General features: G+C 42.0%; 8 protein-coding genes across 20 annotated transcripts; 4 read left to right on the top strand and 4 right to left on the bottom strand.

Moving 5' to 3' along the window:
- Positions 1-1527: 1527 nt before the first annotated feature.
- Positions 1528-40772, top strand: prpf39 (PRP39 pre-mRNA processing factor 39 homolog (yeast)). Of its 3 annotated transcripts, XM_055640368.1 has the most exons (14): positions 1529-1682; positions 3854-4305; positions 10865-10990; positions 11684-11802; positions 13796-13963; positions 14655-14817; positions 24793-24900; positions 27180-27344; positions 29715-29841; positions 31207-31475; positions 33085-33269; positions 34362-34436; positions 36401-36518; positions 39406-40772. In XM_055640368.1, the coding sequence occupies exons 1-14, from the start codon at positions 1670-1672 to the stop codon at positions 39460-39462; spliced, it is 2145 nt and encodes a 714-aa protein (XP_055496343.1). In that variant the 5' UTR covers positions 1529-1669; the 3' UTR covers positions 39463-40772. The 3 variants fall into 3 exon arrangements, 2 of the variants coding, with proteins under 2 accessions (XP_055496344.1, XP_055496343.1); XM_055640369.1 differs by lacking the exons at positions 34362-34436; positions 36401-36518; positions 39406-40772 and adding exons at positions 32682-32764; positions 32873-32977 and having other exon boundaries at positions 1528-1682; positions 33085-33223; XR_008723983.1 differs by lacking the exons at positions 34362-34436; positions 36401-36518; positions 39406-40772 and adding an exon at positions 32873-32977 and having other exon boundaries at positions 1528-1682; positions 33085-33128.
- Positions 40773-46885: 6113 nt separating this feature from the next.
- faua (FAU ubiquitin like and ribosomal protein S30 fusion a) lies at positions 46886-52994 on the top strand. Its single transcript, XM_055640370.1, has 5 exons — positions 46886-47036; positions 48443-48524; positions 49615-49759; positions 51863-51918; positions 52722-52994. Exons 2-5 carry the CDS (start codon positions 48450-48452, stop codon positions 52845-52847), a joined length of 402 nt encoding a protein of 133 aa, XP_055496345.1. The 5' UTR covers positions 46886-47036; positions 48443-48449; the 3' UTR covers positions 52848-52994.
- A 6502-nt stretch (positions 52995-59496) lies between these two features.
- On the bottom strand, positions 59497-66298 carry fkbp3 (FKBP prolyl isomerase 3). The gene is made up of 7 exons (XM_055640387.1): positions 66113-66298; positions 65673-65774; positions 63024-63137; positions 62213-62348; positions 61122-61189; positions 60724-60821; positions 59497-59816 (listed from the first exon to the last, which is right to left on the bottom strand). The coding sequence occupies exons 1-7, from the start codon at positions 66215-66217 to the stop codon at positions 59762-59764; spliced, it is 678 nt and encodes a 225-aa protein (XP_055496362.1). The 5' UTR covers positions 66218-66298; the 3' UTR covers positions 59497-59761.
- Positions 66299-73441: 7143 nt separating this feature from the next.
- fancm (FA complementation group M) lies at positions 73442-198977 on the top strand. Its single transcript, XM_055640372.1, has 23 exons — positions 73442-74665; positions 84952-85124; positions 85226-85303; positions 87608-87766; positions 117602-117733; positions 129988-130120; positions 131315-131425; positions 139875-139973; positions 142405-142595; positions 146956-147162; positions 148840-149086; positions 155407-155552; positions 157279-157431; positions 163020-165288; positions 167371-167453; positions 176098-176163; positions 176733-176834; positions 178415-178559; positions 179626-179726; positions 185779-186399; positions 187259-187637; positions 191724-192015; positions 198841-198977. Exons 1-23 carry the CDS (start codon positions 74095-74097, stop codon positions 198944-198946), a joined length of 6564 nt encoding a protein of 2187 aa, XP_055496347.1. The 5' UTR covers positions 73442-74094; the 3' UTR covers positions 198947-198977.
- soul3 (heme-binding protein soul3) lies at positions 88376-108889 on the bottom strand. Its single transcript, XM_055640386.1, has 6 exons — positions 108687-108889; positions 108180-108393; positions 102096-102193; positions 97620-97761; positions 96918-97101; positions 88376-90506 (listed from the first exon to the last, which is right to left on the bottom strand). Exons 1-6 carry the CDS (start codon positions 108864-108866, stop codon positions 90335-90337), a joined length of 990 nt encoding a protein of 329 aa, XP_055496361.1. The 5' UTR covers positions 108867-108889; the 3' UTR covers positions 88376-90334.
- A 195-nt stretch (positions 198978-199172) lies between the features above and the next one.
- Positions 199173-224543, bottom strand: tpp1 (tripeptidyl peptidase I). Its single transcript, XM_055640375.1, has 13 exons — positions 224396-224543; positions 224183-224266; positions 219715-219854; positions 217363-217513; positions 214716-214837; positions 213688-213866; positions 212648-212846; positions 208782-208970; positions 207595-207667; positions 206194-206314; positions 205727-205885; positions 205333-205470; positions 199173-200051 (listed from the first exon to the last, which is right to left on the bottom strand). The coding sequence occupies exons 1-13, from the start codon at positions 224404-224406 to the stop codon at positions 199896-199898; spliced, it is 1722 nt and encodes a 573-aa protein (XP_055496350.1). The 5' UTR covers positions 224407-224543; the 3' UTR covers positions 199173-199895.
- im:7136021 (uncharacterized) lies at positions 224544-393254 on the top strand. Of its 10 annotated transcripts, none has more exons than XM_055640378.1 (8): positions 224544-224746; positions 230250-230402; positions 231872-231956; positions 239859-239917; positions 295699-296697; positions 297523-297738; positions 300961-301180; positions 303017-305376. In XM_055640378.1, the coding sequence occupies exons 5-8, from the start codon at positions 296016-296018 to the stop codon at positions 303225-303227; spliced, it is 1329 nt and encodes a 442-aa protein (XP_055496353.1). In that variant the 5' UTR covers positions 224544-224746; positions 230250-230402; positions 231872-231956; positions 239859-239917; positions 295699-296015; the 3' UTR covers positions 303228-305376. The 10 variants fall into 10 exon arrangements, with proteins under 10 accessions (XP_055496353.1, XP_055496357.1, XP_055496355.1 ...); XM_055640382.1 differs by having other exon boundaries at positions 230283-230402; XM_055640380.1 differs by lacking the exon at positions 231872-231956.
- mis18bp1 (MIS18 binding protein 1) lies at positions 233855-292827 on the bottom strand. Of its 2 annotated transcripts, none has more exons than XM_055640373.1 (17): positions 292711-292827; positions 287103-287717; positions 279577-279735; positions 276867-277351; positions 267578-267654; positions 266592-266716; positions 263059-263146; positions 262785-262966; positions 260212-260357; positions 260047-260122; positions 255558-256842; positions 251205-251386; positions 249569-249705; positions 247827-247975; positions 238434-238512; positions 238291-238348; positions 233855-235624 (listed from the first exon to the last, which is right to left on the bottom strand). In XM_055640373.1, exons 1-17 carry the CDS (start codon positions 292736-292738, stop codon positions 235521-235523), a joined length of 3975 nt encoding a protein of 1324 aa, XP_055496348.1. In that variant the 5' UTR covers positions 292739-292827; the 3' UTR covers positions 233855-235520. The 2 variants fall into 2 exon arrangements, with proteins under 2 accessions (XP_055496348.1, XP_055496349.1); XM_055640374.1 differs by having other exon boundaries at positions 233856-235624; positions 287103-287697; positions 292711-292819.
- Positions 393255-547299: the final 154045 nt, after the last annotated feature.

Genomic DNA, 547299 nt, shown 5'->3' on the forward strand with positions numbered 1-547299 from the left:
GGCAGATACTAACATGGATAGCGGGTTGGCTGGATGGCAGAAGGCAAAGAGTGGCAATAAAGGGGGCTTTTTCTGGTTGGCTGCCAGTGACTAGCGCAGTTCCGCAGGGGTCGGAGCTGGGGCCGCCACTCATCACGTTGTATATTAATGATTTGGATGAGGGGATTAAATGATTTGTGGTCAAATTTGCAGTTGATACAAAAATAGATGCAGGTAGTGCAAATAAAACAAGGACTCTAGAAGGACTGGGAGAGTGGCAGATGGAATGTTGTCTCTGTACTGTACACTGACAATGACAATTAAAATTGAATCTGAATCTGAATATAATGTGGCAAAGTGTGGAGTCATGCATTTTGGTAGGGATAAAGGCGTGGACTAATTGGGAAGAGAATCCAGAAATTGGAGGTGCAAAGGGACTTGGTAGTGCTAGTGCAGGATTCCCAAAAAGTAAATCTGCAAGTCAAATAGGTAGTAAAGAAAGCAAACGTAATGCTAGCATTTATTTCAAGAGGGCTTGTATACAAAAACAGGGATGTAATGCTGAGGCTCTATAAGGCGCTGGTCAGACCGCATTTGGAGTATTGTCTGTAATTATGGGCACCATATCTGAGGAAGGATGTGCTGACCCTGGAGAGGGTCCAGAGGAGGTTTACAAGAATTATCCCAGGAATGAGTGGGTTAACTTGTGAATGAATGAATAAGTTTATTGGCCAAGTATTCACATACAAGGAATTTGCCTTAGTGTTCCGCCGCAAGTGACAACATGCTATACAATCTTCTTCTTCTTGCGTATGGTGTGTACAGCTTAAAGTTGTAGGACAACTTGATGACATACAGGACAGTTTGGAATGACGCATAAAATATTAAACATTATTGTGAGCGTTTGACAGCACTGTCCGTCCTGCTATTAACTTCCTCAAAGAACTCCAGCAGATTCGTCAGGTAAGATCTTCCTTTCACAAAACCATGCTGACTTCGGTCTATTTTATCGTGAATTTCTAAGTACTGCGTAACCTAATCAATGATTAGGTTGATTACTGCGTAACCAATAAATGACTTCAACATCTTATCAACCACCGAAGTTAGTTTCTGCTCTTCTGCTTTTCTCTTTTCGTGTACAACTGGGTGATATTTGCAATTTTCCAATCTTCAGGAACCACTGATTCTTGAAATATCAGAACTAATGCCTCCACAATCTCTGAGGCCACCTCCTTCAGAACCCTGGGGTGCATTCCTTTCGGTCCAGGTGATTTATCCACCCTCAGACCTTTCAGTTTTCCTAGCACCTTCACCTTAGTAATCGCCACCCCACTAACTTCCACCCCTTGACTCCCTTGGCACACTGCTGGTGTCTTCCACTGTGAAACGCCATCCATTCCTTCTCTCCAGCGATGGTGCCTGACCCGCAGCGCCGGGTCAATCTTCAGTGTTTACCAAAGATTATAGAGGAGCTCCTCTGGTATCTTTGGTGTTTACCAGCATCTTGCTGCAGGCCAGCAATCAGCTACTGAGCATCACGTGACAGGGCGGCCCGGGCATAAGACACTAGAGGAGCAGTATCTTTGGGTCAGGGTGCGACCAGTGACGGTGAGGCTGTGTCATTGTGCGCCTGCGTGGCAGGAGGGCGGGCTGACTGATGCAGCAACGGCATTAACTGACCGACGGCAGTATGGCGGCGCGAGGTGAGTGCAGTCGGTGAGACCGTGCGGGCGATGGAGACGGAGCGGCAGCGGTTGACGATGGTGCCGGCCTTCATTGGCCATGCCCGTCGCCGTTCCTCACCATCGCATCGTAGCTGCGCGCCGCTTTCGTGGCGGCCGGAGCCTGGGTTTTCAGGCCTAACGTTTCTTTTATCCCTGTGGGATTTTTAATAAAAGCACCAGGCCGCCTGGTGAAGCCCGCCGGCCCCGAACATCGGCCCACCCCGGTGCCGGATCCGTGGCGACCAGCGCTGCCACGATGCCCTTCAATGGGGCGCGGCTGCGTCTAAAAATATAAGTCTCACCCCCCGCTGGCGGCTGAGAATCATGGAGTCAGTCAGCTGGTTTTCAATGTGACTGTCAGAACACCTGTTCTTAAGAGTTTTGGTTTTCTTTTACATAGTTGAAAAGTGTAGGTAGAGGAAACAACTTTTTAGAGCGTGTTCTTTCGCCGGATACGTGGCGACTCTTTGCATACTTTGTGTATGGTATCTTGTACGTCTTGTATGTGTATGTGACAAATAAAGTTGACTTGACTTGAGTATGCAAAACAAATAATTTCATTGTGACGCAAAGTATTTATCAATCATTCAATTATAGTAAAGCTCTTGAACCCTTTTTATAATGGATACCACAATGAGTTTGTCTACTGTCAGCTGTGATTCCATTGGTAAGACTGTCAGCCATGGGGAGTTGTGGGTTCAAACTCCAAGCACAGAAAATTATGCTGACATTTTACACGTTTATTATAAGCACGCTACGTTTAACCACATGTTAGGGACAAGTCTCTATTCCTTTACTATATATCTGTGACCAGTTATCCACTGCACCGCCAGTTCATCTGTTTTTAGTCATCATTATTCCATCAAATCACTCCTTGGCTTTCAGAAATGAAAACAGTTCCAGCCTTTCTAATCTGCCCCTTTAACTATTATCCTTCATCCCTGGAACCATTCTTGATCGCTTCTGGACCTCTTCCATTGACTTCACATTATTTTACAATGCAGTGACTGGATTTGAACACAATACTCCAGTGAAAGCTGGGCCAGACTTTTATAAAATACCCTGATTTTATATTCTGTTATTTATAAACCCTAAAATTGTATATGCCTCATTAAAGCTTTCTCAACCTGCCCTTTCAATGATTTGTGTACATAGAGCCTCAGGGCCCTCTGCTCTTACATCTTTTTAAGACCAGTATATTTTCTATTTTGCATTGTTCTACCGAAATATATGATCTCGCGTTTCCGTGTATTAAACTTCATCTATCACACATATGTATATTTCATTAGCCTGTCTGTTTCCTGCTGAATCTATTAATATCCTACTCCTAGTTCAACAATGGAAGCAAACATCTTTCATTCTGTTCTGTTCAAGTCCATTGCTCCTCCATAAATGCTCAACATTTCAATGAACATCATTTTCAGTATTAATGCTTTATTAAACAATAATAATTAGAAATATTGATCAAACATTGGTTGCTTTGAGGTACGATCAATGTTTCGAATGCTTCATCACCATCATATGAATTGTGAAACAATGCTGTGTTCGTTTTTTGTTGTGCTTTGGGAGGAATGATAAATGTTCTATTTATAGTAATTCCATGGGAAAATATTATTTTTTCAATTTACATATTCTAATTTTTTTATGTACAATTTCCCCCCAAAATTTGTTTAGTTTGTTTACAAATGTTACTTTGTTTAAATCTAGTGAATATCTTCATTACTTTGAAAGGTACATGATCAACAAAGATATTCAATATGCACTTCCCAACAAATAATGTTGCCCTCTAATTAGGATTGCCATTCATTTTCATTTAATGACTAGTGCTAGGTTAGTATCAGAATTTCTAAAATTGCATATAAAATGTATTTTCTTAATCAAAATTAAGCATCTGCACTCGGATAATGTTGAAGTGCTAGTTCTTGCATTGTATGGTTGGAGTGCACTTGCATTGTGATATTAAAGAAAAAAATAATACTGCTTGAATTTCATAGATATTCCATAGATATGCTTTCATTTATTTCTGATGGGAGTCTTTAATGGCAGGTTTATATTTGTCAAGCAATGAAACTGAAAAAAAACATGAATTTTAGGGAAATTGCTTTGAGGTTCAATCAATGTTTCTAATTTTCTATTTTTCTACTTTTAAGGCCTAAGTCAAACAGCATTGTCACAGAATGATGGGCTTACGTTTATTGATGAAAGTGACTTGTGCAAAAGTATCTCCACAAGCAATTCTCTTCCAGTAGAGATGCTCATACCAAACACTTCTGAAACACATGAGATCTCAACTTCTAATCCAGAAGCTGTAGTAAGTGAAAATAAAGTTATTGGACAAGAAACCAGTCTGGAGCCCTTTACAAATTTGCCACATTCTTTAACAATGCAAGTGGAATCACCTGAAGGTTCAGCTTCAATGGACACTGAATCGCAAGCTGAGAATTCTTCACCTGATAGAATAGTGGAAGATATAGAAAATGCAGGACTTAATGATTCTGAAATCCCCTTTCCTGCGGAATATGAAAAGTTTTGGAAGGTGGTTGAGGATAATCCCCAGGACTTCACAGGTTGGACGTATTTGCTGCAATATGTAGAGCAGGAGGTGAGTAGAATGTGAAATATTGTTTCATTGATTTTCATCACTTCTGGAAAAGATGTGCTTAATGCACTAGTGTGCTATCTTAATATGCTAAAAATTGAATTATTTTGTTAACAGAATATGTATTGCTGGTGCAGTAACACTTTCTGCCAATGATAAAAATAACAGAGCTGAATGATTATCAGACTTGTCAATTCAACCATATGTTATTTAGAGGTGTACTCCGTTTGCTTTTGTGTAAATCTAATTTAAGAAGATTTACAATTAAGATTTAAGTCTGGTTCACTGCCAAATCCTTGAGTGCTAATTTCAACCATAAAAAAAAATGAATCAGAGTAAATGTTGGTTGCCTTCTGTGTTGGTTAGCTAATTTTTCTATATTATTATTCAGTTTTGAGAGTTTTTAAAAAAAAAATGATTTTTTCATTGGAATCACTGAAATTCTACATTTATTGGATTAAACTGTCAACATCATTTATAGTACAATCAGTCCCTGGGTTGCACCAGGATTCTATTTCTGACAGCTGTTCATAAGCTGATTTTTTTAATGCAAGTTACTAATGTTATTTTCTATACAACCTATATTGTCGTCTTCTGTGTTAATTCCCTATGATTCTTTAATTTCATAGAATATTTTCCATATTCACCTTAACGATACAATACAATTTAAATTAATGGAACGTATATTGTATCCTGTTGTTAATAATACCACAAACAATTTTTAATTGTTATTAATATCTTAAAAAATGCTTGTCTTATGGGAGAAGTTTTGTACGTTAGCCTAAACTAGGGAACCATTGTTCTATCTGATAACTAGGAAATGCGAAGCTTTTTCCATTGTAGTATTTTGATATTTTTAAGAACAAAATCAAAATTTTCTTAGAGCTTCTTGTAAAACTCTTGTGACTAGGCATTATGGAGAGGATTGGTTCATGGCTTTGTCAGTCAAGCATACAGTACTATGAATTGCTATAATTCAAGCATGTAGTTTAAATGAATTATCCTTCATGTTGCATTTTTATGGAGGAACTACACTGGTTTTATTGGGAGGTTACAGTGGTCACGTTTTCCTTCATTTTTAATAAATCGATTCTTTGCTGTATATTGTTGAGAGCCATAAGCCTTTTCCCTCGTCCAACTGATTGCATATTATAAATACAGTTTATGATTTGCACACTGGATAAAATAAAAGTACTGTTAGGTGGACAGTGTACAAGAAATAATTTGATAAACGCATTAGATAATTTCTCAAGATATCTACAGGGCAAATGTTAGCAATTGAAAAGTCCTAAATGGAAAGTCCTAAATGGAATGGAATGAGAAGGCAGGTACAGGATACCGAGTTGGATGATCAGCCATGATCATATTGAATGGCCTACTCCTGCACCTATTTTCTATGTTTCTATGTCCCACTTTCAGATGAATCAATAATTCAGTTTACATCTTCCAGTTTATTGTTCAGTGCTCGCAATGTAGTCTCTGCATTTGCTTTGCTGAACATCTCTACAGTCTGAATTTCAGTTGCCTGCTTCTTTTATTCTCCATACCACTGTGAGCTCTATCTTTGGCTGTTCCACCATCCCAGAAAAGCCCCGTGTAAGGTTGAGAAACACTATTTATTCTTGGCACATTGCAGCTCTCAGGACTCAACCTTTAATTTCACGTAACCACCCTTTGCCATTGGTATAAATGGAGAGTTCTGAGAATTCATTATTTTTATTTTTCTCTATCGACTGAGTTGTAGAGTTTTAGAATTTCCATTTTATATTGGATTTGTAGAGCCTACTATGTGTTGCTTCTCTGATGTTGTGTAATCTCACAGTTCTGGCATTTTAATCTTTCTCTTTCCTTTAATTCCACTGCATTTTATATCCTGTCCAGATAGACAGATCATGTACCATTGAAACAAAAAACTTAAGCACCCTCATTTAGCTGGCATCATCACCCTCTGGATAAATCATATCTGTTGGCCTTTACTATATTGCAGACATTCCCTTTATTTGTTCCATCCCTTTCCATTTACATGCAATGTTTTGCAACTCTAGCAATTCGGTGCTCGAGAACTGACAGATAAGGCAAATGAACCCAGGACATCGATAGGTACGTGTTTTTATAGTCATTATGAAAACTTGGCTTGGGGAGGGACAAGACTGGCAGCTGTATGCTCCGTGAATCATATGCTACAGGTGAGATGGAGGGGAGTTGATTTATTGATTATCCCATGAGGCTATGAGGTGAGGCTGAGAAATAAAAAAGGGGATGATCACCTTGTTGGGATCCCCAAATAGCCAACAGTAATTAGAAGAACAAATATGCCAAGAGATTGCTGACAGCAGCCAGTCAGAATTGAGCCTCTCTCTATTGCAGTTAGGTCAACCACATTATTCCTGGGCATTAGGAGAGGAAACGGGGAACATCGTGTGTCTCTATATGCCGACGACCTCCTTCTTTATGTGAGCGGCCCTGCAATTGTGTCCTTGTTAGATCAGTTTGGAACTTTCTCTGGCAATAAACTAAACCTCCAAAAAACAAATGCTTTCCCATCAACCTAGCCCTACAGATCCGACAGGAAGCCCTGCCCTTTCCCATATCTCAAGAAGGTTTTGGATATCTAGGAATACACATTACCCGCTCTTTTACATCCCTGTTTGCAGATAACTATACGCCTCAAGTTAGCCAAATGAAGGCTGACTTTGAGAGATGGCGTAGTCTACCTCTCACTATGGCTGGGAGAGTGCAGTCAGTGAAGATGACTGTACTTCCCAGATTTCTTTACTTGGTCCTATGTTTGCTGGTCTTCCTATCCAAGTCATTTTTTAACTCGGTTAACCAATCTATAACCTCCTTTATATTGGGTAACAAGGTTCCAATGGTCAATAAGTGCACTCTCCAAAGAGGTCGTGAAGTAGGTGGACTGGGCCTTCCTAGCTTTATTCATTATTACTGGGCATCTAATATCCAAAAGATATTATTCTGGCTCCACCGACCAGATACAGACTGGTGTCTACTTGAGTCAGTCTTGTTATTTCCTTGTCTCTCCCAGTTTAGTTCCGGAAGTGGCGGCACTGTGAAACGGCTGCGGCTCGCCTGCAGTCTGTCTGTTTTTACTTTTTTGTGTTGTTTTTTTTGTCTAGTTCAGTTACATTTTTGGTTATTAGGTGGTGTTGTGTGTGTGTGTGTGTGTGTGTGTGTGTGTGTGTGTGTGTGTGTGTGTGTGTGTGGTGTGTGTGTGTGTGTGTGTGTGTGTGTGTGTGTGTGTGTGTGTGTGTGCGTGCGTGCGTGCGTGCGTGCGTGTGTGCGTGCGTGCGTGCGTGCGTGTGTCATGGCTCCCGGGCTGGAAGGCGCTCCCGTGTGGGCGGCCTGGGCCCCGACGAGGTGCTCCCGTGTGGGCGGACCGGCTCCCAGCTAGAAGGCGCTCCCGTGTGGGCGGACCAGCTCCCGGCTAGAAGGCGCTCCCGTGTGGGCGGACCAGCTCCCGGCTGGAAGGTGCTCCCGTGGGGGCAGCCCGGTGTGGGGCGGAGACGCTGCCGTGTGGGCGGTGCGGGGTGGAGACGGTACTCCGGTGGCTGAGGCGGAGTTCTGGCGGCGGCGACCTGAATCCGGGGTTCGGCCGCGGGCCAGTGGACGACATCGTCGGGAGCTCGCAGGTCACAGGCTGGTGCCTGTTTTCCAGAGCTCCCGTTGCAACAACTGCGTCCGCTGGACTGGAGGGCGGCAGCTTCGACCACCCCCGGGCCGCGGAGCTTGAACCGCAGGACTGACTTGCCATCGCCCGGTGGGGTATCGCCTTAGTGCTGAGGGAGAAGAGGAGGGAAGAGACAGTAACTCTAAGACCTTTGCCTCCATCACAGCGAGGAGGTGCTTGGTGAACTCACTGTGGTGGATGTTAATTTATGTTTATTGGGTGTTGTTATTATTACATGTATGGCTGCAGGCAACAACATTTCGTTCAGACCGAAAGGTCTGAATGACAAATAAAGGATTCAATTCAATTCTAGTATATTCCTCCCTGCCATTGAAACCCTCTTGATTTACATTCAACCCTGTCGTACTATCCATCATCAAAATTTTTTATCGATTTTGTTGCCATTATAAATTTACATTGGCTTCAGTTCTGGGTCCCATTCACAGTAACCATTTATTTCCCCCCCCCACCCCCTCCACACTATAATCACCTTTAGAAAGTGGGGTTTGAATGGTCTTATGTGCATTTTGATAACCTACACAGAAAATATGGTCTCTCACATAATCATTTCTTTAAATATCTTCAGGTCCATCACTTTGCCATGAAAACATTTCCCTCTTTTCCTGATTTCCCGCCTGTCACAGTGTTGGATAAACTAACTTTTACCGTTGCAAATAAAGGACTGATCTCTGTAGTATATTCTCAACTGATGTCTTTAGGAGATCAAAACCTGAACAAAGTTAAAACTAGGTGGGAAGACGACCTTGGTATAGATCTGTCTGAGGAATGCTGGACAGAAGCACTGAAAATAGTCCATTCCTCGTCATCATGTGCTAGATTGGGGCTCATACAATTCAAAGTTTTACACGGGGTTCATTTAAGCAAAGCCAGGCTTGCTGACATATGTCCGGGGACAGACGCTGGCTCTGACAGCTCCTTCTTTCCAGCCAATCTAACTCGTGCATTTTGGTCTTGCCCCAAACTTGGTAACTACTGGGCAATGGTTTTTAAAACCATCAGTGAAGTCCTTGGGATGACAGTGAGACCTTGCCCGCTTGAAGCTCTATTTGGTGTAGCAGATAAAACCTTGGGTTTAAATGCTACCCAGTCTGATATCATTACATTTACATCACTTTTGGCCCGTAGGAGAATCTTGCTGGTATGGCAATCTACCACTCCTCCATCTGCTGCTGCTTGGCTGGAAGACATGATGTTTTTTTTAAGGCTAGAAAAGATTAAATTCACATTGAGGGGGTCTGTGAAAAATTTTATTTGAAATGGGGACCTTTTTTTATTATACTTTGAGGGTCTAAAGGAACTACCTATTGACTGAGGGCACTTGACAGTAGGTGGGGAGCTGCCTTTATTCTGTTTTGTTACTTTATTATTGTTAAAATGTGCATTTGTATTTGTGATATGTTTGTATTGTGAACACATTAACTGCCAAGGGGTGTTTAGGGAGGGTGGGTAAGGGTTATTTTGTTATTATATATAAAAAAACAAAATGGAAGGAAATGTAATGCAATATGTCAGATGTACTGTATTTTTTCCCTCCAATAAAAATGAATAAATAAAAAATAAATAATAATAATTGAGTATAGATAATGGGATGTTGTGGTACAGTGGTAGAAGATGCTTTTGTCCTTGCAAAACCTCCAGGACCACACTTTCGTTATGTACAGTTGTAGTCACCCTGCTACAAAAAGATGCTGTGAAACGGGGAAGAGTGCAGAGAAAATTTACGAGGATGTTGCCTGGATTTGAGAGCCTGAGCTATAGGGAGAAGTTTGCATGCAAGGACTTTATTCTTGGACTGTAGTAGTTTATAAAAAGCAGCATTTTTTGTTTGGAATAACTTGCACGTGTTGTCTTAACATTTAATTATCATGAGCTACTGTTGCCTTTTGAGTCTCCTGATTATTAGCTTGAATACCTTCAGATTACTTTTCCTTAATCAAATACATTTTAGTGATCTAAAGCGGATGGGAAAACAGTGAAGAAATTGGAGTTAATTGACAGCATAAACATTTGTTGTGGGATAGAATCTGTCAAACTGCATTTGCTCACTTCCTGTTGGTTTGTTGCAGAATTTTGTTAAACAACTTAACTGAATCCAATTGATGTTAGTTCTAGAAGGTGACCAATCATTACATTCTCGGTGTATCAAGATTGGGTAAATTAGTGCAATCTTTCAAATATCAACCATTATTTGAACAATCTTTTTAATTAATTCTCAATTTTTTGTATGAGTACATTTGGCTCCCAGTTATTCACCCAGTAGTGTACGTCTAGAGTTTAGGTCTCTGGAGTGAGAAGTTCCTGGGAAGTTGCAGTCACATTGAAATTTGTACAATGTGTAATGTTAAGCCTAGTTTAGATTGTTCAGGTGGATTTTAAATTTGAATAAATTGTACCTTTTGGTCAGAGTATTATTGGCTTGTCTTAAGAATGGTAATGCAAATGTGATTCTACTTTGGTTGGAATACAGGTTTTACCGATAACTACAGTGTACCTATGTCATTACCGAGGGTGTTTGGCCATTCCTTCTTACAAAATTAGTTTCATAACATTTTTATTTTTATCATCCCTACAATAATGAACAACAATAATTAAATCATTTAATGTGCGCTAAATGGAAATTTGATTTTGAATTGTAGGTATATTAAAATAAAATGTAACCACCATGGATAGGACAGGTCTGGAGGGATATGGACCAAATGCAAACAGGTGGGACTAGTGCATCTGGGACATGTTGGCCGATGTGGGCACGTTGGGCCAAAGGGCCTATTTCCCCACTGTATCATTCTATGACTCTAAATGAGTTCACATTACTGAGGTATGTGTCGAAATTAAACTGAAGCACTTTTTTTTTTGCAGAACCATATTCTGGCAGCCAGAAGAGCTTTTGATCATTTTTTGTCCCACTACCCATATTGCTATGGCTATTGGAAAAAATATGCTGATCTTGAACGGCGACATACCAACTTGACAGAGGCAGATGAGGTGATTGATTTCTTGTGACTTTGTCCTTCTATTTGCATTTCATTTTTAATTTTAATCTGGCCATGTCTCAGATTAATAGAAGACATATTCTATTCAAAAGCGAATGCAAGCCATGTAAGAGGTTTTGAGATTTTGATTTTGGCTTTAGTAAATAATTTTATGGTCTCATCCACTTTTTCAGAGTTAAAAAAATATATTTTCCCTTAGCAGTTTTCAGCTAATGTCTTCTCTCTTTGTTAACAGGTTCATTAGTACTACAATTTGTCAAGCTTTGCAGTGCAAATCAATGCAGTTTAACAAGTAGGGCAGGGCTTTTCTGACAGTTTTACTTGGGTGCTATAATTTTAAACCCAATTATTTTTCCCTATATTTATGTTTGTGTTTTCTTTTTGCTGAATTTTATTACATTTGTGGTTAGAGGCTGTCAGTGATGTTCTAATGGGTCTGCCCTATGGTCTGTACCCCAAGCCTGCCCTACCTTGTCAGAATGCAGGAGTCATCTCACACTCTGAAGATCAAGGCTGTACGCGTGGAGAGCAGAACATTGTGATGTTCTTACCACCCTCCACATAATGGTAATGGATGATTATTCAAACAAATTCCTGGAAAGTAACATTTTCAGTATACAGACTCTGCTGGTGGTTTTTTAGTAATAAATTAATTTTAGTTATTATTAGAAACTCTTTGTCGCAGGTGTACCGGCAAGGACTGCAAGCAATACCTCTTAGTGTTGATCTATGGCTCCACTATATCAATTTCTTAAAAGAGACCTTGGATAGCAACAACCCAGAAACTGATGCAAAAATAAAAAGGTAATATTGGATTGGTATCATTGTGACATAATTGCACGGTAATTCAATTAGCATCTTTCTATTGACCTTCAGTAAATTTCATTTGAATACATTATTTAAAAATTAAATTTTATTCTGAGTTCTATCCACCTTCACAATTCAAAGAAATTCGAAAGTATCACATTCATCATGTCCAGCTCACTATATTTTCTAGTTTCTCCTTATGTGCCGTTTGCCTCTCGCTGAGTTTTATCACATTTGAGTGACGATGATCGCTTTTATTTCTCTACTGTTTTCTACATATTTGTTTTTAATAGAAAACAATGCTGAAAAGTGTGATAAAGCCCTTCACACTTTAAGGTTAGGAAGAACTAATAACTGTTTTAATTTACTTAGACTAAATGGGATCTACTGTAAATTTGTGTATGACCATATTGCTCAATATTTGGCAGAATGCATGGAGTTCCATGGCTCAGATCTGCATTCCATAGCTGTGTGGAAATGCGGCAGCACAATGGCAAGAGTCAAACAAACATCTCTCTTGTTTGAGAGATCACAAACAAGATCTCTCCTATTTGTTATTTTCTCATTGTTTGCTTGTTGGGCAATCCATTTGCGCAATTAATGATGTATTATCCAGCACAACCTTTCCCTCAATCAAAATCATCTCCGTGAAATACTACCTCAAGACGACAGCTTCTATCATCAGGGTTCTCCACCATCCAGACCATACCATCTTCTCGCTGCGGGCAGTAGGTTCAAGAACAGCTTTTCTCCTCCAACTATCAGATTCTTGAACCAACCTGCATAACCATAATATTACCTCAACCAACGGAACACTGTAGACCATCTCTTCCATGCTTGTTCTGCAGTCCCGGAGTTGCATAAGACAATAGAATAAAAAAATAGGGATGCTTGTGGAGATAGAAGAGCAAATGGTTCCTTTTGGAATGATGAAAGAGGAACACGTGTTTTTTGTTTAATGTGGGAGAAATAATCATTATCATTATCACTCATTATCTGTTGAATTTGTAGGCAGGTAGGATGGCTGGGAAATTATTTTGCATTGGGTGGGAGGAGAGTGGATGAGAGCATAAGTGCAGGCAATAGAGCAGAAAGATTGGGAATGAAGTTTGTTTGTGAGAGAAGATATTTATCTTCAAAATATTTGAAGAAAGATATTGCCCATCGAGACATAGACAGTATGTTAGGCAGGGATTCCTCGAATTTAGAATGATGGGGTCAAGTAAAATTGCAATGAATCAGATATGAATATTGTTATTGTGCACCTGGAAAAGACAATGATTTCAAATGATATTGCCAGAGAGAATAAATTAGCGAACTAATTGGTGTGTTGATCAATGCTATTTCACTACTTGGGAATTGAAACCTTAAGTTCAGGCATGAAGATCTAGGAAAGCTGGATGCAGGTTTTAAGGTCATGTACAATGATTTTGGAAAAGAGTCGATTGCAAGAATAGAGAGTTTTTATGGCCATTTTTTTATAAGATGTGCCAGAGTATTATTTTAAAGCAATTTTTAAATGCAAGGCTTGATTGTTGGTATTTGGGCCACATAAAATAAACAATCTGATTTTGTTACTGAAAACAATTTTTAGAAAATATTAAAAATTATTTCTTTAGAATGCAGTACAGTAATCAGTTTTTTTAAAATTAAATATTTCAAAGCTGTCAATTACAATATGGCATTGTTGCTAAATCTTGCCTAATTTATTTTTAGATGTTCAAAGTCTTGCAAATCAGTATAATTAACAAAAAGATAGTAATACATTCGTACATGGGCTGTGGTCAAACTAGTGTTGGGCCTGCTTCTGAAGTGTTAAAATGAGCACTAATGGTTGCTTAAACTTAAATTATGGTGAAGCATTTTGAACATAAAAAGTTGCATTACTTTGCATTAAGTTACATTAATTAGGAACTTGAAAAGAAAGCACAAACAAGTTGAAACTTCATGCAACAGTGGCAAACTGACATTTTATTCTGTATTCCTATAGTGTGTTTGAACATGCTGTGCTAGCTGCAGGAACTGACTTTCGCTCAGATAGATTGTGGGAAACCTATATCAACTGGGAAAATGACAGAGGAAATCTGGAGGAGGTGACAGCAATTTATGACCGCATTCTTGGTATACCAACACAGCTCTACAGTCATCACTTCCAAAGGTAAACTTGAATAATCAAAATTGAAAACCCCTTATATTTATATTTCATGTCCTATAAATTGAAAATCGTTCTGCTTTTTGAAGAATAAAGACAAAACTGAAGTACTTTTCAAAAATAATTAGATAGGGAAAGAAAAGCAAAGTTGGTTACATGTGGAGCGAGGACACTTCTGTTGAAGTTGGCAAGCAAAGTTTAAGAAAGTTGGCTGGCCAGACTCGATCTTGTATAATGCCTTCATTTGTTGCAGTTTATCATTGTTAGAATTTTATTGTGACAGATGTTGTTGTATTATGTTGGACTGTTCATGAGTGCCCAATAACTCCACACTAAAAGTAATCTCAATTTTTAAAATGCCTTTGTTCCTGACTGGTAACATCCGCAAAAATCATAAATTAAATTCAAGAATTGTGCCAAACCTCAGAATAATCTTTAAATTCTCCATATTCTTAGTAAATTAAAAATTGTAATAGTTTGTTTATTTTTTGTGCAGAAATTCTACTACAGTCAACAAAGGATTAAATGTGAAATTCACAATAAACTGAATCCTCAGGGTAGGAAAATTCCTGTAGTGTATCCCAATATTTTGTATTATAAACTGGAATTTTCTTTCCTAACTTTTTGTCTGGTTTTAAAAAAAGACTCAATACTTTGGGATATCCCAAAAAGTATAAATAATGCTACTGTTTTTCAGGTTCAGAGATCATGTTCAGAATCACTTGCCTAAAGATCTAATCTCTCCAGAGGATTTTATTAATCTACGTCAAGAGCTGGCTTCCACAAATGCACATTTTGACAATGATGGTATTCCAAGAAATGACTTGGCAGCTGAAATTGACATAAATGATCCTGCACGGGTAATGTGGACTACATACCAGTTTCATGATCCATGTATGGTCAGAATGTTTCGTTTGACTAAGAATTTCAAAACAAGTGTACATAACTAACACATATCAATTGGAAGTAGCTGTAAATTTGTTCTGCCTGATTGTTCACAATTCAGTTGTGTTACTTCAGCCGCTGGAGCCCATTACATCTGTCTCTAGTTCTTTCTGAAACTCCAAATTTTGGAGTTAGAAACTTCTTGTAAATCCCAAATCCATACTAATAGTCCTTCTTTTAGCAACATTAACAACAAAATGTACTGTAACTACTTAGCAGGGCGAATTACATTATTTTCTGTTTTTATTTCTAATTTGCAGCATCTATTCTTTGTTGCATTCATAACACTTTCATACCTTTAAGTCTTATTATCCTCTTTGCCTCTACTGCTGTCAGATTTTGGAATCCTTTTTCCTATAATGTTTAAACTATATTGTTTTATTATTCATGTTTTATGTGTCATTCTTAATTGTTACCATATAACCATATAACAATTACAGCACGGAAACAGGCCATCTCGGCCCTACAAGTCCGTGCCGAACAACTTTTTTTCCCTTAGTCCCACCTGCCTGCACTCGTACTATAACCCTCCATTCCCTTCTCATCCATATGCCTATCCAATTTATTTTTAAGTGATACCAACGAACCTGCCTCCACCACTTCCACTGGAAGCTCATTCCGCACCGCTACCACTCTCTGAGTAAAGAGGTTCCCCCTCATGTTACCCCTAAACTTCTGTCCCTTAATTCTGAAGTCATGTCCTCTTGTTTGAATCTTCCCCATTCTCAAAGGGAAAAGCTTGTTCACATCAACTCTGTCTATCCCTCTCATCATTTTAAGGACCTCTATCAAGTCCCCCCCCCTTAACCTTCTGCGCTCCAGAGAATAAAGACCTAACTTATTCAACCTATCTCTGTAACTGTTGTTGAAACCCAGGCAACATTCTAGTAAATCTCCTCTGTACTCTCTCTATTTTGTTGACATCCTTCCTATAATTGGGCGACCAAAATTGTACACCATACTCCAGATTTGGTCTCACCAATGCCTTGTACAATTTTAACATTATATCCCAGCTTCTATACTCAATGCTCTGATTTATAAAGGCTAGCATACCAAATGCTTTCTTTACCACCCTATCTATATGAGATTCCACCTTCAAGGAACTATGCACGGTTATACCCAGATCCCTCTGTTCAACTGTATTCTTCAATTTCCTACCATTTACCATGTACGTCCTATTTTGATTTGTCCTGCCAAGGTGTAACACCTCACATTTATCGGCATTAAACTGCATCTGCCATCTTTCAGCCCATTTTTCCAAATGGCCTAAATCACTCTGTAGACTTTGGAAATCCTCTTCATTATCCACAACACCCTCTATCTTGGTATCGTCTGCATACTTACTAATCCAATTTACCACACCTTCATCCAGATCATTGATGTCCATGACAAACAACAAAGGACCCAACACAGATCCCTGAGGCACCCCACTAGTCACCTGCCTCCAACCCGATAAACAGCCATCCACCATTACCCTCTGGCCTCCCATTCAGCCACTGTTGAATCCATCTTGCTATTCCTGCATTTATACCCAACAGTTGAACCTTCTTAACCAACCTTCCATGAGGAACCTTGTCAAAGGCCTTACTAAAGTCCATATAGGCAACATCCACTGCTTTACCCTCGTCAATTTCCCTAGTAACCTCTTCAAATAATTCAAGAAGATTAGTCAAACATGACCTTCCAGGCACAAATCCATGTTAACTGTTCCTAATCAGACCCTGTTTATCCAGATGCTTATATATATTATCTCTAAGTATCTTTTCCATTACTTTGCCCACCACTGAAGTCAAACTAACAGGTCTATAATTGCTTGGTTTACTCTTAGAACCCTTTTAAAATAATGGAACAACATGCACTGTACGCCAATCCTCGGGGACTATTCCCGTTTCTAATGACATTTGGAATATTTCTGTCATAGCCCCGGCTATTTCTACCGTACGTCGTGTTACTTGCGAGCAGAGCACCAAGGCAAATTCCTTGTATGTGTACATACTTGGCCAATAAACTTCTTCATTCATTCATTAATTCCTCTTCCCAATCCTTGACATCTGAAATCTTTCCGAAAAGTCTCCTTAATATGAAATCATAAAAGTGACATTTGATACGATCGCCAGTCATAATTGTACACTTGTTTGATCATTGGTCCTGATATCACATGCTTAATGAGGTTCATTAAATCCGGTAAGTGGAATACCCCCAGAGTCTGCGAGAGTGGGGGTGCAAGATGACTCATCGACTGACCACCCGGTAACAAACCTTGGAACGGACACGACATTAAATCAGGGAAGTGGCAAAACTCTTGAAAAACGAGCAGCTCGACAAGTTCTTCAGACCTGTAGGTGTGGCTGGACTAAAGTAACATCAACTCGTGGTCTCAAAATTCATCAGGGCCAGGGACGGAAAATTCCCAACCCAGGGCCCCGCATTGACCAGATTCTGTGAAGAGGAAGGTCAAATCGGTTGGATGAAACTCAGAGGCAGGAAGAAATCCACAGTCCGCAGAGCATCAACACCCTACGGGATATGGCAGAAGTTTCAGGCAACAGTCCAAGACGCAACCAGGCTTATTGTAAAGTGGAGAACATGCAAGGACATAAGCCGTTGGAGAAGTGGCCAAAGTCTAACAGCAAGGAGTGAGAAATCATCAATGCAGATGTGAGTTTAATCTTAAGTGGAATCAAGGGATCAGCAGAAAAGAAGTTGGAGAAGATGGGTGATCTAGTCTACAGCTTTGGAAAGGAGAAATTGGGTGAGAAGGAACAACTCAGCAGAAAAGATAGGCCTCCTCTCCCCCAAGTCCCGTCGTCTCCATGAAATCCAACGACTTGTTAAAGAAGAGGCCTGAGGAAGGTGTGGAAAAAAGCAACAGCAGAAGGAAGGAGGGCATCAATCTCCTTCCAGAGGACCTAAAACGGAGGCTCTCAAAGCTGCGCAGAGCAGAGAATTTAAGGAAACATCGCAAAAAGGAAAAAGCAAGAACAGACTTCTAGAAAGATCCCTTTAAGTTTGTGAAAGGCATTTTCACAAAAGAGAAAAGCGGATCCTTGAAAATGTCAAAAGGGTTGAAGGACACATCAGAACCATCCACTCTGATGAGTTAAAAGATGAACCGATTTTTGTCCCCGCTGACATCCCACCAATCTCACCCCTATAACATCAATTTGATATCAGCCCTCCCAAGCTAAGAACGGCCTCTGCACCAGGCCCTAATGGTGTTCCGTATTGTGTCTACAAGAATACCCCAGATATTCTGAAATTCCTCTGGAGGAACATGAGGATTGCGTGGGAAAAGCAAGTCATCGCCAAAGCCTGGCGAAGAGCGGGGGCAGTGCCGATCCCAAAGGGAAAATAATTGTCCACTGTCGAACAGTTTCGGAAAATAAACCTTCTTAACATAGAGGGCAAGATCTTTTTCAGTGTGGTGGCGAAAAGACTTACAAAGTATCTGAAACAAAACCATTTCGTTGATGCGTCAATCCAAAAGGCTGGCATAGTAGGCTTCTCAGGATGCCTTGAACATACCAGCATTATATGGCATCAAATCCAAACTGCAAAGAAAGAACAAAATAATGTCTTGTTCCTCGACCTGGCCAATGCCTATGGATCAGTTCCTCATTCGCTACTGTGAACTGCTTTTGAATTCTTTCAGGTGCCTGCAATAATAACAAATCTGGTAAAAAAACTACTTCCAGGATCTGCAATTTTGTCGCACAACATCAGACTTTACCACAGCGTGGCAACCACTGGAAGTAGGCATCATGGCGGGGTGCACCATCTCCCCATTGACCTTCACTATGGCAATGGAGCTCATTATGAGAGCATTAAAATGGGTTGTGGGAGGGAAACGGCTGCAGTGTGGTCAGCGATTGCCACCTATACGAGCCTACATGGACGATATAACAACACTAACAACAACTATCCCCTGCACCAAGAGACTTCTGGAAAAACTTCATCAAAACATCACATGGGCAAGGATGAAGATTAAACCCAGCAAGTGCAGAAGCATCTCCATTGTCAAAGTTCAAGTCAAGGATCAAAGATTTCATATTGACGGAATACCTGTTTCAGAAATGCCAGTGAAGAGTTTGGGCCAATGGTATGATGCAAATCTCAAGGACACCGAGCAGTTAGAACAACTCAAAAAGGATACCATCACGCATATAGCTCGCATCAACAAGACCTTGCTACCAGGAAAACTCAAGCTGTGGTGCTTCCAATTTGGTATACTACCAAGAATCATGTGGCCTTTAACTATGTATGAAATCCCCATCAACAAAGTGGAAAAGCTGGAAAGAATGATCAGCACAGGTGAAACAGTGGCTTGGACTTCCACGATGCTTAAGTGCTGTCGGAGTGCAGGGCAGTGGCAAATTGGAATTGCCCATTGCAGGACTTGTGGAAGAGTTCAAATGCACTAAAGCAAGGTTGGTCATGACCCTCACTGCATCTGAAGATACTGTTATTCGAACAGCGGCCCCCAGTGTGGCAAAGGGGAGGAAGTGGACCCCATCTGAAGCCGTTCAGGGTTGCTAAGTCTGCTCTTCATTTCCGGGATGTGATTGGCCAAGTCCAACACGGGAGAGCTGGGCTTGTCCCAAAAGCTCCTCAGTGGCACAAGGCAACATCAGTGCAGAAGAGACGGCTCGTGGTGGAGGAGGCAAAGTGACACGCCAAGGCCGTCTCAATGGCCAAGCAGGGCCAATGGACGAACTGGGAGAGCCTGGAAAAGAGGAAACTCAGCTGGCGTGACATCTGGCAAATGGAAGGATCTCTGCTTAAGTTTTGTCATCAGAGCCACTTATGATGTTCTACCATCATCCCAGAACCTGAAGCAGTGGTTCGGAGAAGACCCCGCTTGCTCCCTTTGCCAAGCACCTGCATCACTAAGGCACATTTTAACAAGATGCACTATGAGCCTCGGCCAAGGGCGTTACACTTGGCGGCATAACCAAGTTCTCAGACAGCTGGCATTATTCCTGGAACAGAGGCGTAAGATCACAAATGCTTCCCCACAAACATCGGCAGGAAATGTCCACTTCGCAACATTTATACCAGCAGGCCAACCTCCATTGTTTAAGCTGTATTTTCAACCCAAAGCCAGGTTCATTAACTGCTCTAGCTAACCTCTGTCTCCTTCATCATCACAAAGGGAGAACAAAATCCTTCTTCACTTTCTACTGATGATTGTAAAGCTAAACCCCAGACATTGTTGTCTTTTCTTTTATTACTCTACCTGTAACCATAAAAAGTCAACCTCGAGATATGGAGGTTAATTATATGGAGTCACAGAATATTATCTGGACAGAATAAAGAAACAAAGCTTTATTTTACTACTCTTGTATCCTTTATCCATGTGGAATTGTGCTTTCATTTGTATCAACATATGCCTTCCCTTTCTTTCTGCTTTTTCATATTCCTTGCTTTCAGTAATTGTATACCCACTCACATTTAATCATTCTTTTGTAGATAGAATAACTAAATTATCCAGTTTAAAGATTAACTCTCCCTTCAAAGCAGGAATGTACTTTTGGAGGAGAAAATCTATAGATGCTCTTTGCTGCTAAGCAAAGATCAAATCATCGTGTTATGTTTTGTGACACAAACCATTCTGCAAGGAACTAATATAATTATTTTGTGGAAATTGGGACTTTAAAAAGAACATGATGATATTGTTTGTTTTGACTTCCAATTGCAATCTTAGATTAATTAAACAAGACTAATGTTCTTTCTCATTCTTGTTTCTTTTTTGACTTTCTATTTTTATGTTTCTCACTTTTTGTCTTGATTTTGTTTTTCTTTGCCCACTTACTCTATTCTCCTTTGTAATTTCAATCTCAGTTTTCTGTCTTATATTTTCTGATTCTTCCTGCATTCACAACTTTTTATTTTGCTGTCTCTCTACTTGTGCCCCCCCCCCTTTACCGAACTTTGCTTTTCCTCTTTCATTCAATATTTTTTTTAATCTTAGACATTTTTTCTCTCTTCCTTACTATCCATCTGCATTTATAACCATATAACAATTACAGCACGGAAACAGGCCATCTCGACCCTACAAGTCCGTGCCGAACAACTTTTTTTTCCCTTAGTCCCACCTGCCTGACCTCTATCAAGTCCCCCCCCTTAACCTTCTGCGCCCCAGAGAATAAAGACCTAACTTATTCAACTTTCCTCTGTAACTTAGTTGTTGAAACCCAGGCACCATTCTAGTAAATCTCCTCTGTACTCTCTCTATTATTTTGTTGACATCCTTCCTATAATTGGGCGACCAAAATTGTACACCATTTATGAAAGGGAAATAATGAACAACATATCTTGAGGTTTTTTTTTCCAAGTTGCATCTCATAGAATGGATAAGGAGAGACCAGATTAAGTTTTGCAAGGTGCTGCATGAGCTTATTATACAGAATTAGAGTTCATGGTATTGGGAATAATACATTGGTATACTGAGATGTCATGGGGTGATAGTTGCATGCCAAATACAGCATGAACTTGACGATTTCCCAATGATGGGGAATCCAAGACAATCGGAGACAAGGCGCTGCTGCATATTCAATCGGCTCATATGGTCACATACACAGATACCATCTGAACACTGACATAGTTAGTGTTACCTTCGAAGAAGTACTGAAGGTACTATATTGTATGATGGTAGACAAATCTCCAGGACCTGATCAGATATATCCGAGGACATTGTGGGAAGCTGGAGAGAGGAAACTGCAGGAGCCCTGGATGAAATTTACGAGTCGTCCATAAATACAGAAGTGCCAGAAAACTGGAGACAAATGGTGTGCCTCTATTCAAGATGGGCTGCAGGGAAATGCTGGGAACTATAGGCCAGTGAGCTTAACATCTGGAGGTAGAAAGTTATGAGAGAGTATTCTGAGGGCTAGGATATACAGGCATTTGGATGGGCCAGGACTGATTAGGGATAGTCAGCGTGGTTTTGTAGGTGGGAGGTCGTGTCTCACAAATATGAGTTTTTGTCTTATGACCAAAACGGTCGAAGAGGGCAGAGCTGTAGATGTTGTATACATGGATTTCAGTTAGGCATTCAACAAGGTTCTGCAAGGTAAGCTGGTCTGGAAGGTTAGATCGCATAGGATCCAAGGAGAGATAGCTGGAGTGATGGTGGAGGGTTGCTTCTCGGACTGGAGGACTGTGACTAGTGGTCTGCCTCGGGGTTCGGTGCAGGGCACGTTACTGTTTGTCATCTACATCAATGATTTGGATACGAACATACAGGACGAGGGGTGATCTTATAGATGTGTACAAAATCATGAAAGGAATAAATCGGGTAGATGCACAGAATCTCTTGCCCAGAGTAGGGGAATAGAGGACCAGAGGACATAGGTTCAAGGTGAAGGGGAAAAGATTTCATAGGAATCTGAGGGGTAACATTTTCACACAAAGGGTGGTGGGAGTATGGAACACGATGCCAGCGGAGGTAGTTGAGGCTGGGACTGTCCCAACATTTAAGAAACAGACAGGTACATGGATAGGTCAAGTTTGGAAGGATATGGACCAAACGCAGGCAGGTGGGACTCGTGTAGCTGGGACTTGTTGGCCGGTGTGAGTAAGTTGGGCCGAAGGTGCTGGTTCCACACTGTATCACTCTATGACTATAAAATAACAAAAACACACATGATCATGGCTTCAAACCTATCACTACCCTACTCAATCTCTCTCGCTCACTCCCATTACCTTACATTCCCAACCTCACTCCCTTAGTTTCTTCCCTTTTTTACTACTTATTTTCCTTTTTGATTCCCATTGTCTGCTACCGTACATACCCTCAACTCTGCAGCCTCATTCCTATCCTCCAAAAAATGTGTGTGGCAGTCACTTGATCACTCAAGAATTAGATTTACCCCTTTTCCCCTTCAATCATTGCTGCTTGTTCCTTCAGAGATGTTTGCTTGACCGTGGGTTGTATGGAGGTAATTGAGAGGTTCTGTGGTGATGTATACTGTTTAAAAGAATGAACATTGTTGGTAGAATGCTGTCTGAAATATTTGAGGTTGTGTATTTTTGTTGGAAATACCACAAAGCTTTTTAAATGATGAGAGATTAGAAAGTGCTGGTGTTCAGAAGAACCCAAGTGTTCTTGTGCATAAATCATCAAGGAAAGTTAATATCTACATAGAACAAGCAATTATGGAAAATGGTATGTTGACCTTCAATGCAACTCTACATAGCTTGACCAATTAAAAGAATGACAATACAATTGAAGAATACAGATTTTTTTCAGGGCTTGATAGGATACAAAGTTGATGTTTCTATTGACTGGGGTATTTAGAACCAGAGGGTCACTGTCACAAAAGGGATTAGCCTTTCTTGAGGACTGAAGAAATGTGATTATTCAGAGGACAGTGAATCGTTAAAATTCTATACTGTTCAGTATATTTTAGACCGTTCAATATATTTTTAATTATTGACAAAATCAAGGAAAAGGATTTAATCATTCTAAGGAAAGTCACGCTACACCGAAACATGAGGGGCCAAATGGCCTGCTCCTGCTTTTATTTTTAATATGCTTCAGCCCCCTTTCCTATATATTTAATCTTCCCTTTTATTACCTTCCATGTTTTTTTTAATTTTCTTATTGTGTTTAACCATATAACCATATAACAATTACAGCACGGAAACAGGCCATCTCGGCCCTACAAGTCCGTGCCGAACATTTTTTTTTTTTTTTTTTTCCCCTTAGTCCCACCTGCCTGCACTCGTACCATAACCCTCCATTCCCTTCTCATCCATATGCCTATCCAATTTATTTTTAAATGATACCAATGAACCTGCCTCCACCACTTCCACTGGAAGCTCATTTCACACCGCTACCACTCTCTGAGTAAAGAAGTTCCCCCTTATATTACCCCTAAACTTCTGTCCCTTAATTCTGAAGTCATGTCCGCTTGTTTGAATCTTCCCTATTCTCAAAGGAAAAAGCTTGTCCTCATCAACTCTGTCTATCCCTCTCATAATTTTAAGACCTCTATCAAGTCCCCCCTTAACCTTCTGCGCTCCAGAGAATAAAGACCTAACTTATTCAACCTATCTCTGTAACTTAGTTGTTGAAACCCAGGCAACATTCTAGTAAATCTCCTCTGTACTCTCTCTATTTTGTTGACATCCTTCCTATAATTGGGCGACCAAAATTGTACACCATACTCCAGATTTGGTCTCACCAATGCCTTATACAATTTTAACATTACATCCCAGCTTCTATACTCAATGCTCTGATTTATAAAGGCTAGCATACCAAAAGCTTTCTTTACCACCCGATCTATATGAGATTCCACCTTCAAGGAACTATGCACGGTTATACCCAGATCCCTCTGTTCAACTGTATTCTTCAATTCCCTACCATTTACCATGTACGTCCTATTTTGATTTGTCCTGCCAAGGTGTAACACCTCATATTTATCAGCATTAAACTCCATCTGCCATCTTTCAGCCCATTTTTCCAAATGGCCTAAATCACTCTGTAGACTTTGGAAATCCTCTTCATTATCCACAGTTTTTTTATTTCTGCTTTCTCTAGATTTATCTCTCTGTACACGATTATTATTTTGGGCAGATATATGGATCATAAACGTTTATAGAGATTTGGCCAAATGCAGGCAAATGGGGCTAGCTCAGAATACCAACATGGCGTGTGTGGACAAGGTTGACCGAGTAGGATATTCTCATGCTGTATAGCTCTATGACTCTATCTCTTACCTGTGAATCCTTTACAGATATTGTGCGTGTGTAGATTCCTATCGGTTACTAACCTAGTTTTCAAATTTCCAATCTGTTTTCAGAATGTGTTTTCTTTTTACCCCTTTCATTTTCACTGGTTCTCATTGTTCTTGATTTTGCTGAGAACCTTTTTATTCTCTTTCCAGATTGTTTCTGAAATAGAAAATATGCGTCATAGAATTATTGAGGTTCGTCAGGAAATATATAATCATAATGAGAATGAAGTTAGCCGTCGATGGGCTTTTGAGGAAGGGGTAAGTATTTTTTAAGAATGGTAAATAGTAGAAAAGCAAATTAAGTGTACTATTTGTTAATCTGTTCTCTGCTATTTATACGGAGGAGTTCTAATTTTTAAGCATGAACACGAGGGAAAATTGTATGACTGTTTTCTAAATATTTAGAAGAATATTGTTACGGCTTCCATTCCTTCATTTTGAGGGTTTTATTGAGTACTAGACCAAGTGGGACCCACCCGTTGGGTCCCGTCCCCTCATTAAAGGACTTTGGTTAGGATTTGCACAAATAACAGTTGGATGCCACGTATTACATTCATCAGGGGCATTACTTAAAAAAATAAAAGGTTTCACTAAGCATTGAGACCCAATCAGTTCCCGTCAGCGAACACTTCTACTTCACAAATAATATTAAGAGAATTGATATCATTATTTGTTTTTCTTCCCCCAGAGATGCTACATGATCTGAATATTTTCCAGCATTTTTTGCTTTTATTTCAGATTTCCAGCATCTGGTTTATTGCTTTTTTGTAATTTTACCACTTTCTACAATAAATGTTAAAGGTTGGAAACTTTGAGAAGTTGGTGCTCTGAAAGCTAACATTTGCTATCTGCATGTGCTACCTGTCCTACTGAGCATTTTCTGTTTTAATTTAATTAGATAATTGTTTGCAAACGGAAATGTTAAAAGGTGTGGAATATTAGCAAAGACATCAAACCAGACAAAGTGTGTAAGAAGGAACTGCAAATGCTGGTTTAAACCAAAGATAGACACAAAAAGCTGGAATAACTCAGTGGGATAGGCAGCATCTCTGGCGGGAAGTAATGGGTGACGTTTCAGGTTGAGACCCTTCTTCAGACTGGTTTGGGATAAGGGAAATGAGAGATATAGACCGTCATGTGGAGAGATAAAGAACAATGAATGAAAGATATCCAAAAAGGTAACGATGATAAAGGAAACAAGCCATTGTTAGCTGATTGTAGGGTGAAGATGAGAAGCTAATGCGATTTGGGTGGAGGAAGGATAAGGAGAGAGGGAATGCCGGGCTAACTGAAGTGAGAGAAATCAAGATACATATCACTTGGTAAGCTGCCCAAGCGAAATGTGAGATGCTGTTCCACCAATTTGCATTTAGCCTCACTCTGACAATGGGGGGAACCATGGACAGAAAGGTCTGTGTAGGAATGGGAAGGAGAATTAAAGTGTCCAGCAACCGGGAGATCAGGTTGGTTCACGCTAGCTGAGCAAAGGTGTTCCGTGAAACGGTCGCCCAGTCTGCGCTTGGTCTCACCAATGTATTATCACAATCACAATCACAATAATACTTTATTAGCCAAGTATGTTTTGCAACATACGAGGAATTTCATTTGCCAAGATGGAAGGCAAAAAAAAAGTTCAATCTGCCCTTTGCTCTCCCACGGTCGAGAGCCTCGAGCTTCCGTTGATGGGATGAACTTGACTCCCGTAGCCGGCTGCGGACCTTCCGCATTGAGGCGATCAGCTCCTGCATCGGGGGTATGTCAGCTCCCCCACGCCGGACGATCAAACCCTGCATCGGGTTTGGTCGAACATTCCGCAAAGTTGGAGCTCCCGACATTCACACCCTCTCCCGAGACTGCGAGCTCCCGATGTAAAGTCCGCATGCCGTGTTTGGAGCGATCCCAGGCAAGGTCCACGCCCCACGGTGGGGCCCAAGGTCAGTCCAAGGAGGCCTCCAGCTCCATCAATGGTTGGCCATAGAGCGACCGGAGAATGCGATCCGAAGTTTAATCGCATCTCCGGCAAGGTAAGAAACTGAAAAAAAAAAAGTTTCCCCCAACCCATCCCCCTCCCCCCGCATAAAACAAACCGGAGAAAATTTACAGACTTTTAGCACACACTAAAAAAATTAAAAAAGATGAAAAGAAACAGACTGTTGGCGGCGCTGCCAATCGTGCGGCGCCCACTAGAGTTCACATCTTGAACAATGGATACCATAGATGAGGTTGGAGGAGGTGCAAGTGAACATCTGCCTAACCTGAAAGGACTGTCGGGGTCCCTGGACAGATTCGAGGGAGGAGGTATAACGACAGGTGTTGCATCTTCTGCGGTTGCAGGGGAGTGTGTTGTTTTTGGTAGGAAGGGATGAGCTCACCAGGGAGTTGTGGAGGGAACGGTCTGACGAAGTGATTGAAATATCAGTGTATGTTTTGTTTGCTGAAGGACATTGTGATTTATTTGAATAAAATAATGTAGGCTGACTAGATCCAAATTCTATGTTGGTAAAGCATGATTAAAAAATATTATTTTCTTTGTATAGATTAAACGACCTTACTTTCATGTAAAACCACTGGAAAAAGCGCAGCTAAAAAACTGGAAAGATTATCTTGACTTTGAGATAGAAAATGGAACCCTTGAACGAGTTGTGGTTTTATTTGAACGGTGTCTTGTTGCTTGTGCTCTTTATGAAGACTTCTGGATAAAAGTAAGTGTTTTGTATTTTTATCTTATTCATAGTGTCGCTATGTTTACTTGGTGTATATATACAACAGCCTTGAACCTGCAGATTATTTGAGGCCAAGAATCATCCAGGGTCTTATTAAATGGTGGATTGCGGCCTTCTCTTTCCTATGTTCTTCCTAGCCCAATAAGACCAAAATAAATCTGTGGGATGATCCAAAATCTGACACGAGACGCAATAAAATGAGGTTTGATCCCAATTGACGTGTAGATTGATGATGCATGTCAACCAATCACACACAAGCCAGCATCACTAACTCCACCCCACTGTATCACTTAAACTAACACTTGCTTCCAGCACGGTTCAGTTCGAGCAGCTAGGATGTGATGCCAAATAACCATCCCCTATGCTGTTAAAGTCTCAGTGCTGATTAACATAGAAACATAGAAATTAGGTGCAGGAGTAGGCCATTCGGCCCTTCGAGCCTGCACCGCCATTCAATACGATCATGGCTGATCATCCAACTCAGTATCCCGTACCTGCCTTCTCTCCATACCCCCTGATCCCCTTAGCCACAAGGGCCACATCTAACTCCCTCTTAAATATAGCCAATGAACTGGCCTCAACTACCCTCTGTGGCAGAGAGTTCCAGAGATTCACCACTCTCTGCGTGAAAAAAGTTCTTCTCATCTCGGTTTAAAGGATTTCCCCTTTATCCTTAAGCTGTGAATTAAAGATGAATTTAAACTACAATCTGTGTCTGGTGTACATCTACATTGTGTCATAAGTGGGATCAGAATTCTTAGCAGTAGCATGCTGTAACGAGTAAACAGTCGGATCATCTTGCGAGTTAATTGGGCTATGTTCGGGGACGGATTCTAGCTGGTATTGAGGGTTGAGACTTGTTGTCTCGTTGCAAAAAATTGAGATTAGACTTGAAGCCGGGCGAATTCTTCCCAAGGGCTCGACTTGCTGCGCGACATGCAGATGCAAAGTGGTTTAACTTTTTTGCAGTAATTGCATGATTTGCCAAATGCAGGACAAGCTGATTGTCTGCTGTGTAAGTAATTGCAGTTAGGACATCTCTTCTGAGGATCACTGTGAGCCGCCTGGCTTGCTTGGGTCATAAATCGCCTGTTATCTGTGTTAGCTCGCTGCTTAGTGAAACCCATCAGATTGATGGATTTGGTTTCGTGCGAACTGTCTAGAGGGTCGATAAATTCTGTTCTGCATGCGTGTAATGCCTCTTCCAGTGTTAAATCTGCCCTTCTCAGAAGCTCTGATCTGAGCTTTTGGTCGCTCATGCCGTTCACTAGAAAGTCCCTCGTTAACTGATCAGTTAGCTGGTCAGCCGGCATTTCTTGGAATCGGCTCCGCTGGGCCATATTCATCAAGTCTGAAATAAACAAATCTACTCGTTCGCCAGGGAGTTGACGACGAGAGAAAAACCTTGCCCTGTCCAAAATGTGATTTGAGGGCAGGTCACAGATCGGGCTTAATTTACGTAGCAGAACATTAAGGTCGTCGGGAGATTCAGCTGGGGTTATTACCTGGCCATTGGCACCATGAGCAGCCGGAGCATAGCGGAACGTTCTGGATCGTCGAAAGGCGTCTGGGCCCACAAGGTTAAGTAGAAGGGAGGCCTTGACAGCGTCAAAGACTAGTGGGTCAGGCTTTCGACAAGAAGAGGCCATCATAAACCAAAATAAAAACTCACAAAAATGATAAAAGAAACACGATATACAGAAGGATCAAACCACGTCTGATGCCATGTAGATGTTATCCAGACACAGACTGTAGTTTAATTTCATCTTTAATCAGCACTGAGACTTTAACAGCATAGGGGATGGTGTACATCTACAACTTGGATATCCTTGAATGACAAAATTGTTTCTTTGTGGTGGCACCCGGTTGTTGGGCCACTAGCTACACGAACCCTCAGCAGTTGGGGGTAAGGTCACGTGACTGGGCAATGGCAGGGAGGAGTTGTTATGGGGTACAGGGGTGTGTCCTGGGATATATAGCTAACCCTGGGACAACCCTCCCTCTCTCTTTGAGCTGACCAGCTCTCTTCCTCCCTAGGGATGAGTGTCCACCACATTTTCTGCCTCTATAGCTTTTCTTTTGAATGAAGTTTCTCATAACATCAGTAATGAGGAGATCTAAATTATGATTTGTATGGCATTAATTATCAACATTTAAATAAAGTTTTACCTTGCCAAAAATTAATATTAGCATTGAAATTTGAATAAGGTGGATCATATCAATTCAACAAATAGAGCTGTTCTGATTTATTATTGAAAAATATCAATATTCCACAGTAAGGTAATTGGCAGCACTAACTCGATCATTAATTTGAATTACAAGAAAATTATGAATTTTTCTTTTTTTCAGTATGCCAAATACATGGAGAACCACAGCAATGAAGGTGTACGACATGTTTTTAGCAGAGCATGTACAGTTCATCTCTCCAAGAAACCCATGGTTCACTTGCTTTGGGCAGCTTTTGAGGAACAGCAAGGTAAACTACTATAAACCGTTGGTCTCTACTGTTGCATTCCATTTGATATAAATCCTTGTAGTGATTGAATTGAAGCAGTGTTGTAAAAGTCTCAGCTAACGTGTCGCCAGGTGCTTTCCTATAACCACAGGAGATGTATCACTTGTCTACAGCACCTCTCCAGGGTCTCCAATAGTACTTCCAGATAAGGCAGGGGTTCACTTGCACCTCTTCTAGCCTCGTCTATTATATTTGGTGCTCCCAATGTGGCGTCCTCTACATTAGCGAGACCACGTGCAAACATTTGCACTCTGTCCACCCGCAGTCGCTAATCTTTTTAACTCCCCTTCTCATTCCCATTTTGACCTTCTATACTTAGTCTCTTCCTCTGCCTACTAGATCTCCCAATTGCTTGCCATTTTAACTGCTCTTCCTACTCCCACACTAACCTTTCTGTCCTGGGCTTCCTCCTTTGCCAGAGTGAGGCCACATGCAAACTGGGGGAACAGCATCTCATAAGCTGCTTAGATAGCCTACAACCTAACAGCATGAAAATTGAATGCTCTAATACCCCAACACTTTTAGGCAATAGACAATGGGTGCAGGAGTAGGCCATTTGGCCCTTCGAGCCACTGTGATCATGGCTGATCATCCATAATCAGTACCCCGTTCCCGCCTTCTCCCCATATCCCTCGACTCCCCTATCTTTAGGAGCTCTATTTAACTTTCTTGAAAGCATCCAGAGAATTGGCTTCCACTGCCTTCGGGTCAGAGAATTCCACAGATTCACAACTCTCTGGGTGAGAACGTTTTTCCTCATCACCGTTCTAAATGGCCTACCCAAACTGTGGCCCCTGGTTCTGGACACCCCTACATTGGAAACATGTTTCCTGCCTCAAGCGTGTACAATTCCTTAATAATCTTATGTTTCAATAAGTATTTGCCCCATCCCATTCACCCTGCTCTTTTCACTATATGTTCATCTCTCTCCCCCCCACACACCCCCCCCTCTCCACCAATGTCCCTCCCTCCCAGAATTATATTTCACTTTTTTCCTTATCTGACATCTTTTTGTTTCTACACCTCCCGTCCTGTTTACTATCTCCACCTATCTGCCACTGCCAATCACCCCACCCCCTCAGCTGTATCCATCTATCATTCACCAGACTGTGACCCAGTCCATGTCTTCTAATTAATCACCCCACTCCATCACTCTGAAGAAGAGTCCCAACGAAACGTCTATTCCATCCCTCCATATATGCTGCCTGACCCACTGTGTTCCTCCAGCACTTTGTGTTTTGCTGAACATGACAGTTGTGATGAGTTACCATAGTTGTCTTAATAAATCAGTACTTAAAATTTTACTTTTTAAATTTCTGTTAACAGGGAACATCAATGAAGCAAGAAGAATCCTAAAAACATTAGAAGATTCTGTCCCAGGGTTAGCCATGGTCCGTTTAAGACGAGTGAGCCTAGAACGTCGCCATGGAAATATTGATGAGGCAGAGTTTCTGCTACAAGATGCTATTAAAAACAGTAAAACACCCAATGAGTCATCTTTCTATGCTGTGAAGTTGGCTCGACTTTTATTCAAAGTAGAGAAGAGTCTTCCCAAGGCCAGGAAGGTTCTAGTGGAAGCCATAGACATTGATAAGGTATGAATTAAATTATCTCAACTCCAAACTTTTTAAACCCAGTCTATTGCAAACAAGCTAGTGGAGCAGCGATTTCAATTTTACTCAAGATGAGCATTTTCATATCTGGAAGCATTCAGCATCTATAGAATGATAGTTTGATTTTAATGAACTTTTCAATATACATAAAACATGCATTGTATCAAAAGCTAGCAAACAATTCTTACATAGTTCTCTGATAAAATATAACTAAATCATTTGCATGCACAAGCACGGTCAAAATTGAGTTCTATACGTACTGAGGTAATTTCATCATTAGACGCGAGTGTTGTGAAAAAGGTGAACTCTGTCCACACAGCGCTAAGAAGAGTTTACAGGTGTGTAATTGATTCAAAATAACTATTATTTAAAGTGAATCACTGAAATGTTAATCTGTTGGATTTGTGGACAAACAGATTTTAATTACATGGCATCTCTGAGCTTCCTTTAGCATAAGGAATTAATTTGAAACTTATTTTACTTGACTTTCACCTATTTTTCAATTCTCACTACAATCCCCCAGACTATTGGCTCATTTTCTGTTTAATGAGGATGATATCTTTTAAACCTAGTAAGATTAATTAGTCCTTGCCACTGATTCCACTGTCGGGTAATCTCCTTGCCCTCCTCGCATTGAGCTGTTAGTGAGAAAAATGTGCAAAGTTCAATTTAAATGTTTTATATGTGAATGCTTTTATAATGCAAAAAAAAAAGTTATTTGTATGAGATGTTAGTACTGTTTTTAATCCCTGTTGAAATTTAATATATCTTCCAAATTCAAGATTGTACGTTACACAATGAAGTCTTTCTTAATTTTCCATTTTTTAGTATTTACGGTCTCGGATTACTGTACTCAAGTACATTTGTAATTTCCCTTTCTGTTAGTGTGTACATATTAGCACATTTAAGAAGCAATTATTGCAACAATTAAATTAAAAAACATAATTATAATTGACAACATTCTGAAAATTATGCCTTCTGCAAATCTTTGTCTCGTTTCTGACCAGATGAATTGTGTTTTATTAAAAGATGGTGAAAATGTTTTGCTGTTTAATATAAATGTTTCGGTCTTTGTTAATGTGGCGTATTTTGATATATGAATCTGTCTTAAATAACACATTTGTAGGCAATTTGAACAGAAATATATTTACTTGAGCTTTCACTTTCGCCATTCCTGTGTATTTTCAGATTACCTTCTGCAATGTTTTGACCCATTGGATCATCTCTAATGACTTTATTCTACTACCATATACCATGCTGTGTACAGCTGGGTATGTCTCTTAATCCCATCCAGTGACAGAAATTTGCCACAGTCCACCAGTTCAGGAAATGTATTTTCAAAAAAAGTGCTGATTTTTATTTTCCCTCCCATTCTCCAGGCTGTCTAAGACGAATGCAACTTCTCCATGGAAGCCCAAGTGCAAATTGTTGACAAGACTGGGAATCTGACTCGGGATTCTGACTTGGGAGCTGAACAATTAAATGTAGTCCTTTAGTTTCTATAAAATAAGTTTTGCCATATTTTAACTAGGTAGCATTTTGGATGTTGCAAACATTTGGTTAATGGTGGTTGATTTGTTTTAATTTTCAGGAAAGCACCAAACTGTATTTGAATCTGTTGGAACTTGAATACAACTCAGACCTCAAACTGAATGAGGAAAACATTCTGAATGCATTTGACATTGCAATAAGTAGCTCAATGCCAATTGAAACAAGGATTGCCTTCTCCCAGCGAAAAGTTGAATTTTTGGAAGACTTTGGCTCAGATGTGAAAAAGTATGTTTTAATTTTGCTTCAGTGGATGTTATGAAACCAAAGATTGCATTTAAAAATCTGCTTGTTTAATAAGAAACTAGTGAATGTATTAGTAAAGATTTGGGTTTTCTTCTTTAAAAAGACAACTGAAACATTGACCTTTGTTGTTTACTTGGTCTTTATATTGTACATTTTCCTCTTTTACCATGTGGCCATTTAAGCAAATAGTTTGCATTTGTACTGATATTAATATTTTACTTTTTCTCTAATCCGTAATCAGAGGATTTTTTTTAAATAACAAATTTCAAGTTTTTAATGGGTAAATGTTAAATATATTGTAAATATAATATGGCTCTTAACCAGTAATTCATTTTGGGAGAAGCAAAAGAACAACTATTTAGGCATAATGTTATCTAAATGTACTGTTATGTACTATTCTGTTTCCAAAGTTATTGTTTTATTTATTGATTAATTTCCCGTTCAAATTATTCACCTTGAGCGGCATTCTATAAGAATTAAGTAGAATAACATATATAGTGACTGCTGGTTGTTACAGTGTGTATATATACAACATGGGAAGTAGATTAGAATTCTCAGTAACAAGAGCTCATATATGCAGTCACACTTGTGATGCCAAATAAAAGTAAGGATCTCTTACCTTGATGGCACAGTCTTCAGCTGTGTCAGCTGAGCATTATATATGGTTGTTATAAATCGCAGGCACATTTTGAACTACATATCAATCTTCGAGCAACTGGTTTAATCGGTAGTAAGGAACTGCAGATGCTGGTTTATACCAAAGATAGACATAAAATGCTTGAGTAACTCAGTAGGACAGGCAGCATCTCTGGATAGAAGGAATGATTGATGTTTCGGGTCGAGACCCTTCTTCAGACTCGACCCAAAACGTCACCCATTCTTTCTATCCAGAGATGCCATCTGTCCTGCTGAATTACTCCAGCATTTTGTCTAGTTTAATCAGTTTTTGTTTTAACTCCACTAATACCTTTTCTGGTAACAGCTTTAATGGCAGTTTTTTTTAATGTTCGAAACGCGTAGCTTTTGAAATATTCTTTGTTTGGGAACAAACATTAATTGTTTTCTATCTCCTAGACTCATGGTGTCATATGATGATCATCAACAGCTTTTAAGAGATCAAGAATCATCTAAAAGAAAAGCAGAAATTGGGCAAGTATTGTTTTTCTTCATGAATATATTTAATAGCAGTGGAATACGAATTGCATCAGAAGCCCAAATATTGGAGATGTACAGTCGAGAACAAAGGGGGACCCGGCGAGGGGGCCCACTGAGAACAGACGGCTGTGGAGGCCAAATCAATGGATATTTTTAAGGTGGAGATTGACAGAGTTTTGATTAGTAAAGGTGTCGGGTTATGGGGCGAAGGCAGGAGAATGGGGTTGAGAGGGAAAGATAAATCAGCCATGCTTGAATGGCGCATATTGATGGATCGAATGGTCTAATTCTGCTCCTAGAACTTTAGAGGAAGGGGCGAAGAAGGGATGAGTACGTTTTGTAGCTTTGTCGGCGAGTTTGTGGCAACTCTTTTGTGTACTTTGTTCGTAAAAACAATTATTTTCACTGTACATCGGTTCACGTGACAATAAAAGTATCATCATCATCCAGCACCATGTATAACGTAAAACCTTTCTTTTCTGGGGGACTTAGTTGTTGGACTTCAAATATGTTTTAATGCCTCTTTTGAGAAATGGTGCAACCAGTGATCCTCACCTAAAATAGCATTGCCATTCCACTTGATAGGACACCAATTCACTTTTTAAGTTCCTTCTATGATGTTGAGAACCTATTAAGGTAGGACATAGGAACAGAATTAGGCCATTTGGCCCAATTCTTTTCTCCATCTTTCAATTATGGCTGATTTTACGCACACTAGAATGGCATTGGTTTATTATTGCAACATGCACACAGAGATGGTGGCAAACTTTGCATGCTATACAGTCGTCATACTATATACGTGTAGAATTAAGCCATACAAGTATGAAAGGTAGACCAAAGAGAAAAACCTAGTGTCGATTATAATGTCATAGCATTATAACATTACACTTGCAGAGAAATCGCAGATAAAAAGTGCAAAGGGTGCAATGAGGTAGGTTGGGAGATTATGGCTACACCCTTAGCTTGTAGAGTGTTTAATGGTGCGGTAACAGCTAGGAGGAAGCTTTTCTTTGATGTGTTGGTACATGCTTTCAAGCTTTCTGATCTTCTGACTGGCAGAAGAAAGGATGGCCTGGGTTAAATGGTCCTTGATGATGTTGGCTGCCTTCCTGGGGCAGTGGGAAGTATGTGGAGTTGGTTGGAAGGGGAGGGACTTGTTTAGTGATGGACTGGGGCAGAACTGGTCGCTGTACCTAAATATGAAGCATCCAGATGGTTGTGCATCTATAGAAATTGGTACAAACTTAATTCCATTCCTAGACAGTGAGTGGAAATATAATTTATGCATCAAGCCTGCTAAGAAGCCTTTTAAGAATTTGTTGATTTCAATGAGATCACTCTTCAACTGAAACTCTTCTCATACAGGAAATCGGTCAAGTAAATCTTTGCTACACTGGACTTGGTTTATACTCTCTAGGAAATCGAGTCATAGTAAAAATCTTTGGACAGGCTACACTTGTTCCCGATGTCCAGGACAAGGGGTCACAGCTTAAGGATAAAGGGGAAATCCTAAAACCGAGTGAAGAACTTTTTTCACACAGCATGTTGAATCTCTGGAACTCTCTGCCATTCTTCATTGGCTATATTTATAGATGTGTATTTAGAGAAGGCAGGTATGGGATACTGAGTTGGATGATCAGCCATGATCATATTGAATGGCGGTTCGAAGGGCCGAATGGCCTACTCCTGCACCTAATTTCTATGTTTTCTCCTTGCTAACAGTTGCATAGAATGTGCATTCTTGTAATATAAGTGTATTTAATATTTAGTTTCTAAACTTTCACAGTAATTGGCTTGTAATTGTTTTTGCTAATTTGCTTCCCCCCCCACCCCGACACATGTCTGAAGAAGGGTCTCGACCCGAAACGTCGCCTATTCCTTCTCTCCATGCCTGCTGAGTTTCTCCAGCATTTTTTGTCTACCTTTGCTAATTTTATGTTATGTCTAAAATTTGACAGGTTGGAGGAACCAGAAGAGAAAAAGCAAAGAAATGACACAACATTAGAATCTACCCAGCTGATGAGTGGGGACTTGCAGGCTAATCAGGCTGCATATAACTACAATGCTTGGTACCAGGTGGGGAGACTGCTCAAATTACATTACTTTAATACAGAAAATCATAAAACAGTTATGACAAGGAAAAATCTTTTCTTAGCCAGTGTAAACATTTTCTTGATGCATAGTTGCTCCAATTTGGGGGGATAAAATGAAATATTGTTTTAGATTTGACCAGTCTTTTTAATCTCTGGTAATTGGTGCTAGAACAGTAAGATCTGTCCAACAGAACAAGTCAGGCAATGAATTGGCAAAGATGGAGATTGGCTGATACATGCAATACATGTCAACCCCTCAAACTACTCCTTTCCCTTTGTATACATGCTATTCGACTAGCTCTGCAGACCCACATTTGGACACTTCTGTACTTTGGAATCCATTATAAATTTGGGGAGATGAGCCGAGACAATGCTGAATATTAATTCTAGATCTCGTGATATTTTATCCAGAACGAGGGGTCACAGTTTAAGGATAAAGGGGAAATCTTTTAGGACCGAGATGAGGAAAACTTTTTTCACACAGAGAGTGGTGAATCTCTGGAATTCTCTGCCGCAGAAGGTAGTTGAGGCCAGTTCATTGGCTACATTTAAGAGGGAGTTAGATATGGCCCTTGTGGCTAAAGGGATCAGGGGGTATGGAGAGAAGGCAGGAACAGGATACTGAGTTGGATGATCAGCCATGATCATATTGAATGGCGGTGCAGGCTCAAAGGGCCGAATGGCCTACTCCTGCACCTATTTTCTATGTTTCTATGGCTTGCTAACCTAAATATCGCTTGTCCTTATTCATCTAAATACCACCCTTACATTTGTCTGTAATATAACTGAAGGCCCAATTCTGTTTTCAGGATATTATGCCACATTGATACCACAATGCTAAATATTTAAATACATCAAAGATCTTGCCATCAGCAGCTCTAAAAATGGTTTACTCAAAACATAATCACGTGATCTATTATGTACCTTGCATCCTCAAAGCCAATTGACCTTTGAGTACATGTTGGGAGATCATGTTATAGAGGTTCAAGACGTTGGAGAAACTGCACCTGGAATATTGTCTGTGTTTCTACTCGCCATACTATAGGAAGGGTGTAATTAAAATAGAGAGGGTGCAGTAAAGATTTGCAAGGATTTTGCTGGGACTGGGGTGCCTATGTAATGCGGAGCGACTGGATGGACTGGGGTTATTTTCCCAGGAGTGAAGCATAGAAAAATAGCTGCAGGAGTAGGTCATTCTGCCCTTCAAGCCACAGATATGGCTTTTGCCCCATATCCTTTTGCACTAAGCTAAATCTTAACTCCCTCTTGAAAACATCCATAGAATTGGCCTCCACTGCCTTCTGTGGCAGAGTAGTCCACAGATTCAAAACTCTCTGGGTGAAAAAGTGAAGCAGAGGGATGATCTTAGAGATATGGGTGTATATGGATGATTTAGAAATGAGGGGTGTATATAGGGCGGATGGGAATTATACCCCTTCCCCCCCCCCCCCCCCCAGTCTAATATTAGCGAGCACAGGTCTAACGTGAGGGGAAAGATTTAAAGGGGACCTCTAAGACTTTTTTTCACACATGGTGGTAGGTATATAAACCAATCTGGCAGATGAAGTAGAAGAGGCATTTACAATTACAATATGCAAAAGACATTTGAACAGGTACATGGAAAGGATTGTTTTGAAGTGATACAGGTCAAATATAGGCAAACGGGATTAGGTTAGAAAGCCACTTTTGTCAACATGGACACAATGAGCTGTGCAACTATATGATCCATTGTGGTTTGATGGGTATGCAGAAACAGTATATTTATTTTTAAAATATAAACTCCCAACTTGAAGAAGATGCATCTTAAGAGTGCATATAGGATTTGAAAAACAAAAGTAGCTTGCTGTTGACAATGTTAAAATGAATCCATATCAGTGGCACAAGTCAAAACTCTGTAACTGTGCAGCACCTGATCATGGAAGGTAGTGAACAGTTCCATGTGAAATTAATGCATTAAGAATATAGCGTCTTTGATGTAAAACTCAGCAAGAGTACAAAAAGAAGTGACAGAAGAACTTACAAATATCAATCGGAAGCAGCAGTTGAATGAAACTTTTGACGATAGCACAAACACCTGTCTTTTGTTCACCTTAAATAATATCAAATAATAACTGAATCCATTGTACCAACATCTTATTGAGTCCCATCAGAACAACATCCTACACCATCTATATTTAGTGGTATTTCAATGGCCGTCTCCATCATCTAGTCCAAAACAAGGCATTTTAGCTTGGATCAAAATGTTCAGCCCGAACTACAATTTATCAGATATTGGAAATGCAGCAAAGCTGAATCATGTTTAGATTTGGCCGTGCATGGCAATATCTATTAAAGCAGACAAATCAGGCAGTAATCACCTCTGACTGCAGCATCAAACTATTTACCATGACATTTCCTGATAATAGCATTGCCAAATTACACATTTACTTTCTCCAGGGGTCGGCATTGACTTGAAACTCGAGCTCAACCAGTTGCTACTATAACAAGTCAAAGCTGATAATTTTATGTTAAGTTGAGTCCTTTGGCTATCTAAATACTTACAAGATACAAGTTAGATGTTTATTCAAATGCTATTCGTATACCTGGGTGCATGCCACTGCACATTTGATGCCAATCCAATAAGGTGGGCCATTTGGCCAGTGTCCATCTACTCCTTAAACTGACTGTCCTGTCAGTTAGGATTGCTCATCTCAATTTGGGTCTGTAAACTTGATAAATATAAGGGACTTTTCTGTATAACCAAATGTGGAATTTCATTGGAGTACCTAATCTTAACCTAGAAACACAAAATGGTATCACCATCAACATATTTGTAGTTTTCAAGCAACATCTCTTGCTAAATATTTGACCAATGTTTTCTTTTCCAACAGTACAATTATCAAACACCCTGGAACTATGGGCAGTATTACCCACCACCTCCTACATAATTTGCTGCCATTTACCGTGGGAATGAAGAATTTTTCTTTTGTTTTAAAAGTAAAAAGTGGTAAATATTGCTTTTTAAAGGATGTTGCCCAAGATTATGGAATTTTTTTTTTTTAAATTAATAAATCTGGGGAAAAGTGTTTCATGCAAACTACTCAGCCAACCATTGTTTATATTTGCATAAACAAATTCTCATATCTTTTTGAATGTTTTTTTTTAAATTCTCCTTTAATTTGTTAATAGGAAAATAAATTTTAAAATGTTACAGAATATCATTGATGGTATAGTTTCTTAACTGCCAATTTTGTGCAAAAGTAATTTTTTGAAAAGTTGCTGAGAAAATATGTAATCTAATTTCAAAGTACAGCTAGTGTACTTGTTAACTTCAAAGAAGTATTTTCTCTTTCTGGAATAAATGAAAATAAAATTACACATCTGGAGGTCTTGACTTTTCGTATACAAGTGTAAGTAACAACACCAGGTTTGTGAATGAAGAAGTGATCTATTTATTAGCCAACTAACACATTCATGCAATGGAATATTGATATGTCCCAGCGAATCTAGACTAGTTAGTTCAAAATCATACATATAAATTGTAAGTTCAGTTTCATTAAAGAGATTTCTAATAGCTATAATTGGCTAACAACATCACATATGAAAGATGTCTGCAAACGTGCCATCTAGATGCTCTCTCAATTTGGAGCATCTTTGTTAACAGATGCTCAATGTCATAGGAGGTCATTCTATTCTGGTAAAATGGGATTATTTGAATCGAAGGCTTTTCTTAAATATAATGCAAATCAGTTGTGTTTTCATGTCAGTATTGGATTTGCCAAGTGTTCCATTGCAGCATCCTCAAGACATAGCCAGTGTAATTCTGCAAATGTTTAGAAAGTTTGTTGCCAAAAGATGAGCAATTCTGAGTAAAGGTCAGCTAAAAGTAGGTTACACCAAGCATGAGAGCATTTGAAAAAAACATAGGTTTATTTCGGTTCTCATTCCTATAAAACATGTTATGCACACATTCTTCCAATAACTTTTTTCTAATTAATGAAATTCTTTAAAATATTCTTTATTTATTACCTCTCAGCAGTAGCCAAAATCCAGGGTTACTTTCCCAGTTATTGAGAAAACCATTAAAATTTTTACAGCTAGAATAGTTTGTGAATTTTGTTCTTTTTGGAACTAATCTTCTGGGAACAAATCCATTTCATAATATATCTCTTTTTGACTGTTTTCTAAATCTGTTTCTTTGCAACTGTGCACAATGTTAACATTGCTGGGTGATGCAAAAATAAATCTTTTTACAAAAGTTGTGATGTTTCTAATTGAAATTGAAAAAATATATAGAATACATTATAAGCTAGAGTGATTAATTCTTTTTATTTTCTACAGCATTAAAAAAATGTTTTAAACCAATTGCAAAATTTGTTTAATGTTTTTCTCAGTTGAAATGATTCTCAAGGCCGCATCAATCTCTTTCAAAAAAAAAAGTTACTCTTCAACCCTTAATGATGCAGTCAAAAACTTGCTCAACCCTATTAATAGTGTTGTTTGTATCACAGAGTAATTAGTGGGTCTATAGCAGGTCTTTTGTGGAGCTATTTAAGTAGTCCCATTCCCCTATTTCTTTATAGGTCTATTTTCCTTTGTATTCATATGTTGCATGGGATGGGAGATTGCAACCTTCATGTGGTCCGCCCCATTTCGACGAATGTAATCAACCTGGCGTGCACATTCAAATAAGATCAAATAGAACAAGTGGTCCTACAACCTTAGGCATAGCTGCCAAGTAGTATGGATTTTACGTATTTCGTACGGAAATGCATTACGAATACGGAAATACGAATTTGCGTTGTTAAATACGGATTTTTTTAAAATTCGACCATGGATAATCAATCATTACAAGTTACCGCTGCGCCGGCCATGTTGCAGCCAAATCGCCTTGGAATTTTACATTTTTTAAATGCTCGGGTTTATCGAGTACTGCAGAAAGATTGGAGTCGTTTATCACTTGATTCAACTGAGACTAAAACGATTTGTTAACTGCCACTGTTAGCACATGTTAACAGCCAGTAGTTAACACGTAGTTATATAATGTGTCACCAAAACATCGACCTGCATTTCACAATCAATATAATTGTGTTTTGACCAAGTATTAATGACGCCGCGTTCCTTTGAATAAAATTCATAGAAGATTTTCTTAAAACTTACTGTCATTAGCTCATAATATCCGCTGAAGAAATAACACGATAGACCACTCTGTAAGTGCAAGTTTTGCTGTACACCTCATACTAAAGAACACATCATAATACTTCCTGAGTGAATTAATGGGGTTAGATTTTTTTTTTAATCTGTTGTCTAGAATTAATCGATACCCACCCTATGTACCTTCAGATTTCAATCGTAATTCCGACTTTTTTTGTTTTCCTATTTGTCAATTTTTTGTGCCGGTTATTTGGCGACCAATCAACCACTGTCTCTAAGGGGGTTGCATCCAATCACCGACCAGCTTCCCATAAAGTTCCCGTCCAATCAACAAATCGGTCTCCTCCCGTCCAATCAACCGCTGTCTCCAAGGGCATTGTGTCCAATCACAAAATGCGCTGGACACTTGGCGGCCAATCAGATGCAGTCTCCGAGGGGTGTTGCGATTTACCAATCACCGACCAGCTTCCCTGAGAGAGAGAGATGCAAGAAAGCAGCTATGACATATAATATAAAACAAACTATTACAAATACACAATAAACAAGTTGTGCATTCTTGTACTCTTACACAGTATGATCATACACCTGGGGAGACTGCCGTGAGGGATCGCACATTAAAAAAATGTGTATGATCGCAAATTTAAAAAAAATTCCAGCAAAATGGCACCGCGTAAAAATACTGATTTCCACAGCAAAATACTGATTTTCTGGTTCTAGAATACTGAAATGTTCTGACAAAACTTGGCAGCTCTGCTTAGGCTGTGCACGCCTTTTCTGGTGACAAATCAACCCATTTCCTCTAACATGTTTGCATCATCTTAATCATTAATCAGTCTAAATTACATTCTCTACATATCTACCGTTATGATTTTATGTACTAATTAAAATGTGATTGACAGCATAAGTACCAATATAAAACTTTGCAAAAAACCGTAAAATATGGTTCTCTTCAACTCAATTGTAATAGTACCTTTACAAGCACAAACAGTATGTTGTGTGATAAATTACATTTCTTGAAAATCCAATGATTATATTGATAGGATTCTCAGATCCACGATTATCCACGTGGCTCAATGTGTCCAGATCAAGGCGTCAGTGGAGTGGGTTGCTGTAATGGAATACTTTATTGTCACATGTGACGGGCACAGTGAAATTCTTTAATTGCACATCCAATGTATAGCAATGTTACAAAATTTTGAGATTTAAAAAATCAAGTCTTTAATTTATCCCATCAGATAAAGCATAAAAGAAGTTTAATTTGACACCTAATTCACTTTCATATCTTCAGTATTAAAAAAGTTATGGCCATTTTCATACTCGGAAAATGGCATCTTGTTCCCTTTTGTTTTTTAATTGACAACACAAAAGCTGTGATCGAGAACATTTAAAAGACCATAACTTTCTTAAAAATTAAGAGAACTGAAAGAAATGTTCAATTATTATAGATTGAAGCATTCTGAAACAAATATGAAACAATCTTACTTAGATGACTTGAAATTAAAGCATATAATTAGTTAGTTACCTAATTGTAGCTAATTACAAAATTCTATTACTAGATCTAAAAACACCTATTAATTTCTTAAGAATAGATTAACATTTTTAAATAGCCTAAGTGTCCAAATAACATTCACACAAGAATTCACAATATAACATAATTTTTAAATCTCATTGTCATGGGTTTATAGGCCAAATGGAACGAATTTAATGTTTAATACCTGTAAATGAATGGCCATTTAAATCACCTTGCAAGTGGGGTTTTCTGGAACGCGACCATTTGGAACGTTGAGGTTGCGGTGATTTTAGTCCCCCATATCGGCAGCAAATACACTGCCGGTTGTTCGGGGGGGGAAAAAATCACCGTTTCGCATCTTAAAATGTGAATTAAATGCATCTTAAGAAACACTTTTACACATATAAACTACTTTCTTTTACCTGTCCCCTACATAAAATCCGTCCCCGTTGTCGGCTTCAGAAGCTGATTTTAAAATCTGAGAGGCATTGAGAGTGCGGCGCCATGGAGGTTCGATGGGGTACACTGGCAACATCACCTGGGTGACCCAGTGCCGCTGTCAGGACAACGGGCTTTTATGGCAAAGTTGAGACCACATAGTTAACAACTTTGGACTTGAATCACACAAAATGGTGCTGGAAACATTGCTGGTGTACTGTCTCAGAGTGATCTACTATTCTTAATACACCTGTACTTAAGTATGATTGTCATAAGGAATAGGAGTAGATTTAGGCCATTCGGCCCATCAAATCTAATCATGGCTGATCCATGGCCCTCATAACCCCATTCTCCTTCCTTCTCCCCATAACCTCTGACACCCGTACTAATCAAGAATTTATCTCTGCCTTGAAAATATCCACTGACATGGCCTCAGCAGCCTTCTGTGGCAAAGATTTCCACAGATCCAACACACTCTGACAAAATTAATTTCTCCTCATCTCCTCCCAAGAAGAAAGTCCTTTCCTTCTGAGGCTATGACCTCTCCCACTAGTGGAAACCAAAGATCTTATATAGATAGTCCACTCGACGAAAAAGCCGTAGTAGGGTCATGGGTAATCTTTAGCACCATTTCCGTAACAGGCTTTCGTCTTCGCACCAGATTCTATAGCGGAGCAAAGATACTAGTGCGGAGACGGAAGCCGGTTATGGAAATATCCTCGTAAAAATTTTCTCAAGAGCATTTTCTTTCTGCCTGTCTGCCTCACAATAAAAAGCAAAAAGATGCCTATGTTCCGTCCACAGCGTATGGGAAGTCTGGTCCGGAGCAGCACGGCTGGGACGCCAGGGTAAAGTTGCAGGGAGGTTTGCAATGTATTTTTATGTAATGTCCCTTGTCTGGGCCTTGAGTCCGAAATAAAATTTGTCATATATAAAAATCTGGAGAAATATATATATGTGTGTGTTATATGATTATATATATCCATATATGTGTGTATGTGTATTTTTTCCTACACAATCTAATTAGTTGTATGGCCGTTGAATAAAATCATCCTTAAGTTATACATCATTTGTTATAGAAGGAACTGCAGATGCTGGAAAATTAAAGGTAGACAAAAGTGCTGGAGAAACTCAGTGGGTGCAGCAGCATCTATGGAGCGAAGGAAATGGGCAATGTTCAGTCTGAAGAAGGGTTTCGGCCCGAAACGTTGCTTATTTCCTTCACTCCATAGATGCTGCTGCACCCGAGTTTCTCCAGCTTTTTTGTCTACATCATTTGTTAATCTTGCTCAAAACACAATTAATTTTGTTAAATACTTCATTTAGATAATCCCACCATTACAGACAGATCTCATTCCACCCCCTGGCTATTGGTAAGACCAGACCCATTTTATTGTTGAAAAACAATTCCATAGACACAAAAAAACATTAAGGAACATTCCAAGAGTAGAGCAACTGGAATCTTCATATTGCTATTATTTTACCAAATACCTCAGTTGTTAACAATGTGATTAGATCAATTACAGAGTGCAAGTTTCATACAAAAATCAACTCAAACACAGCACATGAGCCATTTGAAAAGGAATGTTTGAAAAAAAACAATAAAAAGAAAATTAACAGAATTTTGATTTATTAACATATTGATTATTAACAAAAATTACCAGAATAATGAATCTAACCCTATATCACACACACAAACTGTTCCCCCGCAACACTGATTACACTGCGAGAGGGATAACCACAATCCGGGTCGAGTTTACTGAAATGGCCGAAGAAAAGGCCGACGTTCCGCTCCGTTGCGTCCCCCCCCCCCCCCCCCCCCCCCCCCCCCCTCCCATATCAACTCCTGTTTGTCAGCTATAAAAACCTGGATGCAACATAACTTCCTCAAATTCAACAGCGATAAGACAGAATTCCTCCTCATAGGTTCCAAAGCCACACTCAGCAAAATCAATAACCCCACTCTCACCATCGACGGCACCACTGTCTCCCCATCTCCCCAGGCCCGCAACCTTGGCGTGATCTTTAATTCCACCCTCTCCCTTGAGCCTCACATCCGCCATGTCATTAAAACCTCCTTCTTTCATCTCCGCAACATCGCCAAACTCAGACCCTCTCTCACATCTCCCGCTGCTGAAAGACTCATCCATGCCTTCATATCCTCCCGACTGGACTATTGCAACTCACTTCTCCTTGGCATCAGCGCCACCTACATCAACCACTCCACTGGTCCAGAACGCAGCCGTCCCGACTAATCACCCACACCAAATCCTAGCATCACATCACTCCAGTCCTCAAACAATTTCATTGGCTTCCCATTTCCCACCGGATCACCTACAAAGCACTCCACCATCTGGCCCCCCCATATCCCACTGACCTCCTCTCCCCCTACCAACCCTCACGGTCCCTCAGATCCACATCAGCCGGTCTCCTCTCCATCCACAAGTCCAATCTCCGCAGTTTTGGGGACAGAGCCTTCTCCAGGGCAGCTCCCAGGCTCTGGAACTCCCTCCCCCAACTGATCCGCAATTCAGTGTCCCTCACCATCTTCCAGTCCCACCTCAAGACCCATCTCTTCACCTCTGCCTATCCTTAGCCCCACGTCCCCCTCCCTTTTCATCTGTGCATTAATTGCCTCATATTGTGTTTTGAATGGAATTCTGTCTTTACTTTGTGTACTAGTCATGTCTCTACTATTTATTTCATTCTCCTTACATGTTTTTCCTCTACCTGCTAAATTTTTGTAAGGTGTCCTTGAGACTCTTGAAAGGCACCCATAAATAAAATGTGTTATTATTATTATTACACGTCAGCCCATTAGCTTTAGCAAGAGTGGACTATCTTGCTCCGCTATATGATCTTTGGTGGAAACATCCTCCCCACATCCACTCTATCCAAGCCTTAGTGAATGTTGAATTCTCCCAATTTTGCTATCCCTTGCTGTCTCCTCCCTTTCCTTAACCCTCGAGCTGTCTCCTCCCATCCCCCCCCCCCCCCCCCCCCCCCCCCCCCCCCCCCTCCTCCCTTCTCCTTCCTTCCTCCCCCCCCCCCCCCCATCAGTCTTTCGGCCCGAAACGTCGTCTATTTTCTTCGCTCCATAGATGCTGCTGCACCCGCTGATTTTCTCCAGCAATTTTGTGTACCTTTATTCTTATGTATTTACGTATAGTAGGATTTTTACTGAACTGCATGCAAAAAAGCAAAGGTCCTATAGCGGATCTTTGCAAAATAAAGTTCGCAGCGATGTTGTTTTCGCAGTTGTGCACATGCGCAGTGTGCTACACTGACTACGCACATGCGCAGTTCCATCTTTCCTCCGCGACTGCGTCACTTGTTCGCTGTTAGATTGCGCGTGCGCGCTGGTTCTTTCTCTCTCGGCGGGCACAGGGATCGGTTGTGGAGGCGGCGGCCGCGATTCTGGTGAGCTTTCCCCGGCCAGGTGCAGCTGAAGCTGAGCTCGAAATATCTTTACCAGGCGGCTGAACATCCCGTCGCCGTCCACGTACAACCGCCAGTTGTGTTCTGGTTGTGCGAGTGCGAAGGGGCAAATGGCGGCGGGGCCCGGCGAGGAGGCCCCAGGCGCGCCGGGGTGGGTGCGGTGCGTGGTCCCGGCTCTATCTCCGGGAACTGTTCGGGCAAAGACAGCACGATTCAGGGGGGGATGGGCGATGGCGGTGTGCGCGGTGCGGTGGCAGAGGAGAGGAGAGGGTGTTGGTGGGAATGGGACTGAAGGCGTAGTTTCCGCCGACGTGTCGGGAATCTGCAGCCATGCGGCCTCTGCCTGTGCAGTCCGAGCGTCCCTGATTCAAGTGAAATGTGTTTAATTATCACGTGTACCGACAACGGAACAATTACATTAATTGCAACGGCGTAACTGGCTTGTAAACAGTACACATGACCAATATATAATAAACACATTTAATAAGTTAATAACCACGATATTCATACAGAATAGAAACCTGAAGTCCGTGCGACCAAAGACGACCTGTCCATAGTCCATAGTTTCGTGTTCAAGAGCCACATGATTGTTCTTGAACTTTAGTCATAGCTTTCTGACTTCCTAGCTTTCCAATGTAAGGAACGAAAAGAGAGTATGGTCAGGGTAGCGTGGGTCCTTATATGGCGGATTGTTGGCACCTGTGCGAACCAGGTGGTTTCCACCACTTTTTGGAATCTCCTTTATTCCTGGTTGTTTGAGTTGCTGAGCCAAGCTGTGATACAACCAATCAATATACTCTCATGTACATCTGTAGAAGTTCAAGAACATTTGTGCTCACGAGTGTTCTTGGTGGAGTTTGAGCTGCTTGTGTAGAGCTTGAATGTATCTGTGACGGATCCAGCTGATACATTGCATTGTATATTTTAAATTGGTTCCAGGCAGAACTTTTTGGTAGGTTTTTAAGATCTAAACTTATTGGTGCACCTGAGGTAGTATAAACTTAAGAGGATGGTCGATTTTCTCCCCTGAAGAACATGGGTGAACCAGATAGAGTTTTTGACAACTCGGTAGTTTTTAATGCTCACTATTTCTCAAACTAGTTCCCTCCCATCCCAAATGTTTCAGTTTTAACTACATTTATATTCCCCAGCTACATTGATGGTTTGAACTCTGGTCTTGAAATTGTTAATCCAGATTCTCAATTATATCCACTCCATAACTGCTGCATCCAGGACTATATGAAAGATGGCTAAAGGGAAAGCCATTTGTGAATGATCAGGTTTTCAAGCAATAGAGATTTAATTAAAATTATCAAAATTGCTCATGTCATGGAGCATCTGTGGAGAGAAAGGAATATCTCAGGCGAATTACTTTTATTTGCCCACAGACCCACCATGCAGCTGTTTCTACGAGCTCAAAACACCCACACACTTGATGTAACTGGGGAAGAGACTGTTGGAGAACTTAAGGTACACATTTTTCGCTTTTGGTTCACTGAAGTTTTAGATCTTAACTGTTGTCATTATAAATGGAGACTATTTTCTTTCTGTTGATCACTTACATTGATTCTGTTAGATTTTAGAAATCAGATTTTTCAGAGACACGGGTCTCCTGTGTTCCATCAGGCTCAGCCACCAGGCTCAGCATCCCACCATTAGATATTCCTTCTACCCACCGCAACTTGATCTCTAGTACATTCCTTGAAACACTTGTTCCTACACCACCTCCCTCACCACACCCAGGGACCTAAACAGTCTTTCGGGTGAGGCAAAGATTCCCTTGCACCTCATTCAAACATATGCTCCTGATGTGGTCTCCTAAATTGACGAAATTAAGTGCAACCAATTTGTAGAGCACATTCGATCTCTGCAATGGCCGTCACAAGCTCTCTGTTAGATGGTCCCTCAACTTCCCATTCCCACATCAATCTGTTAGTCCACCATCTTCTCTGCTGTTAAGGTGAGACCCAGCGGAACCAGAAGAAAAACACCTTGTATTTTGCCTGGGTAATCTACAACCTAGTGGTGTAAACTTTGAATTTTCCTATTTCAGGTAACCAATGGCCCTTTCATCCCCCTGAAACATTTCACAGCTCATCTTTTCATCTCCCTGTCATGTCCCCATTGACTATTTTTGTCCCCCTTCCACTTTGTAGTTCTTTCCACATTGCCCCCACATGTTGTCCCCGGAATTTCTTGGTCCTTGTTCCATTACCCCTAATTGTTCTCATTTTCACCTTCTTTACTTAATATATTTTGCATTTGTTTTTTTGTAACACCCCTCCACCCCTTTTCAACCTTCACCCTCCCCACTTGGCTCCATCTCCCCTTTTTTGGTCTACCTCCATCCACCTCTTCTGAACTCTGTCCCTCTGCCTGCCATCCTTCATTCCTTCCTGTCCACCAATTATTTAATGCCCCTGGCTTGCCACCTCCGTCTCCTCTGTCACAGTCATGATGCAGAGCTTTGTCCTTAAGTGTTAACTTTCTACACACATTTGTTCTTGAAGTGATTCAAGTTGATATTTGTTATAAACTTACCTTTTAAAAACTCATCTAGGCCCATGTTGAATCATTGGAAGGCATCTCTTCTGTGGATCAAGTGATCCTGTTGGCTGGCTCTCCCTTGGATGATGATGCTGTTATTGGCCAATGTGGTATCAATGAGCACACTACTCTGGAAGTAGTTGCTCGATTGTTGGGTGGTATGTATTTTACTGACTTGAATTTCGTTATTGCATTTATTGTCTTGCATGTTATAATAATGTGATAGTACGTGTAATTAAATTTTCCAACCGTCGCCTCTATCCTGTTTCCTTCCAATTACCCTTTCCCAACAATGTAGGGCTGAATTTGGGTACAGTATTTGTGTTTGCAGCAGTCATTTACAATGAGATGCCTCAATTTTAAAAAAAAGTCAGATTCAGATCAGTATATTGTCATAAGCACAATTCCTTGCTTGCAATAAGCTCGTGGATTAAACAGTATACTTGATAATGATAATACAACTAATGATACAATTGTGATAATACTGTAATAATGGAATCACTGAACGAGGTATAATTAAGAGTACATGAGTACTCTCCAGGAATGGGATGTACAAGAGGTGATTCGTTCAAGGGTCTAAGAACCGTGTGACACATAGAAACAAAAAATAGGCGCAGGAGGAGCCCAGTCAGCCCTTCGAGCCAGCACCGCCATTCGTTGTGATCATGGCTGATCGTCCGCAGTCAGTATTCCGTGCCTGCCTTCTCCCCATATCCCTTGATTCCACTAGTCCCTATAGAAACATAGAAAGTGTGGAAGCAGCTGTTCTTCAGTCTGGGGATCCAGGCATTTGAAGCTATTGTGTGTTGTCGCAGAGGTGACAGAAAAGGGAATGGCAAGGTTGGCCGGCATCGTTGATGTTTAAAGTATTACTGGTGCAATACTCTGAAGATGTTCTGGGTGGAAGGAAGTGATGAGCCTGTGTGGACTGGGCAATCTGTGATGGACACAGGCTCGTTGAGGTTCAGGTGGTCAAGAGTAGAGCAGTTGCCATACAAGGCTGAGATGCATCTAGTCAGAATGTGTTCTATGGTGCATCAGTGGACATGGAGAATTTTCGCAGACACTTGTAAAAGTAAATACGCTGATGTGGTTTTTTGATCATTGTGTGAATGAACCAGGTGTGCCTGCTGGTGATGTGGCTATTTGTCAGTGGAGCATATACCACTGCTCTGTTGACAACACAGAGTTGTGTTTGGCCTCTCTCCCTGCTTCCTTGGGTCAACAAAGCAACTATTCTGTATTGCTGGTGTTCAGGGCTGAATTGTTGTTCATCCGGCCGCCAACAGTGGTTTAAAGGTGCAATTGGTGCTGTGTATTTGCCCGTGCAGTCTTGCATGTGTAGAAAGTAGAGGAAGAGACTGAACACAACCCTAAGGGGCAGCTGAATGGAGGGTGAAGGTGGATGAAATGTGGCCAATTCTATCCGACTAGAATGTCAGGAAGCCTGTAGACTAGTTGCAGATGGCACTAAGAGTTTGTTTGGTATTGTGTTGAAGACTGAACTGTAGTCAATGAAGAGCATGTTGACATAGGTGTTTTTGTAGTCAATGTGATAAGAAAGTTAAAACATGGTGGCGTATTCCAGAGACTCCCTACCATTCAATGTTCATAGATTATTTACTCCAGGCTTCATCTCTTCTGCACTTGTTCCACATGGCCCTCAATCCCCTGATATTGGAAAAAAAATGTCTAGCTACCCCTTCATTATCTTGAATCATTTGGCTTCCACAATCACCCAGAGTATTCCAAATATTCCTAAGAATCTCTATTTTAAATGTCTGCTCCTAATCCTGAAACTCTGTTCCCTCATTTGAGATTCTTCCGCTCGTGAAAATATCTGCTCCTTCCTCGCACCCTCCTGTCATGTCCCCTTAGTGCTTGTGTCTTTCAGTAAGATCACGTTTCGTTGTTCCAAACTCTGAAAACTAGATATAATTTATTTAGCTGCTTATTATCGGACAAAGCTCTTGGGGGGCCTAGGGAGCCTCTTTTGGACTGCCTCTAATGCTAGAATATTCACCCTTATGCAAGGAGAGCAAACCCATGCGCAGTATTCCATATATGGCCGTTTTCTGCACAGTCGCAACAGTGTTTTATACTGCAGCCCACTTTCAGTAAAGATAAATATACAATTTTCTTCCATTTGTGGGTGTGATTATTGTGTTAATAACTTAAACTTCATTAACTAGTTTGAGTGCTTCTTTTTAGCAGTGTATTTAGGTAGAATTTATGTTTTTTCTCGCTTTCTCTCCTGTTAGGTAAGGTGCATGGGTCCCTTGCTCGTGCTGGAAAGGTGAAGGGCCAGACGCCAAAGGTAAATTTAATGAATCTTTGGGTTCAATGTGTACATTTGGCAGGATGAGGGGGGTGCAGTGGAAAGTTAATAACATGGGTTTCATAGTAAGGTTGAGCCTCACTTAAGTTTTGTTAACGGTGTGGACCAAGATTTAGAATGGTGAATAACTCTCTGCCACAGAGGGTAGTTGAGGCCAGTTTTGGCTATATTAAGGGGGGTTAGAGTGGCCTCACTTATGGAGAGAAGGCAGGTTATACTGAGTTGGATGATCAGCCATGATCATATTGAATGGCGGTGCAGGCTCGAAGGGCCCAATGGCTTACTCCTGCACCTAATTTCTATGTTTCTAATAGGCTGAGGCAGTTCCTGCCATATCTCAAAAACTTGCAGGTGGGTGGGATTTGGCCACTGTATGGGTGAAAAGCAATATGTGTGGAGAATAAAAAGGGTTAATGTAGGACATGTGTCAATGGTCGGCATGGACTTTGACTGTTTCCATGCTGTATTTATGATCTGATTTTTAAACCTTCCTGGTCATCTTTTGCTTATTCGTCCCTTCCAGTTTGGTTATGATGCTGAGTGTTTAGTCAGCTGGTTTTGCACTTCATATTTAGTAGTGTATTTTGGGGAGAGACTGGTCTTTATCTGGAACGGCCTACATTACCCAGTGAGCTCAAATGCAACAAGTGGGTTGCTTGTGATAACAAGAAATTTAAAACATAGTTTGGTAAAATTAAGATTGGAACCTAATATAAAAACTGCCGTTGTTGTTAGAATTGTCTTGAATTTCCACAAGTTAATACAACCAATTATTTATGCAGGTTGCAAAACAAGAAAAGAGGAAAAAAAAGACTGGCCGTGCAAAGAGACGCATGCAGTACAATCGCCGCTTTGTAAATGTTGTGCCGTACTTTGGCAAGAGGAAGGGGCCAAATTCAAACTCTTAAATTTGTTCCTGTCATCTCAAAATCTTTGATAAGAATTGAGTATCCTGCAGACCGGAGAGTACTGGATTTGCTCCCAAAATCCAGAAAGCAAAGACGATATTGCTCAAATTCTATAGTATGATTAATTAAAAAAATCTTACCACCTTAGTGCTTGTGTGTCCAGCAGTTTTATACATTAGATAGGCATCAGTGTACATTCATAATTTTCAACAGCACAAAACTTGGTCCAATATCTTAACTGTTTAAATCCCATTTTTCAGCTCGTAGTCTGTTGTCTTGTAATCCAAGCTGTTGTAATTCATGATCATTGAAGACATTAGCGACACAGTGGTGCTGGTTTCCAACGGTGACGGACGCATCACACATCTCTGTCCCCCAGTTCCTGCTGATTTCCACTGTGAGAAGTATAGGATTTTGGTGTGTCTTACAATGCTATGTACGACAGTGATCGAAACTTCTACTGAAGTGTGGATGGCCGTTGGCTTGCTAGAAGCTCATCTGCCCTTTGACAGGTCTTGTTTTTGGTCCTGCTGTGGGTCCACAGCCCCCTCACCTGCCAAACCAGGTGGGGGAGAAGGTTTAGTCGCCAACTATCCGACCATGGAGCAGGTAGATGAGATTACGTGGTACTGTGGCGGAGAGAACCCCCGACCTGGCCAGGTTGCAAGAGCTCATTAAATATTTAAGTACCCACCTCCATGTCCCCATGAGTAATGTTTCAGATTCTAATTACTGCTCTAATGGGGGGGGACCCCACCTTTCTTTAAATCCTCTATTCTAACGTATACCTCTGGCTATAGCCACCAATCCCAAGAAGTAATATAAATACTTTTCTGTGTCCCTTGTAATTTAGTGCACTGTAATCATAGAGTCATACAATGTGGAAACAGGCCCCTCGGCCCAACTTGCCCACACCGGCCAACAATGTCCAGCTACACTAGTCCCGCTTGCTTGCGCTTGCTTCATATCCCGACAAACATGTTCTATCCATGTACCTGTCTTAACTGTTTCTTAAACAATGGGATAGTCCCAGCTTCAACTACCTCCTCTGGCAGCTTGTTCCATACACCCACCATCCTCGTCTGAAAAAGTTACCCCTTGGATTCCTATTAAATCTTTTCACCTTGAACCTATGTCCTCTGGTCCTCGATTCCCCTTCTCTGGGCAAGAGACTGTGCTTCTACCCGATCTATTCCACTTATGATTTTGTAAGATCCCCCTGCGCTCCATCGAATAGAGACCCAGTGTACTCAACCTCTCCCTATAGCTCACACTCTAGTCCTGCCAACATCCTCATAAATCTTTTCTGGATGCTTTCAAGCTTGACAATATCTTTCCTATAACGTAGGGCCCAGAACTAAACACAATATTCTAAATGCGGTCTTACCAATGTCTTATACAACTGCGACATGACCTCCCAACTTTTATACTCGATACTCTGACTGATGAAGGTCAATGTGCCAAAAGCTTTTTCGACAACCTATTCTACCTGCAACTTAACCTTCAAGGAACCATGCACCTGTACTCCTGGTTCCCTCTGCTCTACAACAATAACCAGAGGCCTACCATTTACTGTGTAGGTCCTGCCCTTGTTCGACATCCCAAAATGCAACACCTCACACTTCTCTGTATTAAATTCCATCAACCATTCCTCCGCCCACCTGGCCAATCGATTCGGATCCTGCTGCAATCTTTCACAGCCATCTTCACTATCTGCAAAACCACTCACTTTTGTATCAACTCCCTCTCCCCTCTTGGTCTCTTGTACTCCAAAGGAATCAAACTAGGTTGATCCAATCCCCGTCTAGCTGAAACACTCCATCCCAGACACCATCCTGATGCTGCCTGACTTCTTTGGTATTTCCACCATTTTTTGTTTTTATTTCAAACGGCCTGCTGAATCTCATCTGAACGCTCTGGTGCAAACACGTCCTCTTGTGTGATGATTGGCACTGTACACAGCACTCTGACCGGTCCAACAACTGTTTGTTTTGTATTTATAAAGAGACACAAGGTTACCCGAAACGTCACCCATCCATGTTCTCCAGAGTTGCTGCCTAACCTGTTGAGTTACTTTTGAGTGTTTTTTTTGTAAACTAGAATTTGCAGTTCTTGTTTCTAGATATTAACTGTTCTGTATAGTTGTACCATAATCATGTTTTACATTAAGGCCCAAGTATCTGCATCTATCTTTTAATCCACCTCATCTACTTATGTCTTGGACCAAAGACCCTCCATCACTTAATATATCCTCGGGTTTTAGATTTACATAACCAATGTGGATATTCTTTTTAAGCTTTTCAAACTGAAATATCAATCAGATTTTAGCAATAAATTCCATGTACTATTTCTTTAGTGATTTTATCAGCTCATCACTCATCTTGTAATTGAAGGTTTCCCTGCACGTTCTTAACAACTTTCACTAATATTTGTGTCGTCTGAATTTCCAACCCATATCTCATTCCTTCGGTTCATTTCTGGTCAAAGATTTTGATTTTAAAATTGATGCTTGACTTACCAAACCAGCATTGGAATCAATCTTTCAAATTGCCTTGGATCCCATGGGGTTTTGTGTTTTAGACCAATTTTCCATGGCCTTGCTGAGGTCCATATGGAGTGCATTAAAATGAAATCCCTGCTGACCTACTTAATTACTTTAAAAAAAAAAACGTAAAACAATTTAGTCAGACAGACCTACGACTGCACACCTGTACATGGTACTAACACCATCATCAAGTATGCAGATGATACAACGGTGATTGGCCTCATCAGCAACAACGATGAGTCGGCCTATAGGGAGGAGGTCCAGCTCCTAGCAGCATGGTGCGCTGACAACCTGGCCCTTAACTCCAAGAAGACCAAGGAGCTCATTGTAGACTTCAGGAAGTCTAGGGGTGGCACGCACACCCCCATCCATATCAACGGGACGGAGGCGGGACGTGTTTCCAGCTTCAGGTTCATAGAAACATAGAAATTAGGTGCAGGAGTAGACCATTCGACCCTTCAAGCCAGCACCGCCATTCAATATGATCATGGCTGATCATCCAACTCAGTATCCCGTACCTACCTTCTCTCCATACCCTCTGATCCCTTTAGCCACATCTAACTCCCTCTTAAATATAGCCAATGAACTGGCCTCAACTACCCTCTGTGGCAGAGAGTTCCAGAGATTCACCACTCTCTGTGTGAAAAAAGTTCTCATCTCGGTTTTAAAGGATTTCCCCCTCATCCTTAAGCTGTGACCCCTTGTCCTGGACTTCCCCAACATCGGGAACAATCTTCCTGCATCTAGCCTGTCCAACCCCTTAAGAATTTTGTAAGTTTCTATAAGATCCCCTCTCAATCTCCTAAATTCTAGAGAGTATAAACCAAGTCTATCCAGTCTTTCTTCATAAGACAGTCCTGACATCCCAGGAATCAGTCTGGTGAACCGTCTCTCCACTCCCTGGGGGTCAACATCTCCGATGACCTCTCTTGGACCCACAATACCTCAACTCTGGTCAAGAAGGCTCACCAGCGTCTCTTCTTCCTGAGGAGACTGAAGAAGGTCCATCTGTCTCCTCAGATCCTGGTGAACTTCTACCGCTGCACCATCGAGAGCATCCTTACCAACTGTATCTCAGTATGGTATGGCAACTGCTCTGTCTCCGACCGGAAAGCACTGCAGAGGGTGGTGAAAACTGCCCAACGCATCACCAGTTCCTCGCTCCCCTCCATCGAGTCTGTCCAAAGCAAGCGTTGTCTACGGAGGGCGCTCAGCATCGCCAAGGACTGCTCTCACCCCAACCATGGACTGTTTACCCTCCTACCATCCGGGAGGCGCTACAGGTCTCTCCGTTGCCGGACCAGCAGGTCCAGTAACAGCTTCTTCCCTGCGGCTGTCACACTCAACAATGTACCTCGGTGACTGCCAATCACCCCCCCCGGACACTCCCACAGGAAAAACACTATGTATACATGTAAATAGATTTATTTATTGAAATCGTATTCTATGTCGCTTTTCCAGGGAGATGCTAACTGCATTTCGTTGTCTCTGTACTGTACACTGACAATGACAAGTTGAATCTGAATCTTGAATCTGAGATTCTGCAAGCTATGACGACTTTCCTTTTGCTCCAAGGAATTGTTTTGCAGCCCTTGTTTGACTGGGCATGGGGATGCAAACTGAAAGAGAGGAGGGGTGTGAGAGGGCCTCACCCTCTTCCAGTTTTCTTTCCCTCTTCCCACAATCAGTCTGAAGAAGGGACGCGAAACGTCACCTATCTATGTTCTCCAGAGATGCTGTCTAACCAGCTGAGTTACTCCAGCACTTGGTCTTTTTTAACGGAGTTTAGAGATAGTTTGGTTGGGATTCCACTGTTGAAGGTGGAGTGATAGTCAATAGCTATTTATAATAGCTGGTGTCTCCTGTGGGCAGTAGGTAATTTCTACTGTCAGTAGGTAAATTCTAATAGCCTCTCCTTCACCCACAGGTTATATTCCTATTGGGCATCTCCTGTTTTCAGTTCTCCATGTATTGTTAGCCACCATTCCTTAAAACTTGCATTGATATGGTCATGATTTCTGAAATTCTCTCCCATTCCTACCACTTTGCTTGACTACATTCCCCAAAATTAAGCCCAGTACTGCCCGTTCTCCTGTGACTTACATACTGGATTAAAAAAGCTTTCCTGGGTGCACCTCCCCAAAATTAAGCCCAGTACTGCCTGTTCTCCTGTGACTTGCATACTGGATTAAAAAATATTTCCTGGGTGCACATCACAAATTCAACCCTTTAAACTGTTCATACAAAATGAAGTCTTAACTTGAAATGTGATCTGCTGAGTTACTCCACCAATTTGTGTCATTTTGGTCCAAGTTAATATTGGGGAAGTTAAAATCCCCTACCATTATTACACATCTCTGTTATGCCAATTTAGAGCTCCTTTATCATCTGCTGACTTGGGAGGGTTCCCAGCAAAGTGATTGTCTCCTTTGTTTCTAAGCATAAACTAAATGGCTTTATTTGAAAACCCCCCAAAGCTGCTCTAACCTATGTACTGCAGTAATGTAACCCTTGGTTTATTCATTTTATTTAGAATTGTTGAACTATTACGGACCAACTCTGGCTCTTTGAGTAATAATATCAGTTCAATTTCCACCTGCTGTTTCACAGTAGTCAATAGACAATAGGTGCAGGAGTAGGCCATCCGGCCCTTCAATGGCTGATCATCCCCAATCAGTACCCCTTTCCTGCCTTCTCCCCATATCCCCTGACTCCGCTATTTTTAAGAGCCCTATCTAGCTCTCTCTTGAAAGCATCCAGAGAACCTGCCTCCACTGCCCTCTGAGGCAGAGAATTCCACAGACTCACCACTCTGTGAGAAAAAGTGTTTCCTCGTCTCCGTTCTAAATGGCTTACTCCTTATTCTTAAACTGCGGCCCCTGGTTCTGGACTCCCCCCCAACATCAGGAACATGTTTCCTGCCTCTAGCGTGTCCAAACCCTTAACAATCAAATGTTTCAGAGATACCCTCTCATCCTTCTAAACTCCAGAGTGTACAAGCCCAGCTGCTCCATTCTCTCAGCATATGACAGTCCCGCCATCCCGGGAATTAACCTTGTAAACCTACGCTGCACTTCCTCAATAGCAAGAATGTCCTTCCTCAAATTAGGGGACCAAAACTGCACACATAGTGAACACATTTTCAAGTGTGCACCAGCCCAACGCCTCCACACTGACTAAGATGCCTCATGTAAGTTGGTCCTATTTGGCCCATTTCTCTCAAAACCTTTCCCATCCATACATCTGTCCAGATGTCTCAAATGCTGTTCCTGTGTTTTCCTCAACTATTCCCCCAGCATATATTGATTTAAAAAAAATCTCACTTTCTCAGATCTTTCCCCTCACACCACAAATCTATGCCAGTCATTGCAGAAAATTGCCATAATGTGCAGAGTGAAATCCCGTAGGCATTATATGCAGAACTTGGAAAGTTGTTCCTCAGTAGCATCTCCAAGAATAATAACTGCTAGTTTATTACAAGTGCTCTGCATGACTCAGCATAGAGATGGAAGAAGAAGGGCTAAAGATCTTTGAAAGGCCTTTAATGTGGAATCATTGATGCAGCGAGAGATTAAACCAGCGGGTTGTGGAGAATCATAATCAGATCAGGGAATACAATCTAAAAACTACAGCAGCCGTGTGTGTATATAGTACAATAAAGTACATTCCTGTTATTGCTGGGGTCTAAAAAGTGGATTTGGATTTTAAGTGATGTGCAAAAGTATCAAGGGAATACAAGGACAAGCTCTCTCCAGTGAGTTCTCATTTGCAATGTATTGCTTAGAGAAATCTAGAAACAAATTCAATCATTTCAATATGGGAAATGAAAGCAAGTAGAGTGTTCTTGTGGAGAACTGGCATGAGCTGAATAGCCCCCTTTGCACTATTATGATTGTGATTCACTCTCCATCCTTAGATATATTTTCCTCCCATGGCATTGGATACAAATTAGACAAATATACTGCCTAAATTTAGGTATTACAACCAATCATAATGTTGATTTGAGATCTATTTTGGTGGGCAACCATGCAATTGTATAACAGGTTCTCAGGTGAGAACACCACACAATGTTTTTTTTTATCAATAAGATTCACAAGTAATACCTGCAGTGGTTCCAAAACAGTTTTGTTTTGGCAATTTTTATTTTGGCTCAAGCATCACTATGATCTGCAATACAAGAATTTAGCAAATCAAAAAGATTACCAATTATCTTTCGTCAATAGCATGGTTATGAAATCATTTTCAGTAAGGCTTTGTACAAATTCACAATTTTGTCCACAAGATAAACATTCAATTATCTTGTTTTATGGAGATCTTTTTTGAGCAATATTGGGACGGTTTTAAAGCACGAACTTGATGTTGTAGTTGGCTAATCAATATCCGCGAGCTCAACTTCAAAAATGAGTTTAGCATTTGGTGGAATTCTGTTAAAGGAGTTAAGGAGAATCAGTTCCAGAAAATTCAAAACTTCTCAAATCTACAAGTAGTGGAAACAAAGAACTGTCAATGTGGGTTAGTACACAAAATGGACACAAAGAACATGGCAAAGAAGAGTAGCTCAGCGGGTCAGGTAGCATCCCTGGAGAACATGGATAGATGACATTTCAGGTTGAGACCCTTCTCCAGACTGATTATAGGGGAGAGGCAGGACCTGCGTGGCAGGTTAAAGGTCAACACAGACGAGAGGGGGGTTTTGATAGGCAGCTAATTAGTATAAAGGCCAAAGATAAGCTAGGAAGGTGGAAGAAAGGTTTGAAATTGCTAATTTCCTCCCTCTGGCTTTACAATCCCCGATTCTTCAAATTTGTCTCACAGCCACCTTCCTTCCTTTCTTATCTTTGTTTCAACCAGCTGCCTATCAAAACCCTCCTCTCTCGCCTGTGTCGATCTGCCATACAGGTCCTGCCTCTCCCTTTTTCCAGCTTTCATCTGCTCCCATACAGTCAGTCTGAAGAAGGGTCTCAAATCAAGACGTTGCCTATCCATGTACTCCAGGGATGCTGCCTGACCCACAGAGATACTTCAGCACTTTGTGTCCTTCACAAATCTACAAAAGCTATTAATCTCAAATGCCTTGGATCTACCATTTAATATTCAAGCAATAGATTTAAAAAAAATGTTATTTAATTAAAAAATTATAGTAGTACATTGCATCTCTTCTACGAACGTTAATTCTACTTAGAAAACTTACATGGTGCACAATGTACTGTTAATTGTTTTATCATTTATATTTTGTTGAAGTTACACGTTCTTTGTATAAGTACTGTGGACCTGCTTCTTTTTATCTGTAATATTAAGATTTTCACACGGCTATCACAGAGAAAAGGATACTTGGCTTCTGGGTGACCTTTCTTACCGTATCCCCAATCAGATTCAATATGTAGGCGGGCTTTTTCTCCTTTACTCATGGTCAGGAGTGCTTCATCCCACTGTGGAGAGAAAAGTCTTTGACTCAACACTAAACAGTAGGTTAAAAAAATTAGATGTTCAAAACAATTGTCCCATAGGCCCAACTTGATAATGATACTTGTCAACCCATCCCACAGAGACCTAGATTCATTATTAAACTTTGTTGCGTTGATGATATGTCAAATTAGCTTGTTACATCTAGTGTCATTACCTTTGGTATTGGATTTGAAATGACACTAAAAATTCCTGCTTTTAATCTTGCAGTCCGTTGTTAACTTGTGCATTCTTTCAATTTTAAATTAAATAAAGTGTGTTCTTACCCCTCGGATAACTTTTCCAACTCCTACTTTAAAGCTCAAAGGCTTTGCTGCCTTTTTCTTTTTTGAACCTGTTAAAAAGAAAGCCAGGATGTAGAAACAAAGGATTGCAGATGTTGGTTTATACCAAAGATAGACAAAGTGTTGGAGCAACTCAGCGGATCAGTCAGCTCTGTGGAAAATAGGGAAGGGTCCCAACCTGAAACATCACCCATCCTTTTTCTCCACATATGCTGCTTGACCTGTTGAACTGCTCTGGCATATTGTGTCTAAAAGAAAGCCCAGTCATGATATGAAGATATTTTATGTATGTTATACATCGGTACCTCAAGGGGCGACAATTCCTCTTGAGATCTCTAGTTCAAATACTCAACACCACGTACCTTCCAGCACTTTAAAACCATGAGCTTTAAGACATCAACTTGGGCTACATTCTGGGAACCCATCACACTACCATCTGCTGGCACTCCAACAGCAATACAATATTCAGGACTTGATGTGGAGAAGTTGCCTGTGAAGAAAGATGCTGGGACAAATAGTGGGGCCACTCAGCATGAGAGGACCCCGGCTGGGATGGCGAATTCAGTTTATTGCCATAAAGAAGAAACCTTTGGAAGCAAATACTATGCTTGAGGACATAGCTTTCAGATGAAGGGCAGAGTTTAAAAGATGTCGAGGCAAGTTTTTTTCTACACAGAGGGTGGCGAGTACCTGGAACACGCTGCCGGGGTGGTGGTTGAAGCTGATATGATCGTGCATTGAAGGGACTTTTGGATATGCATGGAATAGGATGATATGGATCACATGCAGGCAGATAACAGTTGGTCTTCGAATCATGTTTGGCACAGACATTGTGGGCTATAGGCCCTGTTCTTGTGCTGTAGTATGGTTTAATGTTTAACAACAGTCAGCTTGTGCAGCAAGTGTTGGCCCAGTAATACTAATATTCTGTGAACAAATATTTGTTCACAGAACAAATGTGAACGATTATTTGTTCTGTGAACAAATAAACCTTGGTGCAAGAGACAATAGCACATCTTACATATTGCTCGTAACGCAAAATGGCAAAATGTTTTGTTCCATAGGCTGCTTACCGGAAGCAACGTTTGAGTCAAACACAGTCCCATCTTCTAACGTTCCAGTATACCAACAGTGAACAGTGTCACCCTTCTTGGGAAAGTTGATTTTGTCACCTTTTTGCAACATGGTTTTGGTATATTTTGGTGGTTCCTGTAATTGATGACAGGGCAATGTAACAGCTACTGTAATAAAATCTCAATATTCAGATCTATTAATTCAAACATGCAAAATTGTGATTAAATTAATCTTTACCCAAAGGCCAAACATTACACCATGACAGCTTAAACTATTGCCTGCAGATCAGCACAATCACCAAGAAAGTTTCAGCAGAGGGGTCCAACATCCTGCAGGAGGAGCATACCAGTGCCCTAGCTGCCAACCCGACCACTAAAAGAGGAACTGTCGAGAAAAATAAATTACCATATCTAACTTTTTACCTCCAAGCTCAGCCTCCTCACTGAAGTCTATTGAGCCAAAGCGTCAACACTCAGTCTCAAACACGACTTTACCTCAAGCCAAACCACTCCCAGAATGGCTCCTCCCGAACAGCTGCACCACTAGTGCCTGCCTTCCTTTTATTCATCACTCCCCAGACACCAACAGTTGCTTTTTAAATCTCCGGTGTTGCTGCTCCTCTCAGCTGCTCACTTGCTGCCAAAATTGTTCTACTTAACTTAGTTCTGCGGAACTATACAATGTCATGTTGAACGAGTGATTCCAATAAATGAAATTAGACACTCGGATCTTAAATATTTGTATTAATTCATTTATGCATTTTAATAAGTTCATCAATTTTCTAAAACAATACAGATTTCACATACTAACCTCATTTACAGTCACTTCAACTTTTTTCCCCTTCACTTTGTCCTGTGCAGCCTCCAACTTCACTTCTTTAAACTGCTGGGTGACATTCTCTGCACATTCTGTGCCTTTAAATCTCTGCAAGTCAAAGAACACAAAGGTGTTTATTTCAGATGAAAAATATAACCAATAACCATATAAAAATGTAACCAGGCAAGCTGTCTCAGCAGTGCTTCCACACCTCAACAAAACATTTCCTGAAATAGAATCCCAAATTACCTGGAATTTGATGGTATACCCTGAAATTTTCAAAAATGCTTCCTGCGTTCTATTTGTTGTTTTTTTTTTTCATGGACATACGTTAACAACACAAAGAAGAACAAGGCAAAACAGATCTACGTAACTACACCGTATCTGATTCTGTTCCTCATTTGTACAGTGTTATACAAGGCAGCTTTCGTTGCCTCCAACAGCTTTCGTTGTCTTCCTTTTTTCAACCTGCTCTCATGTGTGATGTCTCATGCTCTCAGTCTCTGCTCTCTCCCTCCCTTCGTCCCTCTCTCTCTCCCCCCCCTCTATCTTCTCCTCTCTCCACCCCCTCTCTCCGCCTCCACCTCTCACCCTTCCCCCCCCTTTTCCCTCCCCCTCTCTACCTTTTTCTCTCTCCCCCCCTCTCTTTTTTTGGACAATTCCCCCTCCCTCCTACTCTTATTCCCTCCCTGTCTCTCCCCCCCTCCCCCTCTCCACCTCCACCTCTCCCCCTTGAGCCCACCCACCGTTCTGTAAAATCAAGGCCAATCCCAATGTAACTGCAATCCCCTGCCCACTGGTAACTTTTCACCAAAGGCTTATCCAGAATTCTACCACTGCCTGAAAAATAATCAAAGGCTTAATTTTCACTGAGAAAGAGAATTCCAAAGACCTATTGTTATACGAGAATTTTCCCGAACAGTCTGTGACCCATAGCGTTGTGGCCATAGCGCTATGTTTGACGCCCATAGCGTAGCAGCCGGTAGCGCTATATTTAGAACCCATAAAGCTGCAGCCGACAGCTCTTCATTTAAATTCTACGCGTTAAACTTACGCCGTTCTGTTTAAACCTTTGAGCGCCAAACCGGCAGTGCTGTGTGTATTACCCTTTAACACCCCTTCGCGGGCCGGATGCGGAAATTTCCCGAAATTATTCTATTTCCCTAAAATTACCCGAAGACAACCAGAATTTCCTTCAAAGTGGAAACACTGCGTCTCAGAAACGTTACACAATTTGTTTTGCTAGAGTTTTTCTAGGAATAAATGAAGAGGGGTTGTAAATTATGGGACCATTACAATTTGCATACCGTCTGAACAGATCCACGAACAATGCGGTCTCCCAGGTTTTGCCCACCGCTCTCTCTCATCTTGACAGCCGGAAGGGGGGCTACGTGAGGATGCTGTTCATAGACTTCAGTTCAGCCTTCAACACGATAATCCCCACCAGACTGGCCGAGAAACTACTGGAATTAGGGCTCAATACCCCCTTGTGTGCCTGGGCCCTGGACTTTCTCACCGCCATGCCCTAGATGGGAGGGAATACATCGAAGTCCCTCACCCTGAGCACAGGATTCCCCCAGGGACTCGTAAGGCAAGGCAGTGCCTTTACCACCTCAGGCAATTGAGGAAATTCAGAGTGTCTCCGAGGATCCTCCAGTGCTTCTACTCAGCGGCTGTGGAAAGCATCTTGTCCGGAAATATCACAATCTGGTTTGGGAATTGCTCTGCCCAGGACAAGAAAGCTCTGCAGAGAGTAGTGCGTTCGGCCGAAAGCACTATGGGAACTTCACTCGCCCCTCTGCAGGAACTATACATCAGGAGGTGCAACTCCAGAGCCAATAAGATCATGGGAGACCCCTTCCACCCATGCAACGGACTGTTCCAGCTGCTACGGTCAGGCAAACGCCTCTGTTGCCATGCTGTGAGAACGGAGAGGTTGAGAAGGAGTTTCTTCCCAGAGGCCATTAGGACTGTAAACTCCTATCTCACCAGGGACTAACTTTACTGTACCATTCTAGTTTTTTTGTTTTTTAATTGCTGGTTTTTCTTTAAATTGATGGGGGGTTTTTCCCTTTTTCCTTCCTCCCACAATATTTAATATGTAAAAGAATATGTGATTCTGTTCCATTCTATTTGTAGTTTGTTTGTTTGTTTTTTTCACAAAGTCCGCGAGCATTGCCACTTTTCATTTCTCTGCACATCTCGTATGTGTATGTGACGAATAAATTTGACATTATACTAGTAGAGATGTTTCTTAGGTGACCACATAGAAGCTTCATGATGAAAGGTTCAAATCATTAAAAAAAAAGTCTATCTCTCATGATGCAGACGGTGACATCAAGAAAGGGGAGGGGGATGTCAGAGATGTTACAAGTGAATTTGAGTGTAGGATCAAAATTGATGGTGAGGTTCATGAGTTCTGCATGGGTGCAGGAGGTAGCACCAATGCAGTCTTATACCTTGTATAATAGTCAAGTACAGTACAACATCAATCTCATGGGGAATAAGCATATCAACCATTACATTTCATGCATCCAAATTAACCTTTTCTTAGGTTTGCAAACTAGAAATTCAGACTTTTTGATCAAAATCTTAAATGGTTGAATTAATAAATGGACCAAGTGTTCAAACATAGCTTTTTACCTTAGTTTCATAAAGTTGACTGTAGGCAGTTATTAGCTTTTCCTTTTTTGCAGTCTTTGCAACATTCTTGATATTTCCCATTAACTTATGTTCACCGAGAAACTACGTGAAACAAGAGACAACGTCAATAGTTTTCTCAAAAGAAGCATAGTTCGCACATGGTTCGTCTTCTTACATGGTAAAATAAGCTAAATTATATTGTTTTCAATGCATAAAATTGGCAAAATTACCTTTGCATTGAAAATAATAAATCGGCCATAATATTCGGTAAGTTTACAACACCACACGTGCAATGTTTTAAGACTGGGTCCGAGCATGGATAAGTTTGGAAGTGATTGGAGCTCAGCAGCTGGTTGTGCTGCAGCTCGCAGGACAAGGCCAGAATACCAGCGCGTCCAGGGTCCGGCTCTGCTGCTCCAGCCGCCGCCGCTCCCACTCACCGTCTCCGAGGCGTTCTCCTGCAGAAACTGGATGATGTCCTTCTTGGCCACCTCCTCGCCCCGCAGCTGCTCGTCGCTCCACTGCCTCGCTGGCTCCGCGGCCATGTCCGTGTAGCAGGCCGCCTGCTTCGTTCTGTTCTGCCCAAAGATCCGCTCTAAGATCTTGGGTTCTGCCGGCCCATCAGGCCGCCGCCCAGTGGCCACAGGCAGCAGCGCCGCTGCCACCGCCACCGCCACCGCCGCCTACATCATGGAGCGGCCTGTCCCCGCTCCCCTCACACATGGAGCGGCCTGTCCCCCCTCCCCACACCGAGAGCAACCTCTCCCCGCTCCGAGAGCAACCTCTCCCCGCTCCGAGAGCAGCTTCTCTCCGATCCTCACCCCGAGAGCAGGCTCCCCCACACTGCGAATGGCCTCCTCCCCCCCCCACCACCAAGAGCGGCCTCTTCCCACCGCTCGGAATGCACTGCTGTTGAGTGGAAACATATTGTAACCAACGGTGTTAGAACGACAACAATGTCTGAGAATTTTAATTTGGATGCGGTGAAAAACATAGTGCCACTCTGCAAGTCCACAGGTTGGTAAAATCATGTCCCCTTCAAGTAGCCCTTGGTTTCCCTCCCTCCCCCACCCTAGTTCTCCGACTTTCACTGTCCTGATTATTTTTTACTGATTGTATGTCTCCTCGTCACCTTCCCCTCAGCTAACAATGAACCATTCTACATTTCCTTGACCATAGTCTACTTTGATGTGAAGATGGAAACAGGTTTAAACCAGCATCTGCAGTGCCTTCCTATACATTTAATCTGCTTTGATCTGTCATTCTCACACCATACTCTTCCATATCTCTAGTCTCCCTCTCCCCTGATTTCCAGTCTGAAGAAGGGTCTCGACCCGAAACGTCATCTATTTCTTCTCTCCTGTCTGGCTGAGTTACTCCTGCATTTTGTGTCTATCCCCATTCTTGAAGATGGTCACAATCACAGAATCTCTGGTGTCCCCTGATAAATCCTCCTATGGACGATCAGATCGAGAATTCATGAATGAAGCTCTTCACTGGAGATATTGTTTCTTTCAGGCATTATTATTCTTGTCAATCAATAGTAACAGCAAAATGTAGAAATAAAGAATTGCAGATGCAGGATTATACCAAAGATAGACACAAAGTGCTGGCATAGGGTCCTGACCTGAAATGTCACCCAATTTTTTTCTCCAGAGATGTTGTTTGACCCGCTGAGTTACACCAGCAACTGCAGCAGCAAGTCTGACTGGAGTGGGTTGTTCTAAGATGGGGGGGAGGGTGTGGGGGGGTCAAGGGATCTCATGTTGAGTAGCAATTATGGTTGACAAGGTTTTGGAAGCGTTCTTTCAATCGGACATTTACCCACTTGGTTGTCTGTGGAATGTGACTTTAGGTGTCTGAGCTGTAGATGGCCTTGACAGTGCTGATAAACCCAAGGCATAGCTAGAAATGAGTTGATGAGCCTCCTGTGCTCTCCATCTATGCTTTGGGTTATGTTTTTTTCTGCTGGGCTTCAGCTTTCAGGAACTGGCAATGCTGTTTCTTATACCCTCTGGAATTGTAGAGCTTCCAGTGCAAGAATGCTTTACATTTACATTCCTTCCTGGGATAAATAAAGTTCTGTGTTGTGTTTAAGGCGGGAGGAGGGGGAGGTGGGGGGAGAGGGGGGAGGTGGGGGGGAGGAAGGAGGGGGGAGAAGGGAGGGGGAGGAAAGGGGTGAGAAGGGAAGGGGAAAGAAGGGAGGGAGGAGAGGGGTACGGCCACCCAGCAGCCGTCAACCCCAGCTCCTTGGACTCGCATCCTCTCTGTACCCCCGGAGCCAGCCGGTGATCTCTGGGTCGTCACAGAGGACCGATTCCCGAACGCTTCAGACCCCAAGTACAGGGAGGGGGAGGGGGGTTGAAGTGGGTGGGCAGCGTGGTCCCGAGTGAGCCTGCGGGCCGACTGCGAACAGTTGAGGCCGACGCCGAAGCGCGAGCAGACTTGATGTCACTAAAGAGGCTTTCTCACGGGGCGACTTGATGCAAGAGGTAACCAGAGTTGAACATCGTGGGAACCTCGTACGATAATAACCGTACGGCATTCGTGGACCACCGTGGTGCTAACGGCAGGTACTCGTGTAACTTGTTGACTCGGGAGAAAATTCAAGCAAGCTTGAAATTCTCCAATAGTGACTTGTACACTTGTGGTTGAACATTGAAACATTATATGGACATAGTGGCCAGTGCGATATCCGTAATAACTCTTGCGTTTACCGTGGGAACTCCTGCGAACTGTGAACCCGGAAGCTGGACAGAGGGGACAGAAGGTGAGTAAAAAAGGTGGTCTCAATGTATGTTAATGTGTGTTTTTTTTCCTCTTGGGCATTACTTTGTTTCTGTTGGGAGGCTCCACATTTTATTATAGCCTGAAGTGTGATAAAGCTTTTAACTCAGCAGTTTGATTGTCAGTGCTTGTTTACCTCATTGTTAAATAAATATATTTTTTACTATCAGATTGATGTCTGCAATTCTTCATTAACACATCACTACAAGATGAATGTCTCTAATGTTATAATCCCTCTCATGCTGAAACACAAAATAGTTGAAGGGAGGTGATATAATCACATTTTCATTCTTTTTCATTTTTGAGTGTTCAGGTCCCTCAATTGCTGAGCTATTTAAACGTTTGAAAGTTTCACCTCTCAGTAGATAATAAAATAAGACAATCATCACGGTCAATGTGAGACAAAGTCTTTATTCCTATTTGACAATATAAAAAGACGACTTCTTGCACATATTGAGAGAAGGTGCATCACACCAAACAACATTTGTCTAAAAAAGGGCTTCGCAAACATGAAAATCAACAAATGAGGCACGCTAGATTTTTTTAAACAGATTCTATTCATTAACCTCCGCAACAAGCCTAAACTCAGGCAATAAAAGGGAGTCAACCAAGGGAGGATATTTATAGTGTGTGAAAAAAAAAGTGACATCATTTGTGCCACGTGATGATTTAACAACACTTCACAGTTCACAATGTTCATTCAAGATTTAACGGGAAAGCTCGGGAGACGGACAAGTCACTCGCACAAATAACAGAAATGCCGAGTACCCGTGGGAACTCTTTATCTACCCCCCGTTATATCGTGTGATATCGTTCTAGACCACGACCACTTCACTCTGGTTACATCTTGCGTCAAGTCGCCCCGTGAGAAAGCCCCATAAGTACGCTCGCGCCACGCCTCCCGCAGCTGGACTCCCACAGAAGAAGTCCGCTCACGCTGGGCGCGGGGAGGGGACGGGTGGGGTGACTTAACAACAGGTGTTTAATCCAGAGCCCAGGACAGGGGTGCGGAGGGACATGGGGAGGGACACGGAGTGGGACACAGAGAAAGAATAAAATTCAATGGTATGAAAAAAAGAAATAAACAATACTTTAATCCACAGCGGGGGGCAGGGCCAGGAGGCAGGTGGGCCTTGATTGGTGAGCATGGGTTTTGGATTTTATATTTTAAAAAATGAGTTTGACATAAAATCTCCGGGAATAATTGACCAAATTTAGGAGGAGTGCAATGAAATCGTTATGACTATTCCACTATTCACCTTAAAAAACATACAATTATATGAGTTTTGGGTCCCGTGAAAAGGCTCCCCCCAACAAAACGCCATATTCCACGTTCTTGTTCCCCGATGCAATATTCCACCACTCACCCATAGCCCCCAACTACGCAGGCGCAGCTTATCTCCCCTCATCCCCCAGCACTCCCTCCCCCTCCTCTTCATCTTCTTCTCCTCCCCTCCCAAATCCTTCCCTCACCTCTCCCTCCCTCTCCTTTCCCCTACCCTCAGTCATTCCCTCCCTTCACAACTTCTCTCCCCTCACTACCCCACATATACCCCTATTTCCCCTCCCCCCTCTTCCTCCTCACATCCCCAGGTATTCCCCACTCCCTCCCTACCTCCCCTCCTCTTTCCCTCACCCCCCCCCCCCCCCCCCCACTCTCCCTCCTCACCTCCACAGGATCTCGAGGTTGCCGCTCCTTTCCCTCCTTGCGTGGCAAAGCAGCGGCTGCTGGGCCGTAGGCTGTGGCTGCGGGGAAGCAGTGCTGCGAGTCGTGGTGAAGCCGGGCAGCAGGGAAACCGGGCCATGCCAGCTGTGGCCAGCCGCTTCCAGCCAACTTGCTGTGGCTGTGCAACACTTGGCAAACACCGGGCGAGGCAGACGCCTCCAGTGAAGGACAGCGGATGCGGCCAATCAGTGCGGAGACAGGAGAGGAGACCAATCTGCGTGGTGGCAACTGACAGCAATTTGCACATGCGCGGTTTTTACAATTTTAACCAATAACTTTTACAATATACCATCGATCAGAACTAAACTTGTCGCACCCGCAGCACACGAGAACAGTGAGTTAGCTGCCGAAAAACTGTAGTGCTATCACGTACTGTTTTTGCGCAAATAGAAAAACCCCGCAAACCAGAAGAGCACAAGATCAGAGTTTTAGTTATGCAATAGAAGATAGGTGAAAGGGCGAGTTATTAGAAGCATTCACATTCAATATGTTTTATAGAGTAAATAAAGGGAATTTGTTTCCAGTGGCAGAAAGGCTCTTAACCAAAGGAAATATATATAATTGCAACCGAGCCAGCAGGAAAAGTTTTTTTTTAAATATATGTATGGCAACACAGACAGTACAAGGGTGTCGGAAACAGATTCAATAGTGTGGTATAGCTGTATTTTAGGAAATATTATACACTGTGTGTGCGATATACTGACATCATTGTATATGTGATGTAAATACATATGGGATTTAATTGTTTGCCTTTAATAAAGGGTTACACATGTTCTGAAGCACCATCTTCTTGAGTTTATTTAATGCAGTATTCACCATGTCCATAACAATATCATACAAACCATTGATGATGCACAACAGCTGATAACAAGGTAAAGCAAATAGAGATGCATATCAGGACCACAGAAAATATAGCACACTTTAATGAAACTCTTTGAATAATCTGAACTGATGGTGCTGAATACTGAAACCTCCACAGTTGCAGATGAGACATTTCTGGCACATAATAATAATAATAATAATAATAATAATAATAATAATAATAATGTATTTTATTGTCATTGCACGTTAGTGCAACGAGATTTAGTATGCAGCTCCAACCGATGAAAAAGAAAAGTAAAATAAATAAATAAGCTGTGTCTCGTGACCATCCGAGGGAGACAGTCCAGGGGGGGTGGGGGGCATTCAGCAGGGTCGGTTCAGAGCCGCTATAGCTCTTGGAATAAAGCTGTTTCTGAGTCTGGAGGTTCGGGCGTAGAAGGCCTTGTAACGTCTGCAGGAGGGAAGTAGTTCAAACAGTCCGTTACAGGAGTGTGATGAGTCTTTATGGATGCTGACGGCCTTCCTGAGGTACCATGTGTGGTAGATGCCCTCCAAGGCTGGTAGCTCTGTCATAACACTTTTAAAAACTAATGGTGCACAATCAGACAGTGGTAATCAAAAGGCTGTGGTTGTTATTAAAGACTGAGAGGTGCCCAAACCAAGAAAGCACAGGTGAATTAAACACGGTGTACAGAGGTCTTAAGCATAGTAGTGCTCTGTGAAGGCAGAAAATGAGACAAAATAGTTCCTCATATCAATGGGATATGTAAGCAACCAAGGAGTTGAATGTCATAGTCTTTCGCAGCACATGTAGATAGAATGGAAATGTGTTTTCTAGCAAATGCTGTATTGGAACTAGGAGATCATATTGAAAATGTACAGACAAAGAATGTTTTATAAGACGGCTGTCATATTGACAGATTGGCTTTGAGATCTATTATACTCATTAATTATAGGAAGTCAAAGATGTTTCATTTACTTAAGTAAGGCAGAAATTGGTGAATTATTGCAATGCATAGCCATTTGAAATAATAGATACTTGGAAGTTTGTCACAATAAATTAAATAGCTGGAGAAAAAGTTGTCAAATATATTGTAATAAAAAAGAACTGCAAATGCTGGTTTATACCACATATATCTGTTGTCAAATATATTGTTGCATTAAAGGTTTTATCAATTATAACATTGGACTTAAAACATATTCTGCAGGATAGATTTATATCTGGCGTAAGTGACGAACAGATTTAGTCCACATTGTTAAGCAGACGGAATTTAATGTTTGACAAGGGTTGCAAAATTACAATCCTCGTGCAAATAGCTTTGAAAATGCCAAAGTATTTTATCCACTCCAAGGACAAATATGACATGGCCAAAAGGTGGCAGTAAATGCATAATTCACATGACTAAACCTTCATTTTGAGGATGTGAATGACCTAAAATCTTGAGACAGATGCAATAGCAGACATCCAGTTCCTTTACAGAGTGTTAATACATGTATGCCAGGAAAAAAAGGCGTTACGTATATCAATGACATAAATCCAAACCAATAAAGCTTACATGGATGAATGTTAAATTGTAGAATTTTGAGGAATGTAAATGTGTGCATGTACATGCTACATAGGCCACCACATTGGCAAGGAAGAAAAAGTACTGTAATGAGTCTGTCCCACTTAGGCGATTTTTCAGGCTATTGTCAAGTTGCCGGCGGTCGTCTGTAAAACTGGCAGCTGGAACGGCAAGAATCAGAGTGGAACACACACACACATGGCTTCCTTCACCAGCCTGTTATGCAGGCGGGGGACAGGGCAATCGGGGGGAGCGCTGTCTGAGTGAAATTCACACGGTACAAAGCCAATGTGATACAGACACACACCGCAATGAACTGGAAGGTTGCCACTGTAATTAAGACGGTGAAAGCACAGTGTACGGGAAAGGGTCACGTAGGTCCTTTAAAAGAGTGGGGGAGAGGGGGGAGAAAACTTTTACGAAGCCATTGATACATGGCTGTGGAGCTCAGTGGACATTAACATTACAGGTCGGTTTTCCTTGGTTCTGAAAACTACTGCTTACGTTTTTTTTCCCCAATGAGCCAATGAAATTCACCGGTCAGCACCGGCTATAACCTATGAGAACCTACGATCTCCTGGCAACCCACTAGGACGTCCTGGCGACCCACCTACGGCACAAGTATTCTCGCTACTCTCCATGGCGGCTTCCTTCTGGTCGCCACTAATTTTTCAACATGTTGAAAAATTTGCAGTGACCATAATGAGGACGCGACTAGTTCCGAGAATGCGGGAACTTCTCACGACCATGAAGGCGACTACCCGGCAACCACATGTGGCGACCGCATAGTCTCCTGCAGTCACCTAAAACGTTGCCTCAGTGGGACAGGCCCATTAGGCACGTTTGGTAGTTGATAAGATAAATGTAGGCTAAGGTATCACCTGGACTATAACTGTTGATTTTTTTCATAATTAGGTACAATTTTATGATGTTTACCAGCATCCATCCTTGCCACAATGCAGCTTCTCTTTCACAAGTGCAGTCAAGCAGGGACAATAAGCAAATGCTCAAATTATGAGCAGCTAGAACAAGGTTTGCGCAGGAGCCTGTATGTCATTCAATAAGATCATATAGCCCCCTAAGATAAGATTACAGAGGATTTTGAAATGTGCAATACAAATTTTGCTCATCCTAGCCCTGAATAAGTGGGGAACACCAGATAGAAATCCTGACCCGAAACGCACCTATCCATGTTCTCCAGGGATGCTGAATAACCAGCACCAGCCAGTTACTCCAGCAGTTTGTGTTTGTTTTTTGGGACAAACCAGCATCTGCAGTTCCTAGTTTCTAACGCCCAGACAGAGTTTGACAGGTTGCTCACTCTTCCAGCCCAGGAGCTGGTGCATTGGAGACGCCGGTGTCTCCAGCAGCAAAGATTGGATACTAGAGGAGCAGGGAGTTGCGCGGTCACCTTTGACCTAGGAAAGGCGCCGGATTCGAGCAGCGATTGACCGCCGCCGTCTGGCGATGGTGAGCGGCGCCCGCGGTCTCGGCAACAGCAACAACAGCAGCAACTTCTCGAATGAGCGGCGGGCGGCAGCGGACTCTGTTCCAGAGTTGGGGCCCCGAAGCGAGTGCACGGCAGCCCCGTACTGCGGGCAGGCCGGTGGGCCTACTGGCCCAGGGCAGGCGGCGCCCGGAGAAGGAGAAGGAGGAGGCGGCGGCGGCGATAGCAGCAGCTCAGGCCGCCCCGGGCAGCTTCGAGGACGGCGAGGATGACGACGTGCTGCTGGTGGCGGTGTTCGAGGCGGAGCGGGGCCTGGGCTGTGGCAGTCAGCGGGTCGAGACCGGCACCACTCTTTCTGGTTTCGACCTGTCCGCTGGGGACGTGTGGATTTATCCAAATAATTGGCCGATCCGGACCTACCAGTTCGATATGGTCCACGCCGCCCTTTTCCATAACACGCTGGTCTGTCTGCCCACTGGCCTGGGCAAGACCTTCATCGCTGCAGTGTCGATGTACAACTTCTACCGCTGGTATCCTGCGGGGAAAATTGTGTTCATGGCCCCAACGAAACCTCTGGTCGCTCAGCAGATCGAAGCTTGTTACAAGGTGATGGGTATCCCGCAGAGCCACATGGCAGAAATGACAGGTAAATATTAGTGTTACTGTAACTGATTGAACACCTAGAGGTTGACGGTCATCAGGTTTGATACTTGTGTCGGAAGGATGCCGGTTTAAACCAAAGATAGCCACAACATGCTGGCTAACAGGCAGCATCTCTGGAGAGAAGGAATGGGTGACGTTTCGGGTCGAGACCTTCCTTCAGACTAGTCAGGGTAACGAGAGATATAGACAGTGATGTAGAGAGATATATAGCACAATTGAATGAAAGATATGTAAAAAAGTAAATGATAAAGGAAACAGGCCATTGTTAGGTGAAAACGAGAACCTGGTGTGGCTTAGGTGGGGGAGGGATGGAGATAGGGGGAGTGCAGGAGTTACTTGAAGTTAGAGAAATCAATGTTCATACAAATGGGTTGTAAGCTGTCCAAGCAAATACTTGGCTCTGTTATAGGCTCTCTGGGGAAGGTGCCATCCTCTTCGCTGTTGTGCAGCAGGGTGAAGGCCATGAACACCAACAGGATTAGCAAACTCGCCAGGAAGACTGGCTCCATCCTGGGGCCGGTTGGATTCATTGGAGGTGGTCTTGGGCGGGACTGCGGAGCATCTTGGACAATACAACTCGCCCCCACCATGAAACACTAGTCAACCTGAGGAATACCTTCAGCAACAGGCTGGTTCCACCAAGATGCAGTACAGAACGCCACAGGAGATCCTTCTTCACTGTGACTATCAAACTGTACAACTCCTCCCCTTCTGTCGTAGAGTAGAGTGAATCCCCTCACCCCCCCCCCCCCCCCCCCCCCCCCAATCTTTGCACATCCCCAATCCTTTCCACTCGTTACTTTAATTTCATGTTTCATGTATCTTGTGTTTTATTACTGTTGATAGATCAATTTCCCTCCTGGGATAATTAACGTTCTATCGTATCATAACAGTGGTTTTGACATTAACCGAGTTAAGAATTGAAATTATTTTATGTGTACCGAGGTACCGCTAAAAAATGCTTCTGCATGCAGTGCAGGTAAATCAAGTGTGTCAAAAGTGGTTTATTGTCATATATCCTGAAACGGAACAATGACATTCTTACTTGCAGCAGTACAGCAGACATGTAAACATAGACACAAAATGCTAGAGTAACTCAGCAGGTTAACAGCATCTTTGAAGAAAATGAATTGGTGACGGGATCCTTTTTCAGAACCTATCGATTTTCTCCAGAGTTGCTGCGTGACCCACTAAGTTCCACAAGCAATTTTTATCTATCTTGGATGTAAACCAACATCTGCAATTCTCTTTTATTACTAGACTAAGTGCAGACCCATTCCCCAATGGTGTGCATTGGGGAGCTGATGAAGCTGTTTTTTAAATGAGACCCCTACCCTGACGTCACTGGAAGGTGGTGGAATATTCTGTTTCACTGTACCATATTGGGGGGGGGGGGGGGATTCACTCTACTCTACGACAGAAGGGGAGGAGTTGTACAGTTTGATAGCCCCCCCCGGCATTGTGACGTCACTGGAAGCTGGTGTTTTAGAAGGTGGTTTTGGCTTTTTGTGATACTTTAATCATGAATAACCCAGTGGGGGTGGAGGGCCAATGGGGTGCGAATAATCCGGTGGGGGGGGGGGGTGGCGAGTGAATAACCCTGGTGGGGAGGGGGCGGGGGTGTGAATAACCAGGGAGGAGGGGGATGGGGGGTGTGGCACTCAGCAGCTTGAGAGCACATTGTGATTATCATCACTGGAAGCCCCTGTAAAAAAGGTTGTCTGTGAGAAGCTGCGGTTACAGTTGGCAACGTCCCATTGTGATGTCATTGTGGCACTCGGCAGCTTGAGAGCCCATTGTGATTGGTGCACTGTGAGTGGGATTGTGACCATCAGTGGAAAGTCCTGGAAAATAAGTGTTTTTTGCCTTTTTTTTAAAACTGGAATCGTCAATAACTTGTGAAATCTTAAGTGAACCTGATTACCGTGTGGAGGGGAAAAATGTGTTAGAATATGTAAAAATATAAGAGCGTTTTGACAAAGGTAGAAAAACACACATACAGACACAGACACGCACAAGCACAAATAAGAGAAGAATTTTAGTTATAGATATAGATGAGGAAGTTGAGGCATTGGTGTGCTTTTTTGTCCGCATCAACAGAAATATTAATTTTTGACACCTGGGCATCTGGCCATGGTTGACACAGTGGTGCAGCTGGTAGAGCTGCTGAATTGTAGTGCCAGAGACCCAGGTTAGACCCTGACCGCCGATGCTATCTTTCTGGCATTTGCATGTTCTCCCTGTGATCACTTGAGTTTCTTCTGGGTGCTCCGGTTTCCACCCCACATCCTGCAGATGTGTGGGATTATAGGTTAATTGGCCTCTGTAAATTGCCACTAGTGTGTAGGGATTGGACGTGAAAGTGGAATAACTATTGTGAAAGAGATCTATTGTGAACTTGTGATCAATGGTTGTCGTGACTTCATGGGCCAAAGAGCCTGTTTCCATATGTATGTTTCAATTCAATGTAATATTTATTGCCTATTCTTAATTCACCTTAAGACAGTGATGCTGACATGGCAGATGAAGGTACTCCTACAATGCTAATAGGGAGTGAGTATCTGGATTTGGGTTGAGCAACAATGAAACCGCAGTAAAATTTTAAAGTCTGGATTAACTATATTTTGCAAAGGAACCTGCAGGTGGCCGAATGTGTCTGTTGTCCATGCCCTTGGTTGGGGGCAAGGGTTTGGGAAGTACTTTCTAATAGTCACGAAGATGCATTTTATAGGTAACTAGTCCCAGTGGGACCCGTTGGGTCCCGTCCCCTCAACGTGCGGTCACGGGGGGGGGGGGGGGGGGGGGGGTGGGGAAGTGGAGGAGTGGGAGGGGGGGGGGAGGCGGGGGGAGAGGAGGAGGAGGAGAGAGCGGGGCTGGCAGGTGGCCGGGCAGTGGGCGTCAACCAAAGGACTGCAAGTTCGGTGGCTTCAATCCATCCCGACTTGCTCGTCTTTTGAATAACGGGGGGGGGGGGGGGGGGGGAGGATGGGAGGGGGGGGGGAGAGGAGGGGGGGAGAGGAGTGTGGGGGGAGAGCAGGTGGTTGAGACAGGGAGGTTGACAGAGGGGGGTGAGCGAGGGTCAGCGATGGTGAGTGGGCAGAGGGAGGGGGCAGAGGGAGGGGGAAGAGAGATGGAGAGGTCGGACTTGAACAGCGAGTGGGGCGGACGGCAAGCGGCTGGTGGGCTGGCGGCGACCAAAGGACTGCGAGTCAGGGCGTGACATCACTCGCAGTCCGTGAAACACAGTGCAGGCCGCGCGCAGTGCTGGAGTGGCCCTCCCTCCCAGAGTGTCCCGTTCTGCAGGCGTTCGGATTTGGTCCGCACTTTGAGGCCTGAATCCGGCTTTTGTACACTGCTACGGAATGCCTTGTTAAGGTCAACGGCTCTTTGCTGGCCCCCATTCACTTAAGGAGAGGGGTACGTTAGGGATGTCCCATGTCTGGCCAGCTGTATTCCATCTGTGTAGAGCCATTCCTGTGCCTTCTCTGGAGGCGGTTGGCAGGCCTGGCTTTACCGGGGCCGGGGGTGGAGATGGTTCTTTCGGCTTACGCCGATGATGTAGCATGTTACAAAATGTTGTGATTTTAAAAATCAAGCCTGTAATTTATCCCATCAGATAAAGCATAAAAATAAATTAAATTTGATACCCAATTCACTTTCATATCTTCAGTATTAAAAAAGTTATTTTCACCTAGCATCTTGTTCCCTATTGCTTTTCATTGACTTAACACAAAAGCTTGAGGACAGTCAAAAGCCCATAACTTTCTTAAAAATTAAGAATAAAATGTTCATTTATTATAGATTGAAGCATTCTGAAACAAATATGAAGCATCTTATTTGGATGACCTGAAATTAAAGCATATAATTAGTTACCTAAATGTAGCTAATTACAAAATTGACCGTTGTGGCGGAAATAGTAATAAACACCGAGACTGCCTTGAAAATTCAAAAATGTGATATTCTCAAGATCAGAACTTTAATATTATTGTATTATATGCTGTAAGTCCGTAACAGACAGGTAAAGGAATTACAATTTCTAGCAAAAGACCAAGTCTTTATGAAGATCAGTTGTTAGCTGGTACATTGGCATAATCAGCAGCATCATCATACTCCTCAGATTGTAACCAATAAGCAACTCTGTACACCTTGTTTTCCCTCAACCTTTCAATTTTGGCATTGTAAACTACAAGTTTTTGCTCTTCAAACCACGCATGACATGACTTTCTGCCCACTACTTTCCCATTAAGAATGTCACATTTGGAGTAGTCCAAATTCGGATAATCTCTGCGAATGCTGTCTAAATCAGTCTCTTTTGCGGGGCATTTGAATTGACAATTTTGCATTTCTTCTTCAGAGACATCTGTTTAAAATGTAAAGAAATACAAAACACTGAACAGCATTAACAGAAACAAGTTATTATTTGCAGTCTTAGAAAAAAAGGGTAGAAATTATTAAGTTAAAAGCAAAAACAAATTCATCTAAATTCAATTGCTAGATCTAAACTTCTATCTATTTCTTAAGAAAAGGCAAAAAATTTGAAATAGCCTCAGCAGAACTCAAAATTAACGGTTGCCCGGGTGCCAGTGGCCACCTAACGTTCCGCCTGGCAACTTAAAAGTTGTGTCATTTTGCCCGGCTTGGCAAGCACCCGGGCCACCTGCCGTTCAACTTGAGCGGGCCCCTCTCTCCAGCTCTCTCTCTCTCTGTCGCTTTCCGCTCACCGCCGGCATGCCCGGCCGCCTTGCACATGCGCGCTGCTACGGCCAGCACATCTTCCCCGTGCACATGCACACAACCAGGGCCAGCACATCATCGGCCGCCCTGCACATGCGCACTGCCAAGGTAACTGGTCGGCGCCGGGCCTTTCTCCCTCGCTTTGAATTGTGGGAGTTCTGCCTCCATTGCTGTGTGGTAGCCGCCTCACCGCAACCGCTGAAAACCTACGCAGAATCACTCTCTTGAGCTGGAGAAACTCCCTGGAGTAACTCTGGTTTCCTGGTCCTCCAAAAATATTCTAAATGGAATTTAAACTGGAGGTGGTAGAGGGCCCATCACCAAACACCAAATGCTGAACAATAACAGCCTATTGCATTTTATCTGTTTATTTATTGTGTATATATATGGTCTATGGTATATAAACACACTGAACTTTTGTCTCCTGTTCTGGACTATGTTTACATATTCTGTTGTGCAGCAGCAAGCAAGAATGTCATTATCCTATCTGGGACACATGACAATAAAACTCTCTTGACTCTTGACTTGGACAAACAAAAAAGTGTTCTTGGGGGAAAAAAGAGCTACCTTAAATTTAGTTACATCTGTTTGGGTAACTATGGTAGGGTGAAGACTATTCCATGCTTTAATTGTGCGGGGGAACTCCATGGAGCAGCAAGCAACTATGGATAGAAGAAATTGGGTAACTTTTCGGGACCCTTCTTTAGACTCCCTCTGGATTTAGTGTTTTTAGTTGAATTTAAAGATACAGCATGGAAACAGGCCTTTCGGCCCACCGAGTCCACGCCGACCACTGATCACCCGTACACTAGTTCTATCCCACACATTAGCGACGTAAGTCAAGAGTCAAGAGTGTTTTATTCTCTCGCGTCTCAGTTAGAACAATAAAATCCTTACTTGCAGCAGCGCAACAGAATATGTAAACATAGTACTCTGTAAACAATGTTATAAACGAGAAAACAAAACGGTGTATATTTATATATGAACATATAACTATATATATATATATGTGTGTGTGTGTGTGTGTCTCTGTATATATATATATATAACACACACACACACACACACACACACACAATTTCCCTCCTGGGATTAATATAGTTCTATCGTTTAGTATTGTGTGTGTCGGAAGGAACTGCAGATGCTGGTTTAAACTGAAGATAGACAAAGCTGGAGAATCTCAACAGGTCAAACAGAATGTCTGGACAAAAGGAAAATATTACGTTTTGGGTTGGGCTGAAATAGGTTCCTGCACACCTTTGGAATGTGGAAGGAAACAAGAGCACCCGGAGAAAGCCCATGCGATCAAAGGGAAAAGGAGCAAACTCCATACAGACAGCACACATATTCAGGATAAATTCTGGGTCTCTTGCACTTTTAGGCAGCAACTTTATGGCCAATGTACTGCCCCATAGTCTTGAACTGAATTAAAACATACAGTAGCTGTAAAGGGGGACATAGCGTCACTTGGAGATTTAAGACTGAAAATGGATAGTTTCATTTTTTTAGTAACCAACGTTATCAACATATGATTTTTTGTGTGTTGGAAAACAAAATATAGTAGCACAGCTGGTGGACTTGCTGCCTCACACGCCAGTGTTCGATCCTGTCCTCGGGCACTGTCTGTGTTGAATTTGCACATTCTCCCTGCAAGCATGTGGGTTTCCTCCAACATGCATTGGCTTTGTAGGTTAACTTGTCTCTGTAAAATTGCCCCTAATGTGTAGGGAGTGGGTGAGGAAAGTGGGATAACAGGACGTGTGAATGGGTAGACAAAAATGCTGGAGAAACTCAGCAGGTGAGGCAGCATCTATGGAGCAAAGGAAATAGGCGATGTTTCGGGTCGAGACCCTTCTTCAGACTGATGTGAGGGTGGGGGGTGACGGGAAGAAGAAAGGAAGCCACGGAGACAGTGGGCTGAGGGCGAGCTGGGAAGGGGAGGAGAAAGCAGGGACTACCTGAAATTGGAGAAGTCAATGTTCATACCGCTGGGGGTGTAAACTGCCCAAGCGAAATATGAGGTGCTGCTCCTCCAATTTATGGTGGGCTCATTCTGGCCATGGAAGAGGCCCAGGACATAAAGGTCAGATTCGGAATGGGAGGGGGAGTTGAAGTGCTGAGCCACCGGGAGATTTGGTTGGTTATTGCAAACCGAGCGGAGGTGTTGGGCGAAGCGATCACCAAGCCTACGCTTGGTCTCACCGATGTAGAGCAGCTGACACCTAGAGCATCAGATGCAATAGATGAGGTTGGAGGAGGTGCAGGAGAACTTCTGCCGCACCTGGAAAGACTGCTTGGAACCTTGAATGGAGTCAAGGGGGGAGGTAAAGCGCCAAGTGTAGCATTTCCTGCAGTTGTAAGGGAAAGTGCCAGGAGACTGGGTGGTTTGGATGGGAAGGGATGAATTGACCAGGGAGTTACGGAGTGAGCTGTCTCTGTGGAAACCCAACAGGGGAGTAGATGGGCAGATGTGGCCAGTGGCGAGATCCCATTGGTAGACAAATCTGTAGAAAATCAGCGGGTAGGGCAACATCCATGGAGTGAAGGAATAGGCGATGTTTCGGGTCGGTTCTTCAGATTGATGTCGGGGGGGGGGGGGGGGGGGGTTACATGAAAAAGAAAGGAAGAGCCGAAGACAGTCGGCTGTGGGGGAGCTGGGAATGGGAGGGGAAGGAGGGAGAAAGCAAGGACTACCTGCAATTAGAGAAGACAATGTTCATACCTCTGGGATGTAAACTACCCAAGTAAATATGTCCTGTTCCTCCAATATGCGGTGGGCCTCACTCTGGCCGTGGAGGAGGTCCAGGACAGAAAGGTTGGATTTGGAATGTGAGGGGGAGTTGAAGTGCTGAGCCACCGGGAGATCAGATTGGTTATTGCGAACTGAGTGGTGTGCAAAGCGATCGGCAAGCATGCGCTTGGTCTCGTCGAGGTTGCTCATACGCTGAATAATCCAACCACATTTCTGTTTGGAAGTGGAAAGAAATAATAGAAATTTCATTCATTGCAACGTGTAAAGAGTTGAGATACTGTATATACTGTATTATAATTTTGCTGCATGTCATTGTGGTATATATCATGACTTGATTGGTGAATATGTTTAGGTAGTGACTTTATTTTGAAGCAGAAATAATATGTGAATGCTTCATTGAGCATAATTCCGAATGGTAACTACGCACTTCGTCCAAGCACATTATCGCACGAAAGCCGTCTTAAATGACCACCTAAACTGTCATTTGGCAACCTAAAAAGCTGCCTTGGTTGCCTGGCTGGAAACAGAGAAAAAAAGTTAAGTGAGAGCCCTGTAAATGTGTGGGATAGAATGTATGGGTGATAGGTGGTCGGCGTGGACTTGGTGGGCCAAAGGGCCTGTTTCCACGCTGTATCTTTAAATGAAACTAAAACTAGAGGAAGTCTAAAGAAGGGTCTCTACCCGAATTTATTCTATCCAGAGATGCTGGCTGCTCCATGGAGTTCACCCACACATTTAAAGCATGGAATTGTCTTCACTCTACCATAGTTACCCAACCAGACGCAACTAAATTTAAGGTAGCTCTTTTTTCCCCAAGAACACTTTTTTGCTCAAGTCCAAGTCTAGAGTCAAGAAAGTTTTATTGTCATGTGTCCCAGATGGGGCAATGAAATTCTTGCTTGCTGCAGCATACAGAATATGTAAACATAATCCAGAACAGGAGATAAAAGTTCAGTGTGTCTATATACCACAGACCATATATATATGTGTATATATGTATATATATATATATATATATATATATATACAAATAAATAACCAGATAGAGTGCAATAGGCTGTTATTGTTTGGAGTTTGGTGGTGGACCCTCCACCACCTCCAGTTTAAATTGCATTTGGAATATTTTTGGAGAATCAGGAAACCAAGAAGCAACTCCAAACTCCAGGGAATTACTCCAGCTCCAGGGAGTGATTCTGTGTAGGGTTTCAGCAGTCGCAGCAATGGCAGCCAGATTTCCCACAATGCAAAGGGAGGGAGAAAGTGCCTGGTGCCGACCAGTTGTCGTGGCAGTGAGCATGTGTAGGGGGAGGATGTGCAGGTCGTGGCAGTGGGCTTGTGCAGGGCAGCCGATGATGTGCTGGCCCTGGCAGAGCGCATGTGCAAGGCGGCTGGCCGTGCCAGCGGATAAGGAGCGGCCGGAGAGTGGAGACTCGGCGGCCCGGGTACAGATGGGCGGAGAGGAAGAGTGACAGAGAGAGATAGAGAGGGGGGCCCATTCAGAGTTGAACGATAGGTGTCCTGGGTGCTTGCCAAGCCGGGCAAAATGACACGGCTTTTAGGTTGCCCGGCAGGACTTTAGGTGGCCATTGACACCCGGGCAACCGTTAATTTAGAGCCCTGGCATGGTAATTGGAATTCCATAAAGGGAGGCAATCGCCTCTCTAAAATTGTTTTGACGATTTATTTGGGACATCTGTTTGTTGTAAATTATTCTTAATGATTCATCAGCAAAGCTGGAGTAACTCAGCGGGACAGGCAGCATCTCTGGAGAGAAGGAAAGGGTGATGTTTTGGGTCGAGACCTTCTTCACCCTTTCCTTCTCTCCTGAGTTACTCCAGCTTTTTATGTCTATCTTTGATCAGTGTTCTTTTACATCAGATTCATGTAAATTTAAGTAATGTTTTAATAATTGATGCTCGTGAACAGAACATTGATTTCGTCTGAAGAAGGGTTTCGGCCCGAAACGTTGCCTATTTCCTTCGCTCCATAGATGCTGCTGCACCCGCTGAGTTTCTCCAGCTTTTTTGTGTAACCTTCGATTCTCCAGCATCTGCAGTTCCCTCTTAAACATTGATTTCATGTCCATTTTCCATAATGATTAATTGCGCAAAATAAATGGTTGGTAACAACCAGATTGAGAAACCTAACAGGAAAAAGCATTTTTATTTGTGTTTTACTGAATTTTATGCAAATTTCAGTATTTGGTGAATGAAAGATACCATGATTAAAAGAATTCTCAAATAGGGTGTCCTGTGAATTTATTTTGTCAGCTATAATTAACTAGAGTTAAGGACATTTTTTCAATTATTTAATAGTTCAAAAGTCTGAAAAATATGAAACAAGAAATTGTATTACCTCCCGATCTTCATTTATGTTTCCTGATTTTTCTTTTGGAGGCAAGCAACTGATATGCATGTGTTTTTTTTTAAAGTGCATTTTGAAACATTATCTCAATCTTCAAGCTACCCAACATGACATGCTGTCGATAGGAGGGGCAAGTAATCTGTTTCCAGTGTCCCAAAGCTGGGTAAAAGAAAACTAAGGAAGATTTAAAATTTTATTTTGTGCAACTGATTTGAAACCTCAGCAAGAATGAGAATCAAATCTACATCTGGTCCATGCAGTTTGGCTTTGACTGTTGGTTTTCTAATGCTCGCATGTCAATGCAATTTTGTACAAATGTCATTAGTTCGCTGTTATTGCGGCATGCTGGATTTTATAAAATTTTATAAAATTGTATGAACCAAAATTAATATCCAGTAAGTATTCCATAAATCTTTCAGGACACACACAGGCATTGAATCGCCAGACTATTTGGAATACCAGGCGCGTTTTCTTCCTCACACCACAGGTTATGATGAATGACCTTTCTCGAGGAGCTTGTCCAGCTACTGATGTGAAGTGTTTGGTGGTGGATGAAGCACATAAGGCACTAGGAAATTATGCTTATTGCCAGGTACAGTACAATTTAATAATATATATGTAACTACTTTGTTTCAAGAGAGTGACATTTTATTATTTAAGTTTTTTAATAATGTTCAACTTTTTCGATTAAAGGTTGTTAAGGAGCTATGTAACTATACACATCAATTCCGTGTTCTGGCCTTGACTGCCACGCCAGGTGGGGACATAAAGGTTAGTTACTTACACAAACTATGCAATATATGAACTGTAATGTAATTCACCCTTTTTCTGACTAGATAATTGCACAAAGGATAAAATCATAGCAGAAGGACATTGAAGGTACAATTATCGTAGAGATGAAGAATGTCTGCTTTAGGAGACGTCACCGTTTCTGTATTTGAAAATATTTTTTCAAGGTTTAGCTTTCTTTTTCATGAATGTAGCCTCTAAAGTGCTTCTCTTTGGTTATTAAAATCACCATACCTATAAATCTCATTAGGGGCAACAGTTCATGCCCTGCAAGGCCACTTTGCCAGATATCAAGGCTGCATTATCATCCCGTACAACAGGGGTCGGCAACCTTGTTCTGCATAGGGGCCAGGACGCATGTCTGTGAGCGGATGGCGGGCCACATCTATCATGTGTACACATGGATCCTGCCCCAGATGGCAGGCATCAACTCGCGTGTTCACAGAAGGTAGCTAAAAATGCTGGAGAAACTCAGCAGGTGAGGCAGCCTTATACAATCCTTGCATGTCTCACCTGCTGAGTTTCTCTACCTTTTGTCTACCTATGATTTTTCCTGCATTTGCAGTTACCTCCTGGTGATGCTGTGTCTGAATTCATAGAACCTGACAAAGATAGTCTCCACAAATTGTACAATACTAGAAAAAACTGCTGGGACAAAAAGTTGTTAGGCGGTTCGTTATAAAGAATTATAATAGTTATAATATACAATTGTAATTGTAATAATACAAAACTATTATACAAAAAGCACAGAAACATTTCTGACATCAGTTGATCATCCAACTGAAAAGATTTCAAAAGATGTCAGAAGAATTGGCAATCTGTTTATGGCTTTAATGGAAAGGTTAATTGTTTGCATAGTAAATCTTTGCGTAAGAATTTGGTAGAACAATGGTTTTTTGTAAGGAAAGTAATAAAAAGTTTGAAAATGCCACAGTGGAAGGGAACCACATGCAGAGGTGATGAAAACATTATTTGAATTGCAATGTTTGATGGAAATGAGGCAAGATTGGGGTGCAGAGGAGCCAACAGAGAAACTGGCTTTGGATGAAATGCCTGGTTGGGGAATCTGGGGAATGGATTCGCTTGGCCCTGTCCTACTGTGTGAGTTCACTCAATAGCTCTCCCGAGTTTAAAAAAAAATCAAACTCTTAGCGATACTGGCAGGTATTCTCAGTATTCAGTAATTACTTTAATATAATTTTCACTTACTTACAAACACAGAGGAAACAAAAAATTGTTTCTTTATCAGTTCCTGTCAGTGCAGTTAATAAAAACAGAATAAATACAGACAACTTTAAAATTACCATATCTAAAATAGGCCTAATAATTGAACTAAAAACAGACATTCAGACCGAACAATGGTTTTGCTTTGACAGGTGCCTGGTAGGTAGGTGCTAGGTAGGATAAAATACCATATATTTACATTTAGATTGCGACTTGAACGACATCCATCATGTCACAATAACGCAGGTTGTTAATTGCACATCGGTTGAATCACTTGTGAAAACTCCCTCCTTTGTTTAAATAATGTGACAAGTTAAACAACATTTTATATGGTTTCAATGCACCTCGAATACAAGATATTCTCAATTTATATTTGCCGGATCCAACCTTTTTAACGGGATTAGTATATGGATTATTATGTTGCTTTCAAATTTTCTCAGAAGCCTGAACAAATATTCTGCAAAAGCAAAGAAATTATCTTAGTCAGTAACAGGAAATTGCATTAGATAGCGTCTACAACCAGTCAAGCTTTCCACGTGGACAGATGGGAGAGTTATAAAACAGTATTTGATAGGAAGGAAACATTACAGAGCTGAGTAAAAGATTGGCCAAATAGTAGGTTCAATGAAGATCGGGCGAGGGGGATGGTAAACTCACGAGCTGCTAAGATAAACTCACGAGCTACTACAGTATAACTAGGAGTTAAAAAGTATCAACATTTTCCATCCCGAGTATATTTTACTCGTGGACATTTTTCAACATCTTGAAAAATCTTCACAAGTTACCACGTTTCCCGAGTGCCTGCCGTTAGCCCTAAGAGACGTCCCGAGCTCCGACGTACCCGCTACGTTCATTCTACGTGCTTACCACAAGTTTGATTTTTTTTTTTAAACTCGGGAGAGCTCTTGGGTGAAGTAGGACAGGGATTTTAGGGAGAGGTAGGTAACTGGAATGGTGAAAATGTCAATGATATTTTTCTTTGAGGAATTTGGCAGGCTTGGTTAGGGAGAACTTTCTGCTATTTGATATGACCATATTATGTAATTGTTCTTATTGTGACAGGCTGTACAGCAAGTAATTTCAAACCTGATGATTTCACGTCTGGAGGTCAGGTCTGAAGATTCAATAGATATCCAACCGTACTCTCACCAGCGACATGTCGAGAAGTTTGTTCTTCCTTTGGGTCCTGAGCTGATTGCTGTTCAGTCTTTATACCTACAGGTGAGTTTTATTTTTCTCTTGACAAGGACAGAAGTTATTTGGCTTGAGGTGAACAGTGAAATGCCAGACTACTAAGATTTTACTCCATCTTCCATTCTTTTCAAAGTTGTCTTTCCAGTCTTTTTGATATTTTTTTGGCATTTTGAAATAGATACACTTAATTTTCATTTCAAATTTTTGAATTTTTCAACACTTAATATATTCATTTTCATTTATATACAAGTTCACATTTATAAGAGTAGCATCAGGCCATTCGGCCCATCGAGTCCACTCTGCCATTCAATCAATTTTAAAATCCTTGTCCATTGTGACCTATCACTTCCCAATTATCCCAACCACTACTGTCTCAGCATTTCTTGCTGCTCTCATTGTGACCTCTTGCATATTCCTAATTTTAATAATTCTACCGGTTATGTTTTTATCTGCATTGGTGTTTTTTTTTCTCATTTTTCTCTAATTTCTTTTTCTTCCCTGCCCCCACGCTTTCAAAAACCTCTGCATGTCTCTCCTTGAGGATGGATCTTAAAGCCTTTGACCATGCTTTTTTGGTTGATGGTAGTTTATTAAGTGCCTGAGGATCTTTCAGAAAATGCAAATTATAGATGAAAGAATTTCAAAAGATATTTTTATTTAGACAGTTTGTTTTATCTTTACAAAAATGTAATTCATCAATGTTAACATTTGAGGAACTATTTTGTTTTCATCAGCATTGCGCATGAGAGTGAGGTTCAGAGTGAAAGAATAAGTTGTTTTTTGTTTTTGCATCTGTTCCACCAAAGTGAATGCTTTCTCATTAGCTATATTTAATTCATAAATATGAACTAAGGTTTGGCCAATTTACCACTATCTATTGTTTGGTTTGGAAACTTTAGTAAACAACTAAACATTAATCTCCATACAAATTCTGCATAATATGGTTTAAATAGGATAAGATAGGCAAAGCATCCAGAATGAGGAGAATCTGTTCTGGCTCTGAGGCAAATGCTGATTTCGCAGTTTCTCATTTGATACTTAATGCTGTTTGGTCTATCCAATATGAAAGATGATTTTTTAAAAAAAAGCTCAATTGTAGTGCAGGAGATGTAGGTTGACAAGTAAATGTTACTACCACATTGTACTCCTTTAAATGTTTCTATAATTTACCATCCACCAACATGAGGTTAATTATAGGTAAATAGGTGCAATCTGTTATTTTCCAGCTATAGTGAAAAGTGTTATTGATGTTTTATCTTCTGACTTGAAAGGATTTGGGGCGTGGGCAGGGTTGATCCATTGATCCAGGGTTGATCCGTTCTTCAAATTGCTTCTATGCAATCTATTCTCTCATACATGCCCATTAGCATCCACCCGCTCTGGCAGCACATTTCCCGAATGGGCGAGCAAACTAGATCACCCATGGAAATCTATTAGGATACAGGCAGAACTTGCAAACTCTATACTGACAACATTGGAGTTCAGAAGCAAACCTAGGTTGCTTGAGCTGTAAGGGCAGTTGCAGTGCTTACATAACTATTGTGCCATCCCAGGAGAGGGAATTCATATAACACCAAGTTTTTAATTGAGAATTATTTTTCTTATGACTCGCTTTACCATCTCTCAAAAATATTTTGCTTTAAACAACGTCGACTGTGGGTAGTGCAACTCTCCCATAGCTCCACTGATTTGAAGCTGTTCTGATCTGAGCTGTCAGTGTTCTGTTTGCAATTTCTTTCAGTGACCTCCAATGCTCGTTTCCTCCTCCTCTGAGTCTTGGCCTAGGCTCTGGGCCACATGGCTGCTCCTATGCTCCACCTGCATTTTTCCTTATGCATTTCCCTTATCCTATAGCTGCATTTTAAATATAATTGATACTTCTTTTATTCATTATTTTATATTGTTTAAAAATCAGATTTTTTTTTAATAGTGAAGGCAAATTATGTACATACTTTGCAGTCTTGGAAATCATTTTGGGCATTGCACCTCAATAAGTTGGCTGCTGTGATGTAAAGTGTTAAGATAAGCATTGGACCAACAATAAGGTTCCGATTATGATCATATCCACTCAAATTAAATGAGCTAGCTGAAATAAATCAGTATCTCATTATTTTGGGGGAATTTTGAATTGAGTGACCCTGCCCTGTGCATGTGTAACAACAATTGCTTCATAATAACATTAAAGCACGCAAGATAAGCTTTTCATGGTACCTCTGTACACGTGACAATAAACTGAAACTGAAATTGCTATTGTTGAGGTGAATGATCACTGTCATCTTTTTCTTGAATAGTACCTCAAGATCAAAAATGATATTAATTTGTGTTCTAAGAGTTATAAAATGATTAAGGCCAAGGTGGGAACTGCAGACATGTTATAGACAATGTGGATGGATGGTGCGATGATTAACTATTCATGGCAAATTCATACTACATTAATCTGTATTTTTAATTGTCAACCGTCATCATCTTGTTATATTCATGTGACAGATTTCAATTGATGCATGTTTTTGCATTAGCTTGTACCATCACATGTTACACACACATTTTCACAAAATAAGCATTATACAAGGTCTGTGCCAGATATGAACTATTTGCTCAAGGCCGCTGAATAAACCAGATCTCATTTCGACGGTTTGGATCAGCAGGATTGTTGTAACCAGCAACAATAAAGGTATCCTGCAGGAACAGCTCAGGAGAGTCGAGATCCTCTGCTAGACGATTTATCTCTTGTAAAATGGAATCTTCATTAGTGATGCCATTAAAAGATCTACACAAGCAGAAAATTATGAGCATTTAGTCTTATTCACCTTTGTCTGTATATTTGCAGGATTAATCTTTCTAACAATGAATTCTGAAGGCTAAGGCATGCGTATATACACATTTACTTTAAGTGCAAGTGCTGCATATTTATGGCACTTGAGGAGTTTCACATGGATCTATGCAGGGAATCCCACCTGTTCACAACCTTTCTCAATATTTGGATGAGGGATCAAGTATGAAATATTCAGTTTTCCTGAAAATAAGATGGGTAGCAGCATGGGCACTTGTGAAGAGGATGCATAAAGGCTTCAAGGGCATATGGACAGAGTTGACTGAGGACATGTAAGATGGAATATAATGTGGAAAAATATGAGTAAGAAAGAATGCCAGATGCTGGTAAAATCGAAGGTAGACACAAAATGCTGGAGTAACTCAGCGGGTGAGGCAGCATCTTTGGAGAGAAGGAATGGGTGACGTTTCGGGTCGAGACCCAACACAGTCTGAAGAAGCGTCTTGACCCGAAACATCGGCAATTCCTTCCCTCCAGAGATGCTGCCTCACCCGCTGAGCTACTCCAGCATTTTGTGTCTACCGTGGAAAAATATGACATCTACTTTGGTAGTAAAAACAGAAAAATAATTTTTTGAAATGTTGAGAGTTGAAAAGTCTTGGAGTTATTGGACCTGGGTGTCCTTATAGATGAATTGTGAAAATAAACATTCTAGTGTGTAAGCAATCAACATGACACATAGCATATGACCTTTTATTGCAGTAAGTAAGAATGTCATTGTTCTGTCTGGGACACATGACAATAAAACACTCTTGACAGCAGGACAGTCCCCGCGATGTGGAAAAACTCAACAGTGATTCCCATCCCAAAGAAGGGCACCACCAAGGTCCTGAATGACCTTAGACCGGTGGCTCTCACCTCCCTGATCATGAAGGCCATGGAGAGGATCATCAAGGAGCACATCACCAAGGCAACTGGCTCGATGATGGATCCATTGCAGTTTGCTTACCAGGCTGGCAGGGGTGTCGATGACGCAAAAATATTAATCATAAACACCATCCATAAGCATCTGGAAATCCCCAAGGCCACAGCCAGACTTCTGTTTGCAGACTTCTCATCAGCATTTAACACCATACAGCCACATATTTTGGCTGAGAAGCTCATCACCCGCTTCCACCTCAACCACCAACTCACTCTGTGGATTATAGACTTCCTCACCAACAGATCACAGAGGGTGTTGGTGAACCACACCTTGTCCGGCACCCTCTTCACCTTCACTGGCTCTCCACAAGGCTGTGTCCTTTCCCCACTTCTCTTCATTCTCTACACTGATAACTGCAGATCCACCCAGCCAAACTGCCACTTTGTAAAATTTGCTGATGACACAGTTCTCCTGTCTCTTCTTCCCAGCCACACACAACATCACAGCTCAGCCCTGCAGGACTTTATAGTATGGTGTGAAAAGTCTTGTCTTGAGCTAAATATAAGCAAAACCAAGGACATGATTGTGACTTTTTCCCCCCAACAGAGACAGATGGCTGAGGCAGCCACCACTATCATCCAGCAGGAGCCAGTGGAGATAGTGGAGGTATATAAATACCTGGGAACAGCCTTCGACAACCTGCTAAAGTTTTCCTCTAACATAGAGGAAATCCTTAAAAAGCAAAGATCCTATAGCAGAGCGAGATAGGCTACTCCTGCTAAATGCAATGGGCTGACGTGTAGTACGCTATGGAGGGGATCCTGGGCATTTTTCCCCGCCCATTTTAGTAACCTGAGCCTACCTGACCCGACCCGACTCGCAGTGTAATCAATGTTGCGGGGCAACAGTTTGTGTGGGTTAGATTCATAAATCTGTCAGTTCAAACTTCTTGTCAAGAATAAAATTTGACTCTGGTAATTGTCTTTTTTAATGTTTTTTAAATCATTTCTTTTTAAATGGCTCACAAGCAGTGTTTGAGTTGATTTTGTAGTAACCGGAACCGACCCGACTCGCAGGGTAATTGACATTGCGGGGGAACTTTTTGTGTGTGATATAGGGTTAGATTCATAATTCTGTTAGTTCATAATTCTGTTAATTCTTGTTAAAGAATAATATGTTTATAAACACACATACATGAATGTGATATAAATGTATATAATCATATAACACACACAATTATATTTCTTCTGATCCAATAATGAACTTTATTTCAGACTAGACAAGGGACATTAAATAAGAAACATTGTAAATAAGAAACATTGTAAACCTCCCCCGCAACTTCACACACACTAGGCCTTCTTTCCCCCCCCCCCCACCCCCCCCCTCCCCCCCCCCCCCTCCCCCCTCACTACAATGTCTCCCCTCCTCCCCGCTGCCCCACACTCCCTCTCCCCACTGCCCCGCACTCCCTCTCCCGCTGCCCCGGACCCCACACTCCCTCTCCCGCTGCCCCGGACCCCACACTCCCTCTCCTGCTGCCCCGGACCCCACACTCCCTCTCCCGCTGCGGATCCAATCTTTGGCCGGAAGCGAGATGGCTGAGCAACATGGCGGAACAAGATGGCGGGGGCTGGTTGCTAAAATTAGTCATAAAATCACCCATGAATCCGCCCATGAGCGTACTACACGTTTGCGTGAGAGTAACCCATCTTGCTCTGCTATAGGATCTTTGTTAAAAAGTGCCATCAGAGACAGTACCTACTCAGGAAGCTGAAGTCATTTGGGATTAACAAAGACATTCTCACCACATTCTACTACGCATTCATTGAAAATGTAATAACCTTCTCTTTCACTAGCTGGTTCCACTCCATCACCCTGCAAAACAGAAACCGCCTGTTGAATGTGGTCAAGGTCTGCTCAAAAATCATTGAGCAGCCCGTCCGAACTCTCACTGCCCTATGCGACCAACAGTCTGTAAAGTTAACACGCAGGATTCTTCAGGACCCCTCTCACATCCTGTTTCCTGAGTTTGAGTGGCTCCCCTCAGGACGCAGACTCCGCTGTCCGGGTTGCCGGACACAGAGGAGGAAGGCAAACTTCATCCCCAGGGCTGTTCAGCTTTTTAATGCTGATCACTGACTCATGAACATATGAAATCAATTAACCTTCTATATGCACTTTTTAATTGAAGCACTTAGGAAGCACTTTAAAAACTATTACTATGTGTTGAATGTTGATGTGCGGTGTGTGTTGTGTGATTGTGCAGTGTGTCTGTGAAATGCGTGTGCTGGTTGATTGTATATATAAAATAGGTGCAGGAGGAGGCCATTCGGCCCTTCGAGCCAGCACCGCCATTCATTGCGATCATGGCTGATCGTCCCCTATCAATAACGCTTCTCCCCATATCTCTTGATTCCACTAGCCCCTAGAGCTCTATCTAACTCCCTCTTAAATCCATCCAGTGACTTGGCCTCCACTGCCCTCTGTGGCAGGGAATTCCACAAATTCACAACTCTCTGGGTGAAAAAATGTTTTCTCACCTCAGTCTTAAATGACCTCCCCTTTATTCTAAGACTGTGTGGCCCCTGGTTCTGGACTCGCCCAACATTGGGACCATTTTTCCTGCATCTAGCTTGTCCAGTCCTTTTATAATTTTATATGTTTCTATAAGAAACCCCCTCATCCTTCTAAACTCCAGTGAATACAAGTCTTTCCTCGTATGACAGTCCCGCCATCCCAGAGATCAATCTCGTGAACCTACGATGTACTGCCTCATTTTCTTTCCACGTCCCAAAGATGTGAGGGGTTTGTAGATTAATTGGCTTCTGTAAATTGTCTCTAGTTGGGCCATAGGGAGGTGTGTAGGGGCCAAGTCAAGTCAAGTTTATTTGTCACATACACATATGAGGTGTGCAGTGAAATGAAAAATGGCAATGCTCGCGAATTGTGCAAAAAACAAACAAACTACAAACAGAATGGAACAGAATCACATTTTCACATATTACATATTTGTGGGAGGGTGGGAAGAAAAAGGAAAAAACCCAGCAATTTAAAAAACACTCCACGCTACAGTAGAATGGTCCCAGTAAACTTAGTCCCTGGAGAGATAGGAGTTTACAGTCCGAATGGCCTCTGAGAAGAAACTCCAGAGAAGGTTGCAGAGATGGGGAATGTTGTAGTGGCCGGAGAGGGTTACCGAGACAGAGGAGGAGCAATGGCCATGGAGATAGTCACTGGGCAGGGATTTGGGATGCAGGGGTGATGGGAGTGTCCACAATGCTCCCCGCTACCCCCAGATATTCTCCGTTCCAGTTGGTGTCCCAGGGCCAGAGGTCACCCTCGTCACCCACTGCCTCGAACGCTATAGTCTCGTCTCCCACACCCCCACCCCTGGCCAGCCAGCTTACTGTGCAGTATGCGTGCTGCTTATGTTTGTTGATTGTGTCCCTTTTTAAAAAGCTACTGTAATGCGCCCTTTTAAATTGCCCCTCGGGGACGAATAAAGTGCTTTGAATTGAATTGAATTGAATTGACATGGCATGTGACCTTTTATTGCCATTGGGCTGGAGTGCAAGAATAAATATGTTTTAGTGCAGTAATATAAACCACTGGTGAAGCCGTACCTGAAATATCGTGCGCATGTCTAGTTGCTGGACACTTTAATTCTCCTTCCCATTCCTACACAGACCTTTCTGTCCACTGTCTCCTCCATTGTCAGAGTGAGGCCAAAAGCAAATTGGAGGAACAGCATCTCGTATTTTGCTTGGGCAGTTTCCAGCCCAGTGGTATAAATATTGATTTCTCTCACTCCAGGTAGCCCCGGCATTGCTTTTCTCTCTATCCCTCCCCTACCCAATTCGCACCAGCTTCTCATTTTCACCCTACAAACGGCTTACAATGGCTTGTTTCCTTCATCATCGTTACTTTTTTGCATATCTTTCATTCATTGTTCTTTATCACTTCACATACCTGTCCATATCGCATTATAATTCCCTTATCCCTAACCAGTCTGATAAAGGGTCTCGACCCGAAACGTCACCCATTACTTCTCTCCATACTGCCAGTCCCACTGAATTACTCCAGCTTTTTGTGTCTATCTTCCCTATGCAGCAGTTGTATTTGAAACAGAGGGACATGAATATCTATACTGGATTGTCTTCTGGGCTAGGATTTGAGGTTGTGGTGGGGAGGGTAAGTAGATGGGGAGAGAGAGAGAGAGAGATGTCATACAAGGAGAGATTAAGCAGGGCCTTTCCTGTATTTTAGAAGAATGAGCAATTATCTAATTGAAACAAATAATATCCTCATGGGGTTTTGTGGAGCAAACGTAGGGACACCGGTCAGTATCAAAATAAGGGGTTGGCCATTCAGGACAGATGAAAGTATTTCTCCATCCAGAAGACAATGAATTTTCTAGCATGGAGGACGATGAACTCTCAGTCACTGCAAAATAAATGCAAGAGATCTGTATACATTTTTGGATAAGCAGGGATGTGTTGTTAACTGGGGATAGTGGCAAAAGATCAGCATTCATCATACTGAATAGCAGAGTTGGTAGAAAGGGCAAATGAAGTCAAGTCAAGTTTATTTGTCACATACACATACGAGATGTGCAGTGAAATGAAAGTGGCAATGCTCGTGGACTTTTGTTGCGGAAGCGCTTATTCCTGCTATTAGTGGTGTTTTTGCTTCCAATGGTGAGGATTTTTCTCCTTGTGTTGTTTTTGTGGAATATAATTTATTTGTTATAACACTCCTTTTCTCTCTGGTATAGCTCATTTTGCTTTATTTTCTGAGTAAACTTTCTCATTGCTATTCCTGCTTTTTCTTACACCGCTCCACAATACATTGCTTTTGATTCCTTGATTATATTTCAGTTATAATTTAACTTAATGTCACTTCATTTTTAACCACCTTTTCACATACCTGGTTTTTCCACCCATTTATGTTCCTGCTGAAATTAATTTTTTTTGCACTTGCCTTTGCATTTCATTTATATTTTCGCTTTTTTACATTTGTTTGCAGATCTTCCCGTATCACTCTCTTTTCTCGAAATTGTTAATGTATCTGTTTAGATGTATGTTTACAACGCCTATTTACGTGAATAGGCCCTTTGCCTATCAGCTAAACTCATTAGAGTTCATTTGGATGAAACTTATGATCATTTTTAAGTCTGATCTAAAGAGAATTTTCTTTGAAGAAAATAATAAGGCGGCTAACTAAGTATTAATCCGTTTTCTGTGATATGCTACTCATTCCGCTATTTGGGAACATTTGTCCCCAGGCATAGATTCCTGTTTAGATTATGTTTAAATGACTTGGCTTCTTGAAGCACTTCCAAAATAGTAATATTGCTGGAAATCATTCATGTTTATGTAACTCTGAACTGCATTATTACAACTTTTCAGAACTGGCACATCTTTTAAATGCTCAACTGTATGCTTGTCATGTAGACTTTAGATTGTAAAATGCAACAAAAAACTTGCCTTGTGTAAATGATGCGAGCAGGCGATTCATCTATGACAATGTCAGCATCAAAGGGCTGCGGAACCTGATGTTGGAAGTGAGTGGGGATGTAGTAAGCAATGGTTACTCCAGGCAGGAGTTCTGATCTGTTCTGGTTGGTGTGCACAATGGTGAGAATAGGTATTGTCATTCCCAGGAAAAGTCCTGCAAAAACAAGGCAGACCTGTGGTTTACTGGACATTTTACAATAGATATTTTTTGGCAAAGGAATACCAGTTATGCTTTTTTCTATCTGTGAAAAGCAATAAAATATTGTAGATTTCCTTTTTTTTTAGAAAATATGACACACTTGAAAGGACGGAAGAAGGATACAGTTAACAATAAACAAGTTCTTCAAATTACCTTCCAAATTATTCTTCTCTATATCGGTATTTCAAATTAAGGATACAGAATACCATAGATGTTCTATATGTGCAATATTTCAACTTCACCAAATGCCCTAAATATAGTTTACATTTTCATTGTTAACATTTACTAACTTTGGCAATGTTATCTTGTTGTATAAGGTTGCGATTATAGCTGGTGCAGATTAGTCAAATATTATTCCTTCTAAATACCAACAAGCAAAGATATTATTGTTGAAAATTTAATTACTTATCTTGCTTTTCTAATTGCTATAGAACATCATTAGCTGGGTGTAAATTATCATTTATGAGAATCACCTGTTGAGTTTTGTTGACAAATGTATTTCATCAATTTCATGAATCCCTTGCATATGCTCTGCTCATAGCCAGGTTCATTCTGAGTTACACAAGCCCAATTGGCTTTCTCATATTGACGTTTTTCATACAATGGTTCATCAGCCTGTCGGAAAAAATGGAATGCAAATTTATTTTTCTGTCATCCTAAATAATATTTGAGTGACCAAATATTGAGAAATGATTGACATTTTATGTTTTAGGAGCTGTGATTCATAACACCAACCTTCCCCCACCGACCCCACCCCACCAAAAAAAGAAATTATGCTGAAGTTTGTTCCTTTCTCATCCTCCTGAGCATATAGTTCCTGGGTTCTTATTAATTTTAACCATTTACAGGCATTTTACAATTATTGTACCATCAGCAAACATAAAAATGCCACACCTTTTATTGAAGATTGTAGTCATGGATACATTTTATTAATTTGTATTTGAAATGGTTTCGAATTATTGAAAAATTGTGTGGCACGTATAGATCATTCCAGATAAATTGGAAATTCCATTTAGCATTTGGATGGTAAATGGATATGTTATGCAGTTTCAACTAATTATTTTCATAATTAGCAAAGTTGGTGTAAATTAATTTTCTAGTCTATTTAAATGGACTGTAAGTAGAGGACTATGATTAACTAAACACTTGATCTTTTGGGTAATGCCATCAATCACTTCACACTATCAAATGAAGTGTTTAATACTTTATGCTTGGTTAATTTTCTTTACTGCTTTTAGAGGCACGTCAGAAATACCATTGAAAAAGCATATGTTTTTTTGAGAGGTGTCTTTTTCATGTTGCTTTGCTTCACTATCAGCTGGGTGTTTTGACACTATCTGACTGACATGTCAATGGATGCATTATTGTTGCATTTATAAAAAAAATAATGGATTAAATCCTTCAGTATTTGAGGGCATTGTCTGGGTTGACCCTTGCTGTAGTATTGTGGGATCGCTTGTGGTGCCATCCTGATTTTTTTTTTTTAAATATTGTGTCTTCAAGATTCAAGATTCAAGAAATTTATTGCCATGTCAACAAGTTGATAGGAATGTGTCTTGGTTCGCTCTCAGACAGATACAATACAGTACAATACAACCACCACATACACCACAATAAATAATACAGACAATACCGTACGAAGGACAATATATACAGGAAGGACAGTACCCAGCAGCGTCATATTAAGCGTAAGTGCAAGTGCAAAAGAAAGTGCAAAGTGATTAGTGCAAATTCAAATATCTGATGGCTTGGAGGTAGGTGCTGTCTCTGAAGCGAGATGTTTTACTTTTAATGCTTCTATATCTCCTTCCTGATGGGAGGAGATTAAAGAGGTAATGTGCCGAGTGAAAGTGATCTGCTATGATTTTTTTGGCCTTTCTGGTGAGTCTTGTTGAGTAAATTGATGTCACTGAGGGAAGTCTGCTGCAACCGATGATCTTAGAAGCTCGGCGCACTATTCTTACAGGAATGTTTAATAGCTGTTTTAACAACACCTGGAATTTAACATTGTGTCATGGTGCCAATTGAGGTTGCATTGTTGTTTTATTCAATTTCTATGATGTAAAATCTTTTGTGATAGAATCACTCAAGAAGGGAATTTGTGCTAGGAGTCTGGTGATGTAGACCAAATACTAAAACTGTATTTCATTCTCACTAGTTCCTGTTTATTCCTCTAAAGATGGTAAAAAATATTTAACCTCAGCCATTTTTCCATATCTAAATCCTTTTGTTTCTGTCTAAAAGGGATCTTTTCCTTTTTTAAATGCATGTATCAAGTCCATTTATGTTTCTTGTCAGTTTATTCCAGCACTCAACCTTAACCTTGTCATTTTTATGTTCCTTTGGTCGTAAAATGCTCTCAAATCTCAGGACGACTGTTATTCTTAGCAACTATATACACCAACAAGAAATAGAACATTTGAAGAACTTGAAGGTGTATGTTTCTGTTTCAGATTGAGACCTTATATCAGGAAAGAAAGAAGAGGCAAGATTGCCAGCACACGGCAGTAAGAGGGAGATGTGGGTGAGTTGGTGATGGGTAGATTCAAATTATGGGCAGCAAGAATCGGGTGGAGAGGAGAAAGGGATTAGAAAGATGAACAAAAGGAGAATAAACCAAGGTGGGTAGATGACTGTGCATGGGAGGAGAAAGAAGATCAGGGGTGTGGATCACCTGAAATTACAAAAACCAGTGTTCATACTATTCGGCTTGTAATCTACCCAAGCAGAATATGAGGTTGGTCTTCTATTTTGTGTTTGGCCTTGTCGTAGCAGCTTGAGGGCAGGTTAGTGTGGGAGTGGGAAAACAGAATCTAACCAGAAATTTTAGATGCCCATTGTGGACAGAGACCAGGAGTTCCAGTTTATGGTTGGTCTCTCCCAGCCTCTATGTTAATACTTTCTATAATTTCTGCAAACCCATAAATCTGATCTTCCGTAACCTGAGGACTCCCTGTACATATTTCATTGCAAATTGTGCATTTTCGTAAATGCCAATTCCGTAGTTTCTCCTTCAATCACAGCCAGCATCCCTTGTTTCTCCCCCCCCCCAACCCATTCCATACCTTTGTAGTTCAAGACCTAATTTTAAACTGTTTTCATTTCTATAATATAATGGCAACTGTTCCCGAACAGGCCCCATTAATTAACCATTTAAAAAATGTCATAATGCTATATTTTGAATGACCGTTTACCAATTGGTTGCTCAACATTTAAAATTCTAGGAAACATCTCTTGTACATTCCATAAATTCCTTCTGAACCGTACTACTGCTAATTTGTCTTATTAAATCAATATGTGTATTTTTTACAATACTGGAGAGATTTTGAGGAACAAGATTATTATTCAGGTTTTTACACCAATTCACTGTTCTTAACAAAAATCTACCCATCATGTGAACCCTTACAAATAACAGATATAAATTAGATAACTTCAAGACTGAAAGTCAAAAGCTTTTTTCATACAGACACATTTTCATCGTTTTAACACCATTTTGGTGATATAAAATTAACACCAATATGTGACATAAAAACTGTGCCATATTTAGTCATGAATATTTAATTCATAAATAAACTTCATATGGCCCCTCATACATATACGTTTTGATAATGATCTAGGGAAATATCTTCATCAATACCAGGAAAAAAAATAGAGTAACATGTCTGGTATTCCGCCTGGCAAAGATCCCGTAACGGCCGTTGTGCTTGGTGTCCATTGTCACAACGACCGTTATCGCAGTCGGTACCTCCATAAATTAAACCATGGAGGCTCCAAACCTCTACTGCTTTTCACCAACCTCAACGATGCATCCTATGGTAGTAGTGATTTTTGGACGAGTTAATTATTTTTCTTCTATTCACATTTAATATACCAACAATATTGTGACATCAAAAACACATATTATGATATATTCAGACCGTTTAAAGTCAATTAAAAAAAAAATGTGGGTATAAATTGGTCATCAAAAAAATGAAGCTGAGCCAGTCTTCAATTTGGCAACACACTGTCTCTTGTTTACCTTTCGTACGGACCAAGTTGCTAAGTTCATTCCTTCGTGTCAACTTCCGGAAGCTCCACAACGACCGTTACGGAGACATTTAATCTACTAAAAACTCATCCCAAATCAATCCTTCCGCCGAATCATCGGCCCTTGATATAGCTCAAATCCATAAGGTGATGTACCGTTTTTTCTATCTATGCATATAATTTGGTTTTCTCTAATAATGTAACGTTCGTTTTCTGGGACACCAAACCTTTGCGGGTCCACCGTTTGTGTGTATGATTGTGTAACGCACGTTGCAGTGTCAACTCAGATGGATGCATTATTCGAGTACATGGTCAGGTGAATGAAGTGGAAACGGTGTTTGCAATTTTATTGTTCCATTTGGTATTCATAAACATAGAAAGGAATAAGAAATGCGTGCACTTACTGTGCCAACCAGGTCATTGGTGGACACCACGCGACAACTGTTACACAAAATGAATTTGTGTATTCTGATGCCATTTTTGGAAACGCCATCAATATGCTATCTTTTCTTATTTTTTGTTGATACTATGTTGGTCATGAACCCAATAAAGTGCTTGTCAACTTTTTTGAAGGAATTTGAAATTTGACCCTCTTTGTCACAGTATTCTGTGCCAGTATTGTAAAAATACACATATGTAGGTTGAAATCTATATCCCCATGTTATATGCAGCTCCAATCTACTAATTTATGCTGTGCCAAAATAAAATATGATTTGGTGGCCTATAACTTCCATTGGTGTTTTCTGCCATTTGCTGTTTCTCAACTTCACCCGAGCTGATCCTAATTCTACATAATGAACTGCCAAGCCAAGAATATTTCTCGTACTGTGCTTCTCCCCTATTAATAGCACCACTTGCACCTTCTCATTTTTGCAGAATTATTTATTCTAATCTAGTCCCATTTAATGGGCCTTCATTGTTACTTGTTGCCTTGTTTTATGGCCCAGTGGTGTAAATGGGACTGGCTGCCGATCTTGAGATTGATTGTTTCTTGCCATCTGTTGGATTGGTTCTTCCATGTCTAAAATATAAAAGGAAATTTTAAATTCAACAATTTGTAATCTCACAATTTTATAGAGGTCAAGATAAAAGCACTGGAGGAACTTGTGACACAAAATGAATTGGTGATAAGATAAAACATTAAGTTGTTTTCACTGTCTTAAGTAGCTTCTGTACTTTGTTTCAGCTTCCCAAGGGCCGGTGTTTTTAATCACTCTTATTAGATTTGTTTTTAGTTTTAGAGATACAGCGCAAAAACAGGCCCTTCGGCCCACCGGGTCCCTGCCGACCAGTGATCCCCACACATTAACATTATCCTACACACACTAGGGACAATTTACATTTATACCAAGCCAATTAACCTACATCTTTGGAGTGTGGGAGGAAACCGAAGATCTCGGAGAAAACCCACGCAGATCACGGGGAGAACGTACAAACTCCGTACAGAGAGCACCTGTAAACATAGAAACATAAACAATGGGTGCAGGAGCAGGCCATTCGACCCTTCAAGCCTGCACCGCCATTCAATATGATCATGGCTGATCATCCAACTCAGTATCCCGTACCTGCCTTCGCTCCATACCCTCTGATCCCTTTAGTCACATCTAACTCCCTCTTAAATATAGCCAATGAACTGGCCTCAACTACCTTCTGTGGCAGAGAGTTCCAGAGACTCACCACTCTCTGTGTGAAAAATGTTTTTCTCAACTCGGTCCAAAAGGATTTCCCCTTTATCCTTAAACTGTGACCCCTTGTCCTGGACTTTCCCAACATCGGGAACAATCTAGCCTGTCCAACCCCTTAAGAATTTTGTAAGTTTCTATAAGATCCCCCCTCAATCTTCTAAATTCTAGTGAGTACAAGCCAAGTCTATCCAGTGTTTCTTCATATGAAAGTCCTGACATCCCAGGAATCAGTCTGGTGAACCTTCTCTGTACTCCCTCTATGGCAAGAATGTCTTTCCTCAGATTTGGAGACCAAAACTGTACACAATACGCCAGGTGTGGTCTCACCAATACCCTGTACAACTGCAGTAGAACCTCCCTGCTCCTATACTCAAATCCTTTTGCTATGAATGATAACATACCATTTGCTTTTTTCACTGCCTGCTGCACCTGCATGCCTACTTTCAATGACTGGTGTACCATGACACCCAGGTCTCGTTGCATCTCCCCTTTTCCTAATCGTCCACCATTTAGATAATAGTCTACTTTCCTGTTTTTGCCACCAAAGTGGATAACCTCACATTTATCCACATTATACTGCATCTGCCATGCATTTGCCCACTCTCCCAGCCTATCCAAGTCACCTTGCAGCCTCCTCACAGCTAACACAGCCCCCCAGCTTTGTGTCATCCGCAAACTTGGAGATGTTGCATTCAATTCCCTCGTCCAAATCATTAATATATATTGTAAATAGCTGGGGTCCCAGCACTGAGCCTTGCGGTACCCCACTAGTCACTCCCTGCCATTCTGAAAAGGACCCGTTTACTCCTACTCTTTGCTTCCTGTTTGCTAGCCAGTTCTCTATCCACATTAATAATGAACCCCCAATATGTAGTCGGGATCAAACCCGGGTCTTCGGCGCTGCATTCGCTGTAAGACAGCAACTCTACCGCTATGCCACCGTGACCTCTAAGAATCTTACAAACTAAATTAAATTGATTTATTCAGAGGAGTTACTATTATTATTAGTTAATGCACGGTGTGCCATTCTGAGAGAATGATTACAGATGACAAAGAGGATGCCTACCTTGATTACGTTACACAGAGAAACAAGATTTTCTGCTTTCTGAGCCGTACAATTGATTTATTTTCAGTGCATCACTGGTAATTGCCCAACTATCTTATAATCACTCATTCTTGGGCAAAGATGTTTCTCAATTTAGCAACTATTTTTATATTTGATTTTAGGTTTGTGGTCTCCTTATTAGAAACATTTTCTTTGTTTATCCTGTTAAACACCTTCATAATTTTAAAGACATCCAGCAATCAGCAAAAATTTGTATAATGATGCTTTTTGCATCTAAGTAAGTAATTAGAATTCTATGCTAGTGTAACAGATTTTAATCAAAAGATGAATTTGGTCTAGCTACTTGAAGGCTGACTACGTTATCTTGTGCTAAGGAAATTTTTCACAGGTGAAGTAGGAAAAACGTAAAGCAGAATTGAAAGCAGCTGTACATACAACAGGATTTTAGAAAAATGTGTTATTGGAGAATGAAATAAACGGGAAAATTGGATTAAAACCAGTCCAGTAGGAGAAAAACAAGAGTTGAGGGTGGTAGTTGGAATTGGATAACAAATATTACAATATGACGAGAGAACACAGTACTTTTATCAAAACCCCTCATGATTTGAATCTCATTTTCTCTATCTAAGCAGAACATAGCTTCTCAAATTGGCATATTCCAATTGATTATTTTAAAAATCTTATTCTTGTACATAATATTTATTCCTGATATTTAGTTTAATTTAAATTTTCTAACAAAAGTCATGGTTACTGTTTTTAGATGGGAACTATTGTTTTGAATCAATTAACTATAAGGCAATAGACAATAGGTGCAGGAAGTAGGCCATTCGGCCCTTCGAGCCAGCACCGCCATTCAATGTGATCATGGCTGATCATCCCCAATCAGTACCCCATTCCTGCCTTCTCCCCATATCCCCTGACTTCACTATTTTAAAGAGCCCTATCTAGCTCTCTCTTGAAAGCATCCCGAGAACCCGCCTCCACCGCCCTCTGAGGCAGAGAATTCCACAGACTCGCCACTCTCTGTGAGAAAAAGTGTTTCCTTGTCTCCGTTCTAAATGGCTTACTCCTTATTCTTAAACTGTGGCGCCTGGTTCTGGACTCCGCCAACATCGGGTACATGTTTTCTGCCTCTAGCGTGTCCAAACCCTTAACAATCTTATATGTTTGGCAACTTTGAAACTGGGCTGCTAAGTATCTCCATATGCTAACACTTAAGGTTTTGGAGAATATATTATTTATAAAATGTAATTATACTTGTTTATGCAGCACATGTTCTTAGTTTTGAATCATCCACTGTAGTGTGCTCGATTGAAAAGGGAGTGATTTATTTTATGATGGCTTTCCCTGTAAAGTTGTACAAAAAATGTCTAATTCTGTTTGATATTTCAATCTCGCCCGGTGTGTATAACATTTGTGATTGTCTGGATCCATTTTTTGAATACCTGGATCCATTGCAGAATGATTTCCAAATCTGTTCTAATTAGTGAGCCAGTAATTTACAGTGTATGTGTCCTTTCATCAATCCAAGAAAGAAGCAAATAAATACAGGTTTTGTCATCCAGTCATGATCAATCATTTTAATTTCCCTGATAACAATAATATAACATTAGTTTAATTAGCTTATCCACAATCTTCACATTTGACCTATTTTGAAAATAAAAAGCAATATTTCACACTGCATTTTTGTACAACACAAAAATGGGAAGAAACAAGGAACTGCAGAAGCTGGTTTACAATAAAAGACAAAGTGCTGGAGTAACTGCGGGTCAGGCAGCATCTCTGGAGAAAAGGAGCACTGCTAGGTGAATTTCGGGTCAGGATAGTACCGTCTGAAGAAGGGTGCTGACCTGAAATATCACCTATCCATATTTGCCAGAAATCCCGTTTGACCACTAATATATTTGCAGCATTTTGTGTCTTTTTTACTGGGAATGGGACATGCCTGCTTCACCTGCTCTATGCTGACTCGGCTCGTTTTACATGCCAATTTCTGCATACCCAACGGTTTTCGCTCTATTAAATATCCACCTGCACTTCAAATACTTCTAATGATCCAGATTGCCCAACCTACTGGGGTAGTGAATTCTAGAGATTCACCGATCTTTGCGTGAATACATTTCCTACGTATCTCAGTCTTAGCTTTTTGTGATTCATGCACTAGAACAGGGGCCTCCAAACTTTTCACCTTGAAGGCCACATTATATATTTGGCACATTTTTGCGGGCCATAGGAAAAAATAAAGAAGTGTCAGTTTTATAAATTTAATGAGAGAGAGAGGGGCAGAGATAGGGCAGGCAGAGAGGGCAGAGACTGAGAGAGAGGGGCAGAGAAAGAGATGCAGAAAGAGAGAGAGACGGACAGAGAGCAGGCAGAGAGAGATAGAGGAGAGGGGAGCGTTTTAAAATGAGATTCATCTGCAGGGAGAGAGGGGCAGAGAGAGAGAGGGCAGAGAGGAATGATCGCAATTTAAAGCGCGCCGCCAACCCATTCTGACCACTGCCACACACCCCCCCCCCCATTGCACCCTTCAAGGCGGTCCTTTGATGTCTCGGTTGACAATTTGAGGGACCTACCCAGTAACAATACTAAGAGCAACAAACAAATGCAGTTCACCAAAACGTTAATCGAAGTCCCTCACCCTGAGCACAGGATCGCCCCAGGGTTACGTCCTCAGCCCCCTATTGTACTCCCTGTACACACATGACTGTGTGGCTAGGTTCAGCTCCAACTCAATAATTAAGTTTGCTGATGACACTGTGGTGGTGGGCCTGATCTCAGACAACGATGAGAAGGCCTACCGGGAGGAGATGGCTGGTCTAGCACTCTGGTGCCAGGATAATAGCCTCCTCTTGAACATCAAAAAAACAAAGGAGCTGATCATGGACTTTAGGAGGGCACATCACCCGAGGACGTACACTCCATTGAGGATAAATGGGGATCCTGTGGATAGGGTGAACTGTTTTAAATATCTGGGAGTCCACATCTCCAAGGATATGACATGGGCATCACACGCCTCAGCACTCGTGAGTAAGGCAAGGAGGAAATTCAGAGTGTCTCTGAGGATCCTCCAGTGCTTCTACGCAGCGGCGGTGGAAAGCATTTTGTCCGGGAACATTACCATCTGGTTTGGGAATTGCTCTGCCAAGGACAAAAAGGCTCTGCAGAGAGTAGTGCGTTCGGCCGAACGCACTATGGGAACTTCACTTGCCCCCCTGCAGGAACTATACATCAGGAGGTGCATCTCCAGAGCCAACAATATCATGAGAGACCCCTTCCACCCCTGCAACGGACTGTTGCAGCTCAGGCAAACGCCTCCGTTGCCATGCGGTGAGAACGGAGAGGTTGAGAAGGAGTTTCTTCCCAGAGGCCATTCGGACTGTAAACGCCTATCTCACCAGGGACTAACTCTACTGAACGTTTTTCATTCCATTATTTATTATGTAAAAGAATATGTGTGTTATGATTGTGTTTATAGTTGTTTGGTTGTTTGTCTTTTGCACAAAAGTCCGCGAGCATTGCCACTTTCATTTCACTGCACATCTCGTATGTGTATGTGACAAATAAACTTGACTTGACTTGGGTTCATCCCCATCAAACATTAAGGTGGAAAAATTGGGATTGCTGGTATAAGATCCGCAACATCATGGGGAAAACGAGGGGGGAGGGGGAGGAAATAGAAATGTAAAGTTGCTTTTGTTTTGCACAGCATTCATTTACTAACGTGGGTTCATTGTCATAGAAGGGATTGTAAATTTGTAATTTTCTTAATTTGGAATAAGGTTTAATTGAAATGAAAGCACATTTTATTTCAAAATGTTTTCCAATCTCAGTAAACACTCAACGTTTGGGGAAAGGTGATTAAAAGAACTATTACCTTTAATGAGAATGTTACGCTGGGGGGGACAAAGTAGCTATTTACTACACCGTTGTTTTGGATACAGGCGACCAATTTAATGTTGATTGTACGAACCAATACGGAAATGTTTCGTGTGATTAACAGGCGAGAGAAAGGAGAGGGACATTTTTTGTAATAACCACTTCATTGCGATCGAGACCAACAGCTGTTGTCTTAAGCATAATAATATACTTCCTATATGTTCCATCAGTCTGAAGAAGGGTTTCGGCCCGAAACGTCGCCTATTTCCTTCGCTCCATAGATGCTGCTGCACCCGCTGAGTTTCTCCAGCATTTGTGTGTACCTTCGATCTTCCAGCATCTGCAGTTCCTTCTTGAAAACATAATAATATACTCACCTCTTGGCACATCCACCAGGTGACGACGGCCGACGTCTCGCCAGTACGTAAAGAGTTCGCTCTCATCTTGCTCGTTTTCCTCTTCCCCTTCCCCGTTGTCGTTGTGAACCAACTCCGTGTCCATATTATCGGTCATCGAATCCAGATCCTCCAAGCTGATCAGATGCCGACCCGACCGTCGGCCTGTTTCTGCGCTATCACTTTGACACTCCATCTGTGAAGTCGGAAACTTTTTATGTAGACACATTTAAGCCGTCAAAATAGTACGTAAATCTGTGTTTCTGTTTAAAATCACATGAATGCAGGACCCGTGACATTAATAATAATATTTGATTAAATGGGGATGAACCAGAGTTCACTCTCTGGCATTAAACACGGGACATATTATTTTAGTTCGCTCCATAGATGCTGCTGCACCCGCTGAGTTTCTCCAGCATTTTTGTGTGCCTTCGATTCTCCAGCATCTGCAGTTCCTTCTTAAACATATTATTTTAGTTGTTGACTTACCTCGGATTGAAGAGCTGCCCCACTCCGGCGAGTTTGTTTTTGACATGAGCCGGAGCTGATTGCGGCGAATCGCTTCACTGAAAGGGAGGGACCCGAGCAGCACGCCGAGAAACTGCCTCGAAGAAGGGGAGGAACCAACTCCGCCGGAACGTAACACAGCGAGAGCTTCTCGTCAGGCATAGATCGCGAAACGTGTCCTCATCCACAAGATTTAATGCCGAATGTTTTCTTCATTCAGGCCTGGATGCCATGGCTTTTGGGAGGTTTTTTTTGGGGGGGGTGGGGGGTTCTTTCAAACCTGAAGAGCTGGTTTATTATGCCCTCAAGTCCAGTGATAAATCTATGGGTAGACGCAGAAAGCTGGAGTAACTCAGCGAGATAAATTTATCTTACACGATAAACCTATGGAAATGCTAGTTTGGTGATCCCGTTGAATATTAAATTAAATTCTGTATCTAAGGTGTGGTTAGGTTATACAGTACCCTCCATAATGTAGGAGACCCATAATTTATTTATTTGCTTCTGTACTCCACACTTTGAGATTTATAATAGAAAATTGGGTTAAAGTGCACATTGTCAGATTTTAATAAAGGCCGTTTTTATACATTTTGGTTTCACCATGTAGAAATTACAGCAGTGTTTATACGTAGTTCCCCCATTTCAGGGCACCATAATGTTTGGGACACAGCAATGTAATGTAAATGAAAGTAGTCATATTTAGTATTTTGTTTGCATATCCTTTGCATGCAATGACTGCTTGAAGTCTGCGATTCATGGACATCATCAGTTCAATCAATCAATAAATCAATCAGTTTTATTCATCACATACACATAAGTGCAGTGAAATGAATTTGCCAGCAGCAGTACAATCAAAAAAGAACACACAATACACTATATAATTTAACACAAACAACCACCACAGCGTTCTTCACTGTGGTGGAAGGCACCAAGTACAGTCAGTCCTCCATTGTTCACTCGTGGTCGGGGCCATAACCGCAGTTGCTGGGTGTCTTCTCTGGTGATACTCTGCCAGGCCTGTATTGCAGCCATCTTTAGCTTATGCTTGTTTCGGGGGCCAGTCATTGGCACAAACTTTGGTCCTCGTGTTGATAAACAGCAATACAAGTTTGCAAAGGTCATGGAAAAACTAGGTGCTGAGAGCTCTCTTATACCTGCATTAATGAGGCAATTAAAACCTGAGCAATTACCTGAGCAAAAACTTGAGAGTGGTGAATCTGGAATTCTCTGCCACAGAAGGTAGTTGAGGCCAGTTCATTGGCTATATTTAAGAGGGAGTTAGATGTGGCCCTTGTGGCTCTAGGTATCAGGGGGTATGGAGAGAAGGCAGGTACTAAGTTGGATGATCAGCCATGATCATATTGAATGGCGGTGCAGGCTCGAAGGGCCGAATGGCCTACTCCTGCACCTATTTTCTATGTTTCTATAAACGCCTGTGAAGCCATTTGTCACAAACATTATGGTGCCCTGAAATGGGGGGCGGGGGTGGGGGGGAACTATGTATAAACACAGCTGTAATTTCTACATGGTGAAACCAAAATATATAAAAATATCCTTTAATAAAATCTGATAATGTGCACTTTAACCACATGTGATTTTGTTACTACAAATCTCAAATTGCGGAGTACAGAGGAAAATAAATAAATGATGGGTCTTCGTCTTAAACATTATGGAGGGCATTGTATAAGACTCTAACATGGATATTATGTTTTGAATGTGGGAAGACATCCCAAAGCAGTTTGCTGACGTGTAATTATCCATTTGGATGAGCTCCAGGTTTGGAGGGTTGATTAACAGAAGCTGCAAGGAAATATATTTTACTCTTGTGTTAACCAATACACCAATGGATCATGGGGGTGGATGAAGACAGATGGATGAATCACAGGTAGTAGAATATAGGGTACTTTGCTTGGGATTCAATACGAATCACAATTTTCACTTAAAATATTGGTTAATGAGGAATAAGAATCAGTTGCAAAATAATGAAGTTTGTGGTACTGGCAAAAGATAATGTACATTGGATTAGGCTTAGTGGTGGGGATGGGGTGAGATTTGTTAAAAGAGGGATTCCACTCTGATTGAAGCACAGACTGATCTTATGAGGAGGGTTTCAAATTAAAGTTGAAAGTTTGCTTTGCATTAATGAAAAATCCTAGCGTAGCAGGAACTGCAGAAGAAACATGTGACTAAACACAAGTAAAATGTGTGCTGTGAAGTTTTATTCGAGGAGAGGAAAGGTGCCAAGGTCAGACAAGATTGCATCATTGTTACAATCGTTTTTGAGGAGGATGCTTTTTCGTAGACTAACTGAGTTCTTATGAAGAGAAGGATGGAGTGTTGATTTGAATAGTTTCTTGGGCTTTAGTTGTAAAAGAGATGGATTTTAATCATCAGGAAGTAAAACTTTTTAAAGAGTTAATGGGCAGTTATTAATATATTTTCTTGGTGGGGATTGATGATAGTGAGGAATGTGTGATTCAGGAAAGGTGATTTGAAAAAAACCCTTAAATTCTGAAGTAGCTAGAATTTTGTTTTTTGTTCCATTCACTTTTTTACTTTGGGATTGGAAAAATATTTTAAATGAATCCAGATCCAGGTTTTCCATCCATCTTCTTTCTGAATGCCACTTGTTTAATATGTAGGTCAGTATAATGGATTAAAACTAGCCTGTGATGAAAGATTTGTCTACAGCTTTGCAGCAAACATCTCTGGCCTTTAGAATGACAAAAATTGTTAATAAAATTGCTAAATACTTTTTTGCAGGCATCAGTACTTTAATTTCATGTGGCAGAGAAATCATTTTTAAATGTACTACTAGAATAAGAATAGCAGTTCGTACTGTGGAACACTGGGCAAATAATCTCAGGCATGTTCTTCCAGAATTCATTGAATTCTTGTGGTTAAATACTTCTTTAAACTGTTAAAACTTGTTTTTGTCTCTGAACTATTAAAGAGGTAGCTATGGAAAAGTAATGTTCATACTAGATTGATCGTTTAGTATTGAGTATGGCAAATTCTACATTCAGTAATTTGGAATCTCTGTCATTTTATTCACTCCACGTTTCTATTAAATAAAGAGAAACACCAGCCCTAGCAGTAATTATACTTTGAGTTAATTCCATAATCTGGATAGTCATGATGGTGCTTGGAATTGCCATGAGTTTGTGACATGGCACTGCATCGTCAGGGCATTATAGCCTTAATTCCAGTTGCCTATGTCGAGGGTCATCTAAGCCTTTATTTTATTCCTTTCCAGTCTCAAGGAGAGGACATCTGTTGATTTGTTACTAAGCATTTGACATTTATAGATCTTGATGTTGATTAAGCGGACAGTCTTTACTGGGCTCTCCTCCCAGGTGGTGTGCTAACTTGTTCGGAATGAAGCTTGTAACTGCCTTGTCATTATATTATCAAAAATTATATTATATTCTGATCAACACATGGACAATCATGCTATAAACTTTGAATGAATTGTAGCACAGGAGGTGGAATGAGATTGAGAACACAAGGGCATAAGGAACAGGAGTAGAATTAGGCCATTCGGGACATCATGTCTACTCTGCCATTTAATCATGGCTGATCTATCTCTCCCTCCTAACCCCATTCTCCTGCCTTCTCCCCATAACCTCTGGCACCTGTACTAATCAATAATCTATCTACAGTGCCCACCATAATGTTTGGGACAAAGACCCATCATTTATTTATTTGCCTCAGTACTCCACAATTTGAGATTTGTACTAGAAATAAATCACATGTGGTTAAAGTGCACATTGTCAGATTTTAATAAAAGGTATTTTTATACATTTTGGTTTCATGTAAAAATTACAGCAGCGTTTACACATAGTCCTCCCCCATTTCAGGGTACTATAACGTTTGGGACACAGCAATGTCTTGTAAATGAATGTAGTTATGTTTAGTATTTTGTTGCATATTCTTTGCATGCAATGACTGCTTGAAGTTCATGGACATCACCAGTTGCTGGGTGTCTTCTCTGCTGATGCTCTGACAAGGCCTGTATTGCAGCCATCTTTAGCTTATGCTTGTTTTGGGGGCTAGTCTCCTTCAGTTTTCTTTTCAGCATATAAAAGGCATGCTCAATTGGGTTCAGATTGGGTGATTGATTTGGCCACTCAAGAATTTACCATTTTTTAGCTTTGAAAAACTCTTTTGTTGCTTTAGCAGTATGTTTGGGATCAATGTCTTGCTGTTGAATGAACCACCAGCCAATGAGTTTTGAGGCATTTGAATGAACTTGAGCAGATAGAATCTTTTTTAGGATGCCAAATGACAGTTTAGGTGGTCATTTAAGACGGTTTGCATGACGCATGCGATAATGTGCTCGGACGAAGTGCGTAGACACCAGTCGGAATTATGCTCAATGAATCATTCACATATTATTTCTGCTTCAAATAAAGTCATAAACTAAACATATTCACCAAGCAAGACATGATATATCCCACCATGACATGCAGCAAAATTATGACAGTACCCTGTATCTCCTCTTTTTACACATTGCAATTAATGCAATTTCTATTAGTTCTTTCCACTTCCAAACTAAAATGTGGTTGGATTATCTTGTCTTGCCAGCCACGGTTGCCTCCTACTCCCCTTAGAAAGATTCTAAGGGGAGTAGGAGGCAACCGTGACTGACATTAGAAGTTAGGGATAGAATAAAACTTAAAGAAAAGATGTATAACACAGCAAAGATTAGCCGGAAGACAGAGGATTGGGAAAATTTCATAGGACAACAGAAGGAAACAAAACGGGCAATACGGGCTGAAAAGATGAAGTACGAAGGGAAACTGGCCAGGAATATAAAGAAGGACAGTAAAAGCTTCTTTAGATATGTTAAGAGAAAAAGAGTAGCAAAGTCAAATGTGGGTCCCTTGAAGGCAGACACGGGTGAAATTATTATGGGCAACAAGGAAATGGCAGAAGAGTTGAATAGGTACTTCGGATCTGTCTTCACTAAGGAAGACACAAACAATCTCCCAGATATACTGGAGGACAGAGGATCTAAGAGGGTAGAGGAACTGAAATAAATTTTCATTAGGCGAGAAATAGTATTGGGTAGGCTAATGGGACTGAAGGATGATAAATCTCCTGGACCTGATGGTCTGCATCCCAGGGTCCTCAGGGAGGTGGCTCTAGAAATAGTGGACGCATTGGTGATTATTTTTCCAATGTTCAATAGATTCAGGATCAGTTCCTGTGGATTGGAGGATAGCTAATGTTATCTCACTTTTCAAGAAAGGAGCGAGAGAGAAAACGGGGAATTATAGACCAGTTAGCCTGACTTCGGTGGTGGGAAAGATGCTGGAGTCAATTATTAAAGAGGTAATAATGGGGCATTTGGATAGCAGTAAAAGGATTAGTCCAAGTCAACATGGATTTATGAAAGGGAAATCATGCTTGACTAATCTTCTGGAATCTTTTGAGGATGTGACAAGTAAAATGGATGAAGGGGTGCCAGTGGATGTAGTGTATCTAGACTTTCAGAAAGCCTTTGATAAGGTCCCGCACGGGAGACTGGTGACTAAAATTAGAGCACATGGTATTGGGGGTAGGGTGTTGACATGGATAGAAAATTGGTTGGCAGACCGGAAGCAAAGAGTAGGAGTGAACGGGTCCTTTTCAGAATGGCAGGCAGTGGCGAGTGGAGTGCCGCAAGGCTCGGTGTTGGGGCCGCAACTGTTTACCATATATATTAATGATTTGGAAGAGGGAATTAGGAGCAACACTAGCAAGTTTGCGGATGACACAAAGCTGGGTGGCAGTGTGAACTGTGAAGAGGATGTTAGGAGGTTGCAGGGTGACCTGGACAGGTTGAGTGTTTGGGCAGATGCAGTATAATATAGATAAATGTGAGGTTATCCACTTTGGTGGCAAAAACAAGGGGGCGGTTAGGTGAGGGGGAGGTGCAGCGAGACCTGGGCGTCCTTGTACACTGGTCATTGAAAGTTGGCGTGCAGGTACAGCAGGCAGTGAAGAAAGCTAATGGAATGTTGGCCGTCATAATAAGAGGATTTCAGTACAGGAGTAAAGAGGTTCTTCTGCAGTTGTATAGGGCTCCGGTGAGACCACATCTGGAGTATTGTGTACAGTTTTGGTCTCTTAATTTGAGGAAGGACATCCTTGTGATTGAGGCAGTGCAGCATAGGTTCACGAGATTGATCCCTGGGATGGCTGGACTGTCATATGAGGAAAGATTGAAAAGACTAGGCTTGTATTCACTGGAGTTTAGAAGGATGAGGGGGATCTTATAGAAACATATTAAATTATAAAAGGACTGGACAAGCTCGATGTAGGAAAAATGTTCCCAATGTGGGGCGAGTCCAGAACCAGGGGTTACAGTCTTAGAATAAAGGGGAGGACATTTAAGACGGAGGTGAGGAAAAACGTTTTCACCCAGAGAGTTGTGAATTTGTGGAATTCCCTGCTACAGAGGGCAGCGGAGGCCAAATCACTGGATGAATTTAAAAGAGAGTTAGATAGAGCTCTAGGGGCTAGTGGAGTCAAGGGATATGGGGAGAAGGCAGGCACGGGTTATTGATAGGGGACGATCAGCCATGATCACAATGAATGGCGGTGCTGGCTCAAAGGGCCGAATGGCCTCCTCCTGCACCTATTTTCTATGTTTCTATGTCTATGTTTATTCAGCGTATGATCAACCTGTGTCAATAAATCCTGGACTATGGTAACATATATGCTTAACCATGCACACTACAGATTGATGCAAGCATGTTTTCTGTGAAGGACCGAAAATTACCATGATATGGCCATTGCATGGGTCGTTATTGCTATTGGTACAGAAACACTCTTGCTTCCCACATAATTTATCCACAACAAAATATACAGGCTGCAAGGAAATTTCTATAGGCATTTTATGATAATAGCTGTTAAAACCGACTCTACCCATCTGACAGGTTAAATATTACACTAACTGACAAGAGATGGTCAAAGGACATAACTGCAACAAATGTTCTTTTGGTAATATGTTTAAAGGTGTCGAAACGCCACATTACCGGACATTCAGATTAAATGAACGTGTTGTGAACAGCAATGAAGATATCCAGTTTGTACACACCAGATTTAAGTTTGTGAATCCTCTGCCTTCCTTTTCTAAAATCAACAATCAGTTCCTTGGTTTTACAGATGTTGGGGACAAGGTTGTTGTTCAGGAACTCTTCAATCATATGATTAATCTCCCTCCTATCCTCTGACTCATCATTATCCGTAATTCATCTAACATCCGTGGCGTTGTCAGTGTATTTAAATCTCAATGTTATTAATTTTTAGCGTGATTTATTTTGATGCATAAAGCTCTCTTATTCACATTCGGTGAGACATAAATGCATGTGAATAAAAATAAATAAAGGCATTGACTGCTCACCAACTAGTTCAGTAGATAAATGGAAGGGATTTGCCATCTGGTGTTGGGACACAGAGACCGTTTGCAACGGAATCTTGTAAATATGAATCCTCTTATAACGTGAATAATAATAATAATAATATATTTTATTGTCATTGCACAGAAGCGCAACAACATTTGGTATGCAATTTCCAACCGATGTCACAATAAAGGATCTATCTATCTATCTATCTATCTATCTATCTATCTATCTATCTATCTATCTATCTATCTATCTATCTATCTCTATCTATCTATCTATCTATCTATCTATCTATCTATCTATCTATCTATCTATCTATCTATCTATCTATCTATCTATCTATCTATCATAAATAACTAATAATATTTGGATTTAGATATCTTGAGAACATGGATTGTAAAAAGAACAGTAAAACAGTCAAAACAGTTCAACAGACTAAAGTGCAGATGTGTCTGTGCGACGTGACCATCCGAGGGAGACAGCCCAGGGGCGATGGGGGGGCACTCAGCAGGGCCGGTTCAGAGCCGCTATAGCTCTGGGAATTAAGCTGTTCCTGAGTCTGGAGGTTCGGGCGTAGAAGGCCTTGTAACGAATAGGACTACATTCGCACATTCTGCTTTTAAAAAAAATAGTGTTTTATTCCTTTTAATGTATATACGACAGTAAAATTGCATTGCTTTCAAAAATAACCTGAAATTAAAAATTGCTGGTGATAAAAAGTTGTTTAAAAAAAATCCTGTTTTCATGTTCTGAGAGACTCCCACACTGCCTTCGAAAGTGGCTGAGCAAATCCATTCAGTTAAATGTGAATAGCATTGCCATTACCTGTACAATAATTGGAGATATGCCTTTGATGCCAGTTTTTCAATTGAAGCTCTCATCCTAAATATAACTTGCAGTTGTGGAAAAACATTAACTGAAGCTCATATTATCAATGATTGAGACTTTTGGTGAAAAAAGTATAATGGGCTGATGTGCTCATATAATAACGGCATTAAAGAAGGGAATAGCAGCAGTTCAAAATATTCAGAATTGGTTTCTAGCTTTACAGATTATTATGTATTATTTATCATGTCCTGCTGCATTCTGCCACTAACATCAAGCATAATAACCTGCCGTGACTCAATTTTGTGCTGTTAATAGACATTTGTACTTGCGGGAACTCCTCATGTAACAGCACTATGGGTGTGCTTGTGCCACAAGAGTTGCAGTATTTCAAGAAGGAAGTTGACAGCACCCCTTTCTTAATGGCACTTAGGGATAGTTATCAATCTTATTTGTGGCATCCACAGACTAGGAGGGGATATTAGAAATGTTTTCTACTTTTGTGCAGATGTGGATGTTTACTACCTCTCTGTCTGGAGAGAATACCACGGGTGGGCTGATAGGAGGGAAATAGCATTTTCCAACTGGCAATAGCTTATGTTATGACTAACCAAACTAAATTAATTACACTATTGTAAAGGTTTTTCAACTAAATGACATTCTGTGCTTTTTTTGTAGGTCTTGGAAGCATTCACAAGACGTCTGCTTAATATTGGAGCCATGCTTCATAAAGATGTAGCAAATTTGACCAAATATCAAATTGTTCTTTCACGTGAACAATTTAGAAAAAATCCACCAGGAAACATTGGGGTAAATTGCTAAACGTGATGAATTTTGACATATTTTGTTAATCTAATTCTTCTTGTGTACCATTTTGTAAATATGTGCTTTGACATTGCTTTCTGGATTTGGTTCCTTTTTATGAATTGATGAATGAATAATGAATTGAGAGTCTCCAAGACTTTTCACTTGTATCTAGTCAGGCCAGTTTGGCAGTCCAACAAGAACGTGTCTAATTTTATAGTTCACTTTCTTGCTTGCCCCTCTTTTCCCTTAATTATTTTGTTTATAACAATCATTGTGATCTCAGTCTTGAATATATTCCCAGTATTTGAGCACACACAACCATCTGTTTATATAATTCTAAAATTTCCAACTCTTCGGTAAAGTTCCTCTTGGTCTAAAGTGGCTGACCCACCAATTTTTAAGACAATGACCCTTGATTCTAAGAGGAGGACCAAGAATGTGATATATTTCGAACAGACCACCTTTCGTTGTTCAAAAGTCTAGGAGATAATATCCTTATCTAATTAAAATCCTTCGAAGTAATCATTACTCTGCATGGAAAATATATTGGCTACCAAGACTACAGAAGCATAAGGCATTACAGTTGCTGGAGGGCGAGAGAGAGGGTGTGCTGAGAGGGGAGGGGGAGAGGTGGGGAGCAGGGAGGGGGGGGAGGGGGAGGGCGGTGGGGTAGGGGGGAGGGGAGGGGAGGGGGTTTTTAGGGAGGAATGGTGGGGGAGGAATGGTGGTGGAGAAAGAGAGGGAGGAGGAGGGGGGGTGCGAGGAGAGGAGAGGGGGGGAATGAGAGAGAGGGGAGAGAGGAGAGGGGGGGAGGAGAGGGGGGGGAGAGGAGAGGGGGGAGAGGAGAAGGGGGAGGAGAGGGGGGGAGAGGAGGGGGGAGAGGAGGGGGGGGGGGAGAGGAGGAGGGGGAGAGGAAAGGGGGGAGAGGAAGAGGGGGGAGGAAGAGGAAGGGGGGGGGGAGGAGAGGGGGGGGGAGGGAGGAGAGGGGGGGGGAGGGGGAGGAGAGGGAGGAGGGGGGGGGGGGGAGAGGAAAGGGGGGGGGGGAAGAACCTAAAAAAACATTTTAGAACCAAAAAAGACACATTCTGCAAGCATTGTAGAACCAAAAGAGACACTTTTTGCAAACATTTTAGAACCAATAGACACATTCTGCAAGCGTTTTAGAACCACTAAGGACACTTACATTTCAGTAGACGTGTTCAGTGTTATTCACGGCTCAGAGAAACGTGACCCTCTGCCTTCCTCCAGCTTGCAGACACTGATTGAGGCACACCACTTCCTGGTTTTATAGTCCCTCCCTCCTGCCGACAGCATGGGCAGCAGAGAGAATGGGGAATTTTGTAAAATCATTAATATCTCTGTCATATTTCATCGACGGGAAAAATCCTCGGCACACTTACGGCGGAGGCGGGCTCTGAGCGAGGTGGCCAAAAATGACGGCCGTAGGTGGCGGCGTTCTCTCGGAAATCGCAGCACAGATAGCCAAAGCCGGTCAAGAACAGACTTTTAGTAATATAGATAGATAACACTGGATTAGAAGAAGTGCTAGCCAATTGCTGCTACATCTGGGCAGACTGGCCCTAGAGGTTGGAAGGAGTGAGATAAAAGAACATGTGTTGCATTGCCAGCAGTTGCAAGAAAAAGTGCCACAAAAACAACAATGGTTGCCTGGAATAGAAGAGCTGATCCCTGCGAAAAACTAAAAGGGAAGAGAGAGGTGAAGTATATCGCAGTGGAATCTCTTTGACGGTTACAGAAAATGTTCTGTTAAATGTGGTGGATATAACCATATAACAATTACAGCATGGAAACAGGCCATCTTGGCCCTTCTAGTCCGTGCCGAACACTTTCTCTCACCTAGTCCCATCTACCTGCAGCAAAAAAGGACAGGTCGTGCTGGAGTAATTCAGCAGGCCAGGCTGCATCCCTAGAGAACATTGATTGATAATGATAATGTTTCGGGTCAGGGACCATTTTGAGACTCAAAACCTGCCTGACACGCTGAGTTACTCCAGCAATTGTGTCTTTTTTTTATATAACAAGTGCTCATTTCTGTAATATCAGGCAGAGTACGTGTGGACTGTATGCATGGGGGGAATGGCCCACACTTCCCAGCGGGTAAAAGATTGATTGAATAAATACTCTTCTGTTTTATTGAGGATGGATATGTATGAATAATATCCACAACCGAGTTTAAGTTTTATCAGTTTAAGTTTTGATTTTAATTTAAAAGCTTGTTAATTCAGTTCTCTCTACACAGTCTGACAAGGGTCGTGACCCGAAACATCCCCCATTCCTTCTATCCAGAGATGCTGCCTGGCCCGCTGAGTTACTCCAGCATGTTGAGTCTATCTCAAAAGTCACCAATATCCAGTTTAATGAGGTCTACAATAACTTGAATTTCTCAACTTTGCTACATGTTTATGGAGCCTTCATTTCAGAACAAGCTGTGCAATTCACAATATATCTCTGCATGGGCCTGGTTATTATATTTAGATTGACATTAACCATTTTGGGAATAGGCAACAGCTCGTGCAGAAGTTGTTGATTAATTCTACCTATGGTTAAGAATGAAAACACTTTGGTGTATTTTCTTTCAAAATAAATGCTCAAACAGCCATAAAATACCTTGGCACAAATGACAACAAACTAAACAAAGATGGAGCACTAGGTAGAAGCGGCAATCTCCCAATAATAGGATTAATTCTATCATAGTTCCAAAGGATCCTGAAATGATTCAGCAACCCAATACTGGAGTCACAGCTACATCAGCAGAAATTGAAGATGATTTATTCCGGGACAACCATGTACCAAGTGACGTTTCTTTTACTTTCTACAGCCCTTTTCTGCATCAAGGACATAGTTCTCTTAAAGCAGATCCACATTTGAATGTCTTTCTAAGGTTGGCGAGTTGGAAGCCTACAGTCATAGATCTATACAGCATGCGAACAAGCCCTTCGCCCCAACTTATCCATGTTGACCAAATTACTGAACATAGTCTCACTTCCCTGCCCCAGCTCATATACCTCCAAATCTTTCCCATCTTCATGAAAAATACAGATGAGAAATGTTCCTTTAACCCTCACCCATCTCCTTACCCTCACCCTCACACAGACAATTTTATTAATCACGAAGGGACCCTATTATCTCCCTAGTTACACTTTTGCCCTTAATATGTGTAGAATATCTTTGGATTCTCCTTCACCTTATCTGTCAAAGCTATCACGTCTCCATTTTGCCATTCTCATTTCCATCTTGTGTGCTCCTATACTTCTCAAGGTAATCAGGTGATCTAACAGCCTCTTTCTTGACTATAACCTCAATATCCCTTAACATCCAGTATTCCGTACTTCTGCCAGCCTTGTCCTTCACTCTAACAGGAACATGCTGCCCCTGAACTCTCATTCATCTATCTATCTATCTATCTATCTATCTATCTATCTATCTATCTATCTATCTATCTATCTATCTATCTCTGTCTATCTGTCTGTCTGTCTGTCTGTCTGTCTGTCTGTCTGTCTGTCTGTCTGTCTGTCTGTCTGTCTATCTATCCCTGACGACTGGCTGCCTTTCTGCCTTTTGATTCGTGCCCAATACTCACAGATGTCCAATCGGAACGGCCCCCCCCCCCCCCCCCACCCCTCGCTCATTTTTCGTCGCCTCCTGCTGGCCAGCGACCATAACGGCTGCTGGCGCCCGCATTTCAACCTCAAGAGACGCCATTTAATTCGGCCTTTCAAGAACGGTTCGAGGGTAAAAGCAGTTCGAGGGCCATGTCTCCCGTGGGGGCTGCGGATAGGGGACGGCTACGGGTAGGGAATGGCTGCGTTGGGGGAGCAGACCCAACGGGTCTGCCATTGGTCTAGTATATCTATAAAACTCTGTGCCTGACGACTGGCTGCCTTTCTGCCTTTTGATTCGTGCCCAATACTCACAGATGTCCAATCGGAACGGCCGATGCTCGTAGATGTCCAATCGGAATGGCTGATGCTCGCAGATGTCCAATCAGAATGGATCCTTTTACTTTCTTCCTTTGATTCACTGCCATGCCGAATCCAGACGCTCAATCTCCCAGTTCTTTTCCATTTCGGTGTAGATTTTGCTTTTCTTTCTAAGTATCCGCTCCTCATTACATTTCGTCGCCTTTAAGTACACATTTTTAATCAAATCCTTCTCCCCCCCCCCCACTCACTCATTTTGTCGCCTCCTGCTGGCCAGCGACCATAACGGCTGCTGGCGCCTGCATTTCAACCTCAAGAGACGCCGTTTAATTCGGCCTTTCAAGAACGGCTTCAGTTCGAGGACCACGTCTCCCGTGGGGGCTGCGGGTAGGGAATGGCTACGGGTAGGGAACGGCTGCGTTGGGGGAGCAGACCCAACGGGTCTGCCATTGTCTAGTCTCAATTAAAAGTTTCCCACTAATTAGATGCCCCTTTATCGGCAAACACTGTCTCCCAAACAATTTCTGAAAGTCCCTGCCGAATACTATGAAAATGGGCCTTGCCCCAATTTAGGACGTCAACTTTTGGACTAGTCCTATCTTTTTCCATAATGATTTAAAAAATAATAGATTAAGATCACTGGTCCCAAAGTGCTGCCCCCAACTAGCTCTTGAGTTTTTCCCCCTTCTCCAGTAGTGCCACCTACATGGTCACTTAGAAATGTTTCCTGAACACACATAAGAATTTCTACCTCATTCAAAGTCAAAGCACGATGACAGTGTCAGTTGATATTTGGAAAGTTGAAGTGCCCCGCTAATTTAGTTTAGTTTTGAGGTACTGCGCAAAACAGGTCCTTTGGTGCACCGACCAGCGATCCCCGCACACTAACACCATCTTACACACATTAGGGACAAGTTACAATTTTACCCAGCCAATTAACCTACAAACCTTTACATCTTTGGAGTGTGGGAAGTACCGCTGTGCCACTGTGCCGCCCTACTACGACTTTGCAGCTATATGTGATCTCCCCATATATTTTCTCCTCTAATTCCTGCTGGCTATTGAGTGCCTTCAGTCGAATTCTATCAAACTGATCAACTCCTTATTTCTCCATTCCGCCCAAATATACTCAGTTGATGATCCCCCAGAAATATCCTCTCTATGTACCACCATGATGTTTTTTGTAATGAAAAAAGCAACTTCCTCTCCTCTCTTACCTCCATCTCAATCCATCCTGCAGCATTAACCTTCCATAACATTGTGCTAGCAGTCTTGTCCCTCCCTCAGCCATGTTTCTGTAATAACTATAATATCCCAGTTCCATATTCCTATCGATACCCCGAGTTGTTGTGTTAAAATAAGTGCGGTTTAAACCATCAGACTTCCCTTGCTCCCTGCAAAACTCCTGCCTTTACTGTCTTCTAAATCTGCTTCCTAACCTGTATCTGCCTCAACCTTCTTATCTGCCTCCATACTGCTTTGGGGCCCAGCCACCTGCCAGGCTAGTTTAAACCCTCCTCAGTTTAAACTAATGTGACATGGGGGCGGAGGTTGGGTGGAATCTATTTTAGGGAAAGGTTTAACGTAAGCAATGATAAGCATGATACCTCTAAATTTAGCTTGCCAATGTACCTTGCAAATAACACCATCTTCGTTATTGATATTATGATGGCTGGTTAGTGAGGCCATTAAGAGTTTTAAAAAAGATACTGTGGCCGACCCCCACCATCTCTCTTTAAAGCGTTTTATCACGTGATCCAGAGTTAATAGGTAATATTTTCAGTTTGTTGATCAAGTGTGGGATGACCCTTAAAGTTAGCCTTGGCCTTATTGCTAAAATTGATGATCCATTAAATTGAATAGTATAGCTAATGGGTGACCAATCTTTGGGTCGATCAAGTTAAGCATTTTTACAAACGTTTTGACCAAAAGACCTGAGGAATGTTTATATCAATGATCATCAGATAGGATTTATAAATAATAATTGTAATCCCTGACTGCAGTTCCTATTGGGGTTAACAGAATCAAGGGATATGGGGAGAAAGCAGGAACGGGGTGTGGATTTTGGATGATCAGCCATGATCATATTGAATGGTGGTGCTGGCTCGAAGGGCCGAATGGCCTACTCCTATATTTCTATAGGAATTTTATGGACATTGTGGTTGTTTTTATAAACCCGGCGAAAGTCTTTCACTCAGTTAGATAGATCAGTATCTGGAAGGATTTTATAGATTATTGTTTTAGATCTTTACACAGACTCTTTTACTGTAATTGAGGGTAAAAGCGGCAAGACAGCGCATAAGCCTATCTGGATCAGCTTGTGGCTAGCTCTTCTTAGTGCACAACATCTGTGTCGGTTGGATTTTTTTTAAACTGCAGATATTGGAAATCTGAAACAAAAAACGAAATGCTGGAAACATTCAACAAGTCAGGCAGCATTTATAGAAAGAGAAACTGTAAACATTACAGATTCATAAAGATGAATAAGAAAACAGGTTTTGGAACAGCTTGTCATTATTTTGTCTCGGTTTTTCTAGTTATACCCATATTGTCTGGCATATCCTGGAGCCGTAGTACCATTGTCACATTAATAATAATAATAATAATAATATATTTTTATTGTCATTGCACGTCAGTGCAACGAGATTTAGTATGCAGCTCCAACCGATGGAAAAAGAAAAGTAAAATAAATAAATAAGCTGTGTGTCGTGACCATCCGAGGGAGACAGTCCATGGGGGGTGGGGGGTACTCAGCAGGGCCGGTTCAGAGCCGCTATAGCTCTTGGAATAAAGCTGTTTCTGAGTCTGGAGGTTCGGGCGTAGAAGGCCTTGTAACGTCTGCCGGAGGGAAGTAGTTCAAACAGTCCGTTACAGGGGTGTGATGAGTCTTTATGGATGCTGACGGCCTTCCTGAGGCACCGTGTGTGGTAGATGCCCTCCAAGGCTGGTAGCTCTGTCCCAATGATCCTCTGCGCTCTGTGGACGACGCGCTGAAGAGCTCTCCTCTCCGCCTCCGTGCAGCTGAGATACCACACAGAGATGCCATACATTAATATGCTCTCTGTTGTGCAGTGGTAGAACGTTGTCAGCAGCTGTTGGGGCAGACCAGTCTTTTTTAATGTCCTCAGGAAGAACAGTCGTTGCTGTGCCTTCTTGACCAGCGCAGTGGTGTTGGTGGACCATGTGAGGTCCTCTGAGATGTGAGTGCCCAGAAACTTAAAGCTGGAAACTCTCTCCATACTTTTCCCTTAAATGGAGATTGGGGCGTATTCTCCATTATGGGACCTCCTGAAGTCAATAATCAGTTCCTTGGTCTTGGAGGTGTTTAGTGACAAGTTGTTACGTGTGCACCAGTCCGCCAGGTTCTGCACCTCCGCCCTGTATTTTGTTTCATCAAGGTTGGTGATCAGCCCAATCACTGTTGTGTCGTCTGCAAACTTCACGATGGTGTTGGTGTCGTATGCAGGAGCACAGTCGTGAGTGAAGAGGGAATAGAGCATGGGGCTCAGTACACAGCCATGTGGTGTGCCGGTGCTCAGGGTGATAGTGGAGGACTTTAAAAAAGCTACTGTAATGCGCCCTTTTAAATTGCCCCTCGGGGATGAATAAAGTGCTTGATTGATTGATTGATTGATTGATACCGTCTCTGTTCCTTGCTTTTCTCTTTCCAAGACCTGGCAAAGAGTCATGCACTTGAAATTTTAACAGTCTTTTTCTTTCCATAGATGCTGCCTGACTTTCTGAATGTTTCCAGCTTTTTCTTTTCTTAATTAGATTTTGTCCTGCATTCAAAAAAAAAAACAACTGCTGGGGAACCTTAGGCTTTTGATCATATTAAAGATTAAAAGAACCCTCCATCCATTCAGTATTCAACAGAAATGTTATTTTCTGTTCTCCAATGTTATCAGCAAATCGGATAGAAATGTTTCAGGATGGAGGGGCACCAAACTAGAAATATATGCACATTGCAAATAAGTTTGTTAAAAGCACAAATGTAACATTTAAGACCTGCTCCCCAGAACAGATCAGACATTCACATCTAGTTAACATGGAATATTGCTCAAGTATGTCCAGCTCTCAAAAACTAGGATAAATCTAACTAATTATCCTCAAATTAGTCTACTATTAATCAAATGATAAAAGGCATCAGCAATAGCGCCATCAAACAGCACTTGATCACAAATAACATGCTTACTAATGTACAGTATGTATTCCTTAGAATGTAGGAGCCCAGAACACAGAACTATCCCATCAATCCCATCCCCCCTATTCTCTCTCCTGCCCATTAACTCCACTGAGGAACGTTTGTGATTTTGTGACTGATGTTCCATTTCAACAAGTTTTAGAACACCACAGGCAGGCTGTCTTGGTATTGGCTTATTATTGTCACACGTACTGAGATAAAATGAAAAACTTTGTTTCATGGGATCCAGTCAAATCATATTATAGATGAAAACTTACAATATTATAGTGTTACAGTTACGGAGGAATTTGTTCAGATTTTTTTTAAAGTGCAAGGGCCACAATGAGGTAAGTTGGGAGGTCGCACCACATCCTTAGCTTATGAGGGGAATGCTCGGTGGCCAGATAACAGCAGTGAAAATGCTGTTCTAGAATCTAGTGGAAGATATATGCTTTTGTATCTTCTGTCAGATGGGAGAGAAGAAAATGACCAGGGTGAAAATTGTCCTTGACTATGTTGGCTGCCTTCATAAGGCTGTGTGAACTGTAGATAGAAACGACTGGGGGAGTGAGGACAGGAGAGTGTGGGAGAGGCTGTTTCGTGTGGTGGACTGAGCTGCACCTACAACTCTGCAATTTCTGATGGTCTTGAGCAGTACTGCTAAACCAAGCTATGAAGCATCCCAATAGGATGCTTTCTATGGTGCAAGTATGAAAATTGCTAAGAGTCATTGGAGACATGCCAAACCTTAGGCTTCTGTAGAAGTAGAGGCCTTGATGGGGTTTCTTTGCTGTAGCTTTGATATGGTTCGTCCAGGACAAATAGCTGGTGATATTTACTTGAAGCTACGATTTTTTGCCACCTTACCATTCTCCTGTGTTTCAAGGGCAACAAGTTTTGATCCGATCAACGGCATATTTTAAAAGTTATTAAGGTTTAAAAATCTTAAAAAAGGCGCATCCGCAGATTGGTCTCCTCTCATGTCAGTCGCTGCCACACAGATTGGTCTTCTCTCCTGTCAGTCGCCGTGATGGCGACGCCACTTCCTGGACCATCGTCGCACTGATTGGCCGGGTCTGCTGTCAGTCACGGGCGGTGCCCACCTCGCCTGGCGAGGAAAATAGAAAGCTGGAGGAGTGGAGTGAGCATCACTAATGGGCCTGTCCCACTTAGGCGACTGCAGGAGACTATGCAGTCGCCACATGTTCACGGGTGGTTGCCGGGGAGTCGCCTTCATGGTCGTGAGGAGTTCCCGCATTCTGGGAACTAGTCACGGCCTCATGGCCACGTTGCTTGTACTCGGCTTGTACTCGCTAGAATTTAGAAGATTGAGGGGGATCTTATTGAAACTTACAAAATTCTTAAGGAGTTAGACAGGCTAGATGCAGGAAGATTGTTCCCGATGTTGGGGAAGTCCAGAACAAGGGCTTACAGTTTAAGGATAAGGGGAAAGTCTTTTGGGACTGAGATGAGAAAAACATTTTTCACACAGAGAGTGGTGTATCTGTGGAATTCTCTGCCACAGAAGGTAGTTGAGGCCAGTTCATTGGCTATATTTTAGAGGGAATCAGATGTGGCCCTTGTGGCAAAAGGGATCAGGGGGTATGGAGAGAAGGCAGGTACAGGATACTGAGTTGGATGATCAGCCATGAACATATTGAATGGCGGTGCAGACTCGAAGGGCCGAATGGCCTACTCCTGCACCTATTTTCTATGTTTCTATGTAGCGAAATTAGTGGCAAACTAGAATGAAGCCGCCATGGAGAGTAGCGAGAATTCCCGAGCCGGAGCTGGGTCGCCAGGAGGTCCTAATGGGTTGCCAGGAGGTTGAAGGTTCTTGGCGGTTCTCATAGGTTGTAGCCGGTGAATTTCATTGGGAAAAAAAGGAAAGCAGTAGTTTTCAGAACCAAGGATAACCGACCGGTAATGTTAAATGGTGTTTGTGTCTGTCTGTCTGTCTGTCTGTCTGTCTGTTTGTGTCTGTCTGTCTGTCTGTCTGTGTGTTCCACTCCGCCAGTCGCCGGCAATCCGCTGAAAAATCGCCTAAGTGGGATAGGCCCATCAAGCTCCACTGGCTGGAGCTGCGTCTGCGGGCGCCTCCGTGGTGCCGAGCGGGCGAGTAGCAGAGTCCACTTCACGGCCACCGAGGTGCCCAGGCGCGGGCACCATCGGCCGCTTCATCCGACCTGGGCTTCTACACATGAGGCCCCGGCCGGGGATCTACGCGGTGATCCAGGAGGCATCGAGTCCGCGGCGGTGGGGTCTCGCCGCGGCGGGGCCTTCCCAAATTTAAAAATCCGCAGGGAAATCTATCCCTTCCTCATTTTTCAGTTTTTTCCTTGTCTCATGTCTGGTGGGGGAGGAGGAGGAATAGAGGTAGAGGTGGGGGAGTGGGGGAGCTAGGGAGTGGGGAAATAGAGGGTATGCGAGGAGTGGGGGATAAATGGATAGGAGGGGGGTAGGGAGGGGAGAGGAGTTATGGAGGGAGGGAGGGAGTGACTGAGGGTAGGGGAAGGAGAGGGATGGAATGGTGAGGGAGGGATTGGGGAGGGGAGGAGGAGAGGGGAAACATCCTGGGACGGTAAGGAGGGAGAGTGGAGGGGATTAAGGGAGAGGGGGGTAGGGGGGGAGAGGGGGGGGAGTGAGGGAGGTAGGGAGTGGGGAATAGAGGGAGACGAGGGCAGTGGGGGAGGTGTGAAGGGATAGTGGGGGGATAGGGGGGGAGGTGAGGAGTGGGGGTGGTGGGGGATAGGAGGGGGTAGGGAGGGGAGAGGAGTTATGGAGGGAGGGAGTGACTGAGGATAGGGGAAATGAGAGGGAGGGGAGGAGGAGAGGGGAAAGAAGAGGGGGAGGGAGTGCTGGGGGATGAGGGGAAATGAGCTGCTCCTGCACAGTTGGGGGCAATGCATGAGCGGTGGAATATTGCGTTGGGGGAACGGGTTGCGTTGGGGGAACGGGTGAGTGGTGGAATATTCCGTTGGGGGAGCAGACCCAATGGGACTGCACTTAGTCTATTCATTTTAAATCTAACTGCCACATAAATTCATTTCATGCTACATCATGTTGTTGAGACCAAAATCAGATCAGCCTTGTCCTTAGTGAATGCAAAGCAGTCTCGGGGGCTATATGGGCTACACTGGTTCCTAATTCTTATATTCTAATGCTTAAAGGACTATTTTTTTTAATTTGAAAGCTTCAGATACCACTGGCTTCTCATTCCAGCATTGTTTATTTGAATCCCAAGTTTCCCTATCTCTGTGCTAGTACTCCTATCTGGATCAATACTCCAGGCTTCTGAATATAATTCAATAAATGCAACCACGTATGCTACTATGGAAAGAAGATGCAACTAAATTATAATGCGGACCACAACTCCTGAACAGGTCCCCTTGATCTTCACCTACCACCCCACCGCAAGAGGACATGATTTGAGAATTAAGGGACAAAAGTTTAGGTGTAACATGAGGGTAAACTTCTTTACTCAGTGATAGCTGTGTGGAATGAGCATCCAGTGGAAGTGGTGGAGACAGGTTCGATTTTATCATTTAAAAATAAATTGGATAGGTATATGGGCGGGAAAGGAATGGAGGGTTATGGTCTGAGTGCAGGTAGATGGGACTAGGTGAGAGTAAGTGTTTGGCACGGACTGGAAGGGCCGAGATGGCCTGTTTCCGTGCTGTAATTGTTATATGGTTATATGGTCCTTTCACAACAGTGATGGATTTCTGAATATTGAGGGAAACAAGGAAGGCTTGTGCCGGAAAATAACAGATTAACCTTGATCTTGAAGGTGAAGCAGGTTTAGAGGACCAACTGGTCTTCTACTAGGTCTTGCGTCGCGAAAAAACATAAGAAACATGCTTTGCTTAAATAGTGAAACTGGTATGAAATCCACAAAGACTGAATGTGAAAAAGCTTACAAGAAAGATTATAAGGAGACACAGAGGATGCAGATGCTGGAATCTTGAGCAAATAATACATGTGGCCACAGCTAATTGAACAATTTCTCTCAAAAGAATATTAAAAATATCACCATATTTATACCAGAAATTAAAGATGAAATTTACTATTACAAATTGGCATCTTCAATAGTCACCCAGCTGACTTTTTTTCTCATTACATTTTTTAACCAGGGTGTTCAACGAGGTATGGCAGAAGGAGATTATGCTCTTTGTATTAGTCTTTACCATGGATATGAACTTTTATTACAAATGGGAATGCGCTCTTTATATGCCTACCTCGAAGGCATTATGGATGGGTCCAAAGGTAAGATCATAGTGAAATGAACTCTGTATATTGAAGTATAGGACCACATCTGTGTTATTGTCTACATAGTCATATATTCAATTGATATACATTGCATTTCTTATGTAGTAGAGTATCCTCCATTAGCTGTGGTGAAACTTCTAACTGTAAATTCTACTTTATCTTTTAAATGGAACCTATATAATTGGAATTTGCTAATCGGTTAGTTCTATACAACACTATTGAATTTAGGGATGAAATTATCTTTCTATTTTCTATTTACAGAACCATTCACTAGAAACACTTAAGTTTTATCATTCTCAGAAAACATGGCTGAATAATATTTGGAATGGTCATACTGAGAAATTTACCGTAATGTTTTGAGGGAATGGTTGTCTGCACTATTGAATGGCACATTACACATTATGATACTAAGAATACTATGGTGCGTGTGCAGATGTGGTGAAGATGTCGCTATTTAGAGCATACTGCACACCACTCTACACTGTGCACCTGTGGTCGAACTATGGAAAGACAAGTTTGCAAAGACTAAAGGTGGCATATAATGATGCCATGAGAACACTGCTAAAGAAACCTAGATGGTGTAGTGCCAGGAATATGTTTGTGGCTGCAGGAGTCAGTACTTTAGAAGCTATCCTAAGACATCACATGTATAAATTCATTTGCAGGATAAATGACTCTAAAAATGTAATTATTGTGGCCTTGTCAAACATAAGGGTTAGCACTACACGCTACGAATCCCAGCTGTGGAGACACTGGTATCGTTGTCTCGTAGGGCATTGATCATTCTTTTAATCTGGATTTTTAACTTATGTATTGTGTTTTAAAAAATATATAATTTATGATGCTTTTATAAGTGATATACTATATATTTATATTTATATGTATTTATATAAAAGTGATATATTTTATATGTACTTTATGATATTTAGTATGCAATGCATTTTTTAAATTATTATTTCTTTTTTTAATGTAATGTTGACCCTTGTCTGGACCACGAGCGTAATAAAGTTTATTATTATTATTATTATTATTATTATTATTATTATTATTATTGTTTTCTTACCTGTGGTGTCACAATAACCTCTTCACCAGAGGCTCCAGATTTAGTATATTTTGTGGACATTTCGAAGTATCTTTTGTAAAACAATATTTCTTAACTTTTATAACAAAACAAACTCTGCTTTTGTGCAGGAATGACACGAGTATGCAATGAACTTTGCAGGAATGCTGTTTTCATGGAGATGTACGAGAAGCTGAAAGCCACGCTCTCAAGTGGAAGCACTCTTTTAACATCTCAAAAGGGTACCCGTTAATTTTACTCTATTCATTATACATTCATCATATAAGGTTAATCAAATAACAGTCAAATGAAAACACTTTAAATATGTGGAAAAGAAAAAGTACCAGTTATCCTTCATTTCATCTCAGAAATTCATTGTTGTTGTTCGTCCTTCGTAGTTGAAGAAGACCGTGGCCTCACTGTTTTGTTTGTGGGTCCAGAGGTGTGGATGCTGCAAGACGGTTGCCCTGCCAGCAGCGTGTTAGTCACTTCTACCTTTTTTGTTTATTTTAGTATGTCCAAATGTTTGTTTTAATGTCTCTCGGTGTGTCTTGCGTGGGGGGGAGGGGGTAATGGGGGAACCGCTTTCGGTCGCCTCCTCCACGGAGAGGCGACTTGTTCCATGTTGCCTCCGTCGTGGCCTAACACCAAGGATTGGTGCGGCCTTTCCCGGAGACGGGCCCGGAGCTTCAGCAGCTGGCACAGCGTGAATTTTTAATCGCAGAGCGGGCGAGCCCTCGCCAGAGGTCGCCAGAGGGGAATGCTCCGATCGCTGGCCCGCGGCAGCCTGAAGCCGCTGTCCGCGGAGATTTCAGCTGGCGTGGCGTCCGGAGCCTGGGATCCCTCGTTGGGGGCCGCGAAGGAGAAGAGTTCCGACTGCCGCGGCCTACAACAGCTTGAAGCCGCGGGCGCAGCGGGGGCTCACTTACTTACCATCCGGAGCGGGATTCCTCGCCGGGAATCCCTGGAGAAGAGCTCCGACCGCCGGCCTGCGGCCTATGTCATCTTCAAGTCGCGGTCTCCGTTAGGGAAGCACCGATTCAGTACATCTGACCGTCCGCAGCGGCGACTGCGGATGTTTATGGTCCCGACCACGGGGGAAAAATGGAGGCGGACTGAGTGAACTTTGTGCCTTCCCCCACAGTGATGAATGCTGTGGTGGATGTTTATTACATTTTTTATTATATATTGTGTGTTCTTATTATTGTACCGATGCTGGCAAGTTAATTTCACTGCACTTCATTGTGTGTGTGACGAATAAATCTGACTATTGACTGGTGAGACCGTTCCGGTGCCGGAAGGATCGCCCGCATATGGGACACAGTTGGGTGGGTGCTGCAGTAGAAGTTGAAGTGGCTCCAGCCTTGCGTGCTGTGCGTTTCCTCTGAGCTTCTGCCGTGCGCTTCTTCTCAGCTTCACGCGCACCTGTGGTGATCTTGTTTCGCCCATTTGGGTGGTACAGGTCCTGAAGAGACGACCGGAGACTTGCGTTTGCCTTGGATTAAAGTGAGGGAGAGTTGCGCAAATCGTCAGCCTCGCTCTGGATCCAGGGGCAAGACATACTCAAGACGGCTGGCGATATGTCAGGATGCAGTGGATGGCCACCAGTATTCTACATGAACATTGTGCCTTAATTGCGCTCCACGACGCTGTGCTGGGTCCACCATCCTTCCCGTTGGACCGCCAAATCCGCATATTCCACCGGATCCAGTCTTCACCTTTCCTGAATAAGGTAATAGTCACAAGTTTGCATTTGGTGTTTTCTTTCACCCCTCCAGGGCGCTATATGGAGGACGCCTGTGCGTGAATTTGTTTAACGTGGGGAGACTGGGAGACAGGCAGCCACCCCATGGTCCTTGACAGATCTGGGTCAGGATCCGGTGGCATGAAGTCCAAGACGACCGGAGACCCTTTTCTGCTGCAGCCTTCATCCACCTTCCCAGCTGTTGTGACACTCCACTAAGGTCAGCCATCGTCCTCCGCCTGTTCCACAGTTGAGGTCTTGGTTGGATTGCTCTTTGTCAGAGACCTCCCCCTCGACCGTACTGCCATGGGTGGCCCTACCAGGAGCATAGCTCCAAACGGCATCGCTCTCCGGATCTCAAGTCCACACAAGCTTCTCCACCACGACAAGTTGACAATCCACAGAAATTCATTAGGGGACATATGAACATCGTAAGAAAGAAACGTCTATGATCAAAGACTGACTTTTAAGCATTTCCTATGTAATGTGTAATTTCTCAATTGTAATTATTATTATCACACTGGGATATGTGCAAGCTCTCAAAACAGCAAATTAGATCAAATTTAGTTAATGATACTAACATGGGAATAAACGCTGCCAAGGACAGCAGGAGAACATGTTGCTCTTGTTTGTATTGTGTCATCAACACCTGAATAGATTTGAATATTAGAAATACTGCAATGGCTAGATGTGTGAAATATGAATGGAAAATGCACATGATCAGGCAGCACTTGTGGAAAGTGAAATAATTAGCGTTTCGGATCTGGGATCCTCAACGGAAAGAGACCCCAAATGGAAAGGCTCGCAGACATAAAACAGGTACTGTTTCTCATACAAAAAGATACAGTGTTGGAGTGACTCGGCGGGTAAGGCAGCATCCTTAGGCGATGTTTCGGGTCGGGACCCTTCTTTAGACTGATTGTAGGGGAGAAGGAGGGAAAGAAACCTGAAAGGGAGGAGGGACAGGACAATGTCTGATAAGTAATAGGTGCATACAGGTGAGAAAGGATTGAAGAGTTGCGAATTGAGAAGCTAGATGAATGAATATAGGTGGAACGAGAGGGGAGAAATAGGTGAGCAGGTGGGGCACAGGGGAGGGACACGTTAAACTGACAGCGCTCTGTTTAAACCTTTGAGCGCCAAACCGTGCTGTGTGTATTACCTTTACACCCCTGTGCGGGCCAGATTCGAAAATTTCCCCAAATTAGTTCATTTCCCTAAATTTACCCGAAGACAACTAGAATAAGGAGAAAACCGTTTTGGTCACCTCCTCCATGGAAAGGCGACTTTTTCCATGTCGCCTCCCCGTGGTCTAACATCGAGGATCAGTGCAGCGTTTCCCAGAGAAGTGCCTGGGGCTTCAGCAGTGGGTGCAGCGAGGACGCTTTCGTCACGGAGCGGGCGAGACCTTGCCGGGGGTCACCGGAGGGGAGCGCTCCATTTGCTGGCCCGCCGCAGCCTGCGGAGCTCCAGTTGGTGCGGCGTCCAGAGCCTGGGATCCCTCGTTGGGGACCCGGAGGAGAAGAGCTCTGACCGTCGGTCCGCGGCCAACTTCTACCGAGGCCGCGGCGGGGCCTTACCATCCAGAGCGGGGTGCCTCGCCGGGGATCCTTGGAGAGGAGTTTCCGACCGCCGGCCCTGCAGTCTGCAGTGCTTCTTGCTGCGGCGCGGCGGGGCTTTAGATCTTCGACTGTCGGCCTGCAGCCTACACAAACTTGGAGACACGGTCTCTGGTGGGGATGCATCGATTCAGGACTTACCTGGACTTACCTTGTCTGAACATCTGGACGTCCGCAGCGGCGACTGTTCTACCCCCCATCTCTCCCCTGTGCTCCACCTACACTCTCATCTATTTATCCCCTCTCCCATCACATGATGCCACCATCTGCATTTTCTTGTTTCTACAGTTTCTCATATCTCATGTTCCGCTTGACCCGCTGTGATTTCTCCAGCACTTTCTGTTATCCCACTTTTTAAGAAAGGCGGAAGAGAGAAAACAGGGAATTATAGACCAGTTAGCCTGATATCAGTGGTGGGGAAGATGCTGGAGTCAATTATAAAAGATGAAATAGTGGCACATTTGGATAGCAGTAACAGGATCGGTCCAAGTCAGCACAGATTTACGAAGGGGAAATCGTGCTTGACTAATCTTCTCGAATTTTTTGACGATATAACTCGGAAAATGGACCAGGAAGAGCCAACGGATGTAGTGCACCTGCACTTTCAGAAAGCATTTGATAAGGTCCCACATAGGAGATTAATGGGCAAAATTAGAGCACATGGTATTGGTAGTAGAGTGCTGACATGGATAGAAAATTGGTTGGCAGACAGGAAACAAAGAGTAGGGATTAACAGGTCCCTTTCGGAATGGCAGGCTGTGACTAGTGGGGTACCGCAAGACTTGGTGCTGGGACTGCAACTATTTACAATATACATCAGATTTAGATGAAGGGATTAGAAACATAGAAAATAGGTGCAGGAGGAGGCCATTCGGCCCTTTGAGCCAGCACCGCCATTCATTGTGATCATGGCTGATCGTCCCAAATCAATAACCCGTGCCTGCCTTCTCCCCATATCCCTTGATTCCACCAGCCCCTAGAGCTCCATCTAACTCTCTCTTAAATCCATCCAGTGATTTGGCCTCTGGTGCCCTCTGTGGCAGGGAATTACATAAATTTACAACTGTCTGGGTGAAAAGGTTTTTTTCTCACCTCAGTCTTAAATGGCCTCCCCTTTATTTTAAGACTGTGGCCCCTGGTTCTGGACTCGCTCAACACTGGGAACATTTTTCGTGCATCTAGCTTGTCCAGTCCTTTAATAATTTTATATGTTTCTATCAGATCCCCCTCATCCTTTTAAACTCCAGTGAATACAAGCTTAGTCTTTTCAACCTTTCCTCATATGACAGTCCCACCATCCCAGGGATCAATCTTGTGAACCTACGCTGCATTGCCTCAATCACAAATTAGGAGACCAAAACTGTACACAGTACTTCAGATCTGGTCTTACCAGAGCCCTATTCAACTGCAGAAGAACCTCTCTACTCCAATACTGAAATCCTCCTGTTATGAAGGCCAACATTCCATTAGCTTTCTTCACTGCCTGCTGTACTTGTAAGCCAACTATCAGTAACCGGTGTACAAGGACACCCAGGTCTCGCTGCACCCCCCCCCCCTTACCTGACCTGAGCCCATTGGGATAATAATCTGCCCGCTTATTTTTGCCACCAAAGTGGATAACCTCACATTTATCTATATTATACTGCATCTGCCAGGCATCTGCTCACACACTCAATCTGTCCAGGTCACCCTGCAACCTCCTAATATCCTCTTCACAGTTCACACTGCCACCCAGCTTTGTGTCATCCGCAAACTTACTAGTGCTGCTCCTAATTCCCTCTTCCAAATCATTAATATATATGGTAAACAGTTGCGGGCCCAACACCGAGCCTTGCGGCACTCCACTCGCCACTGCCTGCCATTCTGAAAAGGACCCGTTCACTCATACTCTTTGCTTCCTGTCTGCCAACCAATTTTCTATCCACGTCAACACCCTACCCCCAATACCATGTGCTCTAACTTTAGTCACCAGTCTCCCGTGCGGGACCTTATCAAAGGCTTTCTGAAATTCTAGATACACTACATCCACTGGCCTCCCTTCATCCATTTTGTTTGTCACATCCTCAAAAAATTCCAGAAGATTAGTCAAGCATGATTTTCCTTTAATAAATCCACGCTGACTTGGACTAATCCTTTTACTTCTATCTAAATGATTGAAAGTAACATTAGCAAATTTGCAGATGACACAAAGCTGGGTGGCAGTGTGATCTGTGAGGAGGATGCTATGAGAATGCAGGGTGATTTAGACAGGTGAGTGGGCAGATGCATGGCAGATGCAGTTTAATGCGGATAAATGTGAGGTTATCCACTTTGGTAGCAAAAACAGGAAGGCAGATTACTATCTAAATGGTGTCAAGTTGGGAAAAGGGGAAGTACAACGGGATCTGGGGGTCCTTGTTCATCAATCAATGAAAGTAAGCATGCCGGTACAGCAGACAGTGAAGAAAGCGAATGGCATGTTGGCCATTCTAACAAGAGGAGTTGAGTATAGGAGGAAAGAGGTCCTTCTGCAGTTGTATCGGGCCCTAGTGAGACCACACCTGGAGTATTGTGTGCAGTTTTGGTCCCCTAATTTGAGGAAGAACATTCTTGCTATTGAGGGAGTGTAGCATAGGCTTACACGGTTAATTCCTGGGATGGCGGGACTGTTATATGCAGAGAGAATGGAGCGGCTGGGCTTGTATACTCTGGAGTTTAGAAGTATGATAGGGGATCCTATTGAAACATATAAGATTATTAAGGGTTTGGACACGCTAGAGGCAGGAAATATGTTCCCGATGTTGGGGGAGTCCAGAACCAGGGGCCACAGTTTATGAATAAGAGGCAAGTCATTTAGAACGAAGATGAGGAAACACTTATTCTCACAGAGTTGTGAGTCTGTGGAATTCTCTGCCTCAGAGGGCAGTGGAGGCCAGTCCTCTGGATACTTGGATACTTTCAAGAGAGAGCTAGATAGGGCTCTTAAAATAAGCAGAGTCAGGGGATATGGGGAGAAGGCAGGAACAGGATACTGATTGGGATCATGATCATATTGAATGGCGGTGCTGGCTCGAAGGGCCGAATGGCCTACTCCTGCACCTATTATCTATTGTCTATTGTCTTTATGTGTAATTAGACTTAATGCACTATCTGAAATTGACAAGCTTGTCAGTGAAGTGATCCCTTTTATTGTACAGACATTCGGGGTCTAGTATGTGTGTTTAGATATTTAGAATGTCATAAGCAACCCTTTCCTGAGATAGCAGAGAATTTATGAGCATTTATCAACAAGGAATATGAAACACGGAAGCTATAATAAACATAAAATACAGGGCTATTCCAGTGCCAAATTAAATTAATCTCAGAAGAGTATATTTGATATATTTTTAGGGAAATTTTGGTTATTATCTTTTATATGAAAAAATCATAAATGTTGCAAATCGGCAACCAATCAATTTTAGCACTATATATAAGAAAGGGCCAATGGACCTTCAACAAGTTGTAGAACAGATTCAACAGTATACTAGAATTGAACAATACATGTATTTTTTAAATATAGAGGGTTTAATGGGATAGGGAGAGAGCTACTTTCTCTGATGCAGGTTGGTTATTGCAAACCGAGCGGTGTAACCAACCTGATCTCCCGGTGCCTCAGCACTTCAACTCCCCCTCCCATTCCGAATCTGACCTTTCGGTCCTGGGCCTCCTCCATGGCTAGAGTGAGGCCCACCGTAAATTGGAGGAGCAGCACCTCATATTTCGCTTGTGCAGTTTACACCCCAGCGGTATGAACATTGACCTCCAATTTCAGGTAGTCCCTGCTTTCTCCTCCCCAGCTCTCCCTCAGCCCACTGTCTCCGCCTCTTCCTTTCTTCTTTCCGTCCCCCCCACCCTCACATCAGTCTGAAGAAGGATCTCGACCTGAAAGGTCACCTATTTCCTTCGCTCCATAGATGCTGCCTCACCCGCTGAGTTTCTCCAGCATTTTTGTCTACCTTAAAATTTGATGTTTGAATCTGAAAGGCAATTTGAGCTCAGAGTTCAGTAATTTCTCCTTAAAAAGTCTAATGAAATTCTGAAACTATCTGTCGCCTAAAGCTGTTGAGGTTAATTCAATTGAAAATTTCAAAGGAGATATGGATAATCGACTGTTATAAAAGCAACATTGATAAACGGAGTTAAAGTACAACCCAATAATGCTCCAACTGAAAGATTGAGTGACTGCTAAAGACTGATGAATTCCTTTTATTACAGTGTCTAATAATGTATGGTGTAAATTTGGGACACATGACGATAAACTCTCTTGAATCTTGAAAGGAGCAGGAAATAGCATTGATTTATTTTTACTGTTGTGCTAATTGTTTGGCCCTGAAGATGTAGTTCATGAGTCTTAACAATGATAAAAATTGGTTGAGCCACAAAATATTAAATATGAGTACCAAATATGGAGGCAAGCAAAGCTACTTATGTATTTACCTTTATTGTACCCATATTCACTGTGCTCTTTCTCATCGCATATGAAAACCTAAGGCACTAATTTTAAAAAGAATGAAGATCTCAGAACTGGTAAAGTGCTTGGGCCATCTGTTTGTTCTATACTTGTAGGCTCCTGTGAAGTTCATAGACAGTTTATATTCCTTCATAAACACTTGATGGTATTTAGGCAGCCTACGTGGATGATCGCAATAGGTACCAGTGCACATTTTGCTTTTGATCATTTTGGTACATATATAGAAATATAACTTTTTAATTCTGAGAAAATATCTCATGATTCAACCCCCATCAACCATTTTTGTCCACCTCCCTCTTTTGGTTCCATCTGTCGACTACCCACAAATGTTTAATTCATTTAGTCCCTTTCATCTGCCTTTCGCCACTCCCTTAATAGTTTCCATTATCATCTGCTCTACTCATTAGATTCCAGCATTGCCATCTTTTGTGTTCTCACTTAACATTGTCTCTAGTTTCACTCTCCCCTTCCCTTACCTTTGCTCCATCTGCCCTTTTTGTCTGCCTTAACCAATCCTACACCTGCCTCCATCTCTCAGTTGTACCTATCCCATCTTCGACCTTGCTCGATCTGTCTGTGGCCCTTTGTCTCTGATCGGTTCAACAATTATCTACTCGCTTTTGTCGTGCCATTCCCCCCACCCAACTCATTCTTCCTTTTGCTGGCTGACTTCACCCTTCACTCTCAGCCCTGAATTAGAGTTTCAACCCAAAACATCACAATTCCTCACCATCTCCCCATCCCACAGATAGTACTCAAACCCCTGAGTTGTTCATTGCAGCCTTTGGATATATTTATTTTTTCAATATTCATTAGTTTTGCAACATGTTTTATTTTAGGTCCTGAAAATGAGAAACAACTCATCTACAGTCACCCTAAGCTACAAAAGCTTGAAGAAGTTGTATTGAACCATTTCCATTCCCGGGCAGCATGTGGAGGTAATGTGGATTTGGGCACGGCTGCTGGTTGTGGTCAAAAAATTAATCAAATCCCGTTTTTACCCAAGTTTAAAAAAATAGTTCAGGGTGTTTCTAGATCATTGATTTGATAATGTATCGATGTTAACATCTTTGGAGTCACAATGTAATTGCATTTTAATTAGATCTATATTGTATAGGATTCAATTTTCAAGTCAGGTCAGTTTTACTAGCCTTTGAGCTGCTGAGGGGACGAGAAGCGCAGGAGATTTTAAAAAACAGCTGTGAGTGTCCGGGAGTGACGGTTCCAAGTAGTGTTTAAAAGAAAGGCAAGCACTAATGGAGCCGGTACTTGCTGAGGTTTTGGGTCAGGAGGTAGAGCAGAGGGTGACAACCAGATAAGGTAAGCTCTATTTTTGGTAACTTGCTTCTACAGTCCAATTGCAGATATTGCATTAATCCCCTGTGATCAATCTCTTTCAAAACAAGTATTCCCTTTGGAATACTGTTGCAGGAGAGCAGCAGCACTCATGTCTGTGGCACCGAGCCTGGCTCTGAGGCAGAGGAGGGAAAGGTGAAGTCAGGCAGGGCTAGGAGACTGGATAGTGAGGGGAGTGAACAGGAAATTCTGTGGCTGCATACAAGATTCCAGAATAGTGTCTTGAGAGGTGTGTTGCCTCTCTGGTGTCAGGTTACAGACTGAATCCGAGTGACCAGAACATTGTTAAGGGAGAGGGTGAGCAGCCAGAAGTTGCTGTGCATATTGGCACGACTGACAACGATAGGAAAATGGATGAGGTCCTGCAGTGTGACTGTAGGAAGTTAGATAAAAGGTTAAAAATCAGGACCTCAAGTTAGCAATCTCTAGTACCATGAGCTTGTGGGTAGTAACTGGAGGGAAGGTCAGATGAATGTGTTGTGGAGGAATTGGTGCAAGGGGAAGTTACTCAGTGTCTTGGACCATTGGGATCTTGTCTGGGGCAGAGGTGACCTATACAAGAAGGACTGGTTGCACCTGAACTGGAAGGGGACCAATATCCTGATGGGCAGGTTTACAAGTGTCTCAGGAGGATTTAAACTAGATTTTCAGGAGGATGAGATCCAATGCAGTAGAGAGGCTGGAAGTCGATACAGAAGTCAATGTCAGCAAGTTCAATACACAGAACAGACATGAGCATGTCAGGGAGCAAGGAAAGACGGTTAGGTTAATTGCATTTATTTTATTGCAAGTAGATTAACAAGTAACGTGGATGGATTCTGGGCAAAATAGGTACCTGCAAGAGACTAAGACGTTATAACCATTATAGAAGTGTAGCTAAGGTAGAGGCGGGATTGCGAACATCACAACAGTAGTCAGGGATGAAATTATAAAGGAAACATCCAGTAAATCAACATGCGTGAATCTGAGAAATTAAAGGGGGGGGTGATCACCTTCTTAGAACTATACGGTAGGCGGCCAAATAGTCAACGGGAAGTGTATGAGCAAATATGCCTGGAGGTTCCAGACAGCTGCAAGACTACTAATAGGGTTGTCATAGTAGGAGATTTTAACTTTCCCAATATAGACTGGAAGTGCCAAGGGTTTAGATAGAATAGAATTTGTCAGGTGTGTTCAGGGAAGTTTATCATGCATTATGTAGATGGCCCTACAGGAGAGAGGTCAGCTTGATCTCTTTAGGAATTGGGCAGGACAAGTGACTGAAGTGTCAATGGGTGCACACATTGGGACCAGCGACCCACCTCCAGATGCTACATTTGGCTGCACTCTACACGTTGTAGTATTAAATTAAACAATGACCTGTATGCCTTTGACATTTTGGAGAGGAAACCAGTGGTGGGTGGGGAAGGAAAGCCATGCCATCACAGGAAGAATATGCAGACTCCATACTAACTGCAACAGAGATCAGAATTGAAATTGTGGGTGCTGGATCTGTGAGGCATAATTATGCAGGATATATAACATGGAATATTACAGAATCACATGGATCACAGAAACTGTTGGTGAGGAAACCTCTGCTTTGGAAACTAAGGCCCATAGTAATTACTTGCAGTAGGTCGTGAAGCACTGGAATTCTCCAAGTTAGGGTTGTAGAGGCTAAATCATTGGAGCTATTTAAAGAATAGAAAGATTTGTTGAAAACCTGGATAACTGAACACAATTTGGCCCCACAGTCCTGGCTGGTCCAATCCTGGCCTCAACACCATTTCCATTCTTAATTTTCCATGTAGTCCAAAAACTCTCCATCTTGGTCTTGTATAGAGATTTGTGACCCAGCCTCCCCAGCTTTCTGTGGTAGATAGAAAATTAAAATAATTCTGACTTTTGTGTGGAACAGAAATCTTCTAATCTCATAAATAAACAAGCACTTATTCTGAAAACATGCTTGTTAGTTTTATATTCCCCCCTATGTGGAAACATGTGATCAGCATGTCTCTGAATTTTTTCCCCCAGGTCCAAACACATCTGGTGGAAAGGTTGATGGTCCAAGTACTCGTGTTATGATCTTCTCCTCATATCGGCACAGTGTTCAAGAAATTGCTGAGATGCTCAGCAAACATCAGCCTCTTGTGAAAGTCATGACATTTGTTGGACATGCTTCAGGAAAGAATACCAAAGGGTTTACACAGAAGGAGCAGCTTGAGGTAACTTGGATTTATGAATCGGAAAGTTTTCGAAGAAAACCATATAGTTATGCATTTAATTGCTAAAACAAACTATTGCAAGAATGATGCTCTGAACAAAGCAGGTAAGGATTATAGACGTTTTCCATCACAGGAGGTCATAAGTGTAGAACAGCTCTTAGAAAAGCATCATCATCAGTGGTCTAACTCCATTTCCTCCCTCTTTCCTCACAGCCCCGTAAATTGCTTATTCTTGCATTATTCCCTTTTAAGGGCACTAATTCACTCTGGACTATATCCTGCGTTAATATATCCTCTTGTTGCCCCTTATTTATCTTTCAATTTTGAATCAATTCATCTTGTTTTTTGAATTACCTGCTAATGGGAACAGCTCTCCTTTTAAACCAGCTCTGCCCGTGAACCTCTTTATCTTATCTCCTCACAACCATCTTTGCTCCAGGAAAAAGAACTTTGAACTTCTGCAGTCTAACCTTGCAGTTGAAATCTCTCTTCTGTGGAATTATTCTTTGGACTTCAGACTTTACTTTTAGACTTCACAGATACAGTGTGGAAACAGACCCTATGACCCACCAGTCTGCGCCGACCAGCGATCACCCCATACACTAGCACTATCCTACACACGAGGGACAATTTACAGAAGCCAATTAACCAATTAACGTCTCTGGATGTGGGTGGAAACTAGAGCACCCGGAGAAAACCCACGCGGTCACAGGGAAACGTATAAACTCCATACAGACAGCACCAGTGGTCAGGATCAACCCTGGGTCCCTGGAGCTGTAAGGCAACAATTCTACCACTGTGGTGCCCTTCACCTTTAGGATCCTCCTATCATTCCTTTAGTGTGGCAAGCACTCTTGGATACAATACTCCAGTTTTGCAAAGCCTTAATTTCACTTCGCTACTCTTGAACTCCATGCCAACTATTTATGAATCTCAGAAATTTAAGATGTTTTATCAACCACTCTCCCAATAAGCCATGTAATTTACAGCATTCATAATAAGGTGGTTGAGTACATTGACACCCAGGACCTGTTCCTGTGCACACTTTTTATACCCCATAATATTGTCTCTCCTTTCGCCAGAGTTTTAGATTTGTACTCCTTGTATTAAATTTCTTCTGGCACTGACTGCGCATTATACCATGCCTTTAAACTTTCTTCATCTTAAAATTCAGAACTTTCACCCTGCAAGTCCATGTCAAAGTATATGTTACCATTCTCCAGTTTGAAATAAAAACAGCTCGTAAGACTCATCGATTAATCTAGCATGGAAAATGGCCCTTTGGCCCAAGTCGTCCATGCCGACCAATCTTTGTAAATGAGGTAGTTCCATTTGCCTGCATATGTCCCATATCCCTCTAAACCTTTCCTATCTATTATTGTGTAGATGTCTTTTAAATGTAGTTATTGCATCCACCTCCACAGCTTTGTCTGGCAGAACATTCCAGATACACACCACCTTCGACGTGAAGAAAGTGCCTCTCCGGTCTCTTTCACATCTTTTCCCTCTCACCTTAAATTTAATTCCAAGTTCTTCTAACCATGGATTCTTGATGACTCTACCTTCCATGACTATTTGCTCTCTACCTTTAAACTGATTTTTAATCCATGCTGTCATGCTTGATCCTTGGTCTGAAAAATGCCACTAATGGCAGTATTTAATTAAACATCTCTTATAAATGAGCATGAAGAATTTGATACTTTAATCATTGAGTGATTACAATGTCACTTTGAATCATGAAATAGAAGGAGGTTGTTACGGCAATTTTCTATGTGTTGGCTCTCTACCAGAGCAACTTGTTAGTTCTATTTCCTGGCTGCGTCTCTATGGCATGGCGTGGCTTGGGACATATCTCCTTACTCAGTTGTAATGAAAGTCCCCCACCTCATCCCCAATACCTGCAGGCAATGTATTTCTGATCCCATCAGGAAAAATAAATCACTTGCATTTCTCTTAAATTTTCCTCTCCTTTATTTTGTATCAGTGATCTCTAGTTCTTGGCTCTTCTACCAATGGGGACAGCCTTCCACTAACCACTGTGCTCATGCCTCGTTTTCTATAATTCTGTCATCTTCTTTTGGTCATCTTCAAAGAAAACAAACCAACCTCTACAGTCTGTCCTTGTGACTCATCCTATAATCCATCATGATACAGTAAATCTTCTTTGGACCACCCCCAATTCTTCCACATCCATCCTGTAACGAGATGACCAGAATTGAACACATTAGACCAGATGACCATTTTATCAAAGTTCAGCATGACCCCTCTGTTTCCTAGTTATGTCTCTATTGATAAAAGTCCAGAACTGCATATGCCTCATTTCCTGCTTCTAATGAAATAGAGCATAGAACAATGAACAGCACGATACAGGAACAAGCCATTCAGTCCACAATACCTGTAATGCCGATTATGCTAATTTAAATTGCCTATCTGCCTGCACATTGCCTTAATCCCTTCATTCCCTTCATTCCCTGCTTGGCCATGTGTCTGTCTAAATGCCTGTTCAACATATATCTATTTATTTTCATCGCTTCCCTTGATTGGCCATTTTGGGCACCTTGCACTCTCCGTTTAAAAAAAAAACTTGCCTCGTTAATCTCCATTAAACTTTCCCCCTCTTACCTTAAAGCTATACCCTCTAGCGTTTGACATTTCCTCCTTGGAGGAAAAAGACTTTGGCACTCTACCTTATCGATGCCACTCATTATCTTCTATATTACTAAAAGTCTGTTCTTGACCGGTTTTGGCGATCTGTGCTGCGATTTCCAAGAGAACGCCGCCACCTACAGCCGTAATTTTTGGCCACCTCGCTCAGAGCCCCCCTCCGTCGCATGTGTGCCGAGGATTTTTCCAGTCGATGAAAAATGACAGAGATATTAATGATTTTACAAAATTCCCCATTCTCTCTGCTGCCCCCGCTGGCGGCAGGGGGGATGGACTATAAAACCAGGAAGTGGTGTGCCTCAATTAGTCTGCAAACTGGAGGAAGGCAGAGGGTCATGTTTCTCTGAGCTGTGAGTAACACTGAACACATGTCCACACAACTGTGAGTAAGTACCCTTAATGTGGTTTGAAAATGAAAATATGGTTAAAGTAAAAAAGCACTGCCTGCAAATGGTTGTTTGGGGGGTTTTGCGTTGAAATAAAAAGGCACTCTCTCTCCCCCCCCCCCTCCCCCCCCTCTCCCCCCCTCCCCCCCCCCCCTCTCCCCCCCACCCCCCCCCTCCCCCCCCCCTCCCTCCCCCCCCCCCTCCCCTCCCCCCCTCCCCTCCCCCCCCCCCTCTCTCTCCTCTCCCCCCCCCCCCCCCTCTCCTCTCCCCCCCTCCCTCCCCCCCCCCCCTCTCTCCTCTCCCCCCCTCTCCTCTCCCCCCCCTCTCCTCTCTCCCCCCTCCCCCTCTCCCCCCCCCTCTCCTCTCCCCCCCCCCCCCTCTCCTCTCTCCCCCCCTCCCCTCTCTCTCCCCCCTCTCCTCTCTCCCCCCCTCTCCTCTCTCTCTCCCCCCTCTCTCCTCTCTCCCCCCCTCCCTCTCTCTCTCTCCTCCCCCCCCCCCTCTCCTATCCCCCCCCTCTCTATCCCCCCTCTCCTCTCTCCCCCCCTCTCCTCTCTCCCCCCCCATCTCCTCTCCCCCCCTCTCCTCTCCTCCCCCTCCTCTCCTCCCCCCCCACTCAGCTCTCCCTCTCCCTCCTCTCCCTCTCCTCTCTCCCCCCTCTCTCTCTCTCTCTCTCTCCTCTCTCTCTCCCCCCCCTCTCCTATCCCCCCCCCTCTCTCCTCTCCCCCCCTCTCCCTCTCCCCCCCTCTCCTCTCCCTCCCCCCTCTCCTCTCCCCCCCCCTCCTCTCCACTCCCCCCTCCTCTCCTCTCCACTCCCCCCCCCTCTCTCTCTCTCTCCCCTCTTTTTCTCCCCCCTCCATCCCCCCCCCCCCCACAACCCCCACACGTTGGGGGAACAGACCCAACGGGTCTGCACTTGGTCTAGTGTTATATATTTTTCTCTGGTCGTCCATCAGTTTCTCCTCCAGACGAAACAATCTAAACTTGTCTAACTCTCCTTATTGTTAACACTTACTGAATTAGGCGACATCCAAGGCTTCTTCACCCTGGCCAAAGGCTCCACTTTTTTCTTGTGAAACCAGAGGATGAAATATAGGTGGAAGGGGACATGCGGGAAGGCGAAAGGGAGAAATTTTGGAATTGTTCTATTTCCCTTCCTATGATGAGGATATCTGCATAATAAAAATCCAGATGAAATCTTACAAAGCCACCTAAAACACAAATGTAATGGTCTTATTTTGATATTGAAGAGTGATGATTATATAGGGAAGACCACAGCTTTAAAATGTTCTTATTTCTTTATTTGTTCCTAGGTAATGAGGTGCTTTCGTGAAGGTGGTTACAATGTTTTGGTTTCTACGTGCGTGGGTGAAGAAGGTTTGGACATTGGGGAAGTTGACCTCATTATTTGCTTTGATGTTCAAAAGAGCCCTATTCGCATGGTCCAAAGAATGGGCCGAACAGGCCGGAAGCGAGAAGGCAGAATAGTGGTCCTTCTTGCTGAAGGACGAGAAGAGCGGGTGAGTCTCCAGTGCTGCTATTATATATTTGCTGATTATCCCATGGGATTTAGGCTGACTGACTTCCACTCTGGTTTCTGTTGGGTCTTAAGGTGGCTAATGAGGCATAAGTAGGAATAGATGACTCTTTCACACACGGGGCAGGTGATGGCTGATGGGGTGGGTGGATAGACGATTTGGGACGTGATCCACTACTGCCTCTTGCATAGGACCTCCCTGTGCTCCTGAGGCATAGACTTGGTCCTCAATAACACCCTGAATGCTCATCTTTTATTTGGAGAGGTTATGTGCTAAGGATTCCAAGGAGTTTGAAGAGTTGGTGTATTTCTTCAGAGGCTTATCAAACAAATCATTTTCTCTTTCTGACTAATAAAGCCTTTATTTATTTATTTATTTATTTATTAGTTATTTATTTCGGACAGAATAAAAGAATAAAAAGCAAATGTGAAACAGCATATAAAAAACAAAACACAAATATTTATAAAGTGTCATAAACAATATCTATAAATAAATGAAATCATATGTGTCTGAAAAGGAGCAGGAAGAAGCCAAAGCTTATTAATTCCCACCCCTTATTCAACTGCTTGTAATTATCTCATACAAATTTAACAGCTATATGTACACCATATGTACACCAGCCACTATATGTACACCAAATTATTTACATTTGAACACTAATCAAATATTTACAATGCCATACAAAAAAGATTATTTCACATATCTTTCCAAGAATTTGGAACATTGACAGTAACTTTCCAGTGCCTTTGAGGTGCCTGCTCAGGATTCACAAGCATGTAAGTGGCCAGGGGCTACAACATCCAGGTAGAATTAGATTTATGTTTGTGATGCATAACTTCAAATGCCTTTTCCCTTTTATTACTCTGAAGGCTGAGCTGGCTGGTGCATCGAAAACAGTGATACATTTCATCGTCAGTGTCTGCCTTCAATGAGATTTAAACTTAAATGAGATGCACTGTATGGAATCATCTTTTGGAACTTTATTGTATTTTTAATTATATCAATTTAATTTATATTGGTATTCTATTCGACTCTTAACATTCATCCAACATTAACTAGTCAAAATGTAATTGTCCATCCAATGCATGTGATTGCAAAACATCTAAGGCAAGGACGACAAGATCATGGAATTCACAAAAAATGGGCTCTGAAGTGCATTATAAATAATTTTGTTTAACAAAAAAAACTCAACATCCCCAAAAAACATAGGGGTATTTTGTTTGCATAGTCTGCAAGATGAGATATATAAATAGGAGAAATATTGAAATAAAGAAGCAAAACCACAATCAGGATTTTGTGAAATAAGCTTGAATATTTTTTACTTTTATCCTTCAGATTTATTTGGTAGATTGCAAATCGTTCCAATCTAACATAACCTCTTGATGCAATACATTTCTAAATGATGCTAAATGCTGCTATAAGGGTTGTCAACACTATTTAGATTGGCTGTTGGACGGTTGGGTGGAAATTAATCTAGAATATAATTTATTGATTGGGACAAAACCTTTTTGAAAATGTTGTCGATGGAGCTCAAGTTTTAAATGTGATAAAAAAAAGTAACAATTAAAGGAAAAGTATTTTTCGGTGAGGATCAAATAGTAATGACCTAATTATTTGAAAAGCTGTTTTGAATTAATGGACATTTAAACCTAATTGCAGACCTACAACCAAAGTCAGTGTTCCAAGCGGAGCATTTACAAAACCATTCTAGGAAATGGTAACAAGACCTTTCACCTTTACGCTAATAGTCCACGCATGGTTCCCAATGGTCTGAATCCTGCTGTGCACAAGATGTACATAACTACTGGAGAGTATGAAACAAATAATGTATCAAGGAACGCAACAAAGCATGGAAGAAAGCCGATTATTCTACTTCCAGAATCATTTGGGTACAGCAAATCTACAGGTAGGTGGCACTTTGCTTACTTTGTGTGTGGATTAACCCATACTTAAAAGGTAAATCTGTTTTAATTATTGTTTTTAAATTTGGAATTCAGGAATCAATAGACCTTTGGGTTTTATGAGACTCATTTAATTAAAATCAAAATTATTGTCCACAAACATAATGTTTTTGAGTAAGGTTGTGGGAAGTTTAAAATTGATTTCATCATTGAGGTTTATTCAAGGATTCGGGAATTTAGCATGTGACCACACCACTTCAAAACATGTAGCTGCCTGGAATCTGCTGCCTTATTTAATGTTCCAGAATACAATATCTTTTTTTGTTTTTGAGCTATAGCTTTTGATCATGAAGCTGTGGCGAGGAAGCTGATGTGGTAAGATCTGGCTTTTTTACATAACACTTCCTTGCAGTGAGGTGGCAGTTGTGGCATTGGTATGCTCATCCTGCAGGATGTGGAAAGTCTGGGAAACGTACAAATTCCCTGAGCTCTACATCTGTGGGAAGTGCATTAAGCTGCAGCTCCTGCCCGACTGAGTGAACTGCTGTACAACCTTAGGATCATTTGCGAATATGAGCATCCTAGATAGGAGTTACAGTGCGGTGGTCACTATGTGTGTGTGCAGGCAGAAGATCCAGGCAAAAAGTAGATGGGTGACCACCAGGAAAGGTACAGAGAGCAGGCAAGGAGTGCAGAAATCCCCTGTGATCATAGGGCACCACAGTGGTGCAGCTAGTTCAGCAGCTGCCTCACAGCACCAGAGATCCTGGTCTCGGGTGCTGTCTGAGTGGATTTTCCTCCAGGTTGCTCTGGTTTCCTCCCACATCCCAAAGACGTGTGGGTTTGTAGGTTAATTGGCCTCTGTAAATTTCTCTGTAAAAAGAAGATAGTGGTTACAAAAGTGGGATAACATAAGTTAAGATAAGAAAACATAACACTAATGTGGACGTGTGATCGATGGGCCACACTGATTTGGTGGGACAAAGGGCCTGGTTCCATGCTGTATCTTTCAATCAATTACATCAATCATTCCCTTCCAAAACAAGTATACCCTCTTGGATACTTTTGGGGGATAACCATTAGAGGAGAGCAACAGCAGCAGTCAGGTTTATGGAAGTCTGCTTTGTAGATTTGATGGAATAGTGCATTCCCTGCAGATGTTGCTTGATTTTGCTGGTTTTATTCTGAACAGAGCTAAATCTTAAATCTTAAACTGACCACCTCCAGTTTAAATTCCATTTGGAATATTTTGGAGGGCCAAGAAACCAAGAACCAAGAACCAAGACCTTAAGTGAAACAAAAACCACACAAAAGATTTCCCTCAAAATGTGTGGTTGAGAGTTGCGCCTACTATAAGAGGTTAAGGGACAGGTTACACCTTAACTGGAGGGGGCCGACATTCTGGCAGCCAGGTTTGCTCCTGCTGCACGGGTGGGTTTAAACTAAATAGCGGGGAGGAGTGGTTGACAAATTGGGAGTCTAAGGATAGAGTTGAAGGGGAAGAGAGTACAGGAAAAGTTACGAAAGACACCCAAATTAATGGGGCAGAATGTTCAAGAAGGGATAAGAGAGTAAAGTCAGGTGAAATAGGAACCGGGATAGAAACATAGAAAATAGGTGCAGAGGTAGGCCATTCAGCCCTTCGAGCCTGCACCGCCATTCAATATGATCATGGCTGATCATCCAACTCAGTATCCTGTACCTGCCTTCTCTCCATACCTGCCTTATCTCCTTTAGCCACAAGGGCCATATCTAACTCCCTCTTAAATATAGCCAATGAACTGGCCTCAACTACCTTCAGTGGCAGAGAATTCCAGAGATTCAACACTCTCTGTGTGAAAAATGTTTTCCTCATCTTGGTCCTAAAAGATTTCCCCCTTATCCTTAAACTGTGACCCCTTGTTCTGGACTTACCCAACATCGGGAACAATCTTCCTGCAGTATAGTACAAACCTACCAAACTAAACATAGTTTGGCAATGGGAGGAAACCAGAGCATGAGGAGGTGACCCAGACATTTACATGGAGAATGCCCCACAGTCCTGGTTCACAGCAGACAGCACCCGAGGGGATTCATCTGGGGATTGCTGGAGCTCTGAGTCAGGCTATCTCACTGCACCCCTGTGCCATCAAAACATTTAATTGGCTTTAAAGCTTTCTGAGCCACAGAGTAGGATACAATAGACAATAGGTGCAGGAGTTGGCCATTTGACCCTTCAAGCCTGATAATGTTATAAAAAATGCAAATAATTGTGAGCTTCTCTCCCCTGTTGGCGGTAATCAATAAGGGAAGGCATTGCAGCCCCCAGCTCACCAGTATCAGTGAATCAGAGTACAGTCAAGCAAGTGGCATATATACCCTCATGTGTTGGTAAAGATAACCATTAAACATAGAAGCATTATGTGCAGGAAGTAGGCCATGTCGGCCCTTGGAGCCTGCATTCCGCCATTTGCTTGATCATGGCTGATTTATCCAACTCAGTATCCCGTACTGCCTTCTTTAAATCCATACCCCCTTTTGATCCCCTTAGCCACAAGGGCCACATCTAAACCCACTCTTAAATATAGCCAATGAACTGGCCTCAACTACCCTAAGTGGCAGAGAGTTCCAGAGATCACCACTCTCTGCGTTTGCTCCTGCTGCACTGGGTTTAAACTCATCTCGGTTTTAAAAAGGATTTCCCCTTTAAGGGGAAGAAGCTGTGACCCCTTGTCCTGGACTTCCCTAACATCGGGAACAATGCATCTAGCCTGTCCAACCCCTTGAGAGAGATGAGAGAGAGGAGGTGAATACCGAATTAAAAGTGTTATATATGAATGTGCGAAGTATAAGAAATAAAGTGGATGAGCTTAAGACTCAGTTGGAAATTGGTGAGTCTGATGTGGGAATTACAGAGACATGGCTGCAAGAGGATCAGAGCTGGTAACTGAATATTCAGGCGTATACGTCCTATCGAAAAGACAGACAAGTGGGCAGAGGGGGTGGGGCGGCTCTTTTGGTAAGGAATGAAATTCAGTCCCTTGCGAGGGGTGACAGAGTCAGAAGATGTAGAGTCATTGTAGGTAAAAAGACCCTAATGTGAGTTATCTACAGGCCCCCCAAACAGTAGCCTTGAGATAGGGTGCAAGTTGCATCAGCAGTTAAAATTAGCATGTAACAATGCCACGGTGGTTATGGGAGCTTTCAACATGGAGATGGACTGGGAAAATCAGGTTGGTACTGAACCCCAAGAAAGGAGGTTTGTCGAGTGCCTCTGGGATGGATTCTTAGAGCAGCTTGTACTGGAGCCTACCAGGGAGCAGGTAATTCTGGATTTAGTATTATGTAATGAACTGGATTTGATAAGGGAACTCGAGGTAAAGGAATATCATAATATGATAATATGATCATCATATTATTATCATAATATGTTAAATTTTAATCTGCAATTTGAGAGGGAGAAGGTAAAATTAAAAGTGTCAGTATTTCAGTTGAACAAAGGGGACTATGGAAGCATGAGGGAGGAGCTGGCCAAAGTTGACTGGAAAGGGACACTAGCAGGAACAGCAATGGCAGGTGTTTCTGGGAATAATCCAGAAGATGCAGGATCATTTCATTCCAAGGAGGAAGAAAATTCCAAGGGGAGTAAGAGGCGACCGTGGCTGACAAGGGAAGCCAGGACAGTATAAAAATAAAAGAGAAGACTTACAACATAGCAAAGATGAGCAGGAAGCCAGAGGATTGGGAAACTTTTAATGAACAACAGAAGGTAACTGAAAAGGCAAAACAGGGAGAAAAGATGAAGTACGCAGGTAAACTAGCCAAGAATATAAAGGAGGATAGTAAAAGCTTCTTTAAGTACGTGAAGAGGAAGAAATTAGTTAAGACAAATGTGGGTCCCTTGAAGACAAACAGGTGAATTTATTATGGGGAGCAAGGAAATGGCAAACGAGTTGAACAGGTATTTTGTTTGTGTCTTCATTAATGAAGACAGAACCAATCTCCCAGATGTACTGGGGGACAGAGGACCTAGGGCGATGGAAGAACTGAAGGAAATTCACATTAGAAATGGTGTTGGGTAGACTGATGGGACTGAAGGCTGTTAAATCCCCAGGGCCCCAGGGTACTCAAGGAGGTGGCTCTAGAAATCGTGGACGCATTGGTGATCATTTTCCAATGTTCTATAGATTCTGGATCAGTTCCTGTGGATTGGAGGGTAGCTAATGTTATCCCACTTTTCAAGAAAGGAGGGAGAGAGAAAGCAGGTAATTATAGACCAGTTAGCCTGACATTGGTGGTGGGGAAGATGCTGGAGTTGATTATCAAAGATGTAATAGCAGCGCATTTGGATAGTAGTAACAGGATTGGTCCAAGTCAGCATGGATTTACGAAGGGGAAATCATGCTTGACAAATCTTCTGGAATTTTTTGAGGATGTAACAAGTAAAATGGAGAGGGGAGAGCCAGTGTATCTGGCTAGTGTACCTGGACTTTCAGAAAGCCTTTGATAAGGTCCCACACAGGAGATAAGTGGGCAGAATTAGAGCACATGGTATTGGGGGTAGGGTATTGACATGAATAAAAATTGGTTGGCAGACAGGAAATAAAGAGTAAGGATTAACGGGTCCCTTTCAGAATGGCAGACAGTGACTAGTGGGCTACCGCAAGGCTTGGTGCTGGGATTCAGATTCAGATTCAACTTTAATTGTCAGTGTACAGTACAGAGACAACGAAATGCAATTGGGACCGCAGCTATTTACAATATACATTAATGATTTAGATGAAGGAATTAAAAGTAACATTAGCAAATTTGCAGATGACACAAAGCTGGGTGGAAGTGTGAACTGAAGAGGATGCTATGAGGATGGAGTGTGATTTGAACAGGTTGAGTGAATGGGCAGATGCAAAATCATGTGAATAAATGTGAGGTTGGGGCCTAGTACCGTGGAGCGGCCTCCAACCGGAACGACGTGGGGGCTCCAGTCGCAGAGCCTGCGGACTACTCACCATCATGGGGCTGGCCGGCCTCGGAGCGTGGAGAGCGGTTGTGGCTCGATGCTGCGGCCCGAATCTGGAGCTGACTCGAAGGGCCGAATGGCCTACTCCTGCACTTATTGTCTATGTATCAATGTATCTAAGAGCAAATAGCCGAAAGATGGGGTTGATTTGTTCTTTATCTTGATTATGAAAATAGGAAAATGTTGTGGATAATTGGAAGAACGTTATTAGAAAATACAATGGGACATTAGCACCCACATTAAACTAGTCTATCTTGTAGGATTTTTCCTTAAATTGTGGTGCTGAAGTATACGGCAATATCACATTCTAGTAGTTAGATATAGACATTAGATATGGGATCATAGACATTCAGCTTTTCTGATCAGGTTAAGATGCTTTTGGTATATTTAGGTAATGAAATCAGAAAATTCTCCAGATTCTATGGATGAAAAACTGTTGTTTATCTTCATCAGAATTTTAATAATATTCTACATTTTTAAAAACATATTCAAAGGTAAATAGGTGTAAGAGACACCAACCAGGTGGTTATCTTAAGCCCTATTTCTTACTACTATCCACCCTAGAAAATGTTGGTGAAACAAAAGTAATTCCCTTGGTGGACTAACACTCTTGGCACTGACTAGCTTTATTTAAATATATACTAGACCAAGTGGGGGGGGGGGGGGGCTCCAGGGGGGGGGGGGGGGGGGCCTCAGCGTCACACACTAAACCACACGCGCCACACACTAACCCCCCCCCTTGATATATTAATATTATTCATTCGCTCCTTTCCCTGCCCTATCCACTCACGCATAACCCCCAACTGCACAGGCGCAGCTCGAGGGGAAGGGGAGAGGGGGAGAGGGGGGGAGGGGGAGAGGGAGGGGGCGGGGGGGAGGGGGGGGGGTAGAGATTGTGGGGTGGGGGATGTGGTGCGCTGGGTCACAATGGAGGGCTGGTTCCCGAACGCAATACTCCACCAGAAGGGGGGGGGGGGGGGGGGGGGGGGGGCAGAGAGGGAGGGGGGACCACTCTCCATGCAGCGGAGGGCCGGCCGATCGTGGCTTCTGGGAGGGGAGGCCATGTGGGATTGGGATCACCAGCGAGGAAATGGCGTCACGATTCCTCAGCACCGGTTCCTCACTCCCCTCCATTTAGTGTCCAAAGCAAGCGATGCCTGCGAAGGGCGCGCAGCATCGTCAAGGACTGCTCTCACCCCCAGCCACAGTCTGTTTACCCTCCTCCCATCCGGGAGGCGCTACAGGTCTCTCTACTACTACTGTATGTACGTATATATATTTAACTTCAGTATAATTTGCTTCTGTAGTGTTACATTTCCTGTTTTTCAGTGAATAAGCAGACAAAGGAGGATGGATTATTAACTCCTGAAGAATTTGAATTATGGGACAGAAAATTCCGATTGAAAACTGATTTGGAGACGCCAAAATTATTGTTGCTTCCATTTGAATATGTAAAGGATGGACCGAAAGATATGGTAATGTGAAACCAAACTTTTCCTATCTTTTAATCATAGTGCACAAACAAGGACTGAAACCTTGATGGGAGGAAATATGATTCCATGTCGAAAAATTGGACAAATTCGGTGTTGGGACCCTTGTTCATACCAATCAGTCTGAAGACGGGTCCTGACCTGAAACATTGTCTGTTCATTTCCTCCACATGTACTGAGTTCCTCCCTGCCTTTTTTTTGTTCAAGATTCCAGCATCTGCAGCTTCTTGTGTCTATGAATCCATGTTGTCTCTTTCCTAAACAAGTGATCTCAATTCCATGTTATATATGGTTTTGTAGTATATGCACACTGAATTCCTCTGTTATTTACATGCACTAACAGTGTTTCTTGTGAACCAACGTTCCTTTAAGCATCATTTATTTAGGATAATTCTAGTAGCATTATCTCATATTTTATTACAAAGTAGCATTACATTTTCAATTAATCCTCAATGCCACAGGCCTTCCTACCTTTCTTCTCACGGATACTGCTTTTAATTATGTAAATCACTTGTGATTACGGAAGAATTATAAAGACTTGGTTGTTGGATCTCTAGTTAGGGTCTTGTTAATTGTTTAGCGATCATCCATGCTTAGTATCTTACCTAGACAGATACTCGCAAATGCCCCAGATTTTCTAGTCATTCACATGCAGGAATGTGTCTTAATGGGAAATTAGGTGCAAATAATGTTTTTGTTCTACTAAGTGATGATGACAATATTACTGGTTTAAAAAATTCCACAGAGTTTTAGGAGCTTTTGAAATATGTGCTTTTTGAAAAAATTTGCAAGGAAGTTTCCGTCCATAATAGCCCTGTGCATAACTAGGATAGTGGATTATATTTTAGCAATTTTTCCACCTGGTTGAGTGGACCATCTTCTAACTAATGTAACTTGTTAAACAATGCAGCTTGCTTTCTTTTTGTTCCAGAACGTCCAACAACTGCATTGTTTATCTCAACAATTATTGCTAAATTCTGCCAAGTATCGACCTTTGATCTCCTGACTCATCCATGTGTTTTGATTTGGTGACGTTATTCACATGTAACGTGACCGCATCCAATTCTAATATTTAGATTCTCCTCTCTTTGTTGTCAAGTTGTTTATATTTTTCTTCAGAAATTCTATTCCTTTGCCAATTGCTTTCTTCTCTATTATTGTATCAACCTTAAGCAGACAGTGACCTGTTGTCCAATGTGAACTTGCAATTCTATCTTTCATTGCATCTTTCATGGCCACCCATCTGTTCCCGATCTTATTTTTTTAAACTCTCATTTACACACCACTAGTCAATGTTTGAGTCCATGTAGCACAGAATCTGGCCCTTTGATCCATCATGTTAATTCTATCTGTACTAATCTAATTTACCATCAAATATTCTTCTTCAGCTCCCAATAACACTATTATTGGCTTATTACAGTAATTTCAAATTATGGATGAGAATTTAAATGGTGGTGGACATGCTCATCCCCATTTCCATAACCTTTCTATTGACCTGCAACTTCTTCATATTTGCTTGCATTAATGGGCCAGTGGAGCGCTGTGGGGCACGTTTCTGCTGTGCACGATTCCTTTCTGAAGATTTGAAGCTGTTTATTTCTTCACAGAGATTTGAGGTGAAAACTTCTGTGCCAATACAATATCACAGGAACCGGGGAGGGAAATCTAACTTTTGAAGTTGTTTCAAGTTGTATCATTTTGTTTTATATAGGAACAGGAGAGTGGTTCAATTCGTGAACTTTCTCTGTCAGAGTGGAGTCTTTGGCAAAATCATCCACATTGTACCCATTTTGTTGACCATTCTGATCGATGCCAACACTTCATAAGTATAATGGACATGATTGATTTGATGAGACAAGACGAGGTCAGTGAAATCTATTGAACTTAACTTGCAGTTATTTTCTGAATATAAATTTCTCATTAACAATCTATAATAAAATTAAAATGTAGTGTTAAATGCAGAGATGAATTAATATCCAGTAAAATTTTATGTTGCATATTTTGGAATAAATTGACTTAATTCCTATCCTGTTCTCCTCTGAGTTTCTTAAGGGCCTGTCCCACTTGGGCAACATTTTCGCCAACAGCCTGAAAAGAGGTTATCGCGTTGTGGTCGGGTCGTGACGCGGTGTGATGCGTGGTGACGCGCAGGTGTCTCCCGGTGTCTCCCTGTCGCCCCTGGATTTTGGAATGTTCAAAATCCAGGGGCGACATCTGTTTGTCTCATCATGTCGTGCGCCCTGTCAAACACTGACCTATGCTGCTCTGCGGGTGATGCCTAGTTAGGGTTACGGTTAGGGTTAGGGACCACAGATGGGCTGTAAACTATTCTTCCTTCAATGCATGGATTTTAAACATTAATATATTCAAATTAATACAATAAAATCAATTGTGCAAATGGAACGATGTCTGAGTCGTTCAGTTTTATTTACAGATGTATTGATCCGCTTCCAGATCCAAACACCATCTCTAACTTTTCACAGGGATGGATTCAGTGAGTGTAGACTGAACCCCCTCCACCCTCCTCTTGTCCCCCCCCCCCCCACCCCCCCCTCCCCCCCCCCCCCCCCCCCCCATCCCTCCTTCTCCACTCCCACCCCACCCTTCACCCCTCCCCTCTCCTCCTCCCATCTTCCCTTCCCATACTCTTCCTCCCTTCTCCCTGCTCCACTCTTCTCCCCCTTCCACCCCCCCCCCCCCCCCTCACATCCCCTTCTCCCCCTCACATCCCCTTCTCCCCCTCTCCCTTCTCCCATTCTCCAACTGACACCCCCACACTTGTGGACCCAGCCTGTGACAGCTAGATCCCACTAATAGTCCTTCACAAACGCCACATCATCTGTTTTAGTAACATTGACTGGGATAAATGCAGACTTTGGGAACAACACCCCCTCACCACCTCCCGCCCCCTCCCCCCCACCTCCCCTTCTGCTCCCTCGCCTTGCTTCAAAATGGGTGGCGGGTATTTAGACTCAGTGGCCTGAGCAGGTGGGTGGCACAGGTATATTGACAACATTGCCTGTACCCTGTTGAAAAGCCCGGTGGTTTGGAGAGACCATTGGAAGAGAGATCTGCCTCTGGGACAACTCGTGGCCAACAGTTTAGTTCCCATGAGGAGCAGGCAGAACATTGGGGGTTCGAGTCCAACCCCTGGGGCCCCTGTGTCACATTTAGTTCAGCGATACAGTGCCCTTCGGCTCACCGAGTCCGCACCGACCAGCGATCCCCTGCACACTATCCCACACACGCTAGGGACAATTTATACTTATACCAAGCCTATCAACCTAGAGTTAGGGCTAGGGTTAGGTTTAGGGCTAGGGTTAGAAGGGAAGAAAGTGGGGAGAGGGGAGGGAAGAAGGGTGTGGGGGGTGGAGAAGGAAGGATGGGTGCGGGAGGGGGCTGGAGGGGAGATGAGAGTTCAGTCGACACTCACTGAATCCATCCCTGTGAAAAGTTAGCGACGGTGATTGGATCTGGATGCGGACCAATACATCTGTAAATAAAACTGAACGACTCGGACATCTTTTCACTTGCACAATTAATTTTATTGTATTAGTTTTAACATATTAATGTTTAAAATCTATGCATTGAAGGAAGAATATTTTACAGCCCATCTGTGGTCCCTAACCCTAACTGTAATCCTAGCCCTAACCCTAACCGGGCGTCACTCGCAGGGCAGCATACGTCAGCGTGTATGTCGTGCAACTTGACGGTTTTACGGGCGTCAATCACTGAAGCTCGCAGTCACCGAAAAAAGTGGGACAGGCCCTCTACATCTTATGACTAGTTGCCTGGGAAAACAGCAATGCATTCTTGACTAGTTGTATAGAAAGAACCCCTTGTTTTAATTATATTGCATGAAGAAGAAATCAAATAATTAAACTAAGCAGATAAAATCTGCTTTTTGCATGGACAAAAAAAATAAACAGATCATTCAAGACAAAATTTTAGGGTCATAGATTTGAAAGTTAGTTTGAAATCTTGTATGATTGGAGTGGAAGCAGATTTTAAGTCCGTTTAATATTTCACCTCTTGCATAGCTCTAAATATGATGTAGATATATGTTACATATTCTAATGTGAACGATGTTCTCCCGAGATACTGCATGACCTGCTAAGTTACTCCAGCACTTTATATCAATATCTTCCTAATTTACTAGTACGTGGTCTTCTTCAGTTGGACACATCAGTTTTGTCCGTCATCATTCTTGCCATGTTGCAACACACGTTCATTCCCTAATAATCACTAATGTGATGAACAAATCTTCGATAGGAAGAGATACTGGGTGGGGGGTACACTGTAGCATCAGCAGCTGAAAATGTGCATTAAATGTACCATATTCCCTTCGACTATCCTACTTTGAGAACAATTATCTGACAACCAAAAAATGTCCACGCCTGTAATCGAAAAATTATCAGTTGAGTAAAAAAAAAACAAATTTTGACATCAAACTTTATTTGAGCTATTATTACATGTTAAATGGTGGTACAATTAAACAGCGGCAATTCAGGATTGATTTCAAACTTTTAAAATATTTTATTTTGAAAAAGTAGTATCTTGAAATGGTTTAAAAAAATGATTGTAAATTTAGTTTTAATAAGGTGTCGCATAGGATGTTTTAATTAGTCTTTAATACCTGCAGCATAATGTTAAAAACAGCTGGTTGAGCTGAAATCTTTTAGGTGCGAATCTGATGCCCTAATTCAATGAATGTAAATAAATCCATTGTTAACGATATTGAAAATGTCTCTTCGACCTTGGTATACCATTAGGTACTATAGTAACTAGAAAAAGATATACAATATATAAAAGAGGTTTGCATCAGCAGCTGATTTCTTTTTTCAGTTTTGTAACCATTTGCGTCATTTACTACAAAAAGAGATTAATGTACTTTTGAATCTCTGTTGGCAAGGAAACTGATGCATGTGACAATCGTAATGCATGTTAGTGACAAGCTTACATGCGAATACAAGTGAAAGCAAGCAAATGGACTATTCATCTGCCTATTCACAGAGCTATTCATCTCCTAGATACTAACGAGCCTCTGAGATGGCCAAGATGTGAATTTGAACCACTCTATCCAGTCAGCATACCATTCCCACGACCTATATGCACCTATAACTTCTCCCAGAAGGAAAAAGAGTGGCCAGGGAGGTTGAGGATAGTTGTGGATACTTCCAATCTTCCTGATGCAATGCACCATAAAGATGAACTAGATGGAAAGAAGTGACGAGGTTGTAATGGACTGGGTTGTGTTTATCACTCTTTGCAAGTTTAAGCAGTCAAGTGCAGAGCAGTTGCCATACCAAACTGAGCGCAAGTATGTGGCTAAACGGTTGCTGAGTTTATGTTTAGTTTCGCTGATGTACAGAAGGTCATATCGGGAACTCCAGATGCAGTAGATGAGGTGAGAAGAGGTGCACATGAACCTCTCACCAGGAAGGACTGCTGTAGTCCCTGGATGGAGGAAGTATAGTGCCAGATGCTACAACTTTTGCGGTTGCAGGGGAAAGTAACTGGGGAAATGGTGGTTTGGGTGGGATGGGTGAGTGAACCAACGAGTTGCGGGAGGAGCGGACTCTGCGGAAGGTGTAAAAGGGTGGAGAAGGGAAGATGTAACCATTGGTGGGATCTGCGGAAGGTGTAAAAGGGTGGAGAAGGGAAGATGTAACCATTGGTGTGATCACGATGGAGGTGACAGATGCGTCAGAGGTTACGGATGCGTATAATAATAATAATAATAATAATAAATTTATTTATATTGCACATTTATAGTCAATTTTCATTGACCCCAAAGTGCTTTACATAATTTAAAAATCAGTTCCATACAAAGCATAAAGATGGGTTAACAAAATAATAAAATGCATAAACAGGACACAACATGTAACATAAACATCCACCACAGCATTCATCACTGTGGTGGAAGGCACAAAAAAAAAGTTTGTGGTGAGCCAACTCCATCTTGCAAGATTGTTGCTCTGATTCCATTCACAAGGTTCCCAAACTCTTTCCTGTATTCCCTCTCATCGTTGTTGTTGATCTGGCCAACGGTGAACTTAAAGCTTGAGTTGGCACTGTACTTAGCCAGACAGTCACACGTGTACAGGGGGTAGAGCAAGGGACTGAGCACACATCCCAAGAGGCGCTAGAGTTGAGAGTCAGGGTGCATAAAATGTTATGACCAATTCAACCAACTGAGGTCTGCTAGTCCAAAGTCCAAATGCCAATTGCAGATCGAGGCCCCAAGGTTCTGATGTTTAGAAAATAGCTTATTCAGTGTTATGGGGTTGAAGGCTGAGGTGTGGTCAATGAATAGCATCATGACTTAGGATTCCTGTTGTCCAGCTGATCTAGAGCTGAATGTAGTGCGAGGGAGATGATGTCCTCCGTCAACCTATTTTTCCCCATATACAAATTGCAAGAGACTGCAGTGTAGACTAGCTTATGGAAGGACCATTCAGAAGTCTGATAACAGATGGGAAGAAGCTGTTCCTGAGTCCCGTGGTACGTGCTTTCAAACTTCCGAATGACTGGAGTGAGAAAGGCCCTTGATTATGTTGGTTGCTTTCCTAAGGCAGTGTGAAGAGTAGATGGAGTCAATGCTGAGGAGTCTGGGCTGTGGCATGAGCTCGGCTACATCCACAACTCTATGTAACTTTTTGTGGTCTTGAGCTAAGCTGTTCCCAAAACAGGCTATGATGCAACCCAACGATATGTCTAGTCCAACTCTTATCTGGCTGCACATAATCCATATCCCTCCATTCCCTCCATTCAATTATAGTGATCAAAAGACATCTGCATAAGTACAGGCAGTTCTGCTATTATGCTTGTTTTATTAACACAAATTGGATATAAAACATCTAATGCATGTATTGGGCATGCTGAATTGGTCATAACGAGATTTTGATTTGGAACTGCAGAACCACTGAAAAATTGCTTTAGAAATGAACAAGCAGAAAAATAGCTGTCTTGGATTTAAACAGTATAAGGGATCAAAAATGGTTCTATTTATCTTTCCTGCAGTAATCAGACATCATTAGCTCCGAAGAAAACAACTACTACTCTAACCATGGGCGGCCATCCATAGCTTCTATTAACACTTGTGCAATGATACTCTATTAAACAAAGTAAAATACATTGCAGCAACTTTATTTGGAAACATTCCTTGGTCACCCTCATTTAAAGTCTTAGATTTGTAAAGCACAGAAATGGGCCCTTTGGATCTCTGTGTACTGTCTGATCATCAATATCCATCTTTGCTAATTCCATTTATCAACATTTGGTCAAGAGCCGTTTATGCCTTGACAATTCAAGTACTCGTCTAGCTGGTTCTTACCAGATATGTATAGAAATGTGTAACTTAAATATGAATGGACAATTTGAATGCCTTTTTAACGTGAAGATTGCATTAAATATTGAATGTTCTTTAATAATTTGTTTTTCTATTTACAGAGTGGCTGCGGCTATTCATTAGAAATTATGCCTTATTTAAATAGGGATGATATTTTTGAAAGGCCATTCACGCTGCAATCTAAATTTACATCTACTTCCAGTGCAAAAAATGGAGAAAAATGTATAAAGGATCAGTTATTAACAAGGCATAAACAAGAGAAGAAGAAATGCAAACGTATTAATATAAAACAACATTTGTGTACGTTAATGGATGAAGATGAGGAATGCTCTCTTTTTAACACAAGTAAACTAAAAAGGACTAAGGGTCATTGTTCATCCTCAAATCCCGAAACTGTAGATTCCAAAGAACCAAAGGAGTCTGCACAATGCGTTTCTGGGAATTATAGAGGTAAAGAAGCCTCCTCTGAGGATGCTGTATCAAAACCTGGTGAACAAGACTGTCAGTCCCTGGGAGAAACTGAAGTGGATGTCAGTAGCGATGTGCAGATGATGTCTTGTTTTGATTTGTTCGTTGCGGGGGATATCTTGGAGGATGACATGATAATTAACTTGAATAAAGATTCTGTTGTAAACAAATCGACAAACACCAAACCCAAATGTGCTGGCACAAGGAGGAAAGGAAATGGAGGGCACCTTCATCCTGAACCAACAAACGATTATGTGATGAAGGATATAATGACAGATGACAATCTTTCTAAATGCAATGTATTGAACAGTGTTGAGTCTGGCCACAATAGTCAATTAAATGAAACAGCGGTTTGTGGAATAAATCTATCCAAACTGTTTTATCTCCCAGAATCTCTCATAATTAGGGACAACAATATACATAAACGATCTTCATATTCAGGCCCTGGCGTTGAACACTCCAATTATGAACCTGAACATTCAAATTATAATTCAATAAAGCATGTTCCCACCAGTGTTGGAATAGTTCTGGAAAATGTAAAATCATTTCTTAATACATCTCCTCCTCTAGAGGTTTTGCCCTTTTTGGAAGAAGTAAATTATGAAGAAAATCAACCAGCTACATCAAAAACAACAACAGTGAATATTTTAAATCCCAGTAGAAGTAGTTCACCACCAATCAATATTAAATCACCAGCTTTAATGACTCGCACAGAGAGTGTGACCTCTGAACACTTGAACAATCATGATTATGCACAATCCAGCTCTTCTTGGGATGATTTATTTGATAGCCATGTTGAATATTTGGATCAAGATTATAAAGCTCAATCAAGTGCAAGTGAAGAAGAAATATTTCATCCTTCACGTCTGTGTCAAACAGAGACTGAAGAAAATAAAAACAATAAAATACCGAAGGATTCTATAAACGATGAGGCACTTTGTGAAAACAGTTCGTCCTTATTTGAAGACAATCTGTTACGAGCTAACCTTCCAACTTTTTACATTCTTGATTATAAAAGTTGTGCAATCACAAAGAATATACCTGGACTTGAACCTCATGTGTTTAATGAGCCAATACAAAATGCTGAAGCAAGCTCCAGTAAAAAATTGGAAAATGGAGACACTGAACACAAAGTAACACCAGAGTCATATCAGCATAAAGCATTTCAAAACCAACCGCTTATTGAAAATATCCATGTTGATCAGCAAATACTTACTGCTGATGATAGTAACAGTAACAAGTACAATTGTTCAGATGAATTATTTTCAGTAAACTTTGATCTAGGGTTTTCATTTGAAGATATAGTTAAAGATGCTGATGCCCCAATGACTAATGCTGTTCACAACAAAAACATTGAATTCTCAGAGCATTTTGCAGACAAATCTGAAAATGTAGAAGTGACTAAGACGGTTCAAGATGAATGCAGCAATGTGGCTCCTTCCAAATTATTTCTTGAAGGAACAAAAGAAATAAAACTGTGCTCAACACCAATATCTTTGAAACGCACATCTTTGCAGCCAGGCAAAATGGAAACTTGGCCTTGTAATGAAGGACAGTGTTCGGCAACACAGGATTTGTTTTCTCCAATTTGTCAGCTTGATCGTGGGGTTTTATTTACTTCATCTCCGACTTTTGCATCCATTACACCAGAAAAAAAAAATTCTTCTCCCAAATTCTATGGTACTGCTTCCAGAAAACCACAGTTTAAAAACAGTCCAGTGACTTCTAATAATGCTGTGCACAGAGACATAGAGATTGTTAAAAATGTCATTTTTTCTGAACCTGAAGTCTCTCCTAACATTACTGCTGTGAAATGTGACGATAGTGGAATACATGGAAATAAATCACTTATAAATTACAAATCAAACATTTTCCAAAAAAAACTGGCATCACCTATTAATGGTAAGATTTTAATTTTGACCATTGATATCTTCAGAATTTGAAAAATTATTGTGTTATTGACTTAATTTATAGATATAATTATTAATTATGTTGTCCATTTTTTTGCCAGGTAATCTATGGTAGGGAATCTTTTTTTTCATTAACAGGTTAAATTGTGACTTGATGTGATTTGCATTTATGTTACTACAGTAAAATTGCTGCACATAAAAAACGCCACTACTGATGTCACCACTGTAATGTAAATCTAGCTTTAATGTTTTAAGATTTGGTCATGATGCCTTTGATAATAGAGGAGGAAAGGTAGCCTGATTATTACCTGCTTGAAACACCATCTCATAAATGACTGCGATTACTGGTAATCTGTACCTTCTAGACAAGATCAGGTCCAGCTGTTTTGCCCAATTGCCTATGTTCATTGTATGACTCGCAAAATGACTATTTGGAAAATATATCCGAGAGACCAAGGAAAGGAGAAACCAGAAAGGATCAGAACCAGAGATTGGAAAGCTAACTGAATGAAGAATTTTGGTAATCATTGAAATCCTGATTTCCCCCTTCAGACCAAACTCAGAGTTTAAACCTACTAAAATACTTTCATGGAAAATAATTTCATTGAATTCCTTAAATTCAATGATGATGGATCATATGCTGAATGTCAAATTATTTCCATAGCTACATTTTATCGTGTGCATTAAAGTGACTGCAGTGTTTGCTGCCAATATTCTGGAATGGGCAGTGTACAATTAAATGAACCTATCCCTTTTCAATTAGTTCCAGAATTACAAATGTGTTTTGGTCAAGGGGATAGACTAGGACCTGGATATGACTGCAGAATCATTTAGTGGCAGCTGCCATAAATATCAGGACTTAGTTATATAAAAAAAGTCTTGCATAGCCGTAACAGATGGAAGAAGATGGCAAACAAGCTGTGGAACAGTTCAGTCTTGCCAACTTGTATAGTGTATGCTGTCATCTTGGTTACCTTCTCAAGGCGGCAAAGTGTTAATCCACGGCTTATAAATGATCCACCTCGAAAACTCCTATTATCCTGCATTCTGCTTTGTTTTACTTATTTGTATATTAATATTAGGGTCATAGAAGACTCCCAAATGTCACTGATTTGACTATATCCTTCAATTCACCCTTCCAATGATAAGAAAATGGGTATATTTTTATCATCATGCTTAGGTGCATAGCTAAGGAAAGGTTGATTAAACAAAAAGCTGGTTATTTAGGCTGCACAGTTCTTAAACTCATGGTAGTGTGAAGCATGGTATACTATGCCTATTTTTGAGCCTGCGATCTGTTCCATCACTAACGTTTGTAGAGTATTTCAAAGTACTCTCCCAAGGCCATTCTAATAAAGCTAAGACAGCTGTTCGGAGCAAATACATTGTAGGTAGCCAAGTGTGTGAAAGGCCTTTTTGCAGACTGGAATTTAATTTGTATGTTTTGTGATTTACATTCTACTTTTCGATAATTCTACAACTTGCATTCCATAAGTGACCGGGAGTTAATTACTTGGTGATACAATGATTTGTCTTTAATTTTGATACAGTAAAGAGATTTTTGTGATAGATTTATTTTCCCTTTGGAATCATGTCACAATATGGTTACAGATATGCTTTCTGTTGCTTGTTTGTTTTAGCTCAGTGCTACTTTCAAATGGAATTAATTACCTTGTTCTCAATTACATGTTATAGTAGGCGATGTGTACTGAACACTTTTTTAGCTAATAAACTAATACTAAGGCAATGATGGGACACAAAAGGGTACTACCTAGAACCTTAAATAGATGGAAAATGAGTGCTAAGGGAATAATGGCACAATGAAGCAGCAGAATGGAGTTGAAGTAGAACATGATCAATTTATACAGTAGTTATTCCTGTATGATTGCATAATGCTGTGGTTAGTGTTAGAAGTCTATTGAAAACTATATTTCAGACAAAAATAACGCTTTAAAAGTATAATTATCATTAAACAGAAGTTATTTTTGAACTTTCCGTAAATACTTTAATATCTCATTATGAAGAATAATCATTGATTTTATTTATGTTTGGGCAAATTGTTCCTTTTCCCCAGGTGAATGCAACAGTGAAAGTGATGAAGAGGTTATCAGAAGACCCAATAAAAGAATAAAACTCCGTGTTCCTGAATCTCCGGAGGTGGGTTGATTTGCATATTACCTAACACCAAAATATATCGTTAAAATGAAGAATTTTCATTTAATTAAGAATGTAAGGAAACCATAAAAATGATTGTAAGCTATTCAGCCACTTTAATTTGTTCTATCATTGATACCATAAATTAGAGCTATCCCTATGTTATTCATCAATACATTTTAGTTCCATACGTTTCTAATTGACTAGATGGCATCCTTCTGTGCTCCAATGTAATACGTCAGCAAATTAAACATTTATCTATTTCAGTTCACTTGGCACCATTTACCTTTTCCTCAAATGCATTGAGACTGTGGCACGGAGAGCTGACAGATGGAAACCTTCTGTAATGTGTTCTTCTAATGTAATTAGATTTCAGAAAGGCTTGTGAGTAGGTGTCACATAAGAGGCCAGTGCATAAATGAAGAGCTCAAGCTACAAGAGACAATGTATTAGCAAGAATTGAAAAGTGAATTGGAATAAATGGAACCTTTACAGGGAGAAGCGATATCTTGGATGAAGCGTCTCAGAAAATGGTTTGATATCGAGAGCACCAACCTTGGTCTCGACATCAGTAAGACCAAGGAACTGATTGTGAATTTTGGAAGAGGATGGACAAGGATCCACAAACCTACCTTCATCAATGGGTGGAGAGAGTCAAAAGCCTCTAATGATCTGAAGATCTGTCCTGGACCCAGGACATTGCAATCAGAAAGAAAGCCCATCAATCCCTCTACCTCCTGTGAAGATTGAGGAGGTTCGGTATGTCAATGAATACTCTCTTGAACTTCTACAGGTGTACAGTAGAGAGCATATTGACTGGTTGCATCAAGCCTAGTTCAGCAATTTGAATGCCCAGGAATGAAGAAAATTGCAAAAAGTGGTTTACAATGCCCAGTCCATCACGGTTACTGACCTCCCCACATTCAAAGGATCTGCAAGAGTCGCTGCCTCAAAAAAGCAGCTAGCATCATCAGAGACCACCACCATCCTGGCCACACTCTCACTCCTGCCATCGGCTAGAAGTTTTAGTAGCCTGAAAACTGTAATGTCCAGGTCTAGGTAGCTTCTTCCCTGCAACCACCAGGCTATTAAGCACTACAACCTCCAAATAAGCTTAGAACTGCATAGATTTGTGACACTATTTTTGGCTCTGCACTATTATTTACTTATTTTGTTTAAACATATATATTATATATACATATATGTGTGTATATCTCTGGAAGGGGGTGCTGTCGAGTATGGCTGCCCTGCCAGCAGCTGTTAGTCTTTTCACCATTAAAAAATTTTTTTAGTAAGTTAAATGTGTTTGTTTTGGAGGTCTTCTAGTCTTTATGTGGTGGGTGGGGGATGGGAAGGGGGAAACTTTATTTCCTGGTCCCTACCTGGTCGGAGAGGCGGCTTTCCTCCGAGCTGCTTCTTCGACCCTTCCTCGCGGCCTACCATCGGACTGGAGCGGCGTTTCCTGTCGGGACCGGCCGGGACTACAGCTTAGGCGGAGGCACAGTGCTGGGACACCATCACGGAGCGGGCGATGCCCTATCCGGGTCGCCGTGCGGTAAGCTCCGGAGTGCTGTTACCGCTGACTCCAACATCGAGGTGCTGTGGCTGCGGGCGTCCGGCCGCGGACGGCGCTGGATTTAAAACACCGCGGAGCCTAGGATCCGAGATCGCCAGAGTCGGAGCTCCAACCAGTGCGGCCTGAGGAATTCGGGAGCCGCGGTCTCTGGGGAGGAAGCGGCCGCTCCAGATATTCTAAGCCACTGATGAGTGTTCACCCGACGCCGGAGCTCCATCTTCCTGGCTGGAGGACCTGAAGACATCGGGCTGCCGTAGCGGCGACTGCGGAGGCCACAATAGGCCCGACTATGGGTGAACAGGGGATGGGACTGGATTTTGCTGCCTTCCCCCACAGTGGGAACCATTGTGGGGGGGATGTTTTTATGTTTATTGTTACATTCTTTAATGTTGTGTCTTATCTTTATTTGTGTGCTGCAGTGGCAAGTCAAATTTCACTACACCAAGTGGTGTATGTGATAATAAATGTCCTTTGTAACCTTGTATCCTTTGTGTGTGTGTGTGTGTGTGTGTGTGTGTGTGTGTGTGTGTGTGTGTGTGTGTGTGTGTGTGTGTGTGTGTGTGTGTGTGTGTGTGTGTGTGTGTGTGTGTGTGTGTGTATATGTGTGTATAAATATATATGTATATTTCACACACACACACACACACATATATATCATATATATATATACATATATATATATATATACATACTAGACCAAGGGGGGACCCGTTGTGTCCCGTCCCCTCAATGTGCGGTTTCGGGGTGGGTGGGGGGGGGGGGGGGGGGGGGGGGGGGGGGGGGGCGAGGGGACGTTCGGCATCACACACACACACTAAACCCCCCTTGATATTATATTAATATCAAGGGGGGCACAGCCTCTGAATAAAATGGCATATCTTTAGAATGGAGATGGGGTGAATGGCCTAATTCTGCTCCTATGTCTTGTTGTCTTATGATCTTACTGAACAATCCTCGTTGAATTAAGGGTGTTGTCCTGATCTCCCAAACTATCTCATTGTGATGTGGCATTTTAAAAATAAATCTGCACATTCCTTTGCAACTATGATGCTATAACTCTGTAACACGATGCTCTACACTCTGTTTCTTTTGCTGTTGTATTCATGTATGGTTTGAAAACCTACGTTTTTCACTATAACTCATTACATTGACTTTTAAATGTTGTTGTACCATGTGCAATGACAATAAAGAGATTCATCATCTTCATCATCTTCATCATCATCATCATCATCACATGCTACAAAAATAAACCAGTGCCTCAATTGTCTAATATATTCATCAGTGACTTGCAAGAAGGAAATACATCTAAGGTTTCCAACTTTGTCGATGATACAAAAATAGATAGAAGGGCATTTTGTGATGATGCATTGTGATTCTGGAAAGGGATAGTTGGAGCGAATGGGCAAAAACCTGATAAATAGAGTTTAACATGTGAAATTTTTAACAAGACTACATGCATAAGTGGACTCAAAAGGTGGATACTAATCTAAATGGAGAGATTTACTCTGCAAATGAGTATAGCTAAGCAGGATCAAAGTATTTTAGTCCATGAATCGCATGAAGCTAGCAGGCAGATTCAACAAGAGTTAAGCAGGCAAATCGCAATTTGGCCTTCAATGATAATAATAAAACACTTTATTGTCATTGTAAATATATACAAACAAATTTCATGTTGAAGGGATTGTAGTTTAAGAATATGGAGATTTTGTTACATTGCTCAAGATGTTGGTGAGGCCACATCTGGAATACTGTGCATAGATTTGGTCCCCTGGGATGAACGGCTGTCCTATCAAGGCAGACTTGAGCAGCTTTGGGCTGTATTCATTGGAGTTTAGAGGAATGAGGGATGACCTTATCCAAACATACAAGATACTTCAGGGAAATGACAGAGAACACCTGTTGAGATGTTTTCACAAGTGGGAAAATCACAAACAGTACATAACTGCAAAATAAGTGATTGTTCATTTCAAACTGAGGTCCCTAGATCTCTGGCATTCTCTCCTACTGAGGGTTGGTGTAGATTAGAAAGAATCATTTGATATATTTTTGGAATATCTCGAATTGGTATTCACCAAGGAAAAGGAATATGGAATAATGGAAAAGATACTTAGAGATAGATACTGGATAAGCATCAAGTAAAACAGGGTCTGAGTTAGGGGAAACAGGCACAGAAGAGGAATTGAGGTCAATAAGGATTAGCCTTAATCATATTGAATGGTGACAAAGTCTCCCTCAGGGTCTACCAGTTCTAATCCTGCTCCTATTTTTTGACTTCAGTGGGGGGCAAATTTTGGAAAAGATACTTTTAGTAAAAAACAGGGTCTGATTTGGAAGTGGATTTGTGCCAATTTTTTACAATCAATTTTGAAGAGGGGAAATAAGGGTTGAAAGCAGTTTTGTCTAATTTTATAAGGCCTTGACAAGGTTCCTCAGAAGGTGGTTAGCTTTGACATTTGTATAATGCACTGTTTATCGGGTTGGAGGCAGGTGACTAGTGGGGTGCCTCAGTTTGTACATCAATGATCTGGAAAAATTGGATTAGTAAGTATGCTGATACCTTGGTTTTGTTATTAATGCTGAAAATGTGAGGTTCAGGACAAATCAAAATAGGACTTTTGGCTTGAAATCTGCTTTTTAAAATGTTATGGTTAAAAATTAGAAACGCAAGATCTCTGTGTGCTTGGAGGCATAGTTCAGTGGGGCTGCAGTTATTTAAGTATGTTCTTGAGACTCCAATGTTTACTTTGCTGCTCATATTAGTAGCAGAAGGATTTAATCCCTGCGATAATGTTTCTCCCCTCATCATGGAATTACTTTTGCAAGGTCAGAGGTATAGGCACAGGGTGTTTTTCTTTCCTGTTCTGGTGATTTGATAGAAGCCAAAGGAAGCTACCGTATTTTCCAGCAATGGAGACGCTATTTTTTACCCAAAAATAAGGCATGAAAATAATCGACAATCAGTACACCGTTTCTGCCTTCTCCCCATATCCCCCGACTCCGCTATCTTTACGAGCCCTATCAAGCTCTCTCTTGAAAGTATCCAGAGAATCGGCCTCCTCTGAGGCAGAGAATTTCACAGACTCACAACTATCTGTGTGAAAAAGTGTTTCCTCATCTCTGTTCTCAATGCCTTACCCCTTATTCTTAAAATGTGGTCCCTAGTTCTGGACTCCCCCAACATCGGGAACATGTTCCTGCCTCTAGAGTGTCCAAACCCTTAATAATCTTATATGTTTCAATAAGATTCCCTCTTATCCTTCTAAATTCCAGTGTATACAAGCCCAGCCGCTCCATTCTCTCAGTCATGTGACAGTCCCGCCATCCCGGGAATTAACCTTGTGAACCTACGCTGCGCTCCCTCAATAGCAAGAATGTCCTTCCTCAAATCACACACAATACTCCAGGTGTGGCCTCACTAGGGCTCTATTCATCTGCAGAAGGACCTCTTTGCTAATATACTCAACTCCTCTTGTTATGAAGGTCAACATGCCATTTGCATTCTTCATTGCCTGCTGTACATGCATGCTTACTTTCATTGACTGATGAACAAGGACCCCCAGATCCCGTTGTACTTCCCCTTTTCCCAACTTGACTCCATTTAGATAATAATCTGCCTTCCTGTTTTTGCTACCAAAGTGGATAACCTCACATTTATCCACATTACACTGCATCTGCCATGCATCTGCCCACTCACCCAACTTGTCCAAGTCACCCTGCATTCTCATAGCATCCTCCTCATAGTTCACACTGCCACCCAGCTTTGTGCCATCTGCAAATTTGCTAATGTTACTTTGAATCCCTTCATCCAAAAGCATTGATGTATATTGTAAATAGCTGCAGTCCCAGCATCGAGCTTGCAGTACCCCACTAGTCACTGCCTGCCATTCTGAAAGGGACCCGTTAATCCCTACACTTTGTTTCCTGTCTGCCAACCAATTTTCTATCCATGTCACCACTCTACCCCCAATACCATGTTCCCTAAATTTGCCCACTTATCTCCTATGTGGGACCTTATCAAATCCAGGTATGTGACATCCATTGGCTCCCCCTCGTCCATTTTACTTGTAACATCAATAAAAAATTCCAGAAGATTAGTCAAGCCTCATTTCCCCTTAGTAAATCCATGCTGATATGGACTGATTCCGTTGCTGCTCTTCAAATGTGCATCTTTTATGATTCACTCCAGCATCTTCCCCACCACCGATGTCAGGCTAACTGGTCTATAATTCCCTGTTTTCTCTCTTCCGCCTTTCTTAAAAAGTGGAATAACATTATCTACCCTCCAATCCACAGGAACTGATCCTGAATCTGTAGAACATTGGCAAATGAACAAAGCGTTCACAATTTGCAGAACCACTTCTTTATATACCCTGGCATGCAGACCATCAGGCCCTGGGGATTTATCAGCCTTCTGTCCCATCAGTCTACCCAACACCATTTCTTGCCTAATGTGGATTCCCTTCAGTTCCTCCGCCACCCCAAATCCTCTGGCCACAAGTACATCAGGAAGATTGTTTGTGTCCCCCTTAGTGAAGACAGATCCAAAGTACCTGTTCAACTCTCCTGCCATTTCCTTGTTCCCCATAATAAATTCACCCTTTTCAGTCTTCAAGGGACCAACTTTGGTCTTAACTATTTTTTTCCTCTTCACATACCTAAAGAAGCTTTTACTATCCTCCTTTTTATGCTTGGCTAGCTTAGCTTCCTACCTCATCTTTTCTCCCCGTATGCCTTTTTAGTTATCTTCTGTTGCTCTTTAAACATTACCCAATCCTCTTGCTTCCCGCTCATCTTTGTTATGTTGTACTTGTTCTTTTATTTTTATCCTGTCCCTGACATCCCTTGTCAGCCACCTTCGGCCATTACTCCCTTCCTCTTTCTTCCTCTTTGGAATGAACTGATCCTGCACCTTCTGTATTATTCCCAGAGATACCTGCCATTGTTGTTCCAATGTCATCCCTGCTAGGCTATCTTTTCAGTGAACTTTGGCCAGCTCCTCCCTTATGGCTCCATAGTCCCCTTTGTTCAACGGTAACACGGACACCTCCGATTTACCCTTCTCCCTCTCAAATTGTAGTTTAAAACTTACCGTATTATGGTCACTACCTCCTAATGGCTCCTTTACCTCGTGTTCCTTATCAAATCCAGTTCATTACACAACTCTAAATCCAGAATTGCCTTCTCCCTGGTAGGCTCCAGTCCAAGCTCCTCTAAAAATCCATCACGGAGGCACTTCACAAACTCCCTTTCTTTATGGTCCAGTACCAACCTGATTTTCCCAGTCTACCTGCATGTTGAAATCTCCCATAACAACTGTAGCATTACCTTTACTACATGCCAATTTTGTCAACTTGCACCCTATATCCAGGCTACTGTTTGGGGGCCTGTAGATAACTCCCATTAGGGTCTTTGTACCCTTACAATTCCTTAGTTCTATCCATACTGGCTCCACAACTCCTGTTTCAATATCATCCCTTGCAAGGGACTGAATTTCATTCCTCACCAACAGAGCTCCCTCACCCCCTCTGCCCACATGTTTTTTCAAAGTCAAAGTCAATTTTATTCGTCGCATGCACCCGTAAGTGTAGTGAAATGAATTTCCCAGCAGCGAAACACTGAAAAAGAACACACAATACACAATAAGATTTAACACAAACATCCACACAGCATTCTTCACTGTGGCGGAAGGCACAAAGTGCAGCCAGTCCGCCTCCTTTGTTCACCCGTGGTTGGGGACATAAACCCTTTGTAGTCGCCTCAAGGATGGACGGATGTATAGGACCTCTCGTCGGGATGATTTGAAACTCCGACGTCGAGACGGTCAAACGCACTCCGCGGCTTGGAGGTCCTGAATCTGTGCTTTTTTACCGGAGTCCGCGGCTTCAGGATGTTATAGGCCGCATTCGGAGCTGTTCGCTGGCCATCCGCGGTGAGGGATCCCAGGCTCCGCATGGTAAGTCCACAACACGCCGCAGCTAGAAGCTCAGCAGACCACAGCCTCATGATGCCAAAGTCACCAGGCCAGCGATCACAGCACTGCTCTCTGGCGACTCCCAGCAAGGGTTCGTCCCGCTCCACGATGGAAAATCCACACTGCGCCCCCTGCTGAAGCTCGGCAGAATGCAACTTCAGGATATAACAGTCCACCGGCCAGCGATCGGAGCACTTCACTCTGGCGACCCCCGGCAAGGTTTCGCCCGTTATGCAATGGAAAGTCCACGCTGCGCCCGCTGCTGTTGCTCTGGGCCCGACTCCGGTAAAGGCCGCTCCAATCCATGGTGTTAGGCTGCGAGGGAGGCGACATGGAAAAAGTCGCCTCTCCATGGAGGAGGCGACTGAAAGCCGTTCCCCCCATTTCCGCTCTCCACCACCCCCCACACAAGACATACTGAGAGATGGGCGACCTGGGAACTGCAGCTATTCCCGGGTGGCTGCGGGTGGGCGCAGGGACCGGACAGCGGCTTCTGCCGGCACAGGCGCAACCGGTGAAGGTGGTAGTTGGTGGGTAGCTACTAGGCGGCAGGCAGGCTGCTCCATCCCGGGCTCGGGCTCGCTCTCTACTAATCCCAGGGCAGGCGACCTAGGCTGTACAGCCAGTCCCGGGGATGTGAGGGATCTGGGAACTGCAGCCAGTCCCGGGGACGTGAGGGATCTGGGAACTGCAGCCAGTCCCGGGGCATGTAGGCAATGCTGCCGACCACTGGATTAAACCAGACCCTTGTTCCTGTCCCACCATCCATTTTTCAAAATTTAGCAACTTAAATTGGGGGTGCGTCTTCGACGCAGGTGCGTCTTCATTACCGAGAAATATGATAATTTAAAATTGTAGGTAGAAATGATAGCTTTCATGAAAATGAAACTGCTGCACCTACAATTGAGAAAAGTGAAAACATTCTTGTTTTCTGTGATCAGCCATGCTCATATTGAATGGCGGTGCAGGCTCGAAGGGCCAAATGGCCTACTCCTGCACTTATTTTCTATGTTTCTATTTTCTATGTGTTGCTTAAGAACAATGTTTTCATAATTAGCAGAAAATCAATGTAATTTTCATGCAATTGTTCAATGTTGCAGGTGACTGGTGCCAGTGATATCGACTCGCCTATGTTGCCTGTTCGAAAACAGAGGAAAGTGCTTAATGTATGTAAATTAACATTTCTAGTGGAACATTCACGATTTCTTGAAAATTAAGCCTTTAAAGCCAACATACTTAGCGATATATTTTTAGCTGTTGTGAACAGCAGACTTTACCAACATCTTTTTCAAACGATTGTGGAAAATTGAGCCCTATTCAAGATTATTTTGCTTATGGGAGAAAAGCTTTGTATCATAAAACTTTGCATTCGTGAAAGGGAAAGATTAAGACATGAAAATACTGTTATATTAGCTAAATTAATTTTGACAATTCACAAATCCAACTTTGCCAAAGGATAAGAAATAGGAAATACTGGTGCTGTAAGTACTGAATGTTTGTATTTTTTTCACTGTACTCTTTTTATGCACAATTACCTGGAATAACTCTGAATTATGTTTTTGATTCAAGAGCATAGTTGTTTTTAATTTCTAATAGTATTAAACTACATTAATCTGTCACTAAGATGTGTAGCTAGGCTCCTTTATATATCACCGTTGCAACAGCAAAACACTTCAGGTGAAGAAAATGGAACTGAAGTTTGATTAATGGATTGTGGATTAATTTACCTTCACAGTTAAGCATCACAGATAGTGAAGATGATGATTTTCGAGCAACTTCGAACAAGAATAATAAAGATCCCAAGTTGTCCAGAAATCTTCATCGTCCCTATATCAAAGTAAGTAAGAGTCTTACTCACAAATTCAGTTAGTGCCTGAAATAATATTTGAGCTCTTTTGTGGCATTTGTTGCAATTCAGTGATTTGATATAAAGAGTTATTAAAATATAGGGCGCACATTAATTTGTTATGTAGTTTTAAGACAAAGTTCCTACTTGGAAAACCCAAAATGATTTTGATCTTGACTACCTTTTAAATTGAATTTGCTCTTTTTTTTTGTATAAGCGATTTGCTACCATGGGAACATAACCTTGAGGAAAATTCATTCCAATTTTGTTCTAGTTATTTTAAAATGGCTGTTTGTGCAAACAATGAATTCTCTGTTGATGCGGATTAATCACAAGATTTGTGTTTGAGAAAGGACTTTTCTATTTGCAGATGCAGCTTTTGCCTTCAAGCTATATTTCATTACTAATCATCTGAGTCAAGTATCCAAGCAGCAAACTGTACAAACATAACTTGTTGCTGACCAACATCCGAAAATAGATGGGCAAACCAGTAATTTCTTTGAATTTGAAAACTAGTTTTTTATCATTCTTTAGTTTTGACATAATTTAGAAAAAGTCATATTTTAAAAATGAAGATAGACACAAAAAGCTGAGGTAACTCACCGGGTCAGAAAGCATCTCTGGAGAGGAGGAATGGGTGACGTTTCGGGTCTTCTTCAGACTGGTTAGGGATAAGCGAAATGAGAGATCTAGACGGTGATGTGGAGACATAAGAACAATGAATGAAAGATATGCAAAAAAGGAACAATGATAAAGGAAACAGGCCATTGTAAGCTGTTTGTAAGGTGAAAATCAGAAGCTAGTGCAACTTGGGTGGGGGAGGGAAAGAGAGTGAGGGAATGCCGGGGCTACCCGAAGTGAGATAAATCAATATTTAAACCACTGCCCAAGCAAAATATGAGATGTTGTTCCTCCAATTTACGTTTAGCTTCAGTCTGACAATGGAGGAGACCGAGGACAGAAAGGTCTGTGTAGGAATGGGAAGGAGAATTAAAGTATCAAGCAATTGGGAGATCAGTCTTCAAGAAGGAACTGCAGATGCTGGAAGATCGAAGGGGATGGGAGGAGACAGAGGGGGACTGAGGAAGGGGAGGAGACAGCAAGGACTAACAAAATTGGGAGAACATCGAATTCTCCCAATTTTGTTAGTCTCCTCCCCTTCCTCAGTCCCCCTGCTGTCTCCTCCCATCCCCCAGCCTTCGGGCTCCTCCTCCTTTTTCCTTTCTTGTTCCCGCCCCCGATCAGTCTGAAGAAGGGTTTCGGCCCGAAACGTTGCCTATTTCCTTCGCTCCATAGATGCTGCTGCACCCGCTGAGTTTCTCCAGCTTTTTTGTGTAACTTCGATTTTCCAGCATCTGCAGTTCCTTCTTAAGTACTGATTTTGGATGATCAGCTATGATTATATTGAATGGCAATGCTGGCTCAAATGGCCTACTCCTGCACCTATATTCTATGTGTATAAGAGCACCATTTGAACTAATAACTAATAACACAGAGCATGTGCCAGGAAATCTGCGATGTCAAAGATGGGATTATTAAAAAGTTGTTAATTCTTGTGCTCTCTCTGATAGCATTCTGCTCGACAGTTTCTTGATGAAGAAGCTGAACTTTCAACGGAAGGAGCAGAAAATGTGTCTTCTGATGAAGATGACTCTGACAACATCATTGATACCTCTTTGAAACGTTTTATCAATGATGAGTCCCAACTTTCAAATGGTAACCCTCTGAAACAATATAAAACATTAAATTAAAAACTTCATTTATTAGTTTACAGAGAGCTCAGTTCTGCCCACGTTATTTGGAATTGTACTTTTCAAAAATATATTTAATCTGAATAATTAATAATTGCACTGTACAGCTAAGACAAATAAATCACTAAAATGTGATACTTCATTGATGACCTCAGGAGGTTATTGATGGGAATTCTACAGTTAACTCCAACAATAATCTATGTATGTTCTGTACAAAATGTGGGTTATCATTGCAGGCATGTGACCTGCCGCATGTTGTCAATGTTCAATAGAATTTAAACGACATGTAACACATTTGTGGAGGGCCATCATGAAATATAATCAACAAAGTAGAAAGGAGTGGGCAGATAAATTGTCATGAAAAAAAATTAGAAGTATATTTTATTTTTCTTTGGCCTTTACAAAGAATGAGATGACTGCCCAGTGACTAGCATTTAGTGGATCTGCATGGAGATATGGAAAACTTGAGTTAATAACAAGTATATGATCTAAAATGTGTGTTACAGAATATGTGCAGAACCAAAATAGATTGCTGTTTTTTGGCATTGCCTTAAGAATACATGTTTTCAGTAATTGGTTCATGAACAGAATTACTGGAATACATTCATTTCTTATACCTGCATTTATAGCCAGAGAAAATGTTATTTCTATGAATGCGATTTTGTAGATACATTATTTGATTTAGCAGAAAAGCATTTGCATTTAAATTCCATAGAGATACTTCTCCTGTTTCATTTTCTTCGATATTAGATTATTATCTGTTGGATAATACTGTAATCTAAATTGATTTGGTTTAAAAGAAAAACTGGCAATTCTTGTTCCTATTAGAACCTCATCTACTTTAGAAATACAGTATGACCGATATATTAAGTTGTGCCTCCAAGCTGAGTAGTTACAACTGAGTTTATTTTAATTTTTTTTGTAATTTGCTGTTCATCGCATTTGAGATTTCATAGATTTATTTAAATGTTTGTGCTTCTCTGAATGACTGCAGTCTGTAATCATGTTTAATTAAATATCATTTTCCCTAGATGTTGATATGCAAGCGATTTACTTGAAATCTGTACGCAGCCCAAATATCTATAAGAAGAAAATGGTCTATAACAGAAATGATATGACTATCTTCTCACAGGTAATATCTATTTATTTTTATTAGATTTATTTTCTTGGCTCGCTAAAGAGAAAGTTAAAGCTCCAAATTTAAGAACTTACATTTACTGTAGCACACTGTAGTTTTGTACTTCCAAGTCAGAGAGAGGAAGGACTGAAAATTGGCATTTATTCCTATTTCCTCTGGAATACTTCCACTAACAGCCAGATACAGTAGGTATCCTTCTTAGGGGTTTTGCTTGAATTCCTGCAGTTGGATTTCTTACCTGTCGTAGTACCAAAACCACACCATAGCTATCCCTTGATACCAATAATTTCTCTTCCTTCATCCATGCTGTTACCTTTGATGTTCTCCAAGAATCCATTGCTTTCAGTTTCTCATCCCTGTACCGCCCCCCACCAACAACATATGAAAACCAAGAATCATTGTCCATGTTAAGCTGACCCAGTTGGATCCCACCATCCCTCCTTTGCTGACCCTACCTTGAGATTGTTTGTGTAACATTCAGTATTGAATGATCTAGGTGCGCATACATTTTCTTTAACTAAATGTTGGAAACATGAAGCTTATTGTTTTCCCTCTTCAGCCAAAACTCAGTTCCTTGAGCACTGAGCACTTGACCACTGCTTAGCAATTGTCTGAGTCTGATCTAGACTGTTTGTAATCTTGACATACTAAACCCCAGGCTGAATTTTAGGCCATTGCCCTCCATAATGTTTGGGACAAAGACCAATCGTTATTTATTTGCCTCTGTACTCCACAATTTGAGATTTGTAATAGAAAAAAATCACATGTGGTTAAAGTGCTCATTGTCAGATTTTATTAAAGGATATTTTAATACATTTTGGTTATACATAATCCCCCCCCCCCCCCCCCCCCATTTCAGAGCACCATAATGTTTGGGACACATGGCTTCACATGTGTTTGTAATTGCTCCAGTGTATTTAATTACTCCTTAATGCAGGTAAAAGAGAGCTCTCAGCACCTAGTCTTTCCCCCAGTCATACATCTACCACTCTTTGTGTGAAAAGGTTACCCCTCAGATTCCTATTAAATCTTTTCCCCTTCACCTTAAACCTCTGTCCTCTGATACTCGATTCACCGACTCTGGGCAAGAGACTGCCTAGCTGATCTATTCCTCTCGTGATCTTATACACCTCTATAAGATCACCCTTCATCCTCCTGCACTCCAAGGAATAATCCCAGCCTACTCAAATCTTCTCGTAAATCTTCTCTGTACCCTTTCCAGCTTGACAACATCTTTCTTATTGCACAATGCCCAGAACTGAACACAATATTCTAAATATGGCCTCACCAACGTCTGAATCAAGTACACAGGACAAGATGTTAAGAAGTCCCTTGTGCCAATAGGTGGGGAGCATTTCACAACATTCGTTGATTGTTGAGAGTGGTAGACGTTCAACATCGGTGGGGGGGCGGGGGGGGATACGTATATCTTGGCCTGGGTAACCTTCAGGACAGTTGGGCACAGGACACATCATCAGTAGTGTACCCTTGCATCACTGGGTGTTTCGGCCTTTTTAACACTATACACCCTCCACAAGGGCGGCCCGCTGCAGGATGATCAGCCCTCAGCGCGTGTCCCGTGTCAAACCATCCCAAAGATTCACCGTGACGTACTTGGGGCCCAGCATGGGTCTTTCCGCGTGAGCCAAATACACCGGCTGCTTATTTCAGCCGCCTCTGAGAGTGATCTTATGGTCTTCCGCGGAGCCTGACCGTGGATTCCAAGCTCCTTCAGCAGTCTGATGGTAGATGACGCAACAAATCCTCTGCATCCCACTTCAACTGGATAGACTTTGGTGTTCCAGCCGCGCCGCGTTGCCTCTCCTGCAAGCTCTGCGTAGCACAGCTTCTTACGCTCATAGGCCTCCTCAACAGAGTTCTCCCATGGAACTGTGAGCTCTATGATGTAAACAGTCTTCTGTGAAGGGGACCAGAACACCAAGTCTGGCCTGAGGTTGGTGGAAGCAATTTCAGGTGGAAAAACTAGTTGTCGGCCGATGTCCGCCAGCATCCTCCAGTCACGGGCCCTGCATAGGTTTCCTTCTTCTGATCTGGTGGAAGGATGTTTAGATGTTTTCTGTCCTTCTCAGACAAAGGTTGTTGCCCTTGGGGGGGGGGGGGGGGGGAGAGGGGGGGGGGGGGGGGGGGTTTGCTTGCTCTCGGAGGCAAGGAGTTGGTTGCACACCGCCTGTTCTCAAGGGCTGATGCCAGGCTTTTTAGTACCTGATTATGCCACCACGTGTATCTCCCTTGCGTGAGGCTGGTCTTGCAGCCGACCATGATGTGTTTGAGGGTCGCTGGAGTTGGGCAGAGGCCGCAGGTTAGATCCTCGCCGTACCACTGATGGAGGTTCTTTGGTGATGGAAGCACATCGTAAGTCGCTCTGATGATGAAGCTGATCTTGCTTGCTTCCATTTCCCATAGTTCTTTCCAGCTGATCTTCCTCCGCTCCACAACTTCCCACTGCATCCATTGCCCCTGTTTGACAAGAGAGACCGCCTTTGCACTTCTTGCGGCCTCCTCCTGTCGCCGCACCTCATCGACCACCAATGTCCTCCTCTCTGATGTTGTGGCCAAGTTGGTTTACTTGTCGTAAAGCCAAAGCCTCCTCTTCCCTGCTGGACTTGCCCCACGTTGTCTTTGTGCCTCAGGGCTGATGAAGCTTGCTGTACTACATCAGATGGTGTCCACTTCCGGCCAGTTACTAGGGGTGGCGCAACAGCACTGATGGTCTTGTCTCTAGAGTCCCTCAGTGTCATCTGGAGTCTTACTTTAGAACACTTGTATTCCTCTGTTAGACTAGTGAGAGGTAGTTCCAGGACCCCTTTGCCATATAGGCCGATGTTAGTTAGACGTCGTGGGACACCGAGCCATTTCCTCGCGTATGAAGTTATGGTTCGCTCCATCTTCTCCACAGTTGTTATTGGGGCTTCATAAACGGTCAGTGGCCACATTGTCCGAGGAAGGAGTCCAAACTGTAGGCATCAGAGCTTCAGTTTCCCAGGCAGTAGGGTCTGATTGATGTACTCCAGGCCGTTGACAATTTCTTGCCTTAGTTGTTGCACCTGCTCTTTGTCCTTGAGACTTGCGTTGTACCATCTGCCCAGGCTTTGAACTGGCTGCTCAGACACTGTTGGTATTGGGTCGTCACGGATGAAGAACCTTGTGTCTCTAAGCACCCCCTTGACTATGGAGATGCTTCGAGATTTACTTGGTTTGATTTTCATTCGGGCCCACTTGATGTTCTCCTGCAGCTTTCCAAGTAGCCGCTTGGTGCATGCTGCAGTAGTGGTTAGTGTTGTCATGTCGTCCATGTATGCCCTGATGGGTGGCAGACGGAGCCCAGCCCTGGTTCGTTCACCGCCCACCACCCATTTTGAGGCCCTGATGATGACTTCCATGGCCATTGTAAAGGCCAAGGGTGAGACTGTGCAGCCTGCTATGATGCCTACTTCCAATAGCTGCCATGTTGTACTGAAGTCAGCTGTTGTGAAGCACAGCTGCAGATCTTGGAAATAGCTCTTGACCAGTGTGGTGATGAGCTCTGGTACATGGAAAAAGGCAAAAGATTCCCAAAGGAGTTCATGGGGAACTGAACCAAATGCATTGGCCAGATCGAGGAAGATCACATGTAGGTCTCTCTTGTCCTTCTTAGCTGCTTGGATCTGGTGCCAGATCATGCTTGTATGCTCCAAGCAGCCCGAAAATCCTGGAATTCCTGCTTTCTGTACAGATGTATCAATGTACTTTTTTGTTACCAGATAGGTGGGCAGCCTTTGTGATACAATGCTGAAAAAGATTTTCCCCTCGACGTTGAGGAGACATATTGGCCGGAATTGGCTGATGTCTGACGCATCCTTTTCTTTAGGTATTAGCACGCTGACGGCCCTTCGCCACGCCTTAGGTATTGTTTGCTTCTTCCACACCACCCTTATGAGCTTCCATAGAAAGCGTAACACATCCGGTGCATTCTTGTAGAGCTTGTATGGTACTCCGTTTGGCCCCGGAGCTGATACTGCTCTTGCTCGCCGGACAGTGTTCTCTACCTCTTTCCATCTCGGAGGGCTGGTGTCCAGGTTGAATTCAGGTGGTTGAATAGGCGGGATGTCATGCGGGATGACTAACTGCTCATGCCTTTTCGTGTCTTGGTGGGCCTTTCCCAGGTGTTCATCCAATTCCCGTTTCGATGTTTTCAAAGTTCCACTTTTTTCCTTTGCGAAGAGGTCTTTGATGAACTTGAAAGGATCTTTGTAGAACCGTGTTCTTGTGTGTTCTTTCTTCTTGCGAAGTTTCCTCAAGTTCTCTGCTTTTCGCAAGTTTGCCAATCGGCTCTTGATGTCCTCTTGGAGTAGCATGAGACCTTCTCTCTCTGCGTCAGTTGCTTTTTTCAACTGTCTCCTCTCTCTGATTAGCCTCTCGATCTCCTGCTGCCTCCTGGACTTGATTGGTGTTGGTAATTTATTTCCACCTCTCCCTTTACTCACCCCAAACCGTTCTTCTCCGTAGCTGTAGATTGTGTTGCCCATCCTTTCAAGCTTTTCCACTGCTGTGCCCGCTTGTTGCTCCAAGATATGTATAAGGTCACTGTTGACCGTCTCCCACTCTTTCTTTTCAACAGCTTTGGGCCATTTCACTCCAGGTTTGTGCCCTTTGATCTTTCCCTCCAATGGAGGTCTTTGTAGTTGTTGCGTGGGCTCCTCCACCGGCATTTCTGTGCTTGTATCACCCTCTTCAGTGACATGGGTGCTGATGCTCTGCGAACTTTGGTTTGAGTCCCGTCGCTGTGCTTCACTCGACTGATTTGACTGGTTGCTTTGTAAGAAGTACTGGTCAATGCGAGGCCCATGTCTCTGCTCTCTCAAGCACTTTTTCTTCCCTTGGTGGATCTTCAAGCCCTTCACTGATGTTATTTTCTCCCAACCACAAATGCACACCTGAAGTTTGTGTCCCGCAGCTGTTGTGGATGTTTCATGTGCCATGCTCTCCTTGTCCGTAGTCGTTTCCGTTCCTGGGTCTGTAACCGTGTTATCAATCGGTGAGCCATCTTGCGCCCCCGCTCTCGCAGGCTCTGGGGGTATTTTCTTTAGTTTACTTTTAGTAGCATTTAGCGGGCGTCTCCAACTAACTGAAACAGCGTTGGGGACTGCTGTCATGGGTAGCTAGCCCATGACGGCCCCAGTGGGGTCTGTTCCCTCCTGTCAGCTGTCTCTCCAAGCTGTCACGTGGACTTTCCCATGTTGTCAGCTGTCCTTTCACAGCAGTCACTGGACGAGTCCAGATTATCAGAATCAAGTACACAGGACAAGATGTTAAGAAGTCCCTTGTGCCAATAGGTGGGGAGCATTTCACAACATTCGTTGATTGTTGAGAGTGGTAGACGCTCAACATCGGTGGGGGGGGGGGGGGGGGGGGGGCGGGCGGGGATACGTATATCTTGGCCTGGGCAACCGTCAGGACATTTGGGCACAGGACACATCATCAGTAGTGTAACTGCAACATGACTTCCCACCTTCTATACTCAATACTCTGGCTGATGAAGGCCAATGTGTTAAAAGCCTTTTTGACTACCCAATCTACTTGCGACTACACCTTCTGGGAACTATGCACCTTGACGCCTAGATCCCTCTGCCCTGCAACACTACCCAGAGCCCTACCGTTCACTGTGTAGGTCCTGCCCATGTTAGACTTACCAAAATGTAACACCTCACATTTTTCTGCATTAAATTTCATCAACCATTCCTCAGCCCACTTGCCCGAATGATCTAGATCCTGCTGCAAATTTTCACAATCATCTTCACTATCTGCAAAACCACCCACTTTTGTATCATCTGCAAACTTTCTAATCTTGCCGTGTATGTTCTCATCCAAATCATTGATATTGATATCGTGCGGGAGTTATTTGGGTGCTTTGGGCATTTGTATTTGTACTTGCTTTCCAATGTTTCTTTCTTGTTTTATTAATAGTAAGTGGCTATTACAATTTAAAACCAATAATTGTAATTTGTTTCTCTGGCCAGTTGTTGTAATGTTCTTCTCATATTGATAGATTCCTGAACAGGATGAGACCTATTTGGAAGATAGTTTCTGTGTTCGGGAAGATGATGAAAATGAAACCAAATTAAGTGATGATGATGATGACAATGATATTGTTAATTTTGATCTCATTGGAGAAAACGAACGCAGACTAAGAACAAGAAAGGCAGAAAAAGAAATTGGAAAAAATTACTTGTGCAAAAAGAAGAAAAGGAGCCGCATCATTTCACTGGATGATTCCAGTGACGAAGAACTAGATACAAATGTGAAATGTCAATTGGCAGGAACAGTTCTGATACAAAACAGCAAGAGTAAACAGGCTACAGAAGATAAAAGTGTTACTTTATGTACTTCAAAACCAAGCTTGGGTGGCACTTTTAAAAAGCCGATTTCAAAAAATAATTTACATGTAGCAGAAATTGGTAAGAGCAAACCTTTAGATCTTTGCTCCTTGGAAAGAAGCTGTGACACGAGGACATATCTCCAGGCTTGTGATTCTGAAACCTTGGACTTTCATGTGGAGCAAAAACAATCAAGGTGCACTTCAATTCCTCCTCCACAAGTTAAATACACCACAACACAAGACAAGACAGAGATGAAATCCCACACCCATAAGCTTACCTGTGACCCGTTTGTAAGTATTGTTGAATGAGTGCACTTTATTCAAATGTCATTTAAAAAATCTGCCTGGCTTCTATTAAATAATTAACTTAATTTTATCTAGCCTATGTCCTTGCTAGGGCAAGAATATACTGATCACAAAAATACTGAAATCACTTGAGCATTATTTGCCCCTTTATCCTTTATAATTGTATTATCAGCCTAAGAGGACAATTGAAGTCCTCCATCATCACTTGTTTATTGTTCTTGTAACTTATTATTTCTCTACAAATTTTGCATAATCCGTTCCATGTATTGGTGACCTATAAAATACAACTAGCAGTGTTTTGACATCTATGTTGTTTCTTAACTCTTACAATACCGACCCCTTCTGGACAGTTTTTCATGAGTTGTAACTGCCACATTTCTCACTCCACCTATTTTCCCATCTCCTCGAAACACCATGTATTTAGGAATATTTGGTATCCAAACCTGTTAGAATTGAATCAGATCTATTATCACCATGACTTTCTGATTTCATGTTTTATTTTTGCATCTTCAGTTCATCCACCTTGTTAAGCAAGCTCTATGTATATACACACACAAACCATTTTCCTGGATACTGCACTCTTTTATATTCCCTTTTCATGTGTAGTTTTGAGATACAGGTACTATACTTTGAATGTTGGCTGCAGCTTCCAATCTTCTATTCAGATTTCTTCTTTCTAATTTAACATCCCAGTTCCCATTCTCCTAGTAAATTAGTTTAAACTTTTACGAAACCAATACCAGCATTAACTACAGTTGTGCCTTTGGATCTGGAGTGATCCAGTGTTTACAAGTATGCTGGCAATACCAATAGTGCAATTAAAAAAGTCAATTTATTTTTAAAGATGGAGAAATCATTGGTGAACTATGATACCTCCACAACTTCAAGAACAAGTGAAACTCTGGGCAAAGATCATCTGACTGTCATTCAACACCCAGTCGTTCCTGGAACAGCTCCACTGACAGTTCTTGTGGATAGTCGAGAAATCTCATCTGGACCAAGTCTGGTTTCCTCTCTCCGTATTCAACATAACATGAAGGCTGAAATTTGCTCTCTCAATGGATGTGATTATATAGTGAGCAACAGAATGGTTGTGGAAAGACAATTCTTACTCGAGTTTGCAAACAGTGTAAACCGAAGTAAGTTTGTGGACCGTATTCAGCACCTGCAGGCTATGTTTGAACGTGTGTGTGTCATTGTGGAAAAGGACAGAGCAAAACCAGGTGAGTGGTTTGTTCATGAATTGTTTGAACAGGTAATATTTAATACAATCTTGCTTTCTTTTCTATAAGATTCAAAGACCAAACTTTAAATTATTCAGCCATAATATTGAAACCACTACAAGAATTACCTATTTAGGCATACATATTGTGGATATCACTGCAGTATAGTTGTCATCATGTGTTATTCTAATACCCAACAGTTGCACAAAGCAAATCACTAAACTGGATATTGGAGAAATGTACGTTTCTTGAGACTCTTTTGATAAAGCTGCTCCCTTAAATGATGATTAGTATGGGTGTCAGAAGTTATGGGGAGAAGGCAGGAGAATGGGGTTAGGAGGGAGAGATAAATCAGCAATGATTGAACGGCGGAGTAGACTTGATGGACCCAATGGCCTAATTCTACTACTATGACTTATGATCTTATGATGACAGTACAAATTTGTTCAAGTGTCCCACAGAAGAGAGAAGTCAGCGAATGTAATATTTAAAAAGTACAAGCGGTCCCCAGGTTATGTAAGTATTCCGTTCCTGAGAACTGTCCATAAGACAATTTCTCCATCAGTCAGAAACATTGGTTTTCAATAGTTACCCATATCGTATCACTCTAAATATACTTGCTATGTTTTTCATTTCATTGAACAATTGCCCTAGCATAAACCATAATTAAACTAATGAAACATATACTGTATCCAGTCATTAATGAGCACCATGAAACATTTTACTATTGCTGGCTTGAAAAATGCTTTAAAAATGTATGGGAATATCTGCTTAAAGTCAGATTTCCATAAATCTGGTCATTCATATTCTGGTAAACCCTGTAGTTGTCTATTTAGCTAGTAAATGGCTTGTTCAGATAATCAGACATTTAGTGTTTAGTGGTCCTTGCATTAATGAATCACTCAGTTGTTAGTGATTTATTTTTCTAAAAACTGTGTCTTTGAAAATACTTTGTTTTATTGCATTTTATTCTTACATGATATTACATGGTAATATCATATGGTGATACTTATAGAGACTCATCTGTGGAAGGCTGTTAACTATCGCAATGTAAATTGCAATAGTAATGTTATAGTCAGAGAGTTTCTAAAATGTCGCCAGGACAATATCTGGTGCAGTGTATTCTTGATCTAATGAGAACAATAGTTGTGCTGGATCTGTTGTGGGGAATTGAATGGGTCAAGTGGACATATTTCACTAGGGAGATAGTGATCACAGCATCATAAAATTTAAGTTATGGTGAGGAGTTAAGGTATGGAATTAACATTTTGTTTTCACTAGGGGAGAGAATGCTTCCAAAATAATAGTGAAGGAAGAGATATATCAATTACAAGCACATACATTTTAGCAAATTTGACTGAGCTTAAATTCACCAGAACAAAATAAGATGAATCCCAGTATTTGAAAATGTGTAGGAGGGAAGTATGGGTAACCACAATCTTGCAACATTCTTTGGATACATGGGCTGTGCCAAGGATTAGAGAGTGATAATCCTTTGTTTAAAAAAAAAGGGAATAAAGATAAATCCAGCAACTACTGGACCAGGTAGACCTCTATGGTGTGAAAGCTTTCAGAAATATAGACCTGAGACTGGATTAATAATGACATGGAGGAATATGGATTAATAAGGCAAGTTGGCACTAATGTCTTAATGGACAATCATGTTAAATGACTTTGATAGAATTTTTGATAGAATTTTTCGATCAAGTTAATGATGGACTTGCTGTGGTTGGCAAACCTTAATGCTTTAGATAAGGTGTCACATTGCTGACCAAGCAACTAAATTGATGCATGTAGCATAAAAGGAACATTGCTATGAAGTTGATATGAAGTCGGCTAAGCAAAAAATGACAGAGGGTTGTGGTGAATGGAGGAGGATGAATCGTAATGTTCCTAAGTCATTTGGCCATTGCTTTTTATGATCTACATTAATAGATTAGACATGGGACTGCAATTTCAAATTTTATGGACGATGCAGAACTTGACAGTATTGTGAATTACCAAGAGGATAGTGATTGCAGGAATTATAACCAGCCTGATGGAATTGGCAAAAGCACAGCAGATTGTCAAATGTGGAGAAATGCGAGATGATACATTTTGGTGGTAAAGACAGGCAATGCAGAATAAAAGATACAGTTCTAAAAGAAATGCAGGAGGAGAGGACTAGGACACGTGTGCACGAGTCATTTAAGATGAATAAGGCAAATATAATTCTGGTCTTTAAACAAATGCATAGAGTATAATAGCAGGAGAGTTCATCTGAATATTTGTTCATTTCTGCTCGTTACATTATAAAAATGATTTAAAGGCATTGGAAAGGGATCCACAGAAGATCCATAAGAATGGTTCGTATAGTTAAACGGATGGATTAGAAAGGCTTGGATTGTTTTCTTTGCACATGGCTGAGAAGGGGTTTAATAGGAGTATATAAAATAATGTGGTTTGGACATTGGAAGGATGTTCCCTCTAGATGAGGATTTGAGATCACGTATCAAATATAAAGATTGTCAATTTGGCTCAACTCATCCATGTTAGAGTTGTCTACCTGGGTTGGTCTCATTTGATTCATATCCCTCTAACTCTTTCCTATCTGTGTAACATGTTGAAATGTATTTTAAACTTCGTAATGGCATCATATCTACAGCTTCCTCCAGCTGCTTATTCCATAGACCCAACACTCTGTATTAAAGTTGCTCCTCAGGTCCCATTTAAATCTTACCCCTTTCACCTTAAATCTGTGCCCTATAGTTTTAAACTCCCCTACCCTGGGAAGAAGAATGTGATCATTTGCCTTATCTATGCCCCTCATCATTTTTATAAACCTCTACAAGGTTACTTGTCCTTAGCCTCATACACTCCAGGGAAGTCTCAGCTCATCCAGCCTCTCCTTTCTAACTGGAGCGTCCTAGTCCCAATAAACTTTTCTGCACTCTTTCCAGCTTCACGCCACCTTTCCTATAACTGGCCGACCAGGACTGTGTCAAATAAGCAGGCAAATTGGTTCCAAAATTGGCTTGGAAATGTAATTGTATTTTGTGTACCTTAGGGATCGGTGCTGGGAACTTTGCTGTCTGCTATGTATGTTGTTGACTAAGTTGTGCGATTTATATATTTTAACATAAAAATTGTCGTTGATAAAGACAACAATAGTTTTAGGTTGCAGGATGATATTATGTTGGTACATTGGCAGATGTGAGTGATGTATTTTGGTAATAATGGTAGTAAATGCACCACAAATGGTAGGCCTCTACGGCATATTAAAGAATAGAAAGACCTGGGGTACATCCAAAGACACCTCAAAATGGTAGCATAGTATATGGGGTGGTGAAGAAGAGATGATTGCCTCATTGGCAGTTTTTTGTGGAACTTAATATAACATTGCTTAGGCCATAGCTGGAATATTGTTTTCAGTGCTGGTTGCCGCACTGTAGGAAGGACATGACTGCACTGGACAGGATGCAGAGAAGATTCACCACAATGTTGCATTTATTTAGTTAGGAGGTGGGACTGGATGGGCTGGGCTAGTTTTCCTTGGAGGAAAGCAGGCTGAAGAGGATGTGATAGAAGTGAACAAAATTATGAGACACTAGGTGAATAGCAAGTACGTTTATCCTATGGCTGAAGTGTCAAAGATCAGAAGCCATTGGCTTTAAGGTTAGAAGAGGGGAGACAATTGAGTTTTTAATCCACCAAAGGATTGCTGCACTCTGGTGTATACAGGTTGAGTAGGTGGTGGTAGCAGAATACTCCCACAACATTAAAGCAAAAGCTGGGCAAGTACTCAGTCGCCAAGGTATGGTAGGCCAAGTGTTGGTAAATGCGGTTAGTATAATGATTGGCATGGTCATGGAGCGCTGAAGGGCTTGTTTCTGTACTGTAACTCGAGCACCAGACTGTACCTTTGGATGTACTGATACAATATATGAAAACTTACTAATAAGCATAAACTTTGTTCTGCTTGGTATATCACGATATACAGATGTAATGTTCTTTCTCAGTTATGAAACAAACTTAAGTTTAGTGATTCTGTGCCTCATTTATAGCAAAAGCAAATAGTACTGATCTCTTCATTTCAATGAATTACAGGAGATACATCGAGGGTTTTCCAAAGAACCAGATACTATGATGGCTTATTGTCATCTCTGACCACAGCTGGAATCCGAATCTTGTTCAGCTCCAGTCAGGAGGAAACAGCTGGCCTGCTTGCTGAACTTGCCCGTGTTGAAGAGAGAAAGAACGCTGCCATCACTGTACCAGTGGAGGTTAGCGGTCTCCAGCAGCACATTTTACAGTTCTACCTCAGCTTTCCAGGTGTCAGTTATATAACAGCCTTGAATCTTTGTCACCACTTCAGCTCCGTGAAAGAGACTGCTAACAGGTTATGTAATTTTCTCACTTTCATAGATTATATAATTTACATTTTTAATGACCATTGGTGGTAGAACAGCTTTCCGCACATTTAAATAATTGTTAATATGAATTTCCTCTTGCGTTAAACCAGTGTTAAGAGGGTAAAAATAATTTTACTTCGGAGTCACGTGAGTGATTCCGTGAAGACCCCAGCTCCAGTGCGCATGCGGCCATAATCGCACAGCGTGCAGAACGCGGCAGCCAGCGGGAGTCGGGCAGCTCCCGCATCCAAGGACGAGAGGTAAGTACTTACCTTAATCGGGCCTTGTGGTTTTTGCTCCAGCGGGAGCAAAGTGAGGCATGGTGAGCGGGCCCCGTTTCGACTCCAGCGTGGGGCCGACAGTGACGGGGAAAAGGTGCCACCCGGACCGCTAACGCTGCGGACCGCTGCTAGGAGCTGCGCTATGCCGGTCCGCTGAACAGCTGTTCCGTACAGCCGCGGACCGGCGGGAAATTTTAAAAAACCCGACCGGCAGCCCTGCAGACTCCTGACCAGGAGAATCACCGCCCGGGAACCGCCACAACGCCGCCTGGAAAAACGGCAGGCAGCCTCTACTTACAGGTAAGGGGAAATCTTACCAATTTACAGGTTCTACAGGAGCCATCTTCCTCCAAGCTGGAACAGGTTGGAGACAGCAAAAATGAGTATGTCTGTCTCCCCAAGCCAGAGGAGGTCATGAAGTTCACCTCCAGGAGAAGGACTGCCTGCCCAACTCCACACGAGGGTCCTTATCTGGGAGGCAGCCACCGGTAGCGGTGGAGCTATTTCAATGCTCCCGCTCACTCGACACCGAGCCGCTCCCTGTGCCGCCGGTGTAAAGGGCACTGGCTGAATGCCAAGGGAGCTGACTCCTACCCCAGTGCTATTGCACTAGCCATCTCCCTTATCGAGGGATTGATGCAACAGCGGAGTGGAGTGCTTTGCCTCCTCCCATTTAGCGCATCCTTTATGCTCCTTTTTTAAGGGCTAAGGAGGCCAGGGCTGGGCTGGCTTAAGCGCTGGGCAGGCGGACGAGAACAGCAGTATGCCAGGGGAGCAGGATCAGGAAGAGCCACTGGGTGTCGTGGGCCACTACATGGCTCCTCAACGCGACCATCTTCCCAACAAAAGCCCTGCAGGAACAGGCCTTTCCAGAGGCAAATCCGCAGGCAGCTGGGTCTCGTAGACTCACAGACAAGCAGCGAATTCTACAGAAGGTCAAGATGTTACCACCTTTGCTCGCCTTTGGTGCTGACGCCTAAGATGTTCCCATATTTGGGATACTCGACTGAACGATGGTGCATATAGACCTGCCCGCAACCCCGAATATATGGGGCTATGCAAACCGCTGCTGCGGGGAAGAGGGAGCAGGCTATGGGACGAGCAGGACATCACATCCAACACCCAGCTGGCAGCACCCCTCGGCATCCACCACCAATATCAAACAAGGACTGGTGAAAGCCTGGTGACCGCTGCAGATCCCCCATAGTTCTTTTTAGACGGGGCCCAGAGCGGAGCCGTGGGAAGATGCGCCGCCCCACCGACAGCACCAGCATACCAGCAAACTACGCCTTCATGAAAAACAACAAGCATGGAGGTAGGTAGTCTGGTTCCTCCCAATTTACACTAAAACAAGGGTGTTCTACTAAACTGCATGGGGAGTGGGCTAAGCATGGGATGCTGTCACAAATAACCAAAATATACTCAACAGCATTAGAGGATAAAAACGAATTCAAATTGGGCATTTTACTGCCAGTTCAGCAATGTGCCCAAAGGGCTGTTTCTCCCTCTAAGAAAAGAGAAGTGAGAAGGCAAGCTGAACTAAACAGGCACATTACTAAACGGATTGGAATTTGTATCGAATATATTCACCAAAACTATAAAAGATGATGAATGTAGCATCATCATTGATCTAATATCACTAAATAAATCTGTTGAGTATATCCACTTTAAGATGGAGGTGGAGTTTGTCACTGCCAGACATCTGATCTCCCTAGGATACCTATGGGGAGCATTGATATGGGAGATGCTAACTATCTTATACCATACACTAGGATCATTATAGATACCTAAATATATTTACCTGGATCATGGATATCCCGGTTAGGGCAACCATGGGAGCATATAGCATTTCATATGGTCTAAACCTCCGCCCTAAACTATTAAAAATGGCCATGAAAATATTAAGAAAACAAGCATAATCATGGCACATATTGGATGATATCCTCATATTAGGGGAAACAAAGGAATTAGCTGTGGAGCAGTTCTAGCTACGAAACAGCTCCCTAAAGCTGAGGTTCATCCCACGCCCAGATAAACCAGAATTGAAGTGTTACTACCAAGGATTATCTGGGCTTCAATAACAATTCCGTCCATATGACTGTTACTTTGCCAAGACACTTGGGTCACTATAATCAAATCATGAATGTACCCACTGAAGCTATATCACAATTAAGGTGGTGGGCAGACATATATTTGGCATAGTTTTCAGCCCTATTATCATCACCAATCCCAACTTGGTTATTTTAAAAACCAATGCCAGTACTTTAGGCTGGGGAGCAACTAAACTCCATATCCAGCACAGGTAACAGATGGACCAAGTCACAAACATCGTTACTACACATACCGGGCATCAACTTCTTGGGATTGGTGATCGCCTATTGGGCTAAAAAGCATATGCATTTCAAATGCAGCACGTACATATGTGGTTACGGATTGATAATACTATGGTGGTGGCTTATATCAACCATATGGGGAGCATAGTAATCATTATTGTGCAACAAATTGGTCAAACAAATCTGGCAATGGTGTGTCAAAAGACATTTTAACTATCAGCTGCCTATGTCCTAGGAAGCTAGAACACAGTGGGAGACACCATGTCACGGGGTACAATTTATGATTACATTGAATAGATGTCATAACCCAAAATATCTGCTAAATTTATTAAGCAGTTTGAAAGCCAGATATCAATTTGGTTGCACAAGACGGAATCACCAGTAACCCATGTATGTGACTTAGGAACCAGATTAGAGGCAGCAGCGATAGATGCCTATACGCTGGAAGGGGGAATTTCTGCTTTGCCTTCCTCCCTTCTGCCTCATCAGTCGGGCACTTCGCAATACAGATGGGATCTGTCTCCGAGATATTGAACGTGCCCGACCGGCCTACAGCCATGGTTCCCAGTTCATCACGACACGGTGGGCGAGTCACCTATGGATTTCCCTAGTGGACCATGGTTGCTGACTCAACCCAGTATCAGGCATAAGCCACCCATGCCAGGGAAACATCAAACTCCTGGGTGCAGGTTTTGAATAGACCTTACCAGGGACTGGGATTATCCAAACGAACCATTACCACCATGTCGGCATCCCTGCGAACAGTCACTAAAAGCTAACATGGGTAAAATACTGCCACGACGCAGGGACAACGAACTATTCAACCACTGACGTATTGGAGTTCCTGGAACATCTACACCATGACTAAAAGGTGAGTTACAGTGCCGTAAATACAGCATGGAGCGCCTTATCTGCTTATCTAAAACCGCATGTCAGCAGAGCATGGGATCCCATCCACTGAAGGTAAACTTATGAAGGGCAACTATAATATAAGCCCCAAACACCCAGGTATATACCCATGTATGGGATATTGGTGTGATATTGACATACCTCAGAGAATGGCACCAGCCAGATCCCTCAGCTTGCTTAATCTATGTTTTAAAAAAAGGCTCATGCTTATGGCTCTCGTACACGCTCAAAGAGTCCGGTCACTCCATAAACTAGACTGGATACATGGTGATTACCCCAGACGCATCAAGTTCATATTTAGGTCTGGTAAAATCTAACTCGCAGGTATATGGATTCGGCACGAACTAGCAGGGTCGAGATCGCCTGTGTTTTCCGTGCTGTAGTCGTTATATGGCTATATGGACCAGGAACGCCCGATTCACTGGTGGGATTCCGGGCCTACCCACCAGAGTCCAGGTTGAGTGTGGTGACCCATCTACTACTATATATAGACACAACTCACTATCTTAGAGGGAGAGGAAAGCCTATGGGTCAACCACAGTAACCCAAAACGGGGTACGAGCCAAACCACTCCAAGGTGGCTCAAACAGGTACTGAAAGCTGCCGGAATAGATAATAATACATTTAATCCCATTCCACTAGGGCAGCATTGGTATCAGCGGCTGAACGAATGGACATCCCGGTTGACCACATTTTCAATACAGCAGAATGGTCAAGGGAACCGCGTTCAGAACATTTTTTATTATAAACCGTTGATAAACCTGATTTAATTGCAGGAGAATATTACAAACTGCAATATTAATTTAAGCTCAGAGGAGCTCTGTTATGTTGTTATTGTTAACAAATACCTTTCTGTTTCTTTTGAAAGCAGATCAACTGGTTGATTACGATAACACTTCCTCCCTCATAAACTTCGGCAGTGAGTGAAATAAAAACTGTTACACGGTTTGAAATCACAGACCTTTGAAGTCTTCACGGAATCACTCACGTGACTCCGAAGTAAAATAGTAAGATTAAACGAGTACTTACCAGTACGAAGTTTGATCTGTATTTTATGAGGAGTTACGGTGAGGGATTAAGTGCCCGCCGCTCCCACCCTCATTATATAGATCAAACTAATAAACTGATGTCTCGTGATCTTTACTATCTTACTTCAAATATTGTGTCTATTCTGTGATTTCACACCGCTGCTTCGAAGTATGCCGCATGCGCACTGGAGCTGGGGTCTTCACTTAATCCCTCACCGTAACTCCTCATAAAATACAGATCAAACTTCGTACTGGTAAGTACTCGTTTAATCTTACTATTTCATTTGCATAAGTATATTTTTTAATTATTTGCAAGCTCAAAATTTGTAGTTCTTCCAATTGCACATGTGATTTACAGGTATTATGATAAATTGGTTGATATCCATGCAGATAAGTGCCTCATTTTCTTTACAGCTTTTGTCTATAGTCTCTTCACTTTTACTCTAAGATTTAATGCAACATTCATGAAGCGTATTCTCACACTACTAAAACGTCAATGTTCCAACACTGACACAGTTGAATAAGCTGACTGATATTATATGGAAGGCGCAGTGTTTTGAATGTTTAAAAGGATAGGACGATCTACTGCAAGGATGCCCGAGCATTTTGGAGACTGCAGATTCTGGGCAATCTCAGCAGGCCAGCAGCATTTGCAGAGGGAAATTTACAGAATATGATTCCCACTGGGACCCTACTTGAAGACTGATGGAGTAGAGGGGAGAAGTGTGGTAGAGAGAGGTGAGGAGAAGGGGTGGACGAGAACTGACAAGTGATGAGGATGCAAGAGCGGAGTGGTAATCAGTAGACAAAATAAGAAAGACAAATTCAATGCTAACATTTATATCACGAGGACTGGAATACACAAACAGAGAGGTAATGCTGAGTCTCTATAAGGTGCTGGTCAGGCCACATTTGGAGTACTGTGAGCAAATTTGGGCCCCATATCTGAGGAAGCATGTGCTGGCTCTGGAGAAGGTCCAGAGGAGGTTTACAAGAATGATTCCAGGAATGAGTGGGTTAGCATATGATGAGCGTTTGATGGCACTGGGCCTCTACTTGCTGGAGTTTAGAAGTTTGAGAGGGGACCTCGTTGAAACTCACAGAATAATGAAAAGCATAGAGTGGATGCGGAAAGGATGTTTCCGCTGATGGGAGAGTCTAGGATCAGAGGCCATAGCCTTAGAATTAAAGGACGCTATTTTGAAAAGGAGGTGAGGAGGAACTTCTTTAGTCAGTGGTTAGTTAATCAGTACAACTCATTGCCACAGTGGGCTGTGAAGGCCAAGTCAGTGGATATTTTTAAGGCAGAGACAAACAAATTCTTGATTGGAATGGGTGTCAGGGGTTATGAGGAGAAGGCAGGAAAATGGGATTAGGAGGCAGAGATCAGCCATGATTGAATGGCAGAGTGGACTCGATGGACCGAATGGCCTAATTCTACTCCTATAACTTGTGGTGATTAGCGTATGAGTGGAGATAGTAACAAAGGCTCACACGCTATCGAGAAAAGCAACAACTCATATTCTGCTTGGGCAGCTTCCTACCCAATGGCACGAACATTCAATTCTTCAATTTAGGTAACTTCTCCCTCCGCTACTCATCTACCATAGCCCTGTCCCAGTCACACAGTTCCACCACACATCCCCCAGCCCTCCCTACTTTGACTATTTCACTTTCCCCCCTCTTCTCCCCTTTCCATTCCACCCACTATCCCCCTCCCCCCCTTTCTTTCACCTCCAGTATTTGTAACGATCTCCACCTATTTGCTACTAGACAAAAATGCTGGAGAAACTCAGCGGGTGAGGCAGCATCTATGGAGCGAAGGAATAGGTGTCGTTTCGGGTCTCTTCTTCAGACTGATGTGGGGGTGGGGGGCCGAGAAGAAGAAAGGAAGAGGCGGAGAGAGGGCTGTGGGATGGCTGGGAAGGGGATGGGAAAGTGGGAGCTATTTGCTGATCACTCCTCCTGCATGAATCCACTTATCATGTGTCGGTTCTTGCTCCACCCCTTCCCCACGCCTCTCTTTACCAGCTTTCTACCCTTTTGTCCATCAGTATGAAAAAAGGTCCCAACTCGCAACGTGATCTATCCATTTCCCTTCACAGATGCTGCCTCGCCTGCTCAGTACTGTTTTTTGCCTTTTGTGTGATTTTGTTTGGTCAAAGAAAATATTTACTTGTAAGACAAATTGTTTTTAACAACAGAGGCAGAAATTTATGATAAAGGTCTTCATCTGATTGTAAATTTCTTTTGTTTTTCAGTTCAGTGGTTGAAATCGTAGCTCGAGCAAAGGTTAGCCACCAGCGAGCTGAAAAGATTTACTGTTACCTGCACTATTTATTTGATCCACAAATGGTACCTGATTAACCAGGGCAGACCAGCGGGAAACAAAACTCAGCAGCATAAGTATTTTTACTATTTGCCTACTAAGAATCTTCATATGCACTTTGTGTACAGTTTAAAGTAAAAATTATGTAAATAAAATCTTTCAGCAATATTTCCTCAGCAAATTCAAATGCTTACTTTCAAACATCAAATTATCAAAACATGATTGCAATTACAATCTCTGGGCAATTAAACATTTGTAGACAGCCCCATTAGTTAAAAATTTAATCAAACTCCATTGTACATCTTGGATTCAGTATTCTGGATTTTAAATATTTGTTAACGCACCAATATTTACCTCTGATTAACATTAAACCAATTAATTCTTATCCATTATTGCAACATTACATTAACACGTTCAGTTAGTTAAGTAATCATCTGGCAGCAAATGGCTACAGTTGTTAGCATTGTTCCTCACAGCTCCAAAAACCTAAGTTCAATCCTGATCTCTGGTGCTATCCTTGTGTAGTTTGATCATCCTCCCTGGGATTGTGTAGGTGCTCTGGTTTCCTCCCACATAACAAAAAAAATGCTGGTGTGTGGGTTAATTGTTTACTATCTGCAGCCCCTAGTGTGGGGTGGGAGTAGAATTGATGAAGGTGCAAGAATCAAAATGGGATTAGTGGAGCTGGTTGCCACGGACTTGATGGGCCAAAGGACCTGATTCCCCGCTGTAAAATTCTGGTTATTTGAGACAGGTAGTATCGGTATAAATGCTAAGCAGCAATATCTTTGATTATCACTGTGCCTATAATATAATTGACTGATTGAGATCCTACACAAACATTTTCACCAACTGAAAAATGGAACAAACTAAAGCATTAATGAGCTAAGTGTTCATATAATCACAAAAGGCAAAATTACAAAGGTGGGGCAGGAAATTCAGTGCTTGGTTTTCAGTTAGATTTCACTCCTTATCTTGGTCTTCAGATCATGGATGATCGTTTCCCCCTACAAGTAGTACTCTGAGTAGCTCTGGATAGTTTGGTGTCCCCCATCCTGTTACAGGATCCCAAGACGGAGAAGCACAGAATCCTTTTCCCTTAGTTTTTTCATCCAAACAACCGTAATGGCATCCAGTAGTTACCTAAATATAAAATGTAACAACATTAGCAACATAACCGGCAGATCAGTCATGTTATGCACCATGCCTTTTAGGGCCACTTTAAGCACAACAAAGCCTTCATACGAAGAATATATTTTCAGTGAACCTGTGTTTACCCAGAGGGGTAGAAAGTAAAATGCAAGGAATGGGAGACAAAAGTGAGCATAAATTAAAGGCTTAATAAAGCATTTGTTTGAGCACACCCCAAAATCTAATCTAATTATGCATACAGTACACTTGTGAATTGGTCACATGGAGCAAAGGGAAAGTTAAGTTCCCCACCCCACCCATTCATGAACATTTATACCATAGTTTAAAACTTCATAATATTTAGCTAGACATAATATTCCTATAGTCCTGAAAATAATGTTTGAATAGTTGATTCCGATGATGAAGCAATAATTTAATGAAAAATAAGAAACGTTAATGTTTTCCATGTTGTAAACTGACTTAATCTCTATTTATAGCAACAGGTTTGTTAATTATGTTTTCTACCTTCAGGCTCTAAAATTTAATGCTTGTCAACAAAAATATTCATATTTTATACAACCAATATGATAATACATATAATGTAACTTTATGGTGAGGTTTTTTTTATATACAGTATCTGAAATCTTGAGGGTTAGTCATGAACAAAATCATAACTTGATACTGTGCATAATTAAGGGTAAACAGTGAGACAGTATTTAGGACTTGTATTCAACTGAAGCAAAAATTTGCTCGAGGAACTCAGTGGTTCAAGCAGCACCTGCGGGAGCAGGAAATTGCTGATGGTTTGGGTCAAAACCCTGCATAGAGATTTTGATCCAAATGGTCAAAACTGTATGTCCTTGGCCCTCCCACCTCCACAGATGCTGTTTGATCCACTGAGTCTCTTCAGCAGATTGTTGCGCCAGATTTCAGCATGTACCGCCTCCTGTGTCTCCATCACGTTAAACTAATCTTGTTCACTTGCTTCTCATTGGGGTTTTGAAATTTCATGAAAGGTATAGACTATGTAGTGTTTGTAGATACTGAAGAGAATTTGGAAGTTAAGAGACATTTTGCTTGTGCATTCTGGAGACTTCAAATTGGGATGTACTACGCACTGTTATGTACCCCTTCAATGTTGCAGCTCTTTTGTGTCTCAGCTCTTCATTATCTCTCTCCTGCAAATATCTTGCTCATTATCACTATACTGGTTACCATTCCTAATATGTCCTGCCCCTTTCACTAATGAAATCGATTAATGACAATTATTTTTTTTGAAAGGGGCAGGATGTGTTGGTCTTGGAGAAATGCTGTGCTGATTTACCCAAAGTCTAGTTGGACTGTAAAACACAAATCTTTGAGTTTCTTCATTCACAGCATGTTAACACGCATTCCCTAAATTTAGATAGTCAACTGTGTTGTGGCTGGAGGCAGAGTAAAGCAAGACTGCTTTCCTAATGATCATGAAACAGGCACTTTGTCCCAACTTGCCAATGTCGACCACGATGTCCCATCTACATTAGTTTTACCTGCCCAAGTTCAACCCATGTTTCCCTTAAACTTTTCCTATCCATGTACCTGTCCAAATGTATTTTAAATGTTGTTATACTACCTGCCTCAACGACCTCCTCTGGCAGCTTGTTCCATGTACCCACTATGCTTTGTGTGAAATAAGTTGTCCCTTAGGTCCCTAGTGAATCTTTTCCCTCTCACCTTAAACTTTGATTCCCCTACTCTGGGTAAATATGTTGTGCATTCATCCTAGCTATTCCTCTCATGATCTTATACACCTCTATAAGATCGCTACTCATCCTCCTATGCTCCAAGGACTCAAGTCCCAACACTATCCTTTTAAATCTTCTCTGTTTCAGCTAACAGGGTGACAAAAACTGAACACAATACTCTAAATGCAGACTCACCAACATCTTGTACAACTGTAACATAACATCCCAACTTTGATATTCATTACCCTGAATGATGAAAGCCAATGAACCAAAAGCCTCCTTGACCATCCTACCTACCTGTGTCACCACTTGTAGGAAACTCTGTACCTGCACTCCTAGATCCCTCTGCTCTACAACAGTGGCACAGCAGTAAAGTTGCTGACTCACAAAGCCAGAGACCCAGGTTTGATCCTGTCTACGGATGCTGTCTGTACATTTTCCCTGTGACCGCGTAGGTTTTCTCAGAGTGCTCCAGTTTCCTTCCACTCCAAAAATGTGCAGGTTTATTAGTCAATTGGCTTCTGTAAATTGCCCCTATTGTGTAGGATGTGAAACTGGGAGAACATAGAACTAGTTTACAGAGTTGACGTGGAAAAGCTTTTCCCACTGAGAGTAGGGAAGATTCAAACAAGACATGACTTGAGAATTATGGGACTGAAGTTTAGGGGTAACATGAGGGGGAACTTCTTTACTCAGAGAGTGGTAGCTGTGTGGAATGAGCTTCCAGTGAAGGTGGTGGAGGTAGGTTCGTTTTTATCATTTAAAAATAAAATGGATAGTTATATGGATGGGACGGGAATGGAGGGTTATGGTCTGAGCGCAGGTATATGGGACTAGGGGAGATTATGTGTTTGGCACGGACTAGAAGGGTCGAGATGGCCTGTTTCCGTGCTGTAATTGTTATATGGTTATATTATATGGGTAACTGATGGTGGGTACAGGCTCAGTGGGCCAAAGGGCTTGCTCCCACACCATCTCTAAAGCAAACACACCCCAGAGCTCTGCCATTCACTCCGAAGTTCCTGTCTTGCTTTGACTTCCCAAAATGCAACACTTCACAATTATCTGCATTAAACTCCAGTAACCATTCCTTAGCTCACTTGCCCAGCTTATCAAGATCCCACACTACTATTTGATAACCATCTTCACTATCTACAATACCACCCACTTTAGTGTATTCTGCAAATTACTAATCATAGTGTGTGCATTCTCATCCAAAACATTGATATAATCCACAAAAAGCAACTGGCCAAGCTCTGATCCCCGAGGCATCCCACCAATTACATGCCTCCAGGTCATAAAACAATCTACTGGCATCATCGTCTGCGTTCTTCAGTGAAGGCAATTCTCTATCCAGTCGGCAAGATCTTCCTGGAACACGTGATCTAACCCTCCCAACATGGCCGCTCCACTACATCTTGCGTTCTTTTTATTGGCTCTTTAATTAGCCAATTTTAATCACTCAACCAGGGAGTCAGGAGTTATGGGGCAAATGCAGGAAAATTGGGTTGAGAGGGAAAGATAGATCAGCCATGATTGAATGGCTTAATTTTGCTTCTACAACCTATGAACCAATTTAATGAGTGCCTTTTGAAATATCCTGCTGTTGCTCCAACTCTGAAATAGATTCCATGAACCAGTGACTTTTAAGGTTTCATAGCTATATTTAATGAATCTCACTTTTTATAAAATAGTTCTGGATTTTATTTTATTACATGAATATAAAGATCAATGCTGATATTTAAATTTGTATTGTGAATTAGTAGTCCAGTGAATTATCCACCATGATACAGCTTTCAAAGCTATATTCTATGGGACTTTACCTGGCAATTACCATTTGGAATTGATGAGGCAAATTTAAATGCAAGGTGCTGTTCGCTGGCTTCTTTCCTGAATATCACAGATCCAATGTATGCTATTGGTGCTGCCGACACAAGCATTAAAAGGCATGCTCTCAGATCTCCCATTAAAATTAGTTTTTCCAACATCATGGGCAACATCCGATACTTGAATTAATAATTGCATTAAATCTTAAAAAATCATAACTTGAATTTCAAGGATATTGTTAGAAAACACTTGTACACACAAACTGTTCAATTACATCATACTCGGTTAGCAGATACGTTACACAGATTACCCAAAACCATTATGATCGGTAAAACACTTTAACCAACTTAATGACGTACTCTTGCTCCTGTGTTTTCTGTAACTTCAACCAACTTTCTCCCGAAATAAGTTACAGCATAGCAATAAAGACTAGTTTTACATAGTTTTAAAAAAGCCACCTTTCCATGTGTTTTACCAGATTTTTACAAGTACAATGTCTATAATACGTGCTGCTTGGTGAATCTTCTGACACAGACAAATGCCTGGACTTGAACCGGTGCAGAGGAGGGCACATATGACTGACCCATGCGTACATAAACACGTAACAACCATGCCCCCATCTGGCCCTCAACTACAGTTTTACAACCACACAGGCAACACCTGAATACTCTCAGTTGAAAAGCATTCAATAACATGACTTCTCCACACATCCTTAGGGCAAGGACAGGGAGCCACAGGTAAAAATAATCCAGATATAATGCATACATTTACATTCAGGTGGGTGCCCAGAAATAGGGGGCATTAAATGCCAAACAAATGTCCACATCATAAATTAATGACCTATTAGTACGGGATCGGAGGTGCTGATTGACAAAGCAGTAACCCAACCTATGCCACAGATCACTACCACCTTGTTAGATTATTTAAAGTGGCACAACAGTGAATGGCATACATTTCCCTAACACTATCTGAAGAGCAATCCTTTTGACTAAACCTGGGGTTTTATTTTAATTAGCAAGATTGAGATTTAGAATGATTGTCCATTCTACTCAATTAATTTGCGTCAACGATAATGGCTACTGCCTCTCAATGATATTCCACTAACTAGCAGAAATTATCAGTATTTTATTCATGAAGCACTTAATCTCAGTTTTTTATCCTTGCACATACCCAGCGGAAAACATATTACTGGATTACTTACCGGCAGTTGGTCTAATTCCTAAAAGTCCATTAAAGAATCCCCTAATACAATGTAAATTCAAACTTGCCTCGCTACCTTCATAAACTACTTCACGACCAGTTATGCTGCCACCTCCTGGAGAATAAGAAGCATGAGACTGAAGCTAATCAGATCAAGTAGCACATTGTCGAACACTGCCTCCAGAGGAAATCCACTGTTATCAACATATAAGCTCCAGTCTAATTGATAGACATGAATAATAATTTTGTTTTGCTGACACCACATAACATTTTTTGGGAGTAGTTGCAGCATAAACCTACGCTTTCTCATGTAATGTGTTGCATAAGAAACTCACATTAACTAGAAATCTCACATTGCAATTCACATTATTCCATAAGCTCAAGGTGGACAGTTGCTGCAACAAAGATGCTGAATCTGCCATGTTTGTTTATAATCTGGAGTTTACTGTATACTTACACTGCAACAAGTTATTTTGCCTCTAGAATTGTATCCACTTAAAACACAAAGAATATCAGTTAATAAAAGTCTTGTTTTAACTTACATCAAAGAATGCTCCAGATGTGCCATTCTCCTGTATCTTGTAAATCAGTGGGTTTACGAAGCCAAGAGCTGGAAGTCCTCTTTGGAACCTGTTATCATTAATGAGGGCCAGGATGCCACCAAAGACCGGGGTTGAAGCCTGCATTGAAAAGCAAAATCACATATTTTTAATAAAAAGCATTACAAAAATCTCTTATCTTGCTTCCAGTACCTTCATGATTTATAGCCTGAGACCAAAGATACTAATAATATTTTACATCAACAATGACTCAACTTGGTTAATGTCTGCGTCCTGTTGAAAATTAAAAAAAATTACTGGATGTATGACTCCAATAGTGACTTTTACCTTAGTCTGGTTAAAGAGGTGTAAGTACTCTATAAATAATTTCACTCACTGATGTTCCACTAACCCAAGGAATAGGGATTAGATTAGTCACAACCCAATAGTTATCAGATAATGCTGCTACATCAGGGTAGGCACGACCACCAGCATTGTAGTAGGTATCTGGGGGAAGTGATTTTGTCTTTCTGAGATAAGACTTCACGGCAGCGGCCTGTAAAATAAACAGATAAATTGTACTACTCGAAACATATCAAACCTAACATTAAGAGAAAGCTATACATCTTAACCCATTATCTCATAAAAAGGACATATTTGGCCAGATCTTCCCCCTAGTTTCATACTTGAACTTTATTTGTTGTAGTATTTTGGTCTAGATTCCACAGACAAAAAGAACAAATGTATATTCAGAAGTGTGATTTTATTCTTCTTTTGCTCTTTTTAAATCTCACAAATTTTCTGTCACTTGCATATATTTGGAACGGCACACAAAACAAAACAATGACCAAATGGTTTACTTAACTGATAGTCAGGCATTTTAAACACATTACTGAATCCACCACCACTGATAGCGTCTGTGACCTCCAACGTAATTTGAAACGGATTCTTGAAAGAGGTTCCTCCCACAGTGGTAACATAAGGACTAAAAGAAAGTTATATATTCAGTTCTACCAGAGCATGATATTCAATGTATGCCAATGCCAAATCTCACAATCTACAATTTTGTTAATTTCTTGTAAAACCATTAACTACTGTGAAGTGCTTGTTGCTTTCTGGATTGATATAATTTCTGTAAAAAAGTTTAAAACTAACAAGAAACAAATGCATAAAATATTATGAAGATCATATTCAAATGATATCTAAAAAAAGTGAATAGCTAAGAAATGGTTAGTGGGCTTCTCAAATATTCCTTTCAGAACCAAAAGCCTCCAGATTCTACTTTCATGCCAGATCTTCACTCATTTTTGCTCAAATATTCAACCGTGTGGAGTGTAGGCCAGGTATTCTATAACTGTTTGAGCATTTAATCCAGCGGTCTTTAAAGCATTTAGTGTGCACACATTAAATGCTCCATGGGCTTGGTGACAATCCCTAATGGATACAGCCTATCGTTATTTTCTTGTGTGGAAGCCAGTTAATTTCTTTTTAACAGGGTTTAGCTGTAGTGCAGAAGCCAATTTTGTGCTGATTTCAACTGCCACACAAACTTGAAAATGATTTGGGGTTCTCACTATGACCATTTTAGGACATGCAGTATTTACACTCAGTTTATTTGGAGCATAGGTTGAAATTCCCCCTCACATCTCACCTAGATTTCTGAAGAAGGGTCTATTTCCTTCGCTCCATAGATGCTGCCTCACCCGCTGAGTTTCTCCAGCATTTTTGTCTACCTTATATTTCTAGATTGTTTAGTACCACACAGAACAGCCCAGATCCGTCTATCGGCTGTCGCCAGTTAATCTTCAGTTAACAATTTAACAGGAAAATTAACAAATTAGAGTGCAGTACGATGACTTTAAATTTGATTCTCTCTGATGTGAGGAAAATCATCACAACTGCACACTGGGACTAGTGGACATCCCAATCCTTCAATGCATGAGATATGCAGCCACTCTGATTTATGACAGTAGTAATCCAGACCTCAAAATTGATCTTGCAATATATATATTAATTAGTTTAGCACAACCTCAAAAATTCTATGCTTTATCCAGATTTCTGAAATATAAATTCAGTCGTCAAAACAATTAAGGATTGTTAAGTTATGTGAACACAATGGTTTTGGCAAGATCACTTTCAATTCAATAAATGTAGAGAAATAAAAAATATATCAACTAGCATATTTTAATCATTGATCATGCAGTGCAAGTAGTGGGATATTATCCAAACACTCATTAAAAGGCTGCAGTGCACCCGAGTCATTACCTAGATGCAGGAAAACTTGGCCTGAAGGTATTTTTGCCTTTTCTAACTTCTCTGCAGCCAGCACCATCATCACCTGTTGTACAAGGTGGGCAAGTGTTAAGACGATTGCTGAAATTTATCTTTGACTCTCATATGTAAATAAGTAAAATAAAACATTCAAAATATCACCTTCCATGTCAATACTTCGCAGCTCCATGAAAGTAAAGGTAGGATTTAAACCTAGGCATGCTTGGGCAGACAACATTATCGGGAAGCAGGTCTCTGGGATAAGCTGCCTGCCTGTCCTCGAACATCGCCAAATGCAAATGACTGGCGTGTAAGGCCCTGAACCATATGGACATATATAGCCCACCCCCACCATCCCACCATTGCAACCAACCCTCTTTCAATACACTATCAGGCAGAGTGAGAGTTTTTTTTTTAAAAGGCCCTGAAATTTTTTTTTTTACAGATATTAAATAACCAATCTGCTATTATATTGGCAAAAACTAAACTCGTTATTTAGGATATCAATGGCTTTTTGGGTTTGTTCTATTTCTAATTTATGTATTATTAGGAAAAGAAAGTAATCTAAAATCAGTACTCCAGACATTTGCCTCATCTCTTAAGTTTTGCAAAGTGCTGCACAATGAAATGTGCACACAACAAATCCTTTGGCTGATTTACTTGTGAAGAATGTAAACTATGTTGATTAAGTATTATTTGTGTGAGTTCTTTACATGAAGATTAGACCAGAATCAAACAACAAGCAAATTGGAAATGAGCTTTGGCATTAAACAAGTCTTAAGAAACTGAGAAGAATGGGTGGAGGTAGGTGTGAATGAGAACAATGTGTGATAGGGTGAAGAATAAAATAATAGGAATGATATTCAGAGATGATGTTGAACCCATTTTCAAAATATTCGTTTTTCAGCATCTGCCTTAGGTACTTAGATTACTTTGGTACACAATCTGCAACAACATGAAAATAGACCACAGATAATCTAAAATGAATGTTTGAAATGTCTGCCTGTGCAAATGTAACAATATGAAATGTTAGAAGTGCGTGAAACACATGCACTTCCTTTTATTCCAGCACATGACAGTTCACCAACAGGAACTGCGGTTGAAGTGTGACTAGTTTAAAGCAAACATAAAAATCTTGTGTTAAAAGCAATTTTTTATCACATTCTGTGCAAAATATTTACCAGATGCAAAGAGTAAGGAGAGACCACGGACACCAGCCTTCATGAACTCGTTGTTGATTCTCCTTAAATATGCCACTGACAGACTGTCTTCATCATCTCCATAACTGATGGTGTGCACCCATGGGAGGGATGACATATTACTCAATAAAGTAATCCAATCCAGAAAGGGTTCCTGGGACTGGTGTCTTCCTGTAACGGACAAATGATAAATCATTATGGATTGAAATCTGGTTGCAGACAGAAAAGGGAGACGAGCCACAAGAGACTGCAGATGTTGGAATCTGGAGCAAAAAAACAAAATCGAGCTGCTGGGGGTTGAGTGGCATCTGCATGGGAAGGGGTGCAAGAATAGGTGGCGTTGCAGATCTAAATCCTGCATCAGGAAACAGCATGTCTTTTGGGGTGGGATTGGGAGGAGCGGGATATCAGACAGCAGGGCTTAGACCCAAGATATTCACACCACTCACACACGAACCGTACCCCAATCCTTCAATGATTTGGTTGAATGAACCAAATGCAATATTTTTATGTTTGCCAACATCAGGCTGGGTAGAATTGGGAATCGAATTAGGTTGCAAGGAACTTCCAATGTGATTTAGAGAGATGTAGAAATAGGCAAATATTTGGCAGATTTACTATTTTAACATTCAGCCATCTACTTTGGCAGGAAAAGTAGAAAGCAGAACATCATTTAAATGGTGATAGCTGTTGAAATGTTGATGTGGTAAAGGAGGCTGGTGACCAACCACCGAAACTAAACATGCAGGTCAGCAAACAATACGTTCTAGTGTTGCGTACAGTTTTAGTCTCCTTACTTACAGATCAACTTGCAACAGATGAAATGCAGCAGAAGTTCACTAGTCTGATTCCAGGGCGCGGCAGGAGCATGAGGGGAGATTGGGTTAACAAGGCCTGTGTTCACTTGAGTTTAGAAGAATAGGAAGAGTGTTCATCTCACAAAATAGTGATAGGCTTACACAGATTGGATGTGGGGAGGCAACAGAGCCCAGAATGAGGATTCATGATTTCAAGATTAAGATGTTCAGAGGCGAGATTAGGAGAAATTACAGCGACTGTTAGAGCTGCTGCCTCACAGCACCAGAGACATGTTTTGGTCCTGACCTTAGGTGCTAACTCTGTGGTGTTTGCACATTCTCCGTGTGACTACATGGATTTCCTCTTACATCCCAAAGACCTGCAGGTCTGTAGATTAATTGCCCCAATTATGTGGGCCTTCTTCTTGCGTATGGCATGCACAGCCTAAAGTTGTAGGACAACTTGTTCTATTTGATTGAGTGTGGGTGAGTGGATGAGAAAATGGGATAATATGGAATTCGTTTGAACAGGAGATCGATGGCTGACATGGATACAATGAGCAAAATGGCCACTTTCCCTGCTGTATTTTACAATGAAACATCCACACTAAGAGGGCAATGAACCAGTGGAATTATTTTCTACAGAAAGCAGCAAACACCAAATCACCTTAATTTTTTTGAGGGAACATAAATATTTGGATAGAGACCTCAGTGTGTATGGGGAAAGAGTTGAAATATTAGACAGAGAATAAATTATGATTATATTGACGAGCAATTCCAAGGGGCCAAATAGCCAACTGCTTATACTATTTTTTCTATCTATCACCAATTAATTCTTCATTTGCAATCATTCAAATAATCTGAAAACCTTTGAAGCCAATAAAATAAAAAAAGCTTAAATCATGTTGAAATAAAGCACATTGTGGTGTTCCTAAAGTACGGCATTGCTTAATAAACTGGCTTCAAAGTGATCTAATGAATGCATGGAGATACAAGGAATGAGTCCTCTTATTTCTGCACATTAAATCTTTAAAACCTGCAACCGTGAGCAAAAGCCAAAAGGCAGTGACTCGGGTTTCCTTGCCTGAGCTATCGTCTACTCTTGCGTGGCCCCATTGTCTGTCAAACTGTGTTCAGGACCTAGAGCTACCAATGGACTAGAGTTGCAGTTTTCAAATGCACATACTGGCTCTTGCTTTACATTAAGACTCAGCTGATGAGCAATGATAAACTTCCTCTCCGTAGAAGAGGAAGAGCATGTGACTGGCTATGTGAAAGGTTGAATCGCTGGAACACAGCTGGAGACTCCAACCTCTGCATGCATATGCCCAAATGATACGCATGCCATCTTCTAAATATGAATGAATGAATAAGTTTATTGGCCAGGTATGTACACATACAAGGAATTTGCCTTGGTTCTCTGCTCGCAAGTAACAACACGACATACAGTACAATTAAGAATAAAACGTTAAGAATAAAACATGGTTTAAACATGTGAATTAAATAAAATATCAGTGCAAAAGGAGGCTACAGACTTTTGGTTATTGAGTAGCTACTGCTCGTGGAAAAAAAAGCTGTTTTTATGTCTGGCTGTGGCGGCTTTGACAGTCCGGAGTCGCCTTCCAGAGGGAAGTGCTTCAAAGAGTTTGTGGCCAGGGTGAGAGGGGTCAGAGATTATCTTACCCGCTCGCTTTCTGGCCCTTGCAGTTCGTCAATGGGGAGAAGGTTGCAACCAACAACCTTCTCAGCTGATCAAACAATTTGCTGCAGCCTCTGGATGTCGTGCTTGGTGGCTGAGCTAAACCAGACCATGATGGAGAAGGTGTGGACAGACTACAATGGCCGTATAGAATTGGACCATCATTGCCTGTGGCAGATTGTGCTTCCTCAGCTGCCACAGGAAGTACATCCTCTGTTGTGCCTTTTTGACTGTGGAGTCGATGGTGGACCCCCATGTAAGGTCCATGGAGATGATGGTTCCCAGGAACTTAAAAGGCTCCACAGATGTGACTGTGGTGTTGTTGATGGTGAGTGGGGGGGGGGAGGGGGCAGTGGGAGCTCTCCTAAAGTTTACAATCAATTCCAGATTACTACCAATTACTATCTTAAGAGCATTGAGCTCCAGGTTGTTACAAAGGCACCAGGACGCCAGCTGTATCATTTCCTGTCTGTAGGCAGATTCATCCCCATCCTGGATCAGTCCAATCAGGGTTGTGTCATCCGCAAACCTGAGAAGCTTGACAGGACAGCGGAGGTGCAGTCATTGGTGTAGAGAGAGTAAAGGAAATGTAATTTCACTGTCAGATCTATACATGAAAAGAAACAAAACTCATCTGAACCATGTATGTTGGGGGGTGTTGTATACAGGATCCTGGAATTGGCAAGTTTCAGAATCTGTACCTAACGCAACACTGGATGAATTACAGTCTTCACACGAGTGTCTGCGATGTGTTACTGTGCAATAGACCGTGCTTCTCATTGGAACTAAGAATCACCACAGAAACATCCTCTGCACCAAGGTTCAAGGGAAGCTAGCAGCAGAGCACTTCAGTGAACAAGCGAATAGTCTTCAATATGCAAACTGATGGTACAATTGGTCAGCAATTACTTTTTCCAGAATTCCTGCAAGCTTTCACTATCTTTAAGAATTTATATTTACACCAACTGAAATAAAATGAAGGGCAAAATATGAAGATAATTTATTGTATTGGAATGTGACTGCTCTGGAAGATCACTATTAAATTCATAATTACATATTTAATCAAATTATTTATTTCTACACAGCTGCATTCAGAACCAACCTCCACTGCATCTAATTTCTCAGTAAATAAATGTGAACTTTAGATCATTAAATCTGTATGATTGACTGCAGTTAATGTCACATGTAAACAAACAATATCTTTACGTCTCAAAATGTCTTGCTTTCAATAAACTAAAACTCATACAGTCGGGAGACGTTTGAGTAATCAGTGAACTATAAATACTTAAAAGAAAACTAAACTATGGCTGGACTAAATTGTCATAACTACACATAAATAGCCTGAGACCTACCTGTGTTACTGAAAACCCAGGTGGATATGTTTGCACCGGTACTCATAATATACTCCACATCCAGACTGGCTTCCAGGCCTGCTCTTATACCTCCTTGGTGTCCTACTATGTGATCTACTGCAGTATGGTGGCGAAAGCCTCTACCAAAGAGTTGCATGAATTCTGCAAGGTCCAACTGGTGAAAATATTGTTCCAGAAACTGAAGGATAAAACAGTTAAAATCCAATTTCAATGGATCAAGCAAAAAATCAATGTAATTGAATTATACAATTTCTATTATGGTTCATCATTATTTCACAATAAACAAAATTAACCAAGCTCCGAAAAAGCAAATAAGTGAATTTGCGATCAGAAAAAAAATGAATACAATTACAAAATGGTCTCTGCCATAATTTGTTGTGATTGTCACTGCCACACCACAATAGACAATAGGTGCAGGAGTGGACCATTCGGCCATTCAATGTGATCATGGCTGATCACCCCCAATCCGTACCCCGTTCCTGCCTTCTCTCCATATCCCCTGACTCTGCTATCTTTAAGAGCCCTATCTAGCTTTCTTGAAAGTATCCAGAGAACTGGCCTCCACACCAGGCAGAGAATTCCACAGACTCACAACTGTATGTTTCATTAGGTATTTGACAACTGCTGTCAAACTCCTATACTCTGCTATTCAACTATTTGTAAATCCTGATGGTTCAGCAGCTGTCTCACCAGGTGATGTTTGCGATGCTCCCTTATACTTGACCCACACCTGTTCCTGTTCTCTCTTTCAACTCAATGCAGCCTCCTTTGCTGTGCCGACTGGGATGCTTTTAAACTTTAAAAAAAAAACTGAATTCACTGGAACATTTGTAGAAATACTATGTAACATCTAAAAAGGTGAATTACAGGAGTGTTGTGTATTAATAAAAATAACATCAAATGGTCCAGAAAATCTGGCACCAAGCTACTAAACTTGCCTGATTATTGGAGTTTTACTGTATTTGGATCCAGGGTCCACTCTGCTTTGATTAATAATGTACCACCTGCCAACATCTTACCTGAGCCACTGCTTGGCTGTTATTCCTATGAGACCCAACATCGCTTGCAGTGAGGTTGTAGCGTTTCCTTACAACAGCAGGAGTTACACCTAAGTGAACATTCGCTTTTCTGTGCTGACCAACTTTCCATGCCTTGCTTATCACAGTCTTTTGCGAAGGGAATCGATGCATGCCTCCAACTGCAATGAACAATTTTGTTTTAATCGTTTATAAATTGTCTACCCTGTGAAATGCAAAATGTGTCACCATATTCATTCTACAACTTGGTGAGGACACGACTTCAGAATTAAGGGACAAAAGGGGTAAGATGAGGGGGAACTTCTTTACTCAGAGAGTGGTAGTGGTGTGGAATGAGCTTCCAGTGGAAGTGGTGGAGGCAGGTTCATTGGTATCATTTAAAAATAAATTGGATAGGCATATGGATGAGAAGGAAATGGAGGGTTATGGTATGAGTGCAGGCAGGTGGGACTAAGGGAAAAAAAGTTGTTCGGCACGGACTTGTAGGGCCGAGATGGCCTGTTTCCGTGCTGTAATTGTTATATGGTTATATGGTTATCAAAGCGGATACACAAATGCAAATTGTTGTTGTTGAAACATCTTTTGGGAAAAGCAGGCAAGAAAATACTCAGTGAATATGGCCAGAAATTGAAGACTTGTGCAACAGAATCACATTGCAAAGCGAGATAGTTCTCAACAGAGGCCAAATAAAGAATCACTAGAGTGGATTATCTTGGATGCTAGTTTACTGCAGAGGCAGATGAATGGTGAATTGCATATTTACAGAATTGCCGGGATTTTCATCAAGCCTTTGGGCTTTTTAAAAACCAAAATGTTAAAATGTAAGTCGCAATGCATGCATTGATTATAATTAAAAACATTTATTGAATCCGTGATTCGATCGCTTGTTTCGTGAACTAACCAAAACAATGCATTTGTTCAATTAAAACACTCAGAGAAAGAATTGCACATATCAAAACCCTGACATTAATTGACAACACTGTCTGTGAGGATTTTGTCAAAACGCTCACCAAAATCAATATGCTCTGCCAATTCATCGGGAACTCTGTATTTAGCCAGAGATCGTATCAGCGTCTGATGACCATTGGTGTACCGATTAAACTTTGATCCACTCAAAAGCTTTTCAGCAGTACTGAAATACAGGATTAAAAAAACAATACAGTCACATCTCACTGTGAAGATTCTGATCTTCTAGAGTTAATAATGTGAAAACCAAAATCTTATCTTTAGGTTGGATTCACAACAAACCGGAGATGGAAGAATCTTGAGCAAACCACAAAGTGCTGGAGGAACTCAGCAGGTCAGGCAGCATTTGTGGAGGAAACAAGAGAGATGATGCTTCAGGTCGGGACACTTTAGTCTGAATGATTATGTCCATTCCCTCCTCATATGGTGCTTGATCTGCGTAGTTCCTCCAGCGGTTTGAGATTTGATCAAGCCTTTAGGTAGTTAACAACACCTGGTTTCATGAAACTGCCCATGTACCCCACCAAAGCCAATCAAATTACTGTCGATTATGCAGCTTGCAGGATGAGGGCTGATTTTCCTATCTCGCGTTCAGTAAGCAAACACTACATATTTTAACTTCCGTCACTTCTGTATTCTCTGCTGCAAACGCTTGATCCTTTAATTCAGATTTTTACTTCAGTTTGAGGAAACATTTTTTTATGGTTTAATTAAGTTCAAACCAATAGGTAGCTGAGATTGTTAAAATAAAATTTAGGTCTAGAGATCCATCAATTTTCTCTCTTTTCAAAATATTTAAATGTAAACAAATAACAATGCATGTGTTTTCAAGATCATTTTAAATTATTTAAACTTACCACTAACAGGTTATCGACCCAAAATGTCGCCTATTCCTTCTCTCCATAGATGCTGCCTCACTCGCTGAGTTTCTCCAGCATTTTTGTCTACCTTCCATTTTTCCAGAATCCGCAGTTCTTTCTTAAACACTGCACAGACTAATGGGATTTGTCACTTGTCTACAGCTGTATTTGAATCCAGTTCTGGCATTTTCAATGCAAACTAAATTCTCCATGGTTGATGTTTAATGCCAGCTGAGAATTTTAATGGTTTATAAAAATCTTTTTCAAGCAAGCCTTCACGTCTTTTTTTTTAGTTAAAAGCTTTATTCATAATTTACCAATAACAATGATTTCTTGACAACCTTTCTTGACATTCCTTGTTGTCCAACTGAATTTTAAGATTCTGAATCCTCCATATCCCGCCCTATATTAATCAAAGAATCACCCACATCCCAGTTTGCATTCTCTATTCCTTTGGCTCTGGATCAGAGTTTATTTTTCATTCCCTCTTCAAAGTTCATTTAGTTTAGAGATACAGCACGGAAGCAGTCCCTTCGGCCTACCAGGGCATTCCAATACTCACAGTCTGGGTGAAACCTCAGGTCCATTCTAAATCTCCTACCCCTTGCCCAAAATCAATGTCCTCTTGGTGTACGTACCTCTAGTATGGAGAATAATTTCCTGCTGTCTACCCTATCCGTATACCTCAATTTAACGTACATCAATCATGTCCCCTATTAATCTCCTTTGCTCCCAGTAAAACACTTCTAGCCTCCCCAGTCTCTCCTCATAACTGAAAGCGCAACAACCAGGTGAACATACTCTGCACCCTCTCCAAAGCTATCGCATCTTTCCTATAGTGTGGTGACCAGAACTGTACACAGTTCATCAGCTGTCTTATCAAATGCCTTACTGAAGTCCATGTAAACCACATCTACTGCACTGCTTCAATCTATATTTTGGCTGCTACATAAATCCGTACAAAAGCAGCTTCGTCAGCTTGTAAAATCATGGGGATTCTGGAAAAAGTGTGGCAGCACTCCCAAAAAAATAAGAACAATCATTGTAAGGGTAGCACTATTGTCTGACCTTCCAAAGATTTATGAGGGCCAGTACTCACTTAATCATGGGTTCCCACGGGTTTCCTGTAGTGGCCTGCGGTTTATACAGCGCTCTGTTCTAAGCGAGTGCAGGTTAACTGATCGCACAGATGTATAGATGGGCTCCAGACCATCAAAACAACCTGTTTCGTAGCCCACGCATTTATTAACGTGAAATCAACTTGAATACTTTGTTTAACAATAGACAGCAAGGAAACAGAGTCTCCTCCCTTCGATTACAGCCATGGCAAGAATTCTAACTTTAGCAGGGTCTAACTTTAGCAAGGGGCCATTGGATGCAACTTATAATCAAAGTGATGCTTCCATCTCTCCGCCTCAAACCAATGCGCCTTCCTCTTACTGGCTCTGCAAATGGATGGCCCTTTCAGGTACAATCCAGATGAAATGGCTGTGTCGTGATTAGATAAAGTACTTCAAAACTCCTCAAATGTCAGAAAGCCGAGCATTGGACTCCCATTTACAAATGGATGTAAGCGACCCTATCAGGTGGAACAAACTCAAACGTCGTAACAAGGGAGATAGGAATTCATTGGAATTTAAAAAGGCTTCATCGTGCTGCATTCAATGTTACTGGATTTATGTAACATTTTACATGCTAAAATATATCGCTGCTATCTATCAGTTCATATAGAACCCTTAATACCTTGATGAGGCTCCATGAATCACTTATGAAGCAATATCTCAATATAATGTAGATAATGAACACTCCATGGTGCAGTTATTGTTGTTACCTGGAAGATGTGAAGCAATTCAAGAAATCCAAGGTCTGGACCGTGGAGCAGTCTTGTACACCAAGGTTTCCCAGCCAGGCCCAAACAGCCTGCAGAGTCTTTTTCGAAGGTTGGATCATTCGGGACAACTGGTCCAGGGAGAGATATTTACCTGAAAACAAGGCAGTGACTCTGTTTAAAGAATTACACTTATCCTCACGAATCACTTGAAGGCAAAATGATTGCCATTAAATATTTTTTAAATATACTCTGAAACAGTAAATAGGTCAGTTACAATCAACAATAATCCACAGGTGGAAATGTTCTCAACGTTTGTCAGCTGTTGCACAAATAAAGACAAACTGCAAATGTATAAAATCTGAAATCATTTTTTTTTTCCGAGGTTGCAAGAAACCTATCTCTTAATTTATCAATTCAGAAAAGGATAATGGAGCACAGAGCAGCTGAGCGCATGAGCAGGGCCTTTAGCCCCACAATGTCTGTGGGCCAATCAGACCCTGGGGAACTATACATCTTAATGCTTTCCAAGAGACAGCATACCACCTCCTTCTTGATCTCAAATTGCCCTAGGACATTTGAATACCCCGCACTGATCTGACTCATCCGTGTCCTTCTCCTTGATGAATATGGATGCAAAGTACATTGCCTATATACTCCAAGCCCAAAATTTCCTCCTTTATCTTTGAGTGGTCCTCTCTAGTTCCCTTAACAAAACACCGGGTGATGCCAGCAGCAGTGGCTGTCTCGCCAACAGTCTGTCTGCCCTTTCTTCTTTTTGTTATTTTTAGTATGTGTTAAAAAATGTTTGTGTTCCTTGGCTTATTTTATGTGGGGGTTTGGGGAAAACTTTTTTTCAATCTCTTACTTTGACGGAGATGCGATTTCTTTCCCTATCGTTTCTCCGTCCCCAATGCTGCCTAATATCGTGGAGTTGGCGGCCTCTCCTGGAGACCGACGGGCACTGCAAGCCGAGGGAGTCTGCGGGACTTTAACATCGGGGAGCATGCGATCCATTTGCCGGGGATCGAAGCTCCAATCGCAGGGCCTGTGGACTTTAACATTGTGAAGCCCGCGGTCTCTGGTAAAAAGAGACAGCTCCATGCCGCGGAGAGCGTTTCAACCGCCCCGACGCGGGAGTTTCGATCACCCCGATGGGGGTTTCGATCATCGGCTGAGGGGGCTTTGATCACCCCGACTGTGGATGGTTTGACTGCCCCGACCGCGGGAGAACAAGAGGGAGATGATTGAACTTTATTGCCTTTCATCACAGTGAAGAAAGTGGAATCCACTGTGATGGTTTTTATGTTAACTTTTATGTGGTTGTGTGTCTTGTTGCTTTTCAGTCAATATGGCTGTATGGTAACTCAAATTCCACTGTACCTTAATTGGTACATGACGATAAACTGACCTTGAACCTTGAAACCATGATTTTAATATATGTATAAAAAGCTTTAGGATTTTCTATAATCTGACTTGCCAATGACATTTCATGGCTTCTTTTGACCCTTCTAAAATACCTGCTTGCTCTATATTCCTCGAAGGTCCTGGCTGATTTAATCCTCAATATGGAAGCAGCTTCTCTTTACTCAGCCGTCGGAACCCAACAAGAATTTCTACACATCTATCAAATCTCCTTTCAACCTTCTTTACTCGAAAGGAAACATCTCCAGTTTCTCCAGATAACTGAAATGCCTCATTCCTGAAATAATTCTTATATTTTCTGCACCTCCAGTAATTGCACTGCTTCAACCATGCAAATTCAGTTAACTTGCACTGATTTTCTACATTTAGTATCATTATGTAAATTACAACAGCAACTTTGAATGTTGGGGTATTCCATTCAAAATTCCCCACTCTCTTAGTAAACATTTTCCCTCAGTTTTTTTTCCCCATTCTTAACTTTGACCAGGAACCACCAGACCAGTGAAGTTAAATAAATGTACAATTTTACATAATGTATTATGAAAATATGGATATGCCATCTGAGACATTTGTTTCTCAAAGTCAATCTGTATGTAGCCCCTTTCATTAAATAAATTCCAAATAAACTATAAAATTAAGCCACAGAATATTAGCCGGGAGGCAGCAAATACATGTTCTTATTCGATTAATTCAAGCACTAATCTTTAAGCGACTCTGGCTAAGAATTAATTGCAGCTGTTCCTACTTCAACAACGTTGGTGTACTGAAGCTTTCCAAAAATTGTGTGTAAGATTGTAACAATTCAGTTTTGAAAATAATAAAGCCTGTTGGGGTGAGATGATGATTTAAATAATTAAGTTACATTGAATAATAGCAATTAATCACTCAACAATACTAATGCATAAAACACCACATAAAACAAAGAATTACCATACTGGGAAGAGGCTGGGTTTGATAATTGCACCAGCTTTTCTTTCAGCTTGTCAATATTCTGCTGTTTAAGTGCAAACGTGAGAAGAATTTGATCCTTGGGTGAAACTCGCTCCACGTATTTCCACCCAACAGGAAGACTGCATGAAAGTAGCAACATGTTAGAAAAGGCCTGTTCAACACTTCTTAATACTAGAGCTTCCTCATTTTATTATTCAACTAAACTAAGTGCAGACTCCCCCAATGGTCTGCTCCTCCAATGCAATATTCCACCACTCACCTGTTCCCCAAAGCAACCCATTCCCCAATGCAATATTGCACCACTAACTCGTAGCCCCCACGAGAGGCATGGCTCCCCAACTGAACCCGTTTCAGAACGTAAGATTCCAGGACTTCCCTGCCTCCCTCAGCACTGGACTTAAAAAAAAAATCCATTGCACTTTCTCCTGCCTGCCGCAGCAGTTCAAATTGTAATACCAATTGGCCCTCCTGTTGAATCACTTGCTGTGATATCCCATTGAGGTGAAAAGTTCAGAGTGTTCCTGTCTTGCAACTTTGTATTGAAGTGTGCTGGAAGCTGGCAGGAAGGATTTTAAAAGAAAAAATCTTGTTAAAATTGGCATTTTTAAAGCTTTAATGTGAAATATAGCATCATCACTGGAAGCTTCTGGAAAAAGGTTCGGGAAAAAGGTTATTGTGGCACTCGGCAGCTTGAGAGCCCATTATGATTGGTGCACTGTGATTGGCATTGTAGTATCATCACAGGAAGCTGCTGAAAAAAGGCTCTCTGTGAGAAGCTGCAGTTACTGTTGGCAAAGTCACATTGTGATGTAATTGTGGCACTCAGCAGCTTGAGAGCCCATTGTGATTGGTGCACTGTGAGTGGCATTGTGACATCATCACTGTAAGCTGCTGGAAAAAGCCTCTCTGTGAGAAGCTGCAGTTACCATTGGCAACATCCCATTGTGATGTCATTTGTAAATAAGATCCATTGTGATTGGACGTCTGTGAGATGGCATTGTGACATCATCACTGGAAGCTGCTGGAAAAAGGCTCTCTGTGCGAAGCATTTTTGGCTTATTTCAAAACTTTAATCATGAATGAAATCGTAAGTGAACCTGAGTACGGTGTGGACGGAAATAATGCAAATCAGAATATGTAAAGCACTACCGCATAGCGTTTTGAGGAAGATTCAAAACATGCACACACACACATACAAGATTAGACTTTTATAGGTTATAGATAGATAGAATGGCACACAAAGAATAAAGATATCCCTCACAGAAAACTTATTACCGAATAAAAGATGCAAAATTAGTTGCAAACAGTTTCAGTAAAATGACATCTGAATTCCATTTCCTGCAATAGTTTCTCTGTTGTCCATTGTGTCCTCTATGAACATAATGCAAGTCTCTTCCCCGCCCCCTTCAACCTTCAACACAACAAACGCAACATACTTCTCTTATCTGCTGTCCAGCTCAGTGGAAAACCTCCCAACCACATAATTGTAGATATGATAAGGTTCATGTCTTAATAAACATGAACCTTATGGGAAGTGACGGGGAAACACCAGTCAAGTAAGCAACACAGGCACTTGACTTCCCCCACACCGCAACTTCAATGAACAAAGCTTTGCACGATGTTTTTATACAGAGACATTGAATCATATTCCAAAGAGGTTAGTCATGGTTACAAGACTTAATCACATTTCAAAGAGGTCACAAGATCCAGTCAATACACATCACTACACGACAAATCTGAGCTTGTTTAAGAAGGAACTGCAGTTGCTGTGAAATCGAAGGTAAACAAAAATGCTGGAGAAACTCAGCGGGTGAGGCAGCATCTATGGAGTGAAGGAAATAGGCAACGTTTCATGTCAAAACCCTTCAGACTGATGTGGGGGGCGGGGAAAGAAGAAAGGAAGAGGTGGAGCCAGTGGGTTGAGGGAGAGCTGAGAAGGGGAGGAGCTCGTCTCTCTTTTCAATTGGTAGACACCAGTCATTGTTTCAACATACATCAACCTGACGCAAGCCTGGGCTTGTCTCTCTCTTACTTTTCTTCTTGAGCCAGCTTGAGAAGAAATATAAGCTACAACCTACAGTCAAGTATTCCACCATGTATCTTTTATATATTAAAAAGCATTTATCCTTTTCAGCTAGCCCTCCAATCCAAAATTGGTGGCGTGAGGTGCACAGTAAAGAAAGTTGTCTCAAGTTACAACATGAACAAGATCAACCAGGAAAGTGGGCAAAGCAATATCAGATGGAACTTAACTTGGATAAGTGTGAAGTAGTATATTTTGGAAAGTTAAACACGTGCAGGACATACAGTGAATAACAGGACCATGTGGAGTCCTGTAGAACAGAGAGATCTAGAAGTACAAAAGTTAATTGAAAGTAGCGACAAGATGGTAAAGAAGGCATATAACATACTTGCTTTCATCAGATGGGGCACTGCGTGCAAGAGTTGGGATGTTAAAGCTATGTGTTAAATGTATGTTTTTAGTGTTCTTTAGCTTCTTTTATGTGGGTGGGGGGCAACATTTCTAATCTCTTACCTTGATGGAAATGCGATTTTCTTCCCGTATCGTATCTCCATCTGCACTGCGGCCTAACATCGAGGAATTGGCGGCCTTTGCTGTAGACCGACTTTTGAGAGCTCCACTGCGGGGAGCCTATGGGACTTTAACATCGCGGAGCCCGCGATCCCTTTGCCAGGGACCGACTTTGGAGCACTGCGGCCTGACACCGAGGAGTTGGCGGCCTTTGCTGGAGACCGACTTTTGAGAGCTCCAACCGTGGGTGTCTGCAGGACTTTGACATCACGGAGCTCGCGGTCTCTGGCCAGAGACCAACTTCAGGAACTGCAAGCCGCAGGAGCTTTGACTGCCCCGACACAGGAGTTTCGATCGCCTCAATGCGGGTGCTTCGATCGCCCGAACGCGGCAGCTTCGATCGCCCCAAGGCAGGAGCTTTGGCTGCTGGTTGAGCAAACTTCGATTGCCCCGACAGATGGTTCAATTACCCCGACCATGGGAGTATAAAGATGAAGAAGATTGTACTTTTTTGCCTTCCATCACAGTGAGGAATGTGGGAAATCCACTGTGGTGGATGTTTATGTTCACTTTTATGTAGTTGTGTGTCTAGTTGCTTTTCTTTTCGTATGGCTGAATGATAATTTGCATATCACTGTACCTTTGAAATCTTTGAAATAGGACTATTTCAGAAGGACACCCTGATCAGAATGGTAGAGTTAGGCCGAAGAGCTTGTTTCATGCTGCATAACTCTACGACTATCTCTCATCTACACATTTACTTCAGCTGTATAACAAGCTACCTCTGCCCAGCCACTTCCAAGCCTCTGCCTGTCATATAATATCCCTGATGGTAAAACAAAGATTTAATTCAGTGGAATATTGACAAAGGTAAAACTATCTTTGGCATTTATATCATACATTTGCCACCAATTTCACTCTGCTTTGTCTATATCAACGTGTTTTGCAACAAAGTGTCCTTTTTGACACAGCACTGCAGATTTCCTCTCAACACTATCACAATCACTACCTTCTGACATCACTTTAAAACCCTCCTCTGAGCCTATCCATAGCTGAAATCCTCACTTAGCAGTTTTCACCTCTGTATTTAACCACTTCAAAGCTATCATGGTCACTCTCCAGTTCTCTGCATCCAGCAAGCTACTGCTTGATTAAAATACTGCTACCTTTGCGTTTATTGTCCATGCTCAGGTCCTGTGCTGACAAAACTCTTATCCTTCTCCCCCAACACACCGCTTCCTTTAATTGGTGATCTGGTTTGAACTTTAGCTTTCAATAATTCTTCCTCTAAATCTTTCCACTTCCCCTATCTTTCTCAACTTGATAAATGTTTACAAATCATGTGCCAATGGAAACAATAAAAAAACACTGATGCTGCAAACCTGAAACAAACCAGAATATTATGGTGGGTGGAATGAGCCAATCTCATGGTTGAAGGATGGGGGGGACCTGGCGGGGAGGGGGCTGCCTAGTCCCGGGGGGGCTATGAGAATGTCCGAGGGCCCGGCAGAGGGAGGTGGGGACCGCCACATGCGGCGGCAGGCAGGCAAAATATAGGTCTGTTGGGTCAACTTTTGTAACTTTGTGGTGACATTTGTGTCCTGCCCAGGTAAGGTTTCCTATATGATTTTGCCAGGTTGTGCACAAATCAAAGCATTTAACTGTACTTTGGTACATGTGACAATAAAGCATAATAGATGATTTAATTAAATCATTGAATTGACCTTAAACGTCACTCTGTTTCTCTTTTCATACATGCTTGCCCGAGCTATCCAGTGTGTCCATCATTTTTGGGTTTTGTCTCTGACTTCCAGCATTTGCGATTCTTTTTGCTTTCATGACTTGTTTGGCAGAGCTTACTATTGACATAGGGCGCTGCAGTCATACCATAGAAATAGACATGTTTGGACTTACCTGACATTTTGATCTGGTTCGAGGAAGACACCGCGGATGGAGGAGATCATACAACAGAAAATGCAAACCAGGAATAGCAAGCACCTAGCCGGAGGAATGTTGAGATCAATAACAACATTAGTACGTGGTTTCAAAACACGGCGAAATGCACAAGTTACAGATATGGTTTGCACAATTACGAGTTTGTTCCCTGGCAGGTTATCATTCACTCACCCCGGTGCCATTGTCGGACAGGTCAGGAGAACCCCTTCACCTCCCAGCTCCAGGCTCGCCTGTCAATCGCAACTCGGTCGAATCGTGATGTTGCACAAATGCTTCCGGGGAGTGCTGACTGGACGCCTGCGCCTGTTTGCAAACTCGGAGGGTGGGGGAACTTAACTGAGAATAACCATTGCAGTCATTTAATTCAATTACAAAAATATCCAGCCAAACATTTCCAAATGACCAGTTCTTGGTGTGACTCTGCCTGTTGGCCAAATGAGGTGAAAAGAAGCGGAGGTCGCTTTAAGGCACTGGCTGGCGTTAGTTATGAGCGGCGACCTTGCTCCACCCCCAGCCTCAATGGTGAGTCCCTGTGCAGGCACAAAATGCTGGAGTAAACTCGGTGGCTCAGGCAGTATCACTGGAGAGAAGGAATGGTTGACATTTCGGGTAGAGACAGATGCAGGACTGGGAAATATGTGGGGGCTCAGCTCTAGCGCTGGATCATTCACTTGAGGGGAATCTTCGACTTGATTTAAATGGGGGGTTTGAAAGCTCTAAAACTGATTGGATAGTTATATGGATGGGAAGGGAATGGAGGGTTATGGTCTGAGCGCAGGTATATGGGACTAGGGGAGATTATGTGTTCGGCACGGACTAGAAGGGTCGAGATGGCCTGTTTCCGTGCTGTAATTGTTATATGGTTATATGATACGTGCTTTTATTAATTTAATTTTTTTTCACATGTCTGTATGATTTTGATCGTGAAACATTTGCAAACTGAAAAGTCGGCTGGCAACGAGGTTGTTTGGAGCAGTAGGTTGGTGGGAGTGGGAGTCCAGGTCCTACAGGAATTATAAACAGCACTAGAAAACACCCCATTCATTCCCATCTTTGATTCATGTCTCCTGCTGTCGATTCGAAACGTCTCCATCCACTTTTGCTTCTTGACCCGCTGAGTTCCTCCAGCGTTCTAGCATCTGCGGGTTTTAGCATCTGCAGCCTCTTGTGTTTTCAAATCCTAAGAAGCCCAATGTTTTACTTTGCCAGTTCTAAAGCAATACTGTAATGTCTTGTGTATGTCCCTGTTGTGACTAGCACAATGAATGCACGTCCGACATCTTGTAAGAAGAGTTTATTCTACAACGAACTGAAACTTATTGGTCACTTGACCTCAGTCACGAGGCACAGGACATTTGCCAGCTTCTGCTCTTCGCCTCAAGGGACGCTGGCATTTACATTACATATACATCACAAATACCATGGTCGTGTCCGTGTTCACAAAAAAAGCCACTCCACGCTGACTGCGTTGGGATTGTTATCTTCCTCTTCTGATCACGCTTTTCATGTACAAACATGGGCCATGAGGCTTTTATCAGCTAGTTACAGCTTCAATAGTAGCATTTACATTTCCTGCAAACACTGTACTTGTGTTGTACCCTTGCAATATTGTCTTCAAAATTCCCATTCCCCACACGCCCCGCCTCTGATTTCACACGTCAATCGAGCAACGCCTAGTTTTGCTCAAATGTGCAATCTATGAGCACTGTCGAACTTTGTACAACAAGCAACCCGCTGCTTAGTCTGTTGACAACTTGCGAGGCTTGTTTTACAAAATCAAAATAAAACTACCATTGGATGGTTCTTCACTGTACTTGTGCATGGGACAATAAACTCGATTGAATATTCTGCAAAGTCCAGTGTTAGTATCTTCAGCACTGAGAATTTAAAAAAAGTCTTGGATGATCTAATAGTGACACCAATGGGAAGACTATTAATAGTGCTATTGTTATGGCCATAACGAGTCACTCAGGGGTCAGGGGGCAAAGATAGGCTCTTTGCTGATGAGCATATTTCCATACGTAGAACAGGACAGCACAAGGGCAGGAATAATGAGAGGCCTGGATAGAGTGGAAGTGTAGAAGGCTTGGATCGAGTGGATGTGGAGAGGATGTTTCCACAAATGGGAGAGTCTAGGACCAAAGAGCACAACCTCAGAATAAAAGGATGTACCTTTAGAAAGGTGAGGATGAATTTATTTAGTCAGAGGGTGGTGAATCTGGAATTCATCACCCGAGACAGCTGTGGTGGCCGTCTTTGGGTATTTTTTAAAGCTGAGTGACGAATTCTAATAAGGATTTTATTTATAATTTAGTTTCAGAGAAACAGCACGGAAACAGGTCTTTTGGCCGACCGAGGCTGCGCCAACCAGCAATCCCTACACATTAACACTCTCCTACACTAGCAGTTGTCCCTGCTCAACATCCACAGCTTTGCCCCCAGCCACGCAGAAGAAACAGATATTGCCTGCAAAGGGTATAAATTCTATCTACCATTTCTCTCCCGATCTTACTAACTGATAAATACAATGAGCCTGCAGTCATAATTCCTAAGACAACCAAATGGTTCTTGTCCCAGTGGTTTCTAACGGCACTTACACATGAAGAGCAGAAGATATTCAATAATTCTTCATTTTTGTAGCTTCAACTGTACTGTTTATAATACACAAAATTGCTCCTAATCCAATTGTGAAAGTCAAGAGTCAAGAGTATTTTATTTTCATATGTCCCAGATGGGACAATGAAATTCTTACTTGCTGCAGCACAACAGAATATGTGAATATGTAAACATAGTACATAACGGGGGAAGCGAAAAAAAAAGAGAAAAAGTTCAATAAATAACAAATATAGTGCAATAATAATAATAATAATAGTCTTTTGCAGTTCAGAGCTCAGAGCTTATTAGTTGTTATGTTTAATAGCCTGATGGCTGTGGGGAAGAAGCTGTTCTGGAACCTGGACGTTACAGGTTTCAGGCTCTTGTACCTTCTTCCCGATGGCAATAGTGAGATGAGTGTGCGGCCAGGATGGTGGGTCCTTGATGATGTTGTCTGCCTTTTTGAGGCAGTGACTATGATGGATCCCTTCGACGGTGGGGAGGTCAAAGCCGTCTTTGGATGGACTGGGCAGTGGTCACAACTTTTTGTAGTCTTTTTCACACCAGGACGTTCAAGTTTCTGAACCAGGCCACGATGCAACCGGTCAGAATGCCCTCTAAAGTGCACCTGTAGAAGTTTAGGAGAATCGTCTTCGTCATGCCAAATCTCCGTAATCTTCTCAGGAAGTAGAGTCGCTGATGTGCCTTCTTTATAATTGCACCATTGTGCTGGGTCCAGGAAAGATCTTCGGAAATATGCACGCCCAGGAATTTGAAGTTATTGACCCTCTCCACCATCGTCCCATTGGTGTGAACAGGCTTGTGGATCCTCATCCTTCCCCTACAAAAGTTCACAATCAGTTCCTTGGTCTTACTGATGTTGCGAACCAGGTTGTTGTGCTGGCACCATTTGGTCAGTCGGTCGATCTCACTTCTATACTCTGACTCGTCCCCATTCGTGATTCGTCCAACCACAGTGGTGTCGTCGGCGAACTTGATGATGGAGTCCGCACTATGTCCGGCTACGCAGTCATGGGTATAGAGTGAGTAAAGCAGGAGGCTGAGCACGCTGCCTTGAGGTGTTCCCGTACTAATTGTTACTGAGGATGAAGTGGTTCCTCCAATTCGAACAGACTTGGATGAGGAAGTCGAGGATCCAATTGCAGAGGGATGAGCAGAGGCCGAGTTCCGTGAGCTTGGTAACCAGCTTGGAAGGGATGATGATATTAAACGCCGAACTGTAGACAATAAACAACAGCCTGACGTGTTTTTATTGTCCAAGTGGTCCAGTGCGGAGTGGCGAGCCAGTGAAATTGCATCCTCCGTTGATCTGTTGTGGCAGTATGCGAACTGTAGTGGGTCGAAGTTCTTGTTGAGGTAGGAGTTGATGTGCACCATAACCAACCTCTCAAAGCACTTCATTACCACTGACGTTAGTGCCACTGGTCGATAGTCATTGAGGCAAGTCACCTTACTCTTCTTGGGCACCTGTATTATTGATGCCCTCTTAAAGCAGGTGAGAACCTCAGAAGTGAGAGGTTGAAAATGTAAGTAAGTAAGTAGGTTTATTGACCAAGTATTCACATACAAGGAATTTGCCTTGGTGCTCCGCCCACAAGTAACAACATGACATACAGTGACAGTTACGAATGGCACAGAACACACTAAGCATTAATAATAATAAAACATTAATGATAAAACACCATTGAACAAGCATGTGAACCAACAAAATACCAGATCAAAGGGAGGCTACAGATTTTTGGCTGTTGAGTAGAGCAACTACTCGTGGATAAAAACTTTTTATATCTGGCTGTGGCAGCTTTGACAGTCCGGAGTCGCCTTCCAGAGGGAAGTGATTCAAAGAGTTTGTGGCCAGGGTGAGAGGGGTCAGAGATGATCTTGCCCGCTCGCTTCCTGGCCCTTGCAGTGTACAGTTCATCAATGGAGGGAAGGTTGCAGCCAATAACCTTCTCAGCTGATCGGACGATTCGCTGCAGCCTCCAGGTGTCATGCTTGGTGGCTGAGCCAAACCAGACCATGATGGAGAAGGTGAGAACAGACTCTACAATGGCCGTGTAGAATTGGACCATCATTGCCTGTGACAGATTGTGCTTCCTCAGCTGCCCTAGGAAGTACATCCTCTGTTGTGCCTTTTTGACTGTGGAGTCAATGGTAGCCCCCCACTTAAGGAGATGATGGTTCCCAGGAACTTAAAAGACTCCACAGATGTGACTGTGGTGTTGTTGATGGTGAGTGGGGTGAGAGCTCTCCTAAAGTCTACAATCAATTCCACTGTCATAAGAGCATTGAGCTCTAGGTTGTTGCGATGGCACCAGGACACCAGCTGTGTCACTTTCTGTCTGTAGGCAGATTCCTCCCTATCCTGGATCAGTCCAATCAGGGTTGTGTCGTCCGCAAACTTGAGAAGCTTGACAGAGGTGTCTGTGGAGGTGCAGTCGTTGGTGTAGAGAGAGTAGACGAGAGAGTACGCAGTCTTGTGGTGCTCCTATGCTGAGCTTTTGCAGGTCCGAGATGTGCTTTCCCAGCCTCACATGGTGTTTCCTGTCTGTCAGGAAGCTGGCGATCCACCGACAGAGGGGTTCAGGCACAGTTAACTCGGAAGGTTTGGAGTGTAGTAGCTCTGGCACAATGGTATTGAATGCAGAGCTAAAATCAACAAACAGGATCCTGGCACAGGTCCCCTGGCAGTCTAGATGCTGTGGGATGAAGTGCAGGCCCAGGTTGGCTGCATCATCCACAGATCTATTGGCCCAATATGCAAACTGCATAGGGTCCAGCAGGGGGATCGTGATATTTTTCAGCTTGGGCAGCACAAGCCTTTCAAGTGTCTTCATGACTACAGAGGTCAGTGCGACAGGCCTGTAAGTCATTAAGACTAGTAATCCTTGCGTTTTTGGGTACAGGGACAATAATGGAGACTTTGAAGAAGGCAGGGACATTACATGTTTGCAGGGACTGGTTATATATATATATATATACACTTCTACTTTTTTCCCTCTCGTTTATTATATTGTTTACATAATTTGTTGTGCTGCAGCAAATAAGAATTTCATTGTTCTATCTGGACCATATGACAATGAAACACTCTTGACGTGTTCTAAACAAATTACGTATTAATCAATTGAGTGAATCATCACGTCTGGAGACTGCAGTTGTAGCTACCATCTACCAGACTTGTACACGGGCTCTAGTGGGTCTCCTGGCCAACCCAAGGTAATATAGGACCTCTCTTCTGACAACCTTCCAACTGATAACGTTCAGGTCTTTCGCGCTGCATCCAGCAGTCTCACCCTTCCATGGCAGTCCAAGTGTGTATTGGTACTATTTGACCTCGAAGGGGAATATGTTATTAATGGTTAATGCCTTTTTCACATTGATTTTTATTGATTTATTATTGTCACGTGTACAGATATGCAGTGAAAAATATTTGCCTGCTATCCAGGTCGGTCACCCATAGGTGAATACAATTAAACCATCCGGGATATAGCAATCCAGCTACAAAGAAAATGAAGATCAAAGAAAGAATTCAATGGTCACAACAAGGTAGAGAGGGACAAATCAGGTATGACGATATACATGTTATGAGTTGTATTCAGCTAACTGTTAACCTTTCAGGCACTGCACAGATCCAGTTTTAATTTTCCAGGTGTAAATTAAGCTATTGCTTCAAATATATTTTTGGCCAATTTCAGATTTGCAGCGGATTGAATGTTTGTGCTCAAGGTAGTGATGATTTACTACATCAAAACGAAGTTCAATTTTTTAGAACCTCCCTCTCATTGGACTCTCCTATTCAATTTAAGGCTCCTCATTGCCCTTTCATGAGGCATCGCTTCTCCTATGTTTGGGAGGACAGAGACATTTCAAAAGTCACCACTCCATTCCCTCTACCTGAAAATACCCTGGAAAATCTCTCCAATCTACAACCAGACCAATCTCCGAATACCTCACCTCTAGATTTCCTATATTTCAGCAAAAGTTCACTGCTCACACAGTACCTCAGCATCCCCCCCCACCTCAAAAAAAAAACCATTGGGGTTAGATTCACCTACATTTCTTTTTCCTGTGCTATTTAGTTGAAATGTTACTTTCTCCAGAGAAGCATCACAATGTTTTCAGCATCAACAGGTTGCCCCTTTGCATTTTCATTCCTTTGCAATATTCCCGAGTACTTTTGGAAAATTAGTCAGTTACCTTGGGAACAACCATCGTTTGGTATTCCTCAGTTAGGCATTAATACACCTCCAGATTAGGATATCTTTAAATCCTTTGACCCTTAAAGTTTCCCTAACATGAGAATAACCCCCACCACCGTCCCCTTGTCCCCATCAACCAGATATCTTTAAAATCCCAGACCCATGCTATAGTGCATTGATGTTCCAATACTATTGCCACCCACCCAAATAATCAGATCCTAAAGCCTTTGCCTTGACCACTTCTCCATTCCTGACCCAGAGTTTCCTTTTAGATACCGCAAATCACCCTCCCTCCCCCCACCCCCATTTAAAGTGCACAGGAATTTCTAATATTTCACTTTCGAAAGCAAGTTCTACTTCACACGTTTCCTCACTCAAATTGCTTGCTACGCTGGATAGCAAGTGAAATTAAAAGAACAGCTGTTGCTGGAAGCATTCATTATATATTAAGCAGGTCAGGTGTCATCTGTGGAAAGAGAAACTGACTTCACATTAACTGTTTCTCTTTCCACAAATGCTGCCTGGCCTGCTCAATGTTTTCAGTTTTTACTCTTTCCATTTCATTTCTAGCTATTCTCAACTATTCAATCTTTCCCCATTGCCACCTAAATTCACTGTAACCAAGAGGCCTTTACATTCTCTGCAATCTGTTGTAGGCCTTGAGATAGTCAATATCTTCTAAAAAAAATGTACGGACCGAAACATTCTTTTTTAGAATAGATGATTCAAAATTGGTTAAACAAAATTTCTACTTTGCATACTGTCTAATTTTTGGGAAAATGTAAAAGTTGCTTTGGTGCTGATTCATTCAAATGACAATGGCATTTTACAATAGGGAGGTTTCACGGCAGTCGGGTCACGACCCATGACCCGTACTATTGCTACGCTACTCCAAATGGATTACACGCGATGAACTGCAGGTAGGCACTTCCCATTGTTTCCAGCGTAGCAGGCCCGTTGAAACCCGCTGTTTTGTGAAGTATGAAGTATTTTTGTGCTGTAAATAATTATGGAAATTGAGATAAGCGTGTGAGACATTTAGCATACTTCAGAATTCCAAAAGTGAGGAGAAATGATGGTAGATAGAAACGAGAGCTGAAGGGACAACAACAGACAGTGTGCTGAGCAAACATTGGCCGTTTGCTCACTGCATTTCATCAACAGTAAGGCATTTTTTGTGTTTTTTCTTGATTCCTTTGGCATCTAAAAGTGATAAATCTGGCTGTAATTTTTTTTAATCTTCCATGGTTCTCGTGGGTTTTTACATACAAAATGACAACATCTGAAGAACAATTTACAGTCAGATTGATCACTTCTGAGAATTTTTAGATACCAAAGGAATCACGAAAAAACACAAATAATGCCTTACTTGATGAAATGCAGTGAGCAAACGCGATAATTCCCAACATTTTCAATGTTTACCAAGCACTTTAGCTGCTGTAGTCCCTTCAGTTCTCGCTTCTCTATACCTTCATTTCGCTTCACGTTTGGAATTCTAAAGTTGGGTACATGTCTCTCACACTTACCCCGACTCCCACAATTTTTTTCAGCGCAAAAATTCAACATTTTGGCGGTTTTTAACAGGTAGGAAAGTATGCGTTTCTAGCATTAATAACATATACCGGAAGTGACGGATGTCTTCCAGTTGGATTTAGCGGCTCCGTGCGTCGAGCCCTATGACCCGGTGACCTTACGTGCAACCCCCCTATAGAATCCATAGCACGTACAGCATTCATCTCAACTTCAAAACCCCTCTTGGTCAATTACACTTATAACTATTCATCATGCACCAAAAGCTTAATTGCTAGTTGTTCATTCGCATCTTCGTATCACTGCATTCTTTGCCAATACATTTCCTTTAGAGAGCCAAGTTAGATTTATTTTCTTAATTTAACACTGGAACCTCGACCTATTGTCCCTTTTCTACAAATGTTTTGTGACTAATCTTTATTTACCTGCTGCAATCTTCTGCACACACCCTTTGCACAAGGAATACAAATCAAGGCCAGTTTCTATTAATTAACCAAAATTATGAACTATATCCAAGCATATTTATTCATTGGACAGATTTAGCAATTACACACAAAAAAGTTCTGGAGTACAGGTAGACTGTGCAATGCCATCATATTAAACAATAAATATCGCACAATTAAAAATAATTAAACAGACAGTATTCTTATTCTGCATTTATTTGCAGGCACATGTAAAGATACAGAGAAACTACTATCAAGCATAGTACTTATGGGAGAACTGGAAATCTAATAGGATCACTATGTACTTTTTAAAGCAAGTTCAATGTATCCATGCACTCTTGAAATGTGAGTTCCTTTTCTTAAATTCACGAGTCTCTTTCAAAGATATACCAAGATTTCTAGGATGAGAAATCTAGTGCGCAAATGTATTTCTTTGTCCAAAGTAAAAGACCAGTCAAATTAACATTTTTGTTATGGAACAACCTTTAGGTCAAGGTATTTTCTTATGCAGTCACTGAATGAAGGAAATGCTTATTTTGCATTTTAATAGCAGGGAAATTATGCATTTTTGCTCTATACATCAATCTGTTTGAAAATTGTTATTTTTTTAGAATTAAGCCAAATACAATTTACACCTAGTTACCTTATCTGGTGTTTCCAAGCAAATATTCCTATTCCATGTTTGTACAACTTGGAAACAATAAAACAATAATTTTTATATCAGATCCTGAACCATGCAGAGCCCAGGAAGGAGTCTATTTGTTATAACCTATTTCATTCTGTCGATTCATACATTTATAACATTTTACTATCTACTTTGAGGGGAAAAATTAAGTAGTACTTCCCTGTTAATAATCATCAATCTCAAGAAACAAATTCATTTAACTTCCTTCCAACAATATCAACAAGCCAGGTTCCCAACAAGCTTTTACTGTCAATGTTCGTGATTTGCCTACTTCAGGTATTCTACAAGGATTATGGAAGTAGGAAGCTTAATTTGGCTAAAAAAAAAATATCAGGGTGCGTTACACTAAAACAAATCTATATACAATAGTTAAACTTTATTTACTGTTTCTCTGCAAACTTAGCTCATGTATAAATATGTTGGCTAAATTTTGTGCTTTCTTGGAATAGTAATGAAAATAACAGGTCTAAAGACCAATTTAAACTGTTTTGTTGTGAACTATAACCAGGAACATAACCAGAATACCCTAATGTAGTTAGCCTTTTATTTTATAGCATACTTTGTTCAAATGTTATTTATTCGCACTTCCCCCAAGTAATAATGGCACAGAAAAGGCTCTAGCAAATATCTAGCAAAGAAATGCTCAACTTGCTTGAATTCTACTCAAGAGAATGTCCAGAACAATTATTGTAATTGCAAATTATTGTTTAATATTTCTTTGAAGCCTTTCCATGACTGTAACATTTAATAAATGGAGGATTGTGTTTTTCTCAACCCTGTACACCGTGAAGTTATACGATTAGGATTGAATGCTATCCGACAGCCTGGTTGGTGTGGCTTTGTTTAAGAAGCCAAAGAGTAAATTATTTCAGTAATCTATTGTTTTAACTTAATTTGAAGAAAATGTTTTACATTTTTATGGTTACATTTAGCAACCTACCTCTCAGTTAGCACCTGCATAAATTGTCTCAAATCATGAATAAAAAAACCAATGAAAACAATTTAAAATGACTGACTTAGATTTATCCCTGCATGCTGAATAATAATAAAAAACTAAGATTTATATCCCTCCATGGAACAATTAGCATTTCTTTTTATGTTAAATGAGCTGCAGCTTTGTTACTTTAATAAGTTTCAATGCTCTTAACATAATAAAAACAATTAATGTCACTGCCAATGAAGCAGAATGTGCCAATATGTATTCCATCTCGGGGGAATGTGATGCTATACTCCACCATCAACTAAGTCCCATCCTTTCTGCACACTTTTATCAAAGAGTGCACAAAGTTGATAATTCTGCTCTTCAAACTCAAGAAACATTAGCAGATTAATATATCCACAGGTTTTAGATGATATAATTGTTATTATTAACCTTGTGATTATTATTATTAAAGCAAGCTCCACCTTTGTAAATATAACAAGCTAAGGGCACAAACTGCTGTAACAGTTCATCACATGGTGCACAAAGCATATCAGCCAAGTTCTAATTAAACAAGAGGATCCCGATGGTTAGCACATTCATAGAATATAGAGGCAAATAAAATTAAAAGCAATCAAGATTGATCAATCAGAAACTAAGTACAAGTTTATGAGCAACTGTTATACTAGGAAACAATATTATATCTCATTTTTAACAAACGTTACAAAACACTTAAAATTTGATGAATGAATCTTTATATACATTTTATATACATTTTCACTATTTAAAAACCATCAACAAAAGCGACCACAAATCGAATTCCAGTCCAAATATAATTACATTTCAGTGTCCCTGTCAACAAATTAGGTACTCGGAATGTAAGTATTTTAACTTTATTAATTAAAATCTATTCAGAGTTTGAAAAATAATAATCTTCATCCTCCTTCTCGTCGTCTGATTGAAGGTTTACTCTATCCTGGAATAGATTAGTTATATTGGACTTCTGTCGGCCTGAAAAATACAAAATCTTAAGTTACATATAATTGTAGTCTGGCAGAGAATTAGATCTAGACTTATGCATGTTTTCTTTATTAGATTAGTTGGCACTTCAAGTAACACACTGGTTTCATTTTTACCTGAGTATTGTTGACATTTGGCCAGGATGGCCAAACTTTAGGGTTTGGAAAGCCATTTTCAAAATAGAGCAGAAGACTTTAGGCCAAGGGTCGGCAACCTACGGGCCACGGGCCGGATTCGGCCCATTACCTGAAATCATCCGGCCCGCAGGCGTATTTTTGTTCAGTTAGTTTTCGCGACCTGGGCACTGCAGCCATTCTCAGGGCACACAGGCGACCTGGGAACTGCAGCAAGTTCCGGGGCATGCAGGCGACCTGGGCATACAGCCAGTCCCGGGGCAGGCTAACCGACCTGGACGCTACAGCCAGACCTGGGGCAAGCGAGCCGACCTGGATGTTACAGCCAGGCCTGGGGCAAGTGTGCCGATCTGAGAGCTGCAATAAACATTTGGCCAGGATGGCCAAACTTTAGGGTTTGGAAAGCCATTTTCAAATTAGAGCAGATGATTGTAGGCCAGGGGTCGGCAACCTAAGGCTCACAGGCCAGATTCGGCCCATTAACCCGAGATCATCCGGCCCGCAGGTGTAATTTTTTTCCCACCAATTAGTTTTAGCAACCTGGGAACTGCAGCCAGTCACAGGGCACGCAGACTATCTGGGTGCTACAGCCAGTCCCGGGGCAAGTGAGCCGATCTGGGCACTACAGCCAGTTCCGGGGCAGGCGAGCCGACCTGGGCACTGCAGTCATTCCCTGGGCACACGAGGGACTGGGGAACTTCAGAAAACTAATTGAAAAACATTAAAACTAACACGAAAAACTACACCAAGTGTCACACTATGGTGATAGATGTGACCCGCCATATGCTCATAGACATGTCTCCTGGCCCCTCTGCAGAGCAAGGTTACTGACCCCTGCTGTAGGCCAATATCATTGCTGGAATACACAAATTATGAAATATAGTTTGAAGGACCAATTACTCAAATCAATAACTTTGTTTGGGTGTTGCTATTGAAGGAAGCTGCATTGAAACAATCACGTGTTAAACAGATTTTCAGTTTCAACGGTTATTAAGAGCATTTGATTTTCAGGAAAGAAGTTTCTATTTAAGAATATTTCAATGACTCTCATTGTGCAACCTAACTATTCTGGTGATTCTGTTTGGAATCAGTGTTTAGTGCTGGACCTCACTATAAATGTTCCAAAACACTAATCTTGGATTCACTGATGGATTCAGCCTTAGGAATCGGTTTATTTACACTGGTTGCTTGCAAAGAAAATTTGGTTCAAGTCATCTGTGGTACGTTGCTTTACATCATTTGTATGGCCAGCTGCCTCTACACATACCATGCACAAAGACAATGACTTCAGTTTAGGCCTTGGTCTTCTGACCTGAAAATGGCCCTCCAAACCCATAACAATAATGTAACTGGGATAATACAGACATCTGATCCTAAAATATGAATTAAGAACACTAGTCATAGCTGGAATTGGTCTGCATCCAAAGCTTATGAAAGGTAAATTTCAAAAACTATTATTAATAGTAATATGAGAATTAACAATTGGGTTGTCCTATTTGCCTTACAGAAGGGATTTTCAGTGGTGGTCTTCTGCTCTTACTGAAAAATAGTATCTTATTCTATCTGGTATAATTAAAATTTCAATTAACTTGCAACGTGTTTCACTTTTAATTGACCTTTGTAATAGTTGAACCAGTTACTTTATTCAGGCAGCAATTAATAAATATTGGCTTTGCCATCACTTTCCACATTCCGTGAAAGCAACCTCCTGGTGTAAAGGCCATACTCGCCTTTACATTTAGTTCAGAATCTGATTTTATCGCCAGGTATGTTTTGCAACACACGAGGAATTTCACTGGCCAGGTCAGTCATACAATTAAAAGCAACAGATTCAAAAACATATTTAACATGGACATCCACCACAGTGACTCCTACACATTCCTCACTGTGATGGAAGGCAAAATAAAGTTCAAGTCTCTGCCTTTGTTCTTCCTTGGCAAGGGGCCTCGAGCCCTCCTTTGACGGAACGATCTTAACTCCCATAGCCGGCGGTGTTTGGGCCCTCCGCATTGAGGCGTTCAGCTCTTGCATCGGGGGGGATGTCAGCTCCCCCGTGCCGGGCAATCGAACCTTGCCTCAGGGCTGGACGAACTGTCTGCGGCGTTGGAGCTCCCGACTTGCCTCTCCCGATACTTCGCGCCCTTGTTGGTAAGTTCACGGTGGTCGTGGTGGGAGCGATCCCAGGCAAGGGATACGCTCCGATGGTAAGTCCGCGCCCCGCGGTGCGGTTAACGACAGTCCGAGGCGGCTCCCAGCTCCAGCGCCGGTGTATGTGATCCAAAAATGATCACATCTCCAGGAAGGTGAGAACTTGAAAAAAAGTTTCCCCCGATCCCCTCCCCCCACCCCCCACATTAAACAAACTGAAGAACATAAAAACAAACTTTAAACAGACACTAAAAATAACAAAAAGTTGAAAAAAACTAACACTGCCGGCAGGGTAGGCCATCTCCCCGGCGCCCCTGGTGACATGTGAGAAAAATTTGAAATAAGAAATCTTTATATAAAAGTTCAAGTTCTTACCTTTATGAGGTAAATGTGATGATTTAAGTCTGGATGGAGTCATTAAAAATGTTTGTTTCTGAAATAAGAATAATCATATATGGTTTTTGCGCTGTTAAGCATGGTAATAATTTAATTAAAAACAATTAGTTATTTGTTCCTACCGGTTTCCTATTGACATTCGACCAATTCTTCATCTTGGATTTCTTTTGTAATTGATAGACATATTGGTCATTGCTTGCACTGTAAAATATTATATAGGTTATTCCAAATATTGCAGAATTCATTTAAATTGTACTTTAAAAAAATGCTCTAATTATACCAAAAGTCCATATTTCATAATGGCTAAGAATTAATCTATAGAATTTGAATTTTGGCACATTTACCATGGCTTCATTTTTTGGTTTTCAAGTGTTCAAGTTCAAGTGAGTTTATTGTCATGTGTCCCTGTATAGGACCATGAAATTCTTGCTTTGCTTCAGCACACAGAACATAGTAGGCATTTACTACAAAACAGATAAGTGTGTCCATATACCATAATATAAATATATACACACATGAATAAATAAACTGATAAAGTGCAAATAACAGATAATGGGTTATTAATAATCAAGGTTTTGTCCGAGCCAGGTTTAATAGATGGCTGTGGGGAAGTAGCTATTCCTGAACCTGGTCGTTGCAGTCTTCAGGCTCCTGTACCTTCTACCTGAAGGTAGCAGGGAGATGAGTGTGTAGCCAGGATGGTGTTGGTCTTTGATGATACTGCCAGCCTTTTTGAGGCAGTGACTGCGATAAATGCCCTCGATGGAAGGTCAGAGCCGATGATGGACTGGGCAGTGTTTACTACTTTTTGTAGTCTTTTCCTCTCCAGGGCGCTCAAATTGCCGAAGCAAGCCACGATGCAACCGGTCAGCATGCTCTCTACTGTGCACCTGTAGAAGTTAGAGAGAGTCCTCTTTGACAACCCGACTCTCCGTAATCTTCTCAGGGAGTAGAGGCGCTGATGAGCTTTCTTGATAATTGCATTCGTGTTCTCGGACCAGGAAAGATCTTCAGAGATGTGCACGCCCAGGAATTTGAAGCTCTTGACCCTTTCAACCATCGACCCATTGATATAAATGGGGCTGTGGGTCCCCCTCCTACTCCTTCCAAAGTCCACAATCAGTTCCTTGGTTTTGCTGGTGTTGAGGGCCAGGTTATTGCGCTGGCACCATATGGACAGTTGTTCGATCTCTCTTCTATACTCTGACTCATCCCCATCAGTGATACGTTCCACAACAATGGTGTCGTCAGCGAACTTGATGATGGAGTTCGCACTGCGACTGGCTAGGCAGTTATGAGTATAGAGTGAGTACAGCAGGGGGCTGAGCACGCAGCCTTGAGGTGCTCCCATGCTGATTGTTATCGAGGCTGACACATTTCCACCAATACGAACAGACTGTGGTCTGTGAATGAGGATCCAATTGCAGAGGGATGCGCAGAGATCCAGTTCTGCGAGTTTGGTAACCAGCTTGGAGGGGATGATTGTGTTAAATGCCGAGCTGTAATCGATGAATAACAACCTGACATATGAGTTTTTGTTGTCCAAGTGGTCCAGAGCGGAGTGGAAGGCCAGCGAGATCGCATCCACCGTTGATCTGTTGTGGTGGTAAGCGAACTGCAGTGGGTCCAGGTTTTTGTCGAGGTAGGAGTTGATTTGCTCCATGAACAACGTCTCAAAGCACTTCATCACCACTGGCGTTAGTGCCACTGGTCGATAGTCATCGAGGCACGTCACCTTACTCTTCTTAAAGTATCAATGTTGTGTATACTAGCTTACTTTAAAACCTACATATGAAATGGTAGATATCAGATTTTAAGATAGCTGGTAGCAGTTAAAAGAAACATTAAGAACATAAAAAATTGATGTAGAAATATAGCAATTGGTAGTAGGGATTGGCCATTTTTCCTTTTTTTCCAGCTCCACCATTCAATATAATTGTGGCTAATCTATCGAGGTTCACTACTTCGTTCCTGTTCTCTCCCTGTATCATTTTTTTTGTCTCATTGGCCATTAGAATTAGAACTAACTACCACTTGAATACATTTAATGATTTGGCCTCAATTGCCTTCAGTGATTGATAACTCCACAGGTTCATCGAGCCACAACAGAGTGCAAATGCTAAGATCTGTAACAAAAACTCAGCAGGTCACACCAGATCTGTGGTGGGAAATGGTCAGTCAATATTTTGGGTTCTGATTCTTCACCTTGACTGAAGACCAGAAGGAAGTAGCCAGTATAAAGAGGTGACGTTAGGGTGGAACAGGAGCTAGAAAGTGTTGGTGGATATATTTGAGGAGGGAAAGACACAAAATGCTGGAGTAACCAGCATCTCTGGAGAAAATGAATAGGTGATGTTCCAGGTTGGAACCTTCCTCAGACTGCCTTTAAGGGGGGGTTAATTAGCAAACAACAGCCAGGTAGAGGAGCATAAAAGGCTGCAGATTCTGGAATGTGATAGGAAAGCAAGAGTCATCGTCAGAGTAAGAGTAAAATAGAATGGAAACAGACTCTTCAGGCTAATTTGGCTATGAATTCCTAATGCCCATTTATTGGTTTGGCCCATATATATACCTATATACCTTTCCTACCCATGTACCTGTCTACATGTCTTTTAAATGTTATTATTGTATCTACTTAAATCACTTTCCTAGGCAGTTTGTTCCTTATGCGCATCATCTTCTGTGTGAAAAAGATAGGAGGTGAAAAAAAAAGAACTGAATGAGAGGTAATGGGGAGGGGAGGGGTAAACAGTAGGGGGAAGGGAATCCAGCAGAAAGTGCGGGGGACAGAGGTATAGTGTGAAAAGAGTATGGGAAAGGACCAGGGCAGACAAGAGTAAAACATGGTGTTTAAGATGGAACTGCAGATACTGGAAAATTGAAGGTAGACAAAAGTGCTGGAGAAACTCAGCGGGTGTAGCAGCAACTATGGAGCGAAGGAAATAGGCAACGTTTCGGGCCAAACCCCTTCTTCAGACTGATGGAGGGTGGGGGCACGGAGAAGAAAGGAAAAAGGAGGAGGAGGAGCCCGAGGGCTGAGGGAGAGCTAGGAAGGGGAGGAGACATCAAGGGCTAATGGAATTGGGAGAATTCAATGTTTATACCACCAGGGTGCAGACTGCCCATGAGGTGCTGTTCCTCCATGGGCAGAGAGTGCAAATTACCTGAAATAGGAGAATTCAATGTTTATTATTATAAACTACACTGCCACTTTTGTTCATCCAGTTTGCATTTGGCCCCATTCCAACATTGGGGAAGGCTGAGAACAGCCAAGCCAATATGGGAATAGGAAGGGAAATTAAAGTGGCTGGCAATTGTGCGACCCAGATGGTCATCAGACAGAGTGCAGGTGCTTGTAAACTTAGTGGCCTAATCTGCATTTGGACTCACCGGTGTGGAGAAGAGCACGGAACGCAGTAGAAGAGGCATTTGATAAGTCCCTCATAGTAAGCGGATCCAGAAAATTATGACGCACAGGATTCACAGTGATTTGGTTGCATGGGATCAGAACTGGATTATACATAGAAGGCAGAAGGTTTTGGTGGAAGGGCATTATTCTATGACCAATGGAATTCCAAGAGAATCTGCTCTGGGACCTCTATTTGTGATAAATATAAATATCTTGTACATAAATGAGGATGGGTTAGTTAGTAAGATTTCAGACTATACCAAGATTGCTGGAGTTGCAGACTGTGAGGAAGGATATCATAGTTAACAGTGTGATATTGATCAGCTACAGGATAATAGCAGATGGAGTTTAATCCAAGCAAGTGTGAGTTGTTGCACTTTCGGAATTTGAAATGAAAGGGCAAATAATACAGTAGATGGCAAGACCCTTAACAGCTTTGATGTGCAGAAAGATCCTGGTGTCCATGTCCACAGCTCCTTGAACATGGCAATACAAGTATATGAGGTGGTAATGCACTACTCATTGAATAGGACACTGAGTATAGGAATTAGTAAGTCATAATGCAGCTCAATAAGACTGGTTAAGCTGCATTTGGAGCATTGGTGTGCAGTTCTGGTTGCCTCATGAGAGGAAGGATGTGGAGACTCCTAGTTTACCAAAATGGTCCCTGCATTAGGGGAAATAAGCATAGAAAATGGGTGCAGAAGGAGGCCATTTGGCCCTTCGAGCCAGCACCGCCATTCATTGTGACCATGACTGATCATCCGTAACCTGTGCCTGCCTTCTCACCATATCCCTACATTCCGCTAGTTCCTAGATCTCTATCTATTTTAAATTCATCCAGTGAATTGGCTTCTATTGCCTTCCATGGCAGAGAATTCCACAAATTCACAACTCTGGGTGAAAACTTTTTTTCTCATCTCAGTTTTAAATAATCTCCCCTTTATTCTTAGACTGTGGCCCCTGGTTCTGGACTCCTCCAACATTGGGAAAATTTTTCCTGCATCTAGCTTGTTCAGTCCTTTTATAATTTTATATGTTTCAATAAAATCTCTTCTCATCCTAAATTCCAGTGAATACAAGCCAGTCTTTCCAATCTTTCCTCATATGACAGTCTCGCCATCCCAGGGATTAACCTTGTGAACCTACGCTGCACTGCCTCAATAGCAAGGATGTCCTTCCTCAAACTAGGTAACCAAAACTGCACATAATACTCCAGATGTGGTTTCACCAGGGTCCTGTACAACTGCAGAAGGACTTTGTTACTCCTATACTCAAATCCTCTCATTATGAAGGCCAACATGCCATTAGCTTTCTTCACTGCCTGCTGTACCTGCATGTTTACTTTCAGTGACTGGTGTACAAGAACACCCAGGTCTCGTTGCATTTCCCTTTCTCCTAATCTGACACCATTGAGATAATAATCTGCCTCCTTGTTCTTGTCGCCAAAGTGGATAATCTCACATTTATCTACATTATACTGCATCTGCCCACTCACTCAACCTGTCCAAGTCACCCTGCAACCTCCTAGCATCCTCTTCGCAGTTCACACTGCCACCCAGTTTTGTGTCATCTGCAAATTTGTTGCTAGTGTTACTTTTATCCCATTATCTAAATCGTTAATATATATTGTAAATAGTTGCGGTCCCAGCACCGAGCCTTGCGGCACTCTACTCGCCACTGCCTGCCATTCTGACAGGGACCCGTTTATTCCTGCTCTTTGCTTACTGTCTGCCAATCAATTCTCTATCCATGTCAATACCCTGCCCCCATGTGCTCTAATTTTGCCCACTAATCTCCTGTGTGGAACCTTATTAAAGGCTTTCTGAAAGTCCATAACACTATATCCACTGGCACTCCTTCATCCATTTTACTTGTCAAAAGATTCCAGAAGATTAGTCAAGCAGGATTTCCCCATGCTGACTTGGACCAATCCTTTTACTGCTATCTAAATGCCCCATTATTACTTTTTTATAATAATTAACTCCAACATTTTCCCCACCACTGATGTCAGGCTAACTGGTCTATAATTCCCCGTTTTCTCTCGCTCCCTTCTTGAAAAATGGGATAACATTAGCTACCCTTCGAATCCACAGGAACTGATCCTGAATCTATAGAACATTGGAAAATGATCATCAATGTGTCCACGATTTCTAGAGCCACCTCCTTGAATACACTGGGATGCAGAGCTGCCAGTAGTATTCTAGTACCTGAAGATCAGTATTTTGCTGAGGAAATCGGTATTTTTACAGTGCCATTTTGCTGAAAATGTTTTTGTTTTTTATGTGCGGTCATACCCATGTAAGAGTACAAGAATGCATAACTTTGCTACCAATTGACATGTCTTCTACGCACCTTACTTGACATTGCATTCATTGACATCTCTTTGTATATTGCTGTTTGAACAGCTGCTTCCTGCTTTTAGCACCAGATGATGATGTAGAAGCTATTTTGGAAGCCTCCCTCTCTTCCTCTCTTCCTCCCACCCTCCCTCTTTCCTTTTTTTCCTCCCTCTCTTATTCCCTCCCTCCCTCCCCGAGTCTGTGACCCATAGCGCTGTGACCACAGCGTTATTTGTAAAGCCCATAGCGCTATGTTTAAAGCCCATAGCGCTCCAGCCAGTAGCGCTATATTTAGAACCCATAGAGCTGTAGCCGATAGTTCTTCGTTTAAATTCAACCGCGCTAAACTGACAACGCTGTTCAAACCCGGAGCGGGACAGGCAGTTCAATGCCTACAAACATATTCATCCAGATCTTGAAATTTAAAATACTAATAGATTTAATCTGCTATAATTTTTAGAGGCACAGTATGACTTTTTATATCCTTGCGTTTTTTATGCAGCAAGATGAAACAGGAACTCGGGCCGATTTAAAAAAAATCCGTATTAAACAAAGCAAAATCGTATATCTGTATTCTTATCGCATTTCCATACAAAATAAGGAAAATCCATACTACTTGGCAACTCTGCATCAGGCCCTCGAGATTTATCAGCCTTCAGTCCCATCAGTTGACCCAATACTTTTTCTCGCCTAATGCAAATTTCTTTCAGTTCATCTGTCTCCCTCGATCCTCTAGTACATCTGGGAGATTGTTTGTGTCTTCCTTAGTGAAGACAGAACCACAGTAGCTGTTCGACTCTTCTGCCATTTCCTTGTTCCCCATGATAATCTCACGGGGTTCTGCCTTCAAGGGACCCACATTTGTCTTTACTAATCTTTTTCTCTTAATAAGCTTTTTTTATCCTTCTTTATAATCTTGGCCATCTTACCTTCATATTTCATCATTTCACCCTGTATTGCCCTTTTTGTTACCTTCTGTTGTCCTTTGAACCTTTCCCAATCCTCTGGCTTCCCGCTACTCTTTGCTATGTTATATACCTTTTCTTTTTGTTTTATTCCATCTCTAACTTCCCTTGTCAGCCACGGTTGCCTCTTATTCCCCTTAGAATCTTTCTTTCTCTTTGGAATTAAATGACCCCACTTCTTCTGGATTATGCCCAGAAATTCCTGCCATTGCTGTTTCACCATCATTCCTGCTAGAATCCTTTTCCAGTCGACCTTGGCCAGCTCCTCTCTCATGCCTTCATAGTCCCCTTTGTTCAATTGGAACACTGGCACTTCTGATTTTACCTTCTCCCTCAAATTGCAGATTCAAACTTATCATATTATGGTCACTACCTCCAAGGTTCCTTTGCCTCTAGTTCCCTTATTAAATCTGGTTCTTTAGACAACACTAAATCCAGAATAGCATTCTCCCTGGTAGGCTCCAGTATAAGCTGCTCTAAGAATCCATCTCAGAGGCACTCTACAAACTCCCTTTTTTGGGGTCCAGAACCAACCTTATTTTCCCAGTCTACCTGCATGTTGAAATCTCCCATAACCACAGTGGCATTACCTTTGTAACATGCCAATTTTAACTCCAGCTGCAACTTGCACCCTTTTATCCAGGCTCCTTTATATAACTCCCATTAGTGTCTTCCTACCTTTACACTTCCTCAATTCTATCCACAGCGACTCTACATCGTCAATCCCTATGACACCCCTCACAAGACAAGGACAACATCCCCAACAGAGCTACCCCACCTCCTCTATCCACCTGCTTGTCCTTTCTATAGGACGTATAACCCTGAATACTCTGTTCCGAGTCGCGATCCTCCTGCAGCCATGTCTCTGTAATCCCCACAATGTCATATCTACCAATCTCTGAGCCTCAAGGTCATCCACTTTACTTCGTATACTTTGTTCATTCATATATAATACTTTTAATACCATTCTCACCTTTCACATTGATTCCCGTTTCACTTGGAGATACTCTCCTATCCCTTTGTGAGCTTTCCTGTCCCTGTTAATTCTGCTTTCTTTCTTAACTTTTCCTTTTCTCTCTTTCCCTTTAACTCCATCCTTGCATTTCCGATTTGTCTCCTCCCCCCCGCCCCCACTATTTAGTTTAAACCCACCTGTGTGTGGGTGGACAAACTTGGATTGAGAGGGATATATAGGATAGGCAGTTAGAACTTTTTTTTTTCCCCAGTGGAACTATCAAAGACTAGAGGGCATAGCCTCAAGCTGAGAGGGACAACATTTAAAGGAGATGAAAGGTGCCAGAATTTTTGTTTAGAACGGTGGTGCCTGGAATGTCTGCCATGGAGATAGATTTGTTACTAGCATCTTATAGGATTTTTAAAAGGAACTCATGGATATGCTGGGTGTGGAGAGATATGGATCATGTACAGGCAGATGAGATTAGTTTAGCTCACTATAATGTTTGGTACAAAGTTGTGGGTCGAGGCCCTATTCCTGTGCTGGCAATGTGACCTTCAACCCTGTGAGGTGACGGTTAAGGAAGAGGGGGAGTTGTATTATTGATTGAGTAGATTACACAGTAGTAGGTTGAGGAGGTTAGGACTAGTAGTTTATTCCTTGATGCACAGGAGGCCGAGAGTTGATCTTGTAGAGGTGTATAAAATCTTAAAGGAAATGGATAAGGTTATTTCCCAAGATAAGGGAAACAAGAATTGGAGGGAATAGGTTTCAGCTGAGAGGGAAAACCTGCATGGCAACAGTTTCACAGAGGGTGGGGTGTATGAAACTAAGTGCCACATGAAGTAGTTGAGGGACAATAACGACATTTAGATCGGTGGAAATATAATATAAACAACATTTAGACCATATGGAAAGGAAATGTTTAGAGAAATATGAATAATGCACAGACAAATGAGCTGTGGTGCTGTGACTTGGTTGGCATAGGGGTTGAGTCAAAGGGCCTGCTTCCAAGCTGTATGACTGCACCTGGCTGGAATGCAGGCTGTTGCTGAATACTGTCAGCACCTACTTCACTACTTCATGTGTTGACAGATTGCTGGAATCCTTTGGTCTCTCTCATCGTCATTGGATGCTGTCTTCCCTTACTTTGCCTAGCTGCACAGATTTCCTCCGTGCAAACTCAAGAATCAGCAACCACTATAGAAGTCATTACCATGGAGACATTTCTAAGCTTAGAAGAGCAGAATAGAAAAGATAGTAGCTTCCATTACATTCAACAGGTGGGGGATGAATGAGGATGTAGGATGAAGCCATTTCTAAGCTTAGAAGAGCAGAATAGCGGCTCGTAATGCTAACTGTAGGTACTCTGGAAATCCGGTAAACTCGTGACGTTTTTTCAACACTGTGAAAAATGTCCACGAGTAAAAAAATACTCGTGATGAAATTTTTAAAAACTTTTTACTCGTACGAGCTGCTACGAGGCATCCACGAATTCCAACGGACCCGCTACGGACATTCTCCAAGTTCGAATCAGTGGAAAACTCGGGAGAACTCTTGAATTACCTCGTACAGTGGGACAGGCCCTTTACATAGTTGCAATGTTTCCCTCAGTTAGTAGCCCAACACCAGCTCTCACAGGCAGCGCTTCCGCACCAGACACAGGGGCAAATCCTGGATCTTTCTGGCCATCAGTGCAGAAGGACTCTCATAACCACTTTTAGTGTTGATTCCATAATAACTCATTCCTGAAAGAGCATCCTGCAAACTTAGCAACATACCGCACAATCTATTAATAAAGACCCCTAAGCAGCAGTTACATTTATTTTTGTTAGATTAATTACCCATCAGTAGGTTCTAACATCCGAGGACTGATGTGGTTCCACTGTGGTGTTTTGGTATCAGGAAATATGATTGAAGATGGAGTAGTTGGGTTTGTTTGAAGTTTGAAAAAATCATCGCTATCCTCTCGGCTGCCAGAAAAGCTTGGAAGCTGCATATAGTTACAAATGGATAAAAAGAGTCGGCTGTAAATTTGCAGATCTGAAATTTGTGATCTAAATATTTACATTTATGCTGCAAATTAACATAACATTTAATAATTTGCTTCATGATGATTGCCTTCGTGCCATTTTAAATGTATTCATTCCAATTTATATAACAATGAGTTAGCTTACTTCTAATATTCTGTATTGAATCATCCTGTATATGTAGCTAAATATGCAAATGGTGGCCTTAAAAGAGCCACGTTCTGAGTTTGTTTAAGCTCCAAAGGCACTAGAAATGTTATTGTAAACCTATTTTCTAATTGGAGTTGTATACGGCCTACATGCATATATTTTATTTACCATGTTGTATGCCATTGTCCAACATTTTGAGTCATAAGAACCTTTTGGGTAATAACACTCAACTATTTACAATTTTTTAATTTATTTTGCATTTAAACACCAAAAAGCCTACTGCCATAAAAAGCAGGACTTTCACCAAAAACACATGTGAAGATTGCAGTGTAGATTTACATCTGATGCATCTGTACATTTGTAAAATTGGGGGATTGGTGACTGAAGCTTATATGAATGGGACTGCCTAACAAAAACCATCAATGAAAAGATAATCTGACTTTTGATTCTAAATGAAAAAAAGAGTAGTTGGTACCAATTCGGGCACAAGATATTGTCTGATTAATATTACATGACTAAATGTATTTTATATGCAAAATCTCGGTGGATTAATGTACTGTCTCTTCCTGATTAAACTGCTTAAGCCATTGTGAGTAATGATTTGCTGACAGTGCTTTAGCTGCTGTTTATTTCACATTCCCATTTGATATTTGGTCATGTCAGCCCACCAACTCACACTGGTTCACAGAGCAATCCTAAACCCACAGTTTTTTTTCCTGGAATCTATTCTCCCCCAAATTCCAACTCTTCCTTGATTGTACAACACATCTACAGTCTAAGTGCAACTTACAATGGTCAATTATCCTCCCAATCTGTAAGTCTTTGTGATATAGGAGGAAAGTGGAGCACCTGGGGGGAAACCAGAGCACTCCAGTTTCATCCTGCAACCCAAAGACAAGGGTAGAACAGTTAATTCTATATTGTCAGCATAGGAGTTGAGGACTGAACCGGGTCGTCAGAACTATGAGGCAGCAAATCTACTACCTGAACCACTGTTTCACCCTAAATTAACAATTTGTGTTTTATACTTGCCTATCTAATACCTTGGGTGGCTGAATTGGATGTTAAATTGTGTGGGATAGACTAGAGGATAATCTCCTCATCCTTTATGACAATAGTATTTACAGCATAACCCTTGTGAAGATTATAATTATGTTTCTAATTGTCATGCTACACAAACTGTAGGCATGTGCAGACTATAGACATGTCTATCAGTGCTGTTCACAATCCTTCAGAAGTATATTCACTAATGCCATATAAAATTGCAGTAACATATCTTGCATTGATAAACCAAACCCAATAGAAATAGCAGGGGACATCAATTTAGATTTCAAAAGAATTTGGTTATAATATTTAAACATTTTAAAATATTTAAAGAATATTTTATTCTAAAGAGTGTCCCTAACCTTTATTCGCTTATGTTCAAATTCTGTGTCATTGAAAATGTCTTCATGTTCATCCTTTGGCATATGTTCCAGGAAGGATCTTACTTGGTGCTTTCTTTTCAGTGTTCCAGGCCGTGCTATGATTTTTTTAGGTTCCTCTATAAAGCATAACATTTATTGAATAATTGGGCAGACAAAAAGGCATATCTTTGATTATCTTACCTAATCATGCAACTTTAAGCACAGGCAGATTAATTTTCATAATCCAATAACACTCTCACAAAGAAGGTATTAATATAAAACCAATTGCTGGCTATATGTAGTTTTGGGAGGTTTTATTTTTAAATAAATCTGCACTTACAGGACTTCAATTAAAATATTAATTAATTGTTTTCTATATTGTAAAGTGAATAAAAGGCTCTAAAGAAGCACAAGAGAAATGGAAATATTCATAATGTAATAGAGTGTCTGGTAGAGCGCTTTACCAGATAGTTAACCATTCTCCCCTAACTTTCAACACAGGTTTTAATACAGAAACAAATTGTACATATCTTTTCCAGAGCAACAAAAGTATATTTAAAATAGCTAATGGCCCCAGGAAACAAAGGAGAGGATATCGAAATGTCGTGGGAAAGGGCGAGTGGGACAATGGGGGTGACCTAGAGCCAAATGAGGGGGCGGAAAGCCCACAGGAAAAGTATGCTGGAGGAGAGAAAAAGTGTATTGAACAAAAGCAAGAAGAGAAAGAATTGGAGCAACACAGTGGCACAGCGGTAGAGTTGCTGCCTTACAGCGCTGGTGACCCGGGTTCAACCCCGACTGCGGGTGCTGTCCGTAAGGAGTTTGTACGATCTCCTCATGACGGTATGAATTATCTCTGAGATTTTCGGTTTCCTCCCACGCTCCAAAGACGTACTGGTTTGTAGGTTAATTGGCTTTGTATAAGTGTCAATTGTCCCTAATGTGTGTTAATGTGGATAGTGTTAATGTGCGGGGCTTGCTGGTCGGTGCGGACTTGGTGGGCTGAAGTGCTTGTTTGTACGCTACATCTCTAAACTAAAATGCAAGAATGGTGACAGGTATGCAAAAGAAGTGTATTACACAGAATCTTAATGGTGGAAAATGAGAAGGCATTGAGGAACAGAAGAGGAGAGTGGCATTATTGCTGTTGAAAGTACGATGGGGCAAATCTAATGGTGATAATGTGGGGTGGAAGTGTTCGGTTACATCTGGAGGAACTAACATTAAGAAAAACTGGATCATGGAAAATGTTCAACGTAAGGATTGTATTCTTTAAAATTTTTGGCAAAAGAATCCAGTAATTCCAATTTTTTTTAAATAACAGGGAACTTTGGTTGCCTTTTTCATCATTTCCTCAGAATCGAAAGCACATACTCCTTTGCTGATAAAAAATGATAAAATGAAGAGTGGAGAACACTGGTTGAAATTGGATATTAAAAAGTGCATCAGTTTCTGCAGCAATTGGATTGAGATTAGATACCTTTTTCTATGGATAATATATGCTCTTAATAGCTGATGGCTAACTAAGTTGCTAAAGTATGAGTCAATAATCATAGTGGAAAATGAGTTGATGACTGATGGAAAAAGGCATTGTTTTCCCCCCAAATGTTTACAAATAGGACATTTGTATTCTAACCTTGCTTGTTTTTATCATTGGAACCTTTATTCTTCTTCTGTTTCATTTCAGTTTTTTTGCACCATTTAGGCTGTTGCTCAGCTAGGTACTTTTGTTGGCACTCCTCAGCAGAACGTGTACCAACGGATGCTGCAACGTTTTCCCAGAAACCATATTTATGTTTTGGAAATGCTGCAACTGATCTATTAGGAAAGACATAATGAAGAAGTAAACACATATTAAGATCATTTTTATAAATTGTGAATTCTCCACATATTACTGGAGTGAAGCAATAATAAATCAAAGGAGAAAGTAAGTAATATAATAAACATAAATAAGAATGTGGAGGCACCCATGCTAACGTGTCAACTTTAAGACATTAGATTTTTTCAGTTAGATCAAAGGGGGTATATATAAAGACAGCAGTGTAGAAGTTGCTCCTTTGAATAAAGAAGGCAATAATACGGGAGATTTCTTTACCGTAACAAGTTTAAATTGTGCTTACTGGGGAAAATTGTACAGCTAAAAGTGGAGAAGAATATCCAATTTATGAATTCTGTTAAATGCTCATTACACTGATTTGCATAATTCTTGCTTCATTAGTCAATTTATCAGGACAGTAAGAAAGTGTAGTTCTTTTGGCTTGTTCTTATATTAATATTCTGAATCAATGATGAAATTGGGGGGCAATGTGCTGTGTAATAGACAGCGTATGCATTATGTACTTGGTGGCTATCTGTAATCGAAGATCACTCTTATTCATGAAACCATCTAAAATCCCACAGCTCTAATTCAGTGAGACACAGTTATGAACTCTAAAGAAGGGTCTCGACCCAACACGTCACCCATTCCTTCCCTCCAGAGATGCTGCCTGACCCGCTGAGTTACTCCAGCGTTTTGGTTCAACCTTCGATTTATACCAGCATCTGCAGTTCTACTCAACAACATACCTCGGTGACTGCCAATCACCACCACCCCCCGAACACTTATTATTATTTATTCAAATCATTTGCTATGTCGCTCTTCCAGGGAGATGCTAAATGCATTTTGTTGTCTCTGTACTGTACATTGACAATGACAATTAAAAATTGAATCTGAATCTTCCTACACATAGGATCTTCCTCTTCCAAGTACCAACTGATTTCTGATTACAGCAGAGATAGTCGATCTGGTGATTTTCAAAAAAAATGCCAAGAAAGGCAAAGACCATCTTAGCAGGAAGCAGATAGATAGGTGACAAACATCTGAAGGGAAATGTCAGCATTATTGGCAGAATAGTCTTATGAGATAACAAAATGGTGCCATTAGCTAGTGAGTATACATAGGAGAAACAGTCAGATGGCTAACCAATTCTGAATATTTTGAACTGCTGCTATTCCCTTCTTTAATGCCGTTATTAAATGAGGACATCAGCCCATTACACTTTTTTCACTAATCTCTCAATCATTGATAATATGAGCAGTTTTTCCACAACTGCAAGTTATATTTAGGATGAGAGCTTCAATTGAAAAACTGGCATCCAAGGCATATCTCTGCCCACTCTCCTAACCTGTCCAAGTCCTTCTGCAGAGGCATTGCTTCCTATACACTGCCTGCCCTCCACCTATCTTAGTATCATCTGCAAACTTGGCCACAAAGCCTTCAATCCCCTTATCCAAATCATTAATATACAACGTGAAGAGAAGTGGCCCCAGCACAGACCTTTGCGGAACTCCAATAGTCAACCTGAAAATGTGCCTTTCATTGCAACTTTACCTTCTGCCATTGAGCCGACCGATTATCCATACTGGTATCTTCCCTTTAATACCATGGGCTCTCATCTTCCCTAGCAGCCTAACGTGTGGCACATTATTGAAGGTACGTCCCTGTTAATGAAGGGCAAGGCAGGCAAACGTAAGGAAGCTTGACAGACGAGGGAAATTGAGGCATTGGTCAAGAATAAGAAGGATGCGTGGGACAGGTATAGGCAGCTGGGATCAAGTGTATCCCTAGAGGAGTCTTGGGAACTAAGGAATAAACTAAAAATTGAAATCAGAAGGGCATAAAGGAGCCAGGAGATAGCTCTGGCAGTTTGCATTAAGGACAATCCCAAGAGATTTTATAAAACATAAGGGGAAAATGGGTAACTAGAGAGTGCGGGACGTCTCAAAAATCATAATGGTTCCTCCGTGTGGAGCCAAAAGAGGTGGGCAAGGTCCTCAATGAGTATTTCTCCTCTGTATTTACTGAGGAGAAAGGTAGGATGACAGAAGAACTAGGGGCAGTCAATGGAATTGTCTTGAGAGCCATCAGTGTTACTGTTGAAGAGTTGCTGAAGGTACTATCGTGTATGAAGGTAGATACATTTCCTGGGTCTGATCAGATATATCCGAGGACATTGTAAAAAACTAGAAGCAAATTGCAGGAGCCATGGTTGAAATTTACGAGTCGTCTTGTATACAGGAGAGGTACCGGAAGACTGGAGGGTGGCAAATGTTGTGCCTCTATTCAACAAGAGCTGCAAGGAAAATGCTTTGAACTATAGGCCAGTGAGCTTGTAGTCGGAAAGAAACTAGAGAGTATTCCGAGGGATAGGATATACAGGCATTTAGATGAACAAGGGCTGATTAGGGATAGTCAGCATAATTTTGTACGTGGGAGGTCGTGTCTCACAAATCTTCTTTATTTTATTTTTTTTATTTTTTTTTTTTATTTGAAGTACGGTAAGTTACAATACTACACAACACATATTTCTTAATACATTTTTTGTACCGCTTCATTTTTTGAGCTTTAAGAAAAAGATAGAAGTAGAGAAAGTAAAGAAAGTGCGCAAGAGTCGTGAAGGTGCAGGAGAGTGTTGAGAAAAGAAAGCCCCTTAGAAAAGAAGTTAGAGGAGGAAGTAAAGAAAGAAAGTATACCCTAGAAAAGAAGGAAAAAGAAAGGAGAAACAATCGCTCTATTATAACATTAAACTCCGCAGAAAGGGGACTACCAACCAAGTCTGTTTTTGTTGTTTTGTTGTTTTTTTTAACCCCTCGTTGCCAGACCCTGGTACCTTCTATCTATCTATCTATCTATCTATCTATCTATCTATCTATCTATCTATCTATTTATTTATTTATTTATTTATTTTTAAAATTACTATTGCACCTTATGCTTGTAATAGTTCCAAAAACTTGGATCACGTCTTTTGGAAGTGGTCTGCTTTGCCTGCTAAGAGGAATCTCATCTCTTCCAGATGTAGTGTTTCAAACATATTTGAAATCCACATTTTTATTGTTGGTGTAGGCGCATTTTTCCAAAATTTAAGTATGAGCTTTTTTCCAATTATTAGCCCGTAATTGAGTAAATTCTTCTGAAACACGTTTAATTCAGGGTTACCTTCCGATATTCCAAAAATAATCCATTCTGGTTTTGGTACCAGTTTTATTTTAATTAATTTGTGTCTCACAAATCTTTTTGAAGACATGACCAAAAAGAGCAGAGCTGTAGATGTGGTATATATGGACTTCAATAAAGCATTCGACAAGGTTCAGCATGGTAGTCTGCTCTGGAAGGTTAGATCGCATGGGATCGAAGGAGAGATAGCTGAATTAATAGAAAATTAACCATATGACTATATAACAATTACAGCACGGAAACAGGCCATCTTGGCTCTTCTAGTCCGTGCTGAACACTTATTCTCACCTAGTCCCATCTACCTGCACTCAGACCACAACCCTCCATTCCTTTCCCGTCCATATACCTATCCAATTTATTTTTAAATGATAAAATCGAACCTACCTCCACCACTTCCACTGGAAGCTCATTCCACACAGCTGCCACTCTCTGAGTAAAGAAGTTCCCCCTCATGTTACCCCTAAACTTCTGTCCCTTAATTCTCATGTCCTCTTGTTTGAATCTTCCCTACTCTCAATGGGAAAAGCTTATCCACGTCAACTCTGTCTATCCCTCTCATCATTTTAAAGACCTCTATCAAGTCCCCATTTAACTTTCTGCGCTCCAAAGAATAAAGACCATAAAGATCTTTACCAGAAGCTTTCCCGTTTAAAGCAGTCTTTCAACCTGGCCCACCTTGATCAGACAACATTATCTGCCCCTATCATCATCAGTCCAGGCAGCATGAACTTGCATCAGCATACCTGATCTAAAGGTATTAGCAACACACCCATGCAGACTGTAATAATACTAATATTTCTCGTACAATTCACACTATTTAATAGAGGCAGTGTCCAGAATGCCATGCTTAATGGGCTCAAGCATTTGCCAAAAACATTTACAATATCTTGTTTTGATTTTTATTGAAAGGTTATTAAGATAAATTATGAGCAAGAAATTTATTTGAAAAACATAATAGTATTGAGCATAAAATTAACACGGTAATTGAGCTCTTACTTGTGCAGACAGTGGAGTTCTTTCTTAGTCCAGTGTACTGCTTCAGCATCATCAACCGATGGTAAGGAATTGCATAGTCTTTGATCTTTCTGCCCAGACCTAGTACGGGTTTCTGAGCCTGTATCTGTTGTTGATCTATTTTTTGGCATTGCCTTTTGAAAAGATCTTGTTGAATGTTTTGGTTTTCCTTCTGTGAAAACTTCCACCTCATTTGTTTCAGTTTGCAAAACATCTCCAGTAGATGACAGGGCTCTATTGAACTGATTTTTGTGTTGTCTTTTTGAAGATCGTTGGTTATACTCTGACACACTAGTTCCAAAGTTGTCATCATTTAGTTCTGCTGCACCCATTTGATAATCCTGATTTGTTTTAATATTAGCATTTAAGCTAAGTGCCTTGTTGATGATCTTGCCAATGTCCTCCTTGGTTGGAGGTGATGCCGTCTTCTCAGATACAAATTGATTTCTCATTGAAGGAGCAAGTTTTGATTGAATCAATGACTCTTCTGATTGAGACTCTTTGACACCAATACCTCCCTTAATTGCTAGTCCTCGGTTTTTCTGATTGACACACTGTTTGGAATTCATTCTTTTTAATTTTCTTCTAATGTTAATCTTGATATCTTCATTGGATGTAAAAGTCTCTGCTGATGAAAGCAAAGGTTCATGTTTTTGGAGTGATTTTGAAGAGTGATTTCCATTTTCATTATGGCTTTGAGAAACATATTTTTCATTGAAATCCTCCATATCAGATGATTCTGTCATTTTGACTGGAGATACATTTCTCCGATTTTTGCTGTTTTGGGTATTGTGTTGTGTTTTTGCTTTTTTAGATGTTGATTCGCTTGATTTTATTGTTCCATTGCGTAACTTGCTAAAGTTCTGAAGTATTGCTTTTATGGGTCTATCGTTAGATTTGTCTTCAAACATGTCGCTCTCACTTGTATCCCCTATTTCAGATGATGTACCCACATTTACAGAGACCAATTTGTTTCCTTTCTTTGTGTTTTGCTGAACATTGTTTAAACCCCCATCTAATTTTACCATTTTGCTCCTTAGTGTATAAGGATCACGAATTGGGGTTAAAACAATCAATGGGGTTAAATTACGATGATTTCTATGTTTTTTTATCTCATTATTTAAAGTACTTCCGTCCGATTTTAAAGTGGCCTCTCGTGTCAGCTTTTGTGGCTGATTTTTCAGACTAGATTTCACCTGTTGCTTTTTGGATTTTTCATTTGCGATTGTTGTCCTTTTAGCATCTCTTTTAATCTTCAAAACATGATCTATTAGAACAAATACAAAATTTAATTGTAGATTTGGTATTTAAATACAGTGAGCATCTATTGGAAATTATATGTTTTGCAAGGTCTCTTATAAATCTCTCCCCTCTCACCATAGGCCCACGCCCTCTAATTTTAAAATCCTTTACCCTGGGGAGAAAGACTGAGTGTTCACTTTTGCAGAAACCTCATGATCATGTCACCCCTCAGCCTCTTTCACTCCAAACAAAGTCCCAGCCTACCCAACCTCTCCCACAAGTCCAGGTAACATTCTGGTGAATATCTTCCTATGCTTTTCCAACTTAATTATATATTACCTAAAGTTGGATGACCAGAACTGCACATAATACTCCAAGTATGGTCTCACACTTATGCTTAGAAAATCATTTGTTTTACCATTGTAGAGCACAAAATCAGCTCGGGATGGAGGAATCAGTTGGGGAGAAAGAGAAAAAAGACACACAAGAAGCAACTTCATAGCTGTACATAGAATGTAACATGCTAACATATATTTGGCACCTGAAAAAAGGTACCATGGTATTGTACTTCTAATAAAATAAAAATCAAAAAAATTAAAAAAGCAACTTCAATTTCTCAGGGAGGACTTTGACATGGTTATTTCTTAAATTTACATAGAAATTAAAACACAAAAAGGTCAATTTGTTAATTCTTCTGCCAGCATTAAGCACAGCACATGCTTCCTACAAACCTCATTCCTCACTTAACTCATTAATACGTACTTATTTTCCTTTCTCCTCCATGTATAGATCTAGATTTCTCTTAAATGCATCAATATGATTAATAATATCTCAACAATGTTTTTATGACATAGAAAGATAGAAAATAGGTGCAGGAGTAGACCATTCGGCCCTTCGAGCCTGCACCGCTATTCAATATGATCATGGCTGATCATCCACCTCAGTATCCTGTACCTGCCTTCTCTCCATACCCCCTGATCCCTTTAGCCACAAGGGCCACATCTACCTCCCTCTTAAATACAGCCAATGAACTGGCCTCAACTACCTTCTGTGGCAGAGAATTCCACAGATTCACCACTCTCTGTGTGAAAAATGTGTTTCTCATCTCGGTCCTAAAAGACCCCCCCCTTATCCTTAAACTGTGACCCCGTGTTCTGGACTTCCCCAACATCGGGAACAATCTTCCTGCATCTAGCCTGTCCAACCCCTTAAGAATTTTGTAAGTTTCTATAAGATCCCCCCTCAATCTTCTAAATTCTAGCGAGTACAAGCCAAGTCTATCCAGTCTTTCTTCTTATGAAAGTCCTGACATCCCAGGAATCAGTCTGGTGAACCTTCTCTGTACTCCCTCTATGGCAAGAATGTATTTCCTCAGATTAGGAGACCAAAACTGTAAACAATACTCCAGGTGTGGTCTCACCAAGGCCCTGTACAACTGCAGTAGAACCTCCCTGCTACTTTACTCAAATCCTTTTGCTATGAATGCTAACATACCATTCGCCTTCTTCACTGCCTGCTGCACCTGCATGCCTACTTTCAATGACTGGTGTACCATGACGCCCAAGTCTCGTTACATGTCCCCTTTTCCTAATCAGCCACCATTCAGATAATAGTCTACTTTCCTGTTCTTGCCACCAAAGTGGATAACCTCACATTTATCCACATTATACTGCATCTGCCATGCATTTGCCCACTCACCCAACCTATCCAAGTCGCCTTGCAGCCTCCTAGCATCTTCCTCACAGCTAACACTGCCCCCCAGCTTCAAGTCATCCTCAAACTTGGAGATGTTACATTCAATTCCCTCGTCCAAATCATTAATAAATATTGTAAACAGCTGGGGTCCAAGCACTGAGCCTTGCGGTACCCCACTAGTCACTGCCTGCCATTTTGAAAAGGACCCGTTTACTCCTACTCTTTAACCATATAACCATATAACAATTACAGCACGGAAACAGGCCATCTCGGCCCTACAAGTCCGTGCCGACACAACTTTTTTCCCCTTAGTCCCACCTGCCTGCACTCATACCATAACCCTCCATTCCCTTCTCATCCATATGCCTATCCAATTTATTTTTAAAATGATACCAACGAACCTGTCTCCACCACTTCCACTGGAAGCTCATTCCACACCGCTACCACTCTCTGAGTAACGAAGTTCCCCCTCATGTTACCCCTAAACTTCTGTCCCTTAATTCTGAAGTCATGTCCTCTTGTTTGAATCTTCCCTATTCTCAAAGGGAAAAGCTTGTCCACATCAACTCTGTCTCATCATTTTAAAGACCTCTATCAAGTCCCCCCTAAACCTCTGCGCTCCAGAGAATAAAGACCTAACTTATTCAACCTATCTCTGTAACTTAGTTGTTGAAACCCAGGCAACATTCTAGTAAATCTCCTCTGTACTCTCTCTATTTTGTTGACATCCTTCCTATAATTGGGCGACCAAAATTGTACACCATACTCCAGATTTGGTCTCACCAATGCCTTGTACAATTTTAACATTACATCTTTGCTTCCTGTCTGCCAGCCTGTTCTCTATCCACATCATTACTGAACCCCCAATACCGTGTGCTTTAAGTTTGCATACTAATCTCTTATGTGGGACCTTGTCGAAAGCCTTCGGAAAGTCCAGATATAACACATCCACTGGTTCTCCCTTATCCGCTCTACTAGTTACATCCTCGAAAAATTCTATAAGATTCGTCAGACATGATTTACCTTTCATAAATCCATGCTGACTTTGTCCAATGATTTCACCACTTTGCAAATGTGCTGCTATCCCATCTTTAATAACTGACTCTAGCATTTTCCCCACTACCCGGTTCCCGGTTTTTTTCTCTCCCTCCCTTTTTAAAAAGTGCGGTTCCATCAGCTACCCTCCAATCCTCAGGAACTACTCCAGAATCTAAAGAGTTTTGAAAAATTATCACTAATGCATCCACTATTTCTGGGGCTACTTCCTTAAGTACTCTGGGATGCAGCCTATCTGGCCCTGGGGACTTATCGGCCTTTAATCCATTCAATTTACCTAACACCACTTCCCGGCTAACCTGGATGCGCTCAGTCTCATTGAAACAAAGGTTCTGCCATCAACTATTGCACATTTTGTTTTCAAGAATATTGTAGAAAATAAAATATCAAATAAAAGTTTTAAAATCTGTGGAACTATGAAACTGAAAAGATGAATGTGCATTACATAAATAATTGCAGAAAAGTTACATTTTCTTACGTTTATTGTTCCTTCTATTTGAACTTTCTGCAGGCATTTTTGAGGTCAAGGGGCTTCCATTTCGGTCATTCCCTCTCTGAATTTTTTTGTATAAAAACAACAAAAGTTACTTTAATGTCATAGATAATTGTTGTCTATTTATTTATTTAAAAAAATTATACTCACTGTATTCAAATAATCAGTTCCACCCTTCATGACAGTAACATTCAAGCTGTTGTCAGTCACCATTCTCTGCCCCCGCCAATACTCCATTGGAGCCTTAATGCAACGACCACTACGACTGTATTGTGTTTTCATGGAAATGTTACAATCTATTTAAAAACATTATAAATCTACATAAATATATTTTAAAATAAATTAACATTAAACATTGTGAAATAGTTAAATGGCAATGCCCACAACCCCACCTTTCTCCAACCCTGCATTCCTTTGTGATACAATACTTTTGGTTTGGCATCGCTGACATTATAATCACCAAAGTCAAATCATTCATTCTTTTGCTTAAAGCAAAAACATAACTTCTAGGTTTCAATATACTTGTTTTTGGCAGATTTGCATATTCTACTCAATTATTGATAAAGCTGTGAAATAAAATAACAAACTGCTGGAGGAATCTAAGCTAGATTTAGTACACATCTTGGTACAGAAGAGGGAGAGGGCCTTTGGCTCATGACAGTGTCGCAGATGTTGCCAAATTAAACTAATTTCTTCTGCCTGCACATGATCCACATCCCTATTGCATATTAATGTGTCCATCTCAAAGCCTCTGAATAGCTACTATTATATCTTCTTCCAGGGCTACCCCTGGCAGTGAGTTCCAAATGCCTCTGCCTGACATATTAAGCATTTGCAGCAATTTTTGTTCTTATTAGATAAGTAAAGAACTTCAGCTCCAAGCGTCCCCAGAATACAGGGTACACTTTGGGTTCCTTATTTAAACAAAGATGTACTCTACTGGGAGGTGATACATGAAGGTTTCACCAGTATCGATTCCCCAACTGCTTGTGGGGTGGGGGAAGAATGCTGATAAAGGAGTATGAGCCTGCTCAATGTGTAGTTTAGATGAATGGGAAATGATCTTAAGATACCAAGATGAAAAAATATCCAAGAACATATTTACGTGATCGGCAGAAATATTTGATATGATCTACATCAGACATTTTAGCAAAAAATTTAATAGAACTAAAAATGTGAATTCAAAATTGGTTGCAGAGGCTACCGAAAGTAGGGAAAATTTGAATGTATTTTGATGAATAATTGCTAATTATGTGGTTTTTGGGCATCCTGGACTTGAACGAAGGAATAGACTACAATCATAGCAGATATACTAAATGAGGCACAGTAGGTGTGGATGGGAACTATACAGACGCAGAAAAGAACAAAGACATAATTGCACAAATTCTCCAAAGTCAATGAACAGATTCAAGAATATTCAAATAGGCTAATGAACTTATCTCAAGGCAGTCGCAATGCAAAAAGAAGTTTGCTTCAGCAGTGACTTGTAAAGGGATACACGGAACAAGTGAACAAAATTACAACTGATACGCTCCAAGTGGGAAAATGCAAAATGTATATTGGACTATATAAGACTAATCAGACAAGTTTCTTAAAGGTTAAAAACCAGGAATTATGTACGTACAACTACACTAATCACCAAAAGTCAAGCAAATTAAGTAACAAAAATGAAATGTTGATTATATTTTAAGAGCTCAGGGGTAAACATGATTTCCAACATACAAAACCGTAATGATTATCTCTAATCAACCTCTGTCTATCCAAATATACATGTATCTTATACCTTTGAATCCCCTCCAGTAACTTACCTACTGAGAAGTTAGGCTTACTGGTCAATGGTTCCCAGGCTTTTCCTTACAACCCTTCTGAAACAAAGCCACAATATGAGCCAGTCTCCAGTCATCTGGCACCTCACCCTGTCTAACAATGAATCATATATCTGCCCCTGCAATTTCTCAAGCTTCCAACGGTATTCATGGATATATCTGATCAGGCCAGGAAGATTTATCTACCTTCATACGCTTTAGGACGTCCAGCCCCTCCTTGTCCGTAATACTCAAAGCAACTCCATTAACCTTCACAGGTTCCCCATCTTCATGTCTGTCTCCACAGTAAAAACAGGAGAAGTATTTGCAAACCTTGTTCATCACCTGCGGCTCCTCTCATAGATGATTGCTTTGGTTTCTGAGGGGCCTTATTCTCTCTCTAGTTATACTTTCGCTTAATATGCTTTTAAAATATATTTTAAAATACCATTGGATAGTGCTTAATTCATGCGACATCCTATTACTACCAACAGTTGTACAAAGGTACTCAAGATACAGTGCATTCATAAGCCATTTCATAATTAAGCACACACCAGCTGATCAAATAACTCATTATCAAAAAGTAATTTTCTATCTTGAATATTTTTTATAAATGACAAATGAAACAGGAGGATTAAAAAAATTAGTATTTCCTACTGTACAGCCAAGCCATTGCTATTCCACTAAAACCTGTATAAGAAAACAACAAATGTCTCCATCGCCACATCCTTTGGTCACCTTTACATCCTTTGACTACCTCGGCATTCCTTCTTTTTACATTGCAGTGACATGGGCAATGACACCAAGTACAAAGAGCCCACCTTTGCTCTACAGTTTGATGCACCTAACCATTTTGTTCATCTCCAATTTAAATAGTTGGCGATTTTCTAATGATGACCAAATATTGTACAAACTTACCATTCGCATATTTTTTGTGCCCTTCGTTTGCCATCCTTTGTCTAGCCAGCTTGTGCCTGGTAGTCGGAGTCTCATCCATCTCAATTGAGAGTATATCTTGTGATCTCAGCAATTTCATTGAAGATAACTTTTGAATTCTGTCTCCTTTATCCTTTTTTATGTCTGGATTGTTAGGCTTTTCGCTAAAAAATAACAATTACAGCAAACTAAAAAAAAACAAGACATTTATATTTTCTATATTAATTTTTCAAACTGGAATAATTTATTTACGTACCTTTTACTTTCAAGGAGTTGTTCAATACGATTCTTCCAATCCAATGGAAAACCACGAAAGAAGTGTTTTAATAATGTGCCAGAGATTCCTGTTTTTGAAAAATAAATCTATTATTCCAAAACAAGAGTTTTCTATTCTACTCTGTGATGAGCAATTGTCATAAATAAATAAATAAATAAATAAGCGTGTGTGTGTGTGTGTAAGCACACGCTATTGGGGGTTCAGTATTGATGTGGATAGAGAACTGCTGGCAAACAGGAAGCAAAGAGTAGGAGTAAACAGGTCCTTTTCACAATGGCAGGCAGTGACTAGTGGGGTACCACAAGGCTCAGTGCTTGGACCCCAGCTATTTACAATATATATTAATGATTTGGACAAGGGAATTGAATATAACATCTCCAAGTTTGCGGTTGACACTAAGCTGGGGGGCAGTGTTAGCTGTGAGGAGGATGTTAGGAGGCTGCAAGGTGACTTGGATAGGCTGGGTGAGTGGGCAAATGTATGGCAGATGGCAGTATAATGTGGATAAATGTGAGGTTATCCACTCTGGTGGCAAAAACAGGAAAGCAGACTATTATCTAAATGGTGGTCGATTAGGAAAAAGGGAGATGCAACGAGACCTGGGTGTCATGGTACACCAGTTATTGAAAGTAGGCATGCAGGTGCAGCAGGCAGTGAAGAAAGCAAATGGTATGTTAGCATTCATACCAAAAGGATTTCAGTATAGGAGCAGGGAGGTTCTACTGCAGTTGTACAGGGTCTTGGTGAGACCACACCTGGAGTATTGCATACAGTTTTGGTCTCCAAATCTGAGGAAGGACATTATTGCCATAGAGGGAGTGCAAAGAAGGTTCACCAGACTGATTCCTGGGATGTCAGGGCTATCATATGAAGAAAGACTGGATAGACTCGGTTGGTACTCGCTAGAATTTAGGAGATTGAGGGGGGAATCTTATTGAAACTTACAAAATTCTTAAGGGGTTGGACAGGCTAGATGCAGGAAGATTGTTCCCGATGTTGGGGAAGTCCAGGACAAGAGGTTACAGCTTTAGGATAAGGGGGAAATTCTTTTAGACCGAGATGAGAAAAACATTTTTCACACAGAGAGTGGTGAATCTCTGGAACTCTCTGCCACAGAGGGTAGTTGAGGCCAGTTCATTGGCTATATTTAAGAGGGAGTTAGATATGGCCCTTGTGGCTAAAGGGATCAGGGAGCATGGAGAGAAGGCAGGTACGGTATACTGAGTTGGATGATCAGCCATGATCATATTGAATGGCGGTGCAGGCTCGAAGGGCTGAATGGCCTACTCCTGCACCTATTTTCTATGTATACACACACACACACATATATATATATATATATATATATATATATATATATACACATATATATATATATGTATATACACACACATATATATATATATATACACACATGTATATATATATATATATATGTATACTATATATATACATACACACGTATATGTGTATGTATATATATGCGCACACACACACATATATATATATACACACACACACACACACACACACAATCACTTTACTTTCTTCAAAGCATGTTAATACCATTGTTTTTCTTTCAATGTTCTAGCCCGTGCCGATATATATACACATACATACATATATATATATATATATATATATATATATATATATATATATACATATATATATATATACATATACTTATACGTATATATATATATATATATATACATATATATATATATATATATATGTGTATATATATATATATACATATATATACATATATATATATGTGGGTATATATATGTGTGTGTGTGTATACACACACACACACGCATATATTTGTGCCAGCAAAATTAGCAGCTATCATTCTTATCAACTGAAGATAGACACAAAAAGCTGGAGAAACTCAGCAGGACAGGCAGCATCTCTGGAGAGAAGGAATAGGTGACGTTTTGGGTCGAGACTCTTCTTCAAACTGGTTAAGAATTAGGGAAACAAGAGATATAGACGATGATGTAGAGAGATAAGGAACAATGAGTGAAAGATGCAAAAAATTAACGATGAAAAAAGGAAACAGGCCGTTAGCTGTTTGTTGGGTGAAAACGAGAAGCTAATGCGACTTGTGTGGAGGAGGGATAGAGAGAGAGGGAATGTCGGGCTACCTGAAGTTAGAGAAATCAATATTCATACCACTGGGCTGTAAGCTGCCCAAGTGAAATATGAGATGCTGTTCCTCCAATTTGTATTTAGCCTCACTGACAATGCAGGAGATCAAGGACAGAAAGGTCTGTGTGGGAATGGGAAGGAGAAATAAAGTGTTTAGCAACCGGGAGATAAAACTAATAGAAGTTTAAACCAGCATCTGCAGTTCCATCCTATACATTAATCAAGAATAGTATCTCTTTTAAGATGACAATTTTATACCGTACCAACTTCATCAAGATACATTACTTTCTACTCTGGTCATCATAACAGGGAGGGTTCAAAAATAATAGATTTATTAGGATAATATCAGATATGGGGGGGGGTTGAACCCATCTGCAAAGGATGAAAATCATTTTGTTTATATTCTAGGGAAAAGAGATTGGGAAATGGAGCAATGAATGACTGTAAAATTTTGGAAACTTTTAACACAGCAGGGCATGTATTTTCACTTTATGGAAAAGCAAAAACAAGTCGCAGTTTAACTTAGTGTAAAAATACAGCGTGGAAACAGGCTCTTCGGCCCTCCGAGTCCTCGTTGACCATTAATCACCCGTACGCTAGTTCTATCCTTTACACTAGGAATAATTAAACTACAAACCTACACAGCTTTGAAATGTGGGAAGAAACCGGAACATCCAAGCAGTTACAGGGAGAATGTACACAGACAGTATCTAACCTGGGTTTCTGGCTCTGAGGCAGCAGCTCTATGCTGTGCCACCCTATTCCTGAAGTCTAATCTCTTAGTTTGAGGCTGCATCTACTCTGAGAAGCACCCATAAATTTTTTGTTTCTATCCGAATACTAACAGATATTACATTAAGGTACTCTTGATGAAACACAATCGTGTAGAGAATATATAGGAAAGAAGAGATTGAGGCTAATTGAGAACTGAAAATACTGAAAGTACTTAACAGATCAAACTGCATCCATGGATTGAGATAGCTAGGTTTACAGATCGATGACCTTTCATCAGATGGAGATTAATCGCGTAGTTCTATAAATCAAGAAATAGTCAGATGGCTTCTAAATGTGCTGCACCATTCTATGAATTCAGCACATACTCATTTAGGCTTAGAATGTAGAAAGGATAGAACATATTATCGAAAATCTAGAAATGCATACATGGAAATGGAAGACTGTGGCAATATTGTTAGAAAAAATGGTAGCAATTTTCAAAAGAACATAAACACAATGGACTATCTAGGCCAAGTGATTTGTTTCAACAATACATTTGAGAATGAATTTTAGTTTAAACACAAAACATCTGTGCCAAATAATTATGTTCCAATAGAACATATACGGCCACTCTTGTATACCTTGGTTCTTCATCGTGACGTAATCCATTGGACCTTTCAGAACATAAATTGAACCAGTAATAGATTTCAGTTCTGTCTGGTTAATTCTTTCAGCAATTACATTACTATGCCAGTATATTTTATCCCTGTTTGGGAAACACATATGTATTAGTTTATATAGTATGTTTAATATATAAAAGATTTAACACCAATACTTAAAGCACCAGATATGCTATTGAACATAACCAAATTAATTGCCTCCATTAAATTGGAAGAAAAAAACCATTAACACCTATAAGTTAGGGAGATGGATAGGAGACTCCATGGCAGCAATGGCAATGGGAAAACAGTCTGGGAGTAATTCAATTATAGAATTGTAAGAAAAATCGACTTACTTATGCATTTTGTACAGGTAATATCATTGGGATCAGAGCGAGTACAATATAGATTACTATTTCTAGCAGTCGTTTCTAGTAATAATTCAAATTGGGAAAAAGTAGAGTCATGATAACACATTTCTAAATAATCAACTTACATAATGATTTGTTTCTGGAAGTTACAGTGGTGGAGAAGCAGCGCCACGCAAATTGAATGATTTGATTTTGACTTATTTAGTTTTTTTAGATGGAAATGTTTCTCTGATGTCTTGGTTTTTTAAGATATTTTGTTTCTTTAATGGTTTGACTTCTTCTTGTTGTTTAGTTCAACCAGAAAGACCTGGGCTTTGAGCTCTACACAATGCTGATTGATCTCAACCTGGACGTTTAAAAATTCTCATTACAAGGGGAACTTAGCCAGAAGATCTAAATTATGCAAAAATGATTTCCTACTGAATACCATATTGGGTAGAACAAAATTCAGATCTTTCTGGCTCATCATCTGCCAACACGGCATCTAACTCAGATAGACCATAAGCAAAGTGTCTCACAATAGAGGGGGGGGGGAGAGAGATGGGAAGGTGTTTAAAAAAAGGGACTAAGTTCTGATCAAAACAAATGGTTAATTACCTTTTTCCTTCAACACAAATTTCCTTGCTGCTTTTTATTTGCTGGATGATCCAATTTGTCAGTGTAATCTTCTTTTCCTATATATTTAGAGAATTATATTACACAGATATATCATTAAAGAATCTATCACACTTGAAAATATTAACCAGATAATTAGCAAGTTTGCAGATGATACAGATGTGGAAGGTTTTACAGATAGTGAATATGGTTGTGAAAAATTGCATCAGGACCTTGATCGATTGGCCAAGTAGGCTGAAGAATGGTTGATGGAATAATGTGTGGTGTAACATTTTGGGAAGTTTAACAAGGGCAGGACCTACACAGTGAATGGTGGGACTCTGGGTAGTGTTGTAGAGAAGAGGGATCTAGGAGTGCAGGTGCATAGTTCCCTGAAGGTGGAGTCATAGAACATAGAACATAGAAAATAGGTGCAGGAAGAGGCCATTCGGCCCTTCGAGCCAGCACTGCCATTCATTGTGATCATGGCTGATCGTCCCCAATCAATAACCCATGCCTGCCTTCTCCCCATATCCCTTGATTCCAGCAGCGCCATGAGCTCTATCTAGTCGCAATTACAGCGCATTCAGAAAGTATTCAGACTTGTTCACTTTTTCCACAATTTGTTACGTTACAGCCTTATTCTAAAATGGATTATATTCTTTTTTTGTTATCATCAATCTACACACAATGCCCTATAATAAAAAAAAGCAAAAACAGGTGTTCAGAAATTTAGTAATTAAAAAGAAATAACTGAAATATCACATTTACACAAGTATTTAGACCCTTTACTCAGTACTTTGTTGAGGCACCTTTGGCAGCGATTACAGTGTCAAGTCTTCTTGGGTATGACGCTACAAGCTTGCAGGGCACTCACTTAACTTTTTTTCCCTGTTGCCAGTCTGTTTTTAGGTTGCCAAATAACAGTTTAGTTGGTCATTTAAGACGGTTTGCATGACGCGTGCTATAATGTGCTCGGACGAAGTGTAGTTACCAGTCGGAATTATGCTCAATGAAGCATTCACATATTATGTTCAAGAAGGAACTGCAGATGCTGGAAAATCTAAGGTAGATAAAAGTACTGGAGAAACTGATAAAGTCTGAAGAAGGGTTTTGGCCCAAAACGTTGCCCATTTCCTTCGCTCCATAGATGCTGCCGCATCCACTGAGTTTCTCCAGCACGTTTGTCTACATTCACATATTATTTCTGCTTCAAATAACTCACAAACTAAACATATTCACCAATCAAGACATGATATATACCACAATGACATGCAGCAAAATTATAATACAATATCTCAACTCTTTTTACACATTGCAATTAATGCAATTTCTATTAGTTCTTTCCACTTCCAAATAAAAATGTGGTTGGATTATTCAGCATATTATCAACCTGTGTCAATAAAATCCTGGACCATGGTAACATATATGCTTAACCATGCACACTACAGATTGATGCAAGCATGTTTTCTGTGAAGGATCGAAAATTACCATGACATGGCCATAACATGGGTCGTTATTGCTATTGGCACAGAAACACTCTGGCTTCCCACATAATTTATCCATAACAAAATATACAGGTTGCAAGGAAATTTCTAAAGGCATTTTATGATAATAGCTGTTAAAACCGACTGACAGGTTAAACATTACACTAACTGACAAGAGATGGCCAAATGACATAACTGCAGCAAATGTTCTTTTGGTAATATGTTTAATGGTGTCAAAATAAATAATAACATTGGGAATTGAAACACATTTGATTGCATTCCTTTATCAAACATAGTCAATGTTTGCTCTGAAGACCATGAATCACAATAGGGTGTGTGAATCAATGCGGGGTGGATAGATGGCGTGGGATGGGGGGGGGGTTGAGAAGGCAATTGGATGGATTGAGGCGGGAATTAGTACGTGTTGGTTGGAGTACGTAAAATTGTGAGGGGAGAGCACGGGGGATGTCAATGGGGGGGGGATCAGTATGGGATGGAGGGGGGGGGGAGAAGGCAATGGGGGTGGATGGATCAATGAGGCAGGATGATGAATAGATTGAATTAGCACAGGGGGTCAGTGAGGACGGAGGGCATGGGGATCAGTTGGTTGGGGGGGGGGGGGGGGGGGGGGGGGCAGAGGAGGTGGGGAGGAAGGAAGGTGGAGTACGTAAAATTGTGAGGGGGGAGCACGGGGGATGTCAAAGGGTGTTGAATGGGGGGGGCCCAGTATGGGATGGCTAGGGGGGGGGGGCGATCAGTACAGGATGAATGGGGTGCAGTAGACAAATAGGATGGAGAGACGGCAAGGTGAGGTGGGCCTCGGCGTGCGGAGGGGTGAATAGATTGTGTGGGTGGGCAGGTTATCAGGGCGATAGGGGCTGCACCGCCAGGGCTTTCAGTCTCGAGGAAGGCTGAATAGAGAGGGAGGGCACGGGGATCAAGAGGGGGATGGCGAGGACTGGGGGGCCCAGCTCTGATAAGAGGGGTGGAGGGGGGGGGGCGTCAAGAGAGAGAGGTGCACAACCTTTTATCCGGCCTTGGGGGCTTAAGGGGAAGAGGAGATGGCTGGGCAGGAAGGAAGGTCATATCGCTCGCAAGTTTGCGACATTCCGGCAGTTACATCGCCCAATGCTACCTTGGAATGTCCCTGGCCATTCGCCAAGTGCTTAGCCGCCAAAGAGGTGAGGTACTGGTGTAGGATTTTCTCGCCCACCGCCTCCCTGTCCTCCGCCAGCTGACAGCAAGGTGTGGGGCTGAGCGGTGCAGCTCAAAGATCCTATAGCTATAGGATCTTTGTTGGGTGGGCTGCAGCTGGATCTCAGAGTGGCCGGCGGAAGGAGGCTGCGTGAACTGCTCCCCGCTGTAGCGGCCCATCGGGGAGCTCTCCCTTTCCCTCCTGTCCAGGGGGTGGCCTCTCCCAGCCGCACCCGCTCTCTGTGAGTCTCTGGGATCTCCGTGCTTGCAGCCTCGGCGTGCTGTAGAGGGGTTGTTTTGAAAGCCCCTCATCCGCAACCCCTAGACCAAGACGCACCTTGCACATTGGCTTGTTTGCAGGCAGCGACCGTGCTTGCAGTTATCTGGGCGATAGCGGCCCCCGCGTCGGTGCAATGGGCGGGGAGCTGGAGAGGGGAGGGGAGGCAAATCCGTCAACGGCGCTTTCAAAACAACCCCTCTCGCACGTTAAGGCCGGGAGGAGGGAGGGAGAGGGAGAGGGAGGCCTCCTTCAGCCGGACGGGGTGCAGGAGGAAGAGGCGGTGGAGCCGCTGTCGCGGCCGCTGCTGCCACTGTTCGGGGCCCGTCGTTCGCTCTGATCCTTCGTCACCACGCACCTAGTATCTTTGCCTCGCAATCCAGCTGCTGCCGACACGAAACGTTCCTTTTCCCAGAGATGCTGCCTGACCCGCGGTGATACTACAGTTTTTCTGTCTATCGGTATAAACCTGTATCTGCTTGCCAAGCCGGGCAAAATGACTCGGCGTTTAGGTTGCCCGGCAGCACTTTGGGTGGTCAATGGCACCCGGGCAACTGCTAATTTCGAGCCCTGGCTAGGCACACCTGAATTCTGGTAATTTCTCCCATTCTTCTCTGCAGATTCTCTCAAGCTTTGTCAGATTCGATGGGCAGCGTCGATGCACAGCTATTTTCAGGTTCTTCCAGAGATGTTCGATCGGGTTCAAGACCGGGCTCTGGCTGAGCCACTCAAGGACATTCAGACTTGTCACGAAGCCACTCCTGCATTGTCTTGGCTGTGTGCTTAAGGATGTTGTCCTGTTGGAAGGTGAACCTCCGCCCCAGACCTCAGTCCAGAACGCTCTGGAGCAGGTTTTCATCAAGGATCACTCTGTACTTTGCTCTGTTCAACTTTCCCTCCATCCAGACTAGTCTCCCAGATCCTGCCGCTGAAAAACATCCCCACAGCATGATGCTGCCACCACCGTAGGTATTTTGTATTGACCAGGTGATGAGTGGTGCCTGGTTTCCTCCAGACATGACGCTTGGCATTCAGGCCAAAAAGTTCAATCTTAGTTTCATCAGACCAGAGAATCTTGTTTCTCATGGTCCGTTTGTCCTTTAGGTGCTTTTTGGCAAACTCCAAGTGGGCTGTCATGCGCCTTTTACTGAGGAGTGATTTCTGTCTGGCCACTCTACCATAAAGGCCTGATTGGTGGAGTGCTGCAGATATAGTTGTTCTTCTGGGTAGTTCTCCCATCTCCACAGAGGAACTCTGGAGCTCTGTCAGAGTGACCATCGGGTTCTTGGTCAACTCCTGACCAAGGCCCTTCTTCCCTGATTGCTCAGTTTGGCCGGGAGGCCAGCTCTATGAAGAGTCCTGGCAGTTCCAAAGTTCTTCCATTTAAGAATGACGGAGACCACTGTGCTCTTCGGGACCTGCAATGCTGCAGAAATTGTTTTATACCCTTCCCCAGATCTGTGTTTCGACACAATCCTGTCTCGGAGGTCTATGGCCAATACCTTCGTCTTCATGGCTTGGTTTTTGCTCTGACATGCACTGTCAACTGTAGGACCTTATATAGACAGGTGTGTGCCTTTCTAAATCATGTCCAATCATTTTAATTTACCACTGGTGGACTCTAATCAAGTTGTAGAAACACCTCAAGAATAATCAATGGAAACAGGATGAGCCTAAGCTCAATTTTGAGTGCCATAGCAAAGGGTCTGGATACTTATGTAAATGTGATATTCCTGTATAATTACTTTGCAAAAATTTCTAAACACCTGTTTTCGCTTTTTCTGTTATGGGGTATTGTGTGTAGATTGATGATTAAAAAAAAATGTAATCCATTTTAGAATAAGGCTGTAGCATAACAAAATGTGGAAAAAGTGAAGGCGTCTGAATACTTTCTGAATGCACTGTAGATCGGGTGGTCAAAAAGGCTTTTAGCACGTTGGCCTTCATCAGCCAGAGCATGGAGTATAGAAGTTGGGAGGTCATGTTGCACTAATATAAGACGATGGTGAGGCCACATTTAGAGTATTGTGTTTAGTTCTGGGCACCATGTTATAGAAAAGATGTCGTCACGCTGGAAAGGGTACAGAGAAGATTTATAAGGATGTTGCCAGGACTAGAGGGTCTGAACTATAGGCAGAGGTTGAGTAGGTTGGGACACTATTCCTTGGAGCGAGGAGGATGAGGGGTGTTAGATCATGAGAGGAATAGATCGGGTAGATGCACAGAGTCTCTTGCCCAAAATAGGTGAATCGAGTACCAGAGGACATAGGTTTAAGGTGAAGGGGAAAAGATTTGATAGGAAACTGAGGGGTATTTTTTCCACACAGAGGCTGGTGGATATATGGAACAAGCTGCCAGAGGAGGCAGGGACTATCCCCACTTTTAAGGAACAGTTAGACAGGCACATGGATAGGATAGGTTTGGAGGGATATGGACCAATATGGCTGGCAGGTGGGAATAGTGTAGCTGGGCGAGTTGGGCCAAAGGTCCTGTTTCCATACTGTATCACTCTATAACTCTAATTAAATTATTAGACATAGAAGATCTCCTTCAAGAGATGTTCATTAATAAATTATCTGCTAATTATGTGGGTGACTTCTAGTAGCCACTAATAATTTTACATATTGTAAGTCACCTGTTAATCAATATCCATCTCTTGAAGAATAATGTACCCGTTCAAGGAAGCTTGGCTTTCCTCATTCAAAATTGGAGGTTAATTAAAAGGTGACATAATCTCCAAATTTAGCAATAAATTGCTCACCATTTATTACTTCAAAAAAATCCACAAGGAATGAAATATTTACTTTGCAAGAATACAATTCATCTTGAGTACAAAAATCTATTGATAACCTTGAACATGATCTATAACTGTGCACCAATGCAATTCAGGAGTAAAAAGACTATAGCACACTACAGGAACAGGCCCTTTGGCACAAAAAGACAACGCTGATCATGAATCTTAAACACCTCTATCAGATCTGCTTCCAGCAGAACCCCTAGTAGTGTATCCAGACACTGTAAATGGCACAATTGTAATCATTCACCGTCTTTCCGCTGACTGGATAGCACACAAAAAAGGCTTTTCACTGAAAATAAACAATGAAAACAATCCATTTATACAACCTATCCTTGCAGCTAATACCTTCTAATCCATTTTTGGTAAACCTCTGCACTCTCTCCAAAAGCCTTACATCCTTCCTGTGATGAGGCAACTAAAACGGCACCCAATACTCCAAATGCGACTTAACTAAAACTTTATAAAGCTGCAATATGACTTCCTGACTCCTATACTTCATGCCTTGATCAATGAAGGCAAGTGTACCATATGCCTCCTTTACAACTCTATTTAATTGCATTGCCACTTTTGGGGAGCTGTTGACTTGGGCCACAAGATTCTTCTGTACATCAATCTGTTAAGGCCTTGCCATTAACTGAACACTTTCTCCTCACACTTGACCTCCCAAATTTCACCACCTCACACTTGCTTGGTTTAAACGCCATCTGACATTTATTCGCCCCATATCTTTAACTGATCTAACTGCCGCTGGATCCATTGTCAACTTTCCTCACTGTTTCCAACACCACTAACTTTGGTGTAGACTGTAAACCTACTAACAAACTAACTATGTTTACAGCCACGTTATTATGACAAACAATAGAAGTCCCAGCACAGACTCTTGTAGAATATTCCAAAAATTCACAACCCCAAGATCAGAAATTTCTCCTCAGCTTAGACATAAAACAATGCATCTCGACAATGTACTCTCTAGACAGATAAAATGGCACAGGAACACAGCAAGTAAAGCTGATGCCTCAACTCCAACAACCTGCATGCAATCCTGATCTCTGGTGTTGTCCATGTGCAGCTTGCACATTCTCTTTTTGACTGAGGGTTTACCCGTAGTGCTACAATTTCCTCCGACACTCCTTGGCAGGTGCGAATTGACATGTTAAATGGCCACTGTGAAATGCTGCTAGTATGTGCATGAGTGATAGAATCTACAGGGAGTTTTGGTGAGATTAAAACAGAATTAAACTAAATTACTACTTGACTGTCAGTGAGTTGCACTGAGGGGTCTATTTCAATGATTTTATGAAAATGAATTTCAATACATCAATCTCGCTTATCGTAACCAATGCAAAATCTTTCAGAGCAACCAAGAGTTTATCCCGCTTTGTAAAGCAAACCAAATGGTGACATTCCCCAGATAGGCACTGGAGAAGCTATCAGCTCTACATATTATTTCGAAACACAGGGACAGTTCTGTATGAATCAAAAAACCTCCATTCTGAAGAAATAAACACCTGTAATCAATTAGTACAGGTGCACAACCTTTTATCCGAAGTTCCAAATAACGAAAAGCTCCGAATAGCGGACATTTTTTCGGTCCTTGAAGAAAGGTCCTTGAAGACGTTCACCGAGGGCGGCCCGCAGAGGTGACAGCGGAACCTCCGGTCGGTCCTCGAAGAAAGGGGAACTAAATCCCCATTCATAAAAGAGAAGGTGAGGGTATATTGCGCGGGAGGGTTAATAATTGACAATCTGCTGCTGCCTGCCCGCTGAGTTAAAAAGTTCCCACGGTAGACTCACGATACACAGTGTATCGTGAGTCTTGCGTGGGAACTTTTTAACTCAGCGGGCAGGCAGCAGCAGATTGTCGCTTCCTTCAGTTTCACCCCACCTACACCCCTCTGCTTCCCGGCCATGTGTGTGACCCCTTCCCTCCCCTCTCCAGCTCCCCGCCCATTGCACCGGCGCGGGGGCTTTGCACTGTCTTCACGTCGGAGTTGCCAGCAAGTCAGTGCCAGTCACCGGAGACGTCAGGACCAACAGGACATCGGCCCCCAGGCCCACTGCAAGCACGGAGATCCCAGAGACCCACAGCCAGCAGCAGCCCAGCCCAGTTCCAACTCCAGAGGAACACACTCCCCGTAGGGACTGAAATTGATGGTGTGCAAGGTACGTCTTGGTCTTGGGGTTGCGGATGAGGGGGCGCAGCTCGGGCTGTGACGTCTCCGGCCACCCCCCTGTACAGGAGCTGAGACTGGGAACTGTGGGGTTATTTGCAGTTGCAGAGGGAGGGGGCAAGGGCGGTACAGTTCCCAGTCTCAGCTCCATTCCAGGGGGGTGGCCAGAGACGTCAGGACCAACGGGACACCGCCTGCAAGCACGGAGATCCCAGAGACTCACAGCCAGCAGCAACTCTAGCCCAGCCCCGCTCCAACTCCAGAGGAACCCGGGTTGCGGATGAGGGGGCGCAGCTCGGGCTGTGGGCGAACTGCCACTTGTCGCTGTAGCGGCGCATCGGGGAGCGGGTTCTTGTTGGTCCCGACGTCTCCGGCCATCCCCCTGGACAGGAGCTGAGAGACGTCATGACCACCAGAAGCCGCTCCCCGATGGGCCGCAACAGCGACAAGTGGCAGTTCGCCCACAGCCCGAGCTGCGCCCCCCTCATCGGGACACCGACCCCCAGGCCCACTGCAAGCACGGAGATCCCAGAGACTCACAGCCAGCAACAACTCTAGCCCAGCCCCGCTCCAACTCCAGAGGAACCCGGGTTGCGGATGAGGGGGCGCAGCTCGGGCTGTGGGCGAACTGCCACTTGTCGCCGTAGCGGCCCATCAGGGAGCGGATTCCTCTGGAGTTGGAGGGACAGGGAGACACAGCGGCTTTTGAGAATGGTGGGCAATCACTTCCAAAGATCTGCCCACACAGTCAGTACACCTCTCCTACACTTGTCTCCCGCACTAAGATCATCTCGCAGAGAATGATCCCAGCCTAACCCTCCCTATTCTCTCCTATTCTGCAAGAAAAAACTACATTGAAGACTCAAACTCGCGATCGAGTAACTGCCGGGATCGAGGCGCAAACTCGCGATCTTGCGGATATGAGCCGAGCACTCTACCACTGCGCCAGCCGTTAAAATCTACGCTAAAAATCTTCCATTCCGAAAGCCGAAAAATTCTGAATTACGAAAAGTGTCTGGTCCCAAGGCTTTCGGATAAAAGGTTGTGCACCTGTATTAGCAGTGTTCAGAACAGTATCTTATTAGCATTTTCCCAGTGGCTAAAAAAAAATAAAACATTTATCATGGTTATACAGTAATTTTGCTAAATATTTCAACTGTTGCACATATTCCAGATGACAAAAATTAGGTTCTGCATAATTTTTCCATTCATAAATCTTAAATTTCTTGTAAGGTGCTGAATTTGCAATATTCTCTTAATTCTGGAACCACGATACCACAAATGAAAGGACTTTTTGATTAAAAAGAATTGTCATACGTTAGTTATTATTTTTTTTTAAAATAACCAATTTGTTAATTTTACTTACCCCTTTCCTTTTGGGACTATCAACGTTGTTAGGATTTGGTTTTCCATGTTCAACCTCTGCCTCTTTTCTGGGTATAGTGATCTTTGGTGATCTCAGCAAAATAGTGCACAGTTCCTTACATCCTTCAATGTCTTTATTAGCTTCTTCATTTTTTGTTTGCACTGTATTTTTATTTGGATAAGCACCCTTTTGTAAAGAAGTGGCACTGAAATTTAGAATGTCCCGGATTTCATTTTTTGCGTGGTTGGCATGAATGATGGTTGAACTTGAATTTGTAGTGGTTTGTGCGGTGAACTGTGACCTTTCATCATCACCATCATTGTCGTTATCCGAATTCAGAGAAAGAGCATCCCAATTTTCAACATTTTTGGCAGCACAATCAACATTGGACATCACCATGTTTTTTGTAGGCTGATTGGTACTTGGCATATTTGGTACTCTTGTTGAAACAGATATTCCATGATGGTCACTATGCAGCAAACCAACTAGTTGCAAAAAAATAAATACCAAGAGAAAGAAAGAAGGAATATTAGAATTACTAGAAATTCTTCCAGTGCTTAAAAGCTATGAAAATACTACAGCCAGTGATTAATTGCATCCAATTGTGCTGAAAGATGAGAGATCATGAGGCAATGACAATCATGAAGATAAAATGGGCATGGTGAATTCCTATAGTTTAAATAAAGTAACAGTGGTCATGTTCAAAATAAGGCGACAATTCACATCACACCATTAAGAATCCATTAACTGACAGCAAACCCATTATCAAGGGGGAGAAACAACTTTTTTCATCAATATAGATTTATTCGAAAATCTTTTTTGGACAATTTTCTTGGCACTTTTGAAAAATTAGCATCACGTGATAAGGTAAATGCACAAATTATGTACTTATATCTCAGGAAAAATGACATACAAATGGCTGCAAGCTAAACAAAAATATTGGTAAGAATCATATCAGATTATCAGACTGAATATGACGTCAAAAGGGTAGAGAGGAAAAGCACTTTAAGAGTAATGCTACGGTGAGAAATACTGTCAGTACCAGAAATTGCTATTGAGAATGACAATTATTTCTAATTTATAAAATGATTTGAATTGAGAAACCCCAATGCAATTGGCATGTGTTAACTAAATAAGCATTAAAATCAAAATAATAATTTTCAATGTATCTATATGAATAGAAAGCTACAAGGCAAAAGCCAGTATAAATAGACAATAGGTGCAGGAGTAGGCCATTCGGCCTTTCGAGCCAGCATCACCATTCAATGTGATCATGGCTGATCATCCCCAATAAGTACCCCGTTCCTGCCTTCTCCCCATATCCCCCGACTCCGCTATTTTTAAGAGCCCTATCTAGCTCTCTCTTGAAAGCATCCAGAGAACCCGCCTCCACCACCCTCTGAGGCAGAGAATTCCACAGACTCACCACTCTCTGTGAGAAAAAAGTGTTTCCTCGTCTCCGTTCTAAATGGCTTATTCCTTATTCTTAAACTGTGGCCCCTGGTTCTGGACTCCCCCAACATCGGGAACATGTTTCCTGCCTCTAGCCTGTCCAAACCCTTAACAATCTTATATGTTTCAATGAGATACCCTCTCATCCTTCTAAACTTCAGCCCAGCTGCTGTATTCTCTCAGCATATGACAGCCCAGCCATCCTGGGAATTAACCTTGTAAACTTACGCTGCACTCCCTCAATAGCAAGAATGTCCTTCCTCAAATTAGGGGACCAAAACTGCACACAATACTCCAGGTGTGGTCTCACTAGGGCTCTGTACAACTGCAGAAGGACCTCTTTGCTCCTATATTCGATTCCTCCTGTTATAAAGGCCAACATGCCATTTGCTTTCTTTACTGCCAGCTGTACCTGCATGCTTACTTTCATAGACTGATGTACAAGGACCCCCAGATCCCGTTGTACTTCCCCTTTCCCCAACTTGACGCCATTTAGATAGTAATCTGCCTTCCTGTTTTTGCTTCCAAAGTGGATAACCTCACATTTATCCGCATTAAACTTCATCTGCCATGCATCTGCTCACTCCCCCAACCTGTCCAAGTCACCCTGCATTCTCATAGCATCATCTTCACAGTTCACACTGCCACCCAGCTTTCTGTCATCTGCAAATTTGCTTTTGTTACTTTGAATCCCTTCATCCAAATCATTGATGTACATTGTAAATAGCTGCGGTCCCAGCACCGAGCCTTGAGGTACCCCCACTAGTCACTGCCTGCTATTCTGAAAGGGACCCGTTAATCCCTAATCTTTGTTTCCTGTCTGCCAACCACTTCTCTATCCTTCTCTATCTATTTCCTGTCTGCCATCCACTTCTCTATAGCACTCTACCCCCAATACCACATGCCCTAATTTTGCCCACTAATCTCCTATGTGGGACCTTTTTAAAAAAAAATGGTATGACTGACCTGGCCAGTGAATTTCACTACACCAATTGGTGTATGTGACAATAAATGAACATGAACTTATCAAATAAATATATAATATTCAAAACAAGAATGTAAAACTAAGTGTACAAACCACTTCCTCCTCTCCCCCTTATGTTGCAATATGACTATTGGTGGGCATTAATCAAAACATCGAACAAATGCAGAGCAGAATTTGAAAACCTACTTGTATAAAGCACAGTAAATTGAAAACATGTTAAGGGTCAGAATGTATGGAATATTAAAAATAAATTGTAAAATCAACTGATCATACCTTCATGTCCTGAACGTTTTAGTGCAGGTAATGGAGTACGTTGATTGTTCAATTCCACATTTTGCTTCATTTGTAAGAAGGTTTTTACTGGAGACCGTGGCATCACAGAATCATGGTTCTTCCTGTGTGCAATGTGGGATCTATTCACTGGATTGGGAACTGTGATCAATCATAAATTTACATAAGACAGGATAGAAACTGGATATTTCTATGCATATACTTTTCATTTAATGTCTGACAGGTAGACACTGATGTTTAAAACAATTAATTGTGGTTTGATGTAATGATCAATAGATGATTTATCTCATATCCCTGTTACTTCTATTAAATGCTCAAAGCCAAATCCAATAGTGAAGGGTTCAATACAAGTTGAAATTTTCTGGCAATGCACAGAATTGAATAGTATGGATCGAGGTTTTTTTTGGCTTTGCTTTATTTTTATGCAGAAATGGCCACTGTTTTTAGAAATTACATGGTGCTGCAAATTTCATGAATTACTAGCATTACAAACTAACAATATGCTATATCCAAAATGTTTCTTATCACGGGGTAATAGGCAAGGTTGTGCCTTATCACCATTGCTATTTGCCCTTATGATAGAACCACTGGCCGAAAGGATTAGAAATCACCCGAATATTCACGGATATAACACTAAGGACTCAAAGAATAAAATTTCATTATACGCTGATGATATCCTTTTATATATTACTAATACACAAACGAGTATACCCACCTTATTAACACTAATTGAGGAATTCGGCTCTTTTTCAGGATATAGAATTGGAATAAAAGTGAAATTATGTCTTTAAAACCACAGGATTCGAGACACTTACTAAAATTCCCCTTCAAAATTGCAACAGAAAAATTCAAGTATCTGGGTATTCAAATTACGAGAAGACACAAATCATTATTTAGTGCCAATTTTATGCCACTATTAAATAAACTGAATGATATGATTAAATTTTGGAAAACGCTCCCGCTCTCATTGATAGGTAGAATTAACACTATAAAAATTACTTTCTTACCACAATTAATATATTTGTTTCAAGCGATCCCAATATATATTCCAAAATATTTTTTCAAAAAACTAGATTCTACTATCACTAATTTTATATGGGATTACAGAGCACACAGAATTCAACTAAACCATTTGTGTAAACCTAAAGAAGTTGGGGGTTTATCATTACCTAACTTTATGTATTACTACTGGGCAGTGCATATTAAGAACATAATGTATTGGTTGGATAGTTCCACTCAGCAGTTGGAGTGGATAAGAATGGAGAAAGAGGAGTGCTATCCGCACGATATAGGAACGATCTTGCTCTCACCAATAAAATTGAATAGTATAATATATAAGAAGAACCCAATTATTCACAATACAATAAGAATTTGGAAACAAATGAAAGTATCCTTGAAATTAAATAATCTATCAGTACTAACCCCACTATTGAACAACCCCGCATTCAAACCATCTCTCATCGACAAAACATATCAACAATGGGATAGATTGGGGATTAGGAAAGTATGGGGTATGTATGAATTTTGGCAAACTGTTATCATTTCAACATTTAAAATTAAAATTTAAACTGAAGGATAATCAATATTTTAAATATATACAGATATGTGACTTTATGAAGAAATATACACATAAATTTCAAACTATATTTTTAGATCCTTTAGAAGAAGCAATGAATATTAAGGCTGATTCACAAAAACTAATATCATACTTTTATAATAATATATTAAATAGAGAATTACCCTCAACAGAAGCACTAAGAGAAGAGTGGGAACATGAGCTAATGATAAAGATCTTGAAGGATAGATGGGAAAAGTATCTGATGAACACACATAATTGTTCTATTAATGCAAGACATAATTTAATTCAATTCAAATTATTACATAGACTATATTATTCAAAAACGCGGTTGAATAAATTTTATCCAAACGTCTCTCCCAGATGCGATAAATGTTTGTTTCAAAACGCTAATATAACACATTCATTTGTAGGATGTACAAAGCTGAATAAGTTTTGGAGTGATATATTTGATATATTTACAAAGCTTTTCAAGTCCACAATAGAACCTAAAACAGAATGGATTATATTTGGAATAATAGTAGAAGATATCAATTTAAATAAAGACCAAAACGTTTTTTTTAAATTATGGGTTAATAATTGGAAAGAAATGAATACTTAAAGTTTGGAAAAATACAACCATATCAACTGTTAAAATGTGGATTAGGAATATGATGGACATAGCACGCTTGAAGAAATGAGACTCCGACTAATAGATAAATATGACCAATTCTTAAGGAGTTGGTCTCCTTTCATCGACTTTTTGGAATCATGTGATGCAGCGGTACCGTAAAGATTGCTGATTTCAGTTCATGCTAATCTACATCTCCGAATAAAGATTTGAAAAATTCTCTTTTAAGGGGCCTTCTCTTCTATTTCTACTTCCCACTTTTTCTTTTTTTTTTATATACACACTTCACGTTTTTCTATTCTCTATCATCTATTTATCCACTTTTTCCCCTTTCTATTGTTTTCTTTTTCTTGACTTGCTTACTTCCTTCTCAAAACATAAAACTAGAGGTTGTACATAGAATGGATTACGGTATGACATAGTTGGCACCTAAAATTAGGTTCCACTGTACTGTTTTGTACTGTATTAACTTCTAATAAAATAAACAAAAAAAAAAAAGAAAAAAAAGAAACAAATTTTTCATATTTATTCTGTTAGTCAAAGAACATTTGTGCTGCTTGGACAAGATTTCATATATCGACAGAATGTTGCTACACTTCGGGATTTTCTAATGTGTAGGAAGGAAATGCAGATTTAAACCGAAGATAAACACAATAAACTGGAGTAATTCAGCAGGACAGGAGAGAGGAGGACTGGGTGACATTTCGGGTCGAGATCCTTCTTCAGACTGGTTAGGGATAAGGGAAACGAGAGATATAGACGGTGATGTGGAGAGATAAAAAACAATGAATGAAAGATATGCAAAAAAGTAACGATGATTAAGGAAACAGGCCATTGTTAGCTATTTGTTAGATAAAAACGAGAAGCTAATGCGACTTGGGTGGGGGAGTGATAGAGAGAGGGAATGCCGAATTTTCTAATCATGAGCTGTGAAGAAACAAAAAGCCGGTTCTGTGATCTAAAGAACTGGGGTGCTATTTGGACGACGTTACACTGAGATAATAATCGATATTAATGGTTATAGATCATAACTGAGTTCCTATAACAAATAACGTGATGATCTCAAATGGATTTAGCCTTATAATGATGCAAATCATATGGTCTGGTGCTTGGAATGAAGACATTTAGGTTGGCTCTTTGGTAGGCCCAATTAATTCAATCCATATACTCTTCTCCCACCTCTTGCCCATAGATTTGTATTTTTTGCTGTATTTAAATATGAATCCTATACTTATTCTGATTTTTTAGACAGTAAACAATTGATAATAGGTGCAGGAGTAGGCCAATCGGCCCTTCGAGCCAGCATTGCCATTCACTGTGATCATGATTGATCATCCACAATCAGTACCTCGTTCCTGCCTTCTCCCCATATCCCTTGACTGCTATCTTTAAGAACTCTAACTCTCTCTTGAAATCATCCAGAGAATTGGCCTCCACTGCCTTCCAAGGCAGAGAATTCCACAGATTCACAGCTCTCTGGGTGAAAAAGTTTCTCCTCATCTCCGTTCTAAATTGCCTACCCTCTATTCTTAAACTGTGGCGCCTGGTTCTGGACTCCCCCAACATCGGGAACATGTTTTCTGCCTCTAGCGTGTCCAATCCCTTAATAATCTTATAAGTTTCAATAAGATCCCCTCTCATTCTTCTAAATTCCAGTGTATACAAGCCCAGTTGCTCCATTCTTTCACCATATGACAGTCCCGCCATCTTAGGAATTAACCTCGTGAACCTATGCTGCACTCCCTCAAAAGCAAGAATGTCCTCCCTCAAATAGAGACCAAAACTGCACACAATACTCCGGGTGTGGTCTCACTAGGGCCTTGTACAACTGCAGAAGGACCTCTTTGCTCTTATACTCAACTCCTCTTGTTAAGAAGGCCAACATGCCATTAGCATTCTTCATTGCCTGCTGTACTTGCATGCTTACTTTCAGTGACTGATGAACAATTACACCCTGATCTTGTTGTACAGGGCTCGAAATTAGTGGTTGACTGGGTGCCAATGACGCCCAAAGTGCCGCCGGACATCCTAAACGCCGAGTCATTTTGCCCGGCTTGGCACTGCAGATACTGGTTTATACCGAAGATAGACACAAACTACTGGAGTGACTCAGTGGGTCAGGCAGCATCTATGGAGAAAAGGAACATGGCGTTTCGTGTCGGCGACGGCTGTAGTGCAGGGCAAAGATACCAGGTGCGGGTCAAAGAAAATGACGGGCCCCGCACAGCAGCAGCAGCTCCTCCTCCTCCTGCATCCCGCCCGCCCTGATAGAGGCCGCTGCTTCCAAATCTGCTAACAGCGATAACCGCTTTCAAAACAAACCCTCTCGCACGGCGAGGCCGGGAGGAGGAAGGGGGATGCCTCCCTCCACCGTCTGAAGCAGCTGCACCAAAGATCCTATAGCTATAAGATCTTTGAGTTGCACCGCTCGGCCCGCATCTTCCTGTTGGCTGGCGGAGGAGGGGAGGCGGTGGCGAGGAGATCCCAACCGCCTCCCCCTTTGGCGGCAGCACTTGACAGTGGACAGGGACGGCCAAGGCAGAGGGGCGATGTTGTCCGAGGTGCGCTGACCTCCCTCCCCACCTCCCCCTCTTTCTCGTACGCCCCCCTCCACCCCTCATATCCTGAGACCCCTCCTCACCATCCCGTACTGACCCCCCTTCCCGCCTCTATGTCCTCACTGACATCCCCTGTGCTTCCCTCCCCCAATCTATTCATCCTGCGCTGATCACCCCTTGCACCTCGCATTGATTCTCCTGCCACCCCCTCATCCATCCTACACTGGTCCCCCAATTCATCCTGTACTGACCCCCCTTCCCATTCATCCCGCACTGCTACCCCCATGCATCCTGCCCTGCTCCCCCCATGCATCCTGTACTGATCCCCCCATGTACTGATCCCCCATCCATCCTGTGCTGATCTTCCCATTCATCCTGTACTTACCCACCCTCCATTTATCCTTCACCGCTCTCCCCTATCCATCCTGCAGTGATCTGCCCATTCATCTTTTAATGATCCCCCCCCATTCATCTTTTACTGATTCCCCCCCCCAATGTATAGGAGATCCAAACCGCCTCCCCCTTTGTGGCTGAGCACTGCCCCTCCCCTTGTGTGATTTTGGAGCTGTTTGGAGGGGGCAGTTTAGGGGCGATAGTTGTCCGAGGATGCGCTGACCTCCCAGAGAATCGCCACCTCCCCCTCTTTTAGTTTACGCCCCCTCCACCCCTAGATATAATCCTGAAAAGCTCCTCACCATCCCGTACTGACCCCCATTTATAAAGCCTCTATTCAGTCCTCACTGACATCCCCTGTGCTATAATTATAATTTTCTATAGCGATAGCTCATCCTGCGCTTTTCACCCCCAGCATTTTTCTCGCATTGATTCTCCTGCCACCCCCTGTCAACATTCTAAACCTGGTCCCACATGAACCACTAGAAAACCTGTACTGACAGCCCTAAATTCCTTCCATTTGGCCTATCCCGCAATGTAAATTGCTACCCCCATGTTATATCCTGAATTGCTCCCCCCATGGATCCTGGCTACTGATCCCCCAATCCATCCTGTGTGCTTTTGATATCTTAAGATCATTCTTCCTGTACTTACCCATTGAAAATCCAAGATGCTATTTATCCTGGTCACCGATACTCCCTATCCAAAGTGAATCCTGCAGTGAAAACTGCCCATTCATCTTTAAATTGCAGACTGATTTTTTAAATCCCCCAATGTATCTTGTACTGATCCACTCATTCATCCTGTACTGATCCCCTCATTCATCCTGTACTGATCCCCTCATTCATCCTGTACTGATCCCCTTATTCATCCTGTACTGATCCCATCATTCATCCTGTAGTGATCTCCCATTCATCCTGCACAGGCCCTCCGATCCACACTGTACTGACCAGGCATGTGCCGTCAGGGTAGGCAAGGTAGGCACTGCCTACCCTAACTAAAAGTATAAAATGGTAATTACTAAATATAAATAGTAAAAGCATGGGAGAATTATGCCTATCTAAGAGATCGATCTCTTTGGTAGGCATAATTCTCCATGTCTTTCAACCGCAGCACTTGTAACCCTTGAAGGTCTGTGCAGCCCACGTGCCGTCAGCGCTGCTTGAAGCCGTCAATTTCAAGCGGGGCTGAAGGCAGATGAAATTCTGCCTTTGCAGCACTGCGCAGGCGCAGCAGCCTACTGCGCAAGTGCAGCGCTAGTTTCTTGGCGGAATTTTCAAATATGGATTGTCATTATTTTAAGTGTATCTTAGGAAACAGGGAGAGAGGAATGGACCTGCGAGTCAGGTCGCCCGGCCACACCGCTCGCAAGACCTTTGAAAAAAAAAAACACTCTGTCTTCTAGCTCGCGCTGCAAGTGACGTCACCCCCCCCCCCCCGTGTTTTGCAGCCGGAAGCGAGGGATTATTGCGTTCGGGAACCAGCCCCCACCTCTGACAACACGCCCCCCCCCAACCCCTCAAACTCGACCCCCCTCTCTCTCTGTGCCCGTCTCCCTCTCTGAGCCCGTCTCCCTCTCTGAGCCCGTCTCCCTCTCTGAGCCCTTTTCTGTGCCTTTCTCTCTCTCTCTATCCCTCTCCCTCTCTAGCTGCGCCAGCGAGTTGGGGACTATGAGTGAGTGGATAGGGCGGGGGATGGGGTAAAAGGAGTGAATGAATAATCTATACTATAGCTAAAACTCATCTTGACCAATTGCTTTTTGTTTAATAATTTGCGCAAAAACGGTACCCTTTTTTCGCCACCTTACTCACTGTTCTCCTCTCCTCCAAGCGCACCAAGTTATGTTCCGATCGGTGGAGGATTACAAAAGTTATGAAGGTTTTAAAAATCGTGAGATCAGCAGATTGCTCTTCTCACCTGTCAGTCATCCCTTCCAGCACCCGCTGGAGAATAAAACCCCGGAGGCGGTGCTGAGTCCACAAGTGCTGATTGAGTCCGCAAGAGTGGAGTCGGGAAAGTCGCTGTATGGAGTCGGAAAAGTCGCTGTGTGGTGCTGTGGCAAATGGCCGCTGAATGGAGTCCCTCCCCCACAAACACCTCCCATCCCCCCACAACCCCTCCCCCCCACAACCCCTTCCCCACACAACCCCATCTCTCCCCCTTCCCCTCACACACTCACACACCCTCACAACCCCCTTTTCCTCCCCCCTCCCCCCTCCCCCCCCCCCCCCCCCCCCCCCCCTCCTCCTCCACCCCATCCCCCACCCCCCCCCCCACCATTTTAATTCCTTGCATGCAACTAGCAAATGGCCACACTGACAAATATTAAATATCAGATTGTAGACAATATTTAATCAATATTATTTCATACCTGCAAAGGTGTTTTTTAAGATGTGTCCATTCACAGAGGCATCAGAATGTTGATCAGTTTCGTTCAATCCATAAGTTATTTGATGATTACGATTTTCAGTTATCTGATTACAGTGAAGTTTTCCTTTCATTCTTTCAAATGTTTTGGCAGGGCTTTCTGAGATCAATTTGGATCCAATGGGTTTTAAGTGAAAATTAATATAACTTTGGTCTAACTTTACAGCTGCGGTTGAAACAGAATCCACTATGTCACTGAGTTCTGGAGAAATAACATTAAATGTCCCTTCTTTGTCTAACATTGTGGACTGAAGTTGACAATTAACACGAGGCTGTTGTTTAATGTTTAATGAGATTAAACCGAATGTGGTTGGAGGCACAGTATTGGTATCCAATTGAGGCTTTGATGAACCCCTCTGAAGTTTTTGTAATTCTTTTAAAGGGGTACCGTTTGGTATCTGATGAAGAGGAATTGCTTTCCGAGGCGTTTTTGGTCCACTGTCCATTTCAGCACTTTTGAAATTTTTCTTGGATGGAGAAACAGCCATACCTAAAATATTGTTTTCCTTATCAATTCCAACACTCTTCACAATGGGAAACTTCCATTCGGCATAGGCATCTGTAAATAATAAAAATACTGTCCAAAAAAACCTAACCTACACATTTGATAACAAATACATTATCTGTGTCATAAGGAAAAAACGAGCGGGCCTGAACATCGGGCCGCCCGTAGCAGCGACAGCAGGGGGTTCGGGAGGCCCTGACCACGGGTGAACAATAAAGTACATCAAAGAGGAGGATGACTGAACTTTGGGCCTTCCCGTACAGTGGGAAACTTTGATACTGTGTGAGGATGTTTATGTTAAAACTCACCAAAAATTTCAGAGACTACGCAAGTCTCTGCCTTATCCACTGACTTCGCCTCCACCGCCGTCTGGTGGCAAAGAATTCCACAAATTCACCACCCTCTGACTAAAGAAATTCCACCTCATCTCATTCCTAAAGGAACGTCCTTTAATTCTGAGGCTATGACCTCTAGTCCTAGACTCCCCCACAAGTAGGAGCAGAATTAGGCCATTCGGCCCATAATGTTCACATCACCATTCAACCATGACTGATCTATCTTTCCCGCCTTCTCCCCATAACCCCTGACATTCGATTTTCCAGCGTCTGCAGTTCCTTCTTGAACACTCTACTAACCAATTTTACTTTAGTACCATCTGTAAACTTGCTAATCATGCCGTATATGTTCTCAAGATGAATATATGGTAATAAAGCTAAACTGAACAGAATCAAGCCATGCTGACCATATACCTTGGTCCACACGTCAATAAGCTAAACTCCTCCGAAAAATAAATAAGTTTAACAAGCATTAAGAAATTGCAGCAAATTGTGGACGCAGCCCAGACTATCACACAAACCAACCTCCCTTCCATTGACACTATTTATACCTCAAGCTGCCTCGGCAAGGCCAGCAGCATAATCATGGACGAGTCACACCCTGGCCACTCCCTCTTCTCCCCTCTCCCATCAGGCACAAAGTACAGAAGTGTGAAAACGCACATCTCCAGATTCAGGAACAGTTTCTTCCCAGCTGTTATCAGGCAACTGAACCATCCTACCACAGCCACAGAGCAGTGCTGATCTACTATCTACCACTTTGGTGACCCCTGACTATCCTTGATCGGACTTTGCTGGCTTTACTTTGCATAAGTTATCCCCTTATCATGTATCTGTACACTGCAAATGGCTAGATTGTAATCATGTATTGTCTTTCTGCTGACTGGTTAGCATGCAACAAAAGCATTTCACTGTACCTCGGTGACAATAAACTAAACTGAACTGAAACTGAAGATAGACAAAATGCTGGAGTCACTCAGCGGGACAGGCAACATCTCTGGAGAGAAAGGAATCTGAAGGGTCTTGACCCGAAACGTCACCCATTCCATCTATCCAGAGATGCTGCCTGTCCCGCTGAGTTACTCCAGCATTTTGTGTCTATCTTCAGTTTGAACCAGCATCTGCAGTTCCTTCCTACACATAAATTAAAACTGAACTTAACTACTGGAAAATTTACAAATCCCAGCTTGTTCATTAAGGATGTACGGGGTGACGTTATCTCACCCTTACATAACGCTAAGCCTCAGCAGTGAAATCTGCACCCTGTTAGTTAAGGGTGGATCATAAATGGCAATGACACCATCACCACCCACAACCCCACAAATGATGACATCTTTAAAATATGCCCAACCGCTTCCATCTACCGTGTAATCTCACATATTGCCATGCCGATAAAACCCTGTTTCCGCAAGGCAACTACACAGAGAGAGAGAGAGAGAGAACTCCAGCACATGGAATCATATAGGCTCGGTAAGGCACTGGTAACGCTTCATTTGGAGTACTGTGAGCAATTCTGGGCACTATATCTGAGGAAGGATGTGCTGGCTCTGGAGAGGGTCCAGAGGAGGTTTACCAGGATGATCCCAGGAATTAGTATGTTGATCTATGAAGAGCATTTGTCAGCACTATACTCGCTGGAGTTTAGAACAATGAGGGGCACCTCATTGAAACATACAGAATAGTGAAAGGCTTGGATAGAGTGGATGTGGAGAGGATGTATCCACTAGTGGGAGAGTCTAGAACTAGAGGTCATAGCCTCAGAATTAAAGGACATTCTTTAAAGAAGAAGATGACGTGGAATTTCTTTAGTCAAAGGGTGGTGAATCTGTGGTATTTATTGTGGATATTTTTAAGGCAGAGATAGATTCTTGATTAGTACGGGTGTCAGGGGTTATGGGGAGAAGGCATGAGAATGTGGTTAGGAGGGGAGAGATAGATCAGCCACAATTGAATGGCAGAGTAGACATGATGGGCCGAATGGCCTAATTCTATTCCGAACTTATGATATGACATATATATTGATGCATGAATATAAATATCAGAACAGAATATAGCATTTTGTTGTAGAATATTGCCTTTGTTATAGAATAGAACATAGCACAGAAACGGGCCCTTCGGCCCACAATGTCCGCGTTGAACATGATGCAAATAACATCCAATTTCTTCATTTTATTCAGTGTTTTTTCTTAGTCATAAAGCATGGAAAGAGGCCCTTCGGCCCACCTTGCCCACCCTTTCCAGCTTGACAACATATTTCTTATAATACAGTGACCAAAACTGAACACAATACTCTACTCAATGCTTTGACTGATGAAGGCCAATGCACCAAAAGCCTTCTTGACTACCCTGTCTAACTGAGGCGCCACTTTCGAGGAGCCATGTACCTGCAATTGCATCTAGATCACAAAAATAACCTGTTTTTAAAAACACAGCAGACATCTCTCCCACATGCGAACTTTAGGTCAATTATCTGCAATAATTATATCCCTTGGCTCTAGATTCTCCTACTCTGGATGAAAGTCTCTGTGCATTTCGTTGTCTCTGTACTGTACACTGACAATGACAATTAAAATTGAATCTGAATCTGAATCTGGATTTACCCTATCAACTCCATTCATGATCTTATACACCACTATATCCTTCACTCCAAGGAATAAAGTTTTAGCCTGACAAACGTCTCCTTATAGTTCAGGCTCTCAAGGCCCGACAACATCCTCGTAAATCTTCTCTGCATTCTTTCCAGCTTAATAGTATCCTTCCTACAGCAGCATGACAAAAACGCATCACAATATTCCAAATGACCAAGGTGTTGTACAACTGTAAGATAACATCCTAACTTCTATATTCAAGACCCGTACTAATGAAGGCCAACACACCAAAACCCATCTTGACTCCCTATCTGTCGTGATGTCACTTTCAAGGAACTATGTACCCGCGCTTGTGGATCCATCTGCTCTACAACCCTTTCCATGGCCTTGCCATTCTTTGTAAAGGTCCTGCCCTGTGTTTGACTTCCCAAAATGTAATACCTCACATTTAATTAGCATTAAACTCCATTAATCATTCCTCAGACTATCTGCTCACTGATCAAGATCCTGCTGTAATTTCTGATAACCATCCACAATTCTACAATTCCACCCACTTTAATGTCATCTGCAAACTTACTAATCATGCCTTCTACATTCTCATCCAAATTATTGATATAATCAAACAGCAATGGGTGCTATCCCTGAGGGACACCACAAGTCACAGGCATCCAGTCCGAAAAACAACCTTCCACCATCACCCTCTGCTTCCTTCCATGAAGCCAATTCCCTATCCAGTCGGCTGGCTCTGTCTGGATCCCATGCAATCTAATTTTCTAGAGCAGCCTACCAAGCAGACAACGTCTATGGCTTTGCCCTCGTCAACCTTTTTGGTTATGACTTCAAAAATCTCAGGTTCGTAAGACATGATCTCACTAAACCATGCTGACGATCCAAATGCATGTATATCATAACCCTCATAATACTCTCCAGTAACCTGCCTACCAGATGTTAGGCTCACAAGTCTATAGTTCCCAGGGTTTCCTTGCTGCCCTTCTAAAATAGAGGTACAACATTAGCTGTCCTCCAGACCTCTGGTACCTCACCCATGATTTATTCTCCTTAGATCTTGTTTGTCTCAATTAATTCACCTTGTTGTACAACATTTAAGTATAGACAAAATACTGGGGCTCTCATTTAAAGGGAGAACATGTCAAGAGTCCCTTTTCCGAAATTCCATTGAGAATCTAAAATCGAGTAAATTAGATGGCGATGAGAGATAACGTTCTGGTTAAAAAAATTATGTTTGTTTATATATAGATTCCCCAACCAACAAAATAATTTACTATTTTAAAAGTTGATGTTCAATTCATCAGTAACCAGTGTATTTGAAGGGCTAGTTTATATCTCTTTTTCCTAGTTTTTTATCTGGTTCACCTAATTGTTGGTATACAAAGAATACAATTTCAGTTTGTTTACTGGAGAGGCCATGGGAATAACCGAATAGGAGCCGAATCAGACCTTTGTATTAAAGGACGGGACAATTCCGAAGTTGTCTAAAGCCGTCAAGTAACCCACCGACTTAGTGTCATGGGGAGGGGAGTCTCCTGATGCCGGACCGGGGCACAAAAAGCTTGTGGACGGGCAAGCAAAACTGATGATGCAGACTTTACTCCAGCTATCTCCCCAACATGCTGACACAAAAATGCTGGAATAACTCAGCGGGTCAGACAACATCTCTGAAGAAAATGGTGATATTTTGGGTCGGGAATCTTCTTCGGTCTGACTGTAGTGGGGAGAGTGGGGAAAAGAAGGTAAGCGAAGGGAAAACAAATTGGACAGAGTTTGCGGACGGGCAAGCGGTTCAGGTCGACTGATAATCCAGCGACGGTAACTTAATGTGGAGGAAGGAACTGCAGATGCTGGTCTACACCGAAGATAGACACAAAATGCTGGAGTAACTCCGCGGGACAGGCAGGCGGCATCTCTGGAGAGAAGGAATGGGTGACGATTCGGGTCGAGACTGAGAGTCAGGGAGAGGGAGACACTAGAGATATGGTGTGAGAGCAAGTAATGAAAGTGAGCGAGCCGTGGGTTAAAACCTGTCACGAGCCCATTGTCTCTGCGTGTCGTGCGGTGCGATGCGATGGGAACCGCGCCCGGGAACTCACGCACTCACTCACTCACCCGCAGCTCGCGCCGCCCGCGCCGCCATTTCAAACACGCCGCCAGCCGTTAATTTCGAATTCGGCGTCTCGCCGCTGATTGGTCCTCGTACATGACGCCATCTTCCTGCGACTTGAAGGAAGGTTTTGTTGCTCTCTTCACTCGACTCGATGGTCTGGAAAGATGCGATGATCTTTGATGGTCTGTGCCACGCTATAAGATCTTTGGTCTGTGCCTCTCTTTAAAACACAATACCCACTTTACGAGAATTGTTTTGGAAGGTGATGGAAGCAGACACGATAGTGGGGGTTTAAGGGACATTTAGACAGGCATTGTTTAAGAAGGAACTGCAGATGCTGGAGAATCGAAGGTTACACAAAAAAGCTGGAGAAACTCAGCGGGTGCAGCAGCATCTATGGAGCGAAGGAAATAGGCAACGTTGAAGGGTTTCGGCCCGAAACGTTGCCTATTTCCTTCGCTCCATAGATGCTGCTGCACCCGCTGAGTTTCTCCAGCTTTTTTTTGTGTACCTTTAGACAGGCATGTTGCACTGTTATTGTTTGTTTTTAATGTGTGTGTATAAAGACTGGATAGACTCGGCTTGTACTCGCTAGAATTTAGAAGATTGAGGGGATCTTATAGAAACTTACAAAATTCTTAAGGGGTTGGACAGGCTGGAAGATTGTTCCCGATGTTGGGGAAGTCCGGAACAAAGGGTCACAGTTTAAGGATAAGGAGGAAGTCTTTTAGGAACGAGATGAGAAAAACATTTTTCACACAGAGAGTGGTAAATCTCTGGAATTCTCTGCCACAAAAGGTAGTCGAGGCCAGTTCATTGGTTATATTTAAGAGGGAATTAGATGTGGCCCTTGTGGCTAAGAGGATCAGGGGGTATGGAGATAAGGCAGGTAAGGGATACTGAGTTGGATGATCAGCCATGATCATATTGAATGGTGGTGCAGGCTTGAAGGGCCGAATGGCCTACTCCTGCACCTATTTTCAACGTTTCTCTCTCTATAAACTCTCTCTATATATATATATATATATATATACACACACACACATTTATATGTGTAGGAAGGAACTGCGAGTTTAAACTGAACTGAAAAGTGAGCAGGCAGTGAAGAAAGCTAATGGCAGGTTGGCCTTGCGAGAGGATTTAGGTTTAACAGGAAGGAGGTCCTACTGCAGTTGTACAGGGCCATGGTGAGACTGCACCTGGAGTATTGTGTGCAATATTGATCTACTAATTTGAGAAAGGACATTATTGCTGTTGAGGGAGTGCAGCGTAGGTTCACCAGGTTAAAACCCGGGGTGGTTTGACTGGCATGATGAAAGAATGGGTCGACTGGGCTTGTATTCACTGGAATTCAGAAGGATGATTGGGAATCGTAGAAACACATACAATTCTTAAAGGATTGGACAGGCTAGACGCAGGAAAAATTTTCCCGATGTTGGGGGAGTCCAGAACCAGGGGTTACAGTTTAAGAAAAAAGGGTAGGCCATTTAGGACTGAGATGAGGAAACATATTTTCACCCAAAGAGTTGTGAATCTGTGGAATTCTCTTCCTCAGAAGGCAGTGGAGGCTAATTCATTGGTGTTTTCAAGAGATAGTTATTAGATTTAGGGCTAAAGGAATCAAGGGATATGGGGAAAAAGCAGGAAAGGGGTACTGATTTTAGATGATCAGCCATGATCATATTGAATGGCGTTAGCTCGAAGGGCTGAATGACCTACTCCTGCACCTATTTTTCTATGTTTCTGCGATAGACACAAAAAGCTGGAGTAACTCAGCGTGTCAGACAGCATCTCTGGAGAAAAGGAATAGGTGATGCTTTCTTCAGACAGAAAATCGGGGGGGAGGGAAACGAGAGAGATTTGTTTGTTCTATATCTCTTGTTTCCCTTTCCCCTGACACAATGTGAAGAAGGGTCTCAACCTGAACGTTACCCATTTCTTTTCTCTAGAGATGCTGTCTGTCCTGAGTTACTCCAGCTCGTTGTATACTTTTATATGTCGCTCCTCTCTCTTTTTTTATATATATGTCTATATACACACACTAAACTTTTTTTCTCATCTATTATATTGTTTACAGAGTACTATGTTTACATATTCTGTTGTGTTGCTGCAAGTAAGAATTTCATTGATCTATCTGGGATGTATGACATTTGCCACTCTTGACTTGACTCGTGGCATTTTGGTTATACAAGGATTGAATGGATATGGATAATGTGCAGGAATATGTGCTTAGTTTAATACATTTGGCATCATGTTCTGCACATATATTAAGGCCAATGGGACTGTACCTGTGCTGTCCTGTTCTCTGTTGATGGTTAGAAATACTGGCATTGTCATGGACCCCCAGGTTCCGGGACAGCTACTTACCAACAGGCTATTGAACTTTACAAAATCCAACAGATGGACACAAAATACTGCAGTAACTAAGCAAATTACTCCAGCATTTTGTGACTATCCATAGCCTTATGAAATGGACAATTACAAAATTAGCAATGATTGACAAAATAACTTTGCTGTCATCAATGGCTGTCCCCTGATCTCCAGTCTTTATGTCTTTCTTAAGTGACTTATTGTTAGATTTTAACCCTCTCCCAACAACTTGAATTAGCTAAACTGGCCTGTTTTCTCTTTCTCACCCTTTTCTTGGATATCAGTTATATGTGGTCCTTCCCAGTCTGTAGGGGATTTTGAAAGATATTTTGGAATGTATATATTATCTCTGTAGCTAAGCCTTTTAAAATCAGAGGATGTAAACCATAAGGTTCGAGATCATATGTCAATCTTTCTAATTTGTCCTGTGCTATTTTATTACTGATACTAGTTTCTTTAAGTTTCACATTCTCCCTAGGCACCTCATAGCTCATAGCTGGCTTGTAAAACATTTAATTTAATTTGTATAATAAGAAAAAAGGATGGGTTATTTGAGGTGCTTTGGAATGACAAAGCTTGGACTTGCAATTCTAGTGAATTATTTACTTTTCTTTCAACAGTGGGTCAATACTCAAGAAACGGGACGCTCTTCATTTTGATGGAAGTCATAATTAGAGTGTTCATCTTTTGTCACTCAAGCGCACCTCCAAGAAGTGTTCCAAGACAAGCAAATGAACTTGAATATGAAAAATAGCATGTAATTGGCAAATAAATTTTGTTGACAGAAATCCCTGGAAAAGAACATTTTATTTCCTTCTAAATAGAATCGTAAATATAAACTGAAATTAATATAGCCAATAATACACTGAAGCGTTAAAGTTAAACATTGAAATATAGACGCAGTGGGTGTCTTGCACCTCGTTTCTCAAAGACAATTATGGCAAAAATAGGTCAACAATGGTTAAATCTACCTCAGGATATATTGTTGGAAGTATTTCGGTATCTTTCATTTGAGGAAAAGGCTAATGTTCGTGCAACTTGCAAGTATTTCCATCAATTGATTGACCATCCTACTCTGTGGCTGAACAAGACGGTTGTCCTAAAACGTTTACAAAGCTGTAACTCCTGTTTTTGGACAACACTCAGAAAAAGGAGAATAAGATGTCTGGTGATTAAGGAAGCAACATCAAAGCAATTGCAGAAGATGGTTAATTTAATTCCTAACTTGACATCTGTTTCTATGAATGTGAAAATGAACATAGAAAGACTGCGTACCCTGAGACCACTGGCAAACTTGCAAAACCTGCAGCTGAGTAACAGTTCATTAGTGCTAGACCAAGAGTTGCTGAGCGAAGTGGTTACCTTCAAACAATTGACAACATTGGTTTTATGTTCTTCGTTATTTGGCCGTAGCAGTTCGCTGTGCCTCCTTGCAGATTTAAAAAAGTTGCAATCTTTGACACTTCATATAAGGCAGAAGAACCCTCCTTTGTTATCATTTCAGTATATTTTGTTCCGGTTGCCAAAACTGAGAGAACTGTCATTGAGTTCTGTGGACACTTGGGAGAATTTATCACTGTGTTTTACAGCACCAGAAATTCGGACTTCTAAACAGCCAGGTATGAAAAAGATCATGGATAAAGAATTATTGTATGAGATGTAAAAACATCCTATATGTTTGATCTATCTGGCATGCCCTCCGTAGCTATAAGAAGCTATGCACTTTACATGTAGCACCTTGTATCTATAGAGGAAATGCTAGATAGATTCATTGAGAACATTACCCAAGGATATGGAAAAATCCAGATTTACTTTCCCAATTGGTCAGTGAGAGTGCACAATGCAGCACTCTCACTTTAATTAAAAAAAAAAAATAAAAAAAAATAGATCAATTGGGGGAAAAATAAATCTGGAAAATATTTCTCCACATCCTTGGGTGATCTTCTAAACAAGGGGAAAAAATGGGTTTGAATAATGAGAATGCTTTTTTTTTCATTTATAGTACAGAAGCAAAAGGATTGTATTTGTAGATGAAGTTAGCTAAAGAGGGAATGCATTGCTTTTTAAGACTGGAAAATATATGGACCAGTTTGTTGGCAAGTGCTGGGAAAAGAAAGGTAATCAGTTCAAGCAGTTACTTATCAACAGATTGTATTTCGAGTCCATAGTAGCTAGCCATTGGGATATTGTGTATTGTGGCACTAGATGGATCAAAGATGTTCTGGCGTCTTGACCTTGGAGTGGTTAATGTAATAAAATATTCGAAGGCTTTTAACGTTTGAAGAATTTTACACTGAGTGAGACCTGAATAGACGTGCGTGTGCGTGCGTCCTTTCTCTGGCTTCATACTCGCTCTAACCAGTCACATTTAACAAACTAAGATTCTATTAAACTGTTTAAATAATGTGTCACCATAACCAAAAGTGAAACATTTGTTCTTCCAGATGGTTTTGAGCCACCCTGCATTTCACAGCTTCAGTTAGAGAGGCTGACTCTTCTCAATAGCACAAATGGTCCACTGTCTAGAAAAGCGCTCAACCAACTTCGGAATGTCCGTAGCCTTTCTGTGAGTCTTACCAGGCCCTGCGTTTTATTGAACACCAATTTTGTGCATAGCATGCTGGACAACCTGCCAAATATTACTGAATTAGAACTGTCCTGTAAGTAGACTGTTGCAAATGATTTGTCTCGTGAGACTCAAACTCTTAATTTTGGCCTCTTCAGCAGTATTTACATTAATTATTTCAATGTCTGCTGCCTTGCCTTCAGGTATTAAAATGCTCAGCTTTCTAATTACTTTTCAGAGGCTCTCTGCCTGGTTTCCTTTGTAAAAATCAGCCGCTTATTTAGCTGAATCAATTTATCCTTAAATGAATTGATATGACATTTTTTAGTGTTGCTTCCATGAAGGATCTTTGTGTGTTTTGTACAATTAAGTCACTATATAAAATGCAATTTATTCACTGTGATTCTAATTGTAGCTCACTGGAGTCTACAGAATTCAAATAAAAATAGAAAATGTTCGAAATAGTGAGCAGGTCAGGCAGTACCTGTGGGATGAGAAACGGAGTTGATGTTTCGGAGCTCAGACAAAGGGTCTTCGACCTTAAACATTATCTCTGTTTCTCTTCTCCCAGCTGTGGCCTAACCTGCTGAGTATTTCCAGGATTTTTGTTTTTATTTTAGATTTCAATCATCTGCCAGTTTTTTTAATTTCCATTGACAAAGCTGCTAGACTAATGTGAATAAAGTAAACCCTTATTATAACTGACCTTGGTAGGGCGGGTGGAGGGGTAATAGTGTCCGTTATTGCCCATCGTCTGCTATAACTAGGTATGATATTATCATTGGAGCGAAGGAAATAGGCAATTTTTGGGTTGAGACCCTTCTTCAGAGAAATGTGAGTGTGGGCGGGGTGGGAAGATTCCAAATCCGACCTTTCTGTCCTGGGCCTCCTCCATGGCCAGAGTGAGGACCACTATAAATTGGAGGAGCATATTTCGCTTGGGCAGTTTGCACCCCAGCGGTATGAACATTGACTTCTCTAATTTCAGGTAGTCCCTGCTTTCTCCGCCCCTTCTTAGCTCTCTCCGCCCACTTTCTCCGCCTCCTCCTTCTTCCCGCTCCCCCACCCTCACATCAGTCTGAATGTATGAAACAGGAATAGGCTAGGATAGACGGGCAAATTATACTTAAAGGGTTGACGGTGGAGATGCAATGGCAAAGGTTTAAAGACCGCATGGATGATTCATGCCTGTCTGGCGAAAATTAAAACGGAGAATGCGGCTTATCCGTGGCTAACGAGGGAAACCAAGAATAGTGTTAAATCCAAGGAAGAGGCATATAAGTTGGCCAGAGGAAGCAGCAAACCAGAGCACTGGGAGAAATTTAGAACTCAACAGAGGAGGACGAGGAGGTTAATTAAGAGGGGGGGGGGGGGGGGGAGCATGAAAGAAAGCTTTGGGGAATGTAAAAACTGACTCCAAAAGCTTCTTTAGATGGGTAAAAAGAGAAAGATTAGTGAAGACAAATGTAGGTCCCTTACAGTCAGAGACAAGTAAATTTATAATGGGAAACAAGGAAATAGCAGAACAGTTAAATGAGTGCTTTGTTTGTGTCTTCCTTAGTGAAGACAAAACCAATCTCCTAGAATACTAGGGGACCGAGGATCTCGTGGAAGAGATGAACTGAAGGGAATCTACATTGGTCAGGTAATTGTGTTAGGTAAACTGTTGGGACTGAAGGCAGATAAACCCACAGGCCCTGATGGTCTGCATCCCAGAATGCTCAAGGAGGTGACCCTAGAAATCGTGGATGCATTGGTGATCATTTTCCAATGCTCTCTCAGCTCTGGATAAGTTCCTGTGAACTGGAGGGTAGCCAATGTAACTCCACTTTTCAAGGAAGGAGGGAGAGAGAAAACAGGGAATTATCGACCAGTTAAACTTGCGTCGGTAGTGGGGAAGATGCTTGAGTCAATTATTAAGGCTGTTATAGCAGCACATTTGGAAAGTAGTGACAGGATCAGTCAAAGTCAGCATGGATTTATGAAGGGGAAATCATGTTTGACTAATTTTCTGGAATTTTTTGAACATGTAACAAGTAGAATGGATAAGGGAGCGCCAGTGGATGTGGTGTATCTCGACTTTCAAAAAGACTTTGACAAGGTCCCATAAAACTGCACTAAACCTAACACTCCCATAGCTATCTAAAATACAAACCCACTGACTCCCATAAGTAGATACAAACCCACTGACTGGTTGCTATCTAGATACAAACGCACTCTCCCATAGCTATCGAAACTACACTTCTTCCCACCCTGCTTCCTTTAAAGACTCTATCCCCTACTACCAATTCCTCTGTCTATGCCGCATCTGCACCCAGGATGAGGTTTTCAATACCAGGGCATCAGAGATGTCCTCATTCTTTAGGAAACGGGGTCCCCATCTTCCATTATAGATGAGGCTCTCATTTGGGTCTCCTCGACAGTCTTTCCAGATGAGGCAGAGGTTCACTTGCACCTCTTCCAACCTCATCTACTGTAACCACTGTTCCAGGTGTCAACTCCTGTACATCAGCAAGACCAAGCGCAGGCTCGGCGATCGTTTCACTGAACACCTCAGCTCAGTCCACCTTAACCTATCATGATCTCCCGGTTGCTCAGCACTTTAACTCCCTCTCCCATTCCCAATCTGACCTTTCTGTCCTGTGCCTCCTCCATTGTCAGAGTAAGGTCCAGCATAAATTGGAGGAACAGCACCTCATATTTTGCTTGGGTAGCTTACATCCCAGCAATATGAACATTGACTTCACTAACTTCAAATTGCCCTTGCTTTCCCTCTCTCTCTCGCTCTCTCTCCCCCCACCCCTTCCCAGTTCTGCCACCAGTCTTACTGATCCGACTACATTCCATCTCTGTCCCACCCACTCCTCTGACATCAGTCTGAAGAAGGGTCTCAACCCGAAACATCACTAAGTCCTTCTCTCCAGAGATACTCCCTGCCCTACTGAGTTACTCCATCATTTTGTATCTACCTGCACTTAATCTAAATAATGTTCTCAACTTCTGGTGTTATGCTTGAAGCCAAAAAAATGTTGGTATTGTCAAGTGGTATGACCTTTATAATAGGTTAACTTTCTGAGTGGGATCTTCATTTTTTAAAAAAGAACCGCGGTGGAATATTAAGATGCCGCGTGCCAATGTTTTACTAAATAATCATATTTAAGAGTGTTAAAATAACAAAAGTATTCAGCAAATTATTATTTCCTTGGCTCTTGATGTTTCAACTTTTTATAAAATTTTGAAAGAGATGTGCAATTGTGAAGGAAATTTTTTATCAAATGCATTCTTCTGTACTTAATTTCTGTGTTAAATTTACCAGGGAATGGACCACTTGCTGAATTTGTGAAAGTTTTACCTTTGGAGCTCACAAAAATTGATTTGATAAATGCAAGACTTTCGAATGTCGATGTCCAGCTTCTCTCTGATTCTTCAGGAAAAAGCCTTAAACATCTAAGCTTGGTCCTATGCAATGGTATTACTGAAACAATGTTAAAGCAACTGCCCAAGCAGTTTCCTTTCTTGCAGACCCTAGACCTAAGGTAAATCATAATATTTCTGTATTCATTGATGCAACATTCAGTTTTGTTTAATTTGTTTTTGAGAGTATTGTGGCAAAGCCAGCATTCATTGCCTATGCCTGTGCCCATGAGGTGGTGATGGTGAGATGCCACATTGAATTACTGCAATTCTTCTGATGAAGGTACTCTCGTGCTGTTGTTGGTTGAGGTGTTCCAAGATTTAGATCCAGTAATATTGAGGAATCATCCATATATTTCCAAGTCAGGTTGGTGCACTCCATAGGTACATGGTTATAAATGTTATGTGTATCTATAAGACTGGTGGCTGATTCGCAGTTTTGCCACCCTATAGCTTGGGGGCATGGAGGCTAGTTTTGATGCCCAACTATGCTGAAGCTAACTCCCAAAGATAAATGTTTGTACCTATAATTATGGTTTGTATGACTGGGTGCTACATCAGCATGTTGTTTTGATCCACTGAACCATGGATAAAATTCTGGTTTGAGTAATTTTTAAATGAGGATGATTTTGTTAACTCAAAGTATCTCCAATTGCAGTAGATTGTATGGTCCGTTTATCCAGTTTAATTTCTGAAAATTGTGCATAATTGGTATAAACAGCACTAGGTTTCCTGGCTTTGCTGCTTATTCTCTTGTGTTACTAAATGCATAGTCAGCAGTTAAATAGACACAACTGCTATTTAGCTGGTTTTAAACAAAGGACAGTACAGTATTGATTCTGAGTGAATAAGGTAATGGGGAAGCTACGGAAAAAAACTGCAATTGTCAAGCTGATGGTTTTTAGCTTAAATATATGCTGACCAAAATAACATCAGTAACCTCAGTCTTCAAAATTATTTGAAGCCAATGAACTGGATGTCTTCAATTGCTCCACCTACCCGTTTACTTGTGTGGAGATTAGTTTTAAATTAATCAGCAGCAAATTTGTTACGATCCTTGGGAGGCATTTAAGCAAACTTGCTGAGTCTTTCTCTACATTTTAAATATTGTATTAATTAAATATTAATATCAACACAGTATTGTAATTAATTATTTATTTACATTGTTTGGTTATATTCTTATTTATTACACAAATTGTAGCAAAATAAAATACATGCGATCACCTGATGATGGAAACAAACCTTTCACCTTTTATTCACCTTTTTATCCTGCTTTCTGTTCTTTGTATTTCAATCATTTTTTGTCCATGGTATCTTAATGTTCTTGGCGTGATAAGTCTAGCACAGGTTTGTTAGATTATAAAAGAAGGGGGTGGGAGGGATTGGGCAGCGATCTATACATAGAGCTGTTCCAAGGGGCTACAACGTGATCCGCAACAACAGCCATGTCACTGGAATGTGTGGTGGGTGAAGATGGGCTCTGGTGTACTTTGTGTGTGGGGAGTCGGGTTGGAAGTCGGGGCTCTAAACGGCCGAGGAGACGGTGGGAGCCAGGGGTTGACAGCTCATTCCATTCACATTCAGTTTATGTTTTATATTTGTTTTATTTATGTCTCTGACACTACATGGTGCCTTAGACACGAGAGGGGTGCCATTAACAGGACAGGTGGTGTATTATCGTTTCATTATTGCATGATCTCTGTTGGTCAAGAAAACAAATAATCAAGAGTGAAACTGGAACCGTGGTGCTGGAAAATCGGTGTTCCACCTGTATGTAAACTGTCAGGAATTGATGCTCCTTACAATGATCATAGAACGGGATTTGTCATGTTTATTAGTTTACTCTTGGTTTTAAGCAGTTGTTTAACAATCTGAATGAATGTTAACTTTTTAACTTTTTACTATTTCACCAAATTCACATTACACAATATTATTTTAACCTTCCCAATTTATTACAGTGGTTATAGATTGTTGAATCAAGAAATTTTGTTTGGCTTGGTAGAGATGCCATTTCTCAAGGAAATCGTAATTTCGAACAATCCACATCTAACGGGCACAGTGATGAAGCAATTTCGGACTTTAACTGACAACAGAGTACACGTGACTCAGAAGAGCAAAAGAAATTACAATGGATGTGATTGCATATTTTATTCACAGTTATTGAGTTGAATGAGAATATTTTTGGATGATGAAAACATAAGCTTGATTGAGCGCTGATTATAAATGCTGCATAGAATAAGCAAGATGTGACTGGTTTGACAACTTCTGGGTGCAATTGAGGCAGAGGCCCAACATTCACAGAATTTCAAATGGGGAAAATGCCAATTGAAGCAGAAGCATAGAGTTCTCTAATATTTGAATTATTATAAAACTTATCTGTTATCTGGTATGCTAAATTAGGTGCACACTTACATTTTATGTGCTTAAAAAATATAGATCTCTTTCTGATATACAGCCCCAAGCGTATTTTAGGATCATTTGTTTCTCATAAGAAATGCAAGTTTCAGATTTTTACAATGATTTTCATGTTTATGATTGCTCTTAAAGAAAAGGTGTCATTGGAATGTGTGGTGGGTATGACTCTCATAGTCATAGAGTGTGGAAACGGGCCCTTCAGCCCAACTCGCCCACACCGACCAACAATGTCCCAGTTACACTAATCCCACGCCTGCGCTTGGTCCATATTCCTCCAAACTTGTCCTATCCATGTTCCTGTCTAACTGTTTCTTGAATGATGGGTTAGTCCCAGCCTCAACTACCTCCTCTGGCAGCTTGTTCCATACGCCCACCACCGTTTGTGTGAAAAAGTACCCCTCGGATTCCTATTAAATCTTTTCCCCTTCACCATGAACCTATGTCCTCTGGTCCTCGATTCCCCTACTCTGGGCAAAAGACTACCTGATCTATTCCTCTAATGATCAAAGTAATGATTTGGGAAGATGTAAATACAAATTCAGAACTTCAATGGAACAAGTTAAGATTCAAATGGATTTCATCATGTCTATTGAAAGTGAAGTCCCACATCACAATTAGCGTCCAGCTCCAATAAAGGATATTTTAATGTTAATGTTTGCAATGTGCTTTGAAAATCTAATTTGAAAAGCAATGTATTGAGAGGGCAATGAAATAGTTTTACGGGGAAGTCTATAAATGATAGATTACCATCAGCACTTCTGCAGCAAAAGAGGGTCAAACGCCCCTGACCATTGTTTATGTATAGCGTTCCTGTGTTTGACATAAACTGTATTGCTAACATTTTGTAGAGAATATTTGTAAAGATATTGGAAAAATCCCTGAAAATAGCATATTTGTTACAAGAATAGCTGAGGTATTTTCTATGTACCACAAAGAACACAATGAGAGACCATATCGATTTTATTAAATAGTGTTTTTAATAAAATCCTGAATTGTTTATTAGAATTCACACTTGTGCTGCATCTATTATTTCTTTACCTTACATTAAAATAATGGATAGATGGAGGATTAAATATAGTTTGAGCTGTATTGATGACTTATGGAATGCCTTAATGTTTCCCTGAACATAATTGGCCAGTAGCCATTTGAATGGAGCAGGTAATTTCATTCAGTGGTCCATGTAAATACATTTTAATATTGTGACATGGGTATTCTGCAGATATATCTGCAGGGAGTTTCAGGATACAAACTTGTACAGTAGTACTTTTTGGTTTTGGAGTTCTTAATGTCTCCATTCAATGTTTGTAAAAGCATAGTTCAGAGGATGTACATATGAATGAAGGTTGGTCTGTTAAGTTTATTGAGGCTGTTGGTCATATAGTAGTGCATTTCATAGGTTGAGGGCCAGGAATAAAATAACTGACATAATAAATCCATTTTTTCTTCTCCTGTTGCTTCTATTATTTGAGTGGATACTTTCAAAGCCAATAAGAATACATTTGTAAATTTAGACAATGAAAAATGTCCTGCGTTGTTAAATTTACCACACAAATCAAAGTTTTTATTCACCCCCAACTAATGTTAACTTAAAAATGGGTATTCATTAAAAAATGTATCTTTAAAATTGTCAAGTCTACTACAATCTGTGGCATTTAACAACTGTCTTGAATTGGTTTAAAGTAAATAATTTTACAAAAAATAATCTGAATTCATGCTGTTTTCTGTGTATATACCATTCATCCACAAGAGGGCAGGCATATCACTCTGTATAATCTGACACTGGCTTAATATTTTTTTGCAAAGTGACTTCTCCTTTGATATTGAGATTCAGAAATTGGTGATTAGATTGTATCTATGAATTGAACCATAAAACTATGCTGGGCCATTGTCACTCTGGGTCCTTTCCATCAAAGGTGCTCCTTCCATCTAGGTGCATTGCAGCAATCTGATTCTCAACTCTTAGTCCTTGCAGTATTTGTCAAAGACATTTGAGACCTACCTGCAGTGAACCAGGAATGGAGGTGATCTTGCCATGTGCAGAGAGGCAGTCTTCATGAACTTGCCAAGTACGGAGAAGTAGTATCTGGAAGGAATACTTGTAATAAATGCTTAGCTGTTACTCTTTCCTTGAAGTCGGTGCCCTTGAACCCATTCATGGCAACGTGTCTCATCTGGATTCACTACTACATCTGAACAAGAAAGCAAAGAAAGCCATAACTCAAATGAAAAATGACAAGGCTTCAAGAGCGGATGGTATTCCGCCTATGGTTCTAAAAAGCAAATGCGAAGAACTGAGGTGTAAGTGATATTCCCTGGAATTTAAACCGCTTGAAATTAATAGCAGGCCTTTAGCTCCATTACATACTAACCCATCAAATGGGGTTTCAACCCACCAAATTGCCATTTTACCAAACCCAGGCTGCTTCTGAAGAATAGGTATTAGAAGCTCCTTTCACCGATCAAGCTCATGATTTGAGGTGTAAACACAATATCAGAACTTTAACAGAGCAAGTTAAGATTTCAATGGATTTCATCATGTCAATTGAAAGTGAAGTCTTGCATCATAATCAGATTTAAACTCCAATAAAGGATATTTTAATGTTAATTTTTTTAATGTGTTTTTAAAATTAATTTGAGAAGCAGTGTATTGAGAGGACAGTGAAATAGTTTGCAGGGAAGTCTCTTAATGATAAATTACTACTAGAACTTGTGCAGCAAGGGCATGAAGTCAAGTCAAGTTTATTCATCACATACACATACGAGATGTGAAATGAAATGAAAAGTGGCAATGCTCGTGGACTTTGTGCAAAAAGACAAACAAACAAACAACCAAACAAACTACAAACAGAATGTAACAGAATCACATATTTTTTTCATATTAAATATTGTGGGCGGAAGGAAAAAGGGAAAAAAAACAGCCATTTAAAAAAAAAGCAGTAGAGAGGTACAGTAAAGTTAGTCCCTGGTGAGATAGGAGTTTACAGTCCTAATGGCCTCTGGGAAGAAGCTTCTTCTCAACCTCTCCGTTCTCACCGCATGGCAACGGAGGTGTTTGCCTGACCGTAGCAGTTGGAACAGTCTGTTGCAGGGGTGGAAGGGGTCTCCCATGATTTTATTGGTTCTGGAGTTGCACCTCCTGATGTATAGTTCCTGCAGGGGGGGCGAGTGACGTTCCCATAGTGCGTTCGGCCGAACGCACTACTCTCTGCAGAGCCTTCTTGTCCTGGGCAGAGCAATTCCCAAACCAGATTGTAATATTTCCGGACAAGATGCTTTCCACAGCTGCTGAGTGGAAGCACTGGAGGATCCTCGGAGACACTCTGAATTTCCTCAATTGCCAGAGGTGGTAAAGGCGCTGCCTTGCCTTACTCACGAGTGCTGCGGCGTGTGATGTCCATGTCATATCCTCAGAGATGTGGACTCCCAGGTATTTAAAACAGCTCACCCTATCCACAGTATTCCCATTTATCCTCAATGGTGTGTACGTCCTCGGATGATGTGCCCTCCTAAAGTCCACGATCAGCTCCTTAGTTTTTTTGATGTTCAAGAGGCGGCTGTTGTCCTGACACCAGAGTGCCAGATCAGCCACCTCCTCCCGGTAGGCCTTCTCATCGTCTGAGATCAGGCCCACCACCACAGTGTCATCAGCAAACTTGATTATTGAGTTGGAGCTGAACTTAGCCACACAGTCATGTGTGTACAGGGAGTACGATAAGGGGCTGAGGACGCTATCCTGGGGCGATCCTGTGCTCAGGGTGAGGGACTTCGATGTATTCCCTCCCATCTTGACTACCTGGGGCCTGGCGGTGAGAAAGACCAGGGCCCAGGCACACAGGGGGGTGTTGAGCCCTAATTCCAGTAGCTTCTCGGCCAGTCTGGTGGGGACTATCGTGTTGAAGGCTGAACTGAAGTCTATGAACAGCATCCTCACGTAGCCCTCTTTCTGGCTGTCAAGATGAGAGAGAGCGGTGTGCAAAACCTGGGAGACAGCATCGTCCGTGGATCTGTTCGGACGGTATGCAAATTGTATTGGGTCCATGTTGCGAGGGAGTAAGGCGCAGATGTGTTTCTTCACCAGCCTCAAAGCATTTCATGACTACCGACTACTGCTATTCCACCATCAAAGATGCTTATTGTTCCATCCCTCACCCACACTTTGGAAAATTATACCACCAGGCTGTGCTCCTCTTTCTAGATAGCTGCTGGAGATCACAGTGAGGATCAAAGGTCTTTTATTATCACAGAGTTGGTCGGGGAGGGGGGGGGCAGAGGATTGATTTTGCAAGTGCTTGTCAGCAGTAGACAGGCAGTGCCCAAGGACTCCGCAATAGAGCTGAACGCATACAGCACATTTGTTACTGACTTCAAAAGGAAATGAGTGCAGAATTGTGTTCCCACCAAGATCATGCCAGTTTTCCATACCAAAAGCCTTGAATGAAACAGGGTGTCGATAATCTACAGAGGACCAGGTCTGAAATCCAGGTCTCAGGCATGCAAGTCTGGTGATACAGAATATAAGAATTCCAGGAACAACCCCAAGAAGGCCATCAAGAATGTGAATAAACCCCTTTGTAGATGATCAGATGGGCATTTGGCAGGTATGGATGGGCTTGTGTGTCATTACATCCACAAGGGGAAGCCAAATAGCTCAAATGACAGCAATGCATCCCTCCCAGAGAGATGAATGCTTTCTATGCTTGGCTTGAAAGGGAGAATATTGATGTATCATCTATGGCTCTCACAGCCCCCAACAACACTGTAATCTCAGTGATGAGACCAATGTCAGAAGATCCTTCCAAAGGGTGAACCTCGGAATGTATCTGGCACTGATGGTGTACCTGGCTGCATTCTTGGCTGTGAGTTGATCTCGGACCAACTGTGGGAGATTTTTGCGGACATCTTTAACATCTCATTACTAAAATCCAAGGTCATCCCCCTGCTTGAAAAGGACATCCATAATATAATTGTCCAAGAAGTGCAAGTGACATGCGTCAATGAGTACCGACCAGTGGCACTCACATCCATTGTGATGAAGTGCTTCAAGAGGTTTGTTATGAAGCAGATCAACGTCTGCCTTGTAAGGACCTGGAGCCATTACAAATTGCCTACTGCCACAACAGATCAAATGCTGATGCAGTCTTAATGGCTCTCCACTCATCCACTTGGACAATAAGAACATGTACATCAGGCTGCTGTTGACTACAGCTCGGCAACATCATGGTCTCTGAACATCATTATACTCAAGGAATTGTGTGTCTGCTCATCCTTATGCTATTGGATCCTTCACTTTCTCTTCAGCAAATCTCAATCAATACAAATTGACAAACTGAGAGGCAGATACACTCCAGTGCCATCTTTAAATTTGCCGGTGATACCACTGTTAAATAACAGGTAACATTGAATCAGAGTAGAGAAGGGAGATTAATAATCTGATTGAATGGTGCCAGACGACAATCTTGCTCTCAATATTAGCAAGACCCCGAGGTTGATTGTTGACTTCAGGAAAGGAAAACCATGGATCCATGAATCTATGTCATGGATGGATTGGCAGAGGAGAGAGCCAACAGCTTAAAGTGCCTAGGTGTGCGTATCTCTGAAGATCTATCCTGGGCCCAGTACATTGATGCAATCACATAGAAAGCTCATCACATCTCTATTTCCTTAGAAGATTGAGGAGATTCAGTATGTAGCTGAATACTTTGATATGTGTATGGTAGATAGAGTACTCACTGGTTGCATCGTGGCTTTCTTAGTTTGGTTACTCGAACACCCAGGAATTATACTTGAATGCCCAGGAATGAAGAAGGCTGCGGAAAGTGGGCAAAATGGTTGCTGCAGCAGTAGAATTGCTGCTTTACAGCGCATACAATGCCAGAGATCTGGGTTAGATCCCGACTACGGGTGCTGTCTGTACAGAGTTCGTACGTTCTCCCCGTGAGCTGCATGGGTTTTATCCGAGATCTTTGGTTTCCTCCCACATTCCAAAGACGTACAGGTTTGTAGGTTAATTGGCTTGGCATAAATTGTAAATTGTCCCTAGTGTGTATAGAGTCGTGTTAATGTGCGGGGATTGCTGGTTGGTTCGGACTCGGTGGGCTGAAGGGCCTGTTTCCGCGCTGTATCTCTAAACTAAACATTATCCAGTCCATCACAGGTAGTGACTTCTCCCGCCATTGAAGGGATTTGCAGGAAACGTTGCCTCAAAAACACAGTTAATATTATCAAAGACGCACACCATCCTGGTCATTCTCTCATATCGCTGCTACCAGTGGGTAACAGGTACAGAAGCCTGAGAACCATGATTTCCAGGTACAAGAACAGCTTCTTCCCAGCAGTCATCAGGTTCTTGAACCACGCTGCACAACTCCAACCAAAACCCTACCTCAGCAACGATCTAGCATGGACTTTGTTTTGGTTGTACTACATACTGCAGTTTTTCACTATTACGATATGGTTACCTTGTATTACTGATTATTAATTTATTGTATTATTGATTATTGTATATTTATTTGTTGTTTTAATGGGCCTTTAAAGCTGCCCCAAGTAAGAAATCTATTTTTCCATTCTGATGCATCTTGACTCTTGACTACTCTTGGAGTAGAATATAGAAGGATAACAGCTATTTAGATTAGTTTCAAGACAGGGAGTGTCTGCCTATGAACACATGCATGTAGATCAAAAAAGACCAGCTTATCGACTTTTGATGATTGTGCAGCTCTCTCTATGAAATATCTAAGATTCAGAAAGCGATGGACAGTATAGAGATAATAAGAGGCAGTGTCCTCTATCTGGAAAATCTAAAACTGGGGACATTTTCTTCATATAAGATGTTGGGCGAAGGAGTCTAAACTGAGGCTGGAGGTTACAAGCTTGTGGATGAAAGAGTAATATGGCCTATGCTGCTTCTGCTATTTAATCCAGAATGAGCTTGTTCATGCACAGATATATTAAAATCATTTTTTTTTCACTCTCGCTTTTAGTGCCAGTTATTCAATACCGAGTGTATGTCACTCTTTGACTTTATGAAATAGAACTAGGGAAATAGTCCACAAGATTTTTTTAAATTTTCTTTATTGATCTGTCTGTTGTCAGATGAATATATGACAAACAGAAACATGCCAAAGTGACCAGTTTGGGAGATAATGTATTGGATTAAATTCTGCGACTGTATTGACTATTGCATCTCATCACTCCCACATTGCAAGTACAGAGGAATTTTTGGGATGTTTAACGTTTATCGGTACAAATGATATTTAATTGTTCGATAAAATTGATTCTATACCCAAAATAGAACAATGTGGCCAACTCTAATGGCAACACTGTATCTACATTTATTGCATATTGGAATAAATTGATAATTTATCCAGTGAGAGAAAGCTAAAGAAACTTTCAAGATTAATACGCAGCATTAAATGGATGGCATAGTTAACTTTTTTTAAACTTTTCTTTCAAGGCTGGTTATCAGCTCTGTAGGATAATTGATGAGAGGTCATGTGGGGCAGTTTCTTCTGTAAGCGAACTGCTCAGATGATGCATGAATGGCACAAAACTAGATGAATTATAGTCTGTTCACAAGTAAAAAGAGCTCAAGGTTATTTTTTTGGGTGATGCGAAATGTTGCAATAATTCCCAGATGGACTAAACATCCTGAAGAAGCCACTGCAATTTTCTTGTCATTCCATGGAATGAGAGCAACTCTTTGCATACTCGTGACACGCTTGATTATTTTGTTTTTTCTATCAATTACAATTTATGCTTTACCATACATTGTGCAGGAAAGCTACTTCATAAAAAGGTATTGCGGCTGATGTCAAGGGTAGTTCTCCAACTCAGAAACTTTTGCATGTCTTTTCATTCACTGGAAAGTTGGAATATGCATGTGATCAAGTAAATGGAGCAGAATAGAAAATATCTTTTTTGGGAATAGTACAGAAGAAAGTTAATTGTTTCTTGGGGAAAATTACCTGAAGAATTAAGGATGTGGAAATAATTAAAAAAGTGTTATTTTTATTCCGAAACCATATTTCCCACGAATTTGGGGCAGAAATGAGAACTTCGAAGATTAAGTGCTCCGTTATAGCCTTATTAAAGCCAAAAGTCAGCATATGCATTCTCTATAGACTCTTGTGGAGAAATGTGTTTTTATTCCCATCTATTGATTACACTCTGGATGCACTTTTATGAAATAGAACTGAGGAACAGAAGGAGCAGATGGGAGGGCAGTCACTTGGAAGTTCTCGAAATTCAGTCCAAATTGTTGGCTGTTCAGTCCATGGAGCCTGCGTTTTATATCAGTCCTTTGCAGAGGTCCCTGTGAACAATAATTAAGGATGTGAAACATGAATTGTGTTTGTTTATGGTTTAATGACACTGCATGTTGGTTCTGTAGCTCAGGTAACAACGGCATGTGGAAATACTGAAGGAATAAGCAATTATTCCCAGAAGAATAGAAATATTTTAATCAATTCTTTTGGAACAATATTATGATAAATTCCGACATAAGTTGGAAAGATTCCATTCACATCAATAAGATACTCCAGGGATTTCTGTCAACTTTTGCAAATTGATTTTTAAGAAATATAATAGCAAGGAAACAATGAAACCTCCAGCATATTCAGGTATTCAGCTTTCAGTCAATAATCCTACTAATGAAAACCAGCGATGTTTATACATTCCCCTGGAGATGGACTAACCCTGTAGCATCCAGAAACGCAACTAAAACAGATGCATCATTAGTTTAACAGTTCTTGTATGTGTTTGTCTCAGAGTGAACACTGTTGTAGTTGATGTTCAGGTCAATATGATAATACTGTAGAATGAAAAATCAGCATCCTACAGTGCCCAGAATTTAAGATATTTGACCTCCTAGTTTCTTATTGATTTTTTATGGCATATAGTTGTAAGAGATAGGCCGAGGATAATAAAAATCTGACCAATTCATCTCTATCTTTTTTAGTCCTTTGCATTGATTAATTGTATAAATCAGAATACTTAATCAGATCATGTAGACACACTTGCAAGATCCTAATAATGAATATAACCTGGGTTACCGTGTAAAGTAAAAGGTTACATTGTGTAATTGAGCCATAGTCACTCTAAACCACTCCATTATAAAAGTAAAATGACCCGGTTATTTTATGTTGTGAACCATCGCTTACAGTGATGCCACATCCTTGGTAGTGAAGGCTGAGCTGAAGTCATGCTATCTTAAGGAAGTGCTGAGTACATAGTAAAACAAATAAACCAATGAGAGATCTGTGACTGAAGTTATAAAATAAGGGGAAAGGAATGTATGTGTGCAGGCAGGAGCCAAGACAAGTGGCAATATCCCAGTACCAAAGTGTGAACCAGAAATAACTTTGATTGCACATAAAGCCTCCTGAACTTGGAGAACAGAGAGGCTGTGATATAATTAATGATTCATACAAGGGTTTGCCAGCCCATAAAACGACATATGAAGACAAAGGCAGTTTTGGTATTGTATTGGTTTACTATTGTCACATGTAGTCAAATCTAGTCAAATCTTCCTGGAGGTGAGTATGATCAAGCCATACATAAGTATAAGTATAGATGTGGCCCTTGTGGCTAAATGAATCAGGGGGTATGGAGAGAAGGCAGGTACAGGATACTGAGTTGGATGATCAGCCATGATCATATTGAATGGCGGTGCAGGCTCGAAGGGCCGAATGGCCTACTCCTGCACCTATTTTCTATGTTTCCTTGTTTCTATAACAGGTAATGCAAAGAGCAAAATACCAGAGTGCAGAACATGCAGAACATGGTGTTACAGCATTACAGCATTTCAGTTGCAGGGGAAATTGTGCCGGCAAAAGAAAAGTGCAAGCGTACAATGAGGTAGGATGGGAGAATAGGACTGCACCCTAGATTATGGGAGGGTCTCACAGTTGCATGATAGTGGCAGGGAAGAGTGGTTCCTGAATCTAATGTAATGTACTTTCAAACGTTTGTATCTTCTGCCTAACGGGAGATGGAAGAAGATGGAATGACCGGACGTGAAAATGGTCTGGAGGTGGTTGTATTTACAAGGCAGCATGGTGTGGATGAAGTCAATGGTGGAGAGACTCTGAGTGGTGGACTGAGCTACATTCACAATCTGCAATATTTTGCAGTCTGAGGTAGAGCTGAGGTCAAACGGAGCTGAGATGCACCCCAATAGGATACTTCTATCTTGCATTTGTAGAAGTTGGTAAGAATTATTGGAGACACACCAAACTTCCTTAGTCTTCTGAGGAAGTAAAGGCATTGATGTGCTTTCTTGACCATATCTTCAATGTGGTTGGTCCAGAACAAATTGATGGTGATATTTACACCGAGGAACTCCTTAACCATCTCCACTTCAGCACCATTGATGTTTAATAGGGCATATGCACCACCTTGTTTGCTGAAGTTAACAACTAACTCCTTCATCTTGCTGACATTGAGGGAGAGATTCTTGTCTTGACACATTTTACTGAAGTCTCTATCTCCTTCCTACATTCAGATTCATCCTTGTTCGAGATCCAGCCGACTGCAATAGTGTCATCTATATACTTGCAATCAAGCAGTATTTTTACTTGTACATTAAATATGATTAGAATTATCCAGAAACCAATCTTAATTACTTTAAGTAATTTGTTTGGTATTGGACAGAGTAAAAGTTAGAGTGTTGGGTGTTAATTAACTGTCATGTCTTTAAGAGTTTAGGAAAGAACTCCAGATGCTGGTTTAAATTGAAGATAGACACAAAATGCTGGAGTAACTCAGCGGGCAGACAGCATCTCTGGAGAGAAGGAATGGGTGACGTATCAGGTCGAGACTCTTCTTCAGACATATCTTTAAGAGTGTTGGGCACTGGAACAACAGATCACAGCAAAATCTCTTTGATCTTGTGATGTTTATCTACATAAAAACGTTTCTTATCTACCAGGATGACAATGGGCAGTGTAAACTTAAATTGATATCCAAAATAGGCACATCCTGTCAGGAAATACAATTAAGAAACGGTAATTGATGTGAGAAGGGTCTGAATGAATGTCCATTACAATAATATCCGAGTCATTAATTATACTGTTAAGGTTCATTTTTACTTCAAACAGATAACAACACAATAATTAGTAATAAAACATTAAAATCTTTATTTCGCCCAGGCGGGTGTGGCAGTAAACTCTTACATATGTAAAATACAGACTATAGAGTCACTCTATCCCCCCACAAAGAGGTAATGTTCAATCACATATATCTATACCCCAATAATCAGCAATTCAGCAATTCTTTACCTTACAGAGTATTGTACAGCATCTTGCCTGTTAGGATTGACAGGTTCTTCCGATAGAGGAAAGGTTAGCCCATATATGGTTATGCTGAAGAAGCTATTTTTTTGCAGATTCAAGCACTTGTTTTTTTTACCTTGTTGACGCACATTACAATCTTGTAGAGTAAAGGGTAAGAGCCAAGTGTCTGAACATTCTTTTGATTGTTTATATCATAGCGAAAAACATTTAGTGTATTTGTGCTGTTATCTCGCTAGTGTTATGGAAGAAGGGCAAAAACATTTCTGTTATGATGCTGTAGCCTTGCTAGTGTAATAGGAGAAAGGTGAAAGCTTTTCTGTTATAATGCTGTAGCCTTGTTAGTGTAATAAGAGAAAGGTTAAGCATCCATTTTATTACTTATAAATCTACAGCTGAATCCATTTTGTAACTTTTAAATCTTTAAACTTTCTCAATATTGTACAGGATACAACTGGGAAGGAATGATTCTGATCAGTTTCCAAATCATGTGATATCAAGTCTTTTATAATCTCTTTAATAGAATACTTGTCTTACAGAATATAAGGGATGGTCCAATGCAACATCCTCATTTCACTTCATTTTTTTAACTTACCAAGTTATGGAAAAATGTGTACAAGTAGTTAGAGCATAGATCATCCATGATCTCATTAAATAACATGCTGTACTTGAGGAACTCAATAGCCAGCTCCAGTTCCTAGGTTTATGTTTCTTTTATTCAAATTCAAGATACCATACAGTCAGTTAGCTGGCCCTATGAAGGTTCTGCCCTGGTTTGATTTCCCTAAATGCAACACACTTATCTGCATTAATCTTTGTTAGCTGTTCCTCAGCCCACTTACCCAACTGATATCCTGCTGATAACCATCTGTACTACACTATCTACGATATTGCACACTTTAGTGTGATCTACGAACCTAATAATAATGCCCTGTACATTTTCATCCAAGTCGTTGATATAACCAATCAGCAATGGGCCCAGACTGATAGTCAAGGCACACCACTTGTTTCAGGCATAAATATACCCACCACTACCGTCTGCTTCCTTCATTGAAGCTAATTATGTATGCAGTTAGCTAGCTCTCCCTGGATCTCAAGCAACATAACCTTCCAGAGCAACCTATCATGTGGAAGCCTATCAAGAATCTTGCTGAAATCCATATAGACAATGTCTATGGCCTTGCCCTCGTCAACCTTTTTGGTTACCTCTTCAGAAAAACTCAATCAAATTTGTAAGACACGATCACCATGGCTATCCCATACCATACAAAACCATGGCTATTCCTAATCAGCCTCTATCTATTGAAATGCATATATCTCTTGGGGTCAAGATACAAGATACATTTATTTGTCACATGTGCCAGATGGCACAGTGAAATGTGATCACCATGCAGCCATACACTAAAATAAAGAACACAGCACACGATAGATTTAAACATAAAACATCCCCACACAGCAGAATCAAAAGTTTCCCACTGTGAGGGAAGGCACCAAAGTCAGTCTCTTCCTCGATGTTCAACCGTGGTTGAGGCCTCCGGAGCCCTCCGCAGTTGCCGCTACGGGCAGAATCCACTCCAGTAACTTACTGGCCAAAATGTTAGGTTCACTGCTCCATCATTCCCAGGCTGTTCCTTCCAGCCCTTCTTAAATAGAGGCACAACATTAGGCACTCTCCAATCATCCTGCTCCTCAACCATGGCTAACAATAATTCATATCATGATGTGCGGAACGGTGGAGCACGGAGGAGTTGCTGCCTTACGGTGCCAGAGACCTGGGTGCTGTCTCTATGGAGTTTGTACGTTCTCCCCATGAACTGTGTGGGTTTTCTCCAGGAGCTCCAGTTTCCTCCCACACACCAAAGACGTACAGGTTTGTTGGCTAATTGGCTTGGTAAAATTGTAAATTGTCCCTAAATTGTAGGATAGTTTTTATGTGCAGGGATTGCTGTTTGGAGTGGACTTAGTGGGCCGAAGGGCCTGTTTCTGTGCTGTATCTCTAAACTAAAATAAATATACCTGAGCCAGTCCTTCTGCAATTACTTCTCTAGCTTCCCAGTGTCCTCGGGTATATCTGATCAGGACCTGGAGATTTAACTACTTTATGTAATAAACAAAAATCAATAAATGAATCACTGTAATTTATTTGTCTGTGCAATGTTGTGCAGAGAGCAGAGCTGTGCAAATACCTAGCTGGCCAGACTGCACGAATGGAAAAAGAAAAACTGAATTAAAATAAAAGGCGGATGACAGGCAAAAATAGTCAGTTCTGAGACGGTCAGAAAGAAAGATGAATTACCTACAGTTGGAGAATTAGATATTGGGTATGAACAGACAGTGACCACTCAATCTGCATTTCCACAATGCAGAGGTACATTGCGAACACTGAATGCAACACACAATGTACCATAAACCTTGCTTTCACTCACTCAGCACTGGTGGGTGGGATACATTGGTCACTTGCATGCCACCAAACTCCCAAAATGAATACTCTGTTCTGATTGTCATTGTTGCAGGAAATTAATAGGTAAACTGAGAGATGTCTCAAAGACTTAAGGTCATAAGGAATAGTAGAATTAGGCCATTTGGCCCATCAAATCCACGCTAGCATTCAATCATGACTGATCTATCTTTCCCTCCTAAACCCATTCTCCTGCCTTTTCCCCATATCCTCTGACACCCATACTAATCAAGAATCTGTCGATCTCTGCCTTAAATATACCCACTGACTTGTGGTCTCCACAGCCTTCTGTGGCAAAGAATTCTACAGATTCACCATCCTCTGACTAAAGAAATTTCTCCTCATCTCATTCCTAAAAGAACGTCCTTTACTTCTGAGGCTATGACCTCTGGTCCTAGACTCCCCCACTAGTGGAAACATCCTCTCCCCATCCACTCTATCCAAGCCTTTCACTATTCTGTATGTTTCAATGATGTCCCCCCCCGCATTCTTCTAAACTCCAGCGAGTGCAGTCCTAGTGCAGACAAATGCTCATCATAGGTTAAAAAAAAACCCAAAACTGTAATATCTGTGCTGATTCATGGGAATCCTGACTGTTGCCACCCAAAATGGAAAAGTAGCTTTTGGGATGACATTGACAATTGGGCAGCATGGTGGCGCAGCGGTAGAGTTGTTGCCTTACAGCGCTAACAGTGCCGGAGAATCCGGGTTCGAACCCGACTATGGGTGCTATGTATGGCGTTTGTACATTCACCCAGTGACCTGCGAGGGTTTTTCTCCGAAATTTTTGGTTTCCTCCCACACTCCAAAGACGTACAGGTTTGTAGGTTGATTGGCTTGTTTAAAGTGTAATTTGTCCCTAGTGTATGTGTAGGATGGTCTTAACGTGCGGGGATCACTGGTCGGCATGGACCCGGTGGGCAGAAGGCCCTGTTTCCACGCTGTATCTCTAAACTAAACTATACTAAACAGACTCCATTTGTCAGGAGTACACTGAAGCCAAGTGTAAATGGTGGAATTAATGCACCACCAAGTCAGTAAGTTCTACCAAGCACTTCCAGCCCCAACTATTCACCTCCAACCCAGTAGTGACCATGGTTCAAAATCATCAACCATCCCAACATCCACAGAAAAGGAACAGAAGCAAGTCATCCTTGCTAACCAAGACACTACCGAAGAACAAGAGAAATATATATATATCATCATCATCGGCAGTCATTCGAAACGAGTATGACTGTCCTCTCCATAGGGCCGTCTATTTGTGGGTCTGCAGATGTCTGTAGAGGCCGATGCGCGATCCACACACCTCGGTGCAAAGTGGGCAGTGGAGACTGGCGGTGGTTGGTAGTCGTCGAGCCCCCTTCTCTCACTCCTTAAAGTGCTGTCGCTTTATCTCTGTGACACGGCGTAGTTCCATTTTGTGAAGTGCAGCTCCTTCCTGCACGTATTTCCTCCAGGAGCGCCTGTCCAGTGCAATGTGCTCCCAGTTGCTTGATGTGATGTGTAATTTCTTCAGACTGTTCTTGATGTTGTCCTTGAAGCGTTTCTTTGGCCCACTGGAGGTTCGCCGGACCTTCCTTCAATTGAGAGTGTAGGATTTGTTTAGGGAGACGTGTGTTGGACATGCAGATGACATGGCCAGTCCATCGAAGTTGATGCTGCATTATTGTGGTGATGCTGGTAATGTTGGCTTCCTCCAAAACGCTGATGTTGGTGTGTTTGTCCTCGCAGCTGAGCCTCAGAATCTTTCGTAAGGATCTTTGATGGTATTGTTCCAGGGCTCTCAGGTGCCTGCTGTAGGTGGTCCATACAACAGTCAGCTTTTGAGGAAAGAATGCTGCCAAGGTTGGGGAAGTGGTCAACATTTTCAAGAGTGGTGTCGTCCACTTTTATAGTGGGCTGGATAGACGGTTGGTTGGGTGGAGGTTGATGTAGGACCTGGGTCTTCTTGATATTTAAGGCTAGGCCATTAGGCCCTTGGCAAAGGCATTCAGGATGCCCTTGAGGTCTTCTGCAGAGTGTGCTGCAATGGCGCAGTCATCCGCATACTGAAACTCCATGATGGCGGTGTTACTGACTTTGCTCTTGGCCTTCAACCTATTAAGGTTGAAGAGCCCACCGTCAGTTCTGTAGAGTTCAATGAAGACGACAAACAGGGTGGGTGCGATGATGCATCCCTGTTTGACCCCCCGTTTCCACAGTGAAGGGCTCGGACTCAGAGCCGCAATTGCTGAGCACTGTGACCAACATGCCATCATGTAGAAGCCTCAATATTCTGCTGTACTTGTTGTGACAACCGTACCTTGACAGTTTGCTCCAAAGAGTCTGACGGTCTACCGAGTCAAAAGCCTTTGTCAGGTCTATGAAGGCCATGTACGAAGGCTGCCTTTGTTCACGGCATTTTTCCTGGAGTTGGCATGCTGTGAATATCATGTCTGCTGTACCGCTGGATGGGCGGAAGCGACACTGTGATTCTGCGAGTACCTCCCCAGACATTGGTAGAAGTCGGTTTGTGAGTGCACGAGCTAAGACTTTGCCTGTTGTTGACAGGAGCAAGATGCCCCTGTAGTTTCCACATTCAGCCTTGTCCCCCTTCTTGAAAATGGTCACTATCCCTGAGATCTGAGTGAAGTTTTTTTTCCCCAGACCCTGAGGAGCAGGCCGTGGATGTGGTACAGGAGCTCCAGTCCACCTTCCTTTAAGATCTCAGCTGGGATCCCATCTGGACTGGTGGTGAAAAAGCTACTTATCTTAACTACTTAAACCAGGTTCGCTTCTTAATAAACAGACACCACACATACTGTTCGGTAGACCAGTTCAAAACTTTACTTAACATCGGCCGATGGAAGGGAGCGAGGATTCCAGCTAAGTGACCAATGTAGACACTCAACTGTCCCCAGTCCTCTTCCCTGAACAACAGAATTACATTGCTTTAAATAGGTTTTTTGTCCCCTTATCACATTCCACAGACATTAGTCATGGTCAGAAGTACTGGAAAAGGTTTCCACAGAATGCATCACATCAAACCTTTTTTTTACATGGTACAAGATATACTAAAAACATCGTATATCTTCTTTGTCACTTGGTCCCTCATAAACATAGACCATCTGTTTACAAAGATGTGACCACCTATGTCTCTCTTCCTCTATCACCTCCTCCCCCATAAACATTGGTCATTTGATCTCTACTTCAAAGATATCTTTAGCTGCTTCTCTCTCTGCCTGTCACTTGGGAGACAATGTTATAGGATTTATTATCTCCCACACCCACAACCTAAGGCAAGCCTAACTTGACACTAAATATAAGCTGTAAGCTAGCCCAGAAACCAATTTAATATCTTCTTATATTTTTAACTAAAACTCGGCTTCATCATTCCATCCTTTTATCAAAATTTTGATAACAACTACAGTCCTTCCTGAGTACATACGAAAGACCACAAGCATCTCATCAGACAAATTAATAGTACACTAGTAACCCAATCAATTCATAGTGGACAATCGTTCCACAAGTCCCTCCAAACATTTTAAATGGCCACCAACCTCCCCCGGACCTTACTACCATAGGACAGGAAAAGGATCATAAAAATTGCTCAGCCTTTATTCGGCTTCATTTGGAATTCCCCATGTGCTGGTGTAACTGGTTCATGCTTCTCTTGTGTGACACTGCATTTGCAACATAACAATGCCCTGTCACAAATATACTGTTTCCTTAAAATACACCAGTGCCTTGGTTGTGGCAAAAACAGGTAGATTTAACTGGCCTTTGCAGACCTCTTACTGTCTGTAGTCAGGGTATCTTTGCTGTGCTTGTCATGTTTGACTTCAATCTTGTTTAAAAGGAGGTGTGTACCATCCTTTAAATGTGTTTTAGTCCGCAAGTTTGCCATTCTGAAGAAAGTTCAATCCATGTGGGCTGGGCCACCCCAGAATAAAGGAGCATCAATAGCCCATCGTCCTTGTTTCCACAAACTGTTCACAGTCAATCAAATGTATCCAGCGATGATGATCTTTCATCTTTACAGCAGTTCATGTTGTTAGCAATACTTGGTTGTTTCTTTCAACAGTCTCAATTTCTTCTTGTCCCAGCACCCCCGTCATCGTATAGCTTTTATGGCTCCCAGCAAAGCTCCTCCAACCTGGGAATGTAGATCTGGCAAGACATGGGTTAATTGCCGACCATACATAATTAGTTAATTGCACAGGGCCTGTTGGTGGCTTCCCCCCACTCTCCAGGGGCAATAAAAAGTTGTAAATCTTGTTCACCAGCTTAGTTTCACCAGCACTTTTGTCCCCCTTTGATCCTCCATTTTCCTTCTTAACACTTCCCTGTGAATTTAGTCTTTAATCCGATTATATCCGAAGAGGCTCTCCCCACCTAAATATTCAATTCTCCAAATATGTTCTCTTCCCCAATCTACTTTATCTTCTCACCTTTTATCCCTCATTGTGAGTTCCCTCAAACCTCCTTTTTTAAGTCACAAAACAATTTTTTCATTTACCTTCATTTCTCTCACACAGCACTGCAACATCTTTTTGTTTGCTTGAAAACAGTAATCTTGCTTCATTAGCATTTTAAAAGACAACCTCTGTTATCATATCAAAACAATCTTTTCCAAAAGAACTCATTCAGAATCAGTAATCAATAATACATTTTCTTTTCTCTGTAATTTTGACATTTCCAATCTCATTTAACACTTTAATCGGGATGAGTCTTTTTTTAAACTTGGTTCAAAAGATCTATAATCATCCAACACATTAGCACACCATAAACTTTGTAAATTTGCATTTTAAAGGACAACTTCTTAAAAAGTGACACACAACTTTGCTCATTGCTTCGAATTTCCCACATTCCACATACAAAAACATTGTTTTACAAGCAGTACATATACAAAAACATTGTTTTACCAGCAGTATATAATATTTCATTTTCAAAGACGTCTCTTTGTAATTTACTTTCCCTTTTTCTTTTTTTTTTAATTTCTTAGTTCTCATTTGATTGTTCTAAAACACACAATTTTAGGCCTACTGCTATTCCTAGCAATACTATAAGCCTCTTCCTTTATTTTCTCCTGGCATTCAAAAACAAATCACATTTCTTGGGTTTTGATGCTTTAGAGGAATTATATAAATCATTTATTTGAATGATAGCCATTGCATATCCATCATCAAGCTTTCTAATGTGGCTTGTCAGCCATCCCACTGCTCATAACTTCATAAATCCTTTTATTTCGATTTGAGAGTCCAATTTTGTATTAACCCACATCAAACTCAATGTAAAATTCCACCATCCTATGTGGAATTTTCCCTAAAAGTGTCTTTAAAACAAGACTATTAATCAATCCCCTTAGTGTACAATACTCAATTCAACAATAGGCTTTTCCTTAGCTGGATCCTCAACATCATAGTTCCGAAAACCCTTGTATATATATTCTACAAATTTGTCCTTCACCTATAACTGATCATTCATTTTGTCGATCCTATATATGTAGATGATAGTACTTCATGCTTTTTCTATTTATCCATATCTGCATCTATTTTTTTTAATTATGTTGTACTTAATGAATACACTACATTTCCACATTGCAGAGGGGATGAATTCCCAACAAAATGTCCACAAAGAGATTTAATGTACTGCCAAACCCTTGACAAAATTTGTTGATTCTTTCCACCATCCCAGATACCTGTGGGTGGTGTACACAGTGAATTGCTGTCAGATATTAAAATGTGCACATTTTTCCTTATTAACAGTGGTTGGTAGAGCTTCACTCCACCTACTAAATAAATCTAAAATTACTACGCAATATTTATAACACTGGGCCCTTGGCATTATCTCCTTAAACTGCTTTCCCATCCTTTACCAGCCTCAACTCAAGCACAAACAAAAGCCCCTGGATAGCTTTGTGATTAATAACATATGTATATATCATTTTCCTCAATGCCAGAGAGCTAAAGACACATAATTCTCCGGATATGCTCCTACAAGCTCACCTTGCCCACAGAACTAAATCTGCATTTTCTCCTGATTTTAAATTTTTTTTTTTTTAAACACAAAATCATTCAATATCCCTTCCTTCTCATCTTTTTTACTTATTTTGCTTATATGTAATACTTCTCAGTTAGTCCCTTCAAACATGTTGTCATATTCCCAATACATATCGTGTAAACATCTCCCAACCACTTGTTCTTGAATATAGTACTGGTATCACCAAAATCAATCCTCTATTTAATAGTTTAACAAATACAACGTGTTGCTAAAGTAGGAGCAATTCCAATCCAAGTCATTCTCATCATTCTTAATCTGTTACCTTCGACATAGAGATAACCAAATTTGTTCATCTTGGACCTTGCCTACAACTGAGACTCACTACTGAGAGACGTTATCCATCCAGACTTACTTTTACCAGAACCCCAGGACAGACTGAGTAGTCTCTCACAAGGTTGAACAACCTACCTACTGCAGGAATTGCCAGGCAGAGTGTTCTACAGACTCACCCTCAATGACATTTTGAAGGCTTTTTGTTGCCAAAGGCATTAAAAAGGAATCAAATATATTCAAATAACAACTATTTAAATAGTTTAAACATAACAGATAGTTTAAAACATGAACAGTAAAACAACTCAAGCATGTAACTTTTTACACAGGTCGGCAACCCCATGCAAATGAATAAAGTTGCCATTCCTAATATGCAGTGCCACCACATTTCCTTTGTTATCCTATCATTCCCTCCTTACCAGCATGGGTAAGACGGGTAAAAATGTATCGTTATACACCAACTTGTCCAAGCGGGGTGTGCTGAATCAATGGCACAGCCCTCTTGTTTCCATAGTTATTATTATATACAAGAGGCGTCCCTCTATAATGTACATACCTCCCTCATGTTTGGCAGGACCGTTCCATTTGCTAGCATCTGTTTAGCTGCTGTCACTATGCATTTGGATGTACAGGCTGCCTGTTTGGATACACTATCAGCAACCCATTGCCTTTTGCTATAGCGTCCCCAGCACCAGCATCAATGCCTTAACAAATTACACACAGAAAGGCATTCCCGTGCTCCCAATCCTGGAGAGCTTTGTAAGGTCAGAACTTCAAGTTATAGGGATGTTACTGACGGAACTGTCCCAGGTAAAGATGTCATTGCTACTGGTAGACATCTCTCAAGATTATCCAACTCCTCCTCATTTTCATTACCAAATAGGGTCGTCGTGCCAGACATGAAGTCTCCTCCAGAGGATTTACCAGTACTGGGTTTATTTTTTACGAACCATCACCTGTTTCTCACCTCCTGTCTGTCTTTTAATTCTATTCTCTTGTTCCTCTGCCCACTGGCATTCTAGTTGCAATAATTTCCATCCTTTCCTAGTGCTATCCTTGTTTCTTAACTCTATCTAGCAATGTTACAAAACTGTGAGATTTAAAAAAAAAAAATCAAATCTGCAATTTATCCCATCAGATAAAGCATAACAATAAGTTTAATTTGACACCTAATTCACTTTCATATCTCAAGTAATAAAAAAGTTATGGCCATTTTCATACTCGGAAATTAGCATCTTGTTCCCTATTGATTTTCTATGGACATAACAAAAAAGCTGTGATCATGGACAGTCAAAAAGCCCATAACCTTCTTAAAAATTAAGAGAACTGAATGAAATTTTCAGTTATCATAGATTGAACCATTCTGAAACAAATATAAAATAATCTTACTTGGATGACCTGAAATAAAAGCATATAATTAGTTAGTTACCCAATTGTAGCTAATTTCAAACTTCAATTACTAGATCTAAACATCTATCCATTTCTTAATAAATGATTAACATTTTTAAACAGCCCAAGTGTCCAAATAATATTCACAAATAATTCACAATAAAACATGATCTCTAAATCTCATCTACATCAATTTATAGGCCAAATGGAAGGAATTTAGTGTTCAATTGCTGTAAATTAAAGTCTATTTTAAATCGGCTTGTGGGTTCCTGTCTTCCTTTCCCATATCAACACCTCTGCTTATTTAATTGTCTCAACATACCATGTTCCCCCTACTGGCCAGGCTTCATCCCCTAACCATTTGGTCAACTTGTAACTTAACATTCTAAATTTCTTATTATACTTAGGATTCAAATAACACATATATAGGACTGGTTTCCAGAGCATTCCCCATAGATAGATAGAAAGAGAGAGAGAGAAAACAGACTTCTTAATTCCGAATCGTTCCAAATATATCAACCAGGCCGACCCACTAAATGAGACCCCAGTTTCTCAACTTGGCTGACTTTTTAATTCCTTAATATACGACCCAAGTGTCTCAACGAAGCAGACCCTCTAACCGAGACCCCAGTTTCTTTTCAACTTGGCAGACTTCTTAATACTGTAATATACAACGTCACTTATTTCTCAACCCGACAACTCTTCGGATGTCTCAACAAGCCAGACACACACCTCAACCCCCGTATCTCAACCCGACAAATCACGGATATCTCAACAAGGCTGATGAGCCCTTAGTAGAGAGAGAAAAAGAAAACAAAGAGAGATAGACAGAAAGAGGAACCACTCACGTCCTTCTTAACAATATACATAAGACCTTTCTTAAAAATACATGCACAATTCCGTCGTAAAAATACATACACAATCCCTTCTTTAAAAAAAACCCCACATAAACCCCAACTGGTCTTACCTTTGTCTGTTGCTAAGAACCTCGGCAGGGAACCAATTCAATTTCTGATGAAGGATCACAGATGTTACCGGGAGTTTCTAGGGAGTCGGCCGTACAAGGGGACCGATAGAGCTCAGTTATCTCCCGTCCAATCCCGGCAACCTCCGCAACCGCTTGCACAGTCAGCCGTTGATGTGGTCCCAGCGAGGCCTGCATAACTACGCCAATGAAAAAGTCACTTTTATAACAACTAAACCAGGTTCGCTTCTTAATAAACAGACACCACACAAACGGTTTGGTAGACCAGTTCAAAACTTTACTTAACATCGGCCGATGGAAGGGAGCGAGGATTCCAGCTAAGTGACCAATGTAGACACTCAACTGTCCCCAGTCCTCTTCCCTGAACAACAGAATTACATTGCTTTAAATAGGTTTTTTTGTCCCCTTATCACATTCCACAGACATTAGTCATGGTCAGAAGTACTGGAAAAGGTTTCCACAGAATGCATCACATCAAACCTTTTTTTTACATGGTACAAGATATACTAAAAACATCGTATATCTTCTTTGTCACTTGGTCCCTCATAAACATAGACCATCTGTTTACAAAGATGTGACCACCTATGTCTCTCTTCCTCTATCACCTCCTCCCCCATAAACATTGGTCATTTGATCTCTACTTCAAAGATATCTTTAGCTGCTTCTCTCTCTGCCTGTCACTTGGGAGACAATGTTATAGGATTTATTATCTCCCACACCCACAACCTAAGGCAAGCCTAACTTGACACTAAATATAAGCTGTAAGCTAGCCCAGAAACCAATTTAATATCTTCTTATATTTTTAACTAAAACTCGGCTTCATCAGTGGCATTGTTGTTCTTAAGGCCCTTGATGGCATCTTGAACCTCTGTCATAGTGGGAGGTTCTTCTCTGATGGGACTCTGGGGGATGCGGTGGGTAATGTCTTGTTCAGTTGTGCTGTCACGGTTGAGGAGTTCCTGGAAGTGCTCTTTCCATCCGGCGTTAATGGACTCATTGTCCTTCAGCAGTTCTTGCCCGTCTTTTGTGCGCAGGGGGTTTAAGCCGTGGTAGCTTGGACCATAGACGGCCTTAGTAGCGCTGAAGAAGCCTCTGGTGTCACCCGAGTCTGCCAGTCTCTGGATTTCCAGAGCCTTATCTGTCCACCAAGAGTTCTTAAGCTCCCTCCACACGGCTCTGGACGTCCGCCTTGCCTCTGGAGTGAGCCGCTCTTTTAGCCTTGCAGGTTACATCATTTTGCCAGGCACGAAAGGCTTTCCTTTTCTTGGAGACGAGCTGTGCTATCTCTCTGTCATTCTCGTCAAACCAGTCCTGGTGTTTTCTGGACTTGCACCCAAGGATGTTTTTACAGGTATCAAGGATGGGTGGATTTGAGCCGGCTCCAGTGCCCTTCAATGTCATCAGGATATTCCTGTTGGAGGCTTTCCCCAAGAGAAGCCTGAAGTCGCTGCTGGAAGGCAGATTCCTCCAGGCTTTCAAGGCTCAGCCTTGGCTGGATCTGCTTCGTTTGAATCCTCCTCTTCCTCTTGAGTTTGATGGACATCATGGAGCAGATGAGGCGATGATCTGTCCAGCAGTCATCTGCATCGATCATGGGCCTTGTGATGTTCACGTCACAGCGGTCCCTGCTATGTACAATGACATAGTCAGTGATATGCCACTGTTTGGAGCGTGGGTGTCTCCAAGATGCCTCTAGTTCGTTTTTCTGGCGAAACAGGCTGTTAGTGATGATGAGTTCGTGGTGGGCACATTTGCTGAGAAGCAGAGCTCCATTGGAGTTGCCTTCCTTTCCTATGGTACCCTTCCAGAGGTGTTGGTGCTGGCTGACCCAGGCATTGAAGTCTCCAAGCAGGCATAGAAGGTCTCTTTTACTTCCTCTTCAGAGTCTAAAGTAGGGGCATAGGCACTCCCAAATGTTGCCATCTGGTGTTGGCAAGCACCAGATGGATGATCATGAGACGCTCACTGATTCCCACAGGAAGTTCAGAGAGGTGGCTGATGAGCTGGTTCCTGATGGCAAACCCAACACCATAGATCCTGGGCTCATCAGCAGCTTTTCCTTTCCAGAAGAAAGTGTAGCCACCCTTCTCCTGCTTCAGTTGTCCTTCATCTTCGGTTTCAGAAAGGGCAGCTATGTCAATCCGACAACTTCTCAGTTCTCTTGCAAAGATCGTGGTTCTCCTCTCTGGTCTGTTACTGGTTGCACTGTCCATCAATGTGCGCACATTCCGTGCTCCAAAGTTCATATTCATATTTCTGTGTTTCTGACTGAGTGTGGTGATACCTCTGGACGCGGTAATCCAGTTCATATGTTTGAGGCTGGCTATATTTAGGGCACATTTTCTAGCAAGTGGGGTGAGCAGAGTGGATCCTAAAGAGGACTGTTCAGTCATGGGTGCAGCTGCCGAAGTGCTCCTCCGCCTCATTCCAAGAGTCCAGCGACTAAATCTAGATTTGCCACCACCAGATTTGCCAGCTCATGACTAGGAGCTTCCAGATCTCACAATCCTGCCCCCGTCGCCACTTGCTGATCGCCATAGGCCTTAATCCAGGGTGTTAGGGTGGATTCTCTATATGGAGGACGCCTGTGCATGACTTTGTTTAACGTGGGGAGACTGGTGCACAGACAACCACCACACAGTAGAAGTAGGCTGCGGTCCGGTGGTCAGAGCTCTCCTCCTCCTAGGTCCCCACCGAGGGATCCCAGGCTCCGGACGCCGCGTCAGCTGGAGCTCCGCAGACCGTGGCTTCAGGCTGCCACGGGCCAGCAAACAGAGCGCTCCCCTCCGGCGACCCCTGGTGAGGGCTCGCCCGCTCCGCGCCGAACGCGTCCTCGCTGCGCCAGCGGCTGAAGCCCCGGGCTCTTCTCTGGGAAAGGCCGCACCGATCCTCTATGTTAGACCACAAGGGAGGCGACATGGAAAAGGTCGCCTCTCTGTGGAGGAGGCGACCAAAACGGTTTCCCCCTTACCCCCCCACACCATCCCCCACATAATACCCACAGAAATACATTAAAAACACACATTAGGACACACTAAAAAAAAAAAAAAGTAGAAAAAATCTAACATGCTGCTGGCAGGACTACCGGCTCACAGCGCCCCCACCGACCAGGGTCTGGGTCAGGATTCAGTGGCATGGAGTCCAAGACGACCGGGGACCCTTTTCTGCTGCAGCCTTCATCCGTTTTCCACGTTCCACTAAAGTGTGCCATCATCTTCCGCCTGTTCCACCGTTGAGATCTTGGTTGGATTGTTCTTTGTCAGAGACCTTCCCCGCGACCTTACCGCCATGTGTGGCCCTACCAGGAGCATAGCTCCAGATGGCATCGCTCTCAGGATCTCAGGACCACACAAGCTTCTCCACCACGACAAGGTGACAATCCACGGAGAAGAATATATATTGTGCTATTAAGTGATACACTTCCAACAAATGTTTTTTTACTGTTTCCTCCCTAACCAATTGAATTATACAGTTATTCGATATGTAGTTTTGTTTGAAGCTTGTTATTTTATGCAGTTTTCCCATATTTTGAACATCTATACATCTTTGAACAAAGCTGTGTGGCAGTGTGAACTGTGAGGAGGATGCTATGAGCATGCAAAGTGGCTTGGACAGGTTGGGTGAACGGGCAGATGCATGGCAGATGCAGTTTAATGTGGATAAGTGGATGTGAGGTTATCCACTTTGGTGGCAAGAACAGGAAGGCAGATTATTATCTGAGTGGTGTCAAGTTAGGAAAAGGGGAAGTACAATGAGATCTGGGTGCCTTGTACATCAGTCACTGAAAATAAGCATGCAGGTACAGCAGGCAGTGAAGAAAGGCTAATGGCATGTTGGCCTTCATAACAAGAGGAGTTGAGTATAGGAGCAAAGATGGCCCTTTGCAGTTGTACAGGGCACTGGTGAGACCACACCTGGAGTATTGTGTGCAGTTTTGGTCTCCAAATTTGAGGAAGGACATTCTTGCTATTGAGGGAGTGTAGCATAGGTTCACGAGGTTGATGCCTGGGATGGCGGGATATGTTGAAAGAATGGAGCGACTGGGTTTGTATACACTGGAATTTAGGATGAGAAGGTATCTTATTGAAAGATATAAGATTATTAAGGGCTTGGACACACGAGAGGCAGGAAACATATTCCCAATGTTGGGGGATTGCAGAACCAGGGGGCACAGTTTAAGAATAAGGGGTAGGCCATTTAGAACGGAGACGAGGAAAAACGTTTTCACCCAGAAAGTTGTGAATCTGTGGAATTCTCTGCTTCAGAAGGCAGTGGAGGCTGATTCTCTGGATGCTTTCAAGAGAGATAGAACTCTTAAAGATAGCGGAGTCAAGGGATATGGGGAGAAGGCAGGAATGGGGTACTGATTGTGGATGATCAGCCATGATCACAGTGAATGGCGCTGTTGGCTCGAAGGGCCGAATGGCCTACACCTGCACCTATTGTCTAAAGGAAATGCAACATGAGGTGTATTGACAATGAATCACAATGCTTCAATGCTATGCTTTGCAATGGTAGAACAGCTTCACCCTTCTACTTCACTATATCTCGGTTGCTTGATCAAAAGTGAAGTTTTATAAGTTCGGGCTGGAGGGCAATTAACCAAGCTGTTCATACTGTTTGAGTTATTGGCAAACAGCAGAATAAAAATAGACAGCCAATTTTCTCTGTCAGGGAACGAGATCTGACACCAAGGAATGCAACAAAGGGAAAATACACTGAATGTAGTGAAACTTCAAGTCCAATGGTGAAATAAATAATTGCTCCTGTGGATCTCTATGGCAGGACTGCACCCTAGGATGTTTGGTGACATAATATAAGAGACAGAGGAAAAGATGAAGAATGAAATGGCTGGATGTTACTGCAATGAATATAAGACCAGTAATAGGCAAATAGAATGCCTGTGATTTCAGTTCTTTAGGTGGAACATTTACAACAGTTTACATTCCCTTGGGCCCATTACTTTGTATGAATTAGAAAGCCGCAAATATTGCATGAAATATTTAAAAAACTTTCATTCTAATTGATGTTATTTTAGTGCAATTCCCTGCCAACAATATGTGATTACACATGCCAATCTTGAACTTTTGAGAAGAATTATTCTGATCAGGTTCAAGCTGAGGATTTAACCAATTTCCTCATCCACCAGAGTCTGGTGATGGCACATTTTAACTGCAACCTCCTAGACAGCCTTGATCTACTGCAGTTTGCTTACTGTGGCAACAGGTCCACAGCAGATTCCATCACCCTGGTGTTAAATTCGTCTCTGGAACACCTAGACAACAAGGACTCCTGGACTCCTGAACCTTGGAATTGGAACCCGCCTCACAGCCAATCAATGCTTTCTCGACTTTCTGACCACGGGCCTCAATCAGTGGGAATTAAGCGACAACACCTCCTCTACAATAATTCCCAAAACCGGTGATCCACAAGGATGTTTTCTCAGTCCCTTACTATACTCCCTGTATACTCACTGTACAGCCAAATTCTGCTCTAACTCCATCTACAAATTTGCAGACAACACCACTGGAGGGCCACATCATAAACAATGACAATGTACAGGAAGGAGATGAAGAACTTAGTGGCATGATATCAGTACAATAACCTCTCCCTCTGTGTCAGCAAGATGAAGGAGCTAGTTGACTTCATGGCAGAGTACATACCCCAATTAGCATCAACGGTGCTGAAGTGGAAATAGCTGAGAGCTTCAGGTTGCTTGGTGTAAATATTACCAATGATCTGCCATGGATCAACTACATTGACGTGACAACCAAGCGGGAACACCAACTTCCTGAGGTATCTGAGGAAATTTGCTACGTCTCCAGAGACTCTTACAAACTTCTACATATACTCCATAGAAAGCACTGATGGGTTACATCACAGCTTCATTCAGGAACTTTTGCCCAAGACTGCAACATATTGCAGAGTTTTAGATGTAGCCCAGTCCATCACACAGACCACATTTCACACCATTGACTCCATCTACACTTGACGCTGCCTCAGAGAAGCAGGCAACATGATCAAAGTCTTGTCCCACCCTGGCCATTCATACTTCTCCAAGATCTTGTCCGGCTGAAGATACAGAAGCATGAAAGAACACACCACCAGACTCAGGAACAGCTTCCTCCCCACTCAGTGGCAGACTGGGTCTAAAAATATTGCTTGCCAGGAGACAAAGGGGCCCACTTCATCAGGGGCCCACTTGATATAGATATAGGGGGGCACATTTCATCAGGGGCCCACTTGCCATCAGGCAAGCTGACACCCTGGCCAGTCCGCCACTGTCCCCACTGTTATCAGGCTTCTGAACAGTCCTTCCATGAGCTAGGGTATTGTCTGATTCACCACTGCCCCACAGAGAACATTGGACATTGTCTGTGGAGTTGATGCACTCCGATGTTGAGAAAAAATATTTTCCACTCTGTATCTTCACCTTTGCTCTATCTATTTATTGTTCTTAAGCTTAATTTGATTGTATTTATGTATCATGTATCTTATTTGTTTTGATAGCTTGCAAAACAAAGTTTTTCACTGTACCTCAGCATATAATAATAAATCAAACCTAAACCTGATTCTCTCCAGCCACTTTCAACTGTAAAGTATTTTCAGTGAGGTGCTGTTTTATTGTGTGGGACCTTGTCAATATGATGGAGAAATTTTGTAAAGACTGTAAATCTATGTACTCTCTGTGTTCTGCATTGATATCGCTTCGTGATCAAAAAATCTTTGGTAGTCCATGGGAAAAATTACAGTTGGTCATTAAGGCTGTTCACAAAATTGCAGTCTAGCCATTTAAGATTGTTCAAAATACAGCATATATGTCTCATGGCAGCATCTTTTTATTAACCAGATGAAGATGACATTTAAGTGGGATTATCTAAATGGGTGCATGATGACTGATGTTGACTGAGTGGGCCGAAGTGCCTTTTTGTGATCTATATGATGTATCAAGAAAAAAAATCTGCACTTGTTTTCTGCTCAGATTTATTCTCTTCTTGTGAACTTAACATTTGTGCAGCCACGATACTGTATGTATTTTGCCATTAATAACCATGCCATGGCAGGAGAGTATTTGGTCAGGCGATTTTGACTATTCTCATCTGTTTGGTGTCAAAGTGAAACAATATATTTATCTTAGATGTCTGATAGTTTATCTATATCCAGCCTTTCCAATTTTAATGTTGTAACCGAAAATGAAATAGGATTACTTTATAAAGTCTGGTGAAGGGGCATTTAATTTCACAGTTTTGATGTTCTTGGAAAGAATGAGGGAGAGGGTTTGACAAGCCTTGATTTCAACACAAAGTGAATGCAGGAGGAATGGATATTATACAGTAGTTTAACTGTTACACATTACGGTTGGAAATCACAAGTGTTAGAAAACAAGTAGTAATTTGATGTCAGTGTGGAATCATTTGATTGACAAAGACTGGTCCATATTTAGACAAGGTGAAGAGAATGAGCGAGTGGGGAATGGGACAACAAAGGATTGAAAGATTTTCAAATTGCTATCATGGGAAATGAAAATCTGTTACAATTTTACCTGGACGTAACATTTATTTAACTATAATCTCTTGGGAAACACTTTAACCTGTATTAAGATGCCTCTCCGGAAATGATAGATGAAGTTGAAAAAGAATAAGGACACATTGGTTAAACATTGCCTCACTTTCACAGATTGTCCTTTCCAGTGCATGACATCTGTGTTAAATAAAACCCTATCTTTTATTAACTATTCATGGTGAAAAAATATATACCTATGTAACCATGGGAAACATAGAAAACATAGAAAATAGGTGCAGGAGTAGGCCATTCGGCCCTTCGAGCCTGCACCGCCAGGAACTTGGATTAAATCACAGTTTATAATAATATTAATATGTGCCATAATCTATTCTGGAGAGTCACATTCTAATGAATCAAGAAATTGCTCATGTAAAATCTTAATTGCTGTCATAATCTACTAAATTCTCCCTTTCACTTTCCACCAGTCTACATTCTACATCTGAGAATTTATCTCATGAAGTAGGGTCCCTTCCCAAAACGTCATCTATCCAGAGATGCTGCCTGACCCCTGAGTTACTCCAACACTTGTTTTGTAAGGTAGCATCTGCAGTTCCATGTGTCTCTATCTAATTTATTACTTTGTCCATCAATGTCAGACCGAAATATGCTTTACCTCTGCGTTATCTAGAGAGTCATGTTGAAGGATACTTTAACTGTGAGTAGGCAGCATCCGACACTACTAAGGCCACACCCACAACTGCCCCACCAGCCTTTGAAAGGAAAATAAAAGTGAAGCAATGCCCCTTAGCAGGATCTGTGACGGTCGTTAGGTATCTGTTATTCATTGACAATTATAACTATTGAAATTGGTTCACATAACCAATTAATTACTTTTTCCTTTATAGATAATGCCCAATCTCTCGCTATAATGCAGGCATTCAAGTTCTGGCAACTTCCTTGTATATCTTTCCAGCTTAATGACATTATCCTGTAGTAGAGTGATCAACACTGAACACAATACTCCAGATGTGGCCTCACCAACGTCTGTACAACTGTAACATAAAATCCCCTCTTCTATGCTCAATACCCTGACTAATAAAGGCCAATGTATCAACATCGACCCAAAACGTCACCCATTCCTTCTCTCCAGAGATGCTGCCTATCCCGCTGATTTACTCCAGTATTTTTTGTCTATCTTTGATTTAAACCAGCATCTAGAGTTCCTTCCTACACATGCAGTCCTAGATCCCTCAGCTCTACAACAGTCCCCATGGCCCTGCCCTGGTTTCACTTCCCAAAACACCCTACACTTATCTGCGTTAAACTCTATACCTCAGCCCACTTTCCCAGCTGCTCAAGATCCTGCTCGAACTTTTGTCAGCCATCTTTGCTATCTATGGTATCACCTACTTTAATGTCATCTGCAGTCGTAATAATCATGACTTCTACATTCTCACCCAAATCATTCATATAAAGCACAAACAGCAAGGGTGTAGCACCGATCCCTGAGGCATTGCACTAGCGACGGACTTCTAGTCTGAAAAATAACCTTCCACTATCAATCACCCTCTGCAGAAATGCATCACCCAAAAGTGAATGACTTTTACATGGTCATAGCACCCCCAATGCAATGGCAGCAATCAATATAACTAGTCAGGCGATTTTGACTATTCTCATCTGTTTGGTGTCAAAGTGAAACAATATATTTATCTCAGTTGTCTGATAGTTTATCTATATCCTATGCCTGCAACATCGGCTGTGGGAGGCATCCCTGGGGCACAAAGGTGGCTGGGCGAGGAGGGGGACACCAGTTTGCCGGTTGATGGAGGTACTGCAGCAGCCTGGGGTTTGCCTAGATCAGGTACTGCTCATAAGACTAGAGCATGGACTGTACTTTGAAAATGGCACCAAAATCGGACACCTCTTGCATGTGGTCTCAGTGGACTATTTCTGTACATTAATCAGGGTTTGTGCTTAGGTATGGCAATACTTTACTGGATTGTAGGTTAGAAAATAATTTCATTGTGCACTTGCTCATATGACAATAAAGCACTAAATACTCGAAAAATGCGCTACTGCCTGACATCCTTCACACTATAACATTCATCCAAAATTCCCCAAATTATTGCAGAAAAATCTGATTTGCCTTTATTTGATATTTCAACCAAGGTTAGAATGCTCTGGTCACAACCAGCCGAGTCTGTCACCCAAACTTTTGGCCTTGATAGGAAGTTCCAAATGATAAGAGTATTCAACCTTTCTTTTCTTATTATTGGGTTAAATGATATTGTATTGTGTGAGAAAAGGCAAAAAAGTCATGTTTCATTTTCTGTATGGGATATCAATGAGCAATGATGCAGTAATACATTTCAACTTATTGTGGGATAAGTGTTTCGACTGCAGTGCTGCAGGGTCTTTTCAATAAATAAAATACAAAATGAATGCAGAATATAAAATGGAACCTGAAATTAGTTCAACATCAATTAACTCATTACAGATATGACTGAATAATCACAGAGCAAGTTAACTTTGCTATTTTACACAGTAAGAATGAAAATAGCATGCATGTTTTAAGAATGTTACTTCCATCAACGTTTCGGGTCAGGCCTCTTCTTCTCCTTCTCCTTCTCCTTCTCCTTCTTCTTCCTCCTCCCCCCCCTCCTCCCGCCTCACATCAGTCTGAAGAAGGGTCCTGATCTGAAATGTCACCTATCATGTTCACGATAAGATAACGATTTTTGCACATAATAATGAATTTTCACTGAATTGCTTCAAAATGCAATCATATTCCTCCTTAGAGAGACCAAAATGGTTTCCAATTCTCCCTAGGTTCTCTCACCAACGGGTGCAGCAAGATTTCCTTACTTTTATACTCCATCCATCTTGGAGTTTGAAGGTATAAGCTTGTTATGAGTGGAATTACTAGATTTTCCTATAAACTGGTGCATAAAGGGGAATTGGATGTATAAAGTTTGCCTTCATCAGTTAGAGTATTGCGTATAGAGTTTGGGGATCATGTTATATAAGATGTTGGTGTTGCCGTATTTAGAGCATTATGTTCAATTTTGGGCACCATGTAATAGGAAAGATGATGTCAAGCTGGAAAGGGTGCAGAGATGATTTAACAAGGATGTTGCCAAGACTCAAGGGCCTGAGCTATAGGGAGCAGTTGAGCAGGTAGGATTCCTTTTCCTTGGTGATCTTATAGAAATAGACAAAATTTGAGAGGAATAGATCGGGTAAACGCACAGAAGGGGGGGGGGGGGGGGGGGAGATTTTTTAGGAATCTGAGGGATAACTTTTTCACACAAAGGGTGGTGGGTGTATGAACGAGCTGCCAGAGGAGGTAGTTAAGGCAGGGACTTAATGTTGCAATGTTTAAGAAACATTTAGATAGGTGCATGGATAGAATAGGTTTGGAGGGATATGGGCCAAAAGCAGGCAGGTAGGACTAGTATAGATGGGAAATAGAAACATAGAAACATAGAAATTAGGTGCAGGAGTAGGCCATTCGGCCCTTCGAGCCTGCACCGCCATTCAATATGATCATGGCTGATCATCCAACTCAGTATCCCGTACCTGCCTTCTCTCCATACCCTCTGATCCCCTTAGCCACAAGGGCCACATCTAACTCCCTCTTAAATATAGCCAATGAACTGGCCTCAACTACCCTCTGTGGCAGAGAGTTCCAGAGATTCACCACTCTCTGTGTGAAAAAAGTTTTTCTCATCTCGGTTTTAAAGGATTTCCCCCTTATCCTTAAGCTGCGACCCCTTGTCCTGGACTTCCCCAACATCGGGAACAATCTTCCTGCATCCATGTCCAACCCCTTAAGAATTTTGTAAGTTTCTATAAGATCCCCTCTCAATCTCCTAAATTCTAGAGAGTATAAACCAAAGTCTATCCAGTCTTTCTTCATAAGACAGTGGTACTGAGGGCATTGCCTTAAGAAAGGAATGGGTGGGTAAGAGAAAATACAAAGCATCTACTTATACCTGGATCTATCGACCCTATGGACTCCCTGTCAGTGAACTGCAATGTTGGACGGTGTGGGCAAATTGGGCCGATGGGCCTGTTAACATGCCATATGACTATTACTCCACGACTCTGTTCACACTGGATTTTTGAACTAGTTGTCCAGATTCTGCTCACAACTGGAATTAATCTCAGCAAAGCGATGTTGATAAAAATGGATATTCCTCACTAGAGCAGCAGAGGGTGCTCTCTCCCTTTGAAGTTAATGGCAGAGTCAATACAGAACTGATTTACATTTCATCTGATCCATAGAATGGTTGACCTTCAGCTGTTTAATATCGTAATACTCCAGAGAGGAAAACAAATGTTCTTCTCTACAGCACTGTGGACAGATCTGTGGAAATATGTCTAAGAGAAAAATCGAAAAATATACTTGGAATTAATGTGGTGGAATGTCCATCTTAAAACAGTCCTTTTTCTCTTCAAATGAATCATCCACAACCTTCACTTCTGAGCAGAGAGGATGGACAGGAATGTAATCGTGTTCATAGATTCCATCACTAGACTGGTCCAGTGTTTTGAAGTGGTGGCTGCAGGAGGATTTCTGTCAATGTGAGAGATTAACAGGAAATGAATGTTGTCAGCTGAGAAGGCGGGTGTCCCATACATACATATTGACGGAAACAGAAGATGTCAACTAGCTATAGATTATTAATTGGAGATCATGGCAATTATGTCAAATATGTCAAGCCCAGAGATTCTGTGCTGGTTTCAAGAATGTACAAATCCCAACACTGTGCAGATCCAGCTTCTACCAACCCACACGATAACTTAGACAGCATTGGTAAGAAATTCTCACATAACACTGAGTTGTAGTTCACTGTCAGAGAGAATTTTATCCCTTTATTCAATCTGGCTGCATTGCCTGCTGGAGGATTACCCAGTGCTTGCGCAGTGTGGTGAATAGTGCGGAAGTCAATTTTTGATGTTACATGCTCAAAATTCCTATGTTTATAGGAAGTCCACGACCAACGTAGACCACTCCCACATACACCAGCTTTAATCAGTCAAGGGATAGATTGGTATTATTTAAATAATAGCCAACCTTAATGCAGTTCACTGACAGGGAGTCCATAGGGTTGATAGATCCAGGTATGTAGATGCTTTGTATTTTCTCTTACCCACCCATTCCTTTCTTAAGGCAATGCCCTCAGTACCACCAGTCACATATCTGATCAACTTCCTGACACCCAATGGTGGGTCCAGCTTCCAACTACACACACCTGCTCATATGTGTGACTAGAAACACCTCCAGCAGTCAATCACATGTTCACAATCTGACTCCACTCCTAACTACAACCAACTTGAAGTCTTCTAGTTATACCAAATGCTCGATTCCCATCCGAATAATCCCTTCTTTCCCTTGTGCACTCAGTCCTCTATCTGTCCACTGCTGTCTGTTCAGCATCAATGATTTATGAAAGGCTTTTCTTTGAGCAAAATACGCAATTTTGCTGCTGCAATGACCAACATGAAATTTGCATAGGGCATCTGTGCAGCACGACTTAAACTTATCTTTTTAGGCGTTGTGAAATTTCTAGCTCTTGTGAATTAATTTTCGGCGTCTTTGCACTAGAATTCTGGGCCAGCGTTGTCAGGAGTGACGCCATTTGGCACTGCAGTAATGAACAAAGAATCAGTTGTTGTAGATCTGAACCATTAGTAAGATGGCCACTGCGCTTGAGATTTAGTGCTCCAGAAGGAACAAGTTAACACTGCAAATGTTTATTGTGCTTCTCGTGATTTGGGGACGTGAATGCCAAGTTACTTTCAATATGATGCGTCACGTGGAGATGCGCACTTGTAGAGTGATCGTTGCTAGTGACCTTTCAGTGAAGAGTATTGATGCAGATGATGCTTCAGAAGTTCGGATCAATTGTGGGAGGGAGTTCCAGAGCCTGGGAGCTGCCCTGGAGAAGGCTCTGTCTCCAAAAGTGCAGAGGTTGGATTTCAGAATGGAGAGGAGACCGGCTGAAATGGATCTGAGGGACCGTGAGGGTTGGTAGGGGGAGAGGAGGTCAGTGAGATAAGGGGGGGCCAAGTGGTTGAGGGCTTTGTAGGTGAGGACCAGGATTTTGTAGATGATCCGGTGGGAAATGGGAAGCCAGTGAAGTTCTTTGAGGACTGGAGTGATGTGGTGCCAGCATTTGGTGTGGGTAATGAGTCAGGCGGCTGCATTCTGGACCAGTTGGAGTCGGTTGATGTTGCTGGAATTAATGCCAAAGAGAAGAGAGTTACAGTAGTCGAGTCGGGAGGAGATGAAGGTATGGATGAGTCTTTCAGCAGCGGGGGGTGTGAGAGAGGGTCTGATTTTGGCAATGTTGTGAAGGTGAAAAAATGATGTTTTGACAACATGGCGGATGTGAGGCTCAAGGGAGAGGGCTGAGTCACAGATCACGCCAAAGTTGCGGGCCTGAGGAGATGGGGAGACAGTGGTGCCGTCAATAGTGAGAGTGGGGTTGTTAATTTTGGTAAGTGTTGATTTGGAGCCAATGAGGAGAAATTCTGTTTTGTTACTGTTTAATTTAAGGAAGTTGAGTTGCATCCAAGATTTGATGGCTGACAGGGAGGAGTTGATATGGGAGAGAGGGGGGTGGTGGGGGGACTTGGTGCTGAGATAGATCTGGGTGTCATCAGCATAGCAATGGAAGTCCAGTTTGAAGTGATGGAGTATATGACCAAGGGGGAGGATGTAGATGATGAAGAGGAGGGGACTGAGAACAGAGCCACGTTACATCCACCACTCCACTTAAAGGACTGTTTTGTGATTGTTGCTGATTGTGTTTAATACCGAATGCTGTATTGAGTCAGTCACTGTTAGGTGCTTCCAGAATTACTTAGAGTTTGTGAAGTTGACAGAGTGTTGTACCATGAAACCAAGGATGTGTCTTGGCTTCAAAACTTCAGCAAATAGCAATTACTCTCAGATATGGTTACTTAACATAGAAACATAGAAAATAGGTGCAGGGTAGAGCCAGCACTGCCATTCAATATGATCATGTCTGATCATCCAAAATCAGTACCCCGTTCCTGCTTTCTCCCCATATCCCTTGATTCTGTTAGTCCTAAGAGCTATATCTAACTCTCTCTTGAATACATCGAATAATTAAGTAGCGAGTTCCATAGAAATGCACAATCCTAGAGGAAGTCCATGAGGTGATGTGCATGACATTTAGTTCAGGACAAGCCACTGAAAAAGAGAGGCATGGGCGTGAAGGAGCTCATAGCAACCTAACGTGCAAAAAGTGGGGATTAAATCTCCATCATCGACTTTGTGGTCCATTTGTCTGTAATTAATTTATAGAGAATAGACAATAGGCAATAGGTGCAGGAGTAGGCCATTCGGCCCTTCGAGCCAACATCGCCATTCAATGTGATCATGGCTGATCATCCCCAATCAGTTCCCCGTTCCTGCCTTCTCCCCATATCCCCTGACTCCACTATTTTTAAGAGCCCTATCTAGCTCTCTCTTGAAAGCATCCAGAGAACCCGTCTGAGGCAGAGAATTCCACAGACTCACTACTCTCTGTGAGAAAAAGTGTTTTCTCGTCTCCGTTCTAAATGGCTTACTCCTTATTCTTAAACTGTGGTCCCTGGTTCTGGACTCCCCCAACATTGGGAACATGTTTCCTGCCTCTAGCATGTCCAAACCCTTAACAATCTTATATGTTTCAATGAGAACCGAAAAGGTGAATTTATTGTGGGGAACAAGGAACAGGTACTTTGGGTCTGTCTTCACTAAGGAGGACGCTAACAATCTTCCTGATATAGTAGTGGCCAGAGGATTTGGGGTGACGGAGGAACTGAAGGAAATCCACATTAGGCAGGAAATGGTGTTGGATAGACTGATGGGACTGAAGGCTGATAAATCCCCAGGGCCTGATGGTTTGCATCCCAGGGTACTTATGGAAGTGGCTCTAGAAATCGTGGATGCATTGGTGATTGGTGATAATTGTGGTCCATTTGTGGACCAAAAAATTAGTTAAGAACTTTGGTCTTAACTAATTTTTTCCTCTTCACATGCCTAAAGAAGCTTTTACTATCCTGCTTTATATTCTTGGCCAGCTTACCTTTGTACCTCATCTTTTCTCCCCGTATTGTCTTTTTGGTTATCTTCTGTTGTTCTTTAAACATTACCCAATCCTCTTGCTTCCCGCTCATCTTTGCTACGTTGTACTTCGTCGCTTTAATTTTTATACTGTCCCTGACGTCCCTTGTCAGCCATGGTCGACCCTTTCTCCTCTTGGAATCTTTCTTCCTCCTAGGAATGAACTGATCCTGCACCTTCTGTATTATTCCTAGAAACACCTGCCATTTTTGTTCCACTGTCATCCCTGCTAGTGTATCTTTCCAGTCAACTTTGGCCAGCTCCTCCCTCATGGCCCCATAGTCCCCTTTATTCAACTGCAACACTGAGACCCCCCCGATCTACCCTTCACCCTCTCCAATTGTAGATTAAACCTGACCATGTTATGGTCACTGCCTAATGGCTCATTAACCTCGAGATCCTTTATCAATTTGTGATGCTTATACTGAAATATCCAACCATGGTAACCATAGAACACGGTGCTGGAGTAACTCCGGCAACATCTCTGGAGGGTATAGATAGGTGGCATTTCCTATCTATATCCTCCACAAAACTCTGATACAAGGAAATGCAGATGCTGGTTTACAAGATCATCACTTATCCTTTTTCTGCAGAGATGTTGCCTGACCCGCTGAGTTACTCCAGCATTTTGTGCATATCTGGAGTATATTGGTTGACATTTAAAATCATAGTCATTCAGATTTTCACGCCTGCTCCAATTAGACTGTGGATGATCTTTTCCTTAACTCCAATTACTAACTTATCTTCATATGATCTGTTAGATTGACCAAAAACATGTATTACGTTCGATCTTGAAAGCTGCATCTATCCCAACCGTGTGCGGACGTGGCGTCGAAGGACTAGAAGCCAAAGCAAAGAAGTGGAAGCCAAATAACCGAACGGTTACAAAGCCGAAACACTAAATAACCGAAAGTGAACAAAGCCGGAACGCCAACTAAGCGAAAGGGTGGGACGCCTAAAAGCAAACCCACCGAAAGGCCGCTCTGCCAAAAATGCCAATTCACCGAAAGGCTGCGTCGCCTACAAGCCAACTCACCGAATGGCCGCTCTGCCGAAAAGTCTAATAACGGACATGACGTCGCTGGGAGGTGGCAAGACTTGTCAGCGATTCGTCCACACTCCCGCGTCCATCACATCATTGGCGGGTGGGGGTCATTTTCTCCACACAAACCATAGGTGACTGGGCACTCTGAACCAGAGCACCAAGTTGTAAGCGGCCGAAGGCGCGCATCCTTTGAGACAGCCCCCACTCTCCCACGGCCACGGCCACGGCCGCCCTCCGCCTCGTCTCCCCAGTGTGGCCGCTCTGTGATGGTTTGTGTGTCGGCAGCGCTGGGTGGAGCAGAGGTGTGGGACATACTGGTCCCTCCGCCCACCCAGAGTCACTGACCGCGATGCACCTCCATCGGACCCTAACCTACACACCAGGGTGATTCACCTCCCCGACCCCCGGACCCCAACCCACAAAATTCTGGAGTGACTCAGTGGGACAGGCAGCATCTCTGGAGAGAAAGGAATGGGTGACGTTTTGGGTCGAGACCATTCTTCAGACCTGAAGACTGAGTCTGAAGGGTCTCGACCCGAACGCCACCCATTCCTTCTTTTCAGAGATGCTGCCTGTCCCACTGAGTCACTCCAGCATTTTGTGTCCATCTTTGGTGTGACAGTTGTCTCATTTCATCGGCTGAGACCACTCAGGTCTGAAGAACGGTCTTGACCTGAAACGCCATTCCTTCTCTCCAGAGATGCCGCCAGTTCTGCTGAGTTGCTCCAGCTTTTTGTGTCTATCTTCGGATAAACAGGTGTCAGATTATCTGGTGTTCTGAGCATGGGAGCTTGTGTGCATTATGCAGGCAACCAGACAGTATTACTGTGTTTAAACAATAAATAAAACATGCTTCTTGTTGGCAAGGGGCGGGCCCCCCCCCCCGCCCCTTAGAGGAGATAAAATTGTTCGTTGCACACTTGTCATCGGCCCGCCAGGGAATTTGTATCCTCACCCCCATGTTTTAAAAGTGATTTACTATGGCTGCCAATGCCCCGAGCCGTTTGTCCCCGCGAACGGGGTGGGGGGTTGAATCACCCCATGTGTGGGTCGGGGTCCGGGGGTCGGGGGGGGTGTGTGGGTTGGGGTCCGATGGCGATGAATCACGGGCAGTGACTCTGGGTGGGCAGAGGGACCAACCTATCCCACACCTCTGCTCCACCCGGCGCTGCCGACACACAGCCTGTCACAGTGCGACTGCACAGGGGAGACAAAGCAGAGGGAGGTCATGGCCGTGGCCGTGGGATAGTGGGGGCTGTCCCGAGGGATGCGCTCCTTCGGCCGCTTACAACTTGGTGCTCGGGTTCAGATTGCCCAGTCACCTATGGCTTGTGTGGGGAAAAGAACCCCACCCTCCCATCTCCATCGGCCAGTGATGTGAAGGACGCGGGGGTCTGGACCAATCGCTGACAAGTCCCGCCTCCCTGGCGACGTCATGTCCGTTATTTGTCTTTTCGGCAGAGAGGCCATTTGGTGAGTTGGCTTGTAGATGACGCAGCCTTTCGGTGATTTGGCGTATCGGCAGAGCGGCCTATCGGTGAGTTTGCTTTTAGGCGTCCCGCCCTTTCGGTTAGTTGGTGTTTTCGGCTTTGTACGCTTTCAGTTATTTGGCGTTTCGACGTCATTTCCGGTCGGTTATTTGGCTTCCACTTCTTTGCTTCGGCTTCTCGTCCTTCGACGCCACTTCCGGGTATCATCGCAACATCCCCAGCTTTTCATGATAGACACTGCCAGTCTGAAGAACGGTCTCGACCCGAAATGTCACCCATTCGTTCTCTCCAGAGATGCTGCTGTCCTGCTGAGTTACTCCAGCATTCTGTGTCAACCTGCCAGGTTCATTATCTTTTACATGATAAAAATTCACAGACATAATATTTTGAGGTCTTTGCTCAAGTATAATTATTGTGAAAGCCAGCAATTACAGTAAACAAAATAAATGATATAATTTTCTGGAATTACGTTAGCGGTCTATTAGTCTAGTTCACCATACTAATACCAGTGGATCTAAAAGCTAAAGGATACTAAAGGATGTTAATGGTGTTATCCAACAATTACTTAACACAGTCCTACAAATTTATTCTCTAGTGCCATTTCTAATGGTAACTAGTTTATTTTCCAATGGCGTTTGTTTCTGTTAAAGAAGCGGAGGGAGCAGTTCCATATCACTGTAATAATTACTTTAAAATTAAATTGCTGACAAATATATATCCTTTGTTTTTTATGTTCCTATTGCTTTGTTGCCCTTTAAAACCCCCCCAAGAATGAATAATTGCATTGTTTACAGCAAAGGGTAAAACAGCTATTGTCAGGCTAGGTAGCAGTGTGGAATGGGAGACACTCAATCTAGACTGAATCAAAATTAGTAATGGCTCAAGAAAGCTCGAGCTCCATTAATGGAACAGCTGGCAACAGCTACTGGTCAGCAGATGAAATGGTCCCAAAACCAGATTCATTGGCTGCAAGAAATTGTGATCTAATAATCAAGGAGGATTCCAAAATCTCCAAAAGAAAGTGATCACAACTGGAGTAGAGGGTATGGTTTTGGTCTCGTTGCCTGAGGAAAGATGGTGTTGCCTTGGAGACTCTCAAACTAAAGATACCAAATTAATTCCTGAGAAGAAAATGTTCAATAGGAGCAGAGTTTGAGTAAAATTAACTTTTCTCTGAAGTGAACTCACTGAAACATATGAGATTCTGAAGGTGCTCCTTGCTGAGTGGTCGTTTCCTTTGCCTCGATACATTATTTAGGACTGAGATCAGGAGTAACCTTTTCACTAAACATTGTGAATCTTTGTAAATCTTTCTCTACCTGATGACATGGAATATCAATCCCCGAGCATATTAATTTGGAATCCAGGAGAATCAAGAGATATGCGGCACAGTTGGGAAAATGAATTATGGATGCAGATCAGCCATGATTTTGCCAAATGACTGGGCCAGATCAGGTGGAACCTGGGGTTGTGCACTACATCAGGACTAGTTTTTACAGTGTAACCCTAGGTTTTTGGCTTTGAATTACCCCAGTCGTCTGGGCGTCAGATGATAATCGGGTTACAGTTCATAAGATCATAAGATCATAAATGATAGGAACAGAATTAGGCCATTCGGCCCATCAAGTCTACTCCGCCATTCAATCATGGGTGATCTATCTCTCCCTCCTAACCCCATTCTCCTGCCTTTTCCTCATAACCTTTGACACCCGTAAACCACCCAGTTGGTTCCTTTACTTTTCTTTAACCACAGGCAATCGCAGTAGCCGATAACTCAACATGCTATCTCCATGTGCCCTCCAGCTGACTTTCCGTGCTGCACAAAATAAGTTCCCAATGCAACAATTGTCGGCAGGAACCAAAGTTAAAGTGGGACGAGAATGACGGACCAAAATCCTACAGAAGAACAATACAATTAATAGTTAAATAACAATAACTTTAGCAAATTACTATACAATAAATGACAAAAACGCAATGCAATTAACTAAAATTACATTAGATTTGCGACACTCAATGATACTGAGGGTTCTCTGCTGCAGAATGGGCTGGAGCATTGTCCATGGAGGAATCTGCAGGCCTGACACCTCCTGCAGTCAGATAATCTATCACTGCTCCTGAAAATCTACGATGAGCAGCCATTTAGAAACAAATAAAAATAATGGTCAAATAATTAAAAACTGTAAAAATTGAGTAAGTCATTTGAAACAATTCACTGAGGTAAATTCATTAAAACGTGAGTATTAATGAAAATAAATTAATTCAAACTAGTTACTGTCATTTAATTTTTTGACAAAGGTCAGCAGTGCCATCCAGATGAATTGGGGCCATGCTTGATGTGCCAGCTGGACACATTACCAGTGCATTGCACTGTGCATGCAGGGAAGATCAGAAGCCACTGAGGAGTGTTTCTCATCACACCCACCTGCTAGCCATCGATTTGATCAAAGTGCATTACAATTTGAATTTAGCCACCAGTTAAAATTGATTAAAGTCCAGAAATATATTGGTGCTAATAATCATCTTATAATTCTTGATCTGGTTGACATTTTATGTAGTGTGAATCTTTTTTATAAGGAAACTAAATTAAATTCTAATGTTATTCTAAGCTTCTACATACTTCACTATTGTGGAAAGCTTTGCTTGTACCTATGTCCAAGCACAAAAGCTGCTTTTTCCTGGTACAAATCATGTTTTTGATTCTGGCACACATGTAACTAAGTAAATATTGTTAATGCAGTTGTACTTGATCAGCATCTGAGTTCCCAGTTGCAGACTGATATCTATTTTGTAAATGCACTCTAAGACATAGGTCATAATTCATCTTGAAACCACTTTGTTTTCTGTAGGGAGGCAGAGACAGATAGAATGCAACAGAAGTCTAAATTAGTTTTCAGGTAAATTGGTACCAGAACTTCTGGCTTTGATCAGGGGCTCCATTTTCAGAAGAGATGAAGATTAGAATTATCATTATTAGTCATGACATTATGGGTTATGCAAATATCATGATGGTGCAATATATTTTTGCTTACGTACTTACGTCTTACCATGTTATCAAAATCTTCAAATTAAAGCTTGCTCAGTACCTATAGAAACATAGAAACATAGAAAATATGTGCAGGAGGAGGCCATTCGGCCCTTTGAGCCAGCACCGCCATTCATTGTGATCATGGCTGATCGTCCCCTATCAATAACCCGTGCCTGCCTTCTCCCCATATCCCTTGACTCCACTAGCCCATAGAGCTCTATCTAACTCTCTCTTAAATCCATCCAGTGACTTGGCCTCCACTGCCCTCTGTGGCAGGGAATTCCATAAATTCACAATTCTCTGGGTGAAAAAGTTTTTGCTCACCTCAGTCTTAAATTACCTCCCCTTTATTCTAAGACTGTGGCCCCTGGTTCTGGACTCGCCCAACATTGGGAACATTTTTCCTGCATCTAGCTTGTCCAGTCCTTTTATAATTTTATATGTTTCTATAAGACATCCCCTCATCCTTCTAAACTCCAATGAATACAAGCCTAGTCTTTTCAATCTTTCCTCATATGACAGTCCCGTCATCCCAGGGATCAATCTCGTGAACCTACGCTGCAGTGCCTCAATCACAAGGATGTCCTTCCTCAAATTGAAAAGGTATGAAAAGGTATTGATGCCTTTAATTATGTGGTGTTATCTTAGAAAGATTCCCATCGTTGATTGAATTGGTTTGAAAGGTATAACTGATAAATTCTTATAATTTCAGCTTTAAGTCTGAAATACATATGCTATGTTTAATGTTTATACAATGGTCCCAACTTAGTGTAGTGATACAGCACAGAAACAAGGCCTTCAGCCTACCAAGTCCATGCTGGCCACCTGTTCACACTTGTTCCGTGTTATCCCACTTTCTCATCCACTCCCTGCACACTCGGGTCAATGTTACAGAGTCCAATGAACCTACAAACCCGCATTTCTATGTGATGTAGGAGGAATCCAGAGCACCTGGGAACAACTCACTCGATCACAAGGAAGAGCTTGCAAACTCCGCACAGACAACACTCGAGGTCAGGATCCGACCGGGGTCACTGGCTCTACGAGGCAGCAGCTTTATTAGATGTGTCCTCAAGAAACCTTGATTTGGTTTGTATGTTCCAAAAGGAACAAGATTTTCATGCAAAGTTGATCGGCAACCAGTTTGTTAATGGAATGTAATGAAGTAACTCACATCCACTAACATATATAATTATAACATTGTCAAAATGACAATAACAAGTCATAATTCCACAAGTAACAAAAGGCTTTATGAAAATGATAACCTTAAAAATCATGTTTGTTAGTCTTTGGTTATGAAAGCAGGTGAGAAGAAGCTGAATTATTACTATATTTTGGGCAACACAATGTTGCAACTAGCAGAGCAGCTGCTTCATGTCACCAGCAGACCAGGTTCAATCCTAACCTCTGGTGTTGTCTGTGCAGAGTTTGCACACTTTTCCCATGATCATAGGGGTTTCCTACAGGTTTAATTTTTAGTTTAGAAATGCAACATGGAAACAGGCCCTTCGGCCGACCGGGTCCACGCCGACCAGCGATCCCCACATATTAACACTATCCTATACACACTAGGGACAATTTTTTTAAACATTTACCAAGCCAACTAACCTACAAACCTGTACGTCTTTGAAGTGTGGGAGGAAACAGAAGATCTCGAAGAAACCCCATGCGGATCACGGGGAGAATGTACAAACTTCGTACAGACAGCACCTGTAGTCGGGAGTGAACCCAGAACTCCGGTGCTGCATTCGCTGCAAGGCAACAACTCTACTTCTGCGCCACCGTGCCCCCATTCGGCTTCCTCCCATATCCCAAGGATGCATGGCTTGGTAGGTTAATCGGCCTCTGTAAATTGCCAGGAGTGTGTAAGTGCGAGGAAAAATCAGTGGGTAGTTGATAGGAACGATAGAATGACCCCACAACCACAGTTATTCATTTTTCATGCTTAGGAATAAATATATCTATACGTGGATATTCAACTGAGAGTACAAAGTGATAAAAGAGACATTAGAAAAAACCCCATCCATTTTTAAATGGCAAATGAAACCTAACATTGAAAAGTAAGAGATGATTCACTTGAGAGGAGAAGCAGAAACTTCTTAAACTCTTCAAAAAAGTAAACACAGGCGGAACAAAAATAGAATATTGGGATACATATTTGAAAATAATTGTAAGCGGCATTGTTGGTCAGCAAAACAATTAAGAAAGTTTTATTTCTGTAGTGTCTGATACTCAAAAGTTAAGATCTTATGTTAAGTACATATAAAGTCCTAGCCAGGCGTCATTTACATTTCTGTGCTCCTTTCTGATCTTTGTCGTATCAAAGGGAAGCAAAAATAACACACATAGTTCACAAGGATATCCCAGAACCGTGAGATTACCTCTTTTGGGAAAGTCCAAACAAGTCAGTGCTTTTCTGATTAGAAAAGAAAAGGCTTTAAAGAGATCTGGACAAAAAAAAACCCAAAATGCTGGAGGAGCTCAATGGATCATCTGAGGTGAGAATGGGCCGACAATGTTTTGGGTTGGAACCCTTCTTCAGTCTGAGATATAAACTGTCTGTCACGGATGTAACTATTGGAAAAATAAGGAGAACTTTAGAAAATGGCTCCAGTTTACAACTTGCGACCACAGGAAGTGATCGATATTTGGATGTTTTCACTTTGCGTGTGAGGCAAGTTAAAATAAAATAAAAGATGACAGGAGCAGAGAGGAATACAAAGGCTGCACTGTTGCAGACTGGAGTGGACTGGTGAGAATGCTGGGACAGATCCCATGCAGGCACTCTGGAATAAGCGAGTTCGGTATTCTGAAAAACGCAAGGAATCATGGGATTTGTCTAAGGTCTTTTGCCATAAAGAAAAAGTGAACGGTGGCTGTTTAAACTGTGTATAAATTCTTATCTTTATTCATAATTTATGTGTAAAAATATATTTAATCGGGGGTGCCAGGTAGTGGGGGAGTGGGATGTAACAGCGAGAGAGAGGGGGCAGATGAAGACAAGGGAGTGACATTCTCGGCACACAGACTCGCGCCTCATCTATGCTATGTCGGTCTTCAAGGGAGATGCTAAATGCATTTCGTTGTCTCTGTACTGTACACTGACAATGACAATTAAATTGAATCTGAATCTGAATCTGAATCTGGATCTGCAGCCAGGATTGAACCCGGGTCCCCGGCGCCACAAGCGCTGCCGAACCGCCCTGTCCCACCCCGAGTGTCTCATCCCCGCCCAGGGGGTGGCCGGAGATGTCCGGGGCGACCCTGGACCGATGGGACGCCTGCGGCCCCAGGCCCACAGCCAGCATGGAGAAGGAGCAGCAGCTCCAGCTCAACTCTGCCTGGCCAACCAACAGCACCGGACCAACGGGACACCGGCGACCCCTGGCCCACAGCCTGAGCAGATAAGAAGCACCAACTCCAGCCCAACCCCGCTCCGATTCCCGAAGAACCCTCGCCCCGACGGACCGGGCACCGCCAGCCGCATCCCCCACCCCACCCAGCGACCACCGGCCAACCCCCCCGGTGCAGGCATAAGCTGAGTACCAGCCTTCAACGGGGATACACACAAAAAGCTGCAGCAACTCAGCTTGGCAGTCAGCATCCCAAGAGAAAAGGAATGGGTGACGTTTTGGGTCGAGACCCTTAGCCTGTCCCGCCGAGCCACCGTGGCACCTCGTGTGCATCCCCACAGATGACCGGTGCTCGGCCCCAGGGAGGCCAATCGACAGCCACTGGACAAGGAGAGAGGTGCAGCCGACACCCGGGAGCAGAGCCGAGCTGGAGCCAGTGCCTGGGGCCGCCGGCACCCCACCAGCCCAGGGCCACCCAGGCCACCTCTGGCCAACCACGGACAGGGACGGGACACCCGGGTGGGGACGGGGACGGCCCAGCATCAACTCAGCGGCGCCCGTAGCACCGGAGACCCGGGCCCGACCCTGACCATGGACAAAACATAGGTCTGCACCCACACAGCAGCATGATCTCGCTCCTCACCGAAGCATAAAACAATAAAGACGACAAAATCATTGTAGCTTTGCACAAAGGAACAATAAATACAACAATTCATAGTTTGAAAGCAGTATTTTCTTACCTAGAAGAATCAAAGCTATAAAATATGGATGAAACAAAGGTCTGTATGTACACAGCTGCTCACCTACCATCAATGTTTATGGCGAGTGACCTATGACCTGGGCATGCGCAGTCGGAATACCAAACTCGCTTATTGAAAGAAGCCAACAGCATTAGGCACGTTTAGAAGGAAACAAACAGTTGTAACAAGCATAGGTTGGTGCAGAGAAGTGTAGGCAGCTAAAGGGAGAGGGAGAATTCATTGGTCATGAACACGAGGAGAAAAGGTTGTAAAAATAGAAATAAAGGGGCATACAATTATTGACTGAACCAGGGAACAGACACAATGAAGAACAGAAACCAATGTGGCATACAGGTGCAGAAATATGAAGTTTGTCTGGTAGTCACAGAGTGTAGATACAAAGTAGGTGCAGGCAGGACACAGAGATGCAGAGGCAGAAACAGATTGATCTAATTGCCACAAACATGAGCAGGGAGATGTATAGTGGCATGGACAGGAGCAACTAGGAACAGACTTTGACAGATCATATCTAACAAGCAGAGAAAGTTGCAACACAAACAAGCTGATGCAGACAGGGAGAGATCTGGTGAGAAGGTAGTTGGTGGGACAATGTAGAGGTCGGCAGATGGGACTAGATGTGTGCTAACAGGGACGTTGAGGCACTGCAGGGGATGACCAGATGGGGAATGACCGGGATATTCAGGAACAGGGATGCAAAAGGGAGCAGCTAGGCATTGTCAGGATTATTCGGAAGATCAGAAACCAACAGGAGGAAATAGACTAAAACAAGGCTTCCAGAAGCTCGCAGATGTAAGCAGATAGGATAGACAGATTCTGACTGGCTCAGGTAGCAAACAATAGAAACAGGAAGTGGTGGGCAGTGATGGGAGCAGCTTAGTTTAGAGTTTAGAGCTGAGAGTGGAAAGGAACTGATTGATGCAAGCACAGATGTTAACAGTGACAGAGGAGCCAACAGGAGTCATCAGACTATAAAAGGGAATAAGTGATCACACAAACAGTGAATATGATTAAAGCAGCTTGAGTCCTGCCTAAGCACGTTCAGGATGCGAGATGATCACAAAAAAAACCGAGAGGATGAGAAAGCTCCATGATGTGCTGCAGCTTCAACAATAGCTGGGGCAGCCTGTGAATATAAAAAGAAAAGCTCGCCGCAATAGTGCAGAGTCGATATTGCTACTCATTAGACCGCTATCATAGCAGATACCTATCTTCGACAATTCATTTCATTCCAATCGTTATCAACAAATGGTTGAGTGTACTTGTTATCACAACGAAACTGTGGCTGATGAAATATGCTCCAGAACCAGCTAAGCTTTCCTAATAGGACCACAGTACTGCAAACATAAGCTGTCCAATTACCACATAATTAACCTACACTCAATCATCATCAGTGTGATAGAAGACGTCAATAATGGCAAATTATTTGTACATCAGTGCTGTTTATTTTAGGTTCCACCAGGAGAACTCAGCTTCATTATAAGCCTGGCCCATCCATCTGATTACAATTCCAGAAGAAAGCTGAATAGATACTATCAATTTTAATGCAGCATTTGAATAAGAAAATAATAGATTCCTTGTAAAACGGAATGAAATGGAAATCAAGAAAGTTATGCGTTACATAGAACCATGTCCAGGTAAAACAAAGATGGTTATTAAGAAATTTGTGGAGGCCAATTATCTCTGCGGAATATTATTGAAGGTATTCCATAGGCTAATGTCCAAGCCAAGACCATCTTCAGCTGCCTCATTCAGAACCTTTCCTTTGTCATAACGTTTGAGTAGGGCAGTACACTGTTAATTGTACAGTTTAATGATATTTATATTTCCTCACAAAATGAAATAGACAAGTCTATGTGTGGAAAATCTTACACAATATGCAATTTCTGGACCATTATATAAAGGTACACAAAAAAGCTGGAGAAACTCAGCGGGTGCAGCAGCATCTATGGAGCGAAGGTCCATAGATCTGGACTACACTTCTTCCCACCCTGCTTCCTGTAAGGACTCCATCCCCTACTCCCAATTCCTCCGTCTAAGCCGCATCTGCTCCACGGATGAGGCGTTCCACACCAGAACATCTGAAATGTCCTCATTATTCAGGGAACGGGGGTTCCTCTCCTCCACCATAGATGAGGCTCGCACCAGGGTCTCTTCCATACCCCACAACACTGCTCTCTCTCCCCATCCCACCACTCGCAACAAGGGCAGAGTCCCCCTAGTCCTTACCTTTCACCCTACCAGCTGTCACATACAAAAAGTAATCCTCTGTCAGTTTCGCCACCTCCAACATGACCCCACCACTCGCCACATCTTCCCATCTCCCCCCATATCTGCCTTCCGCAAAGACCGCTCCCTCCATAACTCCCTTGTCAATTCTTCCCTTCCATCTCGTACCACCCACACCCCGGGCACTTTCCCTTGCAACCGCAAGAGATGCAACACTTGTCCCTTTACCTCCCCCCTCGACTCCGTTCAAGGACCCAAGCAGTCGTTCCAGGTGCGACAGAGGTTTACCTGCATCTCCTCCAACCTCATCCATTGCATCCGCTGCTCTAGATGTCAGCAGATCTATATCGGTGAGACCAAGCGGAGGTTGGGCGATCGTTTCGCCGAACACCTCCGCTCGGTCCGCAATAACCAAGCTGACCTCCCGGTGGCTCAGCACTTCAACTCCCCCTCCCACTCCATCGCCGACCTCTCTGTCCTGGGTCTTCTCCATGGCCACAGCGAGCAGCACCGGAAATTGGAGGAACAGCACCTCATATTCCGCTTGGGGAGTCTGCATCCTGGGGGCACGAACATCAAATTCTCCCAATTTTGTTAGTCCTTGCTATCTCCTCCCCTTCCTCAGTCCCCCTGCTGTCTCCTCCCATCCCCCAGCCTTCGGGCTCTTCCTCCTTTTTCCTTTCTTGTCCCCCCCCCCGACCAGTCTGAAGAAGGGTTTCGGCCCGAAAAAACGTTGCCTATTTCCTTTGTTCCATAGATGCTGCTGCACCCGCTGAGTTTCTCCAGCTTTTTTGTGTACCTTCGATTTTCCAGCATCTGCAGTTCCTTCTTAAAAAACCATTATATAAATATATATACACATGAATAAATAAACTGATAAAGTGCAAATAAACGGTTAATGGGCTATTAATGTTCAGAGTTTTGTCCGAACCAAGTTTAATAGCCTGATGGCTGTGGGGTAGTAGCTATTCCTGAACCTGGTCGTTGCAGTCTTCAGGCCCCCGTACCTTCTACCTGAAGGTAGCGGGGAGATGAGTGTGTGGCCAGGATGGTGTGGGTCGTTGATGATACTGCCAGCCTTTTTGTGGCAGCGACTACGATAGATCCCCTCGATGGAAGGAAGGTCAGAGCCGATGATGGACTGGGCAGTGTTTACTACTTTTTGTAGTCTTTTCCGCTCCAGGGCGCTCAAGTTGCCGAACCAAGCCACGATGCAACCGGTCAGCATACTCTCTACTGTGCACCTGTAGAAGTTAGAGAGAGTCCTCCTTGACAAACTGACTCTCCGTAATCTTCTCAGGAAGTAGAGGCGCTGACGTGCATTTTTAATAATTGCATCAGTGTTCTTGGACCAGGAAAGATCTTCAGAGATGTGCACGCCCAGGAATTTGAAGCTCTTGACCCTTTCAACCATTGACCCGTTGATATAAACGGGACTGTGGGTCCCCATCCTACTCTTTCCAAAGTCCACAATCAGTTCCTTGGTTTTGCTGGTGTTGAGGGCCAGGTTATTGCGCTGGCACCATATGGACAGTCATCGATCTCTCTTCTATACTCTGACTCATCCCCAACAGTGATACGTCCCACAACAGTGGTGTCGTCAGCGAACTTGATGATGGAATTTGCACTATGACCGGCTACGCAGTCATGAGTACAGAGTGAGTACAGCAGGGGGCTGAGCACGCAGCCTTGAGATGCTCCCGTGCTGATTGTCATCGAGGCTGACACATTTCCACCAATACGAACAGACTGTGGTCTGTGAATGAGGAGGTCGAGGATCCAATTGCAGAGGGATGCGCAGAGACCCAGTTCTGGGAGTTTGGTAACCAGCTTGGAGAGGATGATTGTATTAAATGCCGAGCTGTAATCAATGAATAACAGCCTGACATATGAGATTTTGTTGTCCAAGTGGTCCAGAGCGGAGTGGAGAGCCAACGAGATTGCATCCACCGTTGATCTGTTGTGGCGGTAAGCGAATTGCAGTGGGTCCAGGTTTTCAAGGGACTGTACATTGGCCAGTAGGATAGTAGGGAGAGGGGGCCAAAGTCCCCTGCGCTTCAGTCTGACCTGAAGTCCTGCATGTTGGCCACGTTTCCGGACACAATGGAGGCTTCCCCTTTGTTTCCAGGTACTGTACTTGCTGTACCTGCTGATTCTGCGAACCTGCGCTGGAACAGGGATTCCTTCACAGACAGCAGCTCCAGCTCCGTAACGAACGGGGGTTCCCTCAAAGTCGGCAGCTCCACCTCCGTTGTTCTTGGAAGATCCAGCCCGTCGGATCTGGAGGTCATCCCGGGGTTTCCAGGTACCGTACCTGTATTCTTCCGTCGGGTCGGGAGTTTTACAGCCAGCGTGGGAATGTTTAAAGTCCGGCGCTCCCGCAGCTGCGGGAGATCGCGAAATCGCAAGAGCCTTGAGGTGCTCAAGCAGCTTGTCCGAAACGCCACCGATTTCTGCCATTTCTGCCGTTTCCCTGATGCGGGTGAGTTGTTGGAAGTTGGAAGTTGTAGGTGAACCTTTTATGTTCAGGCGCCATCTTGGAGCATAGAGGAATGCAGGGACAGGAGCATTTAATTAGCCCCTACAACCAGCCCTGTCTTTCAGTGATATCATGGCTGATCTGTGATCTGACTCAATCACCTGCTTTGGTTCCATTTCTCTTAATGTTTACCAGTAACAAAAATTAAATTTCAGATTTAAAGTTAATATAGTTAATAATAGTTTAAGATTCATTATAGAAATGGAAGGGAGATACAAACTTCTACAATATTTTGCATGATGGTCTGGCTCCGAATTTTCAGACATTTAACTCCATTTAGAACTCTCTAGGCTAGAGATTCTAGCCAAGGGGAAACGTTTATTTCAAAAACCTGATATAATACAGCGAAATTGTGGAGCAAATAACAATCATCCTTACACTTTAAAATAACAGGGAGTACATTAATTTGGATGATTTTTTGAACCTTCTGAACCTTCTGAATGTTGTAGTTGGCAGGGCAGTACTCTGCATATCGCCAACTTGGACAATTTTACGTTTTTATCAAGCCAATTAACCTACAAATCTGAACGTCTTTAGTGTGTGGGAGGAAGCTGAAGATCTCGGAGAAAACCCACGCAGCTCACGGGGGGAACGTACAAACTCCATACGGACAGCACTCGTAGTCGGGATCGAACCCGGGCGTCGGGTGCTGGATTTTGCTGTAAGGCAGCAACTCTACCGCGGTGCCACCATTTTGTTACTTTATTAAAACTTTGTTGCATTCCCTCCAGCTTTGTCTGTGCTTTGTTCTGATTGTAACAGGCCTTGTTAATCTGGTAATGATAGTTGATCGCTCTGATTTCGACAAACTGCAGGGAAAGTTCACCATTTCTTCTTATCCATGGATCTGCGGCAGGTTTGAGCAAGATATCTGTTGTTCAAACTGACAGCACACACCGTACCTCTTCAGCTTCATTTGTACGGCTCTGGAATTACACTGTCAGCAAAAATGTGACATCGAAAGGACAACTGATCTTCAAAGGTGATCTCAAATAAAAAAAGTGAACAGATCAAAACTTAAAAAAATCCTTTTGGCTTGATCACACACGCTCAGAAAATTTCACTTGCAAAGACAAGAAAAGGGAAAGTGCAGAGAGCTACTAGGAGGTAGCTAGAGATTTACTCTTGCAATGTTCCAAAGCCAGCAAGTGTGTGGAATATATATTTCAGGCAATATTAGAGCGTAAAATGGATCAACTCAGTCCCTGACCGATAAAGATTGAATCTCCCTCTTCCTGGCCTGATCAAAAATCACTTGGGGAGGAATGGACGTATAGACTACTGGCACAGAGTAAAGCTCCTCCTATATCATTCCGTTAAGCAAACCTTGGGCAGATACAGTACAGTTTAAGTAAAGAAATTGGCTCCGGTAATTTACGCTCTCCCCTACATCAGGAACAGCAATTTTGATTGGTAAAAGAAGTAAGAAATCACTATAATATTCCAGTCAAACGCAACCAGGTGTGATACATCATGTGTTTATTATGTGATGCGTACTGCTTTTTTTAAATACTTTATCAGAAAATGAAAACTTATGAATAGTATGTGTCACCTGGAGTAAGAAGTTGACATCATCTTGATGAAGTACAGCAGCTAGGATAAGGCATAATGCCTGCGGAGTAAACAGATCTCTCTTTGTGTGTGTCAAACAGTCCCAGCTGAAATACAGTACGTGTTAAATTAGTGGTATCAAAATCTGAGTCTTGTCGCATTTGCCAAACAAGCTCACAAATGTTGGATGTGCTGACTGCTGGCACCTGGGCTGACATGGATCTCAGTTACTGCTGAATGTTTTTGTCTTATACTTGTCGCTGAAACTGGAGCAGCCACTCCCTCCAGATCTATTCTGTGACTGTAACACTCTTCCCAAGTCCCAATCAGTGTTGTGATGACTCGAGACCTCTCTGTTCACCCTCTTGGGAGGCTGCTCACTTCATCTAATGTACAATTAAAACTAATTCCAGAATTTTAATGGCTGTTATTATATCTGATTTTGATGTATTTGTAACATGACAGTTGGTCAAATCACATAATTAGATATTAAATGATCTTTTATCTCACATCACACAATCCACTTACTCTCCAGCTTCTCCCACACGATAATTCCACTGATCTTGGTCAGGGGTTAATCACAAAGCAGTTCAAGTCCCTCTGACACATGATGTACTATGCTCTGTGTAGGTTCACTGGGAATTATACCATGTGGCAAAATCAGACCTTAATTCCATCAATGTTACCCTCAGCACCAAACCCAGCTGCCCCCATTGCGCTGAAACTTCAGCCAGTAAGATATCCATTAGTCTGAAGAAGGGTCCTGATCCGAAAACGTCATCTATCCATGTTCTCCAGGGATGCTGCCTGATCCGCTGAGTTACTCCAGTACTTTGTGTTTCTTTTTGTAAACCGACATCTGCAGTTCATTGTTTCTACCATGATCGCATTGAATGGCGGTGCTGGCTTGAAGGGCTGAATGGCCTACTCCTGCACCTATTGTCTGCTGTCTATTGTCCATTGTCCATTACCGCATAATTTCTTTCTTCATTCCTCCAAATGTTCCCTTTGCACACTTCCTCTCTTCAGCTGCCATCATGACAGAGTGTGGAGCCACTTTGAAGTTTGTAGACTAAGATTTATCCCCTGATCCTGATTCCACGGACTAAAAACTCACGACAGGAGAGCAAAAGCCTACTCGGTCTCATCAGACACATGCAGGAAATGTATAGCGTGGATTAAACATAGATAAAAAATATCTAATCCAGGCTAAGAAATAGCCAAATACAAGATAAGTCACAAATTGAATGCAATACAAAGCTCTCCCAATTATACATCCTGTAACTGAACTACATCGGATTATTTTTAGTGACAATAATTATATATCATTTGAGATTATAATTAATGACTTTTATTGAAATGATATAGTTTAAACATTGTTCTCTCATTTTTGCTTGTGTAGTGAAGCAATTCTCCGTAGCTACTAACTCCATCTCCACGTAGCAATTCCACTGTATATGTGTTACAATTGATTTTAACTCAGCTCCAGATTCCTTCATAAAGAAGCTAGGAGTCAATGACACAGAGCATGATCTAAAGCCATGCATTGTGTCAGCCATCTCAACACCACCACTCCATCATGTGTAACCATGTGACAGGTGCTGACATGACATTACATACACTTAAAATTGCTGTTTTTTTCCCTTTTTCCTTCCGCCCACAATAAAAGAATATGTGATTCTGCTCCATTCTGTTTGTAGTTTGTTGGTTGTTTGTTTGTTTGTCTTTTTGCACAAAGTCCGCGAGCATTGCCACTTTTCATTTCACTGCACATCTCGTATGTGTATGTGACGAATATACTTGACTTGACTTGACAGTAGCCAGAATAAAGATCACAATGCAAATCAAACCACCTACTTCTTGCAAGATAACTTGAGATTCCACTTTTCAATGCCCTCCATATCTGGTTGTATAATTTTTGCTCGGGCATTAAGAGGCAGTTTCAGGAAAGGTTGCCTGGGATGACTGAATGGAATTGCTACCTTCATTTTCCACTGAAATCAATCTATTCCCTGCCACAGGAAGTGGTCTCAGGTGCAGTAAGGGGAAGGATTATTAAGGACACCAACTCTTAAGGGATTGGACAGGCTAGATGCAGGAAAAATGACCCCGATGTTGAGGGAGTCCAGAACCAGGGGTCAAAGCTTGGGAATAAGGGGTTGGCCATTTAGGACTGAGATGAGAAAAAACGTTTTCACCCAGAGAGTTACAAATCTGTAGAATTATCTGTCACATAAGGCAGTGGAGGCCAATTCACTGGATGTTTCGAAGAGAGTGTTAGATATAGCTCTAGGGCTAACAGAATCAAGGGATTCTTAAGGGGTTTCCAACCCCTTTCTTAAGGGGTTGGACAGGCTAGATGCTTGAAAATTGCTCCCGATGTTGGGGAAGTCCAGGACAAGGGGTCACAGCTTAAGGATAAGGGGGAAATCCTTTAAAACCGAGATGAGAAGAACTTTTTTCACGCAGAGAGTGGTGAATCTCTGGAATTCTCTGCCACAGAGGGTAGTTGAGGCCAGTTCATTGGCTATATTTAAGAGGGAGTTAGATGTGGCCCTTGTGGCTAAGGGGATCAGGGGGTATGAAGAGAAGGCAGGTATGGGATACTGTTGGATGATCAGCCATGATCATATTGAATGGCGGTGCAGGCTCGAAGGGCCGAATGGCCTACTCCTGCACCTAATTTCTATGTTTCTATGTTTCTATGATATAGAAAGAAAGCAGGAACAGGGTACTGATTTTGGATGATCAGCCATGATCATGTTGACTGGCTCAAAGAGCCGAATGGCCTTCTCCTGCACCTATTTTCTATGTTTCTATGAATAACCATTCTTTCTTTAATTAGAAAAGGGATAACATACTTTGGTATTGTGTCTTCAAACACTTCCAGATCAGGCAGCAATGTTTAGAAACTAAGTAACGTTCCACCTACATGGTTCTGTTAATAATGTCCAAGACATGTACAACATGAATTATATTCCGGTTCATAATTTTAAATCAAGCTTGGTATCAAATGCCTGCAAGCAAGGTTCAGCATGAATTGGATAGTGTGACAAAATATTGGTTCTCTAAGCACAGCTGAAACAGTACAGCATGCATTAAAAATGCAGAGTTCAAACTCTGACCGTATCTATTGCAACCCTTTGGCTCACCCGAAGCAGGGTAATCACACAGAATATCCAACTACATCTAAATAAGGCAAGAGCAGGCTCTGCACATGAGCTAATGTCAATGTCACATCAAAAGCTCAACCTTATAGCGGCTGATATGTGGCTTTCAGACGCTGCTTAGTCGCTCATATCAGCAAAATCCTGGATCGAAGGGTATCTCAGTAAAGCCTCTCACATTTCAAATCATTGAAGTGTGTGTGCTGTTTGATCCTTTCTTCAGAACCGAGCATTTTGTCCCAGTGAGATTTGCTCAGTGAATCCATTGACCTTTCTCCAGTCTGAGTAGGTGGTAACAATTCAACTTCTCCTCGCGACCCTCCTGGGTCTGCTCTTTTCAAAAATCTTTGAACATAAAAGTGATTAATATTAATCCTAGGATGTATATCTGAATAAAATGGGACAGTTCAGTGTCAGTGATTACTTTTACTAAAGGTATTTGTTATTGCAGCCACCTGTGAACACTGAGATGGCAGGGACAATTATCTTTTTAAAATCAATACGAATATTAATAAACCAGGGCAACCATTGTATTGTTCCATTAAACTCTCAGGCTAGGGATCATCTGGTGATTTAGGCAGCCCATCATGTTTTGCTAGAGTTTCTTTCAGTATCTGGAATTTTGTGCTGTATAGCAATCAACATTGCAGATACAGGATCTATCTGGCAAGATCTTTGCAAGGTTTATATGCTCAAGTTATATTTGATTTGATATACCCTCACCTTCACTAAAGCACTTGCTTGCTGCCTAGTGCCTTTTATGCTGGATGCCTTGTGCATCTGAGCAATGTGGGCTGCAATGCATTATGGCTGTGTCATGCACTGATGTGCAGTGCACTTTGGTATGTGGTATGCTGAAGTAAGTTTCTGCACTGCACTCTGGTCTCTGCTGTGTTATGATGTGCCTTGCTGTGTGAAAAGAACTATGCTTGCATTATGTTGTGGTGTTTGTTGTGGTGTGCCATGCTCCATTGTGTGATATGTGGTGTTGTATGTGGTGCTGTGGCACACTCTGGTGATCAGTACGATGCTGTATGCATTGTATGTCTAGTATCCTCCCACATCTCAAAGACATATTGTGTTGGTCAATCGGCGCCTGTACTTTGCCCATAGTGTGTGTGGTAGAATCTTAGAGGTGGGGGGTAATTGATGGGAAGGTGGGGAAGGAGGGGTGACAGGGTGGCACAGCTACTGCTGCCTTACAGCACCAGAGTCCCGGATTTGATCCTGACTATGGGTGTTGTCTGTACGGATTTTGTACATTCTTTCCGTGACCGTGTGGGTTTTCCTTGGGTGCTCCTGTTTCCACCCACATTCCAAAAAAGTACATGTTTGTAGGTTAATTAGGCTCCGGTAAAAATTGTAAATTGTCCTGAGTGTACAGGATAGAGCTGGAGTACGGCGATTGCTAGTAGGTGTGGACTCGGTGGGCCGAAGGGCCTGTTTCTGTGCTGTATATCTAAACTAAACCAAACTAAAGCCGACTTTTACGAAAATTAAAGTGCAAAGTGATAGCTCTCTGAATCTCCATAGATTTGATGGGCCAAAATGGCTGCCTAAGTTGTAAGGAAATGTGGATTATTGGTAGCTGTTTATGTTCAATAACCAAAGAAAAGATATCTTGAAACAGTAGACCAAATGGTTGACTGAGAACACTCACCCGCCCGGGTGGGCTCCACTCACCCGCTGAAGAACCGTGCCGTGGACCTGAACTTTCCCATAGACCCGACTCGCCTCCACTAGCCTCCCCATGAGGCAACGGAGATGCTGGGCGGTGAAGCCTGCCTGGGCCGATGGAGCCTCGCAGCGGCCGACTGAGCCTCTGCAGCAGTGGAGCTCGCTGGCGGTGGTGAGCCTCGGTGGTGGTGGTGGGGCCTCAGCGGCGGCGATGTTATTTGCACACCATTTGTGCCTTGTCACATGTGACAATAAAGTATTTCATAAATTATTCCATTCCATTCCTGAAGGTTACTGTAAATGCTGGTACTTATATGTGGTTTAGGTCAGAACATTGGTCTGTGTACTGGAAAGTGTGGAGAACATTTGCTTGGCAACCCTTCTGCTGTTCCCTGGCCATTTCAAGTGCATTGGATTCCAGGAATGGTTTTGCTTATTTTCATTATATATTACTTATTTCTACAGGTACATTACGGGTACATTAAGAGCAAAAAGGTAATAAGCCGAGAGAATAGGCCCTTTTAAAAATTAATGTCTATGTGTCGAGCTACAGGAAGTAGGCTAGATGCTAATACTTTTCATCTGTATTTATTGAAGAGTGTGGGATTAGCGCAGTTAGTCAATTCGGCCGGCATGGGCGAGTTGGACTGAAGGGTTTGTTTCCAAGTTGTGCAACTGTCCATGACTGTTGGAATGAGGAATGATGGTGCAGCCAAACTAAGCAATATTTTTTAAACCTTTGGGTATGAGTTTCAAGGATTCTTAGATCAAAGATATCTTTCATTTACTGCCACTTCAATGTCTTGGTCACACAGCACACATCACATTTCTCACAGTCAAGGAAGGGAAGTACATAACTGAAACCCCAGTGACGATACTAAAATTCAATTTAAATTGCTATGAATACACACATTTAACATAGCATACGACCCATTAATGGTCAAACTAGATTATAATGACATTGTCTCCACATTTCCAATAGATTTTGAAATCTTTTAATCAGCTTCATGGATTTAGCTGACCTATTTGCACAACCTCTCTGGGCTGTGCACCTATCAAATATTACTCTTAGAAATCAATGAGGAAGATTTGCTTAAGTTCCATTGGTTCCATCCAATTATCTGATAGCAACACATAAGGAAAGTTGAATTTCACTGTCAGAGTTCTGCAACCGTTCCTACAGTAATCAGGTTCTTGAACCGATCTCACAACCCTAATCCTACATCGACATTATCCCAATGGAGTTTGGGGGGTTGATTGTAATCATGTATTATCTTTCTGCTGACTGGTTAGCACGCAACAAAAAGCTTTTCACTGTACCTCGGTACACGTGACAATAAACTGAACTGAACTGAGCAACGGAACATTATGATCCATCCCTTGCACTACTTGGAATTGGTTTTTATTCTAATTGAGTTTTGTATTAAAATCATGTTTTTTACACATCTTCTTTCTTTTAGAAGTTATGTATAATTAATGTATAATTTGTCTAGCCTGTTTGTTCTAGTTGATGTGACTAAATCATTGTACCTGTACCTCACTGTACTTATGCATGTGGCAATCAACTCAAATTGATTTAATTTAACATCACCCTTCTCTAGAGAGATGTTTTCTCTACCGTCTGCGTAGATGCAGCTGTTTATAATTGTTTTTGACTATATCTCTGCATATCTTATGCATAGAGATCTTTCTTGCCCTAATTACTTCTTCTCACAGTTCACTTTCTTCTGCATTAAACTTGCACCATGCGCTGTTTATCTGTCAATCATGCTCATTGGTTTCCTTTAGCTCTCAGTTATATAACTCTTAATTCTTACTTTCAAATTTCTTCTTGGCTTCTTCCTTTCTAACCTCTGCAACTTCTTTCAGTTCTACACCCCTTTAAGGTATCAATACTCACCCCATTCAGGTCTCTGCATGCCTCTGATTTTAATTATTTCACTGTTGCTGGCAAAACCTTCACCCGCTGAAGCCCTAACTACTGGAATTCTGTGCAATTCTGCTTCTCTTTCATGGAATCAGTCATGCAACACAGACCCAGGTTCTTTGTCTCAACTAGTCCATGCCAACCAGGTTCTATAACTGAGCTATTTATATTTGTTTAATCTATCTAAATTGTTAGGATTGATCAAAACCTCTCGTATCCACATACTTGTCTAAATGCCTTTAAACATCGCCATTACACCTGCCTTGACAGCTTCCTCTGCCAGCTCTTTCTGTAAAGCAGTCCTCTGTCTGAAGAAATGGCCCTTCAGATCTCTTTTAAATCATTTCTATTTCATCTTAAACCAATGCCCTCTGGCCGCCTGAAATTTTAGAGCAATGACCATTTGTCTTTTCTATGCCTCTTATGATTTTGTACGCCTCTCTATGGTTCTCTCTGAGCCTCCTGCACTCCAGGGAAAATGTCCCAGCCTATCCAGCCTCCAGTTATAACACAAGATAACATCCTTATGCGTCCACGTAACCCGCTGATGAATCTTTTCTGTGTCCTTTCTAGCTTAATGACATCCTTCCAAAGTGGTCTCACCAACATCTTGTACAATCGTAGCAAGATGTCCCAACTCTTATATTCGATACACATGAAGGCAAGCATGTCAAACATCTTCTGCACCAACGTGTCTGTCTGTGTCACCACTTTCAAGGAACCGTGTACCTATACATCTAGGTCTCTCTTCTCTACAACACTTCCCAGGGCATTACTATTTACTGTGTAAGTCCTGCCATGGTTTGACTTAGCAAAATGCAACAGCTTGAATTTATCTGAAATGAACTCTATCTGCTCTTCCTTTGTCCACTGGCCCAGTTGATTGAGATGGTTTTGTAAAAGGAATAATGAGGGAAGGGTGGTAAATGTTGTCCATGTGGATTTTAACTAGGCCTTTGACAAGGACCCAAATAGTAGACTAGTACAGAAGGGTCACATGGATTCCAGGGACAACTGGATATATAAGAAACTATGCGAGGAAGGAGTGGGTGCCGATAGAAATTTGCTTTTGGATTGCAGGCCTGTGACTAGTTGTGCACCACTGGAATCGGTGTTGGGCCTATTGTTGCTTACCATTTATTTAAACAATTTGGATGAGAATGTACATGGTTAGTAAGTTAGCCGGTGATACTAAAATGAGAGGTATAATAGACAATGAAAAAGGTTTCCAAAAATGACAATAAGATCTTGCTCAGCTGGGTAAGTGGGCTGAAGAATGGCAAATTATGTACCATTCAGATAAGTGCAAAGTATTGCATTTTGGGAATTAAATGAGGGTAGCACTTTCACAGTGGGCGGTAGGGGCCTGGGAGGTGTTGTGGAACAGAGGGACTGAGGAGTAGATGTACATATTTCCCTGAAAGTGGCTTCCCAAGTAGATAGGGTGGTGATGATATTTGGCCAGCTGGCTTTCATCAGTCAGAGGACCTAGGTTTAAGGTGAAGGGGGAAATCTGAAGGGTAACATTTTCACACAAAGGGTGGCGGGTGTATGGAACACGCTGCCAGAGGAGGTAGTTAAGGCTGGGACTATCCCAAGGTTTAAGAAACAGTAAGGCAGATACATAGATAGGACAGGTTTGGAGAGATATGGACCAAAAGCAGGCAGGAGGGATGAGTGTAGCTGGGACATGTTGGCCTGTGTGGTTGATTTGGCCCACGGGCTTGTTTCCACGCTTTATCACTCTATGACTATGACTCTATGATTCATGGCACTGATTGCAAGACTTAGAAGCTATGTTGCAGTTGCATAAGGCATTGGCGTGGCTGTACCTAAGTATCTAGTTGTGGTTACCCAACCATGGGAAAGTAATCATTAATTTGGAAAAAGTGCAAAGAAGATTCATGGGGATTTGAGGGACTGAGCTGCAAAGAGTGATTAAGCAGGATAGGATTTTATTCCTTGGAATTTTGGAACAGAGAAGTGATATAAAATCATGACAGGTATAAATAAGGTGAACACTCACATGGATTTTCCCAGGGTAGGTAAATCAAAAACTTGAGGGCATAGGTTTAAGGTGAGGGAGAAAGATTTAAAAGGGACCTGAGGGTCAATTTCTTCAAACAGAGGGCGGTGCTATGTGGAAAGAACTGCCAGAGACAGTAATTGAGATAGGCCACACAGCACACAGTTATTTACAATATATATTAACGATTTAGACGAGGGAATTAAATGTGACATCTCCGAGTTTGCGGATGACACAAAGCTGGGTGGCAGTGTGAGCTGCGATGAGGATGCTAGTAGGTATGTTACAAAATTTACCTTCAGCGGTGCTGCGATTCTGCCACTGGCCGTTGCGCAATTTTGGCACGTTTGAAGGGGGGGGGGAGGTGGTAAAACTGAGTATTTTCCCGACCTGGTCCTGAATTATATTTGTGCAAGATGTTGCTAAAGAATCGTTCCTACGGCCGTTCTGTGTGTTCACCCGACAAGTTAATCGCTGGAATGATTTTAAAATCAGCTTCTGAAGCCGTCAATGCCGACAACTGGGACGGATTTTATGGAGGACCAGGTAAAAGAAAGTAGTTTATTTTTAAGTATAAAAGTGTTTCTTAAGATGTATTTAATTCACATTTTAAGTTGCTAAATGGCGATTTTCCCCCCCGAAGATCTGGCAGTGTATTTGCTGCCGATATGGGGGACTAAATTCACCGCATCCTGAACGTTCCAAATGGTCCCGTTCCAGAAAATCCCAATCACAAACTGATTTAAATGGCCATTAATTTAAAGGTATTAAACATTAAATTCCTTCCATTTGGCCCATAAACCCATGACAATAAGATAAAAAAATAATATGTTATATTCTGAATTCTTGTGTGAATGTTATTTGGACACTTAGGCTATTTAAAAATGTTAATATATTCTTAAGAAATGGATAGATGTTTAGATCTAGTAATTGAATTTTGTAATTAGCTACAATTAGGTAACTAACTGATTATATGCTTTAATTTCAAGTCATCTAAGTAAGATTGTTTCATATTTGTTTCAGAATGCTTTAATCTATAATAACTGAAAATTTCTTTCAGTTCTCTTAAATTTTAAGAAAGTTATCGGCTTTTAAATGTTCTCGATAACAGCTTTTGTGTTAAATCAATGAAAAAGCAATAAGGAACAAGATGCCAATTTCCGAGTATGAAAATGGCCATAACTTTTTTAATACTGAAGATATGAATGTGAATTAGGTGTCAAATTAAACTTCTTTTTATGCTTTATCTGATTGGGTAAATTAAAGACTTGATTTTTTAAATCTCAAAATTTTGTAACGTTGCTAATGCTAGGAGGCTGCAGGGTGATTTAGGTTGGACGAGAGGGCAGATGCATGGCAGATGCAGTATAATGTGGATAAATGTTATCCACTTTGGTGACAAGAACAGAAAGGCAGATTATTAACTGATTGGTGTCAGATTAGGAAAAGGGGAGGTGCAGTGAGATCTGGGTGTGCTTGTACATCAGTCACTGAAAGTAAGCATGTAGGTACAGCAGACAGTGAAGAAAGATAATGGCATGTTGACCTTCATTGTTAGAGGATTTAAGTTTAGGAGCAAGGAGGTTCTACTGCAGTTGTAGAGGGTCCTGGTGAGACCGCACTTGGAGAACTGTGTGCAATTTTGGTCTAATTTGAGGAAGGACATTACTTAGGTATGTTACAAAACCTACCTGAATCGTCATTAGGAATCTGCCCTCAGCCATGTCGGCGATTTTGGCACTGTTTGGAGGGGGCGGGTTTTAAACGCGATTTTTACTAGGCTGTACTAATCGCACACATGTTCAGCCTAGTAAATCATTAACGAAAAATCGCTGCAAGACCCGGTCGCAAAAGGTATTATTAGTTTTATAGGCCTCGATAATATAATTCTAATAGTTTTAAAATTACTGTCTCATTCTGCAACCTCTCGCAGCCCCAGGGTTTTATAAAGCAAACAATTAAAGGTATGTACCTTATTTTTACATTAAATGGGGCATATATATAATCCTGTAATTAAAGTTATCTATAGCGAGTGGAACATTTTCACTTTTTATATCCCGCAGTATTTTTCTCGGATTTTTGGGCACTAATCCAGCGCTATGTCAACGTTCTAAAACCAGCGCGTTCACATCCACCCTAGAAAGCCGATTTAAGCTGGGCATTTATTTACAGCAATTGAACACTAAACGTTCCATTTGCAGATAAATTAATGTAAATGCGACATAAAAATAAATCATATATATGTGAATTATTTGTGAATAATCTTTGGACACTTAGGCTATTTAAAAAATGTTAATCTTTCCTTAAGAAATGGGCGTTTGACTATCCAAGATCACAGCTTTTTTGTAATGTCCATTGAAAATCAATAGGGAACAAGATGCTAATTTCCGAGTATGAAAATGGTCATAACTTTTTTAACTTGAGATATGAAAGTGAATTTGGTGTCAAATTAAACTTATTGTTATGCTTTATCTGATGGGATAAATTGCAGACTTGATTTTTAAAATCTCAAAATTTTGTAACATTGCTACATTACTGCTATTGAGTTCAAGTTCAAGTTCACGTTTATTGTCACTTAACCAATTAAGGTACAGTAAAATTTCAGTTACCATACAGCCATACTAAGTGAAAAGCAACAATACACACAGCCACATAAAATAAAATTTAACATAAACATCCATCACAGTGGAATCACCATTCCTCACTGTGATGGAAGGCAATAAAGTTCAGTTATCTTTCTCCTTTGTTCACCCGTGTTAGTCGGGGCCTTTGATCCCTCCCCAGTTCGCCGCCGCCGATGGTCTGATGTCCAAGCCCTTGCGTCAGGATGATGGAAACTCCAGCTTTGAGACAGATCGGAACACTCCGCTCCATGGAGCTCCCAAGTCGGCCTCTTCTTACCGGAGAACACGGCTTCACGGTGTTAAAGTGCCCGCGGTCGGAGTGCTTTTGCTGGCGATCCTCGGCAAAGGATCGCCCGCTCCGCGATGGTAAGTCCACGCTGCGCCCACGGCTTGAAGCTCCAGGCCGGTCCCCAAGGAACGGCCGCACCACTCCACGTTGTAGGCCACAGAGGGGGGGACAGAGATGCGACACGGAAATAAATCATATCTCCGTTGAGGTAAGTGGCTTTAAAAAGTTTCCCCCGATCCCCCCCCCACATAAAACATACCAAGAAGCAATAAAACATACATTTAAGACATACATAAAATAATTAAAACAGAGAAGGAACGAGACAGACTGTTGGCAAGGTGGCCATTACAGGCGCCATTCGGTGGTGAAATTGAGAGTGTGCAGTGTAGATTCACCAGGTTAATTCCCAGGATGGCGGGACTGACATATGATGAAAGAATGGGTCGCCTGGGCTTGTATTCACTGAGAGGATGAGAGGGGATCTTAGAGAAGCATATAACATTCTTAAAGGATTGGACAGGCTAAATGTTCCTGATGTTGGGGGCATCCAGAACCAGGGGTTACAATTTAAGGAATAAGGGGTAGACCATTTAAGAATGAGATGAGGAAACATTTTTTTCACCCAGAGGGTTGTAAATCTGTGGAATTCTCTGCCACAGAAGGCAGTGGAGGCTAATTCACTGATGAAACTCGGGGAGAGTTAGATTTAGCTCTTAGGGCTAAAGGAATCAAGGGATATGGGGAAAACAGGAACATGGTACTGATTTTAGATGATCAGCCATGAACATATTGAATGGCAGTGCTGGCTCAAAGGGCCGGATGGCCTGCTCCTGCACCTATTTTTCTCTATGCTTTTATTTTTCTATGTTTCTATGACAGCATGATTGGCAATCGGATAGATTTTAGTATCATGAAGTGTATGTTCCTGCTGTGCCCCTCGAGCTTGCTGGTATGAGGCGTCAGAATCTTTTCAAGCTATTTACATGCACTGACACTGTCAAGGACAATTTGATTGTGGTTTGAATTTACGCTGCGGGATACTTACTGTATAGCAAGGCCATTGGAATACTGTTATGGATTCAGAGATTGTGTTAAATCTTAAGCAATTATCAACCTCACAGGTTGAGAGTAGCACAGTGGCACAGCAGAAGAACTCCTACCACATAGCACCAGAGACCCGGGTTCGATCCTGACTACGGGTATTGTCTGTGTGTAGTTTGTACGTTCTCCTTGTGACTGTGTGTTTTTTTTTCCCGGGTGCTCTGGTTTCCTCCCACACTCAAAAGACATATTGGTTTGTAGGTTAAATGGATTCAGTAAATTTTCCCTAGTGTGTAGGATGCGAAAGTGGGATAACATGGAACTAGTGTGCGGGTGATCAACAACAGGCATGGACTTGGTAGGCCGAAAGGCCTGTTTCCACGCTGGATCTCTAAACCAAACTAAAACTAACAAAAAACAGCCAAGAGAAACCCCAGTGGATGCTTCTTCTCATAACAGCCACATGTCAATCATTTCCATGCTGGTGAAAACTTTCTCTTGTAATGAATAACCTTCCTGAAGGCATTGCAGAACAGCAGGAAGAGCAGACAGCAAAGCAGACTGTTCACTTGCACTGCTGACAACTACACACACAGGTAAAATGCGTCTACACATTACCTCGACAGTGCAGTCAATCTTTATCTAGGACGAGTGCCAGTTTCATATTTCTATTCAATTCGCTCAGCAAATAGCTGAGAATGACACATACACTTGATTTCAAAAGCCAAGCTAGTTTTTATCTGCCATGGCCCATTATCCATAAGGAAATGAGCTAAAACTAATAGTGTCATTTCAGAGTGCATGAATGAAACTCCATCATTTGCAGGCAATCTGTATTGAAATATATCAGGAACTTATTACACATTACACGGTTAAAGCAGAAGTGTATATGGAACATTTTGGTTTCTGACAAAAAAAAAAACACTGACAAAAAACAGCCAAGAAAACTCTGTGGATGCTTATTCTCATAAAAGCCACATGCAATGACTACAGATAGCTGGTAGAGTAAGAGTGTTTGTAATGCAAACCTTCCCTTCTTGCAGAATTTCAGCTGGAGCAGACAAAAAGCAGTACATTGCATGCTGACATACTTATAATTAGGTTTAAATGAGCATCTACACTTACCTCGAAGGTGCACTGCTAAATGCTTTGATCTAATACGAGTGGCCAGCCAGTGTTCTATTCAATTCCGACTCCATGACAACTAGCAGGCCGGTATTGGTCCAAGGTGTGACCACTGTTGGTTCAAAACGCCAACGCAAGGCTTTGCAACCAAGGGTGCTGGGAAATCAGTGGTGGACCTGTATATAAAATTTAGGATTAACCATTTGAATGACAAAATAATGACAAACGGTTTCATACCATGAAATAAATATCTAATTATCTTGGCTGTCTTAACTAATATTGTCATTTCAGAGTGCATGAACGAAACTCCATCATTTGCAGGCAATCTGTATTGAAATATATCAGGAACTTATTACACATTACACGGTTAAAGCAGAAGTGTATATGGAACATTTTGGTTTCTGACAAAAAAAACTGAAATATTTTAATCTCTGTTCAGTATGAGTAAAACTTTGCAATGACTACAGATAGTGGCTAGAGTAAGAGTGTTGCAGCAATGCAGGCCTTCTTGTGAATTTCCTGGCTGGCTGAAAAAAGTACATTAACATGCTGACATCTTATAATTAGGTTTACTGAGCATCTTTCTCTAAAAGGTTAAACTGCTAAATGCTTTGAGGTCCAATATTGGTGGCCAGCCAGTGTTTTTCCATTAGCCGACATCCATGACCAACTTTGCAGGCCGGTATCTTGGTCCCTAAGGTGTGACCACTGTTGGTCCAGCAAAACGGTTAATACGGCAAGGCTTTGCAACCAAGGGTGCTGGGAAATCAGTGGTGGACCTGTATATAAAATTTAGGATTAACCATTTGAATGACAAAATAATGATAAACGGTTTCATACCATGAAATAAATAAGTTGGTGTTTCTTGGCTGTCTTAGGAAGATATTATTATTTAAAATGGCCAATCCTTTTTCTTTTATAGCTATATTTTATAGGTATTATAGATTCATAGAATTGCACAGCATAAAAGCAGGCGCTTTGATACCAGCATCCACACTAACTTTATTCCCCATGTACACTAATCCCATTTGCCTGCACTAGGTCCTTACCCTTCCATGCCTTGTATCTATTCAAATGCTTCCTTAACCTAACAATTTTATCTAATTCCACCAGCTCTTCTTGCAGTGTGTCCCAGATATCAGATATCAGATTTCAGTGTATAAAAAAAACTTATGGCAAGATTTTCTTTAAATCTCCTTCCTCTCAGGTTAAAATTTATTTATGTTGTACTGGCCATGGGCAAAAGATTGTAATTATCTGCCCGATCTATGCCTCATTTTATCTTATATACTTCAATCAGTTTACCCCACCGCCTCCTTTGCTCCAGGGTAAACAAGCCCACCCTACCCAGTTTCTCTTCATAACTAGTCCTCCAATCCACCGGTGAATTTTCCGTGCACACTCTTCAGAATTACACACTATACTCCAAGTATGATCAAACCAGGGTTTGTAATGTTGGAACATAATGGGTCAACTCTTGTAGTCTAGTCCCCTAACTGTGAAGGTAAACATGCCATACACCTTCTTCATGATCCTATCCAACTGTGTTACCACTTTCAGGGAACTATGGACTTCGATTTCAATGTCTTTCTGTCCATCCAAATTCATTAGAATTTATCAGTATTTTATGCTGTACTTCCAAAAAATGCATCATCTCACACTTATCAGGATTGATAAGTTCCAGCTCTCTGCTAAACTTTCCAAATGATCTATATCCTGCTGCAGCTCTAAAAATCTTCGTAGCTACCCGCAACACCACCAATTTTTTGTGTTTTCCGCAAACTTGCTAACCAGCCTCCTGCATAGAAAAAAATGTTCTGGAAGAATAGGAAGGAGTTCATTTACAATATAAACTATTTATATGGGAAAAAAGTCAGAAATATTAGTACAGCAACCAAAAAAATAACATTTCTAATTCAATGTAATATTTGAATTTATTAGCCGTATTACCAGCACCATAACCTGGTCCCTTCACACTGTAAATATGCTCCTAAAGCCCCCCCCCCCCCCCCCCCCCCCCCCCTAGTCTAGTTCAGTAAAACACGGAGTCAAGCACTGGATCAACTAAACTTTATTTTTGAACAAACAACAAATCTCCCCATACGATACCTAAACCAACGATCCTTGTCTCTGCCTGGCCAAGCACTTCAGCCTCGTGCAAGCAGATACTACCAAAAGATCGTGCAGTCCCAAGTGTAGTGGCCATTTGGCCTGTTTTGCATGTCATTGAGGATGGCATGTGCCTTTAAAATTTAGACTGCCTGTTATATTGTGGGTGGGATTTATGACGTGTTTTTGGGCGTGTTTGGAGCTTAGATGATTGCACAGAAGTTTAGTTTTTAGATTAGTTTGGAGAGCCATGGGGAAGGTTAACCCTTCTGCCATGTAAGATCATGTAAGATCATGTAAGAACATGTTAGAATATGTAAGAACATGTAAGATCATGCGGGTCATGCGGGGTCCATGGGAGATCTAAAGGAGATCATGCCAGATCTTGCCAGTGTTACGGAGACATGAGGAGTTTATTAATGTTTAAAGTAATAAGCTGGAGTTCGAAGAAGATTGTGGTAATGAGTCGGAAGAAACTTGGATGTATCTTACTGTTTTCTAGCAACAATAAAGCATTTATTCATCAAAAGACTGTGTTTTGAAGCTGTATCTGAGAAGAAGCTCTGATGGTTTCTGGAGTGAGCTTGGATGCGTTTAGAAAACACCCCCTTCAACCATGCTCATCTAAATAGCGGCTAGGGTGCTAATTACCTGAAAGAAATTATAATCTGCCACTACACCAAGCGCGCTCCCAGAAGATCGATTACAATCCAAGTGGGGGCTACCTTTTATAGGTCAACAAACACTGAGGGGCCGAACTACATACGGTGGCGCCCCTTACAAGCCAATCACACATATATATTACGTTAAAGTATTATTGACAGTCCCCCAACCCAATTACAAAAAGTACCAAACAATGTTTCTACAGAAGCTTCTGGAAGGAAGTCATTAATCAAATAATGCAACATTCTCCTGGGTAATGTAATTCAAACAAGGCTTCACACTTCAGCCAATCCTCATACAGCAGGATAACTGTCCTGCAACATTATTAACACTATTTACAATCCCTTTGCAGCAATCGGATCAAAGTAATGCATTTATAACATCTTGAAGCTTATTTGCAGGGTCCTCATACATATTGTCAATTGTGAGGACATCCGGATCTTTCCCCATCTTGCATGTCAATCTAGGGCTCAGACTGGCTGGCGCCATCCACAGCCTGTAATTTTCCACAAAGGTTAAGCAAATCTTACAAATGCAGGGATCCTCCACTTTATAGTGTCTTCAATTTGGTCAATATTAACAACACTAATACGGTAATCAAGAAAGCACACCAGCATATTTACTTTCTTTGGTTTCTGAGAATATTTTGTATTACCACAGGGATTCTCCTGAACCTGCAGAGGTGCTGAGATGTAGAATGCATAGCAAATACTACAGATATGGCAACTACTCTGCACTTAACCACCTGAACCTGTGGACAGTGGTAAATGCAGCCCAGGTCTACATGGGTCATCACTTCATTCCATCTAGTCCATCTTCATGGCACGTTGTCTTAGGAAGGATGGAAGTATCGTCAAGGATATCTGCCCTTCTGGTCATTTCCTTTTCTCTTATTAACCTTCCAGGAGATGTTACAAGGCCTTGAAAACTCAGACATCCAGGCTTAAGAACGGCTTCTACCCCACTGCTCTCTGGCTCCTAAACCAATCACCTCTTTTACACTCTTCTTTGAGGGTCTGCCTCGTATTTTGACACTTAATTCTACCTCATTGATTATTTAGTTTAGTTTAGTTCATAGATATAACGCGGAAACATTGAGTCTCAAATTATTGTGAGACTCAATGGAAAGTAAATAAAGCCCTTCGGCCCACCGAGTCTGCGCCGAACGTCGATCTCTGCATATTAACATTATCCTACACACAACTTTTACATTTACCAAGCCAATTTACCTACATCATTGGAGTGTGGGAGGAAATCGAAGATCTTGGAGAAAACTCAAGCAAACATGGGGAGAATGGACAAACTTCAAACAGACAGCACCCGCGGTCAGGATCGAACCCGGGTTTACGGTGCTGCAAGAGCTGTTAGGCAGCAACTCTACCGCTGCGCCACTGTGCTGCCCCAAATTATTCTATTGTTGCATTACAATATTCTTTTGCATTACTTAGTTTTTTCACTACAATCTTTCACCATTCTGCTGTTTTGCACTCATTATTGATTTATTTATATGTTCCCACTTTGTCAATGTTACCATTTGTGAAGTAACAAAAAGTTAAATAAAAGTGAGAGGAGAGACATCACTGTGGACCAGAAATGGAAAATGGTTTGATTACCTTGGATTACTTCAAGAAGGAAGAGATAAATGTCAGCAAAGAAACCTAAGATTCTAAGGATTAAACATACAGTAGCTGTGACCTTTCAAGTATGTAACAAATGACTGCTGGGTAATCAATGATTATTAAATGGAGTGAGGTGTATAGTGGGATAGGTCTATAAGTTTTATAGTTACAAATGCTAAAGTAAATGTTACATGAAAAAGGGAGATATTATATTAAAGAAACGATAAAGAACCTGTACAAGTTGACCACGTGAAATATTGATATGAAAAAAGCATCAACATTTCTTTAAGAATCAATCATGAGATGAAGATAAATGGTGCATTAAAAAAAAAATCAGAAAATAAATACAAATAAATATCTACCTGACAGATCAAATTATCATGAGACTCAATGGAAAGTAAATTTTGGATTTTCTGACAAAAGACAATAATAGGTTAATTGAAATTAACGTGGGTAAAAATGAACTAAAGAAGCAATTAAATCGGTTAATTTAACGATATAATCAGAATTAAATTAGGGGAATAATGACATTCAGATAATTGATGGGATGATCATATTTGGATTATTAGAATGTAACTAGATTCTGCAGTGTTGAATCAGTAATATGAGGACAACACAAGGAGAGGATTTTTTTAAAGGACCATTATATATTGCTAAAATCCAAATACATTACATTGGTTATCACCTGATCCAATTGATTTGATATCTGGCAATATAATTCAAAGTTTCCTTAATGTCTTGTCACTCAGGGTTAAGCAGGTGGTATCTCATATAATTACTTTATTTCAGGCTAATGCATATTTGTTCTCCTGAAGACGGTTTCATTCGATCAATTACTAAATATTTCTAGAAATTAAATGAAACTAAGGACGATAAATATTATCCTCCCTTTTGTTCATAAAATATAAATTCATCAAAGGATTGGTGTTCCCTGAGGCGTGAGTGAAATATATCATTAAGCCTGGAGTTGTGTGATAAGGTTACAGATTCTTAAGATATAAAGAAACCTTGATTCCTTGAGGCTTAATAAAAAGATTGCATTCATTATGATAACACCTGGACAGCAGCAGTGCTTTTTCATGACTAGAATTTTGACATGGCTGTCTGAATCGCAATAGTTGATATAATGTGTATCACGTTGTGTTGGCCTTCCAGTTATTATCTAACATTGTTTCGAAGCAACTATCCTGTTATTTTATTTAATGGAATGCCATGGTATTGAGCTGGATCTCAAACGATGATGAGATGGAATACGGGATGGAGATAGATAGCTTAGTAGAATGCTGTCAAAGCAATAATCTTTCCTCAATATTGGCAAAATGAAGAAGCTAGTGTTATACTGACCAGGAAGCAGGGTGGAATAGATGCCCCAGTCTGCGTCAATGGTGCTGAAGTGGACATGGTTCAAGAGATGGTGGCACAGTGATGCAATGGTAGAGTTGCTGCCTTACAGTGCCAGAGACCTGGGTTCGAACCTGACTAAGGGTGCGGATCTTAAGAATCTGTATGGAGTTTGTACGTTCTCCCGTGAATTTTTTTCCGATCATCCAGTTTCCTCACACATTCCAAAGATGTGCAGATTTGTAAGTTAATTGGCTTCTGTAAAATTGTCCTGATGCGTAGGATAGAACTAGTGTACGGATGATCAATGGTTGGGGAAAGTGCCTGTTTCCACGCTGTATCACTAAACTAAACTAAACTAAACTAAACTAAACTAAACTAAACTAAACTAAACTAAACTAAATTAATCGCTTCAAATTCCTGGGTATAAATATGACCAACAATTTGGCCTGGTCTGCTAACACTAGTGCTAAGGCCATGAAAGGACGCCAATGTCTCTACTTTCTCAGAAGGCTAAGGCAATTCAGCAGATACACCGTATAAAGCAGCCTATCTGGATGCAACATAACTTGATATGGCAACTGCTCTGCCCAGGTCCACAAGAAATTGCAGTGAGTTGTTAACACAGCCCAGTCCACCCAGTCTTCCCACACCCATGACTCCATCTGTACTTCACATTGCCTTGGAAAAGCACCCAGCATAATCAAGGATCACTCCCATCCTAGTCATTCTCTCTTCTCCCCTCTCCCATCGGTCAGTGATATAAATGATTGAAAGCATGTTCCAATCAATTCAAAAACACCATCTTCTCCATGATTATCAGACTCTTGAATGGACGTCTGATATGCGAGGGATAAATTCCTGATCTTCCAGTGTACCATGTTGCTGACCTTACACTTTTTTTCATTATTTTGAAAAACTGTAATATCATATTGTGTTCACATTATTTTCTGGTTTGCACTATATTCCCACGTTCAATCTCATTTGCCTGGATAGCATGCAAAGCAAACTTCTTCACTGTATCTCAGTGCATGTGATGATAAGAAACCGATATTAATACAATACCATGTATGAGGCTTCGTAATTTAAAGCCAAAAAATATACCCACTATAAGTGCATGTAATTTGTGCTATAATCCTCAAATCAATCCAGTTTTGAAAATGGAAATCAAGTCTGAAGGAGATGGGGCACATTGTTTAGTTTAGTTTAGATTAGATATACAGCGCAGAAACAGGCCCTTTGGCCCACTGGATCTGCGCCGACCAGCGATCCCCTCACATTAACACTATCCTACACCCACTAGGGACATTTTTTACATTTACCAAGCCAAATAACCTACAAACCTGGACGTCTTTGGAGTGTGGGAGATCTCGGAGAAAACCCATGTAGGTCACAGGGAGAAAATACAAACTTCGTACAGACAGCTTTGACTTCGTACAGATCATAGTCGGGATCGAACCCAGGTCTCCGGTGCTGCTTTCACTGTAAGGTAGCAACTCTACCGCTGCGCCACCTGCTGGGATGAGTAGTGGGAATTCACCCAGCATCTGTTTGTGTTACACATTAAACACATTAAACAGAAGCTCTTAATGTTGGGAATGAGTGTGTGCAATAATAATGAAGCAATAACAAAACAATCCTTATCTTTCGCAATAAGTATGTCAGAAGAGATCTCTCCGCATTTCAAAAGAAAAGAGTCAAGAGTGTTTAATTGTCATATGCAGAAGGAATAGAACAATTAAATTCTTAATTGCTGGGCTTTACAGGCACATTAACACATCATCACATATAAACATAGCATATACTAGACTAAGTGGGACTTGTTGGGTCCCAGCAGCACACGGGAGGGCTGGTCACCAACGCAATATTCCACCTCCCCACCAATTCCAATATTGCTCGCCAGTGGGGGGGCTGTCTGTTGCGCTAGTATGGGTGTTGCAGGCCGAAGGTACTGGTTTCCAGAGGGCTAGTATAGACATTGTGGGCCGAATGGATACTTGGGCTGGCATGCAACTGTTGCAACGATTTTAAAAGCCAAGCCAAGGCAAACAATTGGGCTGCAGCCACCTGACAACCAAAATTAATTTTGTGAACACAAACTTGTTAAAAAGGCATGGCAAACAATTGGGCTGCAGCCACCTAACAACCAAAATTCATTTTGTGAACATAAACTTGTCAAAAAGGCGAGGCAAGCAATTGGGCTGCAGCCACTTGACAACCAAAATTCATTTTGAAAACGATACTTTTTAAAAAGGCGAGACAAACAATTGGGCAGCAGCCACTTTACAGCCGCACCGTGGAGTAGACATGCGTTCAGTGTTAATTGCAGCTCAGAGAGCTGTGACCCTCTCGCTTCCTGGGTCTGGCAGAGACTGAGTGAGGGACAACACTTCCAGGTTTTATAGTCCCTCCCCCCTGCTGCCAGCAGGGGCAGCAGAGAGAATGGCAAATTTAAAAAAAAAACATTAATATCTCTTCGGTCCCGGAAGGCAGAGGGGGGCTCTGAGCGAGGTGGCTAAAAATGATGGCCGTAGGTGGCGGCGTTCTCTCAGAAATCGCAGCACAGTGGGCCAAAAGCGATCAAGATCAGACTTTTAGTAATATAGATAACACTCAATGTAAGAAAATGCATTTAAACAATAATACTATAAATTATTAGTTGTAATAGGTAACAAGGGTGTAGTAGTTCAAGTCGAAGTACATGATGTAACTGATAAAATGTCCGTGGTAGTTTGTTAGGTTTCAGCAGCGTTGATGGGAAAAATCTGTTCTTGAACCTGCTCCTGTATCTTCTTCTTGATTAAAGCAGTGAGATGGAAGCATGGGCAGGGTGATGTTGATGATATTAGTTATCTCTTTGTGAAGTGCTCACCTGTAGATCCTTTTGCTGGCGGGGAAGTCAATATCCATGATTGACTGGGTAATGGCCACTACTTCCTGCAGCCTCGTTTGTCTTTGATGTTTTGAGTTACTGAACCAGGTCAAAATGCAACCAGACAGTATGTTCTCGACGGTAGAACTGTAGAAGTCTGATAGAGTCCACGGCAACGTAATTGGTGTTGATGAGCTTTCCTTGTGAATGTATCAATGTGTTGGGTCCAAGATTGACTCTCTCCACACTGCTGTCCTGCTGTTGAAGACAGGTTCATGGACCCTCGACTGCAAGTCAGCAATCAGTTCCTTGGTCTTGCTAATATGGAATGGAATACTTTATTATCACATGTGAAATTCCTTGCTTGCATTCCCAAGGCATTCAAATAGTCGCCACATACGCACTGACAAAGTTGCAAAGTACATCCGCCAGCTCCTCCTTTGTTTCCCCCCCCTCCCCTCACCCTCCCCTGCTTCGGGTCCTCCATTGTTCATTGCTCACATCCCTCACGGCGGACCCCCATGGCGGGTCCTCCATGTTCTTGCCCCTCCCCGCCTCATGGTGGTTCCCCCGCCCCCTCATCGACCGCCGTCTGTGGGTCGATACTCGAGATAACGGTAACAGCTACATTGTTATTCTGGCACCATTCAATCAAATTATCTATCTCCCTCCTGTACTCAAATTCATTGTTACTTGTTATTTGTCCAACAATGTCTAAAAAAACAGGGAGACCAATGATGTTTTGTTTGTTTAGATTAGTTTAGAAATACAGCATGGAAATCGGTCCTTCGGCCGACAGAGTCCGCACCGACCAACGATCCCCACACACTAACATTATCCTACAAACCTGTATGTATTTGGCGTGTGGGAGGAAACCGGAGAACCCAGCCAAAAACCATGCAGGTCACGGGGAGAATGTGCAAAATTCGCCCAGACAGCACCCGTAGTCAGGATTGAACCCGGGTCTCTGACACTGCAAGGCAGCAACTCTACCACTGCGTCACCATGTTGCCCCGTGTTGCCCCGTGTCTCCATCCAAAACACTTGAATCTTTCTATTCGCTTTATAGATTTTTCATATTTTTGCAGCATCACTTGAATTGATTTCATATCTTTGGAATTGGTAGATTTTCATATTCAGAAGTGTTTCTATAACAACTTTGGCCACTGTAATTCTGTCACTATTAAATTCCTTTGCAGAGACGGTCGGGTTATTATCAGGCTCTTGAACAGACCTCTTGCATGCTAGTGAATAAGTAGAATGAGTGACTCTTGGTGTTTGAGGGTTTTTATCTAGAAATTAGTTCCCCTTCTTTGGAGTGCTGAAAGTTGATCCAATGCTCCTGTGATTTATTGAAAAATATTGCAAAATTGGACAAAAACATGTCAAGAGTGGTGACGTGATACTTACCAAATAAAATGGTGAAACAAATCACGTCGGCTTCCCGTTGAAATTCTTAATTGCTGGGCTTTACATGCACATTAACACATCATCACATATAAACATAGCATATACTAGTTTGTATGACCATTTGCCTGCGTTGACTTACTATAGTCACCACCAGAGGGAAACCTAACCCAAGTTACAGAAATATTCCAACGTAGGCTTGTGCTTCTTCAAGAGTTAAGATGTATAAATCAGACAAATAAACATATATATATATAAAACACAGACAAATAAACATGCAATAATCGTGCCATGTCCAAAATAATGCACGTGACTATATAGTTCAGAGCCTATTTGGGGTGTTTAATAGCTTGATGGTTGGAGGGAAGTTCTAGAGTATAAATGGAAATTCCTTTGAATTATGGAAGTGAACTTTCTTCTAAACTTTCAGTTTCTTTTCTAAAATAAAACCTTGTTGCTCTCAACTTACAAATTGAAAAGCGGAAAACTCCAAATGTTGAAAATCTGAGATAAAAAATACTGGAAATGTTAAACAGATGAGGCAGCATCTCTGGAAGGAAGAAAACTGAATTTATCATGGTAGGTTGATAACCTTTCATCAAAACATTTTTTTTCCAATGGAAAAGATTTGGTGACCACTTTGCAGAACATCTCTATTCAATCTGCAAAGGTGAGACAGAGCTTCCAGTAGCCTCTCACTTCAATTCTCCATTATACTTCCACTGACTTCTTTATGAATTCTTACTCTGTTTGTTGGAACAGAGTGTAATGCAAGCTTGAGAAACAGCATCACATCATCTGATTGACACATTCCAGTCCTCAAGACCCATTAATGTTCCTACAATTTCAGAAAACCTGCCTTTCCAGTCTGTATCATATATGCCAGTTCTAGTGAAAGGTTATCGAACTGTATTGTTACAATGCTTCTTCTTTCTCCACAAATGCTACATGACCTTCTGAATATTTTCAGCTTTGTTTTTATTTCTGATTTCCTGCAGCTGCTGTGGCTGCATCTTATGGTTCCAGTAATTTTTGTTCTAGTTTCTGTCCTCATTCATCTACCTCCATTCAAGAGCGGAACTCGCTATCAAAACATGGAGTGGACAGGGTACACAATCTTTTGGCGGCCACGCGCAGATGCGCACACTCACACACACATGCGCGAGGCTTCGGAGGCTCAATCCAGCGCTAAATGCAGCTCAACTCGGCCTGTCTCGCTGGGTTAACTACAGCCCTGGCTGGATTGACGGGATACCAGCGCGGCTTCTCCGCGCTGGCCATATTTCCTGCAAGTCCAGGAAGGGCTATAGGCTCACCTGGCGGGACAGGCAGAGTTGAGCTGGGTTTAGCGCTGCTTCTCTGCGCTGGCTGTGGGTCTGGGGGCACCGCGCCGGTCTGACTACCGACCAAAGATCCTATAGCGGAGGATCTTTGCTGCTGACCTCTCTGGCCACCCATGGGGGGGGTGGGCACTCGGGACAGCGCCGGATACTCGACCGGGATCGATCCTGGCTGCGGATGAGACGCAGGTCTGTGCCACGTCTCCCTCCTCCAATCATCGCGCTGAATTATCATGTCCCGCCCCCATTGCCTGCTGACCGACGTCTCTCTCGTCCAATCGGCGCCCTCGATCTTCAGTCCCACCCCCACTGTCTCGCGGAAAGCGGAGATTTCACCGGGTTTTAAAATCCGGATGACAAAAACTTGGGGGGGATGTCCCCCACCTCTCAAAACATGGGGGGGACATGTCCCCTCTGCCCCCCCCCCCCCCCGGGTTTTCCGCCAATGCCGCCATTTGCATCTTCCCCGGACCAACTTTCATCTCCCTCTCCCTGCCAGCACTATCATTCCATTCTACCACAGACATCCTTTTTATTCTCTTCACCTCGTCCCTTCTTTTCAACTTAAAGCCATGTCCTACTTAACTTTTCCTACCTCTGATGATAAATCATTGATTTGGAATTCTAACAGGGTTTTCCTACTGCATAGATGCTGCCTGACCTACTGTGTGCCTCTTTTTATTTCAGGCTTCCAAGCTAAGTTGACCTCTGTACAATGTTTTTGTTTAGATTATCAATATTGCAGGCAATGTATAGAGCTACTTCACCAAAAGCGGCATACTGAATAAGGTGTTGGATTATTGAAATACTGTGTTTCATTTTCTAGCTTAGGAACAAATGCGCAGATGGCTATCCTAGTCAGGAGTCGAGTTGGGTTGATGTGTACCTATAATGAAATGTCATTGACTTTTCAGACCCTCAATTCCAACTATATGTAGCAGAGAAATAGGCAGTTTGTCATGTCACTGAATCTGAAATATATGGTCGAGTATTATAACAAATCTAATTTCTGCTTCATGACAGTATATAATAAATGAATTTTGAAGCCAAAGTATAAAAGGAAACATCAATCGATATTTGTAATGAGAGGAAGGAACGTGGCTGAATAGGCTTTACAGTGGAGGAGAGACAGGAGCTAGATTAACCATAGAGTTCAGAACCAGTATGTTAATCAAATGAACCCTATTTCACAGAGGAGCCTACCAAGTAATATGCTGTCAAAAATATTACATTGCAATTATCATTGGACTTATTGAATCCACTACATCGACTTTGGTCAATTGTGTTGTTTCTTGTATTTTTGTTGAAGGATATTCTTGTGAGAATAGCGAAAGCACACTCTATCAGCTTGGCTGCATTTTTGTTCTTTTAGCTGACATTGATTTTATCACACACAGCAACTGTTCCTTTCATATTTCTCTGCTGATTGAAGTTTCTATCTTTGTTAACTTCATTGTGGTTTGTTGTGATTTCTGACCCATTGAACAAAGCATCCTCTGTTAATTGGAAGTAGTTGCCATGGTAATTATTTTGGAAATTTTACCATCCAGCCCCCACCTCAACACATACTCGTCTATATTGGCAGGAGAAATAAAATAAAGCAAATTATCCAAATGGTGAGATTCTGTAGTGATCTGAGATTTGGAGACCTAATGCATGATTTATAGAAGTTCATATATAGATATAGCAAGTAGGAAAGAAATAATACTTTTGTTTAAATTGGGGGAGCCATTATAAAAGTCGGGAGATTGTACTTTAGTAATATTGAATTTGGTGAAATCTCATCTTGTGTACCCTGTCTGGTATTGGTCCCATTATTCAAAAAATAATTGGAAATACTCAGAGAGGGGTACTAGACTAACAGCTGGAAAAATTGAGTTGTTTGATGATTAAAAGATAGACATATGAGAACTGTATCTGCTGGAGTTTAGAAGAGCAAGACGGGTTTTGATTGAAACCTGTGATATTCTGCGATAGGCTGGATGTAGAGAGGATGTTACCTCTTGTGGGAGAATCTAGAGCAACATAAGGGATTGCCCAGTTAAAGACAGGAATTAAGTGAGATTTTCTTTTCTCAGAATGTGGTGAACTTTTAGAAAATTCTTCTTCAAACTGAGTTGCCAACAATTTTTATATATTTGTAAGACAGAGGTAAGTAGACACTTGTTAAGTAAAAGGATGAAAGGCTACTTTGATAGACTGGAACATGGATTTGATGTTAGATTAGTCGTCATCATATTAAATGTTAAAACAGGTTTGAGGGGCTGAGTCGCCAATTCCTTCCTAATCCCCATGTTCATATCCTCTTATGTTCATGTCCATGTTGAAAGGCAAATAAAATATGCAGTCTTGATTATGTCAGTGGTATGAAAATAACTGAATCCTTGGACAAGATCCGTTGCGCGTAGCATCTATCTGATGTGGTCACAGGAAACAACAATGTTTATCAATTTGGACCCATGTTTATGTTCCGATTTTCTTTGCAGGTAAATCTATTAGTGGGCCTAACTTACCCATGCAAATCATTCAAAACACTGGAAAATGGAACTGAGTTGGAAGGTAATTTATGATCTTGATGACGATGGAACACGTTTGCAGGGTCAGATGACCTTACTTCTTATATGCTGGCCAACGTAACTATTAACATAATTAGAACTTCATATAATGGATGATATATTTTTCATACTCTGCCAAATGTTACTTGGCAAAGCTAAAAAGTATTTTGGTGGTGCCTACTTTCATCAAACGTTTTCAGCCAAGTGAATTTTAAAATTCCATGTGCTTAAAGCTTCTCATTTGTACCATTGATCCTTACTGGTCTTATTTTTATCTTACCAGTCCTCCAGCTGGGATGTTGATTTGTTAGATCTTGGACTGGCTTGAATTGAACCTGTGGTGACATTTGTTGTAACCATAATCCTTCCCACAATTCCAATGACTGAAAATCTAGAAGTTCAAAAACATTTCCATTATACCCGCAGTACCCCACCACTCAAGAAAGGTAAAAATGATTTTTTTTTAGGCATAAAACACTACATAAGAGGATACTGGATTGTACCTGCTACAATAAATTACCCATTCACCCTCTGGAGAATTCAGTTGCACCATGCAAGTACTATATAATAAATTTGAGACTTCAGCTTGAAAGGGATGTGTGTAGAAGTTATGCTCCTGTCCCACTCAGGCGATTTTTTAGGCGACTACAGGCAGCTAGGCTGTCACCACATGGTCGCTGGGGTGTCGCCTGTATGGTCTCCTCAGTCGCCCAAATAGTCGTACCTTATTTCTGGTCGCCGCTGGATTTTGAAATGTTCAAAACTTTTCCACTGCCCTTTGAAGCTCCTGAGATTCATGTAAGAGTTTTAACAAATGATTCCTGTTGTGCACAACTGCCAATGGATTGTTTGGTGGTGAATTAAAATGGTTCTTGGCTTCTCAGCTAATTGCCACTTCACTTGTTCGGTTACTGAGCAACTACAGGCAAATGGCGATGGTATGTCTGTCCATAGTCCAGTGACTCTGTTTGATTGTAGAATACTCTTGAGCAGCAGCCATTGCGCTCTCTGAATGCAGGGCTTGTTATTGAATTTATGTTATTTTGTTGTTATTATGCACCGGCATAAGGAAGGAAATGGACAAAACAAGGGCTGTAATTCAATGAGTGAAATTACAACAGGATGAAGGGTGTCGATAAATTCAACTTAATGAGCTCATCTAACTGGTCTTCAGATGTTGTTAATTACTCCACTCTGTTTGCCACATATAAATCTATCATTATGAGTGCCTGGTTATCTGGTGGAATACAATGCTACCTCTGTCTCATAGCACAAATGCTGAGTGGCACTGTGAGCTGCATCAATAGATGGACAGGTGTAGACGTCTTATTAGCAGCTTATTATCCCTCAAACGTCTGATCAAGTAATGCTTAAAGCATCTTATTGATTTTTCCAATTAGCAGTCTAGCTGATTTACCAAAATCTTCCTGATGATTTATATATCAGGAACGCAAGTGCCAACAATGTAGTTTTATAGGTCAAATGCAAAAAAAAAAATCAGTTGCAGAATTCTTGGCTGAGAATACAAAATTCGAAAGGTTCAATAGACAGTAAACAATAGAAAATAGGTGCAGGTGGAGGTAATTCGGCTCTTCGAGCCAGCACCGCCATTCAATGTGATCATGGCTGATCATCCACAATCAGTACCCCGTTCCTGCCTTCTCCCCGTTATCCCTTGACTCCGCTGTCTTTAGGAGCTCTATCTAACTCTCTCTTGAAAGCATTCAGAGAATTGGCCTCCACTGCCTTCTGAGGCAGAGAATTCCACAGATTCGCAACTTTCTGGGTGAAAAAGTTTTCCTCATCTCCGTTCTAAATGGCCTAACCCTATTCTTAAACTGTGTCCCCTGGTTCTGATTTCCCCAACATTGGAGACATGTTTCCTGCCTCTAGCGTGTCCAATCTCTTAATAATCTGGTATGTTTCAATAAGATATCCTCTCATCCATCTAAATTCCTGTGTATACAAGCCCAGTCGCTCCATTCTTTCAACATATGACAGTCCAGCCATCCCGGGAATTAACCTCGTGAACCTATGCTGCACTCCCACAATAGCAAGAATGTCCTTCCTCAAATTTGGAGACCAAAACTGCACACAATACTCCAGGTGTGATCACACTAGGGCCCTGTACAACTACAGAAGGACCTTTTTGCTCCTATACTCAACTCTTGTTATGAAGGCCAACATGCAATTAGCTTTCTTCACTGCCTGCTGTACCTGCATGCTTACTTTCAGTGACTGGTGAACAAGGACCCCCAGATCTCGTTGTACTTCCCCTTTTCCTGACTTGACGCCATTCAGATAATAATCTGCCTTCCAATTTTTGTCACCAAAGTGGATAAAGTCACATTTATCCACATTAAACTGCATCTGCCATGCATCCGCCCACTCATCCAACCTGTCCAAGCCACCCTGCATCCTCATAACATCCTCACAGTTCCACCCAGCTGTGTGTCATCTGTAAATTTGCTAATGTTACTTTTAATCCCTTCATCAAAATCATTAATGTATATTGTAAATTGCTGTGGTCCTAGCACCGAGCCTTGTGGTACTGCGATTGTCGTACTAGTCACTGCCTGCCATTTTGAAATGAACCTGTTAATTCCTACTCTTTGTTTTCTGTCTGCCAACCAATTTTCTATCCATGTCAGTACCCTACCCCCAAAACCATGTGCTCTAATTTCTTATGTGGGACCTTATCAAAGGGTTTCTGAAAGTCCAGGTACACTACATCCACTGGCTTTCCCTTGTTCATTTTCCTAGTTACATCCTGGAAAAATTCCCAGAAGATTAGTCAAGCATGATTTCCCCTTCGTAAATCCATGCTGACATGATCAGATCCTGTTACTACTATCCAAATGTGTTGCTATTTCATCTTTTATAATTGACTCCAGCATCTTCCCCACCACCGATGCCAGGCTAACTGGTCTATAATTCCCTGTTTTCTCTCTCCCGCCTTTCTTAAAAAGCGTGATAACATTAGCTACCCTCCAATGCACAGGAACTGATCCTGAATCTATAGAACATTGGAAAATTATCTCCAATGCATCCACGATTTCTAGAGTGCATTCCTTAAGTACCCTGGGAGGCAGACCATCAGGCCCTGGGGATTTATTAGCCTTCAGTCCCATCAGTCTACCCAACACCATTTCCTGCCTAATGTGGATTTCCTTCAGTTCCTCCGCCACCCCCAGATCCTCTGGCCACTAGCTGTGGCGGATTGGGTCTAAAAACATTGGTTGCCAGGAGACAAAGGGGGCCCACTTCATCAGGGGTCCACTGGCCACTAGTACATCTGGAAGATTCTTTTGTGTCTTCCTTAGTGAAGACAGATCCAACTTACCTGTTCAACTCATCTTCCATTTCCTTGTTCCCCATAATAAATTCCCCTGTTTCTGTCTTCAAGGGTCCAACTTTGGACTTAACTAATTTTTTCCTCTTCACATACCTAAAGAAGCTTTTACTATCCTCCTTTATATTCTTGGCTACCTCATCTTTTCTCCCCGTATTGCCTTTTTAGTTATCTTCTGTTGTTCTTTAAAAGTTTCCCAATCCTCCGGCTTCCCGCTCATCTTTGTTATGTTATGCTTCTTCTCTTTTATTTTTATATGGTCCTTGACTTCCCTTGTCAGCCACCGTCGCCCATTACTCACCTTAGAATCTTTCTTCCTCTTTGGAATGAACTGATCCTGCACCTTCATATTATTTCCATAAATACCTGCCATTGTTGTTCCACTGTCATCCCTGCTAGGGTATCTTTCCAGTCAACTTTGGCCAGCTCCTTCCTCATGGCTCCATATTCCCCTTTGTTCAACCCTAATACTGACACATCCGATTTTCCCTTTTCCCACTTAAATTGTGGATTAAAACATATCAGATTATGGTCACTACCTCCTAATGGCGCCTTTACCTCGAGTTCCCTTATCAAATCCGGTTCATTACACAACGCTAAATCCAGAATTGCCTTCTCCCTGGTAGGCTCCAGTACAAGCTGCTCTAAGAATCCATCTCGGAGGCACTCCACAAACTCACTTTCTTGGGGTCCAGTACTAACCTTATTTTTCCCAGTCTACCTGCATGTTGAAATTTTCCATAACAACTGTAGCATTACCTTTACTACATGCCAATTTTAACTCAGAAATCAACATCCACCCTATATCCAGGCTACTGTTTGGGGGCCTGTAGATAACTCCCATTAGGATATTTTTACCCTTACAATTCCTCAGTTCTATCCATACTGACTCTATATCTCCTGATTCTATGTCACCCCTCGCAAGGGACTGAATTTCATTCCTCACCAACAGAGCTATCCCACCCCCTCTGCCCACCTGTCTATCTTTTCGAGAGGATGCGTACCCTTGAATATTCAGTTCCCAGCCCTGGCCCTCAATCATAAGTTCATAAGCTCATAAGTTATAGGAGCCGTTCAGCCCATCAAGTCTACTCTGCCTTCAATCATGGCTGATACATCTTCCCCTCTCAAGCCTATCCAACCTCCAACTATGTTAACTAATGTTAGATATTTTGTACATATAGTTACTGACTGTGCATCTATATTATCAACTCAGAGCAGAGCTCCATGCAATTTGGCATTTTATGCTGAGTCTTCTGAGATGTGCTGACAATTCTCAGCGATTCTCAGGAAATATGAATTCTCTGGGATTGCTGGCAAGTTTCTGTAGTGTAGCTGTGATGTGAACAATGATGATTGTTACGGCAGCATAATTTCATTTCTGGATAAAGTTATCCCCCTGAGGACATAGAAGACATGGAGTTATAGAGGATAGAGCTTTGTACAGCACACAAACAGGCTCTTCAGGCCACCTTGTCCATGCAGGCATATTATGCTAATTCCATGTAGCTGCATTTGGTCCATGGCCCTCTTAACCCGTTCTATTCATATCTCTGTCCAACTGTCCTTTAAAGGTCATAATTGTACCCGATTAGAATACCTCCGCTGGCAGTTCGTTCCAGATACGCACTACCCACTAAGTGAAAAAGGTGTCCCTCAGGTCTCTCTTAAAACTCTCCTCTTTCACCCCAAGCCTATTCCCTCTAGTTTTAGTATCCTCTAATCTGGGAAAAAGACTATGAGTGTTTACTTTATCCATGCCCTTCATAATCTTGTATACCTTACTCCTCAGATTCCTATGCTCCAAGAAAAAGTCCAAGTTTATCCAACCTCTCCCTATAACTCAAGCCTACAAGTGCAGGTAACATAGGAAAATATGTTGCATACATTTTTTAAAGCCCATAACCATAGAGTTCAGGATAAGTATCAGGCAGTTGAATATCACTGATATTGGACATTTCTACAACATACGATTTCCCAAGAGCTCATTTGCTGAGGTTCGAGTCTATTGGAATTACCTGCAAGTAATTCAGTCATTAAAACTGTGAATTGTGCTGTAGTTTACTCCTTACAGATAATCACTGGACTGGGGGGGGGGGTTATTTTGCATGCTTTTCTTAGACTGATACCTGATTAAGCCAGTTTACTCGGAGATCCTAGCCCATTGTTAGTCATATTTCACTTCCTTCATGCATTTATCTGCAAAACATGTAGCCAATACTTTACACGTGAACAGACTGGCACTGGAGTGCCATGTGGCTTATCAATAGATCAGCAAAGCACCGCATGCAAAGTAAATTTTTGATGACCGATTTACAATAGCCTTGAGACTCACAGACATGGACTCCTTGGGAAATTCATATTGTCAGATTGGCCCTGCAGGTATCATTTCCTCTTCAATGCCTGACAAATCTACCGTCTAGCTAGGCATCTCTTTTGAGATTCTAGTTTTACCTGAAATATAAAATTCTATATTTGTATGTTTTGGTATTGGTGCATTATATTGATAGTGAAATCTCTCTGCAGTCACATGAACGTTGATTAATATATATATATATATTTTTTTTAATCCTTTAGGATTTAAGGATGCTGATGAAATAATATCGCAGATGTTCATCAGTAGCACCAAGCTTTGACAGACCTGATGCAATTTAAAGGGGGCTCTTCAATTCTATTGGTCAAACAAGAACAACTCATTTGTGTTAAATTGTGGCCAATTTTGGACTCTGGGCATCTGCTTCAAAAGTGACAAGGAGAAGCAACTATTTTACATCAATATGGATTTCAATTTAGATCCTAAGTGAAATGCAGTGTGATAACCCCTTTAGAGTCATAATGTCTCCCAGAAGCCCCCAAGCGCAGCGGAAGAAGCTTCCAGAACACCATGTGTGCAGGGGTTAGCCGCCAGGCTGGTCTCCCGCAGCCGAACGCAAAACCCGGGGGCCTGCAGCCTTGAATGGGGAGCCAGCACCTGCTCATCCCCTGAAGATCAGAGACTGAGAGGATGGACACACCTGGACCTGGCGAGGAGCGAGGCCGGTAGGAGGGGAGAGGGAACCCGGGTCTGCCCCACCGCACCTTCAAGGTGGACTGCAGGAGGCACACTGGAGGCACAAATACAATACAATACCATACCGTTTATTTGTCATTTGAACCTCACATGAAGTTCAAACGAAATTTGGTTTCTGCAGTCATACAAGAAAAGAACCAAGACACACACCAACACAATTTACACAAACATCCATCACAGTGAATCTCCTCCTCACTGTGATGGAAGGCAAAGTCTTGTCTCTCCCCTGCTCTCTATTCCTCTCCCGAAGTCAAAGTCAAAGTCAGAAGAATGGAGAGCAAAGGTGGATGGGTGAGCAGAGGGACGTTAGTTCAATGGCTGATGCAGATGTCCAAGAAGGTGATAGCTGGAGGCCCGCAGCAGTCTCGGGCTCATCAGCAACGGCCACCTTTCATAACAACTATATTGCGGACTGGACTTTGAAAATGACGCCAAAACATGGTTCCTCTTCCATGAGGGATTAGTAGACTATTTCTAAACAATTTGATACTTGAACATGTGCTTAGGTGTGGCAATACTCTACTGGACTCTTTGTATGAAAAGAGTTTCACTCTGCATTTGCACTTTGCACATGTGCAAAGGCACCATTGAACGATTGTCATAGAGAGCACTATTGAACGATTGTCCTAGTCCGGATCAACCCCCAACAGCGCTTTCATTGTAATCCTACTTTAATCATTATGCAATGAGTGACACTATGACATAGGATGTCATGATGATAAATTCAATTTATCACTGCTAAAGGTTTCTTCTCACATTTTAGCATGGGAGTGGATGAACTGGAACATACTGTTTCACCTCAAGCTTTGTACGGCAGCTCAGGAGCTTCATTCCTCAGCTCGCCAACAAAAACCTGCCAACCAAGGTCTACAAATATGAAACGGCTAATGTTTGACATCAAGAACAAGAATATCAACATTGTTTCTGCTGTATGACCACAGGCCATCCTAATAAAGCAAAACAGTAATTTAGAGCAGTAATTCCAGCAGTTTCATAGATCATCCTCTTTTGTGGCAATATCAGGTTACTTAATATTGTGAAGGGTATAATCAGCTCATAAGAGGCTGCAAAGACACTTTGTGGGCTTATTGTAAAGGTAGAAAATAAGCCGTGATAATGAGTCTGCTTTATGCAAATCATTTCTAATTTTTTTGTTCCATTAAATTCATTTTCAGAGTGGCATATATGAATATCTTATCTATTTTGTCAATTGGCAACTCTACATTGTGAGTCAGATTGAAAATAAATATCCCGAGGAATAGTTAATACTTACTTTTGTTAAGTTTATTTGAAATAGTGCTTGCAGAGTGCTTGGAAGCAGCATTTTACCAGTAAGATCCCTTCAAATATTTGTCAAGATACAGTAGATAATTTCTGAAATGTACCTTGAGTTTCTACAACTTCCAATTTTAAAAGCACACAACAGAACATATCTTTTTTTATAGGCGTTGACATTATGTGCCATACTATTAGTTGTGCGATTTTTTAATAAAATGGTGTTATTCCTAATCGTTTTTTCCTAATTATATTACATCTTGATGGGAGAATTGAATGCACGATTTGAATAAATAAGTGTCTATGCAGGGTATAATTTCATTTAAAAAATACCTATTTAATTTGAACATGATAATGAATAAGTGATCATGCCACATGTTCTAATACATAAATAGAATGAAGCTGGATAGAACATAATAATAATGCTTCTGACCCAAGAAGGCATATTGCGTAGGACTTTTAAATCAATAGTTTTACATATAGTATTGGAATTTGCAGCTTGCAATTATACTGACAATTCTATTTTAAATTACTTGCTGTACCTGGTTTTAGAGAAGCAATTATGAATGTGAAGCTGTTATAATAATAGAAAAAAAATCTGGGTTTTAACATTGTGTTAGCATGTCATGTGGTGGAGATCACTTATGTCACCATCTTAATTTAGTTTAGAAATACAGAGTGGAAACAGGACTTTCAACCCAACTGGTCCACGCCAACCAATGATCCACGCACGCTAACACTAAGGACAATTTACAATTTTACCAAAGCCAATTAACCTACAAATCTGTACGTCTTTGGAGTGTGGGAGGAAACCGGAGTACCTGGAGAAAACCCACACTTGAGAATACATATTGTACGAAGCATGTGAAGCAGACAGGCATCATACGGAAGGCATAGCACCGAAGGATATCACTTTTTACAAAAACTACAAAACCACACTCATTCAACTGTTATTTTCATCACTGTTGGCAATAAAATCATGTTTGGAGAACAACCTAAAGAATTGTGGTTGATACAATAGCCTAATGTCTGGAAGTCATTACATTTTACTCATGGAGAGAGAGGTACACTCCCTCATGTCCAAAACACTCTGTAACAAGGTGTTAAAATGACGGGAGAAATCAGAATGTTTCCCACAATTGTGGAGAGATGTAGATATTTTTTTGACATTGCTATGCTTGGTTCCCCTGTAAAGGTAAGTAGTGTTCTGAGCATGCTTAGTATTTGGGGCGAGGCATTAAAGAAAGCAGTCATTCTTTGCAATGAGCTCAACATTCACTTAGACGATTTATTGAGACCAATAACAACTTGCTTTCAATCCATTTCTGCGGGTTCTGAGATGATTGATGAGGTCCATGTGGGACCCACAGACTCTGCCACAGATGGGGCAGAGGATTCTAGAAGGGTGGATAGGTCGTTTGAGAGATGCTGTGCTCCTTCCACTGTTTATTCTATGCTTTAATATGTCTGACTAATTAATCACAGAAACAAGGTTAAACAGTCACAGAACATATTGGATTTGTTTGGCACAGCAGATGAACAAGGCAGCAGGGGTGTTTGTTCACCATTAATGAAGTTTGTGATGGGAACAAATCTTCATGTTTGATTTTTCTCAAAATCTTGTGGTCAGGCAACTCAGTCCAAGTACAAAAATTGGGACATCTGTTCCACTTTCTTCTCATTTCCAGTCTTGTTTGCCACCCACCAGTTTAATGCTTAGTCCCCAGTTTCTTCCGTCAACTGCTTGAAATCATCAATTAGCTCATGTCTCCGTTATTTATCCTTTATAATTTCACAAGCTTAGATCCAGTCCTTCTCAATTTTCTTTTATAAATGAGACAAATGCAGCCTCTGTGTATACTATAAAATAGTTTCAAAAGGTTTCATCTACAAGAAGAAGTGTTTGATGATGTAGGGGAATAAACTGTCAAAGCCCATCAGTGAATAGCTTGTGCTTTATGTCATGGTTGATACATAGGCTTTATTCTTTTATGCCTTTTCCTTTCCATTGAGAAAACTGTTGCCAGTTTAAGTGGTATGGCTGTTATCTTAAGTTTTCCTTTTTCCGAGAACTCTAATGAATAAAAACCAAGTACATAAAACAGCAGACAATATTTCAAATCTGACTTTTCTAGGATTGAAGCAAGCTGCTTATTTGAAAATGTATAAAAAAGTTACAATGGAACATCCTTCCATTAACTCGGTTAGCTGCTGAATGCTCAGATTGTTGTAACTTGAATGGGATGGAGATAAATTATATTTATCAACTAGACCAAGTGCAGACCCGTTGGGTCTGTTCCCCCAACGTGCGGTTGTGGGTGGGGGGAGGTGTCACACACTAACTATCCCCTGCTCCCCCCCCCACCCCTTGCACTCACGCTAATTACCCCCCTTGATATTATATTAATATTATTAATTTGCTCCTTTTACCCCATAACCACCCTATCTACTGACGCATAGCCCCCAACTTACAGTCACATCTAGAGAGGGGGGGAGGGGGGCGGGCGGGGGTAGAGAGTGAGGGCAGAGAGAGAAGGGGCAGAGACATAGAGAGAGACAGACACAGCGAGAGGTGCAAGAGGGATGGTGGGTGGAGAGGAGGGTAAGGGAGGGGGGGGGGAGGAGGGGGAGGGGGGGAGGGGGGGGGGGGGGGGGAGGAGGAGGGGGGGTGAGGAGGGGGGAGAGGAGAGGAGGGGGGAGAGGAGAAGGGGGGAGAGGACAAGGGAGAGGAGGGGGGAGGGGGGGGGGGGGAGAGGGAGAGGGGGAGAGGGAGGGGGGGGGAGGGGGAGGAGAGGAGGGGGGAGAGGAGGGGGGGGGGAGGGGAAGGAGAGGAGAGGGGGGGGAGAGGAGGGGGGGGGAGGGGGGGAGAGGGAGGGGGAGGGGGAGGGGGGGAGGGGGGAGAGAGGGGGGGGGGAGGGGAGGAGAGGAGAGGAGAGGAGAGAGGAGAGGGAGGGGGAGAGGAGGGGCCAGAGATGAATCTAATGTTTGTCCCGTGGGTGAGAGGGGAGAGGGAGAGAGAGAAATGTAGACAGGAGAGGGGGGAGAGAGAGAGAAAGAGTGACGGATAGGGATGGATAGTGAGAGAGAGAGAGAGAGAGAGAGAGTAACCTTTTTAATTCAACCCAAACAACCATTTGCAGGCAGTGCTTTTTTATTTCAAACTATATTTTCATTTTCAAACCAAATTAAGGGTACTCACAGTGCTGTAGACGTTTGTTCAATGTCATTCAGAGCTCAGAGTGACAGAGACTAATTGACAGAGCTCCAGCTTGCAGAGACTATTTGAGGCACACCACTTCCTGGTTTTATAGTCCCTCCCCCCTGCCTCCAGCGGGGGCAGCAGAGAGAATGGGGAATTTAGTAAAAACATTAATATCTCTGTCATATTTCATCGACGGGAAAAATCCTTGGCATACATACGGCGGAGGGGGGCTCTGAGTGAGGTGGCCAAAAATGACGGCCGCAGGTGGCGGCGTTCTCTCAGAAAACACAGCACAGATCGCCAAAACCGGTCAAGAACAGAGTTTTAGTAATATAGATGATTTGTCTGAATGTCAGAAAGTGCAGCAAATTGTTTTGGACAGAGGAACAACTCCAGGACTGTTTGGAGTCTGTAGACTGGGCAATGTTCAGGGACTCAGCAACGGACTTGAACGCATACGCCACAGTCGTTACAGACTTCATTAAGAAATGTGTGGAGGACTGCATCCCTACAAAAACCTTCCGAGTGTTTCCCAATCAGAAACCTTGGATGAATTTTGAGATCTGCACTCTTCTGAAGACCAGACACTCATGTCTGATGATACAGTGGTCTACAAGAAGTCCAGATACGACCTTGGTAAGGCCATCAAAAAGGCCAAAAGGGACTTTCGCTCCAAACTGGATGAGACAGATGTTCGGCAGTTGTGGCGGGGCCTGAATACAATTACCTCCTACAAGGCGAAATCAGGAGGCAGCTCGAATGTCGGCGAAACATCACTCCCTGATGAGCTCAATGCGTTTTACGCACGCTTTGATAGGGAGAACACCGATGTGCCTTCCTGAGCCCCCATTCACTGTGATGGTTTTTCAGTCTCAGTCACAGAGGCCAACGTCAGGAAATCCTTCAGAGGGTTGGACCCTCGAAAAGTGCCTGGACCTGATGGTATACCCGGTCGTGGTCTAAAAACCTGTGCGGACCAACTGGCTGGAGATTTTACGGACATTTTCAACCTATCACTTCTGAGGTCTGAGGTTCCCACCTGATTCAAAAGGGCATCAATTATACCAGTGCCCAAGAAGAGTAAGGTGACGTGCCTCAATGACTATCCACCTGTGGCACTAACGCCTATGGTGATGAAGTGCTTTGAGAGGTTGATCATGGCGCAGATCAACTCCTACCTCGACAAAAACCTGGACCCACTGCAGTTCCTTACCGCCACAACAGATCAACGGTGGATGCAATCTCACTGGCCCTCCACTCCGCTCTGGACCACTCGGACAACAAAAACTCATATGTCAGGCTGTTATTTATTGATTACAGCTCGGCATTTAATACAATCATCCCCTCCAAGCTGGTTACCAAAGTCGCAGAACTGGATCTCTGCGCATCCCTCTGCAATTGGATCCTCGACTTCCCCATTCTCAGACCACAGTCTGTTCGTATTGGTGGAAATGTGTCAGACTCGATATCAATCAGCACGGGAGTACCTCAAGGCTGTGTGCTCAGCCCCCTGCTGTACTCACTCTATACTCTTGACTGCGTAGCTGGTCATAGTGCAAACTCCATCATCAAGTTCGCTGACGACACCACTGCTGTGGGACGTATCACTGATGGGGATGAGTCAGAGTATAGAAGAGAGATCGATGACTATCCATATGGTGCCAGCACAATAACCTGGCCCTCAACACCAGCAAAACCAAGGAACTCATTGTGGACTTTGGAAGGAGTAGGATGGGGATCCGCAGTCCCGTTTATATCAACAGGTCGATGGTTGAAAGGGTCAAGAGCTTCAAATTCCTGGGCGTGCACATCACTGAAGATCTTTCCTGGTCCGAGAACACTGATGCAATTATTAAGAAAGCTCATCAGAGCCTCTACTTTCTGAGAAGATTACGGAGAGTTGGTTTGTCAAGGAGGACTCTCTCTAACTTCTACAGGTGCACAGTAGAGAGCATGCTGACCGGTTGCATCGTGGCTTGGTTCGACAACTTGAGCGCCCAGGGGAGGAAAAGACTACAAAAAGTAGTAAACACTGCCCAGTCCATCATCGGCTCTGACCTTCCATCGAGGGGATCTATCGCAGTCGCTGCCTCAAAAAGGCTGGCAGTATCATCAAGGACCCACACCATCCTGACCACACACTCATCTCCCTGCTACCTTCAGGTAGAAGGTACAGGAGCCTGAAGACTGCAACGACCAGGTTCAGGAATAGCTACTTCCCCACAGCCATCAGGCTATTAAACTTGGCTTGGACAAAACTCTGAACATTAATAGCCCATTATCTGTTATTTACACTTTATCAGTTTATTTATTCATGTGTATATATATTTATATAACGGTATATGGACACACTGATCTGTTTTGTAGTCAATGCCTACTATGTTCTGTTGTGCTGAAGCAAAGCAAGAATTTCATTGTCCTATCAGGGACACATGGCAATAAACTCACTTGAACTTGAACTTGAACTTGAACTCCATAGGAGGACTGTTGATTAAAGACACTTACCTTACCAGCCCATTGCAATGGGTCATTGCACAGGAAGCTACGTTATGTGACGCAGCATTCACACAGCACTTGTGTAAGTGGTGGAAGGATGATCTACAACTGGAAGTATCTGGTTAAATTTCAAAGCCACACATTTTGCCCTGGACATGGTCACATCTCATTCCACTCTGGAAAATCGAAGGTAGACAAAAATGCTGAAGAAACTCAGCAGGTGAGGCAGCTTCTATGCAGCGAAGGAATAGGTGACGTTTCGGAACGAGACCCATCTTCAGACCATTCTGGAAAATAATCTATTTTCTGACATGTAGCATTGTGGAAAAAAAACCCCACCACGTCTCCAATTTCTAGGCAATTTTCTATTCCCAAGGAATCACCCTTCATGGATGGACATTCTCATTTCCACAGATTTGTGGATGATTATTTCCCAAACTAAGCTTTCGATTGTCTTTATTTTGGTTCTTGAGAAATCAATTTTCCTCACATCTGTTGCAAAACCTTGGAAGATTATTTTGCAGATGGCTGGAGTGACCTGAAATATGAAAACAGAATATTCATGCCTGTGATGCAGAGAAGAATCAATTTAAGTTAATAATGCAAGAAATTTGTTTTGATTTTAAATCCAGCGAGCAATTTCATTTCAAACAACAAAGGCCTCCTTCTACAAACTCCAGCGAGCCTCAACTCTCTCTGTAAATGTCCTCAAAACCTCATGTGTTGTGCATGGTTTATATAAACATATAAGATTGAAACATATAAGATTGTTAAGGGTTTGGACGCTAGAGGCAGGAAACATGCTCCCGATGTTGGGGGAGTCCAGAACCAGGGGCCACAGTTTAAGAATAAGGAGTAAGCCATTTAGAACGGAGACGAGGAAATACTTTTTCTCACAGTGGTGAGTGTGGAATTCTCGGCCTCAGAGGGCAGTGGAGGCAGGTTCTCTGGATGCTTTCAAGAGAGAGAGCTAGATAGGGTTCTTGAAAATAGTGGATTCGGGGGATATGGGGAGAAGGCAAGAACGGGGTACTGATTGGGGATGATCAGCCACGATCACATTGAATGGTGGTGCTGGCTCGAAGGGCCGAATGGCCTACTCCTGCACCTATTGTCTATTATTATCACTTGGACATAAAATGCTGGAGTAACTCAGTGGGTCAGGCAGCACCTCTGGAGAAAATTATAAGAAAGATAAGTAGTTTGTAATATCTTTAACCTTTAACACTGGGGAAGCATGACAGGAAAAGAGGCCAACATAGTGAAGGGAACAAGGCTGTTAGGAGAAGCAACAAGTACATTTCTCATGTGTTTAGATTCCAAGACACAGCTAGAGGTAAAGCTACTATAAACTTTGTGGGTTGTAAACCAGACAAAAGGCAATAAAGTGAATCCCAAGATAAAGGTTATTTATTGCACCATTTGTCAGACAAGTAGGAGGATGGTTTATTAATTATTTAAGGAAAATGTTAAAGGTTATTCTAAGAGAGAAAAGGATGAATGATTACAATGAAACATTGATAACTAATGAATTATTTCAGAATTGTAATATGCAGTGGTAGAGTTGTTTCCTTACAGCGCCAGGGAACTGGGTTTGATTCTGACTATGGGAGCTTGTCCATATGGAATTTGTACATTTTCCCCTGGTCCTGCCTGGGTTTTCTCCGGGAGCACCGGTTTCCTCCCACACCCCAAAAGACGTTCAGGTTTGTAGGCTAATTGGTTTGGTATAATTGTAAATTGTTGTTAATGTGTGTAGGAAAGTGTTAGTGCAACCGGAAGTGTCTTCATGATTTTTTTACACCTTTATAGGACCACTCCTCAGTTTTCTACACTGGCCTGCTCAACTTCTTCTCATAGCTCAGCCCTTTAATTAGTGAGACAAATGCAACTACTATGCATAAAATAATTTCAGAAATTCAAAAAGCACCATCTTCAAGAAGAAGAATTTGATGGTGTGGAGGAATGAAATGTCAAAGCACATTACTGAATTTCTGGTGCTTCGTGTCATGGTTGACACATATGTTTTATTCCTTAATGTATTTTCCTTTCGAAGCAGAAAATCATTGCCTCTTTAAATAGTATGGTTATGTTTGGCTGAGATTGTAATTTTTTTTTTACCTGAGCAGTCTGATGAATAAAGGCAGAAAATGTGTAAAATAGCAGACCATATTCTAAAGCGGACTTATCATGTCACAAAGGATTAAAGAAAACTACATATCTGAAAATGTAAAAAAAAAGAAAACACTGGAACCTTCATTCAGGTGACACAAGCTGCAATGAAAATTCCATCAGATTGTTGTACTTTGAATGGGATTGGAAGCAAGTACATAAATCAATATTTTTGTCAGGAATCTTGCAAAGTGCAGCAAATGGCTCTTGAAATCCACATTGTTGAATATTCCTGAAATATGGTATTACATATTTTCATTGGAAGCAGATTTAATTCGTCCTTGAGATTGACTTTTTTTGTGTTTGCACCTTACATTGTCCTGTGTTTGATAAAAAAGAAAACAAATGCTGATACAAATATTTTAACTTAAAATATGCATTTTCAATGTTCATGAAACGAGTAATAAAACATGGAGTAAATGTTTAATTCAAAATATCATCCAAACAACTTTAGTTCGTTCCAAAATGTTGTAAATTAAAAATCTGTATTAAGCACAAAGTATGAGGCAATGCCAGATCAGCATCTTTTGTGCTTGGCCGAGTAAATTGACATGCTTTGGTCAGCATGATTGAACAGCTTGCTTGTGGGGTTCACATTTTTAACATATGGAGCAGGAAATTCTCAGACATACAAGGTGGGCTGGTCAGAAAGCTCCCGTGATTATGTGGTTTGTTGACAAGGTTCATGAGTTTAATATCTTGATCAAATGCATCACGATGAACATTATTCCATTACTTGTTGAAAAGATGGCAAGTTCTGGAATTTGTAGAACAACTCATAACAATGAGTGGGCGGCACAATGTCACAGCGGTAGAGTTCCAGCTCCAGAGACCCGGGTCCGGGTTCGATCCTGTCATCAGGTGCCATTTGTGCAGAGTTTGCATGTTCTCCCTGTGACCTTGTGGGTTTTCTCCGGGCACTCCGGTTTCCCCCACATTCCAAAGACAATCAATACAATCAATACAATCAGTTTTATTCGTCACATTGCCCATCAAGTGCAAGTGAAATGAATTTGCCAGCAGCGGTATAATGATAAAGAACACAAAAAAAACACACTAAAAATTTAACACAACCATCCACCACAGCATTCATCATTGTGGTGGAAGGCACAAAAATTTGGCCAGTCCTCCTCCAATTTCCCCAGTGTTCAGGACCTCAACCCTCTGCAATGCGGGCGTCCAGATGTACAGACAGGTAAAAGTCCAGGTAAGTCCAGAATCGGCTCTTCCCCTACATGTTGGTGTAGGCTGCAGGCTGGCAGTCGAAGATTTAAAGTTCCCGCTGCGCCGCAGCCAGAAGCACTGCAGACCGCAGGGCCGGCAATCGAAGCTCCTCTCCAGGTGTCCCCGGCGAGGGACCCCGCTCCTGATGGTAAGTAGCCGCCCCGCCCGCGGTAAAAGTAGGCCGCGGGCCGGCAATGGAAGCTTCTTCTTTTCCCGTGTCCCCCACGAGGGATCCCAGGCTGCGGACGCCGCACCAGCTGGAGTTCTGCAGACCGTGACTTCAGGCTGCCAGCTGCAGCGGGCCAGTGAAACGGAGCGCTCCCCTCCGGCGAGCCCCGGGAGTCCGCGCTGCTGAAGCCCCAGGCACTTCTCCGGGAAAAGCCGCCCGATCTTGTTAGGCCACGGGGGAGGTGACCTGGAAAAAGTCGCGCTCCCTGGAGGAGGTGACCGAAACGGTTTCCCCCTCACACCCCCACACCACCCCCCACACAAGATACACAAAGAAAGATCCCCCACAAAAACCACCCCCACTAAAAACCACACAAAGACATATAGGTTTGTAGGTTAATTGACTTCTGTTAGTTGTCTCTGGTGTGTAGGATAGAACTAGTATACGGGGTGATCAATGGTCGGCATGGACTTGGTGGGGCCCAAGGGCCTGTTTCCGTGTTGTATCTCTAAACTAAGAGTTAGATACAGCTCTAGGGGCTAGTGGAATCAAGGGATATGGGGGAAAGGCAGGCACGGATTATTGATTGGGGACAATCAGCCATGATCACAATGAATGGCTCGAAGGGCCAAATGGCCTCCTCCTGCACCTATGTTTCTATGTTTCTATGTTACTAAACTAAACTAAATTAAACTAAACAAAACTAAACTAAACTAAACTAAACTAAACTAATTGAGTCTGCTAAGAAGCTGGTTAATACTTTGATCCTTGGTGTTACCTTGGCCAAGTGACTTTTGAACATTTGGTTTTGTCAAACGTAGCACTAAGCTACTAACCTGCTAACCTGAAACATAGTTTGTCCTTTTCCATCCATACATGCTGCTTGACCTGCTGAGTTCCTCCAGCAGCATGTATACTACACAAGGTGCACACACTGCTATAGTCTCAAAGATAAACACAACGTGCGGGAATAACTCAGTGTGTGAGGCAGCATCTCTGGACAAAATGGACAGGTGATGTTTCAGGTCGGGACCCTTTTTCAGTCCCTTCTTCAGTCTCACCCTGAAAGATCACCTATCCATTTTCTCCAGAAATGCTGCCTGACCCACTAAATTACTCCAGCATTTTGTGTCTACCTTTGGTATAAACCAGCACCTGCATTAAAAAAAAATTACATTTTATCTACTTTAGTCTCGGTTCATTAATTATTATATTTTGTTTTCTCTGAGCACCTGTTTGGTGGAGGTGTAATGTATTGGACAATGCCTTCCTATTGCTAGATTGGTGCATAAATCCATATGAGCATTTAATATACAATGTTTTGGTAAAATTAGTTAAGAGACCTTCATATATTCTAAACCAATTCCTGTAAAATAACTTAATTATTTCTTTCTAATGGGCAGTTAGTTGTTTCAGGGCATATATCAACCTTCTGTTCTATGCAATGTCTTTAAAATATTTAACATAACCATAGGAAATGAAGCAATGTAACCTGGAGGAGGCTAATTCTTCTGACACTGAATTCTCATTCCCACTCAAGCAAATTTTGCTAACTTATGCATTCTATCAATACCAATGTCTCTCTCAGTGCGTACTGCATTTTTAATATCATTTATCAACTCTAACAATGTGCGTACTGCATTTTTAATATCATTTATCAACTCTAACTTTCTATATTGCCCACATATATTTTGTTGCAGTGATATTTTGCATTGAAGCGCTTTGTTCTTTAAGTAGTGCAGCTTCTTCTTGTTCTTAGGCAGCACTTTCATATGTTAAATTAAATTTTAAATACCACATGCCTCAGAGATCGATCAAGTGTAAATTTAAGCACTACCTTTGCATTTTTTAAACATTAATAGGCGCAGTGGTAGAGTTGCTGCCTTTCAGTGCCAGAGTCCCAGGTTCAATCCTGACTACGGGTGCTTGTCTGTACGGAGTTTGTACGTTCTTCCTGTGATCTGCGTGGGTTTTCCCGGGTGCTCCGGTTTCCTCCTACACTCCAAAGACGTACAGGCATGTATGTAAATTGGCTTGGTGTCATTGTAAATTGCTCCTAGTGTGTGTAGGATAGTGTTAATGTGCTGGGATCGCTGGTCCGACCGGACTAGGTGGGCCGAAGGGCCCGTTTACGCACTGTATCTCTAATCGATACTGGTTAGCTCCATAGTTACTATTTATAATTGATGGTCCTCCTCACTTTCTTTCTAACCACCAGAAAATATAGACTTGGTTAATGAAAGTAGTTTTCCTTTTTGTTTGTTGATCTTCCATTATTGTTATTGAAATTACATCCTCCATCTATTACAATTGTTCAAAATTCATAATAGAAAATTGTAGCTTTTCTCCATTTAAAATATGAATGTATTTGCAAATCAAATCTTGGTTTACAATTAATCTGTAAGTCTTCATTGTTGATTACTTTTGTTGCAGCAATATTGGGAATGATCCTAATTTGCCATTTTTTACCCAATTTATGTGATCATGCAAACACATTCATCAATTTTGAATTGTGCCAAAGATCCCTATCAACGAACTGTTGATTCCTAGAATAAGATACAAGAAAGATTCTCAACTAACACATTGAAATGTCCTTATAAAAAATGTTCTATTATTTAAATTAATGCACTTAAATTATAATTTACCCACAGATTCTTTTCCAAATTGCCAAGATATCCACACTAAATGAAAACCATAATCACATTGTCATAAGAGGTCTATGTAATCGCCTATAATAATACCATTTATAGCTCCATCAAAATTCTATGCAACAACCCACCAAATGACAAACCGCACACTATCAAAATCATTCCAACTGCCATCTGACCTTGCCACACATTGCCCAGATAGCACTGAATAAATTGCTACAAAACCACCCTTCACATACTACCGAGATACACATTTATTTGGCCATGGAAATTCCACAATGCTCAAAGGCTAAACCAGACACCATTTTAAGACCAAATGCAATGTCCACACAGTAAAAAGACCACAATGTACATCATCAGAATATAACTAGGCCCAACATCATAGGTGCATTAGACAGAATCACTTGCGTATGATTGCTTAAATTACACTTGTTGAAATGCATGCATCATTTCTCAGCCATCCAATATTATTTTTAAACAGGGAAACGTACTTTAAAAGCAATGTAAAACAATTTCAATAGAACATAGGGAAATTATGTAAATATCAATGTTTTAAATTTGGATCATGCCAAACCTGTACTGGGAGGTAGACAAAATGCTGGAGTAACTCAGCGGGACAGGCAGCATCTCTGGAGAGAAGGAATGGGGTGACGTTTCGGGTCAAGACCCTTCTTCAGACTGTACTAGGTGGTCATCAATAGGACCACTGATATTAAATACAGAGAATAAAAATGCACAATTATCATTCACTAACCCCTGATGTGAAATAGGATTAAATGAAAAAGTCAAGCTTAGTAGTTTTTACAAAGTAACCAAAACTAAATTAAAGTTAATGTAGCCTACTTCATGCATCTATTTAAATTCCAAGATTTTAATGAGTACATTCAATGACAATTTGACTTGCAAATTGAAATGTTCTTTGTCATTCATGAATCTGCAATAGATAAATTCCAATATAATATCGTATTTGCATGTCTTTTGCATTCATTTTGAATTTAATACATCTATTCATAGTTTAGCATTGTCGAGATCTCTAAAGTGATTATGTACAGGATTCTTTCCCTCTCTAGAATAATAAAATAATTCTCCTTTAAAATCACCGGAGTTCCAGGATGTCACTGACCTTTAGGCTCAGTCATATTCATCTGCTTCATAGTTGACCTGTTTTCACATAGGCAACACCAACCCTCCCCACCACCCCTGTGTATGGCCATTTGAGTAACATACATTTTGCTTTTACAAAATGTATCCCAAGAATATGAGAAACGTTTAAAATTTCCTGTTACCCAATTTGTGCAAAAAAAGTAAATTAAAAAATACTATTTTTGTTTCAATTCTCATTTCTTGACACACGTGCTGATGAAACATCTTTGCGTAATGGGAAATCACAATGGGACCATTTTCTAGCAATAACATCTGTATATTACTAAAACTCTCATCTTGTTTGTTTCTATGCGTGTGTGCATGTCTGTCTGTCTGTAATTGTGATCCTGGAACTATGCTAAAACAGTACACAATAGCACCACCGTATTCACCATTGTCCTGTGGTCGTTGGTATCAAGTTTTGTTCAGATTGATGTTATATTTCACAAGTTATTGATATTTGAATATTTACAAATTCAAGTTTAAGAAAAATTTAGCAGCTGTTGGGATCCAAATCCTTGCTGGCCCAGCTTGCAATAAAGTTGCAATCGAGCAACACTCAGTCCTTCCAGCAGGTTTTTAGCAGAACAGGAAGGGGAGGGGGCAAGTGCATTATTTTTTAAAGTCCACAAAGCAAGAGGAGGGAGAGGCAGTGCAGGCGATATGCCCTTGTACAGTTGCGGGCTCTGGGTAAGTGCTGGAATATGGGGGAATGGGTGAGTGCTGGAATATTGTGTTGGGGAATGGGTTGCGTTGGGGACCAGGCCTCCCATGGGGGCTATGGGTGTGGTCGAATATTACGTTGGGGGAACGGCTTGCGTTGGGGGAATGGGTGAGTGGCGGAATATTGCGTTGGGGAACGGGTTGCGTTGGGTAACCATGCCTCCCGTGGAGGCTATGGGTGAGTGGTTGAATGTTGTGTTGTGGGAACGGGTTATGTTGGGGGACCTGGCCTCCCGTGTGACAGGGACCCAATCTGTCCCACTTGGTCTAGTAACATATAACATTTTATAACCCTCCATAACACAGGGAATGCTTGTATAAAGCAATACATTCCAGGTCTGAAGAACTGAAACGTCATCCATCCTTTTTCTCCAGAGATGCTGAGTTACTCCAGCAGTTTGTGTCTGGCTTTGGTATAGACCAGCATCTGCAGTTCCTTTCTACACATTCTAAGACAATATCAGTAATCATAAAATTAACTGGACCAGTTACATAAATGTAGTGCCTCCAAGAAAAGATTAGGGGCTTGGTATCCTGTGATTCATCTCCTTGATTCCCCAAGCAAACTGCATTAGCAACGAGACTTAAAGAAAGAATGTGAAGAAACACTTTTCAATTGCCTCTTGTGTCAGAACCCAAATGTTAACTCTTTTTCTCTTTCCACATTTATACTGCAATTAGTTTCAGGATTTGATAACAAATCAATTTGAGTATAGAAACAAATATCATGGGACAAAAGATTATCCACACACTATTTATGTTAATACTCAATTAGCTTAACAGTCCGGTTATGATGAAAACAACTATGCTGTATTCTCTATCTACCTAAAAAATTAACGCTTTACAATATTTATTTTCATATGATACAATTTGATTGACTTTTCATAAATAATAGTAGGGAGGCTTGAGTTAATGCAGGGATATCAATCATATTTGGTTTGCTTACACCAGTTGTATAAGTTTACAAAAATCCAATGGGTTTTGAGATTAGAGTTGTGACATGAATAGCATAATACCAATTTGATGCTTTATGAACAAAACTGTCATTTTAGTGAAGAGTTGTGCAGCACTCTAAGATTATACGCCGTCTACATAATGATTTCTACTCCATTGTGCTAACATCTGTGACTCAAGGAGGCCACAAAGTACCTGTCAGTGACAGATCAAAATTCAGTGCTAGATATATTGCACAAAAAAGAAAATTGTACCAGGGAAAAATTAATATATTGATACACAGTAAAAATTCTAGTTTTAATGTTAGATTATATAATAGTTTGCCTTATAAAATAGGTAATTAAGTATACAGTATTTGATTAAATGTCTACAAAATTAACAGTCAAAGAGGATAAAGTTATGAATGCCTACAAACCATAATCAATTCAAGATTTTGAAGCACCTCTCTGGAGTGTTTTCAACCAGAATACTTCATGCGCATTGAAATGAATACACTTCCTGCATTTGAAAAGTATATTTTATATGCTACTCTTATAAATGAAACATAATAACATTTGTTGAAAATCTACACTATTATTTCTGTGATATGGCAATGGCTTTTCATCTCTGTAATGCTTTGGTAATATTACAAATAGAATACCATGTTCGGTGACTATATATGACCATGTTGAAATTTTGTTCCCATATTTGGAGTGGATATTTGGGAATCCTGTCGAATGCAAGTGGATGTTTGCAAAAACTGAGCAAGTGGGAGATATTCTACATGGAAATTCGAGGTGGAAGATATTCCACAAGGAGATTCTACCAATTTACATCAAGGAAACCTACCAGCTAGGATGATTAGAGAGCACAGCAAAGGTGGAAGGTCATTTCATGTTCATGCAAAGATATGGCAGGAGTCTTCAGACATTTTTGACGTGGTCTCACACTTTCTTATAGAAACTTACAAAATTCTTAAGCGGTTGGACAGGCAAGATGCAGGAAGATTGTTCCCGATGTTGGGGAAGTCCAGGATAAGGGATCACAGTTTAAGGATAAAGGGGAAATTCTTTAGGACCGAGATGAGAAAAACATTTTTCACACAGAGAGTGGTGAATCTCTGGAACTCTCTGCCACAGAAGGTAGTTGAGGCCAGTTCATTGGCTATATTTAAGAGGGAGTTAGACATGGCCCTTGTGGCTAAAGGGATCATCGGGTATGGAGTGAAGGCAGGTACAGGATACCGAGTTGGATGATCAGCAATGATCATATTGAATGGCGGTGCAGGCTCGAAGGGCCGAATGGCCTACTCCTGCACCTATTTTCTATGTTTCTATGTTCTATGTTTCTATGTTTCCCAAGGACAGAAAAGGTTTCTTTCTACCAATCCAATAAGTTTGTTTCAAAATCCTGCAAACCACTCTTTGTCTTTGTTAATGGAACATAGAATACAGAAAAATACAGCATAGGAGCAGTTCCTTCGGCCCACGATGTCTGTGTAGACCATTATTCCAATTTAAAGTACACATCTACCTGCACGCAGTTCATAGGTTCATGTTATAGGAACAGAATTAGGCCATTTGGCCCATCATCTACTCTGCTATTCAATTATGGCTGCTCTATCTCTTCCTCCAACCCCATACTTCTGCCTTCTCCCCATTACCCAGACTAATCAAGAAGCTATCTATCTCTGCCTTTAAAATATCCATTGACGACTTCCACAGCCTTCTGTGGCAATGAATTCCACAGATTCACCACACTATATTTCTATAGACCTATGGTCTATATGCCTCTATTGCCAGCATATGTGTATGTATCGAAACGCCACTTAAAAACTATTCACCACTTCGACCACCAGCACTGGTAGTGGGTTCTAGATATTTACAACTCTATAAAAACTAAAAATGCCTCAAATAAATGCCTTTTGACATTCTCCATCTCTTCTTAAAGCCAAACCTTTTAATATTTAACAATTCCTTCTTGGGGGGGGGGGGGGGGGGGGGGGGGGGGGGGGGGGGGGGGGACGATATACCGTATCTAAGCCTCTCATGATTCTAATTACTTTGCGAGCTAGGCCCTCAGCCTCCTATGTTCCAGAGAAAATACTCAAAGTTTGTTCAACCTCTTTGTAAAGCTAATACTCTCTAATCCAGTCTGGTAAACCTCTTCTGTGCCCTTTCCAAAGCCTCCACGTCCTTCCTGTAAGGGGGAGACGAGAACTGCACAAAAATCTTTATTGCCACTTGATTATTGCCACTAATATTGATGGAAGTTTTTTTCACACATTAACCACTAAGTAAGAAAATAATTTCACAAATTTCTAACATCTCGCAAGTCTTGCTTATTTGCCCATTTGCAATCAAGGTCAAAATTCTAAAGCAGATTTGCAACATTGTCAATTCATTACTGACATTAATGTCTTCCAGCCTCATTCCAATATAAATAATTTCAGAAATATTCAGCAATGATAATATTATAGAATTTAATAGTTTCAGAATATTCCATGCCCCAGCTTTGATTTTCCCAGAGGCCTTCTTTGATTAACACCTTAAAATTTTAAGTGGTTCACTTGTGAACAACCGATATCTTTGTCTTTATTCACTGCTTATTGCTGTAGCAGGGCCTAGATATAATATTTCATCCAATCTTGGAAAATAATACACTAGATAGTGATTATCCATCCTATAAATCTAGAATTCAAAATATCAGACGGAAGCAAGAAGCAATTGAAATATCGCCACAAAGTACCTGTCAGTGACAGATCAAAATTCAGTGCTAGATATATTGCACAAAAAAGAAAATTGTACCAGGGAAAAATTAATATATTGATACACAGTAAAAATTCCAGTTTTAATGTTAGATTATATAATAGTTTGCCTTATAAAATAGGTAATTAAGTACCTGTATACAGTATTTGATTAAATGTCTACAAAATTAACAGTCAAAGAGGATAAAGCTATGAATGCCTACAAACCATAATCAATTCAAGATTTTGAAGCACCTCTCTGGAGTGTTTTCAACCAGAATACTTCATGCGCATTGAAATGAATACACTTCCTGCATTTGAAAAGTATATTTTATATGCTACTCTTATAAATGAAACATAATAACATTTGTTGAAAATCTACACTATTATTTCTGTGATATGACAATGGCTTTTCATCTCTGTAATGCTTCGGTAATATTACAAATAGAATACCATGTTCGGTGACTATATATGACCATGTTGAAATTTTGTTCCCATATTTGGAGTGGATATTTGGGAATCCTGTCGAATGCAAGTGGATGTTTGCAAAAACTGAGCAAGTGGGAGATATTCTACATGGAAATTCTAGGTGGAAGATATTCACATGGAGATTCTACCAATTTACATCAAGGAAACCTGCCAGCTAGGATAATTAGAGAGCACAGCAAAGGTGGAAGGTCATTTCATGTTCACGCAAAGATATGGCAGGAGTCTTCAGACATTTTTGACGTGGTGTCTCACACTTTCTTATAGAAACTTACAAAATTCTTAAGCGGTTGGACAGGCAAGATGCAGGAAGATTGTTCCCGATGTTGGGGATGTCCAGGATAAGAGGTCACAGTTTAAGGATAAAGGGGAAATTCTTTAGGACCAAGATGAGAAAAACATTTTTCACACAGAGAGTGGTGAATCTCTTGAACTCTCTGCCACAGAAGGTAGTTGAGGCCAGTTTATTGGCTATATTTAAGAGGGAGTTAGATGTGGCCCTTGTGGCTAAAGGGATCATGGGGTATGGAGAGAAGGCAGGTACAGGATACTGAGTTGGATGATCAGCCATGATCATATTGAATGGCGGCGCAGGCTCGAAGGGCCGAATGGCCTACTCCTGCACCTATTTTCTATGTTTCTATGTTCTATGTTTCTATGTTTCCCAAGGACAGAAAAGGTTTCTTTCTACCAATCCAATAAGTGTGTTTCAAAATCCTGCAAACCACTCTTTGGCTTTGTTAATGGAACATAGAATACAGAAAAATACAGCATAAGAGCAGTCCCTTCGGCCCACGATGTCTGTGTAGACCATTATTCCAATTTAAAGTACACATCTACCTGCACGCAGTTCATAGGTTCATGTTATAGGAACAGAATTAGGCCATTTGGCCCATCATCTACTCTGCTATTCAATCATGGCTGCTCTATCTCTTCCTCCAACCCCATACTCCTGCCTTCTCCCCATTACCCAGACTAATCAAGAAGCTATCTATCTCTGCCTTTAAAATATCCATTGACGACTTCCACAGCCTTCTGTGGCAATGAATTTCACAGATTCACCACACTATATTTCTATAGACCTATGGTCCATTTGCCTCTATTGCCAGCATATGTGTATGTATCGAAACGTCACTTAAAAACTATTAACCACTTCGACCACCAGCACTGGTAGTGGGTTCTAGATATTTACAACTCTATAAAAACTTAAAATGCCTCAAAAATCTCCTTTTGACATTCTCCATCTCTTCTTAAAGCCAAACCTTTTAATATTTAACAATTCCTTCTTGGGGGGGGGGGGGGGGGGGGGGGGGGGGATGGACTACTCTACCGTATCTAAGCCTCTCATGATTCTAATTACTTTGCGAGCTAGGCCCTCAGCCTCCTATGTTCCAGAGAAAATACTCAAAGTTTGTTCAACCTCTTTGTAAAGCTAATACTCTCTAATCCAGTCTGGTAAACCTCTTCTGTGCCCTTTCCAAAGCCTCCACATCCTACCTGTAAGGGGGAAATGAGAACTGCACAAAAATCTTTATTGCCACTTGCTTATTGCCACTAATATTGATGGAAGTTTTTTTCACACATTAACCACTAAGTAAGAAAATAATTTCACAAATTTCTAACATCTCACAAGTCTTGCTTATTTGCCCATTTGCAATCAAGGTCAAAATTCTAAAGCAGATTTGCAACATTGTCAATTCATTACTGACATTAATGTCTTCCAGCCTCATTCCAATATAAATAATTTCAGAAATATTCAGCAATGATAATATTATAGAATTTAATAGTTTCAGAATATTCCATGCCCCAGCTTTGATTTTCCCAGAGGCCTTCTTTGATTAACACCTTAAAATTTTAAGTGGTTCACTTGTGAACGACCGATATCTTTGTCTTTATTCACTGCTTATTGCTGTAGCAGGGCCTAGATATAATATTTCATCCAATCTTGGAAAATAATACACTAGATAGTGATTATCCATCCTATAAATCTAGAATTCAAAATATCAGACGGAAGCAAGAAGCAATTGAAATATCGCCACAAAGTACCTGTCAGTGACAGATCAAAATTCAGTGCTAGATATATTGCACAAAAAAGAAAATTGTACCAGGGAAAAATTAATATATTGATACACAGTAAAAAATCCAGTTTTAATGTTAGATTATATAATAGTTTGCCTTATAAAATAGGTAATTAAGTACCTGTATACAGTATTTGAATAAATGTCTACAAAATTAACAGTCAAAGAGGATCAAGCTATGAATGCCTACAAACCATAATCAATTCAAGATTTTGAAGCACCTCTCTGGAGTGTTTTCAACCAGAATACTTCATGCGCATTGAAATGAATACACTTCCTGCATTTGAAAAGTATATTTTATATGCTACTCTTATAAATGAAACATAATAACATTTGTTGAAAATCTACACTATTATTTCTGTGATATGGCAATGGCTTTTCATCTCTGTAATGCTTTGGTAATATTACAAATAGAATACCATGTTCGGTGACTATATATGACCATGTTGAAATTTTGTTCCCATATTTGGAGTGGATATTTGGGAATCCTGTCGAATGCAAGTGGATGTTTGCAAAAACTGAGCAAGTGGGAGATATTCTACATGGAAATTCTAGGTGGAAGATATTCCACATGGAGATTCTACCAATTTACATCAAGGAAACCTGCCAGCTAGGATGATTAGAGAGCACAGCAAAGGTGGAAGGTCATTTCATGTTCATGCAAAGATATGGCAGGAGTGATAGTGATTATCCATCCTATAAATCTAGAATTCAAAATATTAGACGGAAGCAAGAAGCAATTGAAATATTGGCAACAATGATGTATAGGAGACTAGTAGATAGCAGAAGCAGATGAGGAGACACAAAAAACTGCAGATACTGGAATCTTGATCAAAAAGTGCTGGAGGAACTTAGCGGGCCAGGCAGCATTTATGGAGGGAATGGATAGACAATGTTTCAGTTTAGGATCGAAAAGTCCATTCCCTCCACAGATGCTGCCGGACACGTTGAGAAGCAGATGGATATGCTGGAAATTGAATAGTGTAAGATAAGGATACATGTAAAAATAAGCAGGTTACCTGAAAACAATCTGCAATTCCTATTCTATTAGTTAAGTTTCGATAGCTCGATTATGGGAGAAAAAATCTCGAAAGCATGTGAAGTCAAAAAATATATTTTGATGGTGTTAGAAAAGAAGTATATTTTATAATTCAATATCACCGAGTTCCAAAATGTCCACTTTTGTAAATAAAACCCCATCAATGGACCAAGATTGATTTTGTAGGGAAAAAAGGTTTCTGAAACTGAGGCACGATGATTTAATAAAGATATTTCCTAAGGATTAAGGATAGCATCTGACAACAATATCTTTCTATGGATTAATGACTGTGCCCTGCTGTATTCATTGCAGTCACTGCAGTAAAAGTGCCATTGGACTCACCAGTGCTGCATTGAATCATAGTTACAGTACAGACACAGGACCTTCGGCTCAACTCATCCACATTGTCAATTTACTTCAAGTTAAGTGATCGCCTGAAGTTATAAGGTTCACGTGAGGTTGCTCTGTTAATTGTATCACAAAAATGACATGAATAGAAGATGGTCAATGATCAAATAACATAGCTTATAAGTTCACGTTCATAAGAGATAGGGGCAGAATCAGGCCATTCGGCCCACCGAGTCTACTCCACCATTTAAGCATGCCTGATCTCTTTTTCCCTCTCATCCCCATTCTCCTTCCTTTCCCCCATAACCTTTGACACCCTTTCCTAATCAAGAATCTACCAATCTCGCTTTAGAAAGCCCAAAGATGGCCTCCACAGTCATTCGTGGTAATGAATTCTATAGATTCACCATCCTCTGGCTAAAAAAACCCCTTCTCATCTCCTTTCTAAAGGGTAAACTCTTTAAATCACTTTCATGGCTTTTGCTGTGATGACATAATATATTATTGAGAAGAAAAAAGTAAAGTTTACTGAGATATGCAGCAAGGAGAAGATGGTGAGGATTTGTTGATGACAGATCCTGAAGCCTCATGTAAATGCTTTTGGTGGTGGAAAGGGCTGTGCCTATAATGGACTGGGCTGAATCTTGCGCTTCTGTTATTTGCTATACCAGGCCATAATACTTTCTACGGTGTATCCGTGGGAGTTTGTTTGAGTACTTCGTAATATTTTAACTATTTTTAAACGTCTTAGAAAGTCGAGGGACTGCTGTTCCTTCTTCACGATTACATCTATGTGCTGGGCTCTTAACAGATGATCGTGCCCAGAAATTTGAAGCAGCTTTCTCCACTGCTGACCTACAAATGAAAACCTGTTGAGCTACTGTTGAGCTACTGAGATGTTTCAAGCTGAAGGAGAGCAGGCATTGAATGGAAAGAACTCTGAACATTTCTCAGCAAGGTAGCTGAGCCTGGAAATGAGATTAGCTTTTGGGTTACACCTGCATAGTTAAAGTTTCCTTTCATTTACCTCATTATTCATTCTACATTATTGCAGTATATTTATGCTGCTGACTGCTCCTTGACTGAAGTGATCTATAACATCATTCCATCCATGATTCCTCTCATGATTTGTCCATGTTTTAAACATATTTTCTCCATTATTGTCTGATTATTTTAATATTATTTTTTTTCTGAGTGAATATGGATCCGCATCTACTGTAAATGTAAGCTGTTATGATTTCTCCACAGGTGAGAACTGACTTGCACAGTGGTTCTAGTAGTTTATGTTCTTGCCTCATAACAGATTTACCATGCCAATTATTCTTTTTTTAACTTGTGCTATCGAATAATGAATGCTGAACACTTACATTTTCTGAATAATTCTCAATTATGTTCTACATCTTAATCTCGAACCAGGTTTAGTTTGTGTCCCCAAAGAACCGGCCAAATGAGCACCACTGCTAGGAACAAAGCGCAATTTAATTTAATGTTCTTAATTCTAGAACATATTTAATTTAGTTTAATTTAGTTTAAAAATACAGTGTGGAAACGGGCCCTTCAGCCCACCGAGTCCGTGCTGTACAACGATCAACCATACATTAATCCTATGTTGGCCCAGTTTTGCATCTTACACCCTAGGACAATTTTACAGAAGCCAATTAACCTACAAACCTGCACATCTTGTGGAATATGCAAAGTTGGCACCCGGAAGAAACCTACACGATCACAGGGAGAACGTGCAAACTTTGTACAGACAGCACCCATGGTCAGGATTGAACCTGGGATTCTGGCACTGTAATGCCTCTGTCCCACTTAGGAAACCTGAACGGAAACCTCTGGAGACTTTGCGCCCCACCCAAGGTTTCCGCGCAGTTCCCGGAGGTTGCAGGTAGTTGCCGGAGGTTGCAGGTAGTGGAAGCAGGTAGGGAGACCGACAAAAACCTCCGGGAATCACACGGAAACCTTGGGTGGGGCGCAAAGTCTCCAGAGGTTTCCATTCAAGTTTCCTAAGTAGGACAGGGGCATAAGGCAGCATGTCTACTGCTGTGCCACTGTGGCACCCGATTATGTTAAACGTTTGTTGAACATGATGGTTTGTGTGGTATACTCGACTTTCAACACTTGTCTCCATTTCACATTTGACTGGAACATGAATATAGCACGATAGTTAACCCTTCCGGAATAGGGTGGGGTTGTTCAATTGAGTGGAGGGCAGGTTTAGTAGTGGTTACCTTCACTTTCCTTGAGTCAGGGAGAAGCAGTAAATAATGAAAAACAGAAAAGTTGGAAGTACTCAAAAATATAAAAAACAAACTAGCTAGCTTGTGCCACTGTGCTTAGTGTAGATGAGGAGAAGACCGTCACATTGGAAGTTAGTCTTTTCCCCTCTCCCATCGGGCAAATGGTACAGGACTGTGAAAACGCACACCTCCAAATTCGGGGACAGTTTCTTCCCAGCTGTTATCAGGCAACTGAATCATCCTACCACAACCAGAGAACAGTCCTGAACTACTAACAGGCACGTGCCATGAGTAATTACTCAGGGTAGGCAGCCAATTGGCTTTAAAAAAAAATCTTAAACCGCGCATGCGCAGAGTGTTCTCTCCATAAAAATAAAAAATAAAAATAAAGACAGTAGCAATTCAATTTGCCCAAGGCTTCCTAGTCTCCTTTATTGTGAATTACTGAATGGGTGGGGGGTGAAGGGTGATGGCAGGTGGAAAGATGGTGGGAAAAACGGGAGCACAGGGAAAAGTTGAATCAGTGTCATCTTATTGAATGACAACACATGTTCAAGGGACCAATTGGGGGGACAGTTCCTTTCACAGCGTGTGGATGTGCCAGTGGTAAAATTGCGGGGAGGGCAGGAGTGTTGAGGAGGAGGGGGTCGGGGATAATGCCAGTAACTCACTCACTCACTCTGGGCGCGAAGCCACCGCACTGTAGCCGGGGATAGAAGTAGCTCGGGTAGCTGCGAGTGGCCGCCGGGACCCGACAGCAGAACTGCCGCCAATTCAGCGCCTTCTGCCGTCCTGCTCACCTCTGGCAGTGCTTGCCATCTGAACACCTCTCACCTGCCGCTCGCCAACTTCACTCATGTCAGTCGCTTCCCGCAAATCCTTAAATTCCCACAGCCGAGTAAACTCAATCACGCTGTCGGAATTTAAGGATTTGCGGGAAGCGGCTGACATGAGTGAGGCCAGCGAATGGCTGGAGAGAGGTTTTTAGACGGAGAGCTGCCAGAGGTGAGCGGGTGTCGGCAGAAGGCACTGAGGTGGCGGCTGGTTCCGCTGTCCGGCCCGGCAGCCACTCCCAGCCACCCGAGCTACTTCTACCCCTCTCCGCCCCCCCCGGCCTCAATGCGGTGGCATTGCATGCCTCCGTGCAAGGAGCGTCGCAAGTGACATGATCCCGACCCCCTCCTTCACAACACTCCTGCCCTCCCCGCAACTTTACCCCGGGCCAGACTCCCCAAACGCTGTGAAAGGAACCACCCCGGGAAATACGGTAGTTAAAAACATATAGCACTAAGAAATGTACTTACCACATTATTGGTATACAAACTCCATTCTTCTCTCTTTGTTTCCCAAGATACTCTTCAGATAATGGCAATCCATATTTGAAAAACCAACCAAGAAACTAGTGCTGTGTATGCGCAGTAGGCTGCTGCACCTGCGCAGTACAGCAAAGGCAGAATTTCTGCTGCCTTCAACTCCCCTTGAAATTGACGGCTTGAAGCAGCGCTGACGGCACATGGGCTGCACAGACCTTCGCGTGTTGCAAGTGCTGTGGATGAAAGGCACGGAAAATTATGCCTATCAAAGAGATCGATCTCTTAGATAGGCATAATTCTCCCATACCTTTACTATTTATATTTAGTAATTACCATTTTATAATTTTAGTCGATATAATAGGTAGTGCCTACCTTGCCTAACTTGACGGCACGTGCCTGACTACTATCTACCTCATTGGTGACCCTCGGACTATCTTTGATCGGAATTTATTGGCTTTAGGTTGCACTAAATGTTATTTCCTTATCTTGTATCTATACACTGTAAATGGATCGATTGTAAACATGTATTGTCTTTCCGCTGACTGGTTAGCAGGCAACAAAAGCTCTACACCGTACCTCGGTACATGTGACAATAACTAAACTGAACAAGTTTAGTTTAGTAGGTAATTCAGCATAATCTGCATTTTCATACAATTTTGCATCAATTGTCTTGTTCGAGTGGCTATTTAGTCGTTTCAGTAGCAGCATTATTGCATTTGCTGTTGGAACTGGCGAGTCTCTCCATCATTTTCTATCTTTAATTGGAGCAGCTGTGTTATGATTGGCCAATGTATTCACTGATGAAGCTGCATGGAAAGGCCCTGTTGCAAAAATGGCCTCCAGCTGCTGTTGTGATAGGAAGTTGCTGAATCATTTAAAATTAGAGGCTGCCTTATTGTGTATTAGAGCTGAGTGTGAGTCTTCCAATTAATTATAGATGTACAGGCAGATCATGGTTATTATGCTCAACCACCCAACTGGAACTGCAGTAGACTTTGATGTAATGCATAATTGCACATCTAGCAACCATGTTAGCATGTGGATTAAATATAAAGGGATCTTTGAATTCAACAATAAGAACAGAAAATGCTGCAAATACTTTGCAAGTCAGGCCGCATCTGTGGGAAGAGAAGCAGGGCTAATATTTCAGGTTGAAGTCGGCACAGTGGCGTGGCGGTGGAGCTGCTACCTCACAATCCCGGAGACCTGGGTTCGATCTGACTGTGCGGAGTTTGGCCGTTCTCTCTGTGACCGCGTAGGGTTTCTCTGGGTGCTCCAGTTTCCTCCCACGTTCCAAAGACCAAAGGTTTGTAAGTTAATCGGTTTCTTGAAATTACCCCTAGTGTGTAGGATGCGAATGTGGGATAAAATAGCACAACTGTGAATGGGCGGTCAATGGTCGGCATGGGCCAAAGGGCCTGTTTCCACGCTGCATCTCTAAACAAAACTAATTCTGGATCGAGAAGGAGATAAAAGAAAATCCCAGGAACTGCGATGCTGGTTTACAGAAAAAGACATAAACTGCTGGAGTCACTCAGCGGGGCAGGCAGCATCTCTGGAGAACATTGGTAGGAGACGTTTTGGGTCTTGTTAAGCTGCAAAGAGGGTAGGAGAGGAAGGAATGTCTCTGATAGAGGTGACCATGAAGTATTTTCACATACCCTTTGAAGTGAATAATTCTTATCTTAGCACAAAAGATCCATGGTACATGGATATGACAGGTTTGGAGGGATATGGGGCAAATGCTGGCAGGTGGGACTAGTGTAGCTGGGCCATGTTGGCTGGTGTGGGCAAGTTGGGCCGAAGTGCCTGTTTCCACACTGTGTCACTCTAAAAGGTGGCTTATTACATTTCTGATTGTTTCCAAATAACTTGTTTTGATTGTTCAAGTGAGTTGGATTCTTGGGCTGCTCTACACTTTCCCAATTGCTGTGTCCTATATTACAATGCCACAAGGCAGATTGGGTATATACAATGTACAAATTTGTATTTTCTACTTAAATGTACAGTTAACCAATTCTTGGTTTCCCCAATAATACATTATTTTATAATTTGAATGCTCAGGCAAAAGCCCCGATATTAGAGGGTCAGAGAGGGCTCTCTAGCTTGGTACCTCATCGATGAGGCTAGAATTTCAAATGTCTTAGTTTTGTTGGATAGTTGGTTCTTTCCCTTACATTTATAAATGTTTACAGAGGTGAAGACTAGAGATGCTTGTATTTCCTTGTTGTTATCAGAAGGACTGAAGAGGTGAACACAATCACCAAAAACGTCACCAATGTTGCTTCCACACTCTACACTCTAAAACATTTGAGTTCGAACCTGCTGGAAGTGTGGAATATGATGATTGCATTTGAAGGCAAAATAACGATTTGTTGGGAATGACCTCCTCCACAGAATGGCTATTCTAAATGCTTAAGTAGAAATAAGGAACTGTAGATGCAGGTAAATAAATCTGATGAAGGGGCCTGACCCAAAATGTCATCTATACACATTCACCAAAAATGCTGCTTGGCCCGCATAGTTACTCTAGCACTTTGGGGCCTTACTGTTGTTTACTTTAGTTTAGCGATTGTTTAGTTTAGAGCGTGAATATAGACCCTTTGGCCCACCAAGTCTCAAGTCAAGTCAAGTCACTTTTATTTATATAGCACATTTAAAAGAACAACTCTCGTTGGCCAAAGTGCTTTACATTGGTGGAGGTACCAACGTTATACAACATTGGTTCATAGATTAAGTACATACTAAATACATACATATAACCCTCCCTCAGAGGACATCAGGAAAGGCTTGAGAGTAAAGATGAGTTTTAAGTCTCGACTTAAAGGAGTCAATGGAGGGGGCAGTTCTGATGGGAAGAGGGATGCTGGAATCTGCGCCGACTAATGATCACCTGTAGATTAACTCAACCCTATACATTTTGGACAATTTACAGAAGTCAAACCTACAAATCTGCATGTCGTTGGAATGTGGGAGGAAACTGGAGCCCGTGGAGAAAACCTACACGGTCACAGGGAGAATGTGCAAAATCTGCACAGACAGCACTGATATGCACGATGGAACCCAGGTCTACCGCTGCACCAGTGTGCCGCCCTTTTCACAGGTGAATAATTGTTTTACTCTGAACGCTTGTCTGTTTGAAGGGCAGATGTTCTGAACACACAGAAAGCTCTCACAGAGAGTTGTGAGAATTCTCTGCCTGGAGGCAGGTTCTCTGGATACTTTCAAGAGAGAGCTAGATAGGGCTCTTATAGATAGTGGAGTCAGGGGATATGGGGAGAAGGCAGGAACAGGGTACTGGTTGGGGATGATCAGCGAATGGCCTACTCCAACACCTATTGTCTATGGTCTATTGAAGTGGAACTGGTGTGTCCTCCCTTTATGGGATTAAACCTAACCCCACAAATTGGGGTGATGTCAGACCATACCTGTCGCTCCACAAACTTCAGGCAGTATTTCTGGTCCTTTGAATCACTTTAATTCAGTAGGGTAAAAGATTTGCAAAAAGCTCTTTACTTGGTTGAAGGTGACTACCTTTGACCAGGTGCCACCTTCTCTTTTAAGTGACTGGACATTCTCAATAGTGATCAAACATTGTCAGTCATTGAATTAGCATCATCATTTAACACTTTACTGTTTCCGGCAGGAGAAAGTTCAATCTGTGACCCTCTTTTAACATTTCTTTGAAGCATACCTGGTGGGATTTGGGCATATGTTTGCTTTGATTATTGGTCTATCACATACACTGTTTATGAACAATGCATTACTGTTTAAAAAAGATGAGAAACAAATTTAAAACGGAGACGAGCCTAACATTTTTCTGGCAGAGGATTGTCAGTTTTTGGATTCCTCTGCAACAAAGGGTGGTGGAATTAAACAGAATATTTCTGAGGCTGAGGTAGATTGATGCTTAATAAGCAAGAGGGAGAAATATTGCTGGGAGTGGAGGTGAGATGAGCCATAATGTTATTAGATGGTGAAGATTACTTGATGGGCCGAGTGGCCTGCTCCTGCTCCTGGTTCTTATGTTCCTGTGTACGTCAATGTGTAGCCTTTCCACACCCAAGCAACAATTATTATGCTGCTTTTCACAAGTTATTACATTTTGGTATCACAGGTGAAATGAATAATTTTAACAATGGTTTGGATCTTTAACTAATTAAAATAGTTTGCATATTACTGAAATGTTCACAAGATAACCATTGACCACATAAGATATAAGAAAGAACCAGGCCTCATGATGGAACCATCTTACCATTCATACAGTACTCAAGCTTCCTCCTATCTTTCCTCAGCTGAATCTATCAGCACAATGCTCTATTCCCTCATATGCATGTACCGAGGTACAGTGAAATTCTTGCGTACAATGCACAAAGTAGGCAAAAAGTTGCCACTTATCTGGTGCCGACAAAGTCACAAAAGTAATAATTAGTCTCGATGGTTCCTCTTTGTTCTTGGTGGCCTCTCCCCCAACAGGTCCCTCCTTGTTTTCAGCGGTATACATAGAACATAGACCAGTACAACACAGAAACAGGCCCTTCGACCCACAATGTCTGTGCTGAACATGATGCCAAAACCATCTCTTATCTGCGTGCAGGTAATCTATGTCCTTCCATTCTCTACATATCCATATGCCTATTTGAAAGTCTCTTAAATACCACTATTGTATCTATCTCTACCATGAAGGCAGGCAGCACTCATCACCCACTGTGTAAAGAAGTTGCCCCGCGCATCTCCTATCAACTTTGCTATCACACCTCTCAAAGCTATGCCCTCCAGTATTTGATATTTATATATATTTATACTATTTATTTATATCCTGGGAACTATGTTCTGACTGTCTAACATATCTATGCTTCTCATAATTTTATGTGCATCTATTTATATACTGTACATCTATCAACGTGCCAGAGAAAACATTCTATGTCTGCTCAACCTCTCCCTGTAGCTAATATCCCCTAATCCAGGCATCATTCTGGTAAACCTCCTCTGCAACCTTTTGAAAACCTCCACATCCTACCTGTAATGGGGCTCCCAGTAAAGCATGCAATACTCCAAATACGACCTAACCAAAGTCCTCTAAAGCTGCATCGTGACGGCCTGACTCTGATACTCCATGCCCTGACCATGAAGGCAAGCATACCACATGCCTTCTTTGTGACTCTATCTAATTGTGTTGCCATAGCATTGTGGACAGGGCGGAAATGGGTGAATGGGGGATCAGGGGCGGTAGAGATATGCGGAAAGCTGTGCTCCTGGAATGCGTATTATGTGGGTGGTCGTTGAAAGTTAACTTTATTCATGGAGTTCTACATTACTGATTCCTAATTGTTTTGTACATGTGCAACTTGGTGGGCTGTGCTCATTTTAGATCTATCCAACATGTTTGTCTCCAGAGCGTTGCTACTGGATGCTTTTGGTGCCGAATCAATTCCAACTGAGACAGAATTTACTGCCTGAAAGGGTGTTGGAAGCAAATTCAACTATGATTTTGACAAAGGAATTAAACAAATATTGTTCTGAAATATATTGCAGATCTCTTGGGAAAGAGATGTTTGACTAAGTCGATCAGGCAAAAGGCTAGTGTCGACTCGATGTGCTGAACATTGCCTCTCTGTTCTGTAATAATATTGTGATTCTATGACTGTTGTGCACATACACATCTCCACATTTCTGGTATGATTTGCTAGCAAAGATGAACTGGGGCTCAATACTCATATAATTAGGTCCTGTGGTGATCTTCTCTTGTTAGGCAGTCCCTCGAGGGTTTGCTTCCACTTCAGTTCAGTGATTCCTGAAGTGTCTGATGAGGTCTGTGTGGGAAACACAGACTCTATCATGAGTAAGGTAGGTGATGATTGACAAGCTGGCTGGATGGGTAGGTGGCTCCTTTCATTTTTCAAGTAGGACATCTGTGTGCTTTTGCAAAAGTTCTTGAAGTTCTTGATGCCATCCCAAGGAGTGTTTCTCCACTTCAACTGATCTTATTCCAAGGATTCCTATGAGTTATTATAATAATATTCAAACCCTCTTACCTGTACCACCTATCACTTGTCAGATTTTCGCCACCATTTCCTATCAATCTGAGAAGGGTCCTGGCCCAAAACATCACCTGGCAATTTCCTCCACAGATGCTGCCTAACCCATCATTTTCTTTTCTTTGCAAGATTCCAGCATCTGCAGTTCCTTTTGTCACCGTAAAAGGGTTATATTTTGTACTTCCTTGGTGAGTCAACAATCTTTTGACTGTAGATAGACACAAAAAGCTGGAGTAACACAGCGGGTCAGACAGCATCTCTGGAGAAAAGGACCCTTCTTTACACCCGAAACGTCTCCTTTTCCTTTTGCTCAGAGATGCTGTCAGACCTGCTGAGTTACTCCAGCATTTTGTGTCTATCTCCAGTTTAAACGAGCATCTGCAGTTCCTTCTTACACGTCTTTTGACTGTACATTCCTTCATTGGCAGCATAGTCACACGAGTAAAAGATGCAGCTTAATGAGTTTGGGAGAAATATGAAGTGCGGTGAGAAAAGCAGGTTGCGAGGGAGTTAATTAAATAACTCCTGAAGGCTTTGCTCTAAAGACGAGGGATCAGGTTGAACAGGAAGCTTCCACGAGGGAATCATTATTAAGCTCTGCAGACACCATGGGCAAAATTAGTGGAGAAAGGATCATTTAAAGCTGAAGGGCTATAAAAAAATGACAAAACTGAATATTAAGCATGAGAGAAAATTCCATTTGTTTGCATCACAAGCGTGAATGAATAATTAAAGAAATATTTTCCAACACATATCATATTATCTGTTTCAAACAGGCTTATCTCTCACTCTTTTCACATATTTTGACATATTCCTCATTATGAATCAAAAACAAAATTCTTCACTGCATTTTCTCTCTCCTTACAATTTGGTGTCATTTGCAAATTTTAGAATTTGTTTCTGATTGTTGATTTTGACCCCAACATGTCACCAATCTCCTTTTTGTTTTGCAAACATCTTACTAACTGTTCTGCTAGTTGTACCTGACAGTCATCAATCTACAACGATGTATCTTCTCAAAGGCCTTTTGGGAAACATACTAAATTTATAGCATTGCAATTTTCAAACATTTTTAATGTTACTTCAAAGAATTCAATAAAGCATGACCTTTCCATTTGGAATCCATGCTGACTAATCTTTATTATGTGCAGGAAGGAACTGCAGATATTGGATTACGCTGAAGATAGACACCAAAAGCTGGAGTAACGCAGCGGGTCAGGCAGCATTTCTGGAGAAAAGGAATAGGTGACGTTTCGGGTCGAGACCCTTCTTCAAACATGTATTCAGTTTGTGATTTCTTTTCTATTACATGGCTGCATAAGGATTCCACTGTCTTTCTGATAATCAACATTAAATTAAGTAGGCTATAGTTCTAAAAACATGTCCTATTTTCCCCTTTAAGTATCGGGACTAGATTAGCTGTAAATCCCTCAGAATGATATGTAGAACACAGAGTGCAGGAGTAACTCAGCGGGTCAGACAGCATCTCCGAAGGACATGGATAGGTGACATTTTGGGCCAGGACCCTTCGTAAGGCTGTTGGAGCAGGACAGGGAGAGAAGGAATAGAGGTGTGGGTGAAGTCTGGCAACTGATAACAAGTCATTTGCAAGGTTCTGTCCTGCTCCCACCTTTTTTCTAGCTTTCTCCCCCGACTACAATCAGTCTGAAGAACATCCTGATCTGAAACATCACTTTTTCCATATCCTCCATAGATGGTCATCATTTTGTGTTCGACGCCAGATTCCAGTTCCTGTGTCCCCATAATCACATTGCATTTTCTAATGAAAGGTTGCATATAGTTGCAATAGTCTTCTATGTGTAGATGGGATTTGTCTGGATCTGCATTATTACCTCAATGTGTTTTATTCATTTATTAATTATCCCTTTCCCACCACACGCACACTTTCGATCTCACTCTCTTTTGTTCTCTTCTGATCTCATGTTCACAGTTCCACAAATGGTAAATGTAGGTGTGCAGACACCAAGTTAATCAATGAACGTGCACATACCCACAGCTATAATGGGCCCTATCCTGTCCACAATTTACAAATTTGTCCTTGGTGTTTGTGAGTTTATTGAGGGTATTCTTTTGTTGGCTAACTTCTGTTCTCCATTGTGTTTTACCAATTGTCTCTCTACTTTTTTAAAACCTTATCTTAATTGCCGAATAGTTTCATTTCACCTCCAAATTGCTGATCTTTCCAGTATGTTCCCGCAACAATTGTCTTTTGATTAGTCCCTTCCCCAGATAATTATTATTCTTTCTGATTAATACGCAGAAAAGAATGTTCCGGAGAATGACCTTGGGCATTAAACATTAACTCTGTTTGTCTTCTACAGATGCTGTCAGACCTGGCATTTTTTGTTTTTATTTCAGTATTGAAGTTGCTATTATTTTGATTTTTGTAAACAGTAAAGATTGGAATTACTCAGAACGTCAGGCACCATCTGGCCTACTCCTGCACCTGGATCTGTCCAATTGTTAATGGTTCACGTTAATAACCTTTGACTTATTACTACTACAACTGTTGCTATTACTACTCCTACCACTATTATTACTACTACTACTACTACTACTACTACCACTATTACTACTACCACCACTATTACTACTACTACCAGTACTACTCCTACCACCACTACTACCACTACCACTACTACCACTATTACTATCACTACTACCACTACTACTACTACTACCACTACCACTACTACTACTACTACTACTACCACCACTACCACTACTACCACCATGGAGATAACAAGATTATTGGAAAGACAAAGGAAGGAACTGAGCCTCAGCAGACGGCGGTAAACAGCCCAGCAGCAACACAATCACCATCATGGATGACCCATCCATCAGGACAATGGGAGCCCATCCCAGGTGGTGGGATAACTGATCAGGCTGATCATGACATCAGCAAACCCCTTATCATCGGAAGCCAGGTTCATGCCAGATCAAAACTGGGAATCATCGAAAGACCCTTTTGTCCAGAGGACCACCTGGGGGGTTTCAAGGGAGAAACTCGGGTATAAAAAGCAGGAGTCAAGCCAGAACTTGTTTTCTTTTCTGCTCTGTTGGACGGCCCCTGACCCTGCAAACGATCTAGCTGTAAGTACCCCAGTGACCTGGTGAAGTTCCCGAAATAGGATAGAGGTTGAGGGAAGAAGGGGAAAGGGGGTGTACTTGTGTAAAGTGAGTTTTACGACGTGCCCGATAATTTTCCTTCCATAGTCTTAGTTTAAAGCAGAAGTTAAGCCACGTATTATGTAGTTTTGGTGAGATTCAATTTCTCATTGTTTAATAAAGCCTGTAAATTTTAGACTTGCTTTGAGTCCGTCTTGGTTTCTGTTTTCTCTCATCAGCACGCTCTGGTCAAGTCAACCTTTTATCATATCCCACCATAATTCCGAGGTCTAGAACCCAGGGGAATCCCTTTGTTTTGTATTCTCTCTTGGGAACCGCTCGAGTGGAGTGGTGGCCGTTTGACCCACCGACAAGGGAGAGAATCACTTGGGCAGTTGGGCCCGAAGTGAAGTAAAGGGAAACCAAAACCCTTACACTACTACAACTACTACCACTACTACTACTACCACCACTACCACCACTACCACCACTTCTACCACTACTACCTAGTACTACTACTTTTATTACTACTACTACTACTACTACTACTATTACTACTACTACTACTACTACTACTACTATTACTACTATTACTACTACCACTACTACCACTTCTACTACTACTACTACTACTACTACTACTACTACTACTATTATTACTACTACCACCACTACTACAACTACTAATGATAATAATACTATAATAGAATTATTATAGAATATTTATCCACTCTCACATTTTAGTTTAGTATCTCACCTGGATGACATTCCCAGGTTCCAAAAGCAGGAACCTGCTAAGAATCATGTTCTTTGGAATATTTAATTATGTTGATTAAGTAGTTCAATCTTAAATTTCATTTCTAATCAAGTATTTATTCAGCTTCTTTTAAAATGATGATCAAAATAGCATCACTTGCTCTTGATAATGGCCTGATCCACATTATCACTTACACTGTGGGTGCAAATGTCAACTAATCTTGATTGAGGTTTGTTAATTTTGAAGGCAATGAGACTAGAACTGCACATGATATTCTAATTGTGGCCTCACCAATGATCCGTGCAAGGTTAGAATAAATTATTTCCACTTTTAATCATATGCCCTTGAGACATACACGGTACTAGAGCTGCACTGGCTTATATTAAAACTGTATAAATCAAAATTTCAAAGTTTTAATGCCATCTATTTTTTATTCCTATTTCCATTTAACCAACCTTAGTGCCAGGGAATTGCAATGGATAACTTTTATTATCCCATATGAAAATATTGCAGATGCTGGAAAATTAAAAAAAGAGCGCTTTCAAACCTCAGCAAGTTAGACAGTATCTGTGAAGAGGCAAACAGTGTTAAGCTTATAGCTTGTTGATCACATCAGGATGCTGGCTTTGTTTTTATTACAAAACTGGTATGCAAAAGAAGACACACAGTGCTGGAGTAACTCAATGAACCTACCACCCCCCACAGTTATCTGGATCACAATTCCTCTCACCCTGCCTCTTGCTAAGATGTTATCCAACTACTCTCAATTTCTCCACCTCTACTATATCTACTCCCAATATGAGGCTTTCCATTCTAGGACATGTCCTCGTTCTTTAGTAAATGTGGTTTCCCCCTGCTGTAATAGATGGACCCCTCAACTGGGAACCCCCTATGTCCGTAGTTATGCTTTCACTCCCCTTGCCCTCCAGACAGAACATGGATAGAGTTCACCTGGTCCTCACCTTTCACCCTGCCAGCCTCCGCCTCCAACACATTATCCTCCGACATTTCCATCACCTTAAACATGATCTCAGCATCAGTCACATCTTCCCTTCCCCACCCATTTCCATCTGCTGCAGAGACCACTCCCTGCACAACACCTTGGTTCATAGAAACATAGAAACAGAGAAAATAGGTGCAGGAGTAGGCCATTCGGCCCTTCGAGCCTGCAACTCCATTCAATATGATCATGGCTAATCATCCAACTCAGTATCCTCTACCTGCCTTCTCTCCATACCCCCTGATCCCTTTTGCCACAAGGGCCACATCTAACTCCCTCTTAAATATAGCCAATGAACTGGCCTCAACTACCTTCTGTGGCAGAGAATTCCACAGACTCAGAATTTTTTTTTTCTTATCTCGGTCCTAAAAGACTTCCCCCTTATCCTTAAACTGTGACCACTTGTTCTGGACTTCCCCAACATCGGGAACAATCTTCCTGCATCTAGCCTGTCCAACCCCTTAAGAATTTTGTACATTTCTATAAGATCCCCCCTTAATCTTCTAAATTCCAGCGAGTACAAGCCGAGTCTATCCAGTCTTTCTTCATATGAAAGTCCTGCCATCCCAGGAATCAGTCTGGTGAACCTTCTCTGTACTCCCTCTATGGCAAGAATGTCTTTCCTCAGATTAGGAGACCAAAACTGTACGCTATACTCCAGGTGTGGTCTCACCAAGACCCTGTACAACTGCAGCAGAACCTCCCTGCTCTTATACTCAAATTCGTTTGCTATGAATGCTAACATACCATTTGCTTTGTTCACTCGTCTTTCCCACCCAAACCACCCCCTTCCCAACTACTTTCCCCTACAACTGCGGGATATCATTTGACTTTCCTATTCCTCTGCATGGATAACAAAGCCCTTTGCAGAAATATCCAAACATGGAGTGGGGTTTTGAAATGTGAGAAAAAAAGGCTTGTGTGGCTGATGTCCAAAATTCAGGATTAAGCATTGAAACGTGTTTTGAAGAAGTGAATCCTTTTTGGCGAGCAGTACTCTTGCATACACTGACCTGCCATCCTGAAAGGACAATCAACTGCATAGTGTGCCACTGGGAATAAGCAGTTGGTCAATGGGAAGGCTCGATGCAGCAATGGATTTTAATATCTAAAATATCTCGTAGCAATGTCACCTTTGCTATCTTACCTATCTGACAACTCTGGCTATATTTCAGAAGTATCTTGTTAGTTTTAAAGTGTTTTAAGGTATGAGGTTTGAAAGACTATACATAATTCCAATTTTTTTTTAACCTTGGAAGTTCTCCTTGGATTCTTTTTCTTTTCTTTGATATAGTTCTGCCAATAATAATGAAGACAAATGTCCCTCATTCATCTAATGAGAACATTGTTGGGGAAGACCAGCTCTGGTTGGAATAAGTTAAAGTTTGGGATAAAATTATCCATTTAAATAATTATTATTTAATTTCTTTGATTTGGTTATGGAACAAAAACACACTTTCTGTTTAAGTTCCAAATGTACATTTGATGACTCCATCATTCATTAGTGTATAACAAAGTGCTGGAGTAAGTCAGCGGGTCAAACAGCTTTGCTGGAGCAAATGGATAGGTGACGTTCTGGGTCAGAACCCTTTTTTGCAGAGTGGAAATGTAAAAGATTAAAAGACGTACTGAGAGATTGAACGTTTAATAGAGATGTGTGACGCAAGACTTTTACACAGATAGTGGTAGGTGGCTGGAACGCATGGGGGGGGGGGGGGGGGGTATGTGGGTGGGGGGGGTGCTGGTTGTGGAAGCAGGTATGATAATTATGTTAATACAATACAATACCGTTTATTGTTATTTGAACCTCAAATAAAGTTCAAATGAAATTTGGTTTCTGCAGTCATACAAAAAAAAACCAAGACACACAATTAACACAATTTACACAGACATCCATCACAGTGAATCTCCTCCTCGCTGTGATGGAAGGCAAAGTCATTTGGAAGGCAATTGTCTCTCCCCTGTTTTCCATTCTTCTCCCAATGTTAAAGCCCCTGGCGGGTGATGGCAAGTCCCGCGGCCGGTAAAGCCGCGCCGGGCGATGTAAGGCCACGCTCTGGGTCATTTTCAACCTCGCATTTCGGGTGGGAGAAGTTGCCGTTGTGGGAGCTCCGAAAAGCGGTCTCCCACAAGGGACCCACGAGCTCCCGATGTCACCGTCCACCGTGTGGCTGGAGTCTCTGAAGCTCCGAAGTCGGGTCGCAGCCGCGCGCCACCACAGCTCTTAACAAGACATTAAGACAGGCACATGAGCATGCAGGGAATGAGGGTACTCAACCATATGCAGGTATTTGGGGTTAGTTTAATTTGGCATCATATTCAACACAGATATTGTGAGCTGAACAGCTTGATCCTGTCCTGTACTGTATTGTTCTATGCTTAAGTCACAGCCAAATATAAAATTATTAATATAACAATAGGGCAGTTTTCACTTTCAATTTTCTCCAGAGATGCTGCCTGACCCCTTGTGTTACTCCAGCATTTTGCGTCTATCTGGCAGTGTTCAACTTCCCAAATATTAGCAGGGATTGCTTCAGTAAAAAAGATCTAGAATGGGTAGAAATTTCAAAATGCATCCAGAGAACTTTCCATGCCATTGCATCAAGAGTTGTACTGAAGTACGGGCAGTGCTGAATCTAAACTGTGCGGATGTAGTCAGCAAGAGGGGGGAGTGTCAGTGAAGAATATTTTGGAGATGGTGATTATAACTATGTAAGTTTATAAGTTGTTATGAATAAGGACAAGGGCAGACTGGAAATTATACTTCTAATTAGGGAAAGGTTGATTGATTGATATGATTGATTAATTGATTGAAAGATACAACATGGAAACAGGCCCTATGGTTCACAGAGACCATGCCAACCATCATCAATCGCCTGTTCACACCGGCTGAATGTTACAAACCCACACACCTTTGGAGAATGTGCAAACTCCACACAGACAGCACTCGAGGTCAGGATCGAACCCAGGTCTCTGGCGCTGTGAGGCAGCAATTCTACCAGTCAGAGACCTAGGTTTCATCATGACTATGCGCGCTGTCTGTACGGAGTTTGCACGTTCTCCCCGTGACTGTGTGGGTTATCCTTGGGTACTCCAGTTTCCTCCTACACTCCAAAGACATACAGGTTTGTTTGTAGATTAATTGGCTTTGGTAGAAGTGGCAAATTGTCACTAGTGTGGAATAGTGTTAATGTATGGGGCTCGCTGGTCAGTACGGACTCAGTGGGCCTAAGGGCCTGTTTCCATGCTGTAAATGTAAAATTAAATCTAAACCTGTTTCGATGTAATGTGACTCTAATACAGAAAGAATGACAGTAAGTTGTCGGGAATAAATTCCAAAGTTTAAGTACATTACAGCTGAAATCGTAGATTCTTGAATGGAAGTGATGAAAGTCCTGGATAGATTTGAACAAGAAAGAAATGAGAGTTCTTCCTTGGGGGGCGGAGTGGCGCAGCTGGTAGAGCTGCTGCTTCGCGTTGGCAGAGACCAGTATTCGATCCCGACCCTGGCTGGTGTCTGTGTGAAGTTTGCACATTCTTGCTGTGACCACACGGGTTTCATCTGGGTGCTTTGGTTTCCTCCCACATCCCCAAGGCATGCGGGTTCGGGGGTTAATTGGTCTCTGTAAATTGTCCCTGGTGTGTCGGGAGTAAATAAGAAAATGGGATAATGTAGGATTTGTTTGAACAGGTGATCAAAAGTTGATGTGAACTCGATGGGCTGAAGGGTCCCATTTTCATGTGGTATTTCTAAACTAAACTAAACTATACTTGGCTGGAAACTATTGTCGATGAGCCTGCACAGGGATGCAGGATGAATTGGATACTGGTTATAGGTTCCAGATGTTTTGATGAGGCGGCATGGTGAGAAACTAACCAGCTCAGCACTGGAATAGTTGAGTCCAAAGATTTCAAAGACATGGATAAAGTGTGGGTTAGTTCATTACACTATGCACGAAGTTGTGCTGTTTTAGCATGCAAAAATGTCCAATACAAATCAGAAATTTGTTAAGCTTAAATTTTATTGAACTAACACTTACACTTCCTGTCACGAGGGTCTCTCTTGTGCAGAGAGAATGCCACCAAGAAAATCTACATTTTATTGATGTTCTTATTGAATCACAGCATCAGATAGGCCGTTTGGCGAGCAACCCCTGTTGATCATCAACCATCCACTTACTCTAATCCTACTCTAGTCCTACATATGAAGACAATCATGGTTGTTTCAGTCTTCAGCATTAGAGACTGAGGATGATATGAATGTTGTGCTGGGAAACTGAGCTCCTTACCACCCATATAAAGTTAGTAAGCTCTGGAGCAGCAACTCTGTAACATAATGCTTATCATATAATAACCAATGCACATATCAGTTCAAATGCTGAGCACACTGGCAAAGTGACAGTGATATGGAAATGTAATGTAGACGCCCTTTCTAATCATCTGCACTTGGTTTAAATCCCAATGGAGTGGCTGCACATTTTTAATTCAATGAATGGAATACAACTGGAATGTAAAAAGCCTACAGTTGTAATGCCGACCATAGGATGCATAAATATGTATTTTGTGTGGAAGAAATCTATCATCAGTACCCAGGCTGGGGTTCATGTTACTCCAGAATCTCGCAATGCAGCTGACACCTCCGTGTCCTCTGTAATGGGCAGTAAATTATTTAGTACCAAATCGCCAGAACGTGGACTGCAAAGGTTTCAGGAGGTGGGTAATTTCCACCCCCTCAGTAGCAATTAGAGAAAAGCAATAAATGCTGACCTTGTCAATGACACATTGGAATAAATACATAAAATATAGATGTGGTATATTTTATATGTCTGCAATGCATGTTTTAATTGTGCTTTTAATCAAAAGTATGTTTTTAGATTAACATGATGAACAGGAATAAAGAAATTAAAGACGTCAGCATTTCTTGTAGCTATTTAAAGTTGATAAAACTGAGGAATTTTTAGTGTTCTGGACTAATACCAGTGGAGATGAAATCTCAATTGGATTCAACCTTGAACTTGTTAGGAAACTGAGGGCAGGTTTATTGACAGGTGTGAATGATAAATGGACTATTCAGGCTCTTGCAAACTAATATTTTGAATTGCTTTTGACTTTTGTATGTTAATTCTGCACTGTTCCAGATGATTGTTAATTTGCAAATTTTAGCATTAAAATTGACTTCCTAATAAAAGCTCCACGCCAATATAAATATGTTTGAGATTAACATTTGATATTGGCAGGGGGGGGGGTGATTACTTTGAGCCATTCTTTTGCCTCTCCACTGTCTTAAAATTTTAAAGAGATTTGGCATGTCACTAAATATTCCAACAAACTTAGTCATAGAGTCATATTGCACGGAAACAGGCCCGAACTAGGTCGCAATCTGAAACGTCACCCATTCCTTCTATTCAGAGAAGCTGCCTGTCCCGCTGAGGTAGTCCAGCATTTTGTATCTATCTTTGACGAAAATAAGCCCTTCAACTTAAGTTATCCATGCTAACTAAGACGTACTGCAGAGAGTATCCTGACTGGTTACATCATGATCTGTTACAGCAATTCCAAATGCACAGGAATGCAAGGCTGCAAAGAGTGGTGGTTTCTGCCCTGTGACTCACAGGCACAGCCCTCCTCACTGTCAAAAGCATCTATATGAAGTGCTGCCTCAAAAAGGTGGCATTTATCATCGAGGACACTAACCATCTGGACTATACCCTCTTCTTGCTGTACTTTTGGCAGGAGGTATAGATGCCTGAAGTCACACTCCATAGCAACTTTCCTACAACTAGCAGGCTCATGAACCAACATGCATAACCCAGTCTGAAAAAGTGTCTCGACCCAAAAGGTCACCCATTCCTTCTATCCAGAGATGCTACCTGTTCCGCTGATGTTACTCCAGCATTTTAAGTCTATCTTCGGTGTAATCCAGCATCTGTACTTCCTTCCCATGCATAACCCTAACCCTACCGTGTAAACGGAACAATACCCACCACCTATTACACAACTTGTTTAAGAAGGAACTGTAGATGCTGGAAAATCAAAGGCAGACAAAAGTGCTGGAGAAACTCAGCGGGTGCAGCAGCATCTATGGAGCGAAAGAAATAGGCAACGTTTCAGTCAAAACCCTTCTTCAGTCTGATGAGAGCTAAGGCACCTCTGCCTTAGCTCTTGTGTATGCCCCAGCTGAGTTCTGCGCACCTGTATGGAGTAGAAATAGACATAATAGTCTGGTAGACATGAGCCTGAACAGCATCTTGCGAACCATCACTGGGTGCCTTCAGCCTACTCCAGTCGAGCAGCTCCCTATACTCCCATTCCGCCTGCTGGGTCCATGGCACTATCTCGTCGTGCCACAGACCCAGATCACCTCCTCCATCAGGCTATCAGCAGAGAGCAGAGGCCACCCCGACTGAAGTCCCGTCACCCCTTTGCCGCACATGGAAAACAATTCCTAGCATCCATCCAGCCAACTGAGACAAAACCACATTGGATCGCCACCAAATGGACATAGGAGTGGAAGGCAGCCTCATCACCATTACACAGCAACATCTTTCACCAGATAAAAGCTGTCCAGGGTCTGACCTCCCCAGAGGAGCATGGGTGGCCATCCAATGTGACAATGCATTTCAGACTTCGTACTGGAGTTGGGCGTTTCAAATGCCAGCATGTGGAGATGGGGACTCCGCCAGAGCCCAGCCTGTGAATGCGGAGCAGAACAACAGACAGCCAACCATGTCATCTCTGGGTGCCTGTTCAACTACCCACCAAATGGAGCTCAGGACCTGGCAGACATTGACACAGAGACAACAACCTGGCTGCTCAACACTCGGCTTGAGATCTAACTATTCCTTTGGTTTATGTTTCATTCGCAAGAAGAAGAAGACTAATCTACTGATAGATTCCCAAAGTTTTTCAGTAGCAAACGTACAGAGCAGTGGATCAGTTGAGAGGTTCAAAGATCAGCACTGGGATCATAGCAATAATGATGTGATCTCTGGGTAGCCTAGATCCTAACTTTCAGGTACTTTTGAAATGTTTAAAATAAATTGTAAAGCTCACATGGCTGAGGTTCCTGCAGCGCAATGAGATGTCTGTCATGGAATGCCGCTGACAGGCACATGTCAGAATGCAGGAGAGACAGAGTGCAGTTCAGTGCAGCCAATGCACGGGCTCTGTGTGGAAAGGACCAAAATTTGGGGTCCCTCTGCTGCTGGACATTGTGGGGCTGAATCCACAATGCTGGGGCATACACAAGAGCTAAGGCAGATGGACTGGCTCCCCAACCTGTTCCTGCCAGGCGTCGAATGAGGCCACTATGTGCCATGACCTTGTCGCTGAGACCAGCCAGGTGTTGACGAAATGTAAGCCGAGGTAAGTGGGTGTTTGTTGGAAGTCCAAGCGCCTGTTGTTAACAAAGTAGATTAGTGATACATAAGTATTAGTAGCTGACTTTTTTTCCATTTCAAATTTTTTGTCGAAGATGGGTCCAGTTGTCGTTTTTTTGGTGACCTGTTACGACTATGACTGTTGCCAGCAGTCGCCTAAAAATAGCCTAAGTGGGACAGGCCCATATCTTACCAGTTTTTTCACATTGGTTTCAGGGACAATTCATTCATAGAGTCATACAGCATGTAAACAGGTTCAACTCGTCTATGCCGACCAAAATGCCCCATCTAAACTAATCCAATTTGCCCGTGTTTGCTGTAAAGGGCCCGTCCCACTTTCACGACCTAATTCATGACCTCTGCCGTGTTTACCCTGTTTGACTCATACTCGCAGCATGGTCGTCACGAGATCGTAGATGGTCGTCACGAGATCGTAGGAGCTCGTAGGAGGTCGTAGGTTGGTCGTGATGTTAGTCGTAGGTACTCGTGGCATCAAGTAGGTCGGGGCGTTTTTCTAGCCTGATGAAAAATGTCCACGAGTAAAAAAGGTTGTGAATTAGGTTGTGAAAGTGGGACAGGCCCTTTATACGGTAGTACCTGCTTCAACCACCTCCTCTGGCAACTCAATCTATATGCATGCCACCTTCTGAGTGTAAAGAATGTCCCTCAGGTTTATATTAAATCTTGCTCCTTTCACATACATATGTCCTCTTTTTTTTGATTCCCTTACCCTGGATAAAAGTGTCTGTGCATTCAGTGCAAAAAGAATGAAGGCACAGCACACTCTTTCTCTCTTACACACATACACACATGCATACACAGAAAAATTAGAAATCCACATACACGTGGACACATGCATGCACAGAAAAATGTGTGTGCATATGTTTATGAATAGCACTCACAAATATGTACAACAAGGCTCACACACACATAGACACACACCCACACACCCATACCCATACATAAAACCTATACAATCACACAGACATTAACACATGCACACACATACCTCCACAGCTGCACACATACTGGTAGAAGGATATTTTCATTAAGTGCAGTTTAGTTTCAGAAAACACATAACTGCCATTCTGCACTGAAGTTCCTTGCATTTGGGTATTTCAGTCGATCACCAAAGGAGTTATTTTTATTCAGGTGAACATTTTAGAAAAAAACGATGAGTCTAATGGATTCTGCAGTAAATTACTGCTTAAATGTCTATTGTTTTGTTAAAAATATGAAGGAGAAAATTCAGGGTACTTTTATTTCTATTTTTTGAACATGAATGTGGAAATAGTAACCATCTTAACTAGGAGAGGTAGCCTGCATCGCAATAGTAAAAGCACTTCAAAAAGAACTTTATTAGCTGTGAAGTGACGTAACATCCTAAGGACATGAAAGGTGTGATTGTAAATGCAACATTCATCTTTTATTATCTGTGATAACAGTGAACGCTGCGCTCTCACTGCTTTAGCGTTTCCCTACTAAAGCAGAAGCATTTCATGCTGAGTCTTTAAGAAATGCCAGTGTCATCAGCGTGAACACAAGCTGGCAAGCATCTGTTCTTACCAACACTTACCTTGAATGATGGCATCTGGTTAAAGATCCCATCGGCCATATTCAATAAGCACTACTGCATCATTTGCTTGATTCATTCCTTACACAGTTTTCTCCATATTTAGCTCTGTACCACATGACCTTCAATTATTAACTGTGCTGAATTACTTGCGAGATGGCATTTGAGGTGCAGATTATGTGGGACGCTGGGTTTATGAAGCAAGCATAAGACCATTAGGCATAGGAGCAGAATTATGCCATTCAGCCCATCGAGTCTACTCTGCCATTTAACCGCAGCTGATTTATTGTTCACTCTCAACCCCATTCTCCTGCCTTCTCCTCGAAACCTTTAACACCCTTACTAATCAAGAACCTATCCATTTCTGCTTTTAATAACTCAATGCCTTGGCCTCCAGTGATTCATCACCCTCTGGCTAAAGAAAATCCTCCTCGTCTCCAATCTAAAGGTACATCCTTTTATTCTGAGGCTGTGCCCTCTGGTTCTAGACACTCCCATCACTGGGAAAATACTTTCCATGTCCACTCTATCTAGGCCTTTCATTATCCGATAGATTTCAAAGAGATCTCCCTTCATACTTCTAAACTCTGCCAAAATTGTGCAAAGCCAATAGATCTTGAAAATAATTATGATATGTGCTTGCTAATGTATTTTCTTAACTTCAGGTGAGAATACATTCAGCTGTAGCTTACCCCACCTTGAATTCATAGGATTATTATTAGCTTAATTTGGTGATTGATGTTTATTGGTTTTTGCTTCAATGCAACCAGGATTGATGCCTTCCAGAGGGTCTAAACTACAGGGTTTATTGTTCCAGTTTCTGGAGTATCTCGCCCTTGGAGAATGAGTGCAAGGCACGTGGACAAGCCATTGAAAGAGGGAGGAAAAGTTATCAGTGTCCCAGGAGACGAGGATACAGAGAGCAGATACCTGCTGAGATGAGGAGGAGAAGGAGGATCTATCAATCCTTAGGAAGCATGGGAAGGTTTGGAGGGTGCAGAATAAGTGGCTTAGAATGGAAAGGATGAGAGGCTTACATCACAGGAAAATGCTGTAGAAGCTACCAGAGATCCCTTCAGAGCAGAGATGGGCAGCCTGGGTTAGTTGCAGCCAGTTCGGCTACCGTTGAGCTGTCATTGACAGCACCACAACGGCTCCCTTACTATTCGTACTCCATGCTGCCGGCTCTCAGAGGTGGCACCCCAGCAACCCTTGCTGCCTGACCCTCTGAGTTTCTCCAGCACTTTGTATCTATCTTTGGTATAAACCAGCGTCTGCAATTCTTTGTTTCGATACTGACTTGAATGACTCCTCACTTCCTCTTCCTCCTCGTCCAGCGGAGCTGGTGCCAAGCATTGATCCCTGATAAATTGAAGCATACAGCAGACAGTCAGCAGGGACGCACTCAAAGCATCACCAGGGACACACTGCATGGAGCGCTGCAGTATTCCTTCGCAGTGGCTTGGCTGCAGATTAGCCATTGCCACAGCTCCGTGTGCCTTTTGTTCACATTGCTTGTGATGTGGCATTCCCAGTGGATTGGATAATTATAAGAACAAACCCAAATTACGACAGCTTTAACACAAAGTTGTTCAGTAGCAGCCAGAAACATAAAGAAGTCTGGAAAAACCAAATACAATTTGGATTAAAGTGGATAGGAATCTCCAACTAACTCATATATAGTTAACACACCCTATAAGTGGCACAGGGAGTGGCTCCATCGTGTGAACAAGCACTCAATTGTGTGAGATTTTCAAATGGGGTATCTGTTCATTGAGCATTAAAGGGGCAACTATGTCATCGGATGAGTGTTGCCTGCTGATTGTCACCACAATCTGCATATTTCATACATCCGATGGGGTTAGCACCACATGGGCTATTGCTCTTCATGACATGGTGACCAGAAGACCACATGCCAAAAATGTCCTCCGCACAGCTTGTCCCACTGACTTTACCACACCCCCAGGAAACCAGTGAGTCATTGGTGCTGAGATGTTAATATTTGGAAAATAAGCGAATGACCTTGTGACAACTCACGCAGATAATTGTTGTGTTCATTCAGGTACCAAACTGCCACAGATAAACTCCTGCCCCTTTAGCACCTTCTGGTGGGCATTAAGGAAACTGAAGAATCTGAAAAGTACACTTCCTGAAACAGATGTTAATACAAAGACCGCTCCCTACCACAGCTTGAGTATTGGCCACAAAAGTTCATTGTTACAGTTTTGAGACTGGAATACTTTTAACCATCATGGGCTCATTCATACTTAATAAGTAGCTTTGTAGTACCTAGTTTTCAACATTTGTTTCAATTAAGTTTGATGTTTTACTTCAGTATTGGCTCAAAGTTTACTTTTGCTGTTGTTTCAATGCTTTTGGCAGACATAGATTTTGAGATAGTGGATTTTGAAAAAGTGGTTATTCATGTTTTAGACTCAGATTGGTTTATTGTTATATATACCAGGATGCAATGAAATTCCTTGTTCACAAAAGCTGATAGCGGTGGGGAAGTAGTTGATTCCTCAGTATGGAAATTTGGGGTTTCAATTCCCTGCATCTTCCAGAAGGTAGAGAGTGAAATGGCCAAAGGGCAGGCCTCCTTGATGATTCTTTTAATCTTCCAGATGCGACACACCGTAAAAACGACTGGATGGAAGGAAGTGTTGCGCCTGTGATGAATTGGTATCTGCTCACCAGTCATTGTAAGCTCAGGCAGTCTAGCGCAGAGCAGTTGCCATACTAGTCTGAGATACTATTGCTATGTGTTGAATGTTGATGTGTGATTGTGCAGTGTGTCTGTGAAATGCGTGTGCTGGTTGATTGTGCAGTTTGCGTGCTGCTTATGTTTGTTGATTGTGTCCCTTTTTAAAAAGCTACTGTAATGCGCCTTTTTAAATTGCCCCTCGGGGACGAATAAAGTGCTTTGAATTCAATTGAATTGAATACATTCAAATACTTTCCATAGCACTTCTGTAAGAGTTTGAGAGAGTCCTTGTGGACATGCCAATATTTTCTCATTCACCTAAAAAAGTAAATACGCTGAAACACTTTCTTGGTCACCACATCAGTGTGAATGTACCAGGTGATGTTGCTGCTGATATGGATGCCTTGAACTTAAAGCTGTTGACCATATCTACAACTGTTTTGTTGATGATGACAGGGTTGTGATCAGCCCCTGCTTTCTTGGCTCAACAACAAAGTCTTCAGTCTTGTTGAGACTGCTCAGTTGCTGTTCTGATTCCAAGACACAAGGCTCCCAATCTCTTACCGGTACTCCGTCTCATCATTGTTGTTTTTTCCGGCAGTGGTACCATCTCTGAATGTAAGGATCAAAACTTCAATACTGTTTCATATTTAATTACAGCAGCATGGAGCATAGACATGGAAAACCAGGACCGTGATATTCACACAAAGGGCAGCGTGTAAGTGTGCTACTTGTGAGTTCCTATCTGAAATGTTAATCTGCCTTTATGCTGCTGCTGATGAACCTACTCAACATGTCACCTTATTTTCCTTTTCACAATGGCACAGAGGTGCTGCTGGAGAGGCTGCTGACTCGTGCTCCAGTGACTCAGATTGAATTCTAACCTCCCATGCTGTCTGTGTGGAGTTTGCATGTTCTCCCTGTGACTAGATAGGTTTCCGCCAGCAGATCAGGTTTCCCCCCGCCTACTCAATCCATACAAGTTTATCACTCTCAAATGCCTCTACTGTATGGGGGTATTACAGAATCTGGGGGGAGTTAATGGAAATATGGGGAGCATAAAATGGGATTCGTGTAAATGGATATGTCAGACTGCATGGACTAGTGGGGCTGAAGAGCCGATTTAGACATTACCATAGACTTTAGAGATACAGCATGGAAACAAGCCCTGCGACCCACCGAGTCCGCGTTGACCAGCGATCACCCTGTTCACTAGCACTATCCTACACACTAGGGGCAATCTACTATTTACAGGCGCCAAGTAACCTCCAAACCTGCATGTCTTGGAGTGTGGAAAGAAATGGAGCACCTGGAGAAAATGCATGCAGTTACAATGAAAACGTAAAACTCTATAGAAACAGCACCCGCGGTCAGGATCAAACCCGGGTTTCTGGAGCAGTAATAATGCCCCTGTCCCACTTAGGAAACCTGAACGGAAACCTCTGGAGACTTTGTGCCCCACCCAAGGTTTCCCGGAGGTTTCCAAAGGTTTTTGTCAGTCTCCCTACCTGCTTCCACTACCTGCAACCTCCGGCAACCACCTGCAACCTCCGGGAACCGCATGGAAACCTTGGGTGGGGCGCAAAGTCTCCAGAGGTTTCCGTTCAGGTTTCCTAAGTGGGACAGGGGCTTAAGGCATCAACTCTACCACTACGTCACAGTGCCGCCTTGTATTTCTGAGCTGCATGACTATATGAGGATGAGGAAGCTCTGCCCCAGAGCCGTTCTATTATTTAAACCTAATCCCTCAGGTCACTCTGCACAAGTGACATTTTTAATGTCGCTCTGGCATGCCTAATTTAAATCCATCAATGTTATTTTAATTTGCTTCAATCATTACTTGAGCCACTAAATCAACACCAAGGATATAGCTTACTCGCTACCTCATGACTGTTAATTAGTGAGAATTTTTTAGTATGCACATGTATAGCGCACTGGCAAATTAAACTAATTATCATACTTAAGATTCTTGCTGGATAGATGTCATGCTATTACTTACTATTTTTTTCATTTGTGAAGTTTACAGTGTGGTAACCTCTAAGGAATACATTTCCGCATGGCATAAATTGAGAGGCAAGTGCAAATTTCATTATTGTTTTGCTGCTTCCTGTTTCATGGAGTACTCCCCTGGAGTAAATGGTTTAGCTCTGTTCTTCGACTTGGTGAAAGCTTTAATTCTCCCGTCCCTGCACACTGCATATATCATTAGACACGAGCATCCAGGAGATATAATGGAATCAGACAGTGGGAGGATGTTGTTTCAGTGTCATTTGATAGAGATGGTGCATAATCATTAGTATCATTCACTGTCATGTTTGAAAGATGTAACTGAATCAGATACTTTGAGGCTGTGACATTATTGCACCGTTACACCAACAACCCTTGGGAGCTTCAATGTTCTCAGCACTTTCATTGCACATCCACCAACCTTCTGATTCATTTAGCCTGCATAATTCCCACTTGCACTTTGCACAAAAAGAGAAATGTAATTGAATTGACAGAGATGATCACACAAACACTTCAGAATGATACGTTTATTTCCTTTGTTCTTTTCTAATACATGCCTGGTAAGCTGCGTCCTTTTACAATGTGTCTCATTTCAGCTCTACATTTGGAACTCAGTCACTTGAGATGAATGTACGCTCCTTTTGCATTGTGTCAGAAACAGACATTTAATCAGCAGGATCTTTACAAACAAAACATCACACTTTTTTTAAACATTTGTTGCCAACAATGGTTTTCTTCCCAGTCAAAGGGAAGCCAGTTTTTTGAGCAAGGTCTCTCCTTTCATTTTAAGACATCAATCCCTGACTTTGATGCCCACAGTCATGTGAACTGAAGGACTGCTCTTTGAAAACGGTTAATAACAATCAACATTCATGCAGCAATAATGCCTATTTCGACACCTTTGAATGTTCTCGTTTGCCTTTTGCAGTATCTTTAAGTTCCAAAAATGAGCCTTTACTTCTCACTGGGATTCTTGCAAGCCTGCAACATCAGAGCAAATTGGGTGCTCAAGTTAATTTAGTTTTGAATTACTTCACACTATATATAAATGAGATTTGTGGATCAGATCTTTGATGCTTCATTCCCCATATAGATAGAAGATAGATAGATAGATAGATAGATAGAATTTATTGCCACACAACCAGGGTCGGTGGAATTTGGGTTGTCAGCAGCGGTACAATAATAAAGAACACACAACCACAATAAAAATGTAACACAAACAGCTGAGTTATTCTGGCACTTCAAGTCTATATACCAGCATCTGCAGTTCCTTTTTACACAAAAGATGTGCTGAACTTTCTTCAATCATTGATATGTAATCTGCAGATATGTTAGACTTTGTCGTATGAGAATAGAATAGTGTTGCTTCTCAACATGCACAACTACAAACCCTCCCTCAAAATCTCACTTCGGCTGCAAATTTCCATCGTGGCAAGGCTTTGCCTGGTTGGTTTGAGGGGAGGTGAGAGAGGGTTGATGGTTGAAGATAATGATGAGATGTGCTGGGGTTGAGATTGTGGATGGGAGCTGGGGGTGGAGGAGTTAGGAAGGATCAGCTATTTTGGTTGAGGGTCATGGGATGTGGTCAGGGCAGGAAGAGTCTGGGCCAGTGATTGGAGTAAGTCCAGAAGAATCAGGGTAAGTGGGGATTGAGGGAGTTTTGGCAATGAGAGTGTCAGATGTTAGGTGTGAGAGTAAGAGAATCAGATGTTGGGTGTGGGGAGTCAGAGGGCATGAGGGATTGGAGTTGTGGGGATTGAGGATTTAAAGGTTGGTGAATGGGAGGATCACAGGTTTGGTAGCCTGGGGATTGCAATAATGTGGATTGGAAGATCAAAGAGTTCCTGGGTATTTGGGAAATAGATTCATCAGGAGAAGCAGTCACTCTCTTGGAGATACTCTCAGTAGAATCCCTAAATTCAAAGCACAAGTTTTTATAGTCTTAAGATCAAAGTTGACAACAGGTGATTCAATATAGATCCAATAGCTACGATGAGCACATTGTAACTGATGATACTCCACTGAAGGTTCTAACACCTTTGATAGACATTGTAATTCATAAAGGTTACACAAAAAAGCTGGAGAAACTCAGCGGGTGCAGCAGCATCTATGGAGCGAAGGAAATAGGCAACGTTTCGGGCCGAAACCCTTCTTCAACCCTTGTAATTCATAAAGATGGTCTGACAGCTTCTGAGAAAGTGGAATACAGACACCCAAAATTAGTGTTGTGGGGGCTGACTCTCCTTAGAACATTAATACCCTAATTATTGTTGAACATATGTCTCTTATCATAACAACCTAAGACTGGTCTGGAAGTTTCCTTCATCTCTATCACAATGTTGTGAAATAACTTAAGCTGAATGTGCCTGGTTATTTATGGCCAATTAACATACTCAGCCTGAAACATAGAAACATAGAAAATAGGTGCAGGAGTAGGTCATTCGGCCCTTCGAGCCTGCACCACCATTCAATATGATCATAGCTGATCATCCAACTCAGTATCCTGTACCTGCCTTCTCTCCATACCCCCTGATCCCTTTAGCCACAAGGGCCACATCTAACTCCCTCTTAAATATAGCCAATGAACTGGCCTCAACTACCTTCTGTGGCAGAGAATTCCAGAGATTCGCCACTCTGTGTGAAAAATGTTTTCCTCATCTCGGTCCTAAAAGATTTCCCCCTTATCCTTAAACTGTGACCCCTTGTTCTGGTCTTCCCCAACATCGGGAACAATCTTCCTGCATCTAGCCTGTCCAACCCCTTAAGAATTTTGAAAGTTTCTATAAGATCCCCCCTCAATCTTCTAAATTCTAGCGAGTACAAGCCGAGTCTATCCTGAAGAAGGCCCCTGATCTGAAACGTCGTCTGCCCATTCCCTCCACAGATGTTGCCTGACTTGCTGAGTTCCTCTAGTGCTTGATCTTTTGCTCAATTAACATACCCCATTGCCTTATTATTTTGGCTGATGCATAGAAGAACATGGCCTGGTCATGTTAGTAGTTGGCACTAAATGTTTACAAAGTTATCCTTTTTACCTGCTTACTGCTTACAATGTACATTAGAACAGGTTTTCTGAAGATTGGATCTTGTTCAGATTGATGCCTGCTACATCCACATAATTTTATAACTCCTGAAAAACCCCTGAGGAGCCTGTCCCACTTGGACGACCTAATCCATGAATTTAGAAGACCCTAGAAGAGTTGAAAAAAATGTCAATGTCGTGTTGACTCGCCGAAGTAAAAGACCTACTATGACTATGTCTACGATCTCCTACGACCCCCCCCCTCGACCTCAGTCTTCCACACCTAAGACCAACTACGACTAGCTACGAGTGGAAAATTATCACATGATAAAATTATGTAATGTTTGCATATTTTTCTCGGGCCAGTTACCGACCTACAACTAGGTACGACTATGTACGACCATCTACGATTACCTACGACTACCATCACGACCTACTACGACCTACCTATGACTCACCTACAAGTAAAAAGTGTCAATTTATTCCATGTCGACCTTTTTTTTAAACTTGTGGCCATTTTTTTATCAGGCTGGAAAAAAAGCCGTGACTCTCTTGAGGCCACGAGTACACGGAGACCACTCACGAGCATGATGAAGAGTTATGAAGACCTCCTACGACCTCCTTCAACCTCATGGCGACCATGCTGCTAGTATGAGTCAAGGGCAAACTCGGCAGAGGTCGCCAATTAGGTCGTGAAAGTGGGATAGGGGCTTAACACTGGGCTTGACCAATGATTGTCACACACAGGATAACTTCATCTACCTTCTTTTACAATGCTCAAAACAAATGATGTGAACACTGTGTGCAACTTCCACTGAAATCAAGGAAGAGCCATGTCAGGGAAGCACCCGATTGAATTTTCGAATAATGCCACATGGCGTAGAGATTGTGATTACATTGCAGTCCAGCAAAATTGGATTTTCAATTGCAAAATGCTGAAAGAAAAGTGGCATGCAATTTAGTAACTTGTACAGTTGTTTCCTGTTGCTTCCTTGAGAGTTTGAGCCAATCTAGTAACTCACTAATGGTTGGTGGTAACCTGATTTCTCTGGGCTTGATGCATATAACCCAACCGAAGAAATTCCTTAGCTATTTAATTAAGTTAATTTATCAGCAGTAATATTTCAACCTAATTTCAAAAGCATTCACACATTTCCTGTGTTCTTGAAACCTGCCATTAAAACCAAGATTGAGAACACAATGGCATTTCACGTAGCTTTCTAAAACTTGTCACCTTGTCGTGGTGGAGAACCTTGTGTGGTCCAGAGATCCAGAGAGCGATGCCGTCTGGAGCTATACTCCTGGTAGGGTCACCCATGGCGGTAAGGTAGAGGAGGAGGTCTCTGACAAGGTGCAATCCAACCAAGACCTCAACGGTGGAACAGGCGGAGGATGATGGCTGACTTTAATGGATAGTCACAACGACTGGAAAGGCGGATGAAGGCTGCAGCAGAAAAGGGTCCCCGGTTGTCTTGGATTCCATGCAACTGGATTCTGACCCAGATCTGTCAAGGATCGTGTGGTGGCTGTTTGTGTACCAGTTTCCCCACGTTAAACAAAGTCACGCACAAGCGTCCTCCATGAGAGGACACTCTTACTCGTTTCGAGGGAACGCCGATGATGAGCCCTCTAAACATCTGGCAAATGCACCAATTAATAATGCAATAATTTTCTTACTTTCAACTGGCAAGTGACTAGTTAACAACATCTTTGCTGTCAGCTTATCTTCTACATTTTGGAGATTCTCAGGAGGTGTGCTGGTGGTCTTAGGTGGGACCTGTGATGAGGAATAGTCTGCTGACTGCAGCTCGATAACAGAGGGGAAAGCAACGGAGGAGTGTAACTCATAGAAGACACCCTCCTCAGTCACATAGGGCAAACCTCTCTTGATGTGTTGATTGCTACCATTTGATTTTACTTGGAAGCAAACAAGCTATCTGTTGGACCTGGCATCATCTGTTACCGTGGCTGGCAAGGTGACCGTGAATCTCCATTGTTTGGTAGCAGGATACATTCATGTAACGTGTGAATCATTTCCCGAACTGTTCAGTCAGCAGAACCCAAATGCAAGAGGCAGGTGATTGATACATTGTTTACCAGGCTGACCATTAATATGAAGCTTTCAATGAGAACGGTGAGAATGATTATATTTTTATTGTTTTACTGCAGGTGTACGATGTTATTAACTGCACACACAGCTCTCCACAAGCCAAGTGACTCCGTATGTTGGTGTAACACTTCAGCGGGTGCTGTGATACTCGGTATAGTGGCTGTCCAAGCCTCCTGTGATGTGCCTTAAGATATTCCCCATTCAAAGTCATGGACGCTGAAAATGGAAATGCCAAGCTATCAGAACAACAGGCATATAAAACTTAAAAGAGACAGAAAACAAATATAAGACAAACAAACCCTAATACAAATGAATGTTTTGAACAGTGGCTTAACAGCAGCAGGTAACAGATTAATATTACCCTCGGGCTAGTCCAGACTTCTGATGTTCATCCATTGCTGAGACTCCTGTCTCTTTCCCCTTTGATATTTCTCTTTCAAATTTTCTTCCCTGTCATTGCTACATATACATATTCTTCCGTGAACTTTCTCTACTTCTTTTGAGGGCATGCCCCTAAACCTGTTTAAATGTATTTTGATCACACTATGAAACAGAATATACTATATGGTCTGTTGGCCAGGGACATTATTGCTATTGAGGGAGTGCAGAGTAGGTTTACAAGGTTAATTCCCGGGATGGCGGGAATGTCATATGCTGGTAGAATAAAGCAGCTGGGCGTGTATACTCTGGAGTTTAGAAGGATGAGAGGATATCTTATTGAAACATATAATATTATTAAGGATTTGGACACGCTAGACGCAGGAAACATGTTCCCAATGTTGGGGGAGTCCAGAACCAGGAGTAAGCCATTTAGAACAGAGATGAGGAAACATTTTTTCACATAGAGAGTTTTGAGTGTGGAATTCTCTGATTTGTCCCCTTATTCTTTTTTAAAGGGTATGAGATTTTGGGCTTGAAGGGTACAAGATGGTGCCTTGTGTACCGGCTCAGTATGGTCTACTATCTCGCACTCTTATACTTAGCATAATTGTGCCTCGTGTATAGAAGGATTGTCAGCGAACTGCAATTTCACTGTACTTAGGTACATGTTACAATGAAGAACCATTGAACCAATGAACCACAGGGTCATTGAAATGAAAGGATGGTTGAACTTACAAGATAAGTAGATGTTAAATGGCAGAATGTAAGGGTGAGATGATACTCACAGAAAATTGTAGGTGATTGTACTCATTTTTCTTAACTAATTAGAGTAATTCCGGAACTTACTGCACTGGCTTAGGGCAGTGGTGCAATGCACTTACTGCTGGGTCCTCTGCTGGTTCTTTCAACTGTCGAAGAAGAACTCACTTCCATGGCTGAACATCAAAGCAGATTCTATTTTAGTAAGGCAATAGTCTTTATCATCTTGTCCTGGTAGTTATTACTTTCCAGTTAAATGCTGTTCAATTAATAGCCATTGTCCTACTCAATCAGTAAGATATACATTTCAATATCTTCCTCCATTGTCATGCCTTCATGTGATAGTTTAGTTTGGTAATTTATTAGTTGCTTTGTTGTGGCCTCAGTATAGTTTAATCAGATTTTACCTCACTGACAACCGCAATTATATCTTACTGATTCATCGTGTAAAATAAGGCTATGCTGATTAATGATCATTTTTTACTTTTCTTGATTTCATATGATTCTACCTTTCAGAATATTTACTATCTTTTCTACAACTAGTGATCAGCACAGTGGCATAGCAGTAGAGATGCTGCCTTACAGTGCCAGAGACCCAAGTTTGATCCTGACTACAGATGCGTTTGCACGATCTCCCTGTCACCGCATGGGTTTTCTCCAAGTGCTCTCGTTACTTCCCACACCTCCAAAACATGCAGGTTTGCAGGTTAATTGGTTCCTGTAAATTGTCCCAAGAGTATGGGATAGAACTAGAGTACAGGGTGATTGTTGGTCAGCGTGGACTCGGTGGGCTGAAGGTCCTATTTCCATGTTGTATCTCTAAACTAAACTAAACTGAATTAAAGTAAACTAAACTAAACTATTGCAAAAAACACAGATCCACAGTTTCCTTGGTTACTATTCAAAATCTTTTCTCAGGTTAGAACCATGCTTTTCTTTCTCCAGATTCCTTTGGACTTTACATTTTTAATGACTGCCTTGAAATATCAATAATTTATTATTCCTTCAATGCTCCATTTGAAGTTGGTGAGACCGGGATGCTTTACTCACTTTCAATTTCCTCCTTGATGAGTTCTTCATGGTGCTTCTTACCAATTCCTTTTATGCTTTGATTTTAACTATGCATGAGGATGGCTAAAATCCAACTCATTTGTAATTGCTGACACAAAGAAGTCATTAACGACATCTGCTGTTTTGTAATCACTTTTCCACAAGTTCTCCCCAGTTCCCTGAGGCGGCCCATTGCTTCCTTATTTGCATTTACTTCTAATATGTTTACAGAACTCTCTCGCTCTCCCCTTTTCACTGTATGATGCAACATTAACCTCATTATTTATTTATGTTATATTGCTTGTGCTCGTCTAGATATGCAATCAATGTGGGATTTTGTTTTTAAAATCCCTCATACATAACAAACCTTTCTTTGCTGCTCAAACAATCTCCTACTTTCTGACACACTTGTTTCGGTAAAATGTCTCTAATTATTTATCTGAAAATTTACGCGTTGAATTTATATTATGTTACAGGTGTATATGAATTCAAAATTTCAAAAGTCTTTTATTGTCACATGTGCAAATTAAGGTACGGTGATATTCGTATTACCGTACGGCCATACTAAGAAAAGCAAGAAGACACACAACTACATAAAAGTTAACAGAAATATCCAGCACAGCGGATTCCTCACATTCCTCACTGTGATAAAACGCAATAAAGTCTAATCTTCTTCTCTCATTTTTCTCCCACTGTCAGGGCAGTTGAACCATCCACAGTCAGGACGATCAAAGCCCCCCCTCCAGCCGGCAGTCGAAGCTCCCGTGTCGGGGCGATCGAAGCTCCCATGTCGGGGTGGTCAAAGCTCCTGCAGCTTGGAGCTCCCGAAGTCAGTCTCTAACCAGGAATCGCGAGCACCGCGATGGGAAGTCCAGCAGGCTCCCGCAGTTGGAGCTCCCAGTCGGTCTCCAGCAAAGGCCTCCAGCTCCTCGATGTGAGGCCACAGTGCAGACGGAGATACAAAAAAAATCTCATCTCCATCGAGGTAAGAGATTAAAAAAATCTCTGTTGGCGAGGCAGCCATTGCTGTCACCACCTGGTGGAAGAATTCAATACTCCCATTTCCTTCTACTTTCCAACATTATTTGGTAAAATTACCCTAATTATATCTCTGTAAAATTTACTCTCAGCAATGATGCTATCTTGCAGGTGTGTATGAATTCAATACTCTCATTTCCTTTCTTATCACTTCAAAGTCTATTTTGCTTGTATTTGTCAATCATGCTCGTATTTGGCCATCTTGCTCTTTGCAGAGGGATCAGGGGTAATGGAATTTGGGGTATGCTGATGTTAGTGGCGGACAAATGAGAATCGGTGTTGTTTATGTATTGGGAAGGAAGAAGAAACAATTTAGAAAGAATGTCCTGAAGGGAAACCGAGCCAATTTGGAGAGAACCCTGGAGGCTTAGTTGAAAATAATGAAAAAAAAGCATACTCCAAAATTCTATTTCCACTGTGTGGGAGATGTACAGCTGCCCTAAAGCTAGAGAATGATGGACCAAGGTTTAACATGTAGCTACCAGAATTGAGGTTGGAAGCAGTGCAGGAATTTGTTCAGTCGATGGCCTGCCCTATGACAAAGGCTGAGAGATCAAGAAAGGGTAGAAAGGTGTCAAAGATAGTCTGAGTAAATTTGAGGGCAGTGTGGATGTTAGTAGTAAAGTTAATTAAATCAACAAATTCTGCACGGTTTTGGAGACAGCCTCAATGCAGTCATCGATGTGGCAGAGAAAGAGTTTGGGGATGGTTCTAGTGTATGTTTGAAACAGGACTGTTCAACGCATCTGGCAAAAAGGCTGACATAACTGGGGCCCATGTGAGTGCTCATATCTACACCTTTAACTTAAAGAATGTGAGAGGAATTAAAAGAGAAGTTGTTCGGGTGAGGACAAGCTCTGCCAAACAGAGGAGAGTGTTAATAGAGGGAAATTGATTGAGTTTAAGTTCACGGAAGAACTGGAGGGCCTGAGACCGTCTTGGTGGGGGAGGTGTGTAAAGGAATTGGACGTCCACGGTAAAGATGAGGCAATGGAAGGCTAGAAAGTTAATGAAGAGTTGTAGGGCGTGTGGGGTGTCTCAGATGTAGGTCAGAAGGGACAGGATAAAGAGGGATAGGATGGAATCAAAGTAGTTGGGGATGTGTTCTGTGGAGCAGGCAGAAACAATCAGACTCCCAGGGCAGTTCTGTTTGGGTATTTTTGGAAGGAGAAAGAAGCAGGCAATGTGGGGCTGGGGAAATTATAAGGTTGAAGGCTGTGGAATGGAGATAGCCTGAAGTGATGAGATCGGAAACAGTCTAGGTAATGATGGCTTGGTGTTCAACTGAGGGGTCATGGCCAAGAAGTAGCAATGAGGAGGTGCTCAAGAGCTGCAGTCTGACATTCTTAGAATAGTTCCCGTTCATAGAATGGTTGCTAATTTTGGTCTGGATTGAACCACACAATATTAATGAATGTGTGGATAAACCCCAGGGGGCGCTGTCCTGTACGGCTGCCGGTCCAGCAGCTGTCCGTTTTTATCACTTTAAAAAAATATATATATTTAGTACGTTAAGTGTGTAGTTGGGGGTTTCATCGTTTTATGTGTGGGGAGAGGGGGGGGGGGGGGGGGGAGGGGGGGGGGGGGGGGGGGAAACTGCTTTTCAAGTCCCTACCTGGTCGGAGAGGCTGCCTTCCTCCGAGCAGCACCTTCGACCCATCCTCGTGGCCTACCAGCGGGGCCTGGAGTGGCGTTTCCTGAGGGGACCTGGCCAGAACCTCGGCTTCAGTGGCGGCACAGCGCTGGAGCGCTATCGCGGAGCGGGCGATGCCTTGCCTGGGTCACCATGTTGGAACCCCGGTATGCTGGGATCTGCCGAATGAATATCGCGGAGCTGCAGGTCTGTGGAGCGGCCAGCTGCAGGCGGCAGCGCTGACTTTAACATCGCGAGCCTGGGATCTCTCACCGAGATCGTCAGTGGTGGAGCTCCATCCAGTGGGCTTGGCTTGGAAACCGCTGTCTCCAGTAAGGAAGCGGCCATTCCAGGCACCCCAAGCTGCTGAGAGGGTTCTCCCGACGTCGGAGCACAGCACAATAGAACCATTGTGGGGGGATGTTTTTGGATAGATATATGAAGATGAGGAATTTAGAGGCACATGGGCCAAATGCAAGCAAATGGGACAAGCCCAAAATGTCAAATTGGTTGGCTGTGACAAGTTAGTCTGAAGGGTCTTTTTCCATGTTGTATGGCTCTATGACTCAATGACTCCAAAGTTTTCAGTCAGCTTCCCTTTCTCTTCTTCTCTTCTATCAGCAGCTGTGAACTCCGAACATGCAGTTTGTAGTGTCGACCTGTAATAAAATAAACATAAGCAGTGTGCATTTCCTCTGCAGAGTGTTTAGTTTAGTTTAGAGATACAGCATGGAAACAGGCCTTTGGGCCCACCGAATCAGCGCCGCCCAGCGATTCTCTGTACATTAGCACTATCATACACACAAGGGACAATTTACCTTTTTTTTAACCGAACCTACAAACCTACAAGTCTTTGGAGTGCGGGTGGAAACTGGAGAGCCTGGAGAAAGCCCACGCGGTCACGAGGAGAATGTACGCACTCCATACAGAACCTGGCGGACTGGTGCGCACGTAACAACGTGTCACTAAACACCTCCAAGACCAAGGAGCTGATTATTGACTTCAGGAGGTCCCATAATGGAGAATACACCCCAATCTCCATTTACGGGGAAAGTGTGGAGAGAATGTCCAGCTTTAAGTTTCTGGGCACTCACATTTCAGAGGACCTCACATGGCCCACCAACACCGTTGCCATGTTCAAGAAGGCACAGCAACGACTGTTCTTCCTGAGGACATTAAAAAAGACTGGTCTCCCCAGCAGCTGCTGACAACCTTCTACCGCTGCACCACAGAGAGCATATTAACGTATGGCATCTCTGTGTGGTATCTCAGCTGCACGGAGGCGGAGAGGAGAGCTCTTCAGCGCGTCATCCACAGAGTGCAGAGGATTATGGGGACACAGCTACCAGCCTTGGAGAGCATCTACCACACACGGTGCCTCAGGAAGGCCGGCTGCATCCATAAAGACTCCTCACACCCTTGTAACGGACTGTTCGAACTACTTCCCTCCGGCAGACGTTACAAGGCCTTCTATGCCCGAACCTCCAGACTCAGAAACAACTTTATTCCCAGAGCTATAGCGGCTCTGAACCGGCCCTGCTGAGTGTCCCCCACCCCCCCTGGACTGTCTCCCTCAGATGGTCACGTCGCACAGTTTATTTATTTATTTTATTTTTTTGACATCGGTTGGAAGCTGCATACTAAATCTCGTTGCACTGATGTGCAATGACAATAAAAGATATAATTATTATTATTATTATTATTATTATTATTATTATTATTATTATTATTATCATCATCTCTGGCCCTGTAAGGCAGCAACTCTACCGCAGCACCACCGTGCAGCCCAAACTGAAAGATGAGCATATGCAGGTTTGTGAGTAGCTCTAAAATAACGGGTCAAGCAGTGGAGGAAAATGGACAGATGCCATTTTAGGATGGCATCCTTCCTCAGACTTCATCAGACCAGCATCTGCAGTCTCTTGTGTCTCTATCCCTGACACATTTGGTTTGAGTAATTTATTTCAAGGTAGAGCAGCCAGTGGAAAGGCATATCATAACACCGATGAAGTGGAAGTTCCTTGTTCGAAACAATTTCTCAGTGGATTGCGGGAGAGCAAGTTTACTATTCAACCTCCAAAATCTTTAGCATTCATCTGGTGTTCAAGCAAATATTCCACAGTTAAAAATTCCTATGCTCACCTTTCCAAACTGCCATGAATCTTCATACGCAACAATAAAATTCCAAAACTGGAACCATCTGCTTTTGTTTCAGTGCCTGATAACTAGTGTAGCTCTCAGCTACATGCATCATTTGTTTAAATTAATAATTTCACAGTCTATACACACAATGCATATTGAAGCAATGTCCTAATTGCTACTATTCTTCGACACTTCAGCTGATGCTGATATGGCATGATAATTGATCGACTTAAAGCCTATTCATTGTTAAATTTACTTCATACTGGAATTTGAAAATATATGATCTGGTCACAGCTTCAATTTTGGCTCGAAACTACTGAATTATTGAAAAATAATTCTTATATGACTCAATTCCCCACACTGGAGGAACCGAGTTGGTTAGAAATGAAAAAGAGATCCCAACGGTATGGGTTTTGTGATGCTTGTTATGGAGATATGGGACCTTTCACTGACGTATTTAAATTGGATGCTTGTTTTAACTTTTCCAGCAGAAACGTTAGACTTGGTGCAGCCAGGAGTGGGAGGTGGGAGGCAGGAAGCAGAGGAGCAAGAAATAAGCTGCAAGAAGTACTCAATGGGTTGAGTGGCATCTGTTCAGGCAAAGGGATCGTCGACATTTCAGCCTGAGACCCTGTTTCGTGACTGAGAATGGATGGGGAAAATTAACCAGTATGTAGAAGTGAGAGCAAGGGGTGAGACAGAGGTGATGGGTGGAAATAGATGAGGGAGTGGAGGATCAGCAGATGGAGTCAGGTGGGGGAGAAGGAGAGCATGATTGTTGAGGCAGTGGCTGGTGGATGATGGAAGAGGTAATGTGTGAAAATAACGGGATGGGTTGGGGGTGATGGGAGGAGGAGAAGGGGCTGGTGGCAGGAGGAGGAGCATGATAGTGAGGGAGACCCTGGTGGGAGTATGAAATTAATAGAGGGGGAGTGGGCTACCTGAAATTGGAAAATCCAATGTTCTACCCAAGCAGAATTTGATGAGCTGTACTTCTAGATTATATTTTGTCTCAAAGAGGTAGTAGAGGTGAGAAATTGATGTGGGAATGGGAAGCGGGATGTAATCACATGCTCAGGATGGCCATTGCGGACTGCAAAATGGTTCCTTATGCCCCTGTCCCACTAACGCCCCTGTCCCACTTAGGAAACCTGATCGCAAACCTCTGGAGACTTTGCGCCCCGCCTAAGGTTCCCGTGCGGTTCCCGGAGGTTGCAGGTGGTTGCCGGAGGTTGCAGGTAGTGGAATAGGTAGGGAGACTGACAAAAACCCCTGGGAACCTCACAGAAACCTTGGGTGGGGTGCAAAGTCTCCAGAGGTTTCCATTCAGGTTTCCTAAGTGGGACAGGGGCATAAGTCTACGCTTGGTTTTTCCATTTTAAAACGTCCACATCATGAGCACTGAATGCAGTACATGAGGAGCTGTACTTGAATTTCTACCTCGCCTGCAAAGCCTGTTTATGTTCCTGAATGGAAGTGAGGGAGGAGGTTTAGTTTAGTTTAGTTTAGAGGTACAGCATGGAAACAGGTCCTTCAGCCCACCAACTCTGCACTGACAAACAAATAACCGTGCACTAGCTTTATACTGCACACTAGGAACAATTTACAAAAGCCAATTAACCTACAAACCTGCACATCTTTGAGATGTGGGAGTAAATCAGAGTACTTGGAGAAAATCCATGTGGTCACAGGGAGAACGTACAAACTCCGTACTGACAACACCTAGAGTCAGGATCAAACCTGGATCCCTGGTGCTGTGAGGTAGCATCTCTGCCCGCTGCACCACTGTGCCCACCCCTGGTGGATGGGACAAGTGTTGCACCTTCTTCAGGGGGCATGGTGACAATGGACAAGAGGGACAGGGAGTCACAGAGAAGGTGATCCCTGCAAAAAGCAGAGAGGTTGGGAGGTGGGAAGCTGTAGCTACTGGCGGGATCCCGTTGGTGCTGGCGGATGCAGGGAATGCTGGCTTCACAAGGACTCCTGGTGAACAATGGGGAAGGACTTCCCACAAAACCCATTCTTCCCAACGGAGCCTTCAAACTCCTTGCTGTGATTACTTTGAGACAGGAGGCATCTTTCTTTGAATAACACATAACATCATATCCAACTTCATTAGGCTTTTCAGGCACATTTAGATGATGCTTAATTTTACAGGGTTGGACATCCCAGATATCTCCACCTACAAAGGAATTATTCCAATACCTGTTAAGGAAGTTGCTAATGGGAAAAGAGAAAATATGTATACAAACTGTAGAGAACTAGTACAGATAACTGGGGCTGGATATGTAGCAATGACATCCACAGTTAATACAGTATGTGTAGTAAGGAACTACAGATGTTGGTTTATACTGACAATAGACACAAGGTGCTGGAGCAACTCAATGAGTCAGGCAGCATTTTCGGAGATCCTGCCTGACCTGCTGAGTTGCTCCAGCTTCTTGTGTCTATCCACAGTTAATACTGTATGACAGATGCAGCAGGACTTGGTTAACAGATAGAACAGCTGAAAGGTAATATACTGTGGGTGGCAGCAATGGGATTTAAAGATGCTGACACATCACTAAGATAGGGGAAGATGCAGCACAAGTATTCCGTAAGGAAGTTATATAGCTAGGTCTTACGAGGGGACAATAAATAGAAATACAGTCAGTGTGTGTAACATTTCTCAGGGAGAGCACAGGGAGCATGTGTGTGGTGTCTATTCCAACTGGCTGTTGTCCCAGGTACTGGATGGCATTCTGCATTTAGTCAACTAACAAGTCCCCAGTTGGATATCGACTCAACAACAGAAGCAGTGGAGTCAGGATACACAACCTAACTGCCACCTAAGATCGATCGCTGCCCGTAGCCAGTCAAGTGTATCAGATACACCAAGACGCCTGGGAACATATATTATAGGTTACACAAAAAAGCTGGAGAAACTCAGCGGGTGCAGCAGCATCTATGGAGCGAAGGAAATAGGCAACGTTTCGGGCCGAAACCCTTCTTCAGAATTTCCTTCGCTCCATAGATGCTGCTGCACCCGCTGAGTTTCTCCAGCTTTTTTGTGTAACCTTCGATTCTCCAGCATCTGCAGTTCCCTCTTAAACATATATTATAGGACTGGTTCTTCATGCTGCACATCAGCTGAAGAATAATACTTTTGCCTTATACCACGTGCATGTTATTAAACAGCATAGACAGAGAGCTTGGATAGCATAGAACAGAGAACAGTACAACACAAGAATAGGCCCTTTAGCCTATAATGTCTGTGCTGAACAAGGTGCCAAGTTAAACTGATCTTCCAACTTCCTTAAGGGGTTGGACAGGCTAGATGCAGGAAGATTGTTCCCGATGTTGGGGAAGTCCAGGACAAGGGGTCACAGCTTAAGGATAAAGGGGAAATCCTTTAAAACCGAGATGAGAAGAACTTTTTTCATGCAGAGAGTGGTGAATCTCTGGAACTCTCTGCCACAGAGGGTAGTTGAGGCCACTTCATTGGCTATATTTAAGAGGGAGTTAGATGTGGCCCTTGTGGCTAAGGGGATCAGGGGGGTATGGAGAGAAGGCAGGTACGGGATACTGAGTTGGATGATCAGCCATGATCATATTGAATGGCGGTGCTCGAAGGGCCGAATGGCCTACTCCTGCACCTAATTTCTATGTTTCTATGTTTCTCTGCCTGCATATGATCCATATCCCTCCATACCTTCCATACGGATGTGCCTATCCAAAAGCCTCTTAAATGTCACTATCATATTTGCCTCCATCACCGGCACTGGCAGCACGTTCCAAACACCCATCTCTCTCTGTGAAAAAAAATAGTCCTGCACACCTTCTTTAAATAATCCTGCACATTCTCACTTTAATGCTATGCCCTCTAATCTTTGACATTTCCACGTTCAGAGAAATGTTCAGAGTGTCTACCCAACCTATGCCTCTCACAATTTGATATACTCATCATGTTCTATCAGTCTGAAGAAGAGTGTCGACAAAATGCCACCTACCCATGTTCTCCTGAAATGTTGCCTGATCCACTGAATTGCTCTAGCACTCTGTGTCTTTTTTTGGGAAACTAGTAACTGCAGTTCCTTGTTTCTCCATGTTCTATCAGCTCTTTTGTTTTGTTTTGTGTTGATAGCATGATTAATCTTCTGGTACCACTCACCTAGATTATCGATCTCCCTCCAGTACCCTTGACTCGTCATTTGGAAATATCTAGAAATATCTGCAAATCTGTCTATAAATATCTATAAATACCTGCAGTGTTTTTAGTTCTTTCGGTTTTCTAGATACCTTAACCTCCCCTCCTATTCCACGCACTCCATGTGGACCAACTGAGAAGGGAACATCACTTTGTTCACATCAACCGTATCACCTACAAAGATAACAGAGTGGAGGTAGTGCAATATTGCTGTAAGCATTGGTTGAAGATGTTAATCTGGTCAGAGATTCTGGAGAAGCCCGTTTAGATCCTGCTAGCTACATATTTCTTTCTAAATTAATGTCATCATGCAGGACGATTCGGTATGATGCAAAATACAATGCATAGGGAAATTTTTAGTGCTGTAATAAGAGCATATATAATTGTTGTTTTTGATGTACTGGGTGCTAACGGCAAGACTAGAGTGTTCAGTTAAAAAATCTCTAAGACAACTAATTGGATTCTTGGGGTGTGATTTTTTTTTTAGGGAAAGGGGAAGGATTAGACCATTCGGCCCATCAACTCTACTCCGCCATTCACCAGATGAACTAGACTGTCAGCATTAATTGTAACTGTTTATTTTCAGCTCTTTTTTTAAATTCTGTTCCAATATTTATCCAAACTTTTATTTTGTTGATTATATCTCCACTAACATAATGTAATTTATGCCCTTTGATCAATATCGTTGATTATATTTGCGGGGAAGGGTATTGTCTGATTGCCTTAATGCTGGAGTTGTTTCCACTTAAAATGTAATCTAGTTTGGTCAAGCCATTGTTTCGGAATTAAATTCCCAAATATATTGTGAGACTGAGATATTTGTTGCAGTAGATTTATTTTTCATAAGGGACTAATTATCCAGTCCATGCAGAAAATGAGTAAGTTGAAGCAAATAAATGAGAATACTCTGTTTCAGGCTGCATTGATTTTCATTTATTTAGATTAAAGCTTGAATGTAATCCTAAGACATTCTTTCGAAATTCTAGCAATACGCAACTCAACTTAGCTTCATTTCAAATGACAAAACCTGAGGATGTTTGTTATCAAATTTCAGGACAAGGATAACTAGATCAGACCCATGGCCTATAGATTGGTTGACAGCTACACCCAAGGTCAGTCAGTCAGTCAACAGTCAGATGAGTCAAAGTTTAAAGGAGCGCGCTGGGCAATTTATTTTATACAGAGGGTGGCGAGTGCCTGGAACATGTTGCCGGTGGTGGTGATCGAGGCAGATGGTATAGTGGCTTTTGAAAGTCTTTTAGATAGGCAGAGGAGGAAAGCAGGGAATGGAGGGATATGGGTTTATATGCAGGCAGATGGGCTGAGCAGCATGTTCGGCTCAGACATTGTGGGCCCAAGGGCCTGATCTTGTGCTGTACTGTTTCATGTTCTATGTCCAACAATTTGATTTGTGGACAATCATACATGGGCGATGAAACCAGTTGAAAGTGAGGCCCCTTGAACAACCAGACAGTTGGATAATCAGCCCAGTCCATCTTTGCACCATTGAACAATCAGCCCCTGAGACAATCAGACCAGTCAACAACTAATCCCTGTTAGAAATCAGACCCAAGGGCTATCAGTGCAATTGAGAACCAGGCCATGGATACTCTGGTTCAATGTACATGTACAATGAGACTCATCATTATTCACGCTAGTTAATCTAACTCATGGACCCTCACTCCCATTGACAATCAGATTCAGGGACAATCAGACCAGCTCACAATCAGATCAGCTCACAATTAGATCGACTCACAATTAGATCAATCAGATCAGCTCACAATTAGATCAATCAGATCACAAACAGACCAGCTCACAATCAGACCAGCTCACAATCAGACCAGCTCACAAACAGACCAGCTCACAATCAGACCAAACAACAGTCAGCCCCATGGCCAATCACACCACTTGACAAACAAAACCATGAATAACCAGCCCAAGATAAATCAGAGCAGGTGACAATCAGGCCCTTGTTAAATAAGACCAGTTTCTAAACAGACCCATGAACAATCAGAGCAATTGGCATCACCTTTTTGAATGGTTAGATTCCTGCTCAAACAAGTCCAGTGAATAATCAGATATTTGACAATCAGATGTGTGAACAACAAGACTCAAGGATAACTAGATCAGTCATCAATCAGAATTACGGACAATCAAATCAGTTGACAATCAGACCTATTGGCAATCAAATCAGTTGATTATCAACCCGTCCACATTGGCCCTGTGAGCAATCAGACGTGAACAATCAGCCACAGGCAATCAGCATCAGATTGGAAAGAATAAATGGCAGCACTGTGGCATGCTGTATCACAGTGCCAGAGTCCAGGGTTCAATCCTGACCTTGGGTGCAAATAATTAGAATGAGAGGAAAGGTGGGAGTGAGCAAGAGGTGAGGGGAAAGGTGACAAAGGGAGCTAGAGATTGGTACTTGGGTGAGGAGAAGATGAACATGGGAAGAGGAAAGGTGTTCTCCACAGATGCTGCCTGTCTGACTTCAGTAGTCTGTCTTTTTTGTGCTCATATGTACATAATATGCCATTTACCTTTCCTGTATTAGTGTCATGTACACTGTGTGTACTATCTCCAAATGATCAGAAGTCTAGCCAGACTGGAGCCTAGCAACTTTGGTTTGCTTGACTGAAACCTGAACTATCATTAGAGCTGCAATATAAATAGGCTCTGTGTATTGCAGTATCTTGCCTTCTTCCCCATTTCCAGAATTTTTGATGTGTTGGTTTATAATTTATGATTTTCTCCGTGGTTTGAAAAATAATTTTAACTTGCATCATTTGTAACCAAAGCCCTTTTTCCCTTCAATGTGTTATTCAGAATGGAACTTAGCAATGGAACAACTCACATTTTGTAAATGCAAATGCATTCTAACCATTAAAAATTTGACATCATTCTATTAAAGTTAAATTGGAAAATGAAATCGTGTAAGCTATGTCCTCATCTCAAAAGAAGCAAATGGCTGTTTCTTTCTGAATGTTCCACCAATAAATACCTCTTATCAGGTACAGCCAGAGTTCAAATATGTCCCTGTTCTCTTAATGAACACTGACAGCAATTGCTCAATTTGTGCAGGATTTCAGGATGATTTTAACATTGCAAAAATAAGAATTGTCTTTACTTCTTTCGGATATTAATATAATTTTGTAAATAGCTTGTGCTAAGCTTCCCCCAGTCTAGTTTTAGAAACATAGAAAATAGGTGCAGGAGTAGGCCCTTTGAGCCTGCACCGCCATTCAATATGATCATGGCTGATCATCCAACTCAGTATCCTGTACCTGCCTTCTCTCCATACCCCCTGATCCCTTTAGCCACAAGGGCCACATCTAACGCCCTCTTAAATATAGCCAATGAACTGGCCTCAACTACCTTCTGTGGCAGAGAATTCCACAGATTCACCACTCTCTGTGTGAAATTTTTTTTTTCTCATCTTGGTCCTAAAAGATTTCCCCCTTATCCTTAAACTGTGACCCCTTGTTCTGGGCTTCCCCAACATCGGGAACAATCTTCCTGCATCTAGCCATTCCAACCCCTTAAGAATTTTGTAAGTTTCTATAAGATCCCCCCTCAATCTTCTAAATTCTAGCGAGTACAAGCCGAGTCTATCCAGTCTTTCTTCATATGAAAGGCCTGACATCCCAGGAATCAGTCTGGTGAACCTTCTCTGTACTCCCTCTATGGGAAGCATGTCATTCCTCAGATTAGGAGACCAAAACTGCACGCAATACTCCAGTTGTGGTATCTCCAAGACCCTGTACAACTGGAGTCGAACCTCCCTGCTCCTATACTCAAATCCTTTTGCTATGAATGCTAACACACCATTCGCTTTCTTCACTGCCTGCTGCTCCTGCATGCCTACTTTTAATGACTGGTGTACCATGACACCCAGGTCTCGTTGCATCTCCCCTTTTCCTAATCGGCCACCATTCAGATAATAGTCTACTTTCCTGTTTTTGCCACCAAAGTGGATAACCTCACATTTATCCACATTATACTGCATCTGCCATGCATTTGACCACTCACCCAGCCTATCCAAGTCACCTTGCAGCCTCCTAGCATCCTCCTCACAGCTAACACTACCCCCCAGCTTCGTGTCATCCGCAAACTTGGAGATGTTGCATTCAATTCCCTCATCCAAAACATTAATAAATATTGTAAATAGCTGGGGTCCCTGCACGGAGCCTTGCGGTACCTCTCTAGTCACTGCCTGCTATTCTGAAAAGGACCCGTCTACTCTTACACTTTGCTTCCTGTCTGCCAGCCAGTTCTCTATCCACATCAATACTGAACCCCCAATACCGTGTGCTTTAAGTTTGCATACTAATCTCTTACGTGGGACCTTGTCGAAAGCCTTCTGAAAGTCCAGATATAACACATCCGCTGGTTCTCCCTTATCCACTCTACTAGTTACATCCTCAAAAAATTCTATAAGATTCGTCAGACATGATTTACCTTTCATAAATCCATGCTGACTTTGTCCAATGATTTCACCACTTTCCAAATGTGCTGCTATCCCATCTTTAATAACTGACTCTAGCAGTTTCCCCACTACCGATGTTAGACTAACTGGTCTGTAATTCCCCGTTTTCTCTCTCCCTTCCTTTTTAAAAAGTGGTGTTACATTAGCTACCCTCCAATCCTCAGGAACTACTCCAGAATCTTAAGAGTTTTGAAAAATTATCACTAATGCATCCACTATTTCTGAGGCTACTTCCTTAAGTTCTCTGGGATGCAGCCTATCTGGCCCTGGGGATTTGTCGGCCTTTAATCCATTCAATTTATCTAACACCACTTCCCAGCTAACGTTAATTTCACTCAGTTCCTCCATCTCATTTGACCCCCCAGTCCACTGCTATTACCGGCAGATTATTTACGTCTTCCTTAGTGAAGACAGAACCAAAGTAGTTATTCAAATGGTCTACCATGTCCTTGTTCCCCATGATCAATTCACATGTTTCTGACTGCAAGGGACCTACATTTGTTTTAACTAATCTTTTTCTCTTCACATATCTATAAAAACTTTTGCAGTCAGTTTTTATGTTCCCTGCCAGTTTTCTTTCATAATCTATTTTCCCTTTCCTAATTAAGTCATTTGTCCTCCTCTGCTGGACTCTGAACTTCTCCCAGTCCTCTGGTAGGCTGCTTTTTCTGGCTAATTTGTATGCTTCATCTTTTGTTTTTGATACTATCCCTGATTTCCCTTGTTATCCATGGATGCACTACCTTCCCTGATTTATTCTTTTGCCAAACTGGGATGAACAATTTTTGTAGTTCATCCATGCAGTCTTTAAATGCCTTCCATTGCCTATCCGCCGTCATTTTAGTCAATAAAGTACTGAATCAAGCACGAGCAACTAAACTTTATTTTGGATAACACAACATAAATTCACCTTTACAATACCTAACCATTCGATCCAAGTATCTGCTTGGCCAACCCTTCCAGCCTCGTGTAAGCAAAGACACTCCAAAAGGTTATGCAGTCCCATGCATTCTTCCAGAAGATTGACATTGGACCTCGTGGGAGCTATCTTTTATAGGTCCCCGAACCTCGAGGGGCCAAACCACATGGAGGTGGTTTCTATACAGTCCAATAACACATATTGATTATGACAGTACATGCTTGACAATTCCCTAACCCAATAATATAGTAACTAATACATTGTATTTGAAAGGAGCTTCTAGAAAGAAGCTAACACAGATGAATAATGCAACATGTGCCTTGAGATTCAGACAACCCAGACAAAGTTTAACATTTCAACCAATCAACAACTATCCAAATAAGGCTTCACAACATTGTTTACACTATGTATATCTGGTTTGCATTGACCCAATCAGTTCCATGCATTTTACACGTTATTGTAGGACTTCTGCATATGTTCCATTCTTTCTCTGCAGCTCTTCTCTAGGCCACAGACAAACTGGTGCCATTCAGCAGCTTGTCTCAGTTCTGCAAAGGTACATTTAACTTGACCAAAATGGCCTAGCAGCAGCACAGAAACCAACTTTTTACCACAGAGTTGACTTGCTTGTCAAACTTTAATGCGGAATCAAATGTCACGCCAAGGTTTTTGAAGTGCAGTTTGACAAAGGAGGTTCGGCTTCCAAGGCTGCCTGTTATCGTTTGATGGGGTCGGAGGGGCCGAGTAGGATGACCTCAGACTTGCTCTCGTTAAGTTGGAGGAAGTTCTGAGCCATCCCACATTTTAAATCCTCAAGGCAGTGCATGAGGCTGTTTAAATTAGACCGGTTGTTGGGTTTCAGGGGGAGATAGAGCTGTGTATCATCTACATAGCAGTGGAAAGAAATGCCACACCTTTCAATAACTTGACCGAGGGGGAGCATGTAGAGAGAGATGATAATGGGGCCTAGGATGGAGCCATGTGGAACCCCACAGAAAAGGCTAGCTGGTGAAGAGAAAGAATTGCCTATGTTGGTAAAGAAACACCTGTTTTTTAGGTAGGAAACGAACCAGTCAATTAGGATGGTATGGTCTACTGTATCAAACGCTGTGCTGAGGTTGAGAAAGAGCAGGATAGCTCAGTCGCCAGAGTCGATGGCGAGAAGCAGGTCTTTGTGTACCTTCAACAAGGCAGACTCTGTGCTGTGGTGGGCCCTGAAACCTGATTGGATGGAATTTTGGTGTAGGTAAGGCATTAGTTGGTCTAGAATTAACTTTTCAATTACTTTTGAGAGGAAAGGCAGTTTGTAAATAGGTCTGTAGTTACTAGGCAAGGTGGGGTTTTTTCAGGAGTGGCTGAATCACCGCATGCTTGAAACAGGTTGGAACAGTGCCAGTGGCCAGAGAACTGTTGATGATAGAGAAGATACTGGGACTGACTGTTGCAAAGACATCCCTCAGAAGGGCAGTGGGAACAACGCCAAGGGGGCAGGTTGCAGGTTTCATAGTGGAGACAAGCTTTATTAGGGACAATAGAGTAACGTGTTGGAAGCAGTCTAATTTAGAAGAACAGACCAAAGAGACAGCTAGTCACGGGTTGGAGGTGAAATATTCGTTCTGATGTTGTCAACTTTACTGGTGAAAAAAGTAGAGAATTCTTCGCACTTGGCAGGGGACCCAGCTAAGCTAGTACTGGGGGCGGGACATATGATAGAGGTAATAGTACTAAATAGGACCTTGGAATTTTGAGCGTGTTTGGAAAGATCAGAGAAGTATTGTGATCTCGCAGACTTTACTGCTTCCTGGTATTTTAATACCATGGCTGCTCCAATTTAGCCAGGATTAACAATGTCATACTGCTTAGATTTAGGCTTGTTAGTGGCATTTTATTTGCGTCTATACACCTGTTAAGTCATAAGGTTGTCATTGAATTGCATACGTTAAGCTATTCGATACCTTCATAATGATACCATCATTGTATAATGAAAATAGCAAGTAGCAATATGATTTTAAAAAAATGCAGTTTGTCATCCGTTCACAACAACACAAGTAACATGATAATGCAGTGGAGTAGGTTTCCTCATGTACCTGCAAAAATGATACAATTTCATAAATCTTTGGACAGAAGATATTGAGGTGCAGAAACAATGAGCATTAAAGGAGTTTGCCACTGATTGACCTACTGTAATTGTGCCATAAATTCTAAAGTTATATATGTTAATATGCTCCTATTACAGTTTAAAGGATTTTTGATGATGTAATTGTAATTTTATTGATCTCAGACTTGCAACACACTTAATACCAGTACTGTATAATAAATGAGAATTTAAGAGGTTTGATCAGACAGTTCCCATGAAGATTAAAATTACAATTAAAATTAATCTTCATTGAAGACATTTTAAAGATTATGATTATTTGCATTAATATTAATAAAATCAGCACAGGAACAAGTTCATTAGTATTGCTCCAGATTTGAAAAGGTTATATAGTCTAGCACTGATAATGCAGTAGCATTTAAAGACTGAAAAGTTTGAGTTTAAAATCCCCTTTGTGCTTTATCGAAAGTTAAAGTAGTTCCATTTAGATCTGCTTGGTGGTGGGGTCTTTCTAACCTATTGTTCCAATCTTGAGGAAAACCTCTGAAAATGACTTCTAATTACTACTTTTAATTTCACTATGAAATCAAATTTTCCTGAACACGCCCACTCCATTGTTGTTGCCTGCATCAATCATCGACCTTTTTGGTCGTGTGTTGTCCAAAGTTGAGCCCTGATCTGCTGGGGTTTTCCTGGCATCACACTAGGGACAGCCCTTTCTGATCCATCTCCAGTTGGATGGAGTGCAGTTCCCTTTCATCCGAATGAGAAAAAGTATGTTATTTATTTTTTACTTATTTTAAATATAATTATTTTGATTTTTTTTTTAACGATTTAAAATTGTCAGAAAATGTAATTTTTTAAAATCTCATCGGAAACATAAAAAATTTTAAAGCCTCGCAATATCGACAAGTTTAAAGATTTAAATGTTTCCAATGAGATTTTTAAAAGTTACCCGAGAGACATTTTACATCATCAAATGTAATTAAAATATAAATTAGTAAAAAAATCAGTAACATACCTTAATCAAGGTTGACTGAGTTGAATACTGAGTTGAATTTGGGCAGTGCAGTGGTGTAGCGGTAGAGTTGCTACCTTACAGCACCTGTAGTCAGGATCGATGTCTGTGCAGAGTTTGTCCAGAGTTTTTGCTGTTTGTACAGTTCTCTCTGTGACGGCATGGGTTTTCTCCGGGTGCTCCGGTTTCCTCCCACATTCCAAAGAAGTGCAGTTTTGTAGGCTAATTGGCTTTTGTAAATTATCCCTAGTAGGTAGGACAGAACTCTGTGTACAGGTGATCGCTGGTCGGCAGGGACTCAATGGGCCTGTTTCCACGCTGTATCTCTAAACAAAACTTAACAAACCAATATTAACATATTAACAGCCACAGCATGGGTTTTCTCTGGGAGATCGATGGTCACCGTGAACTTGGTGGGCTGAAGAGTTTTCACACTGTATCTCTAAACTAAACTAAAGGTCAGGATTGAACTAAGTTCCTGTAGTTATGAGGCTGTAAATCTACTTAGTATGTTACACCAGCTCATCTATTGACAGGGCATTGCTCTTTCAGAGGTCGCTGACTATAAATACTTGTCAATTTCTGGACCATGGGCTTAAAACTACTTTTTCTGTACAGCTGCCAGACCTCTCAATCTTTGGACAAATAACCATTCTTCCTGCAGTAATTGCTACGTAGCCCTTCACCTTTTTTAAATTTCCATTTTTGTTGGTGAAGTTTTGTTGGCTATTACTGGAAAGGATAGCATTTATTGCTCATCCATAGGTGCGCTTGTGAAGTTGGTGGTGAGGTCCCTTCCTTGATAATTGGAGTAACGTGGCTGTTCTATTGTCACTGAGCAGCTTGCTGATACATCTCAGAAGCCCAACAGTCAAACACGATGTTACCATAAAGGGAACGTGAGACTAATGGATTTCCATCACAAGTTTATCTGGTTCATTAAAATTCCAGTTTACTCTGTTACTTCAATTGACATCTTGCAGACCCCATGTGGAATGAGTTCTCTGTGAAAAACATACCCTTACGTTTCCACCTTCTCATTTTAATCCTGTGCTTCTAGACTCCCTTGCCCTGCAAAAAAGATTCTAAAAGAGATTCCAGTCCCGAAGAGTCTGCCCTGGGACTAAGATCTGTCCTATCTATGCTCTCATCTATATAATTAAAACCCTGATCTAGCCCACTTCCTGTTGCACTGCATATTGATTTTAGAAAAAACACTACCACTTACGGCTGTGATCTTTGTCCATCTTCCTCAGAGTCCCCCTCCGCTGCGCAGGACAGGAGGATTTTTCCCATTTATGAAAAATAAAATACTTATTAATGTTTTAAAAATGTTGAGATCCTCTCTCCTGTCAATCACGCCATGAAGGCCACGCCCCTTCTGGTGGGAGGGGAGAGGGACTATAAAACCTGGAAGTGTGGAGGTACCTCAGTTCCCTGCAAGATGGGGGGAGAGAGAGGTCAGAGCTCTCTGAGCTGTGAATAATACTGAACACGTGTCTAGTAAACTGTGAGTGGTTTTACTGACCTGTCAGTGCTCTTAATGTGGTTTGAAAATGTAGTTTGAAAATGTATTTTGAAAATGCAAAAGGTAGTTTGGTTTGAAAATGCATTGAGTATAGAAGCTGGGATGTAATGTTAAAATTGTACAAGGCATTGGTGAGACCAAATCTGGAGTATGGTGTACAATTGTGGTCGCCCAATTATAGGAAGGATGTCAACAAAATAGAGAGAGTACAGAGGAGATTTACTAGAATGTTGCCTGGGTTTCAACAACTAAGTTACAGAGATAGGTTGAATAAGTTAGGCCTTTATTCTCTGGAGCGCAGAAGGTTAAGGGGGGACCTGATAGAGGTCTTTAAAATGATGAGAGGGATAGACAGAGTTGATGTGGACAAGCTTTTCCCTTTGAGAATAGGGAAGATTCAAACAAGAGGACATGACTTCAGAATTAAGGGACAGAAGTTTAGGGGTAATATGAGGGGGAACTTCTTTACGCAGAGAGTGGTAGCGGTGTGGAATTAGCTCCCAGTGGAAGTGGTGGAGGCAGGTTCATTGGTATCATTTAAAAATAAATTGGATAGGCATATGGATGAGAAGGGAATGGAGGGTTATGGTATGAGTGCAGGCAGGTGGGACTAAGGGGAAAAAAAATTGTTCGGCACGGACTTGTAGGGCCGAGATGGCCTGTTTCCGTGCTGTTATTGTTATATGGTTATATGGTTAAAAGGTTTGCTTTGAAAATGCAAATGGTGGTTTGGTTTGAAAATGCAAATGGTGATTTGGTTTGGAAATGCAAAGGTTTGTTTTGAAAATGGTGGTTTGGCTTGAAAATGCAAATGGTGGTTTGGTTTGAAAATGCAAATGATGGTTTGGTTTGAAAATGCAAATGGTTTTTTTATGAAAATGCAAAAGGTTGGTTTGAAAATGCAAATTTGAAAGGGCAAATGGTTTGCTTTGAAAGGGCAAATGGTTTGCTTTGAAAGGGCAAATGGTTTGCTTTGAAAGGGCAAATGGTTTGCTTTGAAAGGGCAAATGGTTTGCTTTGAAAGGGCAAATGGTTTGCTTTGAAAATGCAAAGGCAAGTAATTAAAAGTCAAATCTTGACCACTTCCTGTTTGCGCTGTATATTGATTTTAGAAAAATTGCTACCACTTACGGCTGTGATTTTTGGCCATCTTACTCAGAGCCCCCCTCCAGCTGTCAGGGCCAGGGGATTTTTCCCATAGATGAAAAATAAAAGACTTATTAATGTTTTAAAAAATGTTGAGATTCCCTCTCCTGTCTATCACGCCATGAAGGCCACGCCCTTTCCGGTGGGAGGGGGAGGGACTATAAAACCCAGAAGTGTGGATGTGCCGTAGTCGCTGCAAGATGGTGGAGGGAGAGGTCACGACTCTCAGTCTGAGCTGTGAGTAAACTGAATACTGGACACATGTCTACTAAACTGTGAGTGTGGTTTTATGTGGTTTATTTGGAACTGTGTTTGGAAGGAATAAATGTTTTTATGTGCCTTTTGACTGCGCCGCTAATTAAAAAGCGTGCCTTTAGACTGCGCCGCTAATTGAAAAGTGTGCTTTTTGACTGCGTGTGTTTGTGTGTGTGATTTTTGTGTGTGCGTGTGTCCCTGTGTGCGTGTGTGTGTGGGTGTCCCTGTATGTGTGTGTCCGTCCCTGTGTGTGTGTCCGTCCCTGTGTGTGTGTCCGTCCCTGTGTGTGTGTCCGTCCCTGTGTGTGTGTCCGTCCCTGTGTGTGTACATCCCTGTGTGTGTGTGTGTCCCTGTTGGAGTACTTGGAGTGCTGTGGGGTTGGACTTGCTGCCTCAACTCCGCTTAGAGTGCTGTGAGGTTGGATTTGCTGCCTCCACTCTGATTGGAGTGCTGCGAGGCTGGACTTGCTGCCTGCACTCTGCTTGGAGTGCTGTGAGGTTGGACTTGCAATGTTTTAAGACACATTCACATTTTAAACTTTAATAAATCCTTTTTACACTTGCCATGTCTGCGTATTATTCATCACAATGGAACCTAATAGGCAGGAATGGCTGCGCTGTTGGAGAGCCACTAAGTGTGCATGGGGTAAAGGTTGAGGGGAGATGGACTGATTGTGTGGGGGGGGGGGGGGAATGGCAAGGAGCAGAGTTGTGGGGTGAAGGGAGGTGGGGTGATTGAGTGAACTACCACCGCATCAGCTGTAAGTGATTGAAGTGCCAGCCCAGCAGCCATGACTTAGTGAACTGCAAGTCCAAGAATCCATTTAAGTCCACAATGTCCATACTAGCTCTCTGGAAACATGTCCCTTCAGCCCATCACACCCATACTAGCGCTCCAGAGATCCACACAAGGATAGACTTTCCTCCCTCATTGCTGTGATCTGTAAAATAAGATGAAAATGTCTAAAATTGATTGTCGACCCTCCCCCCCCCTTCTCTCTCACAGAGTCTGTCACCTGTTTTCAGCAGAATTTCTGGCAGTGACTGAGCTGCCATGCCTCAATGACTGAGCTGCCAGCCTAAGTATCCACTCGGCCCACAATTTCCATACTAGCCCTCTGAAAACCAGTCCCTTCGGCCCACAAAACCCATGTTAGCGCTCCAGAAATCCCCCCCTCCCCATTGATCAGCAATATTGGAATTGGTGGAGAGTTGGAACATTGCGTTGGGGGACCAGCACTCCCGTGTGATGCTGGGACCCTCTATAAGGTTAACCCTCGGCCTCTTATTTTTCTATGTGAAGAAACGCAACCCTTCCAAACTCTCCTTGTAGCAATAGCCATCCATTCGAGGCAACATCCTCATGAATCTCTTCTGTTTTCACTCTACTGCTATCACATCGCATCTATCCAGTGGTGTGGTAACCAGAACTGTACACAATATTGTAATCAATGTGTTGTCCTACCCCTTATATTGCTGTAGCTCTTTTGGTTAGTAAAATAGCTTGCATGCCATCATGAAACAAACATAAGATGTAGTTGAATTTCCATGAGCAATTGAATTTAGGGAGGATGTACAGGCAGTTTTGCTGTAACACAACAGTTGCATTCCTAAGAAACCTTGTGTTACTGAAAATGTTTTTTTTCCCTTAAACAATAGACAATAGTGTAGTGCCAGTAATATGTTTGTGGCTGCAGGAGTCAGTACTTTAGAAGCTATCCTAAGACGTCACATGTATAAATTCATTTGCAGGATAAATGACTCTAAAAATGTAATTATTGTGGCCTTGTCAAACATAAGGGTTAGCACTACACGCTACGAATCCCAGCTGTGGAGACACTGGTATCGTTGTCTCATTGTAGGACATTGATCATTCTTTTAATCTGGATTTTTAACTTATGTATTGTGTTTAAAAAATATATAGAATTTATGATGCTTTTATAAGTGATATACTAAGATTTTATATGTACTTTATGATATTTAATATGCAATGCATTTTTTAATGTAATGTTGCCCCTTGTCTGGACCTCGAGTCCATAATAAAGTTTATTATTATTATTAAAATGAATAGGTGCAGGAGTAGGCCATTTGGCCCTTCGAGCCAGCATCGCCATTCAATGTGATCATGGCTGATCATCCCCAATCAGTATCCCGTTCCGCCCTATCTAGCTCTCTCTTGAAACCATCCAGAAAACCTGCCTCCACCACCCTCTGAGTCGGAGAATTCCACAGACTCACCACTCTCTGTGGAAAAAAAGTGTTTCCTCATCTCCGTTCTAAACGGCTTACACCTTATTCTTAAACTGTGGTCACTGGTTCTGGACTCCCCCAACATCGGGAACATGTTTACTGCCTCCAGCCTGTCCAAACCCTTAACAATCTTATATGTTTCAATAAGATATCCTCTCATCCTTCTAAACTCCAGAGTGTACAAGCCCAGCTGCTTCATTCTCTCAGCATATGACAGTCCCGCCATCCCGGGAATTAACCTTGTAAACCTACGCTGCACTCCCTCAATAGCAAGAATGACCTTCCTCAAATTAGGGGACCAAACCTGCACACAATACTCCAGGTGTGGTCTCACTAGGGCCCTGTACAACTGCAGACATGATCATCACCTCCATGTGTCAATGTCAAAAGTAACTTTTAAATAATTCACTAGTTACTGATCAAAATTGTCTCTTAACCAGTTCAGTCCTCATAATACAAATAGACTTCCCTAATTCATGAGCCTCATGTTATCCAATTTGTGTTATGGAAATCTGTGCTATAGCAGAACCATCTATTTTATAATCTCTCCCGAGTGATGGAGCCAAAAGCTTTTGTGAGGTCCGTGTACAATAATCAGTGCTGCCCTCTGTATTTTTCTTGGAGATGTCATGCATTGAAGATAATTGGAGAATTATATCTACCATAAATTCAAATGCATGACTACACCGAACACGGACTTCCATAATGTATATTGTATGTAGCGCCTGTAGATTTGACCTATTCCCCCCCCCTCCCCTTCTCCGTTTTTCTGTTTCTTGTTTTTTGTGAAAATGGGTATGAACTGAGTACGAGCATCTTTCAATGGGTCAGGTTGACAAGTATGGCATATTGGTCTATATCCCTGTACAACAGAACCTCCGTGAGAAATGGGGAACGGATCTGGAATGGGTCAGGTTGACAAGTATGGATTGGTTATATCCACAAAGAACCCTGGCTGTTTAGTTTAGTTTAGTTTAGAGATACAACACGGAAACAGGTCCTTCAGCCCAGAGTCTGCACCCACCAGCGATCCCCGCACACTAGCACAATCCTACACACTAGGGACAATTTATAACGTTACTGAAGCCAATTAATCTACAAACCTGTACAAGTCTGGAGTGTGGGAGGCAACCAGAGAACCCGGAAAAACCCATGCAACCAGGGGAAGAAGTCCAAACTCCGTACAGACAGCAACCGTAGTCAGGATCAAAGCTGGCTCTCTGGTGCTGTAAGGCAGCAACTGTAGCACTGAACAGCCATCCTGCCCCTTAAGGAAGATAGTTAAAGAAGATTTTCTTTCCTAAATCCATGTTGACTTTAAATCTAGATAACATGTAATTCTCAAAATAATCTATAAAATCTTGGTTATAATCAATAGTCAAAAGTCAAAGTAACTTTATTGTCAATTCAATTATGCAACAGTAGTTACACATAGGATCGAAATTACGTTTCCCCATACTCCAAATGTGCAAGTAATATTAAAAACACAGACAGACAACATATCAATAAAAATCGACAATAGACATACATTATTTAAAATATTAAAATATTCACAGTATGCCAAAATGTAGCAAAACCTTTGAGGTATTTTAAACAGGGTGCAACAATGAAAGGTGCAATATAGAAAAAGTGCAAATTCCGTACTGGAGACATTGAGCCAAAGTTATTTTCACAGTTTGTTGTCTTTGTTTGGGTACTGTTCATGGAATTTACTTAAGTGTGTTGAGTAGTCTGATGGCCTGAGGAAAAAAGCTGTTTTTGAATCTGGTGGTTTTGCTCCGCATGCTGCGGTAGCGCTTACCGGAAGGTAGGAGGGTGAACAGTTTGTGTGCTGGGTGAGTGGTGTCTTTGATAATATTGCTTGCTCTCTTGCGACAGCGAGAAGGGTATAGGTCCTGGATTGCTGGTTGGGGTGATCTGGTGATCTTCTCAGCTGTCCTCACCACTCTCTGTAGGGCCTTCTGGTCAGCAGCAGAGCAACTGCCATACCAGACTGAGAGACTGCTGGTAAGAATGCTCTCAATGGCACCCCTGTAAAAGGTCGTGAGGGCAGAGGGGGGGAGGTCAGCTCTCCTCATCCGTCGAAGGAAGTGGAGGCGTTGCTGTGCCTTCTTAACTAGGGAGATGGTGTTGGTGGACCATGTCTGATCATCTGTGATGTGCACTCCCAGGAACTTGGTGCTTTTCACAGACTCCACTGCACTGCCATTGATGGTAAGTGGGGTGTGTGTTGTCTGTTTCTTCCTGAAGTCCACAGTTATTTATTTTGTTTTGTTGACATTGAGTTGAAGGTTATTGATATCACACCAGTTGATGAGTTGTTGAACCTCCTCTCTGTAGGCTGAATCGTCATCGTGGCTGATGAGGCCCACCACTGTAGTGTCATCTGCGAACTTGATGATGTGGTTCGAATTGTGCTTGGCACAACAGTCATGAGTCATCAGCGTGAACAACAGAGGGCTCAGCACACATCCCTGTGGAACCCCGGTGTTCATGATGGTGGTCTCTGATGAGTTCTTGCCAACTCCTACTGTCTGTGGTCTGTCAGTGAGGGAGTCCAGTAATCAGTTGCATAGTGGGGTGCTGATGCCTATTTCGCCGAGTTTATTCACCAGATGTTGGGGGATGACTGTGTTGAAGGCAGAGCTGAAGTCGATAAACAGCATCCGCACGTAACTGTTTTTGGTTTCCAGATGAGCCAGGCTTAGGTAGAGTGCTGTTGCTATGGCATCATCAGTGGAACGGTTGGGACGGTAAGCAAACTGGTATGGGTCAAGTGTAGAGGGGAGACTCGATGTTATATGGGCCTTAACCAACCTTTCAAAGCACTTCATCATGATGGACGTGAGTGCTATGGGCCGGTAGTCGTTCAGTGTTGAGGCTGGGGATTTCTTGGGTAACGGTATGATGGTGGTGGCTTTGAAGCATGCTGGGATGATGGCTTGGCTCAGAGAGGTGTTGTAAATGTCCGTGAGAACCTCTGTGAGTTGGTCAGCACAGTCTCTGAGCACACGCCCCGGTATGTTGTCAGGACCTGCAGCTTTTCTGGGGTTCACCTTGAGTAGGGTCCTCCGCACATCAGCTGGGTCCAGGTGAAGTGTTTCATGGTCTGGGCAGGGAGGGGCTTTTGTTGGTGTGATGGTGTTGTCCTCCTCAAACCGGTTGAAGAAGGTGTTAAGTGTGTTGAGGAAGTCTGTGTTGTCCTCACACGGTGGGGGTGTAGGCCTGTGGCCGGTGACAGACTGGATGCCTTGCCACAGGCAGTTGGGGTCCTTAGTGTCCGTGAAGTGTGCTTGAATTTTCTGTCCATAGACACGCTTAACTGTTCTCACGCCTAGGTTCAAGTTGGCCCTAGCAGTACTAAGGGCAACTTTGTCCCCAGACTTGAAACAGCATTCCGTGCTCTCAGGAGCTCACGTACCGCCCTGGTGAACCACGGTTCGTTGTTGGCCCTCGTGGTGAAGTTTTTGATGACGGTCACATCTTCCATGCATTTGAATATATATCCAGTCACAGATTCAGTGTATTCCGTCAAGTTGACATGATGGTTGGTAGTGGCAGCCTCCCTAAAAACGGTCCAATTTGTACAGTCGAAACAGTCTTTGAGAGCTGAGGTGGCACCCTCTGGCCATGTTCTGATCTGCTTCACAGACGGCTTGTTCCTGGTCAATAGACGTCTGTAAACTGTAAATACAGTTCCTGGTCAATAGAGGTCTGTAAGCTGGAATTAACATAACAGAGGTGGTCTGAGTTCCCCAGGTGGGGATGGGGAACAGCTCTGAATGCCTGTCTGATGTTGGTGTAAAATTGGTCGAGTATGTTATTACCCCTGGTTGCAAAGTTCACATGTTTGTAATAATGTGGTAGTACTGACTTCAGTTTGGCCTGATTGAAATCGCCAGCGATTATGTAGACAGAGTCCGGGTTACAGTTCTGCATTGTGCTGATAGACTGATATAATGTAGACAGTGCGTCCTTTGTGTTTGCACTAGGTGGACAGCTGTGATGTTGATGGCTGTGAATTCCCTTGGCATGTAGAATGGTCGACATTTAATTGACAGAAATTCTATATCCTCAGAGCAGTGGCTTGACACAGTTACAGCGTTTGTACACCAGTTGTTATTGATGAAGATGCATACACCACCCCCCTGAGATTTACCGCTGAGAACATGACTCCTGTCCGCCCGGAATGTTGTTAGTCCGTCCAGTTGAATGGCGTTTTCCGAAACGGAGTTGTTGAGCCACTTCTCTGTGAGGATGATGGCGTTGCAGTCTCTGACCTTTCTTTGTGTAGTTAGATCCATTCTAAGGTAGTCCATTTTGTTTTCCAGCGAACGAACGTTGAACAGCAGAATAGAAGGAAGTGCAGGTCTGTAGGCTCCTAATGGAGTGGCCCTTGTCTCAAAGATTTGAGGAGAAAATTGATTTCTATTTTCACCACATCCTCTTGTATGGAAAGAGCATAATATGGAGTCCGATGGATAAATAACCATTTTGTTTTCTTTGTCATTTATTCATGGAATGGGGGGGATATTGTTGGCAAGGTGACTATTTATTTCCCATCCCAAATTGGCACCCTCCACTGAAGGGCATTTGAAAGGTCAGCTAAGAATAATATACGTTGATGGGTCAATAGCCACAAAGAGTGCAAACAAGGTAAGTATGGCACAGTTTCCTCCTGGAAGCAAGAAAAACACATAACAAGAGATTTCTGTAGAGAAAGGCAGAGGATGGGGAGAAATTATTTTGCCAAGTGTCTTTTACAAAGTACAAAGGACATTTATTTGTCACGTACACCAATTGGTGTTGTGAAATTTGTCTTGCCATTTATGGGCCTAAGTGATTGCTTTAACATTCATTGTTTTTCAATGACTAACAAGAGAAACAATGTAAGCTTTAATAATCCAATATTAAATTGTTCAATGATTAAAGATGGAATAGGAACAATTTGTACTTAACTGAGATACTGGGGTTGAAATTAGAGTTTAGTGTTACATGGAATGGACTGCTGTAAAATGACACTTTTGTTTGCTTGCAATCTGATTTTCTTTTCCATTGCCTTTATAAATATATAGTTTTATTATATTAAACTGAAAAAAAACAGTATCCTGTGTTAAATAAGGACTCTTAACTAAATTAATCTGAGCAAAGTATATAAATTGCACTTTTTCTAAAATCAAATCCCAGTCAAGTGAATTACATTGCAGCCAGCAATCTCCTGCAGATTGTAGGCAAACCAAATTATCTAGCAAATAATTAACTTATTTTTATTTTTCATGCCACCTGTATTCTGATTAATTGGCAATGTCTATTAAAGTCAATTGTTATTGTAATTTTTAAACATTTTATGTGCTTTTTAAAGGTTTATTTTAAACAATTGAATGAGTGAAAATGAGGATAACATTTAAAGCTCAGCAAACTAACAGAATGAATAGAAAATGAGGGGAAATCTTTTTGGAAAGCTTGAAAACATTTTTAAGTTTCTAATCCAGAAAGAGGTCCGAGCAGGTGCGGAGGAAGAGCATGTGAGCAGGACGGTGGGGCTCAGGCAGCAGGGAGCGTGGACAAGGTGGGAGATCAATTCAATTCAACTTTAATGTCATCGCCCAAATACAAGTATCAGTACAACGAAATGCAGTTTTGCGTCAGTCCGTAGTAGTTGTACATAAAGGAAAAAAAAAATAAAAAAAAAAAAAAAATCATAATGCAGCACAGGATTACCTGGTCCAACATCATGCAGGCATACTTCCAGCGCGTCCGGTTCCTTGTCCAAGCTGTCTACGATGCCCTACCAAGCCCAGCAAGTCTCCACATCTGGGGCAAGAGCGAGCCACCTTCCTGCCCACTTTGCTCTGGAAGAGGATCATTAGAACATCTCCTCAGCAGCTGTCCAAAGTCCTTTGGGGAAGGTCGCTATTGGTGGCACCATGACCAGGTGCTCAAGGTGGTTTCAGAGCGCATAGCCCCTGCCATCAGTAACAGCAAACACCACCACGCCCCAAAGAAATCAATCACTTTTGTCAAAGCTGGAGAGAAGCCCCGACCACAACCAAAAACAAGGACGGGCCTCCTCTACACAGCCACTGACTGGCAGCTGCACGTCGATCTGGGCAAACAGCTGACATTTCCACAGCACATCACAGCAACATCACTCCGGCCAGACATGATCATCACCTCCGAAGTGACAAAACAGCTGATCATTCTGGAGCTGACAGTGCCCTGGGAAGAGCGTATTGAAGAGGCTAACAAGAGGAAATGAGCAAAGTACCAGGAACTGGTGGAGATGTGCCAGGACAGTGGCTGGAATACATACTATGAGCCCATAGAGGTGGGCAGTAGAGGCTGTGCAGGACGCTCACTCTGCAAAGTCCTTAACTAGTTGGGGATTATGGGGCTGGCAAAGAAGAGGGCCATTCAATCCGCAAGCGAAGGCACAGAGAAAGCCACTAGGTAGCTTTGGATTAAGAGGGCTGACCATGCATGGTTGCTGCTGGGACACAAGTCGGGGCCTGATCAACCCCGGCTGGGTCGCCTGGGCGAGGGCATCTGATGCTGTGAGACCCGAAACCCCCAATTACCCCAGGTCACATCACTGAGGATGCGTCCCAGCGCATCTAGATGTATCTTTCACACGTCTGTGAAACAAACAAGAAAGTTACAATTCAAAGTCATGCTATATGGAGTTATTAAACAACTAACGCAATGCTGGAATTGAGAGATTGAAACTATCCCATTGCACTTAGATACCAAAAACTGCAGAACCAAAGATAGACACAAAGTACTGAAGTAACTCAGTGGGTTGGGCAGTATCTCTGGAGAAAAAAGATGGGTGACGTATCCTGATGAAGGGTCCCGATCCAAAAGATCACCCAGCCTTTTACACCAGAGATACTGCCTATCCCGCTGAATTACTTCAGTACTTTGTGTCTATCTTACCCCATTATATTTATTCAATATGTGTCATTTCACATTGCCATAAGCTCAACATCATCCGACTATTTAAAATTGTCATTTCTATGGTTCAATAATCTGTATTCATTGAGGAACAATTGGATAATGGTTGAATATAATTTTAATTCCACGATTAAGACCAAATAATATGCTCACTGTTTCCCAAGACCTTCTTTAGTTTAGTTTAAAGAAATAGCATGGAAACAGACCCGTTGGCCGGCCATGTCCGCATCGACCAACGATCACCCCACACACTAGTTCTATCCTACATCATTAAGGACAATTTACAGAAGCCAATTAATCTACTACATTCCTACAGGTCTTTGGAATGTGGGAGGAAACCAGAGCACCCGGAAAAAACCCATGTGGTCAAATGTACAAACTTCGTACAGACAGCTCCCGATGTCAGAATCGAACCTGGGTTTCGGGCGCTCTAAGGCAGCAACTCTATCGCTACGCCACTGTGGCACCTTCTGTTGAAGGAATGGTTCGAGGGAATTTTGGAAGATAATATATAACTTTGGGGTTTTGTATCATCATAAGTTGTAGTCAGAACGCAACCTTACTCTTTGTCATGGGACCATTGCCAGTCTGGCATTGTAAAGCATACAACTTCTGTCTGTACGTTTTAACTGAGTTGCTTGGATCTCTTGTAGATTGGGGTAATGAGTCTGGATTAATTTATGGCAGTACGGATAGAGGACTAATCTATGGCAAGGGTGTGAGGAAGTATTTATACTTTTCCTGGGAACAGAATTACTAGAGATTACTGGTTACTAGAGATTTGTGGGAAATATTGACCACAGACTCAAATTGATTCTTAAATACATGGAGAATGTCATGCAAATGCCAATTAATTTCTGTAAATGCTTGCCCATTTTAACTTGTATTCCAGCCAAAATTGAACTGTCCTGGTGCTATTGCAAGTCTGGACTTGTTCTTTCACAATCTCCATTTTGAGGTATTATCCGTGTCTTTTAAAATAAATGTTAAAATAGACTTTATTCAAGTAATAAACATATACAATACATGAACCGTGCAAAAAAAAAACCATCCGCCATACTCGGAGGCTATACATAGATTCAATAAAATTTACCCAAATAACAATGTGTACCCCCCACTAATGTGGCCCACTGGCGTGAAATCCCTTCCCTTATTTTAAGGGGCGTCTCCACCTCGCCCTGTCCCCCAAGTCCAGCAGCAGAAGGTCTGCATTTCTTGTGTTGGGAGAAGGTGTCTAAATATTCACCGTATGTTCTTGTTCCCCTAGTTATCGAGCTCAGCCCTTCCCATATTGGCAAGCACGAGGACAGTATATCACACCTTATCCCAGATCATTTGCCACAATTCAAGGGAGATATGCAAAGAGACCTTCCGTATGTTTAATGATCTGCTAGTATCATTGATAGGATCCCAGGAATCTACATATCCTGTAGCAGTAACCTGTTCTTTTGTTCTTACTTTCAAACAACCAATTTCATATTTGTATACATTACATTCAAATTTCCAGCTTGTTTACCGATTCATTTAATTCTCTCTCTCTCTGTAAACCATTTGCATTCTCCTTGCATCTCACCTTTCCACATTTTTATGATGTCCATCAATTCACTTCTTTCCTCGAAGTCATTTTTATTGTACATTGTAAACAGTTGCAGTCCCAGCATGATTCCTGTCGTATCCCAGTGATTGTCAACTCAAAAACAATCCCCTTGTCTCTACTCACTGCTTCCTGCCAGTTAGCCAATCTTCTATCAATGCCAATGTATTACCTCGAGCACCATAAGCTCTTGTCTTGTGAAGTAACCTTTTGTGGGTCATCTTGTTGCAAATGCAACACATCCACTGATTCCCTTCAATTCACTCTAGTTGAGAATTGTTCAAAAAGCAGAAATACATTTTCAGATAAAAGTTTGCCTTCATGAAGTTACATTGACCTTTTTGTGATTAGATTATGATTTTCCAAATATACTGCTATCACATTCTTAACAATAAATTCTGCCATTTTGCCAGCAACTGCTGTTTGGCTCCTTGGCCAATGATTTATCTAAATTTTGGCTCTGGCTTTTTCAATGAGAAGGGATGTCACATTGGCAGTTTTCCAACCCTGTGAAACTTCTCCACTATCTGTGAACTTTTGGAAGATTCCAGCTGGTCCATCCATTACTTCGGCAGTTACTTCTTTTAGGACGGGATCCTCAGCAGCGGAGAGGCCTCGTGATTGACCCGTGATTAGCGGTCGATGAGCGTGAGGGGAAGACAATAGGGGCCCGGTGTGAGGGGACGGCGGTGAAGAACAATGGGGACTCGGCATGAGGGGGACCGCTTTGAGAGACAGTGGGAGAATAAAGGGGAACCCGGTGTGGGCGAGGGGGCAGGGGGCACTCTAGTTTTAGAATCCTCTGCCCAGGGGATAAGCCTGCCTTTGTTTGTTTCTTTGTTCCATTAAGGCGCTGTGCACACGGCAGCCAGCCAACAGTCGCTTGCCTTATTCTTATTTTTCACGTTTAATTTAATTTAAATTTCAAATTTTTGTGTTCCTTGTGTGTTGTAACTCTTGGCAGACCAATTTCCCTCCGGGGATGAGTAAAGTTCTATCGTATCGTATCATAGGACGTAGGACAGAAGCCACTCAGCCAGAGGATTTGTCGGCTTCAGCGCCATTAGTTTGCCTGTTACTACTTCATTAGTGTTGGTGGTTACTTCCTCTGGAAACATGCTGTATTAGTGGGATGTTCATCTCTTCCATCTTCATCTGCCATCAACAGGATGACATGAACAGCTGCTGTTTCATGTGTATCACTGCCAGAACTTTGCATCTATCCCTTTTCAAGAAAAATAAGAGTACATAAGATCATAAGGTTAAATTAAGATAGTCAGAAATTTGACGTTGGAAGACATTCTGTCAGCACAAACAGTAAGAATGCTTCTCCCATCTGTTGAGTATGTCTTCGCCAGATTCTGTGTAACTCTGCCTTTGCAGAGTAGATTACAATTAATTTTAAATCGGCATTTCCTTAAGTGAAGTTTAATATGAAAAGTAAATGTTTATGATACATATATCCACCATTTTTTAAGTAATTTATGAAACAACTCAAAGATTAACTAAGGTCATGAAAGGGTGTGTGGATGTGGCACATGACATCTCTTGTTGACCAGCTGCAGAGAAGATCATGAAAATCTTGTAAAACAAATTTCAGACACGTTTTCTTCTGCTATTGACCTCGCACCTGTGTTCAGTGTCAGGGAGCATAGCCTTTCTCAGGCCATTCTCCTGGGAAAGGGTAACGTTGTTGAACAAAACACATCAGCAATAGTTGGGCAGACCATCCGCTCCCCCTGCCGCTAGTAGTGCAGAAACGTTGCAGACAATGGGGTCTTTTGATTTGCTCGGGGAGGGAGCAGTGGCGCGGTCTGCTTTAAAGATGAGATTGAATAATCTCAGGATATCCTTATATTATGTTTGACTTGTATTAACCATCTGTTGTTAACTAATGCCCCTGTCCCACTTAGGAAACCTGAACGGAAACCTCTGGAGACTTTGCGCCCCACCCAAGGTTTCCGTGCGGTTCCCGGAGGTTGCAGGTAGTGGAAGCAGGTAGGGAGACTGATGAAAACCTCCGGGAACCGCACGGAAACCTTGGGTTGGGCGCAAAGTCTCCAGAGGTTTCCATTCAGGTTTCCTAAGTGGGACAGGGGCATTAGATTAACATAAACAAAAAATATATTATGACTAATGAAATAATTAATAACCATGTAGTAGATAGTAATAACAGGAAAACATATAGCCATGGACAAAGTATATTTTTGTATAATTATATCTAACCAAAAAAAAAAGTTGTTTACTACACTGTATAACTATCGGCTAATTTTGCTGCAAAGACAGAGAACTGGTGAGCAGTTAACTGCCACCATCTCTCCACGATATCAAAGTCAATTTCCTCGACACTTGGATAGAGTGGATGTGGAGAGAATGTTTCCAATAGTGGGAGAGACTAAGACTAGAGGTCACAGCCTCAGTGTTAAAGCACATTCTTTTAGGAAGGCGATGAAGAAAAATGTCCTTAGTCAGAGGGTGGTGAATTTGTGGAATTATTTGCCACAGAAGGCTGTGGAGGCCAAGTCAGTGGATATTTTTAAGGCAGAGATAGATTCTTGATTAGTACAGGCGTCAGAGGTTATGGGGAGAAGGCACAAGAATGGCGTTAGGAGAAAGAGGCAGATCATCCATGATTGAATGGTGGAATAGACTTGATGGGCTGAATTGGCTAGTTCTACTCCTATCCCTTATGACCTTATGACATCTTAAAAAAAAAAGAAACCTTTTCTGCCCTTTGGACGGGTACAGAAGAGCCGCAACATTATTTCAAGCGGAACAGGTTCTACTCTGCCCTGGTTAATATTTTCCCTGGTTAATACATAGAACAGCAAAAGGGATTACTCTTTCATTATCACCTCACTGTTTGTGATTCATGGCTGTGCTCATATCAAACAGATAGAGTGAACACACTTCAGAAATACTGTACTTCTTTAGTCGTCAAGCATTCTTGACCATCCTAAAGCCCTGGAAATTGCAAAATATAAGCTGTGCCAGATGTTGGCTTATTCTGTTCGTGATCTAAAGTGACCAGACAGGTTCTATAAAGAGCAAATAATCCTTTCCACTAGATTGCATCCTCGGGCAGTGAAGATGAAATCTGCCCTCGAAATCCACTTTCTGTGCATAGACCTACATCTCAAATATGAACGATTGTGACTGAGACGTTACTATGAAGTCTTTATCTAGTCAGTCTCGAAAAACTGGTAAGTTTAGAGAATTATGTTTGCGTTTGCAATTTGATAATCCAAACGGATTAGTAACACTAGGGGAAAAAGTTAGTTGTCTGCAACATATTGATCTTGGCTAAGTTGCTAATTCTATACAATGTTATTTTTCATTAACAGCTGCTGTTTAGGTTGCGCCATTGCCAGAAATTAGTAGATTTTAATTTTCAAAAAGGGAAAAAAATACATAAGATCAGAAGGTTAAAATAAAATAGTCAGTACAAACACCAAAGGTGCCTCTTCCATATGTTGAATATAGAATAGAATAGAATAGTTTCTTTATTGTCATTGTAACATGAACCATGTACAACGAATATGTCAGAATGCATGAAATTCTACCTTTGCTGAAGATTGCAATTAATTTTAAAACTGGGTTTCTTCCTGTGAGCGTTAATGTGAAAATACAAATGTTTATTATATCTACATTCACCATTTTCAAAATAGATAGTGACATTGTAAAAGATCAAAAAGTAATCATCAGTTACTAGAAGCTGTTTGCAGTGTCCCTGCATATTTATGGTACAATTATGCTGGACTGTCAGTCTAGTGCATGTTATGGTACGATTCAGTGTATGCCTGCTGGAAATCTTCCTCTTATTGGGGAATTATCTCCTGACCTCCAAAGCTATCCAATTTAGTAGGAAAAACAGAAAGGCAATATTTTATTTAAAGGGAGATAGACAGGGAAACATTGATGCATAAGTGGGTTGGATATAAGTGTAGGTGTAGCAAGCACTTAAGAAGGCAAATGTGTGTTGGCCTCAATAAAGGAAAGTTGTTTTAAGTGTAGAAACTTCAGGCTGGATTCAGACGTGCTTTTTCCCTGGCTGTGGATAGCAGAGAATTAGTAGTCACAGGCTCAGGATACAAAGGAAGACGTTTTGGACTAGATCTTAGTGCAGTTGGGGTTGCAACTGGGGGAGTGTTATGCCTCTCCTGCAGGACCAACTTGCCCACACCGGCCAACAATGTCCCAGCTACACTAGTTCCACCTGCTTGTGCTTGGTCCATATCCCTCCAAACAAGTCCAATCCATGTAACTGTCTAACTGTTTCTTAAACGATGGGATAGTCCTCAACTACCTCCTCTGGCATGGGGTATGAGGAGAAGGGTTTCGGCCCGAAACGTCGCCTATTTTGTTCGCTCCATAGACGCTGCTGCACCCGCTGAGTTTCTCCAGCAATTTTGTGTACCTTCTACCTTCTCTGGCAGCTTGTTCTATTACCCCTTTGATTCCTATTAAATCTTCTCCCGTTCACCTTGAACCTATGTCCTCTGGTCCTCGATTCCCCTACTCTGAGCAAGAGACTCGGTGCATCTACCTGATCTATTCCTCTCATGATTTTGTACACTTCTATAAGATCACCCCTCATCCTGCGCTCCAAGGAATAGAGGCCCAGCCTACTCAACCTCTCCCTATAGCTCACACCCTCTACTCCTGGCAACATCCTCATAAATCTTTTCTGAACCTTTTCAAGCTTGACAATATCTTTCCTTTATCATGGTGCCCAGAACAGAACACAATATTCTAAATGTGGTCTCACCAACGTCTTGTACAACTGCAACATGACCTCCCAACTTCTATACTCAATACTCTGACTAATGAAGGCCAATGTGCCAAAAGTATTTTTGACCGCCATCTACCTGTCACTTGACCTTCAAGGAACCATGCACCTGCACTCCTAGATCCCTCTGCTCGATAACACTTCCCAGAGGCCAATCATTGACTGTGTAGGTCCTGCCCTTGTTTGACGTCCACCTCACACTTTACACTTCTCTGTATTAGGTGGGGCGGAGTTGATGACTGTTCAGAGGAGAGCAGAAGCAACAGTCAGGACTGTGGCACTGCATCTGAGAAAGATTATGGTGAAGTTAAGGCAGGGCTAGAGCGATAGGACACTCATTAGTTAGGAAGACAGGCAGGAGATTCTGTGGCAGCAAATGTGAGTCCAGGGTGGTGTATTGCTTCCTTGGTGCAAGGATCGAAGATGTCTCGGAGCAGCTGCTGAACATTATCAAGGAGGTGTGCAAGCAGCTGGAAGTTGCTGCACACATCAGCATATGTGACATTAGTAGGAAAAGAGATGATGTCCTGCAGAGTGAATATAGTATAGTATATCTTTATTGTCATTTTCCTGAGTGCTCACATACCCAGAGGTAACAAAAAAACGTTGCTCAACCAGCGTCCATTCAGTGTGCAGTAGAAAATAAATAGAAATAAAAATATATCATGAACAAATTAAACACTCTACTCTCTACTAAACATCAACAGGCGTTCCGATCGGCAGCGGCACGACAGTGAGTTAGACAAAATATTGAAAAGCTGGGCCAAGGCTAATGATCGCTGAATTCAATATTCATATCTTTCTTTTGAGTAATACAACACAGAAATAGACTCTTTGGCCTAAAATGGCCTAATTTTCTGAGTGAGATGCCCATCTAAACTAATTCCATATTCCTGCCTTGACCCATATCCTTCTAAGATTTTCCTCTGCATGTACCTGTTGAATTTCCTTTAATATATTTATTGTACCTATCGCATCCATTTCATCTAGCAGCTTGTTTCATTTAACCACCACCTGTTGTGTGAAAAAGTTGTCACTCAGATTCCCATTAAGTCTTTCCCTTCTCACCTTGAACCTAAGGACTCTAGGCGAGCGTGGCAAAAGCCTTTGTCAGAACAAGGGATCACAGTTTAAGGATAAGTGGGAAATCTTTTAGGACCGAGATGAGGAAAACATTTTTCACACAGAGAGTGGTGAATCTCTGGAATTCTCTGCCACAGAAGGTAGTTGAGGCCAGTTCATTGGCTATATTTAAGAGGGAGTTAGATGTGGCCCTTGTGGCTAAAGGGATCAGGGGGTATGGAGAGAAGACAGGTACAGGATACGGAGTTGGATGATCAGCCATGATCATATTGAATGGTGGTGCAGGCTCGAAAGGCCAAATGGCCTACTCCTGCACCTATTTTCTATGTTTCTATGTTGCCATTTCACCTTACGGTTGGTAAACCTGCAGAATGCAGCAGAAAATGGTGGAAGCCGAGTCGCTGAATATAATTAAGAAGGCAGCAGAGGGTGCGTGCAGTGAGCGGGCATATGTAGTAAGAGAGGGGATCAGCCATGATAAGTTTAGGTTTAGGTTTATTATTGATACGTTCACCAAGGTACAGTTAAAAGCTCTGTTTTGCACCCTATTCAATCAGATCAAATAATACTGTACACAAATATAATCGTCAAACTCAAATATAATAGGTAGAGTAAAGGAGAAGCAGTTTAGACTTTAGACTTTAGAGATACAGATACATTGTGGATACAGGCTCTTCGGCCCACCGAGGCTCCCACCAGCAATAACCCCGTACAATAGCACTATCTTATATTATATTATATATTTTGTGTATAAAATCATGAGAGGAATAGATTGGGTGGACGAACAGTCTCTTGCCCAGAGTGGGGTAATCGAGAACCAGAGGGCATAAGTTTAATGTGAAGGGGGTAAGATTTGCATCTGATGGATAACCCACAAGAACTGCCCTCACCATTATTTAGGCTGGTTCAGGAGCAGGACCTCTGCGAGTGTCATTAAAAAAAACACACACAATTATATTCATAATATTATTTTTATATAATATAATTATACATAATGATATATGATTACAGTCATATTTACAAGTCATATATGTACATAAAAATATATCGGTATAATAATATATAGTTTAAATGGACTTCAACACGGAAATAGGCTCCCCATGGTGTCATATGGGCATTGGACACTAGATGGCGCTTACTTTCCCGACCTCATTTTCTAATTAGTTTAATTAATTAATGCGCAACATTTGGCAATGACGAGTTATGACTTCCTTCTCAATTATATTTCATCTAAATCTGTGGAAAATTTCATGTAGTTCCGTGACGTGGGTCACGAAAATTGATTTCTAGGCACATTTTTGATGCTCGGCCCACAGCCTAGTAGTTGATACAAGGATTATCACAACATTAATGAAGCAGTTAGACAGATACATTGATAAGACAGATTTAGAGGAATATGGGTGAAACGTAGGCAAGTATGACTAGTGTAGATGATATTTGTAGGTCAGTGTGGATTGTAGATTAGGTTTGTAGTTGGGCCTGTTTTCACACTTTATGACTTTATGACTCTACCCCCAAAATAACAAATATGAAGCAATGTCTAGATGTGATGAGCATGGCCTCGTCATGCACTTCCATTAATGGACAATGGAGATTAGGACCAAACTGAGTCAGTCATTGGAAACTTAGTTGACCAAGTCAATGGAACGGCAGTCGGTGGAATTGACCCAATTGGTGAAATAGCTTTCAGAGTTGATCCAGTCAAATTAACAGTATTTAGAGTCAACATGATCAATGAAGCTACTTTTGGAACTCCTGCTCAGGTCCGGTGAACCGCATTGGAGGGTTGATCCCGTTAGTTGTGAGAGATGTTCACCAAATCAGGCAAATTGCTGTCAGCAGAGTTCTTTGCAGAGGCATTGGGATCGATATGTGGCGATGAGTTGATATCTCATTTATAGAGGACCAGAGTTGATTGGTTTCCAAAAGGCATTTGACAAAGGAGTCACAGAAAAGGTGAGAGCTCATGGTTTTGGAGGTAATATATTCATATGGTAGAGGAATGGGTAACTAGCAGGAAGCAACCAATAAGGAAAATGGGACAATTTTTATGATGAAAACCTATACCCAGTGGAGTGACGCGGGTATTACTGCTGGGATTGTCTGTTTGTGCAATGTACATTAATGATTGAAAGGAAGGAATCAAATAAGCTGTAGCCGTATTTGCAGATGACACAAATGTATGGTGGAAAGAAAGCTGTCGGAAGGATACTAACAGTTTACAGATAGATATTGACAGGTTTAAGTGAGTGCAGAAAAAGCTGGCAAATGGAACACGATGTGGAAAAATGTGAAGGATAAAACAGGTTATTATTTTAATGGAGAAAGACTGCAGAAGGTGCAGCACAAAGAGATCTGGGGCTTCTCATACGTGAGACGCCAGCTTGCAGCTGCTGCAGATAAATGGGAAGGCTAATGGAAAGCTGAAAAATTGAAGGAAGATGAAGAATAAATGTCAGGATGTGGTAGGATTATAACTCATGCCGCTGGATTAATACTCCAGAAGTTTTAATCACCAGTCTGCTATTCCACTGTTCCCATGTTACGGCGACTGTATATTAAGCCAAAAATTCTGTCATAGAATCATAGTCAAACAGAATGGAAACAGGCCCATTTGGCACAATTTGCACATGCCAACCAAGAAGTTTGATCTGCCCTCATCCCACCTGTCCGTGTTTGGCCCATATCCATCTAAATCTATCCTATCCACGTACCGGTCCAAATGTCTTTTAAATGTTGTTATAGTACTTGCCATAACTACCTCCTCTGACATCTCGTTCCATATACCCACCACCCTCTGTATGAAAAAGTCACCTCTCCGGTTCCTATTAAAACTTTCCCCTATTTCCTTAAACCTAAGTCCCCTGGTTCTTGATTCCTCCACTCAGGTAGAAAGACTCTGCGCGTTTACCCTCTCTATTCCCCTCATAATCTTATACATCTCTATTAGATCATGCCTCATCCTCCTGCACTCCAAGGTCCTGGCCTGCCCAACCTCTTCTTATAGCTTAGGCCCACAAGTCCTCGTAACATCATCGTAAATCTTCTCTGCACTCTTTCCAGCTTAACAGCATCTTTCCCATTGCAGAATTACCAAAATGGAACACAATACTGCAAATGCGGGCCTCATCAACGTCATTGCAATAAGTGAATGGAGAATATCCTCTGCTTGCTCAATCAACTCGGGTCCTCTATAAATAAGATATTGTCTTCTACACCAGTGTATTATTGAGTTTCATCAATAGGAAAATTGAGACAATCTAGTTCTTCTGACATCTTCAACCCCTAATCTCAAAGTGGGAGAAATATTTCCTTTGCCAACACCCGTTATTTATTTACTCAATCACAATCACAGGAAGACTCACTTCTCCCTGAATATGCAAAGGGGAAAGCTGGTGAAACCCAGTTTAATTGCAGACTTTTAAGGTTTCAGCTTAATTTGCAGTTGTTTCAGATTACAGATACAGGTTACGGATACATGAACATAGAGTAGAAAGTGTGGTATTATGCAATAATAGAGTAAGGCTGAGCAGAGGGGCACTAGGACCCTGTGTGCCAGAAGCCAGGTTCCAGTAACCGGTTGTGTCTGGAACCCAGGGTGTGGGCAGTTAGAGAGAGAGGCCTGGGCTTACACGAGGCTGTTGCAGTTGCTGCTGTTATTGTACAGATTAAAGGTATACTCTGTTTACGTCGTGGTACGAGCCTTATTACAAGCATAACTCGACATGGTGCCAGAACTGGGAGACTTGTAAGCAAGAAAATAAATAAAGAAGAAGAGGACGGTGTATCGTTTTGGCGGGAAATAGGAGACGAGCTGGCAGAGATGGCGCAACCTACACCAACTGCTACGTTCTCAATACAACCTCCAGAGCCATTCTATTTTACCAAGCCTCAAGAATGGGAGCGTTGGATCAGGAGATTCGACCGCTTTCGGCTTGCAAGCAATTTAAACGCGACGTCGGCAGAAAACCAGGTGAACACGCTAGTGTATTGCATGGGCGATGAAGCAGAAGATGTGCTAAAGGGGCTAACGCTAACTGCAGATGAGAGGAGGGTGTACACGGATGTCAAGGCAGGCTTTGATGCATTTTTTGTGCCTAAAAAGAATGTTATCTATGAAAGAGCCAAGTTCAATCAGCATGTGCAACTGCCAGGAGAAATGGTGGATTCCTTCATCACTGCTCTATACGGATTAGCCGAACACTGCAACTATGGACAGTTACAGAACGAGCTGATCCGCGACAGGTTAGTGGTGGGGCTGAGAAACGTCTCATTGTCAGAAAAGCTACAGCTAGACAGAGACCTAACCCTTGAAACTGCTATAACAAAGACAAGGCAGTCTGAAGAAGTTAGACGACAGCGGTTTGACTTAAGAGGAGAAAATAGCGGTGCTAGCAAGTGCTCAAATGTTGATGCTGTGCATGCTAAAAGCTACAGAAAACCCAAATTTCCCTCAAAGCCTCAGCCACAAGCACAAACACCAGGCAAAAATAAATTTAATACACAGCCACAGCCAGGTTCAAAGGCCTGCTATAGATGTGGAAAAATGCCCTCGCATGGAAAATTGGAATGCCCTGCTAAAGATGCTGCGTGTCACAACTGTGGCAAAAAGGGACATTATGGCAAAGTGTGCAGAAACAGTGCTAAATCTCTCAATGCTGTCACTACAGAGGAAGAAGAGAGCTTTTTCCTGGGATCCGTGGATGCTGGAAAAGACCCATGGACGGTGCAGCTACAAGTGAGACAACAAAAAGTGTGCTTTAAAATAGATACTGGTGCTGATGTGACCGCCATGCCAGCCGAGGTGTACCATGACATTACAGGGGGGCATGATGTGAAGCGCCTGGCAGTGTCGACACGCCCATTGTTTGGGCCAGGGGGCAATGCACTCTCTGTCCTGGGCGTAGCCAGAGAAACACTGCGCAGAGGCAACAAGACAGCCATAGAGGACATTTATGTAGTAAAAGACCTCCACACTGCACTGTTGGGAAGACCTGCCATAGAAAGGCTTCAGCTTGTGTGCAGGGTTGACGGCATCACCTTGGAATCTGTGAGACAACAATATCCGAAGCTGTGTAGCGGCTTGGGTCTTGTTCGGAGGCCATACTCAATTAAATTGAAGCCAGAGGCTGTGCCCTTCTCTCTCCACACGCCACGCAGAGTCCCTCTGCCGCTTATGGGAAAAGTGAAGGAGGAGATAGACCGTATGGAGAAGATGGGCGTAATCACCAAGATTGAGGAGCCGACTGATTGGTGTGCCGGGATGGTGGTGGTGCCGAAAAAAACAGGTGATGTTCGCATTTGTGTGGACTTCACAATGATGAATGGATCAGTATGCAGAGAAAAGTTTATCCTACCTTCTGTAGAGCACACTCTGGGCATGCTAGCTGGGGCAACAGTATTCAGCAAATTAGATGCCAACATGGGCTTTTGGCAAGTACCATTGACAAAAGAGTCTGCCAAATACACCACCTTCATCACGCCTTTTGGGCGCTACTATTTTAACCGTCTACCCTTTGGCATAGCATCAGCCCCCGAGCACTTTCAAAGGATGATGATGACAGAAGTGACCGGTGGCCTGGAGGGGGTACTGTGTCATATGGATGACATCCTGGTCTGGAGACAGACGCAGGAGGAGCATGATGGGCGGCTACATGCGGTGCTAGAGAAGGCACAAAAGGCCGGCATTACGCTCAACATGGACAAATGTGAGCTCACACGCCACACATTCAGATTCCTGGGTCATGTAATTTCAGCAGATGGAGTGAAGCCAGATCCAGAGAAGACGAGAGCAGTACAAGAGATGGATGCACCCAAAAATGTCAGCGAACTCAGGAGTTTTCTGGGCATGGTCAATCAGCTGGGCCGCTTCTTGCCAAACCTGGCTGAAAAAGACAAAGTGCTACGAGACCTGCTGTCCAAGAAGAACCACTGGTACTGGGGGACAGAGCAGCAGGCCGCCTTTGATCAGTTAAAAACAGAGCTGTCATCCACACCAGTGCTCACATTATATAACCCAAACAGTGCTCTAAAGATCTCTGCTGATGCCTCTTCCTTTGGCCTGGGGGCAGTCCTGCTGCAGAAGAGCGATGCCATGTGGTCACCTGTGGCATATGCGTCCAGGGCAATGACACCAACAGAGCAGCGCTATGCTCAAGTAGAAAAGGAGGCATTGGCTGCGACGTGGGCATGTGAAAGGTTCAGCTGTTTCATCCTGGGAAGACCATTCGAGCTGGAAACTGACCACAAGCCGTTGGTGAGTCTGCTGGGAGGGAAAGCTTTGGATGACCTCCCACCAAGAATCCAAAGATTTAGGATGAGACTCATGAGGTACAGCTATACAGTAGAGCATGTCCCTGGCAAAAGCCTGTGGACAGCCGACACCTTATCTCGTGCTCCTCTGAGAGCCGCAAGAACACACACAGACACAAGCCTACTAGAGGACACCAACGTCTATGTAGACTCTGTCATCAGCAACATTCCTGTCAGTGGAGATTATCTGAGCAGTCTACGTGAACACCTACAGGCAGACAGCACATGCTCTGCACTGATGGAGTACTGCACAGACGGCTGGCCCGACAAAAGCCAACTGCAGGGAGTGCTGAGACATTGCTGGGCTGATAGAGCAGTGCTGACTGTGCACGATGGGCTGCTGCTGCGGGGCACGAGGCTCGTCATCCCATCAGCCTTACAAGGTGATGTGCTGCAGAGACTACACGAAGGACACCTGGGGGTGACAAAGTGCAGGGGCCGGGCCAAACAGACGGTATGGTGGCCAGGACTCAGCAGCCAGCTGAATGACATGGTGCTGAAATGTAGAACCTGCATCCAAGAGCGAAGGAACGTCAAAGAGCCGCTGATGCCAACAGAGATGCCAGACAGGCCTTGGCAAACCTTGGGAGCTGACCTATTCACGCTGAAAAACAAGACTTATCTATTAGTCGTAGATTATTTCTCAAGATATGTGGAAGTTGCGCTGCTATCACCGACAAGGTCCACAGATGTGGTTGTGCACCTGAAATCCATATTTGCTCGTCATGGAATTTGTGAATTTCTTAAAAGTGACAATGGGCCCCAGTTCTCAGGTAGCCACTTTAAATCCTTTGCAGCAGAGTATGGCTTTATGCACATCACGAGCAGCCCCAGGTTTCCTCAGAGCAATGGGGTGGCGGAACGCGCTGTACAAACCGTGAAAAACTTGCTAACAAAGGCGTCAGACCCATATCTTGCATTGCTGGCCTACAGAGCAACCCCTCTACGGAACGGCTATAGCCCAGCCGAGCTGTTGATGGGGCGCCGCCTCCGCACTACAGTTCCTGCCCTTCCAACCCTGCTGAATCCAGTTTTGCCTGACTACAACGCGCTGGGGGCCAAAGAAAGGGAGAAGAGGTGGAATGATGCAAGATCCTTTGACAAGAGGCACGGAGCGAGAAATCTGGAGCCACTAATACCTGGGGAGGATGTGTGGATCACCGATGCACGAGTCCAGGGCAAAGTGCTATCTACACACAATGCACCTCGCTCTTATATCGTCCAGGTGCCTCAGGGCACACTGAGGAGGAACCGGCAGCACTTGGTGCCGCTGCAGACCAACAGTGAGGTAGTCGACGCGGATGAGCCACTGGTGGGAGAAGAGCCAGCTCCACCAGAGCCAGCTCCACCAGACCCAGCTCCACCAGTGACAGCATCACCCAGCGGAGAGGGCCCCACCACAGAGACTGTGCGGACAAGGTGTGGGAGAGAGGTTAGAAAGCCGCAGAGACTTGATTTGTGATTTATTGATCTGTTTTCTACAATAAAGGAAAAGAGAGAGTGAAATGTGATATGAAAATGTTCTGTAAACCTGTTACATTTACCTGAAACCTGAAAGAATAGTTCACAGTATGGTAACGTGTAAGTTATTTTATTTCTATTTTGCATGCTTAGATCAGGGACAGGTCTTCCAGCAAAAGGGCAGAATAAACCCCTTAAGACCTGCAGAGACAAAGGTAGTCCACCCTTTGTTCTCAAAGAAAGGGAGATGTGGTATTATGCAATAATAGAGTAAGGCTGAGCAGAGGGGCACTAGGACCCTGTGTGCCAGAAGCCAGGCTCCAGTAACCGGTTGTGTCTGGAACCCAGGGTGTGGGCAGTTAGAGAGAGAGGCCTGGGCTTACACGAGGCTGTTGCAGTTGCTGCTGTTATTGTACAGATTAAAGGTATACTCTGTTTACGTCGTGGTACGAGCCTTATTACAAGCATAACTCGACAGAAAGTAGTGCCCTCATATTTGAGAGGATGCAGGAAGGGCGTAGGGAATTAACTGGGGGTTGGGTGTTGTAGATGATGGAGGCTAGCAGTTACTTTAGTCCTGCTGAATTTAGCAACATGATTTAGTTTCCTTTTTTGGGATCTGTTTACCAAAAGCAACTAAAGTTGCGAGTCTGAGTGGGGTTGCGGTGGGTGTGTCTGCAGCATGGGTTGTACATCAGTGCAGGGGCTTGTGAAGGATAAATCATGATGGGGGGGGGGAAGAGGGGGGGAGAGTGATTAAGAACAAGGAATCATTAATGGAGAAAAAGGGAAACAAAGTGCTGGAGAAACTCAGTGGGTCAGGCAACATCGCTGGACTGGAGGGTGGCATCTTCGGCCTGGATCGCCTCAGCGCAGAGGGAGAACAAGGAGGGAAGAGACAGAGACTAAGACTTTTGCCTCCATCACAGTGAGGAGGTGCTTGGTGAACTCACTGTGGTGGATGTTAATTTGTGTTATGACAATAAAGGAATCTAAGTCCAAGTCTAAGAAGAACATGGATAGGTGACCTTTCGACTCGAGACCCTTCTTCACATGTTCTCTAGAGTTGCTGCCTGAACTGCTGAGTTACTACAGTGACTTTTGTCCTTTTTAGTGTATTCATCAGCATCTGCAGTTCCTTGTTTCTACCATTAATGAAGAGATTGGTGAAGACATTGGAATTTATGGTCAGGGTATATAGGGAGAAAATTACAAACTGAGGAGTATTTTGGAGAAGACAGCTAGGGAAGGTTATCAGTAGAGCCAGGATTTTGCCATAAATGTCATAAGAGCCTTTTCATGCCTTTTTGATGCCTTCAGGAAGATAATGCCTTTTTCACAATTGAGTGCCTAAATCAGCCTTTTTTTTTGCCAATTTAACATCTTGCATCATTGTTTCATTGACGTTGTTTTATTATTCATACATTTGTCGTATTGCTTATTTTGCAATTTTTAATTATTGACTATTTTATTTTTTCTTTCCTGTAAAGCACCTTGAATTGCTGTTTGCACGAATGGTGCTATATAAATAAACTTGCCTTGCCTTGCCTTACAAGAAAATTTACACCACAGGGGCGAAACCCGGCTGTAAGTGGGTGTGAAGTGGTGATTGGAGAGGGGTGCGTGGGGAAGGGTCCAGTCTTTGCAGACTGGAGTCATGCTTTAAGTAGGTGTGAAGTGGTGATTGGGGAGGCGTAGGTAGGTGGGGAAGGATCTAGTCTTTTCAAACTGGAGTCAAGCTGTGAGTAGGTGTGAAGTGTTGGTTGGGGATGGGGTGTGGGGGATATCAGGGTTAAGTTTCTGTTTATCGAACCTGCAGTAGAACTCGTTCAGGTAGTTGGTCAGCTGACGATTGTAGCTTGTGATTACTTGCAAGCCCTTCCACACTGAACAAGAGTAATTTGCTGAGAGCTTGCTCCTCAACTTCTCAGAGTACCTTTCCTTGGCAGCTCTGATTCCTCTTCTCAGCTTATACTTGGCCTGCCTGTAAAGGTTTGCATCCCCGCTTCTGTAGGATCTACCCCTGCAAGTGTCAAAATGCCTAAAGTCAAGTCAACGCCTTGTAAAAAACGGAACGATTTGGTGAGAGTGTACGGGAGTGATATATTTTCTAAAGCCAACTGTGTGCTGTTTTGCAAAGCTGGTGAGAAAGCAGTGAATCATGAGAAGAAATATTTCATCTCCCAGCATGTACAGGCAGCTAAACACAAGTCGGTGGCAGAGAAACTGAAGGTAGGAAATACACAAACTTGGCTCCTCACAACATTTACTGCTGGCTTCAGTCGCAAATCTGAGTTTTCGAGTGATCGGGGCAAAGCATTCATTGATGCTGGAATTCCACTGTGGAAATTGGAAAACAAATCTCTCAGAGGTCTTTTAAAGAAATACACAGAAGAACATATACCGAGTGAGTATATTACGGAAAAATTATGTTGGCAGAAACTTCAACATTGTTGTGCAGAAAATTAGAGATGAAGTTGCACGCAACAAAATATGGATCTCGATAGATGAGACAACCGATGCTGTGGGGAGATATGTTGCCAATGTGGTCATTGATACACTGGAGGCAGGTCAACCATCAAAGGAGTATTTCTTGACATTGGAAGTATTGGAGGAGTCAAAGAGCACAACTATTGCTCAGTTGTTTACATCTTTACTTGCTGTACTTTGTACTTAAAGTTCCTGGCGATGTAGGTAAAGACATACAAGGAAAACGTGAGAGAGTGATTTTAGCTAACAAAGATCTTGAAGAAATACAAAACATAGCTAAAGTTCTCAAAGGTAGTTGTAATGCACAAGATATCAACATGAATGTTGAGTTTGTAGCTTGTTTCAGGTATGCACCAGTGACCTTAGCTGGGGTAGAAAGAGGTTATTCACAACTGAAGCATATTCTGTCTGACAGATGGCATATTTTAACACCAGATAATTTGATAAAAATGCTAGTAGTTATGTGCAACCAGGCAACTTTTGTAATTTAATGTAGTATACCTTTATATTATGATTTTTACCCATATTTTGGTGGTGGAAATAATTGCCTTTTTATGCGTTTTTTGTCAATAAATGCCTTTTTCGTGCCTTTTTTATAACTTTATTATGCCTTTTTGCCTGCCTATTTCAGAGATTTATAGCGCCTAAACATCCTGGCTCTAGTTATCAGATTGCAGGGGAGATTAAGATGTTTTATTAGCAAATGGGTTGAGGGCAGAGGGGGTAAGCACTTGTGTACCCTGGTTCACAAATGGCACTGCAAAGGAATTTATCTGTAGTATAAGCAGCTCGGCCTGCTTCAACTGCTGGCTTTTCCTGAAACTCAAAAAACCCGACTGGCCACTGTTGGAAGCTGGAAGTTGGAAGCTCCATTTCTGAGTATTGAAATTACTCCCCATCGTGCTAAATTAAGAAAATGCAATTTGTCAATCTTTAATTTCATGATGTAATAGGGCAGATAATATTCAACCTCTGACACATTGGGGCATTAAATTAAAATTTAAAAATACATGGAGTGGGAGAGAAACCACAACAAAATAACTGTTAGATCAAGGAACTGCAGATGCAGATTTACAAAGAAAATCACAAAATGCTGGATTGCCTGGCACATTGAGTTACTCCGGCACTTTGTGCTTTTTAAAATAAACTAGACTAAGTAGGACCTGTTGGGTCCCATGTTCACAAGGGAGGGCTGGTCCCACAATGCAATATTCCATCTGTCCACCAATTCCAATATTGGTGGCCAGTGCGGGGGATGGGGGGGCGGGGGGCTTTCTGGAGCACTAGTATGGGTGTAGTGGGCCGAAGGAACTGGTTTCCAGAGGGCTAGTATGGACATTGTGGGCCGCATGGATTCTTGAGCTGGCAACTCAGTCACTCAGGCTTGGTGGACTGGCAGCTCAGTCACTTAGGCCTGGTGGGCTGGCAGCTCAGTCACTTAGGCCTGGTGGGCTGGCAGCTCAGTCACTTAGGCCTGGTGGGCTGGAAGTGGTCACTCAGCTCAGGCAGCTCAGCCATCAGTCCTGGTGGGCTGGCAGCTCAGCCACTCAGGCCTGGTGGGCTGGTAGCTCAGTTAGCTCGGGGCTGGTGGGCTGGCAGCTCAATCATTCAGGCCTGGTGGACTGGCAGCTTAGAAACTATGAGAAATTCTGCCCAAAACAGGTGAGGGACAGAGTGAGAGAAGGGGGGAGAGGGTGGAGAATTTTTCATCTTTTTCGGCAGATCACAGCAATGGAGGAGAAAAGTCTATCCTGGCCTGGACCTCACAGGGAGCCAATGAAGGGAGGGAGAAAAATACTGGGGCATGGTTTAATACTTGCCGGGGGAATACTTACTGATGTGCCGAAGAGAGTCCTGGGCTGGTACAGGCCTGATGGGCCAAAGTGACTCTTTAAATAAAAATCTGAGTGAAATCTCAGTGAAAGGCATTTTTTTCTGGTCTTTTCCTGGCCTGGCACGGGCCATTTGGGCCAACATGCTCCTCCTGGGCTAATACGGGCATTTTGGGCAAAAGGACTGGCTTCCCGACTAATAGGGGCCTTGTGGGCCAAAATGAATGGTTTCAGGCAGGCCAAACGATTCATTTCATTCCATTTCATTTCCATTTCCGTTTCAAGTACAGGGCAGGCCAAACAACTCATTTCATTTTCATTTCCATTTCCATTTCAGTTTCAAGCACAGGGTAGGCCAAACAACTCATTTCATTTTCATTTCAGTTTCAAGCACAGGACAGGCCAAACAACTCATTTCATTTTCATCTCATTTCCATTTCCATGTCAGTTTCAAGCACAGGGCAGGCCAAACAACTCATTTCATTTTCATTAAGGGCTAACAAATAATTTATTGCAAGTACATTGCAGACTCACAATTCAGTTGACTCACATCTTAGAACCACAGTTGTGGACTCCCTCACGATCTTCCAGAGTGACTGACTCACGTCCGGCATCCGGGGCTTTATACTCCTGTCCCACCCGGAAGGGGCGTTACCTTCATTATGTTGATTGACAGGCGTTTTAAGGTGATTGACAGGGTAGCGTTTTTCAAAAAAATCAATGAAAAACATAGACAGGAAGTGGTCAAGATGAGACTTTTAGTATAATAATAGATATTAGCATTTCAAGTAAGGCAGGGAAGTGGATCCAATTACGACTTTTAAAAGGTATTTGGACAGATATTTGGGTAGGAAATATTTTGGGCTATGGGCCAAATGCAATGAAATGAGACTAGCCTAAAATACCAATTTGGACAGCGTCGACAGGTTTTGCCAAAGCGCCTGCTCCCATTGCTGTACAGCTTTTTTGACTATATGGAAGGCAGATTTAAGAGGATTTTGGTGCCAAGCATATGCATATGGGAATAGCTCAGGTAAATAGATGAGTAGGGACTTGTTTCCATGGTGTATAACTCTATGGCCCACGAGGCTTATGTTTAGTTTTCTTGGTAAATGTATCTCCATGCCAACCTGAATAGAACATTCCATGCCCTGCCAGTACACACTAAGCTCATCATCCCAGATCATAGTAAGCAAAAAGGAAGCCCAGTTCTCTGACCAGTCTTACTGTCTCCGATTACATTTTATCTCTGTTTGCTTTGTTGTTAACTTCTCCCAGCTAACAATGATCTATTCTACATTTTCCTTGATCTCCAATATTATTTGCCCTGTTTTCACACCTTATTCTTATCTATGTATCTCCTTCTCCCCTGATGTCAGTTTAAAAAAGGGCCTCGACCCGAAACGTCACCCGTTCCTTCTCTCCATAGATGCTGCCTGCCCCTCTGAGTTACTCCAGCATTTTGGATCTATCTTAAGCAAAAATAAAAATGTTTGATCTATAGGGCACAATACATCAACAAACATCAGTAGAGAGACTAAACCTACAACAATCTTGTCATTAATGCAGCAACTAAGGTTGCCAACACCCCGCAAAGTATCCATCACTACAAATTAAACGTGATCAACTAAATTATATGCTGGCTGGTGGCTGTAAACCAATAAAACCCATGTTTAACTTACGTATCGTGGTCCCCAAGGTTTTTTGAAAGCCATTCACGGAGGAGTGCATGAAAAATGAGGCAAATTACAAATGTTTGCCAACACAAAATGATAGACAAAGTAAATTAAAAAAGATAAGACCAATAAATACACCTGCAGAAAACAGATTGCAGTTCTGATCTATCAGGTTATAATGCATACTTCACATTTTAAAACTTATGAATTACACATGGTTTTTATGCTAAGCAGTTGGTAGATGGCAGCATCTTCTATTTTTGGAATAAAATTCATTAATTTCTAATGAAGCTGGAACAGAATATGCCACTGTTATACTGTGTAGAACCAAGTCCAATTTAGATAATATCATTCTGACACTTTTTGTTAGTCTAGCTTTCCATCATTCAGACTGATTTCATTTATGCATAAATTGTATTCATAAATAAGCCTTCCTCCGAACTGCCAATCAGTTGGTATGGATTTCCACAGAAGATATCAGTAAATCACGAGGCCCTCGTTTTGTAAGATTTCAGTTAAAGTGCCCAAAATATTTAATGTGCGGTTTCATTGTCTTTATCTCATATTGATGATTTAATAAATTACAGGCAACCATTTCATGTACATTCCCTGGGACAGAGACTGTTACGAAATGCAATGTGTGCATAAGTAAAGCAATAATTTGTTGGAATTTTTTTGGAGGTGATACTTGAAGTTTGGGACTCCCGCACGTTCCAGTCATTGACTCTCTCAGTGTGTTCTATTCGCTGGACCTCATGGATTTGAGGGTCTGAAGCAGCAGTTACACTGGGAGACCTAGTCACAGATATTACACCGTTAATCTCGGTTCAAAATCTACACAGGCCATTCATTTCAAGACAGATTTGTCAGCCACAAGGAAAAGAGGTAGGAATCAATTAAATTATATACAGTATATATTTTAAAATTCTTTGATCCACCTCCAATGTTTTTAATTATTTAAAAATATTTGTATGTATTGTCAGGTGACTTATTTTTCATTTTTAAAAGTATTTTTGTTTTTAAAAACAATCTCTTCCATTTTTAACAGTTTTTGAAAGCTTGTGAATGCCGGGGTTTGACAGGTGGGAAAGCTTGTGTTGCCGCATTGTTTCTCAAAGGTTTACTCTGTGTACTTTTACTTGTTCAACAATGATGCAGTTGTGTTGTTCAAGACCGAGACAGGGCAGGACTCCCTGTCAGGTTCATGAGCATCTTGGCTAGTGAGTTCGACCTTGTGGATCAGGGTGAACTAACTGCAGAACATTTGGGAATGTGGGTAACATCAGGGTGACAGGCCCCAAGTTCTGTGCCATTGATATTGTTGAACAGTGTACAAATCCAGAGGCTGCATTTTATTTTGTAACTGTAATGGCAAATATCCGACTGTTCCAGTGTCCAAGTTTCCGTTGCCATTACTACACAGGTAATTAGGAGTGATCTTACGCAGACCAAATAGAACAGATTTTCCAGTCGTTATTTCCAGTTTAGTTGGTTCTTTATTGAAGTAGTTGTACAAACAAAGAGATGAATGTACCAGGTTTTCCTTATTCTGCATACAAGTTGTAGCTAGCTGTTCTCCCTGGTTTGGTGAGAACTGAATGCCCTCCACCCCTGTGCCTGGTCTTTCACTCCCTGTCCACTATGCCCATATATGCCCCTCTGTGCATCTAATCACCAGCACCAAGTGCCCAAAATAACACTGCAAGATATATCTAGATAAAATAATATAATATGCCAACAGTAACTAGTCTAAACATAAATGGCTCCTACACACCGGCCCTATTTTTTCTACGTATATAATTAAACAATTACCAATAAACTTTAAAAGGAGCTATATAAAAATTAGAGTATTTTCAAAAAAAAAGGTATGTACTATGTGTTGGCATTTAAACTTCTTTTCTTCCTTCTTATCCTTCTTGCTGTACCTAGTTCTCAGCTTCTTGGAGCAGACATATCTTTGTTATCGGACTTTCCAAGAAGTTGCTCTTAGTCTGAAATTGAACTGTGCGCACAAGACCTTATGCATCTAGTATGGTCTCCAGTATTCTGCCCATTAGCCAGGAGCCTCGTGGTGCAATGGAATCAGCCACCACAACAAGGTCACCTGCAGCAAAGCTTCTCCTTACCCTTGACCTTCATTGTTGATTACACACAACACAGTCTGTTATGACCTTCCTTGCAGCGGAGTTAGCTTTGATAATCCAGTATCTTTTACGGAGGGGAGTCAGCATATGATTTCTTCCTCCATGTCCAAGTTGTTCATGGATATGTCCTAACAGTAGTGTTGATATGTGAAGGTACTTTGAGAGAATAATAGGATGTTTGGCCTCTTCAGGCATCGCTAGTCTAGTCAAGCGACCACCTACTTTCAGATGTCCATCATCCAGCACCGGTTCTAGCTTGTACAAATGACTGCTTCTTTTGACACCATTTTTACCAGCTCTAATACTGATAGTTCTTCTTTGAATCTTTGTCTTTGACTGAAAGAGATGACTGTACTTTCTGCTTGGAAAAGATCTTCAGGACATAAACAATGTCTGCCGAATGTTGCTTTAAAGACTTGCATCTTCTTATCAACCTTTTCCTTTATTTTGCCAGGATCTTTTTCAAAGCTACTCATAGCAGTCTGAATCTCCTTTCTTTTTCAAATCAACTGCAAGAGTGTTGTACTTACTTTAAGAATCTAAGCAACAGCAGTCTTCAGATTCCTCCATGATGGGGAAAAAAGTGATCAGAGAGTCTGTGGGGTTCAATGGATCCTTGACAATGACGTTCATTGTGACGTCTTGCTTGATTTCTGGATCATTAGCAGAGATTGCAGATTCCAAGTTAGGCTTTGGCCATTCTCTGTCTGGCTTACAGAGAAACTCTGGTCCATTGATCCATCTCTTACAGCTTAATAAGCGGTCTGCTGTTTGTCCTCTAGAGGCTTCATCTGCAGGATTGTCCTTTGTGCGAACATATCTCATTGTAATATATCAGTAGCATCCCTTACAAAGGAGATCCTTTTTGCTACAAATGTTTGGAAGCGTTCGGTTTCATTGTTTGATGTACTTAAGCACTGTTGTGCTATCGGACAAGAAGAAGGATTTGCAGCATTATGTCCACTCTGACAGCTAGGACTGCAGCTGTAAGCTCCATTCTGGAAATTGTCATTTGCTTTAATGGTGCCACTCTGGATTTTCCATTATGAATGCAACATGCACTTCTTTGTTATCACTTTCCAGTCTTCGATATAAAACAGTACCGTAACCACTTTCGCTTGCGTCTGAAAAGTGGTGCAGCTGTGCATATCTGATTTGACCAAAGTTTGTGGGCTTCATGCACCGGTCCAATTTAAATTCAACCATCTTGATGAGATGTGCTAACCATTCTGCCCATCGCTGAGAGAAGGTTTGGGATATGTTTTCATCTCATCCGTGCCTTTCCTTACAGAGCTCCTGCATAATCAGCTTGGCTGGCAGAGTAAATGGTGCTAGAAATCCTAAACGGTCATATATAGAGCGAACCACGGACATGTGTATGATTGTTCCTGTGCAGCAATTCTGAACTTGAACACATCTGTTTCAACACACCAGTGCAGTCCCAGTGCTCTTTCCATAAGCAGATTTTCTTTGTCCAAGTTCAACTCCCTAGTTTCCTTGGTTCTGCTTTCTCGTGGAATGGATGCCAATACAGCATGGCTGTTGCTGTTCCACTTTGACAGAATGAATCCTCCTATTTGGCAGAGGGAAGTCAGGTCTCTTGCCATTTGAACTGCTTCCTGTTCCGAAGGCATGGATTTTAAACAATCATCTACATAGAAGTTGTTCTTTACTGTGTTTGGCACCTCTGCTGGAAAGTGAGCTTCATTGTCGTCAGCGATCTTCCTTAATGCAAAGTTTGCACAACTTGGTGGCGACACTGTTCCTAAAAGTAGGAATTCTACAAAATTTTGAGATTTTAAAATTCGCCTGCAATTTATCCCATCAGATAAAGCATACAAAACTTTAATTTGATACCTAATTCACTTTCATATCTTCAGTATTAAAAAAGTTATGATCATTTTCATACTCAGAAATTAGCATCTTGTTCCCTATTGCTTTTCCATTGACAAAAGGAAACATTACTTGCTTTTTATTCTTTTATTCTGTTCGATATAAATAATAAAATTAAAAAAAATCAATAAAAATAATAACACAAAATCTGTGATCTAGGACAGTCAAAAGCCCATAACGTTCTTAAAAATTAAGAGAATTGAAGATATAGATTGAAGCATTCTGAAACAAATATGAAACATCTTACTTGGATGACCTGAAATTAAAGCATATAATTAGTTAGTTACCTAATTGTAGCTCATTACAAAATTGACCGTTGTGCCAGAAATAAACACCCAGACTGCCTTGAAAGTTCAAAAATGTGATATTCCCAAGATCAGAACTTTAATATTATTATATTATATGCTTCAAGTCCGGAACAGATAGGTAAATAAATTACAATTTCTAGCAAAAGACCAAGTCTTTAAGGAGATCAGTTGCTAGCTGGTACATTGGCATATCATAATCAATAGCATCATCATACTCCTCAGATTGCAACCAATTGGCAACTCTGAATACACCTTGTTTTTTTTATCAACTTTTCAATTTTGGTATTAAAAACTGCAAGTTTTTGGTCTTCAAACTAATGTGCATGCCAGTTTGCCCACTACTTTCCCATTAATGAGCCCATGACCCACTTAATCAGGAATACCTGAAAGGAAAGGATGGTGACCTTGTGCCCCACCCCAGGTTTCCATGAGTCACCAAAGGTTTTGGTCACTCGCCTGGAAAGCCTTGACCGAAGCGTGAGCTGCATCTACTGATCACAGATCCTTTAGGATCTTTGCTACCAACCGCACACACACACACACACACACACACACACATCGTGAAGGTGGGGGCCAGGGACAGCGGAGGAGCACTGTCTGCGCGATGAAGAGGAAGGTAAACGGCTGCCACAGAGCACAGTAAGTCCTTTAGAGAGCCGGGGGCCCGGGAGAAAGAAAGGGGAGTGAGAAGGGGGAAAGAAAAGAAGGGGGGGTAAGGGGGGAATTAAAGGGAAAAGATCACTGGGGAAGAGAATCCCAGGAGAGAGAAGGGGAGTAGAGAAGTGGGCATTAGAAGGGGGGAGAACGGGGGGAGTAGGGGGGAGAGTGGAGACAGTTTTAAGAAGTTTACATCCTGTTTCCTGAGTTTGAGTGGCTCCCCTCAGGATGCAGACTCCGCTGTCCGGGTTGCCGGACACAGAGGAGGAAGGCAACCTTCATCCCCTGGGCTGTCCAGCTTTTTAATGCTGATCACTGACTCATGAACATATGAAATGAAATAACCTTCTATATGCACTTTTTAATTGAAGCACTTAGGAAGCACTTTAAAAACTATTACTATGTGTTGAATGTTGATGTGCGGTGTGTGTTGTGTGATTGTGCAGTGTGTCTGTGGAATGCGTGTGCTGGTTGATTGTGCAGTATGTGTGTTGCTTATGTTTGTTGATTGTGTCCCTTTTTAAAAAGCTACTGTAATGCGCCCTTTTAAATTGCCCCTCGGGGACGAATAAAGTGCTTTGAATTGAATTGAATTGAATTGAATAAAGTTACCGGGCATTTTACCTTCTGGTGGATCTTCTAGGTCCTGAAAACCAAAGATCCGACAGAATCTTTGCTGAAAACTCCAATGAGCCAATCAAAATGACCGGTCAGCGAAGGAGATTGCCTTCGACTGCCTGTAAGTAAATAGCGACCCCACTCCACTGGCTTCGACCAAACGGCAACCTATTTTTAGTCAAGGATGGCTTTGTTTTGTTTTTTAATTAATCGCAGGAACATAGAAGAAGCCTCGACTACGCGGAAACCACTTTCCACCATTAGGGAGAGTGACCGGAACCTCCGGGAACCTCACGAAAACCTTGGATGGGGCGGAAGGTCTCCAGAGGTTTCCGTTCAGGTTTCCTAAGTGGGACAGAGGCATAAGAATGTCCTGTAGATCATCAAATTTGAAGTAGTCCAAATTCGTACAATCTCTGCGAATGCTGTCTAAATCAGTCTCTTTTGTTGGACACTTGGATTGTCAATTTTGAATTTCTTCATCGGAGACATCTGTTTAAAATGTAAAGAAAAAAAACACTGAACAGAAACAAGTTATTATTTGCTGTTTCAGAAAAAAAGGTAGAAATGATAGTTAAATGCTAAAACAATTAGTAAGTACCCAACAAAAAAATCATATTGATCAGTTTCATCTAATCAATTAAATTTATCTAAATTCAATTACTAGATCTAAACATCTATCCATTTCTTAAGTAAAGGCTATTTTTTAAAAAGTATCCAAGTAACAAATAGATCCCATTCACACAAGAATTCACAATACAACATGATTTTAAAATCTCACTTTGTCATGAATTTATATGCCAAATGGAAGGAATTTAATGTTTAATTCCTATGAATTAATCCAGAAACATCGACTCTCAAGATAATCAAAATTATTATTTTTTATACAACTGTACTGTGGATATTTAGCATGAAATTATTGATCATGGATAGACACTAACACAAAATATAGATGATGATTTAGATGTTCTTATGACATGATTGTGCAAAAAAAAAATTAATTTGATTATCTTGAGAGTCGATGTTTCTGGAATGTGATCAATTAGAATGTTACTGTCGCCTTAAATTTAAGCTCATATCAGTAGGCAAGAAACTGCTGATTCGTATGGGGGCCTAAATAACATGTTTCGCATCATAAGATTAAAATGAAGCCACACCAAAAAGCAAAATAATATGTTAAATAATCAACGTAATAACCTGATCTCCCGGTGGCTCAGCACTTCAACTCCCCCTCCCATTCCGTATCCAACCTTTCTGTCCTGGGCCTCCTCCATGGCCAAAGTGATGACCACCGGAAATTGGAGGTGCAGCACCTCATATTTCACTTGGGTAGTTTATACCCCAGCGGCATGAACATTGACATCCAATTTCAGGTAGCTCTCCCTCAGCCCTCTGGCTCCTCCTTTTCCTTTCTTCTTCCTGACCCCCCTCTCCCCCCCAAAATACATCAGTCTGAAGAAGGGTTTCGGCATGAAACGTTGCCTACTTCCTTCGCTCCATAGATGCTGCTGCACCCGCTGAGTTTCTCCAGCACTTTTATCTACCTTTTGCTTTGTCCAGATATTGCGATCCATGATGTTGAAGGCGTTGAAGGCATTTTTAGTTGCGTATAAGTTCAATCCAGCAACGCAATATTCCAGCAAATAAAAAATAAAAACGGGAAGGGAAGTGCGTACAATTTTTCTTCATCAGCTAGCAGCCCGAGGAAATCCCTCTCTGACAACCAATACAAACCTGCATTTTAATCCCCCCTCCCCCCAAAGCCTCCGGAATTGTACGGACTGGCAGTGGCAGAGCTGGAGTGCCGCTGATGGTAGGTTTTGTAACAACGCTACTAAAAGATGTACCTTCATCTGGTATTCAACAAGATTCTGCTGCACATCGCCCTCGGGCCACCACAGGAATCGCAGAGAGTCAATATGCTTTTCCAAACCTTGACCTAATGAAAGATTGCTTTGATATCAGCCATCAAAGCAACCAGTTCTTGTCTGAATCTGATGAGAACTTCAATAAGTGAGTTGGCAAGGTCTCGTCCCTGCAGCAGTTGGCAGTTAAGTGATGTTCCTTTGAAGACTGCTCCACAGTCAAAGATCACCTTTAAGGTTCATTTCCTTGACCATTGTTAATCATTTCTGTGAGGAAAGATGTATATTCATTATGAAATTTCTTATTCTTGCCAAACTTGCGTTGCAGGCTCTGGATGAGCTGCTCTGCAATGCAATGGTTATTTGGCATGCTGACACTTTCTTGTTTGATAGGTAAGTTTAGACAATAGTGTACATCTATTATCTTTGTTGAGCGATTTATAATATCCAAGAACTTTACATCTTCTCTGGACATTTCTTCTGTTTCCATGCTGTTCTTTCATTGAAGTCGTGATTGTATTGCTTGACCAGTAGCTCCTCTAGGTTGTCAAGTCAAGAGAGTTTATTGTCATGTGTCCTAGATCGGACAATGAAATTCTTGCTTTGCTTCAGCACAACAGAATATAGTAGGCATGAATACAGAACAGATCAGTGTGTTCATATACCATTATATAAATATATACACACATGAATAAATAAACAGATACGGCGCAAGTAAACAGATAATGGTCCATCAATGTCCAGAGTTTTGTTTCAGTTGAGTTTAATAGCCTGTGTCCGGAGAGGCGGAAATGGCGGAGGATTAATAGCCTGAGTTTAATAGCCTGATGGCTGTGGGAAAGTAGCTATTCCTGAACCTAGACATTGCAGTCTTCAGGGTCATGTACCTTCTACCTGAAGGTAGCGGGGAGATGAGTGTGTGGCCAGGATGGTGTGGGTCCTTGATGATGCTGCCAGCCTTTTTGAGGCAGCGATTGCGATAGATCCCCTCCATGGTAGGGAGTTCAGAGCCGATGATGGACTGGGCAGTGTTTATTACTTTTTGTAGTCTTTTCCGCTCCTGGGCGCTCAAGTTGCCGAACCAAGCCACAATGCAACCGGTCAGCATGCTCTCTACTGTGCACCTGTAGAAGTTAGAGAGAGTCCTCTTTGACATACCGACAAGGTCCTTGAAATACCGTAATCTTCTCAGGAGACGATGATGTGCTTTCTTTACAATTGCATCAGTGTTGTCGGATCAGGAGAGATCTTCAGAAATATGCATGCCCAGGAATTTGAAGCTCTTGACTCTCTCTACCATCGACCCGTTGATATAAACGGGACTGTGTGTCCCCATCCTACCCCTTCCAAAGTCCACAATCAGTTCCTTGGCTTTGTTGGTGTTGAGGGCCAGGTAATAGTGCTGGCACCGTTTGGTCAGTTGGTCGATCTCCCTTCTATACTCTGACTCGTCCCCATCAGTGATACGTCCCACACCAGTGGTGTCATCAGAAAACTTGATGATGGAGTTTGCATTATGGCTGGCTACGCATCCATAGAATAGAATAGAATAGAATCTTTATTTGCCACGCAACCAGGGTTGGTGGTATTTGGGTTCGGTACATGATGGTACACTGCTTTAGCTACATACCACTAATAACACAGATCACCGTATTAAAGTGCATCCATACCACATCACAAATCACACATCTCACCAACAATACATAATGCAAAAGAACAAACAAAGACCATAGACAAGACACTGTATACATCAAAAATCATATTATTGTCTGATTATTGGACGGAATTAAGAGTTCTTATTGCTGAGGGGAAGAAACTGTTTTTAAAACGGGTGGTTTTAGTAGCAAGTGACCTGAGGCGCCTCCCTGAAGGGAGAGACTGAAAAAGGTGATTTGCTGGATGGGAGTGGTCCGAGATTATCTTTTTTGCCCGTTTTGAGGTACGTTGGAGATAAATGGAATGGATTGAGGGGAGGGGGGAGTTGATGATCCTGGAGGCCTTGGAGACAATGCGCTGTATTCTGTGTAGTGAGTGACTATCGGTGTTATCGTAGCAGACTGTGATTGAGGAGGTGATGATGCTTTCAATGATTGATTGATAGAAACGGACCAGGAGGTGTTTATGGACTCTGAACTTTTTGAGCTGTCTGAGGAAATATAGGCGTTGTTGACCTTTCTTGATAACGTGGTCTGCATTGATGTGCCATTTTAGGTTATTGGAGATATAGGTGCCTAGAAACTTAAATGAGTTCGTGGAGGTTATGGGGTGAGAGTTGACATGGACCGGGGGTTTGTGGTTTTGATTGCGTCTGAAATCTATGATGATTTCTAAAGTTTTTGAAGTATTAAGCTGGAGGTTGTTGTCTGCGCACCATTTGACTGCGCTATCGACTGTTAGATGGTATTGTGATTCTTTGTTGTCTGAGATAAGGCCAATTATTGTTGAGTCGTCTGCATATTTAAAATTTTAACTGAGCTGCATTGGGATGTGAGGTTGTTGGTGTAAAGTGAGAAGAGCTGGGGTGACAGAACGCACCCTTGGGGGGCTCCTATGTTGAGAGTCAAAGGGCTGGAGAGTTTTTCACCCACCTTGACTCTTTGCTGTCTGTTTGTTAGAAAGTGTAGAATCCAATGGCACATGGCTGGGTGAATGCTCATGTCCAACATTTTATTGTAGAGTTTAATCGGGTGTATAGTATTAAAGGCCGAGCTAAAATCTATAAACAGGATGCGTGCATAGGTGTTCGGTGATTCCAGATGATGTAGGGAATAGTGAAGAGCTAAGTTGATAGCATCCTCAACAGACCGGTTGGCACTATATGCAAATTGGAAAGGGTCCATGATGGGGGCAGTGTGAATTTTCAGATGGGTGAGGACTATGTGCTCAAAGGCCTTCATGGCGACTGATGTTAATGCCACAGGTCTATAATCGTTCAGGCAGCTCACCTTGGAGGACTTGGGCACAGGGATGATAATGGATGATTTAAAACACTGCGGGACTCTACATTGGCTGAGGGAGGTGTTAAAGATGGAGGTGAACACAGGGGCCAGCTGAGCTGCACAGTGGTTGAGAGCAGCGGGGCTGAGGTTGTCAGGCCCTGCCGCTTTTCTTTTATTAAGATTTTTGAAGGCCGCCCTAACCACCTCCTCAGAGATGGTAAATGGTGCTGAGTTAGGTGGGGGGGGAGGCATGGATGGCGGGGTGGCATTGTCAAAGCGTGCATAAAAAGTGTTCCGTTTTTCCGGTAAATCCGGATCCTCGTCTGGGATGGGAACAGGACGTTTTTTGTAGTCCGTCATCTTCTGTAGATTTTTCCAGACTTCTCTTGAATTGTGGGTTTTGAGTTGTTGTTCCAATTTGTTTGAATAAGCTAATTTTGCTTTCCGAATTGCAAACCTGAGTTCGTATTTTGCTGATTTATACTGATCCTTGTTACCGTTGGTGTAGGCTGCATTTTTCTTTTTGCGAAGAAGTTGTATGTGCTTGTTGAACCAGGGTTTACCATTGCTGGGTATTGTGACAGTTTTGTAGGGGACGCACAGTTCTTCACAGTAGCGGACGTGTGACGTCACCACGTCAGTGTACACGTCGATGTTGTTGCCGGTTGCGTCGAGGAAGAGGTCCCAGTCAGTACATTCAAAACATCCCCTTAACGTTTCGATGACATCCTCTGACCAGGACTTAACGGTTATTGTTTTAGGCTTGATGGATTTCAGTTTTTGTTTGTATGCGGGGATGAGCAGCAGCATTACATGATCGGATCTGCCCAGTGGAGCACGTGGAAAGGCACGGTAAGCGCCAGTGATGTTAGTGTAACAATGATCCAATGTATTGTTTTCTCTGCTCGGGCATGTAACTTGCTGAGTGTAGCTAGGGAGTTCTTTTGTTAGACAGCTGTGGTTGAAATCGCCCAAGGCTATAATGATGGAGTCCGGATGCGAGCTTTCCATGGAGGAAATGTGGTGTGATAACATATCCATAGCCGTGTTAGCATTAGCATCGGGTGGAATGTAGACGCCAATTAACACAACAGATGAGAATTCTCTTGGTAGGTAGAATGGTCTGATGATCAAACAGAGGAATTCAATATCAGGGGAGCAGTGTTGTGATTGTACTGTGATGTTATTGCACCAGCGTTGATTGACAAGGAAGCAGATACCCGCTCCCTTGGACTTGAGTGACAGTGCTGCCGACCTATCGGCTCTGTAGATGGTAAAACCGGGTGGGGTTACTGCTGAGTCGGGAACAGATTGATCCAGCCAGGTTTCCGTGAAGCAGATTGCAGAAGATTCGTTGTACTCTCTCCTTGAGTGGATCAAAAGCTGGAGTTTGTCCATCTTATTCCGGCGGGAACGGACGTTGGAGAGAAGTAGTGCCGGTAGTGGAGGCCGGTGGGGCTGCTTCCTGAACCGAGCCAGGACTCCTGCTCGCCGTCGGACAAGCCGTCGACCAGGCCTAGGAGAGGTCCCGGGGTATGGCCCAGGTGTGGTTTTCCTGGCGCGTAATTCCACCGGAAGGGTTTGTATAAGGGTCGGAGATCCAAAAACTCCGTTCAATCTTGCCCTTATAGTGAGCAACTCAATTCGGTTGTAATTGAGTATGCAGCAGGAGGAGTTTTTAACATAGAAGAACAAAAGGGCGTAACATATAAGCAGGGACTGTACCGGCGCGCGCCTCAAGGCCGCCATCTTGGAGAGATCCATGAGTATAGAGTGAGTACAGCAGGGGGCTCAGCATGCAGCCTTGAGATGCTCCTGTGCTGATTGTTATCAAGGCTATTGTCTGTTCTCAGGGGACTATAGATGACCCACCCCAGTATGGTCCACCCCCTTGGCTGTTGACCAGCTCCCAAGGTTCCAATACCTTTGAAGCATTTATCCCAATGAGTAGGTCAATGTTTTAAGAAGCTTGATATCCTTCAAGTAAGGTCATTGTATCATGTCTTCCTGTCTGGGAAACCGGAATGGTCCTATGTGTGAACACATCAGATAGTTGGATAAAATTGTCTTTGTCCAGACAAGATATTTCCAAACCTGAGATATGTTGACTGATCACAGGCTTCACTTGGTTCATGGTATGTAAGAGAATATTGGTCTTTTGTCCTGTAATGTTCTGCCTTCTCATCAAGCTTTCTGTGCAAAAGATAGTTGAACTTCCATGATCCAAAAATACGTATGTTTGCAACACTGTGTCCCCCTTGTGGCTCTTTACCTGTAATGGTACAATGGAGAAGATGCAGGTTTCATCACCGGCCCCAATATGCCCACACAGTATTACTCCCAATTGGCTTCTCATTCTGTTCTGTATGCTCCGGCTTCTTCTCTTGTTCTTTTGTGCAATGTGAAATATTTCAGGATGATTTTGATTGCACTCATCACGTCAAACGACACTTGTGTGTCTTATCTTCAAACATCCAAAGCAGATGCCCTTCTCCTTTAAGAAGTCTATGTTTTCTCTGTGCCCCTTCTTCTTGATCTGTGGACACCGCCCCGATGGGTGACCGCTTTTATTACAGAACAAACAAGAACCTTGAGAATTGGTGGTAGATACATTTCTTCTCATTCCACTTGTTGTCAGATATTCTTGCCCTGTTGGTTCTACAGGTATTACAGTTGTTTAAAAACTGCTTCCTCTTGGTCCCAACCTTTCTCTTGCTTTAGTTTAGCAAAAGCAGAGCTTCTGACAGTTGCAATTGGCCTGACATCCTGGATGTTTCCAAAAAGTAGATCTGACAGTATCTTCACTTGTCTCTCCATGAAGTCTACCAGGTCAAAAAATCTAGCTTGATGTCCACGCTCTTTCTGTAGCTGACATGCCCTATTCCTCCACTTGTCTCTGAGCTTGTAAGGCAGTTTTAGAAGGATGGTCTTCATATTGGAAGCAACATTAATTTTCTCCATATAAGTGAGATGTTCAATTGCATTGCAAACAACTTCTAAGGAACAGTGAGAAAGCTGTTATCATTAGTTTTTCTTTCCACTCCTCTCTCAAACGCTGTGATGAAAACTTTATGCTGCAAAGAATCATAATCATAAACAGGAATGTTTCTTAGTGGGAAAAGTAGAAGGGAGATTTTGTTGAGCTAGAAGAGTAGTGATGTCATTTTGCCTCTGCATTAGGTTCCAGATATCACATTTGTTTCCATCATTCAGTGCAGGGGTGGTAGTGCTAACATGCCCCTGCACACCATTTTTCATATGAGTCTGTACTTTTTGCTATTGAAGAGAGTATTGAGTTAGATGGGTCTTATCATGAGCTCTATCAGATGGTCCATGAGTTGTTTGTTTTGATCTTACAACCTTTTGCTGGGAGGAAGATTCGCTTCCCATCAACACATTCTGTCTTTGTTGCAATTGAACAGGCAAGTATTCATCTGCCTGTGGATTTAATTTAGCTGATGTTTCCCTTTGAGCAGTTCCTTTTCTCATATAAGAGTTCATCCCGTGAGATACTCTAGAGCAGCTTCTAGATCCCTTGGCCTCAAGTACATTGATTCTTGCATTGATTGCTGCCAGCTCAGACATTCGATTTCCAGCTGTTCTTTCTCTCTTTTCAGCTGTTTCTTCTTTCTTTTCAATTGTTCTTCTTGTCTTCCCACTTGTTCTTCTTGCGCCTCAGGCTCATGCCTTTTGTTCAGGGCGGTACCCCATTCCAAGAGAGCAGCCCTTTCTGCCTGGGCTTTCAGGCAGAAAGTTTCCATTCTTACATGAAACTACTGATTTTGCCTTTCAAGCTTCGCTTCAGGCAGTGGTACCTTCACCAATGACTTGTGGTTTGTCGCTGTCTTAATCACAGAGCTTGATTAATTGAACCAGGTTAGATTGTACTTCATTTGCCTTTTCCTCTGATTTCATGAGCTCTTTCCGCTTTTCAATTAACTTGTTAGCTTGTTTACATATAATGAGTTTCTTGTCCTCTGACACTTTTCCATGAACAATTCCCAGCCTTTGCCAGTGTGTTTAATAACACTTCTTTCCTTTTCAGAATACTTTCTGCCATCTTGTGACTGAGCCTTAGACATTCTTGTTCACTATCCCTTTATAAACTCGTTGACCTACGGCTGGTATTTCAAACAACTGATCTCACTCTGATTCTCAAGATCACGTCCCAATTCTCCATTTTAGTAACCGTTTTCCAATACAGCTTATCAAATATAACTTTTCCAATAAAGCTTAATGTTGTACGTACTCACACTCTCTGCGCGTTGGCTTTCGAGGTTTCCAATCTCCGTTAGTCAGATTAGCGCAGGTGTCGACCTTGTCCAGTTGATCAGGAATGGTGGCGTCAGGCTTGTGAAATAAAACAATCCTTGTTCCTAGGTTTTCACAAGCTCCAGTTTCACTCATAGAGCCAGTTCTCACTTAAATGTAATGGGAAATTTCCGACTCCAGTGTCCAACTTTCCATTGCCATTACTACACTGGTAAGTAGGAGTGATCTTACCCAGACCAAATATAACATATTTTCCAGTTGTTATTTTTCCAGTATAATTGGTTCTTTATTGAAGTAGTTGTACAAATAAAGAGACGAACATACCAGGTTTTCCTTATTCTGCATCCAAGTTGCAGCTAGCTGTTCTCCCCGGTCTAGTGAGAACTAAATGCCCTCCACCCCTGTGCCTGGTCTTCCACTCCCTGTCCACTATGCGCATATAGATATGCCCCTCTGTGCATCTAATGACCGCCCCAAGTGTCCAAAATAATACTGCAAGATATATCTAGACAAAATAATATAATATGCCAATGGTAGCTAGCCTAAACATAAATGGCTTCTACAGTAACTATATCATGGAAAGCACAGAAAAAATATTTATTTTCATTCATCAGAGTTAGTGTATAATTAAAGTGTTGAAACAAGGAACTGCAGATGCTGGTTTACACAAAAGTACACAACGTGGTGGAGTAAGGTTTACAGAGATGTTTTATGGCATCTCTGTTCTCCATATTTGCTGCTTGACCCGTTGTTCTCCAGAGATGTTGCGTGACATGCTAAGTGTCCCCAGGGATGTTGACTGATGTGCTGAGTTACTCCAGCACTTTGTGTCCTTTAGTGTATGGTTAACTATTTTGAACTTCTTTATCAGCACTTTTTTATTGTGCCATTTCCCATGATAAAACCGATCCTACCTTATTTGGAATGCCAATGTCCAGATGGGTCAAGTCCACAGATTTTTAAAATATCTCGTTGGAGCCTTTTTTTTAATCTATTGGATTACATTTAATTTATTGTATATCTAGATTCCTGATAATCTTTAGTTCAAGAGATCCCACTTCATGAGCAGAAAGTTGATCGAACTGGACATCTACCACCAGCAGAATTAAAAGAGGCTTTTTCCTCCTTCTAGCCTCCCTGAGCTGGGTTTTTGCCAACTTTTAAGAAGGTTGAACTTTTCGTGGAGTCCCCAAGTGGTAACTGAACTTGCATTTAATTAAAAAAAGAAATTTAGTTTATTGGAATGTTTTAGGTTTTTTTTAAATACCTGTAATATATTTTATCCATTGGTTGGGTGATCTAGGATGAGAAGAGTTAATCTAATAATCTGTGCCAGAGCATTCAGGTGCCAAGAGAGGAAAATTATTCTGAGGGAAGGATAAACAAAGGGGTCACAGTTCCAGAACAAGGGGTCACAGTTTAAGGATAAGGGGAAAATCTTTCAGGACCGAGATGAGGAAAACATTTTTCACAGAGTGATGAATCTCTGGAATTCTCTGCCACAGAAGGTAGTTGAGGCCAGTTCATTGACTATATTTAAGAGGGAGTTAGATGTTGCCCTTGTGGCTAAAGGGATCAGGGGGTATGGAGAGAAGGCAGGTACAGGATACTGAGTTGGATGATGAGCCATGATCATATTGAATGGCGGTGCAGGCTCGAAGGGCCGAATGGCCTACTACTGCACCTATTTTCTATGTTTCTAAATGGAATATAAGACAATAAACAATATCTAAATTGGAGTACTGCATACAGTTTTGTTCTCCTAATCTGAGGAAAGACATTCTTGCCATTGAGGGAGTGCAGAAAAGGTTCACCAGACTGATTCCTGGGATGTCAGGACTTTCATATGAAGAAAGACTGAGTGGTTCCACCATTTTTTGCTTTATTGAGGAAATAAAAAAAAACATTTCTAAACCTTGATTCATAAAGTTGCAGTTACTGAAAATCTGAAAACAAAAACACTCAACAGGTCAGCCAGCATCTATATTAGAACAGGTTCTGGTCAGAACCCAACCTAAATCTTCGTCACTTCTGAAGACAAGCAGAAATGTAAACTTCTCAGTTCAAACAGTTCCCAAGAAACGTTGCAGTCAGAAAATTATCTGATACAAATCAATCACATTTAACACGAACTTTTGATGATTTTTATAAACAATATCTTGATATCAGTTTCAATGAGGCTGGTTGAAAGTAAAATTAGCTGCCCCCTATGTGCAGGTAGTCTTTCTAATCCCATCTCTTTCTCTCCCTTTATCTGCAAGTAGATCTTTAATGCAAGTTTTAATATTTCTCAAATTTGACAATTCATTCGAATGCTCTCCTTGACGCAGTCTTTGCTTCATAATAAAGCCCCACTGCATTGAATCTCATGTATTCCTAAACAGCATGTAACGCCTTGGTGCTTGGCAAGCCATTCACTTTGCACATAATCAGTGTACTTGTCGAAGATTATGCAAGGAGCGTTTGAACTGCTAAGTACAAAGTCTCTGCCTAAGGCTTTTCAAGGACATACTGTAGCTATGGCTCTCAAAAGTTGATGCAAATGCAATATTTTTCCTTCTTCAGCTGAAGAACATCTGCTTCAAACAGATCTCGAGGGTGTTTTTTGCCTAGAGCAAAGGAAAGGCTTCTTCGTGATTTAAGCTGAAGGATTATCCCATAAGGGAGATACATTTTTCTGATCTATGTAACTTTAATCTTCAGAAAACTCCCAATCTCTTGGAGAATCTTCTTTGAGGGGAAAACCATATGATTTGTAATCTTGCAACCATTGAACTTTGTGAGGAAAGACAGCGTGCTGTTTCATCTGAAAGCAATGGATGCTGTGGTCAGTTTTTTATCTGGCAGTAACTGCATCAAAACTGGGTCATTATCTGTACTACACCAGTAATGCTGCCTGCAGTAATGAACTGGATCACTTTGAAAGAGGAAACCTACAAATGTTGAAAATGTAATTTTTTTTCATTGTAATTGTGAATCGTCCTTGATTATGTTGGCTGCTTTGCTCAGGTTGCGTGAAGTGTGGATGGATCCGATGGGATGCTTTCTATGGTGTTTCTGTAGAAATTACTAAAAGTAATTGGAGACATGTTGAAATTCCTTAACCTTCTGCGGATATAAAAGGATTGGTGTGCTTTGTTGGCTGTAGCATCAATATGGTTAGATCTGGACAAATTGTTGATGATATTTACAACTAAGAACAAAGCTCTCAATCATCTTCACTCCCACAGCATTAATACACACTGGGGCAAGTACTGCACCCTTGAAGGCAATGGCCAGTTCCTTTGCTTTGATGATATTGTGGGAGAGGTTTCTCGTTATCTCCTTCCTGTAATCTGTCTCGTCATTGTTCAAGATCCGACCCACTCAGTGGTGATATCTAAAATCGAAAAAGGAGCTAGAGCAGAATTTGGTTTCACAATCTTGAGTGTACAATCAGAGGTTGAGTATGCAGTCTTCTAGGGCACCCATGATGGTAATTGTAGAGGATGATTTGATGCCTATCGTTGCCAATTATGGTCTGTGAGTCTGGAAGTCAAGGATCCAGTTGCAGAGTGGGGTGCTGATTCCTAAGACCTGGAGTTTGGAGATCAGATTGGCTGGAATTATGATGTTGTCCTTATGTAGGAAGGAACTGCAGATGCTGGTTTAAACCGAAGATAGACACAAAATGCTGGAGCAACTCAGCGGGACCGACAGCAGCTCTGCTGTGAAGGAATGGGTGATATTGCCTTGTTATCCAGATGTTTCAGGAATGAGTGTAAGACCAGGGAGATCTAGGCCTGCTGGGAGACTGGGATTAATGTGCACCTTCACCAGTCTCTTGAAGCTTTTCATGATGTCAGAGCCACTGGATGATGGTGATCATGAAGGCATGTTTCCGTGCTTTTCTTTGGCACTGTGGTGACATTAGTCTTCTTAAAGCAAGTGGAAACCTATGATTAGCAAATATGTGTATAAAATCATGAGAGGAATCAATTGGGTAGATGCGCAGAATCGAGGGCCAGAGGACATAGGTTCAAGGTGAAGGGGAAAAGATATAATAGGTAACTGAGGGAAAATATAAAATAGGTATCTGAGGCGTAACCTTTTCACACAAAGTGGGGTGGGTGTATGGAACAAGCTGCCAGAGGTGGTAGTTGAGGCTGGGACCATCCCAACGTTTAAGAAACAGTTAGACAGGTTCATGGATAGGACAAGTTTAGAAGGATATGGACCAAGCGCAGGCAGGTGGGACTAGTGTAGCTGGGAAATGTTGGTCGGTGTGGGCAAGTCGGGCGAAGGGTTCGTATCCACAATGTATCACCCTATGACTATATGAAGAGGTTAAAAATATTGACTGATACTCCTGTTAACTGGTCCCCACAGGTTCTGAGGACCGGCCAGGAATTAATCTGGGCTGTTGGTTTCTGCCTGTTCATTCTCAGGAAGGCTGATCTGATGTTTGTAACGGTGACTGTGGATGTAGAAGCAGCTGAGGCTGTTTGTTTGATTAGTCTGGGTCATTGATCTAGCTTGGTCTACAATTGTCTTTAGGCATTGCACATGGCTTTGCAAAGGCTGTAGGCACACAAAAATGCTGGAGAAACTCAGCGGGTACAGCAGCATCTATGGAGCGAAGGAAATAGGCAATGTTTCGGGCTGAAACCCTTCTTGCAAAGGCTGTACCTGGATTTCCTGTACAGGTCGTCATTGCCCGACTTGAATGTTTCAGACTGGGTCTTCACTAGGGAGTGGATCTCACCATTCATCCATGGTTTCCGGTTGAAGAATATTTGATTCAATTCTTTGACATACAGTTCTCCACACATTACTGATGAGAATTTCATTAAGTAGGAATTTCATTGTTGTTTCAAAACATATTACAATCAAACACTCTTGACTCTTGAAATCTGTGACGGCAATGGTTTACTTATTTAGTTCAGCTGCCGAGTCCTTGACTAGTCCACAGATACAAGACCTTTATGTATGAGTTCAGCTGTTTCCTTAGACCAGCACTGGAAGACTTTCTGTATCGGATCCTCACACTTCAGTTTCTGCTTGTTAACAGGGATTAGGAGCACAGCCTGATGGTCAGATTTTCCAAAATGCGTGTGGGAGTTGGAGCAGTGGGCGTCTTTGATGGGTGTGCAGCGGTGGTCAAAGGTCTTTGGGCCTTTGAGGAGAAAGGAGACATGCTGACGGTACTTTGACAGCATGTTCTTGAGGTTGGCCTGGTTGATCTCTGGCTATGATGAACAACACTGTAGGGGTACTTCATTTCAAGGCTTTTGACAACTGTGAAGAGTAGTCCAGTGTAGGTTTCACATATGTATGGGGCAGGATGTAGACTTCAGTCAGGACTGCTGCAGTGATTTCCCATAAGCTTGGTAATAAGCTTGGTATGTTGGTCTCTTTCAAATTGGAAATGCTTGTGTAAAGAGTTGTGAGGTCACCAACCCCTTTCATATGTATTGGTACCTGATTAACACCAAGTCAAGGCAGTGAATGCTGACTTCCATAGATGGAAATTCACTTCATATATTCATTTAAAATAAATGAAGGGGTATTTTTCCAGCTTTGGTTATTTTAGAAACAACTTTCAATCAACAGCAGTACATCTGTACTGTTAGTGTGATGTAGAAGATGAAGCCCATTTAATTCAAACAATGGCAAGCCTGTCAGATCTTCAGTTTAAAAAGGAACATTACAGTGAAATAAGTCAGCATTTATGGAATACTGAGTAATCTTTAAATTCTCATGGTCAAAGTGTTAGTGATTTATTCAGACAATACATCCAACTGTCTAAACACCATTAACAATAAAGGCCTTTGGGCTTTAACTGACTGTAAATTAATACATTAATTTCCTATTTGTAGTGTTGAACATGTTGTATAATATTGGCAGCACTGAAATCTGTCTTCATGAACTCAGCCGTCCTGGCCAAGGCTGAATTTCTTGGTCATTACTTTCAAACTAACATTTCCTGATTGATTTTCTCTTTGCCTTGGTTATCTTAAGGGGATTTGGATCAAATCCTTTATCTTTTGAAATAACCATTTGATACAGACATGGAAACCACTGAGGTGGAGGACTGGAAAACTTTGGTCATGAGCTCCAACCATTATGAGAATAGGGTATCTCTGTGAATCAGTCACTCTCTTCCGCCTGTCATCTTCAAATGAGAACACAATGGAACATATTTACTTTTCATCCGAGGACGCACACTCCATTGAGGATAAATGGGGATCCTGTGGATAGGGTGAACTGTTTTAAATATCTGGGAGTACACATATCTGAGGATATGACATGGGCATCACACACCTCAGCACTCATGAGGAAGGCAAGGCAGTGCCTTTACCACCTCAGGCAATTGAGGAAATTCAGAGTGTCTCCGAGGATCCTCCAGTGCTTCTACGCAGCGGCGGTGGAAAGCATCTTGTCCGGGAACATTACCATCTGGTTTGGGAATTGCTCTGCCAAGGACAAGAAGGCTCTGCAGAGAGTAGTGCGTTCGGCCGAACGCTCTATGGGAACTTCACTCACCCCCCTGCAGGAACTATACAACAGGGGGTGCAACTCCAGAGCAAACAGAATCATGGGAGACCCCTTCCATCCCTGCAACGGACTGTTCCAGCTGCTACGGTCAGGCAAACGCCTCTGTTGCCATGCGGTGAGAACGGAGAGGTTGAGAAGGAGTTTCTTCCCAGAGGCAATTCGGACTGTAAACGCCTATCTCACCAGGGACTAACTCTACAGAACGTTTTTCCTTCCATTATTTATTATGTAAAAGAATATGTGTGTTATGATTGTGTTTATAATTTGTTTGGTTGTTTTGTTGTTTGTCTTTTGCACAAAAGTCCGCGAGCATTGCCACTTTCATTTCACTACACATCTCGTATGTGTATGTGACAAATAAACTTGACTTGACTTGACTTGACTTGACTTGACTTTACTGTTACGATGAAGCCATTGTGCTAGTGATAAGATATCTTTCTTTATTTTTCTCAACTATCACCATCTGCTATTGATTTAGCTAAATTCAGAATTTCCATCATAAAACAGATTTCAATCTTAATCCAATAATTTCCCCCTTTTCATGTTCCAAACTCACAGGGCTGTGTTCACAACATCATTTCTCTAATCTTCTTTTCTAAAAGATTGTAATTACATTAGTTCCTTTCCTTTCCTCTGGCATCTTTCCTGTGTCTAAGCAGCTTTGACAAGTTGCTTCCAACAGCCAGCTGGCTTATGCATTCACTTCATTTAATATTCATGTTCTATTCTATCTTTACTTTAAGGGTTGGATCTGAATTTTTAATGAAAATGTTTAATGCCTTTTTTTCATATATAAAAAGTTGTGTGCAGAGTCTTCTTCAAAGATGAATAAATCTTTGGAAAAAAAAGTTTATCATTAAGGATATCAGAATTAAGATATTGGGAGATGTTATTATGAATGTCTATTTCATAGAAACATAGAAAATAAGTGCAGGAGTAGGCCATTCGGCCCTTCGAGTCTGCACCGCCATTCAATATGATCATGGCTGATCATCCAACTCAGTATCCCATACCTGCCTTCTCTCCATACCCTCTGATCCCCTTAGCCACAAGAGCCACATCTAACTCCCTCTTAAATATAGCCAATGAACTGGCCTCAATTACCCTCTGCGGCAAAGAGTTCCAGAGATTCACCACTCTCTGTGTGAAAAAAGTTCTTCTCATCTCGGTTTTAAAGGATTTCCCCCTTATCCTTAAGCTGTGACCCCTTGTCCTGGATTTCCCCAACATCGGGAGCAATCTTCCTGCATCTAGCCTGTCCAACCCCTTAAGAATTTTGTAAGTTTCTATAAGATCCCCTCTCAATCTCCTAAATTCTAGAGAGTATAAACCAAGTCTATCCAGTCTTTCTTCATAAGACAGTCCTGACATCCCAGGAATCAGTCTGGTGAACCTTCTCTGCACTCTCTCTATGGCAATAATGTCCTTCCTCAGATTTGGAGACCAAAACTGTACGCAATACTCCAGGTGTGGTCTCACCAAGACCCTGTACAACTGCAGTAGAACCTCCCTGCTGCTATACTCAAATCCTTTTGCTATGAAAGCTAACATACCATTCGCTTTCTTCACTGCCTGTTGCACCTGCATGCCTACTTTCAATGACTGGTGTACCATGACACCCACGTCTCGCTGCATCTCCCCTTTTCCTAGTCGGCCACCATTTAGATAATAGTCCGCTTTACTGTTTTTGCCACCAAAATGGATAACCTCACATTTATCCACATTATACTGCATCTGCCAAACATTTGCCCACTCACCCAGCCTATCCAAGTCACCTTGCAGTCTCCTAGCATCCTCCTCACAGCTAACACTGCCCCCCAGCTTAGTGTCATCCGCAAACTTGGAGATATTGCCTTCAATTCCCTCATCCAGATCATTAATATATATTGTAAATAGCTGGGGTCCCAGCACTGAGCCTTGCGGTACCCCACTAGTCACTGCCTGCCATTGTGAAAAGGACCCGTTTACTCCTACTCTTTCCTTCCTTCCTGTTTGCCAGCCAGTTCTCTATCCACATCAATACTGAACCCCCAATGCCGTGTACTTTAAGTTTATATACTAATCTCTTATGTGGGACCTTGTCGAAAGCCTTCTGGAAGTCCAGATACACCACATCCACTGGTTCTCCCCTATCCACGCTACTAGTTACATCCTCGAAAAATTCTATAAGATTCGTCAGACATGATTTACCTTTCGTAAATCCATGCTGACTTTGTCCAATGATTTCACCACTTTCCAAATGTGCTGCTATCCCATCTTTAATAACTGACTCTAGCAGTTTCTCCACTACCGATATTAGACTAATTGGTCTGTAATTCCCCGTTTTCTCTCTCCCTCCCTTCTTAAAAAGTGGGGTTACGTTTGCTACCCACCAATCCTCAGGAACTACTCCAGAATCTAAAGAGTTTTGAAAGATTATTACTAATGCATCCACTATTTCTGGAGCTACTTCCTTAAGTACTCTGGGATGCAGCCTATCTGGCCCTGGGGATTTATCGGCCTTTAATCCATTCAATTTACCCAACACCACTTCCCGGCTAACCTGGATTTCACTCAATTCCTCCAACTCCTTTGACCCGCGGTCCCCTGCTATTTCCGGAAAATTATTTATGTCTTCCTTAGTGAAGACGGAACCAAAGTAGTTATTCAATTGGTCCGCCATATCCTTGTTCCCCATGATCAACTCGCCTGTTTCTGATTGCAAGGGACCTACATTTGTTTTAACTAATCTCTTTCTTTTCACATATCTATAAAAACTTTTGCAGTCAGTTTTTATGTTCCCTGCCAGTTTTCTTTCATAATCTATTTTTCCTTTCCTAATTAAGCCCTTTGCCCTCCTCTGCTGGTCTCTGAATTTCTTCCAGTCCTCCGGTATGCTGCTTTTTCTGGCTAATTTGTACTCATCATCCTTCGCTTTGATACTATCCCTGATTTCCCTTGTTATCCACGGATGTACTACCTTCCCTGATTTATTCTTTTGCCTAACTGGGATGAACAATTTTTGTAGTTCATCCATGCAGTCTTTAAATGTCTTCCATTGCATATCCACCGTCAACCCCTTTAGAATTAATTGCCAGTCAATCTTGGCCAATTCACGCCTCATACCCTCAAAGTTACCTTTCTTTAAGTTCAGAACCATTGTTTCTGAATTAACAATGTCACTCTCCATCCTAATGAAGAACTCAACCATATTATGGTCACTCTTGCCCAAGGGGGCACGTACAACAAGATTGCTAACTGACCCTTCCTCATTACTCAATACCCAGTCTAAAATAGTCTGCTCTCTCGTTGGTTCCTCTACATGTTGATTTAGATAACAAACCCCGCATACATTCCAAGAAATCCTCTTCCTCAGCACCCCTGCCAATTTGATTCACCCAATCTATATGTAGATTGAAGTCACCCGTTATAACTGTTTTGCCTTTGTCGCACGCATTTCTAATTTCCTGTTTGATACCATCTCCAACTTCACTACTACTGTTAGGTGGCCTGTACACAACACCCACTAGCGTTTTCTGCCCCTTAGTGTTTCGCAGCTCTACCCATACCGATTCCACATCCTCCAAACTAATGTCCTTCCTTTCCATTGCATTAATCCCCTCTCTAATCAGTGATGCTACCCCACCTCCTTTTCCTTTCTCTCTATCCCTTCTGAATATTGAATATCCCTGGATGTTCAGCTCCCAGCCTTGGTCACCCTGGAGCCATGTCTCCGTGATCCCAACTATATCATAGTCATTAATAGCTATCTGCACATTCAACTCATCCACCTTATTACGAATGCTCCTTGCATTGAGACACAAAGCCTTCAGGCTTGTTTTTTACAACACTCTTACCCTTTATACAATTATGTTGAAAAGTGGCCCTTTTTGATTTTTGCCCTGGTTTTGTCTGCCTGCCACTTTTACTTTTCACCTTGCTACCTATTGCTTCTACCCTCATTTTACACCCCTCGGTCTCTACGCTCACACATTTAAGAAACCCTTTCCCTTTAACTCCATCCTCCACTATCCCATTCGACACCCCACAATCATATTCGACACCCCAATCGATCATATTGCATATTATCAATTTCTTAATGTCTTTCCAAACAACCTTAGTTATCAGTTATGATGTTTCTAACCTTATTTCTTATATAAAGTAGGATTTATTGTTTTCCTCCCATTCTATTGAAAAGCAGTGGTTTTGAATACCAATGCAGCAATATCATCATTCCTACTGTAGCGGCCTGGACGAGGTCAGGAAAAGGCCAGACATCAGGAAGGTTCAACAGTAGTTTAATGTCACAGCGAGAACACACACACCCCTGAGAAGCACCTCGGGAAACCCTGAGACAGACCAACGACCCTGTCCCTCAATAGCCGAGGGGGATGACCCAAGGAATGGTCTAATCCCCAGCGACAGCCACAGACCCCCCCCTAAGAACCCGAGACACAAAACGGACAGGAGGGCGTACACGGCGACCAGCCCGGGTGCGGACCATGCCCGGCACAGGAACAAGCAACTGACCAACAGGTGCAGGGGACGGAGTGGCCAGTGGAGGAGGTACCCTAGACGGAGGGCACCCTCGCTTACGAAGCCGCGCTACCAGCACCGGCCGATCAATATCAATATTCGCCGGTTTCAGCTGCGCAACCGAAACAGTCTCATGTCGACCCCCCATGTCCAGGACGAATGCAGATGAGCCATGCTCTAGGACTTGGAAGGGACCCTCATACGGCCACTGGAGGGGTGACCGATGAGCATCCCTACGCAGGAAGACGAACAGGCAGTCCTCCAGAGCAGAGGGGATGTGCGGACGGAAGGACCCATGAAGAGACGTGGGCTCCGGAGCCAACTTGCCCACCTTCTGCCGAAGACGTTGCAGAGCGTCCGAAGGCTGCTCCACCTGGCCCCGTGCCGGCGGTACGAACTCCCCGGGCACCGTCAACGGAGAGCCATACACCAACTCGGCGGAGGAGGAGGCCAAATCCTCCTTGGGTGCGGTGCAGATCCCCAGCAAAACCCACGGCAGAGCGTCCACCCAGTCCGGATCATTGATCCATGCCTTCAGGGCATCCTTGAGTTGGCGGTGAAACCGCTCCACAAGTCCGTTCGCCTGCGGATGATACGCCGTCGTGTGGTGTAGGCGAACCTCCAGGAGGCGTGCCATGGCTGACCACAGTTCCGACGTGAACTGAGGCCCCCGGTCGGATGTTATGTCCAGTGGCACCCCGAACCGTGTGATCCAGTTCGCCACCAAGGCTCGAGCACGTGGCCGTTGAGGAATCAGGTAGCGGAATGGCTTCAGGCCATTGCGTGAAGCGGTCCACCACGGTGAAGAGATAGGCCCCACGATGTGCACGTGAATGTGGTCAAACCACTGCCGAGGGATGGTGAACTCCTGCAACGGCGCACGCACGTGTCGCTGCACCTTTGCGGTCTGGCACGAGGATGCAGGTGCGCGCCCAATGTCCAACCTCCTTCCGCAGCCTGTGCCACATGAAGCGGGAGGCTACCAGGGCCGTTGTTGCCCGGATGTGTTAGTACACGTAAATAAGAATGGAAAAGGTATTTAATCCCTTATTCAAAGAGGGTTGAAAATGATATTCACGTGGACATCGTGGGGTTAAAAATGAAAGAAGAATGCAGTCTTGCAACAATGATATCGGGTATTGTGAGAATACACCTAATATGCCCCGAGTTGCTTTTTTCCCTAAAGGAAGTCCACAGCCTTTGAAATAGGTGCAAAGAAAATGTAGCTAGATGATTCTTAATATAAGAATGTAGCATCAGCAGGTGAAATTAGATAGATTAGGCTGATATTCTCTCATGATATGACCACAAACCCTTTGGAGGATATGATTGACTAGATACTGAAAACTGTTTCCCCTTGTCGATGAATCTAGCACTATGTGGCACAGTCTTAGAATAAAGCAACAGCCATTTAGGATCAGAGAATTGAAAATTGTGAATTTTTGGCCCCAGGGTAATGTAGAAAATAGACAATAGGTGCAGGAGTAGGCCATTCGGCCCTTCGAGCCTCGCTGATGAAGACGCTCTCCCTGATGCCAAGAACTATAGATGTCCACCCTGGGGGCAATGGAGTCATTTAAAGTGGAGATCAGTAAATATTTGGATATTAAGAGAAACAGTGGATATGGGAAAATGACTGGATAGTGGGACTTTCAATCGTGACTATTGAATAAGGTGTTAGCATGAAACTCCATGAGCCTACTTCTGTGTCTCTTTTTAATTTCTAATGTCTACTTGATTTTCTTTGAAGTAGTCTTCGTCTTTAACATAGCATAGCCCCAAATTGGTGTAATCTGAAAATATAATGCTTCCGATTCCTGAACCCAAGTTATTTGTGTTAACGCTGACTAATTGTGGTCCCAGCAGTAGTCTTTGTGAAACAATATCCTGCTTCTGACATTATGAGTAAACATGTCCCCCGCTGCCGTACCTGTCAACAAAAGCATTTCTGACTGTCTCTGACATTCATAAATATTAGAACATATGCAAATTTTATTAAAATTTAATCAGTTACAATGCCTTTAAAATCTATTAAAGTATTTAAATAAAAACAAATCCATTTAACAACATTGAATTCATTCCAAGGGAAGAGCAGCATGGTGGCGCAGCGGTAGAGTTGCTGCCTTCACAGTGCTTACTGTGCCGAAGAACTGGGTTCGATCCTGACTATGGGTGCAGTCTGTACAGAGTTTGTACGTTCTCTCCGTGACCGCGTGGGTTTTCCCCGAGATCTTCGGTTTTCTCCCACACACCAAAGACGTACAGATATGTAGGTAAATTGGCTTGGTAATTGTAAAAAAAACTGTCCCTAGTGTGTGTAGGATAGCGTTAATGTGCGGGGATCAGTGGGCCAAAGGACCTGTCTCCGAGCTGAATCTCTAAACTAGACTAAACTAAATAGTGTTATCTTATACCTATTCCCTCTGAGCCATTCCCCTGCTTTCAAACTAATGAAGATAATATCCCCAGAGGAGGCAGCATGATTTCAGACAGATATCCTTGACAATGTCTCCAGCTTTGTACTCCCTTGCAAAACTTCACAAGACTGGAGTTGAGTTTTGGATTTCCACATTTGGATATGCAATGGAAGACATTTAAAGACTGCATGGATGAACTAGAAAAATTGTTCATCCCAGTTTGGCAAAAGAATAAATCGGGGAAGGTAGTACATCCGTGGATAACAAGGGAAATCAGGGATAGTATCAAAGCGAAGGATGATACGTACAAATTAGCCAGAAAAAGCAGCATACCGGACGACTGGGAGAAATTCAGAGACCAGCAGAGGAGGACGAAGGGCTTAATTAGGAAAGGGAAAATAGATTACAAAAGAAAACTGGCAGGGAACATAAAAACTGACTGCAAAAGTTTTTATAGATATGTGAAGAGAAAAAGATTAGTTAAAACAAATGTAGGTCCCTTGCAGTCAATTGAATAACTACTTTGGTTCCGTCTTCACTAATGAAGACATAAATAATTTGCCGGAAATAGCAGGGGACCGCGGGTCAAAGGAGTTGGTGGAATTGAGTGAAATCCAGGTTAGCCGGGAAGTGGTGTGGGTAAATTGAATGGATTAAAGGCCGATAAATCCCCAGGGCCAGATAGGCTGCATCCCGGAGTGCTTAAGGCAGTAGCTTCAGAAATAGTGGATGCATTAGTAATAATCTTTCAAAACTCTTTAGATTCTGGAGTAGTTCCTGAAGATTGGCGGGTAGCAAACGTAACCCCACTTTTTAAGAAGGGAGGGAGAGAAAAAACGGGGAATTACAGACCAGTTAGTCTAACATCGGTAGTGGGGAAACTGCTAGAGTCAGTTATTAAAAATGGGATAGCAGCACATTTGGAAAGTGGTGAAATCATTGGACAAAGTCAGCATGGATTTACGAAAGGTAAATCATGTCTGACGAATCTTATAGAATTTTTCGAGGATGTAACAAGTAGCGTGGATAGGGGCGAACCAGTGGATGTGGTGTATCTGGACTTCCAGAAGGCTTTCGACAAGGTCCCACATAAGAGATTAGTATACAAACTTAAAGCACACGGCATTGGGGGTTCAGTATTGATGTGGATAGAGAACTAGCTGGCAAACAGGAAGCAAAGAGTAGGAGTAAACGGGTCCTTTTCACAATGGCAGGCAGTGACTAGTGGGGTACCGCAAGGCTCAGTGCTGGGACCCCAGCTCTTTTACAATATATATTAATGATCTGGATGAGGGAATTGAAGGCAATATCTCCAAGTTTGCGGATGACACTAAGCTGGGGGGCAGTGTTAGCTGTGAGGAGGATGCTAGGAGACTGCAAGGTGACTTGGATAGGCTGGGTGAGTGGGCAAATGTTTGGCAGATGCAGTATAATGTGGATAAATGTGAGGTTATCCATTTTGGTGGCAAAAACAGGAAAGCAGACTATTATCTAAATGGTGGCCGACTAGGAAAAGGGGAGATGCAGCGAGACGTGGGTGTCATGGTACACCAGTCATTGAAAGTAGGCATGCAGGTGCAGCAGGCAGTGAAGAAAGCGAATGGTATGTTAGCTTTCATAGCAAAAGGATTTGAGTATAGGAGCAGGGAGGTTCTACTGCAGTTGTACAGGGTCTTGGTGAGACCACACCTGGAGTATTGCGTAAGTTTTGGTCTCCAAATCTGAGGAAGGACATTATTGCCATAGAAGGAGTGCAGAGACGGTTCACCAGACTGATTCCTGGGATGTCAGGACTGTCTTATGAAGAAAGACTGGATAGACTTGGTTTATACTCTCTAGAATTTAGATGATTGAGAGGGGATCTTATAGAAACTTACAAAATTCTTAAGGGGTTGGGCAGGCTAGATGCAGGAAGATTGCTCCCGATGTTGGGGAAGTCCAGGACAAGGGGTCACAGCTTAAGGATAAGGGGGAAATCCTTTAAAACCGAGATGAGAAGAACTTTTTTCACACAGAGAGTGGTGAATCTCTGGAACTCTCTGTCACAGAGGGTAGTTGAGGCCAGTTCATTGGCTATATTTAAGAGGGAGTTAGATGTGGCCCTTGTGGATCAGAGGGTATGGAGAGAAGGCAGGTACGGGATACTGAGTTGGATGATCAGCCATGATCATATTGAATGGCGGTGCAGGCTCGAAGGGCCGAATGGCCTACTCCTGCACCTAATTTCTATGTTTCTATTTGATCACATGGGAATGCCAAACTTACTGGGCATTTATATGGAAAAATGACAGCATCTGTGTGTGGAACTCCCTGCAATATCTTGGCCATTGATCAGTTGCTTGGGAGCCATTAAAACTCTATGAAGGAAATTAATACCTAGTTCATTCAGGAATTACCATAAATTTCAAAATCCATTGCATTTGCACCGCTTCCTTCTATCGCTGCATATGTTTGAAAGCAGATTTACATATTCCATTAACTCAGGAAGGTTTCAATGCTGACCTTATTGCTTCATACACACAAAAGATTTTACTGCAGTTTAACGTGAAATTCATGAGGAGCCATCATTAAATTTGTGGTTAAACTGTTGTGGCCGACACACAACTCATTCTTAGAGAAAACAGCTCGATATAAGAGCAACTGTGAGAAAAAAATTATTTCCATAAAACCAATTTTATATGCTCCCATTCAGTACTCTACTTCATCTTTTTTTGTTCCCAAGAGACTCCTCACATTGCACTTCAGAAGGATTTAGCCACATGCAGAGCTCTGTTTTGACCTGATTATGAAATGGTGTGGAGTCAATGGTGTAACTGAGACCTGATGCCCTGCACTGGTCCAAAGCACACGTTGATCTCAAGTCGGGTCCGCAGTTTGACTAGGTATAAAAAGTGTTAAGACAGTGTTTAAGTTAAGACCGTTTTTAAATATCATATGTACCGACAGTGAAACAAGGAAACTGTTACTTGCAACAGCATAAAAGGCCTGTAACACAATACACATAGATAACATGCAATAAACAAAAACATCAATAAATTAGTAACCTAAATATTGGTGCAAAAATGCCTAAAGTCCATCATCAAAATTCATAATAAAGGTGAAACTACATTTGGACGACTAGGAACACAAAAGCTAGAAAATGCCTTCTGTGTAATTTGAACTTGACCATACTGCCATTAAGGTGAACCTGTGTGGCTGACTAAATTTGGTTAGGTGATGCCTTAATTTCTGTTGTTTTCTCTTCCTTTTCCACAGAAAATTCTGCCTTAGCTAAGGAAACTAATGTAACTTAGGCTTCGTGTTTAACACTTGCTTGCACAATATTGGTGTGGGCGGGTTGTGCTGAATGACCTGTTTCCATGCTGCATGAATCAATTATTCAATTATTCTGGCAATGAACAATAACAATCTGTTAACTTTCCAACTTATTTATTGTATGAATACAAAATACCACAAAGACCAAGGTCAGAAGGCAAATGAATTTATGATAGTGACCCTGAGAAATATTTTAGATTCGAGGAATAAATATATCTCATTATGCTTTGTTTTCTATTTTTTTAATTATATTTTTTCCTAGAAGCTGAAGAGTGAATTGTGAAATGTCAGCAATGCCTTCTTATCTTATCATTAGATATTATACAAAAAACACTATATAACTACAGGTAATAGCTTATTCTCAATATAATAAGTTGTTTATTCTTATCGTGCAGAAAGCAGATTCCAATGGAATTTGGATAGAGACTTGTGAAAATCAACCCACAGATTAATCACTCTCTAAGATAATAATCAGTTTTTCATCCAGGACGTAATTTGACAGTTGTCATTAAGGCATGCTGCTTTTCCTTTCCGTGGTACCGTGATTATAGTGGTCTTCTTAAAGCACGTGGGAACCTCAGAATGGAATAGGGAGAGGTTAAAGATGTCCATGAATGTTCATGGCAGCTGGTGCGAATGGGTTCTGAGGATGTCACTGGGGACTCCATCCGGACCATGGGTTCACTCTCAGGAAGGCCGATCAGACATCTGCAACGGTGACTGTGGTACAGGTTCACCCTGGGGGTTTTGGGCCAAATGACATAATTCCACCGACCTTTCATTGAAACAGAACAGGGAATGCCTTGAATAGCTCAGCGGGACAGGCAGCATCTCTGGAGAGAAGAAATGGGTGACGTTTCGAGTCGAGATCCTTCTTCACCCATTCCTTCTCTCCAGAGATGCTGCCTGCCCCGCTGAGTCACTCCAGCAGTTTGTGTCTACCTTCGATTTAAACCAGCAACTGCATTTCTTTCCTACACATAGAATGCATTGAGCTTGATTGGAAGGGATGCATCGTTGCCACAATCCTTTTGATACTGCCCGACTTCACTTTGTATCCCGTTTTAACATGCATGCCATGCCACAATCAACGGGTATCTCTGTAGTTATTCTGGGACTGTACCTTGGTCTGGAATTACCTGTTAGCATCCTTTATAGCTTCACAAAGGTTGTACAAAGATTTCTTGTACTGCACATGATCATTTGACTTGAACACTGCAGACTTGGACTTCACCCAGGAATGCACCTCATGGTTCACCTATGGTTCCAGGCGGGGAACACACTTGTATTGTCTTCTATGGTACGCATTCCTCTGCACACTTGCTGATGAAGTCTGTGACAGCAGTGGCATGCTCATTCACGTTTCCTTTGATTGTTAAATTGTTATTTTTAGTTTTGTTTTTCAATTAGCATTTGCAGACTTCACAGTAACCTTTCTCCTGGTTTAGTGTGTGTGAGACCCTGGGAGGAATTATGTGGAACTCTGAGCGACATTCTGACCTGACAAGTCGGAGGCAGGAAAGAGCAGTTACTGTGCAGATTTACACAAGCTTTGATTGGTCCACATCATGCATTAATTTAACATTGTCCTGAGATGCAGTAAAGGAACGTGAGCAGCTGTGCAGAATTGAGGGATTAGCAGAGCAGGCAATAACTTTTACAATTGGTCAAAGAGGAATATTTAGTAAGCTCAGCAACATAGATGGAAACAACAATTTTCATGGACTTGGAGATTTAGCAACAGCAGCACAACATTATTGCACAAAATATTCCAGAACATCTCAATAGCTTTCAAGTCCAATGATTTTTTTTCTCAGAGTGCAGTCACTGATATATTATGGCATTCGTGGATTGTTAAACTGCTTTATTTCAGGTACCCTCTAATTAGCTGAATTAGTCATAACATGGTTGGGCTCTGGACTACAAAAATGTAGACGATTAAGAGCCTTCTGATGCCCGTGAGAAAGCAAGAGGAAAAATTAATGATGAAAGGGCAGCAGTGTGTTAAGAATAATTTGAGTCTTAGTTCCTCTGGACAAACACTTTTAATGACAGCTTGTCGGCTTGTAATAATGTGCTGCTCCTAATTACTAGGAGACATAACGTTTTGGAGCCATAATAACCGCTGAATGTGTAACAATTCAAAACTTTCAGAAATACATTTTGTCTGTACGGCCTGTACTCAGTTGAGAATATTTTGAAAGCCATGATCACAATGAATGGCGGTGCTGCCTCGAAGGACCGAATGGCCTCCTCCTGCATCTATTTTCTATGTTTTCTATTTTCTAGGAAAGTACTCATTTCAAGCATTCTTCAGAAATATTTTATAATTTATGGAATGTCCAGAACAGCCTTTCTGGTTAAGTGGGTGATGGATTACATTTTTGAATCGCCTTTCCACTAGAATACAAAATTGTAATGGAGTCGAATGCAACATTAAAAGATTGGATAATTATTAATAATTGATAAATGCCTGTTTGCTGGAAAAAATGTGTTTAAAAGGAATTACCCATTCTGAAGCCTCAGAAATTATTTAATCAAGTGCATTTTGTAAGTTTCAGCGAAAACACAAAACCCGTAAGTGGTTTAATATATATGATAATAAAGCAGATACACTTCTAAAAACACATACAAAAATTCATTAAATTACCCATCCCCAAGGCACTAAAAAAGTGGAAAGAACTGAAACATCCATACTATCATTAGCATTCGACAGGAAAATCAACAGCATGGGAGAATACTGATGGATTTTCTAACATCACGTGCAAATCATTTTTAACAGAATCATATGCCTGTAAAGTAAAATATTGGATTGTATTCTTTGGACTGAATGGCTTGAGATCCTTCTGGGATTTGCCTCGAGTTTGAAAAAGACAATCTACTGCACAGTAGATACCTTTTAATATTATTCTGTTTAGAGGTTTCATCTTAAAGAAGAGTGCAGCATTTTCAAAATTGTTCTATAATTCAAATGAAATCCCTCAACATAAGTGGGACCCCCAAGTTGATAAAAACGCTGCTTTCATTATTCGGAGAAAATTAACTTTTGCTTTAAGAAACATATTTCAAACATAAACAAAAAGGGCTGTAAAAAGGGAAGGGAACGATATGTGTTGCTGCAATATCATCTCCCATTAACAATGCAGTGGGTCCCAGATAGCACAATGCAGTTTATCTCGCTCATGCACCTGTAGTGGGAACCCAAAGAGATGATGTTACCTTGGTCTGAATTCAATGGTGTTGGACATTTCGCCGTGATGCTTATGTTAGATATCCCTCTCCCCTTTCCAATCGCCTACGAGAAAATTTGTACCACAAGCTGTTGGTGCTGTGAGATAATAATGGTGTAGTAAGCTCAACAAGGTACCTAGCAGTCTAGTGAATGACAGGGCCAACACTCCGTCTCCCTAAACAATACCAATGGAAGAAGAAACATAAGGAACAATGAAGATGGAAGAACAGTGAGTTGGTGCCAAATGAAGCACAGGAAAAGAAGAGAAAAGGGAAAGAAATTGGATTAATGAAATGATGCTTAAAGGAACAGCATGAAGATAAAAAATATTTATAGTTTTAAATTAAAAATAAAACCCTTTAGGAAAGGGTGTCCACTGGCCAGGTAGGCACCACAGTTTCAATTGATCTCTGAAGTTGACACTGAATCAATGGAAGGTACACAAAAAAGCTCAGTGGATGCAGCAGCATCTATGGAACGAAGGAAATGTTGCCTATTTCCTTCGCTGCACCCGCTGAGTTTCTCCAGCTTTTTTGTGTAACTTCGATTTTCCAGCCTCTGCACCTCCTTCTTAAACATTGAATCAATGGATATTGCCATGAGTCGTATTTCTCCATGTGAATCTAGCATTCATTACTTGGTTGATGGTTGTTGAAAGTTTATGGATGTTTAGGAAGATCTACTGATTCATAGCCCATGACATATCCTTCCCTTGGCATATTTTGCGTTATTTATACATCAATAGGTAGGCATTATTTATACATCAATAGGTAGGCATTGTTAAGTTTCCAATTCTGTGCTAATAATTCCTTCAATTATTCCACCTGCTGATTAAATTACTTACTGATAAAGAATAATGTTAACATCTTCTCTTTTGTTCAATCAGTAAGAATGACCAGTGCAAGAGAAACTATATTTCCTGGGTGCAGGTTGTAAACTGTTTCTTTCCCTTTTGCATTCCAATCACAGATACAGTATGTCATGAAATAATGTCCTCATTAAGTTTAGAGATACATTGTGAAAACAAGCCCTTTGTCCCACTGAATCCCTGCCAACCATTGATCACCCGTATATTAGTTCTATGTTATCCCACATTTGCATCCTACACACCAAGGGTGATTTACCAAAGCCAGTGAACCTTATAACCTATATAAATGTGGGTGGAAACCAGAGCACCTGGAGAAAACTCCACATCGACAACACCCAGAGTCAAGCTCAAACCCGGGGTCTCTGGTGCGGGTCTACCTCTGTGCCACTGTGCCGCCTCTCAGTAATATTTCTGCTGCCGTAATCATATGTAATTGTGACCCATAAATTATTTTGTGGGTCACTATCATTGCCAGCAATGCTAGAATTTATCAGCTAACCCAATTGTAGATTAGTTATTGCATGTGAACCAATCATAGTGGAAATAGCATCACTAACCCCACCTTACTGCTTGCTTTATACTAACACCAACTTCCTACGCTAGGCAGTCTTGGAAGCAGTAACGATGAACTAACAACTAACAACTTGCTGTACCGCTATACTATGTGTACAGATTAAAGATGACTCTGAACTCCATATTGTGTAATTTGCTTATTTACATGGTGTCAGAAAGCTTGGAGTAACCCACTGCGTCTGTATATCGGGTTTTATTTCTGTTTATCAGTTTTACTTGCATAACGATGGCTCAATCATGCAGAAAGCCTGCGCAGCTTATCTTCGATTGTGACATCGGGGAACGATGGAGACTCTTTGAAATCGACTACGAACACTATATCAACATTGTCCACCAAAATGAACCAGATACTGTCAAGGCTTCTCTCCTACTTAACCTGGCGGGACCCGAAGCCATGATGAGAACGTGGACCTTTGAATACGCACCAGCCGTTCACGATGCCAACGATAAGGTAGTTACACCTGCTGAGTCTATGCATGACACCACAAGAAATCTAACTGTCTATATCTTAAAATTTGACTCTGTGACTCTACTGGGCATCCATGCGTGCCAAGACTTAGGGCTAGTCTCCTTTGACCAGTCCGTTCACAAGTTACTAATATCTGCGGTCCAGAAAAAAGGATACCCTGATCTATTCGATGGCAAGCTAGGCAAGCTGCCTGTGACCTACAAGATAGCCATTGACCCCAACATCGACCCAGTCATCCGTGCCTGCCACCGTGTGCCACATGCCATGAAAGACAGAATTGAGACTGAACTAAAAACATGGTCTCCATGGGCGTACTTGCTGAAATCAGCGAGCCCACTGACTGGGTTTCCACCATGGTTGTCACCTTCAAGAAAGATAAAGACATGCTCGTGCTGACACTCTTTCTCACGCACCACGTACATCCAGCGAACGACACCCTATGAACGGGACGAGTTTATGGTTCTCAAGATCGACTTTGTTTCCACGGAATGCTTGCGCTGTCTAGCTGAACACACAGCCGCTGGTGGCACTCTCAAGCTACTCTCATCCATAATCGAAAGAGGCTGGCCAGACAGGGAACCCAGCACACCACTGGAGGTGCAGCCGTTCTTCCTAGTCCACGACGGTGCCATAGCTAATGGTCACAAAGTCGTGAGCCCTTCATCCTTACGAGATATATATGAGATGAATACTACAAAGAGGCACACAACGGTCACCCAGGTACCGATGTCACGTTGGCCCACGCACAGAACATGTTCTACTGGCCTGGCATGGCCAAGTACATACAGGACAGGACCGCCTCCTGCCCCATCTGCAACAGCCTGGCGCCGCACCAACAGAGACAGCCCCTGCTACAACAACACCCACCGGCACTACCTTGGACGTCGGTGGCGGCAGACATTTTCGAATGGCACGGTAAACATACAGTGGTTTGCAAAATTATTCATACCCCTTGAACGTTTCCACATTTTGTCACGTTACAACCACAAACGTAAGTGTATTTTATTGGGATTTATGTGATAGACCACCACAAAGTTGCGCATAATTGTGAAGTGGAAGGGAAATGATACATGTTTTCAAATTTTTTTACAAATAAAAAACTGAAAAGTGTGGCGTGCAAAAGTATTCAGCCCCCTTTACTCTGATACCCCTAAATAAAATCCAGTGCGACCAATTGCCTTCAGAAGTCACCTAATTAGTAAATAGAGTCCACTTGTGTGTAATCTAATCTCAGTATAAATACAGAGGTTTGTTAGAGAACATTAGTGAACAAACAGCATCATGAAGCCCAAGGAACACACCAGACAGGTAAGGGATAAAGTTGTGGAGAAGTTTAAAGCAGGGTTAGGTTATAAAATAATATCCCAAGCTTTGAAACATCTCACGGAGCACTGTTCAATCCATCATCCGAAAATGGAAAGAGTATGGCACAACTGCAAACCTACCAAGACATGGCCGTCCACCTAAACTGACAGGCCGGGCAAGGAGAGCATTGATCAGAGAAGCCGCCAAGAGGCCCATGGTAACTCTAGAGGAGCTGCAGAGATCCACAGCTCAGGTGGGAGAATCTGTCCACAGGACAACTATTAGTCGTGCGCTCCACAAATCGGGCCTTTATGGAGTCCCGTTTGCAGTTTGCCACAAGCCATGTGGGGGACACAGCAAACATGTGGAGGAAGGTGCTCTGGTCAGATGAGACCAAAATTGAAGTTTTTGGCCTAAATGCAAAACGCTATGTGTGGCGGAAAACTAACACTGCACATCACCCTGAACACACCATCCCCACTGTGAAACATGGTGGTGGCAGCATCATGCTGTGGGGATTTTTTTCTTCAGCAGGGACAGGGAAGCTGGTCAGAGTTGATGGGAAGATGGATGGAGCCAAATACAGGGCAATCTTGGAAGAAAACATGTTAGAGTCTACAAAAGACTTGAGACTGGGGTGGAGGTTCACCTTCCAGCAGGACAACGACCTTAAACATACAGCCAGAGCTACAATGGAATGGTTTAGATCAAAGCATATTCATGTGTTAGAATGGCCCAGTCAAAGTCCAGACCTAAATACAATTGAGAATCTCTGGCAAGACTTGAAAATTGCTGTTCACAGACACTCTCCATCCAATCTGACTGAGCTTAAGCTATTTTGCAAAGAAGAATGGGCAAAAATTCCAGTCTCTAGATGTGCAAAGCTGGTAGAGACATACCCCAAAAGACTTGCAGCTGTAATTGCAGCAAAAGGTGGTTCTACAAAGTATTGACTCAGGGGGGCTGAATACTTTTGCACGCCACACTTTTCAGTTTTTTATTTGTAAAAAAATTTGAAAACCATGTATTTTTTTCCTTCCACTTCATAATTATGCACCACTTTGTGTTGGTCTATCACATAAAATCCCAATAAAATACATTTACGTTTGTGGTTGTAACGTGACAAAATGTGGAAAAATTCAAGGGGTATGAATACTTTTGCAAGCCACTGTATCTAGTCCTGGTCGACTCCTACTCTAACTGGTTCGAACTTGATTTACTACTCATTCAAAAGCTACAGAGCCACTTTTCGACATTCGGCGCTCCCGTCCGTCTGCAAACCGACAACGGAAGACAATTTACCAGCCATGCATTCAAACACTTTGCCAACCGATGGAACTTCCACCATGTCATGAGCAGCCCCAAATACCCTCAAAGTAACGGGCACGCTGAACGGGCCGTTAGAAGTGCAAAACAACTAATGGAACGCGCCCACCTAGCCAATTCGGATGTCTACCTCGACCTTTTAAACCTCAGAAACATTGCTAGAGACGGGATCCTGGGCTCACCAGCCCAACGCCCGATGTCCAGAACAACGTGATCGCCAATACCAATTGCCCAGCTTGTGCCACAGGTGCTGAAGCCAGCCGTGGTCCAGAAGCACATCCAGGAGAAACACAACATCCAGAAACGATCATATGACAAGTCCAGCAAACCGCTGAAACCACTACTGCGGGGCCAAGTCATCCGCTTGCAAACTACTTTGGGACATTCCTGTCTAGGTTGCGTTGTTGGGCCTGCCAAGGAACCCCGATCCTACCTGTCGACGTCGATGACGCCCTGTACTGACGGAGCCGCAAGCACTTGCTGTCTGTAAAGGAACCACGTCCTCCACCAGCCGATCCTTTTGCTCCACCTTTATTGTTCCAGCCATCTGCTGCTGTGGCCACCACTAGTCCCAGCATGTCCCGTTCTCCACCGCGACCGGCGGCTCTGACTAACAACAACACTACCTCTCCCGCATGCTCTCCCTATCGGTCACCTCAAGTGTCCCCTGCTGCTTTCTCACTTCCGGGTTCACTGTCTCCCTCTCCCACTAACTTTTCTGGCACAGAGGGAGAGGGGTTGGTCCGTACACGTTCGGGCCGCATTAGTAGACCGCATGACAGATACGGCGAGTATGTTTAAATTCGGAAGTCGCATGTTTGTTTAACTATATTCGCTCTTTACGGGGAAGGATGTAGATTGGTTATTACATGTGAACCAATCATAGTAGAAATAGCATCACTAACCCCACCTTACTGTATGCCTTATGCCCCTGTCCCACTTAGGAAACCTGAAAGGAAACCACTGGAGACTTTGCGCCCCAGCCAAGGTTTCTGTGCGGTTCCCGGAGGTTGCAGGTGGTTGCCGGAGGTTGTAGGTAGTGGAAGCAGGTTCCTGACAAAAACCTCCGGGAACCTCCGGGAACCACACGGAAACCTTGGGTGGGGTGCAAAGTCTCCAGAGGTTTCCGTTCAGGTTTCCTAAGTGGGACAGGGGCATTATACTAACACCCACTTCCTACACTAGGCAGTCTTGGAAGAGGTAACAATGAAATAACAACTAACAATCTGCTGTACCACTATACTATGTGTACAGATTAAAGATGACTTTGAACTCCAGACTGTGTAATTTGCTTATTTACACCAACAATTAAGTTTAATTGTATAGGAAGGAATGGCAGATGCTCAGGTTTACCCTGAAGATAGACACAAAATGCTGCAGTGACTTAGCAGGACCGGCAGCATCTCTGGAGAGAAGGAATGGGTGATGTTTCGGGTCAAGACCCTTCTTCAGACTGTACGACAATTAAGTTTAGTTGTTGTACAAGAAATGTAAGCGTTAGAAAGAATTGCTGGATAGAATATCTAAAATTGTCGAAAGTAATAATGCGTGCATTTTGCTGTGATAAAATATATCACGAGGCAGTGTAATGGTTTATATATTTAGTTGGGAACAGTCAAACTCTGGTCGGTAGATGGTAGACCCATCTCACCCCGCCCATCACTTGTTTGCACTTCTGCCCTCGGGAAATCGCTACAGTTCCATCACAGGGCACATCACAAGACTAACAAACACTTTCTACCCTAAGGCCACCACTACACTGAACTCTGCACTGAAAGCACTCCCCCTATAGTTAATATTTATACTGTACAATACCTATCTTTGTACACCACTGATATATTCATTTATAATATTTATTTTTATAAAACTATTCTGTGCAATATCTTATATTCTGACAATGACCTTCTGAGTGCAATATCTTATATTCTCGTAAGGGTGCATACATAGACATAATGTGTACGTGTGTGTGAATCTGTGTGTCACAATATGTGCACGTGGGTGTATGACCAATTTTTATTTTTCTCACTTTTTTGCTGTTATTTTATTGTTTTTTTTAATCTGCACATTTGAGCTTCGCTCAGGCAGTGCGCCTGAATTCCGTTGTGTGCACCACTGCAATGACAATAAATTAATAAAGTAAAAGTAAAAAAAATGTAAAAGATTTAACTAATTTTTGTGAACTGGCAACAAGAAAATAAATGATGGAATAGCTCCTAAAGTAAGTATCAGCCTCTTATGGATCCAGCAGTGTGTGCAAAAAATTAGCGTCGCTGAACATCTCAGATGTCCATGTGGAGACATGGCTAGCATCGGCTGGAGTTTTATCTCACTTGAGGAAAATGTGGAAGCAAGTGGCTCCTGGAGAGTGTGGTAGGGAAATCTGTCAACTTCTTATGGGACCCAGGATCTTTTTTGGGAAGTCGAGAATGTTATCTAGAGATTGTTAGGATTATTAAAGGAAGAAACTAACACATTTCAAGGGAACCAGGCAGCAATCAGTCTGGGGAAATCAGATAGTTTAAAACATCCGGAACAACAGAGCTGAAATTGTCTATCTGGTTCTGCCTGGAGGGAACCTTCAACAAAGCTGTACTGACTTCACAAGACATGTAGATAAAGGTACCGATCTACTTGTTTATTCGTGAGTGCATTGCTTTAGAGATGCAATATTGCATTAGATATCCAGATGGAAGTAATATTTCTATTTAAATTATTTTTTGGGATACGATCATTGCTGGCAAGGCTAGAATTTATTGTTGCTGTTGAGGTGATGAACTCACTTCATAAACCACTGCCTTCTTTATATTGAAGGCATTCCCACTGAAGGCAGAGAATTCCAGTTATGAGCCAGTGATGACTGAATGGTGAGCAATATCTCTCAAAGTCAGAAAGGCACGTGGCTTGGAGGGCTCAGCCTCAGAATCAATGGACGTACTTTTAGAATAGAGACGAGGAGGATTCTCTTTAGCCAGAGGGTGGACAATCTGTGGAATTCATTGCAACAAATGGCAGTGGAGGCCAAGTCTTTGAGTATTTGTAAAGGGGAGATTGACAAGTTCTTGATCAGTAAGGGCATCAAAGATTATGGGGAGAAGGCAAGAGAATGGGGTTGAGTGAGAACAAATAGATCAGCCATGATTAAATAGGGGTGGAGTAGACAGCTTGGGGTGATTGGCCTATTTCAGCTACTATGTCTAATGGTCACAATTTTACAGATGATTGCATTACCATATTCACGTTATCTTTGTCCTATGTGGAAGACATTACAGTTTTTAAAGGTGCTTGATGAGTTGCTGTAGAGCACCATCTAACTGGTTCAAGCTAAATGTATCTTGTAATGATGGTGAGGGATATTTAAAGTGGTAGGACATTCATTGCTCAAGTTGGCAGCTTTGGCTGGGACAGTGTCCAATTGATCATTGTTGAAGCCGTATTCCAGGCAAATGGACAGTATGACATGAATCATGAATGGAATGATGAGGTTCCATCCTCCCACCTCTCCAGTTTAACACCCCCCCTCCCTTCCATTCAGTGGTTCTATGTTTGGTGTTCTATATCATAGATAGCATTTTGTAACATTAATGTTCCAGGAAACAAATACATTTGACCAGGTGTAAATTGAAAGACTCCTATGAATAATCTAACAAAAGAACACAACTCATGTTTGGATTATCATGTTTCTGATTATCAAAAATAATTGCATTTTTACATTCATTGCACTAATAGAATTCTACTCTGCCAGCTGTTGTGAGCCTGGCTAACAATTTGATGTTACATCAGCATACTAGATAATAGACAATAGACAATAGGTGCAGGAGTAGACCATTCGGCCCTTCGAGACAGCACCGCCATTCAACGTGGTCATGGCTGATCATCCCCAATCAGTACCCCATTCCTGCCTTCTCCCATATCCCCTGATTCCACTATCTTTAAGAGCCCTATCTAGCTCTCTCTTGAGCGCAACTACTCCCAAGCGCACAGATACCAATAGAAAAAGACTGGGGAGCTGGCATTCTACTGACTTGCTTATTTCCAATTTCACTTCTGATGAACAGCCATTACCAGGCTGGGGGAACTGTGCTGTAGAGCAGTATTCATATCTTTACCCAAAGCTAATTCACTTTGACACTAACACAGTGACATCAGCCAATGTGTCTCTCGTGCTCTGTATCAGCCTGCAGGGAGTGAACTAACCACTGCAGCAAAACAAAAATCCAGAATCGTCATAACAGTTCCTATGCACCTTAAAGCGGACCAGATAAATGGCACTAAATAAAATGCAATTCTCAGGACTCAAGGCAAGACGTCTTTGATTTAAAAACAACAGAAGAAGGGTCTCGACCCGAAACATCACCCATTTCTTCTGTACAGAGATGCTGCCAGTCCCACTGAGTTACTCCAGCTTTATGTGTCTATCTTCAGTTTAAACCAGCATCTGCAGTTTTATCCTGCACAAAAGACAATCGTGAATATATTTTGCTCACAGATATTTGCAAATCACGGATGAACCACAAAACCACAGGTTAAATGTAGACAATGATTAACTTTCCTGACAAACTATTCACAAGAAAACATCCATTAAATAAAAATAAATTACATAATGATTCACAGGAGAGCATTGATTAAAAGATGAGCTTTGATTTTTACAAAAATATAATTCACATTTTACGTTATTTTATGAATTTATTGCAACCTCAGTGAGATACGACTCGAAAGTTTAAACACCTTAATATACATTTCAATATATATTCATTTACAACACGTACAGCTCATGCATAATGATAGATGCAGCAGCTTTGACTGTATATATATTAATATATATAAAGCGGTGAAGTATTAGACTTTTAATATAGATTAAGATTTGGGTTAGAAACATAGAAATTAGGTGCAGGAGTAGGCCATTCGGCCCTTTGAGCCTGCACCGCCATTCAATATGATCATGGCTGATCATCAAACTCAGTATCCCGTACCTGCCTTCTCTCCATACCCTCTGATCCCCTTGGCCACAAGGGCCACATCTAACTCCCTCTTAAATATAGCCAATGAACTGGCCTCAACTACCCTCTGTGGCAGAGAGTTCCAGGGATTCACCACTCTCTGTGTGAAAAAAGTTCTCCTCATCTCGGTTTTAAAGGATTTCCCCCTTATCCTTAAGCTGTGACCCCTTGTCCTGGACTTCCCCAACATCGGGAACAATCTTCCTGCATCTAGCCTGTCCAACCCCTTAACAATTTTGTAAGTTTCTATAAGATCCCCTCGCAATCTCCTAAATTCTAGAGAGTATAAACCAAGTCTATCCAGTCTTTCTTCATAAGACAGTCCTGACATCCCAGGAATCAGTCTGGTGAACCTTCTCTGCACTCCCTCTATGGCAATAATGTCCTTCCTCAGATTTGGAGACCAAAACTGCACGCAATACTCCAGGTGTGGTCTCACCAAGACCCTGTACAACTGCAGTAGAACCTCCCTGCTCCTATACTCAAATCCTCTTGCTATGAAAGCCAACATACCATTCGCTTTCTTTACTGCCTGCTGCACCTGCATGCCTACCTTCAATGACTGGTGTACCATGACACCCAGGTCTCGCTGCATCTCCCCCTTTCCCAATCGGCCACCATCGGTTCACATTGTTCTTTTATCTATAATCCAAACCAATATTCCTTTGAACCAGGTTCCTGCATCAGCTATCTCAACAATGGGAGAAATGCCCACGGGAACATTTAATCATTTTTCTGATTTCTAAAGCAGTAATCATCGGACACGAGGTACAGAAGCCTGAAGTTGCACATCACCAGGTTGAGGAACAGTTACTTTCCAGAACCATCAGTTTCTTGAACCAACCTGCAGCATCCTATTTCAATTTCTCGGCAGTCATCCATTTCCAGGCCATGCCTACTGACCTTCACTGCCAGGCTAGGACTACCGACTCAATATGAGGCTTTCCATTCTAGGACACTGAGATGTCTTTCTTTAGTAAATGTGGTTTCCCTTGTGCTGTTGTAGATGGATCCCTCACCCCTGTCTCCACTGTACTGTAGTTCTGTTTTCGCTCCCCCATCTCTGCAGACGGAACAAAGATAGAGTTTCCCTGGTCCTCACCTTTCAACCCATCATCCTCCGCAACCCACGCATCATCCTCTGACCTTTCCGTCACCTCCAACGTGATCCCACGACTAATCACATCTTCCCATCTATACCTCTTTCTGCCTTCTGCAGAGACCACTCCCTCTACAACACCATTGATCACTCATCCCTTCCCACCCAAACCACCCCCTCCCCAGTTACTTTCCTCTGCAACCATGAGAGATGCAACACCTGTCCCTATACCTCCTCCCCCACCTCCATCCAGGGTCCCCAGCAGTCCTTCCAGGTGTGACAAATGTTCACCTGCGCCTCCTCTAACCTCATCTACTGCATCGGGTGTTCCCAATGTGGCCTCCTGTACATCGGCGAGACCAAGTGTAGACTCGCCGAACTGTTTTGTTGAGCACTTGGGCTTGATCCACCTAGGCTTACTGGATCTCCCTGTTGCTAGCCACTTTAACTCCGCTTCCCATGACCATATTGACCTTTCTGTCCTCTGTCCACTTCCAGAGGTCACAAGCAAACTGGAGGAACAGCACCTCATATTCCACTTGGGTAAGCTCTCCAATTTTAATTAATCTCTAACAAACCCTCCTCCCTTTTTTCTCCCACACTCCCCCTCTATCCCCTGTACTGCATTGGACTTGCACTGATTTCTCAACTCTCCCTCCCCCTCCACCTACATTCCTTCCTCTGGTTTCACAATTTGCAACTCTTCAATCCATTTGCCTCATACCTATTTTAAAATTAATTTTGGCCTTAGTCCAACCATCTACCTATCAAAATCCCCCTTGCCTGTGTTCACTTGTTATCTGCCAGGCTTTGTCCTACCTCTCCTCTTTTCCAGCTCCCACTCCCCCACCCCCAACCATCAGTCTGAACAAGGATCCTGACCTGAAACATCTATCCATGTTCTCCAGGGATGCTGCCTGACCCGCAAAGTTACTCCAGCACTTTGTGGTTTTTTTATTTGTATACCAGCATCTGCAGTTCTTTGTTTCTGCACAATTCTAATCCTACATTGACAAAGGAAAATTATAGACCACCTCGTGGACTACAATGGACGTTTTCTTTTCTCTATAATTACGTTTTTGCCCTGTTGTATTGTTTTTTATTGCGTTGTGGAGTTTTATGAGGAGTTTATGGATAATTTATGTTCTTGTCTATCTGTTTGAGTCTATGTG

This window comes from Leucoraja erinacea, chromosome 9 (genome assembly GCF_028641065.1).
Source record: "Leucoraja erinacea ecotype New England chromosome 9, Leri_hhj_1, whole genome shotgun sequence".
NCBI lineage: Eukaryota > Metazoa > Chordata > Chondrichthyes > Rajiformes > Rajidae > Leucoraja > Leucoraja erinaceus.

Excerpts from the sequence above, each read along its gene's own strand:
- soul3 (XM_055640386.1), bottom strand. The coding sequence starts at position 108,866 with ATGCCTGACGAGAAGCTCTCGCTGTGTTACGTTCCGGCGGAGTTGGTT. Across the intron at positions 102,194-108,179 it reads CCTGGTGGATGTGCCAAGAG|ACATGGAAGAACCAATCCAA; the intron begins GTGAGTATATTA and ends TTTATATTTTAG. Across the intron at positions 90,507-96,917 it reads GCTCGCATCATTTACACAAG|ATCTTTTAATGGCATCACTA; the intron begins GCAAGTTTTTTG and ends CTGCTTGTGTAG.
- prpf39 (XM_055640368.1), top strand. Across the intron at positions 4,306-10,864 it reads TGCAATATGTAGAGCAGGAG|AACCATATTCTGGCAGCCAG; the intron begins GTGAGTAGAATG and ends TTTTTTTTGCAG. Across the intron at positions 24,901-27,179 it reads GATGGGCTTTTGAGGAAGGG|ATTAAACGACCTTACTTTCA; the intron begins GTAAGTATTTTT and ends TTCTTTGTATAG.
- mis18bp1 (XM_055640373.1), bottom strand. The coding sequence starts at position 292,738 with ATGGCGGCGCGGGCGGCGCGAGCTGCGG. Across the intron at positions 251,387-255,557 it reads GAACTCCACTGTCTGCACAA|ATCAGTTGCAGCATTTCCAA; the intron begins GTAAGAGCTCAA and ends CTTTCCTAATAG. Across the intron at positions 238,349-238,433 it reads CGAATGTCAATAGGAAACCG|AAACAAACATTTTTAATGAC; the intron begins GTAGGAACAAAT and ends TTCTTATTTCAG.
- tpp1 (XM_055640375.1), bottom strand. Across the intron at positions 219,855-224,182 it reads GAACCAGATCAAAATGTCAG|TCTTCCTGTTGGGTGGAAAT; the intron begins GTAAGTCCAAAC and ends ACTTTCATGCAG. Across the intron at positions 207,668-208,781 it reads CTCCTTACTCTTTGCATCTG|GTGATGATGGTGCTGGCTGC; the intron begins GTAAATATTTTG and ends CTTGTACAACAG.
- fancm (XM_055640372.1), top strand. The coding sequence starts at position 74,095 with ATGAGCGGCGGGCGGCAGCGGACTCTGTTCCAGAGTTGGGGCCCCGAA. Across the intron at positions 155,553-157,278 it reads AGGATGGACCGAAAGATATG|GAACAGGAGAGTGGTTCAAT; the intron begins GTAATGTGAAAC and ends TGTTTTATATAG. Across the intron at positions 167,454-176,097 it reads GTGTTCCTGAATCTCCGGAG|GTGACTGGTGCCAGTGATAT; the intron begins GTGGGTTGATTT and ends TCAATGTTGCAG.
- fkbp3 (XM_055640387.1), bottom strand. The coding sequence starts at position 66,217 with ATGGCCGCGGAGCCAGCGAGGCAGTGGAGCGACGAGCAGCTGCGGGGC. Across the intron at positions 63,138-65,672 it reads GTCAACTTTATGAAACTAAG|AGATTTAAAGGCACAGAATG; the intron begins GTAAAAAGCTAT and ends TTTGACTTGCAG. Across the intron at positions 61,190-62,212 it reads TGACTCAAACGTTGCTTCCG|GTTCAAAAAAGAAAAAGGCA; the intron begins GTAAGCAGCCTA and ends TCTTTTTAACAG.
- im:7136021 (XM_055640378.1), top strand. The coding sequence starts at position 296,016 with ATGGCAAAAATAGGTCAACAATGGTTAAATCTACCTCAGGATATATTG. Across the intron at positions 297,739-300,960 it reads TACTGAATTAGAACTGTCCT|GGAATGGACCACTTGCTGAA; the intron begins GTAAGTAGACTG and ends TAAATTTACCAG. Across the intron at positions 301,181-303,016 it reads TTGCAGACCCTAGACCTAAG|TGGTTATAGATTGTTGAATC; the intron begins GTAAATCATAAT and ends AATTTATTACAG.
- faua (XM_055640370.1), top strand. The coding sequence starts at position 48,450 with ATGCAGCTGTTTCTACGAGCTCAAAACACCCACACACTTGATGTAACT. Across the intron at positions 49,760-51,862 it reads AGTTGCTCGATTGTTGGGTG|GTAAGGTGCATGGGTCCCTT; the intron begins GTATGTATTTTA and ends CTCTCCTGTTAG. Across the intron at positions 51,919-52,721 it reads TGAAGGGCCAGACGCCAAAG|GTTGCAAAACAAGAAAAGAG; the intron begins GTAAATTTAATG and ends TTATTTATGCAG.